The 567,651-nt window shown below is 52.5% G+C and overlaps 6 protein-coding genes and 1 long non-coding RNA gene across 10 annotated transcripts; 5 read left to right on the top strand and 2 right to left on the bottom strand.

Annotated features, from left to right (window-relative positions):
* Window positions 1–28,843: 28,843 nt before the first annotated feature.
* On the bottom strand, window positions 28,844–34,432 carry MRPL38 (mitochondrial ribosomal protein L38). The gene is made up of 9 exons (XM_082067182.1): window positions 34,334–34,432; window positions 33,016–33,195; window positions 32,073–32,201; window positions 31,783–31,991; window positions 31,322–31,394; window positions 30,518–30,563; window positions 29,971–30,129; window positions 29,434–29,570; window positions 28,844–29,076 (listed from the first exon to the last, which is right to left on the bottom strand). The coding sequence occupies exons 1-9, from the start codon at window positions 34,398–34,400 to the stop codon at window positions 28,940–28,942; spliced, it is 1,137 nt and encodes a 378-aa protein (XP_081923308.1). The 5' UTR covers window positions 34,401–34,432; the 3' UTR covers window positions 28,844–28,939.
* A 57,438-nt stretch (window positions 34,433–91,870) lies between these two features.
* Window positions 91,871–345,857, bottom strand: MYOCD (myocardin). 2 transcript variants are annotated; one of them, XM_082067180.1, is made up of 13 exons: window positions 345,772–345,857; window positions 203,281–203,510; window positions 119,426–119,491; window positions 114,321–114,376; window positions 109,827–109,902; window positions 107,653–107,814; window positions 103,686–103,861; window positions 102,609–102,734; window positions 101,854–102,116; window positions 101,341–101,494; window positions 99,264–100,220; window positions 95,040–95,097; window positions 91,871–94,413 (listed from the first exon to the last, which is right to left on the bottom strand). In XM_082067180.1, the coding sequence occupies exons 2-13, from the start codon at window positions 203,426–203,428 to the stop codon at window positions 93,845–93,847; spliced, it is 2,811 nt and encodes a 936-aa protein (XP_081923306.1). In that variant the 5' UTR covers window positions 203,429–203,510; window positions 345,772–345,857; the 3' UTR covers window positions 91,871–93,844. The 2 variants fall into 2 exon arrangements, with proteins under 2 accessions (XP_081923306.1, XP_081923307.1); XM_082067181.1 differs by lacking the exons at window positions 203,281–203,510; window positions 345,772–345,857 and adding an exon at window positions 128,894–129,098.
* Window positions 345,858–359,901: 14,044 nt separating this feature from the next.
* Window positions 359,902–376,925, top strand: ELAC2 (elaC ribonuclease Z 2). 2 transcript variants are annotated; one of them, XM_082067148.1, is made up of 24 exons: window positions 359,902–360,260; window positions 360,333–360,383; window positions 360,473–360,543; window positions 361,721–361,785; window positions 362,411–362,468; window positions 362,954–363,022; window positions 363,545–363,700; window positions 364,193–364,251; window positions 364,966–365,024; window positions 365,103–365,175; window positions 366,140–366,252; window positions 367,641–367,739; window positions 367,954–368,092; window positions 368,169–368,254; window positions 369,686–369,795; window positions 370,604–370,700; window positions 371,117–371,255; window positions 372,488–372,526; window positions 372,706–372,815; window positions 373,771–373,870; window positions 373,951–374,071; window positions 374,257–374,335; window positions 375,372–375,516; window positions 376,095–376,925. In XM_082067148.1, the coding sequence occupies exons 1-24, from the start codon at window positions 359,917–359,919 to the stop codon at window positions 376,335–376,337; spliced, it is 2,625 nt and encodes an 874-aa protein (XP_081923274.1). In that variant the 5' UTR covers window positions 359,902–359,916; the 3' UTR covers window positions 376,338–376,925. The 2 variants fall into 2 exon arrangements, with proteins under 2 accessions (XP_081923274.1, XP_081923275.1); XM_082067149.1 differs by lacking the exon at window positions 363,545–363,700 and having other exon boundaries at window positions 359,981–360,260.
* A 55,707-nt stretch (window positions 376,926–432,632) lies between these two features.
* Window positions 432,633–438,988, top strand: LOC309446731 (Golgi apparatus membrane protein TVP23 homolog B-like). Of its 2 annotated transcripts, none has more exons than XM_082066729.1 (7): window positions 432,633–432,703; window positions 433,422–433,504; window positions 434,375–434,519; window positions 435,009–435,098; window positions 436,334–436,465; window positions 436,554–436,682; window positions 437,621–438,988. In XM_082066729.1, the coding sequence occupies exons 1-7, from the start codon at window positions 432,692–432,694 to the stop codon at window positions 437,651–437,653; spliced, it is 624 nt and encodes a 207-aa protein (XP_081922855.1). In that variant the 5' UTR covers window positions 432,633–432,691; the 3' UTR covers window positions 437,654–438,988. The 2 variants fall into 2 exon arrangements, with proteins under 2 accessions (XP_081922855.1, XP_081922856.1); XM_082066730.1 differs by having other exon boundaries at window positions 432,694–432,714.
* A 15,774-nt stretch (window positions 438,989–454,762) lies between these two features.
* Window positions 454,763–480,274, top strand: LOC309446732. The gene is made up of 3 exons (XR_014185496.1): window positions 454,763–454,783; window positions 455,475–455,586; window positions 480,150–480,274. It is a non-coding gene; the product is annotated as an uncharacterized lncRNA (long non-coding RNA).
* Window positions 480,275–507,854: 27,580 nt separating this feature from the next.
* TEKT3 (tektin 3) lies at window positions 507,855–529,972 on the top strand. Its single transcript, XM_082067179.1, has 8 exons — window positions 507,855–508,147; window positions 522,027–522,635; window positions 523,190–523,273; window positions 523,900–523,970; window positions 524,739–524,882; window positions 526,443–526,665; window positions 527,377–527,531; window positions 529,326–529,972. Exons 2-8 carry the CDS (start codon window positions 522,057–522,059, stop codon window positions 529,540–529,542), a joined length of 1,473 nt encoding a protein of 490 aa, XP_081923305.1. The 5' UTR covers window positions 507,855–508,147; window positions 522,027–522,056; the 3' UTR covers window positions 529,543–529,972.
* Window positions 529,973–536,791: 6,819 nt separating this feature from the next.
* PMP22 (peripheral myelin protein 22) lies at window positions 536,792–555,998 on the top strand. Its single transcript, XM_082067120.1, has 5 exons — window positions 536,792–536,920; window positions 537,668–537,768; window positions 538,992–539,082; window positions 550,310–550,450; window positions 554,497–555,998. Exons 2-5 carry the CDS (start codon window positions 537,691–537,693, stop codon window positions 554,661–554,663), a joined length of 477 nt encoding a protein of 158 aa, XP_081923246.1. The 5' UTR covers window positions 536,792–536,920; window positions 537,668–537,690; the 3' UTR covers window positions 554,664–555,998.
* The last annotated feature ends 11,653 nt before the right edge of the window (window positions 555,999–567,651 follow it).

The following is a 567,651-nucleotide window of genomic DNA, read 5'->3' as shown; positions in this document are numbered from 1 at the left end:
TGTCTCTGCCTGCAAAGCAAATCCCCACTCCAAAAGCCACTGGGCTGCCCTCAACCCAGCGCTTCTGGACTCTCCATTCTCCTTTCACCGTCTCCCCAAACCGTTCCCTGGTTCCTTCACCCAGACCGGGGGCACCGGCACCACGTGCCGCTCGTGCCGCTCTCACCTCTGCAGCTCCTGCAGCTGCTGCAGCTCCAGCCGGTGCTGCTCCCGCAGCTGCTTCAGGTCCAGCCGGTGCTGTGCCAGCAGCTCTGCCCGATTCTGCGCCGTGTCCTGCCGCTCCTGCCGCAGCTCAGCCACCAGCTGCTCGTTCTGCCGCCGCAGCATCTCCACCTGCTGCTCGTAGTTGTCCTTCAGTATGTTCACTGAGGTCCTGCCGGGAGAGAGCCCGTGAGGGGTCACGGCACCGAACAAGTGTTGCTTTCCTTGCAGCACCCGGCACTGTGCACCCAAAGGGCACATGGGGATTTAGCAGCAGATCGGTGCTGCTGTGTGAGTGGGGAAACTGAGGCAGGGGCAGCTTCGCTCTCTGCATTCTGAGCCCTGAACCCTCTTCTGCTGCCCAGTGCGGTGCCCTGGTTGGGGACGTGCTGGCAAAGGGACAGACCCCTCCGCTTGTCACCCAGCCAGGGCTGGATTTGGGACGCGCCCCAGCACTGTCCCCCCGGGGGAGATGGACGGGGCTCCCAGACCGGGGGCACCGGCACCACGTGCCGCTCGTGCCGCTCTCACCTCTGCAGCTCCCGCAGCTGCTGCAGCTCCAGCCGGTGCTGCTCCCGCAGCTGCTTCAGGTCCAGCTGGTGCTGTGCCAGCAGCTCTGCCCGATCCCGCGAGTCAGCGCCCAGAGGAGCAGCTGCTGCAAAGACACCAGCCCTCCCCTCCTCCTCCTCCTCCTCCCAGGCTGCCTCGAGGGCAGAGCACAACACTTATGCATGAGCCGCTTCCCCCGCGCTGACCCAGAGCCCCTGACCGCCCTGCTCACCCCGACAGAAATGGCATTTCCCCTGCAAGGCCACGAGAAATCAAGCTCGCTAGCCCAAGCCAATGCTGTCACCTCTGCAGACCTGCCCAGTGTCCCTGGCTGGGCTCACCTGCCTGCTTCTGGGACTTTTTATCCACTTTGAACTCCCTATGCTCTCCCGTACCTGGCTTTTCCAGGACTTTGGCCGCGGAGCCTCGTCCGAACAAGTCGTCCAGCGTGGAGCGCGCTGGCCGGAGCTCCTGTCTGTGGGGACACGGTGGCAGATGGTTTCTCCCAGAGGCAGGGCTGTCCCTCCTCACACAGCCTGGCCAGGCTGCTCTGGCTCTTCTCTGCCAAACCAGTTGCTCTTGCCCCTTGCTGGGACCCACGGGCAGAAGCTCCAGCATCCCCCCCAGCACGGTGGCACCAGCTCAACGTGCAGCCCACCCCCTGCGTTACTGCCACCGCCTCCTCACGGCCCTTACTCTTTTTTTGGACCTTTGCCACGTCTCAGCACATCCAACAGGTCGTCGCCTTCGGCATCTTCGAACATTGACATCTTCCTCCTCTGGACCGGGGCCACGGTGCGCAGGGGCGTCTGGCGTGGGGGCAGCTCTGGGGATGGGATGGCACATGGGAGGAGGTTTGAGCAGGGTGGGGTTTGGTTTCTAAACAACAAGAGATCAAAGCAGCCCTGCCTGCTCTTCTCTCCCTGGACCATTTACAAAGTCCTTTTTCAATGTCTTTTCCGTGACTGAACCTCACAGCAAGTGACAAAGCGGCAACGCGCCACTGCCTGCCCTGTGCCCCTGCATCCACTGCTGGGACATGCCTGGGGGTCACTGACACTGGGGTTTCCAGCTCTGGCAACACCAGGAGCTTCTTGAGCTTTGCAAGTTTCCAATCAGATCCTTCCTGCCCCTCTTCACCCAAAGCCCCTGCTCTACCAACACACCCTGGCCCTTGCCACAACCCACCGGCTGCTACTGCTGTCCAGAGTGGATTTATCGGGGCAAAGGCCATTTGAGGGGACTATCAGACCCATGAGCGTCCCCGCTGCAGGAACAAGAGGGGCGAGTGCCTGTAACACAGCCCAGTGCAGCCGGGACCCACCCAGACGTGCCCCCGCTGGGCTTTGCCGTGGACTGGGGATGCTACAGCCACCCAAATCCTGACCCCGAAAACTTGTTCTCCTTTGGCACCGTGCACAACAGGCCGGGTGAGGCCCAAGGGAAGATCTGAGCCTCCCTTCCCGGAAAGGAAAGGCCAGTTCTGTAACCTGGGGCACTCCCTGAGCTGTGGCACAACCAACCCCGTTATCAAGCTGCTCTAGGAATGACCACACTGCTTAATCAGAGATGGGACTGGGTGGCTTTCCATTTCATCAGCTGGGACCTCACACACACTCAGCCAGGCTGCCGATTCCTTTCCTACAAGGAGGAGGCATCCAGCAACCTGCTCACCTTTCCTGCTGCTCTGTTCTGCTGTTCTCTCAGAGCTGCTCTCAGTGCTGCGTTTCACGGGCATCTTCTGTGGGCCAGAACTGGGTTTCGATGACCTCAGGAAATCCCAGTCCCGGTCGTCCTTGTCCTGGAAAGCAAGAGGATGAGGACGGGCACAGGGCGAGCGCTGCGGATGCCTCAGCACTGCTTCTCCCTTGGGAGGCTGGTGCTGGGGCCGCGGCTGCAGCGCATGGGGGCTGAAACAGGGGGGATTTTGGTACTTGAAACGCTCTGAGCCCTGAGTCCTGTGCTGAGATCCTGCTGCTGCCTCTGGGAGAAGCGTCAGGAACACCCAAGGCCATTGCTTTGGGTGAGGGCTCTTCCTACGACGCTGGGGCCGAAGCGCACCCAGGAAGGCTGGGCTGCAGCAGCGGGTGCTGCCGGGCTCTGCTCCATCCTCGGTACCTGGAAGCCCGTCTCCCACCAGCCACCCACTCCCCTCTCCTGGCTTTTTGCCCACTCCAAGCCCCTCAAAAACCAGGCTCCAGCTCAGCCTTAAACACACCCGGAATCACAGAAGTATTCTGGTTGGAAAAGACCCTCGAGATCATTGAGTCCAACCATCAACCTCACACTACCAAGTCCACCACTACCCCCCTGGCCCCACCCACAGCAGCCCCACCCTTCCCTTCCCTTCCCTTCCCTTCCCTTCCCTTCCCTTCCCTTCCCTTCCCTTCCCTTCCCTTCCCTTCCCTTCCCTTCCCTTCCCTTCCCTTCCCTTCCCTTCCCTTCCCTTCCCTTCCCTTCCCTTCCCTTCCCTTCCCTTCCCTGCCCTGCCCTTCCCTGCCCTGCCCTGCCCTGCCCTGCCCTGCCCTGCCCTGCCCTCCCCTCCCCTCTGGCCGGTGCTGGGAAATGGAGTCCCTGGTGGGCCCGGGATTGGGCCAGACGCTCCAGCCCCGGCGGCTCCGCTGCCCCCGGGGGACTTTCAAACCTCTGCAGATCCCCCAGTGCAACCCCTGCTCACGCAGGGTCACAGAGCAGATCACACAGGTGGGTCCAGGGGGTTTGAATGTCTCAGAGAAGGAGACTCCACACCCGCTCTGGGCAGCCTGGGCCAGGCTCTGGCACCTCCCAGCAAACAAGTTTCTGCTCCTGTTCACATGGAGCCTCCTGTGTTTCAGTCTGTGCCCGTTGCCCCTCACCCTGGCGTTGGGCACCACTGAACAGAGTCTGGTCCATCCTCTGACACCCACCCTGAGATATTGATCCCATTGATCAGATCCCTCTCAGCTTCTCTTCTCCAGCTCAACAGCCCCAGCTCTCTCAGCCTTTCCTCACAAGAAAAATGCTCCAGACCCCTCAGCATCTTTGTAGCCCACCGCTGGACTCTCTCCAGTAATTCCTTGTCCTTCTTAAACTGGGGAGACCAGAACTGGATACACAACTCAGATGGGGCCTCCCCAGGGCAGAGCAGAAGGGGAGGATTCACCTCCCTCAACCTGCTGGCCACACTCCTCCTCACGCACCCCAGGTACCATCAGCCTTCTCGGCCACAGGAGACATTGCTGGCTCATGGTCAACCTGTTGTCATCCTGAGCTCCTGTGACAGCTCTGCCTTGCCCGGCCTTGCAACTCAGCACCTGCTGCTGCCCCTCCGGCTGCCGACAGGCAGCCCGGCTTCTTGCACAGCCCCCTGGTTCCCCCCTCACCCCGTCCCCCCAGTTAGTGCCAGGGGGTGCTTCTGAAGCCCGTGGACACCTCACCCCACCCGGGTGCAGGATGGGCCTTTGCTGGCTCTGCCCTGGTGCCCACTGGTTTGCTCCCAGTGTTCCCAGTGTTCGCTCTGGAGGGGACCTGGATACCACTGGATCCACCTGGGCACCCCCAAAGCGGCTTTTTAGCACTTATTTTTCTCCTGAAAACGCAAACACAGCGGGGCTTTCTGCCATCCTGCCCCAGGGACCCCCACTCAGACCACACTGGCACTTGGTTGCTCATCACCATTTATTGCAGCTGCTGCCTGGGGCGGTGGGACCGGGGCCGGGACCCCCGTCCTGCCCGGCTGTCAGGGCGCTGAGTTATTGCGGCGTGGCAGCAGCTTCGGTGGCAGGGTGAGGCTTCTGAGAGAGGAGGCAGATCGGAGCTTCAGCATGGCGGGCTGATGCTGCAGTGGGGAGGCGGCGCCTGGGGGCAAGGGGCAGGGTCAGCCACAGACACCCACCAACAGGGTCCTGCCCCCACCCTGAAGCACACAGGCTGTTGTCCCACACTGCCCAGCACCACCCCACATGGCCCCCCAGCTCCCTCCAGCTCCACCACGAGCACTGGCTGCCCCAGCAGCCATTGCTGCCCCCACAGCCCAGCCCAGACCCCAGACCCCCATCCCACCCCGCCCAGCTGTGGGCACAGACCCATCCCCCCAGACAGCAGGGTGTCCCCTGCCCCCCCGTGCCCTGACAGGGCCATACTTGGCCGGCTCCTGGAGGCCGAGGTGTCTGGGGTGGCCCTTGGCGATGCAGACAGCTGAGAAGCCCCCATCATGGAGAGCTGCTTGTCTTGCTGGTTCCCATCAGTGCCGTCCTGGCCCGACAGCTGCATCGCGTCCTTCTGGGAAGGGGAGAGCGTGTGACCCAAACACGGGGCCCCGTTCCGCATCCCCCAGCAACCCTCCCCCAGCCAGCTCTCCCTGGGGAAACTGAGGCACGGATGGATCCCCCCCACAGGCCCAGCATCCCCCTCCCCACCTCTGTCATCCCTACCTTGTTGGGGCTGCGGGCGCTGGATGGGGACGGCCGTGGGGTGCTGGGCGGTTGGGGCTGGAAGCGCGGGGCCGTGACGGTGTGTGGGCCCCCGCAGCTCCGCGGAACAGTGGGGTACCTGCACTCGCCCGTCCGCTCCCTGTGGGACAGGACATGGGGGTGCTCAGTGCCCGGCAGGTGGCACCCCGTGTGTCACTCGACGCCAGGGAGGGGTCGGGTGGTGCTCCCTGTTCAGGGGGGAGTTACTCACGGTCCAGGTGCCAGCATGTTGAGGGGCCGGTCGCAGGACAGGCAATGGAAACCAGGCAGGAGTTGCCTGGAGGGGGGAGAAAAGGGCTGGGGAGCTCCTGGGGGGCACAGCCCCACCTGCACACCATCCCCTGCCACAAAAAGCCTCTGCACCCACCCCCCAAGACTGGTTCAGGAGGGCTCCTCCCACACGTGCCCCCTCATTGTGCCGCCTCTATCGCTGGGAAGCTGCAGCTGGCAGGAGCACAAGGCACAGCCACTTGCTCAGCGTCCCCAGGGGCGCTGCCCACATGGCTCCCACGCCAGGGTACCACACCGGCACGAGCTGGGACAGCCAGCAGGGACAGGGCCAGCACTGCCAAAGCCACCACTGTCCCCATCGCACTCACTTCCTAAGCCCAGCGGCACTGTCACGCTCTGGCTGCAGCGCCTTCTCCTGGAGCTGCCCCCTGAGGCTCTTCCACCGCTCCTCCTGCTGCTGCCGGAACGCCCCCAGCTCCCGGCGGTCCAGCTGTGGACGGGTGACACCCTCAGCCATCTACCCCACGATGGGACATGGCGGTCCCCAGGGGCACAGCCAGGAGGGGGGACACTCACAAGGAACCTGCCTTAGGCTACCAAGCCCCCAGGGTGCCAGTTCTGCATGGAGGGGACGAGCCCTCACCTTGCAGTCCATCTGTCTCTGCAGCTCTTGCTGGAACCGCTGCCAGCCCTTCTCCTGGCCCGTCACCCGGCTCGTCACCTCCTCCATCATCTCGTTCAGCCGCTCCATGCACGCCTCAAACTGGCTGCGACTTACTTTGTCAGCCAGGGCGGCTTTGTCTGCTTTCTAGCAACGGGGAAAGGCAGGAGAGCGGTGGGGACAGGATGGAGGGACAACAGGAGTGGGAGCAGTGGCTACGTGGCCCTGTTCACCCCATCACCCCTGTGGGGTTGGTCCCAGCAGCCGAAGGGACTCGGGGTGACAGAGGGACCTGGCTTGGGACCTGCAGCCGGGCTGGAAATCCTCCCTCCCCCTGGCTGCTTCTGTCAGACGGCACCCAAGGGACAAGGGGTGTTTGTCACCCTGCCCGGGACACCCTTGGCTGGCACCAGGGCCCCTCGAGCCTGTACCTCATCGATTCCCAGCACCAGCAGCTCCTCCTTGTCCGCTTTCTGCTTCTTGAGCCTCCCCAGGGCCTGGGACAGAGCCTTCCAAGGCAGACAGCAGCCCGTGATGCCACGGCAGGGTCGGAGCTGCCCCCCGGCCAGCCGAGCACCCCCTGCCTCCCCACCCCATCAGAATCCTCCAGGAAAGGCATCGGGAAGCTGTGCAGGGCTGCGAGCAGGGTGGCAGGGGGACAGACCTCTTGGGGTCCCAGCCTGGGCTCTGCCCGCGGGTTACAGCCACCCACCTTGATGTCATTCTGCTCCTGCTGGCGATCCTGCTGGAGGTTTGCAAGGGCCGAGCTCAACTTCTCATAGTCCTTTTGGAGCTGCATGATGCTGGCCTGGAGGCACTTGAGCTTCTCATCCTGCTGCAGGGACTAAGAGGACAAGGCGGTGCTGAGCAAGAGGGTGGCTGCCCCGCGGGGACAGACCCAGAGTATTTTGGCTGGTGGCCACGGGCTCTCAGTGCAAGCAGGACATTTGCTCCACGGCTTTAATTCCCTTCCATGCTGCTGACTCCGACAAGCCAATTAGCGGGCAGCAAGGGGCTCCCCCATGTTACAGCAAAGCAGAAATGCCTGGGGGGTCCTGGCAGCTCAAGCCCCCTACACCACATCTCCTTACCTGTCTCCTCCACTTTGGAGAACTCTCCACCTTCCTGCCCGCCTTCTGGGCCAGGGACTGCAGCTGCTCCTCGAGCTTCTCGCAGCGCTGGAGGAGCTTCCCCAGCAGCACCATGGTGTCCGTGTTGCAGACGGGGCACCCTGAGTGTTCGTGTCCCCCGCTCTGCGACGTCGCCCTCGGCTCGTCCGGCTGCTGGCAGGGGAGGAGGAATCAGCTCTGAGCCGGGCTGGATGCCGCCCACAAGCCCAGGTGCCGTGGAGGCTCCATGGCCCCATCCAGCCAGGGGACGTGGCCGGGACCCGCCAGGACTCCCCCCGAGCCAGCGGGGGCTGGGAGCGCTGCCCCCGGGCCTCACCTCTGCCTGCAGCTGCTGTGCTGTCTCCATCACCAACTTATTCACGTACTCGGCCGCGACCTGCTCCAGCTCGGCCTGGGTCGGCTCCTGCTGCTTCCCCAGCTCCTTCCGCTCTGCCTTGACCTTCTGTCCCTTGGGCCTGGCCAGCGAGACGGGGGCAGGGGCAGGCTTAGCCTTCGTGGCGCGTCCATCATCCCCCAAACTGGGATGCTCCCAGACCCCAGGTTCCCTCGCAGCCCTGCGGGGTAGGAAACCCTCTCCCATCCTTTTACCGCGGCAGTTGGGTCATCTGGCCGCTGCCGTCTGCTTTCCTGCCGGCTCCAGACCCCCTCGTCTTTCTGGGAGCATCCTCCACCTTCCTGATCTGGGAATGGTGGTGGAAGCAGTGAGGGCAGAACCCCCTGTGTCATTCCGGCACAGGGACCCTTCGGCTGCCCCCTCCCTGCCCAAACTGGCATCCCCGCACCCCTCGGGGACTGCTGCCGGCTCACCTTCTCCTTCTCCCCGTGGAGGGTCCTGGCCATGTCCTGCAGGAAGGACACCTGGCACTTGAGGTCGGCCAGGATGCTGGTGATGCTCTGTCGACCTAGAGGGACATGGTGCAAGGGGATGTGATGTCGGTGAGGGGGTCTCACCCTTGGGGCCAGGCTCTGAGCATGACGAGCCCCTGGCCCAGGGTGTCCCCACACCAAACAACCCCCGCCAGCCCCCCCGTGCTCTCACCTCCCTTCGGGAAGAGCCGGCGCACGTCCTCAAGATCCGCACGTTCTGCTTTTGCGGATTTAAGCTGCTCCACCTGCTCTTTCAGACCAGTGCAGAGGTGGCCGAGCTGCCCAACCTGTGAGAGAACCTCCCGCATCTCCGACTCATAGCTGGAGGTGCTGGTGGAGCCCCAGGGCTTGGCCGGCTCTTGGGCATCCCCTGGGATGGTGGCTTGGGAGCTGAAGGAGCCACGCTGCACCCCAGGGGTGGTGATGTAGGTCCCGGGTGATCGTGCCTGCATCCCCGAGGTGCTGGCCTGGGTGTCAGGGGCCCCTGGCTGTGTCCCCAGGTGAGTGGTGGCCTGGGTGCCCAGTGATCCTGGCTCTAGCCCCAAGGTGCTGGCCTGGGTGCCCGGGGATCCTGGCTGCATCCCCAGGGTGGTGGCCTGGGTGTCAGGGGCCCCTGACAACTTCACAGGGCTCCCTGGTTCCCCCTGTGTCCCTGCTTGCATCCCCGGGGAGCCAAACCCTGCAGTCCCCTTGCTGGTCTCCATCCAAGGCTGTGGCCCACGTCGCTTCGGCCCCAGTGCTGAGCTCCTCCTGGTCTGGCTGTCCATGGCCACCTGGGTGGGCTCGGCGGGCGCAGACTGGCCCCCACCGCCCTCCTGGGAAGAAGAGGCAAAGGGCAGCAGGTTTACCGGCAGCTGGGCAGCCGTGAGGACAGACGCCAATTCCCCACCATGTCCCCAGTCCCTTTCCCCAAACCAAAACCTCACAGGGACAAACTCATGTTCAACGTGAGAGCCCAAATGCAAAGGGATCACAGGGTCAGCCCGGCCATGGAGCCGGGGGGATGGGATCCCCAGGGATGGGACCCCCAGCATCACTGCCCAGCACCCCAACCCACAGGCTGTGCCCCGAGGCAGGAGGGCTGGTGTCCCCGAGGGAGCGGGGGACGCAGCCGCCTCCTGTCCCTGCGCAGCCCGGCAGCGTCCTGGGGCTTCCCCTGGAGCTGGGCGAGGAGAGGGACACCCGTTCAGATGTGGGAGCGGAGTTAAAGAGTATCCCCAAGTGAACTGGGGCAGGAGAGAGAGGCACGCTGGGCAGGGCTGTGCCTGGGGGCCGTGGCTGAATTGCACGGGCTGAGCTTTATTTCCCAGGGGCAGGGGCACAGTGTGACAGGGCAGCAGGAGCGGGGAGGGACGAGGGCCCAGCTCCCTCCCGGGGCACCAGGGGATGCTCACCAGGCCAAGCGTCTCCTGGATCTCCTGGATGTCCTCGGCCAGGCCGGAATGCGCCTCCTGCAGGGCATGCATGTCCTCTGCCAGGCCGGAATGGGCGTCCTTCATCTCCTGGATGTCCTGTGCCATTCCAGAATGCGCCTTCTGCATGGCCTCCTGCATCTCCTGCATGTCCTGTGCCATGCCAGAATGCGCCTTCTGCATGGCCTCCTTCATCTCCCGCATGTCCTCGGCCAGGCCGGACTGCGCCTCCTTAAACTTGTTGATCTCCTCCCACAGGTCCTGGAGCGAAGCCCTTTTCTGGGAGAGCGGGTGGGGGTTGAGCCCAGGGGAGGGTCCCTGGGGACCTGGACCCCGCTGTGCTCTGCTGCGGGAGCTCGGGCTTAACCCAGCCCTTGGGCTGAGGGCGGCACGACGGCAGCGCGGAGCCCAGAGGAGGGGGCGTCTCGTGGGGGAGCACCCAGGGACCAGCAAGAGCATCTACCTTGGAGACGGCTCTCTCCTCCTCTTCTGTTGTTTTTGGCATGGCCTCCTTGGCCATGGAGGAGACCTCGGAGTTGCTCCCGGTCCCCTCCAGCTGCTCCTCTGGTTTCCAGAGGTGCTGCCCTGTGCCCAAGGCTCCATCCTCCTCCAGCTGCTCCTCTGGTTTCCAGAGGTGCTGCCCTGTGCCCAAGGCTCCATCCTCCTCCTTCTCCTGGCCAGGCTGGTCCTTGCTGTCCTGGTCCATTGCCAGGCTGGGGGTCAGGCTCTGCCCTGGCTCCAGGACAGACAGCTCCTGCTGGCCCAGCTGCCCGATGATGGCCTCAAGCAACTTGTGCAGTGCCACCAAGTCGACAACCCCCAAATGGGGTGTCCCGATGGCGGCCTTCAGCATCTCCAGCAGACCGAGTGTGGCCATCGCTGCTGCTCTGCCCGAAAACACTGAACTGGATGTGGGAAGACAGGAGCTTTTCTGTCCGGAGGTGATCTTGGAGGGATGGACAGCCAGCAGCCTTTCTCCTGCTCCTTCTTGCCACAGAAAGTGATCAGTCACCAAAACAGATCCAAGTTCCAAAACCAATCCGAGTGATGAACGCGATCCAGTCACCAAAGCGATCCAAGTGCCAAAAGTGATCAAACCACCAAAAGCGGTTCAACCACCAAAAGCGATTCCACCACCAAAAGCGATTCCACCACCAGAAGTGATGCAACCACCAAACGTGATCGAACTACCAAAAGTGATGCAACCACCAAATGTGATACCACCACCAAAAGCGATCCAACTGCCAAAATGAGTCCACCAACACAGTGATCCCACCACGGCAAGTGATCCCACCACGGCCAGTGACCAAATGGGCGAGGGGCACAGGTGACAGGGGACAATATAGTGTCTCTGTTGCCCGGCAACAGCCGCCCCAGGAGCCTGCGGGCGCCGCCCTGGTCCTTTGTGATGAAGTCATCCACGGGATGGGAGATGCTGAGGGTCCCTCCTGCCTTTCCCACTTTAACACCTACATTGTAGCTGGTGACACCTCATATTTTGTTACAGGTCACTGCAGCCTGTGCCCAGATTCAAAATACAATCAGAAATGTTCCTGTGCGGCCTCACCTGGGCATTCCTGCTCCAGCAAGGGGATTGGACTAGATGATCTTTTGAGGTCCCTTCCAGTCCCAAACATACTGTGATATGTGTGTGTGAATGAAATCTCACTTTACTGAATTAAATACCCTCAGTTTTAATTGCAGAGAGAATGGCTTTATCTGTGTTGTGCACTAAATCAAACCCTTCTGATGTTTAACCCTTTCCTTTCCCCATGGCACAGTTGGCCTCGGAGGCAATTCCCCTTGGTGGCAGATGTTCCTTTGGAACATAGATACGAAAAGGGAGACATCAACTGGTTCTTCATTTCTTGCTGGAAGCAGCGAGGGTATGTCAGGGAAGCATCGGTGTTCCTTGGGTCGCTGGACTCCAGGGTGAGATGGGAGGTCACAAAGTAGCACAGAATCTCCCGTCTTTTGTGCCAGGGCTGCCATGAGAGTGAACCCCACATCCCAAAGCAAGCCAGTCCTTAGAGATGGCCAAGATTGGAGCAGCGCTGTCACACGTGAGCTGCGAGTCACACAAGGAAGAGTTCCAGAGGACGGAGCGTGTCCCCAGATGGTTTTTGCCAGCGCTGACTGAGGAAGAGGCGTCCTGTCCAGGGACCTCTGCACAGACATCTCCAGGCAGAGCAAGATATTGGGGGGCAACAGCCCCTCTCACACCCCATTTTTCCACCCCAAGTGGCCGCACGGCAATGGGCAAGCCTTCATCCCGGCCAGAGATGCTGGATCCAGAAGTCATGACTTGCTCCTGGGAGGGTCTTTTTGTGTCAGAACCTCCTGTGTTTCGCCACGCATTTTTCACTGTCAATGACTTTCATGTCTTTTCCCTCTACACTCTCCTCTGGTTTTGCCGTGGAGAGCAGATGCCAACAGTCTATTCCAGCCTTACGGGACCTTGCAGACTTCTCCTTTGCTGTCTGTGGTGCTGGTGATTGCCTTCTGCTGCCCCTGGCTATTTTTGAAGACTTATTCCTGGCAGACGTGGTTGGTGCTGCTGAGCAACACTCCTGACTTTTTGCTAGTGCTCAGTAGGACACCTACAAGAAAGCAGGTGTCAAAAACCTCTTGGTTCTTGTGTTGAATCGTGTTGTGAAGCATCAGTTCTCATTTTCATCCTGAGCTCCTGGGTTTTTTGGCAAGATTGGCCTCAAAAAGGGCCGGGTCTGTCCTGGGGGGAGGTGGGGAGGGCACTAAATTCAGTTCAGCGCACAGAAAGCAGGGGCCGTACCGGGAACCGCGAGGGCCCGGCCAGCACCTCGTGTCCCGGGGGCCCTGCCTTTCTGTGCCCTAATGGGGTGCGAAGCGGAGCAGGGGGACAGGGAGCCAGGTGAAGAGGGTCCTGTGGGACCCCAAAACTCTCCCCACCCATCGTGCTGGTCCTCATTGCATCAGCCCGTCCCTGCCGCTCCCTGCCCGGGGCAGCTGGCATCAGAGCAGTGTCCCCTCCCCAAACCCACTGCACCCCAGCGCTTTGAGCACCCTGGATGTCCAAAATGTCCTTTGCAGCCCGAGCTGGCCCTGCCTGGGCTGGAGAACCTCCCCAGGCAGCCCCATGTTCTGGGGGTGCCACCCAGACCCTGCAGCGCTGGGTACCCCAATACCTGCCAGAGCTGTCGAGCATCCCCTGGTGCGGGATGCAGCCAGATCTCCAGTGATGGGGAGGCTGGAACTCCAAAACACCATCCATGACCCATCTGACACCCCACAGATGTGCACCCCCAGCAACACGCCGGCCACGCCGCCCAACTTCCCTGACGCTCTGGCCACCTTCTCCAAGCTGCGAACCCCCGAGAGCCGGCAGAGCAGCAACAGCCCCATCGCTCCATGGCCTGTGCCCCCGGGAGCTTCAGCCCCTTCTGGGCTTCCTCGCCCCACAACCCCCAGCCAGCCTGGCGGCCCCCTCCTCACCCACCGCCCACGGCCTCCACCACCCCCTGCCCCCCAGAAAGCCACGGCCACCATGAACGGCCAGAGACCAGACTGGGCTGGTGGAGGTGGGGGGGGTCAGTGGGCGTCCCTGGCCAGGGTGTTGGGAGCGGGGCCTCCCCTGAGAATCTCACTGGAAGAATTTTCAAGGTATTACTTCTAGGGTGGGGGGGCACACACTGCTGGGGAGGCCACTGGCCCTTGAGAGCCGCTAGATGGTCTTTTCTCCCCTCACTTTTTAAAAATGTATTTCTAATGTATATAAATATCCTAGTGCCGAAAGTGATCAGTCACCAAAAGAGATCCGAATGACCAAAGTGATTCCATCACCACAGTGATCCCACCACGGCCAGTGACCAAATGGGCGAGGAGCACAAGTGACAGGGGACAATATCTGTAAAGGGGTGACACAGAGTGTCAGCGAGACGGCGCAGATCTGAACCCCAGGGCCCCCCGTCACTAGCAAGGGCCCCCCCCACACCCACCAGGGCTGGTCGAGCACGCCCTGGTGAAGGCTCTCGCTGTTATTTGAAAATGCTCATTCAAAATGGGCTTTTAAGAGGTTGTTTCCTCAGACTGCTGTTAGTTTGGGGGAGGACGGCTCCATAAGCGCCCAGGCTGTGCTGTAACAGCTCCCAGACCAGTGCCGGGACCCAGCAGGAGCCCACGGGCACAGCTCGTTCACCAGCCCTGTGCCTCCCCCCAGGGCTGCGTCACGGCTCCCCAGCCCCGGCACGGGCCGTTTCTTACTGAGGAGCTGATGGGAGACCCAGGTAACGGAGCTGTCCCACTGGCACTGGAAAAACGCCAGCCCTGCCGGGGTCACGGCGTCCTCATGCTTTCTGTACAAGTCAAATGTGCTCAAGGTTCACAGCTTGAGCCTGTGGCTGGAAACAAGACGCAAGCACAAGAGCTGAGGTGATTCTCTTTTCTTGCAGCACCCTGGCAGGCAACTACTTCCCCACAGCACCCCAGAGGCTATAAAACAGAGGTGGAAAACGAAGGCACATCAAAACCTCTCCCAGCTTCCCCAGCTCTCTGCACATTCCTGCTCCAGGCTGCTGTGCTGCCGGGCCGGCTGCCCCCAGCGCGGCTCCTGCTCCTTCTCCACCAGCCTCAAGCACCGACTGAAACTGCGGGATTTTTCCAGCGCTCCTAAGTTGCCGCCGTCAATCTCCTCGCTGGGCATCGGCCCCAGCGGGGCTGCCCGCGAGAGAGCAGCTGGGAATGGAGAGTGAAGAGAAGCTGCTCAATTCCTGTACACCGTGATTCACTTACAAGAGACACACCCATCGTTAACCAACGACACGGGAAATGCTTTCTGAGCACCTGCAAAACCAGGGGCTATTTTTCAAGTTTTAGATCCTTCTGCACGACAAGAGGGAGACAGAAGATTCAGTAACGCATTGATGAGAACCAGAGTGCTTCGTTGATATGTAACTAATGTTTAATAGATGTGTTGCCAGGAAGAAACAAGGCAATTATAACTAACAATTATAACTTGAGGAGGATGATCCCCAGTGTCCCCCGGCGCCAATGAAATAAAGAATGCCGCCCAACATCAGCATCGCCTCTGCTGCTCAGTCCATCTCTTCGTTTCCAGAGTTCCCGCTTTCTCCAGAGCGCAAGAGACGGGGCCGAGAGAGCCCGGGCAGAGCCGGAGCCGCCCCCGCTCCCCGGGCGGCCACGCCAGGAGTTCAGCCGCCCGAGCGCTCTCCCCGCCCCGCCCCGAGCGGCTCCCGCTGCCCCCGGGGAACCGGGGCTCCCGGCCCGGGACTCACCGGCCGTGCCGAACGCCGCCCGCTCCGGACGCCGCACAGCGCCGCGCTCAGCAGGGGCCCCGCCATGCTGCGCGCCGCCCGCGCTGGAAGGGCCCCGTTCCCATAGCGACAGGGGCTGCGCCGCGCGGGGTCCGGCCTGGAAGGCCCCGCAGCCGTAGCAACGGGTCTGTCTACCGCAGCGCCTGGCTGGGAATGCCCCCCTGCCCTAGCAACGGGGCTGTTTAGCGCGGAGCCTGCCTAGAAACGTCCCCGCAGCCCCGCGGGACGGGCTCTGCCCTCCCCGGGAACCCCTCCCCACCGCCGGCCTTGCTGCTCCGACCGGGCAGAGCCCGCGGAAGGGACCGGAGCGGCCCCGCTGTCACCCCGGGGTACCCGGGCGGGAGGTGAAGCCCAGCGCAAGAGCCGGGGGGTTTTCAGAAACCGGCCCAAAAAGGAAAAGCTGCAGTTCCTGTGGGCTGTGGAACATCCTGGGGGTGCTGGGGACCCGCAGTGCAGAGTCACCGAATCCCGGCCTGGTGGGGGCTGAAGGGCCCTCTGCAGATCCCCCAGTGCAACCCCTGCTCACGCAGGGTCACAGAGCAGATCACACAGGGAAACGCGTGGGGAGGAAAAACAGCCTGGACACTTCACTGGGGATTGTTGTTTTCTGGAAGAAGGCCTTTAAAAACCAGAACAACATCCCGGAACAATCTCCAGCCCCGAGGACCTGGCACAACTGATTTCTGCCCTCAAATTCTGGCTTCATCCTTCCAGGTCAAACTGGCGGTTTCTCCAGCCACCATGTGTGGATTTTGGCTCCAGAGAAAGACGAGCGTTTCCGTCCCAGCTCCATCAGCAGAGTAGTGCCACACACGGATTCAAGTGCACAAACTGTCACAGAAATGTTCTTGACCCCAGGTTTCAGAGTCTCAGACGTTTGCGCTTTGAAAAATACTTTAATTACAAGATAAAAAACAACTTAAAAGGTACAGCAGAGAATCAGGCCAGACTGGGGGCCTCTCAGGGGGAGGGAACACAAGGCAAAAGAGACTTGGGCTTTTAAACCCATTTCTCTAAGAAACCCTCTAAGAAATGGTGGCCAGGAGCAGGGAGGACGGCTGGGACGCTGGTAGAGTGTTGCCTCTCAGGAGGCAGTGACGATCACACTCTGGCGGCCATCTTGGGGGGCATATGGGGGGGGTCTCGTCCAGACTTCCTCAGACTCTGGTTTCTCAGCGGTGCGCCTGGCTTCCTCAACCAACCCACCCCAAAAGGATTTAGCTCGCTCCTGCGCCTCCGTGAGCGAGTCGGGGTTTGGGGACTGAGGGGGGGTTTCGCCCTCTCGCGGATCTCTGGGCTCGGCAGGATCGCCACTATCTGGGGGGTGCGGGGTCTGCGTCGCCCTGACCCCCAATTGCGGGGTAGCCCACAAGCAAGCCTGTGCTGCCTTCCAGGTCTCCTGCGCCTGCATAGCCTTACGCAGGGCCTGTACAACTTTCCCCCACGACTTAAGGTTTTTCCCACAGCCCGAGGACATCGTTTCCTCGGCAAGCACTTTAGTGCACTTGTCCCACGCCTCAGGGTGGAGAATTTCTACCGGCTGGTCAATGACCCCGATTTGCAAAAGCCTCGCAACTGCGAGAGTAAAATCTTTAGGCTTACATTCGATACCCCATTGCTTATGTAATTGAGATACGACCTTCATGAGGGCTTCCATTCTCCTCGCGGTTCTGGGAGCGTCCTCCCCGCCAGGCTGGTCCTGCCGCTCCGGCCGCTGTTCACCTGAATCCAAGCGATTTTCCCGGGTTTCGGCACCACTTGTTGCCTTTCAGGAGGCAGTGACGACCTGGTTCAGGGACAGCACGGCGACCACACTCTGGTCGCTCGGTCCATCAGCACGCAGACACCAATGTGGTGGACGGCAAACGGCGTTTATTGGCAGGTAACACAGGTTTATATACCTTAAGTCTACAACGTCACTTCCGCTTGCTTACATCACACATTCCTACCTGTCTAGGGAGGGGCTACTACCTTGCCGTACAGCGCGAGATCTTACGGCCGCCAGACCCTAACTACCTACAGTAGAGGTGAAGTGCAGTAGGGCACTTTCCTCGGGATCTCCAGAAATAATTGTGTAACCTCAAAGAAATCGTGGTCCAGAGAAGGGCAGAAGAACAGATGGGATGCTGACAGACGTGAAGTGTTGTATGGCGCTTTCTTCAGGGACTCCAAGAGGATCTTCTCCTTTTCTAAGTCATCATCCTCCGGAGAAGAGAGGAAGGATGGGTGGGAATGATCCCAGGCAGTGCCACAGAAACAGGGTCACAATCCAAGGTGTTGCTCATCAACAAGAGAAGTATCTCAAAGCCCCCCTCATGCCACGTCCCCCATGAAGGGGACGCCTCCCTGTGCTCCTCCAGAGCCAAGAATCTCGCAGTCTGAGCAAGACCCGCAGGGGAAGCCTCCAAGAGCGTCCCTGCCTGGGTAAAGACCCAGCAGGGACCTGATGGCACAGGAGGGGGACACCACAAAGCCAGAGTCCAGCAGAGCCGGCGTCTCCCACCCAGGAACGGGCTGAGGAGAGGGCAACCCCTCTGAGCCAAGGACGATGTCCATCTCGGGTTGGACGTGGAGCCAGCCTGAGACAAGCTGCGAGCATCCCCCTCTCCTTGTCTCTGGTGTCACTGCTCTGGCTGCCCGCGGCTTCTTCGAGCCCACCCAGCCCAGCCCAGGGCTCAGCCATGATCTCAGGAGACCCCCCGGCTCTCAGGGCCCCATCGGGTTCACCCAGCCCAGCTCCCCCAGCGGCTCCGCAGCCCCTTCCAGCCCCGCTCTCCCCCCGCCTCACCTGCTGGGCCTGGAACCTCAGCAGCTGCATCTGGGCACTGTACATGGAAGATAGGGAGGCCTTTTCCTGCTTCAGCTGCTCCTGATCCTGCTTCAGCTGCTCCTGATCCTGCTTCAGCTGCTCCTTCTCCTGCCTCAGCTGCTCCTTCTCCTGCCTCAGCTGCTCCTCCCGCTGCTGCAGGCCCTGCAGCTTGTCCCAGAACTCGGTCTGCATCCTGCGTGCCTCCCCCAGGGCTCGCTCCCCCTCTGCGTGCTTCTGGGCCAAGAGCTGCAAGGCAGAGGGGGTGGGGAGGTTGGGGACAGGGACCCTCGCTGCCCTGTGCTGGGGCTCCTCTGGGCGTCCCCTTGTTCCCCTCCCGGCACAGGATTCACGAGTTCAGGAGGGGTGTGAGACCCTGGCTTGTGCTGAGGGCCCGTGCACGGCTGCGAACCGTGGCGCAGACGCTCCGCGTACCTCCTTTGTGCTTCTGATCATTACCTGCTGCTTCTGGACACGTTCCACGGCCCCGATCACCTTCTCCTTCTCCAGCCGCATTTCCTGCCAGGCCTCGTCCAGCCTCTGCCTGTCTCCTGCCAGCTGCTCCTCCTTGGCTTTCAGCTCCTGGCGCTGGATCTTCAGCTCTGCCCGCTCCTAGGGTGGGCACGGGGGAAACCGATGCATCACCTGCCCCGTCCTGGACACCATCTCCCGTCTTCCCAAGGGGAGGCAGAGCCCCTGTTGAGCTCCTCGTGTGGCCGCTTTGGGTGCAGAGCAACAGTCCTGGGTGCTCCAGCACAGCCCTCACCCACCCGCCTGTGGGGAGCAGGGCTGGCAGAGCTGGGACCGGACACACACACACACTCCTTGCCTGGAACGGATGGAGCCCCTCACCGTGCTGCACACCCTCAAACACGCTCACCGCACGGCAGTTCCTCGGCACTGGAAATACCCAGCCTGAGTGGTCCTTTGCCACCCTGGCAGCCCTGAAAAATGCAGCTCTGCCGCACTGTCTGTGCCACATGCCACCCAAATCCTCACCCCGAAAACTTGTTCTCCTTTGGCACCGTGCACAACAGGCCGGATGAGGCCCAAGGGAAGATCTGAGCCTCCCTTCCCGGAAAGGAAAGGCCAGTGCTGTAACCTGGGGCACTCCCTGAGCTGTGGCACCACCAACCCCGTTATCAAGCTGCTCTAGGAATGACCGCACTGCTTAATCAGAGATGGGACTGGGTGGCTTTCCATTTCATCAGCTGGGACCTCACACACACTCAGCCAGGCTGCCGATTCCTTTCCTACAAGGAGGAGGCATCCAGCAACCTGCTCACCTTTCCTGCTGCTCTGTTCTGCTGTTGCCTCAGAGCTGCGCTCAGTGCCACGTTTCACGGGCACGTTCTGTGGGCCAGAACTGGGTTTCAACGTCCTCAGGAAATCCCAGTCCCGGTCGTCCTTGTCCTGGAAAGCAAGAGGATGAGGACGGGCACAGGGCGAGCGCTGCGGATGCCTCAGCACTGCTTCTCCCTTGGGAGGCTGGTGCTGGGGCCGCAGCTGCAGCGCACAGGGGCTGAAACGGGGGATTTTGGTGCTTGAAACGCTGTGAGCCCTGAGTCCTGTGCTGAGATCCTGCTGCTGCCTCTGGGAGAAGCGTCAGGAACACCCAAGGCCATTGCTTTGGGTGAGGGCTCTTCCTACGACGCTGGGGCCGAAGCGCACCCAGGAAGGCTGGGCTGCAGCAGCGGGTGCTGCCGGGCTCTGCTCCATCCTCGGTACCTGGAAGCCCGTCTCCCACCAGCCACCCACTCCCCTCTCCTGGCTTTTTGCCCACTCCAAGCCAAGTGTGAGTCCAACCATAAACCTCACACTACCAAGTCCACCACTACCCCCCTGGCCCCGCCCGCAGCAGCCCCACCCTTCCCTTCCCTTCCCTTCCCTTCCCTTCCCTTCCCTTCCCTTCCCTTCCCTTCCCTTCCCTTCCCTTCCCTTCCCTTCCCTTCCCTTCCCTTCCCTTCCCTTCCCTTCCCTTCCCTTCCCTTCCCTTCCCTTCCCTTCCCTTCCCTTCCCTTCCCTTCCCTTCCCTCTCAGCCTTTCCTCACAAGAAAAATGCTCCAGACCCCTCAGCATCTTTGTAGCCCACTGCTGGACTTTCTCCAGTAATTCCTTGTCCTTCTTAAACTGGGGAGACCAGAACTGGACACACAACTCAGATGGGGCCTCACGAGTGCAGAGCAGAAGGGGAGGATTCACCTCCCTCAACCTGCTGGCCACACTCCTCCTCACGCACCCCAGGTACCATCAGCCTTCTTGGCCATGGGAGACATTGCTGGCTCATGGTCAACCTGTTGTCATCCTGAGCTCTTGGGACAGCTTGGCCTTGCCCGGCCTTGCAACTCGGCACCTGCTGCTGCCCCTCCGGCTGCCGACAGCCAGCCCGGCTTCTTGCACAGCCCCCTGGTTCCCCCCTCACCCCGTCCCCCCAGTTAGTGCCAGGGGTGCTTCTGAAGCCCATGGACACCTCACCCCACACGGGTGCAGGATGGGCCTTTGCTGGCTCTGCCCTGGTGCCCACTGGTTTGCTCCCAGTGTTCCCAGTGTTCGCTCTGGAGGGGACCTGGATACCACTGGATCCACCTGGGCACCCCCAAAGAGCCTTTTTAGCACTTATTTATCTCCTGAAAAAGTAAACACAGCGGGGCTTTCTGCCATCCTGCCCCAGGGACCCCCACTCAGACCACACTGGCACTTGGTTGACCATCGCCATTTATTGCAGCCGCTGCCTGCTCAGCGCCCGGGGCGGTGGGACCGGGGCCGGGACCCCCGTCCTGCCCGGCTGTCAGGGGGATGATTCACTGCGGGGGGGCTGGATGGGCGGCAGCAGCTTCGGTGCCAGGGTGAGGCGTCCCGGAGACGAGGCTGGTCGGCGCTTCAGCAGGGCTAATAGCAGTGGGGAGGCGGTGCCTGGGGGCGAGCGGCAGGGTCAGCCACAGACACCCACCAACAGGGTCCTGCCCCCACCCTGAAGCACACAGGCTGTTGTCCCACACTGCCCAGCACCACCCCACATGTGCCCCCAGCTCCCTCCATCTCCAGCACAGGGACCAGCTGCCCCAGCAGCCAGTGCTGCCCCCACAGCCCAGCCCAGACCCCGTCCCACCCCACCCAGCTGTGGGCACAGACCCGTTCCCCCAGACAGCAGGGTGTCCTCTGCCCCCCGGTGCCCTGACAGGGCCATACTTGGCCGGCTCCTGGAGGCCGAGGTGTCTGGGGTGGCCCTTGGCGATGCGGACAGCTGAGAAGCCCCCATCATGGAGAGCTGCTTGTCTTGCTGGTTCCCATCAGTGCCGTCCTGGCCCGACAGCTGCCTCGCGTCCTTCTGGGAAGGGGAGAGCGTGTGACCCAAACACGGGGCCCCGTTCCGCATCCCCCAGCAACCCTCCCCCAGCCAGCTCTCCCTGGGGAAACTGAGGCACAGATCCTCCCCGCAGGCTCAGCATCCCCCTCCCCACCTCTGTCATCCCTACCTTGTTGGGGCTGCGGGGGCTGGATGGGGGCGGCCGTGGGGTGCTGGGCGGTTGGGGCTGGAAGCGCGGGGGCGTGACGGTGTGTGGGCCCCCGCAGCTCCGCGGAACAGTGGGGTACCTGCACTCGCCCGTCCGCTCCCTGTGGGACAGGACATGGGGGTGCTCAGTGCCCGGCAGGTGGCACCCCGTGTGTCACTCGACGCCAGGGAGGGGTCGGGGGGTGCTCCCTGTTCAGGGGGGAGTTACTCACGGTCCAGGTGCCAGCATGTTGAGGGGCCGGTCGCAGGACAGGCAATGGAAACCAGGCAGGAGTTGCCTGGAGGGGGGAGAAAAGGGCTGGGGAGCTCCTGGGGGGCACAGCCCCACCTGCACACCATCCCCTGCCACAAAAAGCCTCTGCACCCACCCCCCAAGACTGGTTCAGGAGGGCTCCTCCCACACGTGCCCCCTCATTGTGCCGCCTCTATCGCTGGGAAGCTGCAGCTGGCAGGAGCACAAGGCACAGCCACTTGCTCAGCGTCCCCAGGGGCGCTGCCCACATGGCTCCCACGCCAGGGTACCACACCGGCACGAGCTGGGACAGCCAGCAGGGACAGGGCCAGCACAGCCAAAGCCACCACTGTCCCCATCGCACTCACTTCCTAAGCCCAGCGGCACTGTCACGCTCTGGCTGCAGCGCCTTCTCCTGGAGCTGCCCCCTGAGGCTCTTCCACCGCTCCTCCTGCTGCTGCCGGAACGCCCCCAGCTCCCGGCGGTCCAGCTGTGGACGGGTGACACCCTCAGCCATCTACCCCAGGATGGGACATGGCGGTCCCCGGGGGCACAGCCGGGAGCGGGGACACCCACAGGAACCTGCCTTAGGCTACCAAGCCTTCAGGGTGCCATTTCTGCATGGAGGGGATGAGCCCTCACCTTGCAGTCCATCTGTCTCTGCAGCTCTTTCTGGAACTGGTGCCAGCCCTTCTCCTGGCCCGTCACCCGGCTCGTCACCTCCTCCATCATCTCGTTCAGCCGCTCCATGCACGCCTCAAACTGGCTGTGACTGACTTTGTCAGCCAGGGCGGCTTTGTCTGCTTTCTAGCAACGGGGAAAGACAGGAGAGCGGTGGGGACAGGATGGAGGGACAACAGGAGAGGGAGAAGTGGCTACGTGTCCCTGTTCACCCCATCACCCCTGTGGGGTTGGTCCCAGCAGCCGAAGGGACTCGGGGTGACAGAGGGACCTGGCTTGGGACCTGCAGCCGGGCTGGAAATCCTCCCTCCCTCGGGCTGCTTCTGCCAGACGGCACCCAAGGGACAAGGGATGTTTGTCACTCTGCCCGGGACACCCTTGGCTGGCACCAGGGCCCCTCGAGCCTGTACCTCATCGATTCCCAGCACCAGCAGCTCCTCCTTGTCCGCTTTCTGCTTCTTGAGCCTCCCCAGGGCCTGGGACAGAGCCTTCCAAGGCAGACAGCAGCCCGTGATGCCACGGCAGGGTCGGAGCTGCCCCCCGGCCAGCCGAGCACCCCCTGCCTCCCCACCCCATCAGAACCCTCCAGGAAAGGCATCGGGAAGCTGTGCAGGGCTGCGAGCAGGGTGGCAGGGGGACAGATCCCTTGGGGTCCCAGCCTGGGCTCTGCCTGCAGGTTACAGCCACCCACCTTGATGTCATTCTGCTCCTGCTGGCGATCCTGCTGGAGGTTTGCAAGGGCCGAGCTCAACTTCTCATAGTCCTTTTGGAGCTGCATGATGCTGGCCTGGAGGCACTTGAGCTTCTCATCCTGCTGCAGGGACTAAGAGGACAAAGCGGTGCTGAGCAAGAGGGTGGCTGCCCCGCGGGGACAGACCCAGAGTATTTTGGCTGGTGGCCATGGGCCCTCAGTGCAAGCAGGACATTTGCTCCAAGGCTTTAATTCCCTTCCGTGCTGCTGACTCCGACAAGCCAATTAGGGGGCAGCGAGGGGCTCCCCCACGTTACAGCAAAGCAGAAATGCCTGGGGGTCCTGGCAGCTCAAGCCCCCTACACCACATCTCCTTACCTGTCTCCTCCACTTTGGATGACCCTCCACCTTGCTGCCCGCCTTCTGGGCCAGGGACTGCAGCTGCTCCTCGAGCTTCTCGCAGCGCTGGAGGAGCTTCCCCAGCAGCACCCTGGTGTCCGTGTTGCAGACGGGGCACCCTGAGTGTTCGTGTCCCCCGCTCTGCGCCGTCGCCCTCGGCTCGTCCGACTGCTGGCAGGGGAGGAGGAATCAGCTCTGAGCCGGGCTGGATGCCGCCCACAAGCCCAGGTGCCGTGGAGGCTCCATGGCCCCATCCAGCCAGGGGACGTGGCCGGGACCCCGCCAGGACTCCCCCCGAGCCAGCGGGGGCTGGGAGCGCTGCCCCCGGGCCTCACCTCTGCCTGCAGCTGCTGTGCTGTCTCCATCACCAACTTATTCACGTACTCAGCCGCAATCTGCTCCAGCTCGGCCTGGGTCGGCTCCTGCTGCTTCCCCAACTCTTTGCGCTCTGCCTTGACCTTCTGTCCCTTGGGCCTGGCCAGCGAGATGGAGGCAGGGGCAGGCTTAGCCTTCGTGGGGGTGCCCCTCACCCCCCAAACTGGGATGCTCCCAGACCCCAGGCTCCCTCGCAGCCCTGCGGGGTAGGAAACCCTCTCCCATTCTTTTACCGCGACTGTTGGGTCATCTGGCCGCTGCTGTCTGCTTTCCTGCCGGCTCCAGACCCCCTCGTCTTTCTGGGAGCATCCTCCACCTTCCTGATCTGGGAATGGTGGTGGAAGCAGTGAGGGCAGAACCCCCTGTGTCATTCCGGCACAGGGACCCTTCAGCTGCCCCCTCCCTGCCCAAACTGGCATCCCCGCACCCCTCGGGGACTGCTGCCAGCTCACCTTCTCCTTCTCCCCGTGGAGGGTCCTGGCCATGTCCTGCAGGAAGGACATCTGGCACTTGAGGTCGGCCAGGATGCTGGTGATGCTCTGTCGACCTAGAGGGACATGGTGCAAGGGGATGTGATGTCGGTGAGGGGGTCTCACCCTTGGGGCCAGGCTCTGAGCATGACGAGCCCCTGGCCCAGGGTGTCCCCACACCAAACAACCCCCGCCAGCCCCCCCGTGCTCTCACCTCCCTTCGGGAAGAGCCGGCGCACGTCCTCAAGATCCGCACGTTCTGCTTTTGCGGATTTAAGCTGCTCCACCTGCTCTTTCAGACCAGTGCAGAGGTGGCCGAGCTGCCCAACCTGTGAGAGAACCTCCCGCATCTCCGACTCATAGCTGGAGGTGCTGGTGGAGCCCCAGGGCTTGGCCGGCTCTTGGGCATCCCCTGGGATGGTGGCTTGGGAGCTGGAGGACCCAGGCTGCACCCCAGGGGTGGTGATGTGGGTCCCGGGTGATCCTGCCTGCATCCCCGAGGTGCTGGCCTGGGTGTCAGGGGCCCCTGGCTGTGTCCCCAGGTGGGTGGTGGCCTGGGTGCCCAGTGATCCTGGCTCTAGCCCCGAGGTGCTGGCCTGGGTGCCCGGGGATCCTGGCTGCATCCCCAGGGTGGTGGCCTGGGTGTCAGGGGCCCCTGACAACTTCACAGGGCTCCCTGGTTCCCCCTGTGTCCCTGCTTGCATCCCCGGGGAGCCAAACCCTGCAGTCCCCTTGCTGATCTCCATCCCAGGCTGTGTCCCACGTCGCTTCGGCCCCAGTGCTGAGCTCCTCCTGGTCTGGCTGTCCATGGCCACCTGGGTGGGCTCGGCGGGGGCAGACTGGCCCCCACCGCCCTCCTGGGAAGAGGCGGCAAAGGGCAGCAGGTTTACCAGCAGCTGGGCAGCCGTGAGGACAGACGCCAATTCCCCACCATGTCCCCAGTCCCTTTCCCCAAACCAAAACCTCACAGGGACAAACTCATGTTCAACGTGAGAGCCCAAATGCAAAGGGATCACAGGGTCAGCCCGGCCATGGAGCCGGGGGGATGGGATCCCCAGGGATGGGACCCCCAGCATCACTGCCCAGCACCCCAACCCACAGGCTGTGCCCCGAGGCAGGAGGGCTGGTGTCCCCGAGGGAGCGGGGGACGCAGCCGCCTCCTGTCCCTGCGCAGCCCGGCAGCGTCCTGGGGCTTCCCCTGGAGCTGGGCGAGGAGAGGGACACCCGTTCAGACGTGGGAGCGGGATTTAAAGAGTATCCCCAAGTGAACTGGGGCAGGAGGCAGAGGGACGCTGGGCAGGGCTGTGCTTGGGGGCTGTGGCTGAATTGCACGGGCTGAGCTTTATCTCCCCTCCTTCCCCTCCCATGGTTCTGTTTTGAGGGCTCTCTAGTTCAAAAGTGCCTTAGCAACTCTTGGGACACCCTTCCCACCCTTCCCTCCTGCTGCCCTTCACGCTGGTGACACCAATGGCCGTGGGGCAGGGGCACAGTGTGACAGGGCAGCAGGAGCGGGGAGGGACGAGGGCCCAGCTCCATCCCGGGGCACCAGGGGATGCTCACCAGGCCAAGCGTCTCCTGGATCTCCTGGATGTCCTCGGCCAGGCCGGAATGCGCCTCCTGCAGGGCATGCATGTCCTCTGCCAGGCCGGAATGGGCGTCCTTCATCTCCTGGATGTCCTGTGCCATTCCAGAATGCGCCTTCTGCATGGCCTCCTGCATCTCCCGCATGTCCTGTGCCATGCCAGAATGTGCCTTCTGCATGGCCTCCTGCATCTCCTGCATGTCCTGTGCCATGCCAGACTGCGCCTTCTGCATGGCCCGCATGTCTTCTGCCAGGCCGGACTGCGCCTCCTGCATCGCCTTCATCTCCCGCATGTCCTCGGCCAGGCCGGACTGCGCCTCCTTAAACTTGTTGAACTCCTCCCACAGGTCCTGGAGCGAAGCCCTTTTCTGGGAGAGCGGGTGGGGGTTGAGCCCAGGGGAGGGTCCCTGGGGACCTGGACCCCACTGTGCTCTGCTGCGGGAGCTCGGGCTTAACCCAGCCCTTGGGCTGAGGGCGGCACGGCGGCAGCGCGGAGCCCAGAGGAGGGGGCGTCTCGTGGGGGAGCACCCAGGGACCAGCAAGAGCATCTACCTTGGAGACGGCTCTCTCCTCCTCTTCCGTTGTTTTTGGCATGGCCTCCTTGGCCATGGAGGTGACCTTGGAGTTGCTCCCGGTCCCCTCTAGCATGTCCTTCCCATCCAACTGTTCCTGTGGCTCCCGGGGCTGCTGCCCCGTGCCCAGGGCTCCGTCCTCCTCCTTCTCCTGGCCAGGCTGCTTCTTGCTCTCCTGGTCCTTTTTCAGGCCGTGAGTCAGGCTCTGCCCTGGCTCCAGGACAGACAGCTCCTTCTGGTCCGGCTGCCCGATGATCATGGCTTTCAGCAGCTCGTGGAGCGCCACCAAATCCACAACCCCAACTTGGGGTGTCCCGATGGCAGCGTCCAGCATCTCCAACAGACTGCGTGTGGCCATCGCTGCTGTTCTGCTTCGAAACACTGAAGCAGGGAGACTGGAGCTTTTCTGTCCGGAGGTGATCTTGGAGGGATGGACAGCCAGCAGCCTTTCTCCTGCTCCTTCTTGCCACAGAAAGCGATCAGTCACCAAAACAGATCCAAGTGCCGAAAGCAATCCGAGTGATGAACGCGATCCAGTCACCAAAGCGATCCGAGTGCCGAAAGTGATCAAACCACCAAAAGCGGTTCAACCACCAAAATCGATTCCACCACCAAAAGTGATGCAACCACCAGAAGTGATCCCACCACCGAAAGCGATCAAACCACCAAAAGTGATGCAACCACCAAAAGTGATCCCACCACCAAAAGCGATCCAACTGCCAAAATGAGTCCACCAACACAGTGATCCCACCACGGCAAGTGATCCCACCACGGCCAGTGACCAAATGGGCGAGGGGCACAGGTGACAGGGGACAATATAGTGTCTCTGTTGCCCGGCAACAGCCGCCCCAGGAGCCTGTGGGCCCCACCCTGGTCCTTTGTGATGAAGTCATCCGCGGGATGGGAGATGCTGAGGGTCCCTCCACCTTTCCCGCTTTACCACCTACATTGTAGCTGGTGACACCTCATATTTTGTTGCAGGTCACTGCAGCCCATGCCCAGATTCAAAATACAATCAGACAAGTCATGGGGTTGATTCACTGCGGGGGGGCTGGATGGGCAGCAGCAGCTTCGGTGCCAGGGTGAGGCATCCAGAAGACTCCGGAGCTGCCCCCCGGCCAGCCGAGCACCCCCTGCCTCCCCACCCCATCAGAAGCCTCCGGGAAAGGCATTGGGAAGCTGTGCAGGGCTGTGAGCAGGGTGGAAGGTGGACATGACCTGGTGGCCATGGCCACAGCGTCCTGGTCCTTGGGCTCACGGCAGCCCCAGCCCCACCCGCAGCAGCCCCATGTGACCTTTTCTTTCCCTTTCCCTTTCCGTTTTGTTTCCCAGCAGGGAAAAGCAGTGTCCTTTCCTTCTGGGTGTCTCCCGACTGCCTGTCAGGCACCTGGCAGGATGCAGAGCCACCTTCAAGATGCTGATTTAGGCAAGATGGCCCAGAACACCCAGCAGCAGCTCTTCCTTCACTTTTCTCCTCGGTGCTTTTCTGCCATGCCCAGGAGGGGGTGCTCTCAGACAACTTAAAACGGGCTTTGGACACCCTCATAAAAACAACCACGAAGAACTCTGGGGTGCACTGAAAAAAGCCCTGAGACGGCCTCTGCGGAGCTGCCACGGTCTGGAGCTGCTGGTGCCCCCAGCTGGGATGTTGCCTCTTCCCCACGAGGCTGGATGGGAACTGCTCATCCTCCAGATGATCAGAAATTTCAGTCGGTCATTGGACATGGCGAATGCTCATCAAACACCAAAGAACTGGGTACGGCCCAAACCCCTCTCCAATCTCTGTTTTCCCACCAGACGCTGTGGGGTTTGCAAAGGGACCTGCCCAGTACCTGGCGACACAGCCCTGACCCGCTCCTGCCCGCCTGCTGCTGGCAACAAACCCTCCCCGGAGTGACCCCAACCTGGCCTGAGCCCGGGAAGCCTCATCCTGACACTGAATGTTGGGGATTTGTCCCATCCAGCCCCTGCAGAACCACACAGCCCCATGGACAACAGGCCCAGGGCAGTGACTGACCCATGGACTGGGTACTGGGGAGGCCAAACCTCAAATCCTTGGGGCAGTTTTGGGCCCCTCATGCCAAGAAAGCCCTTGAGGTGCTGGAGTGAGTTGAGAGAAGAGAAAGGAGCTGGTGAGGGGCTGGAGCACAAGTGTGATGGGAGCGGCTGAGGGACCTGGGGGGTTCAGTTGGAGAACAGGAGCTGAGGGGAGACCTTCTGATCTCTGAACTGCCTGAAAGGAGCTTGGAGCCAGGGGGGGTCGGGCTCTGCTCCCCAGGAACAAGTGCCAGGACCAGAGGAAACGGCCTCAAGTTGCACCAGAGGAGGTTGAGGTTGGATCTTGGGAACTGCTTAACAGCAAAGGTTGTCAGGCATTGGGACACCAACCCCTCTAGCTGCCATTTTCCCAAGCAGCTCCCTTGAGCCTTATTCTGGGGAACACAGCACAGAAACCCAGCAGTGTCAGCAGGAAAGACTGCTGGGGTTATGGATTTGGGGCCCTTGAGGAAAACGGGATGTTCCCCATGGTTTTTGCTGCCAGGTTGTGCAGGGGTTTGGGTGTTTTCCTCCAAGACCCGGTTCCTGGAGGGCTGGGATGGCAAAGGAGTTGCTGCCTCTAACAGGAACAAATGCAGGTCAGCTTCTAGCTCTGCAACAACACATCCTGGAGCAGTACGCAAGGGAAAGGCTCAATGAAAGGAGCACTGAATACTGATCTGGGTTCATTTAATGATTTTTCCAGGGAAGGATAAGCCCAGCCCTTCCAGCCAGCGTAGAGCTGAGCACCTCGAGGGGAGGCCCGGCCCTAGTAAATGCCGTAGGTGGGTTCCTTGGTGTCTCGGTACCTGTCCAGGTACCTCAGGGGCTGGTGGCGTGGGAACTTCACCTGGGGAGGATGGTAAACGGGTGGCCGCACAAATTCAAACACGGGCTCTCTCATATCTGTAAAGGGGTGACAGAGAGCGATAGTGAGACAGTGCAGATCCAAATCCCAGGGCCCCCCGTCGCTAACAAGGGCCCCCCCACACCCACCAGGGCTGGTCGAGCACGCCCTGGTGAAGGCTCTCAGTGGTATTTGAAAATGCTCATTCAAAATGGGCTTTTAAGAGGTTGTTTCCTCAGACTGCTGTTAGTTTGGGGGAGGACGGCTCCATAAGCGCCCAGGCTGTGCTGTAACAGCTCCCAGACCAGTGCCGGGACCCAGCAGGAGCCCACGGGCACAGCTCGTTCACCGGCCCTGCGCCTCCCCCCAGGGCTGCGTCACGGCTCCCCCAGCCCCCCGCACGGGCCATTTCTTACTGAGAAGCTGATGGAAGACCCAGGTAACGGAGCTGTCCCACTGGCACTGGAAAAACGCCAGCCCTGCCGGGGTCATGGCGTCCTCATGCTTTCTGTAGAAGTCAAACGTGCTAAAGGTTCTCATCTTGAGGCTGTGGCTGGAAACAAGACGCAAGCACAAGAGCTGAGGTGATTCTCTTTTCTTGCAGCACTTTAGCAGGCAACTACTTCCCCACAGCACCCCAGAGGCTATAAAACAGAGGTGGAAAAGGAGGGCACATCAAAAATTTTCCCAGCTTCTCCAGCTCTCTGCACATTTCTGCTACAGGCAGGAAAAAAAACACTTTCCTAACAGCCTGGTTTAAAGCAACAGGAGAGCACAGTGCTTGCAGGGCTGGGATTGTGGCTTCAGGCGACACACAAACTCAGAGCAGCCCTGAACAACCCTGCAGACTAAAAGGAACTTGCTCTCCTCCAGCAGTAACGACCATGTCATCAGAACATGCAAGAACAGTCTGGCCAAGAGAGCGTGAACTGCCCAGCAAAAGCCTCAATTACCAGGGCGTGGGCCGAGCATCCTCGCTGAAATCAATGCGGCGGTCTTGCTTGAAGAGCAGGAAGATGAAGCGATGGTAGCCAGTGCCCATGGCGGGGAAGGGGGGCAGGTAATGGCAGATCTCCTTACCCGACTGGATGTCGTTGTCTGGGATGTTCGTCCTGAACACACACAAGTTTACTTCACTATATATCCATTCATTTCCCCCGGTTAGGGCCAGCAGATTCCCCCAGGATTGCACATCACTCTGGGCTACATTGTGACATAACCTACACCCTGTCTGACAAGCAAACAGACAGCAGAGGCTGTTTTTACTGGAAGAAAAATCACACTCAGCATTTTGAAAGCCAAACAGCAGCAACACCTGAACTCCTGCATCTTTAGCAGGACCCAGAACATGGGTGTGAAGAAGCTACTGGCAGGAGCACCAGAGAACCCACAGAACCGTCTCAGCAAATCCTTATTCCGAGTTCTGTTGAAGGGGTTTCTGCCCACTCCGCCGGGGCTTTCCCCAAGCTCAGCAGCGCGGCTCTGCCGTGCGGTACTCACACCAGCCAGTGCAGGTACTCCGAGTGCGTGTCTCTTAAATGTCCATCTGCAACAGAGAAAGGCGACTTCATGATACGATCATAGAATCATTTGGGTCAGAAGAGATCCTCAAGATCAACGAGTCCAACCACAACCCAACTCTGGCATTAACCCATGTCCACAAGAACCTCCTCTACACTCCTGCTGGGATGGTGACTCCACCACTGCCCTGGACAACCTGTTCCAGTACTGTACAACCCTCTCCATGAAGAAATGTTTCCTAATATCCAATTTGAACCTCCCCTGGCACAACTTGAGGCTGGTGTTTGCATCCCCCCCAAAGTGAGAACCCCCAGACCCACTTCAACAGGGCAGCTCAAGACCGCCCAGCAATCCTTTCCTAGCAGAAAAGTAACTCATTCTTATAGGAATGAGCTTAAAATGAGGAGCAAAGAACTCAACAGATGTAATTCCAAGATTAAAGGGACTTCTTGGTCAGTTGCTTCACTCTGCCTCGGTTTCCCAGAGCGAGCAGTGGCAGCTAATGCACCTGCTAGGCAGACTGCTGAGGGAGAGGAGTCTGGGGGGAAATGAAGGCCGGGAGTCAGGGAATTGCTTCCATTACACTGTGACACCGGTCCTGTCTCATCGCTCAACTGCTAGAGGTTTGGGGAGGCTACAATCTTTCCTGCATATGTAACACATCCCTACTCAGAAGTTATGGCATCCTCTCTGCCTGTGCAGCCAAAAGAAACAGGAGCGAACCAACAGCAGAGGGAAACAATCCTGTTTAAATGTGTTCTTTTTAAAGAACCTGCTACTCACCCGGATTTGTGAGCAACAAAGTCCACAGGGAGCCTTTATCTGCCTCGTATGACACTGCGGGGGGACTGGAAGCCTAAATGAGCAACACAAACAGAATGTCAGTCACTGAAACAACAGGTTCCATTAAGGAACCATTAAGGTCATGATTTCCACAGCAAAGAACATGAACTGGTCGCAGGCACAGCCAGGAAACAGCACAGACCAGGCAGGGCCACGACACCAAGTCATCCAGCTCCACCTGAAAGCCCCCAGAGCCTTAATAAACATCAGCCTGCTGACAGACAACCATCCTGTTGCAAAGCTCTGTCTTTATCATGTCCAAGAAACATGTTTTGATCATCACAGAGGAAATACCCATCTAAACAAAATCCCCTGGGGCGGACAATGCCCATGAAGAGCGTCTGAGAAAACCGCAGAGGCTTCCCGTGGGGCCAAAGCTGTGCCCAGCTCCCCCCACACACCTCTGATGGAGTCACCATGTTCCCATAGTAGACCGGCACAACGTGCTCATCTTCTTGGCTGTACTCCACCCTCAAGGTGACCCACGGGGTGAACGTGGCCCCTCGGAACAAGTCACGAAACACCCCGCAGTGCTCGGCCACGCGCTGCTTGTGGAACGGGCCGCTGCTCTTCTCCCACTCAGCTCTGACCTCATCGAGGGGAATCAGCGCTGCGAGGAGAGGGAAACGCTGGAGGTGACACCGGGGGACCCAGCGCGGCCGGGGCAGGGAGGGGGTGGTGGGGCACAGACCAGTCCGGAGCCGCGCTGCTCTTTCCATCTCGGCATTCTGGCGGTTCTCCCTCAGGATCTTCTTTCTTGCCTTGATTTCCTTTGCCCGCAGCAGCTTCTCACGCGGCAAGCTGATGTCGGTCTTCGGCTCTTCAGACAGGGGTGAAAAAAATCACATACATGAAAAATTCAAATACCCAAAATACCCAAACACAAAATGCCTGCAGAACATTAGAGAGGCCGTGAAAGAGACGCAAACTCCAAGACAGCAGAGACTCGATTCTACCACCTCTGCCTTCCCTCTGCACCTCCACGCGTCTGTCGCCTCCTCCTCCCCCAGCTCATCGCACCCCTAGACCCAGCGGTTTCCCAGCCGAGGAGCAGCTCTGGTCTCTGCGGCTGCTGTGCAGACAAACTGGATTATTTGCTGCAGGTAGTCTAAAGCTCTGGTTCCTCTGACACTACTGGGCTTAGGACAAGAGGAAACGGCCTCAAGTAGCCCCAGGGGAGGATAGGGTTGGATCTTGGGAACAATTTCTTCCCCAAAGGGCTGTGGGGCATTGGAACAGGCTGCCCAGGGCAGTGGTGGAGTCACCATCCCTGGAGCGGTTGAACAGATGCAGAGATGAGGTTCTCAGGGACATGGGTCAGTGCCAGGGGTGGGCTATGGTTGGACTCGATGGTCTTGAGAGCCTTTTCCAACCAAATGATTCTATGATTCCAAGGTATCACTTTTCTACTCTGCTCCACGTCTCTTGGCAGGTCCTGGCCAGCCTCCCTCCTCCCAGAAAACTGCTATCCGGTTCCGTGAAACATGTGCACTCTGCAAACTTCTACATCAGAAAAGGGCCCACCTTGTGCCAAAGCCCCTCATCAGCTCTTTGGGGCAAAATGCAGCCCCAGCAACAGCCTTCTTGACCTCCAGTAGCAAAATCCCGCACGGCGCAGCCCCTTGGGCGAGTACCTGGCTTGGGGCTGTTGTGCTGCCGGACCGTCTGCCACCAGTGCGGCTTCCTGCTCTCCTTCTCCGCCAGCCTCAAGTACCGACTGAAACTGCGGTATTTTTCCAGTGCTTCTAAGTTGCTGACATCAATATCCTCGTTGGGCATTGGCCCCAGCGGGGCTGCCCGCTTGCAGAGTGCAGCTGGGAATGGAGAGTGAAAAGAAGCTGCTAAATTAATGTACTGTAATTAACTTACAAAAGACGCACCCATCATTAACCAATGACATAGTAAATGCGTTCTGACCACCTGCAAAATGAGGGGAGGATGATCCACAGGATCCCAGAATGTCAGGAATTGGAAGGGACCTCGAAAGCTCATCCAGTGCAATCCCCCCATGGAGCAGGAACACCCAGATGAGGTTACACAGGAAGGTGTCCAGGCGGGTTGGAATGTCTGCACAGAAGGAGACTCCACAACACCCCTGGGCAGCCTGGGCCAGGCTCTGCCACCCTCAACCCAAAGAAGTTTCTTCTCATATTTAAGCGGAACCTCTTGTGTTCCAGTTTGAACCCATTACCCCTTGTCCTATCACTGGTTGTCACCGAGAAGAGCCTGGCTCCATCCTCCTGACACTCCCCCTTTCCATATTGATCCCCATGAATGAGTCCCCCCTCAGTCTCCTCTTGTCCAGCTCCAGAGCCCCAGCTCCCTCAGCCTTTCCTCACACGGGAGATGCTCCACTCCCTTCAGCATCTTGGTGGCTGCGCTGGACTCTCTCCAGCAGTTCCCTGTCCTGCTGGAACTGAGGGGCCACAACTGGACACAATATTCCAGGTGTGGTCTCCCCAGGGCAGAGTAGAGGGGCAGGAGAACCTCTCTGACCTACTGACCACCCCCCTTCTAACCCACCCCAGGTACCATTGGCTTCCTGGCCACAAGGGCCCAGTGCTGGCTCATGGTCACCCTGCTGTCCCCAGGACCCCCAGGTCCCTTTCCCCTACACTGCTCTCTAATAGGTCATTCCCCAACTTATACTGGAACCTGGGGCTGTTCCTGTCCGGATGCAAGACTCTACCAGTGCTGCCCACCGCCGATGAAATAAAGAATGCCGCCCAACAGCAGCATTGCCTCTGCTGCTCAGTCCAGCTCTTCGTTTCCAGAGTTCCCGCTTTCTCCAGAGCGCAAGAGACGGGGCCGAGAGAGCCCGGGCAGAGCCGGAGCCGCCCCCGCTCCCCGGGCCGGCCACGCCAGGAGTTCAGCCGCCCGAGCGCTCTCCCCGCCCGCCCCGAGCGGCTCCCGCTGCCCCCGGGGAACCGGGGCTCCCGGCCCGGGACTCACCGGCCGTGCCGAACGCCCGCCCGCTCCGGACGCCGCACAGCGCCGCGCTCAGCAGGGGCACGGCCATGCTGCGCGCCGCCCGCACTGGAAGGGCCCCGTTCCCATAGCGACAGGGGCTGCGCCGCGCGGGGTCCGGCCTGGAAGGCCCCGCAGCCGTAGCAACGGGTCTGTCTACCGCAGCGCCTGGCTGGGAAGGCCCCCCTGCCCTAGCAACGGGGCTGTTTAGCGCGGAGCCTGCCTAGAAACGTCCCCGCAGCCCCGCGGGACGGGCTCTGCCCTCCCCGGGAACCCCTCCCCACCGCCGGCCTTGCTGCTCCGACCGGGCAGAGCCCGCGGGAGGGACCGGAGCGGCCCCGCTGTCACCCCGGGGTACCCGGGCGGGAGGTGAAGCCCAGCACAAGAGCCGGGGGGTTTTCAGAAACCGGCCCAAAAAGGAAAAGCTGCAGTTCCTGTGGGCTGTGGAACATCCTGGGGGTGCTGGGGACCCGCAGTGCAGAGTCACCGAATCCCAGCCTGGTGGGGGCTGAAGGGCCCTCTGCAGATCCCCCAGTGCAACCCCTGCTCACGCGGGGTCACAGAGCAGATCACCCAGGGAAACGCGTGGGGAGGAAAACCAGCCTGGACACTTCACTGGGATTGTTGTTTTCTGGAAGAAGGCCTTTAAAAACCAGAAGAACATCCCGGAACAATCTCCAGCCCCGAGGACCTGGGGCAACTGATTTCTGCCCTCAAATTCTGGTTTCATCCTTCCAGATCAAACTGGCAGTTTCTCCAACCACCACGTGTGGATTTTGGCTCCAGAGAAGGACGAGTGTTTCCTTCCCAGCTCCATCAGCAGAGTAGTGCCACACGCGGTTTCAAGTGCACAAACTGTCACAGAAATGTTCTTGACCTCAGGTTCCCTGTATCAGAGTCTCAGACGTTTGTGCTTTAAAAAATACTTTAATTATGAGATTAAAAACAACTTAAAAGGTACAGCAGAGAATCAGTCCAGGCTGGGGGCCCGAACACAAGGCAAAAGAGACTTGGGCTTTTAAACCCATTTCTCTAAGAAACCCTCTAAGAAATGGTGGCCAGGAGCAGGGAGGACGGCTGGGACGCTGGTAGAGGTGAAGTGCAGTAGGGCACTTTCCTCAGGATCTCCAGAAATAATTGTGTAACCTCAAAGAAATCGTGGTCCAGAGAAGGGCAGAACAGACGGGATGCTGACAGACGTGAAGTGTTGTATGGCGCTTTCTTCAGGGACTCCAAGAGGATCTTCTCCTTTTCTAAGTCATCATCCCCCTGAGAAGAGAGGAAGCATGTGTGGGATGGATCCCAGAAAGTGCCACAGAAACAGGGTCACAGTCCAGGGTGTTGCTCACCAACAAGAGAAGCATCCCAAAGCCTCCCTCCTGCCATGTCCCCCATGAAGGGGAGCCCTCCCCGTGCTCCTCCAGAGCCCAGAACCTTGTAGTCTGAGCAAGACCCATGGGGGAAGCCTCCAAGAGCGTCCCTGCCTGGGGAAAGACCCAGCAGGGACCTGACGGCAAAGGATGGGGACACCACAACGCCAGGGCAAATGGGCTTTAACTCACCTGCCTCTCCCCTCCTGCCCCCTCCAGGCACTGCCCTGGCTCAGAGAGCTCCGCTGAGCCCCTGCAGAGGACGTGGAGGCCAACTCACACCTGAGGTTTATATACGGGGGCACTAAAACAGTCCCCAGGACCATCCCAAGCCTCCCGAGACCCAGGTACAAGCACAGCTGCCCCCTCGCAAGTCCCTTCCACCCCGCAGCGCGTGGAAGCCTCAGCCAGGGTGCTGGAGAGACCCTCGGTCGGGGCACCGAGGTCCTGGGCTGCGGTCAGCGGTGTCACAGGGTGGTTGGGCAGCTCCTGGCGGGGCTGTTCACGCCGTCTCCTCTGCTGAGCCGTGCTCAGCCGCTGCTGCGCGGTCTCTGGGAGAAAGGGAGGGAGAGAAGCTGTCAGAAAAGCTTCAGGCCTTGGGCACCGTGGCCCCAGGCCCAGTGGGGAGGGTGAGGAGACACTTCCCTGATGCAGACGCTGCTCCTGCTGCTGCTGCAGAACCTGCTCCTCGTGTGGCCGCTTCGTGTGCAGAGCAACAGCCCCCGGTTCTGCAGGTCGCTGCACAAGTTCTCCATGTTCTTGATGAAGACCCAACGACCTTGGTCAACTGATTTCTGCCCTCAAATACTGACTCCATCATTCCAGGTCAAATTTCCAGTTTCTGCCACCACCGCCTGTTGGTTTTCACATCAAATCTCCATAATTAACAGTTGCAAAATGCTTTGAGATAGAGCTACAAAAATAGGAGCAGTGGAAAGAAGGGCAGAACGTCTACTGTCAGTATGTGGTTAATTAGTACTACTTGTTTTTGTCCTCAGAGCAGTATCACTGTCTTCTCCTTTGAGTTCCTATTGACCAAGAGAACGGTGTCAGTGTTGGGGATGGCACAGAGGCAAAAGGAGTTTCTGCAGGGCAGTGAAAGGAGGATGTGCTGGAAAACACGAAGATGTCTTCTGGAAAGCTGAAGGAAGCAGAGGCTCCAGAGAAGGACAAGTAACTTCCTGCAGTTTGGACTGCTGATCGAATGCGAGTAAAGAAACTAGATGGTAAAGCTATGGAGTTAGTGCAGGCTTGGAGAGGAATCAATAAAATGAAGCCTTACACATTGTTAACCAAATTATGGTTATGTTATCGAACCAACATCAGTAAACTCACTGGGGAGCTGATGCTCTATCCCAATATCCGATTAAAAGGAAAGAGTGAATTTATATAGTATTTGGAACCACGTGACCCAGCAATGTGAACTATGTCTGGAAAACAATCTTAATATGATAAATATGGTACAAATGCGAACAATTAGAAAAGGAAATGTAGCAGGACAACATTAGCAACTAGATTTCTCCAAACTCCCTAGAAAAGGGGGTTTGCTGGTGTTAACAGAGACCTTCTCAGGTTGGCCAGAAGCATCCCCTGCCCAGCTAGTAAAGCTGCAAAAGTATCTAAAGCTTTGTTAAATGAGACCATACCCCGATTTGGGGTCCCCGCTCTGCTGTCCTCTGATAGAGGACAGGTAAGTTCAAGCCACAGCAGCTTCTACTGGATCTTTAGGCATTAAAGAGCATAACTTTTTAGAGTCACTGAGATCAACGCTGAGAGAACTGGAAAGCGGTAGGTCCTACTGGTTCCAACGTCTGTTTCTTATCTGCTGCTTTCTTCACTCTTGAACAGTGAATCCAGGCAGGTTGTTCTTTAATCTTGATGGCAGTAAAGGCCGTCAGCAACAGCTGGAGCAGTCCATTCCACTTCTCTTCTCAAGGCTGACATGAAAAAGCTTTCACAGAAACTTCATCTATTGGCTTGAAAGAAAAGACTTTGGTTTTCCTTGGCTCGAGGCTTCCCTCTCATTCTGAGCAGCGCTAAAGGTAGTGCTGGATTCTACTTCCAGTGAGTTTCCTGGCAAATTCTGTTTATCTGCTGTTCCATTAAGTGACTCATTTTCTTTTCTACCTGCCCACTTGCTTAAGGCTTGTAGGGAGTCTGCAACTGCCAATCGATCTCTAATGCTTTACTGACTTGCAGCACTACCTGTGCAACAAAACGGGGCCCCCTAGCAGAGGACATCACAGCGGGTACCCCAAGTCGGGGTACGGTCTCATTTAACAAAGCTTTAGTTACTGTTCTAGCTTTACTAGTTGGGCAGGGGATGCTTCTGGCCAACCTGAGAAGGTCTCTGTTAATGCACTGCAAGGTAGGGTTTACTGATGCTGGTTCGAGGAGGCAGCCATCCGGGCTCACAGACATCACTCTCATTGCTCTCTCTGTCTTTCCAGCAGCTCGTCTCGCAGTATCAGCTGCCAATTTATTTCCAGTTTCCTGATCAGTGTCTCCTTCTTGATGCTCCTTGAAATGCATGATGACAACTTTTCTAGTAACAGCACAGCTTCCGACAACTGGAGTATCATGTTTAATCTGTTCTCCTTGTGCTGTTAATAAACTCGGTCCTTTTCAAATGCTCCATGGGCACGCACCACTCCCAAAGCATACTAGGAATCTGTCCCAGTATTAATCTTCTTCTCTTTGGATAATTCTAAAGCTCGTGTATGTGCAGCTGTCCGGGCAGAAGTCCCAGGAGGCAAAGGTTTGGCTTCGATTACCTCGTGGGTAGTTGTTAGGGCATCCCCAGCTCTATGTACTCCTTGCTTTACAAAGCTGCTTCCATCAGTGAACCAGGAGTCTTCAGCGTCTTCCAGCGGCTGTTCCTTTAAATCCCGTCTGCTGGAGGAAACAGCTCCCATTGTTTCCAAGCAATCCTGGACCACAGGCTCTGAAACAGACCCACTGAGGAAAGGGGCTGCAGTGACAATGTTGGTAACGACAATATTCACATCATCTAGTTCCACCAGTACCTCCTGGTATTCAGGAATCTCGAGGGAGATAACCCATGGGTACCTTTTTGTTCCAGTACGGTTGGGACTGTATGGGACACTTACACAGTCTCATGGTGAACTCAGGAGCTTCCTGTACAGCGAGTCCAAGAGCTGCCACAGCTCCACGACATCCAGGCAGCCTTGGCTCACTTCATCTGATTGCTTAGGGAAGCAGCAGCCGCTCGGTTCTGAGCTCTTAATTGCTGTGCCAGAACACGCAGAGCAACGCTTTGCCTTTCGTGTGAGCGTAACTCCAATGGCTTGTGATATCTGGGAGACCCAGGTTCTTTGTTGAGTTGTGCAAATGCCCTCAGATGCTTCTCTTGTCCAATTCAACTTGGAAGTCCTTTTGTTTCACAGTTCATAGAAAGGCTTTACTCAAAGTCCATAATTATAAACTCAAAGTCTGCACCAACGTGTCATTCTAAGAAACGCCCAGAGCTCTTTTACCGCTGCAGATTCTGGTGTCCGGCAAACAGCTTCTTGTCGCTCCATCCCCAGCTCTGGTGCCCTCCGGAGATCTCGAATCCCAGATAAGTCACTTGGCACTGGATCAGCTGGGCTTTCTGTTGGGAAGCTCGATACTTACTGCATCTCACCCAATTTAGCAAACTTGCAGTGCATTGCATACGATCTTCTTTGGTTTCTGTGGCTGTTCTTTTATCTTGAATGTCACTTCACCTTGTTTGAATGTTATTATTGCTTGCAATTGTTTTCCTAAGTCTGGTCTCCGTAACGGTTTTGGAGGCCCAGGCATAGGTAAGAACTTAGGAATTCCATTTTGTCACTTCACCTTGTCTGAATGTTATTATTGCTTGCAATTGTTTTCCTAAGTCTCGTCTCCGTAACGGTTTTGGAGACCCAGGTGTAGATAAGAACTTAGGAATTCCATTTTGTCATTTCATCTTGTTTGAATGTTATTATTGCTTGCAATTGTTTTCCTAAGTCTCGTCTCCGTAACGGTTTTGGAGACCCGGGCATAGGTAAGAAATTAGGAATTCCATTTTGTCATTTCATCTTGTTTGAATGTTATTATTGCTTGCAATTGTTTTCCTAAGTCTCGTCTCCGTAACGGTTTTGGAGACCCGGGCATAGATAAGAACTTAGGAATTCCATTTTGTTTTCCCAGTTTCTATTGGATTGGCTGTTGAAGAAAGCTTTGTCTTCTTGGCCAGTAGCTCCCACCACAGGTACAAAATCTTCATCTAATGGTATCAGTTCCTGATTCAAAACCAAATCAAACGTTCCAGTCTCAACTAAAATCTCAGCTTCTTTTCCATGTTTTCCTCTTCTTTCTCCAGAGTTTCACCACCTCGGAAGCTGAAGGCACATCATCTTCAATTCCATGCCCTGTGGGGACACGCAGTCTTCTATCTCACCCTCCCCGCTCATCAGGGGAGTTTTCTGTCTTATTCTACATGCTGAACAACATGGTTTCAACTTCTCCTGAGCTTTATTCTGCTCCCTTTTTAACGTGAACACAGCTGGATCCTGTGGTGGCAAGTTAATACCGCATTCTGTCTGCCACTCTGGGTGTTTTCGCAAAGTGAAAAACGTATCAGCTTCCATCACTTGACTGCACTTGCCTTCTCTCTTCAAGAAGAACATTAACGTGGCATCATTCAGAGTTTCATTCAGGGGCCACTTTTCCTCATCATTTAATTTATACAATGGTGACTGATTATAATATGTCAGCAAGGTTTCTCTATTCACATTACCACCAGGTGGTTCCCCAATCTCTTTCCTGTGAGCTAACATAAGGTTAGTACGAAGTGAGTTGTAACGGATGAGTTTCTTACAATTAATTACTAGTCAAATATAAGCTAAGCGCTCTGCTCCTAAACAACGTGTTCCTTAATCTTCTGATCTCTTTGTCAGGCAGAAGGATTTAAAACTTGAAAAATATCCCCTCGTTTTGCAGCTGGTTAGAAAGCATTTAGCACGTCATTGGTTAATGATGGGTACGTCTTTGTAACTTTACCACAGTCTACATTAATTTAGCGGCTTCTCTTCAGTCCAGAGAAGGGAGGACAGTCGGGACGCGGGCAGAGGTGACGTGTTGTAGGGCGCTTTCCTCGGGATCTCCATAAATAACCGCATAACAGCAAAGCAACAGTCTGGACGTGGGGCCTCTCGGCAGGAGGAGCATGAGACGAAGGAGACTCGAGCTTGTAAACCCCCCGGTCTGCGCACCCGCTCTTCACGCATCTTTCACGAGCCTGTTGGTCCAGTGGTAATTTTGGGTCTGGGGTCTTCGTTGTTTCTTCTTGGATTCTCTTCCTCTGTCTTCCGGGCATTTTTTTCTCTGTCCTTATCTCGATATGTCAAAGCATAGAATACAACTAAAGGAATTTAAGTGAGTAAACTTATTCTGCAACAGTCCTCCCTTTCTTTTTATTAAGCATCCTCGCTTATGTGTCCAAACAAACTCCTAAAGTCCTTGAGGCCTCTAACGCGTACCCACAGTCTCACCTCCGATGTTATTACAAGTCACGACAGAAGCAGAGCTGACAGAATGGACACTGGGGCAGAGCCTGATTAAAGGGTCTTGAAAGTGATGGGAGGCCGGAGAATGGAGGACCGATTGACTACTTGCACAGGTGGAGATGCTTTCCTCAGGGCCCCTATTAATGCATGCGTATACTCAATGGTATCGTCCACAGAACGGGAGGAGGATGGAAGGTTTTTTGTCAGTTGTGCAGTGCTGTATCGTAATTTCCTCATGTTCTCCAAGAAGAGTCTCTGGTTCTCTAACTCTATGTGCCCCTGAGAAGAGAGGAAGGATGTGTGGGATGGATCCCAGAAAGTGCCACAGAAACAGGGTCACAATCCAAGGTGTTGCTCATCAACAAGAGAAGTATCCCAAAGCCCCCCTCGTGCCATGGTCCCCCATGAAGGGGACCCCTCCTTGTGCTCCTCCAGAGCCCAGAACCTCACAGTCTGAGCAAGACCCGCAGGGGAAGCCTCCAAGAGCATCCCTGCCTGGGGAAAGACCCAGCAGGGACCTGATGGCACAGGATGGGGACACCACAAAGCCAGAGTCCAGCAGAGCTGGTGTCTCCCACCCAGGGACGGGCTCAGCAGAGGGCAACCCCTCCGAGCCAAGGACGATGTCCATCTCGGGTTGGACGAGGAGCCAGCCTGAGACAAGCTGCGAGCATCCCCCTCTCCTGGTCTCTGGTGTCACTGCTCTGGCTGCCCGCGGCTTCTTCGAGCCCAGCCGGCCCAGCCCAGGGCTCAGCCATGATCTGAGGAGACCCCCCGGCTCTCAGGGCCCCATCGGGTTCACCCAGCCCAGCTCCCCCAGCGGCTCCGCAGCCCCTTCCAGCCCCACTCTCCCCCCGCCTCACCTGCTGGGCCTGGAACCTCAGCAGCTGCATCTGGGCACTGCGCATGGAAGATACGGAGGCCTTTTCCTGCTTCAGCTGCTCCCGATCCTTCTTCAGCTGCTCCTGATCCTGCTTCAGCTGCTGCAGCTGCTGCTTCAGCTGCTCTGGCTGCTGCTTGATCTGCTCCAGCTGTTGCTTCAGCTGCTCCTGTTGCTGATTCATTTGCTCCTGCAGCTGCTTCAGCTGTTCCTTCTGCTGCTTCAGCTGCTCCAGCTGTGGCTTCATCTGCTCCTTTTCCTGCCTCAGCTGCTCCTTCTCCTGCCTCAGCTGCTCCTTCTCCTGCCTCAGCTGCTCCTCCCGCTGCTGCAGGCCCTGCAGCTTGTCCCAGAACTCGGTCTGCATCCTGCGTGCCTCCCCCAGGGCTCGCTCCCCCTCTGCGTGCTTCTGGGCCAAGAGCTGCAAGGCAGAGCGGGTGGGGAGGTTGGGGACAGGGACCCTCGCTGCCCTGCGCTGGGGCTCCTCTGGGCGTCCCCTTGTTCCCCTCCCGACACAGGATTCACGAGTTCAGGAGGGGTGTGAGACCCTGGCTTGTGCTGAGGGCCCGTGCACGGCTGCGAACCGTGGCGCAGACGCTCCGCGTACCTCCTTTTTGCTTCTGATGATCTCCTGATGTTTCTGGACACGTTCCATGGCCCCGATCACCTTCTCCTTCTCCAGCCGCATTTCCTGCCAGGCCTCGTCCAGCCTCTGCCTGTCTCCTGCCAGCTGCTCCTCCTTGGCTTTCAGCTCCTGGCGCTGGATCTTCAGCTCTGCCCGCTCCTAGGGTGGGCACGGGGCAAACCGATGCATCACCTGCCCCGTCCTGGACACCATCTCCCGCCTTCCCAAGGGGAGGCAGAGCCCCTGTTGAGCTCCTCGTGTGGCCGCTTTGGGTGCAGAGCAACAGTCCTGGGTGCTCCAGCACAGCCCTCACCCACCCGCCTGTGGGGAGCAGGGCTGGCAGAGCTGGGACCGGACACACACACACACTCCTTGCCCAGAACGGATGGAGCCCCTCACCGTGCTGCACACCCTCAAACACGCTCACCGCACGGCAGTTCCTCGGCACTGGAAATACCCAGCCTGAGTGGTCCTTTGCCACCCTGGCAGCCCTGAAAAATGCAGCTCTGCCACACTGTCTGTGCCACGTGTCCCCTCTGGACAGCCCCGGGGAGAGCAGAACCGGCTCTAGACACGTCCCCATGGCACGGGGAGGTTTTGCCTCACCCACCGTGGGGGCTTCCTCTCCCCAGACTCACAACAGAGGCAGCTGCGCCTGCTCTGGCTGCCCAAACTCCTCACGGGTAAAGGGGAGAGACAGAGGCGACTGACGCTTCAGTCAACAGCTGAAAGGGGCTGGTGGAGCCTGTTCCTGGGACACCCCCATTCTCACCACCCCGAGTGACGTCTCTGTCACAAGCCGGCAGCACTGAACGTCTCCCCACTGAGCAGGACCCACCCGTGAGCCTGCCAGACGCTGCAGGGCCAGACGCCATTCACGGGCTCCAGGCCAGGGACCTCCAGTGGGCCAGAGAAGCGCCCCGGACCCAGCCAGGAGCCCGGCCCGGGCAGAGGACACAGCGTGGGCTCACCTGCTCCAGCAGCCGAGTCTGCTCGCCCAGCCTGGCCTGCGTGTTGGCCACCAGCTCCTGGACACGGCTCTGCTCCTGCTCCACGCTCCTCCTGCACACGTTCTGCAGGTCACTGGAGAACTTCTCCATCCTCTCAATGATGCTGTCGAGAGACCTGTGCAGAGGAGCCGGGGGAGGGTCACCCTGGGGGACACACTTTGTCTCACTGCAAAGGAGAGGGGGACGTGTGCCGGGCCATGGGCCGGGCAGCCCTGCCCCGAACCTCTCGGGATCAGAGCAGAGCAGTAGGAAGATGCAGCTGCTGCTTCAGGGAGCAAGGACAGACTCTAAACAACAGCTCAGCACCCCTGGGGGCAGCGGGTGGGAGAGAGGATGGCCCCTGTTCCTCCCGTGCTCCGGGCCTGGTTCCCCAGAGGTCAGGGAACACCGCGGCCAGGGATCAACGTGGGGACACGACACCGGCTGTCGGTACCTCATGTGTGAAATTGTGCCGGTCAGCACATCCATCTCTTGCTCTTTCAGCCACTTGATGTGCTGGAGCTGCTCCTCGTGCTTCTTGCGCAGTTCCTCGACAGACTCCCTGCAGGACACGGGGAAGGAGCCCCCCACGGGCTGTTACAAACTGGTGCTCGCCGTGACGGGCACCGTGGAAGAGGCTCGGCCGTGGGGCTGAGAACCAGGTCCCAGGAGCTGAGCTGGCAGGCTGGTCTGTCACGGGGCATCCCACGGACTGCTGTCCCCATCTGGGATGGACCACATCTGGGGGTTATGGGCTTCTCTACCAAAACCAGATTTCTCATTGACCCAAACTATGTGGACATCAGCAACTCATTGTTCGGAATAAAAGGGATCTGGGGGAGGGAAAACATGGGCTTCAGCATCTTTCAAAATGCAATGCATTCCCTCGGAATGACATCTCCAGCCAGATCTCCCTGTTTCTGCCTGCAAAGCAAATCCCCACTCCAAAAGACACTGGGCTGCCCTCAACCCAGCGCTTCTGGACTCTCCATTCTCCTTTCACCGTCTCCCCAAACCGTTCCCTGGTTCCTTCACCCGGACCGGGGGCACCGGCACCACGTGCCGCTCGTGCCGCTCTCACCTCTGCAGCTCCTGCAGCTGCTGCAGCTCCAGCCGGTGCTGCTCCCGCAGCTGCTTCAGGTCCAGCCGGTGCTGTGCCAGCAGCTCTGCCCGATTCTGCGCCGTGTCCTGCCGCTCCTGCCGCAGCTCAGCCACCAGCTGCTCGTTCTGCCGCCGCAGCATCTCCACCTGCTGCTCGTAGTTGTCCTTCAGTATGTTCACTGAGGTCCTGCCGGGAGAGAGCCCATGAGGGGTCACGGCACCGAACAAGTGTTGCTTTCCTTGCAGCACCCGGCACTGTGCACCCAAAGGGCACATGGGGATTTAGCAGCAGATCGGTGCTGCTGTGTGAGTGGGGAAACTGAGGCAGGGGCAGCTTCGCTCTCTGCATTCTGAGCCCTGAACCCTCTGCTGCTGCCCAGTGCGGTGCCCTGGTTGGGGGCGTGCTGGCAAAGGGACAGACCCCTCCGCTTGTCACCCAGCCAGGGCTGGATTTGGGACGCGCCCCAGCACTGTCCCCCCGGGGGAGATGGACGGGGCTGTGGGCAAGGACCTGCCGGAGGAGGGGAGCACAGGCCAGAGCCCGGTACCTGTGGCTGCTCTCCTGGACATCCAGGTGTTCCTGGTGCTGCCGCCGGGCACTCTCCAATAAGACTTTCTGCTGCGCCCGCTCCGCCTCCAGCATCCGGACCTGCCGGGCACCGGGGAGAAGGTTCTTGTGCTGCCCCGGGGACAGAACCCCCACAGCAGCACTCGGTGGCCAGTGTTGGCATCTCTGCCCAGGGAGGTTCCTCCTCTCTCCCGTCACCCTGATGCTGTTTGGAGCAGACCTGGCCCCTTCTCCTCCCCCTGGGTCACCCATGGCCCCCTCCAGCAGGCGCTGGGGCTCACCCGGCTCTCCAGCTCTGCCACACGGGCCTGGGCGCTCAGCAGCTCTGCCCGACAGTCCGATGCTGCTGGGGAGGCGGCCAGCTGCCTGCAAGCAAAAAGCACCCGATGTGGTCAAGCCGAGGAGGCCACGAAAGACAAGATCCCTCCCCAACGCCAGTTCCTGCCTCGCAGGTGAAGCCTCCGTCCCGCTCGCCTGCGGCAGGATTCAGCCTTTTGGCTGCTGAGGGAGCAGAGACCCCAACAGCTCCATCCCTGGTGCTCCCCTGGCTGCATCCGCCCCCTTCCCCGGGCACCCCCAGCTCACAGCCCCTGCCCTCCGCTCCAGGCACTGGGGCTGCAATTCCCTTCTGAGCCCCATTGGGACGGCACAAGTCTGAACCTGCCGAGGGGAACGGGACTGCGGGCTGGATCAGCGGGACAAAGACCCGCGGCATTACCCCAACTGGATACGAGAAAGTGCTTAACACCAATTGGGTCAATCTGAGGCAAGCGCTGCTGAGAGCTGCTGCTGCAGCAGCCACACGTGGAGCAGACGGGAGCGCTGCGGCCATTGACCGGGCCTGTACCTGCCGGGAGAGCGGGGACCTGGCCCTTCGCCCGCGGTCTCTGAGGGCTCGGCCGTTGTGTCTTGGGCCTCCGAGGGTTCGTTCTTTTTCTCTTGGGCCTCCAAGGGTTTGTTCTTTTTCTCTTGGGCCTCCGAGGGCTCGGCCTTTTTCTCCTCAGTCTCTGAGGGCTTGGCTTTCTTCTCCTGGGTCTCCTTAGGCTCGACCTTTGTCTCCTGTGCCTTGGCCTGTTCTTCGGCTCTCCTGCGAGCCAAGGCATCGATCAGCCAGTCCATTGGGTCTGGTTTAGGTGCTGCCTGCTCTGCAGCCCCGAGCTGGCTGGCGGGGTCCATGGAATCCTCATCCTCCCAGCTCAGCCAGTCGTCTCCGGCCCTTCTCCTCCGCACGGGGTTCCGTCTGCGGGGAGGACGAGGGGTGGAGCGGGGCTCGGGGTTTGTTTCGCTGCTGCTGTTGGCAGAAAACCTGAGGAAGGAGAAGCAGTTGCAGACCTGCCTGCCAGGGGACCCGGGGACCCGCCTGCTCCGCCGCAGGGACAGCGACGCTCCAGACACACGCACAGCACCGTACCTCACCAACTGCCCCATCGCCGGCTGCACCGCGGGCCTGGAGCCCATCGAGGGCTTGTACTCTCCGAAGACAAGTTCCTTCTTGTCCCCGCGCTCTTCCTCCTCTGTTCAGACAAGGAGCCTTGAGTCAGCGCCCAGAGGAGCAGCTGCTGCAAAGACACCAGCCCTCCCCTCCTCCTCCTCCTCCTCCTCCCAGGCTGCCTCGAGGGCAGAGCACAACACTTGTGCATGAGCCGCTTCCCCCGCGCTGACCCAGAGCCCCTGACCGCCCTGCTCACCCCGACAGAAACGGCATTTCCCCTGCAAGGCCACGAGAAATCAAGCTCGCTAGCCCAAGCCAATGCTGTCACCTCTGCAGACCTGCCCAGCGTCCCTGGCTGGGCTCACCTGCCTGCTTCTGGGAATTTTTATCCACTTTGAACTCCCTATGCTCTCCCGTACCTGGCTTTTCCAGGACTTTGGCCGCGGAGCCTCGTCCGAACAAGTCGTCCAGCGTGGAGCGCGCTGGCCGGAGCTCCTCTCTGTGGGGACACGGTGGCAGATGGTTTCTCCCAGAGGCAGGGCTGTCCCTCCTCACACAGCCTGGCCAGGCTGCTCTGGCTCTTCTCTGCCAAACCAGCTGCTCTCGCCCCTTGCTGGGACCCACGGGCAGAAGCTCCAGCATCCCCCCCAGCACGGTGGCACCAGCTCAACACGCAGCCCACCCCCTGCGTTACTGCCACCGCCTCCTCACGGCCCTTACTCTTGTTTTGGGCCTTTGCCACGTCTCAGCACATCCAACAGGTCGTCGTCCTCGGCATCTTCGAACACTGACATCTTCCTCCTCTGGACCGGGGCCATGGTGCGCAGGGGCGTCTGGCGTGGGGGCAGCTCTGGGGATGGGATGGCATATGGGAGGAGGTTTGAGCAGGGTGGGGTTTGGTTTTTAAACAACAAGAGATCAAAGCAGCCCTGCCTGCTCTTCTCTCCCTGGACCATTTACAAAGTCCTTTTTCAATGTCTTTTCCGTGACTGAACCTCACAGCAAGTGACAAAGCGGCAACGCGCCACTGCCTGCCCTGTGCCCCTGCATCCACTGCTGGGACATGCCTGGGGGTCACTGACACTGGGGTTTCCAGCTCTGGCAACACCAGGAGCTTCTTGAGCTTTGCAAGTTTCCAATCAGATCGTTCCTGCCCCTCTTCACCCAAAGCCCCTGCTCTACCAACACACCCTGGCCCTTGCCACAACCCACCGGCTGCTACTGCTGTCCAGAGTGGATTTATCGGGGCAAAGGCCATTTGAGGGGACTATCAGACCCATGAGCGTCCCCGCTGCAGGAACAAGTGGGGCGAGTGCCTGTAACACAGCCCAGTGCAGCCAGGACCCACCCAGACGTGCCCCCGCTGGGCTTTGCCGTGGACTGGGGATGCTACAGCCACCCAAATCCTGACCCCGAAAACTTGTTCTCCTTTGGCACCGTGCACAACAGGCCGGGTGAGGCCCAAGGGAAGATCTGAGCCTCCCTTCCCGGAAAGGAAAGGCCAGTTCTGTAACCTGGGGCACTCCCTGAGCTGTGGCACAACCAACCCCGTTATCAAGCTGCTCTAGGAATGACCGCACTGCTTAATCAGAGATGGGACTGGGTGGCTTTCCATTTCATCAGCTGGGACCTCACACACACTCAGCCAGGCTGCCGATTCCTTTCCTACAAGGAGGAGGCATCCAGCAACCTGCTCACCTTTCCTGCTGCTCTGTTCTGCTGTTCTCTCAGAGCTGCTCTCAGTGCCGCGTTTCACGGGCATCTTCTGTGGGCCAGAACTGGGTTTCGATGTCCTCAGGAAATCCCAGTCCTGGTCGTCCTTGTCCTGGAAAGCAAGAGGATGAGGACGGGCACAGGGCGAGCGCTGCGGATGCCTCAGCACTGCTTCTCCCTTGGGAGACTGGTGCTGGGGCCGCGGCTGCAGCGCACGGGGGCTGAAACAGGGGGGATTCTGGTACTTGAAATGCTCTGAGCCCTGAGTCCTGTGCTGAGATCCTGCTGCTGCCTCTGGGAGAAGCGTCAGGAACACCCAAGGCCATTGCTTTGGCTGAGGGCTCTTCCTACGACGCTGGGGCCGAAGCGCACCCAGGAAGGCTGGGCTGCAGCAGCGGGTGCTGCCGGGCTCTGCTCCATCCTCGGTACCTGGAAGCCCGTCTCCCACCAGCCACCCACTCCCCACTCTTGGCTTTTTGCCCCGGCCAGTGATGCCAGAGAGCTCAGCCCCAGCCCTCAGGACATCCAGGTTCTCTCCCCACATCAGGACTCACCCCTGCAGCTGCCTTGTTCTCTCCAGGGACATTGCGAACCTCTGCAAGCAACCTGTCGGGGCAGAGAGCGGGTGCAGAAGCTGAGGACGGGGCAGGTCAGGAGGACGTGGGGAGCACGCAGAGATCTGAAAGGCACTCACTCCTTGGTGACCCGCACGCTGCTCTTCAAGGCTCTCCCACCGGCTCTACAACGAGGTTCAACTGAAACACACAGGGAGAGATCAGGATGATGGACACGGGCACAGCCCTGGCCTGGGCACTCCATGGGGGGATTTGTCGGCTTCTCTCGGACCACAGAGGCTTTTAATCAGGGACAAACTTCCCTTCGCCTCCCCAGACCGACGGCCAACCTACTGAATGGCCTCTGGCTCTGGGAACCCGGCTCTCCCCTCTGCTCCCCGCTGCCTCCCCCTCACAACTGGAGCCCCTCGCGCATCAAGGGCTGTTGCACCAGCAGCTCCTGCTCCCAGGAAGGGAGGACCAGGACCAGGATGCTGCCCTTGCAGCTGCAAAGAAGCTTCATTTTACCATCATATCTCCAAAGGTCCTCAAGGGTGTCATCCATAGAGCCTGAAACAAGACCAATTCAAGGTGCTGAGGCAGGTGAGCTCATTGAGCAGGTGCAGAGAAGCTCCCAGTGTCAGGGGCAGCAAGAGGCCTCTAAACCAGCAGTTAGGGAGCAGGGGAGGGGAAGAACTGAAAGAAATGCATATATTCTCCCCCAGATTTGGGAAAACCCACAACCACAGAATACAGGAACCCAGGAAGTAAATCCCTTTGATTGGAGAGGCAGGTGAATATCTTTGGGTGAGGAATGACACGATGCCCTGAGCTGCACCTTCCACACAAGGATGGTGACCATTGCGGTAGCCAGGGCTGCCACCTCATCCCAGTGTCCCCCTCCTCCGCCCCAGGCATTCCCAGCAGACCAAAGCACCCACGCACAGTGAAAGGAGACCAGCCCAGTGCACTTACCACTTAAACCTCTCTTGGCTTGCGTAGCCTGTGGAGAAAGACAAATTCCCTCATTAGAAAACCACCGAGTCTGAGCTGGACTTTGTCAGCACACTCAAGCCAGAGGCAGGTTTCCCCAAGAACCCCAGCAGCACCAGCGACGCCCTCGTCCCGCCCGCGCTGCTTGGGAAATGGCAGCTGAAAGCCCGGGGAGCAGCGAGATGTGACCCCTTCAGTGACCCCAGGGAGCTCAGCCCCCCTGCCTGCCAGCTGGGCAGAAGCCCCCAGCCCTCGGGATGGCTCCTGCCTCCCAGCCAGTGCCAGAGCAGCACCGGGCATTTCCCAGGCCGGCCTGAGCACCCGTCACACTCACCATCGCAAGAGCCGGGCTTTCCCTTGCTCAAGACCTCAAGACGGTCTCTCCGCAGATTCCTTCGATGTCAACCCCAGGGGGGGATCGAAGATCCTTGGTCGCGTCCACACGCTGACCTGCAGGGACAGGGGGATTTCCCCACTTGCTGTTCAACCTGCGTCCCTCTGCCGCCCCCCGGCTGGCTCCCTGCCGCTCGGACCTCTCCAAGCCCCTCAAAAACCAGGCTGCAGCTCAGCCTTAAACACACCCGCAATCACAGAAGTATTCTGGTTGGAAAAGACCCTCGAGATCATTGAGTCCAACCATAAACCTCACACTACCAAGTCCACCACTACCCCGTGTCCAACCCCTCCAGGGATGGGGACTCCAGCACTGCCCTGGGCAGCCTGTTCCAATGCCCCACAGCCCTTTGGGGAAGAAATTGTTCCCCACATCCAACCTCAACCTCCCCTGGTGCAACTTGAGGCCGTTTCCTCTCATCCCGTCACTTGTTCCTGGGGAGCAGAGCCCGACCCCCCCTGGCTCCAAGCTCCTTTCAGGCAGGTCAGAGATCAGAAGGTCTCCCCTCAGCTCCTGTTCTCCAGCTGAACCCCCCAGGTCCCTCAGCCGCTCCCATCGCACTTGTGCTCCAGCCCCTCACCAGCTCTCTTGCTCTTCTCCGCACACTCTCCAGTCGCTCAAGGCGTCAACCGCAGTCTCCAAACGCACAAGTCGCCGGGATGAACAGCACCTCCCGCGATGCTGCAGGACGGAGAAGCCGCCGCGGCACCAACCGCAGCGACCGCACCAACCGCACAAACGGCACCGACCGCACCGGCCGCACCAACCGCCGCCGCTCCGCGTCCCGTGGCCGCGACACGGGGCGCCCTCGCGCCCCCGGCCCCCAGCGCGCGCCGGTCTGGTGGCCATGGCCGCAGCGTCCCGGCCCCCGGGCTCACGGCAGCCCCGGCCCCGCCCGCAGCGGCCCCGCCCGGCCCCTCCCGGCCCCGCCCGGCCCGGCCCGGCCCTTCTCCTCTCGCCGGTGCTGGGAAATGGAGTCCCCAGCGGGCCCGGGGCTCGGCTGCCCCGGGGGAGTTTCAAACCTCTTTGCAAAGCCCACTCGCCTCGTGGCTTAAAACACTGAAACCTTCTGCATGGGCTTTGTCAAGCCTGCTGTCTAAGTGTGTCTACTTCAGTGCAGAGCAGCTGCTAAGGCTGGAGAGAACTATGGAATTTCACTTCGGCTGGAGAAGTCCCACACTGTCCAAATAAACTCACATAGCTGGAAAGGATGAGGGTCCCCGAGCTCATCCATCTTCTCCCATGTTTGCTCTGCCTGATTTCAGAGTGGGAAAACAGTGTCCTTTCCTTCTGGGTGTCTCCCGACTGCCTGTCAGGCACCTGGCAGGATGCAGAGCCACCTTCAAGATGCTGATTTAGGCAAGATGGCCCAGAACACCCAGCAGCAGCTCTTCCTTCACTTTTCTCCTCGGTGCTTTTCTGCCATGCCCAGGAGGGGGTGCTCTCAGACAACTTAAAACGGGCTTTGGACACCCTCCTAAAAACAACCACCACGAACTCTGGGGTGCACTGAAAAAAGCCCTGAGACGGCCTCTGCGGAGCTGCCACGGTCTGGAGCTGCTGGTGCCCCCAGCTGGGATGTTGCCTCTTCCCCACGAGGCTGGATGGGAACTGCTCATCCTCCAGATGATCAGAAATTTCAGTCGGTCATTGGACATGGCGAATGCTTATCAAACACCAAAGAACTGGGTACGGCCCAAACCCCTCTCCAATCTGTTCTCCCACCAGACGCTATGGGGTTTGCAAAGGGACCTGCCCAGTACCTGGCATCACAGCCCCGACCCGCTCCTTCCCATCTGCTGCTGGCAACAAACCCTCCCCAGAGTGACCCCAACCTGGCCTGAGCCCGGGAAGCCTCATCCTGACACCGAATGTTGGGGATTTGTCCCAACCAGCCCCTGCAGAACCACACAGCCCCATGGACAACAGGCCCAGGGCAGTGACTGACCCATGGACTGGGTACTGGGGAGGCCAAACCTCAAATCCTGGGGGCAGTTTTGGGCCCCTCATGCCAAGAAATTCCTTGAGGTGCTGGAGCGAGTTGAGAGAAGAGAAAGGAGCTGGTGAGGGGCTGGAGCACAAGTGTGATGGGACCGGCTGAGGGACCTGGGGGGTTCAGCTGGAGAACAGGAGCTGAGGGGAGACCTTCTGATCTCTGCAACTGGTCAAGGAGCTACAGAGGGTCTGTGCATGGGTAAGGACTGACCCTGGTCCCCTCTTGAGTGAATTTGGGTGAGAGGTGGGTAGAGGCTCTGGGGGAACTGGCCAGGGATAAGCAGAAGTATTGGGATGGGCAGTGGGTGGTGATGTGCTTGGAGAGGGGTGAGAGTGTGTCCTGTGCTGCGAGGTACAAGGGACCGTATGGGACAGCGTAGGGACCACCGGGGCCTCTGCATGGGTTGCAAGGTGCCAGGACGACGAGGGCGGACCTGAGGTGGCATTGGGGTGCGTGAGGGACGCCGGAGGTGCTGGTGTGGGTGTCACAGTGCTGGTGTGGGTGTCACCGGGTGACGGGGTGGTGGGAAGCATTGGCCGCTGCCGTGCTGGGCTCAGGGGCTTTTGGGCTCGCCCGCATTGCAGGGGTCTGCGATGGGCATGGTCCTGCCTCTGCTGCCTCCTCATCCTCCTCACACCCAAAGGCACAGGGTACCCTGCTGAGCCCAGAGGCTGCAACTCCTGGTACAACTTGCCCCGCTCTTTGCCTTTTAAAATGGGAGGTGGGCAGCACGACCTCCCAGCTGCTCTTCTGCAGGGGGAACAGCACAGGCAGGCTGTCCTCGACAGGCAGACAGGACAGGTGAGGGATCCATCAGTATTCCTGACCGAGGCTCGCCTTCTCTTCCTCTGAGTAACCATAACCTGGCTCAGTCCAGGCTGTTTATTAGAACACATTTGTTTGCAGAGTGTGGTTCAGAGATTAAATGATGTTCACAGGAGCTAGTTATTTTTTCATCTATATCCCTTTAGATTCACTTCTGCAATGTCTTGGCACTGTTTCACCTTTTAAGCCCATCTGTGGACACACACAGGCATTCCTTCCCTGCAAACAGGTAGGCGAATGTCCTGGGAACCTTCTTTTAATCAAAGGAAAGATGCGATGAATCTGCAAACCAACACTAATGGGTATCAGGCAGAAGGAACCAGAGTCCCCCTGGGGAGAGCTCTGCAGCCGCTTGCTTGCGCCAAAAGTAGGTTCAGACGCAGGGGCGCTCTGCCCCTGCCCAGCCCGTGCCCAGCGCCCTGCAGCCCTCCAGCCCATCGCTGCCACAGCTCAGCTGCTGGAAAATGCAAAGGGTTTGCGCAGCGTGACAACCGCCTTGCGCTGGGGAGGCCAAACCTCAAATCCTGGGGTCAGTTTTGGGCCCCTCACACCAATAAAGCCCTTGAGGTGCTGGAGCAAGTAAGAGAAGGGAACAGAGCTGGTGAGGAGCTGGAGCACAAGTGCGATGGGAGCGGCTGAGGGACCTGGGGGGTTCAGCTGGAGAACAGGAGCTGAGGGGAGACCTTCTGATCTCTGAACTGCCTGAAAGGAGCTTGGAGCCAGGGGGGGTCGGGCTCTGCTCCCCAGGAACAAGCGCCAGGAGCAGAGGAAACGGCCTCAAGTTGCACCAGGGGAGGTTGAGATTGGATCTTGGGAACTGCTTAACAGCAAAGGTTGTCAGGCATTGGGACACCAACCCCTCTGGCTGCCATTTTCCCAAGCAGCTCCCTTGAGCCTTATTCTGGGGAACACAGCACAGAAACCCAGCAGTGGCAGCAGAAAATGTTGCTGGGGTTACGGATTTGGGGCCCTTCAGGAAAACGGGATGTTTCCCATGGTTTTTGCTACCAGGTTGTGCAGCGGTTTGGGTTTTTTCCTCCAAGACCCGGTTCCTGGAGGGCTGGGATGGCAAAGGAGTTGCTGCCTCTAACAGGAACAAATGCAGGTCAGCTTCTAGCTCTGCAACAACACATCCTGGAGCAGTACGCAAGGGAAAGGCTCAATGAAAGGAGCACTGAATACTGATCTGGGTTCATTTAATGATTTTTCCAGGGAAGGATAAGACCAGCCCTTCCAGCCAGCGCAGAGCTGAGCACCTCGAGGGGAGGCCCGGCCCTAGTAAATGCCGTAGGTGGGCTCCTTGGTCCGGAGAAGGGCAGAAGGACGGACGGGATGCTGACAGACGTGAAGTGTTGTATGGCGCTTTCTTCAGGGACTCCAAGAGGATCTTCTCCTTTTCTAAGTAATCATTCTCCTGAGAAGAGAGGAAGGATGGGTGGGATGGATCCCAGCCAGTGCCACAGAAACAGGGTCACAGTCCAGGGTGTTGCTCACCAACAAGAGAAGCATCCCAAAGCCTCCCTCCTGCCATGTCCCCCATGAAGGGGACCCCTCCCCGTGCTCCTCCAGAGCCCAGAACCTCGTAGTCTGAGCAAGACCCATGGGGGAAGCCTCCAAGAGCGTCCCTGCCTGGGGAAAGACCCAGCAGGGACCTGACGGCACAGGATGGGGACACCACAACGCCAGGGCAAACGGGCTTTAACTCACCTGCCTCTCCCCTCCTGCCCCCTCCGGGCACTGCCCTGGCTCAGAGAGCTCCGCTGAGCCCCTGCAGAGGACGTGGAGGCCAACTCACACCTGAGGTTTATATACAGAGGCACTAAACCAGCCCCCAGGACCATCCCAAGCCTCCGGACACACAGGTACGAGCGCAGCTGCCCCCCCGCAAGTCCCTTCCCCCCCGCAGCGCGTGGAAGCCTCACCCAGGGTGCTGGAGAGACCCTCGGTCGGGGCACCGAGGTCCTGGGCTGCGGTCAGCGGTGTCACAGGGTGGTTGGGCAGCTCCTGGCGGGGCTGTTCACGCCGTCTCCTCTGCTAAGCCGTGCTCAGCCGCTGCTGCGCGGTCTCTGGGAGAAAGGGAGGGAGAGAAGCTGTCAGAAAAGCTTCAGGCCTTGGGCTGACACAAAGATGGCCAGAGCAGGCTGAGTGAGCATTTGGGGCTGAGCAGAGCACAGCGCACACAGGAGAAGTGCTGGGAGCTGCAGAGCATCACCAACATTTCATTTTCAAGAGCTGGACAAATCACCTTGGGTTTGACCCCAGTGTGATGCCAAGACCCGCCGAAGGGTACTCAGCATCTCCTTGGATGCACTTAGCAGAATTTGGACCCACACAAGAGCGCTGTCCAAACAACTCAACTAAAACCTTGTGAGAAGAACATTGTTAATGTATTTACAAAGACTAGTATTAGTGCTGGATGTCCTTCTGGGGGCAGAAGCACTAACTGCAGCGCCACGGGAAGAGGAGGAAAATATGTGTCCCAGGCAGAACACAGCAAAGGACGGGGGTGAGGGGACACTTCCCTGATGCAGACGCTGCTCCTGCTGCTGCTGCAGAACCTGCTCCTCGTGTGGCCGCTTCGTGTGCAGAGCAACAGCCCCCGGTTCTGCAGGTCGCTGCACAAGTTCTCCATGTTCTCGATGAAGACCCAACGACCTTGGTCAACTGATTTCTGCGCTCAAATACTGACTCCATCATTCCAGGTCAAATTTCCAGTTTCTGCCACCACCGCCTGTTGGTTTTCACATCAAATCTCCAGCAATGTGAATTATGTCTGGAAAAAAAATCTTAATACGATAAAAAAAGGTGCAAATGTGAACAATTAGAAAAGGAAATGTAGCAGGACAACACTAGCAACTAGATTTCTCCAAACTCCCTAGAAAAGGGGGTTTGCTGGTGTTAACAGAGACCTTCTCAGGTTGGCCAGAAGCATCCCCTGCCCAGCTAGTAAAGCTGCAAAAGTATCTAAAGCTTTGTTAAATGAGACCATACCCCGATTTGGGGTCCCCGCTCTGCTGTCCTCTGATAGAGGACAGGTAAGTTCAAGCCACAGCAGCTTCTACTGGATCTTTAGGCATTAAAGAGCACAACTTTTTAGAGTCACTGAGATCAACGCTGAGAGAACTGGAAAGCGGTAGGTCCTACTGGTTCCAACGTCTGTTTCTTATCTGCTGCTTTCTTCACTCTTGAACACTGAATCCAGGCGGGTTGTTCTTTAATCTTGATGGCAGTAAAGGCCGTCAGCAACAGCTGGAGCAGTCCATTCCACTTCTCTTCTCAAGGCTGACATGAAAAAGCTTTCACAGAAACTTCATCTATTGGCTTGAAAGAAAAGACTTTGGTTTTCCTTGGCTCGAGGCTTCCCTCTCATTCTGAGCAGCGCTAAAGGTAGTGCTGGATTCTACTTCCAGTGAGTTTCCTGGCAAATTCTGTTTATCTGCTGTTCCATTAAGTGACTCATTTTCTTTTCTACCTGCCCACTTGCTTAAGGCTTGTAGGGAGTCTGCAATTGCCAATCGATCTCTAATGCTTTACTGACTTGCAACACTACCTGTGCAACAAAACGGGGCCCCCTAGCAGAGGACGTCACAGCGGGTACCCCAAGTCGGGGTACGGTCTCATTTAACAAAGCTTTAGTTACTGTTCTAGCTTTACTAGTTGGGCAGGGGATGCTTCTGGCCAACCTGAGAAGGTCTCTGTCAATGCACTGCAAGGTAGGGTTTACTGATGCTGGTTCGAGGAGGCAGCCATCCGGGCTCACAGACATCACTCTCATTGCTCTCTCTGTCTTTCCAGCAGCTCGTCTCGCAGTATCAGCTGACAATTTATTTCCAGTTTCCTGATCAGTGTCTCCTTCTTGATGCTCCTTGAAATGCATGATGACAACTTTTCTAGTAACAGCACAGCTTCCGACAACTGGAGTATCATGTTTAATCTGTTCTCCTTGTGCTGTTAACAAACTCGGTCCTTTTCAAATGCTCCATGGGCACGCACCGCTTCCAAAGCATACTAGGAATCTGTCCCAGTATTAATCTTCTTCTCTTTGGATAATTCTAAAGCTCGTGTATGTGCAGCTGTCCGGGCAGAAGTCCCAGGAGGCAAAGGTTTGGCTTCGATTACCTCGTGGGTAGTTGTTAGGGCATCCCCAGCTCTATGTACTCCTTGCTTTACAAAGCTGCTTCCATCAGTGAACCAGGAGTCTTCAGCGTCTTCCAGCGGCTGTTCCTTTAAATCCCGTCTGCTGGAGGAAACAGCTCCCATTGTTTCCAAGCAATCCTGGACCACAGGCTCTGAAACAGACCCACTGAGGAAAGGGGCTGCAGTGACAATGTTGGTAACGACAATATTCACATCATCTAGTTCCACCAGTACCTCCTGGTATTCAGGAATCTCGAGGGAGATAACCCATGGGTACCTTTTTGTTCCAGTACGGTTGGGACTGTATGGGACACTTACACAGTCTCATGGTGAACTCAGGAGCTTCCTGTACAGCGAGTCCAAGAGCTGCCACAGCTTCACGTCATCCAGGCAGCCTTGGCTCACTTCATCTGATTGCTGAGGGAAGCAGCAGCCGCTCGGTTCTGAGCTCTTAATTGCTGTGCCAGAACAGGCAGAGCAACGCTTTGCCTTTCGTGTGAGTGTAACTCCAATGGCTTGGTGATATCTGGGAGACCCAGGTTCTCTGTTGAGTTGTGCAAATGCCCTCAGATGCTTCTCTTGTCCAATTCAACTTGGAAGTCCTTTTGTTTCACAGTTCATAGAAAGGCTTTACTCAAAGTCCATAATTATAAACTCAAAGTCTGCACCAACGTGTCATTCTAAGAAACGCCCAGAGCTCTTTTACTGCTGCAGATTCTGGTGTCCGGCAAACAGCTTCTTGTCGCTCCATCCCCAGCTCTGGTGCCCTCCGGAGATCTCGAATCCCAGATAAGTCACTTGGCACTGGATCAGCTGGGCTTTCTGTTGGGAAGCTCGATACCTACTGCATCTCACCCAATTTAGTAAACTTGCAGTGCATTGCATACGATCTTCTTTGGTTTCTGTGGCTGTTCTTTTATCTTGAATGTCACTTCACCTTGTTTGAATGTTATTATAGCTTGCAATTGTTTTCCTAAGTCTCGTCTCCGTAACGGTTTTGGAGACCCAGGTGTAGATAAGAACTTAGGAACTCCATTTTGTCACTTCACCTTGTTTGTATGTTATTATTGCTTGCAATTGTTTTCCTAAGTCTCGTCTCCGTAACGGTTTTGGAGACCCGGGCACAGGTAAGAACTTAGGAATTCCATTTTGTCATTTCATCTTGTTTGTATGTTATTATTGCTTGCAATTGTTTTCCTAAGTCTCGTCTCCGTAACGGTTTTGGAGACCCAGGTGTAGATAAGAACTTAGGAATTCCATTTTGTTTTCCCAGTTTCTATTGGATTGGCTGTTGAAGCAAGCTTTGTCTTCTTGGCCAGTAGCTCCCACCACAGGTACAAAATCTTCATCTAATGGTATCAGTTCCTGATTCAAAACCAAATCAAACGTTCCAGTCTCAACTAAAATCTCAGCTTCTTTTCCATGTTTTCCTCTTCTTTCTCCAGAGTTTCACCACCTCGGAAGCTGAAGGCACATCAACTTCAATTCCACGCCCTGTGGGGACACGCAGTCTTCTATCTCACCCTCCCCGCTCATCAGGGGAGTTTTCTGTCTTATTCTACATGCTGAACAACATGGTTTCAACTTCTCCTGAGCTTTATTCTGCTCCCTTTTTAACGTGAACACAGCTGGATCCTGTGGTGGCAAGTTAATACCGCATTCTGTCTGCCACTCTGGGTGTTTTCGCAAAGTGAAAAACGTATCAGCTTCCATCACTTGACTGCACTCGCCTTCTCTCTTCAAGAAGAACGTTAACGTGGCATCATTCAGAGTTTCATTCAGGGGCCACTTTTCCTCATCATTTAATTTATACAATGGTGACTGATTATAATATGTCAGCAAGGTTTCTCTATTCACATCACCACCAGGTGGTTCCCCAATCTCTTTCCTGTGAGCTAACATAAGGTTAGTATGAAGTGAGTTGTAACGGATGAGTTTCTTACAATTAATTACTAGTCAAATATAAGCTAAGCGCTCTGCTCCTAAACAACGTGTTCCTTAATCTTCCCATCTCTTTGTCAGGCAGAAGGATTTAAAACTTGAAAAATATCCCCTCGTTTTGCAGCTGGTTAGAAAGCATTTAGCACGTCATTGGTTAATGATGGGTATGTCTTTGTAACTTTACCACAGTCTACATTAATTTAGCGGCTTCTCTTCAGTCCAGAGAAGGGAGGACAGTCGGGACGCGGGCAGAGGTGACGTGTTGTAGGGCGCTTTCCTCGGGATCTCCATAAATAACCGCATAACAGCAAAGCAACAGTCTGGACGTGGGGCCTCTCAGCAGGAGGAGCATGAGACGAAGGAGACTCGAGCTTGTAAACCCCCCGGTCTGCGCACCCGCTCTTCACGCATCTTTCACGAGCCTGTTGGTCCAGTGGTAATTTTGGGTCTGGGGTCTTCGTTGTTTCTTCTTGGATTCTCTTCCTCTGTCTTCCGGGCATTTTTTTCTCTGTCCTTATCTCGATATGTCAAAGCATAGAATACAACTAAAGGAATTTAAGTGAGTAAACTTATTCTGCAACAGTCCTCCCTTTCTTTTTATTAAGCATCCTCGCTTATGTGTCCAAACAAACTCCTAAAGTCCTTGAGGCCTCTAACGCGTACCCACAGTCTCACCTCCGATGTTATTACAAGTCACGACAGAAGCAGAGCTGACAGAATGGACACTGGGGCAGAGCCTGATTAAAGGGTCTTGAAAGTGATGGGAGGCCGGAGAATGGAGGACCGATTGACTACTTGCACAGGTGGAGATGCTTTCCTCAGGGCCCCTATTAATGCATGTGTATACTCAATGGTATCGTCCACAGAACGGGAGGAGGATGGAAGGTTTTTTGTCAGTTGTGCAGTGCTGTATCGTAATTTCCTCATGTTCTCCAAGAAGAGTCTCTGGTTCTCTAACTCTATGTGCCCCTGAGAAGAGAGGAAGGATGTGTGGGATGGATCCCAGAAAGTGCCACAGAAACAGGGTCACAATCCAAGGTGTTGCTCATCAACAAGAGAAGTATCCCAAAGCCCCCCTCGTGCCATGGTCCCCCATGAAGGGGACCCCTCCTTGTGCTCCTCCAGAGCCCAGAACCTCAGAGTCTGAGCAAGACCCACGGGGGAAGCCTCCAAGAGCATCCCTGCCTGGGGAAAGACCCAGCAGGGACCTGATGGCACAGGAGGGGGACACCACAAAGCCAGAGTCCAGCAGAGCTGGTGTCTCCCACCCAGGGACGGGCTCAGCAGAGGGCAACCCCTCCGAGCCAAGGACGATGTCCATCTCGGGTTGGACGTGGAGCCAGCCTGAGACAAGCTGCGAGCATCCCCCGCTCCTGGTCTCTGGTGTCACTGCTCTGGCTGCCCGCGGCTTCTTCGAGCCCACGTGGCCCAGCCCAGGGCTCAGCCATGATCTCAGGAGACCCCCCGGCTCTCAGGGCCCCATCGGGTTCACCCAGCCCAGCTCCCCCAGCGGCTCCGCAGCCCCTTCCAGCCCCGCTCTCCCCCCGCCTCACCTGCTGGGCCTGGAACCTCAGCAGCTGCATCTGGGCACTGCGCATGGAAGATACGGAGGCCTTTTCCTGCTTCAGCTGCTCCCGATCCTTCTTCAGCTGCTCCTGATCCTGCTTCAGCTGCTGCAGCTGCTGCTTCAGCTGCTCTGGCTGCTGCTTGATCTGCTCCAGCTGTTGCTTCAGCTGCTCCTGTTGCTGATTCATTTGCTCCTGCAGCTGCTTCAGCTGTTCCTTCTGCTGCTTCAGCTGCTCCAGCTGTGGCTTCATCTGCTCCTTCTGCTGCTTCAGCTGCTCCTTTTCCTGCCTCAGCTGCTCCTTCTCCTGCCTCAGCTGCTCCTCCCGCTGCTGCAGGCCCTGCAGCTTGTCCCAGAACTCGGTCTGCATCCTGCGTGCCTCCCCCAGGGCTCGCTCCCCCTCTGCGTGCTTCTGGGCCAAGAGCTGCAAGGCAGAGTGGGTGTGGAGGCTGCGGACAGGGACCCTCACTGCCCTGCCCTGGGGCTCCTCTGGGCGTCCCCTTGTTCCCCTCCCGGCACAGGATTCACGAGTTCAGGAGGGGTGTGAGACCCTGGCTTGTGCTGAGGGCCCGTGCACGGCTGCGAACCGTGGCGCAGACGCTCCGCGTACCTCCTTTGTGCTTCTGATGATCTCCTGATGTTTCTGGACACGTTCCACGGCCCCGATCACCTTCTCCTTCTCCAGCCGCATTTCCTGCCAGGCCTCGTCCAGCCTCTGCCTGTCTCCTGCCAGCTGCTCCTCCTTGGCTTTCAGCTCCTGGCGCTGGATCTTCAGCTCTGCCCGCTCCTAGGGTGGGCACGGGGCAAACCGATGCATCACCTGCCCCGTCCTGGACACCATCTCCCGTCTTCCCAAGGGGAGGCAGAGCCCCTGTTGAGCTCCTCGTGTGGCCGCTTTGGGTGCAGAGCAACAGTCCCCGGTGCTCCAGCACAGCCCTCACCCACCCGCCTGTGGGGAGCAGGGCTGGCAGAGCTGGGACCGGACACACACACACACTCCTTGCCCAGAACGGATGGAGCCCCTCACCGTGCTGCACACCCTCAAACACGCTCACCGCATGGCAGTTCCTCGGCACTGGAAATACCCAGCCTGAGTGGTCCTTTGCCACCCTGGCAGCCCTGAAAAATGCAGCTCTGCCGCACTGTCTGTGCCACGTGTCCCCTCTGGACAGCCCCGGGGAGAGCAGAACCGGCTCTAGACACGTCCCCATAGCACGGGGAGGTTTTGCCTCACCCACCGTGGGGGTTTCCTCTCCCCAGACTCACAACAGAGGCAGCTGTGCCTGCTCTGCCTGCCCAAACTCCTCACGGGTAAAGGGGAGAGACAGAGGCGACTGACGCTTCAGTCAACAGCTGAAAGGGGCTGGTGGAGCCTGTTCCTGGGACACCCCCATTCTCACCACCCCGAGTGACGTCTCTGTCACAAGCAGGCAGCGCTGAACGTCTCCCCGCTGAGCAGGACCCACCCGTGAGCCTGCCAGACGCTGCAGGGCCAGACGCCATTCACGGGCTCCAGGCCAGGGACCTCCAGTGGGCCAGAGAAGCGCCCCGGACCCAGCCAGGAGCCCGGCCCGGGCAGAGGACACAGCGTGGGCTCACCTGCTCCAGCAGCCGAGTCTGCGCGCCCAGCCTGGCCTGCGTGTTGGCCACCAGCTCCTGGACACGGCTCTGCTCCTGCTCCACGCTCCTCCTGCACACGTTCTGCAGGTCACTGGAGAACTTCTCCATCCTCTCAATGATGCTGTCGAGAGACCTGTGCAGAGGAGCCGGGGGAGGGTCACCCTGGGGGACACACTTTGTCTCACTGCGAAGGAGAGGGGGACGTGTGCCGGGCCATGGGCCGGGCGGCCCTGCCCTGAACCTCTCGGGATCAGAGCAGAGCAGTAGGAAGATGCAGCTGCTGCTTCAGGGAGCAAGGACAGACTCTAAACAACAGCTCAGCACCCCTGGGGGCAGCGGGTGGGAGAGAGGATGGCCCCTGTTCCTCCCGTGCTCCGGGCCTGGTTCCCCAGAGGTCAGGGAACACCGCGGCCAGGGATCAACGTGGGGACACGACACCGGCTGTCGGTACCTCATGTGTGAAATGGTGCCGGTCAGCACATCCATCTCTTGCTCTTTCAGCCACTTGATGTGCTGGAGCTGCTCCTCGTGCTTCTTGCGCAGTTCCTCGACAGACTCCCTGCAGGACACGGGGAAGGAGCCCCCCACGGGCTGTTACAAACTGGTGCTCCCCGTGACGGGCACCGTGGAAGAGGCTCGGCCGTGGGGCTGAGAACCAGGTCCCAGGAGCTGAGCTGGCAGGCTGGTCTGTCACGGGGCATCCCACGGACTGCCGTCCCCATCTGGGATGGACCACATCTGGGGGTTATGGGCTTCTCTATCAAAACCAGATTTCTCATTGACCCAAACTATGTGGACATCAGCAACTCATTGTTCGGAATAAAAGGGATCTGGGGGAGGGAAAACATGGGCTTCAGCATCTTTCAAAATGCAATGCATTCCCTCGGAATGACGTCTCCAGCCAGATCTCCCTGTCTCTGCCTGCAAAGCAAATCCCCACTCCAAAAGCCACTGGGCTGCCCTCAACCCAGCGCTTCTGGACTCTCCATTCTCCTTTCACCGTCTCCCCAAACAATTCCCTGGTTCCTTCACCCGGACCGGGGGCACCAGCACCACGTGCCGCTCGTGCCGCTCTCACCTCTGCAGCTCCTGCAGCTGCTGCAGCTCCAGCCGGTGCTGCTCCCGCAGCTGCTTCAGGTCCAGCCGGTGCTGTGCCAGCAGCTCTGCCCGATTCTGCGCCGTGTCCTGCCGCTCCTGCCGCAGCTCAGCCACCAGCTGCTCGTTCTGCCGCCGCAGCATCTCCACCTGCTGCTCGTAGTTGTCCTTCAGTATGTTCACTGAGGTCCTGCCGGGAGAGAGCCCGTGAGGGGTCACGGCACCGAACAAGTGTTGCTTTCCTTGCAGCACCCGGCACTGTGCACCCAAAGGGCACATGGGGATTTAGCAGCAGATCGGTGCTGCTGTGTGAGTTGGGAAACTGAGGCAGGGGCAGCTTCGCTCTCTGCATTCTGATCCCTGAACCCTCTGCTGCTGCCCAGTGCGGTGCCCTGGTTGGGGGCGTGCTGGCAAAGGGACAGACCCCTCCCCCTGTCACCCAGCCAGGGCTGGATTTGGGACGCGCCCCAGCACTGTCCCCCCGGGGGAGATGGACGGGGCTGTGGGCAAGGACCTGCCGGAGGAGGGGAGCACAGGCCAGAGCCCTTACCTGTGGCTGCTCTCCTGGACATCCAGGTGCTCCTGGTGCTGCCGCCGGGCACTCTCCAATAACACTTTCTGCTGCGCCCGCTCCGCCTCCAGCATCCGGACCTGCCAGGCACCGGGGAGAAGGTTCTTGTGCTGCCCCGGGGACAGAACCCCCACAGCAGCACTCGGTGGCCGGTGTTGGCATCTCTGCACAGGGAGGTTCCTCCTCTCTCCCGTCATCCTGATGCTGTTTGGAGCAGACCTGGCCCCTTCTCCTCCCCCTGGGTCACCCATGGCCCCCATCCAGCAGGCGCTGGGGCTCACCCGGCTCTCCAGCTCTGCCACACGGGCCTGGGCGCTCAGCAGCTCTGCCCGACAGTCCGATGCTGCTGGGGAGGCGGCCAGCTGCCTGCAAGCAAAAAGCACCCGATGTGGTCAAGCCGAGGAGGCCACGAAAGACAAGATCCCTCCCCAGTGCCAGTTCCTGCCTCGCAGGTGAAGCCTCCGTCCCGCTCGCCTGCGGCAGGATTCAGCCTTTTGGCTGCTGAGGGAGCAGAGACCCCAACAGCTCCGTCCCTGGTGCTCCCCTGGCTGCATCCGCCCCCTTCCCCGGGCACCCCCAGCTCACAGCCCCTGCCCACCGCTCCAGGCACTGGGGCTGCAATTCCCTTCTGAGCCCCATTGGGACGGCACAAGTCTGAACCTGCCGAGGGGAACGGGACTGCGGGCTGGATCAGCGGGACAAAGACCCGCGGCATTACCCCAACTGGATACGAGAAAGTGCTTAACACCAATTGGGTCAATCTGAGGCAAGCGCTGCTGAGAGCTGCTGCTGCAGCAGCCACACGTGGAGCAGACGGGAGCGCTGCGGCCATTGACCGGGCCTGTACCTGCCGGGAGAGCGGGGACCCGGCCCTTCGCCCGCGGTCTCTGAGGGCTCGGCCGTTGTGTCTTGGGCCTCCGAGGGTTCCTTCTTTTTCTCTTGGGCCTCCGAGGGTTCGTTCTTTTTCTCTTGGGCCTCCGAGGGTTTGTTCTTTTTCTCTTGGGCCTCCGAGGGCTCAGCCTTTTTCTCGTCAGTCTCTGAGGGCTTGGCTTTCTTCTCCTGGGTCTCCTTAGGCTCGGCCTTTGTCTCCTGTGCCTTGGCCTGTTCTTCGGCTCTCCTGCGAGCCAAGGCATCGATCAGCCAGTCCATTGGGTCTGGTTTAGGTGCTGCCTGCTCTGCAGCCCCGAGCTGGCTGGCGGGGTCCATGGAATCCTCATCCTCCCAGCTCAGCCAGTCGTCTCCGGCCCTTCTCCTCCGCACGGGGTTCCGTCTGCGGGGAGGACGAGGGGTGGAGCGGGGCTCGGGGTTTGTTTCGCTGCTGCTGTTGGCAGAAAACCTGAGGAAGGAGAAGCAGTTGCAGACCTGCCTGCCAGGGGACCCGGGGACCCGCCTGCTCCGCCGCAGGGACAGCGACGCTCCAGACACACGCACAGCACCGTACCTCACCAACTGCCCCATCGCCGGCTGCACCGCGGGCCTGGAGCCCATCGAGGGCTTGTACTCTCCGAAGACAAGTTCCTTCTTGTCCCCGCGCTCTTCCTCCTCTGTTCAGACAAGGAGCCTTGAGTCAGCGCCCAGAGGAGCAGCTGCTGCAAAGACACCAGCCCTCCCCTCCTCCTCCTCCTCCTCCCAGGCTGCCTCGAGGGCAGAGCACAACACTTGTGCATGAGCCGCTTCCCCCGCGCTGACCCAGAGCCCCTGACCGCCCTGCTCACCCCGACAGAAACAGCATTTCCCCTGCAAGGCCACGAGAAATCAAGCTCGCTAGCCCAAGCCAGTGCTGTCACCTCTGCAGACCTGCCCAGCGTCCCTGGCTGGGCTCACCTGCCTGCTTCTGGGACTTTTTATCCACTTTGAACTCCCTATGCTCTCCCGTACCTGGCTTTTCCAGGACTTTGGCCGCGGAGCCTCGTCCGAACAAGTCGTCCAGCGTTGAGCGCGCTGGCCGGAGCTCCTGTCTGTGGGGACACGGTGGCAGATGGTTTCTCCCAGAGGCAGGGCTGTCCCTCCTCACACAGCCTGGCCAGGCTGCTCTGGCTCTTCTCTGCCAAACCAGCTGCTCTTGCCCCTTGCTGGGACCCACGGGCAGAAGCTCCAGCATCTCCCCCCAGCACGGCGGCACCAGCTCAACGCGCAGCCCACCCCCTGCGTTACTGCCACCGCCTCCTCACGGCCCTTACTCTTGTTTTGGGCCTTTGCCACGTCTCAGCACATCCAACAGGTCGTCGTCTTCGGCATCTTCGAACATCGACGTCTTCCTCCTCTGGACCGGGGCCACGGTGCGCAGGGGCGTCTGGCGTGGGGGCAGCTCTGGGGATGGGATGGCACATGGGAGGAGGTTTGAGCAGGGTAGGGTTTGTTTTTTAAACAACAAGAGATCAAAGCAGCCCTGCCTGCTCTTCTCTCCCTGGACCATTTACAAAGTCCTTTTTCAATGTCTTTTCCGTGACTGAACCTCACAGCAAGTGACAAAGCAGCAACGCGCCACTGCCTGCCCTGTGCCCCTGCATCCACTGCTGGGACATGCCTGGGGGTCACTGACACTGGGGTTTCCAGCTCTGGCAACACCAGGAGCTTCTTGAGCTTTGCAAGTTTCCAATCAGATCGTTCCTGCCCCTCTTCACCCAAAGCCCCTGCTCTACCAACACACCCTGGCCCTTGCCACAACCCACCGGCTGCTACTGCTGTCCAGAGTGGATTTATCGGGGCGAAGGGCCATTTGAGGGGACTATCAGACCCATGAGCGTCCCTGCTGCAGGAACAAGAGGGGCGAGTGCCTGTAACACAGCCCAGTGCAGCCGGGACCCACCCAGACGTGCCCCCGCTGGGCTTTGCTGTGGACTGGGGATGCTACAGCCACCCAAATCCTGACGCCGAAAACTTGTTCTCCTTTGGCACCGTGCACAACAGGCCGGGTGAGGCCCAAGGGAAGATCTGAGCCTCCCTTCCCGGAAAGGAAAGGCCAGTTCTGTAACCTGGGGCACTCCCTGAGCTGTGGCACAACCAACCCCGTTATCAAGCTGCTCTAGGAATGACCGCACTGCTTAATCAGAGATGGGACTGGGTGGCTTTCCATTTCATCAGCTGGGACCTCACACACACTCAGCCAGGCTGCCGATTCCTTTCCTACAAGGAGGAGGCATCCAGCAACCTGCTCACCTTTCCTGCTGCTCTGTTCTGCTGTTCTCTCAGAGCTGCTCTCAGTGCCGCGTTTCACGGGCATCTTCTGTGGGCCAGAACTGGGTTTCGATGTCCTCAGGAAATCCCAGTCCTGGTCGTCCTTGTCCTGGAAAGCAAGAGGATGAGGACGGGCACAGGGCGAGCGCTGCGGATGCCTCAGCACTGCTTCTCCCTTGGGAGGCTGGTGCTGGGGCCACGGCTGCAGCGCACGGGGGCTGAAACAGGGGGATTTTGGTACTTGAAATGCTCTGAGCCCTGAGTCCTGTGCTGAGATCCTGCTGCTGCCTCTGGGAGAAGCGTCAGGAACACCCAAGGCCATTGCTTTGGGTGAGGGCTCTTCCTGCGACGCTGGGGCCGAAGCGCACCCAGGAAGGCTGGGCTGCAGCAGCGGGTGCTGCCGGGCTCTGCTCCATCCTTGGTACCTGGAAGCCCGTCTCCCACCAGCCACCCACTCCCCTCTCCTGGCTTTTTGCCCCGGCCAGTGATGCCAGAGAGCTCAGCCCCAGCCCTCAGGACATCCAGGTTCTCTCCCCACATCAGGACTCACCCCTGCAGCTGCCTTGTTCTCTCCAGGGACATTGCGAACCTCTGCAAGCAACCTGTCGGGGCAGAGAGCGGGTGCAGAAGCTGAGGACGGGGCAGGTCAGGAGGACGTGGGGAGCACGCAGAGATCTGAAAGGCACTCACTCCTTGGTGACCCGCACGCTGCTCTTCAAGGCTCTCCCACCGGCTCTACAACGAGGTTCAACTGAAACACACAGGGAGAGATCAGGATGATGGACACGGGCACAGCCCTGGCCTGGGCACTCCACGGGGGGATTTGTCGGCTTCTCATGGACCACAGAGGCTTTTAACCAGGGACAAACTTCCCTTCGCCTCCCCAGACCGACGGCCAACCTACTGAATGGCCTCTGGCTCTGGGAACCCGGCTCTCCCCTCTGCTCCCCGCTGCCTCCCCCCTCACAACTGGAGCCCCTCGCGCATCAAGGGCTGTTGCACCAGCAGCTCCTGCTCCCAGGAAGGGAGGACCAGGACCAGGATGCTGCCCTTGCAGCTGCAAAGAAGCTTCATTTTACCATCATATCTCCAAAGGTCCTCAAGGGTGTCATCCATAGAGCCTGAAACAAGACCAATTCAAGGTGCTGAGGCAGGTGAGCTCATCAAACTGGTGCAGAGAAGCTCCCAGTGTCAGGGGCAGCAAGAGGCCTCTAAACCAGCAGTTAGGGAGCAGGGGAGGGGAAGAACTGAAAGAAATGCATATATTCTCCCCCAGATTTGGGAAAACCCACAACCACAGAATACAGGAACCCAGGAAGTAAATCCCTTTGATTGGAGAGGCAGGTGAATATCTTTGGGTGAGGAACGACACGATGCCCTGAGCTGCACCTTCCACACAAGGATGGTGACCATTGCGGTAGCCAGGGCTGCCACCTCATCCCAGTGTCCCCCTCCTCCGCCCCAGGCATTCCCAGCAGACCAAAGCACCCACGCACAGTGAAAGGAGACCAGCCCAGTGCACTTACCACTTAAACCTCTCTTGGCTTGCGTAGCCTGTGGAGAAAGACAAATTCCCTCATTAGAAAACCAAGCGAGTCTGAGCTGGACTTTGTCAGCACACTCAAGCCAGAGGCAGGTTTCCCCAAGAACCCCAGCAGCACCAGCGACGCCCTCGTCCCGCCCGCGCTGCTTGGGAAATGGCAGCTGAAAGCCCGGGGAGCAGCGAGATGTGACCCCTTCCGTGACCCCAGGGAGCTCAGCCCCCCCTGCCTGCCAGCTGGGCAGAAGCCCCCAGCCCTCGGGATGGCTCCTGCCTCCCAGCCAGTGCCAGAGCAGCACCGGGCATTTCCCAGGCCGGCCTGAGCACCCGTCACACTCACCATCGCAAGAGCCGGGCTTTCCCTTGCTCAAGACCTCAAGACGGTCTCTCCGCAGATTCCTTCGATGTCAACCCCCAGGGGGGGACCGAAGATCCTTGGTCGCGTCCACACGCCGACCTGCAGGGACAGGAGGATTTCCCCACTTGCTGTTCAACCTGCGTCCCTCTGCCGCCCCCCGGCTGGCTCCCTGCCGCTCGGACCTCTCCAAGCCCCTCAAAAACCAGGCTGCAGCTCAGCCTTAAACACACCCGCAATCACAGAAGTATTCTGGTTGGAAAAGACCCTCGAGATCATTGAGTCCAACCATAAACCTCACACTACCAAGTCCACCACTACCCCGTGTCCAACCCCTCCAGGGATGGGGACTCCAGCACTGCCCTGGGCAGCCTGTTCCAATGCCCCACAGCCCTTTGGGGAAGAAATTGTTCCCCACATCCAACCTCAACCTCCCCTGGCCCAACTTGAGGCCGTTTCCTCTGCTCCTGGCGCTTGTTCCTGGGGAGCAGAGCCCGACCCCCCCTGGCTCCAAGCTCCTTTCAGGCAGGTCAGAGATCAGAAGGTCTCCCCTCAGCTCCTGTTCTCCAGCTGAACCCCCCAGGTCCCTCAGCCGCTCCCATCACACTTGTGCTCCAGCCCCTCACCAGCTCTCTTGCTCTTCTCCGCACACTCTCCAGTCGCTCAAGGCGTCAACCGCAGTCTCCAAACGCACAAGTCGCCGGGATGAACAGCACCTCCCGCGATGCTGCGGGACGGAGAAGCCGCCGCGGCACCAACCGCAGCGACCGCACCAACCGCACAAACGGCACCGACCGCACCGGCCGCACCAACCGCCGCCGCTCCGCGTCCCGTGGCCGCGACACGGGGCGCCCTCGCGCCCCCGGCCCCCAGCGCGCGCCGGTCTGGTGGCCATGGCCGCAGCGTCCCGGCCCCCGGGCTCACGGCAGCCCCGGCCCCGCCCGCAGCGGCCCCGCCCGGCCCCTCCCGGCCCCGCCCGGCCCGGCCCGGCCCTTCTCCTCTCGCCGGTGCTGGGAAATGGAGTCCCCAGCGGGCCCGGGGCTCGGCTGCCCCGGGGGAGTTTCAAACCTCTTTGCAAAGCCCACACGCCTCATGGCTTAAAACACTGAAATCTTCTGCATGGGCTTTGTCAAGCCTGCTGTCTAAGTGTGTCTACTTCAGTGCAGAGCAGCTGCTAAGGCTGGAGAGAACTATGGAATTTCACTTCGGCTGGAGAAGTCCCACACTGTCCAAATAAACTCACATAGCTGGAAAGGATGAGGGTCCCCGAGCTCATCCATCTTCTCCCATGTTTGCTCTGCCTGATTTCAGAGTGGGAAAACAGTGTCCTTTCCTTCTGGGTGTCTCCCGACTGCCTGTCAGGCACCTGGCAGGATGCAGAGCCACCTTCAAGATGCTGATTTAGGCAAGATGGCCCAGAACACCCAGCAGCAGCTCTTCCTTCACTTTTCTCCTCGGTGCTTTTCTGCCAAGCCCAGGAGGGGGTGCTCTCAGACAACTTAAAACGGGCTTTGGACACCCTCCTAAAAACAACCACCACGAGCTCTGGGGTGCACTGAAAAAAGCCCTGAGACGGCCTCTGCGGAGCTGCCACGGTCTGGAGCTGCTGGTGCCCCCAGCTGGGATGTTGCCTCTTCCCCACGAGGCTCATGGGAACTGCTCATCCTCCAGATGATCAGAAATTTCAGTCGGTCATTGGACATGGCGAATGCTCATCAAACACCAAAGAACTGGGTACGGCCCAAACCCCTCTCCAGTCTCTGTTTTCCCACCAGACGCTGTGGGGTTTGCAAAGGGACCTGCCCAGTACCTGGCACCACAGCCCCGACCCGCTCCTGCCCGCCTGCTGCTGGCAACAAACCCTCCCCAGAGTGACCCCAACCTGGCCTGAGCCCGGGGAGCCTCATCCTGACACCGAATGTTGGGGATTTGTCCCATCCAGCCCCTGCAGAACCACACAGCCCCATGGACAACAGGACCAGGGCAGTGACTGACCCATGGACTGGGTACTGGGGAGGCCAAACCTCAAATCCTTGGGGCAGTTTTGGGCCCCTCATGCCAAGAAATTCCTTGAGGTGCTGGAGCGAGTTGAGAGAAGAGAAAGGAGCTGGTGAGGGGCTGGAGCACGAGGGTGATGGGAGCGGCTGAGGGACCTGGGGGGTTCAGCTGGAGAACAGGAGCTGAGGGGAGACCTTCTGATCTCTGCAACTGGTCAAGGAGCTACAGAGGGTCTGTGCATGGGTAAGGACTGACCCTGGTCCCCTCTTGAGTGAATTTGGGTGAGAGGTGGGTAGAGGCTCTGGGGGAACTGGCCAGGGATAAGCAGAAGTATTGGGATGGGCAGTGGGTGGTGATGTGCTTGGAGAGGGGTGAGAGTGTGTCCTGTGCTGCGAGGTACAAGGGACCGTATGGGACAGCGTAGGGACCACCGGGGCCTCTGCATGGGTTGCAAGGTGCCAGGGTGCCAGGACGACGAGGGCGGACCTGAGGTGGCATTGGGGTGCGTGAGGGACGCCGGAGGTGCTGGTGTGGGTGTCACAGTGCTGGTGTGGGTGTCACCGGGTGACGGGGTGGTGGGAAGCATTGGCAGCTGCCGTGCTGGGCTCAGGGGCTTTTGGGCTCGCCCGCATTGCAGGGGTCTGCGATGGGCATGGTCCTGCCTCTGCTGCCTCCTCATCCTCCTCACACCCAAAGGCACAGGGTACCCTGCTGAGCCCAGAGGCTGCAACTCCTGGTACAACTCGCCCCGCTCTTTGCCTTTTAAAATGGGAGGTGGGCAGCACGACCTCCCAGCTGCTCTTCTGCAGGAGGAACAGCACAGGCAGGCTGTCCTCGACAGGCAGACAGGACAGGTGAGGGATCCATCAGTATTCCTGACCGAGGCTCGCCTTCTCTTCCTCTGAGTAACCATAACCTGGCTCAGTCCAGGCTGTTTATTAGAACACATTTGTTTGCAGAGTGTGGTTCAGAGATTAAATGATGTTCACAGGAGATAGTTATTTTTTCATCTATATCCCTTTAGATTCACTTCTGCAATGTCTTGGCACTGTTTCACCTTTTAAGCCCATCTGTGGACACACACAGGCATTCCTTCCCTGCAAACAGGTAGGCGAATGTCCTGGGAACCTTCTTTTAATCAAAGGAAAGATGCGATGAATCTGCAAACCAACACTAATGGGTATCAGGCAGAAGGAACCAGAGTCCCCCTGGGGAGAGCTCTGCAGCCGCTTGCTTGCGCCAAAAGTAGGTTCAGACACAGGGGTGCTCTGCCCCTGCCCAGCCCGTGCCCAGCGCCCTGCAGCCCTCCAGCCCATCGCTGCCACAGCTCAGCTGCTGGAAAATGCAAAGGGTTTGCGCAGCGTGACAACCGCCTTGCGCTGGGGAGGCCAAACCTCAAATCCTGGGGTCAATTTTGGGCCCCTCACACCAATAAAGCCCTTGAGGTGCTGGAGCAAGTAAGAGAAGGGAACAGAGCTGGTGAGGAGCTGGAGCACAAGTGTGATGGGAGCGGCTGAGGGACCTGGGGGGTTCAGCTGGAGAACAGGAGCTGAGGGGAGACCTTCTGATCTCTGAACTGCCTGAAAGGAGCTTGGAGCCGGGGGGGGTCGGGCTCTGCTCCCCAGGAACAAGCGCCAGGAGCAGAGGAAACGGCCTCAAGTTGCCCAGGGGAGGTTGAGATTGGATCTTGGGAACTGCTTAACAGCAAAGGTTGTCAGGCATTGGGACACCAACCCCTCTGGCTGCCATTTTCCCAAGCAGCTCCCTTGAGCCTTATTCTGGGGAACACAGCACAGAAACCCAGCAGTGGCAGCAGAAAATGTTGCTGGGGTTACGGATTTGGGGCAAAGGAGTTGCTGCCTCTAACAGGAACAAATGCAGGTCAGCTTCTAGCTCTGCAACAACACATCCTGGAGCAGTACGCAAGGGAAAGGCTCAATGAAAGGAGCACTGAATACTGATCTGGGTTCATTTAATGATTTTTCCAGGGAAGGATAAGACCAGCCCTTCCAGCCAGCGCAGAGCTGAGCACCTCGAGGGGAGGCCCGGCCCTAGTAAATGCCGTAGGTGGGCTCCTTGGTCCGGAGAAGGGCAGAAGGACGGACGGGATGCTGACAGACGTGAAGTGTTGTATGGCGCCTTCTTCAGGGACTCCAAGAGGATCTTCTCCTTTTCTAAGTAATCATTCTCCTGAGAAGAGAGGAAGGATGGGTGGGAACGATCCCAGCCAGTGCCACAGAAACAGGGTCACAGTCCAGGGTGTTGCTCACCAACAAGAGAAGCATCCCAAAGCCTCCCTCCTGCCATGTCCCCCATGAAGGGGACCCCTCCCCGTACTCCTCCAGAGCCCAGAACCTCGTAGTCTGAGCAAGACCCATGGGGGAAGCCTCCAAGAGCGTCCCTGCCTGGGGAAAGACCCAGCAGGGACCTGACGGCACAGGATGGGGACACCACAACGCCAGGGCAAACGGGCTTTAACTCACCTGCCTCTCCCCTCCTGCCCCCTCCGGGCACTGCCCTGGCTCAGAGAGCTCCGCTGAGCCCCTGCAGAGGACACGGAGGTCAACTCACACCTGAGGTTTATATACAGAGGCACTAAAACAGCCCCCAGGACCATGCCAAGCCTCCGGACACACAGGCACAAGCGCAGCTGCCCCCCCGCAAGTCCCTTCCCCCCCGCAGCGCGTGGAAGCCTCAGCCAGGGTGCTGGAGAGACCCTCGGTCGGGGCACCGAGGTCCTGGGCTGCGGTCAGCGGTGTCACAGGGTGGTTGGGCAGCTCCTGGCGGCGCTGTTCACGCCGTCTCCTCTGCTGAGCTGTGCTCGGCCGCTGCTGCGCGGTCTCTGGGAGAAAGGGAGGGAGAGAAGCTGTCAGAAAAGCTTCAGGCCTTGGGCTGACACAAAGATGGCCAGAGCAGGCTGAGTGAGCATTTGGGGCTGAGCAGAGCACAGCGCACACAGGAGAAGTGCTGGGAGCTGCAGAGCATCACCAACATTTCATTTTCAAGAGCTGGACAAATCACCTTGGGTTTGACGCTGGTGTGATGCCAAGACCCGCCGAAGGGTACTCAGCATCTCCTTGGATGCACTTAGCAGAATTTGGACCCACACAAGAGCGCTGTCCAAACAACTCAACTAAAACCTTGTGAGAAGAACATTGTTAATGTATTTACAAAGACCAGTATTAGTGCTGGATGTCCTTCTGGGGGCAGAAGCACTAACTGCAGCCCCACGGGAAGAGGAGGAATATATGTGTCCCAGGCAGAACACAGCAAAGGACGGGGGTGAGGGGACACTTCCCTGATGCAGACGCTGCTCCTGCTGCTGCTGCAGAACCTGCTCCTCGTGTGGCCGCTTCGTGTGCAGAGCAACAGCCCCCGGTTCTGCAGGTCGCTGCACAAGTTCTCCATGTTCTCGATGAAGACCCAACGACCTTGGTCAACTGATTTCTGCCCTCAAATACTGACTCCATCATTCCAGGTCAAATTTCCAGTTTCTGCCACCACCGCCTGTTGGTTTTCACATCAAATCTCCAGCAATGTGAATTATGTCTGGAAAAAAATCTTAATACGATAAAAAAAGGTGCAAATGTGAACAATTAGAAAAGGAAATGTAGCAGGACAACACTAGCAACTAGATTTCTCCAAACTCCCTAGAAAAGGGGGTTTGCTGGTGTTAACAGAGACCTTCTCAGGTTGGCCAGAAGCATCCCCTGCCCAGCTAGTAAAGCTGCAAAAGTATCTAAAGCTTTGTTAAATGAGACCATACCCCGATTTGGGGTCCCCGCTCTGCTGTCCTCTGATAGAGGACAGGTAAGTTCAAGCCACAGCAGCTTCTACTGGATCTTTAGGCATTAAAGAGCACAACTTTTTAGAGTCACTGAGATCAACGCTGAGAGAACTGGAAAGCGGTAGGTCCTACTGGTTCCAACGTCTGTTTCTTATCTGCTGCTTTCTTCACTCTTGAACACTGAATCCAGGCGGGTTGTTCTTTAATCTTGATGGCAGTAAAGGCCGTCAGCAACAGCTGGAGCAGTCCATTCCACTTCTCTTCTCAAGGCTGACATGAAAAAGCTTTCACAGAATCTTCGTCTATTGGCTTGAAAGAAAAGACTTTGGTTTTCCTTGGCTCGAGGCTTCCCTCTCATTCTGAGCAGCGCTAAAGGTAGTGCTGGATTCTACTTCCAGTTAGTTTCCTGGCAAATTCTGTTTATCTGCTGTTCCATTAAGTGTCTCATTTTCTTTTCTACCTGCCCACTTGCTTAAGGCTTGTAGGGAGTCTGCAACTGCCAATCGATCTCTAATGCTTTCTGACTTGCAGCACTACCTGTGCAACAAAACGGGGCCCCCTAGCAGAGGACATCACAGCGGGTACCCCAAGTCGGGGTACGGTCTCATTTAACAAAGCTTTAGTTACTGTTCTACCTTTACTAGTTGGGCAGGGAATGCTTCTGGCCAACCTGAGAAGGTCTCTGTTAATGCACTGCAAGGTAGGGTTTACTGATGCTGGTTCGAGGAGGCAGCCATCCGGGCTCACAGACATCACTCTCATTGCTCTCTCTGTCTTTCCAGCAGCTCGTCTCGCAGTATCAGCTGCCAATTTATTTCCAGTTTCCTGATCAGTGTCTCCTTCTTGATGCTCCTTGAAATGCATGATGACAACTTTTCTAGTAACAGCACAGCTTCCGACAACTGGAGTATCACGTTTAATTTGTTCTTGTGCTGTTAATAAACTCGGTCCTTTTCAAATGCTCCATGGGCACGCACCGCTCCCAAAGCATACTAGGAATCTGTCCAAGTATTAATCTTCTTCTCTTTGGATAATTCTAAAGCTCGTGTATGTGCAGCTGTCCGGGCAGAAGTCCCAGGAGGCAAAGATTTGGCTTCGATTACCTCGTGGGTAGTTGTTAGGGCATCCCCAGCTCTATGTACTCCTTGCTTTACAAAGCTGCTTCCATCAGTGAACCAGGAGTCTTCAGCGTCTTCCAGCGGCTGTTCCTTTAAATCCCGTCTGCTGGAGGAAACAGCTCCCATTGTTTCCAAGCAATCCTGGACCACAGGCTCTGAAACAGACCCACTGAGGAAAGGGGCTGCAGTGACAATGTTGGTAACGACAATATTCACATCATCTAGTTCCACCAGTACCTCCTGGTATTCAGGAATCTCGAGGGAGATAACCCATGGGTACCTTTTTGTTCCAGTACGGTTGGGACTGTATGGGACACTTACACAGTCTCATGGTGAACTCAGGAGGTTCCTGTACAGCGAGTCCAAGAGCTGCCACAGCTCCACGACATCCAGGCAGCCTTGGCTCACTTCATCTGATTGCTGAGGGAAGCAGCAGCCGCTCGGTTCTGAGCTCTTAATTGCTGTGCCAGAACACGCAGAGCAACGCTTTGCCTTTCGTGTGAGCGTAACTCCAATGGCTTGGTGATATCTGGGAGACCCAGGTTCTCTGTTGAGTTGTGCAAATGCCCTCAGATGCTTCTCTTGTCCAATTCAACTTGGAAGTCCTTTTGTTTCACAGTTCATAGAAAGGCTTTACTCAAAGTCCATAATTATAAACTCAAAGTCTGCACCAACGTGTCATTCTAAGAAACGCCCGGAGCTCTTTTACTGCTGCAGATTCTGGTGTCTGGCAAACAGCTTCTTGTCGCTCCATCCCCAGCTCTGGTGCCCTCCGGAGATCTCGAATCCCAGATAAGTCACTTGGCACTGGATCAGCTGGGCTTTCTGTTGGGAAGCTCGATACTTACTGCATCTCACCCAATTTAGCAAACTTGCAGTGCATTGCATACGATCTTCTTTGGTTTCTGTGGCTGTTCTTTTATCTTGAATGTCACTTCACCTTGTTTGAATGTTATTATAGCTTGCAATTGTTTTCCTAAGTCTCGTCTCCGTAACGGTTTTGGAGACCCGGGCACAGGTAAGAACTTAGGAATTCCATTTTGTTATTTCATCTTGTTTGAATGTTATTATTGCTTGCAATTGTTTTCCTAAGTCTTGTCTCCGTAACGGTTTTGGAGGCCCAGGCATAGGTAAGAACTTAGGAATTGCATTTTGTCACTTCACCTTGTTTGAATGTTTTTATTGCTTGCAATTGTTTTCCTAAGTCTCGTCTCCGTAACGGTTTTGGAGACCCGGGCATAGATAAGAACTTAGGAATTCCATTTTGTCATTTCATCTTGTTTGTACGTTATTATTGCTTGCAATTGTTTTCCTAAGTCTCGTCTCCGTAACGGTTTTGGAGACCCAGGCGTAGATAAGAACTTAGGAATTCCATTTTGTTTTCCCAGTTTCTATTGGATTGGCTGTTGAAGAAAGCTTTGTCTTCTTGGCCAGTAGCTCCCACCACAGGTACAAAATCTTCATCTAATGGTATCAGTTCCTGATTCAAAACCAAATCAAACGTTCCAGTCTCAACTAAAATTTCAGCTTCTTTTCCATGTTTTCCTCTTCTTTCTCCAGAGTTTCACCACCTTGGAAGCTGAAGGCACATCAACTTCAATTCCACGCCCTGTGGGGACACGCAGTCTTCTATCTCACTCTCCCCTCTCATCAGGGGAGTTTTCTGTCTTATTCTACATGCTGAACAACATGGTTTCAACTTCTCCTGAGCTTTATTCTGCTCCCTTTTTAACGTGAACACAGCTGGATCCTGTGGTGGCAAGTTAATACCGCATTCTGTCTGCCACTCTGGGTGTTTTCGCAAAGTTAAAAACTTATCAGCTTCCATCACTTGACTGCACTTGCCTTCTCTCTTCAAGAAGAACGTTAACGTGGCATCATTCAGAGTTTCATTCAGGGGCCGCTTTTCCTCATTTAATTTATACAATGGTGACTGATTATAATATGTCAGCAAGGTTTCTCTATTCGCATTACCACCAGGTGGTTCCCCAATCTCTTTCCTGTGAGCTAACATAAGGTTAGTATGAAGTGAGTTGTAACGGATGAGTTTCTTACAATTAATTACTAGTCAAATATAAGCTAAGCGCTCTGCTCCTAAACAACGTGGTCCTTAATCTTCTGGTCTCTTTGTCAGGCAGAAGGATTTAAAACTTGAAAAATATCCCCTCGTTTTGCAGCTGGTTAGAAAGCATTTAGCACGTCATTGGTTAATGATGGGTACGTATTTGTAACTTTACCACAGTCTACATCAATTTAGCGGCTTCTCTTCAGTCCAGAGAAGGGAGGACGGTCGGGACGCGGGCACAGGTGAAGTGTTGTAGGGCGCTTTCCTCGGGATCTCCATAAATAACCGCATAACAGCAAAGCAACAGTCTGGACGTGGGGCCTCTCGGCAGGAGGAGCATGAGACGAAAGAGACTGGGGGCTTGTAAACCCCCCGGTCTGTGCACCCGCTCTTCACGCATCTTTCACGAGCCTGTTGGTCCAGTGGTAATTTTGGGTCTGGGGTCTTCGTTGTTTCTTCTTGGATTCTCTTCCTCTGTCTTCCGGGCATTTTTTTCTCTGTCCTTATCTCGATATGTCAAAGCATAGAATACAACTAAAGGAATTTAAGTGAGTAAACTTATTCTGCAACAGTCCTCCCTTTCTTTTTATTAAGCATCCTCGCTTATGTGTCCAAACAAACTCCTGAAGTCCTTGAGGCCTCTAACGCGTACCCACAGTCTCACCTCCGATGTTATTACAAGTCACGACAGAAGCAGAGCTGACAGAATGGACACTGGGGCAGAGCCTGATTAAAGGGTCTTGAAAGTGATGGGAGGCCGGAGAATGGAGGACCGATTGACTACTTGCACAGGTGGAGATGCTTTCCTCAGGGCCCCTATTAATGCATGCGTATACTCAATGGTATCGTCCACAGAACGGGAGGAGGATGGAAGGTTTTTTGTCAGTTGTGCAGTGCTGTATCGTAATTTCCTCATGTTCTCCAAGAAGAGTCTCTGGTTCTCTAACTCTATGTGCCCCTGAGAAGAGAGGAAGGATGTGTGGGATGGATCCCAGAAAGTGCCACAGAAACAGGGTCACAATCCAAGGTGTTGCTCATCAACAAGAGAAGTATCCCAAAGCCCCCCTCGTGCCATGGTCCCCCATGAAGGGGACCCCTCCTTGTGCTCCTCCAGAGCCCAGAACCTCAGAGTCTGAGCAAGACCCACGGGGGAAGCCTCCAAGAGCGTCCCTGCCTGGGGAAAGACCCAGCAGGGACCTGATGGCACAGGAGGGGGACACCACAAAGCCAGAGTCCAGCAGAGCTGGTGTCTCCCACCCAGGGACGGGCTCAGCAGAGGGCAACCCCTCCGAGCCAAGGACGATGTCCATCTCGGGTTGGACGTGGAGCCAGCCTGAGACAAGCTGCGAGCATCCCCCTCTCCTGGTCTCTGGTGTCACTGCTCTGGCTGCCCGCGGCTTCTTCGAGCCCACGTGGCCCAGCCCAGGGCTCAGCCATGATCTCAGGAGACCCCCCGGCTCTCAGGGCCCCATCGGGTTCACCCAGCCCAGCTCCCCCAGCGGCTCCGCAGCCCCTTCCAGCCCCGCTCTCCCCCCGCCTCACCTGCTGGGCCTGGAACCTCAGCAGCTGCATCTGGGCACTGCGCATGGAAGATACGGAGGCCTTTTCCTGCTTCAGCTGCTCCCGATCCTTCTTCAGCTGCTCCTGATCCTGCTTCAGCTGCTGCAGCTGCTGCTTCAGCTGCTCTGGCTGCTGCTTGATCTGCTCCAGCTGTTGCTTCAGCTGCTCCTGTTGCTGATTCATTTGCTCCTGCAGCTGCTTCAGCTGTTCCTTCTGCTGCTTCAGCTGCTCCAGCTGTGGCTTCATCTGCTCCTTCTGCTGCTTCAGCTGCTCCTTTTCCTGCCTCAGCTGCTCCTTCTCCTGCCTCAGCTGCTCCTCCCGCTGCTGCAGGCCCTGCAGCTTGTCCCAGAACTCGGTCTGCATCCTGCGTGCCTCCCCCAGGGCTCGCTCCCCCTCTGCGTGCTTCTGGGCCAAGAGCTGCAAGGCAGAGTGGGTGTGGAGGCTGCGGACAGGGACCCTCGCTGCCCTGCCCTGGGGCTCCTCTGGGCGTCCCCTTGTTCCCCTCCCGGCACAGGATTCACGAGTTCAGGAGGGGTGTGAGACCCTGGCTTGTGCTGAGGGCCCGTGCACGGCTGCGAACCGTGGCGCAGACGCTCCGCGTACCTCCTTTGTGCTTCTGATGATCTCCTGATGTTTCTGGACACGTTCCATGGCCCCGATCACCTTCTCCTTCTCCAGCCGCATTTCCTGCCAGGCCTCGTCCAGCCTCTGCCTGTCTCCTGCCAGCTGTTCCTCCTTGGCTTTCAGGTCCTGGCGCTGGATCTTCAGCTCTGCCCGCTCCTAGGGTGGGCACGGGGGAAACCGATGCATCACCTGCCCCGTCCTGGACACCATCTCCCGTCTTCCCAAGGGGAGGCAGAGCCCCTGTTGAGCTCCTCGTGTGGCCGCTTTGGGTGCAGAGCAACAGTCCCCGGTGCTCCAGCACAGCCCTCACCCACCCGCCTGTGGGGAGCAGGGCTGGCAGAGCTGGGACCGGACACACACACACACTCCTTGCCCAGAACGGATGGAGCCCCTCACCGTGCTGCACACCCTCAAACACGCTCACCGCACGGCAGTTCCTCGGCACTGGAAATACCCAGCCTGAGTGGTCCTTTGCCACCCTGGCAGCCCTGAAAAATGCAGCTCTGCCGCACTGTCTGTGCCACGTGTCCCCTCTGGACAGCCCCGGGGAGAGCAGAACCGGCTCTAGACACGTCCCCATAGCACGGGGAGGTTTTGCCTCACCCACCGTGGGGGCTTCCTCTCCCCAGACTCACAACAGAGGCAGCTGTGCCTGCTCTGCCTGCCCAAACTCCTCACGGGTAAAGGGGAGAGACAGAGGCGACTGACGCTTCAGTCAACAGCTGAAAGGGGCTGGTGGAGCCTGTTCCTGGGACACCCCCATTCTCACCACCCCGAGTGACGTCTCTGTCACAAGCAGGCAGCGCTGAACATCTCCCCGCTGAGCAGGACCCACCCGTGAGCCTGCCAGACGCTGCAGGGCCAGACGCCATTCACGGGCTCCAGGCCAGGGACCTCCAGTGGGCCAGAGAAGCGCCCCGGACCCAGCCAGGAGCCCGGCCCGGGCAGAGGACACAGCGTGGGCTCACCTGCTCCAGCAGCCGAGTCTGCTCGCCCAGCCTGGCCTGCGTGTTGGCCACCAGCTCCTGGACACGGCTCTGCTCCTCCTCCACGTTCCTCCTGCACACGTTCTGCAGGTCACTGGAGAACTTCTCCATCCTCTCAATGATGCTGTCGAGAGACCTGTGCAGAGGAGCCGGGGGAGGGTCACCCTGGGGGACACACTTTGTCTCACTGCGAAGGAGAGGGGGACGTGTGCCGGGCCATGGGCCGGGCAGCCCTGCCCCGAACCTCTCGGGATCAGAGCAGAGCAGTAGGAAGATGCAGCTGCTGCTTCAGGGAGCAAGGACAGACTCTAAACAACAGCTCAGCACCCCTGTGGGCAGCGGGTGGGAGAGAGGATGGCCCCTGTTCCTCCTGTGCTCCGGGCCTGGTTCCCCAGAGGTCAGGGAACACCGCGGCCAGGGATCAACGTGGGGACACGACACCGGCTGTCGGTACCTCATGTGTGAAATGGTGCCGGTCAGCACATCCCTCTCTCGTTCTTTCAGCCACTTGATGTGCTGGAGCTGCTCCTCGTGCTTCTTGCGCAGTTCCTCGACAGACTCCCTGCAGGACACGGGGAAGGAGCCCCCCACGGGCTGTTACAAACTGGTGCTCCCCGTGACGGGCACCGTGGAAGAGGCTCGGCCGTGGGGCTGAGAACCAGGTCCCAGGAGCTGAGCTGGCAGGCTGGTCTGTCACGGGGCATCCCACGGACTGCCGTCCCCATCTGGGATGGACCACATCTGGGGGTTATGGGCTTCTCTATCAAAACCAGATTTCTCATTGACCCAAACTATGTGGACATCAGCAACTCATTGTTCGGAATAAAAGGGATCTGGGGGAGGGAAAACATGGGCTTCAGCATCTTTCAAAATGCAATGCATTCCCTCGGAATGACGTCTCCAGCCAGATCTCCCTGTCTCTGCCTGCAAAGCAAATCCCCACTCCAAAAGCCACTGGGCTGCCCTCAACCCAGCGCTTCTGGACTCTCCATTCTCCTTTCACCGTCTCCCCAAACCATTCCCTGGTTCCTTCACCCGGACCGGGGGCACCAGCACCACGTGCCGCTCGTGCCGCTCTCACCTCTGCAGCTCCTGCAGCTGCTGCAGCTCCAGTCGGTGCTGCTCCCGCAGCTGCTTCAGGTCCAGCCGGTGCTGTGCCAGCAGCTCTGCCCGATTCTGCGCCGTGTCCTGCCGCTCCTGCCGCAGCTCAGCCACCAGCTGCTCGTTCTGCCGCCGCAGCATCTCCACCTGCTGCTCGTAGTTGTCCTTCAGTATGTTCACTGAGGTCCTGCCGGGAGAGAGCCCGTGAGGGGTCACGGCACCGAACAAGTGTTGCTTTCCTTGCAGCACCCGGCACTGTGCACCCAAAGGGCACATGGGGATTTAGCAGCAGATCGGTGCTGCTGTGTGAGTGGGGAAACTGAGGCAGGGGCAGCTTCGCTCTCTGCATTCTGATCCCTGAACCCTCTGCTGCTGCCCAGTGCGGTGCCCTGGTTGGGGGCGTGCTGGCAAAGGGACAGACCCCTCCCCCTGTCACCCAGCCAGGGCTGGATTTGGGACGCGCCCCAGCACTGTCCCCCCGGGGGAGATGGACGGGGCTGTGGGCAAGGACCTGCCGGAGGAGGGGAGCACAGGCCAGAGCCCGGTACCTGTGGCTGCTCTCCTGGACATCCAGGTGTTCCTGGTGCTGCCGCCGGGCACTCTCCAATAACACTTTCTGCTGCGCCCGCTCCGCCTCCAGCATCCGGACCTGCCGGGCACCGGGGAGAAGGTTCTTGTGCTGCCCCGGGGACAGAACCCCCACAGCAGCACTCGGTGGCCGGTGTTGGCATCTCTGCACAGGGAGGTTCCTCCTCTCTCCCGTCATCCTGATGCTGTTTGGAGCAGACCTGGCCCCTTCTCCTCCCCCTGGGTCACCCATGGCCCCCATCCAGCAGGCGCTGGGGCTCACCCGGCTCTCCAGCTCTGCCACACGGGCCTGGGCGCTCAGCAGCTCTGCCCGACAGTCCGATGCTGCTGGGGAGGCGGCCAGCTGCCTGCAAGCAAAAAGCACCCGATGTGGTCAAGCCGAGGAGGCCACGAAAGACAAGATCCCTCCCCAACGCCAGTTCCTGCCTCGCAGGTGAAGCCTCCGTCCCGCTCGCCTGCGGCAGGATTCAGCCTTTTGGCTGCCGAGGGAGCAGAGACCCCAACAGCTCCGTCCCTGGTGCTCCCCTGGCTGCATCCGCCCCCTTCCCCGGGCACCCCCAGCTCACAGCCCCTGCCCACCGCTCCAGGCACTGGGGCTGCAATTCCCTTCTGAGCCCCATTGGGACGGCACAAGTCTGAACCTGCCAAGGGGAACGGGACTGCGGGCTGGATCAGCGGGACAAAGACCCGCGGCATTACCCCAACTGGATACGAGAAAGTGCTTAACACCAATTGGGTCAATCTGAGGCAAGCGCTGCTGAGAGCTGCTGCTGCAGCAGCCACACGTGGAGCAGACGGGAGCGCTGCGGCCATTGACCGGGCCTGTACCTGCCGGGAGAGCGGGGACCCGGCCCTTTGCCCGCGGTCTCTGAGGGCTCGGCCGTTGTGTCTTGGGCCTCCGAGGGTTCGTTCTTTTTCTCTTGGGCCTCTGAGGGTTCGTTCTTTTTCTCTTGGGCCTCCGAGGGTTCGTTCTTTTTCTCTTGGGCCTCTGAGGGCTCGGCCTTTTTCTCCTCAGTCTCTGAGGGCTTGGCTTTCTTCTCCTGGGTCTCCTTAGGCTCGGCCTTTGTCTCCTGTGCCTTGGCCTGTTCTTCGGCTCTCCTGCGAGCCAAGGCATCGATCAACCAGTCCATTGGGTCTGGTTTAGGTGCTGCCTGCTCTGCAGCCCCGAGCTGGCTGGCGGGGTCCATGGAATCCTCATCCTCCCAGCTCAGCCAGTCGTCTTCGGCCCTTCTCCTCCGCACGGGGTTCCGTCTGCGGGGAGGACGAGGGGTGGAGCGGGGCTCGGGGTTTGTTTCACTGCTGCTGTTGGCAGAAAACCTGAGGAAGGAGAAGCAGTTGCAGACCTGCCTGCCAGGGGACCCGGGGACCCGCCTGCTCCGCCGCAGGGACAGCGACGCTCCAGACACACGCACAGCACCGTACCTCACCAACTGCCCCATCGCCGGCTGCACCGCGGGCCTGGAGCCCATCGAGGGCTTGTACTCTCCGAAGACAAGCTCCTTCTTGTCCCCGCGCTCTTCCTCCTCTGTTCAGACAAGGAGCCTTGAGTCAGCGCCCAGAGGAGCAGCTGCTGCAAAGACACCAGCCCTCCCCTCCTCCTCCTCCTCCTCCCAGGCTGCCTCGAGGGCAGAGCACAACACTTGTGCATGAGCCGCTTCCCCCGCGCTGACCCAGAGCCCCTGACCGCCCTGCTCACCCCGACAGAAACGGCATTTCCCCTGCAAGGCCACGAGAAATCAAGCTCGCTAGCCCAAGCCAGTGCTGTCACCTCTGCAGACCTGCCCAGCGTCCCTGGCTGGGCTCACCTGCCTGCTTCTGGGACTTTTTATCCACTTTGAACTCCCTATGCTCTCCCGTACCTGGCTTTTCCAGGACTTTGGCCGCGGAGCCTCGTCCGAACAAGTCGTCCAGCGTGGAGCGCGCTGGCCGGAGCTCCTGTCTGTGGGGACACGGTGGCAGATGGTTTCTCCCAGAGGCAGGGCTGTCCCTCCTCACACAGCCTGGCCAGGCTGCTCTGGCTCTTCTCTGCCAAACCAGCTGCTCTTGCCCCTTGCTGGGACCCACGGGCAGAAGCTCCAGCATCCCCCCCAGCACGGTGGCACCAGCTCAACGCGCAGCCCACCCCCTGCGTTACTGCCACCGCCTCCTCACGGCCCTTACTCTTGTTTTGGGCCTTTGCCACGTCTCAGCAAATCCAACAGGTCGTCGTCCTCGGCATCTTCGAACATCGACGTCTTCCTCCTCTGGACCGGGGCCACGGTGCGCAGGGGCGTCTGGCGTGGGGGCAGCTCTGGGGATGGGAAGGCACATGGGAGGAGGTTTGAGCAGGGTGGGGTTTGGTTTTTAAACAACAAGAGATCAAAGCAGCCCTGCCTGCTCTTCTCTCCCTGGACCATTTACAAAGTCCTTTTTCAATGTCTTTTCCGTGACTGAACCTCACAGCAAGTGACAAAGCGGCAACGCGCCACTGCCTGCCCTGTGCCCCTGCATCCACTGCTGGGACATGCCTGGGGGTCACTGACACTGGGGTTTCCAGCTCTGGCAACACCAGGAGCTTCTTGAGCTCTGCAAGTTTCCAATCAGATCCTTCCTGCCCCTCTTCACCCAAAGCCCCTGCTCTACCAACACACCCTGGCCCTTGCCACAACCCACCGGCTGCTACTGCTGTCCAGAGTGGATTTATCGGGGCAAAGGCCATTTGAGGGGACTATCAGACCCATGAGCGTCCCCGCTGCAGGAACAAGAGGGGCGAGTGCCTGTAACACAGCCCAGTGCAGCCGGGACCCACCCAGACGTGCCCCCGCTGGGCTTTGCTGTGGACTGGGGATGCTACAGCCACCCAAATCCTGACGCCGAAAACTTGTTCTCCTTTGGCACCGTGCACAACAGGCCGGGTGAGGCCCAAGGGAAGATCTGAGCCTCCCTTCCCGGAAAGGAAAGGCCAGTTCTGTAACCTGGGGCACTCCCCGAGCTGTGGCACAACCAACCCCGTTATCAAGCTGCTCTAGGAATGACCGCACTGCTTAATCAGAGATGGGACTGGGTGGCTTTCCATTTCATCAGCTGGGACCTCACACACACTCAGCCAGGCTGCCGATTCCTTTCCTACAAGGAGGAGGCATCCAGCAACCTGCTCACCTTTCCTGCTGCTCTGTTCTGCTGTTCTCTCAGAGCTGCTCTCAGTGCCGCGTTTCACGGGCATCTTCTGTGGGCCAGAACTGGGTTTCGATGTCCTCAGGAAATCCCAGTCCTGGTCGTCCTTGTCCTGGAAAGCAAGAGGATGAGGACGGGCACAGGGCGAGCGCTGCGGATGCCTCAGCACTGCTTCTCCCTTGGGAGGCTGGTGCTGGGGCCGCGGCTGCAGCACACGGGGGCTGAAACAGGGGGATTTTGGTACTTGAAATGCTCTGAGCCCTGAGTCCTGTGCTGAGATCCTGCTGCTGCCTCTGGGAGAAGCGTCAGGAACACCCAAGGCCATTGCTTTGGGTGAGGGCTCTTCCTGCGACGCTGGGGCCGAAGCGCACCCAGGAAGGCTGGGCTGCAGCAGCGGGTGCTGCCGGGCTCTGCTCCATCCTCGGTACCTGGAAGCCCGTCTCCCACCAGCCACCCACTCCCCTCTCCTGGCTTTTTGCCCCGGCCAGTGATGCCAGAGAGCTCAGCCCCAGCCCTCAGGACATCCAGGTTCTCTCCCCACATCAGGACTCACCCCTGCAGCTGCCTTGTTCTCTCCAGGGACATTGCGAACCTCTGCAAGCAACCTGTCGGGGCAGAGAGCGGGTGCAGAAGCTGAGGACGGGGCAGGTCAGGAGGACGTGGGGAGCACACAGAGATCTGAAAGGCACTCACTCCTTGGTGACCCGCACGCTGCTCTTCAAGGCTCTCCCACCGGCTCTACAACGAGGTTCAACTGAAACACACAGGGAGAGATCAGGATGATGGACACGGGCACAGCCCTGGCCTGGGCACTCCACGGGGGGATTTGTCGGCTTCTCATGGACCACAGAGGCTTTTAACCAGGGACAAACTTCCCTTCGCCTCCCCAGACCGACGGCCAACCTACTGAATGGCCTCTGGCTCTGGGAACCCGGCTCTCCCCTCTGCTCCCCGCTGCCTCCCCCTCACAACTGGAGCCCCTCGCGCATCAAGGGCTGTTGCACCAGCAGCTCCTGCTCCCAGGAAGGGAGGACCAGGACCAGGATGCTGCCCTTGCAGCTGCAAAGAAGCTTCATTTTACCATCATATCTCCAAAGGTCCTCAAGGGTGTCATCCATAGAGCCTGAAACAAGACCAATTCAAGGTGCTGAGGCAGGTGAGCTCATCGAGCTGGTGCAGAGAAGCTCCCAGTGTCAGGGGCAGCAAGAGGCCTCTAAACCAGCAGTTAGGGAGCAGGGGAGGGGAAGAACTGAAAGAAATGCATATATTCTCCCCCAGATTTGGGAAAACCCACAACCACAGAATACAGGAACCCAGGAAGTAAATCCCTTTGATTGGAGAGGCAGGTGAGTATCTTTGGGTGAGGAACGACACGATGCCCTGAGCTGCACCTTCCACACAAGGATGGTGACCATTGCGGTAGCCAGGGCTGCCACCTCATCCCAGTGTCCCCCTCCTCCGCCCCAGGCATTCCCAGCAGACCAAAGCACCCACGCACAGTGAAAGGAGACCAGCCCAGTGCACTTACCACTTAAACCTCTCTTGGCTTGCGTAGCCTGTGGAGAAAGACAAATTCCCTCATTAGAAAACCAAGCGAGTCTGAGCTGGACTTTGTCAGCACACTCAAGCCAGAGGCAGGTTTCCCCAAGAACCCCAGCAGCACCAGCAACGCCCTCGTCCCGCCCGCGCTGCTTGGGAAATGGCAGCTGAAAGCCCGGGGAGCAGCGAGATGTGACCCCTTCAGTGACCCCAGGGAGCTCAGCCCCCCTGCCTGCCAGCTGGGCAGAAGCCCCCAGCCCTCGGGATGGCTCCTGCCTCCCAGCCAGTGCCAGAGCAGCACCGGGCATTTCCCAGGCCGGCCTGAGCACCCGTCACACTCACCATCGCAAGAGCCGGGCTTTCCCTTGCTCAAGACCTCAAGACGGTCTCTCCGCAGATTCCTTCGATGTCAACCCCCAGGGGGGGACCGAAGATCCTTGGTCGCGTCCACACGCCGACCTGCAGGGACAGGGGGATTTCCCCACTTGCTGTTCAACCTGCGTCCCTCTGCCGCCCCCCGGCTGGCTCCCTGCCGCTCGGACCTCTCCAAGCCCCTCAAAAACCAGGCTGCAGCTCAGCCTTAAACACACCCGCAATCACAGAAGTATTCTGGTTGGAAAAGACCCTCGAGATCATTGAGTCCAACCATAAACCTCACACTACCAAGTCCACCACTACCCCGTGTCCAACCCCTCCAGGGATGGGGACTCCAGCACTGCCCTGGGCAGCCTGTTCCAATGCCCCACAGCCCTTTGGGGAAGAAATTGTTCCCCACATCCAACCTCAACCTCCCCTGGCCCAACTTGAGGCCGTTTCCTCTGCTCCTGGCGCTTGTTCCTGGGGAGCAGAGCCCGACCCCCCCTGGCTCCAAGCTCCTTTCAGGCAGGTCAGAGATCAGAAGGTCTCCCCTCAGCTCCTGTTCTCCAGCTGAACCCCCCAGGTCCCTCAGCCGCTCCCATCACACTTGTGCTCCAGCCCCTCACCAGCTCTCTTGCTCTTCTCCGCACACTCTCCAGTCGCTCAAGGCGTCAACCGCAGTCTCCAAACGCACAAGTCGCCGGGATGAACAGCACCTCCCGCGATGCTGCAGGACGGAGAAGCCGCCGCGGCACCAACCGCAGCGACCGCACCAACCGCACAAACGGCACCGACCGCACCGGCCGCACCAACCGCCGCCGCTCCGCGTCCCGTGGCCGCGACACGGGGCGCCCTCGCGCCCCCGGCCCCCAGCGCGCGCCGGTCTGGTGGCCATGGCCGCAGCGTCCCGGCCCCCGGGCTCACGGCAGCCCCGGCCCCGCCCGCAGCGGCCCCGCCCGGCCCCTCCCGGCCCCGCCCGGCCCGGCCCGGCCCTTCTCCTCTCGCCGGTGCTGGGAAATGGAGTCCCCAGCGGGCCCGGGGCTCGGCTGCCCCGGGGGAGTTTCAAACCTCTTTGCAAAGCCCACACGCCTCATGGCTTAAAACACTGAAACCTTCTGCATGGGCTTTGTCAAGCCTGCTGTCTAAGTGTGTCTACTTCAGTGCAGAGCAGCTGCTAAGGCTGGAGAGAACTATGGAATTTCACTTCGGCTGGAGAAGTCCCACACTGTCCAAATAAACTCACATAGCTGGAAAGGATGAGGGTTCCCGAGCTCATCCATCTTCTCCCATGTTTGCTCTGCCTGATTTCAGAGTGGGAAAACAGTGTCCTTTCCTTCTGGGTGTCTCCCGACTGCCTGTCAGGCACCTGGCAGGATGCAGAGCCACCTTCAAGATGCTGATTTAGGCAAGATGGCCCAGAACACCCAGCAGCAGCTCTTCCTTCACTTTTCTCCTCGGTGCTTTTCTGCCAAGCCCAGGAGGGGGTGCTCTCAGACAACTTAAAACGGGCTTTGGACACCCTCCTAAAAACAACCACCACGAACTCTGGGGTGCACTGAAAAAAGCCCTGAGACGGCCTCTGCGGAGCTGCCACGGTCTGGAGCTGCTGGTGCCCCCAGCTGGGATGTTGCCTCTTCCCCACGAGGCTGGATGGGAACTGCTCATCCTCCAGATGATCAGAAATTTCAGTCGGTCATTGGACATGGCGAATGCTCATCAAACACCAAAGAACTGGGTACGGCCCAAACCCCTCTCCAATCTGTTCTCCCACCAGACGCTGTGGGGTTTGCAAAGGGACCTGCCCAGTACCTGGCACCACAGCCCCGACCCGCTCCTGCCCGCCTGCTGCTGGCAACAAACCCTCCCCGGAGTGACCCCAACCTGCCTGAGCCCGGAAAGCCTCATCCTGGCACCGAATGTTGGGCATTTGTCCCATCTAGCCCCTGCAGAACCACACAGCCCCATGGACAACAGGACCAGGGCAGTGACTGACCCATGGACTGGGTACTGGGGAGGCCAAACCTCAAATCCTTGGGGCAGTTTTGGGCCCCTCATGCCAAGAAATTCCTTGAGGTGCTGGAGCGAGTTGAGAGAAGAGAAAGGAGCTGGTGAGGGGCTGGAGCACAAGTGTGATGGGAGCGGCTGAGGGACCTGGGGGGTTCAGCTGGAGAACAGGAGCTGAGGGGAGACCTTCTGATCTCTGCAACTGGTCAAGGAGCTACAGAGGGTCTGTGCATGGGTAAGGACTGACCCTGGTCCCCTCTTGAGTGAATTTGGGTGAGAGGTGGGTAGAGGCTCTGGGGGAACTGGCCAGGGATAAGCAGAAGTATTGGGATGGGCAGTGGGTGGTGATGTGCTTGGAGAGGGGTGAGAGTGTGTCCTGTGCTGCGAGGTACAAGGGACCGTATGGGACAGCGTAGGGACCACCGGGGCCTCTGCATGGGTTGCAAGGTGCCAGGGTGCCAGGACAACGAGGGCGGACCTGAGGGTGGCATTGGGGTGCGTGAGGGACGCCGGAGGTGCTGGTGTGGGTGTCACAGTGCTGGTGTGGGTGTCACCGGGTGACGGGGTGGTGGGAAGCATTGGCAGCTGCCGTGCTGGGCTCAGGGGCTTTTGGGCTCGCCCGCATTGCAGGGGTCTGCGATGGGCATGGTCCTGCCTCTGCTGCCTCCTCATCCTCCTCACACCCAAAGGCACAGGGTACCCTGCTGAGCCCAGAAGCTGCAACTCCTGGTACAACTCACCCCGCTCTTTGCCTTTTAAAATGGGAGGTGGGCAGCACGACCTCCCAGCTGCTCTTCTGCAGGAGGAACAGCACAGGCAGGCTGTCCTCGACAGGCAGACAGGACAGGTGAGGGATCCATCAGTATTCCTGACTGAGGCTCGCCTTCCCTTCCTCTGAGTAACCATAACCTGGCTCAGTCCAGGCTGTTTATTAGAACACATTTGTTTGCAGAGTGTGGTTCAGAGATTAAATGATGTTCACAGGAGCTAGTTATTTTTTCATCTACATCTCTTTAGATTCACTTCTGCAATGTCTTGGCACTGTTTCACCTTTTAAGCCCATCTGTGGACACACACAGGCATTCCTTCCCTGCAAACAGGTAGGTGAATGTCCTGGGAACCTTTTTTAAATCAAAGGAAAGATGCGATGAATCTGCAAACCAACACTAATGGGTATCAGGCAGAAGGAACCAGAGTCCCCCTGGGGAGAGCTTTGCAGCCGCTTGCTTGCGCCAAAAGTAGGTTCAGACGCAGGGGCGCTCTGCCCCTGCCCAGCCCGTGCCCAGCGCCCTGCAGCTCTCCAGCCCATCGCTGCCACAGCTCAGCTGCTGGAAAATGCAAAGGGTTTGGGCAGCGTGACAACCGCTGCCTTTGAAGGAGACACTGACCCGAGGAGCAGGGTTTGCAGGAGAACGAACTGAAACCAAAGCCTATGGAAGAAAAAGCCTTCGAAAACAGGAGAATCCAGTGAGCTGGTTTAGAAATCTTCCAGGTGAAACTGCTGCTGTGAAAGAAATACTGCTCTCACAAGGACTGCAGCTGGGCCGCGATGTGGAGCTGATACCAAAGGGTTGCAGCTGGGACAGCTGTGGCTGCTCCAGACGGCAAAATCAAACAGCAAACTGAGAGCAGACACATGGCAAGACAAAGGGGTTTTTAATAATGGTGGTGTTGCTGGTAACATAGGTAAGGAAATGTGCTTGCTTACAGGTTTGAAGCTGACAGCATCCCTTTAAATAAGGAAATACATTTGCTGAGAGGAGAAAAGTTATCAGGAAAGCCCTGTACAACGATGCAGTGTAGTAGCTAACACTACGCTGTTTCAAGTGCTATTAATATTCTCCATGGACCGGCTTCAAAAAATCTCTTACTTAGAAAAAGAAATTCTTTTAAAAAAATGCAACCTGTGATCATCTATCCTAGCAGTGCACTGTGACCATTTGTACAATAGAAAAGTGGTGCTTTAAATAGTGAGTTGAAAGCTACTGCCATGTGCTTTATACAGCATGCACCAACGCCACGACCCGAGACACAGCCGGGGCTGCAGAGCCCCCGGTAGCTCCAGCGTCCCCGGGGAGGCCGCAGGGACACGGCCGGGCTGCCCGCGGGCCCCTCGTGCCGGACCTGCTCCCCAGCCACTGCGTCTCCGACGTGCTGTCCTTCCAGTAACACAAATATTAAATACGCTCAGTCTGTAAATAGTTTAACAATCTTTGTCAGCAATAATATTTACTTTGGCAAAACCAGAATTGCAAAGAAGTAGACGTGTCCGTCAAACACTCTGTAGCAAGTTCTTTGGTGGAAGCCAAGAGGTGAAGCGAAGGCTCCTTCTTGCTAGAGCCCGAGGAAGTATATTGCACAGAGACTCACAGGAGAAATGCTGGTGACTTCAAATGGGAGACATCACTGCAGGAGAGCATCCATCTCTGCCAGCTTCAGGAGAACAAGCTCCTCCAGGCTCAGTGATTCACAGCTGTTCTCCGATGGCCTTGCTCTGGGCTGAGAGAGCAGGGACGCTGGAGTGACCTGGGGAGAAGGGGATCCCTGCTGGGGATCAGGGAGGAATAGGAAGAAGGATGGAAAGATGGGTGGCAGAGAAGTGGAGGCAAAAAAATCAGACGCTCGGACAAAAGTGCAGCCAACCAATGACTCGCTCAGCCCTGCCCGACATGCAGGTCACTGAATGCCTGTTTCTGGCTCCCCCTGCTTCCATGGTGGTGGAGATGCATCCTGACTTCTGGTTCTGCAAAGCCTGGCTGTATTTTCTGTATGACTTGCTTCTACCTTGGACCAAAACACATTACACATCTCTTCATCTGTACCACACTAGCTGGGACATGGCTGCTCCACCAGGATGCCACGTCCCTTCGATACCTGAACCTAGAACCTGAGCAGCTGTCTCAAACATCCAGAGCTCACAGCCTTCAGCCTGATTCAGTTCAGACCGCGGCCAGGATGGCTCCTGGGCTGTCAGCCCCCCAGGCACCATGTGGACATGACAAGGTGCCACCATGAACGTTCGTCTCCATCTCACATCCACCTGCAGCAGAGCTATGCAGGGCCTGAGCAACGCAGCTTTGGGTGCAGGAGGAGGGAAGGAAGGTGAGCCTGGCTGTGGGAAGGGTGACTGTCACCCTGGCTGGGCAGAGCGTCCTGCTCCCACACCCCCGGCCTGGGCACGGCCAGGTGAGCCCAGCAGGATTTCCTAAAGGGCTGGATGGGCAGGAGAGGAGTAGAGGAGAGCGCAGAAATGGGCTCTCCGTGATCTCCCATTGCCACCCAGGTGAGGGCTCCTCACCACACAGTTTTGACATAAGCTGCTCCAGTTCTCATGAGAGTGACTGCTAAAACTGCGGGGAAAAAAGATAAAAGAAACAAAACTGAAGTTCTTGACAATCTAAAGAAGTAGTGTTAAAGGCACTGGTGTTGTCTGTGAGGACGTGTTGATAGATGAAAACCAAAGTACCAGATCTGTTGTGCTGTCAGTTCGCAGTAACTGGTAATTCAAACAAGTTTATATTCTGGGAAAATGACTCCAGTTTCCCCTGGATGCGTCACATTAGCCCTGTGTGTTCTCCAGCATGACAGAAACGCTGTGCTGGCTGCTGCGGGCATCGCAGTATCCTGCCTCCACCACCCTCCCTTTCACCACTGCTGCAGGTGCAGGTCCATGCTGGTGTTTAGATTGAGATCAGTAACATCTAGGAAATCAATGTTGAAGATGCTGGGACCCGCGGGGGTGAGCGAGCCGAAGCCGGTGGCGGAGCTCGGGGGGGTGAGGTCCAGCCACTCCATTGTTTCCCATGGAGACTCAGTGAAACTCATGTGTAAACTGGAGCCATCAGCAGGGGAAGGGGAGAGCTGGGTTTCCATGGGTGACAGAGGAGTCTGTAAAATCTCCTGGGAGGTGAGCAGTTCATCTCCAGCTTTGCCAGAGAAGCCCTCTATCATCCCTTCAAAGTGGGACTCTTCTCCTCCCATCTTCAGCAGGGAGATTTCACTGACCCTCCCCAGGGGGCTGTGGGCGTTCAGCAGAACCTCGAGGTGGGTGTCGCTGCTGCCCGGACAGTGCTCGAAGGGAAGCTGGGCTGAGGAGACCTGCTCGAAGGGGGCAGATGACTTCGGGAGAGAAGCGCTGGAGTTCCCTGTAGACACGGTTATCTGAGGTACTTTCTGGAGGCAGGACCGATCTTCCTTGGCATTGGCAGGCATTTCTGTCAACAAATGAGAAGGGTTTGAGGGGCTCTGGCATTGCCCACCACTGCTGGGCACAGGGGCACCACCGCCGCCCCCCAGCTGGGCTCTTGGGCCTGTATATGGAGACCTGCTCTCCCCTCAATCCCCTTGGCATTGCTTGCCCACCCTCCCTGGGGGAAGCCTCGCGTGTTCCTGCTTTCTGACCTTGACTCCCCTGGTTTTGAACATGGTCCCCAGGGCACGAGCACTGGCAGCTGTCCCCATGGGGCTGAGCGTGGGAAAGGGCACTCAACACTCTGCAGAGGGGAGGGCACCAGCAGTGCCATATGCTGGAGGTGGCACTGGCAGCACTGGGAATGGTGTGGGACTCTGGGGGGGTCTGCGTAGGGACGGGGCTGGCAGTGCTGTGCACGGGGCTGCTCCCACCATCCCGTCTCTGTGCACAGTCTGCACAGGCGATGCCCAAGCCTGGACCTGCAGGGGTCCAATGTGCTTTTGGATTCAATCTCAGCAGCTGCTGGCACAGGAAGGACAAATGGAAGCTGTGCTCAACTCCAGCAGCTCTGCTGGGTGCACTGAGCCCGATGGACCACAGCTGTCCTGGAGGGGAAGCCCTGGAGGGGAACAGGGAAGCAGTGCATACCTCCACTCTCAATCAGCACATCCAGGAGCTCGTCCATCTGCTGACTTCGTGTTATCTGCTGCAGCAAACGACAAAGAGGAGAGTAGAGGACGTTAGGAGGAGAGTCCCTCCAGCCACAAGCCAGGTAGGTGGCTCTAGACCCCACAAAGGGCTTTCTCCCATGCAGGAGAGATGACACTCTAGCATCGGGCTGGCAGTGGCTTCCAGGTGAGCACTGCGGGGCCCTGGGACAGGCATGGCCGATCCAGGGAGCACAGCGCCAGGTCCCCCCATCCTGCCGCCAACCCTCTGCTCAGCGGCCATCAAAGGATGCCTCTTCCCAGGGCCATCAGGACACAACCAACTTTTTGGACCCAGCACCTTGCACTGGCATGTACCTCCTTGCACTCCCTGCAGCTCCCTGGGGGCAACACATCATTGTCCTCCTCTCCGTGACTAGAGACTGGAAGGAATTTCTGCCCATCTCCCTGCCAGTCAGCATAAGCCTATTTTCATCACTGCCAACAGCATTGCTCTGTTTTCCTCAAGGCACCATCATGGCCAGCACTGAGGTTGCTGACAGACTCTCATGGGATGTAAGAGGTTCCTGGGTGATGGGAACAGTTCTTCCCGTGGGAACAGTGCTCCGGGATAAGGCTGAAGATGGCAGATGGCACAGCGCAGGGCACTTCGGAATGGGCTAAAGAGGGAAGGCAAGGTTTCCTGGTGACTCGGGAATGCTCAAGAGTCTGTTTCTCACACAGCACTGAGCACCCCAAAGAAGAGTACACTGAAGTTACAGAATCACAGAATGTTAAGGATTGGAAGGGACCTCAAAAGATCATCTAGTATTTGTGTGGGATGGCAAGACCCTGGGGTGGACTCGTGCCTTTCATCTGTGCTTCATTCTGTGCTTTTCTGCACAGAAGACACTATCCCATCCAGCACGGTGTCTGGCTGCTCTGTGGCAGTCATTTAGCAACAATCTCTTCAAGAAAAACCCATTCCTTATGGGAACAGGCTTGTTTTACCCAGAGAACCCATAACGGGTTGTAACTGCTGCAGGTGAGCTACATTAACCACATAAGAACACCCTGCGCAGCCCTTGTCCTATAGAAAATAAAAACCATGCAGTTACCTGCTTTACTGCATCCTCATAGGGTGGAGGCTGCTTTACCTCTGAGAGGGCTGGGCTTGACTTACAAAAACTTGGGGGTGGAATAGAAAACTTTTGACCTGCCTGCGTAGCCATCTGCATGGGGGAAATACAGGGAAACTGAATCAATGCACAGGGATGCACAGAGGGAGGCCCAGCTCTCTGTTGAAGCCAGAGTGGTGCCAGGGAAGTGAATGATTTTGTGGGTCAAATCAGCTCAAAAAAAGTGCCAGGCCTCTAGGCTAGAGAGAGGGAAGTGATCTGGCTCCGTCAGCCCAGCTCTGAGACACAGGGTCAGGCTGGCCTGCGGATGCTGCCAGGGCACAGGCACGATGCCACTGAGCATCCTGGTGCTTGGTCCACATGAAAATGCAGAGCAAGTGGGAGAGAGAAGTTGCTGCTGGTGGTCGGCTGCACCCAGCGCTTCTCCAGCTGCCTGCCAGCCCCTCTCCGGCAACACCTCTCCAGGGATCTCATCGAGCCCAGGCCTGGGAAGATCCCTTAATGGACTCACTGCCAGGCCAGCACCCAGCCCTTCCCTGTGCCAAACATCTGCATATCAGTGCCAGCTCTTTGCCAGTCCCTGCTTCCAGAAGGGACCTTACCTGAAGGTCCAGCGCTTGCCAGCTGCTGTCCCCATCACCCCTAGGCCCACGTGTGCCCTTCTCCACCGCCTGGCCACAGCTGCCTGTCCCACGAGAGCCAGTGCCGGGGGACACAGCGTGGCTTTGGCAGGCGGGTTGGATCCAGAGGTGGATCCCAGGCAGTGGTGAGGACACTCAGGCGTGCACATCCTGGTCACCTTTCTGTGGAGGGCAGCTGGGAGGAACAGTGTCTCTGGTGTGGCGGGGACGGCACTGTAACACTGGGCACAGAGAAGGAGCCGCTCCTGCCCTGGGAGTCCCTTGCAGGCAGCAGAATGCCGAGGATCAGAGGTGTCTCAGCCAGGAGGAGGTACAGGACACCATGAGGCCACCCCCTCCCTTCACTGCTTGTGCTCTGGCATCGAGAAAGGAGCTGGCGATGCCCCCGAGGTGTCGGTGCTCCCTGCTGATGTTCACTGACCACTGCCCAGTCATGCAGGTCAGCCCCGCTGCCTTTCTGGGAGTATTACCCTACAGCACTGAGCCTGTCCTACCCACAGCTCTGCCCCACTGCCCAGCTCACCCACAGCTCTGCCCCACTGCCCAGCTCACCCATAGTGCTGCTCCCCACTGCCCAGCTCACCCACAGCTCTGCCCCACTGCCCAGCTCACCCACAGCTCTGCCCCACTGCCCAGCTCACCCACAGCTCTGCCCCACTGCCCAGCTCACCCATAGTGCTGCTCCCCACTGCCCAGCTCACCCACAGCTCTGCCCCACTGCCCAGCTCACCCACAGCACTGCTCCCCACTGCCCAGCTCGCCCCAGCAGTGAGCCCCACTGCCCCCTCACCCCGGCAGCACTGCACCCACTGCCCACTCCACTGGCAGCACCCAGTTTCTCTGCACCTCTCTCCCTCTCCCTGTTGCCCACCTCAGTGTCAGTGCTGTGTGACATCCACCCATGTCACCCATCTCACCATCCTCTGAATGGCTTAGAGCCCACACTGCAGCCCCTTTCTGCCACTTTGCAGCAACACACCCCCACCCAGCTCCTGCTGCCCACTGCTCTGTGTGCTCACTGCCAATCCTGAGCTTCCCTGCTCCAGTGCCAGTTGTTTCCCAGCAGCTGTTGCTCTGCTGTGTGGCTGTTGTGTGCTCAGTGTGCACTTGCTGTACGTCTTTCCCGAATACAGTGTGCGTGGCTTGCACCACTGTGTGCGTTTTACAGACTGTGCAATAGGTATTGCTGCTGCCTGGGAAACTCTGGTAGGCTGTTGAGATGAACTGGGACTGTGATCAGCAACAACTTGTGCTGCTTTTGTGTGTTGGCAACGCCTGCCCCTCTTCAAGCTTTCGTACCGGTCCAGAGGGCTGAGTAAAGACTGGCAGATGCTGAAGGGGCAGCTCTCTTTTGTGCTGGTTTCCTTGTGGGGAGGCATGAGCTCTATCTGACTGCAGACCCCAATTGCAAGCCCTGCTCTATCTTCCCAAGAAAAGACTTCCCATAGGACTGGGGTAACTGCCTTCCTTCAACTTATTTGTCCAAATCACTCACACACTGCTAGGAGCCTCTCAGCAAGATGCTGAAAAGCCCTGCAGCACTGCAGAAGGGCTCTCCCAGGGGTCTAGGAACCTCTGCCAGGGCTCTCCCAAGGGCTGAGGGATCTGTGCTGGTGCTTTGCCACTGTGGATAGAGCTTTTCCAGGGCTCCATGGGGCAGAGGGAGCTGCGCCAGGGCTTCCCCGGGGTGGAGGGAGCCATGCCAGGGCTCCATGGGGCAGACGGTGCTGTGCCAGAACTCCCCCTGAGGGGAGAGGCAGCTGAGATAGGGCTCTTTTAGGGCAGAAGAAGCTGTGCCAATGCTCCCCCAGGACAGAGGGAGATGTGCCAAGACTCCTCCAGGGGCAGAGGGAGCTGTGCCAGATCTCTGCAGGGCAGAGGGAGCTGTGCCAGGACTCTCCCAGGACACGGAGATCTTTGCCAGTGCTCACCCAGGGGTAGAGAGAGCTGTGCTGGGGTCCCCTGGGGAAGAGGGGAGCTGTGCCAGTGCTCCCCCCTGGGCAGAAGGAGCTGTGCTGGGGCTCCATGGGGCAGAAGGAGCTGTGCTGGGGCTCCGTGGGGCAGAAGAAGCTGTGCTGGGGCTCCGTGGGGCAGAAGAAGCTGTGCTGGGGCTCCGTGGGGCAGAAGGAGCTGTGCTGGGGCTCCATGGGCCATGGGAGCTGTGCTGTGATCCCCCAGGGCAAGTGGGTGCGGTGGCAGCAGGGTTCCCCAGGAAGTTCCCTGCACAGGACCCTGCAGTGCCATCAGCTCCCACCCCGTCGTCTCTCTGGGCTACTCTCTGCCCTTCCAGGCAGCCCCACAGGCTGCCACATCCCCTGGGTACCCACTGTGGGTGCCACCAGCCCCAGTCTGATAGGAAAGGACTCAAACTGGGATGATTGACTGACTCCCCACAGACACCAGTGTGTTCACCACTGCAATGCCATCCAGGTGCTCTCCACTTACCGATGCTGTGCGAAGGCAACTGTTGGTCTGTGGGGACCCGCTGCGCCCTTCTGCCTGTGAGCCAGGGGACACCGAGAGGAGATAGTGGCTGTTGGGGGATGGTGGCAGGCTGATGTGCTGGGGGCTCTTCGCAGCTCCCAGTGGGGAGTGCTGGGGGGAGCACTGCGGGCTCAGGAATGTCGAGGAGGTGATGGTGCTTTGCCCTGTAGGCTCCAAGCAGTGGCTATTTACAATGTGAGGCAGCTGCGGCACCCCACAGTTACTCAACTTATCCGAGCTGCTGGCTTGGCCTTTCAAGGCAGTTTGTTTGGATGCAAACGGACAGCTGGACACCGCATTTTCTTGCTTGATGGGGACACCAAAGAAATGCTGAGCAGGCTGCTGCTGCTTCTCTTCAAGGCCATTGCTTCTCTTTCGCTTCTGGAGCTGCATCCGTAGCTCTTCCACCTGCCTCTGCTCTTGCTGCAGCTTCCACGTCAGTTCATTGATAACCTTCTGCTTCTCCACCAGCATCTTGTCTTTCTCTGTGTCGATCCCTTCCAGCTCCAGCTGGATGCTCCCTCCATTCATGCTGCTCATGAGGCTTTCTTCAGCATTGCCATGAACGGGAGATGGCTGGAGACCGAACTGTGGAGAAGACATGGGCCCGTCGTTGAATGTGTCTGGCAAAGAGCCGCTCACAGAGAGATCGGAGGAGGCTGGAGAGATGGGTGGGGTGGAGCTGGTGCTGCCAAAGTGGTAGAAGCCGTTTGATAACATGTTGGTGGAGGACTGTGACTGGTAACTTGACAGGGTGCTTGACGGAGTGACTGGGAAGGTGACGGTGGTGATCTCACTGAAGTTTGGCACTGTGTTGCTGCCGCACTCCTGGAAGGGTCGCAGCCGTTCCATCAGAGCTGTTTTGGTACCCGACACAGGCAGGCCTCGTATTCGGAGCTGCTGTCTCAGTTCTGACACCTAGAAGGAAAATCACCAATGATCAATCCCAATGGCAGATGAGCCCTTTAGAAACCCAGCATTCTTAACAAGGAGCCACAGATCAGAGGCTTCCAGCTTTCTGCTTTAAAGCTCTGACCCCTAGGGTCACTGTTTCACCTGCAGTCACCATGCACAGCCCTGACCACTGCACATTTTGCAGGACCTTGACCTTTCTTAACCGGAAAAGTTTCCTTCTTCTTCCAGGAGCTGTGACTGCGCTCCATGAACCAGCAGTGGTCCTTGGGCCATGGAGGTCACCCAAGATTTTCTTCCTAGCAGTAGGTTTCTACATGAGCAGAGTACTTCTACACAAACCAGGAACTAGCCGATGGCATCCTTTAGCTCAGAGAATGTGACCATGTACCTTGGAGACAGATAAAACAGTTCAGACATCTGAGCTGGGGCATCACTATGGCCAAACTCATGTTATTTTTACATCATCTTATTTCTTTCTCTTAATAATGAGTATTGTCCCCAGGCCTCTGCTCCTAAAATGTCTCAGCCTTCCCCACGGCTGAGGCTCCATTAGCAAAGTGTAAAAGAACCACAGATGGGAGTGATCCTCCCTTATGCCCGGCCTGTCTTGCCTGCATGACAGATTTAGGTCCTGCTCAAAGCAGTGCTCGGAACTGCAGACTCAAGGAGATTCCTGCTTGTGCAAAGAGCTGAGCTGGCCTGGCTGCAGTGACTACTGAGAAGCTGAGTCACTAAGTGGAGGCCATGCTGACATCCCAGCTTGTGGCTGGTCTGCTAGCATCATCCGTGATGTTCACCACAAAACCACAGAAGGTTTGGAGCCATGAGCTGCAGGAGCAGTAGCACAGATCCTCGTTTAGACCTTGACCTGAGGGCCTGACCTGCAGCCATCTCAAGTTACACCTAAGGTTTGCTGACACATGCCCTGGAACAGAAACCTGCAGAGCAGCAAACCCATGTTTTCAGCTGCCGTCATGGTGACACGTTGGTTTCGGTTTGCTGATCTGCAACACACATTCACCCTCGGCCAGCTCAGCCTGTGGCACTACATTGCACACTTCAGGGGTAGCAAAGCACGTTCAGGCTACGAGATTCTGCTCCCATGGTGAAAGTTTGTACTCACTTTCAGATCATCCAGGTTAGATGGCAGAGGGCCTGGCTTGATAGATGAGACACAAGTCTGGCCTGAAAAGGTGGTTTTCACAGGAGAAAGTGGGGTGTTGTTGACAGAAGTTGATGAAGAATTTGAACTTTTGACCATTTGTTCATTTGATTGCCTGAAATAACAAAGGAGAGTTGGGTTAACTTGTCTGCTCCCTGTGGTCTCTGTACCCCATGTACCATCTCTCTGCTCCCTCGGGGCTGCAGTCTCCTGTGTGGGACCTGAGGGACCACTAACCCCATGGAAAACCCAGTCAGGCTGCAAGGAGATTGCTAGTGACCCACCAGCAGGTTACAGGTGCTCCAGCCAGCTCACAAAGCCGGAATAGCTTTGCAGGAGACTGTGCTATGTTCCCAAGCTCTTGTGTTTCACTTAGATGCATCTGTACCCCTTACACTAGCCCAAGTGGCTACAGGAAGGGAAAGTTTGGAGGGAGACAGGGCTAAACCATGCTACTGGCACATTGCTGCTCACTTTAGCTGGCCTTGGTGCATCCCTGGGTAGCTGAAGTGCTGCTGCTGCTGCTGTTGCTGCTGCTGCTGCTGGCTGAGGATCTGGAGCTGCAGGAAGAGCTGCTGCTGCTGGAGGAGTCGGGCATATGCAGAGTCCATGGGTGGAGGAGACTTCTCTGCCTTCTGGTCTGGAGGGATGTACTGATGATACTTCAGCTTCTTCACCTTGGGCTTGGTGTCCTTGGGCTTTTTGTGACGGTTCTTGCTATCACTGGATGATTTGGACTGTTGGTCCAAGAAGGAAAGGAATTAGATGGGAGAAGAGCTTCTATCACCCTGTGAGAACCCAGAGGCTTGGGACAGAGAGCAGGAGCTCCTACTGACACTCTGGCACTCCAGCTCCAAGAGCTGCTGAGCCTACACACAGGGGACTCCCTCAGGGTCACGTTTCATCTCAGTTGTGCTGGAGAGCACATGAGATGGAGAACGGCCCTTCTTGTCTGGAAGATATTTCAGTGTTGCCTTGTATCTCCTGCTCCTAGCCCCAGGGGACATTTCCAGGGCAGGACCTAAGCGACCACCTCTCACAGGATGCAATATCAGTCTAATAGCAGTTTTTGACGACAAAGTTTGTCTCCCTGCATTATTTCAAGCCTTAAGAACAACCCCCCAGAACTCCCACATGTGGGGTGCAGCACAGGGGCACTACAGACTGGGACAGAGCTGGGTGTCCTGGGCTCACTCCCTCTCCCGAGGGGCTGGAGGGACAGGTGTTACCTTCACGGCGGAGGTCACCGGGAGCGGTGGGCTCTCCTGACCCGCTGCCTGCTTGGGGCTGTCGCACCGGCTGCCTTGCCCCGCCGCCGGCTCCGGTGCATGGCCATCGGTGCCGTGGGGGTGATCCTGCCAGGGAGAGGTGAGCATGTGATGGGAGAGGGGATGTGGGGCTGCTGCCTGGGGCTAGCCAGCACAGATGGCATCTGCCCACAGAGGGCACATGGTGGCCCATTGCCCCTGCCTCATGTCTTCCTCAGTCCCTCAATCCATCCCACATGCCTCAGTCCATCCCAGACCCCCATGTCTACCCCAGCCCACTACCACCACTTCTCCCAATCTATCCCATAGAATCACAGAATCATAGAATCATTCTGGTTGGAAGAGATCCTTGAGATCATTGAGATCACTGAGGTCATCAGCCACAGCCTCACTCTGGCACGGCCCCATGTCACTAAGAGCCTCATCTACACGTCTTCTAGACCCCTCCAGGGATGGTGACTCCAGCACTGCCCTGGGCAGCCTGTTCCAATGCCCCACAGCCCTTTGGGGAAGAAATTGTTCCCCAGATCCAACCTCAACCTCCCCTGGCGCAACCTGAGGCCATTTCCTCTGGTCCTGGTGCTTGTTCCTGGGGAGCAGAGCCCGACCCCCCCTGGCTCCAAGCTCCTTTCAGGCAGTTCAGAGATCAGAAGATCTCCCCTCAGCTCCTGTTCTCCAGCTGAACCCTCTAGTCCCCTCCCAGACCCCCAGTCTCTCCAGTCCACCCCAAGCCCTTTCCATTCCACATCAGCCCTGTATCCCGGTTCTCCCCCAGACCAGCCCAGTCGCCAGAGCCTGGCCACCTCAGTCAACTCCAGTTCACCCCAGTCTCCCCACCCGTCACCCAGCCTAGGCCAGTCCCCCCGGTCTCCCCAGTCTCAGCCCAGTTTCTCCAGTCCCTCCGCCCCCCAGTCGCCCCGTTCCCCCGGTCCGTCCCGGCCCCGCCCGCGCCGCTGCAGTCCCCGCTCCCGCCAGCAGGGGCCGCCGCAGCCCGTGTGCCGCTGCTGGGCCGGGCGCGCCCGGTGTCCTGGGCCGTACCTGGGCCGGCCCGGCGGGCGCGGCGGGGGCGGGCTCCGGGGCCTTGCTGCCGGCCACTGACTCGGTGGAGCCCGGCGAGTCCTCGCTCCTGGCCTGCTCGGGAGACAGCCCGTCATTGCTGCTGTCCTCCTCGAAAGCGAAGGCGTCGGCGGGCTTGGGGAAGCTGACCTGGGTGCCTGCCGGGGGAGAAGGGCGGCGGTCAAGGCTGGAAGGGGACGAGTGCGGCACGGCGAGCCTTGTGAGATGCCTCGGTGCCTGCCCACCTCCTCCAGACCTGGCCGAGGGCGGATGTGGTGCTCGGAGGGCTCCAACAGCTCCTCCCACCCCAGCTGTGCTGGGGCAGCTCCTGCCCGTGTCCCCGCAGCCGCGGCTGGTGGGACTGGAGGTGGCATCGGCTCCTGGCCCGTGCCGTGACCGTGTCACTCGAGACAGGGAGAGAGGAGCCCCTGGAGCCTGGACCGCCAGGCGGGGCTGGCACAGGGCTGTCCGGCCCCACTGCTGAGCTGACGCGGGGAGAAGGACGTCAGAGTCTCTCTCCCCATCAGCTGAGCATCCCGACCCCAAGGCCATACCACACATGGGACCCTGTCCTCAGCAGAAAAACTAAGCTTGAAATCCACCCTGAGGGTGACCTATCTGTTCACAGTGCAACACCCGACGTGTGTGGACACAGCTGCAGCTGAACTGAGGCTTCCAGATCCTGTCTCTGTGCAGAAGCTTCACCCGCACACCATGCATCAAACTGCTGCCATTGCCTCCTCGCTGCCCCAGACATCACTTCTTCCCTCTGCAAAGCTCCCAGCACACTATCTCCTAGTCAGATGGGCAAGAGCTCTTGACCCCTGGCTTTTGCTGATAAATAAAGTGCTGAAAAAGAAAAGGTCCCATGTGAGCCTCGTGAGGGCTGCAGGTGGGGGTAGAGGAAGGAGCAGCGTGGCCACGCTTGTAATCTCCTCATGCTTGAGTCTGGCATTTGTCAGGCAGCTTGGCATGCCGATAGCGAGGTGACAAATGGGGAAATAGGAAGGGCCCGGGGACAATCTTCCACCTGTCCCTGCTGTGGGTCTAGCAATGTGCACCTTCTCACTGCCTCACACCCTCCTGCTCTGACCCTGCCCCTATCTGAGAGATAAGGGTTATCTCTGCTCACTCTGGCTCATGGTGCCGGGGTGGGGAGGGCGCAGGGAGCCCTGGCTCCCCACCCCAGGCTGCTGCCCAGCCAACACAAGGGTGGGGGATGTGAGAGCAACTGCGTCCTGCGGAGAGTCTCTCGTCCCTGCTCTCCAGGGCATCAGGCTCCTCATCTGTCCCTGCAAACAGCGCCTGTCCCCTCTCCATCAGAGGCAGCACCCGAACTGGGTCTTCCCTGAAGAACAACAGCACTGCATGATCTACGGGCTGGGCTGGGTGGGAGCTGCTCCCCAGGCAAGCGTGGGCATCCTCTCTCGGGGAAAAATGACACCAGACAAGGGGCACTGCTGGATCTGCAAGACTTGGGATGGAGTTTAATAAGCATATGATGAGAAATGGTGCCAAACCGGGAGCTCAAGGGACCCTCAGGACACAGCGGCAGCCCGGAGCACGACAGGAATGTGCTGCATCCTGCTGCTTGATACCAGGGGCCTGTGCCGGGTGGGAAATGCTGCCCTTATCTGTCCTGCTCTCACCCAGCCCCGGGCTGACTGTGTTGTTTTGCGATCCCATGTCTCTACTGTAATCTCAGGCAGAATGGTGTTTGCTCGGGACTGTTTCTAATGCACTGGGTATTGTCCTCTCAAGCGTATTGGACAAAGTGATGACAAGGACCTGGTAAAAAAAGGTTCTTATATCACTGCTCAGCTATGCAGGGCACTGGCGGCCTCCTGTCACTGGGACGTTAGGGCTTTCGGTCGGGGTCTGGCACTTTCTGCTTACCCTGCCGGAGGTGATTAGAGGAACACGTCAGCTGAACTTTCCACTGTATAAACAGTTGAGATTCCAAGGTTAAAGTAAAATGATTTTAAACCCTGTCATTTTTCTGGTATTGCAAAAACAAAAGGCTTAACATTCAGAAGTGCCAGTGCTCATCTCTGCTCTGAGTTCAGCCCTTCGCCCCAAATTGTGAGCACCACAGGGCACCTCTGACTCTGAAAATCAGCTTGAGGATCCTTCAGTCTCGGGCTTTCTTCTGCAGAAATGAGGGCTGGCGTTGTGTTCCTGCTGCAGGTGCAACACATCCTTCTCATGGCATCAACAGTACCAAGTAACTTCATGTTTGACCCTAACGTGCTATGTTTCACCCTAAATAGGATAAAACTGGCTTACAGGGCACATTTTTTTCCCCAGCAATATGACAGAAGGTCATTGTGAAAGGAAGGAATTTAAAATAGAGCAAGTTGTTTTGAGGGAGACTTTTTGTTTTTAACAAATTTGTCCTGTAAATCTCTGTCTGCCACAAGCTCCTGACAAGGCAGCTGGAGAGAAACTCTGTTCAAACTTCGAGCACACTTGCTCAGCCTCCAAGCCTCAGCTCCAGTGGATAAAGTTGTGCTCAAACTGCCTTCAATGTTTATAAAGGGGAGATGGGGAGAATTTTTTAAAACTCTTGTTTTTTTTTTTCCACTCTTGTCTCCTTCGGTAAGTGGCCAGGGAGATTTTACTTGAACTCTTCTTAAAAATTCCTCTTCAGACAGAGTCCTGGAACATTTCACCTTCAAAGGCAAGAGCCGTGCAATGCTGGAAATGGAGCGGCTCAAGGACCAGCCTGGCGAAGCCGCTGTGTGAACACTGCGTGCACTTCACAGCGCGAAAACAAGAGCAGGAACAATTGCAGGGCAGGACAGGGCGGTATCTGAGCCTGGAGTATTTCATGTCATTTCTGCTGGTTTCTGAGATGAAAGAAGAGTCAAAGTGTTTCCTGTTTCAATTCCCATTTTTGGCATCACTCCTGTCATTCAAAGACCTCTCCTGTCCCAAAGTCCTGCCGCTGTCTCCAGCTTGCTCTGAGCCCCAGAACAGGCACTTAACATCAGATTATGCCAATGGAACTAGCCCCATGAACTGAGGAACCAGGAGCAACAGAAAAAGGAGCTCCCATGGGGCAGAGCACCTCTCACTGCCTCCCTTGAGATCCAAGGGCCAATTTGGACATGAGGAGATGGCCCCAGGCTTCAAAAACACAGGCTGCTGCCCTGGCACTGCAGGACCATGCTGGCTTCGTTGCTCCTTTCTCTTCTTTTGGCCATCCCTGTCCTGGCAACGGGGCCTGACTCAAAAGCTGAGTCATCTTTTTGCTTTGTGTGGGTTCCCCTGCCAGCCTCCCTGCGGCAGCACAGGGGAAATAATTGTGGAGGATTCTGCCTCCCTCCTCCAGCTGGAGGTAGGTGGCGGAGGAAAACCCAGCTTAGGCATAAGCGAAGCGCTGGGTACAAGTTGGTACAAGTGGACCCTGCACCCCAGGGATGATTTTGCACTCCCAGCCATGCAGCATCCTACTCTGTTGGGTCTTGCGTGCCACCAGCATCAGCGCTACAAAAGGAGCCTGTCTGAACTGGGTTCACTTCACCTCCACCTGCTGGGATGAGAAGCTTGTCTGGGCACAAGCGGAAGAATCCAGGCTGGCCTCACAACCACGTGTGCACCCAGGTTCTCTCCTATGCGAGGGAGGAAGGAATGTCCTGTCTCCAGCAGTATTATGTGCTCAAAGCTTTGGGGAAGGAAAGGGTTTAAGAAGAGAGGTTCTTTGAGGAGACGTGCATGCTTCCATGGTCTTTGCTCTAAGAGTTGTCTTTTCATAGGCCGGGATAAGTAAGCACAGGCTGCACTGGACCAGGCTGCCTACTGTGAAAATAATAAAATTTAAGCAATAAATGCAGCTCTTAACTCCAGGTTGGTGACTTCCTGCAGTCTCTGTAGTACATCCTCGTAACCTTGCCAGCCCCTGCCCCATGCAATGCACACACACAACATGCATGTTCACTTCAACTACCTTTTATGGCCTCTTTCACAGCTGAGTCGACAGGAATAATATTCTTCTCCACCAGCTCCAAAGGACCCGGCCTGAGAGCAATCTTTTCATTGAGATCATCTGCCAGTCGGGCTCTTTTCAGCTTCATTTGAGTAGACTGAATGGACCCCTCTGCAGCTGAGTCTAAAAGTCCAAATGGAAGGATCAGGTCAGGACCTGGGGAACTTGTAAGCTTGGTAAGAATGTGCTGCTCTCCTTCAGCACGGCCTTTTTGGGATGTGCCCAAAACCTAAGCATGGCCCAGTGCACAGCAGGAGCTGCTCCAAGGCTGGGAAGCAGGATGATGGATTAGATGGGGCTGGTGGGTTTTGGGACGTGGGTCCTTCTCTGAGCCTGAGGTCCCTTCCCAGGCAGGAGCCTGTGTTTTCTAGCCTAGACTTGCAAACCCAGCCTGCAGCTGGAGCATCCTCTGCAAGGTCCAGGAATGATCTGCAATGGAAACGTCATTAATAAACTGTGACTAACATGGGGGACAAAGTGAACTCCAGCTCCTCCCTGCCAGGACCCCGTTGGTCCTCTGTTACCTACTTCTGGGGAACAGCTGGAGAAAAGAACCATTAGCAGTGTTTGATAACTGGAGTAAATGCCTTCTACTGGAAGATCTTTGGGAGTGGACATGTGGGAGTGACATGACGACAGTGCTCCAGGCCTTCAGGAGGAAAACAAGCAGGTGGAGCGGAGCATAACAAAAGCAGCTGGATCTGGAAGCTACAGCCCTACTGAACTCAGCTGAGAAGTTCCCAGTTATTTACAGATGACAGAAGAGCGGCCAATTACAACAGAAAGTGGTGATTTCTGGAACAAATGTGATCTGGCTCCTCTGGTGGCACAGGCATGAGCAGTGAAGGAGCAGGATCCTAAACTAGACCATGTCTATAGCCTCAGATGTCTGAAGTAAGAAGGGCTGCACCTGGCGTGTGCTATTGTCAAAGATGGGACACTTCTGGAAGACATGGTGTAGGCAACACAAGCTAGAGGGAAAAATGCTCTGCAGGAGGTTGGGAGAGCTGGTCTGGGGTCACTGCTGGTCTCAGACTGTGTAGGGCAGAGAACATGCACAAATTCTTCGAGGTGAACAGTAGCAGAAGGTGTGCCTGAAAGGTACCACCCATGTCTCACTGGCCCTGTCCATGCCTGGTGACTGCAGCTGCTGCCACATCTGGTTTGTAGTCCCTGGGGCCCAACTCCAGTCCGTATTGCTTCTATTATTTAACTAAGGGAAAGACACTTTCCACCTGTTTAATGGGCAGTGATGCTGCCTCATTTTAGGGATGGAGACCCAAGGGAAAAGCGAGGGAGCAGCATCAATCCAGCATGGGCCCCTTGCTCAGCCCCACTGCATGCCAGAGGAAGAAGAAATAAAGAATTCATCCCTGCTGAGAGTAGAAGCCACCATTTACAGTTGCCAGAGCGTGACCTGCTTCTTCCAGGGGACTGACAGGACTTGAGGACAGAGGCTGCACATCCTCCCTGTCTCTAAGGAGCCCGTTATCTCTGGAGATAATGGGGGACATGGCAGTGTTCTCCTGTCAGTGATGGGACGCAGTGGAGCCGTCCCAGCTCTCTGGCTGGGAGAGGACACTGAGATGGGAGAAGGGAGAGCTGCTGCTGCTCCCAGACCAATAGCAGGGCTATTCCTATGGCTGCGCTTGATTCATTGACTGCATCACCATGAATTGCCAGAGTTAAGGCAAAACAAAAGATGTCCAGTTTTGGGAAGGTACTGCAACCACCTGCTACAGGCACATCAGTGTCCTGGACAACAAATGTCCCGGTTATGCTTTTCATGAGGAACAGACCTCAGCACCTCTGGGTAACAGAGTCCTCTCTCCCAGTTGTTCTCTACCCCACTGTCCTCTAGAGCATCTTATACTGGTCCCTGCCAGAGATGGGACTGATTAGATAGCCTTGAGTCTGCTTCTGTCAGGGAATAAATGTGTGTCCTGCCTCCTGACGGCCAGGTCTGGACTGAATTCCATACGACATGTGTCTCATTCAAATCTACTTCTCACGAGTAGCTGGGGCAAAGTTACTCGTGATGGGAGCCCTGAAGGGAACCCAAGTGGGGCAGGAGAGACATGAGTCACAAGGCAGGAGACACAAGGAACATGTGGGAGAAGCTCAGGCAGTCTTACCTTGTAAAATGTGCATATTGACCAGGTCTGATCGCTCAGGCCTGCTTCTGATCTTGTGCTTGAGATAATCTTCAGTCTGCAGAACACAAATGCAGAGAGTGTTACCTGGCTAGAGCAGCAATAAGGTACAGAGAGTGTCTGCCCCTGTGCCATTTCATGGTTATTTTGGATTTATTACAAGCTGGGTTGAGTGAGCTCCTAAATGGCATTTTTTTTTCTTCACTCAGACCACGGCTTGTTCTTGGGCAGATGTTCTTCAGAAAGGGAACAGTGTGCATGGAGCTGCGGGCTGTTCACTGTCCCCACTCCTAAGCTGTGTCCTTTCCAACTTCCCTTGGGCTTCTGATGACTGAAGCATTACAAGAGCTTATGAGATGGATGAGACCTGTTCACTGGGAGTGGTGGGTCTGCTCCTAGCTTAGCAAACCACGTTGCCTTTGAGAGACTGGACTGTTAGCGACGGCTTCTGCGGGCAGCCTGGCACTCTGGGCTGAGATATAAAGCTAAGCACATCATGAAGCTGCCCCGACTCTCTACCTGGGTCAGCCACGAGGTTTGGCCTTCCTGCAGTCCCGTAGCACCTGTGCTCTGTGGTTTCTCACCCCAGTTATGATGTGGGGTTGGGAAAATCTGCTTTGCAGATTGCTGCAGCTAAGCTTATGATAAACATGGTCCCAGAGCCTTGTGTCAGCTTCCTCATGGTACAATAACTCCTCCCCTTAGGGCCAAAATAGTCAGTGTTGAGGGCAGATGACCTCGAGAATACAAATATAAGCTTATACCCTGGTGAGGAAAAGCTAGAGCATGGCTTGGACAAATTATTAGTTGTTTGCTAAGTTGAGATGCAAGAAGAAATAGTAAAAAAAATGTACATGGTTCAAAAAGGTTAAACTCTTAAGGATAAATATGAAAGAATAGCACAGGCAGATGGAGCAAAACTGGAAAACCCACAGTACAAAGTGTACAGGATCATGAGAAAAAGATTTTGTAAGCACTTCTGTAGCCAGGAGAAGGCAATGGAAAGTGCTGTCTGTGTTCCATAAACAGGAGAAATAATTATGGATGCTGCTGAGATGGGTACAGGATTTAATGTCTTTTTAAAACCATCTTAAAAAAAATATAAATGGCTATTTATCAATCAGATGACTAAGCCAAGAACCTTCAGCAACCAAAGAGAAGAAGCTCCAGTTATCAAGTTGGAGAACAGGTCGGAGAATACTCCAGTTAAATGTTCCCAAACAGTTTGAGATGCACAAGGTTAGAGTAATAACAGCTGTCTGTGGGCTTCCAGGAAACTGGGCAAGGGAGAGCTTCAAAAGAGATGGAGAAACCAGGAAATTATAAACCAGTCAGAAAGATATTGGACCAAGTAATCAAACAATCTATATAAATGGATTTTGAAGATAGCAAGGAGTTGATCAACAGCCAGGATGGATTCATCAAGAACAAACCACGTCGCACCAGCCTAATTTCCTTCTATGGAGGGATGACAGATTTCTGTTACAGGAATAAACAATGAATGTCATGTAGCTTGACATTAAGCATGTTTTGACATTATCTTACATGGCTTTCTCATATGCAAGCCAGAGAAATTTGGTCTGGCTAAGACTAACATAAAAAAGGAGCATAGCTCTGGGTCACCAGAGGAATTAGGAGTGGTTCACAGTCTAAACAGAAGAATATATCAAATCATGTTACACAGTAATTTTTCCTGCTAGTCAATATATTCATTAATGCCTTGGATGGCAGAAGACATACTCCTTAACTCTGAATCATTCAAGGCTAACAGACTACAATGCAACGTGATTTGGAATAGATGAAGAAAATATCTGAAATCCATTTGGTACAGTTTAAAGAGGGACATCTGGAAAGGACTGTCACAGTTAGACACAGCTAAGCCAGCTGATTAAGCACTGGGTTGGATGAAGACTTAATTCACCAGAGATGCTTCTGTAGTCGTCACTGGACAGTGCAGAAATTAGTTACTGCATAAATAGAGAAAAAAATACAAGGCTCTGGAGAGTCTAGTGGTGAGCAGCTGAATCACTTCCCCAGACCAGCAGGCAGCTTTCTAGGAGACACGATGAAGAGACGATGAAGAGTGTCAGATGGACCCTGGTAACAGGGTCCCTGCGTCCCTGCGTCCCTGCGTCCAAAAGAATCCATGGGAAGGGTCTGGAGGACAGTTACAGAAACCATTCTGAGCAAGAGATGGGATCAGTGAGGGGAGGGTGGGCAGTCCGAAGGTGAGGTGGCTATAGAGAAACAGGATGAAAAATGCTATTTAAAAGTGCTACAAGAAAGAAGAAAAATGGTCCTGACTGAGCATGCATAGAGGATAAAAAGCAATGGGCTTAAACTGCAACAGAAAAGCTTGGGCTGGGAATCAGGGGACACTTGCTGACAGCACAAGTTGGAGAGCACCAGAGCACATTGCTGTGGGGTGGGATGTCCCTTGGTTGTCACACATCTGTCAGGAGTGAACCAGAGGAGGCTGTTCTGCTGGGGGCAGAGATGTGGTAGCCACCCCCCTGGTCCCTGAAGCCCCACTGAGCCAGCCTGCCTCAGGAAAGCCACCCTGCTCTCTGTCCTCCCATCCAGCAATCTGTTACAGGACATTGACTTCAAAGTCCGCTGCACTGGCCTGATGCCAGCCTCTAACATAGCCAGTGACATGTTTAAACAAATAATAGACATTTTATTTACTGAAGTCTTTATAATTTCTTACCCTTCCCCCCATACATTTTCCCCAACTTACTTTCACTGACACAATCCCTTGTTTGGACCATGTGTAGGTTTGCCTGGTTCCTGTGCCAGGTCAGAGCAAGCTGGTGTCTACACCTGGATACAAATAAATTCACCTAATGCATTTCCAGCTAACCCTCAGATCAGGTCCTGACTTGGGCTAAGCCTGAATTGCTGTCCTACAGATGTGGCATTGCTCGTGCTGAACCCAGCATTCACACTGCATTGGCCTTTCTGCTGTGACTTCAGTTCCTTTTGACCTTTGCTGCATTTGTGTCACTGGGGTGCAAAGAGTGGAGAAATACCTCAGGTGTGGGGGTTTATTTTTAGCATCAGCTGAAGCAGAAGAGCTTTCAAAACACATGAAAGTGGTTATTGTTATCTGCTGTTTGCAGAACATCAGTTTGGAGTAGTATCAGCTAAACAACAAATGCCATTGAGTAATTATCCAGAAACAGCTGCTGCTCCTTCCCTGTCACAGCTCTAAGCAGGGCATCCTTGCAAAGGAGTATATGTTTGTTTGTTACGAGCTCTGCTCATTAGTGGCTTCATTAGCATGCTCTAAAAATGCAGGCAGTTTGGGATATACAAGACTATCCTTCCCTTTTCCCCAGGCAACTAGCCAGTGAAAGCCTTTGAAGAGAAAGACAAAGAGACACAAATGTATACTTAAACTGTAAAATATATGACACTTCAAGGATACTTTGGATTGCTTGAAATTTTGTAAGCATACTAATTTTTCAGAGTCATATTATGTTTCTTATGCTAGCCGTTTATTACCACAGGAGACTCAGGGCAAGTGATTTGGAGTGTGTTTAAGTTCCGAAGAGCACTTCTCCATATTTCACAATCATTCTTCCTTGCAAAGGTCCATTCCCACATGACTGTAAGCACGTTTTGCAGATTAATGGAACAAACTTGTGGTTCAAGCAAAACCTGCATGACTGTTCCCTTTTCTGTGGACATCCCCGAGTTTGGTCACGGCTGGATTGCGGGTTCTTGGAAAACCAGTGTGATTTCCCGAAAAGTGACCTCATCACAGAGTTTTGATGTGTTCTGGAAATGGCTACTTATCTTATCTCTGCTTTCGGCAATATTTAGGGAAGCCTGAGTGCAATTAGATAATAGGGATGGTGGGAGCCCCCTTGGACGTTGCGTGTCGTAATGTCCAAGCTGCACTGCCGAGCTAAAAGCCACACTCTCGTCTGACAAGTGTGGGCTCCCTGGGGTCTCGCTACAGGTGACAAAGGGCATCTGCATTCCTCCTGCACAATTGCTAATAGTTCAGCTCCATCCTGTTTGCTGCTGGCCCTGCTCTAACCCCGTTGACCTGAGCAGGAGTGGAGAGCAGCCAGCACAGCGGGGAGAGCTGTGGAACTGGCCTGGAGAGGAAAACAGCATTTCACCTGGTGGGACATTGACTGGAAGGACTGTCAACGCCATGCTGAGCTACACCCTGGCCACGGCCTCTTGTAAAGCCCACGGACTGTTGTGAAACCCCATAGCTGAGGGCACAGGTGGCCTCTCTGCCCTTTTAAACCTCCCCTGCTTGGAGAAGGGTGCTCCAGAGCATTTGTGAACCCTGGCTTGACCCCACCATGTCTGGAACCAGGGAAGAAGCCCTGACCCTTATCCTTGGCCACAGGACCGGGATGGAGGATGCCAGAGGAAGTGGAAGGTGCTTTCAAACCCCGCAATGCATGCAAAGCAAGCCCAGTGTTCTCTCATTGGGGTGGCTGCAGGAGTTACCTTGGCTCGCTCCAGACTTTTTCGCTGTTCATGGAATGCAGATGGGCTTTTCAGTGCTGCAACAGGAAAGAAAGAGGAGCAGTCAGCACAGGAGCGGAAGCAAGCAGCCACCAGGATACTCAGCAACAGCGTTTTAATGAGTGCTATAAAAATAGCAACACAAACTAGCGGTTCTCTTTATTGCGCTGACTAAAAATAACTCAGGAAAGCTCTGGGAAATCCCATGCTCTCAGCCCGTCCATGGCAAGGGAGCAGGGGGGACAAAGAGCATGGGGAGCGCAGGGGGCACATGGGCAGGGAGGGGATGCAGGCTTTGGAACGCAGTGCTCCGTGGGACATGTCAGAGAGCAGATGCGGCTTTTCCCTGGAGTGTTTCCTGCAAGTCATGGAAGGCACCGAAGCCCCAGAGGACAGATCTGGGAAGAGCAACAACCTGCGAGAGAAGCTCACCTGCAAGTAAAACCTGCTCGTAACTGAGGCTTGAGGCCAGCAAGAAAACTGAAAAGATCTGCCTCTCCTCTAGGGACCACGTGGACACAGCATTCAGCAAGGGTGTTTCAAGGCAAGACCCTGGAGCTATGGGCCTTTGTCCCTCTCCCATCGCTGACTACCTTTATCTCCTTTAGGTTCCCTCTCACTGGACATTTGTCCTGTCCCCTGCCCAGAAGCATCTGTGTGCCATGGGCCCTCCCTGAGCAGCTGCCTGGCCAGGTACCAGGCAGCAGATCAAGTTCTCAGCATCTCCTGACGCCAAGGAGGATTAACCCAGAGGGGCTCCCGAAGGAAATCCCTGGCTCTTGGACCAGTGACCACCAGTCCCATGGAGCAGTCTGAGGACCTTGCACATTTCCTTGTTTACTCTGCTTCAGTAGAAATTGCAACAGAATTTGCATGGTAAAGGGGTTAATATTTCTCAGATCCTACAAAAGTTCTTTGTGGGCTGTATAAGCAAGCAAAATTAACTGTTCCCATTGGGACAGGAAGGGGAAGATGTCCTGACCCACAAAACCAGTTTGCTACAGCTCTTTGTTTGGCAACAGGAGTTCCCTTTCCATCTTCTCTATGGCATCAAATAAGGACAGAAATTATTTTCACACAGGACATATTATCCTCCATCAGTCTAGAGGAGGATGAAGAGAAGACTGGGAGCAGCTAAGAAATGTTTGGAGGCCCTCTGAATTGGTTTTTGGTAGGCAACACCCAGGGCAGCCCCCCTCACCTCCTGTGAATCACAGTAAAACACAGAAGGCACATTCCTGCTCCTGACATTTGGAAAGCAGACATACAGACAAGCTAGCATTACTGTGCCATGCTCTGGTGAGCAGCCATGAGGACTTGTGACAGCTGGTTTAATCAGAAGCAAAATAAAATGGTGCACATGAGAACATGAAGTTAGCAAGAGAGGTGATTTCTACAGCCCTGCTCACTGCGGCATTGGGAGTGTGCTATGGGCATTGACCAAACGCCGTGCCATTCAAGAGGAAAATGTCGCAGAATTTAGTCATTTACCAAGAGTTTTGGAGGAATTATGTGGATGCTGCAGCTTGTATTAGTCTGCAAAACAAATAAAGACATCGCTAGCACTGGTTATTCAGATGACTTGTCAGGGGATGACATGTCAGCTTGAAATCGCTGAGGGTCTGGAGGCAACAGGGCAGAGCTGCTGTGCTTGGTGCTGATAATCTTGGGACTATTGCCTCTAAGGTTTGAGTTGGAGGATGAGGTGGTGGCTGCGTACAGCAAGAGTGCCTTTACTTCAAGTACAGCTATTTCTGCAGCTCATCACAATAGGGGGAACCTTGCCTTGAGGAATCCCTGACGCTGCGAGCTGCCTCCTCCTTCTCTTGGGTAGTGAGCAGGATGCGTCTGGTGTTGGGGCCAGACATCTGTGCAGGTCTACAGGAAGGGCTTGTCCATGCCCAGCCCTACACCCTGCCATTCTGCAACTGACCCCACGTGCTTTAAAATGCTTTTACTGAGTCGGCACCAGTTTCACTAGGAAAATAAAACTCCATGTGTTGTTGCATGAACTGGAAACTTCCTACTCGGTGAGCCTGAAGAATGGGGCAGGTTCTGCTCTCAGCTGCACTCCTACGGATCAGGAGCGTGCTGTGTCTTAATGAACCTGCATCTCCCCTTGCCTTCAGAAGATCCTCCATTCACAGTCACGGGGCTGAAGGGACACACAAGCTGCCCTTGCCCAATAGTCTGTGCCTGTCTTTATTTCTACAGCCTCTTTTCGGATGTGTTGATTGTTTTGTTGTCGTTGTTTACAACTTGAAAACACCTGACAGTTGGAGTCCAGCTTTAAACCTGAAGTGTTGTGCAACGCTACTGCCTTTTGATCCTGAGCATCCTCCTTCAGGCAGTTTCCTGCCTTCTCCAGTGATGGGGCCATCTGAAGGTTTCACGTATCAGCAGAACATCCAAGGGAGTGTGAACAGAGCTCAGGTATGCAATGGCATTGATCTTTTCCAGTCAATCCAAACACAGATTGTGCTTTGGTGAGGATATTCATCCCACTGTGCTATGCCCAGGTAACACTGACCCATCTCCCTGTGTGGTATCCTCTTGGATACCAAAAATCAGCTTCCTAAGGACTTAATCCAATGTTTCACACTTATTGTTCTATAGCTTCACTGCTGAACAGGTCGGCAGGCTTTGCATGTGGTCATGAACACCCCTTCCTACCAGGGTTTCTACAAGCCCCCAAAGCTTTTATCCAATGCTGTTGTTACTCTGACCTTCCCTCTTTCTTACTGGTCTCTGTATAAAATGAATCAGTTAGGAAAACAAAGTTTCTCTGTCCTGGGATTATATCAGCAGAAAATGTATGGAATGAGTTGAAAACAATCCTTGTGCAAAATCCGATGTGCAATGTGGGATCAAGGGCACGCTCTGAGCCTTGTGCCAAACCTGAGTCTCCCCATGGGGACCAGCAATGCCTGTCTTCTCCCTTTCCTCTGGGCTGTTCTCAAGCACTGTGGGTTACAGCCACGCGGGCTCATTTCTTGCCCTCTTGCAATGCATGTGAACTGAGATCCTGGCCCTGTGCACCTCCTAGAGCCCCCCTCACCTGCTGGTCCGCAGAGCCAACAGGCCATGGGAAGATAGGCTCAAACAAAGACTTTTCATAAGGAATGACTGCACGTGCCCAAGCCATGGGGAAGCTGGCTGGGGCTCCCATGTATTAAATGCTAATGTCTGACACTTAATTCTGAGGTTAAATTCAGCAGTTAAATTCTACACATTCATTTTTATAATGGCAAAAGTGCCTTTTTTCCTACCACTTTCAGTGAGTGAACTGTGCTCAAGCTTCCCAAAATGGCATTCTTGGACAGAAACCAGACTGCAAAATGTCAGCCTAGAAGTTGGGAGTGCAGAGAAGCTGTAAGTAACAGGAAAATACCCCTCAGATGCCATCAAGTAATTTGGGTCTAATACATGGTCTGGAATGTAGGGTTTTAAAGGTGAGGTGCCATTTGTAGAAGTGCAGTCCCACGTGTGCCAGGTACACAAACCTCTCAGCTGGCACTGCTGCTCATGTGTGTGCAGTGGGGTGTCCTGCACCCCATCTGCATGTGCCCATTTTTACAGAGTGGACTTAGCAGTTCAAGGGACGTTAGACATGTTTTTGGCCACTGACTCTATTGCCAGTGCTTGCAATACTTTAACAAATGTCACAATATTTGCTTAAAGCTCCAACTTCTGGAGTCCTGTGATTAAAATGCTCACGCTTTGGTGGCAGGCAGCATAAAACCTGAATGCTTACAGAAATAAACAGAAGAAAAACTAAAAGAACCTGCATTTATCAGTCTTAAAACCATGTGATCATTTTGACGGTCATGATTTTTGCCATCCTGTTCAAGTTTTCTTACTGCTTGACACTGGCAATACTGTACTGAGAAGATGTCTGTTGCTGGTTACCTTGACACAAGCCGTTAGGAAGGCAGCTGCAGGAGAAGGGCAGGGGCTGGGCAGGATGCAGCAAGCAGTGCTATCACCGTGCTCTTAGTGAGTTGTCGTTCTGCTGTTTAGACAAAAGCTGCATCGCCGTCTTCAAGGTTAGCCAGAAGAGACAAAAATGACACAGACTTTGGAAAGCTGTGATCTTAGCAATGAACCCAAGGGGCCCTTGATGAGACAGAAAGGATGATCCTCTATCTGGGTCTCAGATAATCACAGATTTAGGCACATGGAGCCTGAACTAGCTCAGGATGGGGTTATCCATCGAGCAGGGCTGAACTCCCAACATCATTTCTCTGGTAATGCTACAGGTTTCGTGATGCACCTGCAGGTGCAGCACGGGAGCGTTGTCATTCACTTACTTACTGGGGTCTAGCAACTAGCTTTCTGATGCTGAATCATTACACAATAATGCTGGCCTGGAGCTTGTCCTTCAGGCTTGAATGCCAGGTTAGCAAAGATGAGTGTGGGCAGACAGAGGAAAGCACCGACATCATTTGCTGGTCTGCAGCAGGCAGACCCAGGTCTGGTTTCACTGCCCTCACGTGTACACTGACAGTTGCGCCCTGCAAGGGCCTGGCTGGGCACAGGCACAGATCTGGTATGTGTCACTCACCCAGGGCCTGCTTCTCCGCACCAGGGCTGAGGCAGCTCCCCACCTCTTCCTTCTCCCACACCTTTCTGTAGTGGGCCCCCTCTACCTCTTCCTTGTTCTGTGGGTCTGATCCTGCCACAGAGGTTCCTGGTTTTGCAGGAGGACATGACATTCTCTGCCCTTGCCTACGTGAAGAGCTTGGTGAGTCTTCTGCTTGGAGATGGATGTGGTTGTCCTGATACAGTGACTTCTGGGACAGGGAGCTATGCAGCTGAACTTTTGGATGATGTAAGCTAAGCAACTCTCCTGACTTGAGTTTGAGCAGTGGCGTTATAACCTGTGTGGGAAATGGTGGGCACCACTGTACAGCACCAAGAACCATAAAGTTTCTACAGGGCAGGAAGCAAAGTCCTCCCAGTAGCAATCTGCTGGGAGCTGAGCAGGTCTGAGCAGGCAGCTGGTGCCACACAGTGCCCCAGCAGTGCCCTGTGTGAACACAGCCCCTCTGAGACAGGAGTGCAAAAAGGTAGAAGAAGATACTCACGTGGCATGATGCCTTGGTCTGCCAGCTGCTCACGGGTCCTTCTCTGCTGAAGCCGTAGCTGCAAAACTGAGAGAGAGAGAGAGTGTATTAGGAAAAGATGTAGGATTTTGCTGAGCTACTAAGACATCTATCAGGGACAATGTGTTGGTGGGTGTGTGTGTGTCACAGGGGTCTGGCACTGATCCCTGCGGCTGCTGGACCAGTCTTGGTGCAGCAGAGTGCTCCCCAGCAAGGAGAGATGCCACGGAGGAGCTGCAGGGCCCACACCGACACAGTCCTCACTTTTGCAGAAAGATCATAGAATCACAGACTCACAGAATGGTTTGGGTTGAGGGGACCTTCCCAGCTCCCCCAGTGCCCCCCCTGCCATGAGCAGGGACATCTGCACCAGCTCAGGTTGCTCAGAGCCCCGTCCAGCCTGGCCTGGGATGTCTCCAGGGATGGTTCATCCACCACCTCTCTGGCCAACCTGGGCCAGGCTCTCACCACCCTCAGGGCCAACAATTCCTTCCTCATGTTCAGCCTGAATCTCCCCTCTTCTAGTTTAAACCATCACCCCTTGTCCTATCACAACAAACCCTTCTAAAAAGTCTGTCCCCATTTTTCTTATAGGCTTCTTTTAAGTATGGAAAGGCTGCAATAAGGTCTTCCCGGAGCAGACGAGAGATGAGCAGGGCAAGGCTGCTTCTGGTGCAGGCAGAACCCTGGTGCCTGGGACAGACTGAGCCCTGCCTGGCACCTGTAACAGCTGCCTCAAGTGACCGTGGCTTCAGCTCAAATAGTTTCTCAGCTCTGAACTCTGAACCCGAGAGGTCCTCCCTCACCCCAGCACTGTGGGTTGAGCAGAGCTTTCCAACTCCATCACCCTCCTGAGGGCCTGGCAGCACTTTTCCAGGCTGGGCACTGGATGCAGATGTGCTTCCTCAGCTGAGGAGTATGTAGATGGTGAGGAGAGGTGAGTATGAACCCACTGCTCCAAGGACCTGCCATCTCCAGTACACCTTCCTTCTGGAAGCAGTGCGCTGACAGACAGGAATGAACCACTCATCAGGGTCACTAAGTGGCTTAGCAGCACGGCCTCGGCTAAACAATCAATTAGACATCTAAGAAAGAAGCACCTCTCAATATTTACAGCATGCAGTGACAGCCCACCAGACCCCTGCAGCCTGCCTGGTGCGAGACCACAGCCTCCGGTGTGCCCTAGGACCGCACACCTGTGTTCATCCCATCGCTCAGGTAACCCTGCCTGTACTTTGTGTTAGTAACATATTCTACACCTTTGTTTTTGCAAATTTGTCTTCAAGAAGATAGATACTTGTATCACAAATAAAAACATAAACTCACTTCCATATTTTTCCTGATGGAAACTCAGTACAGCTTGTTACAAGGATATGTATCTTTCAGTGGTCACAATATAGCTGCACACATATCCCCTGCCCACCAGCATTCCCAGGCTTCATCCTCTCGGCTGCCCCAAGAGAGGCCGCACTGGAAGGGGAAGAGAGGAAAGAACGGCTTTTTTGTCCTTGGGAGCAACCTGCTGAGCTCTGCCAACAGCAGCTTCCCCGGGACATGGGATGGAGATGAACAACGATCCCTTCCAGAGGAGTCTCCAAAGCACAAGGCTCCCTGAGATGCCATTGTTGGTGACTTTTCCGTGTCCTCTGTACAAATAATGCCTCACATTCAGAGCAAATGTTTAGTGAAGTCCTCATGTGGGACAATGCCATCATTTCTTAGGACACTGAAGAACCATGCAGAGCTTTGCACTTTCCCCAGGGCAGAGATGTATCTTTATGGAACAGGTGAGCTAAGGGAGGTCAGACACTGTCTAAAAATGAAGAAACTTTGTAGTTCACCTAAGGCTGATCCTCCACTCTCCTGCGTCCTGGTCTAGCATTGCAGGCATTAAAGCATCTTGCCTTCAACTGAGGCAATTTACACACAACATCCCATCATCAAATTGGAATCAGAGATAACAAAGACTTCTAGGCTCACATACAACACCATGCCAAGGACACAGCAGTCTGCCCCACCTATTAAAAGACGGAAAATTTCCCAAGTGAGGATGCTCCATCACTTCCTTTCACAACTCCCATGTGTGCTGGATTATTTGCACCATTTCCTTCTGACTTCCAACACAGGCAGCCAAGTGATAGAGCACATCCACATGAGCAAGGGTGATGCTATCAATCAGATGATGCTCTATTCAAAGCCCACACTCCCTGCTGCTTCTGCTTGTTTCACAGCCCTTCCTAGCTGACAAATACTTTAACAGCCTCAGGGTGCAGCTGGCTGTCAGCCAGGCCTGTTCAAAGAAAAAGGAGATGTTACAAATTCCCTTGAAGCATTGCTTGGAAGGTGATGATGATTTCCTGCGTGGTGACTATAAGATTCAGCATCTGCCTTGATGTGAGAAGTGCTGAAAACATGTGCAGGTTTCACTGCCATAGCTCTCCTTTCGCTTGCACTCAGGAGCAGCACCCAGGGACCCAAATTTCCCAGATCCTCCTGCCTTCCAGCAAAGAATGCACAATGTCAGACAATAAGACTGAACATCCCTGCAGGAAGAGGTAGAGCAGCCACTATTTTCGGCAGTCTCCGAGTCAGTGCTGCAGTTGCAGCTCAGCAGCTGCCAGCTCAAGGCTTGCACCTTTCACTTACAATGAACAATGCTTAAAAACAGGTCTGGAGGAGCCCCTGGCACCATCCAAACAACCACCCCTTAGACTTGAAATCTGTTGAAACTCTGTCTGACCCCAGATGCATTCCCGTCCTTTTCCTTTGCTATGTGTCTGGAGGCCTGAGCTCTGAGTGCTGCCGGTGACTCACTTTGAGGATGCTGTCACCCACCACATACGGGAATTATTTTTTTCTGGAATATTCTTATTTTTCAAGGAAAATGTTTTGCTAACACTGAGAGGACAGGTTGGGCCTTACCTGGCCTGGCGATGCACTGGAAAAGACATGTTTGAATCCTCCTTCCACTCCCGCAGCAGGCAGACCTGGCTTTCTGCTTCAGTCTGCAGGGGCCCTTGGAGTCCAGTGCTCAGCAGCTGGCCAGGATGGGACTTTTGTCACCTGCATCAGAGCATCCCCCATGCTGGGGCATTGCCTTTGTGGGGACATTGGCACAGGGGACATTAAGAGCACAGGGGACTAAGCAGCATGGAGGCACATTGCCCAGGGAGGTGGGGGAACTGCCCTTCTCGCAGGGTGCAGGACTAGGGCAGGCAGACAAAGCCATGACCAACCTGACCTAGAGTTGGGGATGGTCTGCCCCCTAGAAGAAGGCTGGATCAGAACCCATCCTTTCCCACCAACATTCATGTAGCAGCCAGAGCAGGTTCCCTGGAATCTCGGAGGCTGCATGAGGTTTTCGCAGCGTTCAGCTCAGCCTCACAGCTTTGACCAGCTGCCCAGGTGGAGCTGCAGGTGCATTGCTGCATCTTGACATCTGATCCAGCATCTGTCTCTGTCTCTGACAGACCCTCTGGGAGGGCAAGTGACTGAGGCAGAGTCGCTGCTGCCTCAGCTCCTCTCAGCTCTCTTATGAGATTTCAGGTGAAATCCCCAATAATTGCTGGTTTCCTCTTTGCCTGAGCTGCACTAGCATCTTCCTTCTGCTTGGGAACAACCTTCACAACCAGTGCCATTGCTGTGCTCTCATCTTCCTCTGAAATAAGTCCCTGATGCTACCACAACTGATGGTCGGGCCACTGTCTGCTGATCCCACACCTTGCACTGCTCCCTGCACCAGCCGGTGCCCCTGGGCTGTGCAGTGAAGGGACCATTGGAAGCACCACGTTATGGCAGATTGACCCAAGTGTGTGACCATGGAGTCAGCAGTTTGACAAGCAACTGAAGCTGGCACTGCCACTGGAAAAAAGCAGCAGCAAGTCACTGTCCCTTCTGACAGCCACCCCAGTAGCCCATTCCTGCCCTTTGTGGCCCAGATTTGGGGTTTTAGGAGCCTGAATGCAGCTGAATGGTTCACAGGATGGGGACTGCTCTGCTGGGGCCAGGGGGACTTGGCAGCAAATTGGGAATGGCACGGTGGGGAGGGGGGACTCCTGTTTTCAACAGCAGCAGCAGCTTTGTTGCATGTCAAACAGCAGCTGAGCAAACGTGAAACACATTTGTCCATGGCCATGGCGGGTACTAGAGGAACCTGGTGACTTGCCCCTGCTCACACACTGGCTGACAGAAAATCATTGAATCGTTTTTTTCAAACTGATCCTTGAGATCATCAAGTCCAACCATTAACCTAACTCTGGCACCAAACCATGTTCCTATGAACCTCATCTATATATCTTTTAAACCCCTCCAGGGATGGTGACTCCACCACTGCCCTGGGCAGTCTGTTCCAATGCCCCACAGCCCTTTCCGTGAAGAAATTTTTCCTAATATCCAATCTGAACCTCCCTGGTGCAACTTGAGGCCATTTTCTCCTGTCACTTTCTACTTGGGAGAAGAGACCAACCCCCTCCACATTGGACCCAGCCTGCCCTGAAAGGCAGAGTTGCTGCCTGCTTTGGGATTGTCTTTACAGATGATGTCTGAGGCTTTCTGGCTCCCTGGAGGGAGACACGTGTGGGACCCTTGCACTGTCTCGAGGTCCCAGCGGGGCAGGAGCAGGGCTGGCTCGGTGGCAGGCTGCATTTGTGTTGCTTGTGGCCTTCTCAGGGCAGTAGCTGTTTCTCGCAGCTGCATCAGGAGCAGGAGCCTGTATTCAAAGCACATGTGTGGGGCAGCTGGGAGCGGTGGTCTCTGTCCCAGCTGAGCAACAGGCATCAAGCTCCTGATGTGGGGTGAGCGTAGAGTCACCCGGAGCTGGGTGACAAGCCAGCCAGCCTCCTGGGTACCGCCACTGGTCCAGCAGAGCATTATAGGGCCTGCTCTTCTGGAGATGTTGTTTTGCAAAAACACCTTGGCCAGGCTCTGTCCTGAGCCCCTCCATGGCTCTCTGCCCATCTGCTCCACCGATAGCCAGGTACCACAAAGTGATTGCTCTGTAGCATCGTGTCTCCAGGTCCATGTTCTCCTCTGAATAGATGGCAGTTGTGGGACACATGTGAGTAGAGATGAAGCTCCCCCAGGCACAGCCCAGCTGGAAATGGTCCCACTCAGCTGGGGAAAGCCCTGGCCAGTCCTGTCCCAGCTGCCTCGGAGCAGACCCAGCCACACCAGCTCTACCACTGCACGGGTGGGAGCGTTTTACCCTCTCCCAGGCTACTACAAATTTGTGTGTTACCCAGGAGGCTGCACTGCACCAAAAATCTCATCTACATTGGTGAGAATAATTTCTTGGCCTGCTGTTGCCTTGGAAGAGACATGGGACCACACCTGGCTATCAAAGAGCCCAGACCATCGAACTGGCACAGGTCACCAGTAAAGAACAACCAGGTGTGGAATCCATGTGAGGGCTGTGTCCATCACAACGTGCAACCCCAGCCTTGCCATGGCCCTGAGAACAGGCTGTCACCAGCACTCTGGGGCGTCATCCCTTCAGCATCCCTCAAGCAGCCTCCCCCTCAAGCACACCGAGGTACATTTCAATCTCTGCTATAACACATGGCCTGACTGACAGAAAAACACGTCTATCAGCAAGAACACCAAGGTATAAGAAGGAAAAAAGAAAACCAAGCACAAACTGATCTACATCATCATGAAATCACAATGAAGTGTCATCAGTTATAGAGAGGCCATGGTTTGAATGCACACGCTGATTGTGAGCTGTACGAGTTCATGACTGGAGAGGAAACACATGCGCATGCTTTATCTCTGGGCACCGGGAAATGAAAATAAAGGTTCTGCCAAAATGCCTGACCTAACATCCTACCAAGATGTTCTCTCTTCTGCCTTTATTAACCTGCTGATTTTGGTCCAAATCACTCTCTCCACCACAGGCAGACAATAAATTCCTCCCCCATCTCAACCAGCTTCATTCAAGTCCTGCGTGTAAGCCTGAATCCTTTATCCTGTAGAGCCAAGCAAATCTTCTCTGCAAGTTCACACCCATGTGTCCACAATTAGGCCTGGATATTACCCCACGCCAAGCCATGCAGAGCCATATTTAGAGTGTTAAACTTTCACTTCTCACCAATTATCTGAACTACCACTGATGTTGTGCAGATGTTGGCCTTGTAAACTCTCTTTCCATATCACTGGACAGAAAAGGTCAGAGTTAAGGTTAAGTCTGCATTTGCCAGCTTTGCTCTGTCCCATGACAACACTTCTCTGCTGCTGGAGTACAATTGGTTTGTATTCAAATCAGGAGATCACTTTAAATAAATGATCATCTCTGGGAAGAGTTAAATATGTTTCTGGAACAGCTTTTAGATGTCCTAGTTGATTTAGTGCAATCCTATTGATAACTGGAGCACATGGGATAGCATGGCAGGCTTGAAGAATTATAATTCCTGCAAAATTTGTTAGCATGACCTCAGATCAGTATATTTGTCTTTGGCAAAACAGAAAAAATAAACATGCACACAAATCCTTGAGGGAGGGGTGCGGGACCCTGCAGGCCTGCAGCACGTTGGTGATTTGATCTGTGTCTCTGGAGGGGCGCCCTGCGCTGGGGTAGCTCCCGTCTCTCCACACCGCACAGCTGTGCTGCTCCTTCGCTGTGACCACCGGAGAGAGAAGAGCAGGAGGAAACGCTGAGGGACTCGAGGGAAGATTGCTGGGCATTGTGTGAAAAAGCTGCTGCCTCCACCAGACCAGCCTTTCCCGGGCAACCTCTTTCTTTTTCTTGCTACTGATGCTGCCAGACGGAAGCAAGTGACTGGAGAGCTGACCTGCAGGTCACTCTGGGAGGGACACTTAGGTGCCACCATCTTCTAATTGCCACCTCCTTGTTCCACTTTCTGCCTGCTGTGTGCCAGAGATTAAAGGGATTCTGGGATGCAGAAACAACAAGTAACGTGTCTTTAGCACCCTTTAACACACGCATAGCTCTTTCAGCTGCTCACTGTATGCAGGCCATGGAGAGACAGCAAAAGTTTAATTAAGATTTACCTCGGACCCCATTAGCTTTGGCCTGGAATCCCTCAAAAGGGATTCAGACTCGTCGTGAGTCACAGAGCACAGCTAAACCGTCCCGAACCTGGGGAGCCTCACACCTGCCTGCACAAGAGCATTTCCCAAGCAATGTCGCATCGTGCAGCAGAGCTGCTCGGGGCTCGGTGTTTCGGCGCCTGATTCCTCCTGGCTTGTCCTCCACTTGCTCTGTGCAGGATACACAGTTCTGTGCAAACCGCTGCTGTCTGCTAGTGTGTCACTGCCCCTGAGCCGAGCAGGGGGCTGTGGTGCAGGGCCATGGGTTGTTTGAGACCTTCATCCCTCTGCCCAGTGAATGGAGGGCGGTAAATCAGAGCACTGCACCTCCTGCCATTCCCACGGGGCTTCACAGCTGCCGAAGTCCACACACGGAGCAGGAACGCCGGAGGAAACTGTCCCACGGAGACTGTGCACAGTCAACCGCTTCAACCATTAAATGTTACCTTTTCTTCCCTAGTCCTCATGCTACTAAAAATACAGCACGAACTGAAAGCAGTATTATTGAATTCTTTATATTCCTCAGCATCCCTCTTTCCTCCCCGTCTCACAGGCTGCGATGACCAGGGTTGTGCTGTGGCTGTGTCACCCGTTACCCGCAGCAGCCGCAGCAGTGGGGACAGCGAGGGACAGACACGCATTTGGGGTTTTGGCAAGCCTGACTCAAACATAATAAACAGGCAGAGAAATCTTGTCAAATGGGAAACCTATCTTTCACCAGGCAATACTGAGGAATGGCAGTTGTGGGAATAAGTCATGAACCGAAGAATGCCCAGCAAATTGACTGCCCTAGGAATGCTGAAAGGCACAGGAATTTATGGACACAAAGACCCACAAAGTTTACTTTTACTGGAGAATCATTTGAAAAATATGTTTAGAGATCCCACTGTTGGTTCCATAATACAGCCAGCTTACAAATAAACCAGAAATGAGCCTTAAAAACAATACTGGTTCATTTGAAAAGAATGCAGGGACATGTAACACAGCCCATCCTCCTCTGTCAGAAAGGTGGCAGTGTTGCTTTGTAGTTGCTGGAGGAATTGTTACAGACCAAGATTTTTTTCAAATGAACAGCAGTGTACCATAATATACCAACAAAATCTAAGGAATGACTTAATCTAATGAAATGTAAGATCAGAGTGATATGGAAACCACACCAAAGCCCTGGACCCAAGTTTTGTATAATTCAGCCAGACTAGGACACTTGTGTTTGCACACACACTCTTGGGTTTTCAACCAACTGCCAACTTTGTATTTGCTGAGAAAACAAAGTTTAAGTTGACCACCCAGCTATCTAAGAGATCCTGATAACACCACTCATGTCTACCATCAGTATCATAAATCTCTAATTTCATTATCTACAATGCACGAGGAGGCAAAAACACACACGGCGTGGGTGACATGCCAGACCGGGTGCATGTTCCAACGTGACTGCCCTGTCCGGTTTTACAGCGTCCCATACGGCACATGCAGCTGGTTTTCTGAACATCCTCACAGATAATATTCCCGGGGAGAACCTCACCCCTGGGAAGGTCAGAGAAAGCTCCTCGAGAATACTTTTTGCTATTACCATTAATATTACAGCATGTTACGTTCATTAAAAAAAATACAAGTAGACACCCACTCATGAACACGGCATACTTACTATAAATAAAGCCAGTGAATAAAGGCATGAATATCCAGCAGAGGGTCTGGTTTAGAAGTGACTGTCCCATAGTTCACCTTCACTCACCTTCACTCTCGCTGAATGTCCTCTGAGAAGCCCCTTACCGGTGCTTCTCCTAACTTAGGAGACGGAGGCATGTTTTACTGCAAACCCTCCGAGAGTGGCAATCAATTGTGTGGCTCTGGTTTTATTTCTCTGATGATGTCACTTTAAATACTTTTCATGTTCCATTTGTTATTTTTACTTCTAAAAATGACGCATTTCTTCAAATTCATTTTTCTGCAATTAGTCACGACTTAATGGAACAAAGTCAGCTGCCTGCATGTCAGAGAGTGTCAGGCCCGTCCTCACCGCGGTTGTTATAGAAGGACCCCCAAGAGCACCTGGAATATACAGACGCCGTTAGGTACCTTGTTTATCCCAGATGCCCTTTTGGCTTCCTGCCCAAATCCTTTGCATCAGGGCCAGGGCAGGAGACCTGGGAAATGCAGTTTTACCAAAATAAACCACAGACACAAATCGAAGACAATTAAAAACCAGGAAAAAAAAAATCAACCGAGAGCAAGGAAGATGCGTTCCTCCACTTGCGGATAGCCTCTGTAAGAGCAAAGCCGTGACAGCTCTACGACCCTCTGAATATTTTGCTCGCATGCTGCTTCCAAACATTTAATGCAAAACAGTCTACGGCTACAGCTTGCCGGAGAGAGAAGTTTTAAGAGAAATCTCAAGGTTTCCCCTACCTGATCTGAACTTGCTCCGAATCAGCAAGGAGTGCTCAGACCCCAGGAGTGTCATGGTGACCCGGGGACCAGATCCAGATGTCCCTCACTTAAACCATTAACTTCCTCCACAGAGAAAAGCTGACCGGACCACGGCTAGTGCTCGGGATTCATCCGGCTCTCCTGGACTCTCTGGGTGCTTTTACAGCCGGCCGGCAAGAAGCAGCAAGTGGCTTTGAACGATTTGGTCCCATCCAGCACTGACCCTCCACAGACACCAACTGCTCCCCCTGTGCTGTGTTGAACTAATTAACGTGGAGCTGGCGGGAGCCTCCTCCCTCCTGGAGTTTACTACCAGCAGCTGGGTGTCCTGGCTGATGTCATCGTCTAGCGGGGAGCAGCGACTATCGAAAGGGTCTTAGCAAAGACAGAAGTTTGATATCTGATACTAATTACTACCGGCCGGTACGCAGCCAATCAGCGCGCTCCCCGGCTCGGCCAACTTTGGGAGCTGCTTGGAAATATCAACAGAGCGAGGGTTTAACTCTTTGCAGGGTGGTGTGAGGCAGGACCCACCATCGCGGCTCACATGCCAGGGCGGCCCCGCTGCTTTGGGGGCCTGTGTGGCCGTAAGATGAGGGTCAGGGCAAGTGTCCCGGGTGAGGGGATGGCTGGGTGCTGTGTTGGATGCCCTGCCTGTTAGGGAGCCAGACGATGTGGCTGCTTGGCAAATGGAGCTGCTGCCCCTCGTCCGGCTTGTTTGGGTGCCAGCGTGCAGAGCAGGCGGTGCCCGGGTACTGGTGGTACTGGTACTGGTACCAGTACTCATCCTGGGCTGCACTGGGAAGCTGGAAGCGAGCTCAGGGATGCTCTGGTGTTTCGTGTGTGCTTCCCTCCTGCAGCAGAGGTGCCCAAAGCTGTGCTGCTCCCTGCACTCCTGTGTCAGCATGTGGCTGTATCTGTTGGATTATCCCCTTGAGATGCTCACATAGGCTCAGGTAGCACATGCTGCAGGTGCTCATAACGCATCGTCTTGTTCTGTTACACACAGACACCCAAAATAATGCCAAATATATGAGGCAGGGCTAAATCTTGATTTAAAGTTTGCCATGCTGCAGATGAACGCAGTAATCCCAAGGAGGTGGGCCCAGCCAGATGCTGGACATAGCTGTGATGGAGGATGCTCCCCCACCTACCAAATGTTCCATCAGAGAAAAAACCTCTTTATGAACATGCAAAGTACAGAGATACGGATCCTTTGAGGCTTTCCCTCCTCTGGTTCACTACATGTAAGTGGAAGGAAATGAACTGGTGGCACCTTTTACCTTGCAACATAACTGGTACAAGTCAAGCTAAGTCAAAGAGAGGTCTCAGCTTCCCTGGCATATGGGTCTCACCTGCGAAGCTGCCTAAATTCCTGCTAGATCATAAATATCCATCTGAAAACTCCCTCAGACCTATTTGGGGGTTTTGTTGGGCTTCTGTTCATGTGTTTATTTGCTTGATTTTATTTGTTTATTTATAAACCCTGTGGTTTCTGGGAAGTCCTCTTAAACATTTTGGCTTGGTGATAGTAATATTAGGGCTTCCAGATTTGTAGACCCATGTTGCCAGAGATCTTAGAAACCTGGTGGCCCCAAAAGTTCTGATTCCAGCAGGATCCCACTTACAGCTGAGAGCTGCTGGGGTCCCTCACCCTCGTGTAATCCATGCAATGAGGTTGTCCTGAGCTGAACCCTCTGCCTGTCATGGGCTGGATATGTGATTTGCTGGTCATGCTACATCTGATGAAGTGAACATTCCTTAATGTCGGATGGGGAAGAAGTTATTGAAATGAATTCATCTCCAAGCTTTGACTTGAGTCAGTAAACTGAGCCCTACTGCAGCACCTGGCAAGGTGACCAGGAGGCTTATTCCTTACTAATCTTCCTGATGTTTAGTTCACTATGTTTGACATGTCCTATCTAATGGACTTCTCCTCATAAGTAGTGCTGTCCTAAAGCAAATGCCACCATTTAGCAGAACTACACCACGAGCAGCTCAAGGACGAGACAGGACTCATAGACACCCACAGTCTTAAACTGCAGTTTCTTGTACTTTTTTGCATTGCAAATTCCTGCATTATTTACTGCCTGTGTTGGTCAAAGCCCCGCTCAGGTATCCCTGCTCCCCCGGGAGCCTGCTGGTTCCTCATGTGTTCGCAATCATGCATTAGCTGGACCCACCTGAGGAGATTCTGATCATACAGCACCTCATGCTGATCTCAGCCTGGATCTGTCTCTCTGTCCCTTCAGGACTATTTGCAGAAGTGATGGATGGGTCCCTGGTTCCACATCAGCCATGACAATGCACATGTCACCCAGCAGCCCGGAGCAAGGGTCTCCAGGATTTTTCACTCCAATGCTGCATCTTCTGTGAGAATGAGCTCTGCTGCCTCCGTCTCCTCTTGCTACTACTGGAGTGGTTCATGTTTGTGTCCTTTTCTGCATGCAAGTTACCATCTCCAGTCTTTTGAGTTCAGTGGAGCGCAAGGGAAACACTACACAGTGTCATCCTGCTTGGGGTAAATCTCGCTATGGCAGAAAGGTCATCAGCGGGGATGGCTTAGGACCAGCAAGGAGAGGTGCACAGCACTTTGTGTTCTGATCTCACCCCAGATCTGTCCCTCTGCCCCTTCAGGACTCTCTGCAGATGTGATGGATGTGCACGTGAGCTGCAGGCCCGGTACCAGATGCTCGGAGGAGGCTGGCAGGACAGGCCTGGTCACTGCTTGGTCCCTGCCATCACCTTCACCTGCAGCACCTTGTCTCTGCTGAGGCTCATGCACAGAAGAGGATGTGTCAGAAGGCCCCACAACAATATAGACAATGCAGGAGCCTTCTGGGCTCCTAAATCCCTTAATTATCATAGTCTTCCCTCTTCCATGGAGATGCATTGCCTACCTAATTGATAAATGAAGACAAAGGACTTCTTTTTCCTAGCATGGACTACTAAAATTATTAGTGGGTGAAATGGATGGAGGCTGTGTCTCTTAGTTTTTTCAGACCAGTCTGGAGGTGCCTCTAAAGCAGTGAATAAAACAGAGAGGCAATTAAACAAAAAATCAGTTTTTGACTTTCAGAAAATTTTTCACATGGTCCCACGTGAGTGCAGTGAAAACTCAGAATTGTCCCAAGGCAGGACAGTGATGTGTCAAAATCAGGAATACACAATAAGAGAAAGTAGAAAGCTTGGGCAATGGTAAACAGGGAAAAAAGACAAACACTGTATTTATTATGTTTTTAGATGGGGTAGGAGCTGCAAAATGTGCAGCTGAAAAAAGTAAACAGGTCAGTAAAATCCCAGAATGATCAGGAAATTGGTGTGTGGCCTGTTTCAGCTGGGGAGGATGGCCAGACAGTGGCAGATGGAGCCCATTTGATGTGGATAAATTCTTTACTTTCACGTCAGAATGGAGGATGAACCCTACAAACTCCCCAAGTGTAGAAGCCTGGGAGATGGAGTCATGCAAAGATCTCAGGTTCCTTGCGCCTGAGTCACTGTGAGTGTGTACAGAGGCTGAGCGGACGAGATGGTATCTGTGCTTCGCAATAAAGCTTTCTGCTTACTTGCTGGGTGACTGTTCACTCAGATTAATTCAAAGTGTGGTGTGATTTAGCAGGTACATCCCGGTTGGTGATTTGCTAGGGGTGTAAGTGGTGGCCACAGTCCCTTAGTGCCAGGGTTTGCTCACAAGAGATGTCAGAACCCGTCCTCAGCTCCAGGGCTCATGCAGGACTGCTGGTGTTATGGCTTTGCTCCCTCTTCTCTGGCATTACAAGCCCATGAGCGAATGGATGAGACTGTTTCATCTCCCTTTAATTCCTTTTTCTTGTCAACAACAGCTTGTTGGCCACTGACAGTCCTTCCCCTGAACACCCAGATCCCAACAATCAGCGCTGGTGCTCTGCTGAATGACACCAAAAATGAAAGGGAAGAGCAGGAAGATTTGGAGTGTTGACCAAGAGTCTCAAACTGCTGCATCTGATCTCATCTAAAAACTCACCTCCTGGTTAAACCAGAATAATCTTAGGGGGGCTGAGGAGAAACTCTGTGTCAGCACAAACAGCACAAACCCACAGCCACTCTATTCCTTGGCCCACTCTTATCTGTACTGTCAGTGAATGACTGACAGTCATGACAGTGAATACTGCAGAGATTTTTGAGCTATTGGCAGGCATGATAACCCTCATAAATAGAATTCTTCCATTTTTCTGCTACATCTATTCAACAAATTTGCAAACTGGCATGAACATCTACTTGTTTATAGTTACTTGGGTCCTCACTGGAGCCTTTTGAAAAAATGAACATCAGATTTACTGCTCACCTCCAACCATAGCACGTAACAATGTTGGCTCTTACAACATGCTTAGCAGCAGAAGAACATATCAGAGTTCTGCAGTCCTCTGGGACTACCACGTTCCAGAGATTTGTTGCTACTTATTTGACAAATTTCTTCTGAAATCACTTCTGATGCTACTTCAACAGCTTCTTAATTACATTTGCAGGAAGCACAGACCCCAGCATACTACTGGCCCCAGACATGTTATGACTTGGCCACCATCCTTTCCATCTCTTGCTCTTCTGCTGGTGCTTGTGGTGGCTGTTCCTCTCTCTTTGGGATGTTTTGCACATTATACCAGTTGTTTATCCCAGATGAGGACAATTCCCTGCCCTTACCAACCCAGGTAAGTAAGGCAAGGTAAATTGCACAGGTGCTTAGGGGAAAAGCAAGACAGTTATTAGCTGACCCCAGGCTTCTGAGATGCTAAAGTTTCAAAGTCCCGTGATGCTAATTCCAGAACCTGCTCTTAAAAATCCTTTCTAGCCTTTCGGAAACTGAAGAGCCACAAACTGTGCCCTGTAAAACCATGCCACTGACAAAGGCTGAGGGTTTGGAAGGGTTGAAAGACATTTTCTTCTCCTCCTCTTCCCTCCTTCTTCCCTCTCTGTCCCCCCCACTCCCACTCCTGCTCCCTTTCCTCCAGGGAATACCTGTGCCCAAACCTTGCAAGCTCTTGGTTCACTGTCCACACTTGCTTCTTAGGAGGTGACGCAAGGTCTAAGGGAGGACTCATCTCCCCAGATGACTCACCTACTGAATTCACAGTCCAGAACTGGTGTTTCCCTGGGCTGGTCATTAAATGAGAGTCAGTCCTGACCACAAGTATTCTTGATGTCCTCAGAAAACAGAGGTAAGTTCTCTTCCATAAACCTCAGACTAGCGGCAAGGAGGACGGGCACTGAGATCACACCACAGATACTGAGCAGTTTGCCGGAGGCTACCTGCCTTAGATAGCCCAGAAACAGTAAAACCCTCCACAAAGTCTTTGTATGTTTCCAGAGTTGACACTGCCCAGCCCTCACATGGCTTGGACCTCTCTGCCACCGAACACTGTGTTGTACCATGGTCACTGTCCAGCTCTGAAAATGGCATCACCAGTTGCCACCTTTCTTTGGAAGATGAAACAGGCACAGTGGTACCAAAGACAGCAAAGACCAGTATTGCTCCCTGTTCTCCTGCTTCCAGCACTGCTATAGGCATCCCTGCTGCAAACAGGGGCAGATCGACTGCAGTGAGTGGAGTGAGCCTCAAATACCAGAATAAATTAGTCATGATAGGGAATTCCTTTGAACTGAGAAGTCACACCCCAAAGCCATAAGGATATCATCTCTGCATTGCTCACCAGATACCAGAAAGCAGTCACTTCTAATCTTCCAGCACACCCTATTGTTTATGGTAATGATTTATTTTAAAGCAGATTGTTTGTTTCTATGTAGATTTGCATCTGTGGGAAAAACACCCAAATGAATCGCTGTTTCTGTGAGACCCCTCGGCGGCCTTGCAGGGGTCAGTGTGTGACATGGTGCCTGTGCCACAGGACACCAGACTCCAGCAGGCCTCGGGGCTGAGGAGCCGCAGCCTGGGGGAGGGACATGTCCCCAAGCCCCAGCCTTGTGCAGGGATTCACCCTGCCTGCCCACTGCTCTGCTATTTGCTTTTCATTGCACAGGAGACCTCTGCAGCAGAGACCTGCCACAACCCGTGTGCTCCAGCTACTGCTGGTGTTGATGCCAGCACAGAGCATATTTATTGGCATTGGCAACAGCAAACCCCTGAATTCAGCAAACCAAATTCACTGCAAGACATAGGATTGGATGTAATGCCAAGTAAGAGGTCTCATAAACACTTTGCAACTGGCCATGGAAACAGTTTTTCCCCCAAACTGGTGTCTTGCCATTCACATCTGCTCAGACTGTCCCCTCCTGTAGAAATGAGCCCAGTTTGTCTATAGCTCCTTTTCTCTAGCACCTGGCAGCTCCATCTGGAGAAGAGCCCTCCTTCCATGGCCTTATTTCTTGAATCTCCACAGCATGCTCTGGGAAGACAATTCTGATGGGATGAAACCATGACCCTGGCTCTCCCCATCCCACGTGTAGACTAGCGATAATTTGCTGCATCCTTGTGTAGCTGTGCTGGCGAAGGTCCCACTGGGACACACAGATGTATGGGAACAGAGCTCTGTGCTGAATGTCCCTGGGATGGTACAGCTCTGAATCCTGAAGGAGGAGAAGGAGAGAGATGTGCCTCTACAAATACGTTGCTGAGGAGGAGTGCATTCTGCCATTCATAACCAATACAGCTGTGATAAACTGAGTTTAAGGCAGGCATTGCAGGGAAGGCAGCAGCCAAGGCTCACAAGGAGCTCTGGACATCCTTTGAATACACCTACTGCCAGGATGTCATCACTTAGAGTGGAAGAAGCGATCTTTCCCTGAGGGAGACTTTTACAATGGACCAGGTGAGCTGCCCATTAATGGGTCCCAGTGATGGAGACACGGATCACCGCAGTCATCTGAAGTTGGGGCAGATATGAATCTCCTGCTTTGAGGCTGCCCCAGCAGAGCTCCAGCTGCTGGCCATGGTCTTTAGGAACCTGCTGCTTTCTCCTTACCTGAGACTCAGCCCAGGGGTGAACTGCACAGAAAAGAGGTACTCTGGCTCTCACGTGGCAAAAAGTCAGGATATTCCTCTCCGTGACTTGGGACGTGCAGAGCTTTTCTGAGCTGGAGCTGGCAAAGCAGCAGTGTCTCTGTCACTGTGAGGCAGAGGGAGTTTCTGGGGGAATGGCTCAGAATGATCCTAGCTTGATCCTAGCTCAGGACTTAGTCCAGAGCGTGGTATTTAGTCAGGAAGCTGTGAGCATGGATGGTCCAACACAACCCAGTCCTCCTCTGCTTCCATCAAGCCCTGGTAAAAGCCATCACAGCAGCATTTGCCTACCTTGAATTTGCCACTATGTGCCATCTGTCACCTCCCTATCTCCTCACAGAGCTTGAGGGCAGGAATTTATGGTGAAGATGTCATGAGCTTTTCCTGTTCTGACAGCAGACAGGCCTTACTTGAATTTGAGCTGTGAACTATTTATCACAGTGCTGTAAGCATCCAAGTGAAGCCCCTTAATTTATGAAGGTCCAGAAGATATTATGCAATTGACAACATGAACACAAAAATACTTCTGCACTTTACTAAAGCTACAATTAAGCTGCCTGATGTTTTCGCCATAATATTTACTTCTTTGTAAATATGCTAAATTCTCCAGTCCCAATTCAAAACAGAGAGATCGGAGAATGAAAATAGGGAGATGACATGGCTGTTTAAAGATTATGTAAAATGTTTTTTACTAGCATAAATATTTGATTGTAAAACTCTGCCTGTTGTGTTTACCGAGCAGGGGCGCGCAGTGAGTGCAGCGAGCACTGTGGTGGAGGCTGCCCCGTGTCCCTGTCTGTCCCTTCCCATGCGGTCTGGGCTGTGGGGACAGTGGATGCGCTGACAGCCGTCCCCATCTCGCCGGCTCCGGGAGCAGGCAGAGTCGGGGACTCACTCCTGACACACCGACTGGCCCTTTGGCAGCGTTGCCCACAGCCACTCCAGCATCCCCAGGAGTCTCAGGGCAGGGTGGGTCAGCGGGGGTGAAAGAAGAGTTAAAGGCTCAAAGTGTCAGCCTGGTTTTAGGACATGGAGGTCGGCAGGAGGGGTGATGCTCTCCATGGGGATGATGGCTTGAGCACAGCCCTCAGGTCAGTCAGGCTGCGCTGGCAGGAGCTCAAGGCGCTTGGGGAGCTCCTCTGTCCAGGCAGAGCAGGGGAAGGGCCAGGCTACACATGGCTCTTGTTGGCCAGAGGCAACAGTGGTCTGGTCTGTGGGACTGAAGATGCCAAGACTGCCTCCTGACCCGTGACAGTGGGGGCACACCAAGGTCAGGGTGTTGGTGCCAGCGGGAGAGTGAGCACAGCACCTCCATGTGCCCTGGTGCAGACCCTCCAATGGTGGAGGGTCTTGTCCCCCATGTCCCTGTGGGCCAGTGGTGGGGAGGACTGGGGACAGGCTTTGCTGGTTCCCTGCAGGCATAACTGAGAGAGGTGTGTGCTGAGTGGGACTGTGTATTTCTGTGTCTCACAGATGGGGCAAGAAAATTTCTATTTTAATCCACTGGAGATAAGTTTTTGGGGATGGCTTCTCAGTGGAACTGGGCAGGGACGGCGGAGACTGGTGACTTGCTCCCCTCAGGGGACTTCTCTGGCACCCATGGCTGCTCTGACATTTTGGGCCACAGGGAGTCTGCTCGCAGGTGCTGAACCTGGGGTAAGCCTCAAATGCTGCACCTCATGAAAGCTGGGACCTGTTCCCTCTATCCTACGAGTGCCTCATGCATGGTGAAAACCAAGCCTATGGTTGGCTGTGTCCTTACTCCTGCATCCCTCAAGCTTCTCCTCCATCTCCTCCCTTGAGCAGCCAGCCACACAGGTCACCCTGTGGCCCTGCACAACCATCACATCTTCAGACAATGCTCCTAGACACACTTTACATGCTGACTGCGTGTTCCTGAAGGGATGCCATGATGAATGGGAGAGTTGCTGCTCAGCTCTCCTGGCTTCAATGCCAGCCAGATGTGCACCCACCTTGGGCAGCCCTCATCCTGCTCCAGCTCGAGCACTTCATGTTGCAGCAACATGGGTGCTCAGGAGCCTCTACCACAGCAGGAGAAGGGGAAAGCTGGGGCTGGGGTGATATCTCTACAAGCAGGGCTTCCCAGCCAGCCAGTACAATAAGCTGCGGCACCAATATTGAGAGCAATAAGGAGCATGTAAGCTTCAAGACTGAGCTGGTGCATTTTGTAGCAATGTAGCTTGCTGGATGGCCTCTCCTTGCTGAGTGTTTGCAGAGAGATACTTGGCAGCATGCAGGTGTCCCGAGAGGTTGCACAAGTCCTATTAGTCCATCAGAGCAGCTTGGTAGCCAGGCAGCACAGAAACCATCAGGCTAACAGAGCCTAGGAAGATGTTCCTGAGCTGGGCAGTGCACCCCGAGAGGGCCCAGGCCCCTGGAGTGACCTGGCTTCTGTTCCCTCTGCGGCAGGACTTTGGGCAAGTCACGTCTCCTTTCGGTTTCCTTATCTCTAAATGCTGGTAATGAGGCTAACCCCTTTTTAAAGCTCTTGGAAATCTCCCACCGAGCAGGGCCAGATAAGAGCTGTATTGTTGTAAGCCCTGCAGCAGCTCAAACCTTCAGGTTTTGCCACAACGCAGCCTACCCAGCCCTCCCTCTGCTCTGACGGTGCAAGAGAACAGCAACGAACCGGACATTTCCATCCACATCCCTTCCTCCTGCCCACCAAACTATCTCAACACAACCACTTGTTTTGTGGTTCAGCCCTAAATAAGGAGAGTGGGTTTGGGGAGGGGGTGTGACAGGCAGTAGCGAGCGATACGAAGCAAAGCTGAGCCTGGGTTAGTGGCGAGCAGAGCTAAAGCCCCAGATATACATCGGATGGGCAGGGAGCATTATGTATTTCTGGAATGCCTTCTGGTCTTTATTAAAATGAAACCACAGCCAGCCCAAGAGAGCTCATCGCCCAGGCACAGGGCCAAGTATAAGTTACTTCTACAAATATTTATTTAACCATATCAATGACAAACTCTTTTGTATAAATGTTTTTATTTAATCATAATTTACCAATTATTTTAAATCAATTGTTTGCCTGGTTTCTAAACACTAATCAAGAGGCTTGCATTAGCATTACTCAGGCGGATTAGATGCATTATTTCACCAAAGTTTGTGCCATTGCTTGCCTGCCTTGGCCATGGAAGAGGGTACAGATGGATCCCAAATTTCACTCCATCTGTCAGATTCCTGGAGCACCATGCCTGTGGCATTGCCAGCCCTCCCACCCAGGTGACCTCTGGGCTCAGATGAGTTCCTCAGGCATGGGGACGCAGACGCTGACCCCACCTGAGCCTCTCAGGACAGGACTTTTCTCCAGTCTCCCTGGGCTGATGGTCCTTGCTCTCATGGAGGTGCTGACCCCATCACAGGTGCTTCAAGCATCCTGCCCTGCCACTGCTTGACCCTCACACCTGAGCCTGCACCTTGCACTGGGGTAGCAGAGGTTCCTCCATGTCACAGAATCACAGAACATTAGGGATTGGAAGGGACCTCAAGAGATCATCCAGTCCAATCCCCTCGTCGGAGCAGAAACACTTAGATGAGGTTACACAGGGAGGTGTCCAGGCGGGTTTGAATGTCTGCAGAGAAGGAGACTCCACAATGCCCCTGGGCAGCCTGGGCCAGTGTTCTGTTACCCCCACTGAGTCCCCTCAGCCCAGTGTATCTGGCAGGAATATGTGGGCATGACCACGGCAGTTTGGGGCAGACCAGGCACCAGTGGATGACAATGTCTGGCCCCAGTGTCCAGCACCCTGCTCCCAGCCCTCACCTCCTCAGGAGCACCTTGTAAGGCCCCCAGCTCCCCGGCATCATTCACCCCAGTCCCTTCTCCAGCCCAATACTCCCACCTCCATTCCCCAGATTAGACGATGCCTAAAAACAGAGAATCTGCAACTTTTGCAGGGTTCTGCCTCCTCCAAAGCAAGATGTGGGGAGGGCATGGGCAGCGTTTGGGGAGCAGCCGGTCCTGCACTGCCGTGCAGACCCAAGGCAGGAGCAGGAATCTGCTCGTTGCGATCTGCCCGCGTTGTTTATTTATAAGATTTCAGGCTGCTACCGCCTTGCACCTTGGCTCACTGCTCCGCAGCGCCTGTTGTAAGCGCCGGGTCTGCAGGGAGTTCTCCGTTCACACACGTGTCTGTTCTTCATCTGCAGCAGAAGCTGCACCAGTTCCAGCGCAGGAGCTGCCAGCTTCCCCCAAATACCGATTTCCCCACAGCCCTCCACAGGCAGCAATCTTCCTGCTGCAAAAATCACCCCAACCAGCCCTTCGCCCAGGTCTCTGAGACATCTTACTCCACCAGTCACCATTTCATCAGCGATGGGAGCTGCATTGCCATGAGGCTGGGATAGCTGGGGGTTAATCCTGCTTACGGCAGCCTCCCCAAGTCCCCAGCTTCAATTAGTTTAGGCTACTCGAGCAGGAGAGAGAGCAGAGGCTTTGAAATTCTACCAGCTAAGGAGGGATGCAGGGGTGCCAAGATTTGCAAAACACAGATCTGGAGGTGAAAAACCTGAGCAAATAATTTGTTACAGTGCTGCAGCAGAGACTCATAATATCCAGGAAATTTCTTCCAAGATAATAAAACCCAAATAAACAAAAAGATAAATAAAGGCAAGTATGATATAACCATGGGTCTTACCTACTATTTTAAAGATTATGAAAATAGAATATGTTCAACCTTTAAACATTAAAGTGTATGTTTGGGTTTTTTTCTGAATGATGAGAAATAGACCCGCACATCAAAACACGCAGCTCTGTGTCCCTGTAGTCACACCGCCACAAGGAGAAAACTTCAAAGCTTCCTACTGTTGACTTGTAAACAAACAGGAGAGTTATTTGGACAGGGCTCTGAAATGCTGCGTAAACACAGACCTAATGCTGTAATGGAGATGAAGAGGCAACTCTTGTAAATAAAAATAATTTCACACACTGCTCTAAAAAGCCTTGTCCTGAGCAGCTTGAGAGAAAATTATCTAAAAGGAGGTGTCCATCCTCGTTCTCTACAATATCAAATTTCTTACAGATCTGATTTCAGAAATTATATATATATATTTTTTTTTGCCTTGAAAGTATTGAGGGATTTTTCAGAGCCTCGTGTCTCTGCATGAGAAGGAGGAGGCTCTGTAAACCCCCCACACCCGACCCATGCTGGCTGCGAGAGGCGAGACCTCCCTGTGCCGGTGCTGGTGGGTGCTGGTGGGTGCTGGGACAAGCAGCCCTGCTCCCCGTGCTGTGCTGCCAGCCCAGGCTGCTGCTCTGTGAGAGCCACGTTCATCTTTCCCAACTTGACTGCCTAAAAATTAGATGCAGAGTTCAGCTTTCATGTCTCCTGCACAGGCAAAGGACAAAAGCAGGTGCTGGCAGGGGGCCATCTGCTCTGCTTATCTTCCACCCTGAGCTCAGCATGGGAGGAACTGGTCTTCGGAGGAAACTCTTTCTTTCCATCAAGCAGAGAGGAAGCCTGGATGACAGCTAAGACCAGACTCTAACTTTCAGATAACTGATGTGAGATGAGATGAATCCCACCAGACATGGTGGAGACCAAAAGGCAGAGAGGACAGTTGGCCACTGGACAGCACGGACAGATGGATGAAGAGGGAATGGACTTGTGGGGGCCAAAGAGATTCCTGGTGAAGCGAGAACAGTGCAGCAGCATGGCAGAAAAAGATCAGGTCTGGATTTGTGTGAGACAGAGAAGCAAGTGGTACTGAATAGTGATATTGCAAAGTGTTCAAAATGGGCCAGGGAAACCTGGTGGTGGGAAGTGACTCACAAAGCACCTTGGCTGAACACTGGATCAAGCCCAGGTCTGCCCTGCCCTCACCTTCTCTCCAGTCTTCTTCTAAAACCCTGCCCAACTGGACAGCCAAATCTGTATAAATATATTAAGAAGTTATGTTGTTTATGGTAAAAACATAAAATTTGCCAGTCTTAGGACATGACTCAACCGGACCTTCAGATGTGGAGCTATTGCCAATTCATACTGCATTAGCTGGAACAACATGGCAAATATAATTTTATGGTTGTGTGAGAGATGGATTCCCGGTTGTGGTTCAGCCTGATCTTATCACTGGCAGAAGTGTCTAGCATTTACTATACAGTTACAACCTAAATTGTGTCCTCTAACATCAATGTCCCTCCGTGGGCCTGGCACCGAGAGGACAGCAGTGGGGGTCTCTATGTGGCAATGGGATGGTTTAAGTCAATGTGAGGTTGGTGAGTGGATAGCAGGTCATTGAAAACAGACCAAAGTGGCTTCCTTTAAATATCTGCCTTGAATGTCTCTCTTGTCCTGTGTGGTGCTGAGGGCCAAGCACATCTCTGTCCGTCTGTCTTGTGTGCCAGACGTCGGTGGGATGGGGAGTGTGTTTCGGCTTTAGCCACTGTACAACTAACCTGGAGCGTCTTGTATCAAGTAACATGCTGTCAGGATGTCTAATAAATCTGAATCTCCTTGGAAAAGGTCTTGGAAAGCAAGCCCTGGGGCTCTTTGCATGGAATAATACTAACAGCACATGTTGAAGCTGTTCACATCCAAGGTATGACAAGCCTTTGTACAACACACCCAGGCACAGGCTCCTATAGGGAAATGTCACAGACCACAAGACATGACATTTTTTATTAGTCAAGCTTACAAGCAAAATAATGTGAAGATCACTGAGGACAGCGAAGTTCTCAGTCCACTGCAACATCTAAGTCTGTTCAGTGTTGATGACCTCAGGACCAGGTGGTCCAAAGGCATAAAAGAGTTTGAAGCCACGGTAAGAAAAAGCAGCTGCCTGACACTGATGTGCAGGACAGACAGAATCAGGTGAAAGATCTCTCATGGAATATCGGAGTACTTGCTCAGGTCAGGAGAAACTACAGAAAAGTGAGCACATGCTCTCGGACATTTATTCTGGCTGTCAGAAGAGTGGGCCTCACGTCACGCAGCCTCAGACCTCTGATCCCAAACTGGTCATCCAGGCACATCTGGAAATGTTAAATATACTGGGGAGCAAGGAAGGATTCCTGGGTTCTGTACTTATTTTAGGTTGAGTATTTACGTAAGATACTTTTCCTATCTTCTCTTACTATTTATAGTTTTGTTTGTATGTTTGGGACCTAGACGTATCCCACTACGCTTCAATAAATCTGAAATATCCTTGTTGACAAAAAGAAATGTCATCTGCTGTTAATGAAAACAAGATAATAATTGTATTGCATTACTTTTATAGTTAATATTTTAGTAAATGCTTTCTGGGTAGATGGTGACTCGAATATGTTAATATTTAATTTTTATTTCTTTAAAAAAAATATTAAGAATTAGGTATTTCAGCCTGAAGGGTATCTGTACTATGATGACTAGGAATATATCAGACAAAATAGACCTTCCTTCCAAACAATATAATATTGTCAAATGTAAAATGGCTTTTGAGTGCTTGCCATCACCAGGATCGCTTGTGCTGGCGCACGAAGGCGACAGCACAAGAACGAACTATCCAGCTGTTCAGAGCACACGGAGTTTCAGGTGTTAAACCCCAAATGAGCAACTTGCCCCCGAGCTGGGAACCACTGGCCCAAGACCCGACAACAGGTAACTCGAGCAAAGCGGTGACAGAGGGGTGATTGTGAGTGACAGGAGCACCTTAAAAGCAACAAATTACAGTAGGAAAAAGAAATCACATCTTTTGTGAGGAAAGTTTTTCAATTTTTATATAAGGAAGGGGATTCTGCAAGTGATTCAATGGTTTTTCTCTGGGCTGAGCACAGGTAATTTCATCAAGCTGCCAAGCAGGGTGATTTAAATACCTCCTTCCAAGACTCTTTTAATAAAACTGTCTCCGAACATGTCCAGTTTCTCCAGACAAAAGCTATGGAGGGAGGTTCACAGAGCTCTTGGATGAGTGTAAAATGAGATTTACTGTATTCCTGCAAGTGGCAGCTGGGCTGTATTGAAGGGGGGTGGCAGGGATGGCCCAAAAGCTCCAGGACTCCCGGTGCAGAGCAGGGTGGTGTGGGACAGGGAAAGCCAAGGGGTGCTCAGCACTGTCCCCATCACACGGGCTCACAGGGATGAGCTGGGGAGCTCTGGTCCATGGCCCTGCTGGAAATTAAAAGAAATGGGCTCTGCTTCTTTAATATGCCTTAAATATTCTGAAAATGAAAGGAGGCAGGTTAGTTCGATTTCGTTTACTCTGAGATTTTCTTTTAATGTAGGTTTGATAACTAAATGGAAAACAAATGTGGTGCATTAAAGGGAGGCGGCCCAGCCCAGTGGCGGGAACAGGACCGGTGCAGGAACATTTTTCTAAAGATCCCTTCTGGAATGTTATTTTGAACTCTTCAAAATGGCAAAGGTTTTTAGACATTGTATATTTTATTAAGTGTCCCTTGGGAAAGCTGCGTTTAAAATTAGTCAAACTCTTTCACTTTTTTAAACCTGTCCCTAAAATAGTTGATATAAAATTTGATGGGAATTCTGCTGAGAGCTTAAATTGGCTGAAACAGACGACCTAATGGGAATGACATTTGGGAAAAAAATGTAAAAAACCTGGTTTTCTTTTTGGCTTCCAATGACATAATCAGGACGTGGCAGGACCGCCTGCTCCTCTGAGCGTGGCCCTGACCCTGGGGCTCTGGTCACCAGTTTCCCTGGTACGGGAGAAGGAGGGAAACAGCTGGAGAGAGCTAAAAGAGGGAGATTGCTCTGGTACGGCACTGCCCGTCCTCAGCTGTGCTGCTCCATGGCTGACGTTCATCCCCTCGGAGTGCATGACCTGGTGACAGGGCAGCAAACACCCACATCTCCGTCTAGAGGTGTGGGGCAGAGCTGTTGATCTGTGCTGGGAAACCGGCACAGTTTTCATGCTTGGGAAAAGAGGGGCAGACAGGTTTTGGCCTGAAAGAAAATATGGGAGAGTTCTCCTGGTGACACCCAGAGTGATGCTGCATGGAGGTTTCTACCGCAAGGGGCCTTGGATTATCTTCCATGTGGTCACATCATTGCAGGTGACCAACATCTTTGTGACAGCTCACATGACGGTCCCAAGGGACCTGCTTCTGGATGAGAGTGTGTCACCCTGCCCTTGCTAGGTCCGATGGAGGGAGACACCTCTGACTGCTCTCTTCACCATGTGTCAAGTGTGTCAAGTGCGATGGACCATCCAGGTGCCTGCTCCATGCCTTCGTCCTGTTCTCCATGGGACATAAGGAAGGCTTGTGCTGGCAGTACACACCACCACTCCACGTGTTCCTCAGCAGTGTGCTGTGACAGCTCAAAATGTGCCCCCAAAACACATCTGGGAACTTCCCCAACCCAGTAGCTTATTTACTCCAGGCATTTTGGCACTTGGGGAGATAAAGCTGCCTTCATACACCTCAGGTTCCTCTCAGCGCAGCTGGGCGATAAGGGCTGAGGGATGCTGGCTCCTACTTGCGGTGAACCTCAGAGGATTTAGAGGAGAGGCCTCTTTGGGAAGCCACCTCTGCTATCACTTTGACAGGTGTCAGCTGCGCTTCGAGCAGCCAGTCGCCGACAGAGATTAGCCAAATGCGACTCCTGCCCAGAGCGCTCAGGCTCTCCAGGAGTTGTTTTAAAACACAGAATGGGAAAGGATTTTGAGCTGAGATAGGGGGCTTTATTCAGAAATGGTCTGACCTAAAGACCTCGCTATCAGCAGCCCCAGCTGCCATCACACATGGGGTTCTTTCCAAGGGGGGGGTCTAGTTGATAACAGGGAAGACGGGCTGTTCTCCCATCACAGACCACAGTTTAGTGTCTGGTGTGCAGGGGACGAGAGTGTCCTTTGCATTCTGCTTTCTGATCCCCAAGGTGTGCCAGAGACACAGTGCATCAGAGCAGCCGCTTGGGAAAGTGGCGATTCCTTTGGAGGAGTTTGGTGAACTCTTACACACGTGTTACTGAAAAGACACCTGATCTGGAGGATATCCACATGCCTTTGGGAGTTATATCAGCCAGAGGAACAGGCACAAACACAGCCATGAAAGTTATCGCTGCCCTGAAGCCTCCAACCTGCTCCTACGTGCATGCGGAGCGTGGCCTGTGAGAAGAGAGTTCCAAGGATGTGGGACATGGCTGTGGGCAGAACAGATGAACCTGCGAGTGGAGAGCAGGTTCTCCCATCGATGAGGTGGGCTCCCATGGAGAAAGCAAGGACTGCTCAAGGGGAAACCAAAAAGTACCCAAGAACGCCACACGCTGATTGGAGATGTGTAGGGCCATGGGGGCGGTGGGTACATGGCAAGTTGGAGAAACAAGTTTAGGAGACAGAGGACTGCTGGCATCGATGCCCAGGGAGTGTACCTTTGTCACCCACCAGCTCAGGGAAGTCCCCTCCAGCAAGTCACTTCTTGGCCCACTTCCCCTCCCACATGGGGTTTACTGACATGCTAAATTCCTCTGGATAGAGGTTGTCCCTTGTCGTGGTCTGTACAGCTCACATCCAAATGCCTCGTATTCTTGTTACCTCACTGTAAATGGCATGTTTACTGGAATTTATACACTGTTGCCTGGACAGTGAGATTGCCTGAAGCACCCTGCTGCTTTCCACAGGCTTTTGCTCCCCAGCCATGCTCAATCTATAGGTTGCAGTGCACAGTCAGGCACGTATCTGGGCAGGATGTATGTATTCATGGTATGCATCTATTGTGGGGCCCATTCTGGTAGCACTGAAAACTGGCATTCCTCATGGTACCCACATTTTCATGCCAAGCTAAACTTTCTTGTCCTTTTCAGAGATATTTATAGATGGGAATCTTGACAAGAATGAGTTTCTGTTTTGGAAGGAATAGTTTTACTTATTACTAACTCTGATTTGAGTGTGTGTGTGTGTGTGTGCGCGCGCTCAAAGGTGCAAGCAAGTGACAAAAACATCACCTAAAGAATGTGATAAGTGAATCCCTGGGGGGAATGATTGGGAAAAATGAGCCAGTCTTTAAAATCTTGGCACAAACAAACACGCTCCTCCTGTTCTTGATGGCGTGTGGGGCCGAGAAAAAGGGTGGGTGCTGCCAGTTGCATTGTGCTGGTGTGAGCTGGTGTGAGCTGGTGTGTGTTGGTGTGAGCTGGTGTGTGCTGGTGTGTGTTGGTGTGCTCTGGTGTGTGCTGGCATGAGCTGGTGTGTGCTGGTGTGAACTGGTGTGAACTGGTGTGCTCTGGTGTGTGTTGGTGTGAGCTGGTGTGTGTTGGTGTGAGCTGGTGTGTGTTGGTGTGCGCTGGTGTGCTCTGGTGTGAGTTGGTGTGTGCTGGGAGCAGACAGACGCTCTCACAGTGATAACCTTTCTGCCACACTGAGACTGCTCATACCTCACTGGAGCAGCATGTGCTTAATTCCAGTGTTTTCTGCAAAGGACTTCTTATTTTTTTTAATTACTTTTTTTTTTTTTTTTTTTTTCCAGGGGAAAACTATTGGCTAAGAGGGTTATATAAAGTTGTCCTGAATTAGACTCACTAATGTCTCTGAAAGGCAAACACATCTGAGTTGTTGTGGGAGGACAGGCCATTCCAGCTTGGAAAGAGCAGTATCTCTCAACAGGCTTACTGCTGCTGCAGGGTTTTCACTGTTATCATAGGGACGAAGGGGACAGCCAGTAGACATGGTGGGAATGACCACACGTGCATTCCTGGCACGAGCAAATTCTGGGCACACAAGGTAGCAAGCGCATCCCACATCCCCTCCCCTCGCTGGCCACCTGCCTCAGTCCCACCTCCATGTCCTGGATGGCCAACCCATTTGACTTTCCTTTCTTCAGATCCTGAATACATCCACACACTTCCACCTCCTGGTGCCTCCAGGCTCCCATCCTGCATGCTGGGGTTGGGATATACCCCCAAGTCTCTGCAGACAGAGGGTGTCCTCCTGAAGGTAGTGCCATGGCATTATGAAAAGCAGCAGTAAGATCTGATGAAAAGCAGTGCAGAACTGTCGAAAGCAACAGAAGGGTACCCAAAGCTGTACTTGATTCTCTGCTTGCTGGTGAATACAGTCCCTGCCTTCAACAAGCAGAGAGCTGCATTCCCACCGTTAGGTTGCTGTGGTGGACAGTTCCCATCCCTTCTTGGCTGCACACCAAATGACCAAGAAAAAATCTATACTACAGCCTGGGAGAAAAGAAAGAGATTTCGTTTTGTCTGCTTATGAAAGTGTCTGCATCTTGACATGAGCTGGGATTGAGAGGAATTCAAGGAACTTGCCCCTCCCCAGCAAAAAAAGAAAGGAAAACCGATTGCTTCAAAGTATTTTGACTGCAGATCATACAATATATGGAGCAACTGCAGCTCCTCAGGAGCCAGCACTTTCCAGCAGGAACATGACACAGAGATGGACACAGCCTGACCTAGCTGCTGCAGGAGCATGTGTGCTGTGCTACCTGATGCCCAGGAAAGAGATGAGCACCCCCAGTCCTTATGATGCATCCTTGCAATCAACCTGCACTTGTAGCACCTCTCATGTGACTGCGTTTGTCACTTACTACAGAAAACGATGCTGAGGAGCAGAGGAGCCTGTGTCCATCTGAGGTGGGGACGTGGCAGTGTGTTGCTCCCAGTGCACCAGTCCCTGTGCTATGCACTGGAATCTGGCCTGGCCCACCAAGGGACATCTCCTGGTGCACCCATGTCACCCTAATGCCACCTGCTCTACCAGCTGTGTGTGCTGCTATGAAAACATTGATAATTTCTCTTTAAAGCACCCAGACACCTGCAGATCGGCTTCGCAGCAGTGCTGCTAACAGCTTCTGAGGTCAGCAATGGGGACACAGTGGCAATTCATTTAGACTTCTGGAGCACACAGCTGCCCAGGCCACAAAAATAGACATAAGTGATAGCCTGAACTGGTGAATTTAAGATCACTTTTTCCAGTTTCACCACTAGTTATGTTGTTGTAGGTCTACATATCCCACTGTATTGCCAGAGACTGCAACAAGCAAAGCAAGTTTAAGTCTATGGCCAATGTGATGGGGTTGGGAGTCCTCTGGATCTTTGAAACAGAGCTGCCAAGCTGTCCTTTTCTTCATGAGTACCCCATGAAGACAAAAGGCCTTTAAATACAAAATTATTTTGAATAAGGCCAGGCAGTTCAATGTGAGACAGAGTGAAAAGCAGCAGGCTTTGCAAACAAGTTATTCTTGACCCACTATGCCCTGGCTGGGAGGTCTCTCCTTCACATTTGCTCTCCAAAGGCAGAGTCTTCACACGGGAGAAGAAAACAGGAAGGGTGTTCAAGCTCAGATGAGGATGGATACAGTTCCTCAGAAGTCTTTGCTTCATGCCGCCCCTCCTTGGTCTCTGGGGAAAGGGTTGGGCATGTCACACAATAGACACAGGAAGGACGCAGTTGAAGCAGCCTCTGGGGAAAACCAGCCCTGGAAGATGGAGGCCAAGATGCCAGCTTCCCAAGCAAGCTAAGACACAGCAGCAGTTCTGGAATGTATTTCTTACTATTATCTTACTTGTGGCTTTTATTGGTCTATAGTCTTGTAGCTATTTCTAATATCACGAACAACTGCATTTCCCTGATTTTCTTAGATCCACATCACTTTCTCATCTCCCATTTGCTCACAATGTCATCTCAGAGAGGTTACTCAGCTGAGCGGGGAACCACGCAGATCAGTCCTTCAACCCCTTGGAGGACCTACACCAGACACGCAGTGGGGAATCCCTAAAGGTAGGACACATCTTCAGCCCCTCCTGCAGAGGCCCCTCTGGACATTATCCTCTTTGCTGATGTACACTGGCAGCAGGAAAAGCCGGGGCAAGGGGCAGATCCTGACCCTGTCCTTCAAACGTAGCTGGGCTCCAGGATCCTGGCACTGAGACAGGCTGGCCTCCTCTTGCAGAGAATCAAAGGTCCACGGGAGCCTCCCTCTTACCAGGCCAGTGAGACACTTGCAGGAAAGAGCTGATTGAATCCCCTTTGTGTGTGACTTGACACCAGAACTGGATCTCACCTGCATCCCTGTTAAGTACCTCTCCTGGCCACTGTTCTGCTACAAACTCTTCCCTTGAATTTCCAAGACAGGATCCTCAGCCAGCCGTGTCAAGAGACTCACCCCATCAGGGGTTGGGAATCACCTGTCTGAGTGTCCCCCCAGCACTACTCAGGATATAAAACCTTCCCTGAATCCTTCTAGCAAGTGAAATGTGCCTTGGCACACGCTGCAGGCAGAGTTTGCGAAGCCCAGATCCCCTGAGCGGTGTTTGGGCTGTGGGAACCGCTACTGGGAACCTCGTCATCCCGGAGCACAAAGCAAAAGCAGCGCGGTGACTCAGGCGGGAGCCACGGCCGCTCCTCCAGCCGCCCTCGCTGATTTGTGTTCCCGTTTGCAGTCTCTGCACAGCAGCTGCTCGGGACATCCCATGCTGACAGACAGGCAGCACAGACCCGCCTGCTCCTGCCGCTCCTGCTAACCGGGATTTTCCTTGGCAGCCCGGGGAGGTGCAGCTGACAGGGATTTGTATGTGCCGTCCCCCATTTGTCATGCAGCCTTGTGGACAGGCAGCAGCAGAGGTGTCCCTGCAGCAGGACTAGGGATAAACCATGGCAAGCGACTCTTTCAGCCAAAAGACGTGACAGCCAGTTGTTTGAGTGCCTGCTGGTGCCAGGCCATCAGGAGGGAGCTGGGTCAGCGTGGCCAGCAGAGACATGAAGGGATTAACAGCTGCCCAGCATTTCTCTGCAAGGTTATCTGCCAAGAACACCAGGCTCCTCCTGAGATGTACAGGTGCTGGAGGAGAACCGTCAGGCTGGGTGAGCAGTAACCGTGTGCAGCTGCACCCACAGTGATGCTCTTGCAGCAGTGGGGTTGAGGGCCAAGCTGGTTTTCCCTAAGCTAAGAAGTCCCTGGGTTCTTGACACAGATGTGCCTGGGCTCCTTAGTGTGAGGCAGTGGGGTCTGAAACCTTTCTTGCAGAAATATTGTTCCTAATTCTCAGGCAGCAGAGGAGAGATGTGAAAGCACCGAACCATTCAGCTGTGAGCTCTGTGTTTACCTGCCTTCCTCAGCCTGCCTCAGCGGCCCAAACCCATCCTGAGCTCTGAATTAGGACATATCCCCACTGGTGACAGCTGTGTGTGGTCAGGACTCTCACCCTGCTCTAGGAAGATCCTGAAATGGGTTTTCTGTCCCTAGATACACTGGTGGAGCTGCTTTTCTTTCCTTGCCAGCCCGCGTCTGTCCCCGCCGCTGTGCCCCCTGGCTGCCCCGCTCACACAGAGCCCATCCCAAGGAGTTTATGCAGCAGTTCCTGGGAACTCTTACAGCATTTCCCTGGAAAGCCAGTGTACCAGAGCCCTGCTGCTGCCGCTTCCTCACCCGCACAGAGCAGAGCTCTGCGTTGTGTCTGCCCACCACTGCCCACCTGCCAGGCACCTCCTCGTCCTACACAAATAACAGGATTTATCACCTGTTTGAGCTTATGCAGCAGTGTCTGGCTCCCTGTTTTCTCTCTAAGGACTCAGCTCCTGTTTCCAGAAGGCTCTGGAGAGACAAACTGAGACATTTTCAAATGGAGATGATAAGTGGTGAGAAGAGCAGGGTACCTGGAACACACTCAGTGGTACAAGTCGCTGCCCCATGGGTGCACCTTCCATGCCCTTTTTGCTCCCTCCAGGCAATGGGCAGAGTAGGAAGAGGTCAGGGTACCGATCACTTCTCAGCTGCAGATGCTATAATAGCCAGTGCACTTGGAGCCATTGCATCCCTGCACACCTGTGCCCAGCCAAGAGGTGGCTTGCAGGAGAGTGGAACACATGTGGTGTGAGAGAAGGGGCTGTGGAATGCACCAGACATTCCACAGGGCTGCTAGCCACGGTTCTTACTTGCCCAGACAGAAGCCATGACCATGGTTTATTACATCCATGATTTCCACCTTGGCTTAGCAACCTGGAGGAAGGAGGTGGCCAGGCAATGTCAGAGGAGCCGGGCAGTCACAGTGATGTGAGTTGTCATGGCAGCAGTTGTCCGGTACAGAGCTCATGGCGAGGACCTGAAGCGACACTTTCTCCATTGGAAGATGTGCAGAAGAGATCACAAATCTCACAGATTCAACAGGTCAAACTTTGGGGAGTACCCCACCTCAAGAGCTCAGAGCAGTTGCTCAGTACCCCCCGGAGCCAGTCACACAGTAAAGAACAGGAGATTTGCCAAGATGTGTGCTCGGCATGGTTTGGCATTTGGTTTGCTGGGGTTTCTGGGAGTGCTGGGGTTCCTGGTGAGCACGTGCACGGCAGCTCCACGCTGGGGCAAGTGTTCGCAAGGCAGAAGCATGTGAATTCAATCCCAAGTGAATATTCATCTGATATTTCTTACCAGAGTGTATTTTTGGGTCTCCTGTTTAAAAGCTATCCAGTTAGGGAACAGAAACAATGGCAAATGATTTAAACTATCAATCAGCCACACAATGTGAATTCTAACAAATAGCCAAGTCGAACGATAGTTGTTTAGACTCTTTGCTCATGAGTAAGGGCACATTGGCAGAGCCCTGAGGGAGCAGCCTGATTTCTGGCTGGGGGGTCTCCATGCTCCCCCTTGCCAAGTGCTTGTGTGAGGAGGCTTGCTGGGTCTCACCAGGAAAGGGAGGTTAAAAGCTCCTCAGCGTGAGAGAAGCTGTCACTACCCATCGCTAATGTTCTGCAAGCACATCCTTCTTTCCCTCAACTCACATCTCAGCAGGCTCCTGCCTCTGCTCTGCTCTGGTTGCATGATAGGAGGATTTACTGAGTTCCCATGCGGGCTGTGCTTGTCTCTCCCCTGTCCCCGCATCACTGAGCCCTCTGCACTCCCCCTTCTCCCTACCTGGAAGTGGAGCTGAGATGCACAGCTGGAATCAGGACGACCAGCTGCAGGAGGTGTGTGTGGCAGACACACGCTGTCTGCCCTAAAAAACAATCATTGTGGGACTGCGTGGTACAGAGACTTGGTTGGGGGTAACTTCTGAGAGAACATTCACTATTTTTGAGGCACAGAGAGCTACAATGCGAGTATTTAGCAAACCCTCCCCATCTGCATGCACCCACTGCAGCAGGGCCTTTTCTCAGCACCCAGAGACTCCCAGTCTGGAAAAAATGGGGCTTCAGTGGATCCTGGGAGATGAAAAACTGAGCAAAACAAACAGACCATTCTGGACAGATGAGAAAATTTCAGAGGAAGGGCTGATAACCAGCTCCTCTGCCCTGGCAGTCTTGACACTGGGCAGCTTGTGCAAACAAGGCACCACCAAGCTGCAGTTTGCTGGACCTGACCCTACAGACAGCAATGTGCCTTTATCCTGCAGTGAATCATCCCCATTTTAAAGCAATTTGATTAGTCTCCACTGTTCATAGGAAAGGCTGTTCCCGTATCTCACTCCTGACCTTCAAACTGTATTTCCCCATTTTCAGACTAAATTCATAATGACCAGTTTATACCCATTTGTTCTTTTGCCAGCAAAGATCTTCAGTTTAAATGGCCAAGAACAGCTCTTCTTAATCCCTGGTATTTACCCCAGACTTATGTGCAGAGAGCGATGAACGTGTCTCTCTTGAAGCAGGGAACCAGAACTGCACGCACCTTTCCAGACACGGTCTCCCCAGGGCCCCCTTGCTCCAGTTTCTCCCTGTTGTTGCTGGGAATAGCCATCTCAAGGCATCCTGGCATTGCATTTGCCTCTTCATAGTGACATTACATTGGTGGGTTAGACTTACAATGACGAGATTCTTAGGGACAGGGTTTAGTGCTAGAGTTAGGTTATGGTTGGACCTGAGGATCCTGAGGGTCTCTTCCAACTGAAATGATTCTATGATTCTGTGATTCTAGGAACTTGTGCACTCAGTCTTTGCAATGATTTCCAGCTGCTGGGCTCCAGTCTGGAGCAGAAACCCACTTCCAAAGACATGATCCACACTCGTATGTGGCAGCCGATTTCCAATACTCCAAGATCAGCTAAAACTAAGATAAAATATAATTCATCCAATGAGAAGTGTTATTTCTACAAAGCTCTCTCCTGTTATGGCTGAGACCATCACCATAGCAGTAACAGTAGTGCTTCCAGGACCCAATGTTGGGTAAATTGTATTAATTATTGTTACTTAATTTCCTGTCTCTTTAATCAGGAGAATTGCAAGTAATGAACTTGTACCAAAACCAATGAGGCATGTATCTATGAAGAGGAAAAATAGCCTTGTATTTCCACCACACCACACTGACCAACTCTCTGTGCAATGGGACTCTGCTTTTGGCAGAAACTGGGTGGCAGCACCATCCAGTTTAATTAAAACCAGCACGTTTTAGCCAGAAATACAGAAAGTCTCCTCATGCCCTGAAAAGATTGCAGATAAATACAATTTGTGAGCAATGCTTACACTGGCCAACCTGTGCCTGCTCGTTTGAGGACCAGCTCTCAGCATTGCCTGAACTCAGCAAAAGAGCCGCAGTATTGCAGTGCAGTGACTGCTGAGACATTGTCGCTCTCCCTAAAAGAGTGTTTTACAAATCATGTGCTTTTAAAATCACGCCTAGCTAACAAGGAACCATCAGGTGATGCAGGGAAGTACAAGTTACCTTTGACTGTGAGGGACAGTGTCTTAAAGGGCATTCAGAGCTCCAGAAAGAAGCTGAGAGGGCCAGATCCTTCTGTGAGGCTGTCACCTAATGTGATGTGCAACTGAAGCTGTGCAGCGGGGAGATGGAAGACTGGCAGTGGTGTATGTTATATGGTGCTTACTCCTTTAGGGAAAACAAGGATTATTTGGTCTAGCAAATTTAGTCTCTATTCTCTGCCGTCTCCAAAATTTCCAAAAACTGGAAAAAAAGCTAAACCATTATGTTCTCTGACAGTAATACAGAAAATTCAACACCTGAGAAATGAAACCCCCTATTGCTGGCTGTTAAACTGCAGCACACCTTAAAGCTTGGCATAAACCAGAGGTTGTACCATGGACAATGGCAGAGAGCTTGTGGGAAAGCTGGAAAGGGGAAGAGAGCTAAGAAGCCACAAAAGGCCAATTGCTGCTCTTGGAGGTCCATGGGCAGGTAGCGTGGCCTCAGTTTGTAAACTGTTTTTCTTCCTTTGACCCCGGAAGAATTGTTTAGTTATATACCTGCTTCAGGCAGATCCAAACTGCTCCCAAGGTGTCCCTGAAAATCCTCAAAACTGTTTGTTCCCCTGTTTGTTTCCCTTCCCCTTTCCCCTGGGTGCTCCTGGTGTGGAGACTGAGGTGCTGAGATCTGCCGAGCTGCAGGGTGCTGGGGCTGAGCCTGCCCTGCTGCACAACGGGATGGAACACAGAGGATGCTGCTGCCAGGGTGCTCTCTGGAACCGGCAGTGGGGTCACAAGCGCCTCCCCGAGAGCTGTCACTAGTTCCTGTGGGGCTGCGGGAGGCTGGGCTGGGGCTGGGAGGGTGAGGAGGGCAGACCCAGGCTGGAGTCGGTGCCAGCAGCACTGGAAGAGCTCTGCACTGATACCCAGTAAGTACACAACCATAGCATCATAGAATGTCCTGAGCTGGAAGGACCCACAAGGATCATGGAGTCCGACTCCTGTCCCTGCAATGACAACCCCACAGGTCACCCCGTGTGTCTGAGGATGTTGTCCAGTCTCTCCTTGAACACTGTCAGGTTGGGGCCGTGACACCTCCCTGGGGAGCCTGTTCAGTGTCCAGCACCTCTGGGTGAAGAACCTTTTCCTCATGTCCCACTGACCCTCCCTGGCACATCTTCTGCCGTTCCCTGGGTTCTGTCACTGTCACAGAGAAGAGCTCAGCCCTGCCCCTCCTGCTCCTGCTGAGGAACCTGCAAGGACCCTCCAGGCTCTGCCAGATACAAGTGTGTGACAGGATAGTGGTGGAGAGGCTGTGACAGGGCAGTAGCCTCCCATTAGTACTGTTCTGTGCTGTGCACGGAGGTGATGGCTGCCCTGGCTTTGGGGTACGCTCCCCTCCCAGCCAAGATGCCAGGCTGGCTCGGGGAGCAGCTGGCTCCAGCCCTGGCTCTCCCTCCTTCATGGACTCAGTCCCAGCTGCCTCAATTTCCCTGCCTAAATCTGGCGGTGATGAGTACCTTTCCCTGTACACCTGTGCTCCACATTTTCACCAGCAACCCAGAGCACAGCTGGGAAGCACAGTTATAGTTAGGGAAGCTGTTTCTTCTAGCACCAGGCTGGCATCTCCCTCTGGAGGCTGCTCCTGAGGGTCTGTGCTCCCAGAGCGATGCTGCTCTGCTTTTGTGTGGTTTGCTGCTGGTAGGTCTTTGTCTTGTATCAGAAACAGCAACCACAGGCCAAAGGCAGGAAGCAAGCAAAATAAAGCAGATACAATCAGAGTGCGAGCGGAGACCCACAAGTGAATCAGGTGAAGGTGAAGTGTGCTCTGGAGCCTGCTGCATGTGGGGTTTGGATGGGGACCTCTCCCCTCCTGAGAGCACATGCCATTGTGAGCACACGCACAGCCCAAGCTGGGAAGGGCCCTTTTCCAGCTCATTTAATTGCATCAGTGCCAGAACTCAGAGGGGGGTTCGGGAACCTTCTCCCTCACTGCCTCACAACCCAGAGAAAATATTCCTGACTGCTTCAGCGTGAAATCCCAAAGCTGCCTCCCGCGAATCCTTAAGAGAGTAAACACGATGTCATGGGCACACGCGGGGCTTGGTGGGAAAAGGTGGGGGCACCAACTCCACTTTTGTTATTCCCTTCACAAATAAAGCATGAAGCACAGACCAGATAAGTAGCAGAAGTTAAAACCTCGCTTTTGCCCCTTCGGGGATCTTGGGAAAATTCAGCAGCTCAATGTGCCGAGAGCATGTGCAGCTAAAGCCAGATGAACAGGAAAAACTGACCCAGCATCTTCAAAGGATAAAGGCAACAGGCGTAAGCTATACACCATGTAAGGCTATGACAGGGGAAGCAGAGCTTTTTAATGAATCACTGCACGGTCTGCTCTCTTGTACGCCTTTCCCTGCAGGATGAGGCAAAGTGATAAGCATTCCCTAACCTGCCTCGAACATTCAAACAGCGTTTCATCACTCCCCTCCCCACACTGCTGAGAAGCAGAACAGAGAAGCAAAAACAGAGAAACAAAGCTCACATCTTCCTCTTGGCCTGTGTCGTCTTCCACCAGTAAAACTCCCTGTCACTTGCAAGGACGTCTCCTCTGGGGCAGCCTTTTGAGCCTTTTGTCCCTGATCACAGAGCAGGGTGAAGCAACCATGGCTTGCCAAACTTCAGATGCCTTCCTATAGGCTTGCAAGATTTAAATGGCACTGGAAGAACCACGTCTACATGCAAAGGGGTTTAAAAGCAATGGAGGAATTGAATACAGAGGAGATCTTGTCAACTAGCTGGTTCCATTAGCACTGTCAGGAACACTAAGAATATAGACATTACATGGTTTGAAAATGTTTCCAAGAGTTCTGTGTATTATTATGTTATCTCTGATCTAAACCCCTGTTAGGGATTTCATGCTCTTAGCCTGTGTTTGAGATTCAGCACATTAATCAGTGAGATCTCTCTGAGATGTGTCAACAATTTCAACCCGCTGTTCCGAGTTAGTTGCTCTGAGTGAAGAAGCAGCGTGTTTAGGAGCAGCTTGAACCTGCAGGGCTGAGTCACACTCAGTACGGGACCTCGTGAAGGAAGATGATGTACCAGAGCACCTATTCCTAGGGCAGTGGAGATCACAAAGAAACAGGCGGGGGTTACAATCCTTCCTGTCCACCCTGGTTGCTCCCTGCTTCATATGGCTTCTCTTGAGAGTTTCAAAAAAGAGCCACTAAGTATTAAGAACGTGTATAAATGGAGAATTTGAATGCTGGTATGAACCCAGGGAGGATGAAGGCTCCAGGTGCCCCAGCCTGCGTGCAGAGCAATGATGAGAGTGAGCGGGGACTGTGCCCAGCCCCAAAAGTACCATCGTGCAAGAGGGGACCAGTGTCGTGCCTGCAGCATGTCCTGTGTGGAAGGAGGTGGGCATATGGCAAAGGGACAGTGGCACCTGGGAAAAGGGAGTGACAGGTTTCTGCACCCCAGCATTCCCAGTCACAAAGCGAATGGGGATGTAGCCAGGGAGCCAGCAGAAAGAAGCACGTGACAAAAGGTTGTAACTATTCGTTCATCCATAGCTTGTGCTCCCTGCGGCACAGACAGCTTGTCAGGATGTCGAAGAAGATTTATGCTTCAAGCTCTGCAGAGATGGCATTTCTAGCAATCCCAAACATGCAGACAACCCTATGGCCCAGCTGCATGAAGCCCAAAACATTAAGGAAGAAATACTGTGATGGTGTGTGCAGGTGCCGAGGCCGGGAGCACGTCGTGTCAGCAGAGCTGGGAGCCTCAGCACGTGTCTGACTGCAAGGGACCGACGGCATCCGCGTAAGAGTGTGAACGTGTGGGTGCGTTGGCAGTGGGGAGCGCACATGTGTGCTAGTGATTGTGTAAATGAGTTTCCACATGCCAGGCCCTTATATTTCATTTCCTCTCTAATGCAACCCATGCCTGGGAGTCAATTGGCAACATGGTGCAGTGCAGTACCCTGCTGTATGCTGGGAATCTGCTCCAGAAGGCTAATTATTCTCCCTGTTGACCAACATTTCTGAGACAATAGAAAGATGAAAATTAATTGCAGAACTTATATTTTAAAAGTAAATGGAATTAAGCAAAATGTTCTCTGCCAAAATCTGATCTAGTAAGAGTGAAAGGAAAAATAAAGGGAATGTCACGGGGAAACGCTACTTTGTAACACTGCATTTCCCCAGCAAAGATAACCTTGGATACAAAATCTGATCAAATGCACATTGTCTTGACAAGGTACCACTGAATTAACAAGATGCGTTTGTAAAGGCTGGAACAACACTCAGCCAGCAGAACCGAGTAGAAGCACCTCAGAGCAGCATTGTCACGCAGGACCCGGTAAGTGGCTGGTGTGAGTCTGCAGAGCCATGAACTGTCTGACCGGCAACAGTGTCGGTCAAGCTCTGCTCAAACACCTTGGCCGGCTGTCGGCGATGCCAGTGCAGCGTTAGCCGTATTAACCAGAGACTGGCTTTCTTTCAGCACTTCCCCCTATGTATGCTGGTAGTATTGGTGCAGACCAGCCTGTGCACCCTCCACACCTTAACAGATCTTAATTTCTTACAAATGTGTGCAATCATAACCACAGTTAACACCATTTTGGGGGTAAAAATATCCTTGCAGTTGACTTGATCCTCTGTTTTTGTTACATCCTTCTCAAAGCTTTTGGACAAGGTTTTATACTTCACCTGATCATGGCTGGCAGCGCTGGGAACCTCTTGCACTTGACTTTACTAAAATTCAAAAGGAAAAGCAATTTTTGCACCAGGATCCCATGTGAGCAGGGATTGTCTCCTCCTGGGTGTGTACAGCCCCCAGTGCCACTGAGCTCTGGCCAGTGCGCGCTCATGGCTTGAAAACTATCAGTGGCCAATTCTGTGCTGCAGCAGAAGCAGAGTGCTGCCATCCCCACTGAGCCCATCTCCAACACACAAACCCTCAGCACGAACACCACACTGCTCTGACACTGAGCTCTCGTCTTGCTGGAGATGCTGATACCTGCCTGGGCTCCTGCAGCTCACCAGCAGCATGATGCCACTGCCCCGGGTTTCTTCACGCCATGGCTGCTCTCATGTGGGTCTGACTAATGGAATAATTTGACAGAAGGCAGCTTACGGATCATGGAAATTCCTGCCTGTCCTATAACTCAGGCTAAGTGGAGGTGTTTTCCCTTACTGAGGTTTTACTGGTCTGTACCTGTAACATCATGGTTCCAGCACAGCAATCCTGTGGGGGTAGCAGGACCCCACGTGTACCAGCACACATTTACAGGGACCTCTACTCAAAAATACAGCATGTTTTGCAAGTGAGCACTGGGACCTAGAGGCCACCTGGAGGAACCCAAATGGGCTGAAGGACAGTGATGTGAACTATACTGATCATTTTCCCCTGTTCTGCCTCTCAAGAGTGGCACTACAGCTCCTCACACCAGCCCTGGGGCAGCGCAGCAGCGGCTGAACTGGAGGTGGCTGCAGGAGTCAGCCACGGCCACCAGGGAAAGCCCAGAGTGTCCCTCTTTACAGATTAGAGTCCTTGGAAAAGAGGACAGTGATGGCAGCTTTCACCTTTCATTCGCTCAGGGGAGAAAGAGCTTATTAAAGGGTCTCATCTGTTACCTGAGCACAGGAAACAAGATTTCTGGCAGCCCTGAGGGATGACATCAATGTTTCCTTTTGTCCCTGAGAGGTGGTGGCCCTGGAATTCACCCTGTAATGGTGAAAGTCTGTTTGGGAACCCCTGACAGGCAGAGATGGGAGCCTGTCCATGGAGAGGAGAGTTAGTCAGGGAGCTCTGTCTCCCCCACTTTTGGATGAGGGAGCTGGAGCAGGGCCGTGAAGCTGGTGAAGGGTTTGGAGGGGAAGCAGTGTGAGGAGCGGCTGAAGTCCCTGGGTTTGTTCAGCTGGAGCAGAGCAGACTGAGGGCAGAGCTCATGGGCTGCAGGTTCCTCAGCAGGAGCAGGAGGGGCAGGGTGAGCTCTGCTCTGTGACAGTGACAGAGCCCAGGGAACGGCAGAAGATGTGCCAGGGAGGGTCAGTGGGACACGAGGAAAAGGTTCTTCACCCAGAGGCGCTGGACACTGAACAGGCTCCCCAGGGAGGTGTCACAGCCCCAACCTGACAGTGTTCAAGGAGAGACTGGACAACGTCCTCAGACACATGGGGTGACCTGTGGGGTTGTCATTGCAGGGACAGGAGTTGGACTCCATGATCCTTGGGGTCCCTTCCAGCTCAGGACATTCTACGATTCTATGTCATGATGCCATCCTGCCATGGCCTTGCTTTGGTCCCTTATCCTTGTCACAGGAAAGCTGCTCTGTCCCCTCCCACTGCATGAGCAGCCGCAGTCACCCACCCAGCGATGGCCCCGGAGCAGTGGTGGCTCAGCACAGTGACCGTCCCTCCGGGGACACCCCGGGCTGGGGTGCGGGGCGGAGCAGCCGCTGGCCAGGGCAGGCTCGCCGCAGCCCTGCACGGTTCATGCCTTCTGCATGGTTCAGGAGTGAACCGTGCTGAGCTCAGCTCCGGGGAAAGACTTCTGAGAACATGAAAGACAGCTCAAGCAGTGCCCAAACCGCCTAGCTCCACCTCATTCTGAGAAAAGTGAGAAGGGGGAGATATCCGAAATAATGAATTTTCTGAATATTTATCCAAAACATAACAACAGATAAACTCCAATCACATGTAGCATTCAAATATTGGAATATTTATTCCAAATATGGTCCTGTTGCAATTGAATGATAAACATGAAAGCGAGAGTGCAGTTATTTATGTCCTGCCTTCAGCTTCTCAATAGCATGTTTAAGTTTAGGGTATTTGTGCTCTTTCATCCAGCTGTCTGACTTTATCAAGTCCTGTACAACTTGGGAGAGGCAACCATGCCAGCAGCAGAGCAGGAACCAGCAGACCTTGACAGGACGGGGTTCCCTCACGGAAAGCACATTGTGTCCCTCCTGCTTCTCTCCTGGCCCCCGCGGAGCAGCACTGGCAGAAAACTGTTGTATTACATGGTCCCCTGGCAAGGAGGGAAAACCTTCTTCCCTGGCTGGGGCTGAAGTAGCTTCCAATACCATTTAAATGAAACAATAACTGAATAGTAGTGAGTGAGGGTTATTTGGGGTGCTCCAAGGCACATACTGTGCCCAGGAGCAATGGAAAATTAGGGAAAGGGAAGTTTTGACTGACCAGCCAAAAAAAGCTCTTGGCAGGACCCCCTGTACTGTGGAGCCACCTCTCACGTGGCAGGACGGGTGCCCTCCTTAACTGCTGATTGAGAATTGGATTCACGTTCACTGGTATGAGATTATGTTTACCTTCATGGGCTGCTGTGCCATGGACAGAAACTGTCGGGAATCGCGAAGAGGGACAGGGCTGGAGCTGTACCCAGAACAGAAATTCTCCTGGACCATGGTCAGGCTCCAGTGCTCATCCTCAGAACACGGGGCCCAGGAGCCCACATCCACCTTGTTCAGGAAACATGAGGGCATCTGCGTGGGTCTGCAGGGGCTGGACAAACTGCTGTCACCTGAGGTGAAGGCAAAGCCAAGAAGGAAAACACACCCTCTGTTTGCTCCATCCCTGTTCTGGATAAGGACTTGAGAAACACTGAGGAAAGACATCCATGACTCCAGGACCTGTAAACACAGCAAGTCTAGTCTGGAATCTAGACCATAACACACAGATTTGTAGAAACACTTTTCTGGACAGGCAGAGTGAAAGGTATTCTGGACTGCCCCACTTTGAAGTGGGCAGACCAGAGCAATCCCAGTTGCAGTGGTTCCTTAGAGCACAGTTTTGTTCTCTGCACAAATGAGTGTATTCCTACTACCCAGTTATGCCACAGGCTTGAACGTGCAAGTTTCAGAACTGTGCCTGTTGTTTAGAGATTTTTCTGCATTCACCAAATAGAACCTCATCGCCTGGCAGAAACCAGCTTCTTCCACATCCACCCATGAATGTGTCACTGTTACACCGAGTACTCCTGCCCAGGCATCTCATAAGTCACAGCGAAAGCAAAGGGATTGTACAGGCGTCTCTGAGGCTGGGATTTAAACCAAGCATCACAAAGTCCTGCACGTCTGTTGTTGCTGATGGTGGCATCTCATCTGGAAGGAGCCCAGCATGTTTCTTACAGCCCGGCGCGCTGTGGTGCCAGCTAGAGAAGACATGGCTGTGTTTGCCAGCTGAGACCCTTGAGTGTGGGATCTGCTCCTCCATCCTCTCTTCCTGCAGCTGTGCTAATCCCTGCGCTTTCTCTTTACCAAGGCTTCCTCAAGCTCTGTGCTGGGAAACAGCAGTGGACAGCCCTCTTTGGCTGAGCTAAAACCAAGGCTGGAAACAGGGAGATAAAACCAGTTCTCCCACTGTGCTGTACTCAGCAGAATTAATTGAGGGGCCTATTAAGAAACAATACACAGCAATATCCACATTATGGAGTCATTTGTGCAGGCCAGAACCACACTTAAAAACATCTTCCAGCTCTGTTGCCATCCATTTCATTTCCAATCTAGGGAAAATGAGCAGCAGGAGAAGCTAAGAACTTGCTGATTGCCTCAGATTACTCAGTAAAGTCTCCCATTAGCTCCCCTCCATCTCTGTGATTTCAAGGCAGTGCTAACATGGAGGATAAGCAGAGGGAATACTGCACATGGAGAGGTAACCAGATCTATTTATCTGGTAAGGCATCACAAATTTCCTGCTAAAAGGAATTGTGCATGAAGGCTTTTACACTCTGGCTCAAGTAGAGGATCCCAAACCCATTGATTGAGCACCACTTATCTGGAGCAGCATTCCCATGGCCTGAACCCTATTGCTTTCAAGAAAATAGCTGACTAGGAGCTCAAACAACTTAAAGACAGAGTTTGACTTTGGCATATGAGAATTTAGGCTTAAAATCTGGTAAAGATGAAGCTGATCATGGGAGCACCAGCTTGAAGGTGAGGCTGAGGTGTGGTGCCCACTCCAGGCCACTTGTGGGCTGGAGTTGCCAAGGGATTCCTGAGGTCGAACAGGACAAGTGGAGGTGAGAGATGGCCAAAGTCACAGGCTGTGGGGCAGGAAGCAAGGTGTTTTGGTATGGATGTTAGCAGGGCAGGCTGCTGCCCCAGTGGTGGCCTCTGCAGCCTGAGGAATGAGGCACCAGCTGCAGAGCCATGCAGCAGAAACACCTCCTCAGAGCATCTGGCTGCTGCAGATGGAGGCATGGAAAGGGAGCAGCAAGATGGTTTGTGCTCAGGCAAGCTACCAGGAGACAGAATGCATGCAGGCATGTAATCCATCTGTGCAGGAGGAACAGTAGGCTTTAGAGATAAAGAAGAGTTATGCATACAGTTAAAAATAATGAATGGGCTTCACCTAGGAAGAACAGCAGGCAGAGAATGAAATAAGAGTTTGCAATCATATTGCATGAGAAGGAGGAAATGCGGTTTTGGAATCAGCTCTGAATTTTATTAGGAAGACTCACCCTGAGTCCAACAGAGTGATCCCCACACCCCAGAGGGGCTCATCTCAGCCTCGCTCAGGCCCGGGTGACAGCTCTGCTGGTGGACACGGATCAGCTGAACTGTGGCAGGGCAGGGCACAGCAAAGCAAACCCTTTCTCCTACCGATGACCCACTTCGAACTTTGAAAAATATTTGCAGAGAAGGAGGGGATGTTTCCCTGTGCTGCCACTTCACAACTTCAGCTCTGGTGTGCTGCGGTGGCACAGCTCTGCGGGAGGCACCGAGCACAGGGTGGGTGCAGGCAGCTGGAAAGCACCTCATCCCTGTGCTGGTTTGACTGAAAATGAACTGATTTCCTTAATGCAGTTAGAAACCTTTCTTTTCCGTAGCTAGCACCTTTGCTGTTTGGATTTAGTTTGAGAAAAAGAACTAACACCCTGGGACAGAGCTAGTATTTTTAATTACTCTACTCTGAGAGTAATTACTCTGCTTCTGAGCTCTGCCCACAGGTGTGGGGCAGCTGGAAAGGGACATGGATGGGTCAGACCTTGACTGACATCCAGACAGATCAATGACAATATTCCATCCCATTAGTGTCAGGCTTCATATTGAGGGAAAGTTGGGACCTTCCAGTTGGATTTTTTTTTGGAGCTGGGACAGAGACCTGTTCTGTTTGGCACTTTCTTTATTTCAGTCTTTCCCCATCCTGCCATTCGCAGAGGCCTCTGGGCCTTTCTGCCTTTCTCTCTCTTCTCTCTCCATGATCGGCTGATCAGGACCAGGTGCTGCTGCCTGGGACTGGCTGCTCGGTGTGGAGGAAGTTCATGAGAAATTGCATGGAGTATATTTTATTTTATATATTTTTAATATGTAATTATATTAGTATATTAGTGTTATTTTGTTATTTTATTAAACTGTGTTTATCTCAGTCCCCAAGTTTCCCCCTTCCCTTTCAATTCTCTCCTCTAAGGGCAAGATGAAGGGAGCGAGCAAGCAGCTCTCATGGTTATATTTCTGCTACAGCTTGGGTTAAACCACGACAATCAGAAAAGACCCCAGCGTGGGCTGTGCTGCAGTGCGGCATCGCAGCTCCCCGGGGCACCTTCTAGGGAAGAGAGCACCAGGGTGTGATATCACACAGCGAAGCAATAATAAAAGAAATTGCAAGTATTGGAGGGCAGCAAATCAAAAGGGGAGCTCCAAAGGCTGAGATGGGAAGCCTGAAGCTAACCGAAGGGAGCTGAGGTGAAGCCCAACCTGAAATCCATCAGCCTAAGGGAACAGCTGCCTGCAGGCTAGGAAGGGATGTGGCCTTTCTCGTTTTATTTGCAAGTCTGGAGCAAGGAGACAAATATTTACTGGGGATGTTTATTTGAGAACAAGTTGGTGGGAAGAAGAGCACGGCTGATATCAAAGGAATGCTCATTTCTGTCATAGACTTTGGAAACAGTGTTTATGATTAATACAACTTTCTATGACCAGCACTATCCACAGAGTGTTTGTTATTTATTTATTCATTTATTACCCTTTTCTGTATCCATCAGAGTGATTTATAACATGTAATGAACTGAAGATCATTAGTGCGTGACTGAAGAACTGGTACAAGCTTATCTGCAGGACATTGCTAGGCAAAGCACCAAATTCTCGTCTGAATTTGTTTTTCCCCATCAATGCATCATCTAAGATGTGGTGTTTTCTTGAGCCTGGCCATTCCGAAGATGTTATTTCCCTTTGGGAGGCCCTGGTTGTTCGAATGTTCAGCAGTTGACAGCTGCCTGGAACGCACTACAAAAGGATGAAAGCCAACAACATTTCTATCTTTTCATCTTTTCAGCCTTAGACTGAATCAGGCACTGGCTGCTACTTGTTGCTGCTATTCATGACATAGCTGGTGTTGCTGTGACCTTTTCTCTGTTATGGTCTTATCTGATGTTTGCAGGACTTTGTATAATTGAGGGGTTTATGTGTAACAATGTTTCTGGGTCATTTTCTCTCTGTTTCTGGAGGAATTTATCACTGGTGAAAGGTGCTGCAGAAATGACACCGCAGCATGAAATGCTCCGGGCAGTCATAAGGTGGTTACAGCAAGGGGAGGCTCAGCTCCTCCGTTCTGCTCCGAGCAGGCTGCCGCAGCCCTGGGCAGAGAGGACAACTGCAACCCAACACGGGATGTCCCAAGACGCATGGGGTAGAAGCTACGGCAGCAAGTGAAACCAGAACAACTCTTCTTACTCCATAGTTGTTCTCATCCAGCAGAGCCTGGGCCAGCCCAGCAAACAAAATGTGAGTTTGGCACAGGCTGGAAGGTGTTCTTGTGTCCAAGTAACCATTTCTAACAAAGTCCTGTCCTATCAAGGCTGCACAACTGCGTGCAGGACCATCTGACCACCTTCTGCTCTAGCAGTATCAAAACTCTCACCCACAGCGCTCATGGTAGGGTGTCTTGCTGTCACCCTCCCTTTGCCTATTCACATGTTGTCACTTAGAGCCCACCCGTGACTTGTCCCACTGCATCTCTGTGCCCAGATCCCTCAGTCTGACATCGTCCCCGCGGAGGGCAGGGATTCCCAATGCTTCTGGTGCTTCCTCTGGCTCTGCTCAGTGTGCAGACGGCCTGGGAGGGGTCTCCTGCTGTAGCCCCTTGTCCAGGCAGATCACAATGATGCTGGTGGAAATGGGTGAAAATCCACACTTCTGGACATGAGTTTCCCCCTGGCAGCCCAGTGCCAGGTGCAGAGCCATTGGAGGGAAGAGAGGGAGGCTCTGCAACTGGGAGGGCTCTTCTCATCCCGCGACTGCAAAAGCATCTGGCTATCAGAGGACACAGGGGTCAAAGTCAGTTCCCAACACACTTCAGACCAAGTTTTAACAGCAATTTTAACTTCGAAGATGGGACAGAGCCTATACGTGAACAGCCTCAAGCTTTGGATGAGTCTTAGTGTTGCTCCTATGTAAGCCCCTGAAGCAGCAACTTCCTTTCACGCACCTTGCAGCTTAAAGCACAAACCTGAAAATGCTGCCTGCATTCTGGGATCATGAGATCTAACGCTTTCTGCCTGGCATTGGCTGCAGTGCCACACAACATTTTTGAAGGCTTTATGCCGCTTTATTTGCAAAAATAAAACCACCTTTAGGACGGGAGACTGTGTAACATCCCTTTTGGAGGTTGCATTCCCTGCACCCAGGGGAATATTTATGTGTCCTGTTTTGAGATAAGTCAAACAGAATCCATCTCCCTGAGCACACGCTCTGCACCAAAGGTGGTCAAGAAGCATTTCCACCTGTGGCATTGCTGAAAATCAAAGAAAACCTCAAGAAAATCTTGTGAGAATACAACTCCAGTGGAGAAGAGCAGGTACAGTCTGGGGGGAAGGCTTGCTAACTGCAAACACCTGCCTTTATGAAAATAAAGATGTTTTAAAGGAGCGAGTCTTACATGATGTCCTTTCCACATGGCTGTTGTAACAACACCCCTGAAATATAGTGGAGAAAAGAAACCCAGAACCACAGCTCTGTTGGCAGAAATGGACCTTCAGAGCCTGTCCTCCACATTCTTCCCTGAAGAGCAATTATCACCAAAACCAGGTCAAGTCAGACATGACCTGTCTACCTGAGTCTTCCAGACATTCAGGGATATAAAGCCCATCGCTTCTCTGGGTGATCTGTTCTAGGGCTGGATCACCATCTTGTTGGAGTTTTTCCTGAAGCCCAGTCTGAACTTCTACCATTTGCTATGTTGTCTCCCATTACTGAGAAGAGTTTGATGCAGTTGCTTTTGTAGCGGCCCTTCAAACAGTTGCAGTCTGCTGTTAGGTTCCCTCTGAGTCTCCTTGTTGCCAGTTAAAACAAGCCCAGCTCCTTCTACCCCATTTGGTAGGTTCGAGCTTTCCTCAGAGCTGTCCCCAGTTTCTCCCACCGATCATCAGCACAGAACATGCTCCTCCTGGCATGCTCTCATCAGGACTAGAGAGAGGCAGTAAATGCCCTCAATTCTCTGGCCAAGCTTTTCCTACAAGTGCTTTGCCTTGTTCACAACAAGGCTGCACTGCTGGGTCATGCTCAATCTGGCATCCACCACAGTCCCAGGTCCTTTTCAGCAGGGCTGCTGTGCAGCCCATCGGTTATGAGTCTGGGCAGGGGAAAGAAGTCAGCAAATCTCTCTCTGTAGCCACAGAGCAAGCACTATGTAGGATGGAGCTCCCTTTCCACAGCATCCTAGAGCTTAGAACGGCCAGTCTGGGAAGAGTCTCTGCACCCTGCCTGTTCTGGAAGATGCAGAGGCTGCAACTCCAGCTACGACCAGCTGAAGGCGAACGTGATGACAGCTGTTCTGGGTGAGCATCTAGCCAGCAATCCAGTCTCTGGCAGTGGTCAAAAGCAGATGCCTATGGAAGGGGATGAGAACTGAGCAGGACACCTTCCTAGACCATGGTCCTCACCTCCAGCAATGCAGCTCAGGGACAATGATGAGAACTCTAAGTCTCTCCCGTATGCTATTATACAAGAGTTGTGTCTGATATACAAGGCAAGAGTGCGGTAATTGATGTGTGCTGAAATTTTAAGCAGATGAACAGACCCACTTTGGCCTCTCCTCTGTGATCCTCACCCAATTTCAGTGGTGATGCTGTCCACCTGCCACAGTGACACCATCATCTCAGCTCACTGGGCATCACTCATGACCGGAGGGCATCTGATAGTGGCCGGGAGGAGGACTGCTGCTCCAGGGAACCAGCGGGCAGCAAAACACACAGGGGAAGGGCACGCAGGGGTGAGGTCTCCACTGCACCCATTTCAGTCTGCACTGCTGGGAGGACGGGTGCTACCGAGGCAGGGTGCAGCCTGTGCCGGAGGGCGCGGGAAGCTGGTTGAAGGCACAAAGAATGGAAAATGTTTGCTGCTGTTTCTGTTTAACTTTAGGAACTGATCCAGCTGAGATAATAACAGAAGGCTTCACTTTGCCATGTCAAATATGCAGGTACTTTGCAGCATTAAGATTTGATGCCCTGTTCTTATAAAACTGGCCCCTACTGATTATGGGAAAAGAAAGTTGCCCATAAACAACATTTTATTTCTTATTTAATGCAAATTCTTGGGCAAAAGGAGTCAATCAATTTTTCATAAAGTATAAAACAGAGATAAGTGTTTGGGATCATGTGTGAGTCCCTGTCAAACAGAACCGATAAGTCCATGATGCAGTACAGGGAGTGCTTTGCAAGTATTGTCCAAGTGACCTTTTCATTACTTTGCCTTAAGCAGTTAATCTCTTTCTTCCAGGATACAGACTATTTCAAGTCCCATTACATCATACATGCATTTTAAATATTAATTTTTCTTCCATGTCACGCCGAGGAGGATTTGGTTGTTTTCTACCTTTTTGAACACAGTCCTCCCCATCTTGCTGAGTTTTCCAGCAGGGTCAGAGTTAAGGAGCTTCCAGGCAAGAACCGAAAGTGCTTGTTTGCAGTGAGTATGTGATGGCTGAGGGGCAGGATGTGAAGCTCTGTGACTTAGGAAATCCTGCCAGGCCAGAAGCAGGGATTAGACCTCTCCAAAGGCATCTCTGTGATGGCAAGGGAGCTACGGGGCCAACGAGTGGAGGCATTTACTGCCTGTGTGCGGGGTACCATAAACGGGAGAAAAGCGGGCCTGAGCCAGTGCGCCTCAGCAGGGCTCCGGCTTCTACAGAAAAATACTTGAAAATGATTTAGAGGAAAAAAATGTGCTTCAAAAGTGTCGCTGGCATGTTGTTGTTCCTGACTTGTAAATCATTTCAAGCTCCCTGTGCTGCTTAAGAAAAAGAGGTACCAGCTGCTACCTGCCGAAGGAGACCAGAGTCTTTAAATGAAGCTGTTCTGGACCACACGCTGGCCCTTGTAATGGATGTAAAAATGCTTGGACAACACCTTCGATGTATATCCATCTCTCCTGTATTTGGATTCAGTGATCTCATAACAACAGAGCCCCTGCTACAGAGATCAGCTTTGTTCACACTTTATTATTAGCCACAGTTGAGAGAAACACAATAAATCAACTTCGTTCTTTCAGAGTTACGGGTAAAACAGACATCATGATATTTATAAGCAAGGTTGCAAAGGGTAAAGCAGGAAGATGTTTTGTTGGTATCCAGCAGTAACATGCACTGCTGAGCCCTGGAAGCCGGTGCTCAGCAAACCTCTCCTCTCCAAAACGGGCTCGTTTTCCTCGGCAGAGGGGAGCTCCCTCCAGGCTGTCCCTCACTTTGCACATGCACCGGGAGTCACAGAATCATAGAATGTCCTGAGCTGAAAGGACCTACCAGGATCATCGAGTCCAACTCCTGTCCCTGCACAGGACACCCCACAGGTCACCCCGTGTGTCTGAGGACGTTGTCCAGTCTCTCCTTGAACACTGTCAGGTTGGGGCCGTGACACCTCCCTGGGGAGCCTGTTCAGTGTCCAGCCCCTCTGGGTGAAGAACCTTTTCCTCATGTCCCACTGACCCTCCCCTGGCACATCTTCTGCCATTCCCTGGGGTCTGTCACTGTCACCAGAGTCATCACTCTGCTGCTGGCATTGCCCCATCCGGGCATCCCCTGCACCAGGGATCAGCTCTGGGTTCCCAGCCCCTTGCCCAGAAGATCACAGCAATGGAGGACTGGTTCCTGCCCATCCAGATGGACTCCGAATAAAACACTGGGCAGCTTGTCCTCAACAGGACCAGATGTCTTCCAGGTCCTCCTCTCAAGCCCAGAGGCATAAGCTGTAGCTGAGAGCCCTTATTTCTGTCTTGGGCACACTTCTCTTCAACCCAACTTGCTGCAGGAGAGAGCATCTGTGGGAACACCCTACCACCAGATGAATATAGTTTCTGTTGCTTAAAAAAATATGCAAGGTTGTTGAGACCAGTCCAATGAGGTCTAACATAGAATACCTGGGCTTGCCTGGACCAAAGTCCATTTCTCCAAACCTTTTGGAGGGCTGGAACTAGTGGAACAATCACCTGGCGTGGTCCCATCCATAAAGGTTCACCCAGCCATGGTGATCCCAGACTGCTGAATCCAAAATGAGGAATCAGGGGCCTGGGACCACACACAAAGCAAGGAGAGGAACAAGCCAGTGTTACATGTCTAGTGTGACCTAGTCCCATGCCGTTTATTCTGGTTTCTCTGCCACGTCAGTGGGACTCTTCAGGCCACTCTTCTCTGTGTCTCAAATATTTGGGATTGCTTTTGTGAACCTGCCAACAGGGACACCCCCAAGCCTGGATCCCACCATCTCAAGGTCCAGAGCAGATCGGCTCCGCTCCAAAGATGGTTCTTCACCTCCTCAATTTTCCTCTCCTTCATCAGGGTTGGAGAAGACAGCTGGAGAAATCATTCACGTCTGTTGCCCCAGCAGGCCCGGTATTTCAAGAAAAGTGATTTTCCCAGATATTGACTGAAGGACAAGACAATTCCCCTCCATCCTCCCCTGCAAGATGACTATCAGGTGGCTGAGACAGAAGAGAGAAAACAGGAAGGAAGAGGAACCTGCCTGTGTAGCCTTGATTAGCTCCTCAGATCTACTCATTTAGTTCTAGCCCAGGAGGTGAGCAAGTGGGGCAGAGAGCCGGGCTCAGATAAACTTCCCACCAAGATTCACTAGAGCTGAAAGTTCTCATGTCCTCATCAGTCTTGGCCATGGCTGCAAGCATGAAAAGCCTGAACTGGCCATTCTACACTATTGCTACACTTCCTGCAAAACCAGAACAAGGAATTAAAACATTTGTGATATTTCTATAATAATGAATTTCTGAGTTTTTTTGTGCACACTTCAATTTCCGCCCCTCTTCCTTCTTATTAATAACACACAGGTTTTTTTCTTTCTATCGATATTATGGAAATTATTTTATGGTTATGACAGCACTGACTCTGATAGTCCACCTCGTCTTCCCTTGTTGTTACATCTCATGAAGATTTAGAAAACAAAAACTACACCCTCGACCATTCTTTGGACAGATTTTTTCATTCTGCCCTTCTGTTGCAAACTTAATAAAAATACTTCCTTTTCAACAATGGCTTTTACACCTTTTTTTAGCCAAACCGATTCCCTTCCCTGGGTTTCAGAAGTGAGTTTCAGTCCACAATCAGCAAAAAAACAGCACAGTTTTAACAAAGTAAAGGAAAGCACTTCTTGTGCTGGTCTGGGCTGCGTGTCCAGATCTGATGTGCTGGCTGCCGCACAGCAGAGCCCGGCCAGCCCAGGAGTGCACCAGGACCTGTCCCACAGAGACTTCGCCAACGGGGCAGGGAGTTGAACTTCGAGGTACTTCAAAAACAAAAATACGTTCTGAATCTGCAGCAAGTCAGCCGAGTGTTTTTTCAAGCTAAAGAGCCAAACACTGTTTGTAGCTGCTCCATGAATTGTTAGCAAGCTGAACTTTCTCAGTGACTCCAGGGCCAGCTTTCCAGCTCGAGTGAGCACGTCGCAGCACCGGACCCTCAGTGTCCCCCCAAGCACAGCGCGGCCACCGATCACCTACAGCACCGCAGGTTCTGTGCACCACGAACATATGGACACGATCTCACGCAGACTGTTGTGGCTGCTGCAAACACATGAAATGTAAATTGTGAAAGTGAAATTGCAAGGAGAGCTAATCTCCACATTGTATTAGACAAAATACCAGCGTGCGCGCAGATAAGCACCAAGTGTGAATTGTCCGTCGGGAGGAGGTTTCACATTCCGCCTGACTCAATGGAGCCTTAAAATAGCACTTCCCACTGCAATACTTTAAACAAAGACATCCAAGGGATTATTAATACCATGAGACAGAAACCAGTTTTATGTGTTCCAACACAGACAGGCAGAAAGGAGCTTTACATGTGAAAAACATGGCTGGGTGCGTGTGAAGGCAGCTCTGCCCTTCCCGAGCGCCGGCTCTGCCTGTGGCAAGGGAAGGAGCCCGGTTTGTAACCAGGTGCCCGTGGGTCTGTCAGCCCTTCTGCAGGCCGGGCAGAGGAGGAAGGGGACGTGCCACAGCAGCTGGCACATTGCTGATCTAACAGCCCATCAGAGCGATCCTGCTCCGGAGGACAGGATGGGTGCAGCGGGGGAGATACCATGGCCGCATCAGAACCTGGTGACCGCTCCACACAGACCGTGCGGGCTGTACTGGGGGCAACACCTTGCTGCGTCCTCTCCGCCCAGGCAATACGGGACTCAAGGTTTGTTTTGGAGACCCTCATGCAGCAAATGTCCCTTGCCTGGGAACACGTGGGAGTGCGGCATTGTCTCCTCTGCCTGCCCAGGAGATGCTCTCTTGTTCTCTGCCTGCACTCGGATGACATGTGCTCTGGGAGCTGCCACCTGCTCTGCGCACAGACATTCCTGCTCGCCGGGACGGGCGCCGTGGTGGGACGGACGCCGTGGCTCCCTCCTCCGGCAGGCGCGCTGGTGTCCTCCGGGAGAGCCCTCCTCTCTGCAGCCACCCCCGTGCCCCGTGCCCTTTCTCAAAGGGCAGGGGAAGTTTGGCAGCAGAGACCTCGCTATTTTTTTTCACTGTCTCTGACCCTATTCCCAACATTCCCTGGAGACCCGGAGCCTCCACATGCAGTTTTTCTTTGCAGACTGTTTTTTATCTGGGTCTCAGTAGAGAGGAAAAACAGAAGAGGTGCATGAGCCATACCAAACAGTTTACCATTTTTATTTTCCCTGTTGCAGAGTGCTGTACAGAGCACATAGAGGCCTTATCGAACTGAGAAATGTCTCAGCTTTCTGTATGTCTGCCACTACATTCCTGTATGTCACAGGCTGTATGAAACTGGAATGTACACTTGCAATGTGCTGAATGAAGCATCCTGGTGTGCTGAAGTCCTGTTTCTGTGGAGAGAGTCACCCTCCCATGGGTGCTGCAGGACCTGGCCCTGCCACAGGCACCTCGTGACACGGAGCTGCACATCTGCTCCCCAAACTCTGCCAGATGTGGCACATCCTCCTCCCAAGTCTGTGGGACACCTGCATCTGCCCAGCCCACACCAGTCCGGAGTCTCCCAGTGGGGAACAGCTAGAAACATGCTTGAAATCCCAAAAGATCAATAAGACTGTGGAAAAACTAATAGTCATCCAAAGCCATCCAAAATACTCACACTGCGCTACATCCTTCGTGCTCTCAAGGAAGGAGAAAGGAAACCAGGGGGGCTTCATGAGCAATTTAAACTAAATAGGCAGTTTTACCAGAAAGAGGCTGATAAGACCAAGAGGTGAATGTGAGAAGCAGAAAGATTTCTCGGTTCTCTGGATTTTACAACCACTGTAAGCTGACTTTGCCAGAAATAAGTAAAACAATATACGGTCTTATTCTTCCATCACAAGCATTGTCAATAGTCATTTTCGGTCCTTGTGCCTGCCTTTCCCTTTTGCCTGCACAACCACGTAGGTGGCAAAACAGATGTTAGAGAAATGGTGTAGGTTAAAAACAAAAAAGAAACGTTTTTCTAATTCCAAATTCTAAATCTGTGTAACAACATCAGCCAGATAGATATTGTAACATGATTTCATTCAAGCCTGCAAATTACTTCTTCACATCATGATTCACTAGTCTTTGGACTTACAAAACTTTGACCAATTAAACTTCATTAATGAGAAACATTTCTGAGTTCACTGGGATAATGCTTAACGAACGGGAGAGACAAGATATCCCACTCCACATCAATTCATAGCAACTAATAAATTGCACAATATGCAATTAATAGACAGGCACACATCTGAATGAGGCCTTCTTAATTAGCATGTACAATTTCTCGTGATGTGTGATGAGAGGACACCTGATATAAACCCAGCCCACAGTGCAGCAGTGGCACAATTACAGCAGCAACGTAGCATCTGGCAAAATCTGTGACGGAAAACGAATTTATACTGCCTAAGAGTTTTCCTGCAGCCTGGGGCAGCTCAGTAAAAGCTGCTGAGAGTTGACTGGCACAAGCACTTCTACAGGCTCTTCTGATTTTATTTCTGTTGTTCAGAGCTGCAGATACAGGTGCATTGGGGGCCGCAGCCAAAGTGGGGCTGCCTGGGTGCAAAGGTGTTTGTAGCAACCTCAATATTTAATTCAGTTGGGTTTTAAGTGCCAGCTCTTGATGCAATATCTTGATGGAAAACCGACAAGGACTGTGGCCGTTGAGGACTGTTAGATGTTAATCTGATGCAGGTACATCACAGCAAATCACAGATACACTGGTTATTGTCACGAAAATTAGCAAAGCTTCTGCACTGTGACTGATTTGTTCTTGTTCTTCAATTTTCAGTGTTTGGGGTGAGGCTTTTGGCCCCATAGTTCTGGTTAACATCTCATCCGAAAATATGAATAACAAGGATGTGTAATTATTTTTTCACACAAAAATATTTGTTTCAAGTTAAAATACAGGGTCTGTTATTACCTTAAAAACATAAAGGAAAGGCAGAGTATTGTAAACAGACAAGCAGAAAGTGATTTATAATAAACATGTATTGAGCCAAAACTTCCTCCCAGCTTGCTCTGCTCTATCTGCAGAGGTGCGGACAGGTTTAATAGAAATGGGTGCTTCTGGCCACAGCTCGCGCGGTGTCCGCACCGTGCGGCCCTGCCCTGCCCAGCCTGCGGGCACCGCGGGGCCATCGCGCGGTGGCTCATCCTCCAGAACGCACACTTTTTCCAGCTTGGATTCCTGACACCGAGCGCTCTCCTGGGATGCAGGCCAAGCACAGGCAGAGCGAAATCCTAAACTGTCCGGGAGACAGCAACAGACCCACAGAAACCCCGGCGAGGTGTTTCCAAAGCAAACATCTTGTACGCAGCGATAGGATCTGAGCTGGAGATTTTTGCTGGAGTCAAACTTTGTTGTTTTCCTTATGGTAAATACTAATGAACTCAATGGTAAAATATGGCATTTCCCAAACAGCAAGCCTCCTCCCCAAGATGCACCATCTCCGGTATGGGCCTGTCATCAAGCCTTCGCCTTTAATCACTCAACACATGTTTTCAATCCGCATGTTCATATGGTAATAACTTCAGTCTATTAGTTTTCATTTGTCAGACCAAAATGCCCTTTAGGTTGGAGCATGCTGTAGGACATTGTCCAGGCAGGTTATTCTTAGCAACAAACGAATTTACAAAGAAAAGCCAGGTCTGCAGTTCAGTCTTTGCTTTTATTGCCTGCACTGCTCCCATCACACCTGACCAACAGTCCCTCCAGCAGCCCCTTCCCAGCCCAGCATCCACTGTCTGCTGCCCAGTTTGCTCTGTGCTTTACATAAGTTACTACCAAATGATAGAGAGCTTCAAACCCACCTCGTTTGGGCCTGGATATTCCCTTTCTGCCTCATTCCACTACACCCATGGCAAACAAAATCATGTATCTCTGCAAGATTCTGACAAATCCACAAGAACTAGGCTTGTACATGCAAAGGGTGATGTGCAATGGTCCATGTCAACGTGGCACTGCTGAAGTGCACCGGGTCTGCTCAGTGCCCCCTTTGGCCCTAAAGGCTGCCGATAGCAATGCAGTTTCTCCAGAAATAAAGGCAGCAGGAGCCCGAGGGTGAGGTCTCCACAGCCGCAGTGCACACTGTGGTGCAGCAGCACCGTCATCCCGGGTAGCTGGAGGCTGTTCTGCTACTGCCAAGCGGGGAACTGCATTTAGTAGCGGTGTTTGTTTATTACACGATAGAAAAGTAGCTATTGTGAGGCAATTGAGAAGTAAAGATCACTAACAATCACAGAATCCCAGCCTGGTTGGGCTGAAGGGCCCTCTGCAGATCCCCCAGTGCAACCCCTGCTCACGCAGGGTCACAGAGCAGATCACACAGGTGGGTCCAGGGGGTTTGAATGTCTCAGAGAAGGAGACTCCACACCTGCTCTGGGCAGCCTGGGCCAGGCTCTGGCACCTCCCAGCAAACAAGTTTCTCCTCCTGTTCACATGGAGCCTCCTGTGTTTCAGTCTGTGCCCATTGCCCCTCACCCTGGCGTTGGGCACCACTGAACAGAGTCTGGTCCATCCTCTGACACCCACCCTGAGATACTGATCCCATTGATCACATCCCTCTCAGCTTCTCTTCTCCAGCTCAACAGCCCCAGCTCTCTCAGCCTTTCCTCACAAGAAAGATGCTCCAGACCCCTCAGCATCTTTGTAACCCAAAGCTCTGTCAAAGTACTCTCAGAAAGCAGCTTCAATGAGAACAATGAGAATGTCAAATATCTCCACTTTGTTTTCCTTTGGGACATGGAATTTCTGAGATGTAACTGTGTACTTGGGTTCATGCAATTATTGCTCTGAGCTCTGCATCCTCCCCTCTGATCTGTCATCAAAACCAAGCCATCGCATCTCCTGAGCAGGAGGTGGTCCTGAAGGTGACAACCACAGAGGAAATAATTTGAGACTGCCTGATAAATTACTGGTGAGACGGTTGTTTCATAATGGTTTCTAATTGCCCTGTGCTGATCACAGATATCAACAATATCTTCCAAAAGACTATTTAAGCCTATATATGGTCAGAAGATCATTGGGCCAGCATATTTGTTTTTGTTTTGCTACAATCAGATAGCTAGGGCCCATCACTGACTCCAGTGGGGTGAAGAGAGAACAGAAGGGTGACATCTCGGAAATTATGGAGCCTCTGATCTTGAATATGAGGAAGTTATTTCTCCTTCTTAAAGAATAGACTCTGGGAAGAAGGAGGGCAGTGCAAAACAGCAGTAGAAATATTACGGATAATAAAAAAGAGTCATTGCACAGCTCGCAAAGATGAACAAGAGTTACTGGAAGTTGACTATTCCGGTATTGGTAGAAAAATATTTCCCACAATCTGCTTTCTCTGTATCATTGGAATCAGGAGATTTTGGCTCTCAGACGAGGGAGGATGCACATAGGGAGTTAATATACATTGGCCATGTCAGCTTAGCTGTTACCAATCCTTTTGCAAGTGCTAAGTGCTATTAATCATGCAATAAATTATTATGGTGTAAATTGCACCAAAAGCAGTTTGCAGTTGTCATTAAGGGGAGACCGAAGGAGCTGTTTTTCTCCTGCAGAGAAAAGCGACCACAACAGTGCTCGAATGCCGAGGGGTGTGCGGCCGTGTCCGCAGCAGCCAGCCCCCCGTGCCCCAGCTCTGTCCCCGCTCTGTGCACACTGCAGGGTTCGGATCTGCTGCTCCATCTCCAGGCTGATCTCAACCAACCTGGACATTCCCAGTGACCAGCAGAACCTTTCAAGGACACCAAGGGGACACTTGAGAGCAGAGTTTCCCTTTCTGGTGCAACAGGAGAGGGATAGAACGGGATGCTCTGCTCTGTGCTGTGTCAAGGAGTGCAAGGGCAGGGCTGTTGGGGAGCAAAGGCTTTGCCATTAGTAGACCCAACAGCAACCAGAGGTCCTGGACTTCCTCTGGCAACTGAGATCCACAGCACCCGTGCACTGCTCCAGCTAACAGGAATGAGGCAGAACTGCTCCACAGGACTCTCTGCAACTGGCAGACCTCTCCTAGGTGAGACTGGGCAGGTTCCCAATGGCCAGGATGTTCAGTGGTGTGAATAGGAAGGGACAGGCAGGTGAAAGAAGCAGCTACTTCAGTGTGCACTTGCTCACTTGCAAGGTTTTGCTGAGTATTTGGAGTATCTACCTAAGGAATACGATCTGGTTTTCAGGCTACTTGCACCAGTTTGTTCTTGAGTTTCTCTAAGCTGGCTGTCAGAAGGCACTGTTGCTATGGCAGTGTATGTCAAGGTTGTTTCCAGATTTTGAAAAAAAATATATTGTTAAATTGAAAGAATTGTAACTGATTCAATTTATGTGTCTTACTGTTGATTTATGTGAGCAGAAGTACAAATGAAAGAATGAAAGTCTATTTGTACTGTTTAAACTAATACTTTGCCACAACTGTCCATTGCTGAATGAAAACCTGAATCAGTCCATCCTGGAAACACAATATATGCTGTCTGAATAAATATTTCTCTTTAACAAAGGGGACTCAGAGTGCACATATGCAAACACATGTAAATCCATTAATATACATATTGTCATAGCACTACATCAAGCCACAGTGATATAAATCTATCTCTGAACTGTCTGTGATGTTAAAAAATGGAATGAAGGATTTGTGCCTTGTTTGTTAATACGCAGAATTTTCTTTCCAGGACATTTAATCCCATCCTATTATTTTCTGAGACACAATTATGCATGGTTGAAAGAAGTGGTGTTTGACTTCCATGTCCTGATGAAAGCTAAAATGCAACTTTGCATAAGAATATGATAATTTATGGATCTTAAACTGCCCACAAGTTCATGCATCTCATACCTATACCTATGATTTGCCCAGAGCTGCTTTTTGGTGTGCCATAAGAAGCTAAAAGAAAGTTAAGATACTCAGACACTTCTGACTATGCATTAAAAGCACTGGGAAGTTCTTATTTCAAAAATCATCAGTTCAGCCCATTTCCCAGGGGGATTTCTGAACTGGTTTTGGATGATAACTGACTACTATCATCTCTCACTATCGAACTGAAATCTTTAGGACAACTCTTGCTACACAGCTGTGATCTGCTGCATGGAATAGCCATCCAAATCCATAGCAGGTAATTCAGCCAGAAGTAGCAGATTTTCATACTGTTCTGTCCTCTCCTCAGCCTAAGCCTGTAATCTGGCATTTCCTAAGTGTTGATGCAAATACTCTGCCCCAAGCCTTTGTTACACTGCCTGTGTCCCAGGGGAGATCCCACAGCAGCCTCTGACTCCCTCCTCTGCTTCTCTTTTGGTCTCAGGTGACAACTCAACAAAAAGGATGCCCTGTAGATCTTGTCGGCTTCACTTCTCAGAACGTACCAGATCCAACAACATCTACACGTCAGTCTTCTTGAGAAAGAAACTTCTGCACATGCTGTGATCCAGAGAGGATGCTTTTCAGACACCTCTTCTGATGGTCTCGTTTTACAAGAGGTGGCTCTAGCAAGGATGCAGGGAGCCATACTCCAAGAAGATTCTTCTCTTCAGAGGGACATTTTCACAGAATCCCAGGCTGGTTGGGTTGAAGGGACCTCTGCAGATCCCCCAGTGCAACCCCTGCTCACGCAGGGTCACAGAGCAGATCACACAGGTGGGTCCAGGGGGTTTGAATGTCTCAGAGAAGGAGACTCCACTCTGGCAAGCCTTTTGGATTGCTGGGTTGTAGCTTATGTCAAGACAAGGTGTTATCTGGGGATAAAATGTGCCTCTTGTCCCATCAGTCCACAGAGGCTTGTGAACAGGCGCCTGAAGGGGACTTGAGCAGAAACTACACCTTAATTTCACTTCTTTGTTCCACTGTACATCGTTCAGTGTCAAGAAACTGGAGTGACAGAGACATTGGAATAACTTCATCTTACAGAAAAGAAGCAGGGTCAAAAGCAGAAAATGACTTCTCCAGTTTGCTACAGGTAAATAATGGAAAGTCTGGGAACACCATGCCTAACTTTCTAATGGGAAGAAAATTTGAATAATATTTTGTTTAGGAAAAACTGGTTTGGGTTCATTTTTTTTCCTGAAACAAACTGGAGCAACTGAATGTCCTGACACTGCCCATTTTGTCCTCAGCCCTGCAGGACCTTTCCAGCAGCTCCTGCACATTGGGGCAGTACAGACAATTACCTTTAGAGAGCTCAAAAGCTCTGGGAAACTCAGAGAAAACCTGTACAGATGGCTCTGAGAGGGAGTCATTTTATTTAATTGTTTCATGCTCCAGGTGAAACCAAAGTAACATATTTCTTTGCGATATGGGCCTTACAGTCACATGCCAGTAAATGTTCCCCAGCAGTTCTTATAGTTTGAGATATATGAAAATCCATATGCACAGAGCTGCAGGACACCCAATGAAACCAGAGCCTCTGTGCTGTAAGGGATCTTCCTCTGGCAACAGACCAGGGCGAGGAATGAGAGAAGATCAGACTGTCACTGGTATTAGTAATTTCACACAGCCAGCAGTGTCCCCGTGCCGATAGAAGCACATGCACGAAACAAAGCCCCCAGCAGAAATGATTTATCTCTGAAAGGGAGTTTGTTTCTATTCGTGTTCCTGTAAAGTGGCTTTTCCACTGGACAAACTCCTTGCCAGCAAGTCTTGCACGCCCAGCTGCAGCTCGCTGCCTCGAGGGCCTGCTGGAGACCGTCTCCACAGCACTTATGCTCTTGTCTATAAATAACATTTTAGATGCTCAGGCCACACAGTCACACTGCAGGAAAGGTCAGGCATAATCGTCATTGCCCGAAGAGATCGCTCTCCACGACTGCCCCACGGCTGAGCCTTGTTGTCTGGACTGCAGCCAACGCTGCCGGCCTTATCAAGGCTGGATCTCACTGGGAATTTTCTGCTGAAACCATTTTATTGGAAAATGCTGATTCATAGACATCAAAATGTTTCATGGAAATGCATCAGTTTTTATTAATTTGCAAGGAAACCCAGACATTATTTGGATGTACTAGTGACTGGTCGGCTGCCAGGGTATCCCATGGCTTCCAGTGCGTCTGCTTGCTGGACAGCTGTGTCCTCCGGACCGCTTCGAACACGGGAGCCTGCGCCCTGCGAGGACCTCTGATGGCCTTGCTCTGGTCTAGCTCTTGGCAGCTCTTAAACTTCAGCTTGAGATGGATTGTGGAGGTTTTGGGCTTCATGCACTTAAGCCCTGGGGGGAAAACAGGTGCCTGGGGACTGCAGGCTGCCACTGCGTTCAGCCTTTCCTCCTTGGAAACCAGGGCAAGCTGTCTGGTTTCTTTCCAGAAATATGGATTTTTATTTTTTTTTTTTTTTCCAAGTAACAATAATCCAAGTATCCTGACACAGCCACCCCGCCTACTTCAAGACCTCAGAGCTTTCCTGGAGCAGCAGCCCCGCTGCACACCAGCCCTACCTGCGCCTTCCATACCTTCTGCTCTGCTCCACACACCATGAATTCATGACAGCAGTGAGTCACAGACATGGCCATCTGGCTCGCTGCCCCACCGCGAGGTTAGATGGGACTGGATCATCCATGAACAAAGGTTATCCAGAATGACTCTGTCATCAAGTTCTCAAGCTCTTGGTCCTTGGCAGCCCTTCCCCATGTGGGCAGAGGAGCCCTGTGCTGCAGGACAACATCTCTGCAGTGTTGCACAGTCATGGAAGACAGAGCCCTACACTGGGGGCCAGCAGGCTTTGTGCAGGCTGGGTGCAGTTTTTAAGCTGCCTCCCATTCACTTTGTGTGCTGCAGCCTTGCTGCTGCTGGTTGGTCTTTCCCGGTGACTGTATCCATGCAGGACAGCCCCCCAGGGTCCTGCTCCACGTGGTGTGGCAAAAAAGGTCCTCCCCATCCTCATGGCCTTGTCCCTTTCCTTTAGACCCTCCTGTAGCTGCTGTCCCGTTTGGTCTGTGACTTTTGAGGACCACAAGACTCGAATCTTACCCAGCTCCTGGAAGGAAGCTTCATGAACCTCAGCTGAGATGTTTTCGATGTGGGAAAACTTAGGTTTCCAAAGATAACAGACTGTAGAAGTTTGAAAAAAAACCCCTTGATGTTCACAGTGCCTTTGCAGACATGGTGACCTCTTGCCTTGAGTCCAGCAACCTTCAGTGCCTCTCTTGGTGGCAGCAAGTGCTTCACAGTCTTCTTTGAGTCCTGAGATAAATCCCTTTCTTTCTATCGCCCTATGGCTGCCTTTGTGTCCACTCCCTGCTCCTCTCAGGAATTTCTCATCTCTGCTCCAGCCCCTGGCTGTGTCCCATCTATCCCCGACGGGCTTCCCTCCTCTCCTCATCCTCCCAGCGTTTTACCTGCTCCGAACAGGCACCAGGATGTGGCAAACAACAGCAGAAAGGGAAGTGCTGATGGCAAGTCCAAGCAATTTCACATGCTGAATGAGCAGAAAGTATGATGAATTTAGTAAAAATCTTTGCTAGCCTGGAGTACAGAGCCTTGGAGCAGGACACTTTGGTCTCTGGTGGGGCTGGTTGGGGTCTCCCTTCTGCTTTCTCAGAGAGGTGCCATGGAGGCATTCCACTTTTGCACCAAGAAATCCCTTCCTCATTCCTGCTTTAATTATGGGAAGACCCAGAGAGTGGTGTGAACCTTTGTCATGTGTCAGTCAAACTAAGCAATGCTGTGCTGAGGAGATGCAAGAGGAGACACCTCTCTTATTCTGGGGTGAGTGTTTCCTTCATGACAAGATTTCCTCCACAACTCATAAAACATGCAGAGAGACCTTTCCATGGGAGGAACATTGACAGGGCATGGAACAGATGGTATAAGTATTTGGTACTGCACTGCAGTTGCTCTACCCCATAGCCGGGTGTTGGGATGTCACAGAGATGAATATGGGATGGAAATCCTGAGAGACAGACAGAGACAGCAATCCCATGGGCTGACAGTGTGAAACATAAGTGAACCAAGAAAAAAACTAGGCAGAGGAGAAGTGGTGTACCCACGGCCAGCACATGCTCCCATGGGGCTGAGTGGATGCTCAGGAACTCAGCTGGATCTTTATTCACAGGGTTTTTTGTTCCTGCATCCTCCTCCACTGCCACAGCTGGACAACACCGGTTGCAGATGCATGAGCAATTAGATGCCTGTGAAATTCCTTGTACCAAAGAGGAAAAATGAAAATATTCACATTTTCAGCCCTGTCATTCCAGCCAACACTATGTCAACACTTGAGGATGAATGGCCCCAGTCCCTTCCTTCTTCTACTGAAGGACCTGCAGGGGAGAAGCTCCAGTATGAGTTATCACAAATACAGCTGCATTTCTCTGCTGGTCATCTAATGTTGCTGCTTTTTTTCAGAGCAGAAACAGAGAATTTTATTCAGGAAATAATACTGGGCACATAAAGTCACAGCAGCCCCAAGTAAGCAAAAGTCAAAGTGTCTGGAAAAGGTAAAAAGTGCAAGAAAGGTGTTCTCTTACGAAAAGCAAAGATAATGATCTCCAAGATCATTAGGATAGAGGCTGTTGGCATTACAGCCAGATTTCAGAGTTGAAGAGAGTTTTGCTCATTCTGTCATCTCTGCCTGTGAGAAGACGGAGCTGCAGTCAGCAAGCCCTGCACTGAGACACAGCATGCAGCGGCCACCTGCGCTGAAATGCAAGAGTGGACTCAAGCCAGGGCCCAATTTACCCCGTGAGTCCATCCTATGGACTAATCCCTTTCCTGGGCCGGAGGGGTGTAGCTCCTGCAGTGTGTTCAGATATTTTCACACTATCACACTCCAAATCGCCCTTCCCTTGCTGGTGGTTCCCTACCTCCATGCTTTGGGAGCTCTTACCCAGAGTAGATGGGTGGGATAGATTTCTTCTCCAAATCACAGAAAATAGACAATTGCACAGATGTTGGAAACTGAAACAGTTGTAGCTGGCAGCACAGGAAAAGTGGAGCTGACCACAGGTTTACTAGAACTGGAGTGTGGATTTCCTTGTGGACAAAGAGGAAGAGGAAAGCCTGGTGAAGATGCGAGCTCCTTGCGGGTAGCGAGGGGAGGAAAAGTGGGGACTGAAAGGAGGTAAGTGGCTAAACAGCATCTGTGAGAAGGAGATGCAGAAGAGATTACTGCCAAGACAGCATTTCTGAATTTATGGGAGAAAGAACCTTATGAAAGCAAAACAAAGAGAGAAATTCAGACCTGAAAACAAGATTTGATCTGAGCAAGGTAACGTTCCCATTTGTTTTGTATGCATTGTACACGCTGAACTGTGAACTGCTGGAAAGGCACAAAGAAGAAAGCTTGTATTTTTTTCTGAGTGAATTAAAGATTGAGCTTTAGATTTCTTCTGTTTTTAAGGAAATAAATTAAGTTATTAGAATGCTCTCAGTCAGCTCTAGTTATAGGGTTATGTTATATATGGTTAACAAACTGACCTGCAGCCACAGTGCTAGCCTCTCTTTCCCTCTGCCTTGATCTTTCCCAAAGACTGTAGATGTCCAGGACAGGATCTGAGCTGGTGAGGGGCTGGAGCACAAGTGTGATGGGAGCGGCTGAGGGACCTGGGGGGTTCAGCTGGAGAACAGGAGCTGAGGGGAGACCTTCTGATCTCTGACCTGCCTGAAAGGAGCTTGGAGCCAGGGGGGGTCGGGCTCTGCTCCCCAGGAACAAGCGCCAGGAGCAGAGGAAACGGCCTCAAGTTGCACCAGGGGAGGTTGAGGTTGGATCTGGGGAACAATTTCTTCCCCAAAGGGCTGTGGGGCATTGGAACAGGCTGCCCAGGGCAGTGCTGGAGTCACCATCCCTGGAGGGTTGGACAGACATGGAGATGAGGTTCTCAGGACATGGGGCAGTGGTGGACTTGGCACTGTTAGGTTTATGGTTGGGCTCAATGATCTTAAAGGCCTTTTCCAATCGAAATGATTCTATGATAAATCACTACCATATTTCTTCGAGAGCAGCACACATGTGGTGAATATCAACAGCAGGATTTGCAATGGACAGGGCTCTATAAACTCCCCTACACTGTGAGTGGTGACTTTTGCACTACCCTTCCAATGACACTCCTATCACAGGAATATTTCATTTTTTTTGTTAAGATGGAATTATAAAATTTCCAGCCTCCATGAAGCTCTTTTCAGGAAGGAGTAAGTATTTGAAATAATCAGTCAAGGTAAAAATTAACATAATTCTGCATTCTATGCAATAACTGGGAGATACACATCCAGTGTATTGTTCTAAGTACTGGCAACTTAAACAGATTTTTGAAGACACAAGGCTGGAATAGAGATATAACACTCTTTATGGCTTTCAAAAATGGTAAACAGAATATCTGTTCTTGAAAAAGGGAAATTATAGATCAGCTATTTAACTTCCATTTCCAGAAAAGTTCTGGGACATCTAATCAAGCCAACAAACAAACACTGAAACAAATCAGAGAAAAGAAATAAAAACCAGCCAGTGTGAATGTGTCAAATCTAATCCTTCTGTGACACTTGTGGATAGGGAAGAAGCAGTACATGCCATCCATCTTCCACTTAACAAGGCTGTTGACACTGTCTGACACGACATTCTCAAAAGTTTATTGGGAAAACATGGTCTGTATGAAACGGCTCAAGGTGGTGCAAAATGCTCATTTAGAGAGAAGCTCTCAGGGAGTCACTAAAATCCACAGAATCCCCTTGTCTTCTGCATGTCCTTCTAGAAAGTGAGTAGAAAATGATTTAATCAGAGACAAAGCTGGAAGGGGGCACATGCGTGTGGCAGAGCAGAATTACAGATAGAAATTATTTTTAAAAAGAACTTAGAACGTGTGGACATTGAAGTGCTGGAGCGGGTCCAGAGAAGAGCAACATGACTGGGGAAGGGACTTGAACATAAGACCTATAGGGAGAGGCTGAGGGAGCTGGGCTTGTTTAGTCTGGAGAAGAGGAGGCTTAGAGCTGAGCTCAGCACTCTCTAGAACTACCTGAAGGGCAGTTCTAGCCAGGGGGGGATTGGTCTCTTCTCCCAGGCAGTCAGCAATAGGACAAGGGGGCATGGGCTTAAACTCTGCCAGGGGAAATTTAGGCTGGATATTAGAAAGAAATTCTTGACAGAGAGAGTGGTCAGGCATTGGAATGGCTGCCCAGGGAGGTGGTGGACTCGCCATCCCTGGAGGTTTTTAAACTGAGATTGGACATGGACTTAGTGCCATGATCTAGTAAACGGACTGGAGTTGGACCAAGGGTTGGACTCGATGACCTCTGAGGTCTTTTCCAACCCAGTCGATTCTGTGATTCTGTGATTCAGGAAAGACATTTACAGAAACAAATCCAGTGAGAATAAGTCGGGAATGGCCTATTGCACATGCACAATCTGCACTGCAAAATGCTCTGCGGCTGACCTGTGGAAACAGATCTCTACCATGAGCCAAGTCAAGACCAAGTTTTTAAATCTAGAGAAGGCTACCATGGCAATAAACAGAGTATTTTACTCTCCATATCCCCATTGGGTAGAACTAGGAGTTAGGGGCTTGCACTTCAGGATGGAGCTGGAGTGAGGACGGCTCAGGCAAGAGTTGGAATCTCCATCAGAGAAGGTTTTTAAGAAAAGGGTGGGCGATCTTCTGTTAGGAGTGACTAAGGGAACGCTGATCTTGGCTTCAGGCAGGAGAGGTTTCCTCCAGATGTACCTGGGATGTCCAAATGGTTGTGTGGATTTCCAGGGAGTGTGTAATGCTTCGTTCCAGGCTCATGACAACACTGGTGTTTTATATCATTTGCTCCCAAATACACGCTCTCAGCTCTAACAGCTGAACACTGTTTCTTGTCTAAGAAGACCCTTTTCCCTCAGCTCATCTGTGCTCCTGCTGCATAAGCCATTCCCCACCCTGCAGAGATGCTTAAAGGCAACTCTGAATCCCTGGCAGGGCCAACCAAGAGGCACCATGGGGACTCAAACGTTATAAGAACTCTATTTCTAACCTCAACGCATGGATTATCACAGGAGCCTTTGTAAGCAAAAAACACCCGAGAGCTGTCTCTGTTTCTCCGGAGAGCACAGCGGCAGCAGCGGGGAAGCGGCCGCGGCAGGAATGCTGCCTGTTGCTCTGGTTATTGCAGGCGAGCTGTGATTTACATCCTCGGTGGGGCACAGCGGAAGCAGCAAATCACCTCTTTCACGTGGGTTTAAAAGGTGACTAGACAAATCCATAGAAGAAATAGCTACTGAGGCCATTAGATCTAAAGTCTTGCTACCGGTTAGGGAAAGCCCTGCGTTGCTAATTGTTGGGTGGTGGATTGCTACTGTGTGATTACCGTGTTTTTGCACATTTCTTTTGGCTACCGGTGCCGTAGATGGAAGCGTGAGCTGGAGTAACCTCTGCCCTGACCCAGCCAGGACCATTCCTGTGCTCCTCAGCTGCATTTCAGCACATTAATCTGGGATGGCCACAAACCCACGGGCTTATTAACGAACAAATGGAGGCTGGAAACAGTACAGAAATTCTGTGTCTCAGACTCAGGCCACATCCCAGACTTGCTGCTTTCTGGATGTTGTTCAGGAACAGCCAGGAGCCCCGTCCTGCTCTGACTCTCCCCTGGGTAAGCTGCAGGTTTGTGCTGCAAGGGCTCAGGGCAAGATTTAGCTCCGAGCTTTTCTATGCCAACCAGATTCTCCCCTGTGCTGGACAAACAGCGGTAAAACAAACTGGCAAAGCAAATGCCATCCCATGCGCAGAAGCATGCTTTTATTTAACCAGCACTAAAGTTTTCAGATGCAAATAGCTTATTGAGTTGGACAAAAGTCATGGCAATAAATGTTTCTTTCTAACTTCACCCTACAAAAATATCTTTGAATAATAGGATTGCGTTTTTCCAAAAATATTCTTTATTGATTTACAGCAGTATCACATTAAAGCACAGCATTGGAGCTCCTTCATTAATGAAATAAGACACAAAAGTCTTGTTATATTAGTGATTTTCAGAGTAACTCAGTAATCTATTTTTAATATTCTCATGGAGGCATGCCAGAAGGATAACATTTTTATGCTCTAGCAGAGAAATATACTTTCAGACAGTTTTGACTGACTTTAAAGTGCACTTGAATGCCCAGGCATGTTTTCCATCCCTACAAAGTGACCAAGGAGAGAGGAGTCTTATCATTAGCACAGAGCAAACCCCTGACAGCATGAAATCCCAGCTGCCAGTGTCAACAGTCTTTCCCACACATGGTACCAGGGGAGGCTGGAAATAAAGGGCAGTTGCTTCTCCCTCTTTGAAGGCCATGGCACGTATCAGGAACACCGCATTTCACCCAGCTACAGGTAACTCCACAAAAAAAACCCCTCTGGCCTTCTTCTGCAGCTGCCGTAGAGAAGGGAATCCTGTCTCCTTGCCCCATTTCTCTGAGCAGCCTGTGCATCTGTGGCTTCACCAAAGCACAGCCATGATCTCAGTTCCTTTTCTGCTGTGCTGTGACTGTCCCTCTTCATACGATACCTATTCCAGACAGTCCCACATTGCAAAGGGCTATTTCAGGCCTAATGAGGGGCTCTTATCAACTTTCAGGCTCATTTTCAGCAGAGAAAATCTCTACTGAGTGAACAAGATCACAACACACACATCAGGGGTCGCCTGAGCCTTTCAGGCAGATCATCATTTAAACCCATGTTTCAAACCCTGGTTTAGTGCTAATAAAAAAAGCCTCCTTCAGGGGACCTTGGGGCTGAGAGCAAAGCTGCTAATCATTCCTGTTGAGAGACCGAGGCTGCGCAGAGCTAAGCGGAGCAGGCACCCATCAGTGGGATGTTTTCACGCTATAGGTTCATATTTGGCTGGCTACAGTTCATGCTTTGGACAAATCACACAACACAGATGGACAGATTCTATGTCATCCCCTCCATGGTTTCGACAGAAGCATCCCAGGGCTGGCGAAATCTCCCTTTGGATCCTCTTTCCTGCTGGAAAGGGTCTGTGTGTTCCTCCCTTCCCTGGTGTCTGTGCAGAGCTCACCAGGGTGCAGAGCAGTTTCACAGCGATGCCCAAACATTATCCCTGTACGACACACTTCAGGGTCTGTAGGAAACCAAGGTGACCTGCACGGCTCCCTTGAACCATGCCCACAGACCTGTATGTCCAACAGATATTGCAAAGTAAGAGTTAAAATATGCTGCCAAGGCTTCAAGTAGCGAGGCTGCATTTGCAAATACCTGGAAGCCCACTTAATGCTCACTCCTGGAAGTTCTCATTTTGAGCAGCGACTGTGCCAGTACAGCCGACAGGAGATGTTTGCAGGGCAAGGCCTTGAATCTGAGACACCTCCAGTCATCATCACATCATCACATCATCACATTCACACACCCATCACAGGCATTTTAGCTGAGCTTGACCACCATATTTTGGGATGATGCAGAACTCTTCTAGGCTGTACCCACATGTGAGAATTCAGCAGGACTGAAAGGACTCTTTGTCCAAAAGGAGTCTCTTAGCAGGACTCTCTTCTGCTTCCAAATAGGCCTCAATTGCAAACAGATGGTCCTAATTTTGAAACCCCAAGAACCACAGGACAAGAGTGCAGCATGCTTGAAAGCACCTTCAGGAATCTCTGGCAAGATCTCCAACGTGACAATGATGTTTATGGACTACATGCATCCATCAAGAAGGGATCTGTCATGTTTACATTAATGTTACGAATCTCCTTGTTCCACTAACATCTTAGTGGCCATGCTCCTTCCGAGCACTGCTCCGGCGGTTTGCAACGCAGCCCCGAGTACAGAACGTGCAGTGCTCACATTAGTCTCTCCTATAAGCGATTTGGACAGTAATACTGTAACAAATCCACAGCCACCTTGGTCTCCATGCCTGTCACTATGCAGCAGACCATGGCCGCTCGTAGCTGCAGGCGACAGCAGCTCTGGCAGCCGCGTCTCCTCCGGCTGGGAACAGCCTGTTGCAGCCCAGCTTTGTGGTCCTCAGGACTTCTCACTCCCAGCCGCCTCACAAACGTAGAGGCTTGTTGCTTGGTGTTTATGGGCATGCTGAAACTTTGGCCAGCCTTCAGAGGCCATCTCATAATTAATAGTGCCTCTATGTCCTGGTCTTTCTTTTTCCCGTCCTCTTTGACTTCCCTGGGTAGCTGGAGCTATGCTTCAATGTGAACAGTTCACTTTCGTATTTCCAAACAATCTCCTGCATCCTGACCAGTTCAGCCATCCTTGGCTAAACTGCATAGCACCGAGGACAATGTCTATTGTCCTGCACACTGCTGGCTGGCCAGAGGAGTGCTTCGTGTCTGGTATGAGCATTGTAGGACTGTGGTTTTGGGAAAAGCACCCATAAAAGGAACAATGTGAAGTTCATTACCCTAAGCTGATCAGTGTTTAACGTCCACTGCTAACAAGCAGTGTGTGCCATACCTCTAAATCCCATCTGCAATGGCAACACCAGTCCCTGCACCTCCGTAGGTGCTGTTGACCTCCAGAAGTTTTAAGAAGTGCTTGGGAGCACCATAATCAGCCCTGGAGCATCAGGAAGATGGGGATGCTGAGCACAGCGGTGGCGGGAGAGCCTGGCTTTGTGTTCAGAGGTGTCTGTGCTGCCTGGTTAGTGTGGAGCTGCATCCATGGTCATGATGGTGCTCAGCCAAGAGATTTATTTTTGACTGGTTTTAACAAGACAGGAATTGTCAGCCCACGGAAGGCGCAGCGAGGCTCCTGTGCCCCATCCTGTCCATCACCGCTCAGTAAGCCCCTTCAGGGGAAGCAGTTGTGATCTCAGTGGGTTTTATCAGCTTTCCTCCTTCCCTGTCCCTGTAGCACATGTTCCTATGCATGTCCCCATCTGGAAAGCCCAGAAACCCTCCAGCCCATGTGATGTGAGAGGCACACAGGGCTGAGCACCCCCCTGGCAGCCAACAGCCTGGACAGGCTGTTCCCCATTGCAGGGGAGGCTCGTTGTCCCTCATCCAGACCAAACAAGTACAAACCAGCACTGGGGCAAGAAATTCAGCTGCTGCCCAGCCTGTGGGAGGTTCATGAACCCCAGTCCAGGAGATGTGAAAGCCAGCAGTGCTACAAGATCATAAAGCACATCCCTCTCTGGAGTCTTGCAAGGGCTGATGTGGAAAGAGGGCTACTCAGGTACCAATGCTGATTTATTTGCAAAATCTCCAGCTTCTTCCTCTGATTTCTGATCCTTCGTATGTGACAGGTGTGATGGTACCCTGGTTGCCAAGTCTTAAAAGAGAACTCACTGCAGTGGTTTACATCCCTTACTGCAAAAACCAAAAACATCGTCCATGGAAATAAAGCACCAGCCACGCAACGCAACTGGGCATGAGGAAACCCATAGTAGAGCCAAGAGGTTTCCCAGACCCCACCTATCAAAAAACCATCCTCCTGCAGAAGAAATCAGTGAAACAGCGTGGGAGGCTACATTGGGAAGGAGGGTTTGTCAAGCAGAAACCTCAGCAATATAGCAAGGAAAGTACAGGTCCTACCCAAGTCCCATAGGTCCAGAAAATCCCAGTGAAGCAGGACCCACATTGTGCTCCTGTGCCCCCACATCATCGCCTCCAGCACTGCTCACCCCTGAGCAGCAGGATTTAGGGGGACAAGGGAACAGGGACAAAGCAGCAGAGATTTCACATATCTGTAGTGCTGGAGAAACAACGGGTGTGCAGCCCCGGGGTTGCAGCAGTAGCTATGGAGAGATTTTGCTGCTGCTCAGAAGCTTCAGAAGGAACAGCCCTCTCTCTGTGGTATTCTCTACCTCCAAGCCAGAAACAGGCCTGATTTGGCCCTAAATGCACATATAACAAAGATACAGCTGTGAACTTCCTCTCTTCTCATTTTAAAATATATGAGCTGGTTTGCACAACCCCAGTATGAAGCAGCTTTTCCCATCCACGGAGCTGTTCTCCAAACACCACCCCAGTGAACTACTGGGAAGCAGCCACAGTACTAAACATCTGCACAAACGTATTGCACCAGATGTTATCAGAAGACGAGGCAGCAGTGGGTCTGGATCTGGATTCCTGGAAGTGCCAGCCCTTCAAGCCCACCCAGAACCATCCCTGCAAAGCAGGATCTACAACAAACATGGGAATGGAGCGCAAGCGCCACATTCGCAGCCTGTCCACATCCCTGGGAGATGTTGCTTGTCACACAAACAGAGCAACTGCGTACACAAGGGAGCACGAGGGCAGACAGAGCTATTGTGACAGAATGTCAAAGGGTGGGAGGAACCAGCCCCAGCCAGCCCCACATAACCAGCTCCGAGAAGGTGTCCCACAGAGATCTCCCTGGCTGCTGCTGAGCCCCGGGAGCAGGCTGTGCAGCCGGCTGCTGGTCTCGCTGCTGCTCCCGGCTCTCCCTGGGGTCTGTGGCTCCGGCTGCACTGTCAGCACACAGGCTCTGACCAGCCAGCAGTGTGGATCATGCTTTCCAAGCGTGGATGCCTTCAGGTTCTCCTCCCAGCCCCAGAGCATCCCCACCCTGACTGCTCAGACCTCTCCTCCGGGCTTTGCAAGTGAGTGAAATGTTGCAGTAGCCGTACACATTGAACCCTGCTCCAGACCCTCTGCAGGAAGTTGGAGATCAGCCCCAGCTCACTCCAGATGCTGCCTCATCATTAAGGGGGGACCTGACTCCTTGGTAATCCTGGACCCTGCAGCCATGCCCACCCAGCTGCCCGAGGAAGCCCCTCACCCAGGACATGACCCTGGTCCACCTGGGGAGACCCTGGTCTGAGTCTACCCACCCTTCCCACGGCAGGGGCTTGTTCCCAGGCATTTCACCCCGGGTTGCCTCTACTGATGACAATTTCCATGAAGTTAGTTAAAAAAAGAGCTTGCGCTGCACCGTGGAGAATGTCATGAGGATTGTGTGGTGCCGTGTGGTTTCTGTGCCGTTCCTCTGTAAATTGTGCAGAGGTCAGACAGCCCCGAGCGCAGCGCCTGCCGGGTTCACACATGCACACGTGCACGTCCACGCTCACAAAGTGCGCACACAGACACGCAGATACAATTTACGTACTTGCTTTCCTTGTTGTCTCTTAATTTAAAAAGTCATTCAGAGTGAAAATATGTTTCCTCTTTGTGAATGGACAAATCTAACACAGATGGTACATTGACTGGAAACATCTTTTGTTCCAGTGCATTCATATATTCATTCTGTTCAAGGACAGAAGGCACCATTTATGATCGTCTCTTCAGTGTTCCCCATCTTCACAAATTGGCGATTGCCTGCTAAAGCTGTAACAAATCATCACCTCTTACCAGTGCTGCAAAAGCACAGGTTTAAAGACTATCGGTGTCAGCGGTTCTAACTTGCTGATGCAGAGCAAGGCTGTCCTTGCATCTGACGGTAATGAAGCCTGTAGTATTTTGTGTCTCCTGTGACATCCTCCTGTGACTGCTCTGGGCTTGCTGCTCACCAGCTGAGAGCAATGAGGCAACCAAGGATGAAGCAAGGGCCAGAGAAACTTTCCCAGATGTTTCTGCATAAACGTGTAATTTCCTTTTACATAAGAACGGATCTTTTGCGAGGAACTGGTGCGTCCCAGCTGAAAGACTTGAAGCGCTAAGATTGCAATAAGTCCTTAGGTAAGTTGGCTTAATAGATTAATTACCCTGAAGAACTATTTAAACCTCATTTCTTAGACAGTTTTTCTATTAGGCCAGCTTACCTAGAGACTTATTGCAATAGGTGTCTTTCCCTACTGTTCCCTGTTAATTCTCTCCTCGAGTATGTGCACGCTTGCTCATTATGATGTTGTGGATATTCCTATTTCCTCCAGAAATACCTAATCCTTTCCAGAATCCTCCTGATTTTTTGTGTCAGTGAGCTCAATGTACTACTGAGTCCTGCAGGTTAAACACGAACGGAGCAAACAGGGTGTTATTCTTGCAAGAGGATGTTTTCTTCTTATGATTTCAGGGCCATCAGGTTTTATATGACAGATCACAGTTTCAAAAGCACGTTTCACATGTTCAGATGTCATTCCCATGCTATCCAACAGCCTTGATCATGAATTAAATAATGTGTCCTGGATTGAACTTTGCCCTGGACTTGCTAGCTCTCAAAATTAGATAGAAAAGAGAGGGAGATGCTCAGTGCAACCTGTGTGCAGGTGCTCTAAGAAACAGCCTCAAGAATGTGCAGATCGTGAAAGCAGCACAGAAATACCCACAAATGTAAACGAGATGAAACACAAATGCAAACTGCACAGAGACATCGGTGCTCTTTCCTCAGTGCAACAGGGAGAGGGAAGCTTATAATCACTGCCACACTTTGTTTGTTTAATCACAGGCATGGTTACAAGGGAAAGAAAACAGGCAGAGCCTGGACACTGAGTGCTGAGTCTGGTCTGACTTTGGAGGGGACTCGGTCTCCTGGGAGCTCAGTCCAGCTGGGTGCTGAGCAATGGTCCTGACCACGGGACATTCAGCCCCAACCCCAAGAGCAGACCCTCTGAAGATAACGGTTCCACAGCACTGCCACGTTTTGCAGTGCCCAGGCTGCAATAAGCAGCAGGATGGGGTCACTTGTGGAAGCATCATGGGACGTGGTTCAAAGCACTAGGGCATGGAACAACAAGAAGGATCATGACAAATGGCTATCCCCAATTCAGTTTGATTTCTGAAAAAGGAAACCAAGCGGCAGCTTTGAGTCATAATGAGATTGAAATTATTCTTAGAAACATCTCAAAAGATAGCTGAAAAAGAAATGGGAGTGACTGTCCTGGTTTTGTTAAAAACAAGTTTCTCTTTCAGTGAATTTTGCCTGTCAGCTAAAGCCTTCATATTAACTGCATTTTCCTGGAGAACCAGACCCATGTTTTGGTAAACCTAGCAATGGAATGCAAACTTATTGATAAGCATGGATGGACATCTCACGAGAGGGGCAACGAGAAACCGGTGACCAAGAAACTGACCAACTGTGTATAACATTCCATTCACGTGAATACTTCATATAAAAGTGGGAGATCATGAGGATCTTGTCCCTTTTGCCTTTGCTTTTTTCCCTTCTGCTTATGGCCGACATTAGGAGAGGATCTGGCTGGTCGTCCCTGCGAACTGAGGCCAGTGACAGACTGAATCCAGCTCCGGTTGGCTGCAGAGTCCAGTCCAGGACTTTGGTGGCCGGCTCTGCAGTTGCTGAGACTTTCAAGATTGGTTTTGTATATTTTGTATTATTTTCTCTATTCTTATTAGTAGCATTAGTAAAACATTGTTAATTTTTCCAACTCTCTTCTCTCTGTCCTTCTTTCCCTCCCAATCACCTGTCCTGAGTGGGAAGAGGGGAGAGGGGGGGGCAAAAAGGGGGAAGTGGCGGGGAGAGGGGGTTAACAATACATCTGCCAGGGTTTTATTGTCACCCTGCAATCTTAACCCTTGACAGTGACTCACACATATTCCCTCTGTGAGAAGGGGTGAAGGTGATTGATCACGCAGAGCTGGGCATGGCCTTGTTTTGGGGTAGAGACCAGGCAGCTGGGCAGAGACACTATAGGAGAGAATCAAGGGACTCCAGCATCCCAGCCAGCACCCTCACCCTGCACGGGATGTCCCATCCAGCAGAGCAGGGAACCCCAGACGGGGAGCATGCCCAGGGTCCCGCACATCCAGCGGGTTTGGGATTTGACACATGAGAAAACGAGACTCGAGGTCACTCTCTGGCTGCCAAGCAGGTGGCTGCAGGAGGCAAAGGCCAATCTATCTGTGAGATGGGTTCTGCGCAGGGTGCGCCGTTTCTGGCTGAATGCATCCCAGTGTGCTAGAAACTGGGAGAAAACAGTTCTGCGTGTAGCTCCCTCTCGACAAGCCAGTTCTTTTATCCTGCCAACTGCAGCTAGCGAGAGCCAGGAGCAACGCTGATCGTGAGGCGTCAGGAAATGTTTGCCACGACTTTATCTTTAAAATAACCCTTGTGGACAATTTGCTCGGCAAAGAAAGGTCCTACCCAACCTCTTGGTGCACAAAGCAACACAAACCCCCAAGGAGGGATGCTGTGGGTCACCCAATGAGCTCCTATTAAAGTGATAACTAAACTCCAGATGGCCAGCGGGTCCAGGGCAGGGTCTTTGTCCTCTGCCACCACCCCCCTGATCACTCAGCCAGGCTGGGAGCTTGTGAGAGGTTGGAAACATGCAGGCAGGTGGGTTCCCCTGGCTGTCTGAAAGAGAAAAATAGATCCTGGGAAACAAATGAACCTCTTGGTGCCTTAACAGACAAGTGATGTGTACGGTGCTTGTGCAAGTGAGGCGCAGCTCGGAGCTCTGTTATGGAAACTCTGCTCTGTGACAAACATGTTATGAATGACTTTTCTTGAAAACGCGCCAACATGTAGGTGCTGCTATCACAATATTCAATGACTTTAACTTACTGTGAACGTTCTTGCGATAAATCATGGAAAACCTTGCTTGTGCTATCTTTAGTCACTGCAATGTTTCACTCTCACAAGTCACTCACAGCTCTAAAAATACAGTTTATATCATTGGATTCCTGGAATTCTTTTAGTTCTTACATTCTGATTTAAGTGGCATTAAAGCTGGGCTGCGCAGTTCAAGGCTGCAGGCTGATATTTCATTGCGGATTAGACATCACCTGGGTTCAATACAATGTTTGCAATATTTATTTGATTTGGATCCAAAGGTAATTTGGAAAATCTTCCTGTAGATACACCTCTTACCTGGCTATGTGGAACAAGGGCTAGATTTTGTTTCGGACTAGATAGTAATTTAATAACCATTCCAATATAGATTTAAACTAAAACACATGCTCACCACAAGAACCAAGTGGAGACTATGTGGGGTTTTCTCCCCAAAACTTGTAGTTATCCTCTTGCCTTTTCTGGCCTATGGACTGTGATGTTGTGATGACTTCTAGGTCAGATGTCTCTTATTTTTGTTTCACTTAATGTGTTTCATAGTAGTTATTGATTCAGAAATACAAAGAGCAAGAAAGCCCTGACCTCCCACCAGCCTTTCTGGATTTGATTACCAGCTCACCAATGGCTGATAGTTTGAGCAGAATTTAATGCTTTCTAATTTTCCCTGATAGGGACTACGAAGCATATTACTTTTTTTTTTTTATCCCAACTGGCAGCTCAACAAAGCCCAGCAATAAAAAGCTCCATTTGTGTAACAAACTGTTGTACAATCTACTACTTATGAGCACGAGCCCTGAAAATGTGCAACCTTTCTGCACATTACGTTAAACCCAAACCAGATGGGCACTGGAAAATCCTCCCTTTTGTTGCAGGGGGCTAAAGGAGCTGGTGGTCAGAAGGTCTATTTCACTACACAAATAAACAGAAGAGTTGAACTACATTATTTTCCAAAAGCAGCAGTGGGAAACCTATGTGGGAACATTATGAGCAGTTAGCGAACGTGCTGCTGAAGCGAAGTGGGCACAGGGGAACTGTTCAGCTCCCACCTGCCATCGTCAATGACTGCCAGACTGGACCCATCACCTGCAGTGGGAGCCCCGGCACCCAGACTTGGAGACATATATGTGGAGACAAATGGGTAAAATTAATCTCTTCTCTAAAGGGTGCCTGGGTCAGAGCTGGTCATCTAAATCCTGACAGTAAACTGGAGAGAAATGGGATCGTCCAGAGGGGACTGAGCCCATCCAGAGCAGAGCTTCTGAGGCAGAGAAACCTCATCGGATCACACAGGGTGTCTCACACTTTGATATCTCCATAAGTGAAACACATCTCACTCTCAGAGTCCCAGGGCAGGGAACACGGGACAGTAGCTCTGGGATAGGGACTTTGATATCTCTGGACTGTACCAGGAGATGCCTAAATTCTCACACACTGAGCACATGGACTGAGACAGTTTGGGAGGAGCTGTTTGGTAGTAAATAGCTCCTGCATGCCCTCTGATCCCTTTTTCTGTGATTGTGTTATCATGAAATTCTTTCTGAAATCCACCTGTCCGAATTGGCACTGGGAGCGATGCACGGCCAAAGTCACCCCCAGAGCCTGTGTCCTCACTGCCTCCCCTCTGCCGGGAAGGTGTGCAGATAAATCAATGTATTCAGTCACACAGGCAGTGAGCAGGGTAAGTGCAGCCTTGACACGTTAGAGACATGAAAAATGTGGTACAGCTGTCACACATCAGATGTGCAGCACGATGGGATGGGGTGAGATGGTTTGGGGTGAGATGGCATGGAGTGAGATGGGGTGGAAGCTGTTACCAGCCGCAGAAAATGATCCTGGGAGTTTTAATGTTCCAGAGTGTAACCACTGGCCCTGGTGTCAACACCTGAGAGACTTTCAGATGGACCTGGGAGGGAAAAGCAGCCTATGGATACTAAGGATGCTTAAGGTCCTGTCAGGAACTGCCATTCAAACAAGGGGTTGCTCTGTAAACCCCCTTCTGACCCCAAACTGGGTCAGAGAGCACTGAGCCTGAGGACGACTGAGCTTGGGAAGGATGCACATACTAAGCACCCCTGAATCAGGGTGTGACAACCTGCACAACAGGACTGTGGGTCACACTGTGCAGTGCAGAGCCATCTCTCATCGTTCCCAGGCTGAAGACTCCAGCACACCAGGGAGGGCCCATGCATCATGAATTATCTTATTGCTCTTTCCACCTGTCTTTGTGCAATCAAACCAGATCTGGGAAGAACAGAGGTGTGGGCAGAGCATGGTGTGTCCTCACTCTGAGACATGCTGTGCACTGACCTTGCAACTCAAAAGTCTCACTGCCCGGACAGGTGGAATGGGTTGGGTAGAGCATTGGTTGAGAGGGTGAAGTCACCATGTTCAGCTCCAAGTGCCCGTCTCTGGCTAGACAGAAGAGCAAGAGCCCATGGGTCTGGTACCCAGCCAAGGTGCATGCACAGTGGGTAGGATCGGGGGGTCTAGGCAGATCTCATCTCTAAACCCAGCATCACCCATGACTTTAGGAAGACCCACAGCCATGTTTGCCTTAGGCTCTTCTCAGACAACAGCTCACGGCTCTGCCCAGTTCCGGCCAGTGTGGACCAGCACTTAGGAGGAGAAGATGTCATTAAGCATATAAAGAACATGGGCTGTGGGATTGAGCACAGTCATGGTAAAGGGGCAGCCTGGCATAGTATCATCTCAGGGCCAGGAAAGGGCCAGAGGCTGGGAGTACAGCTGGGCAGGCAGATGTCAGGATTCCTGCTTGTTGGAGAGGTAAGAGTCTCCATTTTCCCGAGCCTGTGCATCCAGTCCTGGGTTTTTCCAGGTCCTGCTGAATGGGCTTTCTGCTTGCTCAAAGGTGATTTATTTTTACAAATTTAAATGAAATCCCCTCAGCCATTTTTGAGTAATACTAGAGTTAAAAAGACTATTTTTCTATTTAAAAATATTCTAGCTAGACTGTTTTTATTAAATCAAAGTTAAGTCAAATAAAGGCTGCAGTTTGAAAGTTCAGACTCGGGTAGCAGCGAATCCTCTCTGCGGAGCTGTGCCCTTAGACGGATGTCTGTCTGATGCCCACCAAGCCCTCGCAGATCACCAGCCTGCAGCTGGAAAGAGCAGGGAATAGGGGCCAGACCCTACCTGGCTGAGGTGTGCACATCCTGTACCCTCAGGAGATGGATGCAACAGGGCAGGAGGAGGAGAGGGTCACACACCTGACAATGCTTCTCCTTACATGCTCTGGCAGATCCCTAAACACAACAGGTGAGATGTTAATCCCTTTCATCCAACTCGTCCCCAGGCATTGTCACCTTCAGTTGGAGCACAAGTGTGATGGGAGCGGCTGAGGGACCAGGGGGTTCAGCCTGGAGAACAGGAGCTGAGGGGAGACCTTCTGATCTCTGAACTGCCTGAAAGGAACTTGGAGCATGGAGGGTTCCAAGTAGCAAGTGAGAGGACAAGAGGAAACAGCCACAAGTTGCTCCGGGGAAGGTTCAGGTTGGATCTTGGGAACAATTTCTTCACCGAGAGGGTTATCGGGCATTGGAACAGGCTGCCCAGGGCAGTGGTGGAGTCACCATCCCTGGAGGGGATGAACAGATGTATAGATGAGGGTCTTAGGGACATGGGTTAGTGGTGGAGTTAGGTTATGGTTGGTCTTGATGATCTTGAGCGTCTCTTCCAACCAAAATGACTCTATGATTCTATAATGTCAGATGGTGAGTCCCTGCTCCCTGCTGCTCCTTTCCCCCATTTATTTGTGGGGTGAGGGATGAGGGTGGGACTGGTGAATACCCCCATACATGTGCCCTTCTTAGGGGTGGGATACAAGAAGACACTGACATCGTGCTTTTTTCCCATGGCAATACCAACTATTTTCGCACCACCCTGCAGTGGGTCGATGGGGTAGAAGGTCCCTGCTGTGACAACCCAACAAATGGCACTGAGTGGCACCGAGTAGAGACAAATCTGCTTCGGGACTCTGTGGTGTCCCGTGGGGCAAAGGGAGGTGACCGCTGTGCACCGCTGCCGAGGGCAGCATGTGTAAGAGTCGGTCTGAAGATGGAACAGTATTTGCCTGAAGCATTTGCCATCAGGGCCTAGGAGAACTGAAGCCCTGACAGAAAGAACAGATGGACAACGACTTGGAGAGAGGCCTGAGGAGGAGAATTGTGTTGCACAGGTCACTCCAACCTGGGGGGCTACTAGTAACAATGGCTGCTGTATGGACTTCACCTGCTGCCTCAGACAAACCAGCCCCCACCTCCTAAAAGGGATTGTGTTATACGGGTCTCTCCGACCCACCCGACTGGACATCGTTAAGATATTCCCACCAGAGGATCCTGAATCATGACAGAGGACTGGCAGGACTCTACGGGACCGGAGACCAGAGGGACGTCTTTGGGACTCAGTGGTGGTAATCAAAATCCTCATTTCCATCTTTTTCCTTTTTTCTTTCCCTTTTTCCTTTTTTCTTTCCCTTTTTCCTTTTTTCTTTCCCTTTTTCCTACTCTCTTGCTACCACGTGCTGCTCTACAGGCAAAATAATAAAGTAACACTGTTTGATTGAATTATAACGCCATAGCATTTTGGTTGCCTTAATTTTGTGCTTCGAGATCAAGGTAAATGAACCATCACGAGTCCATCACCGAATGGACCGTGACAGCATGTCGGCCACCGGCTGCCCCCTCCCTCACCATTCCCCGTCCAGGCGCTCATCAGGCTGCTCCACCAGCCCTGTGGGAGCTGCCACAGCAGAGAATGTGACATCAAAGGCAGGCCTGGGTGACACACGACATGCATGACACTTGGTGGGCCTGCCAGCTCCTGAGATGATGTGAGATGAAGGGAACCGGCTGTTCCCAAATGGGGACGCAGGAAGAGCTGAGCCCCTGTGTTGTCAACATGTGTGACAGGAAGGGAAAAGCAGCAAAAGGAGGAGAGCAAAGGGCTGGAGGGATGCCCAGACTGCGGGGGGCTCTTCAACCTTAGAGGCTGTGCAAACAGCCCGGTGTAGAGGGGCTGCAGGGGTGGAACCATGGACTGCTGGGCCACCAAGTCACCAGCCCCGGTGACACAGGTTCTGCTGCAAGGCAGACGCTGGCTGGCCGCGGGGTCAGTGCAGCCAGTGCCTGCATGCCTGCTGCCCATGCTGGGAGGCAGCTTCCGCTATGGGCACCTGGAGATGTTTCCTTCTTTGTCTTCCTGTAACAAAAATCATGGGGGAAAGTGGATGCAAAAAATAACAACGTGAAAGCTACAGAGAAAATGGGAGGGTTTTTTTTACATCACTCAACAGTCTGCCTCTTTACAAGTCCATGTCATCTTTTCTGTTGTTATTAATATTATGTTATCTTACCCTCTATCCCCAAATATAAGACACGGTCTTATATTAATTTTTGCAAAAGATTTTATTTTTTTACATGTATAGCAGACTAACGCTATTTAAATTGACTTTTTAATGAACTGTAACTAGGGCTTATTTTTGAAGTAGGGTTTATATTTTGAGCATCCTCAAAAATCCTGAAAAATTCTGCTAGGGCTTATTTTCAGGGTAGGTCTTATTTTGGGGGAAACAGAGAAGGTATACTTCAATATCTGGGACTGCAGAAAAGAAGTTCCCTCACTGGTGTATCTTAGTGTGACTATGGGCAGATTCTGGGCCTGGTTCTCTGCTGTGTTACTCCAGTTGAACACAAGTACATTGCCATGATGACATAATTTGGATTATTTCTGATTTATAGTGATTGAGAAAAATTGGGTCCTGTACAATAATGCAAACAATCAAAGACACAAAGCAAAAATAAGCACTTCCAAGCTGCACTTTCACATTGCATGATATTTTGAGGACTTAATGTTGAAAGCCTTAATGAATTTTCTTCGTTTCATATATTATACAGTTGCCTGAAAGAAATGGCAAACAACCCCTCAGCCTGATCATGCTTTGCACAGGCTGAATTGTGTGTTTTTCGGTCCATCAGCTTTCTGCCAACAGATCTCCACTCAAACTCAAACCAGTATCTTCCAGCAAGACCAGTTGCTGGACCATGACCAAAGAAACCCAAATGACTCTTGCAGAGGCCCAGGCCAAATTCTGCTCTCTGATACATTGATCTGAAGCAATTTTGCTGAAGATGAGGTTATCTGAAGCACCAAGTTCTCTGAGGGAGGAGAGCAGGTCTACCATTGCCTTTGCAGACAAAAATCCTGTTTCTTCTCCACTGACCACCTTCACATCACCCTAATTCCCCAGCAAATCCCATTACCACAGTCAGAACACCAGTCTTGTCCTAAGACCTTGAAACGCCACATTTCAGCCAAAATTACACCAAACACTTGGATCACAAAGAACATGGTAACTGCCTCAAGTCTGACAACAACAGTTAAGGCTGATCCAGAAATACTGAGCTGAGGAGCCACTTCCATTAAATCTTAGAATGTTCCTACCTGCAACACCCTCAGAAGCACCACACATAAAAATAATGGTGAGCTGCAAACCCAGCACAGACAAGAGATGCTAAACCAGCACTGATCCAGTCTCACTTCCCCGCTTTTGATACCACGGGCCGAGGAACTCACCGTTCTTGCGCTCCGCAAAGGGTGGTGGCTGGAGCTTGGTGCCATCTCTCACTTCGCTGGCAGCCTTTTCTTTGGGTGCCTTTTCTTCTTCATTTCCACTTGGTGTACTTTTGTGGTCCGAGCAATCCTGTTTGGCCACACCATTCATCACCGTGCCTGAAGGGAGTGCTCCAGATTCTGGATGCTCCACTTTGGATGATCAGGGAGAGAAGCAGACAACAAAGTGACCTCTGGAAAAGAGGAGGAGCAGGTTAGGACAATCAGTCCTTGGAACAGTGAACAAAGACTCTGACTCTAACACTGTGAAATAATCAGACCACAGACAACTAATTTCTCCACCTTCAGGATTCCCTATTGCCTGCATGATTCTGTTCTCCTCGGCTGCTGGATCTTCATCCTTGGCTGCTTTTCTGGAAGAATTTCTACCCATAAGCACAGAATATTTGCAGAAAGCCAGGGGTGTTATGAAAAAACACAGTCATGGGGCACCCACATGAGAGAGCTCTTGAACTGTTAGAAATACAGAACAGATCTACAAATGAGAACAATCTTTTATATAAGGCCCTGGTTTGCTGAGAAACTGGGTGACAGAATTAATTCCACACAGCACATAAATAGGCTGCTAATTACATGATACAGATAGCAAACGACGAATAGCAAACGCCAGTTAGCTTTTACACCAGGAACTGTACAAACACCCTGCAAAGTAAAACACATGCAAAGACTATTCTTTGACATCAAAGTTGTGATTAACACACATAGTAGAGTTAAAACCTTTATGAAGGATTCAAACACATTAGGTAAAACATTTTGAGAATTTTTGAAGAATAGGAGTAGTTTGTTGGTTTTACCAGATTGTTCTACTACCAGGTTTATGTGGGATTTATGGTCAAAATACATTAGGAAAACTCTCAGAAAATGGTACAAATTCAGGTTGTGCTTCTACAAACATCTGGGCGAGCAGGTGCTTCCCTTTACGACACTCATATCTCACCAGAAACAGGGAGGGGAAGGATTCAAGTAGTACCAAATGTATTAGCGGGATGCAAGCACATGACCCAGGAGGAGCTGTTGATACCAAGCACAGCAGAAGAAAGCTGCAAGGACCATTTCAACAAAGCGTTGTCCAAAAAAAACCTCTCCAGATGCTGAGTGAAAGTGAATGCCTCTAAGAATCAGCACCAGCTCCTAATGAGTCCCATCAGGAAGGAGCTGAGGAGAGCTAAAAAAGGTCATTTGTAGAGAACAAGAATAGAAAAGTGCAAGATTGATTCAGTGATAAAATCTGATTTAATACAAAAAAGTTACCGATTTACTGTATAAGGAAGTAAGAATAGTGCATTGTACACGATACCATCTCCTCCATGCTACGTGTGCCAGGACTGTCTCACACCCCTCTTCAACCCTGCACCAGCGGGGATTTTGCCATCTACTTTCTCATCCATCTCCCTGTGTGCCCCCACCTGCCCAAACCATCCCCCCACGGCCATGTCCCACTGGCTGCAGGTCAGACACTGTGTCCGTCTGTCCCGCTTGCACTGCGTTTTGTTGCCAGGAGACTCCACGTAGGGTGTCCATGCAGTGGATGCACTGGCCAGGGAGGAGGTCCCAAGGGTGTCTGTGTCACATAAAGTGCAGGTGGGACATAAAACTGTTCCTGTGTGCATCACCTGGGACAGACTGTGTCCATACCCAACCCTGATGTCTGGGCTCTGAAACAAAATGCAAAACACCACACTGAATCCAAACACAGTCCTTACCAGCAGACCCTCCCTTCTGCTGTGTGCTTCCCACCACGGCCACTCGCCTTTGCAGCTCTTTGCCCATCTCCTGTTCTAAACTATTCCAATCAAAGTCTGACATGCTGCCACTACGCATGGAGACAGCCCCATGGGCATCCAGATGGGCCAGGGCTGGGCCCTGTGCCACTTCTTTGAACTGCCAATCTCCATTTCCACCTCTGCTTGAGGATTTTAGCTCCCTTGAGCAGCTCGTGGTGTTATTTGAACGGGTGTGACTGCTGTGCAATGCCCCATCACCGCTGTGATGGGCGACCGATGTACTGCACACCCATCCGCTGGTGGCCGTAGGGCTGCAGACCCACTTTGGCACAAGCAGCATCAGCCCCTAAGCTCTCTATTTAATTCATGACTAACGTGAAACATGCAAGAACTGTTTACATTACTATTTAAAAATCTACATTTTTTTAACTTTTAGAAGTTGCTGATACGATGCATCTTTTCAGTGGAAACAGTGGGTGATGACAGGGCAATCCAGCAAACTGCATCTGCTTACAAAAATGAGACTTTGTTCAACTGAACACTAAATCTTTGATGAATTAGTCAGGGCTTTGGTGACGTACATGTTGAACCAATATGACAGTTTTATATGGATTATGATTATTAATGTTTTTGAAAAATGGGGAGCGTGAGCCAGACATCCAGTGCCGAAGCTGCAAGACCACCAGCAGAGGCAAGAGTCTTTCAGCAAAGCTTCTTACAGGCTCTGTGTACAATCTTTTTGCACTCAGAGCATATGCAACATTTAATTTGCAGTCAGTGTACTGAGGTCCTTATTGTCTGAGCCAGGAGGTCACGCTGCGACCCGGAGACACACGCTTTCACAACACACTCAAGTACCACTGGCTTGATGCTTTTTTTTGTTCCTGAAGTCAAATTTGGCCTCAAACATTCCACATTGTTCACTCACTTCAGCCTGAACTGATTGTATTTACAAAGCTTAAGCACACTTTCAGCCTCAGAGCACATCTCCCATCAGCCACTGTTGCCAACACATAAATTGCAAGGCTATACACAGTACAGGCCATGTTCCATCTCTCTCTGCCTATAAATATTGAATTCGTAAAGCTGGTCTACCATGGCAGCTCATGGCTCCTTCCTTGTAAGACAGTGGAGATCCTCCAGAGCAGATGCTTGGTTTACAAGCCTCCTTGCTTTCTGTTCAGAGAGCAACATAGCATGGATGGGGATCACATTCGCTTCCCCCTAGACATGCTTGCCCACCCGTAAAGGCCCAGATGGGGCTTGGTTGTGTCTCTTTCCCAAGGACTTGGGTTTACATAAATCTGGGGTCTTTGGAGAGCAGCCTCAGTCGATCTGATAATGGAAGAGGCACCACAGCCATGACTTCCCCAGCCAGATCTTTTCCTGGGCTGAGTCAGTGCAGGTCCACAAGGGCCACACACTTCGGCTCATGTTCAGCTCAGGAAAAGGCACAGGTTTCGTGGCTGATGTGATGCCTGCAGCCCCCTGCCACTTCCCAGTGCTGACATGGGCATACAACAACACTTCAGCTCTAGTGCAGAGGGGAAAGCCCAAGGGCCACAAAGCCTGGGTGGGTGTTGAGCTTGACACTGAGGAGCCTGGGCCCTGTGCCACCTCTGTGTCTCTGGGACACGGGCCAGGCTGGATGGACCCTTGTCCTGACTGCCTCTGGGGCAATGACTGGCCAGGTGAGACAGCTGAGCACTTTTGGGTATGGCCAGGGCATGTCATGTCACCAATGGCATCTCACATATTCCCTTCCTTGACTTTGAGTCACAGCAGCATAGGGTGCTCAAGTGTTGTCCAGTGACTGTCACCCATTGTATCCCTAATGTCTGCTGCTGCTGAGCTTGGGGATGTGACACAGACAGGTCTCAAACAGGTCATATCAGCCCTGTCCTGCAGACTGAGCACCCTGGGCAAATACCCTTGGGTGCTGCCTTCCTCCCTCTCCTGCCATTGTAGGAGGTCACGGAGCAGCACACCAGACAGGCCACCCCTCTCTGTCCCCTAACGTGCTCCCCATCTCCCCAGCAGCCACCGCGTGGTTTTGGGTCTGTCCTTCTGGGGAGATGTAGGCTGAGGATTGGGCCACCTGCAGCCCCATGGATCCTGTGCACTGCCCACACACCTGGAGATCTGCAGCCTGCTCTCCGGGGATGAACGTTTCTGCACAAAGGGAAACTCGCCCAGGAGACAGCCCGTGTGGGGACAGCTTGGTGACACCAGCTCTGCCCCAAACTCTCAGGAGCAAGACACAGTCCCTGTTCCCACCATCCATCACAGCTGTGTGTCCACTGGTCCCTCCAGCCTCCCCTTCCAGTCCCTGCTGAGCCCTGGCTGGGTCCTTCTGCCACCTGACAGTCCCCAGCAATAGGATCGCAGCCGAAAACTGCTGAGCACCAGGGCTGAACCCTGGGCTGCCACTGCCCTCTCCAGCCCGGGTGCTTGGTGCTGCTCAGGCTTTGCAAAGGTGCCGCTGTGAAATCAGCCGGCGTTACCTGGAGGAAGAGCTCCAGCACACCCTGGCCACCCACACGCACGTCACCTGGGGCTCTGCAGGCTGCTCCGACACTGTCACAGCCGTGAGGAAGCCGTTTGCCCACATGACAACACTTTCCATGATTTTTATAACTTTCCCTGACTCCAAGTTGAGATAGGAAGATATTGCAAAATAAAAACAAGAGGAAAAAAGAGTAGCAGGTCACCCATAATTTTTTGTTGGACAATTCTAAAACATTTTACATTTTTAACACTTTTAATTTCTTAGGAAAAATGGCCCTTTAATTAAAAACTATTTTAAGAAGTGGGTGAAAACTTTGTCTACCTGAGAAACAGTTTTACCTGCAGCAGTGCTTATCTTCCAACAAAAAAATTACTTGGCTGGAAAATTCCTAAACTGAAAAGTTCACTGTCCAGGTCTCAGCAATCCCCTTCCACCTCTCAAGTCTCCACATGTCAAGGAAATGCCTGGATGGAGCTTCTTTCTAGCTTTCCAGGAGTGAGCTTTGTGCCAAAGTGTGCACCAGAAATAGAATCTGCTAATCATTGGAGCAAAACAAGAACCTTCTTGAGCCCTGCTCTGGGGTCTAACATATGGACAGACACTTCTTCCTCTGCTCCGTGACACTGCTGTCCTGCAAATACATCTTAGCAAGCTAAAAGGAAAAGAAAAGAAAGGAGATGGAGAGTCACACGAAGCATGCAGGGCTGTAGGCTCGATCCCAGTGTCTGGGCAGAGGCCTCCAGCACCGTTTGGGGTATCGCTGCTCAACAGGACACAGAGCCGGCAGCAGCTGGACCTGTGGCATCTCTACAGGCTGAAACACCCACATTGAGGCCCCTGGCTCCTGCCTGTAGCCTGCACAGGGACAGGCACAACACCTTGAAATGCATTCTGCTTCTAACTTTTAGAAATGTCTTCACGAATGGCACTTCCTGAGGCTGGTTCCTGCTTAGGTTCCTGTGATGCGGCTTCAATGTTCTGCACAGTTACTGCCTGCCCAGCATGAACCCATATGCCTAATCTTCATTTTCCATCTTCCCACATTTTCCCCTCTTCCACCTCCTGCATGCACCAAGATGGGAATGAGCACAGCTTAGATTTCAGATACTGAACTCATCTAAATCCTCCCCTGCTTTCCTGTTTGCTCTACTGGAAGTTGAAGTGGAAGTAAATATATTTAGTTCTAAGGCATGTGCAGCACTTCTTAAGCAATCATGACCCACCATAAAACTTTAAATACCTAAAGAGAAAAACCAGGAGAGAGATGTTCAGAGACGTAGTTCAGCCTTATCAAATTCTTCACGTGTTTGTTGTGGTGTGTTTGTATTCCTGGGCTTCTGCTTGCAGGAATGTTGCTGATAAAACCATCTCACTAAACATGGACTTTGTGTGTTTTAGCTCATGTTTGCAGTGCTCAGACAGCATGAGTAGCTCTGGATTCCAATGGGCAAACATCCCATGGACGTTTACACTGTCTTGTTGCAAATGCTGATCAAATCCTGCTACATACAAGCTGCAGCAGGAATCCTGCCTGGTCCTCCTGAGAGCCATGTCATGGTTGGCCAGGCAGAAGACAACTCTGACCACTTGTCCCTGTGCCTAGAACAAGAGACCTTTGCTCCTCTGAGACCACCCCGGGGCTGCCAGGGAATGCACCGCTGCCATTATCTCATTGTTTTCCTTGCAGACAACATCCCTGTTGGATGATTCCCCCCACTGAACTCGCTCACGCCTCCTCAGGGACGCAGAAAGCCCCATCTATGACGTGTAGCCTACAGGCTGTTTCCCACAGATCTGCACATTGCTCCCATGCCCCGGAGAGGTGACCTGGTAACCAGCTCAACCTCCACGCAAGGAGCTGCAGCTCAGGAGAAGCGCCAGGCAAGGCAGCCAGGGGACTACCCTGGTAAATGGAAAACAAACATGGGAAACACGCCACGGGCCTGGACACCCCCTCCTCTGACACATTATTCCATGCAGCTTCTTGTGCAACCCCTCTGTGGGGCCAGCGCCAAGAGCTGGTAAACAGAGCTGTGCAAACATGACGCCGTGAAATCTTCACTCAAGGCAAAGTCTCCTAGAATGTGGTTACATTGTGATCCCCACACTCAGAAAGGTTTTCCAACCGTTTGCACCTCCAGGGGTTTTGGGATATTATCTCCTTCCCAGCCTCCAAATTCCCAGCATTGATACAAGCTGCCCACAGGCCATGGGGCCTGAGAAGGCAGCAAAGAAGCCTGTGATGGAAAGTGGCAGCTATCTTCATCCAGGACAGCTCCTGGCCTTCAGCCTGGAGAGGATGATGAGAGATAGGGGCTGTTCTCAGGGGAGCATCTCAGCTATGGCCTCAGCCCCATCCCCTTGAGTTATTTTGAAAAAGAGTCACTTCTGCTTAATTTTTCATAGAATGAAGATGTAAGTGGTGAAAAATAGCAGAGGAAGTGGTGATCAGGAAATAGGTTATCAGCCAGATCCTCCCAAGTTCCACCTCTCTGTCAGTCCTCTAAATAGGCTGGAAATATCTGGGGCAAAACCAGACTGATAAATTTTATGCTTCTGAAATAATTCATCTTAATGTGGACTCATAGTGATCAGATTTATTGGTGCATATTCTTTGAGAACTGATTCCCTGCTTCTGCATGTGCCATGCCCATGGCACATCTGCTGGCACCCAAGGGCTCTTCCAGGACAAGGACTCCCTCATGCTGCACTGTGAGCACAGGCAGGCTGGTGTGACCTCTGTAATGTAATTTATTATATTCTAGTAGCACCCAGAAGCTAAGCTGGCGAGTACATATGTACAGTATTGCAGGTGCTATCATGTGGTAGCAAAGGAAGACAAACACAGGAGATGTCGGAATTGAGAAGAACTTTAAAAAGGAGCCTGGATGACTATGGTTTGATACGGTGGCACATGGTGACCCTCACAAGAAAGAAAGGCTGCCAGGGCAATGGCTTGGCACGGTGGTATATCTTGAGTCTACCATTGTGTCTCCTTGGAGGGCAACCCCCCCTGATGGGCCCTGACTGTCATCAGGACATCCCAAAGAGCTGTCAGCTCTTCATCCTCCTGCTTGCAGTGCTGCAGAATTGACACTACTGCTATTGCCCATGAACACGGGATATGTGGGCATGCATGGCAGAACCTGAGCAGGGTCGAGATCTAGGGTGAGCCCCTGGGGACGTTTCTGAGTGATGAACGCTATGGAAAAGGCTCCTGTTCCATGTCTGCCTGCTGCTTCTGCAAGACCTTGTGATTTTTAGAGAAATGCCGGGTCAGTATTAACCTTCCAAAAGGTAACAACTTGAAACCTTTCCTAAACAATGAGCTTTCTCAGGGGAACTGGGAGGAGGCCTGTGCTATACAAAATCCCTTAGCTGACATCTGTGCAAAACCCAGAGTTGTGCCCACTGCCAGCTGTCTGATCGGACCCAGAGCACCAAGAGTCTCCAGTAAACATCCCTGGGAACAGTGTGTTTTGTGTTGGTGACCTGGTGCAGCTCTCAGAGCTCTCTCTGTGGTTTGCATCCATCTGACCAAATGTCACTGTGCAAGTGCAGGCACTAGAGTTGGGCACTCTCGGCACCCTTTGCATTCACCAGGATGAAACAGGAACTTCTAAGTGCCTGTCTGTGAGCTGAAGAGCAGGTGGGATGATCTGGTCCCTAAAGCACCCATTTCTTGCCACTGGCTGTAAAAGACCCTGCGTGATGGATTCAAATGGAGAGGTCTAGCATTGGCTGAGACAGTGGCCACACTGTGCCACATCCAGTGATCATTCCACGGTGTTCAACTCACAGCCTCAGCTTCGCTTGCCATCTCTTCATCCACAGCAGCTTGAAAAATAAATTATTTCTTTGCTACAAATGGTATTTAACACAGCCCTGGTCACTCTACAGCCAGCAAGCAAGCAAGCCAGCCCTCCCCACATCACACGCTGCAACAGAGAGGACGCATTGTCACAGTTGGTGTGGCCGGGAGTTTGAGGACTTCTACATCACATTGCCAAAGAGAGCTCAGAATTTTGGGAAATCCCTGTGCAAATGCAGTACTTGCTCTGTTGCTGATGAGCACCACACTTGGAAGTCTCATTGAACCAGCGCTCCCTGTGTTGACTGTCGGAAGAGACAGGCTCTTTGGAGAGCCAGTGTGGATGAGTTAGGTTCTGAGACAGGGTGGAGGGGATTCCCTTTTTACATGCTTAGTCCTCAGGTTTTGGCACCTTCTCTTAGGGCACCACTGCTCCTCTTCACAGGCTCTGTATTGGCACAGAGGCAGCCCCAGCCCTGGCACTGTCCAGGGAACGATGTCTCTTCAGCCAGCACGCTGCTCACGGGACCCACGCACAGGAGGGTGCGAGTGACGGATGGTGGTGTAAGGGATGGATGGCGGTGGTAACGCTGGGACTTCGTACTCTGCTCCAGACACACACAGCAAACGCTCCAGAGGGAAACGGGGGAAAACCACAGTGACCCACACAAGGCAAAAGAAAGCAAGCTTTGGAAAAAGGAGTGGAGTCTGCCTGGGCAGCGAGACTACAGGAGCCATATGATTAAGATTTCACCTCTAGATACCAAAGACAGAAGACAGTCTTCATGCTGATCTGAGGCATCCTGAGCACTCCAGCTGCCTCAGCTCCTTTTCTTGTACAGATCTTATTCAGGCCTGGTCATGGCAACAACACTGAGGGTATGGATGGCAGACCCAGGGCTGGGACCTTGGCCTTGCCACACACTTCATGTTGCCTGATGCCACACGACACAACCCCTGTGGAGACTCCAGCGCTTTTCCCCAGTGCCCTGGCTCCTCTGAGCAAGCCACGTGCCACTAAAGCCAGCCTACTGCCCTGGTCATAAGCTCTTTCGATGCTGAGAAAGAGATGCAAACACCCAGAAGGGCAAATCTACAACCTCACTGCTCCCTACACTGGCCAGAAATGCAACATAATGGATGGAGAAGTTGGGTTGGGAGCTGAGCTACAGCACAAACCTCCACAGTCACCCACAGCTGGAGCATGGGCACCCCTGGGGAGGGCACAGGGGCCACAAACCCTCCCGACATGGGCTGCCCAACAGCTGCCCTCTGCTACAAGCACGTCCAGTTTCGTCAGCTGTGACTGTGGTTTCTGTGCATGGCTGGAGATCAGAAGTACTTACGGATTGCGGTTCACATGCTACCTGGTGTTTGCCACCAGTTCTTAGTCCTGCTCATGTGTCCAGGGCTGTTTCCTGGTAAAACAGTCTGTTAAAAGTACTGCTATACTGGATAACGTATGCAAATAGTTCTGACTTACATAAAACACCTCCTTATGAATCTGGGCAATGCTTGTACTTTATAAAGTTATCTTAAAAAAAACATTTAAAATATTAAAATAAGCAATAATGTTCTAAGTGTGCAGAAAAGGCTCAAAAATGGGCTATCAACCTCCAATTTGGTTTCACTGTTTGTTCTGTTGGAAAAAACTCTTTTAGGTTGGTCTTGTGAATTGTCCAGGTCTGATCCACGAGTCCTGTGTGCTGGGGTGCCTGGATCACACCGGTTGCTGCCAAAATATTGGATGCAGAGCCCTGCACACCTGGGGACGGTCCCGTTTCCAGCAGCCTTGGTGGGCTAAGGACACAGGCAGCATGAGGCTTTTGATAGAAGTAGTGCTTATTTCTAAACTACTATTTGATTTGAGTTTGTTTTATTTATAAACTTTTAGCAATTAGCTCTTTCTGCTAGCGGCAACGCAACCCAGACTATGCACAAAGGACAAACCATGCTCTGAATTTGAAGGAAACAGCATTGTTTTCAGAATTTGGTTTAAAACCAGCATCAAAAACCCCTTGAATTTTTCAACTGTTCCAATGAAAAGGGAATCCCTGATCTCTGGAAGTGCTCCCTGATACTTCAGATTACCTGCATCACTGTTACCATTAATACTGATGCTGCTTCTGCTACCAAGTCATGGCTCTGACAGCGACATAATGAGCAGGTTTCTCGTTCCAACGAAGCGCAGGGGGTTCCTGAGGCCAGGCCCTACAGCAGCCTCATCCGTCCTACTCTGAGATTCCTCAGCTCATCCAAAAAATCCAGGTTGAGTTTTCCCGTAGCATTGTATTGGATTTAGGAAAAAACTTACTGACATGCAGAACTGTCCTGGACTACTGGAGTCTTCCACCAGAAAGGTGGTTGTGTCTCTTGCAGGGCTGGTTTGCCTATGAGGGGCTCTGCAGCACCAAAATGAGATGCCCACTGAGGTCCCTCAGCTTGGATAGTTCCATAGCTTGGTGCTGGGCAGGGTTGCTTCTGCCTCAGACCTTGGTCTGCGTGTCCTGCGTGGATGCCCTGTGTGCCGGGTATGTGCAATGCCCCCACAACCCAGGGTTGCCCCCTCCCCAGCACGTCTGCTAAAGTGGAGCCCAGATCTTGATTCAGGTTCTTCCCCCATGTAGGTTGTGGCACCGTGGCCACCAGGCAGGTCTAGCTGTGTTCGGCCATGCCCAAAAGGCTCTCCCAGTGACGCCTGCACCCCTATCAGCAGCTGCCTCCCCACATTTCTGCAAGGAAGCATTGGTTTCTCTTCCAGGTCATTTGAATGCCTTTGGTTATTGCTGCATCGTTTAACCGTGTCCTAATTTTGTGGCATTTGCGGTTATGTCTGATCTTTGTCTCTCTTATTTTGTTACATTTTAGAAATGTAATAAACAAAATCTTTCTAAAAGAAAGAAAACATGGCAGAGATTTGAGATGGAAAATGAGCGCAAACTGGACCCATGCCTCTTTATTAGATGCCAGAAGGAGGGGAAGGAACAAACCTCACAGTGACAAACACTATTAATAAAGTGATGAAGGCGGTTCTCAAACAGGAGAGCAGCTGGAGACAGAGCCAGCTCGCTGGCCCTGGACGGTCCCTCTGCCCGGCGCGGCGGCCTCGCCAGCTTGAGTTGGCACAGGGACTGTTCAGTGGGTGGGAAAGGCCACAGACTGACCTAGCAGGGCTTTGGGAAACGTCCCAGACTGCTGGCAGAGCGCTCGTGCCCACGGGGTGTGTTCCGGCTGCAGTGGGGACTAACCTGAGCCAGACTTCAGAGCGGACCTATGTGTCGGGTGGGTCTTGTCCTGCGTGTCGCCCCTGTAGTCCCATGGCCATGGGTCTGAACATTGAATAAGAACACAGCTGGTGACAGCGGTCACGTCCAACTATCTCAGCTTGGTGACCTGAAGCCTGTCTGCCTTCAGCCACCCAGAAAGCAAGAAGCCAGGAAAGGCAGAGCAGCTGCTGATCTCTGTAGACCCTGTCATCCCCTTGCTCCAAGTCTAGCAAAACTATGGAGCAGGTTGTCCAGACCCCTGTCTCGCCTTTGACTGTGGGCACGGGGACCAGCTGGAGCACCGTGTGCCCGCTGCACAGAGGGCAGCCATGCCCTGGGCTCTCCTGCTGAATCATCTGGGCTTCAGTGTGTCCTGTGCCAGCTACTGTCACTGCGCACATTAACAGAGCTGCCCAGTAAGAGCTTTTAATAAGAAACCCCCATAGGGAATCCAGTGCTCAGCCTTATGTTCATGGATAATAGCAAAATACACTTTAATATGGAGAAGAGTCAATAGAAAGTGCCTGCAGCTGCATGGCAAGTCCAAAAGGAACGAGAAGGAGGGGAAAGGAGGTCCTATGCGCAGGGATAAAGTACTGTTCCATCTCTAGACCTGTTCCACAACACGGTTTCAGAGCCATCACACTCCCCACTACACCCATGAGAAGTCTCAGAAACAGCATAGCTGGTCCTGTGCCAGCACATGGACATCCTTTGTGATCAGGGGTGGAACAGAATAGCTCCCAGTGTCCCTGATGTTGGATGCCCGCCACGCCAGCCAGTGCTGGGAGCAGGACTCTGAATGCAGAGCACAGGCTGGACTGGGATTCCCTCTCCAGAGCGTTGTGCTCCCCAGCCACCACTGTGGATGGGCGCTGAGCCCTGAAAAGGTCTTCAGGGCAGTGTGATTTTCTGAAAAATGCATTGCTGCAACTTTCAGATCACAGATACTACAACTAGAAACCAAAAGTGGGACACAGGTGGGACTGCCACAAGCTGTGAGTGGCTGTAGGGCTTGAGTGAAAGACTCTGTTTCAACTCTTCCCTCTATAGGTTTCAAGCACCCTTCACCTCCTTGCTCCCAGACCTCATGCAGCCAAGCCTGGGATGTTCTTCAGTCTCTTGATGAACTTGCTCAGTGCTGTATGGGTCAAAGGACCATGTGGTCATATCCAGCCCAGGATCAGCAAGGAGGGAGCCCCTCTCAGTCCCTCTCTGGCCTGGTAAATAGTTTTTACAAATGGTTTTTACATCTTGAAGCAAAAGACATATCCCATAGTTTCAAAGTGTGCAGCAGAAGACGCAGGTCCAGGCTTTGAATGAAGGATGTTGTATGATGGTCCCAAACCTGAGAGCACCTTGAGGTGGATCACTCCCTCACCATCCCATGGCAGCCGTGCCCATTAGGCTGAGCAGCTGAACCATTCACGGACTGAGAAATGGCACACCAAGTCGTGCCGAAGGCCTCAGTTTCTACATGAGAGACATTATAGGATATTGAAAGGTTCATACTCATTTCTCTATAGAAGAATGTAGGACTAGGGGATCAGCATTAGTCTTTGGGTCTGATCCCCTACAATGACCTCAGTGACCAAAGTAGCTGAACATCTATCTGTTCTCCCTGCACCCACAGGACTTATAAAGTGAAACTCCCAAGTGAACCCAGGTGAACACACCCTTCATCTCATAGAGGAAGGTAAAATATCCAGATGGACCTGACAGTCCAGCTAAGGGAAAAATGCTGCATGGCTCCAAGTCCAATAAAAACACCCCTGTGAGCAAGATGCCTCACCCAGGCACACAGGGTTGCCCCGACACTAGAGAAGCAGCACATCAGATCCAAATCCCAGCTCCAGCCAAAATGCTGTGAAAGCAAAGAAGCTTTTTCATCCATCCCCAAAGCCAAGACTGCATTGGGGGGAAGAAAACTTGTGGTTTCTTCAGACAACTAAGTAAAGCTCTGTAACAAGGAGATGATAAACCATAGTGTAATAAAAAAATATCAAGAACTGAAGAACCCCTATCTTTTTAGCAGTCTTACAGAGATACTAGCAAATTAAACACTCAAGTCCCATTATCCCATGACTTAATTTTTCGCTCTGGGATCATTCCTGCCATGTCATAAAATCCCTTCCATTAACTTATCAAGCTCCATCTAGAAACAACATAGGCTTCTTGCCCCTACTTTCCGGTTTGGAAGGCTGTTCAAGAACGTCATTCTTCTGCTGGCTAGAAATTTTAATATATCCTCCAGTCTAAATTTATCTGCAAAATCACCCAGACTCAAAGCACCAGGCCTTTGACCAAAAAAGGGCCACGTTTAGGTGACCACAGGTGGGGTTACAGCAAGAGGCAAGGCTTGGCACAGACTGGAGCCCCAGGTCCAGTTGTTAATCTTATCACTGGTCCCTCTTATTTCAGTGACCATGACCCACAACTCCCTGCAACACCTGAGAAATCCATTCCCTGGCTGGGTGGGAAAGGATCAGGACACACAGTAAAGCCGAGCAGGAATTACAGACCTATTTCATCATGGATAACATTGATGCCAGAAAAGGAGAATTATTATTATCCCACAGTTGTACAAGGACAGATGCCCAGTGTTTCCATGCAGAATCTAGATTCCTATTGGAATGTCCTTTCTGGAGGAGCTGAGCCTGGCTTGGAAAGGACATCACATAGACAAGATGCAGTGAAGTGTCTCCATTGATGGTTTGGTCTATATACTGGCAAGTAAGGTTCTTTGGGAAGTGGTGTCAGGGGCGAGAGAGGAAATCTCCCCAATCCCATCAAATACCCCAGAAGATCACCAACTGTTGCTCCCCCTCAGTCAACCCCCATCCCCAAGACACAGCTCACATCAACAGATTTAAGCCTTCCCTCACCACAAACAAACAGGGTCTCAGCACCAAAGACGTCAGTAGGTGCTGCCAGGTTCAGCAACACGGAGAAGTGCCAGGTTGGGTGGCTCAAATCTCAAACCCTGTATCTCCACTGGCTGTGCTGATGGAATAGTAACAAAGAGTTAGAAGGTATATGGTACAGGGGAGACACATTCAAATGGCTTTCACAGTGCTTCATGCCTCAAGTCTGCTAGATCTATTGAAGGCACTTGGATAAAGGTGACTTGAGTGATCTTGGATTTTCAGAACATTTCTAACAACTTTCCTCGCCAAAAAGATATTAAACAGTTGATATAGAATATGAGGATTTAGAAATAATGAGTAAAGGATAGGTTTGTTTTAATGTAGGCAAAAGGCAGGAGCTTGTGCTGGTCAACATAATGTTCTAGATAAAGAGATGGAGAAATTTTCCTTATTAAAGTGTGATCAGCCAGTGCCATAAAAAAGAAACCTGATATGGAGTGCTACAGAAGGATATCCTGATATTGACTGGTTGACTGATAAAAAGGCGAATGTAAAGTAATGTCTGTGGGGAAAAATAATCCACAGAGAAGAGCAACAAGGTTGACCAAAAGAGAGGTGAAATGGGTTGCGACCCCTAGCTTGGAAGGAGAAGACTGAGGCAGGAGACCTCGGTCTGGAGGGCTGCATGGATAGGAGATGGTTGTTCACTGTGGGAACCAGGGAGAATCAATGACGTGCTCAAGCATCCGGTTCAAAAAGACAAAAAGGAGGGGTTTGGGGTCTCCATGGCTGGAGACCAGACACCCGACTAGACTGACCTGTCTGTCTTTTGACCCCCAATAAAGCTATTCTTATACTTTCCATCCTCCACAGATGAATGTGTTGCAGTGACTGCTTATCAAATCAGGTTTATGGCATGGTGGAATGCAGGCAGGGAGGAGAAACACATATGGATCAGGAAAGGATGGAGATTTGTGGCAAGGGCTCTTGAGGCCTGGCTGGGACTCAATGCGCCCAGCACAGCGAATGCTCCAAGGCTGTGTGGAGCTCTATGGCCCCACCGCGTCCCCTTGCTGCCAAAGGACATTCCTCAGAGCTACTTGCTAAATAATGGAATCTAAATTTCCGCCTTCTTGTGGCAAAGTTAAAAAAAACATTAAAATTAACCAAATTATACCCCGCTTTAAACAAAGGAGGGCTGGGGCTGCCAATTTCACAATTATCCCAAATGGCTCTTAATATGACACAGATAAATACCTTCCAATTACCCAATGGAACAAGGCCGTCCTGGGGGAAATGGAGAACAATATATTACAGGGGACAGAGACCCAGGAGATGAAGGATTTACACTCCACTACTCCTGCTGCAATCCACACATGGCAGGGGAGGGACACAACAGGGCGAGAGCCCATTATCATCCATCCCCTGCTCCTGCAGGTGGGACTGTCCCCCCAGCAGTACACAGGCAATGGGACACCAGGGAATGGGGCAATGATGGGGACTCATATCACGGATTTTGCAGTTTCTGCTGACAAGAAAGCTGGGGCTGAGCTAAGGGCTAGTGACTGGCTGCAGGGTTGAGGACTGATGCCACTGTCCTCTCCAACACAGCTGCAAACGCAGGGTCCCTTCTGTCCTGGTGCACAGAGGGAGTGGAACAAGCTGCCTGGGGCTGGGGCGAATGCTGGTGGCAATGCACACACAATGTGAACATGCTCCGGGCTGCTCCTGGGTTTCATGCTCATCCTGCTGCCCACAGAAGTCAGGCTGTAGGAAAGCAAGGGTTTGAATCCAGGGGGAGTTGTCTCTGCAGGAGCGGGAGGACAGGTGGTGCTCATGCCCAGACTGCTTTGTGTGTTGAGCAGCATCCTTGGATGGCTCTGGGAATGCATGTTTGCCTGTATTTTGGCCCTTGCTAATGCTGTGTCACTTGCAGCATTTTCTCTTCAAAGATAATAGCTCACAGTCTTCCACTACCCATGCCAGCTGAACTACAAAATCTGAAGAAGCTCGTGAGAGAGCTGTGGGTTCCTACGCTCTGCACACCCAGGACGCACACATGTGCATCCCCTGGGAGCACAGAGCTGAGCTGCTGCCCAGGAACAGTGTGCATGCTGCAGTAGCTCTGCAGGATTTCTGTCATCCTATATATATATTCCTGGAGACTCTATTCTTTGCCCCACTGGTAGGCTCTGGCCTTGTGTCTTCTGCTCTCACAGTGGTCCTGAAGGCCACCCACATGTGGGTAAATTTGGATTTGTTTCTGCAGGAGATCCCTCATGCAGGTACAACCCAGGCAGGAAATCTTTCTCTGTTATAGATGAGCCCATGAGATGAGTCTGAGAGGAGACTGAGACCCACCTCTCAAAGGCAGACATGTCTGGGAACGCTGGCTTTACAAACCCATGCATTTGACTCCTTGTTAGGCCTCACAGAAACCATAAACTAGACTTATGAACACATGACTTAAGTGAAGAATAACTATGGGTTACTCTTGATGGACCAGCATTTTACAGCTTTTCCATGCACTCAAGAGAGCTACAGACATTTGTCTCCAAATGACTACCACGAACATCGCAGAGCCTGACCACCCTGTCAGTGGCACAGCTTTCACTGGAGGACCATTGAGGACCTTTAAAAAGAGCCTGAAGACTGCACCTGAGCTGCACAAAGTCCTCAGAAGTCTCCAGATGGGCGCTGCTTTACTAGGCTCACAGAAGGCACTGGGATAGTGATGGGGTTAAAAAACCCTCAGGAGAGAGACTGTCCATCACATTGAGTTTTTGGACCCCCATGGCCACCAGAGCCCTGCACAGAGCCTTGGACCAGCACCCATGGCCACAGCTTTCCATCACCTGCACTGCTCTGGACAGGGGTCGTGAGATCCCACCAACGCACTAACACATGATGCTGAGGACCTGTGGACCAGCTCATGGCCAGACAGAGGTCCCTGGGGTTTAGGTCAGGCAGCAGAGTGGCTCTGGGCCCGTGCCCTATCCTGTGGTGAGCTCAGATCTGCATGGCTTGACCATGGCCATACCTTCCCCTCTGCACTTCCTTGAGTGTGCAGATGCCCTCTTCTTCCTCAGCCTGTCCACCTCAGTAGACAGACAGACCTCATGGGGCGTAGGGTAGATGCTCCTCACCCTGAGTATCAGCTACAGAGCTCTGCTCATCCCAGGAGTTGAGCGGGAGCTTTATTCCCACCCGCAAAAGTCCCCAGGATCTTAGAAACATCTCTTTGCTCTATCACAATGAACCCACAAGTTTTGGAAATTTTGTGTTGGAAAAAGATGCTTCTCTCACCAGGGGAAGCTGAGAGCCCGAAGCTTGCTCTGGGGCTGGCTGAAGGACCTGAGTATGTGAACATGTGTCCATGCTGTGAGCACCAGCACAGGACTGGCTGAGCCCTGGGGAGATGAGCAAAGCACTGAGCTGGGGGGTAGCTCATTGCTCCGTGCAATGAGATTGCTGAGACCCTTGTCCTCCCTGCCACCCTTTTGCTCATAGAACAAAGACCTAGCTGCAGCCTCAAGCTCTGGGTCTGCTGAGCCCCAAATCTCCTACCTCACTTCCCAGGGAGCTGAGATGCTAAGTGCTATAACCATTAATACTACAGCACAAGGGAGACACGGACATCAGTTACCTTAGAAACCCACAGAGGGGTAATTTTCTGATTCATATCAGATCCAGAACCAATGCTTGTTGTTTTGGTAGAGTAACCGAAAGCAGATGCTGGATGGAGCAGGCAGCAAGAAGTGTAAGGACTCCCCACGGGTATGCACAGCCCAGCGCACAGAAACAGCTGGCCTGGGGAAGGGATTTCTTGCTCCCTCAAGCACCCTGCCATGTCCAGCGCCAGCCAGCCTGGGCCACTGCTGACCCCGCTGCCTGCTGCAGACTGGCCCTGTCCTCTCCCCTCTTTCAGAGTCCCTTTGTCCCTTCAGACTGACTCAGTGACAGAGCACATCTTGCATCTTCCCTGATGTTCTGCAGGCCTTTCCTCCCCAGACTTGGGTGGATTTGGGGCTTCTATGAACTCCTGGGCAAATGAAGCTTTGTAGGGAAAAGTGATGCTCCTCAGCCCTGGGCTTCCAGGACCAGCTCGGAGGGGACACAGAGGTCTCCAGGGTAGACTCAGTACTAAGTAGCTGCCAGGCCACTCGTTTTCTCTCCCATACCATTCCACCTCCTTCCTGGCAACAGTTAGCTGCTTTTCACAGGTGAGCTGAGCCCCAGCACTGTACCATGTGCAGGATGGGTGCATGGTCATTTTGCAAGCCGTGCTCTGTCTATTTGCAAGGGGAAGCCCTGCAAAGCAACTCTATACCTTTTTTGGTGCCACCAGCCCCAGGTGCATGCACATGGTTCACCCCACTCCCTGTGCAGCTGTACCCCCTTAGCCAGCTGAAAACCTCTACAGGAAGATCCACCATCCCAAACCACTCTGTGCCAGCTGTGCTCAGAGCACACATGAGCTCTTCCAAGCATTCGGGCAGCTGGTGAGCCAGGTGCAAGGAGACACAACCCCTTCCAAAACATCCCTGGCATTTTCCTGTCCAAACTTTTCTTTCTCTGGGACAATCTGCACATCACTACATGGCAAAGCAAGGCTGGTTATGGATGGACCTTTCCCGAGTCCTAGCCTCACCTCACCTGTCTGCAGAGGCTTTGGCTGCTGTACTGAGACCCATGGCCTCGGGAGAAGCACAAGGAAGAGCTGAGGGCAAGCTGGGTCTGCTGGGCACTGCGCTGGGGGACTCTCTTGCATTATTTAGTACCAGTCCTGTTAGTACCTTCCAAGAATCGTGCATGACCTGCTCAGGGCAAGTTTATTCCCTGCCAGAAGAGGAACTAGGGTCGAACACAGAGAACTGAAGTGCGGGGGAGGCAGGGGTGACTGCAAGGGCCATGTGCGGGGCTGAGAGTACCACACGCTCCTCTGCAACATCCCGAATCCTTCTGAGCCAGAATCGCTGATGGATTTTTGAAGTCCCCAGTATCTCATCGATGTTGTCATGGATTTCTCTAATCCGATCACCGATCTTAGGGAAGATTTGTGTGTCCCTCCTGACCACAGGGATCTCAGCAGCACACTGCAGAGTGAAGCAGAGAAAGCCTGTGCACTGGGAGAGGCAGTGATGCTAGTGCTGCATTTAGGAGAGCCAAGAGTCAAGGGAAGAAAGGAGGCAATGAGGAAAAGTCATGAATGCATCTCTCTGCTCACTAAATCACGCAACTGGAGAAGAAGCTGAAGACACCCTTTCCTGATACAGACTGCACCTATGCTTCCAAAGATGCTGCCCTGTACTGTTGCCATCAGTTCCTATTGCCAGGTCTGTCTGTATGATGCAGAGCTACCTGTGCTGGAGCAGGAGCCACTGGGCTTGCCTCTCCAACACAAGCAGCCTTTATGCCACCTTGAGCTGGCTTCAAACCAGAGCCGGGGACAGATAGTGAGGGACAAGCTTGGGGCTGCTCAGTGGAAACTCCATTGATTACTTGATGCGGTACCTTCCCAACATCATGAACACCTCAGCCCCGGGGGAAAATCTGGGTTCTATCAGCTCTTATAAGCAAGTGTTTCGAAAGGTTTACAGAAAAGTAAAGTAAACAGAACTCTGAGTAACAAAAGAGTCCCGTTTATGCATTCTTTGATTCACTGTAAAGGATGGTGTAAACTGACTTTTTAACCAAGCATTAGGCAAGATTTGGGCCCCCGCCATTATATAATAAACAGTGACATGGCTATATTAAAATATTTACTTAATGCACTGAAGTGACTTATAGTATGAGTGGCTACTCAATAGGATGGCCTAAGTGTTAAGGCGTCAGGTGCCATCGCCTGTATAAATATTCTGTGTGCACTTGTTTATAGGAAAACCCCATCTGGATTTGGCTAAAACAGCAGACACCCTGCTGACCCCAGTTTTTGCTATTGGAAAATATAACACAAGTGTTCACTCATCTAGAATAACAGCAGCGGTTAAGTGCCATCTGACAGACAGAAGGGTATTGGCTTTTCTCAATAGACAGCAGGCTTGGTGCTGTGAAGGGCTTCACAGCAGCAGCTCCCCAAGATTTACGGCATCCTGTGGACCAGAAGCAAAAGGCTCTGCCTCCCCGCTCACAGCCCTTGGCAGGCAGGAGACATCAAGATGCCCGGGCACGTGCAGAAAGGCTCAGACACCCCTAAATCCTGCTGGAACGCGGTGATGGGCTGTGACACTTTGTGAGAAGACAGGGCAGGTCCCTTTCTCCACCTGTCTCGCTGCTCTGAAACGTTAAGCAGTTTCTGCCCATCTGTGGTGTATGCACCAAATGGCAGAAGTATCTGGGGCCAAGCAAAGCCTGGGCTGTGGCAGCAGTACCCTGTTGCACATTGTCACCTCCTGAGCTGGCCGTGGGAGCCTGGGACTCTCTGCCAGGAATTTTCTTAGGTCCTTCCTGGCAGGCGAGGGATGTGGGAATCCTCTCACGGGCTGGAATGGAGAGGTACCTGCTCCCAGGTCCTGTCTCTCCCAGCTCCTCTCCCCGCACAAGGCCCTGACCCAGGCAAGCACTGCTCTCTTCCAAGGATAAGTTGCTGTTCCTCCTACACAACATTACCCATGCAGACAGGCAAATCCAGATGCCTGTTCATTCTGTGAATCATTTTCTGCACCTAATACAATCTGTGTTCAGCTCTTTTTGAAGTGAGTGACATGAATGTGAATTGGTCTTCCAGATAAGACCTCCTTAGGACCTGCCACAACAGCACTAGCATTCCCCTCTTTCACAGCAAATATCACCCCTGACAAAGGAAAGAACTGCATCTTTGTTTTTCACAGATACATCTTTTTCTCCAAGCCAGCGTACAATCAAATAACAGATTAGCATCTTTCACAGCATCCCAGCCTGGTTGGGCTGAAGGGCCCTCTGCAGATCCCCCAGTGCAACCCCTGCTCACGCAGGGTCACAGAGCAGATCACACAGGTGGGTCCAGGGGGTTTGAATGTCTCAGAGAAGGAGACTCCACACCCGCTCTGGGCAGCCTGGGCCAGGCTCTGGCACCTCCCAGCAAACAAGTTTCTCCTCCCGTTCAGATGGAGCCTCCTGTGTTTCAGTCTGTGCCCGTTGCCCCTCACCCTGGCGTTGGGCACCACTGAACAGAGTCTGGTCCATCCTCTGACACCCACCCTGAGATATTGATCCCATTGATCAGATCCCTCTCAGCTTCTCTTCTCCAGCTCAACAGCCCCAGCTCTCTCAGTCTCGCCTCACAAGAAAGGTGGTCCAGACCCTTCAGCATCTTCATGTCTCTACTAAATCTCTACTGGACTCTCTCCAGTAATTCCTTGTCCTTCTTAAACTGGAGAGCCCAGAACTGGACACACAACTCCAGACACACAACTACCTCACCAGGGCAGAGCAGAGGGGGAGGATTCACCTCCCTTGACCTGCTGGTCACACTCCTCTTTATGCACCGCCGGTACCATCAACCTTATTGGCCACAGGAGACATTGCTGGCTCATGGTCAACCTGTTGTCCACCAGAACTCCCAAGTCCTTCTCTGCAGAGCTGCTTTCCAGGAGGTCCACCCCCAACCTCTACTGGTGCCTGGGGTTGTTCCTCTCCATGTGCAGGACCCTACACTTGTCCTTTTTAAATTTCTTAGGTTCTTCTCTGCCCAGTTCTCCAGCATGTCCAGATCTCAATGAATGGCAGCACAGCCTTCTGCTGTATCAACCACTCCTCCCAGTTTTGTATCATCAACAAACTTGCTGAGGTGCAGTCAGTCTCTTCATTTAGGTCATTGATGAACAGGTGAATAAGTCTCCTACTTAGTTTCAAAAAGTGGGCCCAGCTTAGAGGACATATGGGACCATGCAGAGAGAAGGCCTAACCTGGGTCACCGAACTTCAGTGAGGGGCTACAGAAGTGTCTGACCTTCCCATCACAACATGGACCAGGGCAGAGAGGAAAACACCTTAACTGCTGATTATCTTGGCTTCAGTGCATATGGCTCAGTGCTGAAACCACTGTGTCCCCTTTGGCTCCATGCGGTTTGAACACTGGTGGGAGACAAAGGAGCGTGCAGATGTACCTGCTGGACACAGCACAGGGAGTCCCTCCAGGCAGTGGGCACTCACGCCTGGGAGGATGACACATGGCAGGGCCATTCCTGTGAACGTTTCCCCTCACCCTTGTGCAGTCACAGGTGTGTTGGTGGAAGGGACCTCTGGAGAACTCTAGGCCAAACTTCTGCTCAAGGTGAGACTAATGACAACATGAAATTACATCACAGCTTTGTATAGCTCAGTCTTGAACACCTCCGATGATGGGGACACCAAGTAGGAAGTAACTCAGACTGCCTCCCTCTTTCAACCCTCTTGAGAGATCCTCCATTCCCAAGGGCAGGTAGAAAGAGGAGAAATGAGAAGGTCACTGGGAGCCTGATTCCTGCCCTCTGGGAAGGCCCTTGCTGCTTCAGCTTCCTCCAGAAGGCTGCTGGCTCCAAAGCCCTTGGGTCTTCATTTCTCCACATGTCCTTCCCTGAGCACTTCCGAGTGGAAAACACAGATAGCTGGGGTGCTCAGTGCCCCCAGCTCTTGTCTGAAAGGTTCTTGCTTGCTGGGCTTTCTGCAGGTAAATGTGAAGCTGCCAGACAGACGGCATTTCAGATTGCCAAATAAAATCTACTAAGCCAGTAAAAGAAGGACTCTTTTCCATTGGAAAATGATTCTGGGGGAAAATATCTGACCGTTAGCAGAGCTCTGTGTGCCCTGGAGCCTGGGTCTGAGTGCAGGCAGTGATCTGGCAGCTCTGCAGGGACAGTCCACCAGAGCTCTCCTCCACTTGGCCAGCCCTGCAGGAGGCACAGAATCATAGAATCAAACAACCCACTCCCTGAGGGGTTTGCACACTACTAACGACTGCAAGAAATCCCCATCCTGCTGGTACCCTGAGGTGAAGATCTACCATAGATCCTGGAAAACAAGTGTGATCTTGCTACCTCCTGGGTGCGCCCCCCACCAGCCCAGGGCAGGATGCATGCTTGGTGGCTCCCCTCCACCTGTGTCCCAAGGAATGGGACCTCACTGCTTTCAGATTGCTTCTCCAGTTGCTCTACACTAACCTGAATCCTAAACCTGACCTGTTGTGAACTTCCACTTCTTCCCAGCCTGTGGTCAGTCACCAAAGCAGTAAATACCCTCTGCTCCATCACCCTGCTGATTCATGTCAATCTTCAGGGGTACCCCACTGGGGAAAGACCCCCATTGTCTTGTTCACTGCAGCCTTTCAGACAGATACCGAATGGTAACGACCACTGAGTGTGTTTGCTACCTCACTTTGTACCCAGCCTTCAGCAACTGCACCCAGACCATCTCCTGCATGCATGTCATCTGACAGCGTGCAAAATCTCCGCAGTGTTATTTGACAACTATTGCTTCTCCCTGCCTGTAACACACACGTTAGCACAAAGGAAAGGACGTATTTCAATATTATATTTTTCTTGACAAATCCAGGTGCAGCTGGCTGCTACACCTCATCGTGCCCTAGTCTAGGTGTCTGCAAAGGGCATGTTTGATTATTTGTTCCAGTATTTTGCAGTATAATTAACATAATGTAGATTAGCCCTTATATTTGGATTTTTTTTTTCTCCCCATCTGAGGACAGACACAATCTTGTCTCTGCCCTTGTTGTCAGGAGGAGCTGCCAGGAGTAGTGAGATGGCTTCAGTCCCCTGAATGATTCAGAGAAATCCAGCAGAACTTCAGCAGGCCCAGCTGAGGTGAAAATAAGTTGATTTCACTTATTTAAGCACTCTCAACCTGTTTCTTATTCAATCCACATTTCTCCCCCTTTGTAGCTAGTTAATTGCATTAATCACTTCATTGAAGTTAATCACTCTAGGAACAATTGAAGCAGGGAAAGCACTGAATTCTTCAGCCCCACCATTTCATCTGTTGTTAACTTTCCCTCTGCACTTGCTTTCTTTGACTTTCCTTGGACTACCAGCCCAGCACCTTTTTTATCCAGGAGGAACCTGCAAGTGAGGAACCTTGCACCCTACCTACAGGAAGCAGAGACCTTCCCCTGGAAAAAGCCGGGCAGCATGTGGTGGGTGTCCGAGGTGAGGGATGGACGGGTCCCCTCCGCCCTCCTCTCCCTGTGGTGGTCCCACATTGCCACACGTCTGACCCGAGGTCCAGGCGCTGCTCCCCCTCACCAATTGCAGAGGGCTGGAAGTCGTGAGGGGTCCCAGAACCTGAGCCTGCAGCTCTTCCAGGTTTGTTTTTCCCTTCCCTACCCCCACCACTGTCCCTCTTCCTTGTCTTCCAGCCTGTAATTATATAACAACCGGGGTAGTGTAAATACAACCCTAGTCTCACATCCTGTCAGACAACACTTTGCAGAGCAAACCTGCCTGCGGGGTGCTGGCACAGCGCTGCACACCCACACCCCGCCGTGCATTATCTTTACAAGCAGGATAGTTTAGTCTAGTACCCTGAATCACACCATCATCCACGGGGTCAGGACACAGAGGTGACAGTAGCCTTACCTTGTGCTGGGGTTGTGAATTGATGAGATACCGGCTGAACTTTGGTGCATGTCAGCCCCCCACGTGCTGCTCCTTAGGCACAAACGTTGTTGCTCACAAGAACGTGCTGCCTGTGGCTGCCAGAGCTGTTAACAGGAGGGTGTGGAGGGTTCTCCCACCTGGCTGTGCAACCCCAGCAGAGAGGGGACACTGCAGGAGGGGCAGAGGTGTCCTGCACCGGGCCAGGAGGAAACGCGGTGTCAGAAGTGGTGCAGATGACCAGAGAGCTTCCCTGTGTCTGAGACAGGTGTGAACCTGCTTGTCAGACAGCTCCTGACCACCCTGCCTTCTCCCAGTACCACCTCCTGCCCACAGCACCACAATGGGAGGGTTCCCTGCCTGCAAGCACAGGGAAATGCTCATGGGTCCTGCAGCTGGTGCAGTTTTTATGAAGGCAAGGTGTTCTTCATCTCTCCCACCACCATGGCTGCATGGACTGGCACAGCCAGGCTCTCATTCATAGAATCATAGAATGTCCTGAGCTGGAAGAGATCCACAAGGATCACGGAGTCCAACTCCTGTCCGTGCACAGGACACCCCACAGGTCACCCCGTGTGTCTGAGGACGTTGTCCAGTCTCTTCTTGAACACTGTCAGGTTGGGCCGTGACACCTCCCTGGGGAGCCTGTTCAGTGTCCAGCCCCTCTGGGTGAAGAACCTTTTCCTCATGTCCCACTGACCCTCCCTGGCACATCTTCTGCCGTTCCCTGGGCTCTGTCACAGAGCAGAGCTCAGCCCTGCCCCTCCTGCTCCTGCTGAGCAACCTGCAGCCCATGAGCTCTGCCCTCAGTCTGCTCTGCTCCAGCTGAACAGACCCAGGGACTTCAGCTGCTCCTCATACGGCTTCCCCTCCAAACCCTTCACCAACTTCGTAGCCTCTTCTGGACCCTCTCCAGAAAGCCTGGGGTTTCCGGATATGCAGTGGGTTCTCCCATCACTTGGGAATAATAGAAATCAAGAGCATCTGCTGCCCACTTGGACCTAAACTCACCAGCTAAAGATGGACCCAGATGCTTGGGCTTGTAGATTCCAAGCACATAGATGAGTGTCAGGCAGGTGGGAAACAGAGAAACTGGGTAATGGTTTGGTACAGAACTACAGCATTTCCATCACAACAAGCATCTTTGAGAAGAACTGCCCAGCAGTGCTGAGTGTGGTGGCATTGAGGCAGAGACTAGAGAGCATGGAACAGGTAGGAAAGGTTGAGAAACTGGAAAGACTGACATATAAGGAGAGATTAAACATCACTGCTCTAGGCAGAGAAAGATCCTGAGCCCCTAATTAGTGCTGCCCTGTGCCTTCCGTGAGAGTCCTCACTTGTAAGCACTGGGCATGGATTAACGGTGCCACTGGCTAAAATGCTAAAAAAATATCCTAACGATCATCTGCAGAATATTTTTATAAAGAATACAAAACAGAAACAGAAAACAAACATCCGCTAAGAAAGCGGTTTAAAATAAAGCAGTTTTTAGCAAGCTCTGCTATCAGCTGGAAATCAAATGTCAGGGTTAAGTTTTCCTAGAATTGCCAAAATGTCAGCAAAATCAGCTCAGCCACTTCTAAATGGAAGAAGGAGAACAGCTGACATTTTCCACCGCCTCTAGAAGTTGAACCAGGACACTGGTATTTGGCTGTGGGTCTGTGGAACAAAGAATCACCTCCTGCAGGTTGCTTAAATGCCACCCACATCTGGGTGAGCTGCAAGCTGAAAATTGCCAATGATCTAAGGATCTTTGTCCTGAAACTCTGGGAATATGCTGCTTGTCCAAGCAGAGTGTGACCTGTGCTGCACTTACCCGTCAGCCTCACTGAGACTGTCCCACACACAAGGAAAGGGGACGGGGCAGGTGCTACAGCGGGTCCCTCTCCCCTGTCTGCCACAACCATCCATGAGCCCCCAGAGCTCGCCTGGTTGGCAGCTGATGCCAGAAGAGATCCCTGTCTGTGTCAGGGAGCTCAAGAGATGCCCAGGTGCAGTGTCCTCTCTTCCTGGCAAGGTAGCTAATTCTAATTACCTGAGAGGACAATCACCTTCTTGCAGCCAAACCCCCGCCCCTCACGCCTCTGTACTGTGTCTGACTTGACTGATACCCAGGAGGTCTCCTGCCCATCCCAGCTCTCCTGTCGGAGTGGTGTGCAGAGCAAGAGCCCTGAAAGACCCAGGGAAGCCCCTGGGACCATGGCCATACACCAGGTGACATCTCAGCCCATTCCACGGTGTGTGGGCAGGCAGGCTGAAAGTTTTTAATGGCAGATCTTTGCAGACAGCTCAGCCACATGGAAGGGAAGGGACACACGATCCCCTCTCTTATCCCATCTGCTCACACAATGTTGTAACTGAGTGTCATGCTGACCAGGTGGAACAGACTCTTCCAGCCTCCAGGTGCATTCAGGATGTCCCTGCCTTCCAGACCTAACGCTTCCCTTCTTGTCTGCTCAGCCTTGAGTGAGGTGATGGTCAGCACTCCTGCCTGCACCCCTCTGCCATGGCAGAGGCTCCCGTGCCTGCGGAGAGTCCCTCTGCATCACACACGGTGTTTCTGGAGTTACAGCAGCTGCAGAGGCAGCTGCACCAGCTACTGGGAGGAATCTGGCTGTGCCAAAAGCTGTCGTCCCGGCTGAGCTCCTCCAGACCCTGTGGTGTGTGCGTGGCTAAAGCTCAGCATGCCCAGGTATGTTCTGAGTGCAGTCTGCTGCTCAGCACAGATTTGGTGCTGGCTTTCCTGGGAATGACAATGTCTTGCGGTAGCTTAGAGGCTGCTGGATTTTTGCACTCCCTCTGCCTGCAGAGAGGGAATCCAGATCTGCAAGGACAGAGCAGCTGCTGCCTGCTTGTGTTTCAAAGGCATCATCCTGGCAGGTTCCTAACTCTTTCACAAGTGATATAGTGGCTAAGATGCAGCAGCCTTGTGACTTTAATGAGAGTCTCATCACTAAAACCACTGAACAAAGACTTCCTCCTGATTCTGATGGCAGGAGTGAGACTGGTCATGCTGCTGCTAAAGGGCTGGTGGCTTTTTAAGGAGGAGAATATGGACAAGTGAGTCTGTCATTCCTCAGAGCAATCCTGATGAGACAGTGCAGTTTCACTATGGGAAACTGCAGAGACAGGAGCGCTTTCTCTCTGTGCACGTGTGGATGGCAGTCATTCCTTCATGTCACTCCAAGACAAAACTGTCTCCTCAGGTTGAGAGCCCAACACTGTGTAGCTGCTATAGTAGGGAGGACAAAGCTCCAACTGAGAATCATAGAATCACAGAATAGTTTGTGTTGAAGGGACCTTCCCAGCTCCCCCAGTGCCCCCCTGCCATGAGCAGGGACATCTTCACCAGCTCAGGTTGCTCAGAGCCCCGTCCAGCCTGGCCTGGGATGTCTCCAGGGATGGTTCATCCACCACCTCTCTGGCCAACCTGGGCCAGGCTCTCACCACCCTCAGGGCCAACAGTTTCTTCCTCATGTCCAGCCTGAATGTCCCTCCTTTAGTTTAAAACCATCACCCCTTGTCCTGTCACAACAGGCCCTGCTGAAAAGTTTGTCCCCATGTTTCTTATTGGCCCCTTTTAAGCATGGAAAGGCTGCAATAAGGTCTCCCTGGAGCTTCTCTTCTCCAGGCTGAACACCCCAACTCTCTCAGCCTGTCTGTATAGGAGAGCTGTTTATCCCTCTGCTCATCCTGGTGTTCTTCTCTTGCCCCTGTCCAACAGGTCCAACTTAAAGGTCTCCCCAGCTGCTGCCTGGGTGCTCTGGGAGATGGCTGAGGTCTTGGTGGAGAGGTGGGAAAGGAGTCCCCAGGTTTCAAGAGCAACCTCCTTTCATGTGGCACTGGGAACACAAGAGTGCAAGGTAGGTTGTGGGTGACGGCCCATGAAAAGTGAGCTCCAGTAGTTATCTGTGGCCTTTTGGCATTTTTCTTACTGTTATGTCCTGCACTGCTGGTGAGATGCAAGATCCTGGTGTCCTAGTCGCTACTGCAAAGCTATCAGTTTTACTGTGAATTTCCAGCTTTTGGGGACACTTACACATGGGGTAGAGAGGGGAGCCCATCAGTCCACAGAAAGAGCCAACTGACCTTCAGTCTGCTAATTTCCCTCCGCTAATGCTAGGAACAAGTCGGCAGCTATCCAAGGAGCAGCCAAATCTCTGGCTTCATCCTGTGCACTGGCTACATCCAAAGGGGTCAGCAGGAAACTTGTCCCATGGCAGAGAATGGAGCAGCGGTGCCTTGTGTGCCTTCAACACAGAGCGTCAGGCACGACTGCAGCCACACCGGGTACAACAGACATCCTCTAGACTGGCTGCAGCCATCCAAATTCATCCCTAGTATCATGTTAATTATTCACCAAATTAATAGCTATTTGATAAAACTAGAGATAGAACCTGTGTTATTCACAAAGCTGTGGTCTTTGCCCTGAGCCACATCAGGGCTCTGGTTTGCAAAGGAAGGCACAAAGCATCCTCAGATATATTTCCCTAGTTAACAATGATGGAAACCCACGGTCACCAGCAGCGACATTCAGGGAATGTGTTCCAAGGAGGACAGGATGGGACAAATCCTCCTTCAACACTGCCTGACAAGGCTCCTGCCTGTTGTGCGGCTCACACTCGCATTCTGAACACCCCTCGTGTGCCCTGTTTAGGTTGTCAGCCCTCTCATTTACTTTCATACAATGCCTATTCAAATGAAATCTGGTCACGACTGAAGCTTCACAACGATTTAAGCACCAAACACCTCCTCCCTCCAGTTCCCGGGAAGGAGGAATTCTCCTGTCCGGTCTCCAGCCTGCTCTGCTGTCCAGCTCTCTGCCTTTTCTCTGGCCTGGCTCCTCGCACTGAGATCCCAGGTCAGCCCTTTCGCTGGGCACTTTTTCACTCATTCTCCAGCTCTGAGGTCTCCAGCGGCCTCATGCCACCTTGTTCCCCTTTCTAGCTCTCTGCCTGCACCACTTGTTGTCAGATCCCCGCATCCAAGACCTTCACCCCAGCACCCATCCTAGCCGTCCCCCACCTGGATCCCATAGTATTTCTCTGTCTCACCCACCTGGGCTCCTGAGTCCACCTCTACTCCAGGATCCTTCTCACATTTTCTTCCTCTGCCCTCCAGGACCTGTGTTGCTTTTCAGGATGAACACATCCAGAGCCTGCTCCTTCCTCATGGAGAACGACCCACTCAACAGGGCTGGAGCATGACCCGTGCAGACAAACTCTTGCAAGATCTTAGGTGCTAAGCTCATAGCTAGTTTCCATTGAAGCTATGAGAACTGGGACTTTTCAAACACTTTTAATGTTCCCAAATTTGGGCACCTTTTCTCTAGGATAGCAAGAGGCACATCTTGACATACACACCACCATCTCTGCCAAATGTCATGTACCGCTCCATAGCCTGCGTGTGCTGGAGCTCTTCAACATAAAAGTCATAAAAATTTTGGAAAATAGGCAAAATCATCTGTTTTTCTCTAACCATATTCTCTGATACAACTCAGCTGAATTCAGTGCAATGTTTCAAACAAATCCAGCATGAGGCAGATGCGTGGCATGAGGAATCACGGTCCTGGGTTTTCATCAGAGTTACTGACAAATGAAGATAGACCCTTGAGATGAGAAGTGTTGAATGACCCCAACTGCAAAGATTATTACTCACTTGTCGTTAACAACAAGCCAATTCAATCTTGAATTTTAAATTTAAGCTTTAGTTGCCCTGAACTCAGATTTTGTTTACTTCAGAGGTACCAGTCATTTTGTAAAGGGTGATGCTGATGCCAAAATCCAGGACATTTTGTGTAAGATGAGATCAGTGGAATTAAAGTTGTCAAAACACAGTTCTCTAAAATGCCATTGAGAGCACACTTGGTCTGCCCAGATCAGTCAAGACAGGCCTACACCCAGAATTGTACTTGCCAGCCCTTTGCCCATGATGCTTCTTTCCTGGAAGACTCTTCCATCTTCCAGCTGGAGTTTGTCCTGATAGTCAGGACAACAAACACATGTGACAGGAGGATCACAGTGCTTGGATTGTTCTTGGCATATGAGTATTCTCCTGAGCATTGCCCTGATGCCCACTGAGATGTGCAGGCAGACCCACTCCTACCCCATATCCCACTCCTACCCGTTTCTTACTTGGGTTCCATAAAGCAGCCAGCACGTGGACACCACTAGCAAGAATAATTAAGAAAGCTGATCTCCGAGCTTAAACTTTTGAACAGCCCACACTGAAGCTGGTGGACTGAACTATGATATTAAAAACTCACCCCACGAGGGTATGTTGCATACATAGTATCTGAGACCAGAAATACTCTGCTTCCCTCCCAGTCTGTAAGACCAGACCTCAGCGCACGGACCTACCTGGAGCACCATCAAAGGGCACAGGCTTGAATTTCTGGTACATTTACAGCATGCAAATGTTTTGAGGGTCAATAACTATTCAGTGACAGAGATTAATTGCAGATCACAGACAGATTCAAGACAGTCACCACCTGCTCACAGTGAAATTATAGGAAGATGCAGGCAAAACTGTCACATCTGTTCAATAATTAATTATTGACCTTTTCTACGCCTGAACCCCTAGAGCAATCCCTCTGCCTGTGCCACGTAAACACCCTGATGATCTGTGTAGACTGCGAACGCCGCACCTTTCACTGCTGTTTAGCTCAGCTAGACATGCAATGTTTCAAACCTCCGCTGAATGGTTTGCATTTCTGCACTACTATAAACTCGTTTGAACAAAATTCAGCTTTCCATGCTGCATTCGGAACACCACAGAGCCCCCTGCCCCGCAGCCCCCGGGTGCTGCTGAGCGCCTGGACCAGCAACTGCTCTCTCTGTTATTCAGCTTAATCATTTTCAGCAGTTCCATGGGTTGCCACTTCAGAACCATCTCGTTCACAGCTAGGACAAAGTTACTGACTGCAGGGGAGATAATTTTTCAGCCGAGGATATTACACACAGCATTGCCAAGATCGGTATCACAGAATCAAGGAAACTGAAGACATATTTTGTACTTACTGAATTTAAGTTTGTCACTTCCCCCCTCCTTTCTCCCATTTTCTTTCCTACTATTGCTTCCTATATAGTACTTCCATGGAGAAGGTATCTTACATTTTCTGTCTGAATTTCATTCTTCCAGCCCCTGAGCAGTTCTCTCGCCTTTCTGTGCCTCCACCGCTCGTACCAGAGCTGGTGCTTGCAGCGTGTGCCCCGGGCAGGAGCGCAGAGCACGCCGCGGGTGCTGCGGGAGCGCAGCCAGGCAATGGTCTCCTCCCCAACAACCAGCGCAAGTGCCTGTGGCCAGACCCCCTCCAACCTCCCGCCCGGAGGGTCAAAATGTCTTCTCCACCTTGAGGGGAAGGCTTGGAGCTGAGCAGGAGCAGCGTCGCAGCTTCGCCAGTGAGCAGGGAAGAGCTGGGAAGGGGTCAGAGGGTGAAGATCACCCCCAAACCTGGTCCTACTGAGATACAGGATTCCCTTAATCCGTTGATCCCTTCTCCGGTTCTGTGGTACCGTGGGGTCAGTGCACAATCACCATGATTAAAGTACTACAGGAACGAAATGCTAATAAATAACTTTTATATTCTTCATTTCTTCAGTTGTGACATATATAAAAGAGATAAAACGAGCCCTCTGAGAATCCAGCCTTAGCTCTTATCTTCTGTTTGAACCGTTAAGTGCCAGCTTGGTTATTACTCATGCTCTTGACATTGAAGTTTTTCCTGGAGCAGTAACTCTTGTGCTGAGGTTGCTGTGAGTAATCTCTGGGATTTAGGCAGCTGCATGCTCAGGCAGACACTCACCAACACAGCTGAGCCCCCATGCCCGCTCCCCCTTCCCCGGCTCAGGCCCAGCAGAGCTGCCTTTGACCCATCCCCTCCACCTGCACTCGGGGATGGGGAGCATCAATGAAATTCAGGCCCTGAGTGCAAGGAGAGCTGGTCAGCCTCTTATCTGGGTGAGAGGTAGGAGAGGAGTTCACATATACAACTTTCTTGTCCCGGCAAGGGACATCTCCATTCACAGAGCCAGGACCTGTGCCGATGAATTCATGGACCAGCAAAGTTCACCAGCCTGGCCCAAAAGCCCATGGAGCCTTGGTGACTAGGAGACACATGCCCTTTCCATCTGCCCGGGCCATGGAGGCTCACTTGGCTTTCAGGTTGTCAACAGCAAGTTCAGTGGCAGGTTGTACTGGAGAGCTGGTGTCAGAGATGTCCAATTTATACAATAGGTGTGAGGTTCACACACACCAGCCAAGACATTACCAGAATCCAAGATGATGCAAGGAAAATGAGATGGCTTTAGCTCATTTCATACAATCATAGAATCACTTCAGTTGGAAGAGACCCTCATTGAGTCCAACCATAACCTAATTCTGGCCACATCCCTAAGAACCTCATCTATGTGCCTTTCAAACCCCTACAGGGATGGTGACTCCACCACTTTCTTGGGCAGCCTGTTCCAATGTCTGGCAACCCTTTCTGTGAAGAAATTTTTCCTAATATCCAAACTGAACCTTCCCTGGAGCAACTTGAGGCCGTTTCCTCTGCTCCTGGCACTTGTTCCTGGGGAGCAGAGCCCGACCCCCCCTGGCTCCAAGCTCCTTTCAGGCAGGTCAGAGATCAGAAGGTCTCCCCTCAGCTCCTGTTCTCCAGCTGAACCCCCCAGGTCCCTCAGCCGCTCCCATCACACTTGTGCTCCAGCCCCTCACCAGCTCCGTTCCCTTCTCTCAACTCTCTCTAGTACAATGTCTTTTCCCAAGACTCAACACAAAGCCTGAGCTGTCCAGGTTGGACACGTCCACACTGCAAAATAAGGCTCTGCTCAGCACAAGACTCTTTGTTGCCTGAGCTTCTCTCACTGGTGAGGAGAGAACAAAGAAGCAGGACACAGCATTCAAGCAGAGTAGGGAAATAATACCTGCTGTGATGGGAACCAGAGCAGAACAGAGACCTGTCCATCCTGGCAGCTCTGCTTGCCTCTAGAGTAAAACCTTGTTCAGGAATGCATGTGAATTTAATACAGAGTATTAGGAATCAATATTCAGCTGCTTCCTCCCCTCCAGGGAGCGAGGCCAGGAGCTTCTTTCTGAAAATGTTTCTGAATCAGAGATGTATTTTTCCAGCCAGAAAAGTCCCGCACGAAAAATGTGTATGCTAAAAAGCTGCAATAAAATTGATCTTTTATCCAGAATAAAGATCATCTTTCTCTGTTGCCTTCCCTCTCTTATCACTCCTGGCAGGAGGTGGTGGGTCCTGCTGACCTCATGTTTCATGGACAGAACAAATGGCTTCTCCAGCAGCTTTCTGCTGGCAGGATTCCCTCCTGGAGCTTCAATGGGCCCCTTCTCTTCCATGAGATTGGTCCTTGCAGACCCTGTAAGTACTGTCCACAGCAAAATGAACTGCTTTCCCTCTAGACTTTTCACCCTGCCATTGTAAATCCCACTGGCTTTGTGCCAAAGACTACACTAGACACAACCATAATACAGTCATTTTTCTTCTACATGTTGGAGAAGGAAACAGCAGAAATGCTATTCTTTCAAATAATTTAACAAAATACAGATCCCGGCTCAAGGTAACTCTTTAACCCCTCCAATGAACGTCTTCACTCCTGCCAGGGCTGTGCTGTCCTGCAGTCTGTCTGACCACAGCCGCACGCGGGGGTTTGCAGGGAGGGCAGCTCTGCGCCGCTATCAGAAACCAGATCCGCTCACCAGTGTGCTGGTAGTGAGCAGCCTGGACAGACGGAGCGATAGCAGCTGTCTCTCGAGAGTCTTTTATGCAATGATAGGTTAGATGAATGGATTTGCTTCTGGGGACAACCATCCTTTGAGATTCAGGGAAATCAATGAGAGGAAATGCTGTTTCAGAAAACGCTCAAGTCTCTCGATCCTGGTGTGCAGCAGCACCCTGCAGTGTCCCAGGCAGACCCTGCTCCCTGTGCATGCTCTCAGTCACTCCAAAACATGTCTGTGACATGCAGACCTGCCTGCTCCCATGCCTCCTGCTCGTCTGTGTGCACACAGCACAAGGGCTCATCAGCTATAGCAGATCTATGCCTGAAGAAAGCAAAGCAGAGAGACTGGTCTCCATCCTGCCCACAGGCCACTCTAAGCAACGTCTTCAAATCATTTCAGAAGCATTTCATGTCTTGACTGGAGGACTAGGGAGAGTACAGACTCCTAAACAGGCAATGGCAGCCCAGAATGGAATCAAGCAGTGGCAGTTTCCCCCAGGAAAGCTGTGATTCAGTCTTCCTCAAAATGGTGCAATGGCTGAGGCATTTCCTCCCCATGTCTGGGGCTGCAAATATGAAACCTGCTGTGATCCAGAAGACACCCAGTGCTGACTTCATCTCTGTATTTGTAAGACAAACCAAAGTCACAAGATAATTTTTGACCCTGACTTACACCTGCCTTGTAAACCAAAGACTTTTTTCTAGGGATCCTGCGAAAGAGTGATTGGAAGTGTCTTTCAGCAGTCAGCATATAGGAAGATGAGTATATAAAAGCACATGAGAAAACAGGAGCTTGTTTTGGATTAATCCAAAAACCTGAAGTGTACAACTCTATCAGAGGTGGGAGCAGACACAGGAGACACCTCCAGCTGGGTTGCTCTGCAGAGCCCAGCTTTGTCAGGCAGTGTTCCCATCTCCTACAGCCCTGCAGGCCTGGCTATGAGGTCTCTGCCTGGTTGAGGGTCTCCAGCCCGTGGCTGGACAGTCACTAGTGGTGCTGGAGGCTTTACAACCCACAACTGCTGCTGTCTGAAATGCCACCAATCCTGAGAGCCACCAAGACCCAAGGAAAGCACTAGCAGAGGCTCAGCCTACCCTGTCCTGAGGAACACGGAGCAACGCTGGTATTGACTGCTCATCCTCACACTGCCCCTGAGGATGGCCTCGTGGCATCTCTTGGTGGCACTGCCACCTGGGCCCACGTCAGCCCAACCATGGCTAAGAGAGTAACAGTGAACTTCAAAGAGTTCCTTGTCCAGCCTGTAGTTAACCAGACCTTTGAATTACCAACTCCTCCTGCTCCTTCCCATTGAGGCTGAGCCCAAGGACTCATGAGACTGGCACAGCAAAGCAGCACCGCTGAGCCCAGCAGACCCCCACAGAAATGACAATGAGATTAGGTGGACCATGGAAAACACATCTGATTTCCAGACAAGAAGTCAGGTCATGTGCTTCTAGCTATTTATATCAGCAGATAAATTCTCTGGATGAGCTTAAATATTAGGCCTAAAGCTACTGTGTGATGGCCAAACTGAATGTCCAGGTTATTCCTCTGCTGTGTACCAGGTAGACATCCCCAGCCAGCGGGATCTCAATATACATCAGATGTGGGGGCATCCCATGATGGACAGTGTCTCGCTCAACCACCAAGTCAAACAGCTTGTGACACTGGGTTCCTGGAGGGAGGAAGCGCTCGTCCCCACTGCGAACGGGAGCAGAGGATTGCGGGAGGGCACAGGGCTGGGGCAGACATGTGCACCATCTCCCAGGTCCATAAAGGAGCTCAGAGCATGGACAACAGCCTTCCTGTGCTTCCTCGGGTCTTTGCTGCACACCTGCATCCCATCTGCTGCTCTGGGACAGTGTTGGAGGAGGGTGGCCAACCTGGATGAGCTGGGTTGCACAAAGCGGGCAGCTTCGGTGCAATTAGCAGGTGGCTTTGCCCATGACAGCGACATGCTGGTTGCTCATCTCCAGAGCAGAGCTGTTCATCCCCGCAGGCTGGTCTCTGCTGACACAGATACAGGTGGCAGGCAAGACCACTGCGTGTGCCGTGTGGTGCGAAGCTTTACACAGCCCAGGGAGCCTTCCTGGGCTCTGCACACAGAAAGGGCTTTTCCAAGGAAAAACAGGACAGGAAAGACCCAGTAATCCCTTGAAAGAAACACCAGCACATTCCTCCAGGCGAACAGTTACGTGACAGGCGGCAGAAACGGCTCCCCAAAGCCGCTAGAGAATGAGTCGACAAGTACCATGTGTGGAAATTTCAGCTCCAGTTTTGCAGCGCGGGCTGTAATCATGTAGGAGGTGTAACCCAGCCCTGCCAAGAATTCGGGGCTCTGCTCTGCAGAGATGCATGCGCTGTGTCTGCACGCAGCATGTCCTCTGCCAGACCTGCCCCGCGTGGGCCCCAGCCCAGGGGTGCGCTCCAAGGGTCCCCACAGGACGGGGTGCCCCTGGCTCCGCTGCAGAGCACTGACATGTTCGCTGCACGTCCTGCCCCTGCCCCGTGCACCAGGCAAGTGGAGGTGGAATCGGGGCTGAGCACTGCGTTACATCTCCATCTCGCTGGAACTGGAGAGCAGCCATGCAGCACCCCTGTCCCTCCTGCTGTCACCATGCAGCGAAAGAGCTGATAAACATATATTATTTCAGGGTCTAGCACAAGTTCGGGAGGTGGGGGCGGTACACTGGTGTACACCAGTGGCAGCCGCTGCCTGCAGGAACCCCTTGGGCCACGTTGCATTGGAACAGCTTGGTGGCATGTTAGGGCATTGGTGATGACATGGGAAGCGTTTAGAGCTTTGAAGACGTCCCATTCCATGTCCTGCGTGTGTTGGGGGCTGGCACACTGCAGGGAGCTCTGCAACCAGCCCGTGACACCTCCGACAGCACGGAAAACAAGACAAAGGTGACCAGAACCCAGTCTCTGCATGTCAAGAACATAGTGGAGTCAGAGAAAGACTGGAGAGCAGTGATGGAAATGAAGAGGGGATGAAGCTGCTCCTGTACGAACAGATACCTGCAAGGAGACTCTGGAGGGAAGGCTGAGGAAAGAGGCAGGAGGGTTTACAGCCCCATGGAGGTGATGGGTAAGCTGAAGGCAAGACTGTTGCTCGCCCTCCCCTGCTGTGCTGGAAGCAGAGGGCAGTGTGAAACTCTTAGGAGACCAATTTGCAAGATTGGAAAGCGTTTCTTCATACAGCCACTCATGAATATCTAAGTACTGGGCTGCCATGACAGGTTGTAAAGGCAGGTGTTATCAGCAGTTAAAAAAGATATTAGACAAATCCCTTGATTAATTAGCTAAATTAATGAATCAGACCCCTGTTAAACTGTCAATGTAGTGACAGAGGGATTTGAGGGCAGCATGTGGCTGTGGTGTCAGAGCCCTGAGCAGGTCGAGGTCAGCCTGCAGGAGGGAGAGAGTCCAGCACAGGAGGCAGGCCAAGCGTGGAGCTCATCCTCACCTGCACTCCATCAAAACATACTGACATGATCCCTGTGGCGAGAGCACTGAGCAGGACCGAGCCAGGAGGGATGTGACCCCAGGGTTGTTGATGTGGGGACTTGCTGGCAAACCTGGTCTGTGAGGATGGGGCCCTTTTAATCAGCTGATTAATCTGTTTACAGCAACGAGAAATGCAAGGCATGAAATGACTGACAGGCGTGAAATTTTTTCACAATAAAAGTCTGGATGACCATTTTGGTGATCGCACACACACGCATCCCACACGTGTATGGGCACAGCCTCTCTTCACAAACCCCAGTAAGTACCAGCCCTGATCTCCCAAACTACTAAAGAGTTCTTTCCAAATTATAGCTTTGAGTTCAACAAGGAGAAGTATCAATACCAGACGAGACAGGGCAGGGAGATACATAACACAAGGAACAGGGAGGCACAAGAGCGTGGCTGTAAACAGCCTGAGAAGCCACTCAGGCTGTAATGACGGGATGGTCCCTGGCTGTTCTGGGGCTTTGCACCTCCTGAAGAGGTGATGGATCTTGGGTCAGAGGGAGAAAGGACTGGACTCCAGCCCAGGTGTCCTTGAAAGCCAGTCCAAAGGGTGGTCTGGTCTGCAAAATACCTGAGGCTGTTCTCAGAAAGGTGCCATGAGCTGCCTTGTGACCCCACATGAAGGTCCCCAGCGCTCTGAAAATGTGAATCCAGCATCTCCTGCCTGTGTCTCTGGTGTCACCTGAGCTGACTCTCAACACCAGGATCCTGGTGCTCCATATACGACAGCAGAGACATACACCTGACCAGGAGTCAGGTTTGGAGCTGGACTACCTCAAGCAAAGAGACACTGATATTTTTTTATTTGGAAATGCAATCTGACACAAGATCTCCCCCCTGGCATCCTCCTCTCCCCACCCCCTGCCACACACTCTACTAGTTTCTGTATATGAAAATACAAAAATCCAAAGAAATCTCCCACTCAGAAATGATCTCTGCAGTAGCAGATGGAAAAACAGTGCAAAGATCTCAGTATCACAGCAACTGAGTCCAGCTTCTAGAACAACGTCACTGGCTGTATTGCTTTCCTCCAGTGCATGGACTATGGCTTTTCACATCTCATGTCTTTCCTTCTGAAAAGACAGACCAGAAAACTTGTCACTACTTTATTACTGAGAAAGCAAAGGGAGGGGAAGTATGTTGCTGGAAATGGCCAGTGACAGGGTTAAATGACCCGGGTCGGGTTCAGTTGCTTCAAGCACATTTGTGTGTGCTCATGGTTCTGCTGCTGCTCCATGTCTTATGTGGAAGTACTGAGATAAGTGCAGTGATGGGAAGCAGCACCAAAGGCAGGCAAGTAGACAGACTATAAAGAGGCTCTTTTTTTCTTTCTTGAGCTCTCATCCCTCATGGCAGGTTTACAAGAGTTGACTCGGGTGGTGCTGGACTTGCAGAGAGCTAGAAAGTTGTTACCCTTCTGGAAGCTGGCAGGACGCAGGAACATTCACCTGGGACGAGGCCCAAAGTGTCACCTTTCCAGAGTCTTGAACTTTCTGGGTGAATGACTTAGTTTAGATTAAAGGAATCAACAAAATCAAGTTCAAGGCATTCTCCGCTGGTAGGACGGCATCAGCCCTGCCTGCGCTGCCAGCAGGCTGCTAGGAATTTAAAGGAGAAGCAGACAGAAAGCAAGTACTTGGGAAATACAGAAATCCCAGTTACTGGATAACATGCTGGGGCCAGGAGGATGCATGATCACAGAGGAGCTTTTTTGGTTTCAAAGGCACACTCGTGTTTTGATAGCTCAGTTACTTTTTTTCTCCAATAACTACCAAGGAAAAAGAAACTGTCTGCTCAGAGATTATCTCTGCAGTGATATGTGGAAAGCAAAGCAGAGCTGTAAAATATCTACAGTTAGGGATCACAATCTGGAAGAAGAAAACAGGAAACATGAAACCAGTGGAAACCCAGAGATAAATGATCGTTCAGCTAAGAAGAGTTTGAGACAGGGAGATATTTCCTACTCAACAGAGGAGGGTTTGTGGAAGTGACACCTCATCTTATACATCAGGATAAGGCTTTCCATCCAAGAATGAGACAAAAAAATTATTGCCTACCTTGGGGAAAAGGAGAAAGAGGACAGGGAGAGCATTTCAGCTCTGCAGACAAGACCATACTGCATGTGATATGGAGAGCTGTGATATGGAGAGCTGACCCGTGACAGAGCTGGCAGGTCGTGCTCGGGTCCTACGGCACAGGGATATTTTTCTCTGGCGAGGGAACACTTCCAGCCTGTGAGGTGGACATCAGCCATGCTGAGCCCCACGTGTTCTCCTGGGCTGGCTTCTTCAATGTCCATGGGAACTTTTCCATTACTTAGCCATTCTGTGCTAGCAGACGCACCCTGGCATTTCATAGAATCATTTTGGTTGGAAGAGACCCTTAAGATCATAGATTCCAACCATAGCCTAACTCTGCCACTAAACCACATCCCCAAGATCCTCATCTATACATCTGTTCAACCCCTCCAGGGATGGTGACTCCACCACTGCCCTGGGCAGCCTGTTCCAATGCCCAATAACACCCTCAGTCAATAAATTGTTCCCAAGATCCAATCTGAACCTTCCCTGGAGCAACTTGTGACTGTTTCCTCTCGTCCTATCACTTGCTACTTGGCAGAAGAGACCAACCCCCTCCATGCTCCAAGCCCCTTTCAGGCAGTTCAGAGATCAGAAGGTCTCCCCTCAGCTCCTGTTCTCCAGCTGAACCCCCCAGGTCCCTCAGCCGCTCCCATCACACTTGTGCTCCAGCCCCTCACCAGCTCCGTTCCCTTCTCTCAACTCGTTCCAGCACCTCAAGGGCTTTCTTAGGAACAAGTAAATCTTTTAACTTGTAAATATAGTCAGAAAAATATACATATATATATATATATATATATATAAAGTTTCCTAGCTCTACAGCTCATGCCATTGCACCCTTCTTGATTTCATAAGGGAGAATTTGGGGATCAGCTGCATACACATTTTCCCATGCAGTCTCATCTCTATGGTCAGCGTTCCCCATCCTGCTGTGTCCCCAAAGGGCTGGCACCTTTCTGTGCCGACTGACAGCAGAGCCAAGGGAAAGACCCTCGTCCCACTGTGCTCTGCAGCAAAAATCCCATTGGCTTCAAAGAAGCGAGGGTTTCACTTGTTGTTTTTCATGCTGCACTTTGTCAGAGATCCACTTGGGAGCTTTATGAAAACAACATCCAAGCAAGCTGCCATGACCCAGGGGACTGGAATGTGTCCCTGGGAAAGCCTCTCCGGCACTGCCACGGCACCGGCATGGCACGGCCGTCCCTGCATGGGGAGCACGGCTGAGCTTGCCACTCTCTCCTGCCTCTGATCGATCATGCCCACAGTCCCCAAAGGAGTCGTCCACACCAACTGCAATCATGCACAGTGCGCTCATTCTCCCATCTGCTTCTCACTGAAAATGTCCTGGCCCTGGATGTGGATCGCACATACCAGGGACTGGATCCAGCTGTACTGGGGCTGGGAAGACAGCACAGATTTATGGCACAAACTACATGGTCCACGCCTTGCAATGCCAAGGGTGGGGGTCCATTGACCCCTCAGACATGTCATTAATCCTCACCAGCACGCTATGACTCTTCCAGCAGTACTGTTCCCCATGGCAGCGGGTCTTTGCCTCATGGCATTTGAGTACTCTAGGAGAAAAGAGCAGCCTTTGTTACAAGCTTCTTTTGGGTTATCTGCTTGATGGGCCAGTTCTCAGAACCCTGACCAACCCCAATGCGCTGGATGACTGACCACGTCAACTCCAGCTGGCACCAAAAATCAGCTCTCACTGAAACTTCTCCTTCCTCAGTGTCTGTGTCCGTCATTGGTTCCCCCCCTGCTCCAAGCCCAGCTGCCTGCCTCCCTGCCCACCCCCAGAAAACATGCATGGTTTTACACCTGCATCTGGCTTTGCATGTGTTAAAGCCACAGCAGCACTACATGCAAACCTCTGGGGAGATGCAGCTGAGGAGGGTTCCCCCATCAAGCCTCCTCTGGAGGATTTTGAGCCAAAGATGCTTGTCCTCCCCATGTGTTTTGCTTTGGTATCTTGTAGGTCATTTTTTCCTTTACTTGAGTGTGTTATTTTAACCTCATGCCATTATATAATACTAAAAACATAATGAATAATAGTACCAGGCTCTTAGACTCAGTGTTTCCCTGGGGTTTGACACGTGCTTGCTTTCCTCTCCTCGTTCTCTCTTTCAATCTTTTCCAGCGAGGCAGGCAGCCTGCGCGCTCTCCGCTCTTTGCTGGGGATAGTTGGCACCTCTGTGTCCCGAGGAGGAAGGACATTGTCCAGCTGCAGCACAGATTCATGTTCACACTGCACGGCCTTACCAAGGTCAGAGGTGCTAAACACGCAGGTGGGATCAGAAGAGACCATGATGGCATTTTTTCTCGTTTGGTCTATAGCAAAAGCCCAAAAAACAACCCAAAGGAGTCTTCCATATCCAAGCCACATCCCTGCCTCAGGGCAGTGGTCGACAAGGTGTCCATGCTCCCCCTTGTTTCCTAATCTCTTGTGGCCATGGTTTGTTCTTTATGGGAGGTTGTAGGTGAGCATCTCAACCCCACAAAGACCCTCTCATGGAAGAGCTGAACTTTCAGACCAGCTCTCACCTTACTCAGCCGCTATTGCTGTCCTGGTGTCCATGGCAAGGGAGGACTCCTCTTACATCTTAGAGCATTCCACTTTCCCTTTTGCTTCTCTGGGTTGCTCCAATAGATTTGCAGAAAGCTTGGCTGTTTGGGAGGACTACAGCTTCTTTATACAAGCAATGGGGAGGAAAAGGTTCTGAATTCCCACCTTCTTCTGGAGACTCTGGCAAATTCAGTACCGAGTCTCAAGGAAACCTTATGTCAGATGGAGGGATTGCCTCCTCAGCTTCTTGCGCTTGCTCAGCCTTTGTACATAAATAGAGTTCTTAATTTTGACATGAAATCCCATCCAGTAATGAAGAAGTTGGAAAAAACTCAGTCCTGAATGCTGATGGGCCAAGCTTTCTTCCCACCCACACACTTGACACCCCAGCCCTCGCACACCCCTGCCCCTTTCCCCGACTCCTGCTCGATGACGTTCCTCCAGCCCTGCCCGTGTGCCGACCAACCCGCTGGGGGTTCCATCCATCCTCGCCCTTGTCTGGTGCTGACCCTGTCTGTTACTCATCTCTTGGCAGTCTGTGGAAGCTGAGACTTAGAAGTAACCTGAGAGTATGAAAAAATCTGCTGCAGCTACTGTGGAACTGGCTGCAGGGCGGGAAGCTGAGCCATGGAAAGCAGAGTGTCTCTTACAAACGGCAGGAACCTGAGAATCCGCACACAAGAGTTTATAAAGAATTGGGCTTTGAGCTCCACCCCATTAATGTTTATTTTTAACAAATGTTGGAATATTGTTCCAAAGGACTGGAAAAGGCCAACAGTGTACAAATATTTACAGAGCATAGAATAAACTGTCGGCCTCTTAACTTGACATCAGTCCCAGATAAAATTGTGGCAAGCTAATAGAAGGCTACTCAGAGAGAATGAAAAGCTGTTTCTGCTCTTAAAGCATTAATTCAATATATAATTTTATGAAGCTGGGTAAAGGTAACAACTGACACACTGGCCTTCCCTGAAGAATGAAACTCGGTGATACCTTCTGCTTGAGATTCTCATTTACCTAAAGTGACATTTGCTCTGCTACGTGGATTTAAGTCCACCCAACAGTCAGATCCTGAAATGTATCTGCAAATCGGGTGTCAGCATCTGATGATACCGCAGGAGTTTCTGGAGGGCTATCACAGAATGGTTGGGGTTGGAAGGGACCTCTGGAGATCATCTAGTCCAGCCCACTGTGTTAGTGTCCTGCTCCATACCCTGCACAACACAAGCTCTTTATCAGTGATCTGGGAAAAATATTTCCTGTTGGGGAAAAATATTTGCTGTTGTGGTTCTCAGAGTTCAGGAAATGTGTTGTAGTGGAAAAACATAAGTATTTAGCATATGCAGCATTCAAACGGTGTGATAATTGAGGTTTTGGTTAACTAGTCGTTACTGACTATGCATTTTAGTATCACTTAAACCAGATAAATTTAATACTTTCAAGAAGGAAGATGAAGATGTCATTGACAGGACAGTGGACTGTACCCTGGAAAGTCATGACCTTGAGAATGACCTGGGGTCACTGCTGATAATATTATCACAAATTGCCAAAGTGATGCTTTGTCTCTTTGTGGGAATACAATCTTGCCTGCAGAAACTGGGTAACACTGACTCTGAGAAGAGTGTTAAAGTTATCTGTTTATGACATTGATAAGACTGTACTGGAAGAGCCTTCCCATTTTTAGCCTTAAGAGTTTCAGATACTGAAAAATGAAAAAAAAGAAGGCTTCGGAAAAGAGCTACAGAAAAGACATTGTATCTAAAGGTCATGTTTTAGTGAGAGATTAAAGTAAGTCAATTAATTTAACTTATCCGAGAAAAGATGATGAAGTGACTGAACAGTGTTTATAAGCCTACATTTCTACAAGAAGAATCTTTGATTTAGTGGAAAAATAAAGAACAGGGCTTACTAGCTGGTGGTGGAAGAGAGACGATGCCAGCTGTAATGGAGGTGTCCTGAGCAATACAACCAGCGTCTCAGAGTGGGGACATGGTGGTTGCTCCTTTTCCCAGCATGGGGCTGGAGGTCATTCCCCAGCGAGCCAGTGCTGGGAGCTGCCCTGGCCACTCCTGGGCACGGCTCTGCCCTGGGGCTGCCCCTGACTCTCACGTTCTGAAAAGACTTGTTGCACTTCCTGCTTCCTGGAATTGTGGTGCCACTCCAGAAAGCATCCACAGCATTCATAACCCTGACATGTTACATCCCAGCAGTGATGGCTCTTGCCATTTCAAAACAGGGCTTGGAGAGGACTGAATGTGCAGGCTATCATAAGTACTGGCTGCACTGAGCCCAGGTATGTAACAGCGTATTAAATGAAGACTGTAAATTCATCTTATGCTGCAATATAAGGCAGCAATGAACTTCATTGGCAAGAGGGACATGTAAAAGATAATTTTGTCTCAACTACAATAAACATTCCTTCCGTGCCAACAGCCGCTTACAGGTTGTACCCAAGCATGTGAACCAAACCAACACAGATTGTCAAAAATAATAGGGGTCCACCCTTATTGCTGCAACTTGACACCTTTCAAGTGCTGCGGCAACACGCAGGGTAGAGAAGCAGCTGGATGTCTCTTGCTGGGCACTGCCAGGGAACGAGCAGCTGGCACCGCACAGAGGAGACAGCAGTGCCCTGGTGGACCAGGCGGCTTCGATCTCCGGTGGCCAGCAGCAGAGGCTTGGACACGGTCTTGGGGGTCCCTTCACATGTCAGTGGTGGCTCTGAGTAAATGTGTTGGGTCATTAGTTATCTTGTCCTCCAACAGCGGAAGGATTGCTGGTATGTTTTCAGTTTCAAGTGTGCAAGATAAATGCTTTCAAGCCAGAAGATCTCTACTTGAGGTGGGTACACAGGACCTGCCTGTCTTTCTGCCCATCCTGTTTCTTTGGGGTGATGCACAGGGGTTATTAGACACTGAACTGCATGAGGGGCAGCTCAGAGTGGGGGGGAAATTCTTCATCAGGTCCACATGCCAAACTTGTGACAGACAGACCTCACTGCGGCTTTTCCAGCTTCTTACACACAACAGCAATACATGACAGGACATAAAATGAGCTCAGTCCCTTTGCTTGGTGGCCAGAGCATATGGTAGGAATCTTCTAGAGTCCGACACATAAAGCATTTGGACTCTGAATCCTATTTTCTTCTCACTCGCTTGAGCACCAGGGATTATAGGCTTAGGCAAGTCAGCTGGGGATAACAGAGCTATGTCCAAGGGCATGAGTAGAAAATGGGGAGGAAAATCTCTCCAAAACCTATTCCTCAACTCCAAAGAAAACATGAAGCAGCAGCATATAGCATCAGTTAATTCTTCTGCCACTGTTTTGGAGACTGCTGTTTACATTAATGTACTAGCTCACATAACAGAATGTATAGCTCTTGACTCCAGTCCTAAGGACAGGAACCGAGTACAGCTGTGCTGTTATTACCCATTCAACAAAAAAACAGTATTTGGGCTGCCCTACAACTGCAGTTCACCTGGCAGAGCATGTGCTCTCAGGTGGTTGGTATGATAGAGGATGCACCCATACTGGCCCTGTTTGCCAGCACTGGCTGTCCCAGGAGAGCTGGACAGACATGGACCCCCCATTCCGGGGCACTGGCTGAGAGAGTTGGGGTGTTCAGCCTGGAGAAGAGAAGGCTCCAGGGAGACCTTATTGCAGCCTTTCTGTGCTTAAAAGGGGCCAATAAGAAAGATGGGGACAGAAGGGGGTTGCAACAGGGCGTGTTGTGATGGGACAAGGGGTGATGGTTTTAAACTAAAGGAGGGACATTCAGGCTGGACATGAGGAAGAAATTGGGATCCCCCGAACTAAATCCAGATCCTTGTCACTCTAGTTCTGACCTCAGTGAAACTGGTCTAAGGCATGAATCAGTCCACAGGGATGAGGACATAACCAGAGTGATCCACGGAGGGGCCACACATCAGCTACAGCAGCAGAATCACAGACTCATCTCTGCGTGGTGCGCTGGGCTGGGGGTTGATGAGTTCATGAATGGAGAAAGACAGCATGGAACCTCGGCACCACTTTAGCTCCCTCAACCCAAATCTGCCCTGCAGTGAATTTGTCTGAAAGCTGGCTGTGAACTGCACCAATCTGCACCCACCACAGTAACTGGCACATTGCTGCGGGCACTGCACTTTGTCCAACTTCCACCGAGGCAAGATCCTCCACGAGCCACCCTTAGTCTGTGCAATCACCCCAAATCGAGACCCTACAGCACATCCCAGAACCACATGCTACATCCAGACAGATGTTCCTAGAAAAAATACACTTCCACAAATAAGCTCTCTGCTCCCTGTCCCCTTTCCAGCCCATGGACCTGCAGAGTCACGTTCACTGTCTCACCATACAGGAGGACCTGGGCAAGGGCCGAAATGAAAGCGGATGCACAGAGAGCATGGGGGATTCAGCCGGGGTTGAAACTGAGTTGCGCTCACTCTAAATAAGAGTAACCTGGGAGAGCAGCATCTGCATAAGGGGACTTTAGTTTGAATGAAGATTGGGATCCAGGACTCCTTAGGATGCTGAAGTTTTGGATTTGGGATGTTGTGGGTATCACAACACGTTAGTTACGGACACTATGAGGAATGGGAATCTGAGAGCACATGCTCCAGCCTTCCCTCCACAGCTATGGATCCTGGTCTTGACATACAGTTCTATTCCTGCCCATTGGCCCTTCATGCTCTCTTCCTCTGCTTGCTTTGCTGCCATTCAACATCTCTGGGGTAGCAGTTTGCTGCTCATGTCTCCAAAATCCACTTTAACTGCTGCCCCTTCTCTACCGCCCATGGCCCTGATGCCTCTAGACCAGATCTTCCTGCATCTCTGGCCCTTTTGTGCTCTCATGTCCCTTTTCCAAGATGAAAAAAAGCCAAAAGTTTTCTCTCTAAATAGAATCAAATATCACAAAAGTTTTCTTAAAATATCATCACAGTGGAAAAGGGTGAGTTTTCTAATTAGAAAAGACATGTCAGTGCCTCATGGTGTTTGAGTCAGGTCGTACTACAGCCAAGGACTTTCACCACACACCAGCCCAACTCATAGGAAAGATCTCATGGAGCATCACGGGTGATGAAGTCCCAACTCAACAGGCTGGCCCAGGCAGGATGATGGTGAATGGGGTTTCCAAAACGACAGGTCCAGTGAGTCACCCTGTGGCATTCCTGGGTCACACTGCCTGGCTGGCTAAACCAGCTTTCCAGAGAACTACTGCGGGCTGTGCTTTTTCACTAGAAATTAAACGTTTTTACAGAGAAGCCTTATTTATGAGAAGCCTCATCTGAGCATTGCATCAACCTTGGTGTTCCTCTTGGGGCTGTTCACCCCCGGGGATGACCCTGGGTGGCCTGGGCTGTGCGTCTCTGCTCCCAGTGGCTTCTGGACCGAGGGTGTGTGTTTGCTGAGCTCCAGCCTGTCTCTGCTCTCACAGGCCCTGTTTTACAAACCCGGAGGCACGAGCGCTTTCACATGCAGCTTTTCGCCATGGCAAGGAGGCCGAGGGATTTCCCTTTGCCATCCCTGGGAGCTGTGGGAAATCCAAGCTTTTAAAGGCACTGCTCATTAGCAATGTGCTTTGTTATCAGGCGAGGCTAATTGCTGACACTGTTCGCCATTCATAAGTGTTCAGCTTTGCAGAAAACTAGGAAAGCTCTTACCTACAGTGCTAATTCCTTTGATGATAGAGTTCTGGATGTGCCGTATCAGCCCTCAACCTGCCTACGTCAGGAAGCCTTTATTTAGGATCAACATTTATCATTGCTAAACGTATAAATAATACCATTAGCCACTCTGAGCAGTGATAAAATTAGCAGTGTAAACAGAGAAAGTGAGTGACCTTAGTGGAGAACCATTGTTGATTTTGACCCAACACCTACCAGTATGATTAGTCACAGCAGAACTGCTCAGGCAAAGGGGCCATTGGGGCTTGTTTGGAAATTAGAGACTTGCACTGTTTATTTTATGGAACAGATCTAATTCCTGCTGAGTGTCTCTATAAGCACCGGGTCATGGCCCCACCTCCGTTCCTCCGGACGCTGCGGCTCCCCAGGGGCTCATCAGCTGGGAGCCTGAAGGCTCGTGTGAGTAACGCTCCTGAAAGCTCTTCCAAACCAGCAGGACTGGATACCCATCCTGCTGTCCTGCCCATCCTGCCTGTCCATCCCGGGTAAGCAGGGGCAGGAGGTGCCATGCAAACTTTACCACATGAAACCAAGGCATTTCTGGCAGCTTGTGTTTCTTCATGCCCTGGCAATTTTCCACACCAATGAGATGTGCATGGTGCCCCCTCTCCTCTCTTCTCTCCACCCCATGAGAAGCTCCCCTGAGTTTCTGCCCCTTGTACTCGGCGCTGGGGAGGCCAAACCTCAAATCCTGGGGTCAATTTTGGGCCCTTCATGCTGAGAAAGCCCTTGAGGTGCTGGAGCGAGTTGAGAGAAGGGAATGGAGCTGGAGCACAAGTGTGATGGGAGCGGCTGAGGGACCTGGGGGGTTCAGCTGGAGAACAGGAGCTGAGGGGAGACCTTCTGATCTCGGAACTGCCTGAAAGGAGCTTGGAGCCAGGGGGGTCGGGCTCTGCTCCCCAGGAACAAGCGCCAGGAGCAGAGGAAACGGCCTCAAGTTGGGCCAGGGGAGGTTGAGGTTGGATGTGGGGAACAATTTCTTCCCCAAAGGGCTGTGGGGCATTGGAACAGGCTGCCCAGGGCAGTGCTGGAGTCACCATCCCTGGAGGGGTTGAAAGATGTATAGATGAGGCTCTTAGGTACCTGGGTCAGTGGTGGAGTCAGGTTATGATTGGACTTGATGATCTTGAGGGTCTCTTCCAACCAAAATGATTCTGTGATTCTATGATTCTATGATAAAGAATCATTGTTTCCACTCCTTTCTCTGACAGAAGTCTCAGTGGACACTTGGCCAAGTGATGAGGAGCATGGGAGCCACACAAGTGAGAGGTGTCAGGGAAGACGTTCTGCTGAGGGCAGCACAACCTCTAAAGACAGCAGCATGGGCAGCTACTCCAGCTGAAAAGGCTGAAAGAACACCTATTAGAGATGGGTATTCAAGCAATTAGATGTCAGCGTATGCTAGTTAGGGGTTCATATGCTGCTTGTGCATGTCTTCAGCTGTCAAACAGCAAAATAAATTAGGAACTCTCAGGGCTTTACCTGCCCTACAGTGAGTTGCTTTGAAAAGCTTGTCCAAGTGTAGATGTAAAAATTTGAGGTGAAAGTATATAAAATCTTGCTAATTTCATTTCTTAATTATTTTTTGAAACAGGCTCTTAGAGGTGGCTGAGAATCCCATCTCCTGAAGGGTCTCAGATGACCTACAGTCCTGTGCACTGAAAATGTTTTTGGGTCCAAGGACCTTAAAATCCTGGAAAGATACGGTCCCTAATGGAAGAAACAAGACTTAATTAAATCCACTGGGCTGTGCCCGTGGCCTCTGTGCAGTGGTGTCCCATTGTGGCCATTGGGGGATATCTGACAGGGCAAAATCTCAGAACAACAGCTCAAAAATGGGCAAAGGAAGAATCCTTGTGGCTCACAGGCAGCTCATGGCCTCTAATGGATATTGGTTGTAGTCTTTTAGCATCCTGATGCCAACACAGTTGACAAATAAATCTGTGCTTATATTCTCATATCTGCTAGTTGGCTACCAGAATAAAGGCATCCCTCAGTTTGCAAAACGTGATTCACCACCAAGTTGTCTCCAGGCAGACAGTGATTGTGCTGACAAAAAGCAGGAGAGTCCTCAGGATCATCTGCTAATCTTCTCAACAGCGAGCCAGGCTCCAGAGGCTGAACAAAATCACAGCACCCACAGATTTGAACCTTCAGGGTCATATTTCTTTTCCTAATCCCTAACATCAAACCGCATTGCCTCAGCCTTAGCATTGGGTCCCGATCTCTGCCTTAGCTTGTCCAGCTGGCTGTGAACAAGCGCAGTGACACCTACCACAGCTTCACTCTCAGAAACAACTCCCTCCCTTCCTGTTTTTCTCATTGTCCCACATATGTAGTTGGTAGGTAACAAATTAGATGTTTAATGTGTGTAAGAAATCAGAGTCTTTTCATCCAGATCTGTCGTTTGAATGTGAAGTGTGACATGCTCTGCCCTTTTAGGTTGGATGAGGTTGGTCTACATGACACCAGGTTTAAAGAAAGAGATGGACTATTCCATCCTCAGTGCTGCTCTGGTCAAACTGCAGCAACCGGCAGCAGAGCTGAGCACAGTTGGTGCCCTAGAGAAGCTGAACCCCATGGAAAGGGTTGACTTTCCTAGGACAAACTATTAATAGAAGCAAAGAAACATTGGTTGGAGGGACTTCAGGAGTGCATCTAATCCAAAATCCGCATTTGGTTGCAAGAGACATAGCTAGTCAAGTGATAGCTGATTTGGGAAGTTCAGAGCTAAACAAGACTGATGTCTTTCCAGAAAGCTGACATGGATCTGTTACTTGATTTACTATCTTTTAATTGAGATGATCATTAGGTTAATTTGATCATCTGATGTAGAATAAGATGCACTGGAACAAGTCAACCAGGGCTGTCGGAGTTGTTCCTACCATTGCCAACTCAAAAATCAATGCAAAGAAATCTCTGAAAGTACATGCTCCTCAAGTACTCACTTGGGGAAACACTCTGGCCTGCTCTGTGCAGGAAGACAAGCCAGATGACGTCCCTTCTTGGACTAACCAGCAGTGAATTTCTGAGCCCCTTCTCCAACCATCTCTCTGGCTTACTTAGTTACCTAGTCCAGTTATTAATATACATTATATGGGCACTGGTGAGGTTTGATTGTTCCTTGCCTTGTGGTTTAGAGGTATCCCACAGTCAATAAAGGAGAGAGCAATCATGGAAACTTTACCTGTGGTCCTACCATTGTCCTACTACCTTGAAAGAGGAGCATGGTTGGGTTTGGAGATGAACTGGTTTCTGTGCAGAAATTCTCTTCTCATGAGCAAGGACCTCAAGGAGAGGGGACGCAGAGTTTGTCCAGATCCATAAGAACCACAGAGCCTCACTGGCTATGAGAAACTCATGAGAAACGAGAAGGAAAATGCCCTGATACACACCTCAGGGTACCCAGAGAAGCTGCTCTTGGGGGGGTTTCTTCATCCCACTGCTCTGAAGCCAACCTCCTCCTGCCCTTCCCCCAGCAGTGCCTTTCCATGGGAGCTGCCCCATAGGAGAGTGGTTGTCTGCTCATCTCACCCATGTCTGGGCAGGCCCTAGGCAGCCCCCTCCAGGGGTTCATCCTCGATTTTGCTAGTGTACTTGTCTTTCTCCTCCTATACCTGACCAGCGCTGGAGAACACCTACGGCCTAATCGCAAGCAGACGCTGGCCAGCCTCCCCGCAGCCCCATGGTCAGAGCTGTCTCGGGAAATGTAAGCGAGCTCTGACGCGTGTATGTGTCACGTTAGTTTTCCTGTTGTGCTGCTGATTGGCGTGTTTGACCCAAACCAAACAATACCTGTGCCATACACTCCACAGAGCTCTCCCGCGGCAGCTGCCAGGCGCTGGCACACGCCGCAGGAAGGTCGGAGGCCTCGCCAGCGCCGGCAGCGAGCTCAGGCAGCTTGCAGTGAGCTGCAGCATCCTCAGGAGGGAGAGCAAACCGCTTTCTCACCCTTCTTAGCTATTTCCCATTTGCTCCCTGCCTCGGTTCCCATCACAGTCACCCTCCGCTCTGGCCCCAGCCTGCATGTTCTCCATTTCTCAAGGGCCTTCCCTGGGTTTGGATCTCCTTCTGAAGTCTTGCAAGCTGTTTGAACGTTCTCACAATCCCACGCTGGCCACAGACTCCCACACTCAGTGCCACCTGGGATTTCCCTTTCTTCCATTTGCTGGCTGCTCTTCACAAATCGAGTGGTTCTGTGTTGCTTCCATGCACAGGACAAGGAACAGGGCCCTCCTCTGAGGCCACCACATTTTCTGATGTGCCAGGTTGAGCCAAGTTAGCAATGGGTCAGCAAAGCCCCTTTGGCTTGAAAATGAGCCTGGGGGAGTCGGCTGCTCACAAAAGCGAGAGGAGGCAGAAGCAGGAAAGAGTGTGTTGGTAGAGATGCACCCTCTCTATGGAAAGCCAGGGGAAGCAAGACGGTGGGAAAGATGATACAGACGCCTCTCTGCAAGGTGCAAGGCCTACATGAACATGGGGCCACTGTGTAGCAGAAGGGACTCGGCTGCAGGTTTTGGTGGCACTCGTAACGTGGCAACAGGATGGAGAAAAGGCTCCAGTCATGGAGTGAAAAAGACTGATGCACCCAGAGTGTGCAGGGTGCAAGGACCAGCACTGGTGAAGATGACCAGCTACGTCCTTACCTTCAGCAACAGCAGCTCAGCTCACCGACTCGACCTCCTTCTGAACTGCACCACTGATCTCTACTGAGCAATTCACCCCTGTCAGCCCTTTTCTGGGGTTCCACACACTTTCTACGAGCACCTGCAGCCCCTGCCCACCGCAGTGTCCATGCCAAGGCGTTAGTGCCATCACTCGTGGCACACTGAGCACCTGCATCCCACCATGGTGTCCCCCACCCTGTGGCCATCAGCTCGTGCCCTCCTGGAGACGCGGCTCAGCTGCGTGTTTGCGAGCACCGCCGTGCTGACGGGGATCTCGCAGAGCTGCCAGTTGCATTCCAGCTCATTATGTTTTAATTTAGTCAATCTATAGACTGCCTATTGTGAGGATATCAGCGCTGAGAAGCAAAATCCAAATCCAGTACATTGCAGAAGAACCAAACTGCCAAAATGCAGAGACAGAGAGACAAAGTAAATCTGTCATAAGGCAGTCCTGACAGACCTCCCACCCCGAGAGGAGCCAGTTCCCAATTAGCACAAAGAACTTGGGCAAAGAGGAGGAACAGATTCAAAAACAAATGAAAGGGACCAAAAATGGTCAAGAAAAGGCCAGTGGAAATACTCAGGTCAGCACTGTTCCGCATAGCACAGGGGGTGTCCCCATGTGCCTTGGAGCTCTCCCCCAGCACAGACCTGCCCCGAACCCGTCCTGGCAAATCTTCCAGCAGCCCTGGGAGCGAGGGTCTGTCCCAGAGCAGCTCCTGCCCCGCCTGGTGTGCAGGACACTGGCCGTAGCCATGAGGGCGGCGAGAGATGAGGGGAGCAGGTGGTACAAGGCGGGGGCTGTGCAGGTCACAGGGTGACAGGGATGTCATAGGAGCCCACGGGGGCAATGAATACAGATCATAGGGGAGAGACGTGGGGATGCTGGGAGGGATGGACAGGCATTGAGAGGAGCCAAAGCCCCCTCCTAAGGTCTGTGTGCTGCCTCTCTACCTACCCAGAGCTGTGTTTTGTCCCCAAACAGCTCTGAAGACATGGCCAGCAAATGACAGGCCATGAGCCAGCAAAGAAACCACTGCCTTGGTGTTTGCGTGGGGCAGCTTGGCAGCAGTGTCCCATGAGGTGACATGTCCGAGGGGGAGCATCGGTGAGAGCGAGCTCTGGGATGCTCCCCTGGCCTTTCAGCTGCCCATCAGTGCTGGTGTAGAAGGAGGGAGAGCAGGGCAGCGGGGAGGAAGAAGGGAAAGAAAAAACTCATCTAGCAGTATAAATCATTCAGGGTCCATGGCTATAACACTATTCCAGCTGAGCATCTGCATGTAGAGCTGGAGGCCAGAAGGGATGTTGGGTCTGACCTCCTACATAGCTCAGTGCTCCTCAGCAACTCCCTCCTTGCGCCAGGCTCACGCTCAGACAGCACATTAAGAGCCATTTCCCGTAAGAGGGCTTCTCAGCCCCAGCCCTGATCACATCCAGCACTGCGGCTTGCACTGATCTTGCTGTGATAAAATAGTTTCCATCTCACTTTGAAGCTTTTGGGCTCCAAGTTCAGTCCGTGTTTGCTGGCTGCCTCGGGTGGGATACTTGGGATGCTGTCTGGGGAAGGAGTAGACACCCACATGCTGCAGCCCCCGGTGAGTGGTAAGGGGTGGATTTCAATTTCCCTGCAAGAATCTGGGACCTCTGCATCAATGCTGAGTCCAGTCCTGATTCCTGGATCATTAGTAGATCAGTTTGTGCAAACATTATATAGTTGTCTAGTGTCTGGGCATATTGGGAAGGTCAGACAAGAAGCAGCAGCTGAGGGGAAGACGGAGTCACCAGCTGCCATCAGATAAGCCCACTGAACTTCCCAAAGCAGCCAGGCACCATCACCCCCCTCGCCCTCTGCTCTGCCTCATCCTTGTCCTCCTCCTGGTGGGCTCCTTGCCCCGCTCCCACCACCCGCCTCTTTCCCCAGGTGCCCTTTGGCTTTCTCCAGCTCCCTGCAGTCCTCTCTGTTCTTGACTAACCTAAACAACTCTACGGGCTCTATGAATTTTTTCCCCTTACTCCTCATCCTGGTTTCCAGAGCATTGCAGACTATGCAGATCATAACAGCTATATTTAAGGTTGCCTGACAGTTTCCATGATATGACCCATTGTTCAGTTACAACGCTGCCAAACATTAACCCTTTGGGCTGAATAATTTGGGACTGCTTCATCAAGAACAAGTTCAGTCCTTTTGAAAGGCAAAATCAGGGGGAATCCCTTGTTTTGCTGCAGTTCTTCTCAAGGCTTTTCTGGGAAGCCTGTCCTTCAGAGATTTGCAGTATTACTTAGGGAGGGTATTTAAGTCTCAGCTCTGTGTTTCCGCTTGTGTGTCTGTTGTGAAAAACCCACCCAATTACATAAGGGCCTGAAAATCACATTTTCTCAAGCACCTCTGAAACAGCGCTGTGCCAGGTTGTCCCTCAGCACTTCAGCACATTGAGCCTGTGCCCAAATGAGGGGGGTCCCCATGCAGTGAGGAGCGGCTGCAGCCCCAGCACCCCCTCACTGCACTGGGCCCTAAGCCCCCGCAGCAGGATGAGACCTTGACCTTGGCCACCAGGGTGGATAACGGGGAACCCATCTCTGCTGGGCTGCTGGTGCCGGGACACTGCAACGCCCGACTCGCACGTCTCCAAATTCCTCTGCTGTCAGCAGGGTGCTGAGAAGCCAGCAGAAGCCTTTGCTGGTCAGCCCACAGCATGGGCAACTGCCTGCTGCTCTGGATCTGCTCATTTTGGGTGCTGGAGGGAAACTAACTCTGTAGTGACCTTCCACACGTCACTATAAGGACAGATCTGCTGGGTTTCCTGTCTTTTTTAAAAATGAAATTGCATTTAATGACTGTATTTTTTCCAACTTTTAAATATATTGTATGCTGCAGCATCTATGAGATTGCATGTGTAATATACCCACAGCTTTGCTTTATTTAATCACAAGATCTCAGGGAACAAAGTAAGATTGTGCAATTAATAAAGCAGGTTCCTATTAAAAAAAATATCACGTCTTCATATAACTAAAACTATCTCATAAAGCATACACACAGGGGACTAAGCTGAACTACACAGTCAGGTTCATATGGCATTTTCTACACTGCACCTTCATGTCATCTCCCTTTGTTTCTCTACAAAATCCATAATGATACCTGCACAGAACCTGGCAGGTAACCGAGAAGCCCTGTTGTAGGTCTCCATCAGAACAACAAGGTCTTAGTTCCCCTCTTGCCTCCAGGTTTTGAGCCCTGGCTGTGCCCCAGATGCTCCAGCTTCTTCAGCCATCTCTTATACGGGACTTTCGACAGCACACACAAATTTTGTCAGCAGTTCCTCTCCTTGACATGCTCAGAGAACATGAATACAACCTTTGTGCAAACGGTGCCAGGCACATGCTGTCCTACCACTCTACCATTGATGGCCAGAACACGCGTGATTCCTTGATCCCTTTGGAAGTTTTAGCTCATAAACCCTGCACAAGCACAAAAACCCCATCCTGGGTGGGGCCCGAAAGTTGTTGCCAATGCCAGTTATGCCCTGTTCATTTCACCGTGGTTAAGAAATTGAATTCACACCCTCAGACATTAAAACGAGGACTTGGAATGGACACGGGCTGTAACTGATGGGTTCTGCACAAACTGTGTGCTTATCCCACGTGCTATAGAAACGTCTGGGTCACTGAGGGAGGCTATGGCTGACAGAAATAGTCAGAATTCAAGAGCGGTTTGCACGCCATTCCTTAGCCAAAAAGCTGACACTTCTAATTCTTCCAAATTCCATTCAAGCAATGAATACATCCATGCCAAAGGCAGGCACAAATGGAGGAAAAGGATGAAAGCTCCTGTGTCCCTCCAAATTGTCCTTTAAGTTGGTGGATAACTCTCCCGCATCACTCACCCACTGGTGAAAGATGACACTTGGTGCGATCGATCTTTCCATGTGCCACGCAGGAGGGAACCACGAACTCCTGGCCCACAGCTCTCCCTTGTAATTCCTTGGAGAGCAAAGAACAAGCACCAGCTCTTCCTGTCCTCTTAAAAACAATATTACACAACCCACTTCTAAAGAATGATAGCCTTTCTTACAGTCATTCTGAAACTTGAATATTTTATAACGGATAAAATGATCACAGCAAATTCCAAGGACAGCCAAGGAGCTCAAAGTGATCCGATCATGTTTCCAACCATGAGACCTTTGGAAAGAGCCCCAGAAAAAGGGGGAAACATATTAATTTTATGTTTTAATATTCAACAAACAGAACAGACGCTGCAGAGCAGCAGTGTCCAGTTGAAAGTGTTGAGAAGTTTATTTTTCTTCAGCCCTGCAATGGGGCTGAGTTTGGGACTCTCTGTTTAGCTTTTCAGCCTGTAGTTACATTGTGTAAACAGTTTATTTAACATCATTTTTGGCACTTCTTCAGTAAACCCACCATAATAATCCTACTGGCAGACCAAACAGATCACAGATTAGCAGACAAAGCTGCTGTAAAACACCAAATTACCCATCCCCTGCTTTCCTGTTTTCATGAGATGTGAAGTCCTGTCCTGGGCCGTGTTTACGCCTCGTTTCATGGCTGCAGCACCAGGTCACGGAGCTGCTCCATGAACGCGCGGCCGGGGGCTCCAGCCGCTTCGCAACGTGCAGGCGGCTGGGGAAGGGTTTTTCGGCCCTTTTAGAAGCTCATAAAACGTGCTGGGGTGCTGGCTGTTGCTTAACAGGGAAGGTATGCTGGCTTGATCCAGATTGGAAAAGACTCTAGACTAATGCTAAAGTCACCTATTGCTTACATTTCATTTTAATGTGCTTGAGTTCAATAAAAGTTTATCATCTCCATTAAAACGGTGCCTATTGGAACTGATTTAATCTTGTTAGCACAGAAAACCACATGAAAGGAATCAAGTTCATGGACAAGATTGAGCACAGTTACTTTTGGAGCATAAATTACATAAAAGCAATGGATAATCAGCCAGAGCCACAGTGCCTGTCACCTGCATTACTCACATATTTATGCCAATGCACTTTGCTGGGGAAGGTGCTGCGCACGAGCCATATCGCAGCGGGACTGAGTGCCTGCCAAGCACAGGAGTAATCGGCTGCTTAATGTCACAGCATCAACACTCTCCTAAAGAGCCTATGAATTGTGTTACATTTGAACAAACAAATGTCATGTGTAGGGGTGCTGGTCAAATGTCTACTGGCAAGAGGACAGTGCAGCTGTAAATCTTGCCTCCAGTGTCACCCTGCTTCCAGCACAGCCATGCTTTGCCTTGCCAGAGGGAAATGCCAGCTCCACCGCCAGCCCAGCGCCTGGGGTGCAGCCCGTGGGCCAGAAATGCCCCGTTACAGTGGGCAGGGGTTCAGGGAGATGCAGCGATGGGATTTCAGCTGGGCTCTTGTTTGTGAGCATCAGCCCTGGCTGCTGTGACACCCCTGAGCAGGGGGAGCTGGTGGCTTCCCAGGGAGCCAGCTGGGCAGCGGACACAGCACCACGGGGCACAGGATCTTTTGAGGAGATGTCACGAGGTTGCAGCCATAGCTTGTCTTCCTGGCAATGGGGGGCACGGGGGACCAGCACTGCTCTGACCCCACACTCTGCTTTTGCTGGCTCTGTCCCCCCATGGAGCACCCTGTTTCCACGGTGAGGGGGGCAGACTGGGGAGAAGAACATGGGAAGGCAGAAAAAGAGTTGGGAGAAATGTGAAACTTTCCCGACGCCACCTCCCTGCCCCGACCTCTTCAGGACAGGTTGCTGCAGCAGCATCCACCTCTCACAGGACCCCCAGATAGGGCTTTTTGCTGCCAACAGGCATCTCCTCCTGCTCGCCAGCAGCAGCCTGGCCTTGCAGACCCCTGCTCTGCAGGGCGGCTTCGCCGAGCTGCTGCCGCTGCTGCCTGCGGAGCCGCGGTTTGCTGACAACAGCTCTCGGAAGAACAGGAAATCTCCTGGTGTCTGGCCAATATCAACATCACACACCTCTGTCTCCCCGTTCCCCCAGCGCGTAGGCAGGAGGAAGCGCTGGAGAGTTCACCTCCCCTCCGGCGTCTTGCTCCATCAACAGCATCTGCTCTTCCCTGCCAAGGTATCTGCAGCCCTGTCAGCCCCAATGGGCAAAAAATTACCTTTTCCTTCTGCCAACGGTCAGATAATTTTTGTCTCATTTTACTGGGAACAGCCCCAGATTTTGACCTTTCTGGCTGAGACCCTAAGTTTGTGTCTGCACTTGCTCCTGACTGACTCCAGCATCTGGGTGTAAGGCACATCAATTACCCAAACCCCATGGATTCATGTTCCCACAGCTGTCTACGCAGCCAGGTTTTGGCGCAAGAGCTAAATGCCAGGCAGGTGGGAACAGCAGTGGGCAGAGGGGCAGGACCAGAGCAGACGAACCCCTCTGCTACAGAGCTTGCTCTTGCCAGCGATGCTGATCCACTCCTCTAAGCAAGGGCTTCCCTAAATAAGTCTTCCACAAACACAAGCCCAAAAGCCCATCAGGACCTACACACATCCTTAACACCTGAGTGAATGCACACTCTTCCACACTCCCAAATCCCTTCCCCTGTGCACACTCAGGCGATGTCCCCACACCGACACAGATGCCCAGAGCCCAACCTGCTCACTCTCTGCTGGCAGCACTCGCTCGAGGCCCACAGAGAAACATGCGCACAAACACAAATGCAGAGCTGTCACATTTAACTAAACCGTTTTTTCTTCAGCAACCTGGAAAGAACTGCTAATGGCACGCCAGGACAAAATACAGGTATGGGATCAGAGAGGATCCTACAAGCTCAGCAGGAGCAGGGCAGATGCAGGACTGCCATGTGTCTGCGCTCCAGACATGCTGAGACCATAACTGTTAGCCCCACGATCTTCTGGGATATGTTGACTCTTACTGAGCTCCCTAAGGTGTTCTGGGTGTGCCAGAGAAGATCCTTTGGGTACTCGTGTATTTCCTTGGGCCCAGCAGAACAAGTGCAGCAGCGATGTGCAGCGGGATCTGCCCTGCTGCGGCCCTGCAGCAGCACACCATCATCATCCTCATCATCATCCTCATCCTCACTGCAGCCAGTGCTGTTGTCCTCCTGCCCCAATGTGGAAGGGCAGGAGCAGGCTCTGGCAACTCTCCATGCAGCGTGCACACAGGGACCTCAAACTCTGCATTGCCTTGGAACCATGGAGGTGACCCAGAAAGGACACAAGGTCTGAAATCATGAATGCAGTGAATATATATATATGTACGTATGCATACACCTATATATGTAAATGCACACACTAGAGGGGATATATTCAACCAGGAGGTCCTAGAGCTCACCAGTTAGCCCTTGCTATGTCAGCATCGCATTTTGGGCACAGCACAAGACACCAAGCCCCAAAGCCACCTTTTCAAGCCAAGGAGAAGGGTTTTCCTTGGGCGAGCACACAGCCTGAGCCCAGGGGGCACTGGGAGCCCATCATGTCAGCATGGAGGAAAGTGACACGGGGCAGACCCCATCCTTTAGGTGTGATAACACCCAAAATTGCTGTTTGGGCAATATTGGAAAGAGATGGAGAAATGGGAGACAACCGGGATGAAAGAGTTTGAATTGTGAGGAAAGATCTGAAGAAGGATTTACAGCTGGCAGGTTGTGGTGAGGACCTTGGTCTTTGCTGCATGCTCCTATTTTAGAAAAACTCTTGGCTCAGCCAAGCTGAGTTTGCAGGAGTGTGTGGTGCACACTGCAGACACAGAGAGTAGAGGAGATTGCCTTAAATATTGCCTGGAAAGAGACCGAAAGCCTGGCTTTGGGAGCTCCAAAAGGAATCTGGGAGGGAATAGGATTACATCTAATAGTGTACATCTGCACTAACCTCTGCATTGGAGCAAACTGGCCACAACCCACCGTCCCGCTGGCTGCGAAGCCCTTGCCTCAGCGCCAGGCAATGCTGTGCCCCCTGAGCACGATCCCCAGTCATGTTGTCATTGCAAATGGACACTCATATAGAGCAGGTGGGATGAACCTCATCCCGCTGGCCACCACAGCCAAGTGCACCAATGGTCCTGCCAGCTGGCAAGGAAAATGATTAATTGGTGTGGGAGCATCCTCCCCAGTCACCACTTACCTGTTGGTGCCATATACTGGAGGTCCTGATGTATGAAAACCCTGCACGCTGGTGCGAGTCACCAGTGGTCGATGAGACCCATGGCACTGTCACAACAGGCGGTTCAGGTGCATGGTGACAAAGGTTTTGATGTACAATTGTTGCAAATAACAGGAATATTGCTGCTTACTCCAGAGCCTTCATCTGAAGACATCGAAGCTCCTCACAAGAGCCAGGTGGCCAGAGGAGACCTGTGCACGGGTCTCACTCTGTTAATGACAGAAACTGCTCACAATTAATTTATATGCATGTATCACTTCTCATATGTACAAAACATTTCAGGTCATTTGGATGTATGGAGATCATAGAGATCCCTTGTCCTCAGAAATATTTACAAAAAGAAGCCCTTTCTCATCAGCATCCCACGGTCAAAGCGGTCCGAGGCAGGATTTACCCATTATTAAAAATCTCGCTGAATGTAGGAAAGTTCACAGAGGGTTTGAGCAAGATTTTCCCCCTTTCAAGTGACTGCCTGTGTTCACCACTTCAGAGGGAATGAACAAGCATGAAATTCAATTATACAGGCACCCACTTAAACACTTGAACCAGAACTGCTTCCCTTAATCTTTATGTTGAGGACAGGGTAAGACTGCGAAGCCACTCTCGGCATGACAGCACTTTATTTCATCCGCAGCCCTGGTAAGATACACAATTCACTTAACTGAAGAGCAGGGATTTTGAGCTGTGTGCTCCTCGCCCTTTTTGTAAGCAACACACACTAGCAGAGCTGCCGATCAGTCAGACCCCCTCTTAGAAAGTCAACTGGGAACGGCAAAGAGACACGGGCTGGTTGAGACAAAAGTCTTTGCAAGGCTCCCATAAGCACCAATGCATCTAGTGATCCTGCAGACATGGGAGCAACAGGGTGATCTGGAGAAAAGGCAAAGCTCTGAGCAGCCCACCTTCCCACGTGTGGGCACGGGTTGAGCAACACATCTGGGAGGTCTTGTGCAACACAGCTGGATCCAAAGGGAAATTCTGCTTCCACCCTGTCCCACAAACAGGCATCTCAGAGCTACAGCAAACCGCTCTTCACCTGATTTAAGACTGTTTGCTGTCTTCTGGACTGAATTTTCATTTGTACAGCAAGAAGCAGAGCTGTGTCAGCCCAGACTTATCAGAGGCATCAGCTTATTGCCAAAGAGCTGCCACGCTGTGGCATTCAAGGAACTGAGTCTTTCTAGTAGGCCCAGCAAACATTAGGTGGACTGACACTCTGAATATTTAAACAATATTTCTCAGATTCTGCAAGTATGAAAGCATAAATCACTCTGCTGTGATAAACTGGAAATTACGAAACTCTTAAAGATGGCAGAGGTGTTTGAAGCTGCTCAAAATGGGCTTCCTGACGTGATTTAACAGGTCACAGCACTTAGGGCAGTGAGGCACCCTCAAAACAAAGCATTATCCTTTAGGCTGCTCTAAGCAGCAATGCACAGAGCTCTAATTTGATTAAAATAATAGCTGTTTCCTTTCACATCTGCCTCAGATCACAAATCGGCGGGGCAGGTGCCGAGGTCGGTGCCAGCCCACAGCAGTGACGCCGTGGCCAGGCTGTGCCCGCAGGCTGCACTGACTGCATCACATCCCCATCTCAGCTGAGCGGAGGACGTCTAACTCCACACCAGCCAGGGCATTAAACCAGAGCAAAATGGTGTAAGATTAGCACTGAATCCACTTCGTTACAGTGTTTACAAAACAGATAAATCTTATTTTGGAAGTCTTTTGCCTTCTGCAAGAACCCTCAAAGCCTCTTTAATGCTGAGTTTCATTCATTTCCTGCTGAAAGCACCCCTTGATCATCCAGTTCCAACACCCCTGCTGTGGGCAGGGACACCTTCCGCTAGACCAGGTTGCTCAAAGTTCCGTCCAACCTGGCCTTACACATTTCCACTGATGGGGCATCCACAGCTTCTCTGGACAGCCTGTTCCAGGGCTTCACCCCCCTCGCAGTAAATAATTTATTCCTAATATCTAATCTAAAATCACCCTTTTTAAGTTTCAAACTGTTACCCCTCGTCCTATCACAACAATCCCTGTTCAAAAGTCTCACCCCATTTTTCTTGCAGGACCCTTCAAGTACAGAAAGGCCACTATAAAGTCCCCCTGCAGCTTCTCTTCTCCAGCTGAACCCCCCAGCTCTCTCAGCCTGTCCCCCAGCAGAGCTGTTCCAGCCTCAGGTCATTCCTGTGGCCCCTCTGGCCCCTCTCCAGCAGGTCCATGTGTGTCCTGTGCTGAGGACCCAGAGCTGGACCAGCACTGCAGGGGTCTCACAGAGCGGGGCAGAGGGGACAATGCCCTCCCTCAATGCTGCTCACGCTGATGGGGATGCAGCCCAGGACACAGTTGGCCTTTGGGCTGCAAGTACACATTGCCAGGTCATGTGAACTTCTTATCAACCAACATCCTCAAGTCCTCTCAGGGCTGTTCTCAATCCATCCTCCTCCCAGTCTGTATTTGTGCTTGGGATTATCCCAACCCAGGTACAGGACCTTGCATGTGACCTTGTTGAACTTCATGAGGTTCACATGGGCTGACCTCTCCAGGCTGTCAAGGTCCCTCTGGATGGATCCCTTCCCTCTAGAGTATCAACCACACCACTCAGCTTGGTGTCACCTGCAAACTTGCTGAGGGGGTGCTCAAACCCGCTCAATCTCAGGGTTCTTCCTGAGGTCTGCTCGAGCCCATGCTCACTGCACACCATGGGCAGCTCAGCTGATACCACCAGCCTGTCCCTGGGGTCAGGTTTGATTTCTACTTAATAGTGCTGTAATGATCATTCACTCTTTTAAAAGACAGAAAACCCCATATTTGCTGGGGTGCTGGTGGAGGACGGCCAGCGCTATGGCCATGCAGGTTAGTTGAGACCCACACATCTGGCTAAGCCCATGAGAAGATCCAGATACTGTCAAATCTGGTTTCTGCAGGGGAGAACTACAGCAGAAACAGAGTTTCCTGCACAGAACTGCCTGTTCCTGTGGGCAGGCAGTACGACTGACCTTACATCGAGCCCAGAAACCCCTCAGTGAAGGTCCAGCATGTGTAAAAGAAATATCTCCTAGGCAGATTTTTTTAAGATGTTTTCCCAACCAGAGACCATAAAGTATTTGGAGACGGTGTTGCAGAGACAGAAGAATTTAGTCACTCAGGCTTTCTGAACATGACTTCGAAACATCAGAATTTTTTAGAAAGGGCAATAAATGTGTTTCCTCTGTTTGCATTAAACACTGTGCAGATTCCTGTCATGAGGAATGAAAACAGGAGTTGGGTCAGCAAATGGTAATGAGCCTCCATGTGCCTTTCAGGGGGTCAATGCCAGATCACAGAGCCCGAGCCCACGCCAAGAATCTGAGGGAGGTTTCCTGGAGCTGCTCGGAGCACGAACAACCTCGACGCGCCGGTCCCAGTGCCGCGAACAAGTTCCGAACCAGGGAGCTGCTGCTCGTTTGCAAATGCCTGCGGGTCCATGGGCACCGGAGGGATCTGCCACACAGCACTGGTCCCCAGGCTGGACAGATATCTCGTTCCTTACTGTGCAGTGGTATTTTTGCCAACGCAGAAATTTTAATGGAAAAAAAACAAACCAAACACCTTATCTTTTTCCCCTTGAACTTTTGGGAGGATTTTCATGGAACAAAACCAGGAGAACCCTTCAGAAGTAAACATTGCTCAGATATTAAAAGCAAATAAATAAACAACCCCTGACGTATTCCCATGTAAACAGGAACACTTTATTAAAAAGATGAAAATGCTATGTTTTTGTGAAAGAAAAAAATAATTCCACACTACATCCTCATAGCCCCAGAGGCTTTTGGCCTTGACTGGATGCGCCTCCATTCCACAGCGCTGGGAGCTCCCTCCATGCCACCACGTCCTATGGACACGCGCAGGGCTCCGGGCTGGCCAGCAGCAATCGACCTGGGCACAGGTTTTGTGGAGGCCAGGGACCCTGTTTGGACAACCAGTGTGTCACCTGCCTGATGTGCCACGGGTGAGCTGGGTCCCTAAGTCCTGCCCGCTGCACCCTGCACACTGGCTTTGCTTCAGAAAGTCCCCCAGCCATGATGGCACTTCACTCGTCCCCCAGCGTGAGAAGGGGACACAAGTGGCTTTGGTAGCAGAGCCTGGTCCTTTCTGGGTGACTGGAGGTGCTGTTCTCATGCCGCAAGATTTTGGGGATCCAGAATGCAGAGTGTCCGTATCTGGAATCATGGATGCTGGGATGGGGGTAGGGATCAGCACGGTGGGAGATCTAACTTCTGCTCCCAGGGGAGAGGATGACTGTTTCCTTTGCTGGCAGCAGGTATCCCAGGGAGGGGACCCTCCATCCTGCTCTCCTCCTGCAGAGGAGCCCACTGCCCTGGCACAGGGCTGGCTGTGACAGGGCGAACTGGTGGCACTGGGGACAAAAAAGCCTTTTCCAGAGCTCTGAGCTGCAGGATGCTAAGCCAGGTGGACTCTGCAAACTTCATACCTTGGAGGAGAATTGCTGTGCCCAAGAGCGAGGTCAGGTAGCAACATGCTCAGAAGTGATTTTGCCAGTCTCCTCTCACCCAGACTATCCAAGCCTTAAAGTGTCCAAGGGACTTTCAACATGGATCGAACCACTTGGGTGACCTGGGAACCCTGAGCTTTTCTACCACTCTTTGCTTATCCCTGGAGAGGAACACGGGATCACTGCCTGTCCTGCAGAGAAATTCCAGCCAGGCTTGTTACTCATTCTGGTGTTTAACATTCCCGTAGATTATCCAGCACTGCCTGAGAAAAATGTGCTTGGAAGCAGTGGAGTATTGTGTCTGGGGGAGCAGTGGCTGCCCCTGGGGAGCTCTCCTCCTGCAGACCTTTCCTGCCAAGTCTCAGTTCTGACTCGATCTTTCCTGCCAGTTCCCAAAGCCCTGGAGGCCCCATCTCTGCAGGAGGCTGAGATGGGCATGTCCTCAACTCCTGGTCCTCACGGCGCTTCAGACCAGGGGACCATCGCACGCCCACAGGCACAGCAAGGCTGGCTCTGTCACCTTGACCTGTTCGCTTGGGGATTTGGAGGGCGTTATTTGGGAGTTAGCTGCGTTTTGGCTGCACATTTTTGTCACCTCAAAGCTGTGATTTAGGAGCCAGATAGCCAGTGCTGCTTGCCAGAGCACTGGGCTCTGCTCCAGCCTGCAGGAGCAGGCTGAGGAACACATACAAATCGGCCTCTTCTGGTACAACCAAGAGCCCAGTTCTTCTGATTTAATCAAATGTGGTGCTTGTCAGGGTGACTTATTCCACGGTAAGGAGCAGACTCAATTAGTAATAGCCCCCCATCACATCAGCAGCCCCACACTGCTGCTCTGGAGCCGCACCACCACCTTCACCACCCCAGTGACACCCAACCCGGGCCTTGGCTCCTGCAATGTCTTGAAAATGGGCATGATATGGACACTTCTCCCTTCCCCTGCCAGTACCTTCTTACTGTTCATGCTGTGATGTGCTCGGCCTGTCCCCCCTACTTGTGGAGGAAGATGGAATAAGCTACTGCGCTGACTTGTTATTTCCACCCTGGAATTCAGAAATATTGCAAAAAACCACGGAAAACACAAGCTCTGTGATTAACACAGACAAGTAACAGCGATCGGTTCTCTGCTATAAGCCCTTCATGGCTCCGATATTGCCAAAGCCCAGATCTGGCTGCCAGGATGTCTGCTTCCACTCGAAGGTTTTGCAAGTGCTCAGCTTAAGCAGGTCAGCGACTCCTCGGAACAGGCTTTGGGAAAATATTTTGCCTTATCCACGATGAAAAGCTCCTCAAAGCCACCATTCAGAAGTTTGAACCACTTCGTTTTAGAGCAACGACTCACAACCAGTTATCTTTGGGAAAATTCAGCTACACTTGATCAAAATACACATCCCCAAAAGTCTGAGTTTATACCTCATGTCCCACTGAAAAATAACATCTGTTCATGTAATCCCACATTATACCAGAATGCAGGAAAAATGAAATTGCCCAGGCAATCCAAAAAGTTCAGGAATTTATTCACAAAATTTGAATAAAACATTTTGGCATTGGAAAATGCAGATCTGTCAAAATTTAAATCTGCAAGAACATACTGACTTTTTTTCATTTTGCTTGTTAAAAAATGAGAAAGGTATACATCTGAAGATGTTGAAAGAGCTCCCATATATACAGCGGTGCAAAAGCTTTCCAGGTTTTCCTCTCACAATGACAGTGTTTAAAGTTTCAGATGGCTGCATTTTGATTTTTTAAAATGAAAAACAAAAGACCGAAACTCATGTGAAACATTTCAAATTTTCTGAAATATAAAGTTTTGCTATGACCTGAGCGTTTTTAAAATGCCCAGTTATGAGGAAAAAAAAAAAAAGTTGACGTTTAGTCTTGCATCTGGGTAGGAACAAGCCCAGGTTCCAGTCTAAGTTGGGGAATGACCTGTTAGAGAGCAGCGTAGGGGAAAGGGACCTGGGGGTCCTGGGGACAGCAGGGTGACCATGAGCCAGCACTGGGCCCTTGTGGCCAGGAAGCCAATGGTACCTGGGGTGGGTTAGAAGGGGGTGGTCAGTAGGTCAGAGAGGTTCTCCTGCCCCTCTACTCTGCCCTGGGGAGACCACACCTGGAATATTGTGTCCAGTTGTGGCCCCTCAGTTCCAGCAGGACAGGGAACTGCTGGAGAGAGTCCAGCGCAGGGCAACAAAGATGCTGAAGGGAGTGGAGCATCTCCCGTGTGAGGAAAGGCTGAGGGAGCTGGGGCTCTGGAGCTGGACAAGAGGACACTGAGGGGTGACCTCATTAATGTTTACAGATATATAAAGGGTGAGCGTCAGGAGGATGGAGCCAGGCTCTTCTCGGTGACAACCAATGATAGGACAAGGGGTAATGGGTTCAAACTGGAACACAAAAGGTTCCACTTAAATTTGAGAAGAAACTTCTCAGTAAGGGCGACAGAGCCTGGCCCAGGCTGCCCAGGGGGGTTGTGGAGTCTCCTACTGTGCAGACATTCCAACCCGCCTGGACACCTTCCTGTGTAACCTCATCTGGGTGTTCCTCCTCCATGGGGGATTGCACTGGATGAGCTTTCCAGATCCCTTCCAATCCCTGACATTCTGGAATTCTGTAATTCTGCAAAACAATATAATTTTTTAAACGCTGGAAGAGGTTGTTTGATGGAGAGTCACCTTCCTAGCTCACCACCCAGCCAGAATACCTGGATGGTGCTTTTCAATATTCAGATCTGTGCCAAAAGCTTAAATCACATCCTTCATCCTACAGCCTCTCCACTCACCTGCCATCCACTGTTCCCACACATGGTCTTGTTTCAACAAGGCCGTGAGCACAGGACAGGCACTGTACTTGTTCCTGCCTTGCTCCTAACCCAAGACACAAGATCTTCCAGGGATGTCATGCTCCTGCTGCTCTGCACATGGTCAACAGTCACAGCGCAGACGTCCTGAGATGTGCACCCAGTGTGGAATCGCCCCGAGATGGGTCTATCAGGAACTCTTGCCAGAGAAACAGGAACAGTGGGGAGGGCAAGAGGGAAACGTGACCCAAGGGTCAGGGGCAAGGAGGATGTGCTGGGTTTGGGAGCACACTTTCCCAGGAGACATGGCTCTGTTTTGCTTGCAGATTTACTAGTTTTTGGGATATTGGTGGGACATGACTCAACTCTCATATCTCCTGCCCTTACAGATAGGTCCTTATCAAGCAATGGAGGGCTGTGCTGGAGTCCCCATGCACTGAAACAAGCGCAGGTACCATGTGAGGGCGCACCAACAAGGGCAGAACAGGGCTGGGTGAGTGCCCAAGTGAGCAGGTGTTCCAAGGTGTGAAGCCCTGGGAAGGTTTGTCTCAATGCACCCTGCAGAGTGGTTTGGCATGGGTGAGGGTGATTTTCTGGGGACGCAGCGGCTCAGTATACAGGGAGAAGCTCCCTTTGGTCACTGCTGGTCTAGATGATGTGGAGCCCCATTGTCACAGGGGTTTCTCCTGGCGGAACCTTCACAGAATCACAGAATTCCAAGCTGGTTGGGGCTGAAGGGACCTCCCAGTCCAACCCCCCCTGCTCACACAGGGTCACAGAGCAGATCACACAGGTGGGTCCAGGCGGGTTTGAATGTCTCAGAGAAGGAGACTCCACACCCGCTCTGGGCAGCCTGGGCCAGGCTCTGGCACCTCCCAGCAAACAAGTTTCTCCTCCCGTTCAGATGGAGCCTCCTGTGTTTCAGTCTGTGCCCGTTGCCCCTCACCCTGGCGTTGGGCACCACTGAACAGAGTCTGGTCCATCCTCTGACACCCACCCTGAGATATTGATCCCATTGATCAGATCCCTCTCAGCTTCTCTTCTCCAGGAACCCACAGGCAGCCTGGAGCCTGTTCTTGGGTTCATCCACCATTGCTCAGATCTCTGTGCTGGTGTCCGCAGGGACAAGGGGAGAGCTCGCAGGCTGGAGGAGCTGCCTGCCTTCCTCCAACCCGTGCCAACCACAATGCTAGGTCAGGAATTTCCAAACAAACCCACATCTCCCCAACAAACCCCAGAGGCTATGAGTATCCCCCGGCTTGCTCACAGAGTGTCGCTGCTGCCCCACAGACTCTCACAAGGTACAAAGGCAAGGGTAACAATTGGCATTTCTCTTATTTCAACTCCTCAGTGACGCAGTGAGCTCTTCCACCCTCTCCTCTCCTCTGGGTGGCTGAGGGAAGGCCACCAGATGCAAAACATCATATGGACATCACCATACCCCTGTCTGCCCGGGCACCAGTCTAAAGGAACACATCTGTAGAGGGTGAGGGTATGTGAGAGGAGGAACACAGCACGGCCTTAGGGCTTGGCACCAGGAGCTGCATGCTCTACACCATGCAGGTGCAGCAGCCAGGGACCTGTCCATGCTCAGCACCGGACTGGTCATACACAGTAATTCTGCAGGATGGGCCCAGATTTCCATGACCGTCCAAGAGAAAAACGTGCCCCCCATGCCTGTTCATGTTAACCTCAACCAACCTCTCCAGGCAGCCTGTGTTGCCCTGGAAACCTCTTTACATGACCAGCCCCGAGGAAAGCAATGACTGCCTGCAAGGACCCCATGGTTCTCCTGATTTCCTGGGATGGCAGAACATGGGACACTGCTCCCCGCTGCCACAGTCTCCATGCACCACTGTGGGACAGTCACCCTGCAGCAAATGCCCCTGAGAGCCCAGGGCAAGCGACAAGGACTCTGTCCTGCGCCAGGCAGGACAAACAGCAATGAGGACATTTGATGACTGCCTGCAAACAGCTGGGCTTATTTAGCCAACCACATCTTGTAGGTGTCCATCCAGGCAGAGAGTGGCTGCCTTTGCTCACCCCAGCCCAGCCCCACTGACCACACCACACTGGACCGGTACTGAAGGACTAACACAGGTATCATGCAGGGTGTGTGTCTGGCATACGTGACCTGGAGCAGAGCAGAGACTTGAGGAAAGTTTCATCATTTGGTTTCCACCAAGCTTTCAGTTCTGCTTAAGCCAATTTTTACATTAAACACACGTGAGGTGATAACTGCCAGCAGCTGTTCCTACTTGTCATGATAATTCCTCAGTGCGCTGCTTGCCTCTCTTGTTGCACCCCTGCTGGTGTTGCGTGTCTCCCAACACTCTTCTGAGCTCTCCCTCCCCCTGTCAGTCAGCAGTGATGTGTTTTATCCACTCTCTTCAGCTGATCACACTGTCTTCCCACTACACTTTTGAGGACATACCATACTGCTCCATCCCATGCAGCCTGTCACCCTTGTTATCAGTCCAAAACCAGTTCATTGGTTTCTCTGGATCTTTCCATCAGCCACTACTCCGCATCATGCCCATGCTGGCAAGAACAACTTTTTGATTCTTCTTCTGTATCACATCCACTACAGCAAGTTCCCAACCATCCCTCCCATGCAAACAGTAATAGACACAGCACATCTGCTGGTCACCACGGCTCCATCCATACTGCTAATGTAAAAAAAGCCACAGCCTATTCCCCAGCCCCGCAACCAAATGGCAGGGCCTGAAATCTCTAGGAATGATGACTAAACAATGTTCATCCCAGAAAGGGCTGGGTGCCTTCAAACTGAGAGGGGTGGCCAGGCTGAGCCAGGGGCTGCCCTGCACCTCCCCTGGGCACAGACAGGAACGGTCGGTGACCCCCGGCCAAACTGTCCCCAAAGCCGTGCCCTGGTCCCTTTGCTCCCCTGGACACAGCCAGCAGGGCTTAGACATACTGCTAGGAACGTACAGAAACTGTGTAGTGAAAAAAAAGGTCTCCATGTGCTGTACTGCCTTTCATCCCACCCGTAGGAAGTGCTTATCTCACTCCCAAAGGGCTGGGATATTAACAGCAGCAACAACAATATGTCCAATACCGGGCGGTACACAGTGCCCCCATGTCCCTACAGGCAAACTGGCCTTCCCCTCCTCTGAAGTCCCTGCCAAGCCAGCTCCTATGTTGGGGGCTGCAGAGAAAATCCTGTCCTCAGCCACTTGCTGCACCCGCCTGGGATACTCCAGCGAAACGACGGCAGCGCAGCACAGCTCCGAGCCTGAACCTTCAGGAAACAGTCCTGTCCACAAGCTTAGCAGCAAACCCTGGCTGCCTTGTTCCCATCCCAGTCCAAATTCTCACAGCGTGGGTGGGTGGGAAGCTCCCTGAATTGCTTCCCCACTTGCTGAAATGGGCTGGAATTCAGAGCTGATCACATTTTCCCCTGTGCCTGTCAAAGCCCAAACGGGAAGCCCAGTAACCAACATATAAAGCTACTACTGATAGCAGCACACTTGTTCCAGACAAAAGATCAGGAGACGTATGTCATAAAAAGGCAGAGATGTCTTCCAGATGTTTTTGTGCGTTGGGTCTGCACAGATGTTTTCGATGTCTGCCCATAAATGTAAGAAATGTAAAACATTTGTGTCCCACAGATGTAGAGATTAAATTATGCAAGAGATGTGATAAATCTCTGGGTAATGCGAGAAGACCATGAACTATTCACATTCATTGTTTTTAGTAAAATCGGCCCCATTTTCCAGAATGCGGCTGTGAAGGAGACTTTTATTGTTATTAAATGTGACTAAACATTACGTAGGATGTTGAAAAGCAGCACACATGGAACCATATGAAACCATATATTGCAAACAGTCTTGCAAGACCTTCAGCATGGAGCAGCCGGCTGAGCTGCGAGGTGAAGGCACCTCGGAGGGGCCAGGTGGGACACAGGGGTGGTGGGCTCGGAGCTGGGGTCCAGCACTGCCTGCGAGGGCAGGACCGGTCTCCTGCAGCTTCCCGGCAGTGCTCTACATACAGGCAAATGAGCCGCTCCTGTCCCCTCAACCACCTGTGCTCTCTGCAAGCCAGGTGTGTGCAGGTCAGCAGGATGCGGAGCGGGGTGTCACCTCCACCCGAGCACACATCCACTCACGTGAGAGAGCCCAGCCAGGCAGCGGGGTGGGAGGAGGCGTGCGAATGTGTTTGCAGGCAGGTTTTGGAAGGCAAGAAGAGGCAACACATCCCGGTAATGCAGAGCTTGAAATAAACTACACTGCACAGCACTGCCAGGGCAGAAACTGGTACAAAGATGCAGTTAGAACCACAGAATGTCCTGAGCTGGAAGGGACCCACCAGGATCATGGAGTCCAACTCCTGTCCCTGCACAGGACACCCCACAGGTCACACTGTGTGTCTGAGGACGTTGTCCAGTCTCTTCTTGAACACTGTCAGGTTGGGGCCGTGACACCTCCCTGGGGAGCCTGTTCGGTGTCCAGCACCTCTGGGTGAAGAACCTTTTCCTCATGTCCCACTGACCCTCCCTGGCACATCTTCTGCCATTCCCTGGGTTCTGTCACTGTCACAGAGAGAAGAGCTCAGCCCTGCTCCTCCTGCTCCCCAGTTGTTGGTACTTTCTTGTGATATTAGATGCCAGCCTAGCACATTTAGTTAAACACCCACCTGAACCTTGTTCTTGCTGAAGGAAGTTGAGGTGCTGACTGCATTTCCAAACCAAGCTCAGTCCCTGTCTGGATTTTGCACATGGCAGCTTACTGCAGCAATTCCCAGGTGTGGGTGCAGGCAGGGGCTGAAATGTCCTGCTCCAAAGTCCCACAGCATCTCTTTGCCCCCAAACAAGCACACACATCCACCGCCCAGTCCCCACTCCAGCCAGGCTTCACTGTGTGCAAACCACACCACTGCCAGGAACAAGTGACATGTCCCCAAGGAGCGAGGCCCCATACCCCGCAGGCTGCTGTGCTTGTGGATCCCAGCTCTCCCCGTCGTCACATCATAGAAAATCGTGAGTTTTGTGTCTATCTTTATCAGGCATGTTGATGAGAAACTGTGTCCAGATTTCACAGCTTCCACAATATGCCTTTCTCTGCAGGAATTTATTGCTGTGCTCCCTGCATGGCAGCCAGAAGGGAAAGAAAGCTCCCTATTTTGAGGCTTGAAATTCAGCCCAGCTCCGTCCCAGCCTGTCCCGCACTGATGCTGCCCGTGTCTGGCCAAGGGAGCTCTGTACAGACCTGCCCCGGGTCGGGCTGTGCCCGCACCACGGCTCAGCTCCCACCTGTCCTGCCATATTATCTTCTTCCATACTCCTGCTGCCTTATCTTCATCCATCCTCCATCACAGCTGGGGTGGCCTGGAGCGGTGTGTCACGGGCTGCAATGTACTGTCACACGAGAGGACACCAGCTGCTGCCCAGCTAAATAGGGACGTCACTCTGCTTTGTACCACTCGCCTGCTCTGTGTGGGAAATACTCATGGTCTGCAGGCATCATCAGCCCAGGTAAGAGTAAGAAGCACTTCCAGCAGATCACCAGGCCAGATAATTCCCTCCAGCTCCAGCTGGTCTTTTGTCTCACTGGCTAGCTCAGATACTTGGTTAACATCTGCACCCCTTTTAATTTTGCTGGTGCAGAAGAGAGCAGAGCAAGTGTTCCCAAGCCCTCACCCCAGCCCTGGGCCTGCCTGGGAGTGTCCGAGGCTCCGACCTTCCTGTCGCTGGGAAGACCTCAGTGTTTCCCCATGCCAGTGTGCTAAATCCTTGCTTGCATCAAAGAGACATGGCATTTTCTTGGGAATCCTCTCTGCTAAGAATATCCTCTATTTACATATTCACCAATGTGGGGGCGGATGGGAAGCAGGGCAGTGAACTGAATGTACTTGGAAGACATCTGTGTTTGTTGCTATAGAGCTGTGTGGCTGGCTATGTTTCCGTTTGCAATAATCACGTGTGATTACGGCATTAACGACAGCCTCAGTGGCTGTTCTGCCCCGCCACCTGCCACCCAAGGTGCTCGCTGCGGCAGAGCCCTGCAGCGCCTGCGCTGGCTTCCACACTGCCGGGAGAGCGCGGACGACGTGCACGTGTTCGTGTGTGCACATGAGTGTGTGTGAGGGTCTCATCACCACCAACACACATACCCGTGGTCCAAGCAATGCCAGCACTAGTGCCATTTGTAGAAGCGCTGCCATTTGGCACAGCACCAGGAGGTGGCATCTGCCCCAGCAGAGGCAGCAGCCGCCCACTGGGGAGCAGGTGTCATCTTGGGTACCTTGTCCTCCTTGGCGGACTTGGCAGTGCTGGGTTGGACTCAACGATCTTGAAGGCCTTTTCCAACCACAATGATTCTATGATTCCCCTCTGCAAAGCTGGGACTCTGAGATGGTCAGTGGCAGCACGAGCAGCCTGATGGGCAAGGGGGTGGTAGGTCAAGGTGCGCTTCTGCAGAGCATGATTCGTCTCATCCGAAGCCTATGGCAGGTAAAATGGATCAGTCTGGGGATGAATTCCTCTTTCTACCTCAACCTTAGAGGGAAGTTCCTCAGACCAGCTCCTAATTTCTGCTTATGAGCTACCCAGCAAATCACTGGTTCTGTGTTTTGGCCTCATATATCTGTTGCTAGGGAGAGAGAATGGCTCCTGTACACCTAACAGAGAACAGGCTGGTAATTAAAGCCCTGAGTAGATCCTGTTTGCCCAGAACAAAAGGTCAGGCAAAACCTTGGCAAGACGAGGTTTTCCAGCTCCTCTGCAGAGCACTGGGGCACGGGTATGTCTACACCCAGGCAAATGAATCATGCACTGGGAGGCCTATTTCTCTCCGATGGGGATGGCTATCTTTGGGATGTTTAAAGACCAAAGCTGAAGGAGAAGACAGAAATTAATTCCCCTGAGGCTGAGAGTCAGGAAGGCAAGAACAGCTTTGAATAGGAGAGAATACAACGGCTGTATGGTGTCAGCCCTCTATCCCCTGTGCCAGGGTGCCCTCTGCACTGGTGACCAGTTGTGTGTGCTGAAGGAGTACATAAGGCAGCAAGGAGCTCTCCTATGGCACTTCTCTGTGCAATTCCCAGCCCTTGGATCTGGTGAGCGAGAGGTTATCACCGGACCCTTATGTTTAAAAGTCTCAGTGATTTTTCTTCCTGAATGTAACTGCTTTTTGAAGCCAGTTATACTTTTGGCCTTACACGGTCCCATGGTAATGAGGTTCATGATGAATTATGAGTTGTGTGAAAAAGTACTTCCTTTTGTTTGTTTTAAGCCTGCTACCTAACATTTCATGGAGTGCCTCCTAGATCCTGAACAGAAAGACACGGTGACTGATTGTCCCCTAACCACCCCCACCAGACTGCTCCGGACTGCTGTACAGCGCCCGTCACCCCACTCAGAGGGCTCCTGTCCAAGCCAAAAAACCCTTGTGTATTTAATGGTTCCTGTGGACACGGTTAAATGCCTGTGGTCGCGGTGGCTGCCCTTTTCTGGTTTTCTGAACTCTCCTGAGAAGGCAGGAGGAGGGGACAGGAATGGATATACCACCCAGCATGGGGATGCTGTCGACTTACCATGGCAGAACTGCATTTTCGGTTTTGTTCCCAGTTCCTCCTCTAGTCATTCCCAAAATCTGCATCCCTTCCTTGCCCCCTACTGAGACAATGTTTTCCATGACCTAGCCCAAGAACCCCAGATTTCTTTCCCCAGCCGTAATTGCTAATTCAGAGCCCAGTGCTCAGTTAGCAGGGAGTCCAACCACCACATTTTTTTCATTCTGTTCCGCTTTGGGCTCAGATGTAACTGAAGGTATTCCAGTTCGAGTCCAAGCTAATAGCAGTTCATTAGCTGTTTGCATGCAAGAGTGACCCGGGGTCACACGAGGTGCCCACAGCATGGGGCTCCAGCCGAGGATGGGCATGAGCTCCTGCCACTTGTCCCCCTGTCCTTGGCACCTCTCCCATCCCAGTGCAGCTTTGCTGGTGTCCCTGCTGTGCTCTGCCACGGCTGGTGCCAGCGCTGTGACAGTGGGGTTGGGGAGAGGACCTAAGCATGTGATGGACGCGGTGAGACACACCAGAGGACTGCGGTGGGTGTGGGGGGTCAGGGGCACCCCCAGGGTTTACTGCCAACAGCATTCGGGCTCTCCAGTGTGGGAAAAGGGCAATCGGACCGTGCCCAGCTGCCCCGCGCTGTCCAAGCAACACGGTCAGAGGTCACCAAAGCAGATGGATAAAGTTTCCATGGCAGGTGGAGCCAGCGGTGGTGTGACAGCGGGCGGTGGGTGCTGGCACTAAGGTGGGAGGTGTTGAGGGCAGGGTGGGAGCTCACACTTCACAGGGATGGAGGCGCCTGTGCTGAACGGGGCCTTGCGGTAGAGACGTTGGGTTTCAGGATGGTCGTCTTTCCAAATGCTTTGTTGGGTTTAGCTCAGTTTCATGCTCAAGGGTACCTCCATGTTTGGTATTTCAATCTGAGAAATAGTCATTGATTCTTGCTGTTTCCTTCATTATGGGATGGAGGTTTGTGTAAAGAATGGGTAGAGCATACGACAATTCCTTCAACCTCTTACTGAGCATCAGTTTAGCTACTTAGTGCTTTTGCACTACAATATTAACTTTATTCTATCTTTTCCTACACAAATCTGAGTCAGGGCCACTTTCTGATGAGCTTCCTACTATTTATGCTTTGAGAAATGTTTTATTATTGGCTTTTGTGCTTTTAGCAAGTTTTTCCTAAAAATATTTTTGGCCTGTCCTTATTATGGGTATTACATCTAACAGACATAGTTTGTACTCCATTCTATCTTCCTTCTTTGGAAATTATTTCAATTTTGATGAATCTTTCTTTCTTCTTCTAACTTCTTTCACTACTAAAGCATGGCAGGCCTTTTTTTTTGTTCTTGGATATTTCAGCACATTCTTGATTGGTTGTATATATTTATTCCGAGCCTCTAATACTTTGTCTTTAAACAGTTTTTATGCCTTCTGTAAATATTTTACCCATTTAGCTTTTCTTTTGAATTCCTTTTTAACAACTTTTGCATTTTTATCTTGTTCCCATTCTTAAAATTAAACTTTGAGATAGATATCTTTGTTTCTTTTCCTTTTCTTTCCTCTTTCAGTCCTAGAAGGATTTGGCTTTTTGGGAGATGTTCTCTTTGTTTGTGGGCCCAGCAAAGTCCAACAGATGGTGAGTGCAGAAATCAGAGAGAAACTTTGTTCCAGCGGATCCACCAACATCAGAGATGGAGCCTGAACGTCCCTGCAAAACTTCTCTGATAAGCCCTCAAAGAACATGTGGGAGAGGAAAGGAAACTTACCCAGCTCAGAAACTCCCAACCTTGTGTGCTAAGCAAGCAGTAACATGCTCCATACTTTTGTACACCTGCATCTGTGTACCTGTGCATCAGGCTGAGTAAGTGGTAAAGTGACCGACCCCACTGCCAGCATGCAGAGAAATGCTGTGCACACTTACTGGGAGGGCCTTCCTGGCAGACACCTACCCCACAACCTGGCTTATAAAGCTGCAAGGTGATGGTCAAGAACAGGCTGACCATGAACCAGCAATGTCTCCCGTAGCCAAGAGGCCAATGGTACCTGGGGTGCGTGAGGAGGAGTGTGGCCAGCAGGTTGAGGGAGGTGAATCCTCCCGCTCTGCTCTGCCCTGGGGAGGCCCCATCTGAGTTGTGCATCCAGTTCTGGACTCCCCAGTTCCAGAAGGACAAAGAATTACTGGAGCGAGTCCAGCGGTGGGCTACAGAGATGCTGAGGGGTCTGGAGCATCTTTCTTATGAGGAAATGCTAAGAGAGCTGGGGCTGTTGAGCTAGAGAAGAGAAGCTGAGAGGGATCTGATCAATGGGATCAATATCTCAGGGTGGGTGTCAGAGGATGGACCAGACTCTGTTCAGTGGTGCCCAACGCCAGGGTGAGGGGCAACAGGCACAGACTGAAACACAGGAGGCTCCATGTGAACAGGAGCAGAAACTTGTTTGCTGGGAGGTGCCAGAGCCTGGCCCAGGCTGCCCAGAGCGGGTGTGGAGTCTCCTTCTCGGAGAAATTCAAACCCCCTGGACCCACCTGTGTGATCTGCTCTGTGACCCTGCGTGAGCAGGGGTTGGACTGGGGGATCTGCAGAGGTCCCTTCAGCCCCCACCAGTCTGTGGTCTGTGATTCTGTGAAGCCTGGTTTCCAGACTCTTGGGAAAGCTGGGAGGTGCCCAGCACACATCTTGCTGGAGCTCCAGCCTGAGCAAACCCCAACAGCATCTCCCCATCAGGCACCATGCTCACGCAACCTGGGAAGAGCACATGTGTAGCCATGAGGTCCTCAGGGACTGCTGGCAGCCCGAGAGGCAGCGTCCCAGCTCATTCCCAGCATTGGTACAGTCAACCTTAGAATAGATACCACGGTGGACCCAGAGAGACAGAACAGGCTTATCCACCCACTCAGTCACCTCTGCTCAGCTCAGCTCTGAGAAACATCAGGCTGCCGGATCGCAGAGCTGGTTCCGTGGGAAGAAGGAACAGCAGCCTGGCAACGGCTAAGCCAGGCTTAGGGCAGCCATGACTGTAGACAAGCCCAGCCATTGCCAGGTTTTGGTCCAGCTGCCCATCTGTGCACACTCCTGGCAAGAACAGGATTGGGTATGGCTGGAGACACTCCTGGAGAGGTGGCTGCTTTTGCTGAATAACATAAAAATTATATTAAAAAAGAGTTCACGGATATGTCCCTAAGAATCACAGAATCCCAGCCTGGTTGGGTTGAAGGGACCTCTGCAGGGTCACCAGAGCAGATCACACAGGTCGGTCCAGGCGTGTTTGAATGTCTCAGAGAAGGAGACTCCCCAAAGGGCAGCTGCAGTGACATGATTTGTATCTATACATCTAAACTCGCTTTTCCAGAAAACACAGGGGCTTTTCTGTCCTGCCCATGGGGAAGTGCCCCTCACCCCTGCTTGCCCCCAAACTGCCTGTGCCGGAACCACGTTGGGGACACACATGGACACACCATGGATGGTTGTGGCTCATCCCCTGGGCCCAGCCAGACCTTGCACACCCCAGCACACACGCAGCAAGGCTCAGCTTGGGCACGTGCTGGGCCGGGGGAGGTCGATCACCTCTCACCACGCAGCACACAGACTGGTTAAAGCCAGGATGCCCTGATCTTATCGGTGCTAAAAGCAAGATCGCAAATCTGGCAGCTCCAATGAGCTTTAGCCAGGAGGAGAGAGTTTTCCAGCTCTGAAATACAGACACAAGTCTTTGGAAGAGGGCCTAGATCTTGTCCCCTTGGCATATAGAACGGAAAGTCTCAGCTCCAAGTGCTTAATCTCCCTGACGTGTGACATCTGCAGAGGTGCGTTTCCTACTCAGGTGTCACTATCGCACTATTGTCACCTGCTTTCTCCTGCCCAGCGCCGAGCCCAGGCTGTGTCCCCTCCTCACCTGGAACACTGTTCTGCTGCTCAGGGTCTGTGCCCACCCTGGGAGGGGACACCACAGCTGCCATCCCCTGCCTGCCGGTGCCACCTCCCATGGGACAGCAAAGAGCCCAGATGAGCAGCCATGCCACCAGGTGCGGACAATGTGTGCAAACAGCCAACCTGAAAACACTTCCATTTTCTTGAAATTTCGTGGGTTCGGAAGAACTTTTGCCCCTTTTTTTCTGGTTCAGTAGTTGCATTTGGGTTTTATTTGTAGCTTTTCCTCGTGACTCAATGTTGATGGTTTCATGTTGGAGACCAGGGTGCCATGGAAGTTTCAAAGCACATCTGGTTCAAAACTACTTCACCCTTGTCAATAATAATAATAATAATAATAATAATAATATAGTAATATGAAATACTAGCAATTATCTCTCAATATGAAATGCCAGCAAGCACATCTCAGCCTGTTTTCTGCTTTGATGCACACTTGCAATTAGTTCTTGTATGCAGAAGGCAAAGTGCACTGTTTACGGTTTTACTGTAGCATCCAAGTGCTTTATATGCTTATTTTTCATAACAAAATTACTTTGTCCATAAATCAGGCTAAACTCAGAGGCAGCTTTGACCCGTTACCTCAGCCTTTTGCTGTAGATCAGCTGTTCATAAACTGTGCGCCCAGATTCCATGTCCAGGGTTGTATTAGGAATAAAATATTTGGGAAGCACAATTTGCATCACAGCTCTTTAAGTAAGTATTTGGCTTCCTGGAAATGATGACTCATGGTTTGGATGTGCAGAAATGTACCAATAACATAACCTTTCGATCTCCTAATGCCAGACAGATCTGTATAAATCCGGGCTTCGTGTTGCCCAGATGAATGGTACAGTAAGCCTTATATATAGTATCACTTTAGACTCGGTCTTGTGCAATGTGTGGGAAAGATAAAAAAAGGGGCAGAACACGACACTGAGGTCAGTCAGCTCCCAGAGCCATGCTCTATCGCTTCATCTCTGATCAGCTTCTTCCTCTGCCACCCAGATGATTTAATAAGCAACGGTTTCTGGAATGAGTCCTGTGTCCTGCCATATTTTATGGGATCTTCCAGTGCAGCGGCATGTATTGGGTATAGACAATTCTACAAAGAAACCTTCTGAGGATGGCTCTAGTCCCTGGCAGGGTGAAGCGGCTGCACTGTTATTGCTCAGAGAAGTTATATAAAATTGTCACTGAAGAAGCCTCATCTGATTGCTGACAAAGGTGGTTAGAAAGGAAAGCCTTGGTTTCCAAACAGCCCCCCTGGCAAGTGGATGCTGGGCAGCCAGAAAAGGTTTGTGCAGAGCTCTGCCGGCCATCAGACACGCGGGAGGTCGTTGTGCTCACACCCACCTTGCTGGCCTTCAGCTCGGTTTTGCGGAGGGGCATGTAAAAGCAGACCCGGCTTAGAAGCTGGACACCAAATACAAAATAAACCAAAATAAACTCAGCTCCTCTGCAGGACAAGTGACCTCTGCTTTTTGCCACAGTGATCTTCTTCCTGCAGGAGAATGCACCCCTACAAAACTAAAAGCACCGTTTCTTGAGGGCATATATTTTTTATTTTCCGGTAATTCTGTTTGGCATTAACCCTGCATCTGCCTCAGCCTCTGCACTGCATCCTCGGCGTTCCCGGTCAGCTGGGCTCCCTGCCCAGGTCTATCCCCTGTGATGGGCTCCAGCCACCGAGCAGATCTGATGAGCCTCGTGGGAGCCATGTGGCCACTGGGCACACAAGAGCAGTGTCACCACCGAGACCCGAGGACAGGGTAGGACGGTGTCAGGGCAGACACTGTGTAATGCGCACAGCAAAATAAGGTATTTCATTACTTCTGGGATGGCTTTTCATTTTTTTGAATATGTGGCTCTTTGAGATATGATATTTCTCAGACTGAGTCAGGACAAAGCAGAGTAAGAGCTTCCTTCAAAACAGCCATCTCTCAACACCACCTCCCTGCAGAAACACCCTGGTTCTGCTCAGGGGAGTTTATGGATAATCCTGGCAAGTTTGGTGCCTCCCCACCCCAGCAATGTCAGCCTGCACCCAAATTTGCCATGCACCTCTGCCATTTGGGGCAGTGCCTAGCTGAACTGTTCTGCTGAAGGGGCATCCAGTCGGAATCACACCTGGAGTCCCAGCAGAAAATGCTGTTGTTGTAACAGAATCAGAGCTGTGTCCCTTGTGGCAAAGCACGGTGGGTCCCCAGCACAGCCTCTGCAAACTTTAAAGGAATTAGCAAAGTCATAGGAAAATCAACCTCCTGAGATTCCCTGTGCTCTTGTACATTTTCTGTTTGCCTCTCTCAAGACAGCTGCAGCCCCCAAGTGATGTCCAGTCCAAGCATCTGCTCCAGGCTTTGTCACCCTGAACAACCCCAGCCTGAAATAGATTAACCTGAGAGGAGGTTGCACCATGGACGAGTTGGTCTCTTCTCCCAAGACAGGATGAGAGAAAATGGCCTCAGGTTGCACCAGGGATGGTTCGGGTTGGATATTAGAAAAAAAATTCTGCCCAGAAAGAGCTGTTGGGCATTGGACCAGGCTGCCCAGGGCACTGGTGGAGTCCCCACCCCTGGAGGGGCTGAACGGATGTACAGATGAGGCTCTTGTGGACACCGTTTAGTGCCAGAGTTAGGTTATGGTTGGACTCAATGATCCTAAGGGTCTCTTCCAATTGCAATGATTCTATGAACAAATAAAACATGGAGCATAAATCAGCCCAATGGAAAGATACCGTGAGAAGAAAAGCACCACTAGATACCATTTTTCAGGACTCATCCAGTTGCCAAATGTGGAAAGACTCTACCTCTTGTCCCTGTAGACCCCGGGTGTCCCAAGTCTCAGAGACAAAACATCTGCAACTGCCTCAGACTGGGAGGCACCAAGGCTGGGGGTGCTTGCTGCACAGGGAATGAACCCGTGCCCAGGCACCGGGCTGCACACCCTGCCCAGTCCGAGGCAAAGCCCCGTCAGGCCATCCCGCCCCTTCTCCTTGCAGCTGCAGGGCTTTGACCCCTGCCAGGCTGCAGAGGTGAAGGGGATGCTGCTGTTCATGGCCTTGCCTTGCAGCCTCCCCCTGCTCCAACGCACAGGGCTGCAGCTGGCACGGGTGTGTGCTGCAGATGGATCGCACAGCTGTGGGGATCTGGTGAGCAGCTGGCTGCCTCGGCACTTGTCAGCAAGGACAGCGAGCAGGGATCTCCTTCGCTCCAAGGGCCCCGGAGCAGCCGCCTGCCCCAGCACGCTGCATGTCACCGGCACCCTGGCAGGTCCTCCGTGGGGACGGTCCTGCAGCGGGAAGATGGGGAAGCATGAGCCTGCCCACAGTGCTGCATTTGCAGTGCCACACCAGGATGTCACCTGCCCTGCGCTGCAGCCAGTCCCCTCCTCGGCCTTCCTGAGGTAGGAGGGGAGACGGACATGACCATTTTGGGGGGATGCATGCAGGATGTTTAGAGGGAAAACTGAGCCCGTCCAACATCCCTGCTGATCCCAGCACACGTGCTGGCATCTGCGGACACAAGCCCCATGTCCTGACAGCCCCAGCTTGCTGTGGTTCGGTGTTTCTAAGCAGGGTAACTCCAGCACAGCAGTGACAGGGACTTCTCCAGGCTCCCCCCAGCCCTGTCCGCAGTCTCTGCCGAGGAGGAGAAGGGTCCGCTTGCTCAGGGCTGCCCATCTTCCTCTTGCTTGGCCCAGCTCGTCCCCCCCAGCAGGCAGAGAGCCAGAGTATCATCACCTCCAGCAGGCAGTTTTACTGGCTGACACTATAAATGTACTGTGCTCTCATGGATTTGATGCTGTTTTTATGAACTTGGAGCTCAGCGCGGCTGTTTAGTTTGAGATGAGAGAGGAATGTATTAATAGTTGGGTAAAGCACACTCCGAGCTTCTAATCTGACTGAGCTGTTTGCTTTAGGGAAAAAACACTTCACTTTTTCCATTCATTACTATTCTTTGTTAGTGGCTCGAGCACCCGCCCACAGCACACCGGAGACTGCTTTAACCCCTCTCCCACTGCACCCCAGCCACCCACGGTGTCCCACGGGGAGGAGAGATCATTTGGCAGGCAGCATCATCATGCTGAAAGCCACGGGCATGAATCCTGACCTGTGCTCGCAGCGGGAGCAGCAACACAGCGCTGGGCTCAGCCCGATGCATGAAGATGCTGTGCTGCAAATGCATGGCTGCTGGCGCTGCACCCACGGGACCCCGCAGCGGCCAGGGCCTCACCCACAGCCCACCCAGGCAGGAGCTTCACCCTGGCGGTGCCCACAGGAGGAGGACGCTGGTCTAGCAGCTGTGCCCACCCCACTGGTGGCCAGACCCAGCCAGAACCCAGGTGTCATAACCTGGCGGTTCCCCTGTCCTCCCATTGATGAAGAGCAAGTGGAGCATGTTCATCAAATAGTCTATTTCTAATTAGAGAGGACACGTCATGTTCTGGGGGTTTGTCCTGCTCCTGCCTGCCCCATCTGCCTGGAGTGCACCGATTGATTTACATTCAGATGAGGATCTCAGTGGCGTCCTGCTAAGTCTCTTATCCAGCATGAACTTTCCATAAGCAAGGCTCTATTTTTAACTCCTCAAGGCCTAGGAGAGGGGTTGTCTTGCAGGGAGGAGGGGTGAGGAAATCACTCTGCACAGCCTGCAGCTGGGCAAGGTGACCTCAGCGAGCTTTGAGCTTGTTGGGGAAATGGTACCAGCAGACCGTCCTGGGCACCGCCGTGCCACCCCGAGTGCCAGCACGGTGGGGAAGCAACGGCAAGATGGCACGTGGGCTCCAGCTCAGCAGCCTCCTGCTAACACGGAGGGTCAGTGCAGGAGCAGGCTCTGGAAGAGGCTGTTCTGGTGCAGGAATGAACTGGAGTGACACCAGGAGAAGCGCAGTGTAAATCCCATGCCTGGCAACCTCAGCATGGCCTGGGCAGGGATCAGCGGCCGTCCCTGGGGCATGGCAGCGTGCAGACACGGGCTGTCCTTAGGGCTGCTGGAGCATCTCTCCAGGAGAAGAGCTCAGGGAGGAATGGGAGCCCAAGGGACTCAGCACACCGGTGACGGGGAGGACTGCTCAGAGGCACAATCCGCTGCACTGGCAGACTCAATTGCACTCACACACACTCCAGTAGCTACACCTGCTCCCAGGTACACGTGCATGAGCGGGCTCTGATTTTGCCAGATCTCCAGACCTGTGTGGCAGGAGGGTGATGCTGCCAACATCAAGCCCCAGGGCCACACGCTGCAACGTGCCACTGCAGGAGGTTGGCCCAGGCCTGAAGGTGCCTGGCAGACATTAGGAGAGCCTTTGCTTTTTTATGGTGGGGTAGCTGTGGGGTGCTGTCCCATTGGCCACCACGGAGGGGAGATCCAATGGTGGGAGCTTTGTATCCAGCCCAGAGCTAACAGAGCGGGGGTCTCACCCACATGCCACAGAGTGCCCATCCCTATTTGGGTGGGTGTAAGAAGCTCTTGCAGCACTTGCGATATGATGGGTTGAAGCCACCACTGATGACCCAGTGGGTGCCAGCAGCCCATTGCGTGGGTTACAGAGGTCTTGCCCAGAGAGGTGGTGGATGCCCCATCCCTGGAGACATCCCAGGCCAGGCTGGACGGGGCTCTGAGCAACCTGAGCTGGTGAAGATGTCCCTGCTCAGGGCAGGGGTGGGACTAGAAGACCTTTGAACTAGATGTTCCTTCCAACCCAAACCTTTCTGTGTTTCTATGATTACAGACCCCGCACTGAGCCCAGCTTCAGCTGCAAGGACTCAGCTCTGCCGCCAGCCGAGGGCAGGGGGACAGGCTCTGCATCTCCCAGCTGACCCCCAGCACGGGTCACACGCAGCCTGTGTCTCTCCTGGCGCACAGGGCCAGAGCTCAGCCACCCAGAGCACCCAGCATTGCAGCTCCACCAGCACTCCCCAGCTCCACTTGTTTATTACGAAGTTTGGAAGGAGACGCGCAAAGGTTAGTGGAGCCGGGCAGCGCTGTAAATCACAGCGGAGGGACGGCACGCTGCACAGGCTCCTCCAGAGGAGAGCAGCCCACACACCGGCGGGTGACGTGGAACCATCGCTGCTGTGACAGCACCCACGGGAGTGCCACGTGTCCACCCGGGCCCAAGCAGACCTGGGGCAGCGCTGCCTGGACGAGGGAGGTGATGGTGAGGAAGGTGATGGTGTGGGGCCGCAAGAATCCCTGCAGCTGCCACCAGCATGGGGGCTGCCGGGGCTGGGATGAGAGCTGAGCTGCAGAGATCACACCATCTTCCCAGGTAATAAAACCCCTCCAAACTCCTCCCTGGCACAGAGAAGCCAGGATCCCACCAGGAGAAGGACAGAGGGACAGCAGAGACCCTCTCCCTGGGGTGGTGTGAGGAGCAGTGGAGCCCCTTGTCCCCTGCGCCAGGGGACGGCCACATTCCTGGTGGCCCTGGGGCTCAGCAGCACCCTGTGAAGTTTATTTCCCCCCAATCCAAAGTCTATCCTCTCCTTTGTTTACTCAAATCCTCGAATCACCGACTGATCAACAGATATATCCCTCCACAGCAAACTCGTATTTTCCATGCACGCTAGATTTTCACACAGTCACAACCCCACAATTAGACTCTGCAGCATGTTCCCAAGCACTCTGTCCCATCCAATTTTAAATTACTCCAGCAATAGAGTGCTTGCTTTGTCCCCTGGGAAACCACTCTGATCCCATAGATCTTGCTGCCTGGAAGACAGGATTTTGCTGATATCCAGCCCACACTTTCCTCTAGTTGAATTCACTGTGGGGCTCTCAGCTCTACTGCCACAGGCGGTTACATCTCCTCTACTTCCATGGTTCTCTGAGCATTTGTCTATTTGCAGTGACCTTTCTGGTCAGCTGTTTTTCCCACTTTTAGCTCTTCTGCCCTTTAGGCTTGTCAGCCTCTCGTCATTTTGTTTAGCTTTGCACACGAGAAGGGATCTCAGCAAGGCTGTGCAGAGGATTCCTACAAACACTTTCCAAACCCGTGTCAGGGTCTCCCTCCCCCAGCTTCACCCTGCAAAGTGCTGTTAGATTAGGAAGTGCTGACCCCACCTTCTGAGCGGGGCTTGGATGAGGATGCTCTGGTCTGCAAAGGGGGAGGTTTGCTCTGCAGTCACACAGATGGGCATCCTCCCATCCCTGCTCCAGGCTGGGTGTTTACAACTTCCCTTGCAAAATAAACCTTGCTTTAGTGCTGGTACAGAGAGAAAAGTGTTAACACTGGGTTTAGCACAACAGGCATTTGGAAGAGTCACCGGTTTACACACGTTTTGGTGAGCAGGCCAGTTCAAAACTTCCCCTACACTAATTTACCATGGGGATTAATGACTGACGTCCTGACAAATCAGAGTACCAGTAAATCAGACTGCAAGAAGGCAAGCACAAGAACACCGTATTTCCACCCATCAGAAATGTCAACACTGAGGATTTTCTTCTGATTCTCATTAACTTAATGTGTAAAAGTCTTGACATTCACAGGGTCAGAACTTTAAAAAGTAACTTTCATATTGTCTGGTTACTATAACAAAGATAGCAATATGATGCCTAGTATATAGTAACATCTAATGGCATAATATAAGAGCAAGAATAAATAAAACATAAGAATAAAACAAGTTTACTTAATGAAGCAGTATTTTTTGCATTTAGTTGTGCATAGAAAGCATGAAAGCATGAAAGCTTCAATGATTCATTTAGACCTTTTTTTAAGAATAACAAGCATGGAAACCAAGCCATTTCTATGTGCTCTCCACTGCAGCACCCAAGGAAAAATGTTCAACCCAAAAGTCCTACATGAGGAGCCCTGAGCCCAAGGAGCCCCCACAGCTCAGGACCCAGCAGCGTGTGCCCACGTGGTCCCACACCACAAACCCTTTCTTGCCCAATTTTCCTATAAATTTTCTGGGGGAAAAAAATACACCTTGAAAAGTGGAAAAAAATATTGACATAGAAAATCTTAGCCCCAGTTCCCAGTCTGTTTCATTAGAAAATTTATTTTTCACTTATTTTCTCTTTTTTTTGTTGTTTTTCCTCCCTCATTTTTCATGTGAACACACAACCGGCCCTTGGGAAAGACAAGGAAGCCCATCGCCCCCTCACTGGTAAACCACGGTTGTGTTCTGACGTGCTGAGGGCATCACGGGTACCGAGGGCACCAGAGGTGTCGGGGACATGGCAGGTGCTGGGGTGGGTGCAAGGGCAGGAGCAGGACGGTGGGTGAGGTGTCAGCATCTCCCTGCTCCCCCAAGCAATGGATATCGACCCGATAAGCAGTTTGCCAGCGCCCTGCCTGTCGGGAAGCAGAAAGCCCGGCTTTCACTGCATTTCTACTGGCACATTTCACCTCTAATTTGGGAAAAAATCTGGCAACCCATCCATGCAGGGCTGCCAAGGGCTGCTCTAGATAATCTCTTTAAATAGAACGATGCAAAATCTCTACTTTGCTGATGTCATGGGCAAAATTCCTGCTGGATTCGGCAAGATCCCAGCCACCCGTGGTCACCCCAGCATGCAGGGGATGAGCCCGTCCAGCGGTCACTGCCTGGAGTGGCGTGTCCGCGAGTGTCGGGTGGGGACAGTGGCGGCAGGTCTGCTCCCACGTGCCGCAGGCCATGCCTGTGTGTGGCAGTGGCTCTCAGCACTGGGTGGGATTTCCCCCAGGTGAACTGTGTTGCACACTGTCTGACTGGCTGGGGTCATGTCCCTCATCTGACAATGTCCCTGGGGTGGATGACACCAATGCCACCACTCTGACAACCTGGCTTCCATCCTCTCTAGATGTGATGATGACACCAGAGATAATGCACTGTTGCTGCAGTGCTTATGTCAAGATGTCCTTGTCCCCACTGGAGGAGCCCAGGAGGAGCCAGCAGTGACCCTTCCCCACGCAGGTGGTGTCGTCCCTCCCCACACAGTAAGAAGTTCTTAGGGGACATGGTCACTCCCCAGCCAGCCAAACACTGCCTCCACGACCCTCTGGAACACCTGTCACTTGGACTGTTCACAAAGAAAAGGGACCAGGGCCACCCTCAGGTCTACCACTACCAGGCAGAGCTGCTTGTCCCATAGGACCACGTGGAGAAGGAGTAAAGGTCTTCTGCTCATAACCCAGACTTGATTTTTGGGGTCATAGGCTGGAGGAGACCTCAAAGTACATGAAGTTCAGTGTCCACAGCTGCAGCACACATCAAACAGCCTCTTTTGCAGGCTTATCCTGCTCCATCTGAGTCCTGGTCCCAACCTCAACCTTTGCCAGAACTTCCCACCTTGGCCCTCATGCTGAGCCAGCTCCCAGCCCTGCTGGTTCCTCCTGTACCCTGTGTGAGCTCTGCCTGGCCCTCAGCAATAAACTGAACTTGCTTACAAACCTTGTCTTATTTCCCTCAGAAAGCTTTGATTCCCAGGAAATTATTGAAGACCAAAACACGTGGCTTCTGTGCTCAGCCTGTCCTTGGCCAACTCTCTCCATCCACTCTAAGCAAAAGGATTTGTTTGAAGACACCTAAATTCTAGGTGATAGCTAGTGGGTTGTTTCTGCATCAGTAATATCAGGGGCTCCCCGGTAAATACATTCCAGTTAAAACCAAGGTGGTCTCCTGGGGTCATTGGCTGCTAGATGGTCTCTCTGCTGCCAGGTGTCCCTTTGGTGGTTATGGAAAGGCTATAGCAGCTGGATGTGATCCTGTGGCTGAGCATCTCCCGCAGCAGTGCCACAAGTGCAGAACTCCTCCTGTCCTCTCCACAACCCCTGGGTGCACTGCAATCGGCGGGTGCAGGACTGGCCCCGCTGGGGTGCTCTTCTGGGCTGGTCTGTGCTGAGTGAGGGGAACAGAGGTCGCCCTGTCCTGCTGCCAGTGCTGTGCCGGGTCCACCCTGCTTTCCAGGGACAGCCCAGGTTGTCCCCAGGGGCTCTTCTCAGTCTCTAAACAAGGAACGAGCTGCACCAGCTCCCCAGGAATCACCCCTGTTGAGAGCAGGGCTGGGCCAGGATGCTCTTTGCAGGCAAGGGAGGACCAAGCGTGGAGCTGTCACCAGACAGCGTCCCAGTTTGGGACCCGGTGGGCACGGACAGCCACACGCGGGAGCTGCTCAGGGATGTGTTTCCCAGGCTGACTCTAGGGGTCATCAGCCTTCAGCTTTTACACACAGGACTTGTCAGCTCGCTTATTCAAGCCCTCTGAAGGCAGCTGTCCCCAAGGGCCACCGAGAGACCCAGACAGCCAGTGCATAAACAAACACTGTGTTTTGCTGAAGGATGCAAGTCCAAAATCCAGCTCTTCCAAGCAGGAAGGGTTCCCCACCACAGCAGCATGATGCAGGCTGGGGCAGGCGGCGGGTGCGGGATCTTCCAGGGGACAAACCACACACAACTTCTGCTCAGTGGACAGAAAGCAGCTCTGAAAGGAGCCAGACCTTCCAGCACAACAGGCCTGCAGATGCCTCTGGATGGTGCTGACCCAGCCTGGTTAGGTGGAAGGGACTGGCAGTCATATGTAAACCTTCCCTAGTGAGCTGTTAATAAGCTGTCTGCAATGCCTGCGTCAACAGCTACAACAGCTTCAGGGCAGGGGCTGTTTCCTCCATCTGCAAGGGGAAGATGAATAGCAAGTATCAACAATGAATTAACTGGCAGCTACTCTCTGTGTGGCAACCAATTAAAAGGACCTCCAGGTTTTTTGAGGCAGTTGCTGCAGTTGTTCTCCAGCATCCCAAGAGAAACAGCTCCTCATCAGGGCACTGACGAGCCCAGCTGGTGGCAAGGCAAGTCTCTGGCCAAGTGCATAGACCTTGAGTTAAAAAGCACCTGGAAAGGGCTCACATAAGCCATCCCAGACTTTTCCTGCTATGGTTTCCCAGTGAGGTTTGCTCAGGAGCGGTTACTGCAGAGTAAATGAGGATGCGAGCAGAGCACACAGCAGCTCAGCACCCGGCGCTGTGCGCTCAGCCTGGGCACAGGCACACGCTGCTCCGCTCCAAAGGCTGCGGTGTGCACAGGCAAACCCGTACCACACTGCAACAGCCCGGGCTCTGCCTGCAAGGTGTGGGCAGAGCACAACTTCGCAGCAAGGAGCCAAATCCAAGAGTTCCTCGCTGCCTGGAACCAAGTGCGTCAGCAAAGTTATGTCAGTCTCTTCGACTAAATGGAAATGGTCCTGTGGGATGTTTAGATTATGCTGTACTAGTGTTTTCTGGCTGGAAAGCCTTTCGACCAACCTCTTAGAAGAACCAGCCTTGGTGTGTGGCAGCAGACCGTGCCCATGGCCACCCAGAGCAGCACAAGAATGGTGCCTGGCCTGGCACTGCTGGGCAGGACCGCCCAGGAGTGAGGGGAGAGGAGAAGAAAGGTCGGAGCAGGGGTGACAGCGGCCACAGTACCCTGAGGTACAGATGCAGGGAGGATTGGGATGTAGGAGCAGTTTTGCTTCCCACACCCCTTGCACTGACATTCCAGCACTGCTTGCAGCAAAGTGCAGGAGGAGTGAAGGGAACCCGGGGAGATGGGAGCTGGAAAACACCAGGGAAAGGAGCAGCATGGAGGAGATGTCATTATCTGGATGCTAACATGTGGCCCCAGTGTGGCCAGAGCAGGGGTGAGGACGCGGCGGGTGCTTCCTCCAGGACACAGTGCGTGTCACCACCTGACACCTGGGACACCAGGGATGGGCCGAGGGTGAAAAAGGTGGCTGTGAGTTGTCAGCCCTGAGCTCAGGGCACACGGGGACCAGCTGGGGTCACAGCTGGTGCTAGGGGACCCCAGGTGGCATCTCTGCTTTCAAGGATGGGGCTACTCATTGGCACACGGGTGTGCTGGCAGCCTGTCCAGCCGCAGGGGGGGCCGGGAGGGCTGCTGAATGCACCAGTGCTGCCCCTGCTCCAGACGCACGGCAACTCAAGCTGGCAGAGCCATAATCCCATTTCAAAGAGAATTCTGCCATTCAGAGATTTGATTTTGTCTCTAATCAGGATGAAAACAACAAATTTTCCACTGGCCAGTCATGTGTGATTTGAAGAATGGCACTAGGGCCAACTGAAGGAACTCGGCTAGTTTTTTTTTTACTTCTTATTTTTATGAGGTATATTGCAATAATAAAGTCAGTAGGGTATAGAAACAAAAAGTCAAAGCAAAAAATCAGAGCATTTCACCAGCTAATGTAAAAGCCAAACATCTTGACATCAGCAGAATGTTTCATTTCAATGGTTTTTCTAAACAATTTTAGTTCCTATGGAAAGTTTCCATTGAGATGAATTGGCAGAAAAGTGTGAGCAGCTCTCCTGGCAGGGCACGGGCTGTCTCTGTGGTTATGCACATCCTTGTTCACAAAGGAATGGTACACAGTCCACCTCTGAGCACACACAGGCACCCACATGCCGTCTCCAGTGTGTTCCTCAAATTCATCACCTAGAAACCCCAGTGTGCCTGGTGTAGAGCTGAACTTGAGCTCTGGACCTATCTGCCTGAGCTATCTGCCTCTTACTTGTTATAATCTGGTGGATATGGAGCCACTGAGCTATAAACGACCCTCAGCTGGATCACTTCAAAGCAGAACGGCATCTCAGGGAGGTTGTTCATCTGCTGTTGACATCTACCAGGCCCTGCCCATGGGAAGAGATCGCTGCTGTCAGTTTGGGGCACAGAAATGAATACATGGGCTCTGAACCTCACCCCCTGCCACACCAGTGCTTCCAGTCTGAGCTGGGCGGGAGGTCAGATGGCCTCCCAGGACATGCAGTTCCATCCAGCACGGCTGTGGCATCAGGCAACATGGGGCACTGGTGGGTGTATTTGCGGCTTTAGATGCCCCCATTTGGTGGCAGCATCTGCTCTGCCGACCCCCCTGGCTCCAAGCTCCTTTCAGGCAGTTCAGAGATCAGAAGGTCTCCCCTCAGCTCCTGTTCTCCAGCTGAACCGCCAAGGTCCCTCAGCCGCTCCCATCACACTTGTGCTCCAGCCCCTCACCAGCTCCGTTCCCTTCTCTCAACTCGCTCCAGCACCTCAAGGTTTTTCTTGGTGTGAGACACCCAAAATTGACCCCAGGATTCGAGGTGCGGCCTCATCAGCAACGAGTATAAAGGAACAATTACTGCCCCAGTCCTGCTGGCCACAGCCATATGGCTTTGGTCTTCTGCAGGCTCTTACTGGCTCTAAGCAAGTGAAAAAAAACTGTTGCCCAGGACTGCCAGAGCCCTGAGCATCCCTCCCATGATGCACACAGGGCACCAGAGCAGATGAAGGTTGTCTGTGCTCCTTGAGTCCTGGCAACCCTTCTGGGGGCATCTACCTGCCAACTCTGGCATCCAGACAATCATAGAACGTCCTGAGTTGGAAGGACCTTCGAAGATCATCGAGTCCAACTCCTGTCCCTGCACAGGACACCCCACAGGTCACCCTGTGTGTCTGAGGACGTTGTCCAGCCTTTTCTTGAACACTGCCAGGTTGGGGCCGTGACACCTCCCTGGGGAGCCTGTTCAGTGTCCAGCCCCTCTGGGTGAAGGTGACTGGTGGCAGCGCCTGCCACCCTGACCAGAGCTGAGCTCTCAAGCTGTAACCAGGGCCTCCTCCCCAAGCACGAGGGATCGTTGTGCAGTTGTGGAACTGCTCATTGCGAATGTCACACGGCACACAATGTGCTGGGGCCTCTGAGCACCACCAAGCTGCTCCCTCACCTTGGCTGCAAGGCTGGCAGCAGCCGCCTGGCAGCGTGGTGCTCACAGCCGGAGCTGGGCAGGAAGAGCATCACCATTCCAACAAAACCTCTCACAACGTCAGAAAATGTTCCCACCCCACACCAGGAGCAAACCAAAACCTCGAGCAATTTCCATGAAAAACCAAAGACGCTCTCAAATGGATTGTCATGGCACAAAACCAGCTGGGGTGTGGGAAGGAGGGCTGAGGTCTTCTCCAGCGCTGGCTGACGAGGAACTTGGCTGCAAGTCGTGCAGACCCCAGCTGAGCATTCGGATCACCAGGCTAGCAGGTTTGTACGGCCTGTCCCGCTGCAACTTTCCACAGTATAAATAACGGAATAATCACTTGAACTTGAGCCCAAGTCAGTACCTTCACAAGCAGACCGCAATCCAACTTTCCCTTCGACTTAATGAATATTAATTAACTGTACACAATTGAGCAGCTCCAACAATACAGGAAAGGCATGCGCTTGTCCTGGAGTGTAACGAGTGCTCTGCTGTCCTGGGACACAGGGAACCAGGGTCAAGTCTCTACTTTGCTGTCTCCCCCCTCCCAGCTGTGTCCTGACCGGTAGGCGATGGGGTGGTCTGCCTCTGTTTTAATGAGACATTCCTTCCCAAACTCCGGTGACCTTTTCAGATAAGACTTTAAGTCAAACGGGTGCATTCTTATGCAACATTTTCCTTTTGATTAATCAACTCTTTCATTTTTTCCCCCAACGAAACTCTACTGTGATGGAAAATCTCCAGCTGCCGCAGAGGTGAGGCTCCATGTCGGGCTGTTGTTCTGCTGAATCCCTAGGGTGGGTGGGCATGACAGCCATGCATTGCTTTGGTATACATGCGGAGACAAGCGTTTATCTCCAGCATCAACCCAGGAGAGTTGAGACATTCGGAGACCTTCCTTTGCTGTCACACAGGCAGGTGAATCCACAACAGGGATGTGGCCCAGAGCAGGACAAGCGACTCTGCATCGATGGATCCGACGCGGTTGTCCCTGCACCCTCCACAGCATCCCGCACAGCTGGGAGCAGAAGGATGCGCTCAGGCAGGACCCCATCTGAGGATGCGATGGGGGCTTTGGGGAGTGCAGATGGGCGGCTTCTCTCACGCTGGGGAGAGAACAGCCTCCCAGGAGCATCCATGCCAAGAGTTCATGATGCTCTCCAGATGCTCCCTCTTCTGTTCACAAAGGCAGAGATTGACACAATAAACAAACTATTTGTAAAATTCCTCAATGAGGGCAAAAAACCCCACATTAAATGGAAACATCGATACCCCCTGAAAGAGTGCAGGAGGGGGGAGCATTCCCAGGACCTGATGTTATACCAATGGGTATGGAAATGGAAACATGCATAGGACTGGATTTTCTAGCAGGACAATTCACCAGAGAATATGGAGTTGCCAGTCCACAGTCCCCAGACAATGTATTGACTTGCTCAGCAAAGGGGAAAGCAACATGTCTGCGTGCGGCTCAGCAAGCTGGGGGGGACTGTGCAGGAGGGGGCACAGACACATTCCTCACCCATAGTCACACACTGCTGCTCCCAGGAGCATCCGCGGAGTTGGAGCATCCACAGGAGTTGGACTCAATGATCCTTACGGGTCCCTTCCAACCCAGGACATTCTAAGATTCCTGCCTGTGTCAGGGCTGAGCTTCTCCTGGACACTGCTGCCTGCCCCAGGCAGGACCAGTGGCCATGGACACCTTCACCACTCCAGGCTCTGAACTCCCAGTTTGGTGGTAGGTGATTTTATTTAAAGCCCCATGTACTGAAGATTCATGAGTACAGGAGAAGTTTCTCTAAAACTGGGCAAGTTTCTTGCTTTCTGAATTTCAAAGAATGGCCCAAAATCACACCTTTAAAAGACCTGGGCACAACAAATCCAATCAGAAGACCAGAACGGATTCTTTCAATGCTCTTTTAAAACTCCTGGTCTGTTTCATATTTAAACCAGTATTTCTAAGCTTACATGGAAGAAATTCTGGGAAAGGGACCATGGGTCCTTTGTGAGATCTATCCCATACATCCCACTGACCTTTCGGCCACCACATCGTGCCACCAGATTGGGTCTGGTTCCAGCAAAGCCTGGCTCCTGGCAGCATTATCCTGCCATAAAGTCCCTGAAATGGGGTTAATCAAGGAGGATAGTTCAGCTTGTCAGGGTCTGACTTCAAGGGAGAATCTGGCCCGGTCCCCCTGGACACATAGTACCAGGCTGTTGGGTGCCTGGCACCATGTCACAGCAATGTGACTGCTGGGTCACCGCAGTCTGCCAGTGGGGATTGTCCAAGGTCAGCACAGCCAGCACGCTCTGCCCCAGCCCTGTGTTCCTTTTCCTCTGAAACAGCATCTTCACAGGCCTGGCATTCACGGGATGTGTCCACCCAAGTCCAGTCCTTGCTACGACGAGCTCTGCGGCATCACTTTTCTGTTTGTTCCTCATTTCTCTTCTCTGGAAGCTTTTCTAGTATCTCCCTGCTTTGATGGCTAGAAAACAACTTCTTTAATGTTCATTATCAGATGGACTTGTGACAGCAGTGTCCTACAACACTTGTCTCTCCACCTAGAGTTTGTCCCCTTCTCTTTACATTCTGGAGTCACAACCCCTCACAGCCTTTGCTGTGGGTTGTCTGAACCAGCTGAGCCCTTGAGTCCCACTTGGGGTGACAGAATCTCCATCCCTCAGCTCTGGGGATGTGACATTCCACTTGTGCTTCAACTGCACTTTTAGCTTTCTATTCAGCACAGACTTCTCCAGCGTACTCTGTCTTTTTTTTTTTCTTTTTTTAATGGCAAAACTACTATTAAAAGTAATTTAAAAGATCTTGATGCTTCTTTGAAGAAGCCTACCAATTTACCAATTATTTCTCTCCAAACTGATACCCGTCTTTTCAACATCAGGACCGCCCCTTCTCTTCTAGCCATACCCACTAACTACTGCCCCATCCAGGCTCCCGTCATCAGCTGGTAGGGTCAGGAGACAACGCAGATTCCAACCCTTCTGCCACAGATTAAGACACAACTGCAAACTCCTGCCCTATGCCAGTCAGTGACATCGGGGTTCTGTGTTGCTCTAGAGCACCTCCAACAACTTCAGTGACTAACGAGCCAGAAAACTACTTCATTTCTGCCCTAGCAAATTACACATGATGCACACACCACCGGGACACCCATCTCCAGCCAGCCGGTGTTGGGAGGAAGGTGAGGAGCCCCCCGGAGACATCCCCTCCCTGTGCTGAGACGGAGCAACGTCTTGTCAGAGTTACAGAACCGAGCTGCTGCTAACAATAGGCTCAGCTACAGGCCGTTTGGAGCCAGGTCTGCAAACAGCCTCATTGCAAGTGTGGCCTGCACAGGAACAGCTCCAAGAATGATTCAGAATCAGAGTTTGCATGATCCTGCCCCCACTCCCATAGAGAACCAGTTTTCACACGACTTAGGTGGGCCATTACTGTAACTCACGTCCAGCAGCTGCTCCACTTCTTGTATCAGATAAAGTACCAAGGACTCGTGTCCAGGACTCGCTAACAAGCCAAATGTGGAGCATGTGCAAGCGGGAAAAAGGAGAAAGGCTTTGGGTTTGCTGCAAATTCCAGCCGGCTTTGCGGAGGCAGGAAAGTCTTTCCTGAAGTTATTTCTGTCTTTCCGTTCATTGCAAGGGGGGAAATGGCATTGTAATTTCTAACCAAGATTTCACTATACTATTGCTTCTTCCTGATTTACCATCCTCAAATCCCAATGGAAGTGCCTTAGTTGGTCTGGGCCAACTTTTACTTTGGCAGTTCAGGAGGAAAAATCACAAATGTCTGTGAAAGTCACCAAAATATTCCCTAAGTTTTCATCACTTGAATGAATAAAAGAATAAAGAGCAGAACAGAGAAGGGGGAGGGCTGGAAGGGGTGCAGAGAGCAAACAAACATCGTTTAGAAAAGCATGCTGTTATTCCTGGAAGTTGGTTTGTGGAAACACAATTTACGACGCCTATGAAAAGTTTGGCTATTCATACCATCCCCATTTGGAGCTGGTAACCACAATGGCAAGCTCTCCTTTTGCATACAATAACATAGCGTGATCTCCAAACCCAAACAGCTTCACCCATCCCAAAGTGCTGGATTTCCATCTAGGTTGCTTGGGTAAATGAGCTGAGTTTTATACAATGGGTAAAATTTGGCACCATAAATGAGGCCAATATAGAGCCAGCATTTAACTTTTGTTTTCCCTTCCCCCCTTTTTTTTTTTTTTTGCAAAAGCAAAATATTATGCAGTTTGTTTCCAATTTGTTTTCTGCAAAACATGAAGGAATTCCTGCTGGTGCCACAGGGAGGTTTGGGGAGGGGGAAATCAAAGAGCAACCACTGAGAAATAGATTTTTTTTTAAAAAGGGGGGGGTCCCAAAGAAGGTAGTTTTTAAATTGCATTTCTACACAAAAAAAGTAATACTGAGGAGACATGGAAAACTCAATTCTGACTGATTTTGGTGACAAAACAAGCTGGTGATCCTCAGCACAGGGCTACCTTCCTGTGCCCCGGGGCAGGCAGGAGAGCTGGGGTGATGTCCAAAGCCCTGAGCATCCTCCAGCTCGCTGGAAGCACCAGCACTGACACTGGGACTCCTTCTGCCTCAATCCCGCTTCCCGCCAACCCACAGATGTTGCTGTCAAGGTCCAGTTCCCTCCTCCAGAAGTTTCTCTGGCACGGGACCATACAGCCAGAATGGAGACAGATAGTTAGTTGAATCTAATGCTCCAAATTTCAGGCCTGTCTCCCTCTTCCTATGGCCACATCCAGGTCTCACTCCCTTGGGGTGAGAGCTCAAAAGGAGATGACAGAGATTGTCCGACTGTCCTGCACTGAGACCCCTGTCCACCTTCATCTGTAACTGCTGCCTCTGGAACATGACATGTCATCAGTCCAGGACGTCAAGGGATGCTCCAGTCTCTCAGGAACCAAATCACCTTGACTTGGATGTAAATCAGATACCAGAAAAGCCCCATTTCTTCTATCATAATCCAGAGGGAAACTCCCTTGTCTGCCTTCTCTGGGGTGTTACCCCTGGGGCGGCAGAGTTCGTCTTTACCTCCTAACCTAGTCTATAGCCATCAACACCTCTGTGAGCTCAAACGTGTCTGTTTTTTCCATGCTCTGTGTCCCTTTCCTATTCATTTTTTTCCTGTATCTTTTTAACTTTAAATCGGTGCAAAAAGATGCATTTCAACCAGCTAGGAAGCTGAGGACCCCAGTATTTTAGCTTCCCCTCCGATAAATACTCAGGTCCATAAGATCCACCGCAGTGGCAGGACCCAATCCTGGAGATAGCAGTAATTCTCCTCACCTCTCACTAGACACTGCAGTTTTGGTTTGTTTTGGCTTTTTTTAAAGCAAATCTCCTATACTTTTTGCCTTTTTCATCCAGCTGTACCCCTCAACCGATACTCAGAATGCACAGAGTGTCTATTCCATAACTTTAGCAAGCAAAAGTATTCTAGGAGTGGTTGCTAAACAAAACAAGTTGAGGGGCCTTGGGTGCCATAGTCGAGTTTTTTTAAGGGTTTTTTGCTATTTTTTGATATTTTGAGTTTGGAATTTTGTTTTAAACCTGTAGCCAGACACATCCCAACTTGTGGAAGTTAGTGGGGAAGAAAAACATCCACCTGAAGCAGCAGCGCCTGGTTCCACGGAGCGCGCACGGCGCGGCGGGCAGAGCGCAGCCGCCGCGGGGGACGGCACTCGTCACAGCGCTTACTAAATAAAGAGCCCTTTAAAATATACACGAGAACATGCATGTTCCTGAACTTGGACTCGTACTATTTAGGGACTCTGCAAAGCAAATAAAATGCCCATTACAAAATAACTATTTAGAGAAAATACTGCAGAAACATCTAGAGAGAGCTGTGTTTTAACATGGTCTGTTTACAGTGCATCATTGCTGCTCTGCCTAGAACCGTGCTGTAACACAGCAAAAATGCCTCTGCATTCCTTCAGTGCAAAAATACTCATGTTCAGACATCACAGCAGTATCACAGCTATTTTCTATTTTCCTTTCTCCTTGGCTTTTTTTTTGTTGTGTTGTTGTTGTTTTAGTTTTGTTTACTTTTTGGTACTTTCCCAGCTTCTAGAGGATTGACCTAATATATACTTGGCCCAGGCTGGTACTGTTAGTCAAATCAGCAGTAATTAGCTCTGCTGCTGAAGCGCTGGGGAGGCTGGTAGCTGGGAGACATCGATGCCTTCTGAATGCTGTAGCCTGGGGATGCTGGCATGGAGACTTTATGGCACTGCAAGTAAATGGCAGCAAACTGTGTTTGTTATTCCTCCTCCGCGGTCTGGAGCTGGAATACACCGTGGCTCCCCTTCCACCACTGGCACCACAATGAGAGAGGGCAAGAAGAGAAACTCTGCCCTTGGAGATCTGCTCTGAATAAATGGGTGAGGAAAAATACTTGCTGGCAGATATAAGTTCAGGTATGCCAAGGAATCAGTCAAACTCTAGAAAAATGTCTACAAGGGAGTTTTGTCTTTGAGTCAAGAAGGATAAAGTAGATGGTGACAATGGCAGGGAAAGGCCACTAAAATGACATGGCTAAGGCCGTTTCCCAAACACATACATCTCCATCTCCACCTCAACGGAGAGATGTGCAGGTGGGCAGGGAGGATGCCTCTGCCTCTTGATTTTAGCCACCCTGGGGGCTGCAATGGGAGAGCCCAGAGAACTGAAGGCTTCTCACCCTGTTCTCTGGCCACGAAGCTGTTTGGACACGTGGGACTGAGCAGCAAAGGCAGCAGAGCTGCGTTTCCTCCAGTGTCCCCGCGCTCGCCAGCTGCCCCCCAGGACACACGGAGCTCCTGCCATCCCTCGCTGCCGAACTCCACGTGCCAAAGGCCCCGCCACGTCCAGCACCGCCAGAGGCTGCAGCACAAGGCAAAACCCACCGGTCCCATCAGCCCTCTCCAGCTCCCCAGCCCTGCTCCGGGTCACCCGCCCTGGGCTCCTGGCCGGGGTGGAAAGCCCCGAGTGGGTGGCTCTGCACATGAACAGAAGCTTGCAGGGAGTTCAGCTGCATCATCCTGCACTTTCCCGCTTCTCATTTCTCCTGGCTCTGTATCCCTGTAACATCCACGTTATTTTTTTTGCCTTCTCTTTTGCTGGTCTGTTGCTTCCCAGCCCACTCTGGGTGAGCAGAGTACTTCTGGGACAGATTATTTACTAGAAGGTATTTGGTACATTGCTTTAATAATGAGAACAATTTTTTTTTTTTTCAAAGCCTTACAAATATGTTTAAAATCTAAATACAATGAAGCAACACAACATCATTTAACAGTTCCAATAATATGCCAAGCCTGAGAATGACAAAAGCTGCCAGCAGGGTGCTACAAAGCAGGGTTCAGAACCCCACCGCTTCCCAGCTAAGCAGAAACAGATTTCCAGCAGTAAGACATTTGTTAACCATTTTCAAGGCAGCAGGACGGGCCGTGGAACGAGCCCAGCCGCTTGTGTGTCACTGCCTTGCAAAATCCTTGGCACAGGCACGCATCAGCGTCCTTGGAATTAAGGCCCTTGTGAAGACTTAAAGGCTTAGTGGGCTAATATACTTAAGATGGATTTTTCCAAATATTATTCTAAGTCATTCAGAGACACTGTGTCCCGGTGCTGATAAGTGTGAATGAACATAGCTCTAGTAGAGCCGAAATGTCCCAGAAGCATTTCCTACAGGGCTGCACATGCGAACAGAAGATCTGGGGCAGTGGGACTTGGTCCCCAGGGATGTAGCAGAATGCTGGGGCTGTCCGGCTGATCAGGGATCCAGTGCTGTGCGGTGATCCCGGTCCAGGTTCAGCCCTGGGACTGCTCAGCGCTGCCAGTTGCGCTGTCAGGGTCACTCCTGGCCCAGGGGCATGCAGGGACACAGATGCTGTTCCGGGCAGGGCACCCAGGAGCAAGTCTCATCTCCACCCACGGGTGAAACTGATACACATGGCCGCCAGCCTGGGACCACCGTGCTGTCACTGGGGAAGGGAATGTCACCTCCCTTCCAGCACAGGTTAGAATCACAGAATCAGAGAATCATTTTCATAGGAAGAGACTCTCAAGATCATCATGTCCAACTGTAACTTAACCCTGGCACTAACCCATGTCCCTAAGAACCTTGTGTGGCAGAACGCAAACCCCCCTCTCTCCCCCTCCCTCCTTCAGTATGGAAGGAGTAGGCACATCTCCCTCTCTCCCTGCTACTTGAGGCTGACAGCTTCTTTTGTGTGACCCCAGAGCCCCCTGGCCAGGGCCATTAGGAGAAGGGAGTGCCGAGGAGCCAGGGAGTCGCTGGGCACCTGCGGCCAGTGTGGGGGATGTTTGGAGGCTTCAGGGGCACCCACAGCCAGGCACGTGTAATATTCCGTGCACATTTGCACGTGTAAGTAAATTAACCCTCGCAGGATTGCGAGTGTATTATAAATTTAGCCTCGCAGGATTGCGAGTGTACACTTCCCATACTCACTATGAGTACGTGTATCTCTTTAAAAATAATCCCACACCGTGTTCAGGCACGTGTGTACTTCTCTGGGACGCAGGGACGGCTCCAGCATTGTTTTGGGTGAAGCCATGTGCATGCACACTGTGGACCGCCCGTTGTATTAGTTGCTGCCCCTTAAGAATTTTCCTCAACTGATATCCGAACCTGTATTTAAGTCACTTTTGGAGTGCTAAAACCCTGTTTCTCACCGGTTTAATAAAAGTTGTTTTGGACCCTGTTGTCCTTTAAACTAACCGCAGGGTGCCTCCGTGACACCTTGTCTCTGTGTCTTTTGAACCCTTTAAGGGATGGTGACTCCACCACTGCCCTGGCCAGCCTGTTCCACTGCTTCACAACCCTCTCTGTGAATAATTTTTTCCTAATATCCTCCAAGGAATATTTCCTAATATTCCTCCAAATGGAGATGTCAAAGTGTCAGGATCAGGCCCCCAAGAGCCAGTGATGATTCCCATGCATCTTGGCTGAGAATGAGTCCGATAGTGACACCCGTGGCTAAGTGCACCGAGGTGACACAGCCCCAGCAGCTTTGCTACCGCGAGGCTGTGGGTTGGGCACTTCTTCATCAGCCGGGCTCGTTAGCATCAGCCTCTGGGAGGGCGCTGGCTGGGGGCACGGGGAGCACCAGCCCACGTGTCTCTGCACCCGCCTGTGCCACCGCAGCCCTCGCAGCCCCTGCAGCCCTGCGTGGGGTCACCCCCACATCGGGTCACCCCCACATCAGTCACCCCCAGCTCCCTGCCCTGCTGAAGGCAATGGCAGAGCTGGCGATCCGGCCCACGGGCAGGGTCCCACCGCACGCTGCAGAAACCGAGATCCCGCTCGTGAGCGAGGCGCCTCTCTTTATTTCCCCAGAGGAACGCGATGAGAAAATAAAAGAGCGACTATTGACAGCAGCGTTATTGAGCCAGCAAAGGGGTTGGAGACCCAGCGCAGTCTTCAGCAATCAAAACCAGCCACAGTTTGGTATTGGTCTCGCATAGAACAAACGTCCTAATAAACTGTTAATGGGAAAAGTGATCATATTTATTACAGGAAAACAAGTTTATGATTACTACAGAGATGACATCATAAACCTCTGTGCCAGTTTAAACAATATTTGGAGAATTCATTTGTTTTGTACTATTTAAAATTATAGTTGTGGGAGCCTATTTTAAGTGCATGTGTAAGCGTGTATGTGTGTGTGTGTGTTGATGTATCCACGCTAATGTTTATTTAAATCTTTTATTTATAAAATTGATGTTCCTACGCCTAAAATGGAAATTTTCTGCTCTAAAACAACTCTTAATTGTGGAAAATTATTGTATATATTTACGTTTTTCCTCACATTCACATTTGTATATTCATCACCAGGCACGTGCACGTACACATCTGCACGGTGACACACATGCCTGGACCTCTCTGCTCAGCAACCAGTGCTGTCACCCACACTAAATCTCCCAGAAAATGGCAAACTGAAGGCAGTGAGCGACAAAGCCACGGCACACCAACCACCCCAGACACCCGCCTGGCGCTCCTGCATCTGTCAACCACCCCAATGGGCAGGGGACAACCCAGGGGCAGTGGGGTCTGTCCCCTCCGAGCCCACAAACCCTGTTGGAGTCACAGTGATATACCACAAGCTGCGGGTGAGGGTGTCTGCTGCCACTAGGACTTTGAGCTCACACCTCCCATATGGGAGAAAGATGCCCCCCTTGCTCCCAACACTGAGCATCGCAGCCAAACATCACAGAATCACAGTCACAGAACCACAGACTGGTGGGGGCTGAAGGGACCTCTGCAGATCCCCCAGTGCAACCCCTGCTCACGCAGGGTCACAGAGCAGATCACACAGGTGGGTCCAGGGGGTTTGAATGTCTCAGAGAAGGAGACTCCACACCCGCTCTGGGCAGCCTGGGCCAGGCTCTGGCACCTCCCAGCAAACAAGTTTCTGCTCCTGTTCACATGGAGCCTCCTGTGTTTCAGTCTGTGCCCGTTGCCCCTCACCCTGGCGTTGGGCACCACTGAACAGAGTCTGGTCCATCCTCTGACACCCATCCTGAGATATTGATCCCATTGATCACATCCCTCTCAGCTTCTCTTCTTCAGCTGAACAGCCCCAGCTCTCAGTCTCTCAGAACAAAGATGCTCCAGAAGCATCCCTGTCCTTTCAAACTCAGTTGCATTCCCTCCCCTTGCATGCATTTGCAGAGAGGATGCTCCTCTGGTGGCCTCTGGTACCCTTTTTGTGCAGCCAGCCCGTGGTTTTGCCTGCTCCAGCCCTCTCACACCTCTCCCCAGCCCCATGCGCCCAGCCCAGCTCTGCTCCAGGGGCCTGAGACCCCAGTCCCGGGTGGATCAGCCCCTGAGGCCATTCAGGGGAAAGCACCAGGCTCCCTGCAGACCCATTGCCAGGGCCAGGATCTCACGCTGACCCCATCCCTTTTGTTTCACAGCAGAGAGACAGAGGGTGCCGTTAACACAGGGTGCATCCCACTGCCCCTCGCAGCAGCACTGCAGGATGGCCTGATGGCCAGCACTCCCCCATGCCCTGGACAGTGCTGCAGTGTGCATTTTGGCAAAATTCCCCCTGCTCGGCTGTAAGACAGCCAGAGCCGGGCCTCCTGTCTTTCACCAGGATGTACCTGTCCTCCCAGGCAGGTCGGAGCTGGTCTAGACACCGGGGCCATAAATCTGCTGGCTGCCGCTGTGTGCAGCACTCCCACCATCACTGGGATGGGGGGAGGCAAGCCCAGCACGGTCTGACGGGGAGCTCAGTGTCAAGGAAAGGCTTATGAACGGACTGTCTGAAAGAGCTGGAAGGATTCTACAGGGATACGCCTTACAGCCTCCTCTCCTGGGCACCTGGGAAGCTTCAACAGCACCATGGAGCACCTCGGGACCTCAGGAGAAGGGCCCACGTGCATTCCAGATGGTGTGGGCACTCAGCGTGCTCTACTCAAAGTTTTCAGAGCACCTATCTTCCTATGCAAGTGGGGAAACTGAGGCATGGCCCAGGGTGATTTCTTCCTCCGGATGAATTTGAGTCACAGCCTATTCCTGACGCACCTTTTGTGCCATGGACCAAAGAGGGCCAGATCCCCCTGGGAGCCACCATGGAGCACACTGGAGCAAGGCTCACGTGAGCGCTCAGCACCGTCCCCTCCTGGTCCCCTCTGCCCACCCACCTGGCAGCACCCCACCTTCCCAGTCTTGACCGGCAAGCAAGAACAAAGGGATGCATGCAGGACCTGAAAAAAGGGCTCGGAGCAAGTGAGGATGAGTCTCTGTGGAAATCCTGGGACAACGTGGCCTGGTGAACCCTGTCCCTGATGTGCGTGAGCAGTGGGAGAGCTGGGCTGAAGTCCTGAGAGTTCAATCCATCTCCAACCACCACCATGCCCAACCCTGGTGTTTTTGCCATCCCCCTTGAGGACCAAGACCAAGCTGGCTTGGTGGCAAAAGGTCACACACGCTGCAGCTGAACATCTTCCTGAGACATGGTTGGAGCATTAAGTAACACGGAGTAAACTTTGTTTAAAGGAGACAGCTGTGCAACTGGAATGAGCTACAAATGAGTGAGATTCCCAGTGACGTGTCTCTGGCTCTGCTGGCGTCTCCCACCACCCATGGCGCGGTGCTTGGAGGGCTCTGACCCTGAGGAGCAGGCATGCAACAGAAATCTCGTTGGAGTTTTGGCAGACGGTTTTGGCTCACCATCTCTGTTCTGTTCAGAAAGGATACACAGTCACCACCCTCTGTCCCTAGGCTCTCTTGGGGTGCTGCACCCATGCAAACGCCATCCCAGAGCAAAGGGAGGGTGGGAGATGGTGTGTGCCTGAAACATGAACTGTGGCCCCCTGGGGACAATCAGACAGCCTGCGGCAGAGAGACCTGCAGTTTCGGCTCGAAACACTGGTAGAAGGCAACTTCCTTCAAAACGATCAAAGAAAAAAAAGAACAAGTCCACATTTTCCTTTGGGTGCATTCTCCCCACCTTTCAGGGTTCAAAAGGTCTGAGTCTTTCCCAGGGCTTGGAGAACGTGCCTGAAGCCTTTTCCAACATCCACCAGCCAGAAAGAGGTGAAGCACCATCTGCAGCAGGCAGAAGGTGACTTAGGTCTGGGATCAAGAGGGAGAGCTGAGCTGGGACACTGGGGACACTGGGCTGATCCCTGAACTGTCCCAGAGTGAGATTCACCACTGAAATACGTGGGTGATACTTCTGGAGAAACGGTGCAATCCCAGGTATTCCCTGGACACAGCTGTCCTGGAAAGGGTCCAAGGCCAGGAAAGCGATCCTGTGACCACAAAATTCATAAAAAATCACATGCTAATCTTCCTGAGCCAGGGTGGCAAGGCCAGAGCAGGAAGAGGACAGAAAGGGATGGACATCTGTGTTATATAAGGACGTTGTGTAACTGAGGAGACCAAGAAGCCTGGGAAATGGCACTGGGGCAAAAGACCTAAAAGATGTAAAAACCCCTCACTGATGGAGAGACGCCACGTTAAATCAGATATTGCTTATGGTGCGAGTGGCTGAGTGGACATGGCAGAAAAGTGCCAAGTACATGGCTCCAAGCAAACAGAAAGAGATTATTGAGCATTGTGAGAGCATCAAAGAGCGGAAGAACTGGGAAAGCCCTGGGGTTCCGGGCTGACAGGAGCCCCAGGAAAGGAGCTGCTGCTTCTGCAGACCTCATCTTACAGCTGAGGGAGGGCACGGGGTCAGTGTCCCACGGTCCGTCACAGCCAGCCAGGCTCAAGAGGTTCCTGTGCTCTTGTTGAGCTTCTGGGAAAGGAAACAAGGCTTAATGAGCGTGTTGGGGTGAAGAAGAGCCTGGGGGAGCATAGTGGGTGTGTGGGTGTGTTTAAATGAGTTCAGCTCAAGAGATTCCTTAAATTGTGGTGTTATCTCTCATGGCAAGGGATGGGGACCCGACTCAAACCAGAGGAAGCCCAAGTATGAGGCTCCAGCGAGCGGTGTTGCCTGCGAAGTGGCAAGCCGAGCGCCGAGGGAGGTCCTGAGCCAGGGTCCTGTGCCCATTCCAGCCTATAAAAGGCTCTTTGTGTGTCAGACACAGAACTGACTTCCACTCCTGACAGCTCCTAAGCTCCAATGTCTCCTAATAAACTCCATATCTTCACGCAAAGGAGTTGCTTCACGTATACAAGATATGCAGAATGGTGAGGCTCCGAGCCAGCCTAAACTTCCAGGACTAGGAGTGTCTTTGAACGCTGGAGATCTGCTCCAGGAAACTTCTTCACCCCAGGGACAGGAAGCCTGGAAAAGGACAGCACCTCTGTTAGACCAGTTATCAAGGGGTTTGGACACGGCAAGGGGAGACCCATTTCAGCAGGAGGTGGGGTGGAAACAGCTTGTTGCCTCCAGTGAAGCTCCAGGTGGACATTGGGTGGAGTCCCTGCAGAGTTGCAATATTGAGAGAGACCTGAGAGGATATGGATGGCAGTATAAAATGGCAATGACCCCCAAGTGTCACCAGCAATGTTCTGGCCATCCCAGAACAGTTACTGCAATGCTCAGGCCCTGCTTCTGAAGGGCCAAGAGCAATGCTCAGAGCACAGCATTCCTCTTCCCCAGGCCTGTCACGCTTGGCATTTGTGCAGCTTTTGTCTCAATTGCCTCTTCTATTTGTGTTTTTGGTTTTTGTTTTCCCCTCTCCTCGGTGCCACTGGGACAGCACTTCTGCTGCCTGGGTACCAGCACAAAAAAAAACAATTAACCACCATCTCCCCCTCCTTCAGACTTTCTTTCAAGAATGAAAAGAGATATGCTAAAATATGAAAGAAAAAGGAAGGACGAATCCTAGACACCTGGGTTCTCTTCCAGACAAACTTTCCATGACTGTGGACAATTTTTGTCTCTGTTTTCACAGTTATAAGAGGGCTCAGTGAAATCTTTCTGCTTCGGACACTCACAGTCCAGGGCAGAGCTGAGGGGTGCGGAGATGCAGGCTGGTGGCATCTCAGGGCTGAGCTGGGTTCATGCCTGACCCGCTGTCTCTGTCCTGGACACACACTGGAACAAGACCTCGCGATCACAAGTTTTGCCACAGACACCGCAAGTGTCACAAGTGGTACTAAGCATCAAGAGCCAGGCTTTCCCCCTCCATCAGCTTGTAGTGATCGATGTGATGAGTTATTCCTCAGACAAGAACACCATGGGAATAATACACCACCGCAAAGAGTCGTTCCAGATCGAGATTATGAGATTGCCAGGAGAGAAGTCATGTTCTCAGAAGGGCAACCACAGCACACAGAGGTGGCAGGACCCCCCATACGGTTGATGTGCCAGGAACCACATCATTCCCCACCATCTGACAGCCCAGTGGGGGGTCAGCCCTGCCGTGACCAAGGACCTCGGCTGGAAACAGCTCCCAGCCATGGTTCCGTCACTTGAACAGCTCAGAACAGTGCTTGATGGAACAGCCACGCAGTCATTGCTGTATCCCATGCTGGCCTTAAATAGGGTTTGAATACACAGGATAAAACTGTGGGGAGTTTTATAAAACATACACAGGTGACCAAAGAGTGACCCCATCAGCATTGCTTTACTACATCTCACTGCTTACTGCTGCACAGACCCAAGAAACTGGAGTTTTATACAGAGTACCTGCTTTCTAAAGAGGCACTGAGCGTCCGTCGGACCACACCGAGGCAGAGAACGTGTCCCTGCTGCAGCCACGGCCCCTCTGTGGTCTCTTGCTGACACGCACGGCTCATCCCACCCTGGAAACGTGTGCACCAGACTCCACATCTCTGCTTCTCCACCTGCAGTGTCTGGTCACTGGGGCGGGTTGTGCGCTGATTCATTTAGAAGGTATTAAGCCATAATACAGACACATCTCAAGGATCCCCTGGATCACCCAACTCCACACCACTCCCTGGGACAGTTTCTTCAGACTTTAAGTCAGGATGTGCAGACACTCTGAGGAGCATTGGCTCAGACCAGCAAATGACATTCCCTCAACAGGGACATTCCCACAACACTGTGCAGAAAGCACAGCTGCTCCTCAGTGCTCTGATCCCCATAAAGGCATGAGCAGCTTCTCTGCAGCAAGCCTGTTCGCATTGACTTCACGTCCTCACCGAAGTCCCTGTTCCCCTCTGGCTGGCACAACATGCACCCTGAACCCACTGAGGACAGTTTTCAGCTGCTGGATGATGATCCTTCCCTGGATGAGCTCTGTCTGCCCCGTGACCTGGCTCAGCTCCCTGCAGCCGCCCTCTCCGCACCTCCCCAGGAGCTGTGGTCCTCTGCAGGTGGTAGCAGGAGAAACGCTCCTGCACTGCTGGCTCAATGAAGAAGCACTGGAACCCCGGCTGAGTAGTGACCCGTGCACTGCTCTCTACCAGAGTGACCTGCTCTGCACCAGGATTGCTGTTAAAATCACAATACCTCCTCTCCATTCCATCCAAACAGCAATGCCCCTGCCCCAGGGTTTATTGAGGCATAGTCAGTCACTCCATCCCCTTCCCCAAACAGGGATGCAAGGTTCTAAAATGTCACCCAGCAGCCAGGGCTGGGTAAATCTGTTGGTCTTCAATGCCACAGTGTCTCCTGTCACTCCCCGGCTGCTCTTGGTCACCACAGGAGCTGGTGCCAGCCTGGCACTCGGTGTCCCCTGCGCCTGAACTGCCACACACGGGTTGTGCCGAAGGGCTCCTGGAGAGGTCAGGCAGAGCCGGCACGAACCACTCGAGCCGTGAGATGTGCTTGCTGGCAGCCAGCAGACAAAATGTCCTTAAATCTAAAGTCCTCTGGGGACAAGAAATACTCTCCATTTGCTGGGTCTGCTGCACTAACCCACACTGACCTCTGCTCATGGCCTTGTCCCAAAGCTTCTTGACACCAAAAGGCAATCAAGAAAACCCAGTGTGGAAGAATAAACACAGACCGTGCTACCCAATTTGGGCTGTTGGACACTGGGAAGGGCAGAGACACTTTGGGTGGATTTCACAAGCCTTTCGATAATTTATACGGGGGCACTGGGGTTAGTGGCTCTGGGCACCGTCCCAGGCGCCAGGGTGAGCCGGCTCCCACCACCGTCCCAGGCGCGGAGGTTACACAGCTCCTCCGTTTGCCAGGTCAGATGCCAAGTCTGCCGCGAGGGGTGATCCAGCATGGCAGAGCAAAGCCGACCTGAAGTCAAGTGTGGGGCAGAATAGAAGCAAGAAGCATCAGGTGGATGATGGTGATACCCGAGCAGGTCTGAGAGCTCTTCCCCACATCACTGGCGAAGGGGCAAGTGGTTCTGCCCAGCCCCAGGTGCCAGATGAACACAATGCGCGAAGCTAACAATCAATCGCTGCTGCACCACAACTTATCAGGCTCTGGGGCTCACTCCTGGGGTGGAACCGCTGACCTTTGTGGGGCACCCATTGCACCGGGCATCCTGGGGCTGGCTCAGCCCAAGGTGGCACGGCAGGTGGAGCCCCTGGCAGCTCCCCATCCTGCCCAGCACCGCCTGCAAAAAGCATTCTTTCTGAGCACCCCAAGAGGCTTTATTTTGCAAACCCCTCCAGATAAACCCAACTTATTTAGCTGATAATATATAAACAATTTATCAGCTTTGTGCATTTGCAGTACAGCGGGATGGATGTTGTTCTTGGAATTCTGTTTGGTCATAATATTTAGAGCAGGGCTCTGATAGCAAAGATAAGCAGCTCGCCCACAGCAGATGGCTCGCGAGACGCTCAGCGGAGCCAACATTCTGCAGGGAATGAATAAACTTGTAATGCAAGTTGTTTGTAAGTGGTTTTAGCTAAATGTCACATGTAAGACTGCGCAGACATGCTCTGTCCAAGGTGTTTGAATTTATAGGAGCAAGGATTCAAAGTCAGGGGCCAAATTTGCTTTTAAACTTCCTTAAACAAACGTACAGAGGATAAAATACCTCTGGATTTGCTCTTTGAGCAGGGGTGTGAGCAAGACGCGTGCAAAGACACAGCCCATCCTTCCCCTGCAGGTCCTTGCCAAGGGGCTGTGCCTGCCGCCGTGCCCGTGGAGTGAGGCAGGACACGGCGACCTCCACTGAGATCCCTGGCCCCCGTCCACTCCATGAATGACCTCCGCTGTGGCTGGCTCATTCACCCTCCTGCAGAAGGGAAACAGGGAAATACTCTCTTCCAAGCAAGTACCCAGAAAACTCTTGCTTTATCCCCTCTGCCTGCAGGGCCAGGCTGTGAATGGGTCCCCACCAAGATCTGAGAAGCCACGCACATCAAAGGCATCCCAGCGCTGAGCTCCTCCGCGCAGCCACAGGGGTGTCTCTGGCCCTTGCTGCAGAGGTGCATGGCAAGGGAGATGTTACACACAGAGCTCGCAGCTCCGCAGCGGGAGGAGGCGGTGGCAGGGCCATTGTGCTGTCCTGCGTTCACAAGCCTGGCACGCACCCTGTGTGCGCCCTGTGGGTGGGTCTGGTGCCGCAGGCAGGGCCAGGGCCTGGGCTCTGCGTGACGCCTGGGGAGATGCAGCCCTGGCTCCCCCCACAACCCTGTCAGGGGATCTGTTCTGTTCATCTGGGGTCCCTGTGGGCTTCTCTGGCTGTTGTACCTGCTCTGTCCTCCCTGCACACCATCAGTGCAAGAGCCAGAAACAGGCAACCCACCCTGCTTCTGGTGGTCACTGGGAGCACTGGTCGCTGTCCCATGAATGCCCACGCCATCACAGTCCCCCAAAACAGAGCTCTCCATGACAGTGGCTCTGAGTGTCCCAGTGCCCAGTGCCTCCCTCCTCAGCACACCCCTTCCCATATTTCAGGGACAGTCATAGAATCATAAAATCACAGAATGTCCTGAGCTGGAAGGGACCAACAGGGATCATCAAGTCCAGCTCCTGTCCGTGCACAGGACACCCCACAGGTCACCCTGTGTGTCTGAGGACGTTGTCCAGTCTCTTCTTGAACACTGTCAGGTTGGGGCCGTGACACCTCCCTGGGGAGCCTGTTCAGTGTCCAGCACCTCTGGGTGAAGAACCTTTTCCTCATGTCCAACTGACCCTCCCTGGCACATCTTCTGCCATTAATGATGATGCAGTGATGATGCTGAGCTACGAAAAGATGTAACTGTGGGAGACGATACCAGGGAAGGTGCCAAACTCCCCCCTCTCAGTGAGGAGACACCGTGGCCAGTGCTGCCTGTCCATGGAGGAGGCTCTGTGGGGTTGCGGGGCTGTGGGTACAAACCACGCTGCCCTGACGGATGGAGCAAGGGCAGCCCTGCAACCACACTGTGCCCGTGCCGCCCTCCCTGCTCCCCGTTGCAGGATCAGGTCCCGCGAGCACTGCACCCAGCACAGCCACCAGTGCCCCATGTGCAGCACACTGTCCCTCACCCCAACACAACCCCGGAGACACTGCACACGGGAAGACCTGCACTGCTCCATCCCACCGAGCTCATCCTGCCTGACTCCTCTCCACAGAGCCGTGCCGCACACCAGTGCTCCAATGAACTAAGAGGGCTCTTCTTACTACCATCTCAAAGGAAAAATGCACAAAAGATGGTGTTAATATGTATTTCTTCCAGTGTTGTGTTTTGTTTGGGGTTTTTTTTTAAGTCTTCTACACAACTCAGTAAAGGCAGGCAGAGTGTTCTCTCCCATAAAGGGCTGTTTCACATCAGAATATCTGGTGGAAAATCAATCAACAGCAATTGCATGAGCTCAGCTGGCTGGAGGAGCTTGACTGGGATCCTCCTCTCTCGAGTTACCTCGACACCCAGAGGTGACTCCAGGACTGGCTACTCCGGATCCAGACAAGCATCCAAAAACCAAAAGAGACTGAAGCCAAGGAACATTTCTCTTGTCCTGTGTTACATGAGTTAAAGGACTTGGTGTTTCCAGCCCACTCCATTCATCCAGCCTTTGCCTTCCAGGTACTAAAGAGTCACACAGGTCACATTGCTCCAGTATGTCCTCATGCTGGAGCTGCAGAGAGCTTTGTTTGCAAAGAATCAGCCTCCTGCCCCAAGAGAAGAGTGCTGGGCTTCTTTAAGTGCATCTCCTAATTGTCGAGATTTATGAGGCCTCTACTGAAATGTTGAAGACAGCATTTAGAATCCCTCAGTTCTTGTTCTGTTTAATTCATTCCCTTTTTCCCTGGGTTGTGATTCCAGCTCAGCATGTGAAGCTCTGTCATTGCCAGCAGGCTCTTTCATTTCCAAAATGAGGCAGATCAAAATCTCGGCGATTTTGTTCCTTTCCTTCTTGCGGTCTCTCTTCACCTTTTTTACAAGTTTTTTTCACTGGCAAATTAACTGAGGGCTGAGCACTCTGTTCACCATGCAAACAGCCTGGCACTGGGGATATAAATATATACATTCTTTTGGCCAGCAATAGCGACCTTCTGTTTTTCTAAGGAGGACATCGCATTTGCAACCTGTGTGTGCTTAGTGTTCTGATGCATTCAGAAAACTTAATCTCCTCTGAGAGCTCATCAGTACCATCAATAGTACCACCTTTATCTCTCTGCTATCTCCAGGGCTCTCTCTGAGGGCCGGATTCAGACTGGAAGCCAAAACCTTACTAATTCTGATCAAAGACTTGAACTTGGTCTCTACAGATAGAGAAATACCAAAACCAACAAGTTTGGGGTAGCCCAAGACTGGTACTTTCGCCCTGAGGCATCCTCATGGAGCAGTTTCCCTTGACACAGACTAATGGATGTAGGTGATCCATGATCCTTCTCCAGAAAATGTTTAATTATATTAGTAAGAGGGATTTAACTGAAGCATATTGATCAATTTACCTCTGAACTGAGAATTAAAGCAGGGTAGTCATGTACTTGATTCCTACTTCTGCTTAATCTTCCACACTTTCCCAGACCTTGTGCTGCAGTGCAGCCCAGCTGGTGCAGATAGACCTGCCCGTCCTTCTCTGGTCCTTCAGCACCTCTGCAAATCAGCCACCCAGAACCATCCTTCCCAGCCGCAGCTAACGTGGGTGAGGCACGGGATCTTTTCAGACCAATAAGTGAAGGCAACTATGGCATCTAGACTCAGTTCCTCAAGAGGACACTTCCAAGGTCCCCCAGCAGCCCATGGACCCTGGTCCCACTTGGTGAACCCTGTATCTACTGCTCAAGGAGCAAGGATCATGACCTGGCAACTTCAAAGCAGAAGAAGCAGCAGAGGCTGAAGCGGCAGCAGAGCCGAGCTCAGCTGCCCCCTCCCCTGTCCCAAGAGAATCCTCCACAGATGGGGCCTTTCAGAGCTGCGCCAGCAGCTGGTGCTCTCCACTGAGATACAGCCATTCAACAATCCCTCTCTAATTGGCATTGTTTGCTAAAAATAAACCCCTCCTGCACAATGAAACACAGCCAGGAAGACACAGCTCCCCCAGGGCTTGGGCTCTCCCTCGGACCAGCTGCCCTCACGCGTGGCTGTGATCCTGCAGCAGGGATGCCCACGCTGCCGGCGGTGGCGCGGGCAAGTACAGCCCTTCATTAGCTCTTGAAGACTGTGACTGCTTGTCTTCCAGGTGCCAGCTCTTCCACAACACATGGGACAAGTGCTTTGGCAGCTCAGAAGTGCCCAGCACAGAGTTGTTCCCTCTCGACCCACGGGGTGTCCTGTGGGTTTCTGTCCACCCTGTCTGGTGGCTCTGGGCACTCGTGTACCCCTCGCATCCCCAGCACTGAGAGCACAGTCCCAGGCCACCAGCACAGAGACGCTTCCATCCGAACGAGGGGAGAAAGGCAGATTGAAAACTTCATATGCCACACTTTCTAAAACTAACTATAAATGGTAAAAACTCAAAGTTTTGCTTTCTCTGGAGGTTTTCAAGCAAAATAACCCCAAGAACGGCAGCTTCAACTTCTATTCGGATGAGAAAACATTCTTTTATTTTGACATCATCTGTGTCCGTTTTTATCATAGGGATAAAGTATCTTTTATCTGGACATAATGCATCAAGTTGCAGAGTGAGTCATAAAGTGAATCTATACAATGGAGCCAACGAGCTGTGCCTTGGTGAGGACTGGCAAAGTCTAAATGTCACACTCGAGGTAGAGTCATAAACAGGCATCTCTGCTCCCCAAGCAAGTGGAGTCTGCTGGGGCTGAAGTGCAGGAAGCTGTTGGTGTCACTTCAGCAACACTCATATGAGGCTGTTGGGAGCTGGGCATGGACCAGATCACATAAGAGAAACTGTCTCACACCTACTTAATCCAGCGGTGATGCAGAGTGCATCGATGCACTGCAGATTTTGTTACACAAGCTGGCAGGTGTGGGAGCTGCTGTGGGTTGATGGCTGATGCTCTGCCAGCGAGAACCGAGCAGTTTCCATCAGAAGCGCATGTGGGCTCCCCATGCTCAGCGTCAGCAGACTGAACGCAACTGGACACAGGACTGCACTGCTTGTAGGGGAAGGCAACAGGATTTGAGATGCAATTGGACAACACCCTCAGACACATGGTGTGAATTTTGGGGTTGTCATATACAGGGACAGGACTTGGACCCCATGATCCTTATGGGCCCCTTCCAACTCAGGACATTCTATGAATACTTGCACACGCTGCAGAGATGCAGAATAAATGCAAGAAAGCAGGAAATAAAGCCTAATTCCTTCCCGGATTGCTTCAGATTCATGATCCAGAGCTACCCTTGGTGGCAGGTGTATCCAATATTTGTTCACTGTTTTGGGGAGGGAAAGACATCCATGCATTGGCTCTGGAGTGTTGTCCTGGATCGCCTGTGTCTCTCAGGATCTGACCATCCCACGGGCAGCAGCCACAGCCCACCTTTCCTTGTCCCCAAAAGGCTGCTGAGCTATCTGAGGCTGAGAAGGAAGAGGGTCCCAAAGCGTTACAGCACTTTATGTGCCTGGGGTCCCTGCACCCACTGTTTGCCACCATGCAGAGTCCATACCAGACCACAAGCAGGGCTGCATGTCACACCTGCTGCTCCAGGGGAAGTGTCACCACAGCACAGGGCTTTCCTTCGACCAGTCCCCAAAACTCTTGTACCAGGCAGAGAAAAGCAAAGCACTCCTCTAACTAGGCTGTGCTTCCCAAGGGCAGGCAGATCTTCAGACAAACCATGGCTGTCTTTGCAAGGCTCAGGACCAAGAGAGGCAGCACAGCTTCCCAGAGCAGAGGAGGCTCAGTGCTGGACACCAGCCACCCCTCCGAAGGGCTCAGACCAGGGGACAGCGTGGGGAACAATCCTCCCTCCTTACCCGGCCATCCAGGCCTGTGGTGCAGCTCAGTGGGGACCAGGCTGCCGGGTGGGCACTGAACTGCCCTGGAGAATGCAGAATGTTTGCTGTCAGTGCTTGACTGCTGCCCCGGGGTGATGCAGAGCTGACACTAAGTGTCCTCCACTCTCAAACCCACCATGAAAAGATCCATTCTGCTCTCCTCCCTCTCCTGGACACCACCAGATAAAGGCTCTGGCACCTCTGCAAGGGACGGTCATTCTTCTTGGGATGGGAAATTTCATCTCGGTTCTGCTCAAGCTTCCCTGCCCAGCTCTTCCCAGAAAATGGGCTGTCCTGGGAGGCACCAGTGGGAGAAGGGTGTCCATCATGAGCACCACACAACCTGCCAGTTTGGACACCATGAGCCCAGTTCAGGAAGGAAAAAGACCTGCTTTTTGTCTCTGTGTATTATTTCCCTATAAAACTTTGTCGTTAGTCAACTAGAGGAGGACACAAGAAACTAAATAGGTTTGCCTCTAACTACAAACTGATCCAGCCACCTATACATGGGTTTGGAGGCTCACAGAGGCAGAAGTAGTTTATTAATGAATAGAAGAGCGTTGAAATGATCTCCTCTGATCTCAGAGCAGATTTTGAGGCCTGCCTTTCCAGAGATGCCAGTGAACTGCCCTTGACTGCAAAATGGGACAAGGATTACAGGGAACACGGGGAGTCAGAGCTGTGGGGTCCTCCCCAGGGACCAAGCCGGGGTTAGCGGGAACACCTGCCCTGGCTCTGCAAACCAGGGCCACAGCTCAGCACCTCCCGGTGACAGATTTCCTCCAGTCGAGGACACTAAATCTGCGATCACTCACTCCCCCAAGGGAGAAAACGACTGAAGTTTTACGTACCCTCTCCACAGAGCCCTCACCCACCCCCCTTCTCAACTCCTACAAAGCAGTTGGATTAAAACCCAAAGGTGAAGGCACAGCAGGAAACACTTTGATACAGAAGACGGACCAGCCGAGGAATGTTACAGGATTTTTCCGTGGCTGTTTCTTCTCAAGCATGTACACAAGCAGCACTGGGTTATGCAATTTTGCATCAGTGCCTTTTAGCTGCTCCAGGCAGGGGGGGAGCGGGTGTTATTTAGAATGCCCCTCTCCTTAAATCAAGCTGAGAAATGTGCACTGGTATGGGTGGTAGCAATTGCAATGTGGGCCGATTCCAAGTGTTCCCACTAATTTGTACAGTACACCATCTTTCCAAGAGCAAGGGAAGCTCTGAAAGCCCGTGGCAGTCTAGTGACATGTAGTCTGCCGGGAGGATAGGTGGGGAGGGTGGGTGGCAAAGTCCTTGTGGATGTGGCATGGCTGACAGCACAGCCTGACCACATGGCAGGGCCTGAAAAGCCACTCCATAAACACAGCTTCAGCAGCCTTATCGACTCAGATTCACTCACCCTGGGACACAGCTCCCCTTAACCTTCCCATGGGTGGTCTCCTTCCAGCCCTGTGCTCCAGGAACACTCCATTGCTATCAGCTTCTCCACCAAACTGGGCCACTCAACAGCTGCAGGACACAGTTCTGGCACCACGCAAATGGCTGGAGACCTCAGCCTGAGCCTGGAACAAAAGGCCATGGAAAGAAAGACACCTCCTCACAGCTTCTTCCCACATACCTCATGCTCAGGGACTTCAGGACTGGACAAAACTGTGTCCTTCAGCTTTGAAGATCTCAGCTTTGGTGTCACGTCACCCTTGATCTCCCTGGGGCTGGGTGGTGGGAGGGGGCTACCTAGATCTCTTAGTTCTGGTGTTTGGGATCTGCCAAAGCTGTCTGAGAGCCCCATTCTCAGTGATAATCTCATCTGGATCCACACCCTCCAGTTAGGAGAGGAAGGATGCTATTGAGGGAATCAAACATCTCCTCTCTGAAGGCTCAGACTCTCTGCAGAAAGCACAGTCCAACGTGGGTGTTTGGTGGAAGGCCTGTGCCTGCGGCACTCCTCATGCTGTTCAGTAGCACTCACATCTCTCATCCTGGAAATCATCACTAGCGGCTTGGAGTCATCATACTTGCAAACCTCTAGAGGGAACGTGGGAGCTCTGCTGCCCATGCGCAGTGCAGCCCTCGCACGCTTGGCTTCCCTCGGTCCTGCAGCTCCGGGCAGGAGTGGGATCCTGTGGGATCCCTGCGGTTCCTGATGAGGGAGGATTTGTGTGAGCAGCTTCTGCAGGTGACATCAGCTTTGCTCCTGTTGGGCCGCTGCTTTTGCATTAACCCAGAGGAAGAGCTCTGCCGACGTTCCTGCACAAGCTGCACCCTGCATGCAGACCATGAGAATCTATGCTGAGCATCCCTGCTCTCCTGGCCCTATGGTGACAACACCCAGGTGAGCAGGAGAGCTGGGCAGCACAGCACCTATCTGCTGCTGCTTTGGTCAGTCACTTCCAGCCTTTCCCCAGCATCCTGCAGCTGACGGGATGCCTGTGCAGCCGTCTGCAAGTGAGGGGCTTGGTGCAAGCACACACAGTACAGCAAAACCCCACAGCAAGCTGCAGTTCAGCCCCTGGCTTCCAGACACAGCTGCTCTGAAGGAATCGGCTCGGTGGTGTCTGCGGAGCTCAGCGCCAGGCTGGGTGGCAGAACCCAGCCCAGTGCTCCCAGCCAGCCCAGCCTCCTGGGCATTGCACCGCGCTGGCCTGGCTTTTGTTTTTAGTTTCTCCTTATCACTAAGGAGGCGGCTGCCAGCTGCTCCCTTCAGCGCAGCACAGGAGAAATAATACAGCTCTGGCGGCGACCGCGCTGGCAGCAGAGCTGGTGGCTGGTGAGCCAGGGGAGCATGCGCCTGAGTGTCCCCAGCTCTGGGGAGCAGAGTGGAGACACCCCCGAGCACAGGTGGGCTTCCCTGCAGATCCTCATCCTGGCCACATGCAGCACAATCTCCCAGGAAAACACAGTGTTCAGTTTGCAAGTGCTGGGGTGAGAGGCTGGAAAACCACCCAAGTACCTGTGCTCATCCCTGGCAAAGGAAAGTTCTCCTGAGTGCTGGATGCTGCTCTGGGATTTAGGGTGCTTTTCACACACACCTGTGGGACTTTGCCCCAGTTCTTCTGTGGCTATTTTGCCAAGTTACAACTGCTGTGACTGCTGTGGCTCTAATCGAGTGCTGGCTCTGGACCATCTGCCTCAGCTGAATCCTTGAAGGAATGAATCCAGTGCAAGCTGGGGAGAAAATGTGGTGATAGCTGAGCTGCCCCTGGACACGCGGCAGGGACCCCGGAGCTGTGATACACATTCCATGGAGGACACAGGTTACCCTAAAGATGATGTGGCAAAATCTTTCTCAAGTAAAAGGGAGGTCATCCAGACCACCGAATACCCCCGTCATGAGCAAAGTTGTCTCCATAGCACACTGATAGTTAATGAAGAGGAAGTGTTATTTCCACATAGGTCGGGAAAGTACAGCAGCAGGCAGGCAGCACAGAGAGACCCGGGATCTCCAGTGGGATCATGACTGTATGTGCTGAACAAGTGCAAACGAGACTCACCGCTGAGGTCCAGCGTGGCTGTCAGGCAGAGGTGGGAGAGCAGAGTGGGAACTCTGGGCTGCAGCTGGAGCAAAGTTTGCTCTGCACCTCCAGGCAGCTGAGTGCTGCAGCCCATCCAGACAGCAGAGGCTAAAGGTGTTCTGAAAAATTCAGCTACAACCTGGAATGGCCGAAGAAGGAGATGCAACACAGTGATGTGGATCACAGCCCAGCAAGCAGGTGCTGTGCAGAGTCCCAGAACACACTGCAGACAGAGCAGTGATGCTCTGCCAGATGCCAACCAGTACTGGCCATGAGCTTCGAGGAAGATAGAGTGAAAAAACATTTCAGAGAAGCTCAGGTACCTTCAGCATCACCTCCTAGAGGAGCCCAGGAAAAGTCATCTCCTCTCTCCAACACACCCTGTTCTGGGCCAGCACGAGGGAGGAACAGAGAAAGCTGAAACCCCACTGAAATCGTAGGAGGTCCCTTGTGGTTCCTGGCTCAAGCTGATGCAGATCCATTTCAGCTGATTGTGAGATTATCTTGACAGCTTGAAAGCTATTCTTTAACGCAGCTCGTGCACAATGCACTACGTAGCTGGGGAGACACTGTAAATCACCGCTTGGTGGACACGGGATACCAAATAAGTGAAGAGGAGATAAGGGACCATAATATAGGTGTGACTCACTTTGACAAATGTCTTCGAGATGGCAATTCAAGGCCTCCTTATTGCAGTGACATGAATCAGAAGAAAAGGCTGTACTACGACAAAGACCTGGATTAATGGACGATTCAGAGGACTCGGACTTGCTACCACATCTCACAGCACCTCACAATTCCCACTGGAGTTAAAGGCTGCTGGGCTGACAGACAAGAGACATGATGCCAGAGTCAGAGAGGCTTCTGGGGCCAAAGTCAACTCATCCTAGACTGAGAAGTAACAACTCCACCTCTAATAAGCAAGGTAGAAGAGCTCCAGGCTGAGTGCAGACTATTCCCAATGCAACTGCCAGGTAGCAAAGGGAATCCCAGGGTTAACAAGACTCCAAACCTTCTTCATGGCCTGCACTACTCAAAGGTGTCAAACATACAGCAGTTGAGTGGCAGCCAGCAAGTCCCTGATCCCGTTCCCTGTTTCAGCCCGACCCTTTGTAACAGGTGGCTTTCCCATAGCTCTGTCCCTTGGGCATAAGCAAAATGCTGCTGGTGACATAGGAAAAGCTCCAGGAACTGAGAGGCAGCGAGGAGGAGAAAGCAGACAAGCTCCTGCACCTCACCGCCTGTCTGACGCTGCTCTCAATTCTGCTCCTTGACTCGGCCACCACGGCCTCCTTCCCTTCCCACCTCTACAGTGCTGGGCATGAGAGGGGAGAGGGCAAGAAAAACCCTGGCAAGAAAGCAGAGCAGATGCATCATGCTGGTGGAAACCAGGCCAGGATGAGCAATGTGGGGTTGGGGAACAGCTGGAAACTTGGTATCCTCAGGGAATCACTGCAAACACTGCAGCGAGACCCTCATCCCCTCGCTCAGGAATCAAGGATGCACCTTGTGCGGGGAGCCTGGATGTGTCCAGGCAGGAATTGTTCCCCACCACGGGGTCTGTAACCAGCCAGAAAGCCCAGTGTGATCTCCTCAGGGCTGTGGAGGCAGAGGAGTGCCAGAGTCAGCACGGCAGCTGTTCAGGAGAGCCCATGCTATGACCTGCAAGATTTGCTTGTGGGCTGTGGATACTATATCAGGTTTATATTTTCTTCACATCACTAAAAGCTGCCCTGTCATCAGCAGTGCTTGGACTGGAGATAGCTCTGGTGGTCCCGGGCCCAGAGCAGGAGCAGCAGCCACCTTCCAGCCAGCCAGCTTTCTCAGGCGGCTCAGCCAGCCCTTTGGACCAGCCCCGCAACCCAGAAAGGGTCTTTAAATGGTGAGTTTTGAAGGTGCCAGCATCTAACTCAACCGCTTCTCTTAATTTTTGCCTTCTTGCCAGTCCTCTTGTTTTACAGACAGGACATATCAGGTTTTCTAGTTGCTCAAGGACTCTCTGGCCAGAAACCATGTTCGAGTTTCTGCCATTAATAACAGACGTGAAGCCATATCTCAACCACCGTCCATCTCCCCTGCTCACAGCTCCCTCCCTTTCAGGTGTGTCTCTGCCAGAAAAGATTTGGGACCTGTGGCAAACTCCAAGGCTCTCTGAGTGCCCTTGGCCTCCTCTACTGATCTCCAGCCCCAACAGAGTGGCTATTTGCTTGTTCAGTGCAAGTTTATCCTGGAAACCCTCACTGATACTCAGCCACATTCGTCACTTGAATCTCTGCAGACCCTCTGCCAGTTCAGGTGAAGTTTCTTACTTGTCCCTTTCACCCCAGCTCTGCTCGGGCCAGCTTGGAGAGACGCCTGGCTCCGAGCCACACAGCAAGAGCTGGTATCAGATCTGGATCAACGAGTCTTTTTTTTCTGGGGATAAGTTTGGCAGCAATTGGTCCACTCAAGCTGATTGCTAAAACCTCTCCTCTCAGATGGTTTTCCCAGCCATTCATTGCACCAGGACACTAAACCAAGCCAGAGGAACGTCCAGGGGAGATTACACTCTAGGCAATGGTCCTTGACCCCAGGTGAGAACCATCCTTCACGTCCTGCACCAGCAGCAGACAATCTGCAGCACACGCCAGGTCTTTCCCATCTCCGCCTCCTCAGGCCTCCCCACTGGCACTCAGGCAAATGGACTTTCTGCTCCAGCATCTTTTCTACAGGTCTTCCGCGAAAGCTTCCAAAGTGATCTTCAACACATCTGGTGAGGTGTCCACTTCTCCTACAGCTCCTCTGCATTCATAGAGCCCATTTGGGTATTTTTTGCAAATATCCCAAACATCTATCTCATTTTAGCTCACCAAGAATATCAACTCACAGAGTAGGTTCTGCACACACTTAGTGAAGCTCTGGGGTCCTATAGGTTTGCACTATTAGACAAAAACATTAGGTATTGACTCTGGTAGTTCTTTTATACAGTCTTGCTTGTCAATTGTGTACAAAATCCTGGCTAGAGGGTGACCCACAGGTCCCATCCCTGGCTGTCCCTGGACAATCGGCCCCAGCCCTTGGTGGAGCAGCAGGGCTGAGGGTGTCCAGATGGCGCTGGGAAGCAGGGGCAGCCAACGCAGCCTCCTGCGAGGGGCCTGTGCCTGATTTGAGCTGTCCCCAGGAAGCAAGACCAGCCTGGGAAGCCGGCGTTCCAGCTCTGTGCACTGAGCAACGCGTGCTGGCCCCAGTCGGAAGGGCTGGCCCGCATGTGCATCTTGCTTGTTTTTCGTCCCCCGAGGGGTCAGGCAGCCCCTGCAGCGCTGTTAAATGCCAACTGTCTTTCAGGCTCACTCCTTGCCAGCAGTCTCTGTGTGAGGCCAGCGCAGTTTGCTTGCACAAGACAACAGAAAGTGATTTTTACACTTGACAACAATGAAGTATTCTTGCGTTTAACAACAAGTATGTGCTCTCTAGACTCAATGCCTTTTGGAAAAGCCCTTAAATCCATCAGTCCCATCCCGCCCTCCCAAGGGCTGCAAGTGACAATCTGCCTGTGCTCTGCTTCTGCCTGGGGGGGATGTTCTGGGGCAAGCTGCTCGCGTCCCGCGGGGCAGCAGACACCCCAAACCGCAGGGGAGGAAGGAGGGCAGGAACACAAGCCAAGAGCTGCGGCTTCAGCTTGTTGACGGGAAGGACGGCAGGGAGGGGTGAGGGAGCGAGCGGTGGCCAAGGTCCCTGCTGGTCCTGCGGTGTGGCGAACCCCCGGCTCAGCCGGGACAGACCTCTGAATCCCCAGCCAGGCCAGGATGGAGGGGAGGGATTCAGGGCTGTCACAGCAGGGCCACGTGCAGCCTGGCACCCCACCACAGTCACACCGAGAGCGCTCCACAGAGCAGCCAGGCAGTGTGGAACAAGAGGGGACTGAAACTCTGCAGCCTGCATGTGCGCTGACCTGGGGACCCCACACTGCAGCCGCCCCAGGAGTGTCCTGAAGCACCAACACGGGCTCAGTCACAACCCATTCCCGGGGTGCTGCTACCCCAAGCCTTGCTGTCATGATTAGGGAGTGCAAATTACAGCGCGCTGACTTTAAAAGAAAGTTTGGAGTGCTTAATTTTCTTTCCCCTTCCAGTATGACCACAGAGTTAAGATCCTTTGAGTGAGAAGCTGGCCATGTCTGTGGTACTTCAGGCCACTCCGTGGCACTGGAAACATCACCGGAAAGCTGATTTGGCAGCATTTCATCATGAACTGCCAGGCTGGAAACTGCAGGTGCATCTGGCAATGTCTGTATGGCTGCACGTTGTTCCCACCTTCCAGGAAGCACACCCTGGGGAATGCCGAAAGACAGCCAGGCACCACCAGAAACTCATCCAGAATGAGAGCTCAACCCAATCTGAGAGTCATTCCAAACATTTGTTCAAAAATAGAAAAAAAAAATACGGATAGGGAGCTTCAAGTTGAATCAAACTGAACATCATAATTTCTCATCATACTTTTAAAGGTCCCTCTCTGTTGGTTTTCAACTGAAAAATGCTACTGATAAATGACTTGGATTCAAACAAAGCCACCTGGTTTTGATTGTGATACTTGCATTTACTAAACCAATTAGTATTTTTTTTCCTTTTCTGAGAACAGACCTTTTTTCTGGGCAAAACACCCATTTTGGCGAAACCCTCTTGTTCAGCAGAAAAGCTCCTGGCCTGGAAAGCAGAGGAGGAGGTTGAGGACCAAACCCTGCAGCCCAGGGAGAGGATCCTGTGGCTGGTGCCTTGACGGCCGTGCTGTGCCCTCCCAGGGCTGTGCAGAGGGCAGACGTGGGGCTGCTCCAGCCCTGGGTGAGGGCTGAGTCCTGGCACGGGGTGCACGGCCAGCACGGTGTCCTGGGGGACAGCAGGAATTCCTCCCTGGGCATACACCAAGCTCACAGTCATCTCCCTCACCCAGGGCAAATGACACCTGTGAATCACTTAACTGCTGCACCTCCATCCGAGCTGAGCAGGGAGGAAGGTGAGGGGGCTCAGGGGACTTGCAGCAGGGCTTCCCACCGCTGGGAAAACCATCCTGGAGGATTCCACACACTCCCGCACCAGGGACACCATCACATCTGAAATGCAGTGGCTTTCCAAGCCTGACAAATGCCATCACGCCAGCTCAAGCTCTGCCCCATCCCATGGTGGTGCCAGACCTGGTGCCCCTGGTGACAGAGCCCACCCTGCAGACAGCCCCCTCCATCCTCGCGCTGCAGACACCTGCTCTCCCCGGACACTGGCCAAAAACACTAAAGCAAATGCGTGTGTTTCCAGCACACGCTCAGTCAGAATTGAGTGGTTGTGGAACATGGTACTTCATCTCACCTCGGCATTCTGAGGCATGAGCTCACCACATCTGCCGTGACATCACATGGCATGGTAACCCACGGCCCTGGGTATCGCGCAGGGTGAGCGCATGGGGTATATATTCCCCTTAAAAACGTCTGGCCTATAAGTGCCAGAATCTTCCTGCATGGAACTAAAAACATTTATTCTGGAAGAGTCTGGAGGCTCATGGCTAAAGGCAATAAATACAGATTTAATTTCATAGTTAATACCCTGTCCAGGGTAAAATGTTCATTTTTAATATCGTTGCCTGCGATCTGACATTACCAACAAGATGTTGCAATACAATATCTGAGTCATTGCACGGGAGATAATGGTATTTTCTTGAGTTCAATCTGGAGGAGAGTTGGCCCCATTAATCAGGCTTGAAAAAACGATGCCAGAGAGTCTGCCAGAGAGTCTGTCTGGCCTGCTCGGAGCACGAGTTACGTGACCCAGGGCTGCGCGGAGAGGGGGGAGCATGAGCAGATCTGGATGTCACGATGAGGGATCTCCCGGGACCGTGTCTCACGTGCAATGGCCCTTTCTTAGGGTCAGACAAGAGGCTCCTGAGCTTGGGGTACAGGGGAGTCAAGAGTGACCATGACACTCCGGCTCTGTCTTTGCTTTTATACTGCCCCAGGGGAGCTGCCATCGCACAGCGTGACCGGCTGGGACGTGGGGAGCCCTGGTGTTGTGGAGGAACCGGCCGATGTGACAGCATCCTTCAGGTCTGTCCATCACCAGGCCTGAGTGCCCCATGGCTGCTGAACCCAGAGCCAACAGTGGGGTGAAACAGCACTTGGTAAAGCAACTGAGGAAGGAATATCCATTATGGACAGGTCAATAAAATCTCCCAGGCAGGGATATGGGGAATGGAAGCCAGGAGGAAGGACCCCATTAAAGAAATACAGCCCTTAAAAGTGTGTGCGAGTCTTGTAGGACTCCTCAGGGTAGGAAGTAGAGGAAGAGAAGGATGGGAACTGAGAAAGAAGCCTCCCTGGCCCACCTTGGGCTCTGGGACTGCTAATGGAGCTTGAAAGGTCTGCAGAGAGCCAGGAGCTCTCCCAGGAATGAAGGGCTCTTCCGCAGGAAAGCAGAAGCGTCTCCAGTTATCCAGGAATGCCAGCGTGGGAGGGAGACCTCTCTGGCAGAGTGCTCTTTAATCTGGCAGGCAAAACCCAGGATCTACACAGAAATATGCAATGTTCTTTTAACACTGAGCACTTTTGGCCCATTGGCCCAACTTGGCTGGGGACGCAGCACATTTGATTTCAGCAAGAAGGCTTTAATTCAAGACTGGGTACCTCATTGTGAAAGAAATGCTTTTTCATGACCAGACATTGCAAACGGGATGCAAGAGTCAGCAGATGGAAGTCCCTGACCTGCTATGCACAGAGGCCAGAGCAGATGATTCCTTCTGTCCCTGAACGCCAGTAAATGGTTCTGCAGAATCTTAATGTGTGAATGAAAAAGTGACTCATGAGAATAAGACATGATAACTCTTGCAATTTTACCTCCAGAGGCACTGTGCCACGTCTGGGGAGAGCAGAGGCTGTCAGCTGAGCTCAGCCTGCCCGGAGGTCTAAGCCAGAGGAAGGGTGAGGAAAAGCAGAATGATTGTGAAAGCTCCGTGCAACCAAACTGTCCCGATCAGGAGGGGGCAGGGATAGGGACTGTGCTGAGACCTGGTCCTCTGGAAATCTTCTGTGGGTCAGCAGAGACACAACCCACGGCTTGAGTGGCCCATCCAGTCTTATGGTTTTCTGTGGGTTTCAGGCAGGGAAGTGCCTGCAGTGGCCTGTCCAGCTGGGTCCATGGCCATCTGCCTTCTCCCACCTCCTCATAAAGCAGCCTGGTAACGAGCAACCAGCCATAGAATCAGTCTGGTTGGATGAGACCTTTAAGATGATCAAGTTCAACCATAGCCCAACCCTGGCACTGCCCCATGTCCCTGAGAATCTCATCTCCATCTGTCCAACCCTCCAGTGATGGCGACTCCACCACTGCCCTGGGCAGCCTGTTCCAATGCCCCACAGCCCTTTGGGGAAGAAATTGTTCCCAATCTGAACCTCCCCTGGCGCAACTTGAGGCCATTTCCTCATCCTATCACTTATTACTTGGCAGAAGAGACCAACACCCTCCATGCTACAACCTTCTTTCAGGTGGTTGTAGAGAGCGAGGTCTCCCCTCAGCCTCCTGTTCTCCAGGCTAAACAAGGTGCAACCGCTTGGGCCTTGTCCTCTGTGTGCACTGCCTGACCTGCAAAGCTGTCAGCAATGCCGGGAGGGTGCCGAGGGACGCCTGAGATCTCCCCAGCTGCACTTCACCACCACTGCACACGGGCTGGTTTGGCTGCCAGGGCAGCACATGCTGCCCAACGGCCTTTCCCCATCTCTTCTGGGGATAAAAGAGCCGGCCACCCACTGCACCACGGCTCTGGGTGGAGAGTGAAGAGTGGGAGCCGCTTCTAGGATGCAGGAGTCTTGCCATGGGCCGGGCAACTCACCAGAGACCTTCCAGCCATAAGCATCCTCTGCAGAATGAGTCACAACGGCTTACTCCAATGTTTTGTCAAGGAAATGTGATATTTTTGACATCAAACTGGCAAATTCAAAAGGAAATGCACATTTAAAAAAAAAGGAAAATGTATTTCCAGTGAAATCTGAACAACCCAAAAGTAATCACGGAGTTTCTTGTTTTAGCTGCCAAACTCAAAATGTTGAGGAAATTCGGAGAATCAAAAAAGTCTCAAATTAAATGTCTCAATCTTCAGTTGCCAAGAGAGGAACTATGGCATCTTCATGGTTCTGGAGTTCAGACAAGCCTGATTTTATTCAAATTAATATATATTATGACAAAAAACATTTCATGAAAACAACTTTTCTCAGGAACAATTTCCATTTCCCAGTTCTGTGACCCTAAAATACCATGCCAAATGTCTCTAAGAGTCAATGTTTTATTTTATTTAACTGAAAAGCAAGATGACAATAAAGTGAATATTTAAAGTGAAGCTCTGTTCTGAAAATATATCTACATAATGGTAAAAAGATTTAGTTTCACAAAGCTGTAAACAATTACGAACCAAATCAGTTGGGAGAAGTAATTTAATGAGAAAAATGTGAATGCTAAGTGGGAATTGTTGAAAAACATTTTACACGTTGCCCCAAAACCACAATCCCACAATTGAGAAAGAAGGCAACGTTGGTTAAAAAGAAAGACAACTCTGGCTTGGGAGGGAAGTGAAGACAACTGTGAAAAAGAAGAAAACCATATTTAACTTAAGAAAGTGGAAACTGATAATAATTAATGAGAAGTGAGAAACTGTAGAAAACTGATAAGGGAAGCCAAGAGCTGAGGACAATGCATGGGGCTGCAAACCTGAAGATAGCGAGAAGCAATTTCTCTCGATGTAAGAGGAATAAATATAGCTTTTCTGAAGTTGTTGGTTGCATTAGTCTGTCTCTAGATGGATGTGCTAGAATAATCGACAGCAACAGAAAAAGCTGATGTTTGCCAGTGTTTATAGAGTATTTGGCTGAAGCAGGTACTGGTAGGGCTGTCACCATGGGCAATCACCTCCAAAGGCTGCTACGGCACGAAAGAGATAGAGATTTAAATAAAAGAAATACGATTAATGCTAATCCACATAGATTTATGGAAAATAGAATATGGCAAACTAAGACTCATCTTTTTTCTGGAATTACAAGTTTGATTGATAATAATATTGGTGGTGTAATATACTTAGACTTCTGCAAGGCAATTGACTTGGTTCTGTATGACATTTTGATTAAGCAACTAGAACAATACACAGACAACATGGCCCATATTAAACAGATTAAAAGCTGGCTGAGTGACGTGTCTCAGATGCAACTGTAAATGGGAACTCCTCACCCAGCGGGTGGGTTCAGTGGAGTTCCCCAGGGGTCGGTTCTTGGCCCTGCGCTATTCAACGTTTTTATCAATGATCTGAAAAAATATTAAATCATCTGTGGCAAAGTTTGCTGATGACACTCAGATTGTGAGACCAGCAAACAGAAAAGAAGCCAGATCACTGCTGCAGAATGGCCTGGGTCGCTGGTTAAACTGGGCACAAGCAGATAGTTAATATAGCCAAATATAGTCACAACTCTAGGGAACAAGGATGCAGATTATCAGCCACAAGGAAGGGTGCTCTGTCCTGGGATGTGGTGCCAATGAGACCGCAGGGAGCTGGAGCTGGCTGTGCCCTCCTGGCACGTGCGGGTGGCCCAAAGCCACCACGTTCCAGCAATCATCCTGCCCTGCCTTTGGGTGCCTGTGCCCACCCAGCGCCTGGCTCTGGTGCTCATCGTCCACTGGCGTGTTGAGAGACTGGAGGGAAAGCTGTGAAGATGATTAAAGAGAGGTAACCTTAGAGTGAGAGACCTCCAGAGATCGACCTGTTCCGCCCGTCAAAAACAGATGCCGAGGTATTTCAATCACATATATTTCGCCACAGAAGACTCTCCAGCCTGACAGACAGGGGTTTATCCAATATGCAGAAGCTGAAGCAAACTGAAACCAGTAATATGGCATAATGCTTGCTGCCACACCAGCAAGGGCAATTAACCGCTGGAACAATTTATTAAGGCAGGGTGGGAACCTCCATCATTAGCAAATGTTACATCATGCTTGTTTGCTTGCTCTGATTCAAGCAGCAATAAATCTGGGCTCAGATTATACCTGGTAGCCAGACTAGATAATCACAAAGGTATCTGAAGGTCTCCTAGTCCAAACAATGATGGAAAGGACCTTGGAAACCATCACCACTCTTGCTGACTCTGCTTGTACTTAGACCAGGGACCAAGTGCCACTGTTCCCTTTCAGTCAGGTCTCACTGCGAGCAAAAGCTTCAACATGGGCATTTGTCATGGTGATAAGTTTTCTACCAAAAAAGCTACGTCTTTTTCTTAGACCTACAAGATCTTGTAGAATAAAAGCAGAAACCTGCCCTTCAGGACCTCCAGCCTGAGAGCCACGGGTGTTTGGAACCCGGTGAGACGCATGGTCCCATGGTGGAACTGTGTCACTCACTTGGAGCCCAGGTGGCTGAACAGGCCTCCAACATGAAGAGTCAATTACGGGCAATTTTAGAAGGGACAAACAGTCAGAAAGGTGACCTGCCAAGAATTCAGGCAGGGATGGGCAGCTGGCCAGGCGCAGCTTTTACTGAGCAGTGGGCAGTCCCGGTGACTTCCTCTGCCTGCTGCTGTGTCACACCGGGGCATCTGCGGCTTCCACATTACCTTGCCCTTTATGACTCTAGTCCTTTTGCTTTTCCTTTCATTACTCCCCTTTTCCATCTTCCTCCAAATTAACGTTTTACTAGTTATTTTCTCTAAAAATAAGGCTTTTATCCTTGACAAGATTTATTTTCAAATTCTTATGGGTTTTTTGTCCAAAAACAGGGCTTCCTAAACAAAGATTTGCTCTGTGTACTGATCTCTAACTTCCCCTAATCCTACATCTCAAGCAGTCAGCCTGATCCTTTTTTGATGTCCAAGCAGGAACACACCTGACTCATGGTGGCCCAAACCCAGCTATTCACTTGCCATCTGACGTCCTCTCCCTTCCTCTCTCCCGTTAGCACTGCCACCTTCCCAGATGCTCACACCTCACCTTTGGTTCTCCTAGCTCTAGCTGCTCCTACCCACAGCATGCTGAAGACTGACCAGGCTGAAGGCTTTCCTTGGATCCCAAGCATGGGAAGAGATGCTGTCATCCATGTTTCACAACATGTCGAGAATTGTTCAGCAAAACAGTTTTCCAGAAGCCTCTCAAAACTGACAGCATTGGGAGTCATCCTCTTCTGGAGCCAGGCTGCTTTGTCACTCTGCACAGCTGGGTGAGCAGGTGTAGCTTTGATAGACGGTGGTGTTTGGGAAGCAATTCATCTTGCACTGAGTCGACGTCTAAAACAGGGTAGATGATCCACTACCTAGAAATGCCAGCTTCTGTGCAATGAAATGGTGGCCAGGTTCCCTGCACAGCTCTGCCTAGTAAACCCTGAATCTTTTCAGCGCCTTGGAGCCAGGACTGTGGCTCTGCCCAGCAACTGGGAAACTCTGCATCCTGCTCATGGTGAAGGCAGCTCGGGGAGGTGCGTAAGGACTGCAGAGACTGAGCCTAAACCTTGTGCAGACCAGAGCATGTAGGTGGTCACAGAAGCACAACCATTGCTACAAATAGCCAAGGGCTTCTTGCTCCATTTCATCAGGGCTTAGTAAACCCTCGTGAGCTGCTGGAAGGAGGCAGTTTGCAAAAAAGCCAGCCCATGGAGGGACCATCATCTACACCACTGCAACAAGGCCAAGGATGGGGGCAGGAAACTCAGTTCCTGGAACCCAGCACACAGCTGTTTGCCCACATCTGGCTTGCACAGGTCCCCTCTTGCCATTGCCCACCTGGCTGAGCCACTTCTCGCCTTAACAGGGCAGAGGCCAATCTAACCCACAGCTACCACTGCCATCATTCCCAAGGGGAAAGACTGGCTTCGGTTTGCTCCGACTGCCTATGTGCCAACATCAAACATGTTTTACAACTGACCTGCAAAGAATGTGTGTCATTGAAGAGGACATGTAGCCCTGGAGAACATAAACCACAGCTGCATTGTTTAACAGTACCTCACCCACCAGATCGGAATAACAGGCAAAGATGATCTCAGGGAGATAACTCTACCGAGTGTGTTAGCGCTACCTTCGCCAGTGGAAGATTCTTATAAATTCACTCCTCCTGCCATCCTTTCGCGAAGGGTCAGAAGATGTACTGACAATAGCAGCATGCAAATATTTCAGAACTTGGCCACACGCTGAGCAAACACTCTGGATAGCTTCACGAGTAGATTAAAATGCCAGATCAGCGAGCAGTGGTGCACTTTAAATATGCTCACTAATTTATTAAGTTTATTCTTAGCAAGCTTGCAGACTTCAGAAAGTTAAATTTCTCAGTGACAAATGGCTGGGGAGTTGGGCAGCCAGAGCGTGCGTGTCGCAGTCAGATGGCCCTGGGAAGGCAGGGGAGCAGATACCACCAAGTACACTGGATGGGTGAAAATCCCCAAGGAACAGCCTGCACGGGCTTATTGTCGAGACTGCTGTACAGCTACAGAGTAAACACCAGGGCTCTTGGCATATCCTACTCTTCTCCAAAGAGCTCCTGCCTCCCACTCCAGGCTTAGACATCCCTTATCTCTCCCCCTAGGCCTGGCTGTGTGCTATAGGTTAACCAGTCCTCAGCACACTCTTTATGTCCCAGCTTTAGTAAGAGTCCCTTGTGCTGAGCCAAGTACATCTCCCCTCTGAGGAAACCATCTGCCATGCTCCCAAATGACAACCCTGTCCCTTTTCCCAGGTGCCCTGATCACGCTGTGGCCAGGACGACTCCACCCTTCAACCCTGTCTGCTTTCTGTGCTCAGCCTACATAAGCCAGAGGTTTGGGCTCAGGAGCCTACCAGCGCCTCATCCAAGTGAGGACTGGTGGAAGGTGTCTCAGATGGGACACAGCAGTTACAAGGTACATTTCAGGCAGCAGTTGTGGGTCACCACTGCCCCTCAGCCCCCTGCTGTTTTCCATGGCTCTGTAGATTAGAAGCAGGGTCTGGAATAGCAGAGTTTCATAGAATCATAGAATGGTTTGGGTTAGAAGGACCTTCCCAGCTCCCCCAGTGCCCCCCTGCCATGAGCAGGGACACCTTCACCAGCTCAGGTTGCTCAGAGCCCCGTCCAGCCTGGCCTGGGATGTCTCCAGGGATGGTTCATCCACCACCTCTCTGGCCAACCTGGGCCAGGCTCTCACCACCCTCAGGGCAACAATTCCTTCCTCATGTCCAGCCTGAATCTCCCTCCTTTAGTTTAAACCATCACCCCTTGCCCTATCACAAAAGGCCCTGCTGGAAAGTCTGTCCCCATCTTTCTTATCAGCCCCTTTTAAGCACTGAAAGGTTGCAATAAAGTCTCCCAGGAGCTTCTCGTCTCCAGTCTGAACACCCCCAACTCTTCCAGCCTCAGGAAGAAACTAATGCTGGCACTGCTGCTCAAGACATATATGTTTGGTATCGTTTAGACTGAACTAATGAGTGCATTTAGGAATTCTTCTGAAAGACTGTGTGCCCAGCTTTCACTATCACACATCCCTGAAGATGAAGCATGACAGCAGGAAAGAATTCTGGAATGATGTGGAAAGTCCCGTGCAGCATCACTATCCAACCTCTTGGGCCTTGGGAGGACCCTGGAGACCCCATGACACTGGGTGCCACGTCAACATGAGACAGTCCCTGCCAGGAAGGCCCCGAAACTGCTGCACTGATGCAGGTAAAGGAGTCACACACCTTCTTCCCATCTGTTTTGATCACACTGCTAAAGAACAGGAGGCCCTCTTCCCCCAGGAAAGCATCACAGTGGGACGGGGATGAACCCCAGGAGCCCTGGCTGCTCTGCAGGGCTTGGTGGTGGAATCTGGTGGGACATTACAGAAAAGTCCCAGAGGAACAGAGAGAGCAGGGAACAGGGGCACGGAGATGTATAAGCAACAGCACAAGGAATTTACCAAGCTCAAATACCGCTTAAAGGACCATTTCTGTCATTTGAACTCCCCCCAGCAGTGAGGCTGGAGGCAGCAGCTCAGTAGCTATTTGCAACCACCCCTGCCCTTCACCGGGCCACCACAGAAACACCAGGCGAGGAGAAGCCATCGTGGCGTGGGGACACGCGCCCGTGCCGCAGAGAGCGGCGATCTCCGGGGAGGGAGCAGTTTGTCAGCCTCCAGCCCGGGGACTCCGCACGGCGTGTCGGGACGGCTGCTCGGGGTGGCGATGACAGCTGCTGGTGGAGATGCCTACGTGCTGTTTGTTGAGCAGAAATAAGACTCCGCACGTTTTCCAGGGAGAGAACGCAGTGGGGTCCTTTGAGCCGGAGCTTGCAGCTATGTGAGGCTGTTTCGCGGCATTTGCCACATCTCTGGGGAGTTATTATTCATCATCCCACTTCAGAAAGGAGTTGAGCCTCTTCTTCTAACACTGGGAGGGAAAAGACTTTCCCAGCAACATTTCCTGAGCTGAGAGCAAATCCCACATGGCATTGCAACCCTCCATCAACTGCAAATGCGTGTTATTGTTACTTGCACTGCAAAATGAGCTGTTGGACCCAAGGCAATACGTGCTGCTGCTGGTAGTTAAACAAACTCCATATGCCCCGTCCAGCAGCTGGCTGGCCGATGTCAAAGCCCTGCAAAATGACCTGCTCTGACAGGCCTTCTCCTAGTGATCCGCTTTGATTTATTGCATCAGCCTGCAGTGCAGATAGGGAACATCACGCACAGACATGTGCTGGATCTGGATCCACACCCAACTGGGTCCATGTGCTCTCTTCAGCTCTTTCATCCCCCGGACCCTCTGCACTATAGCGAGTCTTTGTAGGAATATCTTGAAACCAGCTCCTATGGCAAGATGCTCAGACCAATTTATTGATCATTTGCCTATCTCAGCAGCAACTTAGCTTCCAGAAATGCAAAACTCAGTTTGGGAGTAACACACGGTAATGTGCTGTGGGAACAGCATCACCCTGTGTCTCACAAACTCATCCTAAGAGCTGACAAGGTTTCCTCTAACAAGAGTACGCCAGATTGTCATCCTCAATAGGCCGCAGCTGGCTCCACTGGCTACAGCACCATGTGGGGATGGATTGGCCCTGGGAGACCTGAAAAACAACATGAAGGGTAAAACCCACTCTGCAGTTAATGGAGAACTACATGGAGAGAAGCAAGCCCTGGGGACTGGTCCAGGGACACAGGGAAGCTGGGTGTGAGCTGCTGTGACAGCTCTGAGGGCTCAGGGACAGCTTTGCTGCAGGACAGCGTGGTTGGCACTGCAGACACACTACTGGGGCAAGTGGGAGAACAAAACCAGAGCGAGCAGAAGTGAAACGTTGCTTAATTTGGCAGGTCCTGCCTTTCCCCAACCTCCCTCAGGGCAGAGCCTCACCAGCTCTCCTCCAGACAACCCTCAGCACCCACTGCATGCTGGGCTGGGACAAGACAGCGGGGGATCCTGAGCCCACACTGATGTCGACAGAGAGAACGGCAAAGGGAACATTGCAGGGTGCCAGAAGCCTGACTTAAGTAGGTGTACAGTAGACTCACGGTGTTTCACAGATATTTACTGGGAATGGAGAATATCAAGCAGATTGGACACTATTCACATTGCTAAAATGCAAAAAGACAGAGGCAGGCTTCCCCATGAGAGGTCAGAGCCTGCCTGTGGGATGGATGAAGTTCACCGAGATGCAGAGTGCCAGCATAAGGTCCCCCGTCCCTCCTGAGCAGAGCCTTTAGGGACAGATGATGAGGAACCTCCCTGGGCACATGCTCAGCACTGACACCACCAGTGGGAGTCCCAATGGGGTCAGCACAGAGCTGTCATAGTTCCCACATCTGCCTTGTGCCTCCTAAAGGCACCCCAAGGTCTATCGCACAGACGCACTGTGCAATGTTGGGACAAATCCAGAGAAAAGCTGGAGCCAGAGGCAGTTGGGCTGCACCAGGCTGGCCCAGTCCCTGGCCAGCATGAGGGACGGGTGGCAAAGCCTGCTCATTTTAGCCTGGATTTCATTTTAGTTCATTTAACTCCTCCTCAGCTCCGCAAAGGCATCTGCTGGTCCTTGGTCACACATCTGCAAGCCCACCAGGGGTGCCTCACCTGTTGACACCAGGAATCACGTCGCACAGCGTGCGGGTAGATGGGCAAACAGCCCGGCAGAAACAAGGCGCCTGGGAGGTTGCACACACCGCTTTCCATCATGCAGAGCTCTGTCTGCAGGGGAGAACTTTACCCACAGCATGCAGCACTGCAGGTGCAGAGTCCCACTGCCAGCCCTGGGCAGGAGAGGCAGCAGAGCCCAGACCCTGCAGCTCAAAGAGAGGGCATGGCCCCACTCCTGAGGGTGCTGGTGGCCATCACACCCTCACGTCAAGGTCCGGAGCCAGGAAGTCCCTGGGGACAGCTGATAAGCTGTTTGTGTTCCAGCAGTGCCCATGCTAGCAGGGTGTATTTTTGGCTTGATGTTGGGACATAAATCAACATGAGTCACAAAATGCAGCTAAAGGCGGAGGTACGTCCCTTGCCCTGGTGCCTTCTCCAGGACAATGCTGCCAGCACCGAGCTGGTGGCTGCTGTGTGCCTGGGACACACTGCACGATGGACACAGGCAGGTCCCAGGTGTAGTAGCCAAAGGATCATGAAAGTCACTGCACTGGGCACTCTGGCTTCAGGATCATGTGTGAAGCACAAACATGTGGAAGGGGACAGCCCTGAGAGCGGAATTGCCCATGGCCATGAACCCAAGGACAAGAGTGTGCTGACCAGGAAGCCACGTGCACCACACACACAGCGCAACCTAGAAGATCCAGACAGATCTTCCTGGCCCCATGTGAGTTTCTCAGAAATTACCTTGTAGCTTAAACTAAATCAAGAACACCTGATGAGCAATGCCAGCTGGCAGAAGATAATCACAGCAGGTCATGGTGAGGCCACACATACAAAACCTTAGTCACACCTTGAGGCCATGCAGACACCAACATGTAGCTGGTAGGTCCCAAAGGAGTGTCCTCTGGTGTCTGGATGAACCTCTCCCATGCAAGATGTCCCATGTTGCCAGCTACCCCTGCAAGCCAGAAGCCCCCATCTCCTGGCAGCTGGTTGTAGGTGCAGAGCGAGCAGGGTCTGCATGGCCGGAGTGTTCGCCCACCCATGGATCAGTACTTGGCCATGACCAGAATCTCTCCTCTGGCCTCCCCTGATCACATTCCTTGCATCTTTGTCTCTGGGACTGCAAACCAAGTAGGGGCTGGCTCAGAAGGAAGGACAAGTATGGAGGGTCCCTTTCCCTGCCTGTCCCATGAAACCAGCACTCCTGGTTGCGGAATGCCCCTGCTTCAAGGCAAGCGGCAGATGAAACAACTCACCTGAGATGCAGGGGGTGCAAGTAGAGACCCACTACCGGTTACAGTCAAGTGAATGATTGATGGGCCATCACAGAGAAGGCAACAGCTCTACCGCTAGACTGCAAGGCTGGCAGCAGGTACCTGGAGCCACAGTAACCTGGGAGGGGTGTTTGGGATCACACTCCTGAACGTCAGTGCTTATATCACCTTTGGGGCTCATGCACCATTTGGGCAATCTCAAATGGAGGTGATTCTACATGAGACAGAGAGTGGATGAAGGCTCAGGCTCTGCAGACTTAGCAATCTCCCATCCTTAGATCACCTCAGCCAAAGAAATGATGAACCTGCCTCCCCTCCCCTTGCAGAAAGGGCCTGCCTGTAACTCACCACAACAGGGCTACTGCAAGTCTGAGCAGCAAGGAGCTGACACCATGACCCGATGTGCTCTTCTCCCGGTTTCCCAGCTATCAGCTCACTGCTCCTCTCCAGACACAGGAGCTCGAGGTTGGGCACAGTCTCCAGACCTGATACCACAATCCAAGGTACCCACTGGGTCCCAGTCCTGAGGGTGGACACAGGTCCTTGAGGAGAGTCTGGGAAGGAGAGGTTGGGCTTTGGGGCAGTTTCTAAAAAGCAATCTTGTCTATGCGGTATCTATCCTCTGGGAGCCAGGCAAGTGCAGGGAAACACAAGAGCTGACTGCTTTTCTGGGGCACCCAGTTGGAGCTGGAGGAGGCCAGGAAGCCTCATGGAGGAACAGGGGCAGGAGGCACACAGGAGAGCCCATCGCTCAGCACTGGTGCCTCTACTGCTCTGCTGGGTGCAAGGGTCTGTGCTGTATCTCTGAACCATCCTCCATGTCGATGGGCACACAGGCAATGGAAGCCTTGAGCTGGCATCATGAGCAATGTTCCCAGCCACACACTGTGGGACACCACGGAGCTTCCCCAGGAGCAGGGAACCATCTGCAAACTGTCTGCACTCAACAGCCAGCATGTGCTGGAGCAGACACACAACCAGCCCGCCGGGACCCCAAAGGCAGGTGGAGAGCTCATAGAATCACAGAATGTCCTGAGTTGGAAGGGACCTCCAAGGATCATGGAGTCCAACTCCTGTCCCTGCAATGACAACCCCACAGGTCACACCGTGTGTCTGAGGACGTTGTCCAGTCTCTTCTTGAACACTGTCAGGTTGGGGCCGTGACACCTCCCTGGGGAGCCTGTTCAGTGTCCAGCCCCTCTGGGTGAAGAACCTTTTCCTCATGTCCCACTGACCCTCCCTGGCACATCTTCTGCCATTCCCTGGGCTCTGTCACTGTCACAGAGAAGAGCTCAGCCCTGCCCCTCCTGCTCCTGCTGAGGAACCTGCAGCCCATGAGCTCTGCCCTCAGTCTGCTCTGCTCCAGCTCAACAAACACAGGGACTTCAGCCGCTCCTCATACGGCTTCCCCTCCAAACCCTTCACCAAGTTCATGTCCCTCCTCTGGGCACTGGTGACTTATAACCCTGTCAGAACTGTGTCACATCTGGCAGAGCAAGATCCTGGTGGGTCCCTGTCCCTCAGCACCAGGAGCTCCATCCTGTGTTTGCACCCCTGGTCCACAGTACCCCTAACTCATGGGATATATGTGTACTCCAAACCCAAGTGCAGGGGCTGGATCTCTTCACCATATGATACCCGGTACATTAACTTAGCTCCTCTCCAACAACAGGCAAGAAGGCCAGGAAATAAAGCAGGTACATTCCGAGAATACTGCAGCAGCAAACACTGCATGAATCACATCAGACCGCGTCTGCTTCCCAAAAGATGCACTTGTCCCCCTGGGGTGGGCAGCCACCTCTGGAGCTCAGCCTTTTGAGCTGGAGACAGGTGCTCCACATCAGGGGCGGTGAAGGAGCAGGGTAACCGGCCAGGCACAGGTAGGCTTTGCTTCAGCCACAACACGTGCAAGAACCTCGCAGTGTCCCCTGGCCCGTTCCCCTGGCTGCATCCCACCTCCATCAGTAACCTCAGCCTGGCATCAAACCAGCTCCATCAGCTCTTCTTTGGCCATGGGAGCCCACCCTTGCCAAGTGACCACCACAGTGCTCCTTTACCAAACCTTTGCCTTTATCCCATCAGGGCCTCGAGAGCTCCTTCATGCTCTTGGCACAGGGGACTGCTCCTGCCACAACCCACAAACCTTCTCTGTCCTTCTGCAATGTCCCTGCCTGAATTCCAACAGCCTTTAATGTGGACACATGTAAAACAGAGGGACCCTGAAGAAAAGGAGCAATGTGACAAGGTTGCAAGGGGGGACACAGTGAAAACTGACTGAATTGGAGCTCTGGATGTGGCACTGCAGCTTCGAGAGCAAATATAGTGCAGAGAAAGACACTCAGAATTAGCAAGATCACTACTGTTCCTTTGTGCCTACACAACACGAGGGATGCTAGAAAATGGAAATAGGTTCAGAGAAGAACTACAAGAATGATTTGCAGCCTAGAAAACCACAGTACTATGGAAGGTAGAAGCAGCCCAACCTCTTTTCCTGATGTTGGCCAAAGCTAAAACAAAGCTTGGTCCCACTCAGAAAGCACCTGGTGAAAAGCTCTGTAGCCCAAACCAAAATGAGCTCCAGCTGGGCTTGGGCACTTTTAAACGAGAAAGCAAAGTTCCTGTTGCAAATGGTGTGGTTGCTTACTCATCCAAAACAGCTTCGACATGGAAAGAGGGGCTTTCTCATCTGGGGTCACCCAGATCTGCTCTGCCCATGGCTGCAAATCATAGAATCATAGAATCCTTCTGGTTGGAAGAGACCCTTAAGATCACAGAGTTCAACAATAACCTAACTCTGGCACTAAACTGTGTCCATGAGAGCCTCATCTACATGTTTTTTAAACCCTCCACAGGGATGGTGACTCCACCACTGCCCTGGGCAGCCTGTTCCAGTGCCCCACAGCCCTTTCTGGGAAGAAATGTTTCCTAATATCCAATCTGAACCTTCCCTGGGGCAACTTGAGGCCGTTTCCTCTTGTCCTATCACTTGCTTACCAAGCCAAGGGAGCACGGGTGCGAGCGTTACCCAAGGAGCAGCCTGGCCTCCTCAGACATGAAGGACGGGACTTTTCTCCTGCCTCTTTCTGGGTGCAATAACCATCCAGAGAGAGCTGGAGTCAGAGAGAAGGCACTGGGCTGGCAGCAGTGGGGAGGCAGCGATTTTATTTGGAGGTGCGGGTGAGCGCAGGAGGGCCCATCTCTTTCTTCTCCAGGGGACTGTGCCAGCCCAGTGAGGTCTCTGCTGGTTTCCTCTTGGCTGTCAGGCTGCGTGTTGTGGCGGCCGTGCCAGGCTTTTAACGCGAGCACAGCGCTCGCACAGCGGGACCGGGCTGGCTTGGCCGGGCTCCAGCCCCGGCTGCCATAAAATGGGAAATAAGGGAATTGGAGCGAGACCACAGCGACCATCAACCAGCTGCCACTGGGAGCACTGGGGTGCTCCCCAACTTGCCAGGCACGAGCAGGCGGCAGCACATCACCCCACGCCCACCAAGCCTAAATGCCCTGGCAGCCCCTGGTGCAGCTGGAGCCTCCAGGGACGAAGACGAGGATGAGGACGATGCCATGAGCTGCTCCCGGGGAGCAGGGCAGCCAGGACCCCGGGACGATGCGCACAGCAGACAGCGCAGCCCGCAGAACAGTATGGAGTTTTCTGCTAGTTACATGTTTTATGAAAAGTTGCTGGCAAAAACGTGCATTTTCTTTGGCTGCGTTTTGCACGGATCTGGCAAAAGTGTAACATTAGTGTCTCCCCTTGAGAGAACTTTATTGAGTGGAACAAAGTCGGATATTTTTAGCTACCCATTGTTAGCTGAAGAACAAAGCCATAACTAAGATATTTTGTCTCTTACACTGAAACAGGACTATCAGACAAATCCATGTACAGTCATATGTGGCTGCCCATTCAGATGGAGCACAAGAGGGAAACTATTTTTAGCCTGTACGCTCCACACAACAACCACATTTCCCTTCCCCTGCATGCTGGACCACCAAAACACAGCACTGGAGAGAGGGATGTGGGGTCACTGACTTCTGCTGTCCCTCGGGCCACCCGACAAACGGCATTTACAGGAGAGATCAGGTCATGAAATCCTAAAAAATAAAAAACACTTTAATTTCTCTTGCCTTTTTGGTTGGGGTTTTGTTGTGATTTGTTTTCACTCAGAGCTGAAATGATGCACATTTCTATCAATAGGCAATAGGGAAAAGTCAGCCAGGAGCAAGATGGATCTTAGGAAAGCAGCAGTTGTAATAAACAGCGCTAAAAGCTGAAGGCTCATCGCTTTTCCAAAAAAAACACATATATGCCCCGAGGGCTGCTCGGATGAGGACAGAGGACACCCAGGGGCAGTGCTGGGTCACACAGCCTGCAAGGACAGGGAACCAGCACATCCCCATCCTGGAGGTGCTGACACCCGTCCCACCCCTCACAGGGGAACCGTGCTGAAAATGGAACCATTCGGTGGCTGCCAAGGCGGCACTTTTGAAAGTATTAACCCTGAGACACCAGAGAGCCCCGTGCGAGGCCGACAAAACCTCCCCTGAGCGCTTCAGTGCTCAACAAATGACATCAGTAGTTTATGACTGGCAACATTTTGCAATGCATTCATTTAAAAGAAACAAAGCGGGCCATAAATGCCCTGGATTTCTGAGCATGAGTGATGCCGGGAGCTTTTTCTCAAGTTTTTGTGGGTTGCATTGGTGAGTCATGGAGAAGCCGCATTAAACAACTGAGCATTTGGTGCAACCAGAATGACCCTCCACAGTTAACAGAGCTGTGACACAGCCCTCCTATCAAATCCGGAGCAAGAGGAACAAAAGCAGGGTGCCATTGCACAGCTTGACCCACTGGGACAGATCCTCTCTGCATCGGCTGGGGTGCAGGGATTAGAGCAACCATCAGAGCAGCCTCCAAATGGCTGCAGCAAAGCAAGAGCCTTCATGAACTTCACACGGCCCTTCACCATCATCTTGCCTGTGCAAAGCCAGCTGCCGCATCCTTGTTGCATTTCCCTGCCAGTCTCTCCAGGAAGGCCAGCTCCTGATCTGCTAAGTGCAAATGCAAATTCGCTAAATGCACCTTGTTCCTGTTCCCAAACCAGCAGGTCTGCATGTCGTCCCAGACCTGCCAGGTGCAAGCGGCCACCGAGGCCCCTTCTGTAACCCGGGAGCAGCAGCAGGTAGCAGCGATGACTGAGCGAGCTCCGTCTCCCTACAAATGCTGCAGCACTGACTGCTGTGTGTCAACATAAACAAATGCACATGTGAAAAAGCAGCGAGAAGACCAGAAAGACATTAAGTAGGAAACATAAATTACCTGCAAACTTTTCGGCTGACCTAGAGTGTCCTGGAGGAGATGCTGCTTTGGGGACTCCTTGCTTTCTCCGTGGCTTAGGGCTGCTTTTATCAGGGAGCAGTGCTTGTTTTTATAAACTTGAAGCACAGTTAGAACTGGTTTAAAATAGAGTGAAAGGAGCTGGTGCGGGTGGAATTAGACAAACTCTGAGAGCTGCTTTTCCAAAAATAAATTAACTTGTTGCAGCCCGCGGAGCAGGGGCGGGCAGGCCGGGGGCGGCCGGGCGGGCGAGCGGGGCGGCGGCGGCCCCAGGCCGGGGGCTGCCGGGGGTCCCACGTGGCCCGGCCCCAGGTCAGGGGGATCAGCGCATCCCCGGGCGGGCAGCGAGCGGGGCGGGGGCGGGCGGGCCCCGCCTGGAGCCCCAACGGGCAGCGGGCGGGGGCGGCGGCCCCAGCGATGAGCCCGGGGGCTGCCCGGCGCCGAGGGTCCCCCCTCCCCGCCCTGCCCGGGGCTCGCTGGGCGCCCCCAGTTGCAGCCCAGCCCCGCGGGCTCCGCTCCGGCCCCCGCAAGAGTTAAGAGGAGGAGCCTCCCTGCAGGGCTCGGGTAACAGCGGTGGCGGCCGCCACCCCCCCCAGCTCGGGTCTGCTCTGGCTCCTCCGCCCCCCCCACCTGCCTTCGCATGCCCGACCCGCCCGCTGCCCGGCTCCAGCGCCGAGAGCCGCCCGAGCCCCGCTGCAGCGCGGAGCTGGACGTCGCTCCCGCCTCGCACTGGGTTTCTGCCACCTCCTGCACGGATCGCAGCCCCCCCTTCCTATCTCTGCACCCATTTAAGTGTCTCTGTGTTGGCAATGGGGAGCAGGGGCAGCTGGAAAAGCCCTTCCCAGCAGTGAGGAGCTGGGCAGGAACCCAGCCAGCAGATACAAGTGTTCTGTGTCAGTACCTGCCAGACTCAGTGCCTTAAATCCTCGTCCTCCCAACACCCCCGTTTGCCAGTCCAGCTGCAGACACGGCTCTCCTTGACCCTCCAAACTGCTCAGGTTTGAGAACTGGGACTTGCTGCATCTCATGTCCTAAACCACAGAATCACAGCACCCGGGCTGGCCAGGGTACCCGGAGGTCTAATCCTCAGGTAACTGAGCACTAGGGAGTTTTATTGAGTTCAGCCCAGCATTTCCAGAGAACTGCCACCTCGAGCAGGGCAGTCTCCATCCCCAGGCTGATAACTGGGGCACCTGGGTCAGGACAACCCCCAGTATCACTTCACCATCCCTTATATTGACTCTTTCCCTTTTGACCTCAGTGCCTGGCTGAAGCCTGGAGGTTTGCAGGCTCTTGCTGTCGGGGAGGGAACCTGGATGGAGAGAGGGTTTTCCCTGGTGCAATCATCATCACCTGGGCTAAACAATGTTTCCTGAACACAGGAGCAGCCCAAGAGCAGTGCCTCTGCTCAGGCTGTACCTCTTTTCTACACTAACACCGAGCCCCACAGGCTCCCTGGCTGTGCTCCCCACACCTCTTTGGCCTCTGCCCTGCACAGCCTCTCCCTGGTGCTTTCTCCTAATTGATAAAGGGAAGAACTTCACCCACCCACCCACACATGCCCCACAGGTGCTACTGCTGTGCCGGGCCCTGAGGACAGTGCTGGCAGCAGTTTTTCTTCTCCTGTCCTCAAACTTTCACCCTTGCAAAATATAAATAAAATAAAATAAAATAAAATAAAATAAAATAAAATAAAATAAAATAAAATAAAATAAAATAAAATAAAATAAAATCACTGTAGGTTTCTTTGACATCAGCAGGCGGCTCCCTTGAAGAAAACCCCTCTTCCAGCCAGCATCTGGCCCAAGGACAGCCTTCCCTGGGCGGGCAGGACGCTGCTCCCCTGTGCAAGGAAAGTCCTTTCCTTTTTCTTCTATTTATTTATATCCGTCTTGCTGTAAACTCACCCGCCGGCGAACCTGCTGTTCATACTAACAAACACATCTCTTTGGTCTGCGCAGAAGCCGCTGGCCGGGCAGACATCTGCAGTGGGGGGATCTCCCCCAGCCCTTCCATAAATCCTCAGCTCCCGCCAGGTTTGTTTACACGGCAGCTTCTGAGCGGAGCCCTTTCGGCAAAGCAGCTCCTCATCGAGGAGGGACCCAAGCCAGACACCCAAAAGGGCCTGCACCAATAATTTAATGGGCACGATGGTCCCTGTGGGAGGTAATTTCATATCACACGTAGACACTCTGCCTGGGAGAGGTCTGTTCAGAGTGGGTTTGGACAAGACAGAGCTACAGTACAGAAAGTGTCCTTTAGGAGCAGGAGGTTTTTAGGACCGGGACACAAAGGAAAACAGTAACATTTCTGAGGTGGAGAGGTATTTCTGTACTAACGGGCTGTATAGTAGCTGTATTGTTATTTAGGCTGTCATCATTAGGGTTCAGAGTTAACAGCCCACACTGGGCAGTGGAACAACTCACCCAGCTCTGAGCTTTCTTCCAAGCTATCTGCTTTCCACGCTGCCATGGCTGAGGGGGAGCATTTGAGTTTTCTCTGGAAGGTCTTCATAGTGGTTCTGTATAAAGGGCTCATGTGGGGCAGGATCACTCTGCAGCAGCACCAGGACTGTGATCCAGTGCTAGCAGCCAGACCAGGGTGAGGGGAGGACGAGATTTGGAGGGCGATGGACCCATCTCACAGGCGGCTGTCAGAAGGAGACCTGTGTGCCGTCTGTGCAGCGGGGCCAGCCGTGTGGCAGAGGATGAACTTCGTCCTTGCCAGCTCCACACGTGAGGCCTTTATCCTGTCAGTGCCATGAGCTGACAGCACCCACAGCACAGGAGCTCAGCTCTGTCCTCCGGGCTGTGTGGCCAAGGGCAAGGAAGAGGTTGATGACATGGGGACATCATAGAATCATTTTGGTTGGAACAGACTCTCAGGATCATTGAGTCCAACCATAACCTAACTCCACCACTACCCCATGTCCTGGAGAACCTCATCTCCGCATCTGTTCAACCCCTCCACGGATGGTGACTCCAGCACTGCCCTGGGCAGCCTGTTCCAATGCCCCACAGCCCTTTGGGGAAGAAATTGTTCCCCACATCCAACCTCAACCTCCCCTGGCGCAACTTGAGGCCGTTTCCTCTGGTCCCATCGCTTGTTCCTGGGGAGCAGAGCCCGACCCCCCTGGCTCCAAGCTCCTTTCAGGCAGTTCAGAGATCAGAAGGTCTCCCCTCAGCTCCTGTTCTCCAGCTGAACCCCCCAGGTCCCTCAGCCGCTCCCATCGCACTTGTGCTCCAGCCCCTCACCAGCTCCGTTGCCTTCTCTGAACTCTCCACTCAACGGGTGGCACAGAGGTGACACGGCTGTGCTGCCTGCAGACTCTTGGGTTTCTTGTGTCGGCAATCCCATGGGCGGTGTAAGCAACTGGCACGGCTGTGTGGGGTCATTTGCAGCCCACCCCATGCACCACGGGTGGTGGCAGCGTGGCGATGGTGTGGCTGTGCTGCTGTGCACACTCACGGGCGCTCAGATTTTGCTCAGGACAGGATGACCAGGGGGTCCCGCAGGTTTGCCGGGGGAAGCAGGATGCAGATGTTGGATCTGGCAGCACCCCGGATCCAGGCAGGTGCTGAGGATGTGACCTCGCTGGGTTTCCATCCAGCCTCAGCCTCCCGGCACCACGCTGGCTGAGTATCAGACAGTTTACTTTAGCGGTTGATGGGAGGAGGCGGAGGGCAGGGGCTGCAGGCTGGGGGGCTGAGGCTGTGTGGGCGGGAGGGGCCGTTCCCGTGCCTCCAGTGTGTGTGACACGCGTTCCATGTCACCCCGGCGGGAGAGCTGCGAGCGGGGTGAAATATGAGCTGCGGGTTCCCGGCCGCAGCTGGAGGAGTTCGTCCTGCAGCCTGGCCCTGTTCCCTCGCCAGGGCAGGAGGGGCAGGTCAGCAAGAGCCGGTGGGATCCCAGCACTGGCTGTGTCCAGCCACGCTGTCCGAGCGGGGACAGAGGGACCTCGGCTGCCGGGACAGCCCTGTGGCCGTGGGGCTCAGCGCCGGGGCAGCCGTATGGGAATCGCCACCCTCGCGGGGTGTGTGCTCTCAGCCTGGCTCTGGGATGCCGCCAGAAAATGTGCAGGGTGATTTTTCCTCACAGCCCTTACATCTCAGTTGCTCCTGAGGTGCTGGAAGGGTTAAATGTCCTTTGCCCAGCGTCCAGCCTGATCCTGTGCCCCGTGCACAGGCAGATGCACCCGCATGCACCCCCATTTATCGATCACCTCGGTACAACCACTCATTCCCATCTGCAGCCCAGCCCAGCAGCCAGGGAGCTCGCAGTGCTCGAGATCCCACAAAGGACTCGTAGTGTGACCCAAGTGACAAAGCACAGGACCCGCCAGAGCTGCTGCAGAGGAATTACCCAAAACCAGGATTTCGGTGCTAGTGCGAGGTGGTCAGATAACCGCTGGGGTGCTCTGAGCATGGTACAGCGTGGCTGCACTTCAGAGCAGGCAGCCCTGGGTGCCTGTGCATTTATTGCCGCTGTGCACGTGTGCAAGGATGGAGGTCTAAGGGCGCTGCTGTCTGTGCAACACCACACAAGGTGGTGGATTGATTTGTATTGAATTTTGGGTTGTGTACACAGGTTGGGGGGGTGTGTTGACACTCACATGAGGGTGGGAGGGTGGGGCAGTGTGAGCTCTGCAGGAGGATGCTCTGCGAGCTGCGCACCTGGGCACACACCACCCAAAGACCACAGCCCCTGCTTCAATCTCCATGCCCCTGGAGCATCACCTGGCACAGGGGCGTTGGACATAGAATCATAGAATGGTTTGGGTTGGAGGGACCTTCACAGCTCATCCAGTGCTGCCCCTGCCATGAGCAGGGACATCTTCACCAGCTCAGGTTGCTCAGAGCCCCGTCCAGCCTGGCCTGGGATGTCTCCAGGGATGGTTCATCCACCACCTCTCTGGCCAACCTGGGCCAGGCTCTCACCACCCTCCAGCCAAAAGTCTGTGCTGGGTCTGCTCCTTCTGCGCTGCTGTGCCCTCCTGCTGAGCTACACCGAGCCTCAGCTGCCCAAGAAAGCTCCTTCCCTGCCTGCAATCTGAGGGGATGAGGGGGGAGAGAGGCTGGAGCCTGTCCCCAGAATGCTCTAAACAAGAGAGAAAAAAAGAAAATTAAAAAAAAGATAAAGGAATAAAAATGACGGTTGAATGTCTGTGGAGGCCCAAGCCACCATCTGAGGGAGGACACAGCACCCTGGGTCCCTGCTGTGGGCAGCCTGAGCAGCTCCGGCCACCACGATGCAAGACCCAAAGTCTCTGGTGTGGGGTGTATACACAAAGCAGAGATGGGGACCCCAGTGCTAGGGGGTAGCTGCAGGGCTGGCTGCAGCAGCCATACCCTAACACATGTAATAGGTTCCTCACCCCACACCCTGCCTTTCCTGGGGGGCACAAACACTTCCCTCGGGGCCCTGGCCAGTGCCAGGGGCCACAGGAACACTCTCCTGGACCAGGGTGCTCTGCCCAAATGTCAACTCTGTCCCTTGGCAAGGGGAACCGGGCACCTGCCCGTGGATGGAGAGCAGGCCTGGGCAGAACTTGTCCCAGGGACCCCCTGGAGCCAGAGCAGCCACCGCTCAGCGGTGACCGAGTCTGTCGGCAGCCGGGGGACGCGGCTCCCTCCCGCTGCCGCTGCAGACCCTGCAGGGCTCGGCCCGGGCGCAGGGCACCGCGGATGCGGCCGGCAATGCGCTCCCCACACTATTCTTAGGAAGGGTAAAGTTTATAGAAGAAATTTAAGCTTTAAACCCAGGCACCATAAATAGTCTATTTTTCAAGGGCTCCAAGTCAGTTGTAGGCTCAGAGCCAGAGCCAAAATTTGGCAGCTGTCTTTGTTTAATGATTAATTAAAATGAGGTAACAAAACGAGACATATCTATTAACGAGGGTATTTGCAGCGTCAGTAGAGGATTCCAAATGGCTGATTTTTTCCCCTTTTAATCTTCAGACTTCTCGTTAGGAAAACAAGCTCTTCCTCCGTGTGCAGCCGGGCTGGGTGGGAAGGGCTGTGCTGTGGCCCCTTGCCCTGGTAGCGGGAGGGGAGCAGCGGGCAGGCGAGGCTTTATCTTTATGGTCCTCTTCCTTTAAACAAAACCAACCCTCCGCATAAAGATTTTTCCAGTTTGGAAATTTTATTAGACCTTTAAATAAACTTCAATGGAGAGACCCTTGGCTGTGACAGAGACAGGAGGAGGGAAGGTTTGCACGTCGATTCAGCTCCGTGCTGGCCCTTCCTCGGCGGGTGCCACGCAATAAGGGATGAAAGGGGAGCGATGGAGACGAAGGGGCATTTTCCAGGCTCTTTTTCATGTGTGCCAGGCAGATGGGACCAAACCCAGGTGCCCACCCTGCCTTGGGGCAGCAGCGCACACTTTTCTGGGCACCCTGGGGAGGTGTGACCGCACAAGGAGGATGATGCGGATGGAGCCAGGAGGCTCGTTCCCATCTCTGCACTCTCAGCTCATCCCCTGACACTGGGGACATCTTCTAGCTCGGAAAACCAAGCGGAGCATGAAGCTGCCTTGTGTGGGATGTGCCCACGGTCAGACGAGGGTTAACGTGTGCGGAGAGGTCCAGAGGCAGCTCGGGGGGGGTGTGCGAAACAGGTTCACCCTCCCCAAGGCTCCAAAGATTTAGCCACATGGGAAAGCACCCAAGTATGAGGAAAAGGGAAAAACATCCCAAAATAGTTTAGTCTTGTTTTCTGCACTGAGACGCCCAGACAGGGTGGGAGTTCTCGTTGCGTCTGAGCTAAAAATTACAGTAAATAGAGAAGTGGCTGCAAAGCCCCATGTTCTGGATAAGAAGGACATGTGCAAACGCCGTCCATCAGGGCAAAGACATGCCAGGGATGAAGGTCCATAAATAAACGAGGAGGGGGATGGATTTAAATGAGCTGTGTCGAGGGGTGAACCATAAACGCCTGCTGAAGTGTGTCTTGTCCCCAGGACATTTCATGGGACAACAGGCAGTGAGGGGAAGTGGGTTCGTACGTAGGGATGGCTCCGAGCAGAGGTGGGATCCAGGCATCCCTCTCCGCACGTGGGTCCAGGACCACCAAGCTCACCTGGGAGCGAAGCAGGGCTGGTTCTGCCCCAGTGGCCGGAGAAGAGAGCTGTCAGGAGGGACCTGCTTCGGGCTGTCCCTCTGTCCCTGCGCTGCTCTCCAGGCACATCTCAGCTGGCAGTGAAATCCCACATAAATACTGGAGTCTGATCTTTGGAGGAGGTGATAGGGATGATGGTTGGGTTGTCCCTATAACAATCAGAGAGGTTCTGGACATTTGCTTCTCTGGGGACCTGCTCCTGCAGCACACAAGCCATGGGAATGGGTGGGCTGGGGAACGGGGACTGGAGCGAGGCAGACTCAGGGTGGAGGAAGGCCCCTGCTCCTCCTGGGGGGAGGAAAAGGCAGATGCTTTCCATGAATGCTCCATGGATGCTTTAACTCTTGGGGGGCTGCCCACGGCAAGCACCGCCTTCAGGCCCCATAGCGGGTCCTGGAGTGGGTGACCTGGCAAAAACCCAGCAGCAACATGGGGTCCTGGACTGTCCAAGCTGTGACGGGAGCAAAGCCATTCCAGGGGTGAGGGTGGGAGGTGGAGCTGGTCCAGGGTGTTGTGCCATCCTCGGTAAGGCAGGGTTCCACCTCCCAGACCTGTGCACTGTAAAGCAGTGTAATGGCAGCATTGGAGAGGGCCTGGCCCAGGGAAGAGGACAGGGCACCCCATGGGGCAGAGCTCCTGCCCGTGCAGCTGCTGGAGCTGGCTCTGCTCCCCTGGACAGGGCTCCTCTGGGAGTCTGGCCTTGCATGAGAGTCAGTGCTTGGCGTGCTGGATGTAGCAATGGGGCAACCAGAGGCTGGGAGAAAGGGCTGTGGGCTGGGAGGGAGCATCCAGGGTCTGTGGATGGGGCTGAGCCTGCAGCAGCAGTAGCAAGTGCTGGGCAGGGACATGGGGCAGCCTGGGGAGAACAAGGCAGCGCAAGGGACAGCAGGACAGCAGGGGGTGGGTGGAATCATAGAACCACAGAATGTCCTGAGCTGGAAGGACCCCCAAGGATCAAGTTCATGTCCCTCCTCTGGACACTCTCCAGTAGCTTTATCTCCTTTTTCTCCTGTGTCCCCAGCCCTGCACACAGTGAATGCTGCAGGTGAGGCCGCCCCAGCGCAGAGCAGAGCGGGACAATCCCGTCCCTCGGTGCCGTGGAGGGGACGCGGTGGGGCCGGGGTGGCCGCGGTGGGGCCGGGGTGGCCGCGGTGGGGCCGGGGTGGCCTCGGGGACCCGCAGGGGCTGCCCCGTCCGCAGCCCTGCCGGGCACCTTCCCCGCCCGGCCGCAGCGGCGGGGCCTGCGGGAGCGCGGTGCCATCTAGGGCCGAGCCCGGGGGCTGCAGGGCCGGGCCGGGGAGCGCGGCTGCCGCTGCGGGGCAGGAGCTGGCGGGGCCGGTTCGGGGCAGCGGGGCTGGCAGGGCCGTGACTCCGCACCCCGCATCAGTCCTGACCCTTCGTGCTGAACGCGAGAGCCCGGCGAGGACCGAGACCCCGTGGCCCCGAGAGGCTCTCCCCGGCCCAGGGGCTTCGAGCCGGGGGTGCGGGAGCTGCGGGGCTCTCGGCCGCCCGGAGCGGCCGCACGCTGTGCTGCTGCTCGGGAGGCAGCCGGGCCGGGGGCTGCCCAGCACCACCTTCCCCCGCAACCGGGGCTGCAGGCGGCGGAGGGGGTGCTGCAGGGGGACCCCTTGGGCAGGTCTGGGGGGCACCCTCCTGTAGAGAGGAAGCCGTTCGTATTGCTGCTCACTTAACTCACTTACCAGTGACAAATTCAGCTAGGTGATGCTGCCTGAGTTTCCATCTGCCATGGACAGAACACAAAGAGTAAATTACAGGGAGAAGGACCCTGTTCCTTCTCAAAACAACAGGAATTTGATTTAATTTATACTTTGACAGCCGGAACTGAAAATAATCAAGAGCCTCTGCCGCTGAGTGTAGAGCATTTGTCTTCTTTTTATTGAAAGAGCAGAAAGTATTATAATATCCCCTGGACAGGGGTGACTGGGAGAGAGAGATTTGCCTCTGCGGGGGGTCAGACACATCCATACCTCTGCTCTTCTGGTAAAAATAGGGCCGGGGGCTCTGGGTGAGATTACAGATAAGAAACGTAAACTCTTTCTTACTGAAGCTCCCCAGGCTACACCTTGCTGTTTGCTCCCTGAAGTCATTCCCAATTCAAGTCTTTCTGTGGCCCAAGAATTTGTTTCTTTTTCCCCAGAAGTTGCCTGTACTTTTGCCTATTTATTCTGTGTCTCTTTGAAGGTTTTACTGGCTAAGGCTGTCCCTGTGACATCCTGTGCCACTTTGTGAGAATCTCCCCACTCCTCTGTCAAGTATTCTCATTTTCTGTTGGTGAGAGACAAGACCTTTTTAGCAAAATGCCACTAATCTGAGGGATAAACCACCTGGAAGTTCACCTCCTGGGGTAATCCTGTCAATAACCTCAATTCAAATACCATATTTATGGCAAAATCGGCATTGTCAAATTGTTTTCCCCTCCTGGATTCCTTGGATGTCTGTTCTCAATTACTTGATGTCTTTGATAACCGCAGTTACTATACTTGGAAACAACTGGTTTGCTGGTAAAAACCACCACTGTGGTTCTGCAAAGCCAAACCTGACAGGATTTAAGATAAATCTTCTGAGCTTTCAATCCTGCATGTTGCAACGCCAAGCAAGAGGGGACCCTCTGTGACACCCTGCTGTCCCGTCACCCTGTGCAACCCATTCTGCAGGCTCACCACAATGCAACTGGTGATTTGGGGATTTTCATTCTCACTGCTTGGGAGTCCTACAAGGTTCACTCAGGAACCTTTGCTCACATGTAATTCCCTGTCACAGGATGTTAGAGGAGAAGATTTAAGCATAATTGAATAATATCAGCCCCTTCTGGGAACTATGTAAAATTGAGTGAACTGTTTGCTCTACGGATGGTGTTTGTGACACTGTGGCTCATAGTGTCGTCTCTCTTCTGTTCGCTGTCAGCTAAATGCTCCTGCTCTCCGCTGGGTCATAGCTAATGCTGCTCACACCACGTTAAAAGGCCCATTATCACTTAGGCTTGTCTTTCTTTGAAGGTGCACATGTGAATAACCAAGTTGCTTCTTGATCTTCATTTTAGTAAGACCTGGATGAGGCACACTGACCTTTCTGCTGTGTCTGTGCATGCAAGATATGAACATGGCACACAGTTGGGTAGCACAGATCACAGAGCACTGGGGATGCTTCTGCTTTGCAAATGCCTTGCAGGCAAGGTTCTTGTCCATGATGGTGAGGGCAAGGGCATTGGAAAAGCACAGAGGATCACAGAATCATAGAATCGCAGAAAAGTTTGGGTTGGAGGGACCTTCACAGCTCATCCAGTGGTTTTAATTAAAATTGATTACAACAGGCAAAAATAAACATCTAAAAAGTCAAGAATAATCCTTCAATCAATACAGAACTTCACACTTATAGAGTATAATCATAGAATAATTTGGGTTGAAGGAACCTTAAAAGTCACCCAGTGCCCCCCCTGCCATGAGCAGGGACATCTTCCCCAGCTCAGGTTGCTCAGAGCCCCGTCCAGCCTGGACTGGGATGTCTCCAGGGATGGTTCAGCCACCACCTCTCTGGCCAACCTGGGCCAGGCTCTCACCACCCTCAGGGCCAACAATTTCTTCCTCATGTCCAGCCTGAATCTCCCTCCTTTAGTTTAAACCCATCACCCCTTGTCCTCTCGCAACAGGCCCTGCTCAAAAGTCTGTCCCCATCTTTCTTATCGGACCCTTTTAGGTGTGGAAACGCTGAGTGTCAGACCCACTCAGCTGTGGAGCAGATCACCCTGGCCAGGCTTTCAGCTGGAGCACGATGTTTCAGACACTAGTCCGTCTGCAATTTGATTTTTGCAGTTTACATGAGCTGGACTTGCCTCTGAGGTGCTGACAGGGCAGGCAGGGGTGTGCCTGCCCCGAGGAGGTCAGGACAGCCTGCTCCAGGGGTACCAATGCCCGAGGTAACACTGTGCCCTGCAGCGAAGCCCATTAGGCTGTTGATGTGATGCTCCTGACCATCATTTTCAATTGTGACCTACAAAGAATCCTCCCCTGTGCTGGGCCAGGCCTTGAAGCACCATAAAAGCAAAGCCTAGGAGCTGATCACGCTCCTGGTTCAGCACAGAGAACACACGTGCTGAGCCCCAGACACAAACTGCCAACAGCAGCCGCACCTCCTTGTGGCTCCTGTCACAGGGTGACATCTCCACCTCTGGGCAGCCACGAGCAGTCTGCTGCAGTGCCACAGCTTCGTGGTGGCACATCTTCTGCCATTCCCTGGGTTCTGTCACTGTCACAGAGAGAAGAGCTCAGCCCTGCCCCTCTGTGGACCCAACACGTGCACCAGCATCCCACAACCGATCCTCCAGATGATTTTTGGGAAGCAAAGCTTTAACAACCAGAATTTCTGAGAGAGAGAACTATTCCAAACTCTTACAAGGTCGTGCTGAAAATCTGATCCCAAGCTCTTCCCCAGCTTACTCAAGCACCCTGTCTGTCAGACAAAAGATAGGAAATCTGAATCACAGCAAGAATTCAGTTGGCAAGAAGCATGAATCACCCACTTTATAAGTACTGCAGGGACTAAACTCTGGGATGTCCCTACTTCTCTGCCAACACAACTCCTAGGCTAGGACCACTCTCACCCAAAACAAGGGCCGGAACTGTAACATAAAAGACGATTCCTCCTGAATCATGAACCAGTCTTTGAAATTCCTTCCCCAGTATGTGAGCTGCCCAGACAACGTTGCAGCTGAAGCAGCAAAGGACAGTCGTGCACTTTGATTAGTGCGCACCTTAGATCGGATTCAGGTTTTTATTTACTTCCCATGAAATCTTCACAAGACTGTTGAGATATTACAGGCAGTTTTGTCACTTCTAGTGAGGTCACAGCTCTAAATACTGGCCAGTGCAGGCAAAACCAAGCCAGCAGGGTTGGACAAAATTGCCAGGATTCATTTGATGAGAAATACCACACACGACCTTAGTTATTACATCAACTAAAGCAACATTGGCTAGAAACCCCATGCCAGCTGGTCAGAGCCCTGTAAAAGCTTTTGTGCTCCTGGAGGTGTAAAAAAAAGGGCATTAAGCACAAAAAAAAAGGTATCTTCGTACTTTCCAGTTGTTCACCTGAGCTGAAAATCAGTGACACAGGGATGAAATGATGCAGCAGTGAGGCAGGAATGCACAGAGAGAGCACTCACCTTTAGGAAAGTTCAGCTTTTATTGGGAAGCAGCTTAAGATCTGAACTGATGTTTCCCTTCCTATGTGGCTACAGGGAGCAAAGCCAAGCGCTACGACTGAGCCTTAGGCTGTGGACTGTAACGTGTAAAACGTGCGTGAACAAAGAGTTTGCCTTTCAAAGGAACAAACCCCTTATTTCATCCAGGAGTGTGGTAAACCAGGGAAATATACCTTGGTAATTTGAGCTGCTGTGTGAAGAGATGGGAGTTCAAAAGAAGGAGAGACAGTGAGTTATAGATTTGAAGAAAGACTGAGAGAACAGCTGTAAAGAGCAAGGGCAAGATCTGGAGGGTTGGACAGGTCCCCACTCCAAGTGCTTGCTTGGATCAGTGGAGAAGAAAGGGAAGAGCATTGGCACTAAGAATAAAGGGAGACAGTGTTTGGAAAGCAAAGCACAGAGAAAGATAAGGTTTGCCTTTGGAAGTAGGGGAGAAAAGGGATATTGATGATTAGGATTGTTTACGTTGGAATACTCTGGTTACAGTAAAATTTAGTGGTTCTTTTTGAAGCAAACAGAAAGCCCGAGAGAGCTCAGAGGGCTCAAAAATAAACAGATCTGTGGCCTGGATTGTCTAGTATTTGTAAACAGGACCTGAACATGGCTCATATGGCAGAGGAGCTGTTATAGATTGCATAACTAAAGTAAATTTGCTAATCAAACCAAGAATATGTTAGCAGTTGACGATTCACTGTGTAAATGTTAAACCGCCACGTTCTGTCACTATGGTTTACACATTCTGTTTTTGCAAGTTCGGGCGGGAAAGATGTTGTGTGCTTATGGGGGGGAATGTGCTTTGCTGTGCGGGGAAGACCGATTGACAGCACAGCAACCAATCAGAAAGAAGATTGGGGGCGTGTACTCACAGACAGTATAGAAACACTTATTTTCTGTAATCAATTTGCGTGCCTTTGGGTGGAGCAGAGAGTCCCCGGCCGCCCAGCGCTGTTTTGCTCATTTATCTTTAATCAAAGTTATTCTAAATTTCTTTGAGTCATATTTGACTATAACAGAGCTGTGAGCAATGGGGAAATGGTGAGGAGGAGACTGGAGCATCACAGGGTAACCTGCGTCTGGAGGGACCTGGGGATTTCCAACCTGCTGCTCACCGCTGGGTCAGCTCCGAGCTCCAACCAGCGTCCTCAGGGCTTTATCCAGCCTGGTCCTGACAGCCCCCAAGGACAGGGACCGAACAGCCCTGCGGGTGCTTGACTCAGCACCTCCCCACACCCGCGGGGAAGAGCCTCTCCTTCCACCGGCCCGGCAGCTCCGGACATGCTGTGACGAGCCCGGCTCCAGCTCCTGGATGGCCTCCTCCTCGGAAAGCCCCCAGGACCCACCGGGCTCCACCCGGGCCCCTCACCCACGGGCTGCCCCGCAGGCGCTGGCTGCATCCCGGCAGGCGCTGGCTGCATCCCGGCAGGCGCTGGCTGCATCCCGGCAGGCGCTGGCTGCATCCCGGCCGCGCTAGGAGCTGCAGCGGGTTCAGGCCGGGCCCCGGCGCTGCCCTGCGGACCCGTCACGGCCCTGGGGCTGCGGCGGCCCCGCGGGAGGGCCCGGGTGGGGCCGGGGAAAGCGGGGTCACTAGGCCGGGGACGCCAGGCACCCGCGTTGCCAGGCACCCGCGAAGCGCCGCTGAGCGCCACCCCCCGGCTGCCTGCACGCAGGGAAGCTCCGATTGGGTAAACCCAGTCACGTGAAAGCGGACGGTGGCCGAGCCGGGCCCAGGCGCGGCGCATTAGGGGCGGGACGGCTGGAGGCGCTTCGCGCTTGTCATTGGTTCGACCGCATCACATGGCGAGGGGCTCCGTTGAAGGCGCTGCGCGCCTATTGGAGGCTGGCAGCTCGGGGGCGGGGTCACGCGCGCGGATGTGGGCCGTGGCGCGGGCGCTGCCGCTCGGGCCGGCGCGGCGGGCGCTGGCGGGCCGGGCGCTGTCAGGCCGGGCCATGGCCGAGGGCTCCGCTCCGCGGGGTCCGGCCCGGCGGCCCAAGGACGTGCCGCGGCATGTGTGGGCCCGCGAGCGGCGGCGGAGTGCGGGCACGGGCTTGGCGGGGCCCAACACCGTGTACGTGCAGGTGGTGGCCGCCGGGAGCCGCGACGCGGGCGCCGCCGTCTACGTGTTCTCCGAGTTCAACCGGTGAGTGCGGAGCCGCCCGGCGGGGCTGGGCACGGGGAGCCCCGTCCGGGCCCTGACCCGCCTTCCTCTCAGGTACCTGTTCAACTGCGGCGAGGGCACCCAGCGAGCCATGCAGGAGCACAAGTAAGCGGGGTGGGTGGGGGCCGCCCGGGGCAGCTCCCGGGGCTGTGTCGGGCCCTGCTTACCCCCACACGCCCCGTCTCACCCCTCAGGCTGAAGATCTCCCACCTGGACAGCATCTTCCTCAGCCGGGTGGCCTGGGCCAACGTCGGGGGGCTGCCAGGTGAGTGTGGGGGCAGGTGCCCCGGGCAGCCTGGGGCTGGGTGCTCTCGGCAGGTCCGGCCGCAGGCGGGGCTGTCTGGGCCAGGGGTGGTCCCTTGGTGAGCTGCCTGGGGCGCGGTGCGTGAGGAGCAGCGCTGCCTTGCACACGGGGCCGTGCGGTGCCGCCAGCTGCAGTGTGGTGTCTGTGGCAGCGCGTGCGAGCACGTGGGGGAAGAGGCGCTGCCTGCTCATCGTGTGTGGATTTGTCATCCCAAAATCTGCTGGAGTAGGAGGCATTACTAGTGTGGTAATGCCAGCAGGGAGCTTGGTCATGAATCAGCCCCGTTTGACTGCCCTGATGAGGCTGCATCTGCAGCTGTGTGTCTGTTTCTGGGCTCCCTGGCTTAAGAAGGGCAAGGAATTACTGGAGAGAGTCCAGTGGAGGGACACAAAGATGCTGAGGGCTCTGGAGCATCTTTCTTGTGAAGAAAAGCTGAGAGAGCTGGGGCTGTTGAGCTGGAGAAGAGAAGCTGAGAGGGATCTGATCAATGGGATCAATATCTCAGGGTGGGTGTCAGAGGATGGACCAGACTCTGTTCAGTGGTGCCCAGCGCCAGGGTGAGGGGCAACGGGCACAGACTGAAACACAGGAGGAGAAACTTGTTTGCTGGGAGGTGCCAGAGCCTGGCCCAGGCTGCCCAGAGCGGGTGTGGAGTCTCCTTCTCTGAGACATTCAAACCCCCTGGACCCACCTGTGTGATCTGCTCTGTGACCCTGCGTGAGCAGGGGTTGGACTGGGGGATCTGCAGAGGTCCCTTCAGCCCCAACCAGCCTGCGGTTCTGTGTAGTTTGTGGTCAAAGGAACCTGCAAACGTTTCTGGTCCACCCCATCCTCAGAGTAGGGTGAGATTAGGACAGATCGCTCAGGATGTTGCCCACTAAAATTCAGGAAATCTCCGAGAAAGGAGAAGATTAACAATGTCTTGAGGTAGCTTGCTCCAAATTGTGACTGTCAAGATTTGTCAGTATTTTTTTATCTGTGGAGGTGACTGATTAAAACTACCACAAAGCTGAAGCAAAATTGAGCTCGGGCATCACGGGGAGCCCCAGCACTCCTGGGCGCTGGCACAGATCTTCATTTTGTGACCCAGCAGCAGTTAGTGGGGCTGCGCTAAAGCTGTTTCTTTGCTTTCTTTTAGGTATGATTCTCACATTAAAGGCCATAGGGCTTCAAAGATGTGTTTTCCTGGGGCCACCAAAGCTGGTAAGTCGGGGAAGCTTGCAGATGGGAGAGCGAACCCTGCAAATGTTAAAAGCTTCCCTTGGAATAGGGAGAGCTGGTTTCAAAGGGTGAGTCATCGGACAGGTGTAAAATGCTGGTGGGAGTCAATGCCAGGCTGAAGGTTCTGCCAGATGGGCTGGCTTTAAAAAGCAAATCTCTTCAGTTACACACTTCTGCTCCTTAGAAGTGTCTTGTCAGCTAATATTCTGGCAACTCATGTTTTAGGGAAAGGGCATCCTTTGTTCTCCTCTCTGCTCCCTTCCTATTTTCTTTTAATTGAAACTTGGTCTCTGATCTACTGCTTAATGTGATCCTTGCCAGCCTGAAGTCTAGGCTGAAAATTTCTAATCCTCAGCACTGTTTAATTCCCTTGCGATATCTGCTGACTAATTATATGGATGGAAGGGATGGGGAGAGCGGTTCTTTATTTCTCTTTCTAAATGAGTAATGCTCACAGGTTGTGGGACCCCTGCCTGGCGTGTTCTGCCGGATCCTCTGCTGCCCGGTTTTTGTCATTCTGGGCATTGAGCCTTTACTGTAACTCCTGACTGGTGCTTGTGATTGTGCTGCTTGGGCGCAGCCTCCTGATACACTCTCTCTTTTCCAGCAAAACTACCTGAAAGCGATTCGACTCTTTCCTGGGCCTCTAAAAAGGATGGATTTAGGTATGTAGGTTGGTGAGGTGTAGCTATATGAACTTGTAACTACTTTTTGTTTCACCTGGAAACAAGTTGTGTGGAAGGGTACAACAATAAATGCCTCAACGAAAGTTTTAAACATTTGTTTTGATCTGATACATTGTTCAAATCCATCACAAGAACTGTCTGGAAGAAAAAGTGTTTCCAGCTCTGTTTCTGGTAGGCAGTGGCCAGTCTGAGTAGGAGACATGGCTGTTTTGAAGGGCTCTAAAGGCAATTTGCTTCCAGAGTCTGCCTGTGAACTTGCTTACTGTGGTGTCTTGAACTGCTTTTTGTGGATGATGGGATTTTAAGAACTTCAGTTATCCACTGATCTTTGCAGTTGGGCGGAGAAAGGGAAGGGTGGCATTCAGCAGGTTTTTTTCAAGAAAGAAGAAAGTTATTTTCCCAATTTAGGCTTTCATAGAGGTTTTTTATGAACTTGTTAATGCTGGTTTCTGATCTCTCTCCAGCTGTGCAATTGCACACAGAGCCTGAGTATAAGGATGAGACGATGACAGTCCACCAAATACCTCTTACAGGTGAGCACGTGATGCTGCAGTCAGAGAGAAGCACTTGTTCAGTAACCCTGCCTAAGGTGCTTAAAGGAGCGGCCTCTGTTTGCAAGCCTGAGTATGGAGAGGTTTATTCATTTGCATGTTTTTCTCAGGAGAAGAATCTCTTTGAAAGACACAAAACCTGCTGAGTCAGGGCCTTGTTTTGTTCCTTTAGATGTGGGTCTATAGAATGATGTGAGACATCACTGGATTTGGCTTTCTTAGCCAACTGAGTTTCCTTACTGCTGGAAACTGTGATGCCTTGAGTGCAGGCATGGACTTCACAGGGTTTACCGGTTTTGAGAGAATCTGAAGGAGTGGGATGCTGGGTGGCTTCTGAAATAAGTGATCAGAGTATACAGGTGCAAGTCAGACTTGGGGGAAGAGCTCTGTGTTCTGGTGCAGTTTAAACATGACTGTCAGAGAGGAGAGAATGCTGCTCACACTTTTCTTACCTGTCCCTTTTGAGTGAGTGATCTTTGTCTGGTTTGGTTGGATTTGGGACAGGAAAACCACTAGCTGCTAAAAGTGTGTTGCCTCAGAGTCCTGGAGCATCAACCCAAAGTGGTAATAGCCCTAAAGGGGACACAGGGCCTGGATCCCCAGGAGCTGCCCAGCAAAACTTGGAGAAGGGCAAGGAAAGAGAAAGCCCAAAGAAAACAGGTGGGAAAAAAAAGTTATTACCTTTTTAACATTAATGAATTAAGCATATGCATTTGTCTCCTGAGCTGTTTGCTCTCTGGACGCAAGGTCTGCAGAGAAGCTCAGCTGAAGGGTTACATGGAGCAGAATGAGTTCTGGTACTTTGGGAGTTGACACAGAACTGATAAGGCCTAGAAACAGGATGATTCCCACTTGGGGTGTGATTAGTCCCTGTAGCACTTTGCCCCTGGCTGGAGTGGGTGCTCCAGCCTTTGTAATGTAACTACAGGTGGATATTTGGGTTGATTGTTTTTCACTATTGAGCTTTAGTTTGTTTCCTCATAGGAGAAACCCTGGGCTCTCTGGCCGTAGATGCTTGTAACATTCTGCTGCTGGGCTCCAAGCGGTCTGGATGATGTTGTTCCTGTTAATGCTTTACCAAACATTGACATGTTTTGCTGTAAGAAAAATGATGGTCTGTGGTGATTCTGAGTAGTTTACTTTCTTTTACAGGTGATAAAGAGCAGTGTGCGAGCAGGCATCCTGATGTGGTGATGGCTTTCCTGTGCAAAGTAAGCTTGGACATGAAGATCTCTAAATCAATGTAGAATATAGAATAGAGTATTTCACTTGAAAGGGACCTGCAATAATCATCTAGTCCAACTGCCCAAGAACTTCAGGGCTGACCAAAAGTTATAACATGTTATTAAGGGCGTTGTCCAAATGCCTCTTGCTTAACACTGAGAGGCTTGGGGCATCAACCACCTCTCCAGGAAACCTGTTCCAGTGTTTGACCACCCTCTCGCTACAGAAATGCTTCCTTGTGTCATTAGCACATTTCATCTCGCTAAATGGATTTAATTAGAGACAGCATTTTCAAGCAGGACTTTGGAGAGCAGGATCACAAAATAACTTTAAAGACCACAGTAACTGTAATATGAGTAGGAATGTGTAAAAACTAGAAACATTTTTTTCAGAAGAGTTCTTTACAGAGCAGCCAGTTGAGAGTGTACAGGTTCTGTTCTTGCTTAACACACTCAAACAGGGAAGTCTGTCCTGCTTACTCAGCTGAAAAAGGGACCAAGAAGCAGCAGTGTGATCCTGGAAAGCAGAAGTTCTAGTAAAAGCTTTTTGGGGATGAACTAGAGCAGTGTCTGTGGAGCTGAAAAGAAAACAAATCCAAACCCTTGGCTCATGAGGAAACGCTTAAACTGGAAGTGCATGGATCTTGTTTCCTGGCCTTTTTGTATTTGCCTGATAATTCTGTTTTATTGAACTCTTTTCAGATTCACCCAAAGAAGGGAAAATTCCTAGCAGCTAAAGCGCAGGAGATGGGCCTGCCCGTGTGAGTACAGGACCCCAGCCTGAAGCGCGGGGCACATTGATGTTGGCAAGATAAATATTTCTATGGCCTTGTTTCCAGGGGAACTCCGGCCATCCTTCCCATAATTACAGCTCTCAAAAATGGGGAGAGCATCACTTTTGAAGGCAGAGAGGTAAGATGTATCTGTGCTTCCTGCTGCGGCTTTGCCGTTTTCCCTCCTTTGCTGGGTTCCTTGTGACAATCTTTCTGCAGATTTTTTTGCCTATCAATAAGCACTGGGACATGTTTTTATTTTTTAACACACATTCTTGAGGCAGGGGTGGATGACAGTTGTTCCCTCTCATCCCTGCTAAGAGGTTGGCATGGGTTTTGCTGTTTTTGAGCTTTGAGTGGCTGCTGTTAGTTGGTGACTGGCTCCAGCCCCAAGTTGTTGCTGGTAGTGGCTCCTGTGATTAGGGAAGTTCACTCTGAAATGGGGCGATTTGTGAGTGTGGCTGTACGTCTGCAATTTGTCAGAGCTGCTTCATCTCCCCTCCCCAAAGCTGATTCAGTTCTAGTAGTGAACTAGTGAAGTTAATCCCTGTGTGTTTTGAATCTGGAGTTGGAGTGTCCGTGTAGCTATCGCTCCCTCCTTGCTCTGTTTGCTCCTCTTAGACCAAAAGGAGTTCAGTGGTTCCTGTGTGCAGGGTCTTAATCTCTCAAACATGAGTCTGAAATGAGGCAGAGCCGGCTCTGACCGTGTCCCAGGTGATCTGTAAGTGAAGATCCTAACCTGAGGGGTAGGATTGATGTATCTTTGTGTCATAAGAATTTCACAAAGCCTTTTTTTTTAAGCACACTCTTGCTACCATCCAAATCTGTTGTGGGAACCTAGAAGCTGCTAAAATTCCCTTTCTTGCATTAGCTTGTGGTTTGGGCTGAGTCTAGGGTTGGGATTTCTTGTTACACAGCAAGGAATGAGAGCAGAAAGGGAACAGGAGCTGTGCTGGCTGGGTTTGCTGAGCACTGAGGGAGCTGCTCGGAGCTGCCTGCGGGGCCTGGCTGACAGAACAGCTGCCCAAGGAGCGGGGCGCGACGATGCAAGAAGGGCTGTGTGTGTAGCTTCACTGCTGTGATCTTTGTGTATCTGCCTGCAGCTCTTTCCCGAAGATCTGTGCACTCCTACTGATCCTGGCCCCGTGTTCATTGTGCTGGAGTGTCCTCACGAGGGTTTTGTGGACGCCGTCTGCGAAAACGAGACCTTCCGAAGGTAGCGGGGCTGGGTGACCTGGAGCGTTTGGGGGAAGACATCTGTGCTGAGCTTTGCCAAAGAGAAGTTCAGTTCTTGTTTGGTTCTGGATGTGTCTGCCCCTGTGACTGATGGGTGAGCTTCTTGGCATGGTTAAGGAGCTAAAGATGCAAGAAAGGACTGGTGGGGCATTTTGAGCCTTCTCAGCAAGGCCTGTACAGGACCTGGGACTGCACCAGGCCTGTATTCCCTCAGGGGCCTCCGGAGACAGAAACATGCACTGTTGCCTTGGTGGGGAGCAATGTAGAGGCTGTCGCTTCCCTGCATGGTGGAAGCCTGGGCTGCACGTAGTGTCTTTGTAGGGCTTGTGCAGAAGGATGTTAGGTGTCTGAAACTTCCCCGGGTGGGGCAGTGGAGGTGTCAGCAAATTGCAAGCTTGACCCTCGTGGAGCCTGGTGCCTCCTGCAACGTGGAGCCTGAAGCTGGGCTGGGCTGTCTGGATCATACCAACCACATGAAGTTCAGCAAGGGCAAGTGCTGGATTTTGCACCTGGGACACGGCAACGCTGGCTGTACAGACAGACTGGGGGATGAGATGCTGGAGAGCAGCTCCATGGAGGGGGAATCTGGGAGTCCTGGTCAATGGCAAGTTGAACATGAGCCAACAGTGTCCCTGGCAGCCAAGAGGGACCCGTGTCCTGGTGCATCCAGCACAGCACGGCCAGCCGGGCAGGGAGGGGACTGTCCCGCTCTGCTCTGCGCTGGGGTGGCCTGACCTGCAGCATTCACTGTGTGCAGGGCTGGGGACACAGGAGAAAAAGGAGAAAAAGCTGCTGGAGATTGTCCAGAGGAGGGACATGAAGTTGGTGAAGGGTTTTGAGGGGAAACTGTGTGAGGAGCAGCTGAAGTCCCTGGGTTTCTTCAGCCTGGAGCAGAGCAGACTGAGGGCAGAGCTCATGGGGCTGCAGGTTCCTCAGCAGGAGCAGGAGGGGCAGGGCTGAGCTCTTCTCTGTGACAGTGACAGAGCCCAGGGAATGGCAGAAGATGTGCCAGGGAGGGTCAGTGGGACATGAGGAAAAGGTTCTTCACCCAGAGGGGCTGGACACTGAACAGGCTCCCCAGGGAGGTGTCACGGCCCCAGCCTGACAGTGTTCAAGAAGAGACTGGACAACGTCCTCAGACACACAGTGTGACCTGTGGGGTTGTCATTGCAGGAACAGGAGTTGGACTCCATGATCCTTGGAGGTCCCCGCCAGGTTAGGGCAGTCTGACTCTAAGATTCTCTCTGTGCTCTCCCTGCCTGCTTTGAGGGGACATCTCTGGTAGTGCAGAGGCGGGATTGGGGAGGGGAAACCAAGGTGATGAAGGGCTGAAGTGCAGATGTTCTCTCTGTTCTGGAATGTACCCAGGTACCAGGAGGGACATCCTGAGAACCAGGTGGCTTTGGTTATTCACATGACTCCAGAGTCGGTGCTGCGAGACAGCCGCTACCAGCAATGGCTGGAAAGGTATGTGATGATCTCACTACTTGGTTTCAAGTCAGTATTGGGCAGCAGTGTGTTCTTATGGTACAGTTGTTTTTCCCTAGAGTAGAAATAGCTGTTGGGTGGCAGCAGGGCTCTCCTGGCTCAGGTGAGATTTTAGGTAATGGCTCAGCTGCGTGCATATGTCCAACTCTCACATGGGGCTGAAGCTGTTGTGCATTTTATTGTCCTCTTACAGATTTGGACCTGGAACTCAGCACCTGGTTCTCAATGAGAATTCCTCTGCAGTGCACAACCCACGCAGCTACAAGATCCAAACCCAGCTGAACCTCATCCACCCAGAGATCTTCCCTCTGCTCACCACCTACCAGAGCAAGGTAGGCCAGGCCCTGCTTACCTGTCTACCTCGTGCTTCCGAGCAAAGCGCTTGTTTAATGTCACTTCTCTCTGTAGGAAGAAGAGGCTGTGTGTAGCGTACCCATTGTGCGAGGAGAGTGCCTCTTGAAATACCACTTCAGACCACAGCAGGAGTGGCAGAGGTCGGTGGGAATCTTTGACTTACCAGTTTTTGGGTGTTGGCTTGAAGCAGTGTTTCAGTGTTAGGACAGTTTGCTGGCATCCTGTGGCTATGGTGGCATAACTGCCAAGCTGTCAACTGTGTCTTGGGGGGTGAGTCTCTGTACTTGAAAGTCTCAGATGAGGTATAGGACATGGCTGCGTGAACCACTGAAAACATCAGATTGGATATTAGGAAAAAGTTTTTCACTGAGAGGGTTATCAAGCATTGGAACAGGCTGCCCAGGGCAGTGGTGGAGTCACCATCCCTGGAGGGGTTTGAAAGGCACATAGATGATGTTCTCAGGGACATGGGTTAGTACTGGAGTTAGGTTATGGTTGGACTCATTGATATTGAAGGGTGTCTTCCATCCAAATGATTCGATGGGCTGGCCAGCGGTTTGGAATGCTGTTTCTGTCCATCACTCTCATAGCCTTGCGCTGCTTTTGGCTGGGATAGTTAATTTTCTTCATATTAGCTACCAGGGGCTATGTTTTGGATTTGTGCTGATAATACAGGGATGTTTTAGTCATTACTGAGCAGTTCTTATACAGACCCAAGGCCTTTTCGGCCTCTCACACCACCCCGTCAGCAAGTAAGCTGAGAGTGCACAAAAAGCTGGGGGGAGACACAGCCAGGAGAGCTGATCCCAACTGAGCAGAGGGGTTAAACCACAGCAAGCCTCATGTGCTGCCCTGTCCTGGGCTTTGACCTCGTTCACTGTGCACCCAACTGTGGCTGTGGCAGAGGGACTTTCTGGAGAGCCTGGTGAAAGTCTGATGGGCCTTCTGGGTCTTCAAATAGTATCATAGCTGAAAGTCTCAGGAGGTTAAACACTTGCAGACTTCTCCAATGCTGCTTGCTTTGTGGGCAAGTAGGTGAAGCTGCTCAGTGACTATCTTAAGGGCAGGGGACCATGTGGTACAAGGGGACACCAGCTGCCGTGGCTCAGGTTTCTGGCTGTTGAGCAGGATAGGAGGACCCAGATGCCAAGAAGAGTTTAAGTTTCTCTGCTGAAGGCATCTGAAGGTCTGTAGTCATGCACATGCTCAGATGTAGGACCGGGAGGGACACAGGTCACTTGTGCTTTTGGATGGTGCCTGGAGCCCTTTGGGGTGGTTGCTGCTGTTCTGGGAGTCTCTGTGTTGCCTTGCAGTGCCCTCTGGTGTCTGGCAGCTCTCTGGCTCAGACAGCGCAGGCGAGCACAGTGTTTTTCTGGCAGCTTGTCTAGTTTATTTCTGCGGCGTGGCTCAGCTCAACCAGGCCTTTTTGGCACACACTGTGCCCTTGGATGTATCTTCCCCCAGCCCTTTGTCAGGCTGTTTTGGTGCAGTAATTTGGCTCTTTGCCCTGAGAAGTGCTGCCTTTTCAGTTCCTACACTGCCCCTTCCTGATGCCTGGCCTGTTCTTTCAGAGATGCTGTGACTGTCTGCGATCACGACGCATTTGTGAGTGAAGCCTTGGATCTCCCCAACTTCCAGACTCGCGTGAAGGAGTGCAAAGAGAGCCTGTCTGCTGCGCCAGGTAAGGATCAGCCTCATGAGAGCTTGGTGACCCACTTCTTCAGAGCCCAGACACAGCTGTGGACGTGCAGTTTTCCTGCTGCCTGAAAGGTGCTCCTTAGTCCTCTGGGATCTGTGCACAGGACAGGCTTAGTGCAAACCAAGTTAGCACGTTTCCATTGGTTTTCTAAAACGCATTTCTTGTTTTCTAAAGCTTCTAGGTTTGGGGATTGAGTGCTGTTGGGGAAGATTAGAGACAAAGCACCTGTGTGGTTGTTTTGTTTTTTTCCTCTGAGCGGACCAGAGCTCTGCTCATGTTGAATGCTGTCACAGCAGCCACAGGGGGAGTGCCTGTGTCTGGGAGAAGTTTTGTTCTAGGACCAGCTCCAGTGGGGCACTCTCCTCTAAGTTTCAGTTGTCCTGTTGGTACTGGGGCTTCTGTGGAATGATACTGCACTTGCCATCTGGATCCTGGTTCTGGGGAGAGTCAGGACCCTGTGGAACAGGAGTCAGATCCCTCTTGAACTGTCAGTTCTGTCCTGGGCAATGAGTAGAGTCCTTGTTTGTCCACCTTTGGATATGCAGTTGTCACCGTTTAATTGCAGGGTGACAATAAACCGTGGCAGATGGCCTTGTAGTGTGTTTTCTTGGTGATGCTTGTTCTGTCTTCCCTTATAAACCTTCCTGCTGTAGGAAAGTCAGAGGCTGATGGAGGCAAAACCAAACATGCTGGACATGTAGACTCTGGAGGTACTAGGCTGTTGAGCTAAATGTTGTCTGACTGTGCAGTATGTGGATAGCAGTTACTTACCCATCCTTGTTTTCTCTAGGAAATGTGAGTGCTTATCCTGAAATTGTGTTCTTGGGAACAGGATCTGCAATTCCAATGAAAATCCGAAATGTCAGTTCCACGCTGGTAAATACCAGGTAAATCCCAGTGTTGTGTGTTCTGCTTGGAGAGGCTCAGTGTCTCAGGAGCGTGTTGCCCAAGGGCTGTTTTGCCCAATGTGTTGGTGCCACAGGGAGAGTTGCCCCTATTGTGGAGTCTGTAGGACTTCAGTCTCTCTCTCTAGTTGGGGAAGACTTGAGAGCCACCTGTAAAGCCAAACAATTCATTTTACCGCCTGCCCAAGGGTGTGTTCAGCATCAGCACAGATCGGAATGAGCTATGCAGACAAAACAGTGTCTCTAAAGCCTCGGCTGTTAGGTCTGGAGTAGCATTTAGAGGTGAAGAGCACTGAGAACTCTATTCCTTCTAACACAAAAGATCCCCCCCTCCTGAGTGGGCCCTGGTCGGAGCTCATCCCGTGGCTGCCAAATGTCTTTGTCGCTTGTCTTGCCAGCTCTACTCAGTCCCTGCTCTTGGACTGTGGAGAAGGAACGTTTGGACAGCTCTGTCGCCACTATGGAGAGCAAGTTGACCAAGTACTGTGTAACATAGCAGCTGTGTTTGTGTCTCACATGCACACCGACCATCATTCGGTAGGTTGAGCGTGTCGGATGGAGAAGGGTTTCTGTGTACGCACGCTATGCTGTTTGGGATTCAGGTGTAGATGCAGCTGATGACCGTAGGCTGTCCTGCTGTTAGGGCTGCATTCCCCAGGCACTACTGAATCGCTCTGTGTTTCTAATCCCCTCTCCCTTCCTGTTAGGGGTTCCCTGCACACTTGACAAGATCATCCAGAGTTGTAATTATTCAGCAGTGTCCAACCCAGCTTCCTTCAGCTCTTTCCAATAAATAGGCACAGAAGGACCAGTTCAGTCATAGAATGTCCAGAGCTGGAAGGGCCCCCCAAGGATCATGGAGTCCTACTCATGTCCCTGCAATGACAACCCCACAGGTCACCCTGTGTGTCTGAGGACGTTGTCCAGTCTCTTCTTGAACACTGTCAGGTTGGGGCCATGACACCTCCCTGGGGAGCCTGTTCAGTGTCCAGCACCTCTGGATGAAGAACTTTTTCCTCATGTCACACTGACCCTCCCTGGCTCATCTTCTGCTGTTCCCTGGGTTCTGTCACTGTCACAGAGAAGAGCTCAGCCCTGCCCCTCCTGCTCCTGCTGAGGAACCTGCAGCCCCATGAGCTCTGCCCTCAGTCTGCTCTGCTCCAGCTGAACAGACCCAGGGACTTCAGCTGCTCCTCATACGGCTTCCCCTCCAAACCTTCACCAAGTTCATGTCCCTCCTCTGGACACTCTCCAGCAGCTTTATCTCCTTTTCTCCTGTGTCCCCAGCCCTGCACACAGTGAATGCTGCAGGTGAGGCCGCCCCAGCGCAGAGCAGAGCGGGACAGTCCCCTCCCTGCCCGGCTGGCCGTGCTGTGCCGGATGCACCAGGACACGAGTGGCCCTTGGCTGCCAGGGACACTGTTGGTCTGTGCCAGACTGGGCCTGGTCAGGGTGGCTGTTTGCTGCTCTGCTGTCTTGTGTATGGAAACCACATCAGGTCTGAGATGTTGGGTGGAGATTTTCTGCTCTTCCCTCTTTTTGGAGCAGACACAGAAGCACCAGGAAGGGCTGAGGCACAGCTTGGGGGCACAAGCAGTGACAGTGTTAGAGCAGCTCAGCAAGTTGCAGTTGTTGCAAAAGCTGTAATTGTATATTTCTGGCTATTGGTTTTCCAAAAACTGCAGCTTGCTGAACTGCAGTAGCACTGTTGCCACTTCTGCCTGGGTATTTCTGACTACAGCTTGCTGTCTGCTTTATTCCCTTTGCAGGGGTTGTTGAACATCCTGATGGAGAGGCGGAGAGCTTTTGTAAGTAGCATTGTTGTTTCACTGCTCCTGAACTTGCTTTGGAATGAGGGGACGGGAACTTCTGAGTAGTGGAAAACACCATCATTTCCCTACTTGTCTCTCCTCTTTGATTTGATACATAGCTAGTTCTGATTTTTTTTTTCTCTTCTTTTTTTTTCCTCCCTGCCTTTGATTTCCAGGCAGCCCTTGGCCAGGCTTTCAGCCCTCTGTTTCTGGTAGCACCTGAACAGATCATGCCCTGGCTACACGAATACCACAACCACTGTGAAGAGATTCTTGGAGACATCAAGTGAGTGTTCTGTGTGGTATGTGGAGAAATCTGGTGAGGCCCCAGCTCTGAGTCCTCAGCACAGGACACACATGGACCTGCTGGAGAGGGGCCAGAGGAGCCCCAGAAATGATCCGAGGCTGGAACAGCTCTGCTGGAGGACAGGCTGAGAGAGCTGGGGGGTTCAGCTGGAGAAGAGAAGCTCTGGGGAGACCTTATTGCGGCCTTTCCACACTTAAAAGGGGCTTGTAAGAAAGATGAGGACATACTTTTCAGCAGGGCCTGTTGTGACAGGACAATGGGTGATGGTTTTAAACTAAAGGAGGGAGATTCAGGCTGGACATGAGGAAGAAATCGCTGCCCCTGAGGGTGGTGAGAACCTGGCCCAGGTTGGCCAGAGAGGTGGTGGCTGAACCGTCCCTGGAGACATCCCAGGCCAGGCTGGACGGGGCTCTGAGCAACCTGAGCTGGTGCAGATGTCCCTGCTCATGGCAGGGGGGGCACTGGATGAGGTTTGGAGGTCCCTTCCATACTAAACCATTCTGTGATTCTATAAATGTCCTTGCTGAGTCCTTATTCAAGGCAAACTACTGTCACCCATTCCCCCCACCCCTTCATTGAAGGTGACTGACTCCTTCCACTGTGTGTAGAATTATGTTGCAAAGAGGAGAATAAGGTTTGTTACTCAGTTGTGCTCTTTAATAGAGGCTTATGTGCAGGTTTTCCTTTTCCTTAGGAAAGGGGAGTAGGGCAAGTGAAAAAAGAGTCCTGGAAGACAGATTATTTGACAGTGGGGAAGAAGTGATTAGATGAGTTACTCAGGCACTGGATAGTGAAAACAAGGGGAAAAACAGGTGGGTGCACAAAAACGTCTCATTTGTAAGGCACTGAACTGAGGAGAAATAGGCCGATTAAAGATAAGATCAGGTTTTACTTTGTGCCTGTCCTTAGTTCTCTCTTCTCCCTTTCCTCACAGAATGATTCCTTCCCAGTCTCTTGTGAAGGGCTGTGAGAACATCAGACCTAAAGCCAAACGGTTTGTCAGTTCTCTGTTAGAGAGCTATGACCTGGCTGAGGTAGGTTCCCGAGCTGGCGGGGTCAGGTGCTGCGTGGGGCAGGAGGGACCCTGGGCTCTAACACTTGTGTCCTTGTTCAGTTTCAGACTTGTGAAGTCCAGCACTGTAAAAATGCTTTTGCATGTTCAGTGCTACACAAATCTGGCTGGAAAGTAGTCTATTCTGGTGACACGATGCCCTGCATGGCTTTAGTAGAAATGGGTAGGTGACAAACCTCTGCTTGAAGAATCTCTTGGAGTAAAGTCTTGAACTGGTAGTACCCACAGCAGGGGCCCCCAAACCCTTGGTGCAATGCCTTCAACACTAAGGGGGGCAAGGAGAGTTTATGTCAGCAGTTGAATGAGTTGATATTCACCTGAAGGTCAAAGATATGATTATTTACACAGGTAAAAATGCGTCGCTGCTGATCCATGAAGCAACGTTGGAAGATGGCATGGAAAAAGAAGCTATAGAGAAGACGCACAGGTGGGGTGTGTGCTGCTGTCTGTCACTCTTAGGAAGGCAAAGATGCTGAGCTGGGTTTTGTCCTTGGAGCTGGTGGTGAAGGGCCCAAGTCCTGTGGATGGTTCTGGTGTGCATAGAGCTCTTCAGCACTAAAACTGGTGTGTCAGTTGTTGCACCAGCTCTGTAACCCTCTACAGTTCCTCTGAATATCCCCAAAGAGAAATGGAGAAAGCTTTTAAGTAGACGGTAGTAGCTCTACAAATAGGCTAGGCCAAAGGACAGCCCCTCCACTTGATTAAGTTTTAGGACTAAGCTGAGAAGGTAGATGTGTCATCTTACCCCTGCAGCTGACCGTGCAATTCAAAGGCAACGCCGCAGCTGGTGGTGCTGAGTGCTGCCCCTGGTAAAGCTGGGGAGACCTGTGAGCAGCTTCTTGAAATTACCTGTGAGTTTTAGTGCAAGAGAGATGGACTTGCTGGCATCCCTGGGACAAGACTTTGAATAAGCCCTTGTCCCCAGTTTGTGGAGCTCTTAAATGCAGAACTCTAGGTAATTACAGCTGCTTTCCTGTGGTCAGAGTTGCTTAGAAGTCAGAGACTTGCCAGCAGCGCAGGCTGCCAGAGGAAGAGGTGCCTGGGCCTGCCTGCAAAGAGCAGGGACACCTCGTGCTCAGCAAGTGTTCAGTAGGATCTGGTGGTGGCTGTTGGTGTGATGTGACCTGGGATGCTAGAAGAGGGGAGATTCAGGCTGGACATGAGGAAGAAACTGTTGCCCTGAGGGTGGTGAGAGCCTGGCCCAGGTTGGCCAGAGAGGTGGTGGCTGAACCATCCCTGGAGACATCCCAGGCCAGGCTGGACGGGGCTCTGAGCAACCTGAGCTGGTGCAGATGTCCCTGCTCATGGCAGGGGGGGCACTGGGGGAGCTGGGAAGATCCCTTCAACCCAAACCTTTCTGTGACTCTATGACGCAGAGCAGCCTGCGCTGCCCCGCTGGAGGGCAGCCCTGGCCAGAGTGTGTGACCAGGGTACGTGGTGCCCTGTTCCTGTTCCTTTTGCAGCACAACTTCCCAGGCGATTCAGACCGGGATGAAGATGAATGCTGAGTTCATCATGCTCAATCACTTCAGTCAGAGATACGCCAAGATCCCACTGTTCAGCGAAGACTTCAGTGAGAAGGTCGGAATTGCATTCGATCACATGAGGGTAAGTTGGGAGCTTTGAGCCAGGCTATGGGAAAGGTTTCAGTGTTACTTTTGGGCCCCTCACACCAAGAAAGCCCTTGAGGTGCTGGAGTGAGTTGAGAGAAGGGAACAGAGCTGGGGAAGGAGGACAAGTGTGATGGGAGTGGCTGAGGGACCTGGGAGGTTCAGCTCCTCCTGGCAGAAAACTTAATTTTGCTGCCATCCCACACCTTCCCCAGCTGTTGTGCTGCTTTATTGGCTTTTTCCAAAGGTATCTAGGAGTCAAAAGCTGCTGCCAGTGGATTGAACATGGTCGTCGCAGTGAGAATAGCTCAGCGATCAATGAAAACTCATACAGGGTCCACATCACTGTGAAGAAAACATAAATAACTTGGCATATGGGATTGGTAGGGTTGAAATGGTGACCTGCACGCTGGTGTCAGTGCAGCTGAACATTGTCAGTCAGGCCAGGGCTCCTCTGAGCTGGGGGCTGCCCGGAGGCAGAGACGGTGCCCAGCCACCCGACAGACAGAACATGGGAGAGGAAGGGGAAGAAAAAGCAAGTTTTATGCAGGTGCTCCTGTGCTTGATGTATTTTAGGTACGTTTTGGTGACTTTCCAACCATCCCGAAGCTGATCCCACCTCTCAAGGCTTTATTTGCGGATGACATAGTAGAAATGGAAGAGCGGAAGGAAAAACGGGAGATGCGGCTTCTGAAGGAGACCGCTATAGTCCTGGACAAACTGGCTGCTGCCGAGAACAAGGAAGCACCGTGCCAGAAACGGAAACAAACCAAGAACCATCAGGAGCTATCCAACAAGAAGCTGAAAACAGTGAACTGAAAGCAGCAGGGCTGAGAACGCTCTGGTCTCCGCAGGCCTGGGGAACACGCGGTGCCGCGGGCGCCGTGGCAGAGGGCCGGCCTGAGCGCTGGCTTGGCTTGGTGCTCGCCTGATCTCCGCGGGCTGAAGCTGCCAAGCGCGAGTCCTCGTGGCAGCGCCGCCTGCTCGCACGGTCCTTGTCCTTCGGTCTTACCGGTCCATGTGTCATTTTTCTTTTAGCCAAAAGTTCTTCTCTCTGAGCTGTTTTAATTCTTGGTTTTATGCTACAAGCTACTGATAATGTACCAACAACAGTTGTGACCTTTGCAAGAGATCAGTTACGAGAAGCCCCTGAGGGGCTGTGGCTTTACCAGAATAAAGTGGGCAGGTCTCTGCGTTAAGAGGAATGTCACTAGGTATCAGAACTCACATCATAGGAGGAAACATCACAATAAAACGGGACCCAATTAAATTTTAGGTTTAATTAGGGATGCGAATGCTGCTGTGTTCCCATTTTATTTAGGTTTTTCTCAGCTTTTTTTTTTTTTCTTGAGTTTTCCAAAACCTTTGTTTAGAATACAAAATACAAATAACCTGCTCAAGATTGTACAGGAGGGTGTGTTTTCTCTAGCCTGCTACTGAAGACAAAACTAACACCTGAACTGCTCCAGAGAATGACCTCGGTTGGCTGTTGGATTGACAGCATGGGGGTAAAGACCAAGATCTCACCCCGATGCTGGAGTTTTGGGGTGTTCTGGCAGTTTTGTGCCAGCAAAATCTTATTTGCCAGTTACCTGCAGACAGGGAAAAAAGAGTTGGGTCCCATCCCAGTTTTATTTTAAGGTGGTGGAAAATTAAGGTGATAGGAAATAGGGCTACAAAGATGCTGAGGGGCCTGGAGCATCTTGCTGACGAGGAAAGGCAGAGAGACATGGGGCTGTTGAGCTGGAGAAGAGAAGCTGAGAGGGATCTGATCAATGGGATCAATATCTCAGGGTGGGTGTCAGAGGATGGACCAGACTCTGTTCAGTGGTGCCCAACGCCAGGGTGAGGGGCAACGGGCACAGACTGAAACACAGGAGGCTCCATCTGAACAGGAGCAGAAACTTGTTTGCTGGGAGGTGCCAGAGTGAGAGTGGAGTCTCCTTCTCTGAGACATTCAAACCCCCTGGACCCACCTGTGTGATCTGCTCTGTGACCCTGCGTGAGCAGGGGTTGCACTGGGGGATCGGCAGAGGGCCCTTCGGCCACAGCCAGTCTGTGATTCTGTGATTTCTCTCACTCACTTGTTCTCAAGCCGAAGTGAAATTCAGCCTTGACAAAGCCCATGCAGAAGGTTTCAGTGTTTTAAGCCATGAGGCGTGTGGGCTTTGCAAAGAGGTTTGAAACTCCCCCGGGGCAGCCGAGCCCCGGGCCCGCTGGGGACTCCATTTCCCAGCACCGGCGAGAGGAGAAGGGCCGGGCCGGGCCGGGCGGGGCCGGGAGGGGCCGGGCGGGGCCGCTGCGGGCGGGGCCGGGGCTGCCGTGAGCCCGGGGGCCGGGACGCTGCGGCCATGGCCACCAGACCGGCGCGCGCTGGGGGCCGGGGGCGCGAGGGCGCCCCGTGTCGCGGCCACGGGACGCGGAGCGGCGGCGGTTGGTGCGGCCGGTGCGGTCGGTGCCGTTTGTGCGGTTGGTGCGGTCGCTGCGGTTGGTGCCGCGGCGGCTTCTCCGTCCCGCAGCATCGCGGGAGGTGCTGTTCATCCCGGCGACTTGTGTGTTTGGAGACTGCGGTTGACGCCTTGAGCGACTGGAGAGTGTGCGGAGAAGAGCAAGAGAGCTGGTGAGGGGCTGGAGCACAAGTGCGATGGGAGCGGCTGAGGGACCTGGGGGGTTCAGCTGGAGAACAGGAGCTGAGGGGAGACCTTCTGATCTCTGAACTGCCTGAAAGGAGCTTGGAGCCAGGGGGGGTCGGGCTCTGCTCCCCAGGAACAAGCGCCAGGAGCAGAGGAAACGGCCTCAAGTTGCCCAGGGGAGGTTGAGGTTGTATCTGGGGAACAATTTCTTCCCCAAAGGGCTGTGGGGCATTGGAACAGGCTGCCCAGGGCAGTGCTGGAGTCCCCATCCCTGGAGGGGTTGGACACGGGGTAGTGGTGGACTTGGTAGTGTGAGGTTGATGGTTGGACTCAATGATCTCAAGGGTCTTTTCCAACCAGAATACTTCTGTGATTGCGGGTGTGTTTAAGGCTGAGCTGCAGCCTGGTTTTTGAGGGGCTTGGAGAGGTCCGAGCGGCAGGGAGCCAGCCGGGGGGCGGCAGAGGGACGCAGGTTGAATAGCAAGTGGGGAAATCCCCCTGTCCCTGCAGGTCGGCGTGTGGACGCGACCAAGGATCTTCGGTCCCCCCCTGGGGGTTGACATCGAAGGAATCTGCGGAGAGACCGTCTTGAGGTCTTGAGCAAGGGAAAGCCCGGCTCTGGCGATGGTGAGTGTGACGGGGGCTCAGGCCGGCCTGGGAAATGCCCGGTGCTGCTCTGGCACTGGCTGGGAGGCAGGAGCCATCCCGAGGGCTGGGGGCTTCTGCCCAGCTGGCAGGCAGGGGGGGCTGAGCTCCCTGGGGTCACTGAAGGGGGCACATCTCGCTGCTCCCCGGGCTTTCAGCTGCCATTTCCCAAGCAGCGCGGGCGGGACGAGGGCGTCGCTGGTGCTGCTGGGGTTCTTGGGGAAACCTGCCTCTGGCTTGAGTGTGCTGACAAAGTCCAGCTCAGACTCGGTGGTTTTCTAATGAGGGAATTTGTCTTTCTCCACAGGCTACGCAAGCCAAGAGAGGTTTAAGTGGTAAGTGCACTGGTGCTTTGGTCTGCTGGGAATGCCTGGGGCGGAGGAGGGGGACACTGGGATGAGGTGGCAGCCCTGGCTACCGCAATGGTCACCATCCTTGTGTGGAAGGTGCAGCTCAGGGCATCGTGTCATTCCTCACCCAAAGATATTCACCTGCCTCTCCAATCAAAGGGATTTACTTCCTGGGTTCCTGTATTCTGTGGTTGTGGGTTTTCCCAAATCTGGGGGAGAATATATGCATTTCTTTCAGTTCTTCCCCTCCCCTGCTCCCTAACTGCTGGTTTAGAGGCCTCTTGCTGCCCCTGACACTGGGAGCTTCTCTGCACCAGCTCGATGAGCTCACCTGCCTCAGCACCTTGAATTTGTCTTGTTTCAGGCTCTATGGATGACACCCTTGAGGACCTTTGGAGATATGATGGTAAAATGAAGCTTCTTTGCAGCTGCAAGGGCAGCATCCTGGTCCTGGTCCTCCCTTCCTGGGAGCAGGAGCTGCTGGTGCAACAGCCCTTGATGCGCGAGGGGCTCCAGTTGTGAGGGGGAGGCAGCGGGGAGCAGAGGGGAGAGCCGGGTTCCCGGAGCCAGAGGCCATTCAGTAGGTTGGCCGTCGGTCTGGGGAGGCGAAGGGAAGTTTGTCCCTGATTAAAAGCCTCTGTGGTCCGAGAGAAGCCGACAAATCCCCCCATGGAGTGCCCAGGCCAGGGCTGTGCCCGTGTCCATCATCCTGATGTCTCCCTGTGTGTTTCAGTTGAACCTCGTTGTAGAGCCGGTGGGAGAGCCTTGAAGAGCAGCGTGCGGGTCACCAAGGAGTGAGTGCCTTTCAGATCTCTGCGTGCTCCCCACGTCCTCCTGACCTGCCCCGTCCTCAGCTTCTGCACCCGCTCTCTGCCCCGACAGGTTGCTTGCAGAGGTTCGCAATGTCCCTGGAGAGAACAAGGCAGCTGCAGGGGTGAGTCCTGATGTGGGGAGAGAGCCTGGATGTCCTGAGGGCTGGGGCTGAGCTCTCTGGCATCACTGGCAGGGGCAAAAAGCCAGGAGAGGGGAGTGGGTGGCTGGTGGGAGACGGGCTTCCAGGTACCGAGGATGGAGCAGAGCCCGGCAGCACCCGCTGCTGCAGCCCAGCCTTCCTGGGTGCGCTTCGGCCCCAGCGTCGTAGGAAGAGCCCTCAGCCAAAGCAATGGCCCTGGGTGTTCCTGACGCTTCTCCCAGAGGCAGCAGCAGGATCTCAGCACAGGACTCAGGGCTCAGAGCATTTCAAGTACCAAAATCCCCCCTGTTTCAGCCCCCGTGCGCTGCAGCCGCGGCCCCAGCACCAGCCTCCCAAGGGAGAAGCAGTGCTGAGGCATCCGCAGCGCTCGCCCTGTGCCCGTCCTCATCCTCTTGCTTTCCAGGACAAGGACGACCAGGACTGGGATTTCCTGAGGACATCGAAACCCAGTTCTGGCCCACAGAAGATGCCCGTGAAACGCGGCACTGAGAGCAGCTCTGAGAGAACAGCAGAACAGAGCAGCAGGAAAGGTGAGCAGGTTGCTGGATGCCTCCTCCTTGTAGGAAAGGAATCGGCAGCCTGGCTGAGTGTGTGTGAGGTCCCAGCTGATGAAATGGAAAGCCACCCAGTCCCATCTCTGATTAAGCAGTGCGGTCATTCCTAGAGCAGCTTGATAACGGGGTTGGTTGTGCCACAGCTCAGGGAGTGCCCCAGGTTACAGAACTGGCCTTTCCTTTCCGGGAAGGGAGGCTCAGATCTTCCCTTGGGCCTCACCCGGCCTGTTGTGCACGGTGCCAAAGGAGAACAAGTTTTCGGGGTCAGGATTTGGGTGGCTGTAGCATCCCCAGTCCACAGCAAAGCCCAGCGGGGGCACGTCTGGGTGGGTCCCGGCTGCACTGGGCTGTGTTACAGGCACTCGCCGCTCTTGTTCCTGCAGCGGGGACGCTCATGGGTCTGATAGTCCCCTCAAATGGCCTTTGCCCCGATAAATCCACTCTGGACAGCAGTAGCAGCCGGTGGGTTGTGGCAAGGGCCAGGGTGTGTTGGTAGAGCAGGGGCTTTGGGTGAAGAGGGGCAGGAAGGATCTGATTGGAAACTTGCAAAGCTCAAGAAGCTCCTGGTGTTGCCAGAGCTGGAAACCCCAGTGTCAGTGACCCCCAGGCATGTCCCAGCAGTGGATGCAGGGGCACAGGGCAGGCAGTGGCGCGTTGCTGCTTTGTCACTTGCTGTGAGGTTCAGTCACGGAAAAGACATTGAAAAAGGACTTTGTAAATGGTCCAGGGAGAGAAGAGCAGGCAGGGCTGCTTTGATCTCTTGTTGTTTAGAAACCAAACCCCACCCTGCTCAAACCTCCTCCCATGTGCCATCCCATCCCCAGAGCTGCCCCCACGCCAGACGCCCCTGCGCACCGTGGCCCCGGTCCAGAGGAGGAAGACGTCGATGTTCGAGGATGCCGAAGACGACGACCTGTTGGATTTGCTGAGACGTGGCAAAGGCCCAAAACAAGAGTAAGGGCCGTGAGGAGGCGGTGGCAGTAACGCAGGGGGTGGGCTGCGCGTTGAGCTGGTGCCACCGTGCTGGGGGGGATGCTGGAGCTTCTGCCCGTGGGTCCCAGCAAGGGGCAAGAGCAACTGGTTTGGCAGAGAAGAGCCAGAGCAGCCTGGCCAGGCTGTGTGAGGAGGGACAGCCCTGCCTCTGGGAGAAACCATCTGCCACCGTGTCCCCACAGACAGGAGCTCCGGCCAGCGCGCTCCACGCTGGACGACTTGTTCGGACGAGGCTCCGCGGCCAAAGTCCTGGAAAAGCCAGGTACGGGAGAGCATAGGGAGTTCAAAGTGGATAAAAAGTCCCAGAAGCAGGCAGGTGAGCCCAGCCAGGGACGCTGGGCAGGTCTGCAGAGGTGACAGCATTGGCTTGGGCTAGCGAGCTTGATTTCTCGTGGCCTTGCAGGGGAAATGCCGTTTCTGTCGGGGTGAGCAGGGCGGTCAGGGGCTCTGGGTCAGCGCGGGGGAAGCGGCTCATGCACAAGTGTTGTGCTCTGCCCTCGAGGCAGCCTGGGAGGAGGAGGAGGAGGAGGGGAGGGCTGGTGTCTTTGCAGCAGCTGCTCCTCTGGGCGCTGACTCAAGGCTCCTTGTCTGAACAGAGGAGGAAGAGCGCGGGGACAAGAAGGAGCTTGTCTTTGGAGAGTACAAGCCCTCGATGGGCTCCAGGCCCGCGGTGCAGCCGGCGATGGGGCAGTTGGTGAGGTACGGTGCTGTGCGTGTGTCTGGAGCGTCGCTGTCCCTGCGGCGGAGCAGGCGGGTCCCCGGGTCCCCTGGCAGGCAGGTCTGCAACTGCTTCTCCTTCCTCAGGTTTTCTGCCAACAGCAGCAGCGAAACAAACCCCGAGCCCCGCTCCACCCCTCGTCCTCCCCGCAGACGGAACCCCGTGCGGAGGAGAAGGGCCGGAGACGACTGGCTGAGCTGGGAGGATGAGGATTCCATGGACCCCGCCAGCCAGCTCGGGGCTGCAGAGCAGGCAGCACCTAAACCAGACCCAATGGACTGGCTGATCGATGCCTTGGCTCGCAGGAGAGCCGAAGAACAGGCCAAGGCACAGGAGACAAAGGCCGAGCCTAAGGAGACCCAGGAGAAGAAAGCCAAGCCCTCAGAGACTGAGGAGAAAAAGGCCGAGCCCTCGGAGGCCCAAGAGAAAAAGAACAAACCCTCGGAGGCCCAAGAGAAAAAGAACGAACCCTTGGAGGCCCAAGAGAAAAAGAACAAACCCTCGGAGGCCCAAGAGAAAAAGAACAAACCCTCGGAGGCCCAAGAGAAAAAGAACGAACCCTCGGAGGCCCAAGACACAACGGCCGAGCCCTCAGAGACCGCGGGCAAAGGGCCGGGTCCCCGCTCTCCCGGCAGGTACAGGCCCGGTCAATGGCCGCAGCGCTCCCGTCTGCTCCACGTGTGGCTGCTGCAGCAGCAGCTCTCAGCAGCGCTTGCCTCAGATTGACCCAATTGGTGTTAAGCACTTTCTCGTATCCAGTTGGGGTAATGCCGCGGGTCTTTGTCCCGCTGATCCAGCCCGCAGTCCCGTTCCCCTCGGCAGGTTCAGACTTGTGCCGTCCCAATGGGGCTCAGAAGGGAATTGCAGCCCCAGTGCCTGGAGCGGAGGGCAGGGGCTGTGAGCTGGGGGTGCCCGGGGAAGGGGGCGGATGCAGCCAGGGGAGCACCAGGGACGGAGCTGTTGGGGTTTCTGCTCCCTCGGCAGCCAAAAGGCTGAATCCTGCCGCAGGCGAGCGGGACGGAGGCTTCACCTGCGAGGCAGGAACTGGCGTTGGGGAGGGATCTTGTCTTTCGTGGCCTCCTCGGCTTGACCACATCGGGTGCTTTTTGCTTGCAGGCAGCTGGCCGCCTCCCCAGCAGCATCGGACTGTCGGGCAGAGCTGCTGAGCGCCCAGGCCCGTGTGGCAGAGCTGGAGAGCCGGGTGAGCCCCAGCGCCTGCTGGAGGGGGCCATGGGTGACCCAGGGGGAGGAGAAGGGGCCAGGTCTGCTCCAAACAGCATCAGGGTGACGGGAGAGAGGAGGAACCTCCCTGTGCAGAGATGCCAACACCGGCCACCGAGTGCTGCTGTGGGGGTTCTGTCCCCGGGGCAGCACAAGAACCTTCTCCCCGGTGCCCGGCAGGTCCGGATGCTGGAGGCGGAGCGGGCGCAGCAGAAAGTGTTATTGGAGAGTGCCCGGCGGCAGCACCAGGAGCACCTGGATGTCCAGGAGAGCAGCCACAGGTACCGGGCTCTGGCCTGTGCTCCCCTCCTCCGGCAGGTCCTTGCCCACAGCCCCGTCCATCTCCCCCGGGGGGACAGTGCTGGGGCGCGTCCCAAATCCAGCCCTGGCTGGGTGACAAGCGGAGGGGTCTGTCCCTTTGCCAGCACGTCCCCAACCAGGGCACCGCACTGGGCAGCAGCAGAGGGTTCAGGGCTCAGAATGCAGAGAGCGAAGCTGCCCCTGCCTCAGTTTCCCCACTCACACAGCAGCACCGATCTGCTGCTAAATCCCCATGTGCCCTTTGGGTGCACAGTGCCGGGTGCTGCAAGGAAAGCAACACTTGTTCGGTGCCGTGACCCCTCACGGGCTCTCTCCCGGCAGGACCTCAGTGAACATACTGAAGGACAACTACGAGCAGCAGGTGGAGATGCTGCGGCGGCAGAACGAGCAGCTGGTGGCTGAGCTGCGGCAGGAGCGGCAGGACACGGCGCAGAATCGGGCAGAGCTGCTGGCACAGCACCGGCTGGACCTGAAGCAGCTGCGGGAGCAGCACCGGCTGGAGCTGCAGCAGCTGCAGGAGCTGCAGAGGTGAGAGCGGCACGAGCGGCACGTGGTGCCGGTGCCCCCGGTCTGGGTGAAGGAACCAGGGAACGGTTTGGGGAGACGGTGAAAGGAGAACGGAGAGTCCAGAAGCGCTGGGTTGAGGGCAGCCCAGTGTCTTAGGAGTGGGGATTTGCTTTGCAGGCAGAGACAGGGAGATCTGGCTGGAGACGTCATTCCGAGGGAATGCATTGCATTTTGAAAGATGCTGAAGCCCATGTTTTCCCTCCCCCAGATCCCTTTTATTCCGAACAATGAGTTGCTGATGTCCACATAGTTTGGGTCAATAAGAAATCTGGTTTTGGTAGAGAAGCCCATAACCCCCAGATGTGGTCCATCCCAGATGGGGACGGCAGTCCGTGGGATGGCCCGTGACAGACCAGCCTGCCAGCTCAGCTCCTGGGACCTGGTTCTCAGCCCCACGGCCGAGCCTCTTCCACGGTGCCCGTCACGGGGAGCACCAGTTTGTAACAGCCCGTGGGGGGCTCCTTCCCCGTGTCCTGCAGGGAGTCTGTCGAGGAACTGCGCAAGAAGCACGAGGAGCAGCTCCAGCACATCAAGTGGCTGAAAGAACGAGAGAGGGATGTGCTGACCGGCACCATTTCACACATGAGGTACCGACAGCCGGTGTCGTGTCCCCACGTTGAACCCCGGCCGCGGTGTTCCCTGACCTCTGGGGAACCAGGCCCGGAGCACAGGAGGAACAGGGGCCATCCTCTCTCCCACCCGCTGCCCCCAGGGATGCTGAGCTGTTGTTTAGAGTCTGTCCTTGCTCCCCGAAGCAGCAGCTGCATCTTCCTACTGCTCTGCTCTGATCCCGAGAGGTTCGGGGCAGGGCTGCCCGGCCCATGGCCCGGCACACGTCCCCTCTCCTTCACAGTGAGACAAAGTGTGTCCCCCAGGGTGACCCTCCCCCGGCTCCTCTGCACAGGTCTCTCGACAGCATCATTGAGAGGATGGAGAAGTTCTCCAGTGACCTGCAGAACGTGTGCAGGAGGAGCGTGGAGCAGGAGCAGAGCCGTGTCCAGGAGCTGGTGGCCAACACGCAGGCCAGGCTGGGCGAGCAGACTCGGCTGCTGGAGCAGGTGAGCCCACGCTGTGTCCTCTGCCCGGGCCGGGCTCCTGGCTGGGTCCGGGGCGCTTCTCTGGCCCACTGGAGGTCCCTGGCCTGGAGCCCGTGAATGGCGTCTGGCCCTGCAGCGTCTGGCAGGCTCACGGGTGGGTCCTGCTCAGTGGGAAGACGTTCAGTGCTGCCTGCTTGTGACAGAGACGTCACTCGGGGTGGTGAGAATGGGGGTGTCCCAGGAACAGGCTCCACCAGCCCCTTTCAGCTGTTGACTGAAGCATCAGTCGCCTCTGTCTCTCCCCTTTACCCATGAGGAGTTTGGGCAGCCAGAGCAGGCACAGCCGCCTCTGTTGTGAGTCTGGGGAGAGGAAACCCCCACGGTGGGTGAGGCAAAACCTCCCCGTGCCATGGGGACGTGTCTAGAGCCGGTTCTGCTCTCCCCGGGGCTGTCCAGAGGGGACACGTGGCACAGACAGTGCGGCAGAGCTGCATTTTTCAGGGCTGCCAGGGTGGCAAAGGACCACTCAGGCTGGGTATTTCCAGTGCCGAGGAACTGCCGTGCGGTGAGCGTGTTTGAGGGTGTGCAGCACGGTGAGGGGCTCCATCCGTTCTGGGCAAGGAGTGTGTGTGTGTGTCCGGTCCCAGCTCTGCCAGCCCTGCTCCCCACAGGCGGGTGGGTGAGGGCTGTGCTGGAGCACCGGGGACTGTTGCTCTGCACCCAAAGCGGCCACACGAGGAGCTCAACAGGGGCTCTGCCTCCCCTTGGGAAGACGGGAGATGGTGTCCAGGACGGGGCAGGTGATGCATCAGTTTCCCCCGTGCCCACCCTAGGAGCGGGCAGAGCTGAAGATCCAGCGCCAGGAGCTGAAAGCCAAGGAGGAGCAGCTGGCAGGAGACAGGCAGAGGCTGGACGAGGCCTGGCAGGAAATGCGGCTGGAGAAGGAGAAGGTGATCGGGGCCATGGAACGTGTCCAGAACCATCAGGAGATGATCAGAAGCACAAAGGAGGTACGCGGAGCGTCTGCGCCACGGTTCGCAGCCGTGCACGGGCCCTCAGCACAAGCCAGGGTCTCACACCCCTCCTGAACTCGTGAATCCTGTGCCGGGAGGGGAACAAGGGGACGCCCAGAGGAGCCCCAGCGCAGGGCAGCGAGGGTCCCTGTCCCCAACCTCCCCACCCGCTCTGCCTTGCAGCTCTTGGCCCAGAAGCACGCAGAGGGGGAGCGAGCCCTGGGGGAGGCACGCAGGATGCAGTCCGAGTTCTGGGACAAGCTGCAGGGCCTGCAGCAGCGGGAGGAGCAGCTGAGGCAGGAGAAGGAGCAGCTGAGGCAGGAAAAGGAGCAGCTGAAGCAGCAGAAGGAGCAGATGAAGCCACAGCTGGAGCAGCTGAAGCAGCAGAAGGAACAGCTGAAGCAGCTGCAGGAGCAAATGAATCAGCAACAGGAGCAGCTGAAGCAACAGCTGGAGCAGATGAAGCAGCAGCCAGAGCAGCTGAAGCAGCAGCTGCAGCAGCTGAAGCAGGATCAGGAGCAGCTGAAGAAGGATCGGGAGCAGCTGAAGCAGGAACAGGCCTCCGTATCTTCCATGCGCAGTGCCCAGATGCAGCTGCTGAGGTTCCAGGCCCAGCAGGTGAGGCGGGGGGAGAGCGGGGCTGGAAGGGGCTGCGGAGCCGCTGGGGGAGCTGGGCTGGGTGAACCCGATGGGGCCCTGAGAGCCGGGGGGTCTCCTCAGATCATGGCTGAGCCCTGGGCTGGGCCACGTGGGCTCAAAGAAGCCGCGGGCAGCCAGAGCAGTGACACCAGAGACCAGGAGAGGGGGATGCTCGCAGCTTGTCTCAGGCTGGCTCCACGTCCAACCCGAGATGGACATCGTCCTTGGCTCGGAGGGGTTGCCCTCTGCTCAGCCTGTCCCTGGGTGGGAGACGCCGGCTCTGCTGGACTCTGGCTTTGTGGTGTCCCCCTCCTGTGCCATCAGGTCCCTGCTGGGTCTTTCCCCAGGCAGGGACGCTCTTGGAGGCTTCCCCCGTGGGTCTTGCTCAGACTCTGAGGTTCTGGGCTCTGGAGGAGCACAAGGAGGGGTCCCCTTCATGGGGGACCATGGCACGAGGGGGGCTTTGAGATACTTCTCTTGTTGATGAGCAACACCTTGGATTGTGACCCTGTTTCTGTGGCACTTTCTGGGATCCATCCCACACATCCTTCCTCTCTTCTCAGGGGCACATAGAGTTAGAAAACCAGAGACTCTTCTTGGAGAACATGAGGAAATTACGATACAGCACTGCACAACTGACAAAAAACCTTCCATCCTCCTCCCGTTCTGTGGACGATACCATTGAGTATACGCATGCATTAATAGGGGCCCTGAGGAAAGCATCTCCACCTGTGCAAGTAGTCAATCGGTCCTCCATTCTCCGGCCTCCCATCACTTTCAAGACCCTTTAATCAGGCTCTGCCCCAGTGTCCATTCTGTCAGCTCTGCTTCTGTCGTGACTTGTAATAACATCGGAGGTGAGACTGTGGGTACGCGTTAGAGGCCTCAAGGACTTCAGGAGTTTGTTTGGACACATAAGCGAGGATGCTTAATAAAAAGAAAGGGAGGACTGTTGCAGAATAAGTTTACTCACTTCAATTCCTTTAGTTGTATTCTATGCTTTGACATATCGAGATAAGGACAGAGAAAAAAATGCCCGGAAGACAGAGGAAGAGAATCCAAGAAGAAACAACGAAGACCCCAGACCCAAAATTACCACTGGACCAACAGGCTCGTGAAAGATGCGTGAAGAGCGGGTGCACAGACTGGGGGGTTTACAAGCCCCCAGTCTCTTTCGTCTCATGCTCCTCCTGCTGAGAGGCCCCACGTCCAGACTGTTGCTTTGCTGTTATGCGGTTATTTATGGAGATCCCGAGGAAAGCGCCCTACAACACGTCACCTCTGCCCGCGTCCCGACCGTCCTCCCTTCTCTGGACTGAAGAGAAGCCGCTAAATTAATGTAGACTGTGGTAAAGTTACAAAGACGTACCCATCATTAACCAATGACGTGCTAAATGCTTTCTAACCAGCTGCAAAACGAGGGGATATTTTTCAAGTTTTAAATCCTTCTGCCTGACAAAGAGACCAGAAGATTAAGGACCACGTTGTTTAGGAGCAGAGCGCTTAGCTTATATTTGACTAGTAATTAATAGTAAGAAACTCATCCGTTACAACTCACTTCATACTAACCTTATGTTAGCTCACAGGAAAGAGATTGGGGAACCACCTGGTGGTAATGTGAATAGAGAAACCTTGCTGACATATTATAATCAGTCACCATTGTATAAATTAAATGAGGAAAAGTGGCCCCTGAATGAAACTCTGAATGATGCCACGTTAACGTTCTTCTTGAAGAGAGAAGGCGAGTGCAGTCAAGTGATGGAAGCTGATACGTTTTTCACTTTGCGAAAACACCCAGAGTGGCAGATAGAATGCGGTATTAACTTGCCACCACAGGATCCAGCTGTGTTCACGTTAAAAAGGGAGCAGAATAAAGCTCAGGAGAAGTTGAAACCATGTTGTTCAGCATGTAGAATAAGACAGAAAACTCCCCTGATGAGAGGGGAGAGTGAGATAGAAGACTGCGTGTCCCCACAGGGCGTGGAATTGAAGATGATGTGCCTTCAGCTTCCGAGGTGGTGAAACTCTGGAGAAAGAAGAGGAAAACATGGAAAAGAAGCTGAGATTTTAGTTGAGACTGGAACGTTTGATTTGGTTTTGAATCAGGAACTGATACCATTAGATGAAGATTTTGTACCTGTGGTGGGAGCTACTGGCCAAGAAGACAAAGCTTTCTTCAACAGCCAATCCAATAGAAACTGGGAAAACAAAACGGAATTCCTAAGTTCTTATCTATGCCCGGGTCTCCAAAACCGTTACGGAGACGAGACTTAGGAAAACAATTGCAAGCAATAATAACATACAAACAAGGTGAAGTGACAAAATGGAATTCCTAAGTTCTTATCTACACCTGGGTCTCCAAAACCGTTACGGAGACGAGACTTAGGAAAACAATTGCAAGCTATAATAACATTCAAACAAGGTGAAGTGACAAAATGCAATTCCTAAGTTCTTATCTACACCTGGGTCTCCAAAACCGTTACGGAGACGAGATGTAGGAAAACAATTGCAAGCAATAATAACATTCAAACAAGATGAAATAACAAAATGGAATTCCTAAGTTCTTACCTGTGTCCGGGTCTCCAAAACCGTTACGGAGACGAGACTTAGGAAAACAATTGCAAGCTATAATAACATTCAAACAAGGTGAAGTGACATTCAAGATAAAAGAACAGCCACAGAAACCAAAGAAGATCGTATGCAATGCACTGCAAGTTTACTAAATTGGGTGAGATGCAGTAAGTATCGAGCTTCCCAACAGAAAGCCCAGCTGATCCAGTGCCAAGTGACTTATCTGGGATTCGAGATCTCCGGAGGGCACCAGAGCTGGGGATGGAGCGACAAGAAGCTGTTTGCCGGACACCAGAATCTGCAGCGGTAAAAGAGCTCCGGGCGTTTCTTAGAATGACAAGTTGGTGCAGACTTTGAGTTTATAATTATGGACTTTGAGTAAAGCCTTTCTATGAACTGTGAAACAAAAGGACTTCCAAGTTGAATTGGACAAGAGAAGCATCTGAGGGCATTTGCACAACTCAACAAAGAACCTGGGTCTCCCAGATATCACCAAGCCATTGGAGTTACGCTCACACGAAAGGCAAAGCATTGCTCTGCGTGTTCTGGCACAGCAATTAAGAGCTCAGAACCGAGCGGCTGCTGCTTCCCTAAGCAATCAGATGAAGTGAGCCAAGGCTGCCTGGATGACGTGGAGCTGTGGCAGCTCTTGGACTCGCTGTACAGGAAGCTCCTGAGTTCACCATGAGACTGTGTAAGTGTCCCATACAGTCCCAACCGTACTGGAACAAAAAGGTACCCATGGGTTATCTCCCTCGAGATTCCTGAATACCAGGAGGTACTGGTGGAACTAGATGATGTGAATATTGTCGTTACCAACATTGTCACTGCAGCCCCTTTCCTCAGTGGGTGTTTCAGAGCCTGTGGTCCAGGATTGCTTGGAAACAATGGGAGCTGTTTCCTCCAGCAGACGGGATTTAAAGGAACAGCCGCTGGAAGACGCTGAAGACTCCTGGTTCACTGATGGAAGCAGCTTTGTAAAGCAAGGAGTACATAGAGCTGGGGATGCCCTAACAACTACCCACGAGGTAATCGAAGCCAAACCTTTGCCTCCTGGGACTTCTGCCCGGACAGTTGCACATACACGAGCTTTAGAATTATCCAAAGAGAAGAAGATTAATACTTGGGCAGATTCCTAGTATGCTTTGGGAGCGGTGCGTGCCCATGGAGCATTTGAAAAGGACCAAGTTTATTAACAGCACAAGAACAAATTAAACGTGATACTCCAGTTGTCGGAAGCTGTGCTGTTACTAGAAAAGTTGTCATCATGCATTTCAAGGAGCATCAAGAAGGAGACACTGATCAGGAAACTGGAAATAAATTGGCAGCTGATACTGCGAGACGAGCTGCTGGAAAGACAGAGAGAGCAATGAGAGTGATGTCTGTGAGCCCGGATGGCTGCCTCCTCGAACCAGCATCAGTAAACCCTACCTTGCAGTGCATTGACAGAGACCTTCTCAGGTTGGCCAGAAGCATCCCCTGCCCAACTAGTAAAGCTAGAACAGTAACTAAAGCTTTGTTAAATGAGACCGTACCCCGACTTGGGGTACCCGCTGTGATGTCCTCTGTTAGGGGGCCCCGTTTTGTTGCACAGGTAGTGCTGCAAGTCAGTAAAGCATTAGAGATCGATTGGCAATTGCAGACTCTCTACAAGCCTTAAGCAAGTGGGCAGGTAGAAAAGAAAATGAGTCACTTAATGGAACAGCAGATAAACAGAATTTGCCAGGAAACTCACTGGAAGTAGAATCCAGCACTACCTTTAGCGCTGCTCAGAATGAGAGGGAAGCCTCGAGCCGAGGAAAACCAAAGTCTTTTCTTTCAAGCCAATAGACGAAGATTCTGTGAAAGCTTTTTCATGTCAGCCTTGAGAAGAGAAGTGGAATGGACTGCTCCAGCTGTTGCTGACGGCCTTTACTGCCATCAAGATTAAAGAACAACCCGCCTGGATTCACTGTTCAAGAGTGAAGAAAGCAGCAGATAAGAAACAGACGTTGGAACCAGTAGGACCTACCGCTTTCCAGTTCTCTCAGCGTTGATCTCAGTGACTCTAAAAACTTGTGCTCTTTAATGCCTAAAGATCCAGTAGAAGCTGCTGTGTCTTGAACTTACCTGTCCTCTATCAGAGGACAGCAGAGCGGGGACCCCAAATCGGGGTATGGTCTCATTTAACAAAGCTTTAGATACTTTTGCAGCTTTACTAGCTGGGCAGGGGATGCTTCTGGCCAACCTGAGAAGGTCTCTGTTAACACCAGCAAACCCCCTTTTCTAGGGAGTTTAGAGAAATCTAGTTGCTAATGTTGTCCTGCTACATTTCCTTTTCTAATTGTTCACATTTGCACCTTTTTTATCATATCAAGATTTTTTTCCAGACATAATTCACATTGCTGGAGATTTGATGTGAAAACCAACAGGCGGTGGTGGCAGAAACTGGAAATTTGACCTGGAATGATGGAGTCAGTATTTGAGGGCAGAAATCAGTTGACCAAGGTCGTTGGGTCTTCATCGAGAACATGGAGAACTTGTGCAGCGACCTGCAGAACCGGGGGCTGTTGCTCTGCACACGAAGCGGCCACACGAGGAGCAGGTTCTGCAGCAGCAGCAGGAGCAGCGTCTGCATCAGGGAAGTGTCCCCTCACCCCCGTCCTTTGCTGTGTTCTGCCTGGGACACATATTTTCCTCCTCTTCCCATGGTGCTGCAGTTAGTGCTTCTGCCCCCAGAAGGACATCCAGCACTAATACTGGTCTTTGTAAATATATTAACAATGTTCTTCTCACAAGGTTTTAGTTGAGTTGTTTGGACAGCGCTCTTGTGTGGGTCCAAATTCTGCTAAGTGCATCCAAGGAGATGCTGAGTACCCTTTGGCGGGTCTTGGCATCGCACCGGGATCAAACCCAAGGTGATCTGTCCAGCTCTTGAAAATGAAATGTTGGTGATGCTCTGCAGCTCCCAGCACTTCTCCTGTGTGCGCTGTGCTCTGCTCAGCCCCAAATGCTCACTCAGCCAGCTCTGGCCATCTTTGGGTCAGCCCAAGGCCTGAAGCTTTTCTGACAGCTTCTCTCCCTCCCTTTCTCCCAGAGACCGCGCAGCAGCGGCCGAGCACGGCTCAGCAGAGGAGACGGCGTGAACAGCCCCGCCAGGAGCTGCCCAACCACCCTGTGACACCGCTGACCGCAGCCCAGGACCTCGGTGCCCCGACCGAGGGTCTCTCCAGCACCCTGGGTGAGGCTTCCACGCGCTGCAGGGGGGAAGGGACTTGCGGGGGGGCAGCTGCGCTTGTACCTGGGTCTCGGGAGGCTTGGGATGGTCCTGGGGGCTGTTTTAGTGCCTCTGTATATAAACCTCAGGTGTGAGTTGGCCTCCGTGTCCTCTGCAGGGGCTCAGCGGAGCTCTCTGAGCCAGGGCAGTGCCCGGAGGGGGCAGGAGGGGAGAGGCAGGTGAGTTAAAGCCCGTTTGCCCTGGCGTTGTGGTGTCCCCATCCTGTGCCGTCAGGTCCCTGCTGGGTCTTTCCCCAGGCAGGGACGCTCTTGGAGGCTTCCCCCATGGGTCTTGCTCAGACTGCGAGGTTCTGGGCTCTGGAGGAGCACGGGGAGGCGTCCCCTTCATGGGGGACATGGCAGGAGGGAGGCTTTGGGATGCTTCTCTTGTTGGTGAGCAACACCCTGGACTGTGACCCTGTTTCTGTGGCACTGCCTGGGATCCATCCCACCCATCCTTCCTCTCTTCTCAGGAGGATGATGACTTAGAAAAGGAGAAGATCCTCTTGGAGTCCCTGAAGAAGGCGCCATACAACACTTCACGTCTGTCAGCATCCCGTCCGTCCTTCTGCCCTTTTCCGGACCAAGGAGCCCACCTACGGCATTTACTAGGGCCGGGCCTCCCCTCGAGGTGCTCAGCTCTGCGCTGGCTGGAAGAGCTGGGCTTATCCTTCCCTGGAAAAATCATTAAATGAACCCAGATCAGTATTCAGTGCTCCTTTCATTGAGCCTTTCCCTTGCGTACTGCTCCAGGATGTGTTGTTGCAGAGCTAGAAGCTGACCTGCATTTGTTCCTGTTAAAGGCAGCAACTCCTTTGCCATCCCAGCCCTCCAGGAACCGGGTCTTGGAGGAAAACACCCAAACCGCTGCACAACCTGGCAGTAAAAACCATGGGGAACATCCCGTTTTCCTCAAGGGCCCCAAATCCCTAACCCCAGCAACATTTTCTGCTGCCACTGCTGGGTTTCTGTGCTGTGTTCCCCAGAATAAGGCTCAAGGGAGCTGCTTGGGAAAATGGCAGCTGAGGGGTTGGTGTCCCAATGCCTGACAACCTTTGCTGTTAAGCAGTTCCCAAGATCCAACCTCAACCTCCCCTGGCACAACATGAGGCCGTTTCCTCTGGTCCCGTTGCTTGTTCCTGGGGAGCAGAGCCCGACCCCCCCTGGCTCCAAGCTCCTTTCAGGCAGTTCAGAGATCAGAAGGTCTCCCCTCAGCTCCTGTTCTCCAGCTGAGCCCCCCAGGTCCCTCAGCCGCTCCCATCACACTTGTGCTCCAGCCCCTCATCAGCTCCATTCCCTTCTCTCAACTTGCTCCAGCACCTCAAGGGCTTTCTTGGTGTGAGGGGCCCAAAACTGACCCCAGGATTTGAGGTTTGGCCTCCCCAGCGCAAGGCGGTTGTCACGCTGCCCAAACCCTTTGCATTTTCCAGCAGCTGAGCTGTGGCAGCGATGGGCTGGAGGGCTGCAGGGCGCTGGGCACGGGCTGGGCAGGGGCAGAGCGCCCCTGCGTCTGAACCTACTTTTGGCGCAAGCAAGCGGCTGCAGAGCTCTCCCCAGGGGGACTCTGGTTCCTTCTGCCTGATACCCATTAGTGTTGGTTTGCAGATTCATCGCATCTTTCCTTTGACTAAAAAAAGGTTCCCAGGACATTCGCCTACCTGTTTGCAGGGAAGGAATGCCTGTGTGTGTCCACAGATGGGCTTAAAAGGTGAAACAGTGCCAAGACATTGCAGAAGTGAATCTAAAGGGATGTAGATGAAAAAATAACTATCTCCTGTGAACATCATTTAATGTCTGAACCACACTCTGCAAACAAATGTGTTCTAATAAACAGCCTGGACTGAGCCAGGTTATGGTTACTCAGAGGAAGGGAAGGCGAGCCTCGGTCAGGAATACTGATGGATCCCTCACCTGTCCTGTCTGCCTGTCGAGGACAGCCTGCCTGTGCTGTTCCTCCTGCAGAAGAGCAGCTGGGAGGTCGTGCTGCCCACCTCCCATTTTAAAAGGCAAAGAGCGGGGCGAGTTGTACCAGGAGTTGCAGCTTCTGGGCTCAGCAGGGTACCCTGTGCCTTTGGGTGTGAGGAGGATGAGGAGGCAGCAGAGGCAGGACCATGCCCATCGCAGACCCCTGCAATGCGGGCGAGCCCAAAAGCCCCTGAGCCCAGCACGGCAGCTGCCAATGCTTCCCACCACCCTGTCACCCGGTGACACCCACACCAGCACTGTGACACCCACACCAGCACCTCCGGCGTCCCTCACGCACCCCAATGCCACCTCAGGTCCGCCCTCGTCCTCCTGGCAGCCCTGGCACCTTGCAACCCATGCAGGGGCCCCGGTGGTCCCTACGCTGTCCCATACGGTCCCTTGTACCTCGCAGCACAGGACACACTCTCACCCCTCTCCAAGCACATCCCAATACTTCTGCTTATCCCTGGCCAGTTCCCCCAGAGCCTCTACCCACCTCTCACCCAAATTCACTCAAGAGGGGACCAGGGTCAGTCCTTACCCATGCACAGACCCTCTGTAGCTCCTTGACCAGTTGCAGAGATCAGAAGGTCTCCCCTCAGCTCCTGTTCTCCAGCTGAACCCCCCAGGTCCCTCAGCCGCTCCCATCACACTTGTGCTCCAGCCCCTCACCAGCTCCTTTCTCTTCTCTCAACTCGCTCCAGCACCTCAAGGAATTTCTTGGCATGAGGGGCCCAAAACTGCCCCCAGGATTTGAGGTTTGGCCTCCCCAGTACCCAGTCCATGGGTCAGTCACTGCCCTGGTCCTGTTGTCCATGGGGCTGTGTGGTTCTGCAGGGGCTGGATGGGACAAATCCCCAACATTCGGTGCCAGGATGAGGCTTCCCGGGCTCAGGCCAGGTTGGGGTCACTCCGGGGAGGGTTTGTTGCCAGCAGCAGGCGGGCAGGAGCGGGTCGGGGCTGTGGTGCCAGGTACTGGGCAGGTCCCTTTGCAAACCCCACAGCGTCTGGTGGGAGAACAGATTGGAGAGGGGTTTGGGCCGTACCCAGTTCTTTGGTGTTTGATAAGCATTCGCCATGTCCAATGACCGACTGAAATTTCTGATCATCTGGAGGATGAGCAGTTCCCATCCAGCCTCGTGGGGAAGAGGCAACATCCCAGCTGGGGGCACCAGCAGCTCCAGACCGTGGCAGCTCCGCAGAGGCCGTCTCAGGGCTTTTTTCAGTGCACCCCAGAGTTCGTGGTGGTTGTTTTTAGGAGGGTGTCCAAAGCCCGTTTTAAGTTGTCTGAGAGCACCCCCTCCTGGGCATGGCAGAAAAGCACCGAGGAGAAAAGTGAAGGAAGAGCTGCTGCTGGGTGTTCTGGGCCATCTTGCCTAAATCAGCATCTTGAAGGTGGCTCTGCGTCCTGCCAGGTGCCTGACAGGCAGTCGGGAGACACCCAGAAGGAAAGGACACTGTTTTCCCACTCTGAAATCAGGCAGAGCAAACATGGGAGAAGATGGATGAGCTCGGGGACCCTCATCCTTTCCAGCTATGTGAGTTTATTTGGACAGTGTGGGACTTCTCCAGCCGAAGTGAAATTCCATAGTTCTCTCCAGCCTTAGCAGCTGCTCTGCACTGAAGTAGACACACTTAGACAGCAGGCTTGACGAAGCCCATGCAGAAGGTTTCAGTGTTTTAAGCCACGAGGCGAGTGGGCTTTGCAAAGAGGTTTGAAACTCCCCCGGGGCAGCCGAGCCCCGGGCCCGCTGGGGACTCCATTTCCCAGCACCGGCGAGAGGAGAAGGGCCGGGCCGGGCCGGGCGGGGCCGGGAGGGGCCGGGCGGGGCCGCTGCGGGCGGGGCCGGGGCTGCCGTGAGCCCGGGGGCCGGGACGCTGCGGCCATGGCCACCAGACCGGCGCGCGCTGGGGGCCGGGGGCGCGAGGGCGCCCCGTGTCGCGGCCACGGGACGCGGAGCGGCGGCGGTTGGTGCGGCCGGTGCGGTCGGTGCCGTTTGTGCGGTTGGTGCGGTCGCTGCGGTTGGTGCCGCGGCGGCTTCTCCGTCCCGCAGCATCGCGGGAGGTGCTGTTCATCCCGGCGACTTGTGCGTTTGGAGACTGCGGTTGACGCCTTGAGCGACTGGAGAGTGTGCGGAGAAGAGCAAGAGAGCTGGTGAGGGGCTGGAGCACAAGTGCGATGGGAGCGGCTGAGGGACCTGGGGGGTTCAGCTGGAGAACAGGAGCTGAGGGGAGACCTTCTGATCTCTGAACTGCCTGAAAGGAGCTTGGAGCCAGGGGGGGTCGGGCTCTGCTCCCCAGGAACAAGTGCCAGGAGCAGAGGAAACGGCCTCAAGTTGGGCCAGGGGAGGTTGAGGTTGGATCTTGGGAACAATTTCTTCCCCAAAGGGCTGTGGGGCATTGGAACAGGCTGCCCAGGGCAGTGCTGGAGTCCCCATCCCTGGAGGAGTTGGACACGGGGTAGTGGTGGACTTGGTAGTGTGAGGTTTATGGTTGGACTCAATGATCTCGAGGGTCTTTTCCAACCAGAATACTTCTGTGATTGCGGGTGTGTTTAAGGCTGAGCTGCAGCCTGGTTTTTGAGGGGCTTGGAGAGGTCCGAGCGGCAGGGAGCCAGCCGGGGGGCGGCAGAGGGACGCAGGTTGAACAGCAAGTGGGGAAATCCCCCTGTCCCTGCAGGTCGGCGTGTGGACGCGACCAAGGATCTTCGGTCCCCCCCCCGGGGGTTGACATCGAAGGAATCTGCGGAGAGACCGTCTTGAGGTCTTGAGCAAGGGAAAGCCCGGCTCTGGCGATGGTGAGTGTGACGGGTGCTCAGGCCGGCCTGGGAAATGCCCGGTGCTGCTCTGGCACTGGCTGGGAGGCAGGAGCCATCCCGAGGGCTGGGGGCTTCTGCCCAGCTGGCAGGCAGGGGGGGCTGAGCTCCCTGGGGTCACTGAAGGGGTCACATCTCGCTGCTCCCCGGGCTTTCAGCTGCCATTTCCCAAGCAGCGCGGGCGGGACGAGGGCGTCGCTGGTGCTGCTGGGGTTCTTGGGGAAACCTGCCTCTGGCTTGAGTGTGCTGACAAAGTCCAGCTCAGACTCGGTGGTTTTCTAATGAGGGAATTTGTCTTTCTCCACAGGCTACGCAAGCCAAGAGGGGTTCAAGTGGTAAGTGCCCTGGCCTGGTCTCCTTTCACTGTGCGTAGGTGCTCTGGTCTGCTGGGAATGCCTGGGGTGGAGGAGGGGGACACTGGGATGAGGTGGCAGCCCTGGCTACCGCAATGGTCACCATCCTTGTGTGGAAGGTGCAGCTCAGGGCATCGTGTCGTTCCTCACCCAAAGATATTCACCTGCCTCTCCAATCAAAGGGATTTACTTCCTGGGTTCCTGTATTCTGTGGTTGTGGGTTTTCCCAAATCTGGGGGAGAATATATGCATTTCTTTCAGTTCTTCCCCTCCCCTGCTCCCTAACTGCTGGTTTAGAGGCCTCTTGCTGCCCCTGACACTGGGAGCTTCTCTGCACCAGCTCGATGAGCTCACCTGCCTCAGCACCTTGAATTGGTCTTGTTTCAGGCTCTATGGATGACACCCTTGAGGACCTTTGGAGATATGATGGTAAAATGAAGCTTCTTTGCAGCTGCAAGGGCAGCATCCTGGTCCTGGTCCTCCCTTCCTGGGAGCAGGAGCTGCTGGTGCAACAGCCCTTGATGCGCGAGGGGCTCCAGTTGTGAGGGGGAGGCAGCGGGGAGCAGAGGGGAGAGCCGGGTTCCCAGAGCCAGAGGCCATTCAGTAGGTTGGCCGTCGGTCTGGGGAGGCGAAGGGAAGTTTGTCCCTGATTAAAAGCCTCTGTGGTCCGAGAGAAGCCGACAAATCCCCCCGTGGAGTGCCCAGGCCAGGGCTGTGCCCGTGTCCATCATCCTGATCTCTCCCTGTGTGTTTCAGTTGAACCCCGTTGTAGAGCCGGTGGGAGAGCCTTGAAGAGCAGCGTGCGGGTCACCAAGGAGTGAGTGCCTTTCAGATCTCTGCGTGCTCCCCACGTCCTCCTGACCTGCCCCGTCCTCAGCTTCTGCACCCGCTCTCTGCCCCGACAGGTTGCTTGCAGAGGTTCGCAATGTCCCTGGAGAGAACAAGGCAGCTGCAGGGGTGAGTCCTGATGTGGGGAGAGAGCCTGGATGTCCTGAGGGCTGGGGCTGAGCTCTCTGGCATCACTGGCCGGGGCAAAAAGCCAAGAGTGGGGAGTGGGTGGCTGGTGGGAGACGGGCTTCCAGGTACCGAGGATGGAGCAGAGCCCGGCAGCACCCGCTGCTGCAGCCCAGCCTTCCTGGGTGCGCTTCGGCCCCAGCGTCGCAGGAAGAGCCCTCAGCCAAAGCAATGGCCTTGGGTGTTCCTGACGCTTCTCCCAGAGGCAGCAGCAGGATCTCAGCACAGGACTCAGGGCTCAGAGCGTTTCAAGTACCAAAATCCCCCCTGTTTCAGCCCCCGTGCGCTGCAGCCGCGGCCCCAGCACCAGCCTCCCAAGGGAGAAGCAGTGCTGAGGCATCCGCAGCGCTCGCCCTGTGCCCGTCCTCATCCTCTTGCTTTCCAGGACAAGGACGACCGGGACTGGGATTTCCTGAGGACATCGAAACCCAGTTCTGGCCCACAGAAGATGCCCGTGAAACGCGGCACTGAGAGCAGCTCTGAGAGAACAGCAGAACAGAGCAGCAGGAAAGGTGAGCAGGTTGCTGGATGCCTCCTCCTTGTAGGAAAGGAATCGGCAGCCTGGCTGAGCGTGTGTGAGGTCCCAGCTGATGAAATGGAAAGCCACCCAGTCCCATCTCTGTTTAAGCAGTGCGGTCATTCCTAGAGCAGCTTGATAACGGGGTTGGTTGTGCCACAGCTCGGGGAGTGCCCCAGGTTACAGAACTGGCCTTTCCTTTCCGGGAAGGGAGGCTCAGATCTTCCCTTGGGCCTCACCCGGCCTGTTGTCCACGGTGCCAAAGGAGAACAAGTTTTCGGGGTCAGGATTTGGGTGGCTGTAGCATCCCCAGTCCACGGCAAAGCCCAGCGGGGGCACGTCTGGGTGGGTCCCGGCTGCACTGGGCTGTGTTACAGGCACTCGCCCCACTTGTTCCTGCAGCAGGGACGCTCATGGGTCTGATAGTCCCCTCAAATGGCCTTTGCCCCGATAAATCCACTCTGGACAGCAGTAGCAGCCGGTGGGTTGTGGCAAGGGCCAGGGTGTGTTGGTAGAGCAGGGGCTTTGGGTGAAGAGGGGCAGGAACGATCTGATTGGAAACTTGCAAAGCTCAAGAAGCTCCTGGTGTTGCCAGAGCTGGAAACCCCAGTGTCAGTGACCCCCAGGCATGTCCCAGCAGTGGATGCAGGGGCACAGGGCAGGCAGTGGCGCGTTGCCGCTTTGTCACTTGCTGTGAGGTTCAGTCACGGAAAAGACATTGAAAAAGGACTTTGTAAATGGTCCAGGGAGAGAAGAGCAGGCAGGGCTGCTTTGATCTCTTGTTGTTTAGAAACCAAACCCCACCCTGCTCAAACCTCCTCCCATGTGCCATCCCATCCCCAGAGCTGCCCCCACGCCAGACGCCCCTGCGCACCGTGGCCCCGGTCCAGAGGAGGAAGACGTCGATGTTCGAGGATGCCGAAGACGACGACCTGTTGGATGTGCTGAGACGTGGCAAAGGCCCAAAACAAGAGTAAGGGCCGTGAGGAGGCGGCAGTAACGCAGGGGGTGGGCTGCGCGTTGAGCTGGTGCCACCGTGCTGGGGGGGATGCTGGAGCTTCTGCCCGTGGGTCCCAGCAAGGGGCAAGAGCAGCTGGTTTGGCAGAGAAGAGCCAGAGCAGCCTGGCCAGGCTGTGTGAGGAGGGACAGCCCTGCCTCTGGGAGAAACCATCTGCCACCGTGTCCCCACAGACAGGAGCTCCGGCCAGCGCGCTCCACGCTGGACGACTTGTTCGGACGAGGCTCCGCGGCCAAAGTCCTGGAAAAGCCAGGTACGGGAGAGCATAGGGAGTCCAAAGTGGATAAAAAGTCCCAGAAGCAGGCAGGTGAGCCCAGCCAGGGACACTGGGCAGGTCTGCAGAGGTGACAGCATTGGCTTGGGCTAGCGAGCTTGATTTCTCGTGGCCTTGCAGGGGAAATGCTGTTTCTGTCGGGGTGAGCAGGGCGGTCAGGGGCTCTGGGTCAGCGCGGGGGAAGCGGCTCATGCACAAGTGTTGTGCTCTGCCCTCGAGGCAGCCTGGGAGGAGGAGGAGGAGGAGGGGAGGGCTGGTGTCTCTGCAGCAGCTGCTCCTCTGGGCGCTGACTCAAGGCTCCTTGTCTGAACAGAGGAGGAAGAGCGCGGGGACAAGAAGGAACTTGTCTTTGGAGAGTACAAGCCCTCGATGGGCTCCAGGCCCGCGGTGCAGCCGGCGATGGGGCAGTTGGTGAGGTACGGTGCTGTGCATGTGTCTGGAGCGTCGCTGTCCCTGCGGCGGAGCTGGCAGGTCCCCGGGTCCCCTGGCAGGCAGGTCTGCAACTGCTTCTCCTTCCTCAGGTTTTCTGCCAACAGCAGCAGCGAAACAAACCCCGAGCCCCGCTCCACCCCTCGTCCTCCCCGCAGACGGAACCCCGTGCGGAGGAGAAGGGCCGGAGACGACTGGCTGAGCTGGGAGGATGAGGATTCCATGGACCCCGCCAGCCAGCTCGGGGCTGCAGAGCAGGCAGCACCTAAACCAGACCCAATGGACTGGCTGATCGATGCCTTGGCTCGCAGGAGAGCCGAAGAACAGGCCAAGGCACAGGAGACAAAGGCCGAGCCTAAGGAGACCCAGGAGAAGAAAGCCAAGCCCTCAGAGACTGACGAGAAAAAGGCCGAGCCCTCGGAGGCCCAAGAGAAAAAGAACAAACCCTCGGAGGCCCAAGAGAAAAAGAACGAACCCTCGGAGGCCCAAGACACAACGGCCGAGCCCTCAGAGACCGCGGGCGAAGGGCCGGGTCCCCGCTCTCCCGGCAGGTACAGGCCCGGTCAATGGCCGCAGCGCTCCCGTCTGCTCCACGTGTGGCTGCTGCAGCAGCAGCTCTCAGCAGCGCTTGCCTCAGATTGACCCAATTGGTGTTAAGCACTTTCTCGTATCCAGTTGGGGTAATGCCGCGGGTCTTTGTCCCGCTGATCCAGCCCGCAGTCCCGTTCCCCTCGGCAGGTTCAGACTTGTGCCGTCCCAATGGGGCTCAGAAGGGAATTGCAGCCCCAGTGCCTGGAGCGGTGGGCAGGGGCTGTGAGCTGGGGGTGCCCGGGGAAGGGGGCGGATGCAGCCAGGGGAGCACCAGGGACGGAGCTGTTGGGGTCTCTGCTCCCTCGGCAGCCAAAAGGCTGAATCCTGCCGCAGGTGAGCGGGACGGAGGCTTCACCTGCGAGGCAGGAACTGGCGTTGGGGAGGGATCTTGTCTTTCGTGGCCTCCTCGGCTTGACCACATCGGGTGCTTTTTGCTTGCAGGCAGCTGGCCGCCTCCCCAGCAGCATCGGACTGTCGGGCAGAGCTGCTGAGCGCCCAGGCCCGTGTGGCAGAGCTGGAGAGCCGGGTGAGCCCCAGCGCCTGCTGGAGGGGGCCATGGGTGACCCAGGGGGAGGAGAAGGGGCCAGGTCTGCTCCAAACAGCATCAGGGTGACGGGAGAGAGGAGGAACCTCCCTGGGCAGAGATGCCAACACCGGCCACCGAGTGCTGCTGTGGGGGTTCTGTCCCCGGGGCAGCACAAGAACCTTCTCCCCGGTGCCCGGCAGGTCCGGATGCTGGAGGCGGAGCGGGCGCAGCAGAAAGTGTTATTGGAGAGTGCCCGGCGGCAGCACCAGGAGCACCTGGATGTCCAGGAGAGCAGCCACAGGTACCGGGCTCTGGCCTGTGCTCCCCTCCTCCGGCAGGTCCTTGCCCACAGCCCCGTCCATCTCCCCCGGGGGGACAGTGCTGGGGCGCGTCCCAAATCCAGCCCTGGCTGGGTGACAGGGGGAGGGGTCTGTCCCTTTGCCAGCACGCCCCCAACCAGGGCACCGCACTGGACAGCAGCAGAGGGTTCAGGGCTCAGAATGCAGAGAGCGAAGCTGCCCCTGCCTCAGCTTCCCCACTCACACAGCAACACCGATCTGCTGCTAAATCCCCATGTGCCCTTTGGGTGCACAGTGCCGGGTGCTGCAAGGAAAGCAACACTTGTTCGGTGCCGTGACCCCTCACGGGCTCTCTCCCGGCAGGACCTCAGTGAACATACTGAAGGACAACTACGAGCAGCAGGTGGAGATGCTGCGGCGGCAGAACGAGCAGCTGGTGGCTGAGCTGCGGCAGGAGCGGCAGGACACGGCGCAGAATCGGGCAGAGCTGCTGGCACAGCACCGGCTGGACCTGAAGCAGCTGCGGGAGCAGCACCGGCTGGAGCTGCAGCAGCTGCAGGAGCTGCAGAGGTGAGAGCGGCACGAGCGGCACGTGGTGCCGGTGCCCCCGGTCCGGGTGAAGGAGCCAGGGAACGGTTTGGGGAGACGGTGAAAGGAGAACGGAGAGTCCAGAAGCGCTGGGTTGAGGGCAGCCCAGTGGCCTTTTATTCTGAACAATGAGTTGCTGTTGTCCACATAGTTTGGGTCAATGAGAAATCTGGTTTTGGGAGAGAAGGCCATAACCCCCAGATGTGGTCCATCCCAGATGGGGACGGCAGTCCGTGGGATGCCCCGTGACAGACCAGCCTGCCAGCTCAGCTCCTGGGACCTGGTTCTCAGCCCCACGGCCGAGCCTCTTCCACGGTGCCCGTCACGGGGAGCACCAGTTTGTAACAGCCCGTGGGGGGCTCCTTCCCCGTGTCCTGCAGGGAGTCTGTCGAGGAACTGCGCAAGAAGCACGAGGAGCAGCTCCAGCACATCAAGTGGCTGAAAGAACGAGAGAGGGATGTGCTGACCGGCACCATTTCACACATGAGGTACCGACAGCCGGTGTCGTGTCCCCACGTTGATCCCTGGCCGCGGTGTTCCCTGACCTCTGGGGATCCAGGCCCGGAGCACGGGAGGAACAGGGGCCATCCTCTCTCCCACCCGCTGCCCCCAGGGATGCTGAGCTGTTGTTTAGAGTCTGTCCTTGCTCCCCGAAGCAGCAGCTGCATCTTCCTACTGCTCTGCTCTGATCCCGAGAGGTTCGGGGCAGGGCTGCCCGGCCCATGGCCCGGCACACGTCCCCCTCTCCTTCGCAGTGAGACAAAGTGTGTCCCCCAGGGTGACCCTCCCCCGGCTCCTCTGCACAGGTCTCTCGACAGCATCATTGAGAGGATGGAGAAGTTCTCCAGTGACCTGCAGAACGTGTGCAGGAGGAGCGTGGAGCAGGAGCAGAGCCGTGTCCAGGAGCTGGTGGCCAACACGCAGGCCAGGCTGGGCGAGCAGACTCGGCTGCTGGAGCAGGTGAGCCCACGCTGTGTCCTCTGCCCGGGCCGGGCTCCTGGCTGGGTCCGGGGCGCTTCTCTGGCCCACTGGAGGTCCCTGGCCTGGAGCCCGTGAATGGCGTCTGGCCCTGCAGCGTCTGGCAGGCTCACGGGTGGGTCCTGCTCAGCGGGGAGACGTTCAGTGCTGCCTGCTTGTGACAGAGACGTCACTCGGGGTGGTGAGAATGGGGGTGTCCCAGGAACAGGCTCCACCAGCCCCTTTCAGCTGTTGACTGAAGCGTCAGTCGCCTCTGTCTCTCCCCTTTACCCGTGAGGAGTTTGGGCAGCCAGAGCAGGCGCAGCCACCTCTGTTGTGAGTCTGGGGAGAGGAAACCCCCACGGTGGGTGAGGCAAAACCTCCCCGTGCCATGGGGACGTGTCTAGAGCCGGTTCTGCTCTCCCCGGGGCTGTCCAGAGGGGACACGTGGCACAGACAGTGCGGCAGAGCTGCATTTTTCAGGGCTGCCAGGGTGGCAAAGGACCACTCAGGCTGGGTATTTCCAGTGCCGAGGAACTGCCGTGCGGTGAGCGTTTGAGGGTGTGCAGCACGGTGAGGGGCTCCATCCGTTCCGGGCAAGGAGTGTGTGTGTGTGTCCGGTCCCAGCTCTGCCAGCCCTGCTCCCCACAGGCGGGTGGGTGAGGGCTGTGCTGGAGCACCGGGGACTGTTGCTCTGCACCCAAAGCGGCCACACGAGGAGCTCAACAGGGGCTCTGCCTCCCCTTGGGAAGACGGGAGATGGTGTCCAGGATGGGGCAGGTGATGCATCGGTTTCCCCCGTGCCCACCCTAGGAGCGGGCAGAGCTGAAGATCCAGCGCCAGGACCTGAAAGCCAAGCAGGAGCAGCTGGCAGGAGACAGGCAGAGGCTGGACGAGGCCTGGCAGGAAATGCAGCTGGAGAATGAGAAGGTGATCGGGGCCATGGAACGTGTCCAGAACCATCAGGAGATTATCAGAAGCACAAAGGAGGTACGCGGAGCGTCTGCGCCACGGTTCGCAGCCGTGCACGGGCCCTCAGCACAAGCCAGGGTCTCACACCCCTCCTGAACTCGTGAATCCTGTGCCGGGAGGGGAACAAGGGGACGCCCAGAGGAGCCCCAGGGCAGGGCAGCGAGGGTCCCTGTCCCCAACCTCCCCACCCCCTCTGCCTTGCAGCTCTTGGCCCAGAAGCACGCAGAGGGGGAGCGAGCCCTGGGGGAGGCACGCAGGATGCAGTCCAGGTTCTGGGACAAGCTGCAGGGCCTGCAGCAGCGGGAGGAGCAGCTGAGGCAGGAAAAGGAGCAGCTGAAGCAGCAGAAGGAGCAGATGAAGCCACAGCTGGAGCAGCTGAAGCAGCAGAAGGAACAGCTGAAGCAGCTGCAGGAGCAAATGAATCAGCAACAGGAGCAGCTGAAGCAACAGCTGGAGCAGATGAAGCAGCAGCCAGAGCAGCTGAAGCAGCAGCTGCAGCAGCTGAAGCAGGATCAGGAGCAGCTGAAGAAGGATCGGGAGCAGCTGAAGCAGGAACAGGCCTCCGTATCTTCCATGCGCAGTGCCCAGATGCAGCTGCTGAGGTTCCAGGCCCAGCAGGTGAGGCGGGGAGAGAGCGGGGCTGGAAGGGGCTGCGGAGCCGCTGGGGGAGCTGGGCTGGGTGAACCCGATGGGGCCCTGAGAGCCGGGGGGTCTCCTCAGATCATGGCTGAGCCCTGGGCTGGGCCGGCTGGGCTCGAAGAAGCCGCGGGCAGCCAGAGCAGTGACACCAGAGACCAGGAGAGGGGGATGCTCGCAGCTTGTCTCAGGCTGGCTCCACGTCCAACCCGAGATGGACATCGTCCTTGGCTCGGAGGGGTTGCCCTCTGCTGAGCCCGTCCCTGGGTGGGAGACGCCGGCTCTGCTGGACTCTGGCTTTGTGGTGTCCCCCTCCTGTGCCATCAGGTCCCTGCTGGGTCTTTCCCCAGGCAGGGATGCTCTTGGAGGCTTCCCCCGTGGGTCTTGCTCAGACTGTGAGGTTCTGGGCTCTGGAGGAGCACAAGGAGGGATCCCCTTCATGGGGGACCATGGCACGAGGGGGGCTTTGAGATACTTCTCTTGTTGATGAGCAACACCTTGGATTGTGACCCTGTTTCTGTGGCACTTTCTGGGATCCATCCCACACATCCTTCCTCTCTTCTCAGGGGCACATAGAGTTAGAAAACCAGAGACTCTTCTTGGAGAACATGAGGAAATTACGATACAGCACTGCACAACTGACAAAAAACCTTCCATCCTCCTCCCGTTCTGTGGACGATACCATTGAGTATACGCATGCATTAATAGGGGCCCTGAGGAAAGCATCTCCACCTGTGCAAGTAGTCAATCGGTCCTCCATTCTCCGGCCTCCCATCACTTTCAAGACCCTTTAATCAGGCTCTGCCCCAGTGTCCATTCTGTCAGCTCTGCTTCTGTCGTGACTTGTAATAACATCGGAGGTGAGACTGTGGGTACACGTTAGAGGCCTCAAGGACTTCAGGAGTTTGTTTGGACACATAAGCGAGGATGCTTAATAAAAAGAAAGGGAGGACTGTTGCAGAATAAGTTTACTCACTTCAATTCCTTTAGTTGTATTCTATGCTTTGACATATCGAGATAAGGACAGAGAAAAAAATGCCCGGAAGACAGAGGAAGAGAATCCAAGAAGAAACAACGAAGACCCCAGACCCAAAATTACCACTGGACCAACAGGCTCGTGAAAGATGCGTGAAGAGCGGGTGCGCAGACCGGGGGGTTTACAAGCCCCCAGTCTCTTTCGTCTCATGCTCCTCCTGCTGAGAGGCCCCACGTCCAGACTGTTGCTTTGCTGTTATGCGGTTATTTATGGAGATCCCGAGGAAAGCGCCCTACAACACTTCACCTCTGCCCGCGTCCCGACCGTCCTCCCTTCTCTGGACTGAAGAGAAGCCGCTAAATTAATGTAGACTGTGGTAAAGTTACAAAGACGTACCCATCATTAACCAATGACGTGCTAAATGCTTTCTAACCAGCTGCAAAACGAGGGGATATTTTTCAAGTTTTAAATCCTTCTGCCTGACAAAGAGACCAGAAGATTAAGGACCACGTTGTTTAGGAGCAGAGCGCTTAGCTTATATTTGACTAGTAATTAATTGTAAGAAACTCATCCGTTACAACTCACTTCATACTAACCTTATGTTAGCTCACAGGAAAGAGATTGGGGAACCACCTGGTGGTAATGTGAATAGAGAAACCTTGCTGACATATTATAATCAGTCACCATTGTATAAATTAAATGATGAGGAAAAGTGGCCCCTGAATGAAACTCTGAATGATGCCACGTTAACGTTCTTCTTGAAGAGAGAAGGCAAGTGCAGTCAAGTGATGGAAGCTGATACGTTTTTCACTTTGCGAAAACACCCAGAGTGGCAGACAGAATGCGGTATTAACTTGCCACCACAGGATCCAGCTGTGTTCACGTTAAAAAGGGAGCAGAATAAAGCTCAGGAGAAGTTGAAACCATGTTGTTCAGCATGTAGAATAAGACAGAAAACTCCCCTGATGAGAGGGGAGAGTGAGATAGAAGACTGCGTGTCCCCACAGGGCGTGGAATTGAAGATGATGTGCCTTCAGCTTCCGAGGTGGTGAAACTCTGGAGAAAGAAGAGGAAAACATGGAAAAGAAGCTGAGATTTTAGTTGAGACTGGAACGTTTGATTTGGTTTTGAATCAGGAACTGATACCATTAGATGAAGATTTTGTACCTGTGGTGGGAGCTACTGGCCAAGAAGACAAAGCTTTCTTCAACAGCCAATCCAATAGAAACTGGGAAAACAAAACGGAATTCCTAAGTTCTTATCTATGCCCGGGTCTCCAAAACCGTTACGGAGACGAGACTTAGGAAAACAATTGCAAGCAATAATAACATACAAACAAGGTGAAGTGACAAAATGGAATTCCTAAGTTCTTATCTACACCTGGGTCTCCAAAACCGTTACGGAGACGAGACTTAGGAAAACAATTGCAAGCTATAATAACATTCAAACAAGGTGAAGTGACAAAATGCAATTCCTAAGTTCTTATCTACACCTGGGTCTCCAAAACCGTTACGGAGACGAGACTTAGGAAAACAATTGCAAGCAATAATAACATTCAAACAAGATGAAATAACAAAATGGAATTCCTAAGTTCTTACCTGTGCCCGGGTCTCCAAAACCGTTACGGAGACGAGACTTAGGAAAACAATTGCAAGCTATAATAACATTCAAACAAGGTGAAGTGACATTCAAGATAAAAGAACAGCCACAGAAACCAAAGAAGATCGTATGCAATGCACTGCAAGTTTACTAAATTGGGTGAGATGCAGTAGGTATCGAACTTCCCAATAGAAAGCCCAGCTGATCCAGTGCCAAGTGACTTATCTGGGATTCGAGATCTCCGGAGGGCACCAGAGCTGGGGATGGAGCGACAAGAAGCTGTTTGCCGGACACCAGAATCTGCAGCAGTAAAAGAGCTCTGGGCGTTTCTTAGAACGACACGTTGGTGCAGACTTTGAGTTTATAATTATGGACTTTGAGTAAAGCCTTTCTATGAACTGTGAAACAAAAGGACTTCCAAGTTGAATTGGACAAGAGAAGCATCTGAGGGCATTTGCACAACTCAACAAAGAACCTGGGTCTCCCAGATATCACCAAGCCATTGGAGTTACGCTCACACGAAAGGCAAAGCATTGCTCTGCGTGTTCCAGCACAGCAATTAAGAGCTCAGAACCGAGCGGCTGCTGCTTCCCTAAGCAATCAGATGAAGTGAGCCAAGGCTGCCTGGATGTCGTGGAGCTGTGGCAGCTCTTGGACTCGCTGTACAGGAAGCTCCTGAGTTCACCATGAGACTGTGTAAGTGTCCCATACAGTCCCAACCGTACTGAAAAAAAAAGGTACCCATGGGTTATCTCCCTCGAGAATATTGTCGTTACCAACATTGTCACTGCAGCCCCTTTCCTCGGTGGGTCTGTTTCAGAGCCTGTGGTCCAGGATTGCTTGGAAACAATGGGAGCTGTTTCCTCCAGCAGACGGGATTTAAAGGAACAGCCGCTGGAAGATGCTGAAGACTCCTGGTTCACTGATGGAAGCAGCTTTGTAAAGCAAGGAGTACATAGAGCTGGGGATGCCCTAACAACTACCCACGAGGTAATCGAAGCCAAACCTTTGCCTCCTGGGACTTCTGCCCGGACAGCTGCACATACACGAGCTTTAGAATTATCCAAAGAGAAGAAGATTAATACTTGGACAGATTCCTAGTATGCTTTGGGAGTGGTGCGTGCCCATGGAGCATTTGAAAAGGACCGAGTTTATTAACAGCACAAGAACAGATTAAACGTGATACTCCAGTTGTCGGAAGCTGTGCTGTTACTAGAAAAGTTGCCATCATGCATTTCAAGGAGCATCAAGAAGGAGACACTGATCAGGAAACTGGAAATAAATTGGCAGCTGATACTGCGAGACGAGCTGCTGGAAAGACAGAGAGAGCAATGAGAGTGATGTCTGTGAGCCCGGATGGCTGCCTCCTCGAACCAGCATCAGTAAACCCTACCTTGCAGTGCATTAACAGAGACCTTCTCAGGTTGGCCAGAAGCATTCCCGTGCCCAACTAGTAAAGCTAGAACAGTAACTAAAGCTTTGTTAAATGAGACCGTACCCCGACTTGGGGTACCCGCTGTGATGTCCTCTGCTAGGGGGCCCCGTTTTGTTGCACAGGTAGTGCTGCAAGTCAGTGAAGCATTAGAGATCGATTGGCAGTTGCAGACTCCCTACAAGCCTTAAGCAAGTGGGCAGGTAGAAAAGAAAATGAGTCACTTAATGGAACAGCAGATAAACAGAATGTGCCAGGAAACTCACTGGAAGTAGAATCCAGCACTACCTTTAGCGCTGCTCAGAATGAGAGGGAAGCCTCGAGCCAAGGAAAACCAAAATCTTTTCTTTCAAGCCAATAGACGAAGTTTCTGTGAAAGCTTTTTCATGTCAGCTTTGAGAAGAGAAGTGGAATGGACTGCTCCAGCTGTTGCTGACGGCCTTTACTGCCATCAAGATTAAAGAACAACCCGCCTGGATTCACTGTTCAAGAGTGAAGAAAGCAGCAGATAAGAAACAGACGTTGGAACCAGTAGGACCTACCGCTTTCCAGTTCTCTCAGCGTTGATCTCAGTGACTCCAAAAAGTTGTGCTCTTTAATGCCTAAAGATCCAGTAGAAGCTGCTGTGGCTTGAACTTACCTGTCCTCTATCAGAGGACAGCAGAGCGGGGACCCCAAATCGGGGTATGGTCTCATTTAACAAAGCTTTAGATACTTTTGCAGCTTTACTAGCTGGGCAGGGGATGCTTCTGGCCAACCTGAGAAGGTCTCTGTTAACACCAGCAAACCCCCTTTTCTAGGGAGTTTGGAGAAATCTAGTTGCTAGTGTTGTCCTGCTACATTTCCTTTTCTAATTGTTCACATTTGCACCTTTTTTATCATATAAAGATTTTTTTTCAGACATAACCACATTGCTGGATATTTGATGTGAAAACCAACATGCGGTGGTGGCAGAAACTGGAAATTTGACCTGGAATGATGGAGTCAGTATTTGAGGGCAGAAATCAGTTGACCAAGGTCGTTGGGTCTTCATCGAGAACATGGAGAACTTGTGCAGCGACCTGCAGAACCGGGGGCTGTTGCTCTGCACACGAAGCGGCCACACGAGGAGCAGGTTCTGCAGCAGCAGCAGGAGCAGCGTCTGCATCAGGGAAGTGTCCCCTCACCCCCTTCCTTTGCTGTGTTCTGCCTGGGACACATATATTCCTCCTCTTCCCGTGGGGCTGCAGTTAGTGCTTCTGCCCCCAGAAGGACATCCAGCACTAATACTGGTCTTTGTAAATATATTAACAATGTTCTTCTCACAAGGTTTTAGTTGAGTTGTTTGGACAGCGCTCTTGTGTGGGTCCAAATTCTGCTAAGTGCATCCAAGGAGATGCTGAGTACCCTTTGGTGGGTCTTGGCATCGCACCAGGATCAAACCCAAGGTGATTTGTCCAGCTCTTGAAAATGAAATGTTGGTGATGCTCTGCAGCTCCCAGCACTTCTCCTGTGTGCGCTGTGCTCTGCTCAGCCCCAAATGCTCACTCAGCCTGCTTTGGCCATCTTTGTGTCAGCCCAAGGCCTGAAGCTTTTCTGACAGCTTCTCTCCCTCCCTTTCTCCCAGAGACCGCGCAGCAGCAGCCGAGCACGGCTCAGCAGAGGAGACGGCGTGAACAGCCCCGCCAGGAGCTGCCCAACCACCCTGTGACACCGCTGACCGCAGCCCAGGACCTCGGTGCCCCGACCGAGGGTCTCTCCAGCACCCTGGTTGAGGCTTCCACGCGCTGCGGGGGATAAGGGACTTGCGGGGGCGCAGCTGCGCTCGTACCTGTGTGTCCGGAGGCTTGGGATGGTCCTGGGGGCTGGTTTAGTGCCCCTGTATATAAACCTCAGGTGTGAGTTGGCCTCCGCGTCCTCTGCAGGGGCTCAGCGGAGCTCTCTGAGCCAGGGCAGTGCCTGGAGGGGGCAGGAGGGGAGAGGCAGGTGAGTTAAAGCCCGTTTGCCCTGGCTTTGTGGTGTCCCCATCCTGTGCCGTCAGGTCCCTGCTGGGTCTTTCCCCAGGCAGGGATGCTCTTGGAGGCTTCCCCCATGGGTCTTGCTCAGACTGCGAGGTTCTGGGCTCTGGAGGAGCACGGGGAGGGCTCCCCTTCATGGGGGACATGGCAGGAGGGAGGCTTTGGGATGCTTTTCTTGTTGGTGAGCAACACCCTGGACTGTGACCCTGTTTCCGTGGCACTGGCTGGGATCATTCCCACCCATCCTTCCTCTCTTCTCAGGAGGATGATGACTTAGAAAAGGAGAAGATCCTCTTGGAGTCCCTGAAGAAGGCGCCATACAACACTTCACGTCTGTCAGCATCCCGTCCGTCCTTCTGCCCTTCTCCGGACCAAGGAGCCCACCTACGGCATTTACTAGGGCCGGGCCTCCTCTCGAGGTGCTCAGCTCTGCGCTGGCTGGAAGGGCTGGGCTTATCCTTCCCTGGAAAAATCATTAAATGAACCCAGATCAGTATTCAGTGCTCCTTTCATTGAGCCTTTCCCTTGCGTACTGCTCCAGGATGTGTTGTTGCAGAGCTAGAAGCTGACCTGCATTTGTTCCTGTTAGAGGCAGCAACTCCTTTGCCATCCCAGCCCTCCAGGAACCGGGTCTTGGAGGAAAACACCCAAACCGCTGCACAACCTGGCAGTAAAAGCCATGGGGAACATCCCGTTTTCCTGAAGGGCCCCAAATCCCTAACCCCAGCAACATTTTCTGCTGCCACTGCTGGGTTTCTGTGCTGTGTTCCCCAGAGTAAGGCTCAAGGGAGCTGCTTGGGAAAATGGCAGCCAGAGGGGTTGGTGTCCTAATGCCTGACAACCTTTGCTGTTAAGCAGTTCCCAAGATCCAACCTCAACCTCCCCTGGCACAACATGAGGCCGTTTCCTCTGGTCCCGTTGCTTGTTCCTGGGGAGCAGAGCCCGACCCCCCCTGGCTCCAAGCTCCTTTCAGGCAGTTCAGAGATCAGAAGGTCTCCCCTCAGCTCCTGTTCTCCAGCTGAACCCCCCAGGTCCCTCAGCCGCTCCCATCACACTTGTGCTCCAGCCCCTCACCAGCTCCGTTCCCTTCTCTCAACTCGCTCCAGCACCTCAAGGGCTTTATTGGTGTGAGGGGCCCAAAATTGACCCCAGGATTTGAGGTTTGGCCTCCCCAGCGCAAGGCGGTTGTCACGCTGCCCAAACCCTTTGCATTTTCCAGCAGCTGAGCTGTGGCAGCGATGGGCTGGAGGGCTGCAGGGCGCTGGGCACGGGCTGGGCAGGGGCAGAGCGCCCCTGCGTCTGAACCTACTTTTGGCGCAAGCAAGCGGCTGCAAAGCTCTCCCCAGGGGGACTCTGGTTCCTTCTGCCTGATACCCATTAGTGTTGGTTTGCAGATTCATCGCATCTTTCCTTTGACTTAAAAAAGGTTCCCAGGACATTCACCTACCTGTTTGCAGGGAAGGAATGCCTGTGTGTGTCCACAGATGGGCTTAAAAGGTGAAACAGTGCCAAGACATTGCAGAAGTGAATCTAAAGGGATGTAGATGAAAAAATAACTGTCTCCTGTGAACATCATTTAATCTCTGAACCACACTCTGCAAACAAATGTGTTCTAATAAACAGCCTGGACTGAGCCAGGTTATGGTTACTCGGAGGAAGAGAAGGCGAGCCTCGGTCAGGAATACTGATGGATCCCTCACCTGTCCTGTCTGCCTGTCGAGGACAGCCTGCCTGTGCTGTTCCCCCTGCAGAAGAGCAGCTGGGAGGTCGTGCTGCCCACCTCCCATTTTAAAAGGCAAAGAGCGGGGCGAGTTGTACCAGGAGTTGCAGCCTCTGGGCTCAGCAGGGTACCCTGTGCCTTTGGGTGTGAGGAGGATGAGGAGGCAGCAGAGGCAGGACCATGCCCATCGCAGACCCCTGCAATGCGGGCGAGCCCAAAAGCCCCTGAGCCCAGCACGGCAGCTGCCAATGCTTCCCACCACCCCGTCACCCGGTGACACCCACACCAGCACTGTGACACCCACACCAGCACCTCCGGCGTCCCTCACGCACCCCAATGCCACCCTCAGGTCCGCCCTCGTCGTCCTGGCACCCTGGCACCTTGCAACCCATGCAGAGGCCCTGGTGGTCCCTACGCTGTCCCATACGGTCCCTTGTACCTCGCAGCACAGGACACACTCTCACCCCTCTCCAAGCACATCACCACCCACTGCCCATCCCAATACTTCTGCTTATCCCTGGCCAGTTCCCCCAGAGCCTCTACCCACCTCTCACCCAAATTCACTCAAGAGGGGACCAGGGTCAGTCCTTACCCATGCACAGACCCTCTGTAGCTCCTTGACCAGTTGCAGAGATCAGAAGGTCTCCCCTCAGCTCCTGTTCTCCAGCTGAACCCCCCAGGTCCCTCAGCCGCTCCCATCACACTTGTGCTCCAGCCCCTCACCAGCTCCTTTCTCTTCTCTCAACTTGGTCCAGCACCTCAAGGAATTTCTTGGCATGAGGGGCCCAAAACTGCCCCAGGATTTGAGGTTTGGCCTCCCCAGTACCCAGTCCATGGGTCAGTCACTGCCCTGGTCCTGTTGTCCATGGGGCTGTGTGGTTCTGCAGGGGCTAGATGGGACAAATCCACAACATTCGGTGCCAGGATGAGGCTTCCCGGGCTCAGGCCAGGTTGGGGTCACTCTGGGGAGGGTTTGTTGCCAGCAGCAGGCGGGCAGGAGCGGGTCGGGGCTGTGGTGCCAGGTACTGGGCAGGTCCCTTTGCAAACCCCACAGCGTCTGGTGGGAGAACAGATTGGAGAGGGGTTTGGGCCGTACCCAGTTCTTTGGTGTTTGATAAGCATTCGCCATGTCCAATGACCGACTGAAATTTCTGATCATCTGGAGGATGAGCAGTTCCCATCCAGCCTCGTGGGGAAGAGGCAACATCCCAGCTGGGGGCACCAGCAGCTCCAGACCGTGGCAGCTCCGCAGAGGCCGTCTCAGGGCTTTTTTCAGTGCACCCCAGAGCTCGTGGTGGTTGTTTTTAGGAGGGTGTCCAAAGCCCGTTTTAAGTTGTCTGAGAGCACCCCCTCCTGGGCATGGCAGAAAAGCACCGAGGAGAAAAGTGAAGGAAGAGCTGCTGCTGGGTGTTCTGGGCCATCTTGCCTAAATCAGCATCTTGAAGATGGCTCTGCATCCTGCCAGGTGCCTGACAGGCAGTCGGGAGACACCCAGAAGGAAAGGACACTGTTTTCCCACTCTGAAATCAGGCAGAGCAAACATGGGAGAAGATGGATGAGCTCGGGGACCCTCATCCTTTCCAGCTATGTGAGTTTATTTGGACAGTGTGGGACTTCTCCAGCCGAAGTGAAATTCCATAGTTCTCTCCAGCCTTAGCAGCTGCTCTGCACTGAAGTAGACACTTAGACAGCAGGTTGACAAAGCCCATGCAGAAGGTTTCAGTGTTTTAAGCCACGAGGCGAGTGGGCTTTGCAAAGAGGTTTGAAACTCCCCCGGGGCAGCCGAGCCCCGGGCCCGCTGGGGACTCCATTTCCCAGCACCGGCGAGAGGAGAAGGGCCGGGCCGGGCCGGGCGGGGCCGGGAGGGGCCGGGCGGGGCCGCTGCGGGCGGGGCCGGGGCTGCCGTGAGCCCGGGGGCCGGGACGCTGCGGCCATGGCCACCAGACCGGCGCGCGCTGGGGGCCGGGGGCGCGAGGGCGCCCCGTGTCGCGGCCACGGGACGCGGAGCGGCGGCGGTTGGTGCGGCCGGTGCGGTCGGTGCCGTTTGTGCGGTTGGTGCGGTCGCTGCGGTTGGTGCCGCGGCGGCTTCTCCGTCCCGCAGCATCGCGGGAGGTGCTGTTCATCCCGGCGACTTGTGCGTTTGGAGACTGCGGTTGACGCCTTGAGCGACTGGAGAGTGTGCGGAGAAGAGCAAGAGAGCTGGTGAGGGGCTGGAGCACAAGTGCGATGGGAGCGGCTGAGGGACCTGGGGGGTTCAGCTGGAGAACAGGAGCTGAGGGGAGACCTTCTGATCTCTGAACTGCCTGAAAGGAGCTTGGAGCCAGGGGGGGTCGGGCTCTGCTCCCCAGGAACAAGTGCCAGGAGCAGAGGAAACGGCCTCAAGTTGGGCCAGGGGAGGTTGAGGTTGGATCTTGGGAACAATTTCTTCCCCAAAGGGCTGTGGGGCATTGGAACAGGCTGCCCAGGGCAGTGCTGGAGTCCCCATCCCTGGAGGAGTTGGACACGGGGTAGTGGTGGACTTGGTAGTGTGAGGTTTATGGTTGGACTCAATGATCTCGAGGGTCTTTTCCAACCAGAATACTTCTGTGATTGCGGGTGTGTTTAAGGCTGAGCTGCAGCCTGGTTTTTGAGGGGCTTGGAGAGGTCCGAGCGACAGGGAGCCAGCCGGGGGGCGGCAGAGGGACGCAGGTTGAACAGCAAGTGGGGAAATCCCCCTGTCCCTGCAGGTCGGCGTGTGGACGCGACCAAGGATCTTCGGTCCCCCCCTGGGGGTTGACATCGAAGGAATCTGCGGAGAGACCGTCTTGAGGTCTTGAGCAAGGGAAAGCCCGGCTCTTGCGATGGTGAGTGTGACGGGTGCTCAGGCCGGCCTGGGAAATGCCCGGTGCTGCTCTGGCACTGGCTGGGAGGCAGGAGCCATCCCGAGGGCTGGGGGCTTCTGCCCAGCTGGCAGGCAGGGGGGCTGAGCTCCCTGGGGTCACGGAAGGGGTCACATCTCGCTGCTCCCCGGGCTTTCAGCTGCCATTTCCCAAGCAGCGCGGGCGGGACGAGGGCGTCGCTGGTGCTGCTGGGGTTCTTGGGGAAACCTGCCTCTGGCTTGAGTGTGCTGACAAAGTCCAGCTCAGACTCGGTGGTTTTCTAATGAGGGAATTTGTCTTTCTCCACAGGCTACGCAAGCCAAGAGAGGTTTAAGTGGTAAGTGCACTGGGCTGGTCTCCTTTCACTGTGCGTAGGTGCTCTGGTCTGCTGGGAATGCCTGGGGCGGAGGAGGGGGACACTGGGATGAGGTGGCAGCCCTGGCTACCGCAATGGTCACCATCCTTGTGTGGAAGGTGCAGCTCAGGGCATCGTGTCGTTCCTCACCCAAAGATATTCACCTGCCTCTCCAATCAAAGGGATTTACTTCCTGGGTTCCTGTATTCTGTGGTTGTGGGTTTTCCCAAATCTGGGGGAGAATATATGCATTTCTTTCAGTTCTTCCCCTCCCCTGTTCCCTAAATGCTGGTTTAGAGGCCTCTTGCTGCCCCTGACACTGGGAGCTTCTCTGCACCAGCTCGATGAGCTCACCTGCCTCAGCACCTTGAATTGGTCTTGTTTCAGGCTCTATGGATGACACCCTTGAGGACCTTTGGAGATATGATGGTAAAATGAAGCTTCTTTGCAGCTGCAAGGGCAGCATCCTGGTCCTGGTCCTCCCTTCCTGGGAGCAGGAGCTGCTGGTGCAACAGCCCTTGATGCGCGAGGGGCTCCAGTTGTGAGGGGGAGGCAGCGGGGAGCAGAGGGGAGAGCCGGGTTCCCAGAGCCAGAGGCCATTCAGTAGGTTGGCCATCGGTCTGGGGAGGCGAAGGGAAGTTTGTCCCTGGTTAAAAGCCTCTGTGGTCCGAGAGAAGCCGACAAATCCCCCCATGGAGTGCCCAGGCCAGGGCTGTGCCCGTGTCCATCATCCTGATGTCTCCCTGTGTGTTTCAGTTGAACCTCGTTGTAGAGCCGGTGGGAGAGCCTTGAAGAGCAGCGTGCGGGTCACCAAGGAGTGAGTGCCTTTCAGATCTCTGCGTGCTCCCCACGTCCTCCTGACCTGCCCCGTCCTCAGCTTCTGCACCCGCTCTCTGCCCCGACAGGTTGCTTGCAGAGGTTCGCAATGTCCCTGGAGAGAACAAGGCAGCTGCAGGGGTGAGTCCTGATGTGGGGAGAGAACCTGGATGTCCTGAGGGCTGGGGCTGAGCTCTCTGGCATCACTGGCAGGGGCAAAAAGCCAGGAGAGGGGAGTGGGTGGCTGGTGGGAGACGGGCTTCCAGGTACCGAGGATGGAGCAGAGCCCGGCAGCACCCGCTGCTGCAGCCCAGCCTTCCTGGGTGCGCTTCGGCCCCAGCGTCGTAGGAAGAGCCCTCAGCCAAAGCAATGGCCTTGGGTGTTCCTGACGCTTCTCCCAGAGGCAGCAGCAGGATCTCAGCACAGGACTCAGGGCTCAGAGCATTTCAAGTACCAAAATCCCCCGTTTCAGCCCCCGTGCGCTGCAGCCGCGGCCCCAGCACCAGCCTCCCAAGGGAGAAGCAGTGCTGAGGCATCCGCAGCGCTCGCCCTGTGCCCGTCCTCATCCTCTTGCTTTCCAGGACAAGGACGACCGGGACTGGGATTTCCTGAGGACATCGAAACCCAGTTCTGGCCCACAGAAGATGCCCGTGAAACGCGGCACTGAGAGCAGCTCTGAGAGAACAGCAGAACAGAGCAGCAGGAAAGGTGAGCAGGTTGCTGGATGCCTCCTCCTTGTAGGAAAGGAATCGGCAGCCTGGCTGAGTGTGTGTGAGGTCCCAGCTGATGAAATGGAAAGCCACCCAGTCCCATCTCTGATTAAGCAGTGCGGTCATTCCTAGAGCAGCTTGATAACGGGGTTGGTTGTGCCACAGCTCAGGGAGTGCCCCAGGTTACAGAACTGGCCTTTCCTTTCCGGGAAGGGAGGCTCAGATCTTCCCTTGGGCCTCATCCGGCCTGTTGTGCACGGTGCCAAAGGAGAACAAGTTTTCGGGGTCAGGATTTGGGTGGCTGTAGCATCCCCAGTCCACAGCAAAGCCCAGCGGGGGCACGTCTGGATGGGTCCCGGCTGCACTGGGCTGTGTTACAGGCACTCGCCCCTCTTGTTCCTGCAGCAGGGACGCTCATAGGTCTGATAGTCCCCTCAAATGGCCTTTGCCCCGATAAATCCACTCTGGACAGCAGTAGCAGCCGGTGGGTTGTGGCAAGGGCCAGGGTGTGTTGGTAGAGCAGGGGCTTTGGGTGAAGAGGGGCAGGAAGGATCTGATTGGAAACTTGCAAAGCTCAAGAAGCTCCTGGTGTTGCCAGAGCTGGAAACCCCAGTGTCAGTGACCCCCAGGCATGTCCCAGCAGTGGATGCAGGGGCACAGGGCAGGCAGTGGCGCGTTGCCGTTTTGTCACTTGCTGTGAGGTTCAGTCACGGAAAAGACATTGAAAAAGGACTTTGTAAATGGTCCAGGGAGAGAAGAGCAGGCAGGGCTGCTTTGATCTCTTGTTGTTTAGAAACCAAACCCCACCCTGCTCAAACCTCCTCCCATGTGCCATCCCATCCCCAGAGCTGCCCCCACGCCAGACACCCCTGCGCACCGTGGCCCCGGTCCAGAGGAGGAAGACGTCGATGTTCGAGGATGCCGAAGACGACGACCTGTTGGATTTGCTGAGACGTGGCAAAGGACCAAAACAAGAGTAAGGGCCGTGAGGAGGCGGTGGCAGTAACGCAGGGGGTGGGCTGCGCGTTGAGCTGGTGCCACCGTGCTGGGGGGGATGCTGGAGCTTCTGCCCGTGGGTCCCAGCAAGGGGCAAGAGCAGCTGGTTTGGCAGAGAAGAGCCAGAGCAGCCTGGCCAGGCTGTGTGAGGAGGGACAGCCCTGCCTCTGGGAGAAACCATCTGCCACCGTGTCCCCACAGACAGGAGCTCCGGCCAGCGCGCTCCACGCTGGACGACTTGTTCGGACGAGGCTCCGCGGCCAAAGTCCTGGAAAAGCCAGGTACGGGAGAGCATAGGGAGTTCAAAGTGGATAAAAAGTCCCAGAAGCAGCCAGGTGAGCCCAGCCAGGGACACTGGGCAGGTCTGCAGAGGTGACAGCATTGGCTTGGGCTAGCGAGCTTGATTTCTCGTGGCCTTGCAGGGGAAATGCCGTTTCTGTCGGGGTGAGCAGGGCGGTCAGGGGCTCTGGGTCAGCGCGGGGGAAGCGGCTCATGCACAAGTGTTGTGCTCTGCCCTCGAGGCAGCCTGGGAGGAGGAGGAGGAGGAGGGGAGGGCTGGTGTCTTTGCAGCAGCTGCTCCTCTGGGCGCTGACTCAAGGCTCCTTGTCTGAACAGAGGAGGAAAAGCGCGGGGACAAGAAGGAACTTGTCTTTGGAGAGTACAAGCCCTCGATGGGCTCCAGGCCCGCGGTGCAGCCGGCGATGGGGCAGTTGGTGAGGTACGGTGCTGTGCGTGTGTCTGGAGCGTCGCTGTCCCTGCGGCGGAGCAGGCGGGTCCCCGGGTCCCCTGGCAGGCAGGTCTGCAACTGCTTCTCCTTCCTCAGGTTTTCTGCCAACAGCAGCAGCGAAACAAACCCCGAGCCCCGCTCCACCCCTCGTCCTCCCCGCAGACGGAACCCCGTGCGGAGGAGAAGGGCCGGAGACGACTGGCTGAGCTGGGAGGATGAGGATTCCATGGACCCCGCCAGCCAGCTCGGGGCTGCAGAGCAGGCAGCACCTAAACCAGACCCAATGGACTGGCTGATCGATGCCTTGGCTCGCAGGAGAGCCGAAGAACAGGCCAAGGCACAGGAGACAAAGGCCGAGCCTAAGGAGACCCAGGAGAAGAAAGCCAAGCCCTCAGAGACTGACGAGAAAAAGGCCGAGCCCTCGGAGGCCCAAGAGAAAAAGAACAAACCCTCGGAGGCCCAAGAGAAAAAGAACGAACCCTCGGAGGCCCAAGAGAAAAAGAACGAACCCTTGGAGGCCCAAGAGAGAAAGAACGAACCCTCGGAGGCCCAAGACACAACGGCCGAGCCCTCAGAGACCGCGGGCAAAGGGCCGGGTCCCCGCTCTCCCGGCAGGTACAGGCCCGGTCAATGGCCGCAGCGCTCCCGTCTGCTCCACGTGTGGCTGCTGCAGCAGCAGCTCTCAGCAGCGCTTGCCTCAGATTGACCCAATTGGTGTTAAGCACTTTCTCGTATCCAGTTGGGGTAATGCCGCGGGTCTTTGTCCCGCTGATCCAGCCCATGGTCCCGTTCCCCTCGGCAGGTTCAGACTTGTGCCGTCCCAATGGGGCTCAGAAGGGAATTGCAGCCCCAGTGCCTGGAGCGGTGGGCAGGGGCTGTGAGCTGGGGGTGCCCGGGGAAGGGGGCGGATGCAGCCAGGGGAGCACCAGGGACGGAGCTGTTGGGGTTTCTGCTCCCTCGGCAGCCAAAAGGCTGAATCCTGCCGCAGGCGAGCGGGACGGAGGCTTCACCTGCGAGGCAGGAACTGGCGTTGGGGAGGGATCTTGTCTTTCGTGGCCTCCTCGGCTTGACCACATCGGGTGCTTTTTGCTTGCAGGCAGCTGGCCGCCTCCCCAGCAGCATCGGACTGTCGGGCAGAGCTGCTGAGCGCCCAGGCCCGTGTGGCAGAGCTGGAGAGCCGGGTGAGCCCCAGCGCCTGCTGGAGGGGGCCATGGGTGACCCAGGGGGAGGAGAAGGGGCCAGGTCTGCTCCAAACAGCATCAGGGTGACGGGAGAGAGGAGGAACCTCCCTGGGCAGAGATGCCAACACCGGCCACCGAGTGCTGCTGTGGGGGTTCTGTCCCCGGGGCAGCACAAGAACCTTCTCCCCAGTGCCCGGCAGGTCCGGATGCTGGAGGCGGAGCGGGCGCAGCAGAAAGTGTTATTGGAGAGTGCCCGGCGGCAGCACCAGGAACACCTGGATGTCCAGGAGAGCAGCCACAGGTAAGGGCTCTGGCCTGTGCTCCCCTCCTCCGGCAGGTCCTTGCCCACAGCCCCGTCCATCTCCCCCGGGGGGACAGTGCTGGGGCGCTTCCCAAATCCAGCCCTGGCTGGGTGACAAGCAGAGGGGTCTGTCCCTTTGCCAGCACGCCCCCAACCAGGGCACCGCACTGGGCAGCAGCAGAGGGTTCAGGGCTCAGAATGCAGAGAGCGAAGCTGCCCCTGCCTCAGTTTCCCCACTCACACAGCAGCACCGATCTGCTGCTAAATCCCCATGTGCCCTTTGGGTGCACAGTGCCGGGTGCTGCAAGGAAAGCAACACTTGTTCGGTGCCGTGACCCCTCACGGGCTCTCTCCCGGCAGGACCTCAGTGAACATACTGAAGGACAACTACGAGCAGCAGGTGGAGATGCTGCGGCGGCAGAACGAGCAGCTGGTGGCTGAGCTGCGGCAGGAGCGGCAGGACACGGCGCAGAATCGGGCAGAGCTGCTGGCACAGCACCGGCTGGACCTGAAGCAGCTGCGGGAGCAGCACCGGCTGGAGCTGCAGCAGCTGCAGGAGCTGCAGAGGTGAGAGCGGCACGAGCGGCACGTGGTGCCGGTGCCCCCGGTCTGGGTGAAGGAACCAGGGAACGGTTTGTGGAGACGGTGAAAGGAGAACGGAGAGTCCAGAAGCGCTGGGTTGAGGGCAGCCCAGTGGCCTTTTATTCTGAACAATGAGTTGCTGATGTCCACATAGTTTGGGTCAATAAGAAATCTGGTTTTGGTAGAGAAGCCCATAACCCCCAGATGTGGTCCATCCCAGATGGGGACGGCAGTCCGTGGGATGTCCCGTGACAGACCAGCCTGCCAGCTCAGCTCCTGGGACCTGGTTCTCAGCCCCACGGCCGAGCCTCTTCCACGGTGCCCGTCACGGGGAGCACCAGTTTGTAACAGCCCGTGGGGGGCTCCTTCCCCGTGTCCTGCAGGGAGTCTGTCGAGGAACTGCGCAAGAAGCACGAGGAGCAGCTCCAGCACATCAAGTGGCTGAAAGAACGAGAGAGGGATGTGCTGACCGGCACCATTTCACACATGAGGTACCGACAGCCGGTGTCGTGTCCCCACGTTGATCCCTGGCCGCGGTGTTCCCTGACCTCTGGGGATCCAGGCCCGGAGCACGGGAGGAACAGGGGCCATCCTCTCTCCCACCCGCTGCCCCCAGGGATGCTGAGCTGTTGTTTAGAGTCTGTCCTTGCTCCCCGAAGCAGCAGCTGCATCTTCCTACTGCTCTGCTCTGATCCCGAGAGGTTCGGGGCAGGGCTGCCCGGCCCATGGCCCGGCACACGTCCCCCTCTCCTTCGCAGTGAGACAAAGTGTGTCCCCCAGGGTGACCCTCCCCCGGCTCCTCTGCACAGGTCTCTCGACAGCATCATTGAGAGGATGGAGAAGTTCTCCAGTGACCTGCAGAACGTGTGCAGGAGGAGCGTGGAGGAGGAGCAGAGCCGTGTCCAGGAGCTGGTGGCCAACACGCAGGCCAGGCTGGGCGAGCAGACTCGGCTGCTGGAGCAGGTGAGCCCACGCTGTGTCCTCTGCCCGGGCCGGGCTCCTGGCTGGGTCCGGGGCGCTTCTCTGGCCCACAGGAGGTCCCTGGCCTGGAGCCCGTGAATGGCGTCTGGCCCTGCAGCATCTGGCAGGCTCACGGGTGGGTCCTGCTCAGTGGGGAGACGTTCAGTGCTGCCTGCTTGTGACAGAGACGTCACTCGGGGTGGTGAGAATGGGGGTGTCCCAGGAACAGGCTCCACCAGCCCCTTTCAGCTGTTGACTGAAGCGTCAGTCGCCTCTGTCTCTCCCCTTTACCCGTGAGGAGTTTGGGCAGCCAGAGCAGGCGCAGCTGCCTCTGTTGTGAGTCTGGGGAGAGGAAACCCCCACGGTGGGTGAGGCAAAACCTCCCCGTGCCATGGGGACGTGTCTAGAGCCGGTTCTGCTCTCCCCGGGGCTGTCCAGAGGGGACACGTGGCACAGACAGTGCGGCAGAGCTGCATTTTTCAGGGCTGCCAGGGTGGCAAAGGACCACTCAGGCTGGGTATTTCCAGTGCCGAGGAACTGCCGTGTGGTGAGCGTTTGAGGGTGTGCAGCACGGTGAGGGGCTCCATCCGTTCCGGGCAAGGAGTGTGTGTGTGTGTCCGGTCCCAGCTCTGCCAGCCCTGCTCCCCACAGGCGGGTGGTTGAGGGCTGTGCTGGAGCACCGGGGACTGTTGCTCTGCACCCAAAGCGGCCACACGAGGAGCTCAACAGGGGCTCTGCCTCCCCTTGGGAAGGCGGGAGATGGTGTCCAGGACGGGGCAGGTGATGCATCGGTTTCCCCCGTGCCCACCCTAGGAGCGGGCAGAGCTGAAGATCCAGCGCCAGGAGCTGAAAGCCAAGGAGGAACAGCTGGCAGGAGACAGGCAGAGGCTGGACGAGGCCTGGCAGGAAATGCAGCTGGAGAATGAGAAGGTGATCGGGGCCATGGAACGTGTCCAGAACCATCAGGAGATTATCAGAAGCACAAAGGAGGTACGCGGAGCGTCTGCGCCACGGTTCGCAGCCGTGCACAGGCCCTCAGCACAAGCCAGGGACTCACACCCCTCCTGAACTCGTGAATCCTGTGCCGGGAGGGGAACAAGGGGATGCCCAGAGGAGCCCCAGCGCAGGGCAGCGAGGGTCCCTGTCCCCAACCTCCCCACCCCCTCTGCCTTGCAGCTCTTGGCCCAGAAGCACGCAGAGGGGGAGCGAGCCCTGGGGGAGGCACGCAGGATGCAGACCGAGTTCTGGGACAAGCTGCAGGGCCTGCAGCAGCGGGAGGAGCAGCTGAGGCAGGAGAAGGAGCAGCTGAGGCAGGAAAAGGAGCAGCTGAAGCAGCAGAAGGAGCAGATGAAGCCACAGCTGGAGCAGCTGAAGCAGCAGAAGGAACAGCTGAAGCAGCTGCAGGAGCAAATGAATCAGCAACAGGAGCAGCTGAAGCAACAGCTGGAGCAGATCAAGCAGCAGCCAGAGCAGCTGAAGCAGCAGCTGCAGCAGCTGAAGCAGGATCAGGAGCAGCTGAAGAAGGATCGGGAGCAGCTGAAGCAGGAACAGGCCTCCGTATCTTCCATGCGCAGTGCCCAGATGCAGCTGCTGAGGTTCCAGGCCCAGCAGGTGAGGCGGGGGGAGAGCGGGGCTGGAAGCGGCTGCGGAGCCGCTGGGGGAGCTGGGCTGGGTGAACCCGATGGGGCCCTGAGAGCCGGGGGGTCTCCTCAGATCATGGCTGAGCCCTGGGCTGGGCCGGGTGGGCTCGAAGAAGCCGCGGGCAGCCAGAGCAGTGACACCAGAGACAAGGAGAGGGGGATGCTCGCAGCTTGTCTCAGGCTGGCTCCACGTCCAACCCGAGATGGACATCGTCCTTGGCTCGGAGGGGTTGCCCTCTGCTCAGCCCGTCCCTGGGTGGGAGACGCCGGCTCTGCTGGACTCTGGCTTTGTGGTGTCCCCCTCCTGTGCCATCAGGTCCCTGCTGGGTCTTTCCCCAGGCAGGGACGCTCTTGGAGGCTTCCCCCGTGGGTCTTGCTCAGACTGTGAGGTTCTGGGCTCTGGAGGAGCACAAGGAGGGGTCCCCTTCATGGGGGACCATGGCACGAGGGGGGCTTTGAGATACTTCTCTTGTTGATGAGCAACACCTTGGATTGTGACCCTGTTTCTGTGGCACTTTCTGGGATCCATCCCACACATCCTTCCTCTCTTCTCAGGGGCACATAGAGTTAGAAAACCAGAGACTCTTCTTGGAGAACATGAGGAAATTACGATACAGCACTGCACAACTGACAAAAAACCTTCCATCCTCCTCCCGTTCTGTGGACGATACCATTGAGTATACACATGCATTAATAGGGGCCCTGAGGAAAGCATCTCCACCTGTGCAAGTAGTCAATCGGTCCTCCATTCTCCGGCCTCCCATCACTTTCAAGACCCTTTAATCAGGCTCTGCCCCAGTGTCCATTCTGTCAGCTCTGCTTCTGTCGTGACTTGTAATAACATCGGAGGTGAGACTGTGGGTACGCGTTAGAGGCCTCAAGGACTTCAGGAGTTTGTTTGGACACATAAGCGAGGATGCTTAATAAAAAGAAAGGGAGGACTGTTGCAGAATAAGTTTACTCACTTCAATTCCTTTAGTTGTATTCTATGCTTTGACATATCGAGATAAGGACAGAGAAAAAAATGCCCGGAAGACAGAGGAAGAGAATCCAAGAAGAAACAACGAAGACCCCAGACCCAAAATTACCACTGGACCAACAGGCTCGTGAAAGATGCGTGAAGAGCGGGTGCGCAGACCGGGGGGTTTACAAGCCCCCAGTCTCTTTCGTCTCATGCTCCTCCTGCTGAGAGGCCCCACGTCCAGACTGTTGCTTTGCTGTTATGCGGTTATTTATGGAGATCCCGAGGAAAGCGCCCTACAACACGTCACCTCTGCCCGCGTCCCGACCGTCCTCCCTTCTCTGGACTGAAGAGAAGCCGCTAAATTAATGTAGACTGTGGTAAAGTTACAAAGACGTACCCATCATTAACCAATGACGTGCTAAATGCTTTCTAACCAGCTGCAAAACGAGGGGATATTTTTCAAGTTTTAAATCCTTCTGCCTGACAAAGAGACCAGAAGATTAAGGACCACGTTGTTTAGGAGCAGAGCGCTTAGCTTATATTTGACTAGTAATTAATAGTAAGAAACTCATCCGTTACAACTCACTTCATACTAACCTTATGTTAGCTCACAGGAAAGAGATTGGGGAACCACCTGGTGGTAATGTGAATAGAGAAACCTTGCTGACATATTATAATCAGTCACCATTGTATAAATTAAATGAGGAAAAGTGGCCCCTGAATGAAACTCTGAATGATGCCACGTTAACGTTCTTCTTGAAGAGAGAAGGCGAGTGCAGTCAAGTGATGGAAGCTGATACGTTTTTCACTTTGCGAAAACACCCAGAGTGGCAGACAGAATGCGGTATTAACTTGCCACCACAGGATCCAGCTGTGTTCACGTTAAAAAGGGAGCAGAATAAAGCTCAGGAGAAGTTGAAACCATGTTGTTCAGCATGTAGAATAAGACAGAAAACTCCCCTGATGAGAGGGGAGAGTGAGATAGAAGACTGCGTGTCCCCACAGGGCGTGGAATTGAAGTTGATGTGCCTTCAGCTTCCGAGGTGGTGAAACTCTGGAGAAAGAAGAGGAAAACATGGAAAAGAAGCTGAGATTTTAGTTGAGACTGGAACGTTTGATTTGGTTTTGAATCAGGAACTGATACCATTAGATGAAGATTTTGTACCTGTGGTGGGAGCTACTGGCCAAGAAGACAAAGCTTTCTTCAACAGCCAATCCAATAGAAACTGGGAAAACAAAACGGAATTCCTAAGTTCTTATCTATGCCCGGGTCTCCAAAACCGTTACGGAGACGAGACTTAGGAAAACAATTGCAAGCAATAATAACATTCAAGCAAGGTGAAGTGACAAAATGGAATTCCTAAGTTCTTATCTACACCTGGGTCTCCAAAACCGTTACGGAGACCCGACTTAGGAAAACAATTGCAAGCAATAATAGCATACAAACAAGATGAAATGACAAAATGGAATTCCTAAGTTCTTATCTATGCCCGGGTCTCCAAAACCGTTACGGAGACGAGACTTAGGAAAACAATTGCAAGCTATAATAACATTCAAACAAGGTGAAGTGACAAAATGCAATTCCTAAGTTCTTACCTATGCCTGGGCCTCCAAAACCGTTACGGAGACAAGACTTAGGAAAACAATTGCAAGCAATAATAACATTCAAACAAGATGAAATAACAAAATGGAATTCCTAAGTTCTTACCTGTGCCCGGGTCTCCAAAACCGTTACGGAGACGAGACTTAGGAAAACAATTGCAAGCTATAATAACATTCAAACAAGGTGAAGTGACATTCAAGATAAAAGAACAGCCACAGAAACCAAAGAAGATCGTATGCAATGCACTGCAAGTTTGCTAAATTGGGTGAGATGCAGTAGGTATCGAGCTTCCCAACAGAAAGCCCAGCTGATCCAGTGCCAAGTGACTTATCTGGGATTCGAGATCTCCGGAGGGCACCAGAGCTGGGGATGGAGCGACAAGAAGCTGTTTGCCGGACACCAGAATCTGCAGCAGTAAAAGAGCTCCGGGCGTTTCTTAGAATGACATGTTGGTGCAGACTTTGAGTTTATAATTATGGACTTTGAGTAAAGCCTTTCTATGAACTGTGAAACAAAAGGACTTCCAAGTTGAATTGGACAAGAGAAGCATCTGAGGGCATTTGCACAACTCAACAGAGAACCTGGGTCTCCCAGATATCACAAGCCATTGGAGTTACGCTCACACGAAAGGCAAAGCGTTGCTCTGCGTGTTCTGGCACAGCAATTAAGAGCTCAGAACCGAGCGGCTGCTGCTTCCCTAAGCAATCAGATGAAGTGAGCCAAGGCTGCCTGGATGTCGTGGAGCTGTGGCAGCTCTTGGACTCGCTGTACAGGAAGCTCCTGAGTTCACCATGAGACTGTGTAAGTGTCCCATACAGTCCCAACCGTACTGGAACAAAAAGGTACCCATGGGTTATCTCCCTCGAGATTCCTGAATACCAGGAGGTACTGGTGGAACTAGATGATGTGAATATTGTCGTTACCAACATTGTCACTGCAGCCCCTTTCCTCAGTGGGTCTGTTTCAGAGCCTGTGGTCCAGGATTGCTTGGAAACAATGGGAGCTGTTTCCTCCAGCAGACGGGATTTAAAGGAACAGCCGCTGGAAGATGCTGAAGACTCCTGGTTCACTGATGGAAGCAGCTTTGTAAAGCAAGGAGTACATAGAGCTGGGGATGCCCTAACAACTACCCACAAGGTAATCGAAGCCAAACCTTTGCCTCCTGGGACTTCTGCCCGGACAGTTGCACATACACGAGCTTTAGAATTATCCAAAGAGAAGAAGATTAATACTTGGGCAGATTCCTAGTATGCTTTGGGAGCGGTGCGTGCCCATGGAGCATTTGAAAAGGACCAAGTTTATTAACAGCACAAGAACAAATTAAACGTGATACTCCAGTTGTCGGAAGCTGTGCTGTTACTAGAAAAGTTGTCATCATGCATTTCAAGGAGCATCAAGAAGGAGACACTGATCAGGAAACTGGAAATAAATTGGCAGCTGATACTGCGAGACGAGCTGCTGGAAAGACAGAGAGAGCAATGAGAGTGATGTCTGTGAGCCCGGATGGCTGCCTCCTCGAACCAGCATCAGTAAACCCTACCTTGCAGTGCATTAACAGAGACCTTCTCAGGTTGGCCAGAAGCATCCCCTGCCCAACTAGTAAAGCTAGAACAGTAACTAAAGCTTTGTTAAATGAGACCGTACCCCGACTTGGGGTACCCGCTGTGATGTCCTCTGTTAGGGGGCCCCGTTTTGTTGCACAGGTAGTGTTGCAAGTCAGTAAAGCATTAGAGATCGATTGGCAGTTGCAGACTCCCTACAAGCCTTAAGCAAGTGGGCAGGTAGAAAAGAAAATGAGACACTTAATGGAACAGCAGATAAACAGAATTTGCCAGGAAACTAACTGGAAGTAGAATCCAGCACTACCTTTAGCGCTGCTCAGAATGAGAGGGAAGCCTCGAGCCAAGGAAAACCAAAGTCTTTTCTTTCAAGCCAATAGACGAAGATTCTGTGAAAGCTTTTTCATGTCAGCCTTGAGAAGAGAAGTGGAATGGACTGCTCCAGCTGTTGCTGACGGCCTTTACTGCCATCAAGATTAAAGAACAACCCGCCTGGATTCACTGTTCAAGAGTGAAGAAAGCAGCAGATAAGAAACAGACGTTGGAACCAGTAGGACCTACCGCTTTCCAGTTCTCTCAGCGTTGATCTCTGTGACTCTAAAAACTTGTGCTCTTTAATGCCTAAAGATCCAGTAGAAGCTGCTGTGGCTTGAACTTACCTGTCCTCTATCAGAGGACAGCAGAGCGGGGACCCCAAATCGGGGTATGGTCTCATTTAACAAAGCTTTAGATACTTTTGCAGCTTTACTAGCTGGGCAGGGGATGCTTCTGGCCAACCTGAGAAGGTCTCTGTTAACACCAGCAAACCCCCTTTTCTAGGGAGTTTGGAGAAATCTAGTTGCTAACGTTGTCCTGCTACATATCCTTTTCTAATTGTTCACATATGCACCTTTTTTATCATATAAAGATTTTTTTCCAGACATAATCCACATTGCTGGAGATTTGATGTGAAAACCAACAGGCGGTGGTGGCAGAAACTGGAAATTTGACCTGGAATGATGGAGTCAGTATTTGAGGGCAGAAATCAGTTGACCAAGGTCGTTGGGTCTTCATCGAGAACATGGAGAACTTGTGCAGCGACCTGCAGAACCGGGGGCTGTTGCTCTGCACACGAAGCGGCCACACGAGGAGCAGGTTCTGCAGCAGCAGCAGGAGCAGCGTCTGCATCAGGGAAGTGTCCCCTCACCCCTGTCCTTTGCTGTGTTCTGCCTGGGACACATATATTCCTCCTCTTCCTGTGGGGCTGCAGTTAGTGCTTCTGCCCCCAGAAGGACATCCAGCACTAATACTGGTCTTTGTAAATACATTAACAATGTTCTTCTCACAAGGTTTTAGTTGAGTTGTTTGGACAGCGCTCTTGTGTGGGTCCAAATTCTGCTAAGTGCATCCAAGGAGATGCTGAGTACCCTTTGGCGGGTCTTGGCATCGCCCCGGGATCAAACCCAAGGTGATTTGTCCAGCTCTTGAAAATGAAATGTTGGTGATGCTCTGCAGCTCCCAGCACTTCTCCTGTGTGCGCTGTGCTCTGCTCAGCCCCAATTGCTCACTCAGCCTGCTCTGGCCATCTTTGGGTCAGCCCAAGGCCTGACGCTTTTCTGACAGCTTCTCTCCCTCCCTTTCTCCCAGAGACCGCGCAGCAGCGGCCGAGCACGGCTCAGCAGAGGAGACGGCGTGAACAGCCCCGCCAGGAGCTGCCCAACCACCCTGTGACACCGCTGACCGCAGCCCAGGACCTCGGTGCCCTGACCGAGGGTCTCTCCAGCACCCTGGCTGAGGCTTCCACGCGCTGCGGGGGATAAGGGACTTGCGGGGGCGCAGCTGCGCTCGTACCTGTGTGTCCGGAGGCTTGGGATGGTCCTGGGGGCTGGTTTAGTGCCCCTGTATATAAACCTCAGGTGTGAGTTGGCCTCCGCGTCCTCTGCAGGGGCTCAGCGGAGCTCTCTGAGCCAGGGCAGTGCCCAGAGGGGGCAGGAGGGGAGTGGCAGGTGAGTTAAAGCCCGTTTGCCCTGGCGTTGTGGTGTCCCCATCCTGTGCCGTCAGGTCCCTGCTGGGTCTTTCCCCAGGCAGGGACGCTCTTGGAGGCTTCCCCCATGGGTCTTGCTCAGACTGCGAGGTTCTGGGCTCTGGAAGAGCACGGGGAGGGCTCCCCTTCATGGGGGACATGGCAGGAGGGAGGCTTTGGGATGCTTCTCTTGTTGGTGAGCAACACCCTGGACTGTGACCCTGTTTCTGTGGCACTGCCTTGGATCATTCCCACCCATCCTTCCTCTCTTCTCAGGAGGATGATGACTTAGAAAAGGAGAAGATCCTCTTGGAGTCCCTGAAGAAAGCGCCATACAACACTTAACGTCTGTCAGCATCCCGTCCGTCCTTCTGCCCTTCTCTGGACCAAGGAGCCCACCTACGGCATTTACTAGGGCCGGGCCTCCCCTCGAGGTGCTCAGCTCTGCGCTGGCTGGAAGGGCTGGGCTTATCCTTCCCTGGAAAAATCATTAAATGAACCCAGATCAGTATTCAGTGCTCCTTTCATTGAGCCTTTCCCTTGCGTACTGCTCCAGGATGTGTTGTTGCAGAGCTAGAAGCTGGCCTGCATTTGTTCCTGTTAAAGGCAGCAACTCCTTTGCCCTCCAGGAACTGGGTCTTGGAGGAAAACACTCAAACCGCTGCACAACCTGGCAGCAAAAACCATGGGGAACATCCCGTTTTCCTCAAGGGCCCCAAATCCATAACCCTAGCAACATTTTCTGCTGACACTGCTGGGTTTCTGTGCTGTGTTCCCCAGAATAAGGCTCAAGGGAGCTGCTTGGGAAAATGGCAGCCAGAGGGGTTGATGTCCTAATGCCTGACAACCTTTGCTGTTAAGCAGTTCCCAAGATCCAACCTCAACCTCCCCTGGCACAACATGAGGCCGTTTCCTCTGGTCCCGTCACTTGTTCCTGGGGAGCAGAGCCCGACCCCCCCTGGCTCCAAGCTCCTTTCAGGCAGTTCAGAGATCAGAAGGTCTCCCCTCAGCTCCTGTTCTCCAGCTGAACCCCCCAGGTCCCTCAGCCGCTCCCATCACACTTGTGCTCCAGCCCCTCACCAGCTCCGTTCCCTTCTCTCAACTCACTCCAGCACCTCAAGGGCTTTCTTGGTGTGAGGGACCCAAAACTGCCCCCAGGATTTGAGGTTTGGCCTCCCCAGCGCCCAGCACAGGCAATGGTCACTGCCCTGGTCCTGTTGGCCACACCAGTGCTGGTACCAGCCAGGATGCTGGAGGCCTTCACAGCAGCCACAGCTGAGATGTGGAGAACATGTGTGTGTGTGTGCATGTGTGACAGCACAACCAACACAGGGAGGACTTGTGGCATGCGGGCTGCACACCCTCTACCCCAGCAGGAGCCACACTGTGATGGTTTTTAGTGCCCAGCTCCCCTGTGCATCCGTGGGATGTCCTCTGCCTGGCTCTCCAAGCCCGGAACGGGGACATATCCCCTGGATGACGTGTACTCCACCTTCCAAACCTCAGCATCCAGGACAGACACATGGTGTCACGGCGCTACTGTGTGCGGGGCTCAGAAGGCGCCTCCGCACAGAGCCGCGCTCCCCGCAGGGCGGCGCTCCCCGCAGGGCGGCGCTCCCCGCAGCGCGTCCAGCAGCGACCCCTCCCCCCTGCGCCGCCTCGCTCCGCCCCGTGACTTCACCGCGGTGCGTGCCGGGATTGGTCCGCGGCGGTGACGTGGCGCGGCAGGCGGAAGTGAGGGCGCTGCCGCCATGCTCCGGCAGGTGAGGCCCGGGTGCGGGGTCGGGCTGGCGGGAGCGGGGCCGCTGCGGGCGGGTCTGGGGGTGCGGGGTACCAGGCGCTTTCTGCCGTCACAGGGCTGGGGGCCGCGCCCGCCGCCGGGCCCGCTCGAAACCCATCCCGGCCAGATTGAAAAGGCGCGGGCCGGGGCTGCTCGGTGTTGGTACCGCCGCTCGGGGACATACCGGCCGACAGGCCTTAGGGAAGAGGGGCCCGGGGTGGGGGCGCCGGCGGGGCCGCTGCTGTTGGCACCATGGTTCTGCAGGGCCCGCACGGGAGAGGTGACCCGGCTGTAAAACGGTCGGTTCCGAGCCCATCTGCCGGGAATTCGCTGGAATGCGGGGGTGAAGCTGTTGTGTGACACAGGAACAGCTTTTGTACCGGGGAACGAGTTCGCTAAGAGGAGTGAAGGTTAAAGGACCCCGGTCTGGGCCGTGGCGTTCACTGCCTGGTGCAGAGAGGAGCTCTGGACTCACACCAAGTTTGTGTTGATTCACAAAGCACAAATCATAACATAGAAGAGAACAGAATCCAATTACTGCATTTTTTTTCTGTTGTATATAATGTTCATATTCTTCCCAAATCTATTTTAATCTTAAGGTGCCTTCACAATATTCTAGTTAATCAAAACTGTCCCTGCTTGAAGTTGAAAGCAGATTCTTTGTTTCTCATATAACTTTTTGCATCTTCTCCCCACTTTAGGACAGCAATGATGACATTGAGGATGTGTCTCTCTTTGATGCGGATGATAACATACCCAGGAGATCAAAAAAGTCAAAAATAAGGTCAGTGGCCATAGAGGGCGTTTCCAGACGAGTTCTAGGCAGAAGGCTGAGGAGGGGAGGATTTCCGTATTACATCAAAATAGGGAATGGCAAATTCTTTCATTATTTTCTTAGAGGTAACAGAGAGTAACCTCTAGATAACTGCAAGTGCCAGTTCCAGAGCTCAGTTGGAATTTGTAGGTCTGTTCCTCCCTGCCTCAGATGCCCTCACATTTAATTTGTGTTCGTGTTCCTGTGCATAAGGGATCTGCACTGACACAACACCGCTGTGTAACAGGGGCTTCTCACCGTGCCGAGTGCTGGTTCTGGGCGAGTCTGTTCTCTCTCCCCTGGTCCTCGTTCCCAAGTGTGTTTGGCGCTGCCCTGCTGTCTGCCATGTCCTGCTCCAGCCGCCTCCTTCCTTGTTCTGCCCAAAGTTGTGCCACAGAGCAGCGTCCATACACAGGTGCTGGGCCAACCCTGGCTCTGTTCTGCACGTTTCTGACGTGGAAACAGCAAAAGGAAGGGCAAGGCTGCGGAGTTGGAGAAGTGTGTTATTTCCTTCCGAGCTGTTTCCTCTGTCAGAACCTTTTAAAATTTGCCATATAAAAGGTGCGTTACATCGAACATCAGATAAAACTCCCTGTCACCTTCTCCCTCAAATTCTGTCTGCTCGTGGGATATCACTGCATGTGGGATGTGTTGTCCTTATGATGAGCTTCTATTTGGTTTATTTCCCATATTTTCAGCAGTTTGTTGCACACCGGGTTTGTGTTATGGTGTTGATCTTTATCCTGTGAGTTGGCAGGAGGTGGCCTCGGCAATGTCATTTCTCTGAAATTGCTTCAGTGTTGTCTGAAAGAGCTGTGACTGTCCTGTACTTCATTCCAGGCATCCAGTGGCATCATTTTTCCACTTATTCTTCCGAGTCAGTGCGATAGTTGTCTATCTACTCTGTGAGCTCTTAACTAGCAGCTTTATTGCCTGCATGGTGACAATTATCCTCCTCTTATCGTGTGACTTTTGGGCTGTAAAGGTAAGTTCCTCTTACGCTTTTTGTTATTTTTGTCTGACTGTATAAGAATAATTGAAGAGAGTGATAATTTGTGTCACAAAAAAAAGTAAATTCTTTCCTTTCCAAAAACATGATACCCCCAAGTCCCATCATGTATTGTGAAGTGTTAATGAAATCATAAATAACTCTTAAATCTCTGTGTACCTGGCTTCTTTTTGAAAATCAAATGGAGAACATATATTAGATTTTCTTTTAAGGCAGCACAGGCTTTGTTATTGGATCACTTTTGAATCGCCAGAAATATTCCTCACTTTACATTATTACAGTAATTTGTATTGTACTGGACTTATCAGAAAAGAGATTATTGTGGCTATAAGAGCCATGTAATCTGGTTTTCCCAAATGTGAGGCAAGCGAGCACCATCGAAAACAGCCACCCAAACAGCTGAACTTTGTCAAATCATTTCTTTGAGCAGAAGATTTAAAGCCCATTGCTTTTCTTCTATTTCAGAATGTCACAGGGCGACTAATGGTTGGTCTTCGTTGGTGGAACCAGGTGGATGATGATGGTAAAAGTCACTGGGTGTTTGAATCCAGGAAGGTAAATTTCTTCTTTTTTAGTTTGTTTCTGTTTTATGAAACACCTGTTAATTAGTGGCTATGCTTATGAGGGTAAATTGCATGATGTAGACATTTACTCCCAGCCACGGATCTGTAACCATAGGCTTGTTTCCTCTGTAGGCCGAATGAGCCTTTTAGTTGTTGTATCATTTAAAAATTCTCATGATGTATTGATCTGGCTTAATGTCAGTAACCAGAAAGTTCCACATAAAATGCTGTAAAGGTTCCTGTGTCACATCAGTAACCTATAAGTTTTCTGGTGTGAACTTGAAACAGCTGACGTAGCTTTTATCTCCTGTAGAAAACAAGGGGAAGTAGGAGGAAACGCATAGTGTTGGTCATGGCTGTTGCTTTGCGTTTGTGTTCCTGCCAGCTGCGGCCACCTCTCTGGTGTCCAGTCTGTCAGACACCTTGGTGTCACCCTCTGGTCCCTCTCTCTTACCTCTGTGTGAAGCTGGTGGCATCCAGATCTGGAGCGATGGTTTCCTGGGGCACCTGAGAGGTTTGCAGTGGTCCAGGGACTTGAATTTAAACCCTTCTCCAGCTGACCTTGTTCCCTCACCACAGGCACATTTTTTCTCAAAACGGTGCTAGTTTAGAAAAGCTAGAACATACTGGGGGAGGAAGGCAGCAGAACTGCTGGTGATGCTGTAATTTTACCCATAAATTGTTAACCCAATCCAGACTTTTAGCTGTTACAAGAAGAAGTGAGTGCTTGCTTGGGATCTTCTTTGTAAAGACTTTATAAAATCAATAGTGTGGTGTGAATCAGACCTCCATGTGTGTAAATAAAAAATTACTTTACTTTGATACCCAGGAGTATCAATATTTAGTTCTGCCGGTGCTAGGATTAGTGAGATTCTGATTGTGCAGTGATTTGGAAGTAGAAAATGTTACAGGTTTGGCTGTTTCTAAGCTTTGTACCTGAACCATGTAAATGTCATGTTTCCCACACTGAACCTTTTAGCCCCAAGTGTTGCAAGAGGATTTGGTTCTTTTGCCTCCACTGCCTCTGACAGAAAATAGACAAAAGGGTCCTTTAAATAGAAATGTCTTCTGTTGCAGAAAGATCTTTATGTGGTGGAGAAATTGATCTCCAAAGCACCCAGTGCATGGAGACAAAAAACGGGGGGCTTGTAGATTCTGGGCTGTTTTTAATGATGTGATCGATAGAGTGGAGCAGGATGTTAATCTCCATGTCCTTTCTGTTTCTAGGTATCAGCACAAGGGAGTAAAACCTCATCAGAAGCAGAGTCCCGAATTTTCTGGTTAGGTCTAATCACCTGTCCGATGATCTGGGTGATATTTGCTTTCAGCGCTCTCTTTTCCTTCAAAGTGAAATGGCTGGTGAGTGGATTCCCTCAAGCCAGTGACAGATCCTGGGTGTTACAGACACGGCGGTGTAAATCAGTGACTTTGTTTTCCTGTGTCTTAGGCAGTGGTGGTGATGGGAGTGGTGCTCCAGGGAGCCAACCTTTATGGTTATATCAGATGTAAAGTTGGCAGCAGAAAGAACCTGACAAGCATGGCAACCAGCTATCTCGGGAAGCAGTTCCTGCGGCAGGTAAGATTCCTGGGGTTTTGGAAACCCTTCATTTTTTCTTCCTGTCCATAAACATCCTTCCTGCTTAGGCATGAAAGGAAAGACCGAAAAAGTTATTCAGAGTTCTGCAGTGGGACCCTTCCACACTTTATTTCCTTTCCTTTGAGCCTCCTTAGGAAAGTCACAGAGTAACTTGCTAATTATTGGCATCGAGTTCCATTTGCAGCGTGTTGTGAGCTCATACTATTTGCTGGTGCCGTGGATGGGAGCCACAGAAGTTCCTGGAATATGGCTGGTATATTGGAAATAAGGAACACAGTGAATGTGGCGACAGAGTGGAGTGGTTCTTGATGAACCGCTGCTCTTGGATAACACATTGCTAATTTACTCCTTTAATCACCCTGCTTCCTCTTCGGGGTGTGCTGGCCACAAAACTGTATGTCTGGAGGGATGTTGCCTTGGTCCTGGTGCTCAGTGCTAGCTCTGAACCAAAAGGGCTGCCACTGCCTTTTGTGCTCTTTCTCACTTCCAACCAGCTCTTCTCAACTGATCCTTTTCTGCCGCAGCGCTGGGATATTGTCCTTCCAGGGGTCCAGGCTGTCATTTATCATTCGCTTTACTAGTTTTCCTGACTGTCGCTCGCTGTATTACACAGACAGCTCTGGGGACAGGTCGTTTGGCTGCCACGAGTTCACAAATGTTTGCTGGAATTCTTGTCATTAGTGTGATCAGAAGCTGATCACTGATGAACCGCTGCTCCTGGCAGTTGGTGCTGGGATTGTGCTCCTCTGGAGCCGGATTTGCTTCCGAATGCTTTTACCACTGCAGTGCTTAACCAGCGGCCCAGACCAGTCTCAGTATCTGGCAGAAATGAGTGTCTTGCCCCAAAATCATGGCAATCAGTCACATAGTTCTCCTCTAATCCTTTTTCTTTTATTTTTCTTTTTTGCCTTCTGCAGGCTGTGGCTAAAGAGGACCAAACAACATCCTGAGTGTGGTGGAAGCCTCAAGCCAGACCAGATTCACAGTAGTAGACAACAGAGAATATTGCTCTGACCTTGAGATTTGGGAGCTGCCAACGTGAGGTGTGAATTAAAACAAGTAAATAAATTGTGCAAGACTTCAGGCTAACACTCTTAGCAATTTATATTCAGTTTTCCACTAGCAGTTTAAGTCCTTTTTTTAGTTTGATTAATTAGAATTAATTTGCCTAAACTTCAAATTAAAAAATATCCTAGGTGGCTCTCATACAGGTTTGTAACTTCTGGATGAATTAAGAGAAAATCGCTTGCCATTCTTCTCCAGACAAACCGTGCACAAGCCGAGCCTTGTTACCCAAGAACTCCCCCAACTCCTCCAGCAGTTGGTACCTCAAATAGTTTCAGTTGTGAACTTTGCTGCGTTTTGTTCTTGGAGGTCCTTGCTGTTTATATGGAGTTCAGATCACACTCTTTTGGCTGCGCATCTCTCATTCTGCGATGTGACCGGTGCTGAGGTGGTTGCAGCAAAGTAATTCCACAGATGGCTGAAATCTCATTGCAACTGCAGCTCCGGTCTTTTATCTTTCTGAAGCATTCTTGGAGTCTTGGTAACACCATAAACCCTTGGATTTACAGAAGGTCCCTTACCTGTAGGCCTGTGTCTGTATGGAGAGCGTAACAAGAGTAAAAGCAGCTTAGGAGGAAGGTTGCAGGCACAACTTCAGAGGCAGAGTGAATCAGTCGTCGGACTGATGCTGGTAAAGCGATGCTGTCGGCGTTGCCTCAGCGCCGTGCGGTGCCGCGTGTTTGGTGCCGTGGGATTTTCGTTGGCCAGGGCGCTGCAGGGTGATGTGATCTGAAGTTTCCTCACCAGCCCATCGGCACAGGGTCACAGGGAATGGGACCAATGGGGTTTTACATTTCTTTAATCCCTGCAGCGTGCTGTCCTCCCCAAGGAGCCTCGGGGCTGCAAAAGAGCCCTTTGTAGGATGGTGAAATGATGGCTGGCAGTGTTCGCTTAGATGGCAGAAAGCAGTGTGTTTTGCATGAAAAGCTGTATGAGAGGGGTCAGTTCCTTCTTGTCGTGTAATTCTGTTCAAGGCAGATTGTGCTTTCGCAGCGGCGGATGTTGTAAACTGCAGATGAGGTGTTTTAAATTAAGAATGTGGTTTCTTTTTGAATAATGGGTATTGTAAATTGTGGGATTGCGTTAACACGATTTCTCTCCCTGTACGGTAGCAATACTTGGGAGCTGTACATTTGTTTAACTCTTTGGATTGATACCTTCCTTTTGTAAATATGTATTTATAAAACCTTGAAATTAAAATAATGCTTTGTCTAACCAGACCAGATATCCCTTCTGTGATTCATGGCTGAGCTCTGTATACTATGTTCTTGCACTGTAGTTTTAACAGAGGTTACTTGTAAACAAATTCAGTGAAATACTGAAGTAAAGGTGCTTCTGCAGCCACACAGGGATGAACAAAAGCAGCATCTGGCCCGTACGGTGCGATGGAACACAAATAATTCCTGCTCCGGTGCGAGAAGCCCCCAGTTTGCCGCTGCTTTCGGAGAGACGGCGCTGCCTCTGGCACAGCTCCAGCCACCAGGTAGTTGTTTTAAAACGTGTTGAAAGTTTTGGGACTTCATATTTATTCTCCTGCTGCCAAAGCTCCCCCCCAAACTGCTGGAAAATAGAGAGTGCTTGTCTGGAAGTTGCAGTTTATTTAATCAAGGACAGAGGTATTTATTAGTACATGTATTTAAATATAGTGCTCTTTGGCTTATTTTTAGCCTCTTGGCAAACATTCAGACTTTTGGCTTCTGAGAAACTGGCATTTTATTGCATTTCTCTGCAACATGGATCAGAACCAAATTTCTTATCGCTTCCCCAGTTGGGTGTGAGTCTGGTTGGAGTTTTACTCGCCTCTGCTGGAGTTCCCTGCGAAGCGGGAAGTGGGAGTTGCCGCAGAGCGGGGAAATCCTCTGAATGTGCTTTTTTGGACAAGCCTCAGGAATCCACTCTTAGGCTGTTTCTTGAGCAGAGTGTCTTGGGGACAGAGCGGGCCATGGGGACATTGCTGCTTTGGGCCCTGTCTTTCCCATGCATCCTCAGGATGAGCTGCTCCATCACTCTTTGGCTGCAGCGGGGACCTGTCCCCTCAGGGCAAGTGTAGAGTCTTGCATCTGGGTAGGAACAACCAAGGCTTCCAGTATAAATTGGGGAATGACCTATTAGAGAGCAGCGTAGGGGAAAGGGACCTGGGGGTCCTGGGGACAGCAGGGTGACCATGAGCCAGCACTGGGCCCTTGTGGCCAGGAAGGCCAATGGTACCTGGGGTGGGTTAGAAGGGGGTGGTCAGTAGGTCAGAGAGGTTCTCCTGCCCCTCTGCTCTGCCCTGGGGAGACCACACCTGGAATATTGTGTCCAGTTGTGGCCCCTCAGTTCCAGCAGGACAGGGAACTGCTGGAGAGAGTCCAGCGCAGCCACCAAGATGCTGAAGGGAGTGGAGCATCTCCCGTGTGAGGAAAGGCTGAGGGAGCTGGGGCTCTGGAGCTGGACAAGAGGAGACTGAGGGGTGACCTCATTAATGTTTACAGATATCTAAAGGGTGAGTGTCAGGAGGATGGAGCCAGGCTCTTCTCGGTGACAACCAACGGTAGGACGAGGGGTAATGGGTTCAAACTGGAACACAGGAGGTTCCACTTAGATATATGAGAAGAAACTTCTTCCTGGTGAGGGTGCCAGAGCCTGGTCCAGGCTGCCCAGGGAGGTTGTGGAGTCTCCTTCTCTGCAGCCATTCCAACCCGTCTGGACACCTTCCTGTGTAACCTCATCTGGGTGTTCCTGCTCCATGGGGGGATTGCACTGGATGAGCTTTTGAGGTTCATTCCAACCCCTGACATTCTGTGATTCTTTGATTCTGTTTGTCCTCGCCTGCCATGGCATCACACTGTGCATCCAGCTCGATGCTGGAGTCCCCAGGAGGCAGCTGACTTCAGGGACAGCAGAAATGCTTTTTCTGCCCCTGTGCTTCACTGTGGTGCATCCAGATATTCTCAGAACATAAAAGTTTTAGATGCAGTTTTGCCCCATTGGGTGCGTCTCCCCTTCCCTCTGCGGTGGGGACAGCCCCTTCCTTGGGTGCTCCCAGACTCAACCCATCAATTAGCGGTTTGTCTGGAGCAGCAGCCAATTCTGCGTGCCTTGCAAAGCCTGCGTGGAAATGACAGACACACACCACGTGTCCAGGAATACCTCTTGTACCTCCACAGGTTTGTGGCTCCCTCTGTGTCACCCAAAGGGATTTTGCTGCCGTTCACTTGGCTGATTCCTTTCTGAGTCCATCCAGAATTTAGTATCTGCAGTGTCCCGCACCAGGCAGCTTCACCAATTAACGCATTAGTTTGGGATTCTTTCACACAGTATTAATTTATAAATTCCCCAGTTAATGGCTACTAATACCAGATCATCTCATCCTGCAGCTCCATGCTACAGATTTCAAAGAGCCTTGGCGTTTGCCAGGTGGGACTCCCCTTGGCAAAAGCCACATTGATGCTCTTCAGCTATTTCTTATCTCTGTGGATCCTGGTCTTTAGAAGTCTGAGCAGTTTGTTCAATACAGGAGTTGGATTGCCTGGTCTATTATTCCTCATGTTGCTCCCAGAACCCTTAAAAAAAAGTCCCAAACCTCAGTATCACACTTGCCACATTCTACCCACCCGGCACCAGGAGAAGCCGTGGGTTTGTTTGGTGGGTTCATCCCTGAGTCCTTTGGACTTCTGGAAACCTCCTTGACCTGCTGAGTTATTCCTCTGTGCTGCCAGCTCGCGCAAACCTCCTCTTATTTAGTTAATTTTGGGCGAGTTCTTTAGATTTTTTGCTCTATTTTTCAATCACAAAGCAATGTGTAAACAACTCCATAGTAACCACTGGAGCCCATGAGTCATTTTGCTTTTCTGCCACAGGACACACTCACTTGCTCTTACCCACTGTTATGTTTCCAGATTAAAGGAGATTTAGCTGTCGAGGCAGTTACTCACGGTTTCCTACTGAGTGTACTGATGTTGAGTCCAGCCCTTTTTTGATGTTTTTTATGACTTCTCCCCCGTTAGATCCTCTTCCCCTGCGGGACCTTCCACACTTGTCATCTGTCCCCTCTGCCGTATGGTTTAAAACTTCATTTTAAGTTTCTTTTAATCAGTAGCCAGGCTATATTTTGCATTGGTTTGAGCCCTTCCTCGCATCTGGACCCTATTTCAGAAGGAATTTGAATCACCCACCAAAACTGCCTCTGGTCTCTGGGACTTCCCAGCCCATCCCAATGGCCTCAAGTTGCGCCAGGGAAGGTTTAGATTGGATATTGGGGAAAAATTCTTCCCGGAAAGGGCTGTCAGGCACTGGAACAGGCTGCCCAGGGCAGTGCTGGAGTCACCATCCCTGGAGGGGTTGAACAGACATGGAGATGAGATTCTCAGGGACATGGGGTAGTGCCAGGGGTGGGTTAATGGTTTGACTTGGTGATCTTGAGGGTCCTTTCCAACCAAAATGATTCTATGATTCTGTGATCTCAGAGGCTGGTGGGCTGGGGGTGCCCAAACCCCACTGCAGGCAGAGGTCCTGACCCAAAACCTCACCTAAAAACTCTTCAGATGAGAGAAAAGCTAAGCACCCCTTTGCACAGCTCTTTGGCATGGGAGCCCTTGGCTTGCCATGTTTTAATTGCAGGGTCGGGCCCAGAAGTCTGGTTTAATTAGGATCTAGACCAGAGATAACAGGGCCTGGGACTTCAGTAGCACCTGGCCAGTGGTCCCCTGGGCAAAACCTCTTCATCCCTCGTTGCCCTCGTATTCAAGGGCAGCATCAGCAAACATCTGGAACAGCATCTGTGCTGACCCAGCCACCGGGTCCCTCCAGCCCAGACATGACGCAGAGTTCAGTCTGTCCCACTCCCCACTAAACCCCTAGGACAGCAGAGGGAGCTCTTATGCTTTATTTTATTTTTAAATATATGTATACGTATATTTACTTTTTTTAATGGAGCAAAGAAAGTTTTCTGGAAGGGCTCGTTGGAAACGCCTCTGAGGATCAATCCTGCGGTGTGAGAAGTGCCAGGAGCAACCTGCCAGCCCAGCGCATCCCATGTGAGCGTGGGACTGCGGTGGGAACGGTGTCACCTCCCCGGGCGCCACCTCCTCCGCACCTCGCAGAGGGGTGACACAGAGGAAAACAATAACCAAAACCACCTCTCCTTCCGCTAGTGCTCCCTCTGAGCTTTCTAGGGCCAAGCGGGGATATAACGGGAACATGATTTCACCGCCCTGATGTTACAGGGTGGTGTGAGCAACCACTTGAGTTGGAAAAAGTAAGTAAAAAATACATTTATTCCCAGCTGGGTGTGTGTGTGGGACCAGCCGGCTGAGTTGTCTACTCAAACAAACCTCGGGACCCTCCCAATTTGGGGGGTAAACTCTGATTTAAATAAATCCTTCCTAGGAAGTGATTCAGCCCTGTGCCCAGCACCTGCCGAGCTTAGTAAAACTAGACTGGCTTGGCTTAGTTTTGCTCCCAAAAACTAGAAGGGGAGCTGCCAGGTTTATTTGTTGGACATCACAATAAAAATCATGTCTACGCCTTCCAGGCTCAACCGCCTGCCTTCAGTGCTTGGAAGGAGCAGCTGAATACTTTCCCTGCCTTCAAATGATGATATTTTGGGATGACCTGGGGACAGGACAACCTGGCACCAGTGCCTGCCAGGTCACAGCCCCCAGCCCGAGGAGGTGCAGCAGCTCCAGCAGCACTTCCACGCCCCTGGAGCCATTAGAAAGGTCCTTGTCCTCAGCTCGTGGCAATGGCTGGTTTTGGTGGTGAGCAAGGAATATGTGTCACCTACTCAGTGACATTTCAGCGCAGAGCCGCGCTTTCAAATCCTGACCCCTCGTCAGGTCTGTGTATCCCCTGCCACAGTCAGTTCCTACCTAAGAGCTCCCAAATTTGCTCTGAGCTGGTTTTGCAGTTGTTCCTCATCGCTCTCTCTCCAGGCAAACGGTTTGGCCCCTCTACTCGGGTGGTCTCACCGAGAGACCTCAAATACAAACATCCCCAGTGTAATTTTTGGCAACGTCCAAGTTTCTGGCTTCAGATGTATCAACAGGACTTGTCATTCCATTTAGCTGCTTTCCCCTGCCCTCGCCCCCACCAGACCCTGAAGTGCTCTTCCATTATTTTAGGATATCCACAAAACAACTGACGTGGTATATACAGGCCTCGGATTTCATTTTTATGAGGCGGGACCACAGTCCACACCGCAGCTTTGGCCGGCTGACACCCCCATCCACACAGAGCCCCTTCATCCTCCTCCTCATCCTCCACCAGCGTGGCAAACACCGTGACCCACCGTGTCTTGTGTCGTCGTCTTGCTCAGGTCTCTTTCCAGGCGTGGGGCCACACGTGGGGGTGTGTGTGTGTAATGCAGGGTGAGAGTTTGGGTGTTTATTAATATACATTTTTTTTAAGCAACAAGAAATTATTTCCTCGCCCCTCTGGCCAGCTGCCGTCACCACACATGGATGTTTGTGATACCGTCACCTCTCTTTCCCCACGGCATTCTTGGAACCAGGTGACTTCGTGCCCTGATGAGGATCAGGGGGGCTTTTTCTCTAAGAAATGACAACTAGAGAGCTCAGGCATGTCCCACCTGACTGTCACCCCCAAAAACACAGCAGCACCACGCGTTTGCTGTTCCCTGGGGTGGGAATAGTGCAGGGGCCAGTTCTCCTGCTTTTTAATCCCAATGGAGAGCGACAGGGAAATCAGAGCCCCACACCAGAGCCAAACACACCATGTTACTGAGCCCTTGAAATTAAAAGTGTCTCAAGCGTAAAGCTCACCTAGCTGAACTATAAATCAAGCCTCTGCTTTCAGGCAAATTATGTTTGCATGCTATGAATCACCTCCTCTTTGCTTAATCATTTTCTATTAAGGACATCTTAAAATGAATGTACTCAAGTCAAAAAGTCCATTAAAAACGAGAGTGCAAATGACTAAGAAAGGATTTTATATCTGCATGCAAGTTTGCAAGCAAATACGGGCATTTGTAGGAAAAGCAGTCATCCTCCAAATATTTCAGCGAAAAAACCCCACCCCAGGCGGGGAATGAGTAATGGGAGTGGGCAGGAACGGGCTGATCCACGCAAGCGCTCGGGGCGAGCAGCCTGCAAAGAGTTTGGCCGTAGCTGCCTGGCTCCACCTTGACCTGTGCGAATCTGGTCGGGTGAAGGCAGATTTCTTCGGAAATAAAAAGGTCCCTGCTTTCCGATGGCCCTTTGCCAACCTGAAGACCTCGGAGAGGAAAACGCGCAGCAACCCGGCGCCGCGGCAGCGCCTCGGCTCAAAGGGCTTGTGCTGTGTTGGGGACCTCGGCAGCTGGTGGGATTGCAAACAAAGGGTGTCCTCTGCTTCTAAAGCACCACATCTGCTCCTTTTTTTTTCCTATTGAGAAAGTTTTTATAGAATCTTGGCCGTGCTCAGGGCGCTGTGGCAGCAGTAAGCAGGAGAAAATGAACTTTCTACGCTTTCTCTGCGGCAAGGTGTTGAGGAGCTGGGATCTCTGTGGGGTTTGGGGACAGGGGAGCGGGCACCCTGGGGCAGTCCCCTGTGACCTGGTGGGTGGCAAAGCCTGTGATGTGTCGATGCACAGGAGAGATGCACACCTGGTCCATATGGAGATTTGCTACCTCCAAAACTCCTTGGTGCAGGCAGTGCTGGGTAAACCCACCGCTGGTAGAGGGCAGGGCTGCCCGGTGATGTGCTGGTGTCCTATGTGTGCTCCGTGCCAAAGCAGATGTGCCGAACACCGGCCAGGGTGCCTGGCTGCCCGCTCGGGCTGGAGTTCACTTTGTACATCGATTCTTCCAGGGAGAGACAGTGGGCACAGGTCTTGGATGCTGAGGTTTGGAATGTGGAGTACACATCGTCCAGGGGATATGAGCCCATTCTGGGCTTGGAGCGCCAGGCAGGGGACATCCCATGGATGCACAGGGGAACAACTGAGCACTAAAAACCGTCAGAGTGTGGCTCCCTGCTGGGGGAGAGGGTGTGCAGCCCACATGCCACAGGTCGTCCCTGTGTTGGTGTGTGCTGACACACATGCGCACACGCACACATGTTCTCCAAATCTTAGCTATGGCTTCTGTGAAGGCCTCCAGCATCCTGGCTGGTACCAGCACTGACCGTCCCTGTGCTGGGCACTGAGGAGGCCAAACCTTGAATCCTGGGGGCAGTTTTGGGCCCCTGGGGCCAAGAAAGACCTTGAGGTGCTGGAGCAAGTTGAGAGAAGGGAATGGAGCTGGTGAGGGGCTGGAGCACAAGTGTGATGGGAGCGGCTGAGGGACCTGGGGGGTTCAGCTGGAGAACAGGAGCTGAGGGGAGACCTTCTGATCTCTGACCTGCCTGAAAGGAGCTTGGAGCCAGGGGGGTCGGGCTCTGCTCCCCAGGAACAAGCGCCAGGAGCAGAGGAAACAGCCTCAAGTTGCGCCAGGGGAGGTTGAGGTTGGATGTGGGGAACAATTTCTTCCCCAAAGGGCTGTGGGGCATTGGAACAGGCTGCCCAGGGCAGTGCTGGAGTCACCATCCCTGGAGGGGTTGAACAGATGTGGAGCTGAGGTTCTCAGGCACATGGGGTTGTGCCAGGATTGGGTTAACTGCTGGACTCAATGATCTTGAGGGTCTTTCCTAAGCAAAATGATTCTATGATTCTCTGAATTTTTGAGCCAAAGGCAAGGCCTGGGCTCTGGGCTGTCAGTGGATCCTCAGGGAGGTCTAACAGGCTCCAGCTGCAGGGGATGAGCTCAGCAGCAGCTGAGCCGAGCGAGCCTCCACCTTTTGGGAGGGCTGGAACCCGGGATGGATGCTGCTGTTGTTCTCATCAGTTTTTCAACTTCAAATGACCTTCGCTCTGCTCCTTGCCTGCTCAGCCCCTGGGTGCTGCCAACTGAGAGGGGTTTCATGGCCTGTGCAGCTCTCATGGATTTGGTATGGATTTCATGGATTTTTGAACTTCAGTGACTGCTTGACTTTAGCTCAGTGATATCCAGAGGTGTGAGGGCACTGGGATCTTATCAGCCGCAGCAGAGGTGGGTAATTGCGGGGCATGGGCACAACCCAGCTCTGCCCCCGGAGCATCCTCCTCCTACCTGGGAGCACCCCCAGACCCAGCTGTGAGCCCCGCAGCTCAGGTCTCTCCTAGTCTAAATATGTACTCGAAGGAAATTCCAGCTCATACCCCTCCTGCCAAAGCTCTTCGGCTCTGCTCTTGTGGTTTGAGCATGCAGGACCTCTGACTTCCAGCTGCAAAAATCTTGTAGTTACACAAGAGGAAGCAGCACAGCTAATGTGCATGGGAATTATCCCATGTTCTAAAACTTTGCCGGGTCTGGAAGCCATCTGTGCGACCCTTCCCAGGGTCGGAGGTGAGACATTCCGTTTTTCCTGTGTCATTCGGAGTAAAAAGCAAAATATTGGCTGGTGCTCGCAGCCCTGTGAGATGCTAAGTACGTGTGTCAGGATGCTGTGAGCTATTTTCTTAAAACGTGATTTAGCAACGCAAAAGTATGTCCAGCGAGCAGCCGCTGAGGCCTGCAAACACACGGCTGGGGGTTGTGTCACGGTCCTTCAAGGAAAGGGCAGAAGAAAATAAGCACAACCTAAGGGCTGAAACCTTGCGAGTCTGTAGGATGCAGCAGCTGCAGAGGGAAATAGTAACGACCTCAGTGTCTGGAGAGAATTTAAAATGCAGGACAGGGATACAAAACCATTGAAGTGCTGGCTGAAGGCTTAACTGCAGTAAGATCACAGAATAGTTTGGGTTGGAAAGGACCTTCAGAGCTCATCCAGTCCAACTCCTGCCACGAGCAGGGACATCATCCCCCAGCTCAGGTTGCTCGGAGCCCTGCCCAGCTGATAAACCAGGGCACATCACAGCTTCCCAAGAAACGTCCTGCCTTTGCTCCCTGAGATGGGCAATTTGGGGCAAAACCTGGCTGGTTGTGTCCTTCCATGGTGAGGAAGGTCAACACGGGCTTGTTGTGTTGGACCAGTGTTGAATACACTGAGCTGGAGCCCTTTATCCCATGTGCTGTGCAAACATGAGGCCAAAGGACAGACTTTGTCTTGGTATGCAAGACAGAAAATCAGTTGACCATGGGTGGAAGCGGTGAGGCTGTGACAATTGTCATGGGTGACAAAGCTCCTCAGGGGTGCCGAAGTCCTTGTTTTAGCCTCCCAGACCTTCTCCCAACCCATCTTTTGGAGATGGCACTGCCAAGATGAGGTGGTGAGTCCCAGACTGGCACTTTCCTCCCCCAAAGAAAAAAGTCCAAGCCATGAACTGGGAAAGGGGAGGTGGGCTGGCTCACACTGGGGCGTTTCCTATAGGGAATAAATGATGGAGCACAAGGAGGATGGGGGGAAATCACCCTGGAGAGGTGGCTTGTTTACCACAGCTCATGCCGTTCCCAGACAGGAAAATTGTCCCTTGACTTCCCCGGTCCCCTGGCAAAGCAGGAGGTTGTTTTGATGTGTGGGGAGAAGCGCTGGGAGCTGCGCGAAGCGCTCATCGAGAGACGCGCGTTTCCATCGCTCCCGCCCCACCAAGCGGCCGCGGGTGACTCAGATTTCCTGGAGATGCTCTTATCTCGTCCTGCCCAGTGCTCGCTCAGCACCGAGGGTGAAATAGCCGCTGGCCTCTGCCCTTTCACAGGCTGCTGGAGGTTTCCTGGCTCTGCAGCTCCATCACCCACCAAGAGCTGGAGAACCGTGGGAGCGCTGGGGCTGCTGCCATGCACCCAGGGCTGCGCATCTTCCTCTTCCAGCCTCTGAGCGACATCTGCTCCGGGGCAGCTTTGGTGTCTCTGACACCTGTGTGCGTGTCCCTGTGCTGGGGACACCTTCAAAAGTGGGGCTCCCTGTCACCAGAGACCTTCTTCTTTTTGTCAGCCCAGCCCTGAGGGACTTTTTAACCAGACAGAGGAGGAGGAAGGTGAGTGATGGCTGGAAAGGATTTTTTAGGACTATGGCTACTATCACCTGGACTCCTTTGACTTGCAGCTTTCTCTGATCATGAGATAAAATGTCCAGGCTTTCACCACAGCTTCAGCATCAACCCCTTCCAAGGAACTAGGTTGCCTCAGCTCCCTGCCTCAGTTTCCCCAAACAGGGCTAGCAGTGCATCTACCTCCTCTCACAAGGCCAGTGTTGAGCTGTACACATTGTCACTGTGCTTTTCCTCTGCTCGGTAAGTCTGGACCACACCAGCATCCCAGCACACCCATTTTTCTCGCCTGTGAGACCACTCAGACACGATGCCAAGCCCGAGATGTGAGCAGGGACCCAGCATGGGCACTGGACGGCTCGGAGGTGCCTCTTCAGACATTTTCTTCTCAGATCCCTTTTGCTGAGCACACAGTTAGCACCTCTGGCTATAAGCAATAAATCCTGGAAATGGTTCACTTCACTAAGACATCTGGAAAGGGCCACGGCCCAGGTGAGAAAGGGTCAGGCTGTGTGATAGATCTGGCTTTTGGGGGACAGGGCTTGAGTGTAAATGATGCGGCAGAGTTTGGCCAGGACAGGCCGGATCTGTGTCACACCAGTGATGGCTTTGGCTCCCTGCCCTGCCAGAGGCTGTCACGGGTTGGATTGTCTTCTTGCTGCTTTTTTCAGACCAAGGCTGTAGCACCTTTTCCCAGGGCAGGGGGGCTGCCGGAGGAAGCGATTATTCATTTCCAGGAACATTTCAACCTCCTGGAAGCCTCCTTCGTGCTTGATGTCAATGTGTTTCCTCAGTACTGTGACTTCTGTGTGCGAGAGGGCTGTGAGCCCTTCTGCATCGCTGCCTGGTGCCACTGAGGCTGCTGGGGCAGCTCCAGGCTGGGCTGGTCCCTGGAATGTTGTGGGATAATGGAATAATGTCATGCTCCAAAAGTGGCCAGAGGTAAAGAGCTGAAGGACTGCAGGACACCTCCTGCACAGGGATGAGCTCTCCCAGGGTAGGACTGCTTGAGCTAGAGATGGTTTCCAGGACAGCAGATAAGGCCACCAGCATCCTGGTGTGCATCAAGAATAGTGACCATCCCTTGTCCTGGGCACTGGGGAGGCCACATGTCAACTCCTGGGGGCAGTTTTGGGCCCCTCACACCAAGAAAGCCCTTGAGGTGCTGGAGCGAGTTGAGAGAAGGGAATGGAGCTGGTGAGGGGCTGGAGCACAAGTGTGATGGGAGCGGCTGAGGGACCTGGGGGGTTCAGCTGGAGAACAGGAGCTGAGGGGAGACCTTCTGATCTCTGAACTGCCTGAAAGGAGCTTGGAGCCAGGGGGGGTCGGGCTCTGCTCCCCAGGAACAAGTGACGGGATGAGAGGAAACGGCCTCAAGTTGCGCCAGGGGAGGTTGAGGTTGGATCTGGGGAACAATTTCTTCCCCAAAGGGCTGTGGGGCATTGGAACAGGCTGCCCAGGGCAGTGCTGGAGTCACCGTCCCTGGAGGGGCTGGACAGGTGCAGAGATGAGGCTCTTAAGGACATGGGGTAGTGCCAGTTGGGTTATGGTTGGACTTGATCTTGAGGGTCTCTTCCAACCAAAATGAGTCTGTGATTCTATGATACCTCTTCCCTGAACTCCTCTGCTTCCCGTTACATCAGCACAAACTCTCAGCATCCACAGTACCTGTGCCAAGGCATGTCACAGTACCACTACACACTGAAAAAAAACCCCTTTTTGTTTAGTCTGAACCTGCATCCTCCTGCTTTCTTCAATACATCTTGCAGGACTGAGACCTGGATGTGTGTGCCATCACATCTCCCCTCCACGGCTCCTTTGGTTGCTCCTACTGAGAGCTGTCCCCTCCAGCCACCCCTCTGCTATTGTCCCTCTGGGATGAGGTACCAGGATCGGTGGCTTTTTGAAGTAGAACAACATCATCCTCAGCTCTGATCCCTTTTTCTCCCCTCTCCCTTTCTTCCCTGGTTTGGGGGGAGCTGGGTGCACCCACCAGCCCTTCTCCCCTCTGTGTCCGCTCCTCCCAGCACAGGGCTGGGACACGCTGGGGCTGGGGCGGCAGAAGAAGTGACCTCAGCACTGAAACTCCTGGCTCTGCAGGCAGGGCCCTGCCTGTGTGTGCTCGCCAAACGCCTCTTTATTTGTGATGATGTTCCGTGACAACAGTTACTGTCAATACAGAAGCAGCTGGGTCTCAGGAGCGCCCGGGTTCCCCTCTGCTGGCTGGGGACAGGGATGGAGGTGCCAGAACATGCCAAGGTGCAGCCACCAAGGCTGGGGACGGAGATGGGGACAGCTTGTTTAGCCCCAAAACACTGCCCGTCCCACAGCGTCCAGCCCTGATCCCTGCTTCCAGGGTTATTTTGGGTGGAAATCCTGGGTCTGGATGAATTTGCTGCATTCTGCCTGCTGCCGTTTTGGGCGCACCCTCTCCATCTCACCCCCCCTCCCACCCTGCTGCCTTCCAGCTCCCACCCTCTGCCCGCACCGTGGGCGTTCCCCTCCTGGTATCCGACTGCAGTCCTCAAGATGATGATTATTAAAATCTGCAGCTAAATAAGATGAAGATGTGCTCTCCCTCCTCCCCAGCCGGCCAAGCCCTCACCCTTCATTTGAGGACACAGAGGGACCACCCTTCTTCCTCCAGTGACCCTGCAGGGAGGGGATCTGGCGGGGAGGAGGCAGAATCCCTGCGTTTTGGGGCAGGATCTGTGGGTTTTGGTGCAGGATGTGTCCCAAGGGATTTCCCCGGGGCGGGCAGGGTTGCTGGCGATGCCTGCACGGCTGTGCCTGCACGGGTGGTCAGCCCGGCCCCGCTTGGGGACAGGCGGCCCCTGAGGCTCTCATGGCACGGGATGCAACATTACACACGTCCCAAACTCGCCTGCTGCTTGCCAGAGATATTACTCACCCCAGACATCCCATGAGCGGCCAAATCCCTTTCCCACGTGCGATCGGGTGAGGAATCACACCCGGCATCCCACGGGGAGCCCTCAGCCACCTGCTGCAGGTGACAACCAGCTGCTTTCCGTGTGACCTCCGCATTTTGGTTAGAAAACAGCTATTTTGTGCCTAAAGGCGCTTTGCAGCAGACACTGACCTGGTGGGACATCGCAGACAGTGTGTGGGGCTGCAGGGGGACACGGTCATCACAGAATCATAGAATCGTTTTGGTTGGAAAAGACCTTTTAAGATCATCGAGTCCAACCATCAATCTATCACTGTCAAGTCCACCTCTAAACCACGTCCCTAAGAATCTCATCTACATGAAACATTTCATCTGTTAATCCCTTGTTTGAAGACCATGTTCTTCAAAGCAGAGCAGCCAGGAGAAAATACTTGGAAATGCAACAAATATAAAAAGATAACTTAGTAATTTGTAAATAATACAAGATTACAGTAGTAACTGAAGTATTCTCCTGTATTATTTCAAGCTAGAATACTGAAGTCTTAAACAATTCCCACATTTTAACACTGACGCCGAACTGCAGTACATGAAGTACATGGGCAGGGAGGGAAAGCTGCTTTGCAAAAGGTAGAAAAGGTTTTATAAAATCTTCAGGCACAATTCTTTGCAATCTTTTAAAAGCCATTCAGAATGTCACCAAGTAATAATGACCGTTATACATTTATTTGTAACAGTATGTTTATTTCTACCCTTTGGAACAGAAGTCCCCTCCCTGTCCCCGTGCGGGGGCCAGGCCTGGGGAGCACAGGGGCTCTGGGCTCAGAGCTCAGATTCACATCACAGCAGCGGGGAAGGAGGTTCAGGGACAGACTGACACCCCTGTAAGTCCCTGTGACGGGGCTCTGGCCCAGCCTCCTCCCACAGACTCCCTTCTGCTCCTGCTTTTGTCATAAGAAGCAAACTGGAAGCACTGGGAGGAATCACAAGCTCCCCAAAGCTTTGTGTAGAAAATCTCTCTGAGGTCAGCCTGTTCTTCCTCCTGCTGTTGCAGCGCTTTCTCCTCTGTGGCTCTTCAGTGTAATGCACAGATGCAGACTGTCATGAAATCCAAAGAAGGTATTGAAAGTGGTTTTCTTCCTGTAAAAGAAATTTCTCCCCTTTCTCTATTCCTTTTTTTTCTTATTAAAGGTCATGAAATCGACTGCCAGCCAAAGCACCCAGGATTCACGAAATGCCTAAGCCAGAATGTGCTTTTTACTCTGGTCTCGAAGCTGGGTTTAGTGGGAATCCCGCGTTTCCATGAGCCAAAGGAATGAGCTGGGTCAGCGCCACATGGAGCCGCATCGGTCCCTGGGCACGGGCTCAGGACATGAGAACGTTTTGGGTCTTTTAGGGTTTCTTTTTTGCTTCAAATCTCAGAGGTATTTCTGGATGCACCATATCTGATGAACCAAGCCTGTTTGCTTGGAGTGGCTTACCATATGTTACTGCTATTAATTAAACTTCTCAATTTGTCAGCAAAATAGCACATTTGCTGGATGGAGTGAGGGACAGACTGTAGCTGAAATGAATTCAGCTCTTAAGGTGAATCACATTTAGAAGGCAGCATAAAATTCTGAGGCCCCTCCGAATATGGACCCACTTTCATAGATTCTTTTTCACTATGATGTATTCATGATAACAGAAGAGCATTACAAGAAATAAAACCCTCAGCTTAATCCCTGGATTAAGATTGTACTGTTAGCATGAAGTCCCTCTTAGTCTCCTTTCTGTTACTCATTTCTTTAATCCAAATTTAAATGTGGATAAATGTAGTAGTTTCACCTATGCTGAAGTTCATATTAATGAATATATTAATACTTGCTTCTGAATGTTCTCAGCATCATGAAATTAAAAGCAATTTAAATATTCTGCATAATAGGGGCTCTAAAATTTCATACTAGTGGACATGCTAGCGTTGAACTTCAATTTGTGCGGAATGTTATTAAAAGTTTTCCAGCCAAAAGCCACCTTTTTCTGTTGAGATCAGGCACCTGGATATTGAGATTGTTAACAGTTGGACTCCACGATCTTAAAGGTCTTTTCCTACCAAAGTGATTCTATGGTTTTACAGATTCATTCCAGCTCTTTGGCCACCCAGACAGGTGCAATAACCACGGGACAGACCCATCTGCATTATCTGTGTGGCAATGGGGACTGTACGTTGGTGACTTTCATGGGTGTGCATGGGGCCAGCTCTTGTTTTAGGCATTTAATCAGTGTTTCTTTCAGAGGGCTGGATGCAGGTATTTTGTTCACATTGTGAGACCAATTATATTAATTGAACTGCGTGTGCAGGGTCAGGGTCATCAAAGGAGCAGCACCAAAGTCACCAGGAGGACTTTTTCTAGCCAAGATGTGTAATTTCTGGAGAGTTGGTGTGGGAGGAGGATGGCGATATGGTTCCACCACTGTCACTGGAGCGCATGTAGGACTTGTGTCAGCTGCCCAGAAAAACACACACCCGGGTAGCCGAGGGACAAAGGGACATTTGGAGAGACATGATCCTGTACAAGGGCCATCCACAGGACAACAGAACCTCATCTCCGCATCTGTCCAACCCCTCCAGGGATGGTGACTCCAGCACTGCCCTGGGCAGCCTGTTCCAGTGCCCCACAGCCCTTTGGGGAAGAAATTGTTCCCAAGATCCAATCTAAACCTTCCCTGGTACAAAGGCAAATTAGATTAATTTTAGGCTTGTTGGTTTTAAATCAGCTGGTGGATTTAGCTGAAACTCCTCAAAGAAGGAGAAATTCCCCATACAGAAGAACAGCCCTCTCCCAGGTGTGCCTGTGTGGCAGAGGCAGCAGGTGGCACTAATTGAAGAGGTGGCTGGGGGGGATAAAAGCACCTCCGGTAGGTGGCTTGAATTTCCATCTCTCATTTCGATAGGTGCTGGAGGGGCTTTGTGATGTAATGAGCTCTTCTGGCAACCAGGTCTGCTCCTGAGGGTGTTCTGGCGTGGAGTAGCTGATCTGCTCCTCGCTTTGCTGCTGCATTCAGGTGCTGGGGACTGATGGCAGGGCTGGGGGTGACAATGGGGGAGGTGGCGGTTGGGACAGGAAGAGGAAGGCGGGGACAGGGAAGGAGCCCCGGGCGATGATGAGCTGAGAGCGGGGGAATGGGCAGCGCAGGGAGGAGCAGGTGCGGAAAGGGACAAGCAAAGATACCTGCAAATCTGCCAGTACCTGCTGTGCAGCAGTTTTCACAATCTGGGAGGCTGAGGTTTTGCGAAGGAGTCTCTTGCTTCCTTGCTTTGTACACTCGTTTTTTGTTTTCCATTTTTGTGGTTGTGGTGCGGGTCTTTTTTGAGCAAAGCCATGTGCACTGGGTAAGGGAGAGGGTCACAGAAAAGCGTGTGCAACAGGCTACCTGCAGCTCAGCTGCCCTGTGCATGCACAACCCTGGGAGGATGGGAGCTTAAATTTATCTCAGCAGCTCTAATTCCGGTGTTTTCTTTAAAATGCATGACTTTGCAGCCTGCCTAATGCTATTAAAGAGCAGTGAACGCTGTGTGAAGCGTCTAACACCCAAAGCCAGCTGAAATCCCCCGGTCAGGCTCGCCCTGGCCGCAGAGGCTTTCAGAGGAATCCGCAGCCGGATGGTGTGTGAGGCAGCGGAGGGGCTGGACCGTAACATCTCCGTAGTAACACAGTGTTTGTTGGCAGCGGAGCAGCTTCCCGCAACCTCCTGCTGGCCTGGGTGTCCCTGAGAGGAAAAATAACATAAATAAAAAAGGAAAAATAAAAAAATAAGAGGGGAAAAAAGTTTTGGCCACTTACTGTGGTGTGATACTATTTATTTTTTTTTCTCTTTCATTTTGTGTCCCCACCAGTGAGGAAAAATGGGTGATTTTCTAAAGAAAATCCTGGAGCCTTCAGAGCAAGCCACGTTTGACTACTTGACGCGGGTGGAAGCTCCATCTGCCAACAGGAGCCGCTGTGCAGGTAAGGGGTGCCCCAGGGCTGGGGTGATGGGCAGGGACCTGCTGCCCAGGGCTGGGTTACAGTGGAAAAAGCTGCAGGGTGCCCACTGTGTGCACCTCCAGTATGGGCATTTCCATCCTCCTGGTTTCCTGCTAAATCTTTAGGATTTATTATTTACAAGCTTGAATATCCACTGGGTTGCAGTTCAAACTTGACTGCGGAAGTGCTAGTGAAGCTACACCTCGGTGTGTCTGTAGCTGGCCCAGCTGAGCTGGTTATGTGCTGGGAACTTGGGGCTATGTTGTGCTAAATTTGAACGTTGAAGGTTATGTTTGAGCTTGGTTAGTTGTGCTGGGGTCAGTGCTCACTGTGCCTGTCTCCTGGACTGGGGGGAAAATTTCAACTTTTGAACAGTTCAATCTTTGCAACTCACAGTGAAGTCAGGAGTTGTCTCCTTCGGAAATGTGTGATGTATTCCCCGAAATATCTGAAAATGCCAGGATTTTGGTTTGGGCAGCTCAGCAGAAAACAGTGAGATTCATTTGAGTTGCCTGTGGCAGGATGATTCCCCAGGTGTTAATTCCCTCCTCGCTGATCCCCAGCAATTGAGTGTGATTAGTGGCTAATTACAGCCGTTAGTGGCTCATTCAGGCTGGCTGCTCAAGGCTGCATTGCCTGGGCAGTGTCAAGCTGGTGGTGGGAGCTGGAGGGAGTATTTGCAGCAGGTAATGTAAGAATGATTTTTCTGTGCAGCTTGGTGTGGTACATGTAGCATGAACACGGTGATCATCAAACTTAAGGCGGAGGCATAAGAGCATAGATGTGGGGTGTAACATGCACAACTGCGTGGAGGAAGCAAAAAAGTGGTGTTGGAGTCTAGAGGATAATTCTTGGTGTTTTGCATTTCCCTGCATCTTTTTTACCTTCTCGCAGTTCTGTGTCGACATGTACCTGGTACATCACTACCTGCTCTTGTGACTTACCTGGGGGTGAGGATGTGCCTTAGCGCGGCCCCTGTGACTTCACGTGGCAGCAGAGGAGGGATGCTTGGATAGCTGTACCTGATGGTGCAGGTGACACAAGTCAAGCTTCCAAAGGTGTAGCTTGTGTTCTGTGCCACAGCCTTGGGGTGTGATCTTCGATGGATCCACTCTCAGGACCATCCCGTAATGTTTTCTGCCATTTCTCTGGGTGGTGAACCCTGTGTGTGATCTCCCACCGTGGGTGTGCAGCCCCCATGCGCCAAGTGCAAAAGCAAGACCACTGTCCTGGGCTGTCCCACTTGTTTTCCAAGCAGGGGTTTGCAGCACCAAGGCATTTCCAGTTGGAGAGGGATGTTTTGGATTAAAACACTTGGTGGTTTAAAACCATCACCCCTTGTCCTATTGCAACAGGCCCTGCTAAAAAGTCTGTCCCCATCTTTCTTATCAGCTTCTTTTAAGTATGGAAAGGCTTGTTCTTCCAGCCCTGTCCCTGCATCATTCTGTAGCTGTTTCTGTTTCCACGCAGTTGGAAGGGTTATAACATCCCTGTCTGTGCTCGGGCTGTGGGTCACAGAAATGCTGCTGTAGGGAGAGGATGCTCTTTGTGGCTCTGCTGGTTTTTGCTTGGTGAGGTTGAGCTGTTTTATGGCCCAGCTTTGTGGGTGGGGATCACTGCTGCTCCACTTGCAGCTTTTATTTTGCAGACTTGCTTTTTCCCCGAGGGATGAGGTGTGTTTCTTGGGGAAATGCTTTTCACTATTCTTCACCACGTTTTGCTGGGGTCACTGCTCAGCAGTGCTAGAGGAGACAAACAGCATGTGCTGTATGCAGACAGACAGATGTGTATGTTACGCACCTGGAGCCTTGCCGAGGGGAATGTAGAAAAGCAGATGTTGGCTTGGTGACCTGGATAAGCCATGAGCCCTGGCTTCCTCCTGTGCCTCTGTGCTCTTTCTTGGACAGACCTGAGTTACTAACTGCAGAGGCTCCCGTGAGTCCAGCTGAAAAAGCGTCTGTTCATTTTAAAGTTCATATAGCAGAAAAACAGGCAGCAAAGTCACGTTAAATAGGAGTTGAAGCATGAATTAGAAATTGAGGTGCCCTGACTTCTTTCCCCCATTCTTAAGGAAGCCTGGGGGCTGCTCTAAGCTGTACTGGGGTGACCATGGGCTAGCTGGAGGCACCTGGGGTGATGGGCACAGTCTGTCCAGACCTGTCCCCACTCACTTGTTAGACACCACTTGGGGTCAGCATTGGTTATCTGCATTTAGCAGGTAGCCTCTGGTCCTTGTCTGCCCTACAGAGCTGGATAAATGCTGAGGGTTTTGGCCAAATCTTCCAACACAGTTGAACTTCAGACCTGAAGAAAGACCTCAGTGGGCGAGATCCTTGCCTGGGCTCCACAAACCTTCCTGACTTCCACTAGCGAAAGACCAGGAGAAGACTTTTTTTCTGTTGTGTTTTCCTCTGCTGTGTCACCTAACACTTGCTACCTAGATAACTGAGCAATAATGGTACTAATTTGCTCAGGATTCTGAACTAACTAAATTACACAGGGAGGTGCTGCAGCCTGGGCTACCGCATTACCTGGTTGTGCCGGCAGTTTCTATAGTTTTATGAGGTGTGTAGTGGCTGCTCTGCATGGAAGATGCTGATACCTGCTTCTGCTACTGCCCTGAGGATCTAAAATGTGCTTTTCCCCAGGCAGGTGAGCATTGCTGGCTCCAGGCTGAGCCCAAACAGAGGCTAGGTCTAGGCTGCATTCCTTTGACCCCAGGAAGTGAATATAATGGAAGAACTGGTAAAACTGGGCAAAGAAGCCTTTCCCTCCCCAAAACGTGAGATCCAGGTGTGCAGGGACCTCGGGCATGTTTGCAGCCTGGCTGGTGCGGGGCAGCAAAGGTCCCGGCTCTGGCTCCAAATGCTGCAACGGTGACGTACTTCCAGTGCTGGATCCTGGCTGCAGCTTGGATGTGGCAAAGGAACAGTTTGCAGAATAGGGAGGTGTCTGTGAGCCCGCTGGTTTTCTGCAGCCTGGAGTTTCCAAATATTTATGCATTTATCCAGGGTGGGTGTCAGAGGATGGACCAGACTCTGTTCAGTGGTCCCCAGCGCCAGGGTGAGGGGCAACGGGCACAGACTGAAACACAGGAGGCTCCATCTGAACAGGAGCAGAAACTTGTTTGCTGGGAGGTGCCAGAGCCTGGCCCAGGCTGCCCAGAGCGGGTGTGGAGTCTCCTTCTCTGAGACATTCAAACCCCCTGGACCCACCTGTGTGATCTGCTCTGTGACCCTGCGTGAGCAGGGGTTGCACTGGGGGATCTGCAGATGTCCCTTCCAACCATAAACCATTCTGTTAAACAAAAAAAAACCCAAATCCCCAACAAACAAACAAAACAAAAAAGCTATTAAAGAATTAATGTTATTCTGTCTTGCCCATAGACTGTGCTTATTGTTAAATTTGCAAAGGGGTTTGATTAATGCATGGCTGGAGAGCGGAGACACAAGAGTTGCTATGGGGAGGCATGATCAGTTTTGCTGAGAAGGAAAACTTCATAGTACTGGAGTGATTTTTCCTTTTGGAGCGAGGAACAGCATTATTGTGAAATACATGCTGGAGAGGATGTTTCGAGGGACTTGTGCCTTTCCTGCTTCAAGCCGTATGTGCAGCTGGAACAACTTCAGCCCTGGCTGACTTTCAGGGCAGCTTAGGAAAGCTGATTGGATCCAAATGCCCCAATTTGGCCCCTCTAAATATGGAGTATCTGAAGTCTGGTGGGTGATTTGGGGAGCTTGGATAAAGTTGAGTCCCACAGGTGTTGGACTGAGGGTTCAGAAGGGATTTAACTCTGGGAGTCCAGCATCTCAGAGGGGGCTTAACCTTTTGCTAAGGAAACTCCAGCCCAGGGTGTGTCATGGTTGGCGATACAAACCTCTGGATGCTTTTGCAAATAGTGCTCTCTACTTTTGTTTGAGGGTGCCTCTTTTCTTCTTTTTGAGCCACCTGCCTTATAATGTCTCTATGCAAAACATCCCTTTCCTACCAGCTGAGGGAAAGGGCAGCCTTGTGGGGCAGTAGCTCTAGCAATTCCTTGCTTTTGGGTTTTGCTTTTACCCCCTTTGCACTTCTGGGAAGACTGTCTTCTGGTTCTTACCATGATTTTCTATGAAATAGAGATAAGGCAAAGTGTCTCCTCGCAAGCAGAGGGTGTTGTAAGGCTGATCAGAGCACTATGAAGGGCTGAGCTCTTCTCCAGGGACAGCTATGCAGGAATTCAAATCAGTATTTTCTTGATCACAGTTTAGGAATAAGAATGCTGCAAATGATGAATTCAGTGATGAGCACTCACGTTTCTGAAGAAACTTGTGTTACTGGTGTCCCGGCTGCTTTGATGTTGGCTTTCCTTGGAAATCATATCGGATGCTTCCTTGCAGGAATGTGTGAAGAATGCAGCAAACTTGTAAGCAAATACCTTGGGGATACTTTTAGAAAAGCAATGCATGGTTTTTAAACTGTGTCTGACTGCTGTGGAGGCTTCGGTGTGAGAGCACACGTGTCCTGCTGGGACCTCTGTCCCCTCTGAGCAGCTGCCTGGTGGCCCCTGTCACACCAGACTGGCTGAATCCCACTGATGGAACATCTTGTCTGCAGAGGAGGTTTAACAGTTTCCCTGTCAGTCTCTCTAGAAATCACCACAAAGCTCTTTGGATCATTTTGATTGTGCTCCTAATATTTATTCTTCACCGTTGCCCAGCTCTAGCAGTGCATCCTCCAACTTTGTGAATGTCTGGGGGTGTGTGAGGATGTTTAACTCTATCCCTGACCTCCTTCTCACCTAGTTTAATCTCTTGTCTTTCAGACTTTTTATTTTCCCCTTATGCTTGTGTTTCCACAGCTTTCAGAAAGCTGCTGCCATCTAAAGGGTACAAAAGGGTTGCTCTGCAGCTACAAAACTGGGGAGGTGGTGTGTACTGAGTCAGTGTGTCCTGGTTCACAGGTGCCTGTGAAGGTCTTGTTGTGATTAGATATGTTCTTTGTGCTCTTCTGAGCAAAACCTGTGCCTAATCTCCATCTTGTGGCTAAAAGTAATGCTGAGTGGCATTGAATTAATAACCAGCTGCCTCAAAATTTGACCATGTGTCACTAAAGTCTTTGAGGGTTTAATCATTGGCTTTGGAGAACATCAAGATCAAGAGTGCTTTGGGTTTGTTCATGGGGATCCCAGCAGCGAAGGATGATCCTCAGATCTGGGGTCTGATTGAATCTTTATCAAAGCTGGAACTGCTTGCTGTAGGAGAGCAGGGGATCCACTGGTAATGGGGAAGTCTGTATATCTGGAAGACCATCATTTCTATAGCTTTGTGTGCATAGTTACCAAGCCAAAGGCAAGGGAAGGATAAGGAGCACCAGCAGACCTTGTGTCCAGAGAAAGCATTTGGTTTGGCTTTTCACAGCTTGTTCGCAGGACTCACGGATGGTTTCTCTTTTTGATGAGTTGTGACCTAAAGATGGGGAGAATTTCCTGTGCTGAGTGGAACTGTTGGTTGACAGGAAGTTATCCCAGATGGCAAATATGGAAAGGGTGACACAAGTGATGACATTAGTGCTCTCGCTCTTTCCTTGTTGTCAACACTGTTCATGGCTTCATTTGTTAAAAGTGACCTCCCAGCTCTGGATCGCAGAGGGAAGGTTTGGGCAGGGAAGGGCTGTGCAAACACAAAAGCCAGGTCTCTTGGGAGGCTCCCGTGACATTCTTGATGGAGGTATGGGCTTGTATTTTGCCTTTTAAGATGGATAAATTGTTCTGTGGTGTGTGGCATCCACCCAGCTCTGTTCAGGCCAGGGGTTTGCTAGCAAGTGGGAAAGTGAGGCTTCAAGTGACCTCAATCACTCGGGTCATTCCAGGAGGCTCCCAAAAGACACAAAACTCAGCAACCACAAATACTCGAGGGATTTTCATCCCTGGACCTGTAAGACCTTTACCCCTGTGTGCAGACACCGGCGTTGGGGTGGGAAGCTGTGGTGGGGTGTATGGAGGGAAAATAAAACATAAGCAAGAATCTAGTGTAGCTAAATCACTTCAGCAAGTTGTTTGGGTAAATAAATCTGACAATCCATGTGGATCAATTGAGCAATCCGTGTGCAGGAGAGGTCTTGCTGTGTGCACACACCAGCCCCTTCCTGAGTTATATTTGGTGGCAGATTGTGCAGAGATTCCTTTTTTTGCCCTCACCTTTGTTCTGCTCTGGTTCGTTTAGGAATGAGGGACCAGGGAGCTCCCTCTTGGGTCATCCTGGGTTTCCCAAGGGCGGGCTGGGGGGATGTTCCTTTCCTCTGGAAGATTAATTGTACGAACCTGATATTTCTGTTCTCAAGGCTAGTTTGGCTGGATACTGAACATTCCCGCCTGACATTTTTAGCGTGGCAGGCGGGTGTGACAGCCTCTCAGCATCTTCCTGCTAAAAACAGCTGCTGTTTCAGGCCCTGGCTCACGTCCAGAACAGCTCGTGGCCAAGGGACGTGCGCACACCCTGCTCCTCCCAGCGGCATCTCTGGGGATGCGTGCTGGGCTTCCATAGCCTTCATGTTTATGGTAGTTGGGTGGTGAGATTAGCTCGTCCATCCCCTCCTGCTCCATCTGTAAGGGACAGGTTGCTTGTGATGGGCTGGGGTTTGCAACCCTGGGTGCTGCAAAACCGAGAGCAGGGCTTGGACATCACCGCAGCAAGGATTTGCATGTGTGTGTGTGTACAAAGCAATACTGCTGGCTTGGAGCTGTGAGATATTTGGGTGATGAGATGTCCTGTGGGTCTCCATCTGGAAAGTGTTGGGGCCATGTGAAACCCCAGCCAGGAGTGAGGACCCACTGGAGCTCACGGGGGCTGATTGGTCACCCTGCAGCAGGGACACTGTGCCTGAGGTGTTGTCACCTCCCAGGCTGGCAGGGCAGCCCCGTTCCTGGTCGGTGGAGCTGGTTGGGAAATGTTTTCCTGTGCTAAGGAGGATTTAATGACGGAATGAAAACAAACTGTGCACATTTTCCACTTTGAGAGATCATTTTAACTGGAAGGCAAAGTCTTCTGTTCTCTTGTCTGATTGGGTTTTTGATGCAAAGTGGATATTTTCCAGTTGGAGTTATTCATCTTGTCAAAAAGTCAACAACTCTGAAAAGCAGATTTATTCCAGCAAAATAGTTTCTAGCTGAAGCTTTTTTCCTCCCAGCTCATTTTCAGCCAGCTCAACTCATTATTGCTGCTGAGATTGGATGTTGCCTGACCTGAATGCTTTTGTACAAAAATCTTTTTTCCACAATTGAAGAGCAGGATGTTAAAGCAGAAAAACCATAAAGCCAAAGAGTCTCCATCCTCAGAGTTGTTCAAAATCTGACTGGACAATCGTAGGCAAACCTGCTGAGAAGGAGCCAGGTTGGAGTAGCCGATCTCCAGAGGTGCCTCCAGCCCCAGCAGTTCTGTGAACAGCTGCAAATAAAGTGATGTGCTTTGAAGACTTAGGGGCTGCCCTGTGGAAGTATTGGAACTGCAGAGACTTGAGTTCTTGCTCAGTGAAATTCCTTCTGGCCACTGCTAGAAGTAGCAGCTTGCAGCACAGCTATTGCTTGGTACTTCCAAAACAGCCTGGAAAATGGGGACTGTGGTACGGCAAGATCAGAGGTGCTGCGCATGTTGGGGTCTCTAAGCTAAATGCAGTCATAGAATCATTTTAGTTGGAAGAGACACTTGAGATCATTGAGTCCAACTATTAACCCAACACTGACACTAAACCATGTCCCTGAGAAAAGTCCTTGCTTGATAAAGGTGAAATATGTGGCTTCCCGAAGTAACCTCCTTCTTCTCTGTGAAACTCAGGACTACAGACAGTGAAATACGGAGGAAGGTGCATGGAGGTGAAAGTGGGAGCTTAGAGCATCCTCCTTGTTCCTCTGGGATGCTGGAACAGTTACAAGCCCAGCAATGCTCCAGTTAATATTATGGCTGTTTTACGTGACAAAAAGGCACCTCTGAAGAGCGGGGTGCACCTCCTGGCATGTCTGGGTACTTCTGTGCTGTTCTCACAGGTGTGGAATGCCCATGACCCCATCCAGGAGTTTTTTCATAGGAAAGGTGATCTGAACTTAACTGGCCTGATAGAGCCAGATGTGGTTGTGGCATTAGATAACCAAGTGACCATCAGTAGAACTGACCCTTCAGCTGTTAATGTGGGCTGTCAGCAGGATCTTGCCTATCAAGTTAAGTTTACTGCAGAGGCTAATAGCACAGTAATTAAGGTAAAACAAATATTAGCTTGAAGCTGTGCCTGTAAGTTGAATCACATAGCTTTACTTCTGATGTGAGGCCTGATTGGAAAACCTGATGCTTAATTTGTATTGCATTAGGCTGATGGCAGCTGGTTTTGTGGGCTGAGCATGAGCCAGATCTGCTGTCGTCAAGCTCTGGCTCCACTAACGCGGTGCTGGTTTGTGCTGGGCGAGGATCTGGGCCAAGTCTCGTTGTGTTGCTGTAACCTGTATTGTTCAGGCGTGTGCTGGGGTGTTGTTTGAGGACATCCAAGTAGTGAGCCAGCCTCAGAGGCTGTGAGGAGGAAGAAAACACACTTCTCTTTCCTGTGGGTCAGTGTTTTTCTGTTGCAGACAGGCCTGTCTGTACATGAGGCTGGATATGTGCCTGGATTCTGCTTTAGCATCTCCCTGTACTTGAGTCTGTGTTAAATGTGGAAGCACTGTACCCAAAATGTGTCACACTGTCACACAGGATGTGGATACAGAGATGCTCTGTGTGGGCAGCTCCAGGGAAGGAGGTAGAAAGGAGCAGCAGTTCATGCCCTGGGGATGCTGCTCTTGTCCATGGCAGTGTTTTCATCATTTCTGTTTGCTACCTGAGAAACATAGACTGATGTCAGCTCAGGAGACTCTCCTTACGCAGCCTGTGTGTCAGCATCTTCAGCCTTGGCAGAGCCAGGTGTCGCAGGTCACGAGCAAGCCTGAGGTTTGCAAACGTCCTTCTGGGTTTCAGTCTGAGCTGCTTCTCTGGATGAGAGTGGACTTGAGGGAAACATCCTTGTCTTCAGATGCATCTCAGCTTTATGCTCAGCCTCCAGATTCAGAGCATCAGACCTCAGGTTGTCTCATGCCCATGACACAACCTGGACTTCATCTCAGCTACATGTAGTAAACATGGTGTAGCTCTACTGGAGGCAGCAAATGGCTTGGTGCAGCATGGGTTTGGTACATGACCCTACTCAGGCACTGGTGGATGGTGAAACACAGTGGGCTGCTGCAGAAGATTTTGGCTGTGGTAACTGAGATCCCAGCCTGGCAGGGGCTGATCTCTACCAGGATTTTGGGTTTTGCCTTGTCTTGTGCCAAATTTTGCCTGGGGCTTCATACCTGTGGAGAGGGGGCAAGTGGTATGTGACAGAGAAGCCCTGGCTGAGAAAATCCTCCTTCCCTTGTGTTTCAGTCCTTAACCTGAGCGCGGTGCCTTTGTAGCACTTTTTTTGCTGTGGGAATAACATGAACTTTTGACTCTTTCTGACTAATATTGAAAGTTGCTATCCCTCAGCCTGCTTTCTCTCCCTTCATTTTTGTGATTTCATCTGAACTCAAATCTGGTCCTTGCTGTGTGCAGATTAACCACAGTGTGCAAAACCACCAGCTCTGGGTTTTTGTGCAGCTTGTGTTTATACCAGAGGTGCTGGAGCTGTGGCAGGATGCCTGGGAGGGTGATGTGGGTGACTGCATGTTGCAAACTCCATGTGTTTGTGCTCCCTGTGCAAGAAGGGCCCTGAGATGTGGCTGTGGTGGCAGGAAACTCAGTGCTTGCAGCCTAAATACTGATCTGATTGCTCTGGGAAGGTTTGAAAGAGTCTACACTGCAAGCTCAGAGCTGCTGGGGTCTCATAACAAGCTGTGCTTGGTGTGAGCACCATTGGTGGGACAGGAACCATGTCTGTTTGTGCTCTACTTTGGGTAGAAGACTTGGAGCATCACCACTGAGGTGTGTGTAAACCCTGCAGGAGAGCCTGGATATGTCTGCTGGAGAAATTTAGATGGAAAATGTTGCATTGAGCTGGTCAGCTTGCAGTGAAAAATGACCATCCTTTCAGGGACACACTGGCTGATGTCTTAGGAAAATGATTACTAGGAAAAACGTCATTAATTGTCCTTAGGTGGCACTGAGACTTTTTTTTTAGCTCTGATATTTCCCACTGGTAGGTGCCTGAAGTAGAAACAACAGGACCAAGAAAGCTTGTGATGACTTATCAGCTTGTTGCTGATCAAGCAAAAGGCTGAAATTTGGGGTTCAGAAGCTGGCAGGTGAACAACTTTTTCTGGAAAGCTTTCCAAAGCATGGCCTTTGGTTGTCAGAAATCAGCCGTACCTTGGGAGTGTCACAGGGTGGCCTCACTCTTCAGTGTCCTATTGCCACCATGTGTCCTGGTGCTCTCCTTGCTCTGGCACCTCTGGGTTATCAGCCAGAGTGCTTGGGAAGGTCTTGTGGCATTTGGAGACAACATGGGAAAGCATATCCCTACATGACTTGAAAGGCATACACACCAGGATTTATGGTGGGGTTTCCAGCAGACCTACCACAGGAGTGTCCCATGCCTGTCTCATAAGCATGTTGATGGAAAAAAGCAATGCAGGAAAACTATGAAAGTTCCAACTCTATGTTGTACTGTACTTCGGGAATAGCATCTCAGACTTCTCTGGAAAGGTTTATATGGGTAAAATTGTGTGTGTGATTAAGCTTTTCAGAAGATCCATCTCACAAGGCTCGCTGCATTGCTTCGTGTGAGCTGTGGGAGGCTTGCAAGAGTCATTAGAACAGAAGCCGCACTGAAATAACTCCCCAGGCCAGCTCATTTCCAGGCAAACCCTGCTGAGTCACAATGTGTAGCTCAGACTATATGGTCTTTACAAATGTATTTATTCATAAACACGTGAGGTATCCTGGCTCTTGGTCTCTAGAGAAGAGCATCTTATAGGGCTCCCAAGGGGGTTGCTCTAGCTCAGCCTTGGTTAAGTGGAAATACTGATAGCAAGTCCCCAGCCCGCTGGGGTTGGGGTCAGCCAGGGCAGATTAGAGAGGTGGCAGGTGGAGAAATGCAGCTTGTGGTGGGACAAATTTGTCACTGTGGCCTTGGGAAATGGCCTGATTCAGGTGCTTGATGTCACTGGGGGGTGGTGGCAGTGGTGGCTCTTACCTGGTGGGCTTGGGTGGTGTAGGAGGTCAGAGATGTTGGGATGTGATGCTGACCACAGCTCTTTCCTGCCACAAACCGTTCTGTCTTCGTGTTGGGCACGGCGGGGGTCGTTGCTGCACTTCTGATTTGTTCTGTCTCTTAGTGGAAATCTGTATCGTGTTTTTGTCTTCAAAACAAATTTTGTAGTTTTTATTTAAAATACACTTTTTGGGAAGCAAAAAAAAAAAAAAAAGACTTGATTGCACAAACATGCATATGTGACAAACATTTGTGAATGTGCTCGTGAGTATTTATATATATGTACATACAAAGTGTTGATAACATTGCCAATTCTTCTGGAAGTCCATTTTTGGTAAAGGTTTTTGTGGATGAAAATTATTGCCTGACTTTCCTGTTTATTCACTGAGGTTCAGTGTGCAATAGCAACATTCCCAAACAGGCACTGTGCAAATTCATAGAATCGTTTTGGTTGGAAAAGACCTTTAAGATCGGAGAGTCCAACTGTTAACCTAACACTGCCAAATCCACCACTAAGCCATGTCCCCAAGAGCCTCACCTACAATTCTTTTAAACACCTCCAGGGATGGTGACTCAACATTTCTCTGGGCAGCATCAACCTTTGTAGAGTTTGCTATTCCATCCATTTGCATTGTGCTAATTAGGTTGTGTGTTGGTCTAATCAGCTGTGGGCGCTGCTGCACAGTACCCTGGTGTTACAGCATGCAAAAGATGAATCTGGATACCTTGTACTTGTTCCTCATGGCCCTGTGCTTTGTACAGTTTGCACAAACAAGAAATTAGTGTGTGTTGTATTGCAGGGATGTTGGATTTTGGATGGGCTAGATCCTACAGTCCTGGAGCACCTGGCCCCCTTCCCTAGTGTGCAGCTTAGCCTGAAAAAGGCACTGAAGGCAAATAAAGCAGGAGAAAGGAGGTTATTCATTCTTTCTTTGGGGCTGCAAAGGGTTAAACGCTGCCTGAGCTCATAGACCAGTGTTATGGAAGTTGAGCAATCTGGGTTTTATTAGGGGAAACTCAAACTGGGAATTAAGAGAGCTCCAACCAGTAGGAAAGCTTTCCCGGAGGTTTGAAGCGAGTTTTCTTCAAGCTAAGCGCTGATTTGAAGTGGCAACGCCAGAATTTCATGCAGGGGCCTCCGGGAAGCGAAGGACAGACTGATCTGTTTGAACCGTCCCACCAGCTTAGCAAGTAACTTTTATTGCTCCGTTGTGCTTCCCTTGCCCAGGCTGACAAAGCCCCATTGTTCACCCTGGCACCGCTCCCTCCTCCGCAGCCACCAACTGACCGTGACCTTGTCCCCGTGGGCAAGGAGGTTAAATCCTCCCCGAGGTGCCCCAAAGGGATCAGAGGCGTAAAACCCGCGGGAGAGGTGGCTCCTGGCCAGATGTTGGGGACCAGAAAGGGCTCCTCTCGCTTCCCGGAGGAGGTGGCTTCTCTCTACGTCTGGGTTTATTTTCAGGGGTAATCAAGAGTTAAAAATGAATGGGTGTCCATGGAAGAAAGCTGGGAGAAATACAGTAGGTGAAACTGTGGAACAGGCAGCTGGGGGTGTCTGGAACCCTTTGCAGCCCCAAAGAAAGAGTGAATAACCTCCTTTCTCCTGCTTTATTTACCTTCAGTGCCTTTTTCAGGCTAAGCTGCACACTAGGGAAGGGGGCCAGGTGCCCCAGGACTGCAGGATTTATCCCATCCAAAATCCAACATCCCTGCAATACAACACACACTAATTTCTTGTTTGCGCAAACTGTACAAAGCACAGGGCTGTGAGGAACGAGTGCAAGGAATTCAGAGTCATCTTTTGCATGCTGTAACACCAGGGTACTGTGCAGCACCATCCACAGCTGGTTAGACCATCACAAAACCTACCTAATTATTAATATCACAATGCAAATCACACTGGGGAGTGGGTGCTGGGTCCCAGTGTGGCTGGGACTGGTTGCCTCTAAAATGCCTCTATCAGACATGGTTGCAGATATGCGCTGTATTTTATTTGCTTTCCTCCCCCAGTCTCACAGTTTAACTGGGAAAATATTATTCTGCCGACTCCTCTGCTGCTCCCCAATGACAGGAGGTCCTTGTGCCTCCTGCCAGCACCAGCCGGGCTGTCCCCATGATCTGCCATCCCTGTGCTTGATGGGGTTATGTGCTTTCTGCTGGCACCCTGGGGTCATGCTGCAGGAGAATGGTGACTTTATTTTCCATGTCTTCAACCTTTTGTGCTAGGGCAGTCCTAAAATGACCTTACTGCCTGGGCTGTAGGCTATGTATGTTCAGAAAGGGGAAAATGTGGTGGATCTCCAAAGGAACCCAGAAAGTCTGTTTTTAACCCCTTGGTTTGAGTGGTGGGTGAACAGCAGGAGTTGCTGTTAATGGGAGCTTCACCCTATAAGCAGTGGCTGCTGTCTCAGGGTTGGGCTTATCAGGCGTTTCTCTTGCGTGGAGGCGTTGCTCTCCTGCTGATGATGGATGTTGGCTTTATTCCCTGTCCTGACTGCTTTCCAGCAGCACCTACGGTGGTTTGGCTGCCAGCAGAGGACAAGCTCTTCCCATCATCTGTGGGCAGAATGTGCCTTGGGGGTATGAGGAGCTGCAGAATGAGCAATGTGGTGGGAACTGTGCCAAACTCTTACAGTCTTGGAGGTGGCAGGGGTTCAAACGGGGTCCGGCAGCAGGTACATCCATGTATCTTTATGAACTTGGATAAGTCTCTCTGCCTTTGCCAAGTGGAGAGCTGCTCTGCTGTGGTGTGTAGGTGCCACATTCACAGTTGCTTCTGTACTTTGGCTGGTTGTTTCTGGGCTGGTCTGAGTCAAGAAGTATTTGGGCAATGCCCTCAGATATGTGGTGTGAGTTTTGGGGTTGTCCTGTGCAGGGACAGGAATCAGACTTGATGATCCTTACAGGTCCTTTCCAACTCAGGACACTCTATGATTCTGTGGTTAATATTTTGGGATGAAACTGTGTTAACGCTTCCAGAAAGAAAGTGCTGAGAGGTGTCCTCAGGCCTGTTGGGAACAGCACCCATGAAGCAGCAGCATGTGTATCCCATTCCTCACTGGGACAGGAGTGGATGGGGTTGGAACGGGGCTTGTGCGGGCTCAATGCTCCTATTGGAAATGTCTGAAGCTTGAGGCTCATGTTGGGTGATGAGTCCAAGACAACCTGTCCTGGCCCCAAGGCTGTGGCCTCAAGGTTGAGGTTGGATCTGGGGAACAATTTCTTCCCCAAAGGGCTGTGGGGCATTGGAACAGGCTGCCCAGGGCAGTGCTGGAGTCACCATCCCTGGAGGGTTGAACAAACATGGAGATGAAGTTCTCAGGGACATGGGGTAGTGCCAGAGGTGGGGGTAACAGTTGGACTCAATCATCTTAAGGGGCTTTTCCAACCAAAATGATTCTATAATATCAGCGGGATGCAAAGTGACAGGCTGGAGATCCTCGGCAGGGTGATGTGGGAGCTGCAGTCCCTGTGCCAAAGGGGCTGCATTCAGCAAATGGCTTCTGCAGTATTTGCAGCTCTTCTGGGCCCAGGTGCGGCTGCGGGAGCCCTGGTCCCTGGGGCACCTCCCGGCTCTGCCCCCACGGGTGTTGTGAGCTGTAGGGGCTTCTCGGGGCAAAGGATTTGGGGGATGTGGCGGCAGGAGGCAGATGCAGAGCCACATATGAACACTTTGTCCTTTGCATCCTACTTGATCTGTTGCTTTGGAGCACGAGCCATTGCGTCTCCAAGGGGAAAAAAATGCCCAGAAATTCCACAGACCCTTCAATATCACTTCTGTTTTACAGCGAGACAAAAAAAGGTCCCTTTGTGTGAGAGCTGAAAGAAATAGCCCAGTCCCACAGCCTCCCTAAAATTCTTAATGTCAACTATTTGCCTCCTTGTATTTTCACATACACAAGCACTTTCTCCTGAGTATCTGGGCTCCCCCAGATTGGTGTCCCCTGGCTCAGAGGTGTTTGCGGGATGGACAACCCGGTCCCTTTGTCCATCTCCTGGCCAGGCTTGTGGGACTGGCTGGGGGACACGGGCCAGAGAGCAGCAAGAAAGGCAACTAAAGCTGGGTTTGGAAAGAAATGAGCAGTTTGAGCTGCTTCTAATTCAAGCAATTGTTTGATAGCAGGGGACAAGGTCTTGCTTGCAGATCTGAGCACAACCCCAGGAGCCTGGTGAAGTGTCCCTGTCCACACCAGCCTGGCCCAGTACCTCGTTCTGCTCTTGCCAGGGCATCACCCGTCCTGCTCCGGGGTCAGATGTTCCCCTGGTTTGAGTGACTATCAAATTAATAACACCACACAGATCGCAGCAGCTGAGAAACCGCCCCTTCTATTTTAGCGCTGTTTGCATATACGCACTGGAGCCTCTTGGGTGGAACACTGAAGGCTTCTAGCTTGGAGTCCGCTTTTTTTTTTTTTTGTGTTCCCTTCCCCTTTATAAGAAAAATTAGAGGCAAAAAAGAGACTATAATGTTGTGTCTGCGCAGTAAAGACAAATTGGTCTCTGAAACGCGAGTGCCAGCAGCGTTCCTGTGGTTATTGTTCATTTGGCTGCGCTGCACACGTGCTGCTCCGTGTTCCTGTTCTTGCTCACGTAACCTGATATATCACTGGGCGCATTGTGAAATGTGTCCCGTGAGAGCAGAGGGATGCAGCGCCTGCACATTGCTGTGGTGGAAACCCTCATTTTTGCTTCTCTTATGTTTCAGTGTCAGTTTTCAAAACCTGGGGTGGAAGCTGGTGCTGGAGTGTGGATCCTGGGGTTCGGGCAGAGCCTGCCCTGGAGAAAGAGGTGAGGTGGTGGAGGTGATGTGATCCACATGATTCACACCTTGCCTCTTCATCTGAGCACCTTCAGAAATATTTGGGATGATGTGATGGTACCTGTGGCCTAAGGCAGGATTTTTGGCTAACTGCTTTTGGGCCATTGTAGTTTACCCCATGGTTCAACTTCTGGTGGATCCAGAGCCTCTTGGAGACAACAGATGGGTATGTGTTGATGTGTCAGATCAAGCCCCTCCTGGAATAAACAGAAAAAAAACCAAACCCATTTGTCAAACTTTTAGTTTCTTCCACAGTCTTTTTCACTGTGGTCCTGGCACCCAGGTGGGGTTTTTCCTCATTCTTGGGATCTGTCATGGGGATTCTGAGTTCTCAAATCTGCCTTTCTGCCTCTTGTGTTGACCTCTTCCAGCCCTCTCGGAGCCTGTGATCATCTCTTTCCATCCTTATCACACAGCTTCCCCATTCACATGTATGGGGAGGAGTTTGGGTTGGAAGCAGCTCATGGAGAATTTCAAACAGTATAATCAGATGAATGAATGAATAAAGGGTAGTTTTGTTGCTCTTATCCTTTCATCAGCTTTATTTGGTTCCCAGCAGTTTGTTTTGTAATTGCCGTTCCATCTGGTTTCTCCTGAGGGTCAAATTAAAATCCTGTTGAAGATGACAGCAAACTGCTGTTGAGTTGTGTAGGACCGGTCAGGTCTGAAGTTGTTTTCTGGCAGAGTAGCACTCATTTCTATTCACTTTGCTTAAAGTGAGAGGTTGAAAAACCTTTGGGCAGGAACCTTGGAGGCAGGAAATTCCTCTCCTGAGGATCTCCCAGCAATGCAAGCTAAGCTAGGATTGTAAAATACAGCATTAAGATATACCCAGTGGTGGTTGTCAGCTTTCCTGGAGAGGTGAATGTGGTCACCCAGGACATGAAGAAGAGGAAGGGACATCAGCTGCTGCTGTCTTTTGCAAGTTAGATTGGTGGTTTTCAGTGTTATACTTCTGTTTTACTGGAGAAAACTAGATGTTGCAGTTGAACTGAAAAATCCCACATCAGTGGGAGATGACACGAGCTCCATCCTGAGCCCACTCCAGACCCTTTCCCCTGACTTGGGTGTCCTGTGGAATGACCTTGTGCCTGCAGGCTGCTCGGAAGGGATGTGCTGCACCAATTCCCATGGCCAGAGCAAACCAAGCGTTGCATCTTCTCCCTTCTCCAGCCTTTGGAGATGCTGGCTCCTGCAGGCCGGCGTACCCCAGCTGAGAATATGGGAACCACATGGCCAAAGGAATGGGAACCAGAGGCTGGGGGCCCCGAGCCTGTCAGCAGGGGCTGGCTTAAAAACAAATGAAAGAACAGAGGAAAAAATAGTTCTAATTACTGCAAACTTTTAAAAACACAAAATAAAAGCTTATTATTTCACAGTGTTCCTTCTGCAGCATGTAATTTCATTTCCCCCCATTTGGTTTTACTACTTGCTCTGGGCTCTGTCAGAACAACCTGATTTATAAGCGACAGCTTTGGCTATTTTTCAGGCAAGTCTCTCTAAATATAAGAGTGTGAAAACTGTCCCGCTGCCAGCAACCCTCTTAGAATTAAAACTCGCATGAGTTGTAGCATGAAGCAAAGTGCTGGGTGCTTTATGACTTAAACGTCTTTCATAAAAAGCAACCCTCCCTCCTTTCTCTTGGGATACTTTTTCCTTTTATTACACTGAATATCTCAACCTGCAGTTGGAGAAAATAAAACAAGCAGTGGCTGTTAGCTTAGTGCTTCCCTGCTACCGTCTCCCTCGTGTACTATCAGCAGTGAGTTGTAGATCAGGAGGGAGATGTTTATTGAACAGGGGTTTTAGCAACAGAGCTTTGTCTAAGGTTTTCTTCCCATTCTGAAGAGGTAAAGAAAATGAGGAACATGAAGCATAACACAGCAGGTATACGGCATAGCCTGCTAATTTTAAGTGAATCGATAGTAATGTCTGAAAATTGGGGAAAACTTGAATTGACAGCCTGAAAAAAACATAGCGTGTGATTTAATGTTCTGGTTAATAAAGAAAAGCTGTGTTCGCTGTGCAATGTTGCTTCTGTGTATCTGTCTGTTTGCGAACACAATCTCCCTTTTTGCCTGTGGAAACGCCTGGCTTTGGTGGCTGCTGCTCTTTTGGATGCAGTTAGAGAGAAATCTGGACCTTTGACTGTTGATGTTTTGATGTCCGGAAGCATTTGATCTGGATTTAAAGTTGCCCACGTGTGTCCCCGCTGTCACAGAAATTGTGGTTCTTGTTGGTGGCTTCTGTGCTCAAGTTCTGGTTATTGCCCATTTTCATGCGATGTCTCAAAAGGATCATTTTTTGAGTGAGTGATGTTTTAAACTCCGCTCTCCACAGTGTGCTGCTCTGGTATCCAGACAACCTGGATCTGATTTAATGTCCTGGTTGGATGGAACAGACTGGAGGCTCGTGCTGCCAAACCAGCGCGAAGGGACTCGAGTGGGTTCACATCTCTGCTCCGGCCGCTGCAAAGCTGGATAGAGGTGGCGACTTCTTGTATACAAAGGAGGCTTTTTGGTTTTATTTTTTGGGGCTGAATGCATTTGCAAACACTAGGATACATCTCAGAAATGCTGCTTCTCTGTGGTGCTCGTGGGTGTAGGTGGTGAGGTGGCTGTAGGGAAGGTATGAGAACATGTCCTCCCCTCCTGTCTTGTGTTCTGGTGCTGAACTGTGGCAGGTCCCACCTAGACTAAAGCACAGAGAGAGCTCTTGGCTTTTATACTTGGTCACAAGTTGACCCAGAGGGTCTGGAGGCTCCTGTGCAGTGAATTCCCTCAGCAATAACTTGAAGGATATGAAAAACAGCTGCAGCCATGGCCCTTTGTACATGGCTGTTTCTGTGTTGGGAAGAAGAATGGAAATGGATCTTAAACTCCCAGATACTGGTAAAGCCTAAGAGTATTTCCAAATATTAGGACTGTGTGAAGTGGCCTGGCTGACTCCCCAGAACAGGCTGCAGCTCTTTTAACATTGAGGAGTTTGCATAGGTCTGTCAGACAATAAATTTCCAGGAAGGATGGTCACAGGTGTAAAATCAGCATCCTTGTAAAACACACACTGTATATTCACTCATCTTGAACCTAAGGCTGTCCTCGGCTAAACTCCAGCTGACGTTCAGATGTAAGTCTGGGTGGGGCCGCCCATTGCTCAGGGGAGGCAGGTCAGTCTCCTGAATTATTCCTTTTAGATACCGTTCCATTGGTGACAGTAAAAATAAAATAAAAATTCAAATTGAATCAATGCTGCTTTTGTGGATTGGATTTTCAAAAACACTTCCTACTGAAGTCAATGGGCAGTTTTTGGGTTGGATGAGTTTTATTTCAGGAGGAAAAAGTTAAGCTAACACGGGGTGTTTTTACAGTCCTAATCTAGATATTACATCCTTCAAGGCCTTCTCTGGAAAGCTTCCAGGTGGGAGATTTTTTTGGTTTTATATTTCAGGGCTGGCATTTCAGCAAAGGCGTTCAACGCTGCAAAATGGTATTTTTCACAAATATGTGTGCTGTGGGGGCACATCTCGGGTGCTCTCAGATTTTCAAATGAAAGGCTGGCTTTAGAGTTGCACTTGAGCAGGTGAGTTGCCCTGATGCCCTTGGTTTTGCAAGTTGTTTTTAGCCATTAGCTGATCTTGCTACTTCAGTCAGGTTCTGTCTTTATATTTGGTATTGGCTGCTTATCCCAGGAAAGGAAATAAATTAATTCAGGTGCGTACTGAGTTTGAGACCCAACAAATGAGAGTGGTGAGAGCCTGGCCCAGGTTGGCCAGAGAGGTGGTGGCTGAACCATCCCTGGAGACATCCCAGGCCAGGCTGGACGGGGCTCTGAGCAACCTGAGCTGGTGCAGATGTCCCTGCTCATGGCAGGGGGCACTGGGGGAGCTGGGAAGGTCCCTTCAACCCAAACTGTTCTATGAACCATGTTTTCCAGTGGTTATTCTGCAGGTGGCTGTGGAGGCAGGCTGGTGGCTTGTGAGAAGGGGCTGGGAATATGCTGTGCCTTGTCTTGGCTGCATTGGGTGGCCAGACCTGATGCTGAGCTGGTCTCTGTGTTATCAGGGGACACTGTGGTAGGGGCAGGTTTGTCACTGGAACTCCAGTCTGGAGGGGATGAGAAGATACCCTGTGACTTTCCCTGGTTTGTGCTGGTGAGATCCTGAGCTGGTGTCATGATGAGAGAGGAGTGTGTTGGAGCACTTCCCATTGGAGCAGTTTGTGAGCAGATATCTCGGTGTCAGATAAACCTCAGGCAGGGTTTGCAGAGGCAGTGGAGGCAGTAATCTCATCACTGCAGGGAGGGCAGCCAACCCAGTTCTGCTCTGGAAAGGCTTTACCAGGACAGTCCTGGAGATGGGTCTCACTGGCAGGTGCTTATGAAGCGAAGGAACTGATGTGTTTAGAGGATTCCCAGGGATTTTGCAGAGCCTTGTCTCCCCGGGCTCTGAAATCGCTTCCAGGCCAGTGGCCAAGCACAAGCTGTAAATAACAAATGGTGGCTGATGATCCCATCTCATTTTGTGCTGAGCTGTTGTCAGCTCTGGGCTTTCCCTTGGCACCTTGTCTCCAGTGCTTTGCATTCCCATCCTCAGCTCCCAGTACTCTCATGGCATCTGGCATCATGCCCTTAATGTGAACTTGATGTGGAGGAGTCGCTTCTGTGGTGGCCTCCACAGGGATGTAATGCAGGGAAAGGTGGATACCTGGTGCATCCAGGCTTTATGGTCAGGGTGATGTTTGTCTCTGGTCATTACTGATTTGGAAAGGGCCAGAGATAAGATCAGAGGGGAAATGTCTGGGGTTGCCATGAGCCTCTGTCTCAGCAGATCCAGCATGAGCAACAGATCCTGTGGCCTCATCTGAGGTTTTCTCCATCAGAGCATCCACAGCTACACAGGAAAATCCACCTGGTGGGGATCCAAACTTTATCCTGTCACCAAACGTTCCCATCTCAGCAGCTGTCCTAACCGTGGTTGCCATCCATCACACTGCCTTTTTCTCATCATTTAGGAAATTCTGAAACTCTTTTAGTTTCTTGCCCTGTGAGATGATGCTGTAGCATTAGGCAACACAGCTGAACCCAAGGCTCTTTTGAAACCCCAGCCTACACGAATATCATGTAAGCAGCAGTATTCATCCAGGATCAAAATAATGCTGTGCAAACACTGAAATATTAGCAGACACACCTATCGCATGCACATGTCCTCCAGCCCCGAACCTGTGAGCTCAGCTAGCCTCTTTGCATCAGAAACTCTTTGAGCTGGGAACATCTGGCTTGGTGCAGCAAAGGTAAATGTTCCAATGAAAACACCAGCTGTGCAAAGCGAGAGGTGCGGGCTGAAGCCACATCTCAGCACCCTTGTCCTTCCCTGTCCCACCGCTTCCTTGTGTTCATTCCTCTCCTTTTCATCACATAATTGTTGGGGCAAGGGACTCAGCTGGATCTTTGTTTGCTCTGCAAAACATGCAGCACATCTTGTTTTGTAGCCACATGCAGGAACAGCTCATCATCTCCTTACAGTGTGGTCCTCACCCACGTGGAGCTTGTTTTTTTTGCTTTGTTGGGAACTGGCGCTGCTGGTTTGGCTGTGGTCCCCGGTGTCACCCTCCCCGACCCCCTGGCACCCATCTGGCAGCTGTGTGGGTCCAGGCGAGCTTTCGCTGCGCTTCTGGGGCACCCGGCGTTCTCTACACGGGCTTTGTTACCGCTGAATTAAATTTTACAGCTCAGCCCTGTGGTGGCTGGGTGCCCGGGTCTCACTCGGCGTATTTATTCATTTTATAAAGGCCTGAGCTACAGCCTATCAAAATGGGGGAAAAGCTCTCCAGATCAGCGCTTTTTGCGCCTTGTTAGTGTTGTGTTTGGTGCATGATCCTGCTGTGTTATCCCCAGGCTGCAGTGCTGTAGCTCACACGTGTGCTGCTGGTTGTCACATCAATGTGTCCCCTGTGGTCCCTGCTCAGAGCAGCTCCCGGCGTGATGCTGCCGAGGCTGGGGCTGCTCCCCGACCCCCTGGATCTCGGGAATGGGTTAAGCCAGTTCCCTAGTCACCAGAAACACTTGGAAAACAGTTGAATTGCCCTCTAATTATTTTTTTTTAACCCTCTTATAGTGGTTTTTGCTGCACATTAGCCCAACAAGCTAAATTGTAAAATGGTTCTGTAACCCTTGTTCTGTAACAAGGGTTAAAAATTCCAAATAGTCAGAACAGGCCTTTGAAGAGACATGGACTATCTCAGCTTGTCAAAATAAACATTTTGTTTAAGCACAGTGTGTGCCACTGTCTGAAAGCTCGTAATTTAAAACAAGCCTTTTTTTAGTTTGACTTTTCCTGATCGTAAAGCTGAGTGTATATAGCGTAGGTACAGAATGGCATCACTTTACAGCAATATGGTTGCAGTGAAACTTTTCTGGTATGGAAACTTTTTTTTCTCTGAAAACACGTCAGGCTGTTTCTATTTATAAACTTGGGGAAGAGCCTGGGCTGCCTGTTGGCTGATTGTCCCCGTATGCTGCTACCCCGGAGAACTTCGCGGGGTTGTCGTGGCTGGATCTGCTGATGGGGAGAGAGGATGGTTCATGGGGGGCGGGGGGTGAGCAGAACCCCAGCGCTGCCCTTGGGATGTGATGGAATCCAGTTACCGATAGTGGGAGCGGAGGGGCCGGGCAGGGGGAGCGTGGGGAGGGCAGAGCTCGGCATCGGCCACGTTCTGAACTTGCGTAAAGGCAAATTCCTGATGGTCTGTGCACCCGGGGCCCGCTGGCACCAGCCACAGCTGCGGTGGCCAAGGTGCAGGTTCCCGGGTTGGGAACTTGCAGGATGTGGCTCAGTACAGAAGCCATTGAAAATACACTTTTCCCCCCTCTTTCTGTCCCCACAACTTTAGCAGACAATCTGAAGCAGCATGTTTCTTTAAATGCTCTGATTTCTTTCAAATGCTGAGAGCTCCAGGTGTTTTTGGTTTTAATTTCCACCAGGAGCTGGTGGTGGGATCTTGGTGAAAATACAAATTGCTTTGTCCCTGCACATCCCCGTCATTGGACACCCAAAGTTGTTTTTCTGATGAGGACCCTGGGTATTGCAGCTGAACGTCAGAGCTCTAATAAACCCTGGGGTGTGGCTTTTTTTTAATTGTGTGTTTCCCTGATGTGCATCAGAGCCTGGTCACAAAGAACTGACCCTCTGCTAAAGTGAGGAGGAGAGAAGAGGCAGAAATAGTCCCAGTTTGAAAAAGAAAAAATAGTGTACAATGAGAGGTAAGGACCAGGCTTTTCACCTATGCCTGATTTAGGAACAGGGATCTGATGTGGGCAGGTTGGTAAATCCCACCTGAAGCAGTTTTGCCTCCTGGATCAGCTGAATTTGGGGAGGGGTGACCAAGGGCTGCTGTGCCCCCAGGGACATCTGGTGAACAGGGCTATGGAGGTGATAAGCGTTTATTGGCCCCTACTTCTTTGTGTGAATGGTTCATAAAGCACCTGAGGCATAAGACTTAGTATCATTTTGTGGATCAGGCTTTCCACATCTGTAAAGCAAATCAACTTGCTCTTTAGTAGGACCATGTTCTGCCTCTGCTGTCCCCCACAGCAGCCACTTCTTCTCATAGAATCACAGAATCATTTTGGTTGGAAAAGACCCTCAAGATTGAGTCCAACCGTTAACCCACCCCTGGCACTGACCCACATCCCTGAGAACCTCATCTCCATCTGTCCAACCCCTCCAGGGATGGTGACTCCAGCACTGCCCTGGGCAGCCTGTTCCAATGCCCCACAGCCCTTTGGGGAAGAAATTGTTCCCAAGATCCAAACTCAGCCTTTGGTACAACTTGAGGCTGTTTCCTCTTGCCATATCACTTATTTGGCAGAAGAGACCAACAACCTCCATGCTTTAACTTCTTTCAGGCAGTTGCATCTTCCTTTTCTGTGTTGTTCTTTTTCTTGGATTTTCTGCTTTGAAGCTTCCCTTGGGCAGATATCTTCCTAAGTAGGCTCAGTCTAATCCCTCCAGCTATTTCTACCAACCTTGCGGTTTTGTGTTTGAGGCGCAAGACTTAAATAATTAAGGGGTTTAGGGCAGAAAGCTGAGGCTGGAAAGATCTTCAGTGCGGTCTTGTCCTGCTGGGTGCTATCTTGGCTATTTCTTGGTGCTGCAGAAATGAGAATTGATGGTTTTTTTTTCCCTTTCCCACTGTGCTACTGGGTGTAATACTGACCTTCTGCACCTGCTTGGTCAGTGTGATCATATCCTGTGCTCAAGTATAGAAGTAAAGGCACAAAGGCTAGAAATGATGGATATCATCTGTATTTCTTGCATGGGTTATTTGAATCTCGAGGCAGAGCATCTACCTGGAATGTCACTGCTGTCCCTTAGTGCTGCCTGGCCCTCCATGGCCGTAGCAAAGCCATCACTGATCCCAGCCTTGGTCTTTGGCTCCAAAGAGCATTGGTGTCACCAAAGGATTCTTCTAACCCTTCCCAGAGAGGGAAGAAGCCAGGAGGTGACTGTTCATGCTCTCACGGTGTCTTTCTTGGGTTCCAGACTGCACCTTGCCCTTGGCCAACATCGGTCTGCCACGACACCTCATCCAGCACCATCCCCCTCGACCTGCCTACGTCACCCACACGTCGGACATGGTCAAGATGCTCATTAAGCAGGATGAGCAGCGAAAAGCTGCATCCCACTGCCCAGCAGAGATGGAGCCAAACAGCAAGTCTCAAGAAGCTGATTTTGAGGAGGAAAACCAAGTGTTGTCCCAGCTGAGCGGAGGGAGCAGCACCCCTGGGACTGGGGAGGACTCTGTAGAAATGCCCACGGCTGAGAGCAGTTTGCCATTGCCAAGTGTTTGCAAAAGGGTTATTTTTGCAAGAAAACCCCGCTTGCGTGTGCTACCGTGTAGTAGCCTGGCACACTCCAACAAGAAGAAATGATCCATCTGGAGCTAGAAACAAAGAAAATAACAAGATGCTCTCAAGCATTTTCCAAAGTGCATTAAACTACAAATGCAAGTAGCATTTAACTTTTTGACTCTTTTCCCAAAAGCCCCATTGGAATGAAAGCAGACAAGCTCAAAAGACAGCGGTATTGCCTTTTTCGTTTGTCTGCTCTCAGGTCTGGAGAAAACCATAGCCTTTTCCTAGTGAACTTGCTTCATGTGCATCATTAGCTGTTTGCTGCTTTGCTTTTGGCAGTGTCCCCCAAAGGGTGCAGGGGATGGGGATGCAGATGCCTGCTCGCCCACGCAGCCCAGCACACACAGGGCCCTTCTCTGCTCTCCTGCGTCTTGTGACCCCGCTGGCATCGGTGCCGAGTGCCAGCAGCCCCTGGTCTGTTCAAGCTGTGATTTCCCAACTCTTTGTGTACATACATACATACATATATATATATATGTATGTATGTATGACACATTCACGCATGCAAGTTGATTAAAAGACAAGCAATGCAGCAGCAAAGCTGAGCAGACAGCTGGTATATGAGCTGCTACTCCTCACTTTTACAAACAACAGATATACTAAGGTCAAAATTGTTGAGGGAGATGGGATACTTTTTTGCAAGTCCTTAGCCTTATACTGCAAAGGGTATACTTAGGGTCTCCAGCTGCTGGTGGAGTGGTTCCAAAGAATGTTTATTGATACAGTGGTAGGTACTTTATATATTTATGTGTATATATATATTTCTTAGACCTTAGTTGATGGGGAATGTTGTTAGATTTTTAAAAACCATTTGCAAAGGCATCACCTTGTTGTTATTTGGCTGCAGAGGTAGGATCCAGTTTTCTAGGAACATCTATGGCCACCTGCTGTCATTCAGACCTTCCAACTTGTGCAATGGAGTCTGACAGTGTGTCCACCTCTGCTACTGAAGGTCCAGCCTGTGCGATGGGCAAGGCAGGGTTCAAATTGGCCAAAATGCTGAGTGATTACTCGAAGACTAGATGAGCTTTGAAGGTCCCTTCCAACCCAAAGTATTCTGTGATTCTAGGAATTTTTGCCATCAAGACTGCAAAAGACACCTCTTCCTGTAGGAGTGATCTCTTCTAATTTCAGGTTCCACTTATGCAGGGACTGAACTGGTGTCAGTTCATTTCAATGTTTAATGTGTTTGAAACAGTTATTTACCTTGTGATGGTTAAAAAAAAAAAAATGTTCATTTCCCCCCCCCCCCCCCCCCCCATCAAAATTAAATTTGCTTGAGGAAGCCATTTGCCCTGGAAAAGTTTAGCACAGTTATAAACAACTCCTCTAATAATGAGTATTTGCTGCTGTGTCTAGTCTGCTGTTCCCAACTGCTGCTGTCAGCTCATGTGATTTTGGCTGAGATGAGGCCGGTGTCCCTTGTCAGCTGAATGCTTAGGGAAACAGTGCTGTAAAGAATTAGAAAATGCAACAGAAAAAGAGAAATTACTGCTTTCTAAGGATGTATAAATAAATTTGTTCCCTGCCCTGTTTGGAGCCCTGAGTCACTCACGCCCCTCGTGCAGCACGTCACGAGCCCCGTGTCCAGCAGCGTCTCGCTGCCAGCCCTCTTTGGTCACAGCCACAGAACTGGGGAGAAATAAATAAACTTTGGTTTCCAGCTCTTCTCTCTGACTCTTCCAGCATCCCTCACCACAAACAGAAAAGGGATGCTGTGATGTCACACACTTATTTCCTTGATGATGCAATGAATAGAGAAATAGTTAGGAGCACCAGCTGGGGATGTGTCTGTCCCAACTGTGGGTGGGGGGCTGTGGGCACTGTCCCTCCTGCACTCCCTTGGCATCCAGCCTATGGCTGGGGGGGCTGTGTGGGGCATGGTCTGTAAGGGGGTTGGTGGCTTCTATTTAATAGCATCAATGTGTGTAGTTGATGTTAGGATGGTGTCATGTGGAAGTGCTGAAGCAAGTGGAAAAGCTGTGAGATAACTGCCTGAAAGGAGCTTGGAGCCAGGGGGGGTCAGGCTTTGCTCCCAAGGAACAAGCGGCAGAGTGTGAGGAAACGGCCTCAAGTTGCGCCAGGGGAGGTTGAGGTTGGATCTGGGGAACAATTTCTTCCCCAAAGGGCTGTGGGGCATTGGAACAGGCTGCCCAGGGCACTGCTGGAGTCACCATCCCTGGAGGAGCTGAACAGATGGAGATGAGGCTCTTAGGGACATGGGTTAGTGCCAGGGTTGGGTTAGCGGTTGGACTTGATGATCTTGAGGGTCTTTTCTGACCAAATGATTCTGTGATTAATGATGTGCTATGGATCCCTGTCCAAGCTTCTCAGGGTTCCTGGTTTGCTCTGCAATCCCACGTTCCCAGCACAGGGGGTACAGCAGTGATTTCTCTCCAGGCTCACCAGCTCTGCCTGTGCAGAGGATGCTGAGGCAGGTGTGAATTTATGTGTTTGCACAGCTTGGGGATGGCAAAAAGGAAAAACAGCCACCTTCCTTTTCCTGACTGTACAGGGATTTTAGTAGGGTTGGGATCTTGTTCTTACCTCTGTGTTAAACCATTTTCGCTGTTACACCTCCTCCCTTGGGGAATGGCCTTCTCGTTCTGCAGGTGAAAGACCTGAGTTATTTATAAGCAGTTCTGTGGTGAGGAAATGGTCTAGAAAAAGGTTGAAATCATCCCTAGAGAGCCAGAAATGGTAGCTGAGGTGACTGAGGAAACATTCTTGTTTTTCTTTTTGTATGTGCAAGTGTTCATACGTGTTAGAGCTCACTGTGGGAAGGTGTCCCTGCAACCAGTATCTTTCCAGGTGGGGACCTGTCCCATGGTCAGGTCGAGGGCTCGTGGAGGCGTTGTGGGCTGCTCTTTGCTCTCCTGTTTTCCTCACTGGGTATATTAGCTACTTTCTTTTGGTCTCAGTTTAAGCTCTCTCTCTGCAGCAGGGACAGTGATGTGCAATTGGATTGGATTGTGTGTTGGAGTTCAGGCAGGTTAAAGCAGCCTTGAAAATGTTCTGGCAGTACAGCTTTCTGTGGCAAAATGGCCAGAGGTGTAAAAGTTTCAATGAATTGAATAATTTTATCATTAAAAATAGTTGCAAATACATCACGTCTTTAGAGAAGGTTAAAGTGGGAAACTTTGACTTTTCTGTTGTCATTGAGGATAATAGCGATCTCTCCAGAGCTGTGAATTTGCAGAACGGTATTTCTGTGTTTCAGTTTGTACTGGCCATTAGCATTAATAAAACACTTTGAGGGCTCTGTTCAGCTCCAGTTGAAATCAACCACTATTATTTTGGAGCCCCAGGGCGCAGCAACGTGTGGTGTTGGTGAGCCCAGGGCTGTGTGGGGAGGGTGTTGGTGGCACTGGGGATACCGAGTGGGCTCATCACCACATTAGTGAGCTCTGGACACACATCTGGTAAGGCTGAAACCAATAAAGTACTGGTGTCCTGGGCCCTAGCCTTGCTCTGTAGCCTGGTCCCAGAGCGCTGGGTAGGAAAATATGGGATCCCTGCCCATGTGTAAGGTGCTGGAACAGGGCAGCGGCTTAACATTGGATGTGGCATTGGGAACCTGAGGATGGGAGGATGTGGAGGGTGTCTCTTGGGGATGGAGTGGAATTGACCCCCCCCTACATCTGTCAACAGATGTAGCAGCACCTAATTTGTTATTATAATATACAACTGGGGGCCAAGAGCTAATTGCAGCTCTAAATGACTCTTATTATGCTGTGGTTGTTCCTTGCCTGCTGTATTGAAACCAGATGCTCAGGTCATTAAATAGATATAAGCCAGGTGCTGACTGCCTTATTTAAGCAAAATAGGAATTGATTTCCTGCAGGGGTGAGTGTGGTCATATATATGCCAGCACCCAGGAGTGGGACAAGAAGGCTGAGGAGAATGGCAGCCTTTGTGGCTTGGTGACCCAGGTGAGGCTTTTAGCATCGTATTGGGACTTGGTGGATGGGTTGACTGGCTGCAAAGCTGCTGAGGGTTTGGGGGCAGTTACTGTGCTCCAGAGCTGTTCCCCTGAGCATGTCACCTATGTGCCATATGCTTAGAAAAGTGCCTCTGGGTGAGACCCCTGCCCTGCTGAAAGGTGTGACAGCGTGGCACCAAGGTGACAAACCCCCAGCAGCACGTGGTGCTGATTTGGGAAGGGTGCTGCACTATAGTCCCTAGATCAGGTCTCTGGGGTGCCTCCAGCTCAGCATTTTAACCTCCCAAGCAAAGCTTTTTGTTGGAGGATATGTTACTGAGAACCTTCCATCTCAAGGTGCTTTACTATGGCTATAAGCACAACAGGTAGAAATTAGAGCTGGCTGTGAGCAGAGCTAAGAGTTGCCCAGCAAACACCAAGGTGTTTCCGAAATAGCACGTCTCAACAATTTGGTGTCTGCATTCACCGCTTGATTCATCCGTCATCATGCAGCCGCCGGTGCCAGCAGCAGCTCTGGGTGGGGAAGCTCTTGCTGCTGTTACCTTCTGTGAGTGCTTGTGACTGAGCCCTGGAGCTACCGAGCTGCTGCCAGCAATTACAATTAATGGTTGCTGGCTCTGCTGAATGCTGTTCTCACCATCCCACACAGGCAGAGGGGAGATGCTGCAGACACTGAGGGGATGGAGCTGCTGGTGCTGCTGCTCTCTTGTCTTTCATGGCTCTTCCTGAAGCCTGTGATGAGTGCCATGGGGGTCACAGCCTGCTGCAAACTGCATTATTCTCACCAAAATGAGTACCTCTTTCCTTAGAGGCAGCTTGGGGCATGTACATAGAACTGAAGAATGGTTTGGGTTAGAAGAGACCTTCCCAGCTCCCCCAGTTCCCCCTGCCACGAGCAGGGACATCTGCACCAGCTCAGGTTGCTCAGAGCCCCGTCCAGCCTGGCCTGGGATGTCTCCAGGGATGGTTCATCCACCACCTCTCTGGCCAACCTGGGCCAGGCTCTCACCACCCTCAGGGCCAACAATTTCTTCCTCATGTGCAGCCTGAATTTCCCTCCTTTAGTTTAAAACCATCACCCCTTGTCCAATTGCAACAGGCCCTGCTAACCCCCTGTTCTGTGGGGTTATATGAAACTGAAGGGGAGATTGGAGAGAACCGCTTGCTGTTGGGCTGATAAGGCTGAACCTGGGTGCTTGGAAGCCTCTTGGGGCAGTATCAGACCAGGTGAGCCTGGAACAAAGCCGTGTCAGCCTGGACTTGGGCTTTGCTCAGTCATTTTTATTGGAATCAAAGAGCAGTGGAAAACCTCCCATTTTCATGCAAGAATTTCCCCTCTGCAAGCGCTGCTCTGTCTGTCCTCCCAGGGTACAAAGATGCTTTTTTTTCCTTTCCCCAGCATTTACCCTGGGTGCCGTTGTGCCACTCGGGGTCTCGGGAATGACTCTGTCTCAGTAGGAGCTTGGTATGATGTCAATGTTTGAAGTGGGTGAAGCAGAGGAGGCAAAAATAGACATCTAGACATTTTTCCCGTTTTGCCTTTTCAAAAAGGAATATTTATAGCTCGGCGCATAAACACATGCTCTCTTTGTGAATTCTCTTCCAATTCCAACGCAGCGCATTACCCCCTTGGACCCTCGCAGACTCGGGACTGGTCTAAGTGGCTTTGACCTTCCCACAGCTCTGGAAGCGTATTCCAGTCCAGGCATGGAGCACCCATGAAGATCTCGGGGGGCTGAGAGGCTGAAGCATGATGAGAACTGTGATCAGGGTGGTTTTATCAGGTCACTCATTGCTGGGTGCTGAAGGTCTAAATCACTACATTTCACTTTGCCTCCATTTCCCCTTCTATGGAATTTGGATAATGGCCTTTAACCCACAGTTTAAAGTACTCCGAGACTTTTTCAGGGTGGTGTTTCACAACAATCCCACCTGAACCACCTCTCGAGGTCTGACCTTGCTCACACTGTGTTTTGGGTCTGTTACTATCATGTGGTGTTGGACCTGCCCAGCTACTGTTTTCTCCACTGTTTCAGCAGGAGTGGGAGGTCAGGTGTGGGTGGCAGGTGAAGAGGTTTTCAAAGGACGGTGCTGGCTCTTCAAAAACTGCATGAACTGTATTTTTCATTAAGACTGTCCTGCACTGGTTGTTTTTGGCAACACTCTTCACTTTGCAACCCGAACCGCAGAGAGAGAGTGCCCTGAAGGGCTTCATCGTGTGATGCTCACCAGGGTGGGTAGGTTTATATATTTGTATTTATGGATCTGCTGTGATACTCTAAATAGCAGCTTGGTGGAAGATTAGTGCTGACTTCTGTGGGAGTAAAGACTCCCAGGTCTTTGTGATATAAAAAAGATGTGTGGGCAGAAAGGTGGGGCTGATAATGTCCAGATGTCATGAGAGTCTCTGCAGGTGGGCAGTATTCAGTGCCTTGCAGGATCAGTCTCCTAGGATCCAGGGCGATTTAACTTTTGCACCTTAGAGCCTTAAAGGCAGGAAAAACAATCCTGATGAGCAATGGGCTGAAGGCCTGGCAGGCTCTGTCATGCTCGCCGTGACACGTGGCTCCCAGGGCGTGCCTCCAAAACGCTGCCGGAGATCTCCATCTCACCTCAAACTATTTTTTCATTAAACCTCGCTCTGATCTTGAGCCTGCTTTCCAAGCTGCTTGAGTGGAACAATAAACTCCTTTCCTGTGGCTTGTCTCATGCTGCCTCGTTATGTGCCAGCTCGTCGGGTTCCGCACACAGCAACTGCAGCTTTGCATCCCTGCTCCTCTGCTCCTGCATCCCTGTGTGAGCAGCAAGTGCCTCCGCTGCAGCAGCAATGGTGCTTGGATCCCTCGCCTGCAGACGCAAAAGCTGGAAAGGTTTAGTGCACCAGCCCTGTTTGGATTTCCTGAACTGCTCAGGCCTCAGTTCTGCAATCAGCTGTAAGCTCTGGATGCAGGAAAACCGTCTAGGTAGCTCATAGATGTTATTTGCAAGTCTGTGGGTATGGATAGGTATCTTGGAAATGTGGTTCCATCCCCAAAACCTGTTCCCTCCAGTGAAACCAACACTTTTACAGGGATTTTGCTTGTGTTCCTGCTTTTATTTGGGCTCAAGGCTCATCTGGAAATCGTAGCATGAATGGGGATTATGGGAAGGAGAGCGCAAATGCTGTAATTTCAGTCTTTCTAGGCTGACCATTCTTCTGTTACTTCTTTCTCCCTGTCCTCGCTACCTCCATCCTCCAGCAGAGCTGCTTGTTAGCGCAGTGAGGACAGAAGTGAAGCTTGAAGGCTGGATGAGATTTCCTTGGCTCAGATGTGAGGGTGAATCCCTGCACCTCATTCTCACAAAGCTCCAAGGATAGCTGCCTTTAGTCCCTGTCTTGGTGGCATCTGCTTCTTCAAGTCTGACCTTAGTCCCACACTGGGAATTTTGAGTATGTATTTTGGGTTGAACAAGGGATTTTTCCACTTTTCTTGTAATGGAAATTTCTTACTAGCTGAATGAAACTATTAGATGCTTTTAAAAGTTTTCTTAATGCACAGTAGATGCTTTCTTAAAGGTGTTACGGTTTCTTGTTAGAGATCCGAAAACCACAAACTGATTTTGGTTTGGTTGTGACCACAGATTTTCGGTTTTTAAATAGATAAATAAAAGATATCTTCTCAAGGAGGCTGGGGAAGGAGAGCTGGACTTTCTCCTAGATCTTTAGCTGTGCTGGTATGAGACTCTGCATTATCTGTTTAGGAAGAACAGTGTTGCAAATAAGTAGTGCTGCTTCTAGAAAATGGACATTATCTGTAGAGCTGGAGGAGCACGGGCAGCGAGCCTGTTCCAGGACTGCAGTCTGTGCTTGGGGAAAGCTCCCACTCCAATACGATTGCTTTTATTTCAATAGCGATGATCAGGGTAATGTGTGAGCAGGTTCAGCCAAAGTTTTGTGGCAATTCTTGTCTGTGCACATGTGGCTGTCCAGAGCTGCATGGTCCATTTCCATGGTCCTTTCCTTTCCCAGCAGCTGTAACATTTTATAGAACTGCAGAATGGTTTTGGTTGAAGGGACCTTCCCAGCTCCCCCAGTCTCCCCCTGCCATGAGCAGGGACATCTTCACCAGCTCAGGTTGCTCAGAGCCCTGTCCAGCCTGACCTGGGATGTCTCCAGTGATGGGGCATCTACAAGGCAGTGAATTGTATTATCAACCAGCCTCCACAAGTTTATTTCACATGGTTCCTGAGAACAAAGGTTCAGGGAGCAGGGAAGATGAGTTCTTCCGTAGTGGCAACGCTAGAGATGAACAGACTGATTTGGTACCATGCAGCAGCATCCTCGGAGATGGGGTGTGCTGGTGGGACTGCCACAGGCTGGGGACATACCAGTCGCTTGCTCCCCACACAGAAGTGGGGAGCTGGTGCTTAAAACTGCTGGGTTTGGAGATTAAAACACCAGCAGTGAGAGGCAGGAGGCCAGCAGATCACTTGGTCCTTGTCTACAGAGGTGGAACCAATCAGCCTTGTGGGGAGCTGCACCTCTGCCTCTCCCCATCCGTCTTGATGGTCTCTACTTGACTGTGTGCCAGGGATCAGCAAAGGCTGCACATGCAGGAAGAAGAGTGGTGACAGTTACATTTTAGCCCCATGGTCCTCTCCATATAGAACAGATTACTCTTTACAGTCATCAGGAGCCCGAATCAGACCCGTTGCTCCCCAAACATAGCTCCTAAAATGCCAGAGAGATGCCAAAGCTGTGATGGAAGATGGCACAAAAGGCAGCAGCTGCAAAAAGTCTCTTAATTTGCAGTCAGGGTTGACACTTCTTGCAGGACTCATACTTTGGGAGGGGTGGTTGTGCCCAGACCTCACATGAGGACCTGTCACCCTCTTGGTGGGGTGTGTGGGAGGTCACTCTGCTGCAGCTTCTCTGTGGTCAAAAGGTTTTCCCCCTTGGTGCTGGCACCCTGGGCTCCCTTTTAGCAGCTTCAGGAGATAGATGGCATTCCAGCCACCCACAGAAACCATGTCAGCTAGAGACAGCTAGAAGACTGAGGAGTTTAAGTCATGTGCCTGTCTGCCATTGCATCCTACACTTGGTGCTGCAGAGCAGAAAAGAGCTTGTCATATGTTACGTCTGTGCAAGATGCTTTGTCCCCTTGTGGTCTTCCCCCAACGTTGCTCTTTCTTGCTTGTTTGACTATACTGGACCTCCAACTGTTTAGGAAATGCTTTAAAAAGAGAGAACATTGCTGATCTTGCTTGCAAAATTCAGCAAAGGTAGCAAGGCATTCGAGCCCCTCTTAGAAGCTGCTGTTGGAAGGCATGCCAGGGGTTAAAGGGAACTGCTGCTCTCAGGCTATAGCCTTGCCCTACAAACTCAGTAAATGCATCAAAACATGGTATAACTACGCTGGGGAGCTGCCAGCCCAGTTTATTTATCAGTCTCTGTGTGCACCAGGTTCTCTTTGCATCTCCACACCAGGACAGTGAGCAGCAGCGTGGGTCTGCACTGCCACAGGCAGCAGCAACCGCAGGCACCCAGACTGAGAATTCCTTGTGTCAGAGGAGCTGGACCTGAATTCTGATGAGGACAGGCTGACAGAGCTGGGGTGTTCAGCCTGGAGAAGAGAAGGCTCCAGGGAGACCTTATTGTGTCCTTTCCATACTTAAAAGGGGCTGATAAGAAAGATGGGGACAGACTTTTTAGGAGGGCCTGTTGCAATAGGACAAGGGGTGATGGTTTTAAACTAAAGGAGGGAAATTCAGGCTGGACATGAGGAAGAAATTGTTGGCCCTGAGAGTGGTGAGAGCCTGGCCCAGGTTGGCCAGAGAGGTGGTGGATGAACCATCCCTGGAGACATCCCAGGCCAGGCTGGACGGGGCTCTGAGCAACCTGAGCTGGTGAAGATGTCCCTGCTCATGGCAGGGGGGGCACTGGATGAACTTGGAAGGTCCTTCCAACCCAAACCATTCTGTGATTCTATGAATTTGAGTTTCTTTATATCAGGGTGACAGCCAAGGCAAGCCCTGCTCTGACGCTCACTGTGTCACTCCTCTCTGTTTTCCTTCTAACCATGCCTGGATCCAGCAGCACATTTCCTGGAAGATGCTCTAGCAATTAAATTACTATTGATCCCTCTGAGCTGGAAGCAGGCTCTGCTGTTAGCCTAGGCTGTTAGCAGGGCCATGGCGAGCTCAGCGTGGTGGAGATGAAAATATGCTCGGGGAACAGAAACTCTCTGTGGCTGCCCCAGCCCTTCTGGGCTGCTGGCCAGGCTCCTTCAGGCAAATTTATGGCAAAGTACAATGACGATAATGAGAGCTATCCTTTCTGATGGGGAGCTAATCCACAGCTAGACTTGCTGATTCACTCTCTAATGGATAATCAGGGATGCTCTGCGCATGTTCCAGTGTCTAGACGAAGCAGCGTGAGCAGGGAAAGGTGCTGCTGTGAAGGGCCGGGCAGTTTGTGGTGGGACCATGTGGATGTGTTGGCACTTCACTGGAAACTCTCCTCCCTGGAGCATCCAATTGCGAGATGACACAGAAATGATAGGGTGAGCCCCTGTAAAACCTGGGTGGTGCAGGAGGTAGAGGAGACTTGTTGTAATGGTGACCTTAGAATCACAGAATCATTTTGGTTGGAAGAGACCCTCAAGATCATTGTGTCCAACCATTAACCCAAACCTGGAACTACCCCGTGTCCCTGAGAACCTCATCTCTGTGTCTGTTCAACCCCTCCAGGGACGGTCACTCCCTGGAGTCCCTGCCCTGGGCAGCCTGTTCCAATGCCCAACAGCCCTTTCTGGGGAAAAAAAATATTCCAAATATCCCCTCTGAACCTTCCCTGGTGCAACGTTGAAAGCAGGTAACAGTGCTTATGGTGTTTTGCCAGTCTGCACAATGGTGTGATTGAAAGTGCCGTTCACTTGGCAAGTGGGAGCAAGCAGAGGTTGTGTCGCTCCCCAAGGTATGGTGGTTATTGTTTGCTTTGACTGTTATGGGAAAGGCTTACAGAACCCGCTGTACAATGCTCTATTCTGCACAGGAGCAAAAAAAAACCACCAAAAAAACCCACAAAAAAATGGGAGCTCTGCCTGGGAGGGACAGTCCCATGATGAACTTCTGCCCTCAGTCCCACCTCCTGCAGGGAGGAGAAACCTTCCTTCAAAGTTATGTCACAGGAGGGATGTGCTGAGGAGAAGTTCACTTCTTCAAACAGCCAGCTTTTGGACAACTTCCAAATGAGTTCTGGTGATGAATAAGCACTTTTGCCTTGGAAAACTCTTCCTCCCCCTCCCTGTAGCAGCACAGTCCTCCAAGACTGATGGCTGCATTGCCTGAATTCCAGGCGAGCCACCTCGTCCTCCTTCCCCATCCCTTCGGAGCACCATTGCCCGGGGCTGACGCAGCTTTTCTTGGGGACAAAGGTCTCGTGGGGGCTCTGGGTGCCACATCTGTAGCAGAAGGACCCTCTGCAAGCTCCCAGCCAAAATCACAGAATTATAGAATACCAGACTGGAAGGAACCACAAGGATCCTCTGGTCCAACCTTTCTCGGCAAAAGTCCAGTCTAGACAAGATGGCCCAACACCCTGAATCTTGAGAGAGTTCAGTGTTGGGGAATCCAAAAGCCACTGCATGTTTTCATTTCTCTTGCTGGGGTTTAGCTCTGGTAACAAGCTGGGGTCATGCCGAGTGCAGGTTCTTTTATCATTTCACTGAGGTCACCTCAGATGGGGTTGTGTCACCCGTTCCTTTCCTTTGTGGTGAACCAGGGGTTTCCCATGGATGTCGGTGAGGGTGTGGGTATCCCAATGGCATTGATTCCAATATCTGCTGCCCAGGGCTTTCCCCTGACCCTGCAGAATGACTGAATATCTCCCCCATGTGCAGCCTCTGACCATCAAGGCGGCATTTCAAAGGAGACTCTCTGCCTCCCGTTTGCAGCGTCCTGCTCTGCCGTTGTCCAGGCATGTCACCAAGGCATGACATCCATGTACGTGCAGAAACTTTGCAAGGGCTGGTTGGTTTGTAAGGTTTTGGTGTTTCCTGGGCCTTTCAGGCTCTTGCTCTCTGTCTTTTCTCTCTTCTTTCACTTTTGCCTCTTGGTTTTTATATTTTTTTTGCATCAGAAGTGATTCCCAGCAGAGGAATGCTTGCAAGGACATAACCCGGGCTTTAGAAAAAGCAGTCATTAAATATCTACGTGCAGCTTCCCCTAAAATATGTAATAAGCATTGCACTAAGAGGTGGGGTAAAACAGAATGTCCATAGAGCAATATAGCTCTGATTACACAGAGGCTAAAAACGGGCAGGACAACACTCCCAGGCCGTCAGTCCCTGCTGCAAGTCCCAGCAGATAATTGTTTTTTGCGGCATGCCTCGAGCACCAATGTTACAGGATATTTTGGAGCGAGAACTGGGAACCGATCCCAGCACGCCGTGGCCCTCATGAGGGCTCCTGGCAAGCGCTCGCTCTGCTTGAACGCAGAATATTTGCAAGTCTCACGGAGCTGCCTTCACGCGGGGAGGATGCGGGACGTGCACGGGCTGCGTGCGTGGATCTGTCCCCCGGGGCTGGACAAGCCCCCAGCCCACCTGCTTCATTCGCCGTAGAGTCAGGGAGCCAAATGCTGGAGGTTTTTCCTCTCTGAAATGCAATCTCCTTATGAAACGTGGTTTGTGCGGTGGGGGGATTGGTTTTCCTGCCAAATGGCGGGGATTGATCCGGGCGCTGGGCAGAGGAGGACAAGGGGAAGATGTCACAGACATCACAGTGTCCCCTCTGTCCTTGCCCTGGCTCAGGTCCTGCTTTGCTGAAGAGATTCCTGCACCAAATACTCTGGACTCTCCCTTTGTATCAATTTGCAAGGAAAATGTGCGTCTAAATCTCAAAATCAGGCTCCTTAGTGCCAAAATCCCTTCTGAAAGTAGGTCTGGGGTTCTTCTGTCACTGGTGGGGTGGCTTTTCTTCCCTTCCTTTGCTATCTGCAAGTCTCAGGTGGCTCTGCAGAGAATGAGAGTGGGTGCCTTTGCTCCGAAACAGGTAAAAATGGCTTGTCTTTGGAAGGGGTTGAAGCTGGGGATGAATGTCCCACTTGGATATATTTTTTTTTCTTAATATTTTTAAAATCTGATCTGAAACAAGGAACCCAATTTTGGCCAGCAGTTGGATCCAAACACAGACTCCGTTTCAGGAGCTTGTCCCCGAGAGCATCCCCAGTTTTACTCAATGGAAAATTCATTAGCAACACGTTTGATGAATGAGGCTCTGTTCTGACACAAACATTTCAGCAACCAGCAAAGCCCCGCTGGGTTATATAGGATTTCATGACGCTACGTAAACACCCAGGAGGGCGAGTGGGGAGGCTGGTGGGTGGTGCTGTCTCTGCACAGCTTTTGCTGTTTTCCTGTTACCCTTTTAGACTTCCTGAGGTGCTGGTTGTTGCGAGGGCACTTTGGGCTGCAGAGCTGGAGAATGAGTATTTTGGTGAGGAACAGGAGGACGGGTGAGCCTGGGGGGCTGCACACACCCGGTGTGGGTGGCTGTCCTACTGCCCCCCTGCTCCCCAGCAGCTCTTCCAATGCTTAGGGGGTCCTCAAGTTTATTTCTTACTTTGGGTTTTGACCTTGTTGCTTCCAAAGTTTTGCTTTCAGATCCCAACCAATGTGGATAATTTTTTTTTCCAGGCTTTTTTTTATTTTCCCCCAAAGTTTTCTCATGCTGAGGGGAACAGAATCTGGGATCTGAATTTTTTTACTTTTCCAAACAATTAGTTTCATATTGACTTAAGCGCAAATATGCTCTCTGCAATCCAATGTAAAGACCTGCGGAGCCAACAGCTCCTTCAAAGTGCTTTGCAGTGGTGAAATGAAGGACTAGACCCTGGTCCTGCCCTGATACTTGTGACCAGCTACTCAAGCACATGATCCCGAAGCTCCTGAGCACCAGCCCGGTGTTGGAACAGGTCATCAGGGCTCCTTGTGTAATTGCACTCCTGAGGAGCGAAGCTCCGCTCCCTGCGGGTGATGGGTTCTGTATCGCGCCGGGGCTGCTCGGGGCCGTGCCAGCGTGTTTGCTGACCGCGGGTTGGTGGTTCTGTGCTCGGCCGCCCTCAGGAGCGTTCGCCGCTGGCCCCGGCAGCGCTGAGCACGCCGGTCACATTACTCCGACCTTCTCCTGTTACAGGGCTTTTTTTCACTGGTAGCTATAAAAAGCTTGTAGTGAAATAAAAACCACAGCGTAGCTCCTGATTTTGCTGGAGGGATGTTTCTTTTCCTTTATAAATGGAGCAGAGGATGAGGAGAAGGGATGTGTGTGGAGTCTGTGTGTGCATCAGAGGGAACGAGGGCTGTTGGGGCTGTGTCCATCTATCCGTGTTTGACTCCTGCCATCTCCCCAGGGAACCATGTCTCCTTCCTTAGCAAAGTGCTGAAAGTTAGATGAGGCAAATCAGGACTACTGAGTCATTTAAGATCAAACTTCAAGTGTCACATAAGCAGAGAGCCTCAGAGGTACCCCTGGGTGGATGTTCTCCAGCCATGCTTCCCTGGGCATGAGGCATTGCTGGTCCAGATTCAATCGCATCTGCAGGATGCACCTGGGTTTGCAGCCCAGAAGGCAAATCATATATTGGGCTGCATCACCAGCAGCATGACCAGCAGGTGCAGGGAGGGGATTGTCCCCTCTGTCCTGCTCTGTGAGACCCCTGCAGTGCTGGTCCAGCTCTGGGTCCTCAGCACAGGACACACATGGACCTGCTGGAGAGGGGCCAGAGGAGCCACAGGAATGACCCGAGGCTGGAACAGCTCTGCTGGAGGACAGGCTGAGAGAGCTGGGGGGTTCAGCTGGAGAAGATAAGCTCCGGGGAGACCTTATTGTGGCCTTTCTGTACTTAAAAGGGGCCCATAAGAAAGATGGGGACAGACTTTAGAGCAGGGGCGGCTGTGGTAGGACAAGGGGTGATGGTTTAAACTAAAGGATGGAGATTCAGGCTGGACATGAGGAAGAAATTGTTCTGCCTGAGGGTGGTGAGAGCCTGGCCCAGGTTGGCCAGAGAGGTGGTGGATGAACCATCCCTGGAGACATCCCAGGCCAGGCTGGACGGGGCTCTGAGCAACCTGAGCTGGTGAACATCTCCCTGCTCATGGCAGGAGGTTGGATTAAATGATGTTCAGAAGTCCCTTCTAATCCAAATCATTCTGTGATTCTATATTTATGTGCAGAAGGGGCTCCTGCCTGTGTGGGATGGTTTGTCACAACTTCTGTGTAGCTTCTGATGCCTCTCAGTTTCCCTTCTGCTGATGTTTGTCCACCACAGAGGTATGTGCAGATGCATGTGTTGATGTGTTCTGGTCCTCCGGGAAGGTGGTGCAGAGACTGTGAGATCCCCAGCCAACTCAAGATGGCCTTGGTGAGCTGGAGTGAGGACAACAGGAACACTATTAATAATGCAGAGCATGTAGGGAAGAGGGAGAATGTGAGTGAGATCCATTGGTGGAAATAGCAATGGAGAATATAGGAATATGCGTCATATCTTTCAAAGAGCGGTGGGATGCCTTGCCGAGTCCCATGAGTTCACATGTGTTTAAATTAGCAGTGTCTCTTGGAAATTAGACAAAAATGTGAAGTTGAATTGTTGAAAAAGTTTACTAGGATTTTTTTTTAACCCTTTAGAAAAATGTCCATTTCTCAAAGTCTCTCTGGCCTGTAAACGTGGTGCCCAGAATGTTTCTGAGATTCAGAGCAGACTGTCAGAGAGGGAGATGGACACCCACTGGTCAGACTGGCCGTGGGACAGGCGCTATGCCCAGGCCTTCCCAGCTCCGTGTCCTTTGAGCTGAGATTTGCCATGCCCACCTTTGCGAGATGTCCACATTGTCCTTAGCCGTCGCTGGGAGGAATGGTAAGAAGACCTGAAAAGGGTGAGAGATGCCCCAGATTTCACCAAAAAAAAGTGCCCTGGAACAAAACCAAGCCTGGGAACCTCATTTTGTTCCCACAGATGACTTTTTTTTTTTTTTTTTTTTTTTAATTAAATATCAGTGCTTATCAATTGCAACTTAAATTTTGGAAAGGGTCTCTCTTTTCAGTAGTCTGAAGGTAAGGATGTTGTTGTCTCCAGTGCTGTGGGATTTCCAGCAGGCAGGTTATGCTTCTGAGGCCATTCTTGGTGCTGGAGAAATCCAACCTTCTCTGGACTGTGCTTTTTCTTTCCATGCCATCACTTCCAGGCTCTGTTTTTGCTTAGGATCTGGGTGATTTGACAAAGGGGTGTGTAGATGGGCAGAGAGGAGCTTGGAGGACAGAGACAGAGCCTCAGAAGTTGACACCCTTCTTATTTGTCTTTTCACTTGTGGCATCTAAGGGCCGGTTGTCCCGCTATGCTCCACTAAATGTTTTCATCTGGTTTCTCTTTCTTTTTTCCTATAAAAAGTATTGAGAGCATCGTGTGAAAATATCCCAGCATGGTATGGGGGGTCTGGAGAAGTCCCCAGATGCTTTAGGGGAGCTCCAAGTGGCAGATGTTTTGAGAGCCATCACTGAACCACTTCCTCGGCATGGAGCTAGGGGGAGGCACCGTCTTTCCAATGCGATAAAATCCAGGTCCTTGTGACCCTTAAAAATTCTAAGATGCTTTTTGCAAGGATAGAGATGTTAAGCCCATTTTTATGGCCAAGTGCTTGTACACCTTCCCAGTAGTTTTAGTTGCAGCTATTGGTGTCCTTCAGCATTAGAACATCTGGTATTTCTTCCCCAGAGATTTCTGTGTTTTCTTTAGGATTGATTGTCTTGGGAGAGATACTATATTCATATTATTTCAAGCAATTCAGGAACCTTTGGGTGCATTAATTATGTAAATGACAGTGGTGGGGGATTTTCCTGAACAGGAGCAAGTGATGCACTGAGGAGTTCTCGCCTGTATCATCCATAGGTGCTGCTCTAGTCCCTGCTCTGGCTTCTTTATATCAAGTGAAACTGTTGGTCTGACAGTAAAGAGGTTTGAAAAAAATCAGTTTTAGGGGGAACTCCCACAGTGGTGCGGGATGGAGATGCTGTAGCCATGTGCTCCATGCCCAGTGCTGCCTGTAGGCACCTCCTTCCGATCCTGTTGTGGCCCTCTGAGCAGATAAGGGCGAGCAGATACCTAAAAACATGTTGCAAATCCAGGATTCCCCTCTAGAAATGCAGAACTTTTGCTTTTGCCTCAGCGCGGTTTCTTTTTAATCTCTGCAGGAGAACAAGTTATTAAAACCATTAGCACAAAGCATTTAGAAGATGTCACTGTGAGCTACAGAAGAACCAACACTTAGTACATTAGTTCCATCATCCCTCTGTTGCAATAAAAGCATCTCCCAAACAGTGTTGTAACATTTGAACCCCAGCCAGTCTCACCACGTTGCTCATGCAGACAATAAGTTTAGATGCGTGGGGCTTTCTTTGTAAGCACAGATATGTGAGGAAGCCTGGGTATTAGATATTAGGAAAAAATTCTTCCCAAGAAAGGACTATCGGGCATTGGAACAGGCTGCCCAGGGCAGTGCTGGAGTCACCATCCCTGGAGGGGTTGAGCAAACACGGAGATGAGGTTCTCAGAGACATGGGGTAGTGCCAGGGTCGGGTTAACGGTTGGATTCGATGATCTTGAGGGTGTCTTCCAACCAAAATGATTTTAGGATTCTAAGTCACTCGAATGTGCGGACGGTGGGAAGTGGACCACGAGCTCCTGTGGGGGCTGTATGGGTGTGGGGTGCAGCAGCTGGAGCATCGATGCTGGGGGGGAGCGGCTGTAAGTGGGTGCGATGGGAGAGGGAAGACAGCAGCCTTGGCTGAGCAGGGGGGGCAGCCCTGAGGACCAGAACTCAACCTTGGGACTCCCCAACCCTGGTATATTTTTGTTGTTTCTTCTTTCCCCCAGTAAAACTCATTTTCTTCCAGAAACCTGCATTTCAGCATGCATGTGTTTTTAATCACATGCACGTGAAGAAGAAAACCAGAGATGTAATCTGCTACAGCCTCATTCATGGGCCCTTTTTTTTTTCTCTGTAGGGCCGCTGGTCCACACCTAAGGCTTCTTGGCTTTGATTTTTCTCTTTCATGAATCAGGTCTCAGGGGAGGAAACTGTTGGGTAATACAACCATTTGTTTTGGCAGTTGCCTGCGGGTGCCGGCCCTCCAGCCTTCCTGAATGTGTGCTCAGATGTGAACTGCTCAGCCCAAGGGCTCGGCAGGGCCTTGATCTTTAACCTTCATAAAAAGCCGGTCGAAATAATAAGCGGAGGAACCAGCTTGCTGGTGTTCACTGTGCTCTGCCAGCTCTGAAATGCAGAGGCCAGCACCGAGTCACATCCTCCAAAGGAGAACTTGTCTCCAAAGTTGAGGTTCCTCACATCTCGAGGTTTCCTTCTGTTTCACCCTCCAGCCATGACATGGTCCTTGGCCTCTGTTTGGGGGGGGCATTTGCCCCCAGCCTGCCTGCATCACTTTACAATGGCTCCAAACCCATGCTGAGCGTTTCTTGGTAGCAAACACAGAAAACGCCATAGTTTCTCAGGAACCCCAGTTCATGAGGAAGAAATTGTTGGCCCTGAGGGTGGTGAGAGCCTGGCCCAGGTTGGCCAGAGAGGTGGTGGATGAACCATCCCTGGAGACATCCCAGGCCAGGCTGGACGGGGCTCTGAGCAACCTGAGCTGGTGCAGATGTCCCTGCTCATGGCAGGGGGAACTGGGGGAGCTGGGAAGGTCCCTTCAACCCAAACCGTTCTGTGATTCATAACAAAGTTGGGTCCTGGCTGTATGAGTAGGAAATGGGATCAAATCCCATTATAAACGCTTGTCATTATTACTCTAAGCACTCTGTGAACCTACCTTCACACCTGTCTCTTGTTAGTAAATGCCACCAAGGGCTGGAAGCCATCAGTCTAAAATTGATCCCTAAACCAGATGGCATGTGGAAATTTCAGGTGGCAATCAAATGGAAAAGATAGCAACTAAATGTTCAAGAAATATGGATATGACTTGGTATAGCTGGGTCATACAGCACCATGCTGCAGAGAACTGACTGGGCTTCCAGTTGGAAACCCTGGGTAATACATGTCTTACAACAATTTATTTAGACACTAACAGGGACCCTGCCTATAACGGGATTCTTTCCCCAACCCCTGTCATTGTGCAAGGCTGCCCTGTGGCTTTGGGATGCCCGAGTGCAATGAGCTGTAGGAGGAAAGTATTTAATTTATCCAGCCCTGTAAGAACAGAAATCTCCTCCAGAGAAATCCCCTGTGTCCTCTACCCTGCACACTGCAAGATTAAGACATCAAAACTTTAATAAAGTTGTTCAGAGTTCCCTTCCCTAATCTTCTCACAGCTCTTTGTGGGGTGGATGCAGCATCTGCTCAGGAACAGTTCTGGCTCCCGTGTTTCTTAACATAACAAAATGCTGCTTTGCTTTATCTGTCTTTAAGCATATATAGTCAATTCTGACAACACATTATCTTAAAATTGTGGTTATATGCAGTATTTGTTCCATCATTGTTTTTGACCTTTTATTTTTTTAATATGGGAAGCAAAGGGAGGTAAAATTGCTATAAGCTACCTGTTTAATTTCTATAGAAGGAATGCAAGTTGTTATAAAAATGACATAATCAGTCATTTTTAGTTCAAGTATTTTATGGCCTATTACATTTTCAAATATTTTATTTAATGTGATGGTGTGGTTTTTTGTGGGGTTTTTTGTTTGTTCTTCTTCCATACACATTTTAGAATCCTTATCTTAAATCCAAAAAGTCTTTCCAGGACTACTTTAGTATTTTAGCAAATATTGAAGGAGAAGAATAGCACAATCTGACAGCAAATTAAATTGTTTTGGGAAAATTTCCATTTTGGCAGCGTTAGCTTTATGGTTGGACTCGATGATCTTAAAGGTCTTTTCTAATCTAATTGATTCTATGACTTGTCTCCCGTGCTCCCACCCTGCAGCACCAGGGATGGGGTGACAGTGACAAGTGGCACTTGTTGGGAGAAGCAGAGCCCTGTCGGTAGGAGCTGGGAGTCTCCCCGAGATGCTGCATGACTAAACCTTTTACAACGCTGCACCTTGAGACAGTGTTTTAGGGCTGATGAACTAAAGGTGAAATATTTTGACGTGTTCCTCCCAGGGAGGGCGCTGGGAGGGACCAGCCGTGGCTGTGCATGGGCTGGTCCTCGCTGGGAATAACAAGGTTGGTGTCACTGGTTGTCGCACAGGGAGGTCCCCGGGGAGTGCCAGGTTTATGCTGGGGCTCTGTCTCTGATTGCCCCAATAAATCACTTTGCAGGGCTGATACCAACAGATAAGATGGGAATTATTCCCCCTGACAAACAGCTCTGCCTGGGAGGTTTCTATTGGTGTTGTGGTGCAGATTTGTGCTGCTTTTGTATGGAGGTGAAAAATCAGCTAGTTAAATGTGAATATTATTCCACTAGAAAATGTTTTAATCCAAAATTATTTGATGGGTGGCTGAAGAGATGTAAAGTTTAAGCCAGAAGAACGCTCAGGATTTCTTTCTTCCTTTCTCTCTGATTTTTTTGTGCTTATTCATCTGTGGAGGTTTTTAAAGGTGTTTTCACTCCAGAAAGCCCTGGTGCAGTTAGCTGAAAAGCCCCCGTGTTGACTCTGATGGTGCAAAGGCAGATCTGCCCATTCTTATTAGAGCTGTTTCCCCCCCGTCAGACACAGACTGATGCTCACGGGCAGCCTTGGAGCTCAAACCAATTTTGACAGAAACCATTGGTGTAAAATGCACAGAGTCCAGTAAGCTGCTTCCGAATCTGCAGCAGATTTTGTGACAGGGTCCTTTCTTACTTCTTGACTTCTACAACTACCTGAAAGGAGGTTGCAGCATGGAGGGTGTGTTGGCCTTTTCTCCTGAGTAGCGAGTGAAAGGATGAGAGGAAATGGCCTCAAGTTGTGCCAGAGGAGGTTCAGATTGGATATTAGGAAAAAATTCTTCCCAGAAAGGGCTGTGGGGCATTGGAACAGGCTGCCCAGGGCAGTTCTGGAGTCACCATCCCTGGAGGGTTGGACAGGCAGAGATGAGGTTCTCAGGACATGGGGCAGTGCCAGAGTTGGGTTAATGGTTGGACTCTACAACCTTGAGAGGCTTTTCCAAACAAGTGTTTCTATGACTTGTCTCTGCCCGTTTGCATTTTGGTCAGCTGGAGAGGGCTTGCACAAAAATCTGCTTGCAGGCAGTACAACGCCCACGGGCAGCTTCAAATAGCAGCGATTTAGATACTATTATAATTGCAGGCAGCCTGCTGCGATCTCACCCTTGTGATGGACGGCAAAGTGGAGCGTAAGTGAATTAGGAAAAGCAAGAAGCTGCTGGCCACGTTGTGGGTGATGCAGCCCGAGATAGGGTTGGGCTGCAGGCTTACCCACACGTTGCCGCCGTGTCCTCCTTGCATTCCCCGCATTGTTTCGCTGGCACAGGCAGCATCCCCAGCCTGCTTTTGGGATGCCGTCCGTCATCCATCACTGGCCGGGGTGCCTCGGTGGGAGCGTGGGGCTGGGACAAGGGACGCCTCTTCTCCAGGGCTGCGGGGCACTGCAGGAATGCGCTAATTGCTGCTGGGACAAAAGCTGATCTGTGGGTGCTGCGCAGCCTGTGCTGATCCCTCCCTGGCCCCACTGAACGCTCCCAGCGGTTTCTGCCGTGTGCTCTGCACACACTCCCAGCATATTTGCAAAGCACTTAGATTTATCTTTTCTCGTGCTGTTCTACTTAAAAGGCATATTTGGGGAATGCCAAGTGTTCGCCTGGAAAAAGCATTTCCTTCTCCTTTTTAAATACAGAGAGCTGTTCCCTCAAATCTGCCGTGAGTAATGCTACCTGCAATTTCAAGCAGTTTTCTTAAGAAAAATTACCCCACGCTCCCCAGCTATTTACTACCCTCATGTTTACCAGGCTCCCTGGTGTCTGATGATTCAGCAGCACTCTTTGCTCTTTGATATGTTTTTTTTTTTAACCTGCAGTTTTTGCTGAGGCAGCATTATTTGCCTCATCTCCGTGCCAGCACATTTGGGCGGGTTGCTTTGTCTCTCCTGCCTCCTTTGTGTCCCAGTGGAGATCAGACACAGTGGGTACAGCTATGGGTACCCTGAGGAGCAGCACCAGCATCCCACAGCCATGTGCTGTGACTTCCCTGGGACGCTGGAACACTTCAGAAACCTGTTTTAATCCCTCAACACCACTGCTCAGGGCAGCAGGGAGTGATTTAGTGGCTTTTCCCAGGGAAAAGGAGCAAAATCATATGTGGGTTGAGGCCACGACAGTTTGAGTTACACTGGAAAGTTTGTGCCAAGAATGCTGGATTGTGGCTCACTTTGCAAACAGGTTCAAAAAGTAGAAGGCATTTGTTGCAGAAAGCCACATGAGTTGAGAGAAGGGAACAGAGCTGGTGAGGGGCTGGAGCACAAGTGTGATGGGAGCGGCTGAGGGACCTGGGGGGTTCAGCTGGAGAACAGGAGCTGAGGGGAGACCTTCTGATCTCTGACCTGCCTGAAAGGAGCTTGGAGCCGGGGGGGGTCGGGCTCTGCTCCCCAGGAACAAGCGCCAGGAGCAGAGGAAACGGCCTCAAGTTGCCCAGGGGAGGTTGAGGTTGGATCTGGGGAACAATTTCTTCCCCAAAGGGCTGTGGGCATTGGAACAGGCTGCCCAGGGCAGTGCTGGAGTCACCATCCCTGGAGGGGTTGAACAGACACAGAGATGAGGTTCTCAGGGACATGGGTTATGGTTGGTCTCGATGATCTTGAGGGTCTTTTCCAACCAAAGTGATTCTATGATTCCACATGGAGATAAAGTGAGTGTGTGCAGGAACCGGAGAGCCAGTCCATAGGTATGTGGGCCAGCAGCTCAGCCACGTGCACCCATGTCTGCATGGGGACGGCAAAGGGACAACTGTGTTGTGCACATAGGGGGTCTCTGGGTTCATGGCTGGGCTTAGACGAGAGGATAAACCTTCTGGATATGGATGAGCCTGCTCTGTGCCAGCCCCACCATCCTAGGGCTCTCAGAGTCCCCTGGGTGCTGCTCCAGTTAAACCTCCTCTGCACAGAGGTGGGTTTGAACTCGAGATCCTTCATCAGTCTTCCACCGGAACCCCCTTTGCCAGGACACGTGTCCTCATGGTGTGGAGGTGGCACGGGTAGGGTGATGGGCTCTTTTGTTTCTATGTGCAAAAATCCATTGAGCCAAGGCAGGTGCCAGGCAGCCGCAGTGTGGGGAGGGCTGTGCTGGGAATGTCTGTGTGTTGTTCCTGAAGAGCAACACTGAGCAGGAGGCTCAGCTGGGGTGAAACTCCTCTCTGCACAAGAAGCAAAAGTGACATTGGCTCTGGCTTGCTCCCAAGCCCTTATGGTGTGTTTTGTATGTGCGCTGGCACTTTATGAGCCCTCAAAATAAGCTGTCTCCAGTCCCGAGATTAGGCTTTATTGCAGGTGGCGCTCATAGCAACGTCTCTGGCTGTGTTTGCCTAACAATGTCCATCATGTTTTTATTTGATTATAGTCTTGCCGAAGTGTGGCCATTAGCGTTGACGTTTTTCATGCTGTGTGTCAACTCCCTTTTCTGTCTTTGGAAGCTTTCCAGGGAAGGGTTTAGCTGTTGGGAAGAGCAGAGCTGGGGCACTGCCCCTTGTAAATCCGACCACGTCACCTTTCAGCAAGCAGCACAGTACACGGTCCTGACTGTGTCTGGGTGAAGTTCTGGGCCAATATTTCTATATTCATAGACTGTGTTTTAAAAACACCTTGGACATTGCGATCCTCCCCTGGTTAAAAGCCATACCTGAGTTTGCAGTGCCACCCGCCTCAGCATTGCTTTGGGGGATGCTGGCATTGGCGGAGGGTGCTTTTATCCTGCTTTTGCTGCAAAATGTGATTTTGCAGAGGCAGTTCAGGGTTGGACCATGCCTTGTACTTCATCCTTGTCTCCACTTTCATGTTGGTGGGTCACCAAGTTAACCTATGTGAGCAACGTGTCCCTTTAAGCTGGCATAGTGCTGCTACATTTGAGCTGCACCCAGATCAATCCACCCTTGGAGAGTGGCTCTCATTTTTCTTTTCCCTGGGATTAATGCAGGAATGTCTGTCAGCAGATGGAATAAGCTGCACAAAACCAAACCCATGCCGAGTTCCTGCAAAAGATAAAGAAGACCGAGAAGGAAGATCTGTGGCTGGGGAAGGGCAGAGCAGACACGTCAGTAGGGTGGATGGATGGGTTGTACCGCAGGGCTGTTCTTGGAAGGCACCAGCCTGGCCTGGCTTCACTCAACCTGCCTGTGACAAATGCAGCCTGATGTAATTTTTTTTTTTTTTAAGTGTCTGGATCTTGTTATTAAGGATCTTTACAAATGGCCAAGGCCAACAGACAGACACACAGGTCACTACTGAGCCATCAAGCCTGAGGGAGAGCACATAGCGAGTTGGCTGGTGAGAGGGTCCCAATGCCTCGTCTCTGCTGAGCCCTGTGCTGTCAGTGCCCGGTTGGTTTGGTGATGCTCAGTGCAGGGTTCTGGGGTCTGGCATAGAGTCACAGAATTGTTTGGGTTAGAAGGGACCTTCCCAGCTCCCCCAGTTCCCCCCCTGCCATGAGCAGGGACATCTTCACCAGCTCAGGTTGCTCAGAGCCCCGTCCAGCCTGGTCTGGGATGTCTCCAGGGATGGTTCATCCACCACCTCTCTGGCCAACCTGGGCCAGGCTCTCACCACCCTCAGGGACAACAATTTTTTCCTCATGTCCAGCCTGAATCTCCCTCCTTTAGTTTAAAACCATCACCCCTTGTCCGATTGCAACAGGCCCTGCTCCAAAGTCTGTCCCCATCTTTCTTTATTGGCCTCTTCTAAGTACAGAAATAAGGTCTCCCTTGTTTATTGCTTTTTCTGGGAAGCTGGTGTTCTTGTTGCAGATGAGACCCATGTTGTGGTCACAGACTGCCAGGGTTAAAGTCAATTGAAAGGTAGCTTGTTTTGGAGGCAGTGAAAAAAGGTAGCTCTCCTGGAGTGCCAAATATCAATAGCTGATGAAGGAAAAGAGCATTTTTGTTGTTATAAAATGGCCTGAAATGCATAGCTTGGTGTGGCATGTCAGGCCTATTATGGGGAGGAAAGAACCATCTTGCCCTGCAGAAATGGGTCCCAAGGGCCTGTGATGCTTCTGGGCCCACCCGAGCCCCGAAGGAGACACCGAGATACCCTCTGGACCTTCAAAAAATTTTCCCTTCTATCTTGTCTGTGGGGTGTTCCCAACAAAGCAGCATTTGCTCCTGAAAATGCTCTGAAAGCAGAGAAAGTGCTGAGAACTGGGTGCTGTAGAGCAAACAAAACTTATAGTGCCATTTTCAGTCATTGCAACTAGTTATTCTGCAGTCCCGATCCATTCAGAGGTGGTTTTCATCATCATTTGTGTCCTCCAGATCCCAACGTACAGCAAATTCCCCTCACTGACTCTGTTCTTTCTGCACTCCCTTAGAGTATGTTGCTGCATTTAGCAAAGCATTCAAATGACCTTGTGTTTAGATATATCTATATATATATCTCATCACGTTGCCTCCAGCACGGTCAAGTCACATAAAAGGCCTATTGCACGTTTTGTTGGTAGTGAGAAATAGAGGTTTTGCCCGTCAAACCTAGCAGAAGTTAGTTATTTAATCCAGGGCAGCCTTTTTGTGCCAACATTCAGGATTGGAGTAAGTTTGGAAAAACATGATCTCAGTTTCTGTCTTCGTTGTTTATCTGTTGGCACAGCTTTTTAACATCAGCAAATAAAAGATGGGTATTTTGGGGGATGAATAGAATGGGACTATCTCAGTTATTAAAGCCACTGGATAATTTTTCTCGCTATAACTTTCCATATGAAAAAGCAAGTTAATTGAATTTAAGCCATGTAGTAGAAATGTGCTGATTCCAACAACATTTTCCAGCAGCAAAAAAAGAAGTTGAAATATTTTGTTTGGACAGTATCAAAACTCCAGCAGAAGCAGAATATTTCTGTTCCATCACTTAAATTAATTTCATGTAATGTAGACCATACATTTTAATATTGTATTGTCTTTATAGATTGTATAATTCCATGCATGTGCAGTGCATAGTCTAAGAAGCGCATAGGAATGAAAAGAGTTGCTGGAGTGAAACACTGTAATGGCCCTAAACTGATTGCTGGGAGGAAATGTTGTTTCTTGGCAAACCCAAGAATTCTAGCTTTTTATGCAGAATCAGAATCAATGTCTCCCTTAATGTCAGGATTTCCCAAGTAATGGAAATAGTAGTTCCCAGCCAGCTCTGCTCAGGATGTGGTCTGTGTTAATTATTCATTGGAGGCAGATATAATTGGAGATAACTCAGAGGAAACCTGGGGTAACACCACGGCGCTAAAGTCATGTCACATCCCCAGGCTGGCTGGGGACTCGGAGCAGAGGGGGACGGACACACACCCCTCTGACAGACTGCCATGGTCTGATGGGGGCTCAGGGGGTGTCCCAGGCCCTGCAGCTCTGTGTGTGTCCCCAAGACCCAGTGTAACCGCTGCAAAACCCTGTAGAGCCCCAAAGCTCCTCGTGGCTCTTGGCTCTGCCTTGCAGCTGCTAAAGCAATAACGGGGCTGCTGCTGCTGCCAGGAGCCAGAATCAGCTCTTGTTTGCTTTGGTTAGCGAAAATCCTGAAATCCTTACAGCGTATAGAATCATAGAATGTCCTCAGTTGAAAGGGACCCACACGGATCATAGGACAACCCTGAAATTCACACCATGTGTCTGAGGGCGTTGTCGAAATGCTTCTTGAATATTGAATATTTAGAAGGGCGTGTTATGACAGGACAAGGGGTGATGGTTTTAAACTAAAAGAGGGGAGATTCAGGTTAGACATATGTCTAAAAGCTGTTTTCTGTCAAAAAGGGTTTTGATGGAAAATATTTTACTAAATCTATTTGAAGCTGATACAAAGTGTTGCCAAGAAAGTGGGAAGGAATAAACCCTGTGGCAGCTACTCGGCACATTAAAGGAAATGTCACCCGACTTTCCAGAGCCTCAGGAGGATGGTTGGGTCGCCCTGGTGCTGGGGCAGCCACAGGTAAATGTTAAGCTAATAAATAAATCTTCACATAGCAGGAGAATATAACCTTCAAACTGGCATGAAGCTTTCTAAATATCATTTGGCCTGTTTTCTTTAAAGGAAGGAAGGCTCTTAATTCCAGCATTCCAACCCAAAATAGATGTTTCTAAGAATATCCCATCCCTGTCGTGGGGCAGGATGCCGTCAGGAAGAAAAAGGGTTGGGGGAAATGAGAAGTGTTTTCCCTAAATAGCCAGCCTGGAATTGCAAAGTGATGGGTTTCAACTCTGACCATGGTGATCGCTCCCGGAGCATCCAAGCCCGTTGGGGTGACTTGGAGCTGCTGATGGCCCCTTGGACGGGGACCAGAGCGGCTCAGCAGCTCCGTGGGTTGATGGAGCCGTTCTGTAGGGACCTGCAGTGGATTTGCATTGGTGTCTTCCCCTCACAGCCACTGGGGCCCGGGGAGGCTGAAAACCCACAGGGATGCAGTCTGGAGCATGGAGAAGATGCCCCGGCTGTGGTCCGTGTGTCCCGGCTGAGAAGTGAAAGTGTCCCATGGAAAAAACGCGGTTGGACGGCGTGACCTACTGAAGCCTCTTCCACTGTGAGTTATCTGTGACTGGTGATACCGAGCGGGAGGATTTTGTGCATGGTTGTACGTGCTGGGTCAGGGAGGACTCTTGTTCCTGTCTCTTTTGGTTTAAAAAGTGCAATGCTGAAGTATCCCAGGTCCTGTGAAGTTCAACACGAGCTTGGATGGATGGAGTCTGTAGTTCTACCCCTTTTCCCTAGAAAATACAGGTTTGCATCATTTGAAGAGTTTTGACTTCAATATTCCCCTTTTGGGATCACATTTTCTAGGCAAATGTGAGTTTTAGAAAGGAATCTTGGAGTAAGATATGATTTTCTCATATAACCTTACAGTTGTAAGAATTGTGGCTTTAAGAAAAGTACTAATTTTCATGGCACTTCTAACGAAACAATAAAAACTGACAGCACAGGCAGGTCCTTCCGCCCTCGTTTCCTTTCTTTCAGCACTGGCAGCGGAATTTAAATCTCACAAGTTATAAACACCCTAAGATGCCTAGAGCTTAACATCTCCTGGAGGTGCAATCTGCATCTTCCCAGTTCCTGTATCTCATTCCTGTTCCCGGTACCTCCCTCCCGGAGCTGCGTTTGAAGCTTTTCTCTGTGTCTCATTGATGTTACATTCGAATTGAGCTTTTCCCCAGAAGTCAATAACTGGATTCAGGTGACACCCAACAATAAATAGCGTAATCCCAGGTTTTTCCGGGGTGCTTGTCAGACTGTAAATATAATGATATCAGCTTTACAGAATTGCATCTTTAGTTTAAAAGCAATATTTTGGGGGATGCCACGTGCCTGGTTTGTGTCTACAGAGTATCTCCATGGTTGTGCAGCTTCCCTTGGCACTCAGTGGACATAAACAGGTGATTTTGGGGGCAGAATCACTCCCTGCCGTGATGGTATGAAATGTTTAAGAAAGTGAACGAACTGCCTCTGCTTTTATAGCCCAGCTTTACAACTGAGATGATTTATGTATTCAGGTGGGTTTGAAAAATGTTGGCCTAAAACCAGGCAAAACCCACTGGGTTTGACCAATTACTCACTTTGTATTTTGGCCCCTTCTCAAATCAAACTCAAGGTGGGTGTAACGAAACCGCAAAAACCCAAATCTGAAAGATAGCTCGCACGAAACCTTGAGAAGCCCCTAGGAGCCGAGTCTCATGCTCTGAAGAGAGGGAAAAATAATACGGTGGAAAAATGCAAGCTTCACCAGGCTGCAAACCTGAAACCCTTCAGTGCTTATTTGCGAAAGATCAAGCCAGAGAGCCGAGCTCCTGCCAAAATTTCCGCTGCGGGAAGGGCTGGTCCAGCCCAAGCTGCCTCCTTCCTGCTGCTGGCACACACCGAGAATAAACCCTCCGCAGAGATAAGGGGAAACAACATTTCCACTGAGATACTGCTTCAAACGCACCGCATCCCATGGGTGAGGAGGTCCTGGGGCTGCCGCGCTCTGCTTCGCACGGGTGCAAAGGTCTTGTTTTAGTGACAAAAATGGCTCTTTGGGGCATCTTTGCTCTGAGTGACGCCAGCTGGAGTTTGCTGTGCCAAAGGAATATGATTCAGCCAAAGGTTTTTGATCCATGCGATGCTCCTGCCCTTGTTTTCAGACCCAGCTGCCAAAGCGTGTTTGGGAAAACAAGGACATGAAAGTACCAGGTTGTCTCTTCTTTGTTTTCCTAAATAATCTCCAGGATATAAGTCGCTTTTACCTCCATACATCTCCTTTGCAGATCACCCAGAAGATAAAATAAAAACCCCAGGGCCAGAGGATGCGGTCAGAGGGAGCAGAGCCGATGGCAGCGGAGCGGCCAGGGCACATACCACCTGTCTCTCCCTGTCACCAAACCACCCACCATTTATTTTCCCCCTGCTCTGAGCCCAGGTTTTATTCACTGATGTCTCTGTTGTACTCGGGAGCCTCTCTGCTCTCCTGAGCTTATGGAAAACATCCTTCTTCTCGCCCCAGGTGGGATAACACGGTGCTCATGGTCTCCAGCCTCACAGAAGCCCATCTGCAAGCAGAGCCTGCAAAACAACAGATAAATTATTTATTTCCCAGTATTTGTGCCTCTCTTCCTTATATTTTGTCCCTGAAAACGGGCACGAAGGGCTTCTCCACAACAACATACGTGGCCCTGCACTTCTGTGCTGGGTTTTTATAGCTACTTGGCTCAGGATAAACTTTTATTTTATTTTGCTCTAGCCTGGAAGTCACTTTTTAAGGAGCCACTGCCCATAGCTCCAGCCTTGGCCCTTGTTGAAACCCTCCGCAGGTCTCGCTGCGCTCAGATGAGCGGTGGCCCCACTGGAAGCCCTGAGTTTTGTTACTGGTTTCTCAAGTGTTACTGGTCTCTATAGGTGCGCCGGCTTCTATAGGTGTGATTGCAGGCAGTAAGGGCAAGCGCATCACGAAATTGTTTCTCGGCAAAGGGTGGGAAAATGCAGATTTCCTGATGTACTTTTCTGGCTTTCATGTTTCATTGCAAATCTCTTTGGGTTTTTATTTGCTTCATCTTTAGCTGGTTTTACCTATTTTCATTGTGTTTTGCTGACAGGCGAAGGTAGATTGTGTTCTGGCTCTGTCTCACCAGCACCAGGATCCCTCTTGCCCACCCTCAGGTTCATTTTTGTGATGAGTTTCTGAGCGTGGGACCTTCCTGTCCAGCTCTTTCTCTCTGAGCACTGTTGGCAATGCTGGGAAAGCCCAGTCTGGCTCTTGGGTCAGGAAAAGCTGCCCTGCAGTGGGGGTAAAACAGCAAGATGTTCTTGTTAACATCAGTTATTGGTGTCTCACTACTCAGAGAGACTTGTGTCTCTGTTAGTGCTGCGTGGTATCAGGCAAAAAGCATTTATGTGCAGTCTTTTTAATATAGGTTAGGAAAAAACATATGTTTGAAGTACAGAATGGATGATGTTTACTGTTCAGCCAATCTGTGCTGTGTAGGGGACAAGTCCCAGCTTGCACATCCCTGTTTAGCTGGGCAAAGGGGATGGAAGGACCTGTGCAGCAGGTACAACGCTGATGGTCCAACACCAGAACTGTCTGCACGAGGAGCCCGTTGTGATTTACCCGTGGTGTGCAGATCCCTGGCACAGCTTCACCCATCTGCCTTGAGGAGGCACTAGGAGGAAGTGATTTTGGGGTCATTACAGCTGGTTGTCTGAAGGAATTTACCCCAGGGATGGGTTTTGCAGAGCTCCCTGCAGCAAAGAAAATCCTCCTGAGCACCCACAGAGCAGCAGAGAAGTGGCTTGGGAGATGGCAAGTGACAAGACCAGAGGAAACGGCCTCAAGTTGCACCAGAGGAGGTTGAGGTTGAATTTGGGAACAATTTCTTCCCCAAAGGGCTGTGGGGCATTGGAACAGGTTGCCCAGGGCAGTGCTGGAGTCACCATCCCTGGAGGGTTGGACAGACAGATGAGGTTCTCAGGCACATGGGGCAGTGCCAGGGGTGGGTTATGGTTGGACTTGATGATCTTGAGGGTCATTTCCAACCAAAACGATTCTATGATTTAAAGGATAACTTAGAGGCTGGCACATCACTTTTGGGGATGCAGGTGAAAATCCCAGCTGTTGACTCAAACCCCAAAACAAAAATGGCCCTTAGGCGACTTTTTTAGCAAACCTTTATGCTGGGTTCAGTGTACAGACACCTCCGTGACTTTCACCCTCTTTCCTATTAGTCTGAGCAATATTCATCTCTCCAAAACATACCAGAATTGACATTTTTTCTGAAGGCTGCTCAGGATACAATCAGAAAACACCTTTTACTTAAACTGCTTGAAAATATTTGCCACTTGCCGGGGAAGAGACCCATCAATTCAGCCCTGCTTTTCCATTTTCTTTAGCAGGCACCACATACTCCATCTGGCTAAGTGGACCACAGTGTTCCAAGGATAAAAATTACATGTAATATGAGATAAAGTGTCAGGCAAAATATTTATGTAATGAAATCTTAATGATAGTTCTAAAGGTCTGCGTCAGGGCATGGCAGAAAAGAAACGCTCCTCTTGCTGGCTTGTCACCGGGGGGACAGTTGCACAAGGAAACACACTTGAAAGGGCAGGAAAAAAAGGGCATTTATTAGGAAATTTGATCTGCAAAAAAACTCTAACAAATGACATCAAGTCATTTACAGGATCTAAAGTGTCTGTAGGTCTCTTAATTATTTGTCAGGTTAACATGGAAATGGTTTCCCTTTGTTTTGAAGTAGTAAACATCCTCTGTAATCCTCAAACCCCAGCGGCTGCTGATGTCTGGAAACCAGAGAGTGACACTGACCTAAACCCCCCAGGGCCCGAGCGTCACAGGCTGCAGCCGGGACTGGATCCAAATTCATCCCATACTTCACCGGCGGATCCATTCCTGGCATCCTGGCTTGGGCTGGGACAGCATCGGGGACAGTCACAAATGTGGTAAGAAAGCCAAATTTTCTGAAAGGGCAAGACGGTTCAGATTCAGGTTCCAATTCCAGCCAAGCGAGTTAGGCTGCTTTGTTGTCTTATCCAGCAACTAGATGTAGTCAGAGTATTTCATATCACATATCGAAATGGCTCTTAAATATATGCACTTTATGTTTGTCAGAGCTCTCAGTGGCTAAATCTGATAAAAGGAATTTTGTCTGGAGTTAGATAATACCTGGAGTGATACTGAAATGTGGATACTGGAGAGAGAGGCTGAAGGGAGACCTTCTGATCTCGGAACTGCCTGAAAGGAGCTTGGAGCCAGGGGGGGTCGGGCTCTGCTCCCCAGGAACAAGTGCCAGGAGCAGAGGAAACGGCCTCAAGTTGCACCAGGGGAGGTTGAGGTTGGATCTGGGGAACAATTTCTTCCCCAAAGGGCTGTGGGGCATTGGAACAGGCTGCCCAGGGCAGTGCTGGAGTCACCGTCCCTGGAGGGGTTGAACAGACTGGACATGAGGTTCTCAGGCACATGGGGCAGTGCCAGGGGTGGGCTATGGTTGGACTTGATGATCCTGAGGGTCTTTTCCAACCAAAATAATTCTGTGATTCTATGAAAGGCCAGCGAGGGCTCGTGCTCACTGCCACAGAGAACAGTGTTTATATGACCATGGAAAGAGCACCCTGGCAGTGCTGCAAGGGGAGCTGAAAAGGAGAGCGTTTTTTCTCTTTTCTTTTAAGACAAATTTCCATGAAGGCTGTTTTTTTTTTCCAGACAAGCTTTCTGGGCACTTCCACAACAGGACTGCATTCAGCCCTTGCTATTTCCTGAGGAGCAGAAGCTGAGGTCGTTCCTATCGGCTCCACAGACTTTGTGATCCTTTTGCTGTCTGAAATAGTAGCCTGAATATGATGACAGAGGAAAAAAAACACAGCGACTCTCCCCTCCCCTTTCCAACTCAAGCCTTTGCCAAAGCAATAAAAAACTTTAAACAATAGCCAGTCATGACATAAACCAGTCTTTGAGCGGCCTGCCAAAATTCACCTCAAGAAAGTAGGTCCAAAAATAAACACGAACCTATAAAAAGCCCCACGGACTTAAAGACAGTCTTCCCATTGTGCTAATTGCTTTCACATCTGGCTCGGCAATCAGGAGTGTATACGAGCATGGAGAGGCCACCAATAACTCACTTCGGCTAAGCACAAAAGCATGTGCGGAGCATCAATCACGGGAGCCATCTATTTCTACTCAGCAGATCTCAGATGCCGGGGCACAGTTTTGTGTTTAAATTGCACTGAAATAATGGGGCCGGTCGTGATGTTAATAAACAGCACATGGTTAAATGCTTTTGCGGGTGGGATATTTCAAGGCGAGTATAGAGAAGCTGGTTTCATTTCCCTTTTTCCCCCTCCATCAGTTATCGGTCCATGGTGCTGTCAGTCCTGAATGGTTTTTGCCTTGGGAAGAAGTTGGCCCCTGGGGTGGCGGGAAGGTTGGACCTTTGATTAATCAAAGGCTACAGCAAGATGGGACATGTGAGGGAAAACTTGCTGGGGACAGTTTCCTAAGGCTTTTTCTGTGTGCTAAGGAGATAATCCCAAAATGTGACCTGGTGTGAACTTGGCTGGAAGAACAAAACCCCTATCAGGCTCCTGGTGAGTCCTGAGGAGGCAGAGCTGTGGTGGGATGCTCTGTGTTCTCTGCTCCGGGCACATATTCGGCTTTTTTTCGTGCTGATGTCCAGACCTTTTATATGACTGTGGATCTGTGGGTGTGCACAGGGCTGTCTCCTACTTGCTTGTACGCCTGTTTGTGTAGTTAACTGAATTTCACGGTGTGAGCAACGCCTTTGCTTGTTGGATGCAATTTAAAGCACATCTTCCCCACAGCCTTGGACTTCGTGGTGAGGCCAATACAGAGAGAAAAATCCAAAAGAGAGAAACTTTGTGTTGAGTGGCTACAGGGAGGCTCTTCCCAAAATCACTGCTTTTTATTTCCAGTAGTTTCTTGGGCACTGCTGAGACCATCACCAGTAAATTATTACATTTTCTGAGATCACTATTGCTGCGATTACGTGAGTTATCTGTGTCTTAACCTTGTGGATGAGCAGCCTGAGCATCTGTGGTTTGGTGGTTGTGACTCATCACGAGAGCTCAAGGAGGGATTTGTAATGATTTATTCATGCCACATTTATTGTTTGGAAAGCTCAATCAAATGCTACTATGGTTAGACTGAATTATTCAGCTGCCAGTCTACTTTTTGATCTCTTTATTTGTTTCTCTCTTTGTTAAGAGCTGCATGTTTGGAGGTGAAGAGCACCTGAGTCTAGAGGCAATTTTTTGTGCTTGATATCTTTGGAAACTCGAACTTCAAGGGTAGATTTTCAGAAGATCTGGCCTTGCTGAAGGACTAAGAGTGTTTTTTGAGGGAGTCCTGGGTCCATTAGACGTCCAGCTCTATGTACTGCCCTGTGCCTCTCTTGAGGGACACAAAGAAAATGCACCTTTTGCACCATTGCCTAATCCTAAAAATACGATAGTTCAGATAATGGCCTCTGGAGAGGCTTATTTCTTCCTACTGATTGTAAAGAAAAATTATTTTAGGTTGCAATGTCTAAACTTCAGTGAGGTGACTCCCATTCAGCATGTTGCCCATGGGCCAAACTGGGGGAAGTGGGCTCCTATAACATGTCACATGTAGCTCCTGAGCATCCTGGGCTCCAGGATAATTTTAGGTAAGAACAGAGGCATGTCAGTGTAAAATGGCATTCGTGTCATCATTTTGCCAGTGCCTTTGAGAATTTGCCTCCCCTCACTGCAGCCTGCCCTTGTCTGCTTGCTGTTGTGCTTATTGATAGAAAATTCAGGGTGGAAAAAGAGATGTGAACTTCGGCAGAAAACACACGTTCTGGGAAAACAATCTCCAACCCCCTCAAGAATGTTAAAAAAAAAAAGGGCACATGAATCACATGGATAAGGAATGATTTACTGAGGTAACTGTCACTGATTTGTGCAAAATATTTGGGCTGTTGCTCATGCCCCTTTCAGGGCAATAGAATATAGACAACACACACTCCACCTCGGAGAAAGGAAAAGGTTTCATAATTCACATTTTTAACAGTTTTTCTATGAATAGCTCCTGTGTCAGAACTGGGTGCAGGACGGGACTGCACACACTGATGTGCTGACAGCACGAGGAGATTTCTCAAGACTTTGCCAACACGTGCAGACAGTCCCGGTTGCATTGCAGGATAAATTGGGGGCTGATTCTTCCCTATCTTGTGCTGTATTTACAGTACAGGCTCATGGACATCTCAGAGGCCACCGCACCTTAAACCAGGGCAAGGGAGAGGAGTCAGGTCCTGCTGGGGCAACCTGTTGGTGGACTGCATTTTTGCAGCCATTTAAGGATACTGAAGAAGTGACTCAAATGAGCTGGAACTAACCACAAATTTGAATTTGGCATTGCCAAATTTGGTGGTAAATTAATGTCCCAGGCTGGCCAGGGAGGTGGTGGATGAACCATCCCTGGAGACACCCCAGGCCAGGCTGGACGGGGCTCTGAGCAACCTGAGCTGGTGAAGATGTCCCTGCTCATGGCAGGGGGGCACTGGGGGAGCTGGGATGGTCCCTTTGACCCAAACCATTCTGTGATTCTACAGGTGGATATTTGCCCTGCTGGGACTCAGCTGTCCATCTGCAGACTGCAGAGATGTGCCTGCAGCAGACTGAGGAGGTGGATTTTTGACAAAGTCCTACCAGCAGGATGGTGGCACTTCCAGGTGCTGCATGGGGCTGTGGAGGAAGCAGCACTTGAGCTTCTCCAGCCATGGAAAAAGGACACAAGCTCTTTGAGGGGTTGTTGGCAGAGGAAGGGGGAACCCCAGCTGGTGTCCAGTGGCCGTCCATGTCTAAAACTGGTTCTTTCTCCTTGCCAACCTGCTCAACCTCCTCTTCTTCTCCTCTGGATTGGGTGTCCAACCCCCCAGCCCTTCTCCTGCCAGTCCTAGACTCTGGTGTGGCACTGGGGGCTCAGTGGTGGCCATAACCTTTTTCCACTGGCCACATGCAGAGATCAAAGCAGCCCAGGCTTCATCTCCAGTGTCCTTGGCCCTCTGCGTTTTATGGTCAACTCATAATTTTCACCAGGACGTGGGAAACCCAGTAAAACTCTGGAAATCTCGTGTTTCCTGGCCAGATGGAACCAGCTGCAGGATTGTGCCCACGGCTGTAGCCGCACATGCAGCTCGTCTCTAAAAACCATCCTTGGTTTCATAAATAGCTAAAATCTTCAAGCTTATGCAAGCGCGGCCCATGAGAATGCTTGTCCTTCAGCGTGACAGCATGAGATGCACACACATGGTTTAATTTTTTTTAATGCTCCATGAATTAATGTGACTTTTGAAAATTATTCTGCTGTTGAGTAGACAATTGATCCCTTTCAGGCAGGTACGGTGCTTATAGGACAGGGAGGAATATTCCAAAGCAATGTAAAAATGGGACCTGGCAATGCTATGGGTACATGTAGACTCATGACGGATGCTATAAAAGATCTGGATCTGGGTATTTTCAGAAGGGCAGCTTATGAGCCAGTGTAATGCTGTATTAATAGACAGTGAGAACATAGAGCTGTGACAGAAAGACTGACAGTTTTTGGCAGTAGATTTTGTACTTAGGTATCTAAATGTATCCCTTGAAATTCCAGTTTGGTCAACTAGACAAACCTGGGCCAACATGCTGAAAATTGGCACCTCTGTTTGACATCAGCCTCATGTTTTTACCCTTGTTTTTCTTTTTTGATTCCAAGCTAAAATGGTTGAGTCTTTGGGACAAACTATGTTCTCACGTGTCCATCAAAACTGGACGTGCCCCACCAAAACCAGGACTGGCAGTTTCGTAATTTTAGTGAATTTGCTGCTGTTGGGGTTGCAGTCACCATTAAGGGACACAGCTTAATTACTCGAATAAATGGAGGTGATGTAAGTAGTATACACAATTTGGTGTGGTACCCAGAGCATGGGGGATCTGGGCACCACTTATTGTGAGCAGCTGATAACTTCTTGCTTGAGAGTCACTTTGTTTGTGAATTTGACTGTTTTACCTGTGCCAATTCTCCTCATCTTCGTAGCTTTTAGGTACATTTATTAGCCCTTTGCTTGAAAAGCCACTCCAGAGGCTATGGCGGGACCAAACTTCATCCATTTTGATGTTCCTCTGCATCGCGGTCCTTCCCCAGAATGTCCCTGTCTGTCTCCTTTGCAGAACTTCCATGGGCCATTTACAGTATTATCTAATTATTATTGCTTAATTTAGCCAATACTTCAAAAGCCGTGTGGTTGCCTACAACAATTAGTGGTGTCCCTCATTGTGCAGTGATTCATCTGAACAAAATTAGCTCTGGGCGGGGAGTGGGAGTGGGAATTGATGGAGGATCAGAGCAGGGCTGCTCCGAGGGTGTCTGCATGTCCTGCCGCAGAAATTATTTATTATTTTATTTGCTTTAGCTATATTTTATCTGGTTTAGCTATAGAAAAGCAACTTGTGAACTGAACCTTTTATTTCAGTTTGATTAAGTTGATTCTTCACCCGGCTAACGCAAAGATGTGTGTTTAAAGTGAAATTGAAGCATGCTAAGCTTTGTATACATGAAACAGTTTGAGTTATTTTTTATGTCAGATCTTTGGCAGTGGAGCTCAGCTCCATGCGTGTGGGTGCACGGAAAGTGGGAGCGGTGGGCCAGGGTGTCACGGCGCTCACGAGATGCTGTAAAACATTTGGGTACGGTCTCAGGTCTAGTAACTGGGAAAATGAGAGGAAACTGGAAAAGGCTGTGAGAAAATAGATGTATCAGCCTGAGCTTTTGATGAGCCATCCATGTAGCTCACAATTAAGCTAAAGCAGTAAAATATAGCAAAGGAAAAAATGTTTCCTCTGGATAACGTGGGACACAGAGGTGCTCCCAGCAGATCTGGTGGGTGTTTTCAAAAGCTGGAGAGAAACCCCCTTGGGTTAACAGGCTTTTGAAAACACCCACCAGATCTGCTGGGAGCACCTCTGTGTCCCACGTTATCCAGAGGAAACATTTTTTCCTTTGCTATATTTTACTGCTGTGCTACCACCACGGCTCCTCCTGTTTCAGTGCCTTTTCTCAGGCTAAAGCCTGAGATAACCAGGGAAGGGCCCTCTCCCAGCAAACGTTCCCCCTGTCACGGAGGACTGGTGCTGCGTGAGGCTGTGCTGGGGCTCCTGGGGACACCGTGCATCTCCTCACCATGCCAGCACCCCCACCCTGGTGTGACCTTCCTCCCCAGCGAGGCCACCACTTGGCCATAGGCTGGCCTGGGAGCACCAGGGCTGGCACTGTGTTGCCCAGTGAGGACACTGGTTTGCCTGTCAGAAGCACTGGTTTTCCCATGGGTGGCACTAAAATGCCCAAGGGCTGCACTGGGGATTGCCCAGGGGTGGGATCAAGTTCCCCAGTGAAGGCAGTAAGTTGCCAAGCGGCTGCACCGGGTTGCCTGGGGTGGCCCTGGGTTGCCCACCAAGGGTGGCATTGAGTTGCCCACCAAGGGCACCAGGTTGCCTAATAACTGCACCAAGTGAGAGTCACAGAATGATTTGGGTTGAAGGGCCCTTCCCAGCTCCCCCAGTGCCCCCCCTGCCATGAGCAGGGACATCTTCACCAGCTCAGGTTGCTCAGAGCCCCGTCCAGCCTGGCCTGGGATGTCTCCAGGGATGGTTCAGCCACCACCTCTCTGGCCAACCTGGGCCAGGCTCTCACCACCCTCAGGGCCAACAATTTCCTCCTCATGTGCAGCCTGAATCTCCCTCCTTTGGCTTAAAACCGTCACCCCTTGTCCTATCGCAACAGGCCCTGCTCCAAAGTCTGTCCCCATCTTTCTTTTCAGCCCTATTTCAGCACTGAAATTTGCCCAGTGAGGGCAGCAGGTTGTGCAGGGCCCGAACTAGGAAGCCACATGAAGGTATTTGCTTGCCCAAGGGTGTCACTGGGTTGCCCATGGAGAGCACTGAGCTGCATCACGTTGCCATAGAGCCTGCAGGGAGCTGCCTGGGCAGAACCTGGTCACTGAGCAACCTGTGCCCGTGACAACGCTCCCTGGTCCTGTGTCACTGCCTGCAGATGCTGCAGTGCCTGGCACAGCTGCCACCAAGCCCAACAGCACAGCGGTGAGTATCAGCCCCCCTGGGCACCCCCGAAACCCCAGAGCGTACCCCACACCCAGGCAGCCAAGGGCGAGCGTGTGCTTTAACTGGGAGAGGAGGACTGAAAAAGCAGGTATTTCTCCTAATCCCTCACAATGTCTCATGTCATCCAGATGTCCCCCAAACTAGGTGGTCAGTGACTCCTGGTATGTGGTAGAAAGTGTCACCGCGGGATGACACTGGTATAAATAAGCAGCTGGGAGCTCAGGAAAGTGCATTTATCCCTAACAGGGACAAAAGGGCTGAAGCGACTGGTTTGTGGGAACCAGCACACACAGTGGTTTTTGTTGGACCTGAGCGCAGACATTTCGTCCTGGGTTCTGCCAAACTGGCTCAGAGGGTCGTGTTTATTAAAGTTCTTTTTTTTTATTATTATTTTTTTTTGCTAAATATGAGGGTGTGATTTTCCTGCTGCCCGTCCCACACACTCGGTTCCCCCAGTGCTGCTGCTCCCAAGTCAGGTACTGGGGCAGCCTGTGCCAGCACGGCCAAAATTGGGCAAGGCTTGAAAACACAGCATTCAAAGTTCAATCGTTTCCCAGCTGCAGGCTGTGCACTTTTCCCCTCTGACTCATCCCTATTTTTTTCCATTTTGCCTGAGCTAAAGGACCTGTGATTCTCCTGTATTTGCCGTTCACTTATTTAATAGCTGCATTTTGAGACACTGTTCACCTGAATGCATGAATACAGACACCAGTGATGTAAACAGTCTCTTAAATCACCTGTCCCCGTAGCTAGATGTTGGAAAATGTGCGATTTAATGAGTCGTGTTGTCTGCTCATCACCTGGTGTGAACGGGCACGGCTCCAGGAAAGTCAATGTACTGTGGGCATCTGTCATGTCATCCGTCTATCGCCTTTAAGCTTTCCAGAAGGGAACCGTGACTCCTTGGTCCTGCCCTTGTGTGGAGAGAGGCGTTCCTTGTTGTGACTGAAATGAAAGAAACTTCCTTTCCCAATGGTTTTTATGATTTAAAAACTAAGCCAGCCTCTCTGAGCTCGCCTGCACACGCAAATTGATCAGGGTAGCCCAGGAGGAGCAATTAAACTTCTATTCACCTGGTTGCTTGTGTGGATGCTTTGTTCTAGAATAAAAGTGAGTTTATTTCATGCGAACACCCCCTTTTTAAAGGAAGAAAGTTGATTTTGTGCTGTGACAAATGTGATTTAGCACATGCTTTGTGTCAAACCCCACTTCCATCCAGGTTGTTGTATCCCACCAGTGTCCTCATGTCCCCTGGGGCTGTGGGCCAGGCTGGGAGCAGTGGGGACAGGATGGTGTCAGGGGAGGAATGGCCACAGGGGCTTGTTCTGCCAATGGGTGACACCTGTAACCACACAAGAGCTTCATACCGAGCACAACATACCCTGAGGGTTTGTCCTCAGATTAGGTGTGTTAGGTACACCCGGTGGCCCTCTGCATTATATTTCTGATAACGGTTGATAACCTCAATCTGGAAAGAGCAATAGCACCCACAGTGCCTTATGCAGTTACTGGTGGCAAAATCTTCCCGTGTGGCCATTCGTCCCAGGGTTACTACAAGGCTGGTGTTTATAAGCCACTATAAAAAGATCTTGTGGGATATCTCCTTTCAAAACACATTTATTTTACATCAAGTAAGCCATAGACTTTTTTCTTCCTTTGCAAGTCAAGAGGTGGCTGTTCTTTTGAGGCTAAAATAAATGGGGGGGGTTCAAATTTGGATGTAGTCCTGCAAAGCTCAGCTCACCAACAGACTCCTCACTCCTTCACTTGAGCTTTTGATGCAAGTGAAGATAGACCTGATAAGGATGGAATCCCTTACCCCAAAATCATGCTGGATTGGTAGCAGCTGTGTGTCCAAAGCTATCAGGGCTGGTAATGGAACTCTTAAAGAGAAAATTACATCTGGAGAACTATAAGATCAGCAGATACGCCACCCAAAAGAAACAAATGAACAGCAGAGAATCAGCAACTAGAGTTTCATTGGATTGACAGAATGAAGGAAAATGAAGGCGTAATATCTGTCATTCTCCTTAGCAGCCATGATTTGTTTTTCTCCACATTTCAAGACCTTATGCTAGATACTAACAACAAAGTCAAATCCTTTTATACACAAATGCTTGGGATGCTGTCAGGAGGGATTTGCTTTCAAGAGTTCTGGGCTTGCACAGCGCTGTGTGGGTGCCGCGTGTGTCGCTGTCTGTGTTAGAAGTTGCAAGTGTTGCTGTAAGAAGAACACAAGTGCAGGAGCTCCCTGAGCGAGGTTGTCTTCTGTTTCCTTTGTGCAGGACACGTCCCTGAAATAGCAGCATTCCAAAATGGAGCTCGTTGGCTCTCCCTTATCATCGACATTTGCCCATCCAAGATCAACACCTTCCAAGTTCCTGCCTGCCATCAGCACCATGGCTTCAAGCTACAAGAACCGCTTTCCTTACTACCCCTTGCCTCAGAGCTTCAGCCTCCCCTGGATGCCCAAATCTTACTATAAAACAGCTGCCATCAACCCAACTTTGGCTCCCTTCTCCAAGAGCTCCCAGGGGCAACCCCCCAGCAAGATGCTTCCTTTCGTTTCCAACAGAAGCACCCTCTTTACCCGGTACACCCCCGATGACTGGTACAGGTCCAACCTGACCAACTACAAAGACTCGGAGACTTCCCGACGCAACGCGGAATGTCTGAGAGTCGATACCACCCGCCTGATTCAGGATAAATATCAGCAGACAAAGAAAACCCAAGGCGAAAGCACCAAAAACCTGGGTGAACGTGTCAATTATATTGAATTTTGGAAATCAGAGCTCCGCCATGAGCTGGATGAGATGATCGGGGAGACCAACGCGCTCACTGATGTCAAGAAACGACTGGAGAGAGCCTTGGCCGAGACGGAGGCCCCGCTCCAGGTAAGGACCGTGTCCAGGGGGCTGCAAACTGAACCCTCCTGCTGGAACATCTGCAGCTGTTCAAACGTCTCATTAAGTTTCATTGCAGCTCCGTAACGTCTAGAAAGTTTTTATTAAGAGACCATTAGTTAAGTTAGTAATAAACAAACCCCTTGCCATCTGCTGCATCCCCTATCAGCACATGCTGAGCGCATCGGAACAGTATTTGCTTAACCAAATATTTTTATAAGCGGTATATCCAAAATCCATGTTTGGGGGACAAAAGCCTGTGTCTTACTACAAGGCTCTGGCAGAGTCAGCGTCAAGGCTGACACAGGTCCCTGCGTTCAGCTGTGGTCACACCAGGGACACGTGTGCTCCCTCATGTTCATTTAATGCTGATGCTGCAGCTCAGCTGCTCGTTGTCAGCTAAATTAGCTGCCAAGGGCACTTTTCCCCCCTGCTGTCATCTCCGTGCCCACCTGTAATTTCTTTTCTTACATGACTTGAGATGGGGACTGTCCCTATAGGGAACGCTGTCCCTGGAGCCAGCACTGATGGCATGTCCCCAACAGGTCGCTCAGGAGTGCTTGCTTCACCGGGAGAAGAGGATGGGCGTCGATTTAGTCCACGACGAGGTGGAGAAACAGCTCTTCACAGTAAGTTTGGCAGCTCGGATCATGTGTTAAAAGTATTTTTACCTAAGCTGCCCTAAACAGGTTTTGCAGCATTGTTCCCTAACTGGCTTTTCAGTGCTGGTGTGGTGTGAAACTCTTCAAACCCCCAAAACCTGCTGGGCTGGGGATGTTGTTCCCCCAGTAGCAGCATGTCCGTGTGTTGTGGGTGAGACTTGCCCTAAGAGAGGAAGGAGTAGCTGAACATCAGCTGTGACTTTGTGTAGCATATCATAGAAACATCGAATCATTTTGGTTGGAAAAGACCCTCAAGATCAAGTCCAGCCATTAACCCACCCCTGGCACTAACCCTTGTCCCTGAGAACCTCATCTTTGTTGGAGCACTAATCACCTGCCTCCAGCAGCTGGGGCTTCACAAACGCCATGGATTTGTGGTGGAGTCAAGAGAGCTGAGAGCTCGGTCAGACTCAGCTGCAGAAGTGCGCTGGGGTTGGGGGGGCACCTTCTCCCCTCCCTGCCTGTTTGCTTTGGGCAGAAGGACAGGCAGGCGAGTTCTGGCTGCATGCAGGGTTGGAGAGGTCTGAGGGGACACGTGTGACCAGGACTGTTGAGTGTGGACACTGACGGGGTTGTGCTTTGCCTTTGCCCAGGAAGTCGATGTCATCAGGTCCTGCCAGGAGAGGATGCAGCGGTACCTGGACAGGGCGAAAGCCCAGCTGGCGTAAGGAGGAGCTGCTTATCTCCTGCTGCAGGGCTGACGTGCATTTGCAGCTGGAATCAAAGAGTCACAGAATGGTTTGGGTTGAAGGGCCCTCCCCAGCTCCCCCAGTGCCCCCCCTGCCATGAGCAGGGACATCTTCACCAGCTCAGGTTGCTCAGAGCCCCGTCCAGCCTGGCCTGGGATGTCTCCAGGGATGGTTCATCCACCACCTCTCTGGCCAACCTGGGCCAGGCTCTCACCACCCTCAGGGCCAACAATTTCTTCCTCATGTCCAGCCTGAATCTCCCTCCTTTACTTTAAAACCATCATCCCTTGTCCTATTGCAACAGGCCCTGCTCCAAAGTCTGTCCCCATCTTTTTTACAAGACGCTTTTAAGTCCATAAAGGCCGCAATAAGGTCTCCCTGCAGCTTCTCTTTTCCAGCTGAACCCCCCAGCTCTCTCAGCCTGTCCTCCAGCAGAGCTGTTCCAGCCTCAGATCATTTCTGTGGCTCCTCTGGCCCCTCTCCAGCAGGTCCATGTGTGTCCTGTGCTGAGGACCCAGAGCTGGACCAGCACTGCACGGGGGGGCGCTCACCAGAGCAGTGTGACCCCCCACCAGACCCCAGCCTCTACCCACACCCCACACGCATAAAACCCACGCAGGCTCCATGGGAACTGGGCAGCGATGCTTGTGGGAGCACATCACTGCCCAGCTGGGAGCTGCAGGGATGTGCGATGAGGAGGGAACCGTCCCACCCGCATGACAGCTGCTCTCTGTGTGTTGAAGGTCCAACAGGGCGGCCCAGCACGAGGTGGAGAAGGACCTGGCCAACAAGCAGACAGCCCACCGCATCGATGACAAGTGTCACCACCTGAGGAACAGCTCCGACGGCATCAGCTACTACCGAGGGGTGGAGCGGTTCGATGCCACGTGAGTGCACGCCGGGATGCTTGGTCCCTCTCCCTGGCAGGAGCTGGTTGTCCCGGCCCTCTCTAAAGGCACGTGTCTCTGCATGGCACATCCAGCCGCCTGGAGACACCCACCTTGGAAGGGCCATTTCTCTCTGCTTGCCAGAAAGGGAGCACAACCCTCTGCTTCCAGCTGGATGCCTGACATCCAGAGAGCAAGAGCGAGTCCCACTTAGTTAAACATTATATACGGTTTCAGAGATCAGCCTGCAAATGGATTCAGTTCAGCACCTCTGCACAGCTCATTAAGTTTATGCATATTTTCAAAGATGTGTCAGTGCTTGCCCGAGTGCTCTTCGTTGATGTAAGGTCTGGGGGGTTCGCCCCAGCATGGAGAGGGGCTGGCAGGGAGCCGAAATGACACAGAAGATAAAGAAATAGAGAGCATGGTCCCGGGATACAGTTCAGCTGCTTTTGGGTGCTCGGGATTCGGCTTTGGCTCTGCTGTAAATGAATGGTGACCTAAACCAGCACTCGCAGAGATGTGCCCCAAGTGGCAAAGGGCTGAGGGAATAAATCAGATGCATGCAGTTTATGGGGGGCATAGATTGATTCAGTTTTTCTAATGTAAGAATAATTATTCACAGTAGAGCTCAGACATATTTAGACAGGCAAACGAATTGCAAAGGACTGACGCTAAAATTTAGAGGGGGGTAAAATGTGCCGAGGATCAGCATGTTTTAAATGGAGCTTATGTGGTATTTAAGGCTTTTGTTGACCTTGTTCTGGACTATTGCACAGGCGTAAACTTCATCCTGAATGCACACACAGGGAATCAAACACTATCGAATGCTCATTCATTTGAGTATGAAAGCAGGATAAGTTATGAGCAAAACAAATTGACTGCAATCTGTACCTTGTCGTGAGGCTGTGAATCACTTGGCACTTAAATGCTTCCAACATGTAAATATGGGGTCTGATTAAAATCTCCATTTTTCTGGGGAAATCTTTTGTTTGTCTGTGCTTTCCTAAGTATGACAGTTGTCTTCATGAACATGTCATCATTTGATAAGCGTTATTGACCAAATGGTGTCCAGATGTTTCACTTCCATGTGGTCAAATTAAGAGCGTAGGATTTAGAATCACAGAATCACAGAACAGTTTGGGTTCAACCAAGGGCCCTTCCCAGCTCCCCCAGTGCCCCCCCTGCCATGAGCAGGGACATCTGCACCAGCTCAGGTTGCTCAGAGCCCCGTCCAGCCTGGCCTGGGATGTCTCCAGGGATGGTTCATCCACCACCTCTCTGGCCAACCTGGGCCAGGCTCTCACCACCCTCAGGGCCAACAGTTTCTTCCTCATGTCCAGCCTGAATCTCCCTCCTTTGGCTTAAAACCATCACCCCTTGCCCTATTGCAACAGGCCCTGCTAAAAACTCTCTGCCCATTTTTCCTTATCGGCCCCTTTTAAGTACAGAAAGGCTGCATTTAGCCTACGTTTAATCCATGCTGATCCTGGCAGGGTTCATACACCTCCAGCTTCAGCAGCACAGGCTTACCGGGGGCCTCTCCTTTTCCCGCTGCAGAATTTCGGTGCCGGAGTCATGGGCCAAATTCACAGATGACAACATCCTCCGCTCCCAGAGTGAACGGGCGGCCTCGGCCAAGCTGCGGGATGACATTGAGAACCTGCTGGTGGTGACGGCCAATGAGATGTGGCGCCAGTTCAACACTGTGAACGTCGCCTTTACCAACCGCATCGCCGAGACAGCCGATGCCAAGAACAAGCTTCAGACCCACCTGGCTAAGGTAGTTATAGAGCTTACCTGAAAGGAGGTTGTAGCATGGAGGGTGTTGATCTCTTCTCCCAAGGAACAAGCGATAGGATGAGAGGAAACGGCCTCAAGTTGCACCAGGGGAGGTTGAGGTCGGATCTTGGGAACAATTTCTTCCCCAAAGGGCTGTTGGGCATTGGAACAGGCTGCCCAGGGCAGTGGTGCGGTCACCATCCCTGGAGGGATTGAACAGATGGAGATGAGGTTCTCAGGGACATGGGGTAGTGCCAGGGTTGAGTAACAGTTGGACTCGATGATCTTGAGGATCTTTTCCAACCAAAACGAATCTGTGATTTGTTAACTGAGTGCAGCCTGGCCTTGCAGCATTGCAGGCAGATGCCACATCCTGCAATGAGGATCCATTAAAAACCTTTCCTCTATTAGTTGCCATTGATGGATGATCAGTTCCTGCAAGCAGTAGTTTTGGGAAGCTGGTAATTCAATAGATCCATCGCTGCTCCCAAACCTCCTCTGCTGTGACAGCAACAGCAAAGAGAAGCTTTTCCTTGAAGAGAAATTGCTGCTGGACCTGTGCCTCAATGTGTGATTGAGTGACAGTGGTCTGAGCCCAGGCTCTGCTTATCGAACTTGTTCTTTTCTTCAGACAGACAGGAAAACAGGGAAATTATGTGGTCACTTTAGCATGTATTTTTTAATTTATGCCTGTGTTTCTTTTTCACACCAGACGCTGAAGGAAATCTTCGAGATGGAGATGAACATAGAAGCCCTCCGAAAAGCCATTAGGGACAAAGGGCCTCCGTTAAAGGTGGCTCAGACCCGGCTGGATGAGCGGACACGGAGACCAGATGTGGAGCTGTGCCGGGACCCTCCCCAGATCCGGTAAGGCAGGAGCACGGGGTCTGCGGGGCCCTTGAGGAGTCACTGGTGCTGCCACTTGGGAGCATCACTGGATGACAAAACTACCTTTTTTTTCCCCCTAAATAGTCCTTCCATAAGTGCAGTCATGTAATCAAAAGTAATGAGCAGGTATTGCAGCCTTTGGGTGCTGGGAGAGCTCTGCACCCATGGAAGCTGCTGTGCCCCTTGAGCAGCTGGATTTTTCCTGCTTGGGTAAACCTCATTCTCCCTCCTGCCTGCTTCCCGGTGGTTGGATATGCTCAGTTTTGAAGGATAAGTCCTTTAATCTTGTGTTGGGAGCACTTAGCTCCTTCCTTTTGGGTAACTGCAAGAAAGGGAGAAGTAGTAAGGGCTGTTGTCCCCTCCCCTGGGGACACTGGAGATCCTTTTGAGGACACAGTGAGCTCTTTGGGATGGGAGAAGCAGGCTGAGTACCCTGCACCCCAAACCTCACACCTTCTCCTGGGAGCCCTCTGCGCATGACTCCACATGAGGCCTTTAAATCCAGCCTTTAAATCCAATTTAAATCCAGCCCCAGAGCCTGTTTAGCATCTCACATGCTGATTTTTTTTCCACCCTCCACTTGTTCCACATTAACTTTTAGCCTCTCCCAGCTGTCCTGTTTTGCTGTGTGTGCACCCCTGGGTGTGAGGAGGACCCCTCTGCACAGGCAGCTCCAGGAGGGTGAACAAAAAACCCACAAAACCGAGCAGGAACAGGAGCGCACAGCTGCTTGTCCCTCTTCTTGGTGGCACAAGGTGCTCCGGGAGACACAGCTGCCCTTTGCCAAAGCCTGAGAGCAAATTTAACCCTGCCTCCCTGCTGAGGTCTGGGTGAGCTCTGCCTTAGGCTTTCCCATGCATCTGCCAAAAATGGGGGGGTCCAAGTTAGTCCGAGCGTGCTGGAGGGGGAAATCCTGTGCCCAAGGGTGCTGGAAAGCTCCCCGCGTCACGGATGGAGTGAGAGGGATGCACTTTGTTCATAAGTGAAAAGCAACAATATGCTTTACTGATATAAAACAGTGGGGTAACAAAGTTCAGTGATAAATGTGACAGTGGTTTAACAAGATTTGATGGTGAGGTACTCTTGATTATTTGCTGCATAGAGGACAGGGTCAGACAAAATTGTCAGACCCTTCCCTTGAGTCATGAGGTTCAGAGAAGGCACCTTTGTGTTCTAAACTCCTTCTCAGACTTCTCTAAGTGCTGGATCCAGACTTAGTCTCAGACTTGGTCAATGGTTTATGTCTAAAGGATTATATATGCACAATCAAGCCTTTAGATCACTTAGCTAAGATTTCAGTGTTTAGCATGCTGTTACTTACCGAAGATCTGATGTGATAAGGAATCTCTCAGCCTTGAAGAGTAACCCTGAGAGGTGTCCTTGCTCATGGAGATCCTGTTTTACACCCTGCTGCTGTGCAGGAGAGCTCAGCCAGCTCTGGGCTCTCCACTGTTTATGGAGTATGATGACGGACTCATAGTCATATTTGCACACTGTGCAAATGTGGGTTTCTTCCAAATTTGGCTTGAGTTGGAGATTGCCCAGCACTGTGGTTTGGTGGGTGCTTTGCCCTTGGCTATGTGTTGTTATTGGTCTCCCCCAAGTGCACTTTGAGCCAGATGCATCCATCACAACCAGACACATCCATCACCACCACCACAGGTGGTTATTGCTTGAGCAGAGTTATGAGAAAAGGCCAAGTTGGGGCAGGGGGGAACACACCACCCCACCCCCATGATGGGGCTCTTAATGGGGATTTTTGCTGTTTTCCAGCCTTGTCAATGAGGTCCATGAGCTTGACGAGACGATCCAGGGCCATCAGCAGCGGCTGAGAGACGCTGAGGACATGTTGCAAATGCTGGTTCATGCCAAATCGATTTTGGAGCACGACCTGGCCGTCAAAGCCAACTCGCTCTTCATTGACCAGGAGAAGTGCATGGGGATGCGCAAGACCTTTCCCAGCACCGCCCGGCTGGTGGGTTATGTTTAGGCTGGGCTTAGCCGTACTCAGGCTATCTGTTGCAGGAGGTATTTCCAGTTTTGCTAGGATACATTTGCATTTTTGCTAAGATACTTTGAAAATACATGATTAGACTTTCACTTCCTGATGAAAAACGCGAGTAGAAATTAAATGATCACTTTGTGCGTTACACGGTGTACCAGGGTTTTTTCCCTTTGTTTTTTCTCTTTCTTCTGCTCTTTCACAGTGTGCCTGAAAGTAGCTGAAAATCTCCTGTATGCGACTAAGAGTAAATTCATCCATGGGGATTCATTCCTACCCTTTCAGTCTGTGATTTTAGGAGAAAAACTGTTGAGTTTTCCTCTTTTGGAGTCTGTCTGATGTGGAAAAAGCACAAGGGGAAGTAAAGCTCATTGTCAGAGTAACTAGCTGTTGACATCCTAATGTATTTTTAATGGTCCAGCGGAAGAAACACAAACTATCCCATCAAGTGTTGCAGTATGTTCTGTTCCTGAATATAAAAACCTGCATTTTAAGCTGATTTTATTCTAAAGATAATTTTCTTGCTTTTGAAAAATTTTAAATGTCCTCTAAAATGTCGGTGCTGGGGTCTTCAAATGAGGACGTACTTTCTACAGGCTAGTTGAAGAAAACACTGTGATTTTAATGATGGTGAGTGTGGATTGGTTCCTAATTCAACCTCTTGCGTGTAGTTTGTGGAAGCACCAAAGCAATTTTAAGGTAAAGAAATGAGCCAGTTCTTACGTTGGGCACCCTGCCTGCCATGGCACCTGCTCTCTTGCTGTAGATCAGGCTTACTTTACCAAGTATTTGAGTTTTCAGAGGGATAAATCGTTATTCAATCTGAGGTTCGGTGTGAAAGTCATTTTGCAAATCGTCTCCTTAGACTCACGTGTCACTTTGACACTCTTGAACTTCTAACCTAAGAGGAGTTGAGCACAGCTTAAAGCCTGTAGGCACCAAGAAATCCCAAAGGAGCAGAAGCTCAAGTCCCTTCTTCTCCCTTGGGAATCCAGCACATGGACCTCCTGGCCCAGCGTGGGGGTTCTCAGGAGCCAAAAGCATCTTTTCTGGTCCTGCACTCCCAGATGGCCCATCCCACAGGTCCAGGTTTGCGCTCCCTGCAGCTCCCGGTGGTGGTTGCTCCGCTCTCCCCTCTCAGCATCTTGGCAGCATCTCTTTTCACATCAGCAGCCCTGCGCAGGAAGCAACTGGCTTTTTAACCTTTTTCTTTAATAGCGCTTTTTCTCCTGGACACTAAAAATAGGTTTCCTCTACTTTGTGCGTAACTTGGAGCCAGAAACTGCCCTTTCTAAAGAGAAGATAGGACCATAACCAGGAAAAACTCTCCAACTCATTGCACCTTCCCTTTCTCCACTTACCTCCCTCCCCAAACAACCCAATGCTGAACTCACAGGGACTCCAGTTTCTATTCACATCCTCTCACCTTCGTGCTACTTTGTGCTGTTACTCTCCCCATGTTCCTTTACCAAACACCCCCACAAACCCTGGGGATTTTGGCTGCTCCCTTGTTTTGAAGCCCCGCTCCAGGGGGGAGGTTTTCAGGCCTGTTTTCTTTTTCAGAGCGATGTGTGCCATGAATTTGTTCTCCACTGAGTGCTGGGGAGTGGAGGCACCCACAGTCCCTTTCTGAAAGGTTTTTAAGGAACTTGAGTGAAATCCTGGCATCAGCGACAGCTTTACATTCATTTCCACCTTCATTCTTGGGTCACACAGCAAAATATCCAAGCCCTGTTTTACTACAAGGGCACACAGATGACAGTCAGCTCCTATCTTCTCCAATTTTGCTGTCAGAGCAGACCAAACACTCATTTTTCCCACTAGCCCAGCTCCTTTAAGGCTTTGTCCTTATTGACGGCATTTGCGCTGCGTCGCAAGTATCTGCTCTAAATTTTCTCCTGCCGTCCTCCCCTCCCGGTGCTTCTTTACACAATATTGGCAACGCGTTTCTCTCCTCCGTTTGAGCCGTGACCAGAGGAATTTCAGTTGCAGCTTCTCTAATTTCATGCACAAATACTTTCCGCTTTCCTGCAGCAGATTTCCCAGACATTAGAGAATTCCCAGGTCCCTTTGGCGTTTCATTCTCTCTATGCCAGTTTTTCATAAATTGACAATATTGATGTTACTTCTGGTAGCCGATACTCTAAACTCCTCCCCAAGCATTGATCATCTAATCCTGTGTGTTTCAGTCTTAGTCTTTTTTTAGTTGCCCCTTCTCATAGTGTTCCTGTGCACGTCCCACAACAGGAGCCACAAAACTCCTGTACAATGGGTCGCTAGGGAGCAGGTTTGGGGTGAAATTCCAATAGACACGTGGCTTGTGGCAGGGTCTCCTGTAATGGGATGGTTCTGCCTCCACGACTGAGCTGCTGGTGTGTAAAGCCGCTCGGTTCCATCCCTGCGTGGTTATTTTGGGGTTGCAGCCTCTATCTTTGATATATTCCAGGTGCATTAAACAACTGTCCCACCTTCCTCCTTCTGATGTGCAAGATGCATTTGCTTTCGTACCATTCAATGATTTGCTTTCATAATTCACTCTTAGGTAGTATCCCCATCTGCCTTTCTGCACCGATGTGATGTTTCCTTTCTTTAAGGAAAGGACATGCCTCCTTTTATTGCTGCTTATTGCTGGTTTATTGCTCGCTTTATCAGCCAAGTTGCTGAGAGAGTGAGTTGGTGGAAATTCCTTTGCATCCCACAGCCATATTCCCACCCTCCTGCATCATTCCCATAAACCCTGCAGGGACAGGTTTGTAAACTAATAGTTTACTTACTGACTGGAGGAAAGAAAAGAAATTGATGAAACTGAGACAGTGTTGCTTCATGCAAGCCAAGCCTTGTGTCAGTCCAGGATGCAGTCGAGGCCAGTCGATCAAGCAGCGAATGGGAAAGGAGGCTTGTGTGTTCTTGAAAAACAAATTCATTGAATGTCCTGGAGGAGTCTGATATGAATTTGGGTGAAATCAAAGCTTGCCAAAAAACATGTTAATATATTGCGTAACTAATGTGGATGATTATGCTTCAGGGGAGAGAATTCCCAAAGCAGCATCAGCAATCAGAAAAAAAAAAAACCAAACTCATTGCTATTATGGGAACAAAATAAAAAGAAAACTTTGTCAGAATGTTAAGGGGAATTTGGGCAGTGTAGGATCATAGGAATGGCTGTGCTGGCTCAGACCTAATCCAGCAAGCCCCATATCCAGCCTCTGACAGAGATGCTCAGATAAAAGCACCAGAACAAGACAAGCACCCTGTGATACTTTCCCAGTCTCCTTTCCCAGCTTCCAGCAATTAGTATCTCCAAGACTTCCTGAGCTGACAGGGCTGTCCTTGAATTTAATGTCTCCCAATGGATTTGTTTCACATGACCGTGTTCCAGTTGTTCCTCGAGCCCGTGCAGACTCGCAGCACCCACCGTGTCCCGCAGCACCACGCTCAGAGCACCGGCGGCCACACTCGGGATGCTGCAAGAGACTGAAAAAGGGGCCAGATCCAGGATTGCTGAAGCCAAAACTATATATAAAACTCAACAGCCTGGGCAAAAAGGTGGCTTGAAGCTGGTTTAGATCCATATGCTCTGGAGGTTCTTGTGTTCACAGCAGATTAACTCCTTTTATACGCTGGCAGGATGCCGGCGATGAGCACAAATCACAATTTCTGAAAGAGTCTGAGTATGTTCTGACACAGAGTCATGTCCCAGCTGGGAAGTTCGGTTGGTTCCTTTGATTTCTGGAGTCAGTGGGTAAATTTTGGTTTCATTGAAGCCACTGGGACTTTCTCCAGTGATTTCAGCCTGACTCTATCTGTGATGACAACTGGCTTGGACTTGAAAGTAAAAACTTGGATGAAGTTGTTTTTTGGGCATGAACACAGGACTAAAATATTTTATAAATTCTTTTTGGTTTGGTGGAAAACAAACATCAGGAAAAGTAAGTAAATGTCTCCAAGATGTATTAGACCTCTTGTTTTAGAAATCTGATGAATTTCAATGTCTCCCCTTCCATTCTCTTGTGCTTGGAATGGCTTTTCCAACAGCTGCTCCACCAGTTTTATCAGAAAAGGTAAAACCCATTATTCTGCAGTGTATTTTGATCCAAACGGTGTTTTACGCTGGAGGAAAGGCCCATTCCTCCTGCAGCCCTGCCTCGGGGCCAGCTGGAAATGCTTATTTAGATAGTTATTTCTCTCTGTGTACGTGTATTTATATATATATATATATACACATATATAAAAATATGCATGTGCGTCGTTCGGGGGAGCGCTATAGGTTCTCCATAAGATGCAAGTCAAAACATACATTGCTCTGCTTCTTTCCCTAGTTGCACAGTTGTTTGAAACCAGGATTTTATTCCCCTGTTCTGTTCTGGTGGCGGTGCCGGTTTCTGCCCCTTCCCCTTGGCATTTCAAATCCTCCGTTGCTAATGGTATTAACCACCAGGGTAGGGAACAGGAAGCAAGTCCCTAAAATCGTGATGACAGAGCAAAGTCTTGGGTTAAAAAAGTTCATCTGCAAGAAGACATACAGAGGAAAGTTTGGGTTTTTGTGTAGTTTGAAAATGCCTGTTTTGAGAGTGGTTTTGTTCCCCTGGTTAACACGAGGCAGGGGATGGGGTACGTGTATGCTGGACCCATGGTAGCAGAGCCCATCATGTGCTGGTTCAGGTGATGCCATAGACACAATGAAATGAGGCTTAGACTCTTTCCAGCAAAGTCCATTGCTGCCTTGTCAGATTCACATATGAGCCTCTTAAAGTGATATAAAAACCAATTTCCCTCCTAAATTCTGATTATTTTATCCTAGAAATCCAAGCCGAAGCATTGTAAGAATTTTAAGTGATCCCATTGAAAAGATTCCAAGTGAGAAATCCGCATTTTTTTTTAACCCGTTTATACAACCCATCCATTTTCCAGTATTCCCAGCACAGCCTGTGGGCGAATCTTGTTTGTACACAAAACATTTTTCAAATTTATTGTGGCGCCTGCTTTTATTTAGGCAGTGACCACTACTAGCCACACTCGATGGAGCCTGAGCTGGGGAAGCCGGGCAGCTTTTGAGCCCCTTGATGGGGAGCACTGTGCAATTCCCTGGTCTCCGCTGGGTTGGACAGCGATGCCGTCTGTCCAGCAAACCCCCAAGGGCTCTGCTGTGAGTATCCTCATTTTCTCACCTCCTTTTCTGGCCATCCGGCACCTCCAGAGCTTCCATGTGCACCCACCGCCCTCCCTGGAGCAGCACGGTCCCCATCACCAGAGGTGCTGTGACAGCACGTGCTCAGCAGATGTTTTTCCGAAGCCCCACTCCGTTTGGATGATGCACCTTTCCAAGAAGAGAAGTGTCTGAGGAGCAGGGGAGTGATGTGCTTTTCTCTCCGGGTTTCCTCCACTGTTTCTAATGTATAACTCTCAGCCAAAATAGGCTTTATTACCCTCAGGCTACTCTTTTCCCTGATTTGAGTTTCAGATATTTCTCCAGTGCTTAAAAAGCTGCTTTTGGCACCGTTTTGCTCTCCCACATTCACAAAGGAGCTCGTGTTCAGACCGCGACACCTCCCAGCTGCCTTTCACCACTGCGCATCCCCCCAGCTCTGCTTTTGGGCAATGGGTCAGACAATTCATCCAAGGACACAGCAGCTGAGATCTCAGACCTACAGTCAGAAGAGAGTCTTTAATGGCAAGCTAGATCACAGTCCTTGGGGACAAACCCCTTCTCGCTCTGTGTTTGCACAGCCCTGAGTGCAGCGGCTCCTTCTGCTCTGCAAGCAGCGCTTCTCCCAACCCTCAGAGGCAAGACAGCCCAAAATAGCCTCATTAGCAAGGAATGTCCTGGTGAAGATCCAGATGTTGGACTCCTCTGGGCCTCAGGCGGGGGTGGCACTGGCCGCTGACAGGCAGCAGCGTCACAGGGCGCAGGGGGTGCCAGCAGCAGGGAAATGGGTGGGTATTTTTCAAAGGGGAGGGCAAATCGCATCTGTTGAAACCAGGCTGGGCAAACCTGCCCAAGGCAGAGCCAGCACTGCTGGAGCACAGCTGTGCTCCGTGGCATTGCGGTGGGGTGCGTGGGTATGTACTGAATCGGGCACAAGCAGGGTGTGAGGCTGGGGGCCGTCTCTCCTCTGCCCTCACGGAGGGCTCTGAACTCCCACGTGCTGGCTAACGCATGTGATGGGACCATTTACACCAGCGTGGAGGAGCCTGAGCCCGTGCTGCAGGGAACGCGCCTGCACTTGCCAGCGGGAAGGAGCCAAGCGTGCTTCTCTCCCTCTTTCTCCCAAGATCTGCAGTTTCGGTGGCTGGATGCCAAATTCCCTCATCTCTGCAAGAAAGCAGGACTAGTTTGGAGAGCGTGAAGAGGGGAAAGGTGATGGGGAGGCTGGTGCTCTGGACTCCCGGGGGTGGCACAGGTCACCCACAGGGACTATTGGGGGGTGAAGGTCTATTTCAACAGCTTAGCTGGGGCCAAGGAATGAGTGAAAGCTGCCGTACTGAAGTGTGGCCACCTCTTCCTCTCCGAGCACCTAAGTCCTCAAGCATTTTAGAAAATCTCACCCTCCATTTAGTGAAAAGTTGCTCAGTCCCACGGGGATTGGCTTTCAAGCGCTAAAAATCTCCAGCCCGAGAGCCAGAATCACATTGCCGTCACAGGAGCAAATTGCAAAGGTGAGGTGATGTTCCCCTCGACTCCACCACAGCCACACAATCCTTCCCCAAATCCTGTCCCACGGATCCCAGACCGGGGCTACATAAACCGCCTCCACCGTGGCGAGGGGAGCCACCTGATGCAGCGAAGCTCTCTGTGCATCCGTGTCACCCGCTGGCTGACGCTGCCCCGTCCCCACGTATCCCTGAAGAGCCCATCTCGCTGCCAGCCCTCCCCGGGAGTCCCTTCTCCGCTCAGGAAAACGCGCAGCTGCCAGCGCTGCCCGGGGGCCCCGGCCGGATCCAGCCCGGGCCGCGCCCCGGCTTCCTGCGGCCCCACGTTCCGGCGTGTCCCCCCCGCTCCGCCGTGTCCCACCCGCTCCGGAAAGCGGCGCCGGGCAGAGCGCCCCCCGGTATTTCCCGGGGATACCCACACCCGTGCGTCCTCCCTGGGGGTGCATCTCCCCCCAAAAAAATCTCCCCGCTACCCGGCGGGCGGGGCCGTGCGTGTGGCCGGGGCAGCGGGCGAGTCCCCGCCGGGGGCTCGGGGTGGGGTGGGGGGGCCAGGGCGCTGCCGCCTTTATAGGAGGAGCGGCCGGGCGGCGCGGCAGGGCCCTCCCTGTCCCGCAGACGCAAGCGGGGCGGTGGCCCCGGTTAAAGGGGAAACTTGACAGCGCCGCCGCCCGCTGCCCGTTCCCCGCTCCCGCCGCCCGCTCCGCTCCGCCGCGAGGTGAGTCCGGCCGCGCTGGGGAGGGGGCCGGGGGGCGGCTGAGCGCGCTCCCCCGGGGGGAGAAAGGGGCTGGAGAGACCCTCTGGGGGTTACAGGGGAGAGGAACTGGGGGAGCCCCCCCCCGTTCCGGGGGTTCTCTAGGGAGAGGGGTTGGGGAAGCCCTTCAGCTGCTTCTCCAAGGGTCCCAAGGAGAAATGGGCTGGCAAAAGACCCCCCTTCCTAGGAGACAGGGGCAAAGAGAGCTTTTGTTGAAGTTATTGAGGGGAGATGGGCCGAGGAGAACCCCAGAAGAGGGACCGAGGTAGCCCCATTGGGGGAGATGCGCCGAGACAGACCCCCGCCTCTCCTGGGGATGCCGAGGAGCACACTGCTTGGGGAGAAGGCTCGGAGTCCCCCTCGGAGGAGAAGGGCTGGGGGCCCCCCTCGGGGAATTCCCCCCTCGGGGTCCTCAGGGGAGGGGGTGCCAAGGAAACCCCCTCAGTGAGAGGGCTTAAGGGAACAGGCTCAAGGGGAGGGCTCGGAGGGTCCCCCGGGGGTATCCAGGAGTGGGTCCGGGCAGAGGGCTCAAACCCCTCTCCTTCGGCGGGGCCCGAGGGAAGAAACCCGGGAGCCGTCCGAGCATCCCCCGGAGCCGGGCGGGTCCCGCCGCGGGCGGAGCGCCTCCTGCTGCCCCAGGGGCCGGCTCCAGCGAGCACACTCACACAAACACTCACTCACTCACTCATCAGCATCCCCGTCCCCCTCCAGTTCTGCCCGCACCCACCGCCAAGATGCTGCTTTTGCTGCTGGGGATCATCGTGCTCCACGTCACCGTGCTGGTGCTCCTCTTCGTCTCCACCATCGTTAGTGTAAGTATGGACTTTTCTCCAGGACCGGGATATCAGCAAGGCAGGGAGTGGCTGGCATGGGAGTTATGGTATGGCAAGACCAGAAGGGGTTATTTTTATTTATGACTTATTTTCCAGCCTGGCTCTTAGCATGAAACTTTTACTTGTTGATTGCTGATCTCAACTAGCAAGGGCATTTTGGAGCATTGTGCACAGAAAGCTCGTTCTGTATTTGTGCTGTCAGGTGTAACCGGTGGGTTGCTTGGTTGTGTGCCACAGCGGCTGCTCAGGGCATCCCTGTTAGCACAGAGGAAACTGCAGAAACTCATCTCATCATCCTCGGGCTGGTTCATATCAAGGAGCAGCCTCAGAGCACCCAAACTCCCCTTCGTGGGGTGACACTGCTCTCCCCTTTCATAAAGGAGCTCCGCCTGCTAACGGGCTTCAGCCTGCAGGACCAGTACAGCCAGTCTGAGTAAAACCGAGTGAAACTGGACTGGCTTGGGCACTGGCTCCTCCAAAACCCCGTGAAACTGGACTGGTTTGGGCACTGGCTCCTCAGCACCAGCAGTTTTGCTCTCCAGCTCTGCTCCTTTGGGGCTGTGAATTAGGCACAGCCCCTGTCTCCTAACCCAGATGGGTGATATTCAAGGCTTAAGCTTTGCAGGCAGTGGGAAGATTGAGGACTGGATGCTGCACTGTGTGTTCCCAGCACTGTTCTGAGTCCAGAGTCCAGTTAACATGTCATCTACTTAGGAAGAGGTTTGACTTAGTTTTAAGGCAGCAATTCTGTGGAGCTGGTGAGTTCCAGGCTTGTTCATCGGGTTCTTCTTTCCTTTTTTTTTTTTATTTTGGGGGTGGTAATAGTACTAGAAGACGTTACAAAAATCTTCCGAGTCGTTAGAAATCACGTGGAAACATTCAAATAGCCCGGCCAAGCACCGGCTGAGGTCGGCCAAGGGGAGGGAAGTGTGCATCGCATCCCCCATGGGACTTGGTCCGTATTTAAAGTGAATAAAGAGCTTCTGTTTTTCTGCCGTTGAAGCCAAAGCAGCTAAAAGCAAATATATCAGTATTTCCTTTCCAAACCCCATTCTAAAGAAAAGCATGTGCCTGGAAGCACCCGGCCGGGCACACATGTGCCGGTACGCACCGGGGCTGCTTGGTGCCGAATTCTTAGGGGGTGCAGGGGGGACCTGTGGCTCCTGCCAGGGCTCTGCTCATGGGCTGCGTCTCTCTTGCAGCAATGGCTGGTGAACGGCGAGCACACGGCAGACCTCTGGCAGAACTGCACCTCCGGTAGCGTCTTCCAATGCCTGACATCGTCCACGAACGGTGAGTGCTCCCCAGCAACCAGGGCTGCTGCTGCCCCTCACTTTCATTCTCCTCCCTGGGCTTGTGAAATCAAATGGCGTTTGCTTTTTCAGGTTTTTTGTGATTCTCTCTTGCTTTCACCTGCACTCTCTGAAGTTGCTCCTTCCCACCCCTTCCCCTCACCTCCTCTGCTCTGTTCCAGATAGAGGGGGGTGTTTCACTGTGTTCTCGGTGTCCTCGGGGGGAGATCACCCCCACACACACACCTTCATCAGTCCCTGAAGCTGCAGTGGGCTCAGCCTGGGTACCAGCCCCATGCCCATGGCTCTGCCCTGTTGCCCTCGAGCTCTGGGGCAGCTCCTGGCAGCGTGTTCAGCACACTCAGGTGCCATGGAGGTGACCAGCTCAAGCACTTTTTGGTGGGTTCGTTATTAGCCTGTTTTGGTTGCACTTAGATGTACAAACATGGGACATCCCTCAGAGTGGGTTTTGGGCAGCCGTTGCACTGCTGGGAGCAGAGGGGCTGTTTTTGGCACATCTTCCTCTTGCTCCCATTGTGAAGATGTTTTAAAGATGCATGTGGTGCCCCAAGGACAGCCCGTCCCCTCTTTAGAAAGCTGCCCTGCTTTTTGCTGCTGTGACAGGCTGAGTCTTTGGGCATGTTCCTCACCCCATGGTTTGCTGCTGAGCACCACGTGTGACACCTGAGCCCTGAGGCCCTGCCTTGTGGCCCCAGTGGCACCTGCACATCTGGCGTGGCCAAACCGCCACCTTTGGACTAAGCTGGGTGAGGGCTGAGGTCATACAGGGTGACATTACCCAGCGAGCTGATTGCTGAGTGCTTGCTAAGATGCCGTGACGCAGAGTTTCCAGGGCATTGACTGGTACCAATAACACGAAGTCTGAGCTCAGGGAGTCAGGAAAACCTGTGCCTCAGTTTCCCCAGAAGACAGGGCTAATGCCAGGGGTGCTGTGTCCAGCGTTTGTTTTCAGTTAGCCTGTTATTTGCTTTGCCCTGGCAACTGATTCTCCCAATGAAACCAGTTGTGAATCATACCAATGTCACTGGGAGCATGGTCACGCTATGCCAGAAACACGGTTCTGGCACAGGAGCAAACCGGTGCCACGTGGTGCTGGAAAGGCAGGAACGCTGGCAGCGGAGAGAACTTAATCCTTTCAAAGGGTTTTGTGGTGACGGGAGCCAGTCAGAGGTTTTTGGAGGTTCAGGTGACCCTGATCCCCAGCTTTCTGGGAGCAAAACCCTTGTGTGCCCCTCCCGGGGGGAGGTGGATGCTGATGCTCACTCTGCCTCTTATCTTCCCCGGGCAGAACGCAGTGGCGTTTCTCTCCATGGGCCAGGCTCTGGTTTGGGTGGGAGCGGAGCCACCACCGCGGGTCTCTGCTGACGCCTGGTGGTGTCCGAGCTGGCCGGGAAGCGATTGGACCCCGTCCCAGGCGAGGAGCCTTCTGGAGCCGTGGCCTTCATCAGCAGTTGGCTGGGCTGGCTGCAGCGTAGGCAGGCGGCTTCACAGTCGGTCACGCGTGCTCCCAAACTGCTGACCCTGCGCTTGGAAATAAAAGGCAGCGATTGTCTGTTCCCCCCGCCCCGAGTCCCAAAGCTTCCTGAAATCTTTTTGCCTTTCAAACCTGCACTGCTTTTTCTGGGTGTTTGCAGGATGCTGCATGTCAGGGAGTTGTCAGTGTTGAGAGGGTCTTGTCCAAAATGTGGTTGGGATGGTTTCCACCACGTCTGACTGTCCTGCTGCGTGTTGTCAGTCTATAGTGCCCTGTTCCCAGAAGATGCTCCAAGAGGGGCTTCCCTCTGGATCCTCTCAGTGATGAATTTTTGTGGTTAGAGGGGCCATATTCAAGATAGCCCTGCTGAAAACGGAGTCAAGCAGCTGAATTTGGTTGGCAATGGATGGTTTGATGGATTGTGAACTGGCTGGATGGCAGAGATCAGAGAGTTGTGATCAACGTTTTAGAGTCTGGTTGGAGGCCTATGGGGTTCCCCAGGGGTCAGTGTTAGGTCCAGTCCTGTTCAACCTGTTCATCAATGATGATGATGAACAGACTGAGTGTACCCTCAGCAAGTTTGCTGATGATATGAAACTGGGAGGAAGGTTTGATACAACACAAGTCTGTACTGCCATCCAGTGAGACCTGGAGGACTGGGCAGAGGAGGACCTGATGAAATTCAACAAAGGCAAGTGTAGGGTCCTGCACCTGGGGAGGAACAACCCCAGGCACTAGTACAGGCTGGGGGTGGACCTGCTGGAAAAGCAGCTCTGCAGAGGAGGACTTGGGAGTTCTGGTGGACAACAGGTTGACCATGAGTCAACAATGTGGCCTGTGGCCAAGAAGGTTGATGGTACCGGGGTGCATGGGGAGGAGTGTGACCAGCAGGTTAAGGGAGGTGAATCCTCCCCCTCTGCTCTGCCCTGGGGAAGCCCCATCTGAGTTGTGTGTCCAGTTCTGGGCACCCCAGTTTAAGAAGGACAAAGAATTACCGGAGGGAGTCCAGCAGAGGGACACAAAGATACTAAGGAGTCTGGAGCATCTTTCTGATGAGGAGAGGCTGAGAGAGCTGGGGCTGTTCAGCTGGAGAAGAGAAGCCGAGAGGGATCTGATCAATGGGATCAATATCTCAGGGTGGGTGTCAGAGGATGGACCAGACTCTGTTCAGTGGTGCCCAACACCAGGGTGAGGGGCAACGGGCACAGACTGAAACACAGGAGGCTCCATGTGAACATGAGCAGAAACTTGTTTGCTGGGAGGTGCCAGAGCCTGGCCCAGGCTGCCCAGAGCGGGTGTGGAGTCTCCTTCTCTGAGACATTCAAACCCCCTGGACCCACCTGTGTGATCTGCTCTGTGACGCTGCATGAGCAGGGGTTGCACTGGGGGATCTGCAGAGGTCCCTTCGACCCAGCCAGTCTGGGATCCTGTGATAAGGTGCCCAGCGGGCTGCTGGTTGAGTACACGTGCATTGTGCTCAAGTCTTCAAGAGCTCTCTGACAGCTCTTATTTATATAAAGTCTCTCCTCTGGTATCAGGAAAAGGGTGTTTTGCTTGGGCAAAAACTTCTGCCCCCTGTACCCCACAGCAGGAGTGTGGGAGCAGAGCTGCTGAGAACCAGGCTTCCTCTGGTGGGACCCTGGAGCTCCAGAGCTCACCATTGCTGTAGGAACACAAAATCAAAAGGTATTTCCTAGGCTTGTGCAAGGCTTTGAAAGTCTGTTCGTAAAAATGAATGAAAATACCACTCAGCATCCTTTCCAGGGGATCTTCACACACTCCCCACTGCCTGTCCCCGAGCCCCTTGGTCCCACGTCCCTGCGCTGCCAGGGCAGTTGCGGTCAGCCACGTATCGGGGTGACAGCAGGGACAAGGATGCTGTGGCAGGGCCACCTCTGAGGCTCGTGCTCACCCCCTGCCTGGTCCTTTTTACACTCCTCATACTCTTTTTGCTAGGAATATGCTTACTTTCAAAAATATAGAATCAGAGAATGGTTTGGGTTGGAAGCGACCTTAAAAATTTATCCAGTTCCAACCCCCATGAAAGATCCTATACCACATACCACTAACCGTCCTCATTTAAGTCTCTTTCAAAACACAGGCTGTGCGTGCTACACTGGGCTCTAGAAAGCCTTAAGAATTTGTTTCTCTGTGCCTGTGCCAAGGACGGTGTTTAACGGTTAATCGCGGGATGCCAAGGTCTGCTCTGGGCTAAGAGCAAGAAATCCTCATTCGGGAACTTTGGCAGAACTTGGTCTTTACGTAGATGCAGATTTTCTCCTGGCCATTGCGGTGGCTGCTGTATTGCAGTTATTAGTGGTACTCGGGATATATGGAATTAGGTAGGGCTGGGTCTTGTGCATTCAGCGTGGATGGGAACTCGGGGGTTTGCTGTGCTGTGATGCTCCTCTTGGTCTCAGCACAGTGAGGATGGATGAAGCCTCTCGCCCACTGTACTGCACAGGGACCCTTTTGTTTAGACAACCATCATTTGGATGCCTAACAAGAAACTGAACTTGCTAAAACCAAGTGCCAACAAGATTTGTTTGCGTTTATCTGTGGGGCAGGTTTGGGGCCGTGCTTTATAGATTATCCTTTGGGGATTAAATAAGCAGCAAAACAACCCAAAGCTTGACCACAGGACTGTCAGACCGTGGCTGCTGGGGTCATCAGAACATCTTGGGTGCGGGATGGAGTTGCCCTGGGGGCAGAATCCTCCTGTGCTCTTCCCACATCCCTCCCAGCAGGACCTGAGCCGCCCTGTATGCGAAGGCTGAGCAGTCCTGATGGGAGCGAGGAGGAAACGCCGGGTCGAGGGCAGATGCCCATTTCATCGCCTTTTACAACTGCCCACTCCTTGCTTCGATTTCTGCATTTGCTTCTTAGATAATGCCTTTTCTTTTTAATTCAAGAGGCCGAGAAATATGGAAAAAATGTTGCAATCTTCACTTCGTTAGCACTGTCAGACATTCCTGGAAAAGACTTATCTCAAGAATTCAGCTCTGAATCCCAGAATTGTGCGTGGGCACGGCCGAGCGCCAGCCCCCGCTGTGCGGTCCCGCTCAGACACGGGGCTCGCGGCCGGACCTGAGCCGCTCGAGTGCTCTTGAGTAGATTCCACCCCAAATTTCCAGACAGTGATATTTTTTTCCTCCAAAAAAACGGCCTTTTCTTTCCACAACCGAGTTTTTCTTATGCAGGCAAGATTTTCTTTTTTTCCTACTACTTTCTACTGCTCTGATTTTGGTGGGAATGCTGAACGCAGGGAAGCAACAGGAACATCCCTGGAGATCTCTACATCCTTCTGTAACATCAAGAGACATTTTTCCTGTTGCCATCTTACCGTTTCTCCCATCACTGCTCTGTGGCTTTCGCATGACTTGCTTGTTCACAGACAGGCTGATGTTTTTTTGGCCTTTTTGAGGAGATCTTTGTCCTGGGCATGAGGCAGAGGCACCAGCTGTTCCCAGGAGGAATTGCGACGCTGCTTCTTCACTTTAAAATACAGAACTGAAACATCCGAACCTGTTGCTTTTGCTGTGTCAGCCTCCCCAAGTGGCTTTGCTGCCCTTATTCTATCAAACTCTTTCTTCCCGCAATAGTGGACTTGCATCACATAGAAAAGCTTTGCAGAGATGCAGGTGCCATTTAATTCACTGTGATCCTTTCTGTGGCTGAAAACAATGTTGCGGGGCTTCAAGGAAGGCTTCCACTGAGGAAAATGATTTCTCAGTGTTTAATTCTGTTATTGATAGTGAGTATGAAATACCTGAACACAAAGAGATGGGGAGCAAATTCCTCTCCAACCCACTGGAAGAGCTGAGACTGCACCAGCTGGATCAAGACTTGGAGAATTTGTCCCTGGTGAGGGGACACTTCCTAACACAGGAGGGTGAGGTGACCGTCCAGCTCTGCAATTCAGAAGCTCAAAGATGTAAAGATACAAAGATTCAAAACATGTTTTCAGCTTTTTATTGAATGCTGAGGTGGCCTTCTGTCCCTGTGCCGTGTGTCTTGCTGAGTCTGCGGGCACAGCGCTGTTGCAGCCTTTTGCTTTATTTCTGCTGGGCAGCTGCAAACGAGCAAGAAATGACCCATATTTGAGGATGCTGGATCTGTTATAATGAAGCCCTGCAGTAAATGATTTGTAGCTTGTTTATGTGATGCTGCGTAGCCTTTATATTTGAGGTTCTATCTATCAGCTGGCCCCATTCTGCTTATGGACCCCATGAACAGATATCTTGATTTGGGGACATCTCTGGTCTTCCAAAGTCTTTGCAGTTTGCAGCAGAGGAGCAAAGAGCCAACTTTTAACCTCAGCAATTTGTGGGTCCAGGACACCTGCTTTGCCATTAATGACAGATAAATTACTGATAGATAACATTGGCCTATCTCAGGCAGGGTTGAACCCCCCTCTGCCAGCTTGTAGGGACTGTAGCTTGCCCTTCAGTTGTCAGAAATAAACCATGGGGTATTCCAGGAGAATATTCTATATTTCAGCTCAGTTTTTCCTATAACCATGTTGTCTGCCATGTGAGAGGGATTTCCTCTGCTTAAAACCAGGTTTTTATTGTTGCTTGTTCTTCTTACAAAGATCATCTGCTAAGGAGAGGTAGGGAACCGGGGTGGCTTTGTTCTCAGCTGCTCCGGAGCTCTTTGACTCCCATTTTTCTGCATAAGCAGGGTCAGACAACCTTCACTGTTTTGGCCCATAAAAGAGGAGCAAAAGGCAAGAAGAAGGCAGAACATGGGCAAATGATGACTGCCAAACCTGAAGAATGGGTGGCAGAGTCCACTGCCAAGTGCGTGGACTGGTAGGTGCTGGAAGGCCCTTCAACCGACAATTTTTTTTGGCCTTGATGACACTCTTGGATGTCGCTGTGGCCACAGGCTGTGTGTACCTCTGTGACGTGCCTGTGGTCAAGGCACCACCGCCCCCACCCCTGCTCCTGGTGCCTGGACTGGAAATCGGTGGGAGGTGGTACCTGAGCCCTTTGAAGGACCTGAGCCTGCAGTGATGGATCTACCACCTCAGGTTGCTGTCACACACAAGCCACCACACCGAGGGTGCTGGAGAGGAGCTGGCTTGGGCACTGTGGAGATGTTGGAAGGTGTTTTTCATGGTGCCAGCAGCTTTCTTGGCAGCATCAGAGGTTGTCTTTGAGATGTGAGCTCTGATGATCTGAAGGGATGTCTGAATGTGGCAGCTCTGGAGACCTGCAGACCTCCTGGCTTCAGGGACTTCTTGGATGGACCTTCGAGGAGAAAGAAAAAGGGAGGACAGCAAAGAGGACAAGAGGAGAACAGAAGGCTTTGGGGGTGTCATCTACTTCTGAAGGAGCTACAGAAGAGGAGCTGGAAGCCTTGGGCAGGAATTGCAGCACCGTGTTCAGTTGCTGCCTCCCTGCAGTCCTGGCTTTTCCCACCTGCTCTTCCCCAGCCCTTAAAATACCTTGGGAGCTCCTTAAAATCCTCTTTTTCTGTTGGGATTTCCAGGAATATGTTGATCCAGCACCCTGAAGAGTGGATTTTGGAGGAAAAGAGCAACTGTTGGGTGCAAAACCTGCTTTTCCCAGCTCAAGGCAGCCCAGAGCACGGCTGGGAAGGTTTGACTTTGTGCTGGTGGGATGTCTGGGACCAAAGCAGAAGAAAGTGGCAGCGTTAGGGAGCTTTTTTCTTTCTTTTCCCCTAAGAGAACTCAGTGGCTCTGCTGGATGTGGTCCATGAACTGTGATGCTGTTCTCCCCAACAGGAGAGATGTTCTTTGAGCACTGGGGCTGTGGGGGCATCTGTGCTGCTCAGGAAAAGCCCTGCAAGCAGCTGAGCTTTTCTGCCTTTCTGGGTTACTACAGCAAATTGCCAAAGGCCAGCAGTTTAAAGTTCAGCCCCAGAAGAAGGATACAATTGTGCTAGTATTTCTGCATCTTCAGTTCACCCTTTTCCAGCTAAGGGGTGTTTGAATATCAAGGTTTAAAACTGTTGCAAGCCCCAGCGGTGGCGATGTGACCTGTCTGCTTCAGAGGTGAGGATGCATGTTGGGTTCAGGTTCTCGATCAGACCTTGAAGCCCAAGAATCTGCTTTGGAAAACCTCTGCTCACAAAACACGTCCTTTCCTGGCAGCCCTGGCAGTACCTTTGTGCCGGTAGCCGCGTGTGCTGTTCCTGACCCTGGCGATATTTGGTTTGTAGCACTGAAGGAGCAGGTTTTACCATGCAGATGTGGTCATGAATTTCCCCTCCTTCTAGTTTTATATATATTATATGCTAGTCACCTCCTTAGTGGGTGTTTTCTTCCCCAGAAGTGTTTGCTTTTTAAGCGTATGGTGCATCTGCAGTTTGCAAACAGAAAGCTATATGTGCAAAATCACCATCAGCTGCAGGTCACAGCACAGCGGTGTTTTTAATGCATTGCGCTAATTTAGCTGTGTCTGACAGCGAGTGTATACGCTGATTGCTCAAATAAGTTTCTTTTTGGTTTGCACTTTATTCTTGGCTGGGTCAAAAGAGGATAAGGGTCTCTATGACAGAGCAGTGAATTAAACCCTGGGGAGACCACCTGTTCCTGGCCAAGGGCACATTTCTACGTGCCCCATCCACCCTGCTTCACTGGAAGGGGGTGGGTTAGCTGCTGTCTTTCTGCAGATTCAGCTGCAATTTTTGCTCTAGGTTTCAATTTCTGCTCAAAGTTTCAATTTCTGCTATGGTTTTCTTTCTTTCACCTTAGTCTTTAGGGCAGTGAAACGTGGTCTTTGGCATCATGGGGGTGAGGTCTTTTCCCTGCTGTTATAAGTGGTGACGTGAACGCATCAGGGCTTGCAGAGCTTAGGGAAATGTTGAAATTTGGCTTGTAAAAACTTCTTACTTTGTTTGTGACTGCCTGAAAGGGCTCTAAAAACGCTCCCGATGGGTCTTTGCCGGAAGCGGCGGGCAGGGTTGTTATCTGTCCCTTCCACTCTGTTTCCTTTTCTTCCTCCTCCCGAAGAACAAAGATATAAACACAGAGCTGAAGGGATGCAGGAGAAAAATGGAACAGCCGCCTGGCTGCCCAAGGGAAACCACAAATAACAGGCTGGGAGTAAACAGTGCTGACAGCCCGTGGTACAACTCGTGGGGCCCAGACCTGTGGGAAACTCACTTTATTTTTAAAAGCCTTTAGGTGGGACACAGCACTAATAGCAAAGGGGGTAAAAGCATATGGCATTGAGGAGATATTATAGCAATTCTATCTGCAATTGTAGTGGTGTTTTCAAGTGAATTAAAGGCAATTAGCTAGCCTAATATAGCTGAAGTCTGTGGGCAGCTGGGCTTGGATTTAATGGAAGTAGAGCAGCTTGTTCTGAGTCATGAGCTGGGGATCCTGGCCCTTGTTTTTATAAGAGAGGCCAATAAAAGGCAGCAAAGGGCTGGATGTGAGCTCTGGTCTGTGGGATCATCTCTTGCTTTCCCTGTCCTCAAGCTCGTGTGACTGCTGCTCTCTGGCTGCTGAAAGCCCCGGCCACGGTGGCCTTCCCCCCATCAGCGCCTGCCTTCATATTCCTCTGACGTGGCTCAGTATTACAATGGGATTTTGAAAAGCCAATCTAAATCATTCACATTCAGAACCAAAAAAGAGGCACAGGGAGGCGGATGCAATTAAAAGGGCAGCCCGGCTCAGCTTTCTGTCTAGACAGCCTTCTCCTAAAATAACCGGCACCTCCGAGCAGAACGGGCTCCTCTCCGACCCGGATCCCGTGGCCTTTGAAATCACAAAAGACTTGGCTTCCTAGATCCTGGACCAAACTGCAGGGCTTGGGGCTGGGCAGGCTTTGGCTTAGCTGGTGCATGGAGCTAAACCCAGCTTTAGGGCTTGGGAAAGGGTGAAATGAGCTCAGCTTCTCAGACCTGGAATGGAAGCCCTTTCTGTGCTGAAGAGTGAAAGGAAATTGCAGTTGAGCAGCTGGACACCCTCTAAGCGTGCCTTTCTGACCGCATCAGCAGCTTCGTCCCCTCTATTACCCACTGGTTTAGCATGGCCAGAGCTGCAGGGTCAGGTGTGGACAAGGCAGGGGGTTTTCCCTGCCCGGTCAGCTGAGATAAATTAAATATATAGGCCATTTTATGTGCACATCAGTGTGAAAAACACACTGGGATTTCCTGGAGGTGACAGCAGAGATAACTGCTCCTTCCCAAGGAACGGCAGCCACTGGTGCACGTGCACATAAACCCAGCGGCATTGAAAGAGTGAAGCGCAGCAGCTCTATTGCAGGGCCCGTGAATTTGGCACGGGCAGCATGAAAAGGAGGGGAAGGAAAAAGCTGTCTGCACTGAGCAGGGGCCGCTCGGGGTGGTTTCTGTTTGCCGTGGTGAGCAGGGCCTGAATTTGCTCCGTCGCTTGAGCCCCAGAAGGCAAGATGCAAAGACAAGAGGTAGAATTGATGGTCCCAAGTCAAACACGCCAGACGTTACTACATCGCGGAGGATGTTCCCCGCAGGCAGGGATTTGCTGGCAGGGCTCAGGCGTGGATGTCATTGCCATCCCAGCTGAAGGCTGCGCCTCTCTCTGCCGTTCAAATCCCGCTCTTAACTCTGTGAACGCAGCTTGCACGGATTTGGCGCAGAAGCATGATCACTTCTCTAGAGGCGGATGCTGCTCTGGACAGTCCCAAATGGCCTCATGTATTGAAGGTTGCTGAGCTGCAGTGGAGCTTTATTTGGAAGTTTTGCTACGTTTCAGCTCTTTCCTGCAGAAAGCCATTTCTTGCAGCGTATGGCTGGGGAGCAAAGGTGGGAGCAAAACTGTGATGGGAACATGGGCCTGGGACTGAGGCTGCAGTGCTGCCTAATTATCTGTCTGAGGATCCAGCCCAAAGCCTTTCACTGAGTTGTTTGTGCCTCAGTTTACCCATACCGAGTCCTGCCTGGCTTTTTTGGTGAATTAATTAATGTTGCATCCTTTAAGACCTCTCCAGGAAGACTGTGAATACTCATTTTGATCTTAAACTTCATAAGGAAAGGGAGAGGCAGAGGCATTTGTGAGCAGGGCTCCATCGCGGTGCCGCGAGGCACTGCCTCTTTTTGCAGCAGCTTGTGGGATGGAGCCGCATTTTGCTTGTTTATTTATATTTTTTTTACATGGGGAGTTACACACCCACGAAGCCTGGAAATAGCTGGGCAGTGACTCACGCAGGGGCTGGTTTAACTGGTCTGCTCTGGGAGGCAGCTGTGCTTGGCAGCTGGGGAAAGCTCTTTCCAAAAGCTCTGACTCCACAAGGGTAGAGGGTGTTTTCACTTGCTGTGTATTTATTTTACCTCTGAGCTTGGCCAGTTTGGTGCCTCACGGCTTATTGCACATGGCTTTTGTGTTTCTAGTACAGCTGAACTCCCAGGACCTGACATGAAGCTGGGGAGAGGCTTTGTCTTGATTTCTGCAGCCTTCACATCAGAGCTAATACCTGACTGATGTTATATTATAAATGCTGCCCAAAAAAGTGTGTGGACCTTTGTTTTTTTTTCACCCCAGCGTGCTGGTCCATGCGCACATCATCCCACATCCCAGCCAGCATCGTGCTGGTGCTGAGGACCTCACCAGCTGGTGCAGTGCTGGATGTGGCCACAACCCCCAGCTGTTAAGGAACTTAATGGGGACCAGGGGTGGGATGGTGGGACAGGGGATGATGCTGAGGCCATGGGCTGTGTTGGGGGTTCACTATCTGTGGTGCCCATGCTGAGGTTTCTGTCTGTCTTTCTTTCCCAGAATGGCTGCAGTCTGTCCAGGCAATGATGATCCTCTCCATCATCTTCAGCGTCTTGTCCCTGTTCCTGTTCTTTTGCCAGCTGTTCACGCTCACCAAGGGCGGGCGGTTTTACATTACTGGAGTCTTCCAAATCCTTGCTGGTAAGTGGGAGCTGATCGATGGGGCTGTCACCGGTGGGCGGAGCGGGGGTGGTGGTGGAAACGAGCAGCTCGTGGGTACAAAAGCAGGAGGGCCACTGAGCTGGTTCCTGTGTGGCTCAGTGAAGGGATAAGGGGATGAATAATTTGGGTCTGTTGAGGTCTTGCATGGTGCAGGATGGGGTCTGGTTGTCAGGGCATGTTATAGAATCACAAAATCATTTTGGTTGGAAAAGACTGTCAAGATCATCAAGTCCAGCTCTTAACCCACCCCTGGCACTACCCCATGTCCCTGAGAACCTCATCTACTTGTCTATTCAACTCCTCCAGGGATGGTGACTCCAGCACTGCCCTGGGCAGCCTGTTCCAATGCCCCACAGCCCTTTGGGGAAGAAATTGTTCCCCAGATCCAACCTCAACCTCCCCTGGTGCAACTTGAGGCCGTTTCCTCTGCTCCTGGCGCTTGTTCCTGGGGAGCAGAGCCCGACCCCCCCTGGCTCCAAGCTCCTTTCAGGCAGTTCAGAGATCAGAAGGTCTCCCCTCAGCTCCTGTTCTCCAGCTGAACCCCCCAGGTCCCTCAGGCGCTCCCATCACACTTGTGCTCCAGCCCCTTCCCCAGAACTGGGACCCACCTTTGCTGGGCTGGGTGAGTTTTCCGCAACTGCTGGTGGGGTAGGGGAAGTAGTGACGATCTCCTTTTGGTGAAAGAGGATCTGATGATTATTTATAAACTTGCCATAAGGGGTCCTGGTGCTTTCTACATCAGCAAAGAGCTGCTGGAGCGTGCAGGGTGAGCCAGCTGAGTTGGAACTGTCAGCTACTATTTTTAACTCTTAAAGAACTTGTTGCTGGAAATGAGCCACGGTTCACATCCTACATTGCAGTTCTCCAAATATAGATGCTGTAACCCACTGGCTGTGTTTGCATTTCCATGTATGAAACCAGTGGAGAGGATTTTCGTATGTTCAGACTAGAAAAATTAAATTATGCAACGAGGTTCTGGCTAAATTATGACAGACTGTCTGGGAAGCAGACTAATAGTTTGCAAGGGCTTTAGATGTGAAACTAAAATCCACCCTAGGTCCTGCCACTAAATCAGTGGAAAAATTCATTCACTGAACTTGAGACAAAGTTTCTGAGCATCCTCTAAGCGACTGGCCTTTGCAAACCCTGGAGAAGTTTAGAACTAACCTTTACAAGCAAGTGTGGCATGAGATCTAGTATAAGTGTATCTGCTTGGCCATAATGCAGGTGGTGAGTTCAGATCAGTTCAGTGTCTCTGGAAAGATGGATGTGTACAAACCCATTAGAGCCATGGAGACAAGGAGGGGAGATGGGCATTAATAATGCAATTTTCTGCCTGAGAGCTTGTCTAATAGATCCGAGAGCAGAAGGCTTCTCTCTCCTGAGTGATTGCTGGTGAATCCTCAGAAGAGGAGAAAATGGGATTACAACCCTCCTGTCCATGCTGCGCTGGTTGTCCTAAGGGGGTGCAGAGTCAGGCTATAGACCTGCTGGATTTTAATTTGCTGGGTTTGAGGCATGGGCCAAATGAAGGATGAGAAGTGAAGGAATGAGAAAGGATGAGAAAAGCGTGAACTGGTCCCCATGAAGCTTCCCCATGGCCTAGGGGGCTGGTAGGCAGAGCTCTGGGTCTGGATGGACCACGCAGAGGTGGGTGCTGGTGGCCACCCCTGCAGTGCTCCCCAGCCAGGCTGGAGGAGAGGGCTGGGGATGGCTGTGGTGTTTGTGACCCTAATTGTTGGTAGGAAGCAGAACATGGCCATGGCGGTGCTGCCGGGAGATCCCACCTGGAGGTGTGGATGGCTCTGCTCAAAGGAGCTGAGCCTGACATGTTCTCCTGCAGCTTGCTGTGAAAGGTCAGCGCTGTCTAAAGCCAACCGAGGAAATCCCTATGGCCTTCGGGTTTGTGGGAGTTCGGCCATGCCTTGCAGAGCCCTGCTGCAGGTCTGCCAGGGATGGGGTCTGACCCACTGGAGTGCTCTGTCCTAACCTCCAGCAGAGCCGGAGAGGACCTCTCTCTCTATGGGAAGGGATGCGAAGGCTCCTCCACAAGCTCTCCATCACCCTGCACCTCCCCCTGGCGGGATGCAGCTTGGCAAAGCCAAGGGTCCATCCCTGCGGGGGTTTAAAAGATGCAGAAGTGAGGTTCTCAGCATCGTGGTTTAGTGCCAGTGTTGGGTTAATGGTTGGACTCAATCATCTTGATTCTATAAGCAGCTGACTGCAGCCATCCTTCATGTTTTGGGCAAAAACCAGTGCAGATGCTGCAGAAGCACAGTCACAACCATTGCCTCCATTTTGCCCAATTCCTCACACGGACAGTTGCTGCTGTATTTTCTGCCGTCTGTAGGTGACCGGCGTGGCCACACGCCTGTTCTCTGTCCCACCAGCCTCACAGACAATGGTCGTGCTCTCTGCATGGGCCGGGCAGTGGGAGTTGGCTCTCGCGCTCAGAGAATGGAAACTGCACCAGCAGCGTGTTAATGAAACGTATTCCCACTTCTGCACTTTCCCAGAACAAAGGGGCAGTGTCAAGTGGAATTACAGCCCAAATATCACGGTGGTTAAATGTAGGTGGTCCCGAGGTCTGTGCAGGGGATTTGGAACTCGGCTCTGACAACAGCCCCGCGACTGTATAATAGAGCTGCTGGGACTGACTGAAAGAGCTTGTTTTTTGGGCAGAAATAGAGGTGGCTTTGTCTTGGCTCTGGGCAGTCCCCAAAGCTGAGGGCTTGGTTTTGCAACAAAGCTAAAACACTGCCCACCGGAGCTGGGCCTGGCTGGGCAGCTCTCGGGGACCCACACGGCTCCGGGGCTGGTGTGGGTGATGCTGGAGCCAGGGAAGGGGGACGAGCTGCGGGTGCAGCGGGTTTGCAGGGAGTGGGGTTTGCAGTTGAGCTGCTCTCGCAGCCCTGGAGCAGGACGGGGGATCATGGGACACACACCTGCCCAGCCAGAGCATCCTTGGCCCCCAGCAGCGTTTGCCTGGGCAAGTGATAAAGAAACTTTTGTGCTTTAAAAGAAATGGGGTTTGTGTCTGACCTCATGCAGCAGCTCTGGCAGGGTGGTGCAGGCTATAGTCTGGGTTTTAAATAAGCTCCACAAGGAAGTGGGGCTGGTCTGGAGCAGCAACTGGAGCTGGGGGATGCCTGGTGCTTGCCTGAGGGATGTTTTAGTCCAGGCAATGCTCCAGCTTTGCTTGGTCCAGGGGTTTCTGCTTTGCTTGTTCAGAGCCTGGTAGAGATCTCCCTGCTCACCCGCAGCCAGGACAAACCCCACAGCATCACACGTGCCCTCTCTCCAGTCATACCACAGTTTTCCAGGAGACAGGGTACAAGAATCACAGAATCGACTGGGTTGGAAAAGACCTTGGAGATCATCAAGTCCAACCCTTGGTCCAACTCCAGTCCATTTACTAGATCAGGGCACTAAGAGAGCAAGAACAAAACAAGTTTTCCATGGTGGCATTGGATATTATCCTCTCTGGCACTGGTGAGGCTGCACCTCGAATCCTGGGGTCAGTTTTGGGCCCCTCACACCAAGAAAGCCCTCGAGGTGCTGGAGGAGTGAGTTGAGAGAAGGGAACAGAGCTGGTGAGGGGCTGGAGCACAAGTGTGATGGGAGCGGCTGAGGGACCTGGGGGGTTCAGCTGGAGAACAGGAGCTGAGGGGAGACCTTCTGATCTCTGACCTGCCTGAAAGGAGCTTGGAGCCAGGGGGGGTCGGGCTCTGCTCCCCAGGAACAAGTGGTAGGGTGAGAGGTTTATATTGGATCTTAGGAAAAAATCCTTCCCAAGAAAGGGCTGTGGGGCATTGGAACAGGCTGCCCAGGGCAGTGCTGGAGTCACCATCCCTGGAGGGGTTGAACAGACCCGAGATGAGGTTCTCAGGGACATGGGTTAGTGCCAGGGCTGGGTTAATGATTGGACTCGATCTTGAGGGTCTTTTCCAACAAAAATGATTCTGTGATTCTAACTGCTCCGTGCCTGGTGTCACTAACCCTTTCCCATATGTGCTTCCCCACAGGGCTCTGTGTGATGAGCGGTGCTGCCATCTTCACAGTGCGGCACACGGACTGGCACCAAGCCTCAGAAAACACCTCCTACGGCTTCGCCTATATCCTGGCGTGGCTGGCCTTCCCCCTGGCCCTCGCCAGCGGCATCATCTACGTCATCCTACGGAAGCGCGAGTGATGCCGCGGGAGGCGGCGTGGTGTGACAAGGGCACTCATGATGTCCACGGAGGAGACGGAGGCGGGGGAAAATAGACGAGAAAACGGAAAAGAAAATTAACCAAAAAATTAAAAAAAAAAAGGAATAAACCCTCCCACCAAAACCAAACCCAACCGACCCCAAAAGGAAACACTCTAAGGGTTACTTGTTAATTGAAGATGTATATAGTATCTATGGTTTAAAAAACCTATTTATAACACTTTTTACATATATGTACATAGTATTGTTTGCTTTTGTTGACATACGCTATGTTTTAAAGCCTAAAGCAAGTGCCTAAGGAACTATTGCTCCTAATAGTGTAACAAGAGCGTGGTGATTTTTCTCTCATGCAAAATCCTCTTTGACCTGAACTCTCCTTCCCCAGCCCATATCGAACCATCAGAAACCCCCAGCTCTGACTGGTTTTAGGCTGGTGTAAATCAGAGTGACACCTCTTTGCGCCAGCCGGAGGGTTGGTCCCCACTCCTGCCACATGCTGTGATCCTGGTGACTGAAGTGCACATCCAGATCTGACGGGAGCCTCGTCCGAAAGGTTTGAAGGATTTGGGAGCAAAGGCTTTTTGATTGCCCCAAGTGCCTAAATGACTTATGTGCCTGAGTCCCATGGCCTTGCCACCACACCCGCTGGGAATCTGGGCTTTTAAATCACTTAGGTTGAATTGCTGCCGGGGCACTGATGCTCCTGACCGTGAAACGTGCTTTATCTTTGCCGTGGAGCTAAACTACCGATGAGAAAGAAGCAAACCCAGTATATCTATGAAATCAAATACCAGATATATGAAATGGTGCTATCTATTTACCATTCCTTATATTGCTAGCCATTTAACCTTCTTCACTGGAAATTCAGTTAACGATTTGAGGTAAACGACAAAGCTAGAAATGAGAAATAATTCTGTGTAATATAAATGAGCTATAACAGCTTTTGTACTTAGACTTGCTCTTACTATTATTTTTAATAAAGCATTTATAACCAAGGTTCCTTTTCTCCCCCCTCGTGGTCAAGAGGAACGGAAACAGCTCTGGGTGGAGCCCTGTTGTTCTTTGCTGCCGGAGCACGATGTCTGTCCTCTGTCTGTGTGTCCGCGATGTGTCTGGCCATGAATTGAACAGGCACCTGCACAGGCCCCAGGCTGCCTTCTGACGACTCCAGACACTGTCTTGCTTTTGTTGGTTTTGTTTCATTTTGGGTTGGTTTCCTTTGTTTCTTTTTTTTTTTTTTTTTTGCTTTGCTTTTCTGATTTTATACCGACTGTGTGGACTAAGAAGCAATGAAATAAAAGTCAGAATAACTCTGTTGCTTCTGCTTTTTGGCGTTTTTGCAGGTTGCAGGCGGGCTGCTTGCACGGCCATCCCACGGGAGGTCTCTGTGATGCCGTGTAGCAGATCTGTGGGCTAATTCATGCTGCTGAGAGGGGCTCTGAGCTCGCTGGGCTGTCTGCATGGAGGGGTAAGGCTGCACCAGACTTAGTGCTGGGGCCATGAACAGAGGTTGTAGCCCTGTGTCATAGTGCTGGTGTGTGCTCATCTGTCTGCCTGGGCCCTAAGATGCTCCCGCGATGTGACCACCAAGCCCCAGACTTAGTGCTGTGGCCATGAACAGAGGTTATAGCCCTGTGTCATAGTGCTGGTGTGTGCTCATCTGTCTGCCTGGGTCCTAAGATGCTCCCGCAATGTGACCACCAAGCCCCAAAGACAGCAGCTGGCAGGACCGCACTTATCTGCTCCCGGTCTCCTGACCAGGGATGGTTCAGGTCAGCAGCGGCTGCCCCGGGGGATCCAGCTGGCTCTGCCACCCGCCACAAACAGCAGAAGCCTTTCAGTCCCCTGCGCCAAAACACCCAGAGCCCGGGGGTGCGATGATGGCCAGGGGAATTAGCACATTGTGCGCACTGTGTGCAGCATTAATGGCTGGCACGGAAGCGCCCACGCTTCCGTTCACTCGTTCATTCCGCTATTAAATATCTGAGCTGATGTAGCAACTGGTGCTGGCAGAAACACAATGGCTCTTGCAAGGCCAGTTGATGCCAGTTATTAACATCAGGCCAGGTCCCGAAGTCCCTCAGCCCAGCCACATCCCAAAGGGCAGGAGCTGTCCTGCTCCTCCTCGGCCGCTCAGCGCAGAGCCTGAGCAGCAGTGGGACCATCCCAGCGTTTTGCTTGATGCTCCTGGTTGAGCTCTTCCAGCTGGGAGTGTTTTCCTGGGTGCTCATTTTATTGAGCTCCGACTAAGCCTGGGAGGGTAGCCCCCTTGCTGAGGCAGCATTTGTGTCCCTGCGAGCTGCAGCACTGGGACACGTCCTCATCCTTGGTCCTGCCTGGCAAGGGGACACAAAATCCCCTTCTGAGAAGCAGGTAGGAACACAGGTAGTCCCCCCACCCACTGGAAAATTAAAGATGTTCTTTTTCACCTTGGCTCAGTGCTCGGAAGGCACAGAAAAAGCTGACTGCTTCATTTTACATCTCTGCGGTGCTCTCTGTTCAAGGTGTAAACAAGTGAGCAGCACCAAGTTATATCAACATCCCAATGTTGCATGGCTACAACATCTCAAGGATGAATTTTTGAAAGCAAGCAGAGCAAGATGACTTTTGCAGTGAAGACAGCACAAAGGTTTGAATCCCTTTCGGGAAGGGTCCAAAGGGCACCACCAATGTGGACCAGAGGTGATGTTCCCTACCCACCAAACTGTCTCATCTGGGTTGGAAAATGCCAAATCCTGTTACTCCAGCTCTCAACCATGGTTGCAGATGTGTCCCACACCTCAGTGGCCCTTGGGAACAGGAGCTGCTGGGCAAGACCTGTCAGCTGCCTCTGGTTCCTCTACCAAGGTCCCTTTCACAGCACCATGCTGGCGTTGAACAGGCTCTTTTGGGGTGCTGTGTCCATTTCTGGGCTCCCCAGTTTAAAAAGTCCAGCTACAAAGATGCTGAGGGGTCTGGAGCATCTTTCTCATGAGGAAAGGCTGAGAGAGCTGGGGCTGTTGAGCTGGAGAAGAGAAGCTGAGGGGGATCTGATCAATGGGATCAGTATCTCAGGGTGGGTGTCAGAGGATGGACCAGACTCTGTTCAGTGGTGCCCAACGCCAGGGTGAGGGGCAACGGGCACAGACTGAAACACAGGAGGCTCCATCTGAACATGAGGAGAAACTTGTTTGCTGGGAGGTGCCAGAGCCTGGCCCAGGCTGCCCAGAGCGGGTGTGGAGTCTCCTTCTCTGAGACATTCAAACCCCCTGGACCCACCTGTGTGATCTGCTCTGTGACCCTGCGTGAGCAGGGGTTGCACTGGGGGATCTGCAGAGGTCCCTTCAGCCCCCACCAGTCTGTGGTTCTGTCATACTGTGGCTTGTTTTTGCCTTAATTCATAGAACCCGGGTCTCTCCGATGCCCATGGGCGGCGGGGGGGAGCGGGGGCACCCGTGCTGCGGCTCCGGCCCGACCGTGCTCCGCGCCCGCCGCCTGCTGGCTGCCGATGGCATCGCAGGACACTGTGGGACACGGCGGGGGGGGGGCGCGGTGGGACACGGGCGGGTGCCGCCCCCTCCGAGCACACCTGGGCACCCCGGCAGCCCTGGTCCGCTCCCCGCCTGGGCGGGGGGCGGGGGGCTGCGATTTGGGACAGTGCTGAAGTGATGTCCCTGGGGTGGTGGCATCATCCATCCCCTTGTGTGACCGGTATGTGATGGGACACAGCTGCCATCACCTCAGCAGTATGGAGGGCTGCCCCCCCACCAGGCACCTCCCACTGAGAAGGGCCGGGCTAAGGTGCAAATAATTAACATTACAAAGGCAGGAAGCTCCAGAGGTCTCAAGTCCTGTCTCCTGTTTGGGGTGGGGCCATCACCTGTGCCAGACTTCGTTTAGCCAAGCCTTGAAAACCTCCAGGTGTGGATGATCCCCGACACTCCCTTCCTAGTGAAAAAGCCTTTCCTAAACACCGGCCTGAACATCTCAGGCTTCAGTCTGCTCCTTGTCACATCAAACAGCTGCAGTGACTGTCCTCCAAACCCCAGCCAAGGAACCCAGCTCCACCAGGGATTCGGGGACCACCAGCGCTTGGGCTGCAGGTACAACACCCACATCGGCTCTTCCAACTCACACTGAGACATTAATGCAGGATGCAGCATTTCTGCACTGTCAGCTGTAAGCACACTTTGAGCTAAATGAAACTCAAAAATTTCAGTGCACCCTGGGGCTACAACGCAATTACAATCAAGGCAGCCCATAAAGCAGCTAGTTGAACAAAACAGCAGCAGTGTGGTACAAAGTGACAGAGGGGTGAAAAAAATATTAGGGAAGTTTCTTTAATGCGTGTTGTATCATAAAAGCAATTGTTTAAATGGCTTTTCTAGTGCTTTCAGCACCTAATACTTCTGAAAAAACGTGCTGAGCAAATCTCATCTTCCTCTTGCATTCACTGCCTTGTAAATTGAAAAATTATGGTAGAATAAAACCCCCGGTGCTCGGGAGCAGCTGTTTGGTTTGCAGCCCGTCTCGCCGCTGTGGCTCCCGCCGCAGCCGGGCGGTGGCAGCTCCGACCCGCGTTTCCCGGAGCTGCCGCCGCTCCCGGAGCAGCCAGAGAGGGTTCGGACGGGCTCGGCCACGCTGCGGATCGGGTGGGGATGGCCGGGGTGTCAACCGGCTGTCCTTGGTGGTGACCAAGCTCTCGCTGGCCAGGGTGTCAGCCAGGTGTCCTTACAAAGCTTGGAGCCGCGCTCCTCTCCTGGGCACCCCCAGGGCACGTTGGCCATTGCTGCTCTTTGGCTGCAGTTCTGAAACCCTCTTTCTTCTGGCACCAACATGATCTTTGCACATACAGATAAGGCAGGTGCTGGCATGCTGCAAGAAAGCCCTTGAGGTGCTGGAGCGAGTTGAGAGAAGGAAATGGAGTTGGTGAGGGGCTGGTGCACAAGTGCGATGGGAGCGGCTGAGGGACCTGGGGGGTTCAGCTGGAGAACAGGAGCTGAGGGGAGACCTTCTGATCTCGGAACTGCCTGAAAGGGGCTTGGAGCATGGAGGGGGTTGGTCTCTTCTCCCAGGTAACAAGTGATAGGATACTTTGCAGAGAGTGTCAGACATCCTGACAACAAACCAAAGTCGATTGGCAAAGTTTGTTAGCAACATGTGACTAATTATCCAACATAATCTGTGTAGAGGAAGCAGTACAGGCCAGTGACCCCAGCGCTGTAAATCTAACAACACACAAATCATCATTTTAATTTTCTTTTCTACCTCAGCTGCTTAGTCTGTTTTTATGAACTAAATAAGATCCTAGTTCATTAATAAATAATGACATCCACGTTCATTCTATTGCTGCCATTCAGAAAGAGCTGAGATGGGTGGTAGATGTTTTTCCATTGTTTTTATGTGACATGCATTATGTCAGATAACCTGTCCTGGATGGGAGGGCACTGGTGCTGCCCACTGCAACACTCTTCAGGACTAGCAGAAGAAAATACTCAAATCATAAGTGATTTGAGCAGGTTTTATCACTACCTTGTAATCAGGTTAGTTAAAACAAATGTTTTAACACCACTATCACCACCATAGGGCTTTGAATAAAACCATCCACTATAGGCCTCTCCTGCCAAATTATCCCAAGCACAGGGGTGCTGAGGGCTGGATTTTCCCCAAAAGTGTTGGAGCTGAGATATGGTTAGTGAATGTATGTCTAGATCCATTCAGGACTTGGCTGGAGCAGTCTCAGCCTGCTTTCAGAATCTACCAACACCTTTTCTTTTGCATCCATTCCCCGTCCCCTGAGCCCTCTCGTCCCTCCGCCATCCTCATCCTCCAGCCTGCCCTCAGACCTCTCCCTCTCGTCCCTGCCCTCCAGCACTGACCCCGCAGCCCTCCTATTCTCACTTGGTCAACTTTTTCCCCTGTAATTATTTAACGTGATTATTGATGCTTCCCTGAACACAGCCTCTTTGTGCAGTGATTTATGGAGTGCTTCCTCTGTCGCAGCTCCTCTGTCCCCTCGCAGGGACTGGCTGATGAGGGGCTGCAGGTGGGAGGTGCCGCTTTAGCCCAGGTGCTGAGCACCGAGTTGGTGTGTCCAAGCACTGATGTCCCCTGCTTTGGAGTCAGGAGGTGTCTGAGATGTTGCAGAGAAACCCAGAGTGTGTTTAGTGGATCTAACCTGATTTCAGCCAAGGGTGATCTGTGCCGGGGCTGAAAGTGTACAGCTCGAGGGCTGCTCCCTGGTGTGGTTTTGCACCCTTAGCCCTCACCGTGCCTGGCATTGCCTCCATCCAAGGAGGTGCTGCCCCTTCCCAGGAGCAGAAAGGGCAACTGCAATTGTACCAGCACTGGTGTGGCCAGCAGGACCAGGTTGATGACCATCCCCCTCTCTTGGGCACTGGTGAGGCCGCATGTCAAATCCTGGGGTCAGTTTTGGGCCCCTCACACCAAGAAAGCCCTTGAGGTGCTGGAGTGAGTTGAGAGAAGGGAACGGAGCTGGTGAGGGGCTGGAGCACAAGTGTGATGGGAGCGGCTGAGGGACCTGGGGGGTTCAGCTGGAGAACAGGAGCTGAGGGGAGACCTTCTGATCTCTGAACTGCCTGAAAGGGGCTTGGAGCCAGGGGGGTCGGGCTCTGCTCCCCAGGAACAAGCGCCAGGAGCAGAGGAAACGGCCTCAAGTTGCACCAGGGGAGGTTGAGGTTGGATCTGGGGAACAATTTCTTCCCCAAAGGGCTGTGGGGCATTGGAACAGGCTGCCCAGGGCAGTGCTGGAGTCACCATCCCTGGAGGGGTTGGACAGACAGAGATGAGGTTCTCAGGGACATGGGGCAGTGCCAGGGCTGGGTTAATGGTTGGACTCAGTGATCTTGCCCCCAAAATGGTTCTATAACTGCCCAAAGCTGCAGCAAGATGCTCAGAGCTGGGCGGGGATCTGGTGGAGCTCCCGGGCTCTGATCTCTGCCCCATCCACAACACAAGCAGCTCAGGTCCGAAGCTGCAGTCCAGGATCCCGTCCCCCACTTTCCTCCCATCCTGCTCCCTGTCTGTGTCTGTTACCTTGGGTTTACATTCTCTTTAAGCCTCCCAGCATTAACAAGCCACTTCTCCCTGAATGATGAAAGGATAAAAGCACCGAGTTGTCCCTGGTTTATGCTCTGCTTGGGGGATAATTCAAGATCTTTAACTTTCCCCAAAGGGCACACTTTCCTGGGGGAATCCTGCGCTAGCACTTTGCAAGATGCTTTTATTGCCCCTCTGCAGGCACTGGGTGGGGAGAGGCTTTATTTTAAAGTGTTTTAACTACTTCACTTCAGTCTCTGTCAGTTGTTTCCTTTTATATATACTTTTTTGGCTTTGGTTTCCCAGGGCTCCCTCTTATCTGCCTTTGGAGACAGCCCTTGTGAAATAAAAAGAAAATAAAACAAAAATCAAACCCCAAAGCACTCTCCCTGGGATGCTTTCAAGAGAAAGGCCCCTGCCCCCTTTCAAACCTCTTTTGAGATAAATACATCCCGACCCTGCGTACGCCACAGCCTACAGGAAAGTCTTTGAAGTAAATTAAACCAAATTAGTGTCTATGATATAGATGAGCAGAGGAGCTCCCCGCTGTGTCACTGGCTTGGCCCTTTGCGTAATCTTTAACCCCTCTCCCTTGCTCCCCACTCGCCTCTAATTGACCGTGAAGCACCTGGGGGTGATTTGGAGGCGATTCCAGCTGCCCCCGTGCCAGGCAGGATTTCCTACCGCCCACACCAAGGGGATGGGGAGTATTTAATAGGCCTGGGAGCAAGCTGGGATAATGCGTTACTTTCCATCTCCCTGTCCCTGTGTTCTGTATCTGATTCTTTTTTTCTCTATTATTCCTCCTTAATGAGACACCCCCTGAGCCCAGGGACACCCCAGCATTGCCCCGGTGCCCCCAGACATGGAGGTGTGGCTGCACCTGACCCTTTGCAGCCAAGGAGCAGGTGGAGCAGGAGGATCCTGAGCCCCGACTGTTGTCGCAGCTCTGCAGGGTTTGCTGTCCCCATGCCCCACACAGCCCTTTGTGTGCCTGACCCGGGAGGAACCCGTTGAATTTGGCCATGAACTGGGATGAGGTATGTTGGTGTTGAACTTAGTCAAAAAAAGGTTTGGTTGGTTTGTTTGTTTGGGGTTTTTTTTGCATGTGTGAAGGGGAAAATTAGTCTTGGAGGATGGATTTGAGCTTCCCTTGGCCCGTGTGTCATGCCTGGAAACTGGGCAGGCTCACAGCAAGGCAATGGAGAGATACCTGTGTCAAGGGATAATTGCATATGCAAGTTATATGTATACACGTGCAAGGAAAGCATTGCATATGCAAATAACCCACTGGTGGCAGGAGGATTTATTTGTTCGATTTATGCGTCAGCAGCTGAAGAAGTTTGGTGCTGGAAATGTGCTGTGAGCTGGTTCCAGCCATCCCTGGGACTGCCAGGTCCTGCTCCAAAAATGCTCCTGCCCTCCTGGAGGTCGTCAGCTGCAGCCCCTGGATGTCTCAGACACTGGGATGAGCCTGATGTTTGCTGGGCACGGGCTGTCAGCGGCACCTTCAGTGTCCTTGGAGGGATGGCTGTGGGACTGATCCTTCCCAGGGGACAGTAGGGGGTAAACCCAGGGCTGAGCATCCCCTGGGTGCTCCTGGTGGGTTTAGCTCATGGTCTTTTGGGCAGGATCTGTGCCAGAGAGGAGGTTTTACTGTGACAGGTGCTGCCCATACCCATCCCAAGGGCCTGTTTGGATGTTCCTGAGCCACTGAGTAGGTTTTGGGGTTCACTAGATAAACCACCAGCAGGGCCAACTACCCCTTTTCCTGAGAGGTCTCAGAGCAAACCTTGGGACATCTCTGGGACAATTATCATAGCTTCAGAGAGTTTTGAGCTCAGATGGTAGCACCAGCTGTGTTTCTTTCAGCGGGGAGTGACCAGAATTGCCTGGACATGGCCAGCGAAGGGATAGGAACACAAGCATGAAATTTTATGTTAATACCAATGGGCTGCAAAACTGAATGTCTTGGTCTAGGAGAAAATGCCTCCCAGTCCTGCAGCAGCCTGGGAGCATTACCACTGGGGCTGTTCTTGCCTGGTAGAGTATGTGGCAATTATCTCGGTCCCTGCAAGCATTCACGTGGAGAGAGGTCTCAGAAGAGGTTGCATATTTTATAAGCATGGCCATAAATAAATCACAGCCAAATTAAATCATGAAGCAAAAATAAAGCCTCATGAAGCTGACAGGCAAACAGACAAAATCCATGATTCCTGGAAACATGCAGGAGAGGGCAGCAGGTTCCTACAGCACCTGCAGCAGCTGCTGGGTTCAGGGTCCTGGGCTCATCCTGGAGTGGAGCTGAGCCCCATGGTCTTGTGGATCGGTTTGACTAAGTCATCCCAAAACCAGGGCTGTGCAATGTAGTTCTGTGCGCAAGCCAGTGCTGCCTCAGTTTCCCCACCTGCAAAGCACAGGTACAAGCAGTGTGTCCCTGCCAGCCTGCATTGCACATGGGAGACTGGGACTGTCCTCCAGGATCTCTGCATGCAGGGGTGCAAATTGTGTCATGATCTGGGCACTGGCACAGTGCAGACACCGAGGTACAGGTCACCCTTTGCATTGAGCCGTCACTGCACTGAGCAAGCACCCATGGCATCCTGCTCCTCTGGGCTGGCTGAATAAAGCCAAGCTCAAGAATTTGGTTTTGCTTATTATATGTAAAGATTCATAGGCAGGACTGATTTTACTTTAAAGCAACAACAGACTGGCGTTTAGCAGTGGTCAGCACAGGGCGTGGGACTGTTGTTTTGGGCTGAATTGGTCCATTTTCAGAGTGGATTTGTGCCCTCCCAAAAACCTGGTGCTCAGCTCTTGCTGGTGCTACGTGGGGGAATTGCACAGGTGATTTCTTCCAGTCCTGGGCTTCTCTGACTAACGCTGGGAAAAATCAAATGGTTGCACAACAGGGCTTAATTCAGGGCAAAAAGAAGAGCCAATAAATCTCTATGAATGTAAACGATGTCATCTTTAAATGAGGCTGTGTAGAGGGTGATGCTGTTATGGGGAGGGCAGGTGGCTTCACGCTGTAAGGTCAGGCGGGGTTGTCTGATGCCCTCCAGGGCTGCGGAGCAGTCAGAGCAAGTTCATGCCCCTTGTCCTTTCCCACCAGCCTTGTAACATCAGGCATAGTGTGAGACCTCCCCCACACAGAGAACCTGAGTTGAAGTGGTGGGGTGGTTTTTTGGTGTTTGTCTGCTTGTTTGTTTGTTTGTTTTTCCTGTGAATCAGAGCAATGGAAAGGAAGTTCTTATTGCTGGGGGTGGCAGGAGGAATGATTCGCTGTTATGTTTGAAGTGGTCTAACTGAATGCTTCAAGTGCTCAGAGGAAAAAGAGATGAGGGGAGCAGGCCAAGGACAAGAATAGGGAAGACTATCATTTTCACGTGCTTTCAAGGGTTTCCGATGTCCAGGGTGATCACTTATTCATGTCATGCTCTCAAGCTTCACGTGCAGATGGGCAGTGCTGGTGGTGGCTGAGCATCCTCCTTATTTTTCCAAAGCTCTCCTTGTGCTTCCCACACCTTCCCGAACCATCTCTTCCAGCCCAAAACACTCTCAAACCCACCTCTTACCACCAAGACAAGTAGATTCAACTTTTTCGGTCTATCAATAACTGTGATGAGCAACCAGAGCCCACCTAGCCCAGGGCCAGGCATTCAGCCAGAGCTCCATCCCACCAAGACAGCAAGATTCTTCTAGCCATTACATCCCAAATGCGAGTCTCATATATGCATTTACCTGAATCCAAACAGCCATGACTGTTCTCTGAAAAGAGCAGTGAAGATTCAGTATTTCTTCCTGTTTGGAGAGGCAAAGTCTGGGATTACGCAGTCTCTGGAGGCCATGCTGGCCTCCTCTGCCCTCCTCTCCCACGGTGGAATCTGGAGACTCTGATGCTGTTGCTGGGATGTTAGAGCGTGTCCTGCCCCTGGACCAGCACAACCATAAGATATGGCTCTCACCGCAAAAAACAGAGTGACAGCAATTGCTGCAGAGCTGCTCTTCCCCGGGGTTGCCCATGTGTATGGATCCTGGGTGCTGCCCCTTCCTACCAGCCCCCAGGTGCTTTGCCTGGAGCCCTGGGGTTATTGCAGCATCCAGGTGGGTGGGGATTTAGGAGGTTCAGGCTGGGATCTCAGCCTCATCTCTGCTCTACCTTATGCTGTCACCTCCGTTTCTCCAGCCCAGCGCTGTCTGGGCAGACCGGGCTCTCCCCACCTGGGCGCGATCCAGACACTGCAGCTCTGGCCAGGGATGTGGTGGCAGGACAGAGCATCCAGCAAGCAGGTACCATGGTGTGGAATTTGGGTAAGGAAGCATGTTGGTGATGACGGCAAACTAGAGCAGAGCGGGGAGTTCAGTGGGATCAACACTCTCACTTGTTCTTTGTTTTATGGGCTACAGTCTTCTTATAAATAATAGAATCATTTTGGTGGGAAGAGACCCTCAAGATCATCAAGTCCAACCATTAACCCATCCCTGGCACTAACCCATGTCCCTGAGACCCTCATCTCCATGTCTGTCCAACCCCTCCAGGGATGGTGACTCCAGCACTGCCCTGGGCAGCCTGTTCCAATGCCCCACAGCCCTTTGGGGAAGAAATTGTTCCCCAGATCCAACCTCAACCTCCCGTGGCGCAACTTGAGACCATTTCCTCTTATCCTGTGGCTTGTTGTTTGGGGAAGAGATTAACATCCTCCATGCTAATAGATGTGGCAGGCAGGAGGGCAAGGCCAGGGGATAAATGACTTGCCCAGGGTGGCACTGGTTCCTTGTTAAACTTCTGTTCGGAACACCCTGTGTCCTTGGTCAACATCCCAGGGTGGTGCATCCCCTGCTGCCATCTGGGCATGGCCAGGTCCCAGCAGTGCCTTCTGAAACCCGAAAAGGGATGCTGAGGCAGTGGGGAGCTTGGGGAACCCTGACTGCTTAAATATTCTAATGGCTCTATCTTCTGGGAGATAATACTTTTAATTTTCGTCACACAAAGAATATGTCCTGAACCAGAAGGGGTTTGCCTAATTCATCATGCTTGCTTTCCACACAATAACAGGGCTGACAAGCATAACATTTTAAAATGAGAGAAGTGGACATAATTAATGCTCATGAATTGCAAACGCTTCTCTATTAAAGGGCTTTCGCTTGCCCCTGGACCATCTGCTTCATATCACTGGGCTGAGGTCCGGAGGCTATAATAACTTGCAGCTTTAATAATTTTACCTCTTAATTAAAGCTCATCTCCGAGTGCAGGAGCACAGACATGATCCCAGCCCAGATTTGATTTTAACAGAGGAAACCTTGAGGGATGGGTAATAGAATTTGCATCCTTTCCTTTCGAAGCATCTCTCCGACAAGTCCGAGTGAACCTACTGCCTGGAGAGGACCATGGGGGGCCAGTGTCCTCTGAGATGTCAGCTCTGTAGGGCCTGGAGGTCTGAGCTCTGGGCCTCCTGTGATGGCCATGGACCCAGCACATGGGGTGCAGAGCAGAAGGGTCCCTGCTTTAAGCACAAGTGTGATGGGAGCAGCTGAGGGACTGGGGGGGTTCAGCCTGGAGAACAGGAGCTGAGGGGACACCTTCTGATCTCTGAACTGCCTGAAAGGAGGTTGTAGAATAGGGGCTGTCGGTCTCTCCCACCAGGTAACAAGCAATGGGACGAGAGGAAAAGTCCTCAAGTTGCACCAAGGAAAGCTGAGGTTGGATCTTGGGAACAATTTCTTCCCCAAAGCGCTGTGGGGCATTGGAACAGGCTGCCCAGGGCAGTGCTGGAGTCACCATCCCTGGAGGGGTTGAACAGATGCAGAGAGGAGGTTCTCAGGGACATGGGGCAGTGCCAGGAGTGGGGCAATGGTTGGACTCAATGACCTTGAGAGTCTTTTCCAAACAAATGATTCTCTGATTCTCACCTGTCCCTCAAGGCTGTGA

The sequence above is a fragment of the Streptopelia decaocto genome, assembly GCF_964273445.1.
Source record: "Streptopelia decaocto genome assembly, chromosome: 16".
NCBI lineage: Eukaryota > Metazoa > Chordata > Aves > Columbiformes > Columbidae > Streptopelia > Streptopelia decaocto.
The sequence above is the reverse complement of the archived record's forward strand: the minus strand, read 5'-3'. Positions and strand labels throughout refer to the sequence as shown.

Bases quoted from the DNA above. Each gene is read 5' to 3' on its own strand.
- PMP22 (XM_082067120.1), top strand. From the start codon at position 537,691: ATGCTGCTTTTGCTGCTGGGGATCATCGTGCTCCACGTCACCGTGCTG. The intron at 537,769-538,991 runs GTAAGTATGGAC...TCTCTCTTGCAG, and splicing joins TCGTCTCCACCATCGTTAGT to CAATGGCTGGTGAACGGCGA. The intron at 539,083-550,309 runs GTGAGTGCTCCC...TTTCTTTCCCAG, and splicing joins CCTGACATCGTCCACGAACG to AATGGCTGCAGTCTGTCCAG.
- ELAC2 (XM_082067148.1), top strand. From the start codon at position 359,917: ATGGCGAGGGGCTCCGTTGAAGGCGCTGCGCGCCTATTGGAGGCTGGC. The intron at 368,255-369,685 runs GTCGGTGGGAAT...CTGTTCTTTCAG, and splicing joins CCACAGCAGGAGTGGCAGAG to AGATGCTGTGACTGTCTGCG. The intron at 369,796-370,603 runs GTAAGGATCAGC...TGTTTTCTCTAG, and splicing joins GAGCCTGTCTGCTGCGCCAG to GAAATGTGAGTGCTTATCCT.
- MYOCD (XM_082067180.1), bottom strand. From the start codon at position 203,428: ATGAATGGTGTGGCCAAACAGGATTGCTCGGACCACAAAAGTACACCA. The intron at 107,815-109,826 runs GTAAGACTGCCT...TTGGACTTTTAG, and splicing joins CAATATGCACATTTTACAAG to ACTCAGCTGCAGAGGGGTCC. The intron at 100,221-101,340 runs GTGAGTACAAAC...TTTTCCTTCTAG, and splicing joins CTAACCTGGATGATCTGAAA to GTGTCAGAACTGAGACAGCA.
- LOC309446731 (XM_082066729.1), top strand. The intron at 433,505-434,374 runs GTCAGTGGCCAT...ACTTCATTCCAG, and splicing joins TCAAAAAAGTCAAAAATAAG to GCATCCAGTGGCATCATTTT. The intron at 436,466-436,553 runs GTGAGTGGATTC...CCTGTGTCTTAG, and splicing joins CCTTCAAAGTGAAATGGCTG to GCAGTGGTGGTGATGGGAGT.
- MRPL38 (XM_082067182.1), bottom strand. From the start codon at position 34,400: ATGGCCGTGCCCCTGCTGAGCGCGGCGCTGTGCGGCGTCCGGAGCGGG. The intron at 33,196-34,333 runs GTGAGTCCCGGG...CTCCATTCCCAG, and splicing joins GCGGGCGTTCGGCACGGCCG to CTGCACTCTGCAAGCGGGCA. The intron at 30,564-31,321 runs GTGAGTAGCAGG...TCTCTGTTGCAG, and splicing joins TTTGTTGCTCACAAATCCGG to ATGGACATTTAAGAGACACG.
- TEKT3 (XM_082067179.1), top strand. From the start codon at position 522,057: ATGGAGCTCGTTGGCTCTCCCTTATCATCGACATTTGCCCATCCAAGA. The intron at 522,636-523,189 runs GTAAGGACCGTG...TGTCCCCAACAG, and splicing joins AGACGGAGGCCCCGCTCCAG to GTCGCTCAGGAGTGCTTGCT. The intron at 527,532-529,325 runs GTAAGGCAGGAG...GCTGTTTTCCAG, and splicing joins CGGGACCCTCCCCAGATCCG to CCTTGTCAATGAGGTCCATG.